The sequence below is a fragment of the Ambystoma mexicanum genome, chromosome 11 (genome assembly GCF_040938575.1).
Source record: "Ambystoma mexicanum isolate Mex_15411 chromosome 11, UKY_AmexF1_1, whole genome shotgun sequence".
NCBI lineage: Eukaryota > Metazoa > Chordata > Amphibia > Caudata > Ambystomatidae > Ambystoma > Ambystoma mexicanum.
Genome location: NC_090934.1, coordinates 97,661,557 through 98,238,272, shown reverse-complemented (window position 1 = coordinate 98,238,272; position 576,716 = coordinate 97,661,557). Strand labels below are relative to the sequence as shown.

At 47.9% G+C, this 576,716-nt stretch overlaps 1 protein-coding gene across 4 annotated transcripts; it reads right to left on the bottom strand.

The window, feature by feature from the left end:
* Positions 1-121,153: 121,153 nt before the first annotated feature.
* MAP7D1 (MAP7 domain containing 1) lies at positions 121,154-503,736 on the bottom strand. Of its 4 annotated transcripts, none has more exons than XM_069622618.1 (18): positions 503,334-503,548; positions 316,048-316,407; positions 275,260-275,328; positions 249,201-249,364; positions 238,181-238,295; positions 224,157-224,267; positions 192,204-192,353; positions 189,554-189,696; positions 187,137-187,270; positions 179,709-180,061; positions 176,974-177,202; positions 161,916-162,108; positions 160,959-161,063; positions 152,278-152,328; positions 151,821-151,866; positions 148,015-148,114; positions 123,377-123,636; positions 121,154-122,281 (listed from the first exon to the last, which is right to left on the bottom strand). In XM_069622618.1, the coding sequence occupies exons 1-18, from the start codon at positions 503,398-503,400 to the stop codon at positions 122,271-122,273; spliced, it is 2,661 nt and encodes an 886-aa protein (XP_069478719.1). In that variant the 5' UTR covers positions 503,401-503,548; the 3' UTR covers positions 121,154-122,270. The 4 variants fall into 4 exon arrangements, with proteins under 4 accessions (XP_069478719.1, XP_069478720.1, XP_069478721.1 ...); XM_069622619.1 differs by having other exon boundaries at positions 192,231-192,353; XM_069622620.1 differs by lacking the exon at positions 224,157-224,267 and having other exon boundaries at positions 503,334-503,736.
* Between the last annotated feature and the right edge of the window lie 72,980 nt (positions 503,737-576,716).

Sequence of the window (576,716 nt, the reverse complement as noted above, 5' to 3'; positions counted from 1 at the left end):
TTCCCTTTCCCTACGCTCCCATTCTTCACTGTTTCCATTACTGATTTCGTGCACCGAAATGGACTATACTTTTTGATTTAATCTTTTTTCTACAAGAAAAGCACTTTCCTGCACTCCTGTAAATCGCGGGGATAACCCCACAAGCATTGCCCAGGGGCTGCTTTGTGCGCTATACAAATGTAGAAAATGTTTAAAAATGTTTTAAAAAACATGTGTTTTCACCCAACCAAACCTCACACCTTTACCTACAAAAGCTAATACGATTTTCTCTGTTCTAGTTACTCCCTCACAATATTCCTGCATAACGTTCAAAAGGTATTATTGTATTTATTTTACTTCACACGAAGAAGAAATAATTTCAGAATTTCAGCGATTTTGTATAAATATTTTATCATGTTCGCAATTTCCGCGAAATGTATTTGTATGCTAAAATGATGCGAAGCACGAGCATACCTGCCTACATTTGAAAATCAAAATTCCTGAGATTTATGCCCCGCCCACAGCCACACAAGAATCCGCCCATTTTCACACGGCTCCGCCCACACGCCCCGCCCACCTGTCAAAAAGGTAAACTTGGTTGGTGTAGCATTCAGTTTGCTTACTACAGCATTGAAAATAATTAATTCAATGCTATAGTAAGCAAAATGAAGGCGGCGCCTCCACCGAAAAAATAGTGCTTTCAATCCATGTCATTGGATTGAAAGCACTATTATTGCTGCGGCGGTGCCCTCAGTGTGCTTACTATAGCATTGAATGAATGATTTTCAGTGCAATTTTAAACAAAATGAAGGCGGTGCTTTCAATCCACGTCATTGCATTGAAAGCAGCATATTTCGGCAGCGCCGCCGCCGCCTTCATTATGCTTAAAAAAGCACTGAAAATCATGCTTTCAGTGCTATAGTAAGCAAAATGAAGGCGGCGCCGCAGGAGAAATAATGTTGCTTTCCATCCAATGACATGGATTGAAAGCACCATTATTTCGGCAGCGCCGCAGCCTTCATTTTGCTTACTATAGCATTGAATTAATTATTTTCAGTGCTATGGTAAGCAAAATGAACGTGGTATCGCCGCCGTAAAAATAGTGTTTTCAATACAAATATATGGATTGAAAGCACTATTATTATAATGGTGCAGGCAGTGGGCACGAACATTTCGCGCCGTTTCCGGGTCGTCATATTCTACACCTGATTGGCTGCCGCCGGTAGCCAATCAGGTGGAGAATATGACGGGACCGGAAAGAATCTCAAAATTCCTGAGATTCAAGGAACTTTTCCAGAGACACGGAGAAATGCTTGAAATTCCGGAGACTCCGGAAAAATTCCAGAGGTTAGGCAGGTATTGTTGGGGGTCTCTGGGTGACCCCACGCGTGCCCGTGAGCCCCTCCACCCACAGACCTCAGTCAGGACACGTCTGTGTGTTTCGGGCTCCCCGGTCGCTCTGTCGCGGCCGGGAACGCCCCGTTTATTTAAGCCGCACGCGGCGACGTGCAACGTCACGCCGCCGCATGCGCGTCCCCCTCACGGGGCAACACCACACTCCTCCCTTTTCCGGGAGGAACAACAATAACACGCACGTCTACATATGGCACTGCACACAACTTAAACACAAAAACTTCAGAGCCCATGCCCGCTTTAATATCAGCTTCCCGGATCCCCTTACCCCGGAACACTTTCAATCGGCCCCACCACATAGTCTCCGAGGTAGGCAGGTCTCCCTCGCCCAGCCCTCTGGGGGTACCTCCTGCCTACCTCAGCCGCAGGACTCCCCACAGTTCCTGTGCCTCGATCCGGCGACCCCACGAGCTTCCCCCGGGGGGTATCTTCATCCGGGAGGTCCATCACATCCGGGTCCGGCGGGAGTTCGGCTCGAGAGTCCCCAAGCTTCTTGAAGAAGCTCACATTCCTAGTGACGGCCGACTTCCTGTCCGAGGCCGTCACCATCGACCCTTTCACTGCAACCACATCCAGAGGCTCCGGCTCATACGGGAGCGAGAGCTTCCCATGAGGGTGTCGATTCCTGATTAGCACTTCGTCGCCCGGCTCCAGCCGCTGCGGGCGGAGACCTCTCCGGACGTTCTCTTGTAGTGTCCTTGCCTGTCGTTCCGCTTCCACCCGTTGGTCGTCGATCACACCTGGCTCTTTTTCATTCACCTCAGGCAGGAGGCCTCGGGGGCACCTTCGGAACAACACTTCTGCCGGGGCAACCCCCGTCGAGGCGTGTGGGGTGGTGCGATACACCCTCAAGAACTGGTACAGAGCCCGCTGGAGCGGCTGGCACTGTCCCTGGGCTATTCGGAACGTCTTGTTCAGCGTCCTCATCAGCCGCTCCGCGTCCCCGTTCGCACGGGGCCACAGCGGGGACACCTTCCTGTGGGACACTCCGCAGCTCTCCAAGAACTCCGAGAACCGGGCGCTCTGGAACGGGGACCCATTGTCCGAGCATAATGTCACGGGAAACCCATGGGTGGCAAAGATCTTCTCCACCGCCCCCACCACGTGTTCAAAGGCCACCGACTCGACAAACTCCACCTCGGGGTATCGGGAGTATTCGTCCACGATGGCCAGGAAGTGAGTGCTCACGGCCGTGGACCCAAAGTCGGCATGTATGACCTCCCACGGCCGGGTGCCTCGTGGCATCACTTCAATTTCGGGCTCCCGCTGGACCGGAGAGGCAGCCTGGCACCACACACAGGCCGCCACGAAATCGTCCACTTTTCTTTCCAACTCCGGAAACCACACCTTCATCCTTAACCTCGCCTTTGTCTTAGCGGCCCCTTGGTGCCCCTGGTGCGCCAGCTTGATGACTTTGGTAACCTTGGAGCTGGGCACCACCAGGCGATCGCCCCGCAGCAGCAGGCCTGACTCCGTGAAGGACAACTCGTCCTTCACCTTCCAGAGCTGTTCGAGGGTCACTTTGGCCTCCTGAGTGCGCCCCGCCACCAACTCCAGCACGGATTTCCAGGACCCCGACCGCATCGAGGTCCGCAGGATTCTGAAGCACTCGTCATTGTCCGCAGCACTTTCCAGTTCCGGTAGTAGCATCGCGTTGGGGGTGGCACCCTCCACCACCATTCGGACGTGATCGTCGGCTTCCTCGGCACACAAGTCTTGCACTGGGCCTCCGCCGCCCGCCGGGTGTCTGGACAGATAGTTAGCCGCATTGTTGGCACCCGGCCTGTAGATCAGGGTGACCCCCATACTCCAAGAGGGCCAACAGCCACCTCTCGATTCGGGCGGGCGGCTTCGACGATGATCCGGCCATTATCGGAAGCAGTGGCTTGTGGTCCGTCACCACTGTCACCGGTCTCCCCAGCACATACAACCGAAAGTGCCGACAGCCCCATAGGACAGCCAAGGCCTCACGTTCTATTTGTGAATACCGCTGTTCGGTCTCGGAGAGGGCTTTGCTGGCGTATGCCACCGGTCTTATGCCCCCGTCACGGCCCACTTGCGTGAGCACTGCACCGAGGCCGAATGGGCTCGCGTCCACCACAATCTCCGACTCCAGGGCGGGGTCAAAGAAGACCACGGTGTCGTCGGCGGTCAGGGCGCCCTTGATGTCTTCAAACGCCGACTGTTCCAGCGGGCCCCACTGCCAGGTCGTATCCTTCTTTGTCAGGGCCCTGAGGGGCTCCGACCCGGAGGCCAGATTTCTGATGAAACGCCCTCAGTATGTTACCATCCCCAGGAAACTCTGCACATCCGATGCCGACTCAGGGGCCCGCGCCGTCTTGATATCCTGGATCTTCCTGGGGTCCGGCGACACACCTCCCTCCTTGAAGATGAAACCAAAGAATTCAATGGTCGGGCGGAGGAACTCACATTTGTCCTTGTGGAGAGTGAGCCCCAGCGACTGTAGCCTCTCAAGGGTCTTGGCAAGACGTTTCAGATGATCAAGCTCCGTCCTCGCAAAGACCAGAATGTCATCGCTGATGTTCAAGACGCCCTCCAGGTCTGCGAGGGCGCCCCGGATAATGTTCTGAAATACCTCAGCTGCCGACGACACCCCGAAGCTCAGCCGCTTGTACCGATAGAGGCCTCGGTGCGTAGTGAACGTCGTTATATATCGGGATTCAGGGTGGAGGACTACCTGATGGTATCCTGCTCGTAAGTCCAACTTGGAGAAGAAACGGGCCCCCTGCACTTTGGCGATGATGTCATCGATGGTCGGGGTCAAATGACGTTCCCTCCGGATGGCCTTGTTGGGTAGCCTCATGTCCACACAGATCCGGACAGAGTCCGGCTGTTTTGGTTTCCGCGCCACTACAATGGGGGACACCCATGGCGTAGGGCCCTCCACCTTTTCGATGATGTCCAGGTTCACTAGGTTGTCGAGTTCCCTGTCCACCTGTTCCCTTAGATGAAAAGGGATCCGCCTGTGCTTCAGGGCTACGGGCTGCACTGACTCATCGATGTGGAGCCTCACGGGGTCTCCACGCATTCTCCCAATCCCCTTGAAAATGGCGGCATACTTGTCCAGCAGATCGTGTATGTCCTCTAGGTAGACAGAGTATGCGAAGCTCACAATGCCCAGAGCCTCCGCTGCCGCACAGCTCAACACGGTATTGGTGCTAACAGGAGTCACGTAGAAGCGGGCCTTGATCTTGGACCCGTCATGCTCCACCTTAGCAACAAACGCCCCGTCCAGTGGCAGGGGCTCCCGTCCCCCAAATGCGAAAATGCGGGCTCTGGGCGTCGCCAGCCTCGGTGGTGGGCTGAGCGCGGCATAATGTCCTCTCGCCATCACGTTGACAGATGCACCCGTGTCGACCAACACCGGGACCGGCGAGCAGTTCACCTCCACGACACATCTTGGTTGTCTCCTGCTTCTCCCCTTAAGTACCTCTATGCTGGATACGAAGAAGATGTTTTCCTCATCCTCCTCCTCGACCTCTTCCGCCGGCGCCTCCTCTTCTGCCTGCTCCACCTGGGCTACATTGGGTGGGCGATTCTGGCGAGGTGCCCACGGTCGTGGCTGACCTCTCGGGATCAGCACAGGTAGGGTCGCCCTGCACACCCTCGAGAAGTGGTCGGGTCCCCCACAGCGTCCACAGATCTTTCCTATCGCCATGCACTCGGACGAGTGGGGAAGGTCGTAGCCGCACTTCTGGCACGACTCCACCGGTTTTCCTGCTCTGTCCCTGGGAGCCCCACCGGGCCGCCGCACCCCTCTGCCGCCTCACCAGACTGCGCACACCTCTTCCGGTCGCGCCGTACGGGATCCGGCCTCCATTTTGCTAGCACGGGCCTCGGCCACCTCATGACATCGCCCGAGCTCCAGGATCCGGGGCAGGGTGAGGCCGGGCTCCCGCAGGACCTGTCGTCTCAGTTTTCCTGAAGAGCACGCCTGGATCAGCATGGTCCTCATCATGTCTTCCGCATCCCCCCACGCACACCCCTGAGATAGTCGGCGCAGGCGACCGTAAAAAGTGTTGAGGGTCTCGTCGTCCTTTTGCCTGGCTGACAGCATGACAAACCTCTCATAGTCCACGTTGGCAAGGGGAATGAAATGTGCGAGGAGGACGGCCTTGGCTTGATCATAGGAGTTACCCGCTGGAGTAAGTGACTCGAAAATCTCCTGTACGGCGGCACCGGCCGAATACAGCATCGTGGCCACCATACTGTCATTGTCCGTCACTTGGGCCGCCCGGAAGTACATGTCAAGCCGGCCGATCCATCTTCTCCATCGGGGGCCTAGGCTGGATGGGGGGCCAGTCGTGTCAAACTCCGGGATTGGCTGTAGGGCCGCTTGCGCCCTGGCTTGGGCCATCGCCAGGGGTGGTGGTTGATTCGGGGGAACAGCGGCACCTCCCGCAGGTCTCGGAGTCTGTGGAGGATTCTGCCGAAACAAGTCTGCTAGGCCTTCGTCCTGCGAATCCTCCGAGGTCGTGGCAGCCGCACCCTCCAGGGCGCCGAAATCACTCATAGGCCCAGGCGCACAGGCACCCTCGTTCCAGTGCTGAGGGCCGCAACCTGGACCACACCCCGCACGGCCACCACCTTCGTGATTACGAAAGGTTGCACGAAGCCTCCTTGAGCCACGTGCTCAACAAATATAGAGCAGAACAATAGAGCGAGCTGAGAAGGCCCAGCCGCCTCAGTCCGTCTCCCAGCTGCCACACGACGTTACGACCCGACAAATTGGCCAAACGTCACAACCCAGGCATGGGCTTGCAGGTTGGGCAGACCGCCGTCAACCTACTCCAAAATTGAGGCTCGGATCACCTTCCAGCTCCTGACCGGAGCACCTGGAAGTTCCGCAGCCACGTGCGCAAAATGGCCGCCAGCCGCGTGTATGGTCCGCGGCCACGGCGTGAGACGGAACGTCCGCGGGTCTCCCACCGAATGAAAAGACCTTCCAGGACGGCACCCACCGCCGGGCCCGGGCATCCAAGACACTCGTCGCCACTGTTGGGGGTCTCTGGGTGACCCCACGCGTGCCCGTGAGCCCCTCCACCCACAGACCTCAGTCAGGACACGTCTGTGTGTTTCGGGCTCCCCGGTCGCTCTGTCGCGGCCGGGAACGCCCCGTTTATTTAAGCCGCACGCGGCGACGTGCAACGTCACGCCGCCGCATGCGCGTCCCCCTCACGGGGCAACACCACAGGTATGTGCACGAGGCCAGCGGCAGCTTTGTGCGCGGAAAAGCTGGAACTCGGCCTGGTCCTAAGCCCTCCATTTGAGCACTGAATCTGGCAGCGTTCACACTGGGCGTGCCTGGGGTAGGAAGCCTGCGAGAAATAGGGTACTACTGGCAATGGTGTAAGGCTGGGCAGAGACTTCATTTCCGGGGGTCTGCAACCTGCGGCTCTTCAGATATTTTCCACTGCAACTCCCACGATCCCTCACCCTTGACTGTGCTAGCTAGGGATGATGGGAGCTGTAGTCGAAAACACCTGGAAAGTCAAAGGTTGCAGCCACCTTCACTAGACGCTTGGCACCTTCCAACATGCCAGGGCTGTCCAACATGGGGGCACCACATCACATCAAGGCAGAAGCTGCGGCTTCAGTGGGACTTGCACTTTTTAACAAAAGTGATTCCAAGTCAAAGCTCAATAGACCTCATTGTTTAATGGCGGTTTTTTAAATTTTATTATTTAAAAAAAAGATTTCTGTCAAGGTAACCCGGTATACATCTAAGAGGGTGTTGGAGTCGGAAGCTTGCAGCGCGGGATGGGGTCAGGAGTATTGGTAGATTGGGAGGTTCCCAAAGAGTCCATGAGCCCCTAAGTACAGAAACACTACAAGAAGCTACCTCTGGCATCTGAAGACATCACTGGCCCTCATGCACAACATTCCACCTCGAAGACCTTGACAACCTCTGCATCAACCATCTGCCTACCATTCATTGGAACGCTCATCAAGAAGACTGTTACCATCCAACTGCACAAAAAGACCACCCAAAACAATCTCCTTCAACACTACCAGCATGTCTACCGATCTAGATGCAGCAGTGAGACGGCCACTAGCCGGGTCATCGACGACACACGCCTTATCATGGACAGAGGGCTCCTTTGCCTTCTGGTTCCACTTGTGATCTCATGGCCAGCTCTGACATGGTGAACCACAAAGCACTGCTCAACATCTTCTCCACCCTCATTTGGGTTGATGCCTCTGTCTTGCGCTGGTTTGACATCCATCTAATTAATTGACATCAGCTCATCAAGACAGGCTCCTGCACACCCAGAAGATGCTAGGTGACCTGCGGAGTGTCTCGAGCATCATCCAGCCCCTTGCCATCTTCAACCCCTAAATTGAGCTACAGGCCGCTCTCCTGGTGAACCATAACACTATTTGTATTTTGTATTTCATATAGCGCCTTTAACCAAAGTGCTGCGCATAGTTAAAACAGGGTACAGTACCAAAAAAAATGGATACCGAACATCATACATCAGTTCATCGATTCTTCAATTCTGGTAGCAAACAATCAGGGGCAATGACGGAGGTGAGCTTTCAAAGAGAGATGAAAGAGAGAAAAGACAGCGAAGGAACGGAGCGAGAGAGGGAGAGCGTTCCAGAGTAAGGGAGCAAGAAGCTGGAAAGATCGGAAAACGGGACTGAGCGCATGGACGACGGGGAACGTTCAGTTTAAAGAGACAAGAAGATCGGAGAGAACAGGAGGGAGTGTCAAAGGATAAGAGCGTAGAAAGATAATCTGGTGCGAGATTTAAAAACTAGACGAAGGAAATGAAATTTAAGTTGGGAATGAAAAGGTAGCCAGCCGAGGGAGGCAAGTGAATAGGAAATAGAGTCTCGATAGGAGAGAGAGCAAAGTAGACGAACAGAAGAGTTATAGATAGATTTTAGGAGAGCAAGGTGAGAGCTTGGAAGACCAAAAAGAGTGTTAGAGCAATAGAACAGTCGAGAGAAGATTAAGGAAGAAATAAGAAGCTTAGTAGCTTGGAAAGTAAGGCAAGTACAAACTTTTCGAATATTATAGAGATGAAAACGGCAGTAATGAGAAGTGAGAAATATGGTGAGAAAGGAGAGATTAGAATCAAACTAAAGACCAAGATTGCGCGCTGGTGGAGGAATAGAAAGGTTAGAGGGAGGAAAGGATATAAAAGGAGGTGTGGGAGCAAGAGTGTTAGCAGGGAAAAATAGAACCTCCGTTTTTCCCTGCATTTCGGGTGAGTAAGTGTGAGGCCATCCAGGATTTAATAGCAGAAAGACAGGCAGTAAGAGTGTGGTGCATTTCTGGAGTGAAAGATGAAAAAGATAGAAAGAGTTGTGTGTCATCTGCATAGAAGTGATGGGAAAGACCAAAAAAGGAGATAATGGCGGCAAGTTGAGCAGTGTACAGTGAAAAGAGAAAAGAACCCAGGACTGGTCCTTGGGGAACCCCATGCTCGAGGAGAAGAGGTAAGGAGGTCTTGCCAGCCCAAAAAACAGAGAAACTTATGTTAGACAGATAGGAGGAAAAACAGGAAAGAACCGAGTCCCTAAAACCAAAAGAGGAGAGAGATTTCAAAAGCAAAGAATGATCCACAGTGTCGAAAGCAGTAGATTGACCGATAAGAATAAGAAAAGAAGAGTGTTTGGAATAGCGAGCTGAAAGAAGAGAATTAAGGAAACTGATCAGAGTAGTCTCGGTCGAGTGAAGAGGACAAAGACCACACTGAAAGCAAGGAAAGAGAGATAGGTCAGTGACAAAGGATGCGATCTGGATATACACAAGATGCTCTAAAAGTTTAGAGAGATAGTGTAAAAGTGAGATGGGGCGGAGGTTGGAGACAATAAGAGGATTAGCTGCAGTTCTTTTTCAAGATAGGAATGATGGTTGCGTGTTTGAAGGCTGTAGGGAAGACAGAAGTGCAGAGACAAGTATTAAAGAAGGAGACAAGTCATTGTATAAGAAGAGGGTAAACCTTAGGAATAAAAGCTGTTGGAATTGGGTCAGTAGGAGTGGCTGTGGGGTGAGCTCTGGCTAACAAGAGTAGCACATCAGTATTAGAGACTGGAGCAAAACTAGAGATGAGGGCAGAAGGAGTAGGACTAGGAGGAGACAAAAGTTGGGTAGTTGGGGAGAGAGAGTTACCAATGCCCTGACGCATGGAGTGAACTTTAGAGGGAAAAAAGTGAGCAAAATCCAATGCAGACAGAGTAGAGTTAATAGAGTGGTCTGAAGAGGGGGAGGAAAGAAGCTGTGTTAAATTTTGAAAAAGACGCCTAGGGTGGGCAGAATGGGTGTGGAGAAGATCTGAGAAAAAGCACGTTTAGCAGAGATTAGACAGTTGTGGTAGAGGGTATGATATGAGAAGTAGGCAGAGTGTTTAGATGGGGATCTTGTCTTGAGCCAACGTCTTTCCAAGCGATGGAGAAGTCGTCACATAGCGCAGAGATGATAGGACAGCCAGAGTTGAGAGGGTTTACAAGTTGGTTGGAAAGCAGACACAGGATAGAGTTGGTCGAGGCCGAGAGAAAGGAATGATGTGAGAGCAATTGCTGCCTCATCAGCACTGAGAGAAGAAAAAGACGAAAGAGAAGGAAGAGTAGTAGTTCAAGTATCATGAAAGAGCGAAGAATTGAAATTTCACAGCTCACGCCGAAAACATTGTTTGGGTGAGGGGGAGGCAGGAGAGATCAGCGGATTAGAAGAGAGAAGAGATACAGAAAGTAAAGAGTGGTCAGATAAGTAGACAGGTAATGCTAGTACAGAGGAAGCAGTGATGGTAGAGAGAAAAATTAGGTCTACAGAAGAACCAGAAATGTGAGTAGGAGGAGTAGGAAGAGGTGAGAGCAGGTGGGAATCAAGAATAGAAAGAAAAGGAGAGGTTGAGTGTGCAGAGGAAAGATGAAGATTGAAATCTCCCAGTAATACTAGGGGGGCTGGGCTAGGAAGGATATAAGACAGTGGATGATCAATACCATCACAAAAGGAGCCAAGTGGGCCAGGGGGGGCGCTAGACAATGAGAAAGGAGATAGAATGAGGAGTAGTGAAGATCTTATAGATAAATTCAAAAGAGGAGTAGACAGGTATGGCGTCTGGCGCAAGAATAACATCCACACCCATGCAGATGAGACACATCGCTGCCCGAGAGTCAACCGCCTCAACCACATTCAGCAGCTGCAATGCTAGCTCTCCATCATTCAAGCGGGGCTGTCGAGTGCCCACTTCCAACTCAACCCACCCCAGCGTCAAATGAGTTGGAGGAGTCACCTAGCACACCTCGGTCCAGAACTGACTGACGGAGATAGAACTCAAGAGCCTATCCACACAACTCACCCTACTGAAAAGACTTGGCTCCTTGATCAATTGCGGCTTTTTCTTCAAAATGCATATCATGAAGAAACAAACAATCTGGATGAAGTTCTCTGCACAATCCAGCCCTATATTCCCCACCTTGGAAATGAGAACTGTAATCTAACCCCTGGAGCTCCCCAACCTGGATGGGGGGCAATAACTCCTTGCAGGTCTACCAGCCAATTCCCTGTCCCCACTGACAGCTATCCAGTACAGGACTGTTGGAGTCTGACCACATTACCTGCACACTGTAGGTATTTCACAAGCTGCCCGTACATGCACACATCCCCCCCAAGATGGCCTGCATCTGCTGCACAGTTTTATAACCAGGACTCCATCATAGCTACCTGAGAAGCACACTACCTCAGGAGACCAGCACAACACCAGGAGACCTCTCCGCACTGGAATCCAAGAAACGGGAGAAGATGAAAACAAACATTCTCTTATTTCCCACATTCTGGAACAACATTAGATTGGCCCCCTCCTGAACATCATGGAGGAACTGAAGGCCCTCCTTTTCCAGGGTCACTATATCCACCAAAGATGGCAGACCATGGGTGGATGGGTTAATGGGAACATTTGTGGACCTTACACAGTGAAACAAATAATTTTGTGGCGACGGTCATTAATGCAGTCAAGAGAGCCGTTCCTGAATCCTAATGCATGAACAGGTGGATATTAGGGGGTGTCCTAAACTGACAGCTCTAATGTAATGGCTGGAGGGGTAGAGTCTCGGGGTCCATTTGAAAAAAGGAGGATGTGCTTTTTTCATTTGTGCTTATTGCTGAAATGTAATGCAATTGTCATTTGTATATCCCCTTTCACCATTGATATGGACCCAACAGGCTATAGGTTGAACACCCTCGACGGACAGAGGTCCAGGTATGAGAACGTTGTTCGAGAGGTTTAGAATGCATGTGTGTATTTTAGCCAATACGAAGGTTGGTAGGGGTGGCCAGGCCGCGGCCAGCCACCCATGTCGAGTTGGGAAAGTGGGCGGGTGCTGAGAGGAAGTACGGGGAGCATGTGATGGCAGGGGAGGCATTATGTGTGCAGCTAAACCACATTTTTATCATGGGGGATAGAGGCATTCTTATGGCAGGTGTGTTGTGCAATGTGCTTTAGAGTAATGTGTGTAGCAGATGGGAGCGGTAGTCTGGAGAGTATGCAAGATCAGGAGAGTCATTATGTGCACAGCTAGAGTGAATTTATCGTGGCCGATAGCTGCATTCTTATGGCAGAGGCGTTGTGCGCTGTGTCTTAGAGTAATGTTTTATAGTAGATGCGTGCAGCCATGGATTTTGGTGTCCTGGCTGGGTTCTTGGTTGCATAGCTACTTCTGACTTTAGAAGGTGGTGAATTCAGGGTGCAGCTAAGTTCTACACATTTGTTATATAAACGCACCCAGTGTGATGTGGTGGCTGCAGTCTAAAATTCACCTATATTCGATACCTCAGCACCATGCACCTGGCCACCCTCTGTCCTCCGGGCCCAGGTACCTGCACCTCTTGCCACCCTCACGCACTGCCTACGGGTCACCACTTGCACTGGGTCTGTATCTGTACCCATACAGCACCCCCCTTTTTCTTCCTACACTTATCAGACCTACCGAGCCCACTGTCGTAAACCCAGCACTTGCCACTTGCTGGCTGCACTCCCATTGTTTGTTGCCTTTTATTTATTAATGTATTATTATTTATGTTTTTTCCTCCTCGCTCCGCAATCTCCTTTTGTTCCCCCTTCCACGCACTTCTCCCCCCCCCTCTCTACCGTGCCCTTGCGCTCCTCAATGTCACCGGGCCTAGTAAGATTGCTGTTTTTGTTGTCCCCTGTTGCACTTCCCTTGCCGCGCTCTGAAACACTTGTGTATGAGTGTGATAGAAATAAAATATCAATATCTTGGCTATACTCAAAATGTGCAGGTCACCTAGTTCTCAAAGGCTACCTGCACATTTCAGGAGAGGTTGGCAAGTGGCCCAAAGATGCGCTGTCCGGCCCCCTTTCGTATATTAAAGTCCAGAGCGCACTCCCGACATTGATAAACGACATGCTCCCAGCAACCACTTAGTTGCTGGGAACACATTTCACGGCGACTGGCCCTGTTTGGGGGATGTAAATACGAATGCGCAAACGGCGGCCGTCGTAATTCAAGAATTGATCATGACCGGATAAGAAATGGAAATGTCCCGGCGCTTCCCCCTGAATATGACCCTCATTTCAACGCATTAAAAATTGCATCCCATTTGTGAATTCCGGATGCACTTTTAAATGCGCACAAACACCCCCTTATTTGCACAAAAGGGGGAGAAGGGCATCGGAATGAGCGCATCAAAGATGCACTTTGTGCGCTCATTCAGATGCACTTTGTGAATTGGGCTGGTACATTTTTTGGCGCAAGTTAGGAGATTCAGCAGTGCACCCAGCCGTGCAGATAAGGGGTGTGTATCACCACTTTTACTTCCTAAAAATAGGCAAATACTCCCAACAAAAAAATAGGAATCAGACACGTTGAACCACGTGCCCCTACTTTCTCTCCCACACAGCTCCATGGATATGTTTGGACCCGCAGTGCACGTAGTACCACGGGAAGAAATTACTTTTATTACAGCCTGATCAGCAGAAGTAAACCTGTATCTTGTATTGTGCATGAAGAACTAGTTGAAAAGAAATAATTATTATAACATTTTCCAGTTAAAATATATTTTGACTTGCTAGTAAAATACTCCTATTGGGAATTGGACGTACATTTGTACTCTCTAAAACATCATTTTACTCCCAAATTTAAAAAAATATGGAGTCAAATACTCCCACTTCCAAATCTTATCTGGAGCACTCAACTGTTATCTTGTCATATCACTTGCATCAAAAAATGTTTTGAGCATCTGCCCCGCTGTGTTTAGCATGGAGGAGTGCATTCTGGGGAACAAAAACCTTGTGTTGCTGGATTGTAGAGAGGTGTTGGGAGAGTACCGGTGAATGTATCGCTATAGATATTCTGCGTGAGGCATTTAGTCATGAGATAGAGGGTTGGGAATAACCGGCCAAAGAAGTTCCCAGAAACTGTTGTAAATTCTATGTACACGTTTTTTCTATTGAAGTTTTCAGAATGACATGTAGTGTCTTCTATCTTTGGGATTATTTGGTAATGCAATGTCGTGCCTTTCTTTCGCTCTCGTTGTTATTCGGATGCTTTGAAACTTTCAGTGTTTCCCTGAATGCTGCATCTCTTTCTATCACAGTGTTAATGGGCAGTTCTTTATTTTAACTACATTTCCCAGAATGCACCATCAGGGCCAATTTCCTCACATAGTCTTTCTTGGTTCCTTTGGTAATTGACTACAATTCCTAGTACTCCGTCTGTAGGCTTTCCATTTCTCAACATGTTTTATAAACAATGTCGTACTTTGTCTACAATTCCCTGAATTCAGTGTCTGTGCTTTCTTTTTCAGAGTCTTTATAGGTCATTCTAGTACTTTGATAACCTTTCTGGCCTCTCCAGCTTTCCCACGACCTCATGGAGCAGTGGTGTCTTCTGCACCCCGTACTCTTCTGATGATGCAGGGTCTAAAATCCTCTGAGGACTTCTGCTGAGGCCTCGGGTCCTTAGAATAACTACAATAACTGGGGCTCCTTGGTCTAGTTTTTCACCTGGTCCATCCCCACCTAAGTCAGAACATCTCTTGCTGACAACACTCTCTGACCGTCTCTCCTCCAGGCTTCCAGGTCTTCAGGGCTTCACCCCCTCTGCTGTGTCACTTCCCTTGGAATAACTTCCACAGACCAATGAGGACCAGTTATAGCAACCCCGCCCGCCATGGTCTAGGGAGGGCAGGTTATAAAGACTCAGATCAGCTTCTTGGATTTCGCTGCCATTTCTCTCTGGAGTCCTTGTCAGTTTCAGGGAAGTGTTAGCCCTATACATTTGGGGTTTTATTACTAATGGATTGAGGATTGGTTGTGATTACAAGGCTCAGCGGAGGGAGTCATGGAGGAGGGATACTGGGTGATCCTAAACAACCTCCTCCCTCTCTGGCATACCCCGTGACCTTACCTAAAGATGGATGTGTAGCAATGTGCTAAAATGGTCATCCTCTTTTTTTAATCTTGCAAATGTTTGCAGGTGTTAGGAAAGATTTCTCTTTACTGCACCTTTCCTTCCATTTCTATGGACCCCCAAACATGTTGCCTTTATTTTTGTATCTGACTTGTTCTTTTTACAGTGCAGTGAAGCCTTCAGCTTCACTAAGCTGCACTAGCTTTTGCTCATTTGTCATGGGGAAACTGACATGCCCTTCAGGCTGTCAGTACTGGGAAACATGGTTTCCCTTAGTCTAGTTACTTTGTTATTACTTTTGGTACATTTTTACCACCTGTGGTCGTTTTTATCATTGTGCATCTTACAATACAGTACAATGGGGTGCACTTTTTGTTTTGCCCTAGGATAACACTTTTTTGGTTACTCTAGCTGTGCTAAATGGACAAGCTGGTGGCAGCAGTGACTTTTTACCATTTATTCGTGCATTTCGTTTTAGCCTCATCACGTTTAACGCATTTGGCGACTAACTGTGGCTTGTGTCCAAACATGGTCTTTTGCTTGTCCTTTGGCCATTTCATCTTTTAACCTCTTTCCTGGCCTGTAAGGCCAGGAAAGTCTTTATATGGACTTCCAGTGCCCGGGAAAGCAGAGACTGTTGGCGGGCTATGTGTGTTTGCTGCCAAGAAGTGGACTGGGTCTGTCTGGTCCCAATCCACAAACTGGTGCCAGTGTGTCTGAGTAGTATGAATGAGTTGTGCCACCAGTGGTCCTGATTGGACACTGCTGGGGTGTGTGTTGGGCAGATCTGTCATTGGCTAGTGGGAGCTGCTGCTCTTACCTGGCTTTTAGGATAGCTGCAAGACTCCTGAGGATACCATGGACCCATTGGAGGAATGGTTGGCGACCAACTTCTGCTGCCCGGGTAGAGTCCTGCCCTGTGGAAGATCTCCACCAGCCCCGCGAAGGATCTGCGACGTTGGAGTGGAAGGAACATACATTCGCGACGCCAGCTTGCAGTCGTACAAAGAAAAGCCTTCGGAAGTGCTTCAGGACCGCCCTGTTGCTGACCAGCTCTGAGTTTGGGCTACCATGCTCTAGACGTCGCCGTTCCATGTTGAGGCCTGGAACTGGGCAGATCTTCTGCTTTTGCAACAAGACTTACCTCTTTGTAATTTCGGGGTCCTTGCATTAAGGGGACCTGAGATAGGAGGGAAAGTCTGACTGCGGCAAGTGAATCTCTTTGCATCGGTGGACATCATCCAAAACTGCTTACCTGCATCCATTCCTCTCCTGAGAGGGGCCCTGCCTTGCATTTTGCTGCATTCTTCTACTGGGAGACCTTGCACCAGCCTTATACACCGACCCGAGAGCTGTTGGAACCTGCAACCCCTGGGAATCAAGGGCTGAGGCTGACAGCGGGAACAGTGTCCTTGGACCCTCCTCAACCGACCTGCCAAGTTCTGTGAAGAATCGGATTATTGGGGGCGAGTTGTAGCAATACTTACCTGAACCCCTTTACTCCCTTTAAAAAGTTTGGTAACTTTTAGAAACTTTCAGATGACTTTGGCTTTGCCACTGCTTGTTCACACAAGCACTCAGAAAGTTGGGAACACGTTTGTTAGCTAGTTTAATTCATCCCCTGACACTTGGAACTGTTCACTGGACCCCAGAAACCCTACTTTCATTTTTGTTTTCCAGCTTCACAAAAGTATATGAAACTTTGCTGAACTTTTGGGCACACGGCCCCATACATTTTAGGGTTGGACTTCTGAATTTAGGATTCTCTGTGGACTTGTAGTGTGAATACTAATATGTACCTTCCTTTTCAGGGGTTTGATATGCATTTTGCCCTACTACAGTAATTGTATATATTATCTAATTTTTAGTATGAGTGATAATATTACCTGTTAGTAGTCATTGTTCACTGTGTTTTTTGGCCATAAGAAGTATTTGTATACCAGTTTGTCTAAGTGTGTTCCTTGCCTATTTCACTGTGTGTGCTCATTGTGCACCCTCTTACAAGCTCACCACTTCTTGAGACTTAGCCTAGACCACTTGCCACTGGCAACAGCTCCCAATATTGCCCCCGTCACAATACTAGGCTGGCCTACTATGCATATGTCCACCAGGCCAGAATATAGAAAATCAGTCCTAACAGCAGGGACTTACTTGGTCCTGAAATGCATTTGGGACAATGGGGGCAAGCTCATCCTCACAGCAACATCATCCTAGAATAAGACCTTCCATACCCGCCTCACGCCACCCCCACCCCCCCCCCCCCATACAACCCTTGTACGTGTACCCTCCCTGCACAGCGCCTTGCTGCTTTCTAGGCAGATGTGCACTCAGTAAATCAGGTGTGTGTATACACTGGGCACAATCCAACATAACTCTCTCAACCAGGCCAACAGCGCTATGAAGACGCAGCAGTGGCAGGTGTGCGCTCTACCAATGCTAGGTAGCGTCACGCCCTTGGGGACAGCAGTAATGTAATTATTAAGCACGCACTCTTACACCGGAGTGTCCCCGGGGCTTGCGATTGACTTTAAGTGGCTGGGAGGTCTCAGAGGGGGGTGGCAGATCCTGAATAGAGAGCCGTGGCCTGGCCACGTGCAAGGTTCCAACGACGTCCAAGAACACTATGCATGCACACCTCTGCCTGTTCAACCGACCCGCAAAATCGACACAACTCCGCCACCCTCCAAACATGTCTGCCCGCGCCACTTTGCCACCCTGCACCTTTTCACTCCTGGCACCTCAATACTGGAACTCCCAAACCCGACAACAAACAGAAAAGAGTTCCCCAACATCGACCCCTACCAACGTACGTCAATAACAGAGAACTGCAAATATACTTTCTATTTTCACGTTTCTATGTGCCTGCCATGACGTTTAAAAAATGTTTTTCCCATAAACCCCTCGCTCCAGCTCGTGCCTCCTCACGCTGCCCAAGAAAGGGTTAATTTGGCCTCTGAGCGGCCTACGTCTTGCGTCTGTTATTTGAGCGAGGAACAAAAAAAAAACACCCAGCGAGTTATTTTTATAAGATAAGCTGCATGCTGGTCCCACAGTCAAAAGAGCAGGTGTAGGCAGCCTGTCCTCTGGGAGTGATGGCGCTGCCAGCCACGGAGGCACTGAACAACTTAATTACATTATGGGGGGCGGGGAGGCCTCAGAGGCAGAAACCTGCCCAGCGCAGCAGCTCTCACAACAATCACGCGATAGGGGACACAATGAAGTCACAGGAGACGAGGGGGGAGTGAGAGTTTAATCCCCCCCACCCCCCTTTCAAAATAACATCTATTTATTCGCCCTGGCATGAATGCCCCGCTGTTTATTTTGTCTGGTCCAGAAACTTCTAGCTAGGCTGTTAATGGTTCACTCCCGCATTTTTTTCAGGGTATTTTGGTTGCAGGACAGCAAGGGAGAGAAACTGGGGGCTGTTCCGGTGCAAGGGTCATAGCCGCGGACACACAGTCTGCAACGCAAGCAGCAAAGGCTTGTGGGATACCCGTCAAAGGAAATGAAAGTTCATTTTCCACAGAGTTAACCTTTACTGTGTTTTCTTGGTCAGTCTTATTAAGGGAATAAGAAAGCAGACAAGTAAGAGGCTAAACTTGATATCTTGGTGAAGTGACTGCCATCTGTTACCTGGGCAAGACGCCAATCGGTCGTCTTCGCTCCCAGTCACACAGGGCAAAGTAAAGCCTGACAAACACAGAGGCTCTCCCCAACCAAATATTCTGCCCCATCCAAAGGTTCATGGGCTCTCCCCATCCAAAGGTTCTCCCCATCCAAAGGCTCTCCCCAGGCAAAGGATCCGCCTACCGAAAGTCTCACTGGATCTCCCCAGCCAAAGGTTCTCCCCATCCAAAGGTTCTCCCCACCCAAAGACTCATGGGATCTCCACAACCACAGATTCAAGCATCGAAAGCACATAGGATCTCCCCATCCAAAGGCTCATGGGCCCGCTCCATCCAAAGGTTCTCCCCATCAAATGTCTCATGGTCTCTCCCCATCAAAAATCTCATGGGCTCTGTCCATCGAAAGGTTGTGCCCATCCAAAGGCGCCTGGACTCTGCCCATCCAAAGGCTCATGGGCTCGCCCATCCAAAGGTTCTCCCCATCAACATTCTCATGGGCTCTCCCCATCAAAAATCTCATGGGCTCTATCCATCAAAAGGTTGTGCCCATCCAAAGGCGCATGCGCTCCCCCCTACCCAAAGGCTCACTGGCTCTTCCCATATAGAGGTTGCCCACACCTAAGAGCTCATGGGATCCCACCAACCAAATGTTCTCCCCACCCAAAGGCTCATGGGATATCCCCATCCATAGGCTCTCCACACCCACAGGTTCACCGGCTTGCACCATCCAAAGGCTCTCCCCACCTAAAAGCTCAAGTCTCTCCCCAACCAAAGGTTCTCCCAATGCAAATTCTCATGGGCTTTTCCCATCCAAAAGCTCTCCCAACCCAAAGGCCGATGGGCTCTCCTCATCTAAAGGCTCTCCCTATCCAAAGGCTCATGCGCTCTCCCAACCCAAAGGCTCATGAGCTCTCCCCATCCAAAGGCTCTCCACATCCAAAGGCTCTCCCAGGCAAAGGCTCCCCCCTACCCAAAGTCTAACTGGCTCTCCCCAGCCAAAGGTTCTCCCCATCCAAAGGTTCTCCACACCCAAAGGCTCATGGGATCTCCACAGCCAAAGATTCAAGCATTGAAAGCCCATGGGATCTCCCCATCCGAAGGTTCTCCACATCCAAAGGCTCATGGGCTCCCTCGTCCAAAGGCTCATGGGCTCGCCCTATCCAAAGGTTCTCCCCCATCAAACGTCTCATGGGCTTTCCCCATCCAAAGGCTCATGGGCTCACCCAATCCAAAGGTTCTCCCCATCAAAAGTCTAATGGGCTTTTCCCATCCAAAGGCTCATGAGCTCACCCCATCCAAAGGTTTTCCCCATCAAATGTTTCCTGGGCTCTCCCCATCCAAAGGTTCTGCCCATACAAAGGCTCATGGGCACCCCCTGCCCAAAGGCCTACTGGGTCTTCCCCATCCAAAGGTTCTCCACAAGCAAAGGCTCAAGTCTCTCCCCAGTCAAAGATTCTTCCCATCGAAAGCACATAGGATCTCCCCATCCAAAGGCTCCCGGGATCTCCCCATCAAAAGCCTTTCCCCATCCAAAGGCTCATGGGCTCCCTCATCAAAAGGCTCATGGGCGTTCCCCATCGAAAGGTTCTCCCGACCAAAATATTCTCTCATACAAAGGGTCCTAGGTTCTGCCCAATCAAAGGTTCTCCACACCCAACGACTCAGGTGCACTCTCCTTCCAAACGTTCTCTCCACCAAAGGCTTCCCTATCCACAGTCTCATGGTCTCTCCCCACCCAAAGTTTCATCCCATCCTAAGGTTCACTCTATCCAATGGTTTGCCCCATCCGAAGCCACAAATACAAAGTTGTTTTCCAACCAAATGGTCTTCCCAAGGCTCTTCCCACCCACAGGTTCAAGCACCATCCAAATGTTCTTCACAGCCAGCAAACCTCCTGTGGCCTCTGCTTTCAAATCCTTACATACACAAAGTGGCCTGGTGGCACGCTGCATGCACCTTCTGACCTCATATATTGTTGGCTAGTGCTGGGGAACAGAATTTCACCCAGTGCTTGGCCACAACCACAGTGAGGTGAACTCTCTAGCCTTTTAAGTGATCCAGTGACTGCCCTAGTGCAAAAAAGTACTCTTTTGCCAACTTGTGTGCAACGTTGCGCGAAGAGTAAAGTCGTCTGGGAATTTCCCAGCTGTGATTGGATTTACTCGTGGACCAACAGAGAGCAGGTTTTTTTTTTTTGTTTAACCAGGGTTTCCATACACAGCATTAGCGCTAGGCTAACGTTCAGCGGCTGCACTCTAAGCAGGGCCAAACATATCAGAGACTGTATGACACTGTTGCTTCCTAGCCTGGCCCGCACTTTATAAATCACATACATGCATTCATACATATATAAAAGCCCAGCGTAGCCTGCATAAAGGCGATTGAAAGGTATTGGCTGAGATCAGGTGGAGCGTTGGGGGAACAAGGGGGCCAGGTGGAGGGCCCAGGAGACTGTGGCAGTGTTCTGAGAGAGTGCAGGCACAGTATTGTGTTTGGAGAGGGCGGTGTCAGTTGAGTGCAGTGTGGTGTGTGGGGGGGGGGGTGAAAGGCGCGAGAAAGAAATAGAGTGAGTCGGGTGGAGGGGAGTGGAGGGGATTTAGAGAGGGAATCAGAGTTGGTGGAAATGATAGAGTATATTGTTTCTTTAAAAAAATGTTTTATTGACTTCAAGAAAATAAAAAACCTATAGCATTATTACATACACATTAACAAAAACCAAATAAAAATAGGATATAGCCAATGAAAAAATTCTTTAGCATATGTTTTCACTTCAGACAAATAAAAAGAACAAAAGAGATACAACCAAATGATATAGCATCCATTATCCAGGAAACTATTTTCTCCAAAAACTCCAGACAGTCTGAGAGGTTATCCCCACTCTTCCCCATTTAGTTCCATCTTCATCTTTAACACTCTTAATACATTTCAAGACCGCGATTATTAAACCAGTCTTTTCTCCCATAATAACCCAAGTCCAGCACTCATTCAGGCTTAAAGTACTTTCACTCACAGTGTACTGTGCCGGGTAGAGTTGTCTCATATCTTTCAGTGCATCACAAACAGTTACCCAATGGCAAAGGGTTGATAGAGTACATGGAAGAGGGCACAGCGGTAGTGCCGAGGGCAGAGCAAAGCAGGATTACGGTATTGGATGACATAGGTGGCGAGGGTGCGATATGATCAGGACACAGAAGCGTAGGGAGAGGAGAGTGTAAAAAGTGAGAGGAGAAAAGATTGGGGAGAAGAGCAAAGGCAGGTAGAGGAGAGGGGAGGGGAGGAGTGTAGACAGAGACAAATGAGGTGGAAGAGTAGGAAGATACCGGAGAAAGGAGAGCAGAGATAGGAGCAGAGAGAGAAATAGAGGCGGGAAAGTGAGAGAGTAAGAGTATAAAGGGAACAGGCTGAAAGAGGAACCCTGGTGAAATCGGGCAGAATACACAGACCAGAAGAATCTATATAGACAATGCCATGGCCTTTAGTTTTCCCTCCCAGAACAGAGAAGACCTAGAAAGTATGGGTTACTTTGCGTTAGAATTAGTCAAGGACATTACAGTGATTACGAACATCTGGGCTCGGATCGAGGAGCCCAATGGGAGGGCGAGAGAGTCATACACTGTCCCAGCCTTCCCACACCACATTTATTTAGATTACTATAAAGCACTTGCCGGGATTCTCTCCTCCCTAGTACGGTTATCAACTTGGTGATGACTTTGTTACAACCCCTGAAAGTAATCTTCTGCCACCATACAATTCAAAGAATGTGTCTAAGAAACATTTTCTTTGTCCATCACAAATAGATGGCACACTCAATTGCAGTCTCCTGCATCCAACCAAATCTAAGAAATGTTACTAGTATTTTGGATCATGTTAAATATAAAATATTTCAACTGTTATTATCTCATCTGTCAAAAAAAGCCGACAGTCGGTAGAAGCACTTAATGTACGTCCCTCCCAGCAAACAATACTACTTTTTATGCTCATCGAGTATTTTGTCTTTTCCAAATCTTTGGGAGTAGCATTTTCTCTGGTCTTTCACAAAACGTTGGTACACACAGTACAACCATGGAAAGTAACCCTCTGCCTTCTAACAATTCTAAGATTTCTTTCTTCTTAACTTATACTTTGTCCCATCACAAAAAGATGGCACACTTGGTGGCAGCCAGCGAATGTACTCTCCTGTCTTCAAACTATTCTAAAACTTTCTTCTCAACTCAACTTGAAGGTTTCCTTACCTCACACAATGTGTTGGCAAGCCCATTAAAGCCAATGCAATCTCCTGCCCCAAACAATACAATCTCCTGCCCAAAACAATGCAATCTCCTGCACCAAACAATGCAATCTCCTGCACCAAACAATGTAATCTCCTGCCCCAAACAATGCAATATCCTGCACCAAACAATGTAATCTCCTGCCCCAAACAATGCAATCTCCTGCCCCAAACAATGTAATCTCCTGCCCCAAACAATTCTAAGCATTGTTCTTTGCAACTAGTATTATTTCCTGCCATAAGAACGTCACACTCAGTTACAGCCACTGAATGTAATCTCCTGCCCCAAACAATTCTAAGCATTGTTCTTTGCAACTAGTATTATTTCTCGTCATAAGAATGTCACACTCAGTTACAGTCACTGAATGTAATCTCCTGCCCCAAACAATTCTAAGCATTGTTCTTTGCAACTATTATTTCCCGCCATAAGAATGTCACACTCAGTTACAGCCACTGAATGTAATCTCCTGCCCCAAACAATTCTAAGCATTGTTCTTTGCAACTAGTATTATTTCCCGCCATAAGAATGTCACACTCAGTTACAGCCACTGAATGTAATCTCCTGCCCCAAACAATTCTAAGCATTGTTCTTTGCAACTATTATTTCCCGCCATAAGAATGTCACACTCAGTTACAGCCACTGAATGTAATCTCCTGCCCCAAACAATTCTAAGCATTGTTCTTTGCAACTATTATTTCCCGCCATAAGAATGTCACACTCAGTTACAGCCACTGAATGTAATCTCCTGCCCCAAACAATTCTAAGCATTGTTCTTTGCAACTAGTATTATTTCCCGCCATAAGAATGTCACACTCAGTTACAGCCACTGAATGTAATCTCCTGCCCCAAACAATTCTAAGCATTGTTCTTTGAAACTAGTATAATGTCTCCTCATAAAAATGTGACTCTCAGTTGCAGCCACTGAATGTAATCTCCTACCTGCTTCCAAACAATTCTGGGATTTCTTCCTCACTGCCTAGTGACTGTGTGTTTGTAACATGCAGTGCGGTCATTGGGATTCTCTACTCCCAGAGTCGTCAAAATAAGTACATTTTTGAAATGTTCTTCTGCTCCATCAAAGCCTATTCTAATGTTCTCGCTCGAATAAACACTATTTAAAGTTCTCCCTCTCCCTTAATTCGAGCATTTGTTTTAGCTGCCCTCCTCTTCATCAGCTGCTTTAGCCATCTCCTGCCTCAGTCTACAAGATTGATCATGAATTTGAACCGTGAATACCCTGGTTATACCATTGCAGCCTGAACTCACTCAAATCTCTTTGGGTAAATTGATTTACTGATTGGTCAAATATTCAGGTGGTTAAATTTTTGGCTTAATAAGTATCCTCCACCACCCCAGATTACTTCCTATCAAAAGGCGCTACCCATTGGAACAAGTGCACCTTTGGGTTGGGAGAACTTTCAAAGACTCTGTCCTAGCCAAAGGCTATTCACATCAAAGGCTCATGGGTTGGTTCTCCCCATCTGAAGTTGCTTCCCATCCAAAAGCTCTTCCTATATAAAGGCTAATGGGCTCTCCTCATCCAAAGGTTCTCCTCACCCAAAGGCTCTCCCTATTGAAAGGCTCGTGGGCTATGCACATTTAAAGTTCTCATGATACACAGGCTAATGAGCTCTCCTCATCCAAAGGTTCTCCTCACCCAAAGGCTCTCCCCATTCAAAGGCTCGTGGGCTATGCACATTTAAAGTTCTCATGATACACAGGGTAATGGACTCTCCTCATCCAAAGGTTCTCTTCACCCAAAGGCTCTCCCCATTCCAAGGCTCGTGGGCTATGCACATTTAAAGTTCTCATCATTCACAGGCTCATGGGCTCTCCCCGTTCAAAGGTTCTCCTTATTCAAAGTCTCATCGGCTCTGCCCATCCAAGGTTCTTCACACCCAAAGGCACTTGCTATCCAAAGTTCACGTGCTCTCCCAAATCCCAAGGCTCTTCTTATCCAAAACGCTTGTAGGCTCTCCCCATCTGAAGGTTCTCTCCACTCAGCTCCCACCACCCTATGACATGGGCTCCCCCATCCAAGGATTCACCCATTGGTGCCCTCCCATATCACATCACGCTCTGTTTGGTTGAACCATAGACATTCCCAAGAAGGGTGAGCTCCCAGTGGAAACTGTGCTTCTCCCCAACCCTTTGAGACGGCTGTATCACATTAACGAACAGGTATTTTAATTCATTTTACACCTGTAGAAGTCCTGCCTGCTGCACATGCACAACCCATCCTCCAAATAATCAAGAGGCTCAAACAGGGCTACTAATGTTGGTAAGAACATTTTTTTCACTTCAAAACATCTCAGAGGTCCACTGTTAGATGGACATTTTATATGTAACTCTTGGTGTGGCCCCCCAGTCAGGGGGATTAAAGAAAGGAACCTGGCGCATGAAGCCGCGCCAGGGGTACTAAATGAAAGAAATCGGTTCCCCAACGCGAACAGTGCCGGGGACCCGGAAGAAGGGAAACACAAGTTAGAGTAAGGGACACTTGCACACGAACACGCGAGGGTCCCATTACTCTAAAGAATAATAAACAGTAACTGGCGCGAGCAGAGCACCAGTGAAAGTGGGAGAAACCCTTGAACAGGGTGATAGGCACTCAGCTCAGCACCGTTGTGACTGCCGCAGCCCGGGCCTCTATGCTGGCATCCCCTTGAAAGAGGAGCGCTTTGAATATTTTGCTGCCCCTTGCTGCTGTTGCATTACTGAGGACCATAGATTGAATTACTGGCACTCTATAGTTTAGCTATAGTCTTAAATGTGTTTTAGTCCTCCTGGGTGCTTAATTTTAAAATAAGGGCCACCTCCCTTGCAGGGTGGCCCACCAGAACTCCTTGGGCCACACCTGGCGGACGCGGTCCAGGAGGAGTGTGTAGTGTGGGGCCCGCCACGTTCCCTCTGAGTGCTGGGCTGCATCTGACACACGCAGCCCAGCCCATATAAAGACTTTGGGGCTCCCACACACTGTTGCTGCTGCTGCTGCTGCCTGCCCACTGCCAGAAGAGCCAGCACCAAAGAGCGCAGGAAGAAAGAAGTACCTGAGAGAAGCAGCAAGGACCTTGAGACAACCCTGGCCAAGTTGTCTGCCAAGTAAGGTATTTTTAAATAGTTTTTCCAATCCAGTGCACTGTATAGACTTTGTATATTTTTTTAAGGACACTTTTATATTTCTAAAGGACTCTATATTTTTTCTTTTTATTCTTTAGTTACGCAGCTGCTAGGTTTAGTGTGATCTGTATATAGTGTGTTGTGCTCACCCCTTTTAATAAAGAAAATCACAAAACCCTGCTGGTGTACCGGAAAAGTATAGAAGTAAGCTTTTACCAACTAAAAAGAACCATACACCAGCAATCCTTTTGTCCGCCTCTCCTTTTGTGCTCCAGTTACTCTAACCTTGTGTTTTCTCCTTAGGGGTATTTGGGGAACCTGCCTGCCTGCCACAACCTCTTGATTTTCCCTAGCCTCTTCCTAGCGAGGTACACCAGTGTCCTCTTGCACCCAGGAGAGTGGAGTTTGGAGACAGGTCAAGTTAAGTGAAGGGTTAAGCTGAATATTGTGTACCCGTCTCCCTATAAGGTGCGTTGAAAGATCACCGCGCTACATATATCTTGGCCAGCGGTATCCATCGGGGGCCTGAGCAAAGGCAGGACAGGAAGGGGAACAACCGTTGTGTGTGGGAACCAAATGTTGAGTATTTATAAACAACACAAGGTTGGAATCTCTGAAGCTTAGGAGTGAGTCAATCCCAATTAGAACATTCCTATCCATAGCTTCTCTGCACAGCTTTTTGGGCAGCAAACCCTAATAAACAGTAGCATGAGGTCAGCATGGCATGCAGCATATGGTTGGAGGTTCATCTGTTCTGCTGCACATGGAAGATGCTTTTCTGCCCTATGCCTCAACACACCATTGAGGTTGTCCGAAGCCAATAAGAGAACACAAGTTGGACCATCGCCCACATTAGCTTGTTTGGCGATGGATAAGAATTCTTCCGGGAATGTTATGGAACATGCCAAATCAAGTGCTTCCTGCAGTAAACAGCGCAAGGCTTCTTTGCAGAGACGATGAAGTGCCCTGGGATTGGGGAGTGGTGTCTTGAGGTGATATGGTGGCTGCTCGGGCACTGCCTTGCAAGATCTCACAGACTTGCGGCAATGTCACCTAGTGGCTACTATGTCCGCTGTGAAATCTGGAGACCAGGGCCCTTATCCTGGACTCTCCACTTCATTGTATTGTGTAATTCTGGGATAATCAAAGTTTCAACTGCAATTAAAAAATGTGTTTATTACGGTAACCTATCCATCTCCTATTTGGCTTTTTTCCTGGCCACCATCTAGGAAGGCCCATACTTCCACCTTTGGAGGGTAACTTCTGATCCTACAAATGGACCATGGGCGTATCAACTGAAAAATAGCACAAGAGCAAACTCAGCAATATAGTGCAATTATGCATGTGCAAACTGCATTTGCATGTCCACACATTTTCAGTGCTCGGGCAGCAGAGGGCAAATAGTTTGATATGCCACACAAGGCCGTGCCGTATTCCTTTAAATGCAAAAAAGTAGGAGAATACGGATGTGTCAAAGTATTATATTTATGTCAAAAATGAAAATGCTAATTTGCACATTTCTTCGGGCTGTGTATTCCTTTGCAGGTCTTTACCAACCTGAAACCAGCAGATGAGAGTGAAAGATGCGAAGAGTGAAAGATGCGAACTGAATTTCCATCAACCGGGCATGCGGTAGACATTAGGTGAAAAAGAAGCGTGTGCTATAAACAAAACTGCTTGTGGGTACTAGAGAGGCTATCCAGGATTGGCCACTCTTCTCTGCCAAGGCTTGAGGGGAAAGATACACAATGTGTTGCCAGCAGAGGGGCTGAGAAACCACAGTGTGTACACTCTACAATGTTTGAATTACGTTCCATTAATGCCCTTGGAGTGACAAGTGAGAAGGCATCATGAAGCAAGACACAGACAACAGATTTAAATTCGTACTCAAAGCAAGTTTATTTAACATAGAGTGGAGTAAGGCCTAACTTGCCCTATCCTAAGGTGGGATTTCCCGACCTATAGAAAACTAAGGATAGTCTGCGTCAGGATGTCCAAATGGAGTATCTGTCTGTGTCCAAAACCGAAACTTGCCCTCACAACTAACTCTATACAATGTGTAGGGATGTCGGCTTCAAAAGAATAGTGTTCAACAAAACAGTTCAGAGCACCCTCCAGCTCTTGGCTTAGGATCAGCTTCCCCTTTCCCAAGTTCAAAATAGCTCTCAGAATGTTGGGGTTCCCTTCCCCAAGAGCTCAAACCTTCATGATTCCAAAAATAAAACAGTTCCTTGGGAAACTTCCCAAGTCGGGGTTCCCTTGCCCAAGATTCCAAATCTCTCCGCTTTTCAGAAATAACACAGTTCCTTGGGACCCTTCCCAAGTAGGGGTTTGCCTTCCCCAAGAGTTCAGAACTTGCAGCTTTCAAAATCAACACAGTTCTGTTTCTTAACTTCACTTTCTCATACAGGAATGTGGCAACACATAAACCTAGCTTTAGACCTACTTTCATTGGCTTCTTCCAAATAGGTTACCTGGTCTAGGCGCAGTTGTCGGACCACCGGTCCACCCATTTCGGGTCACGCAACTGATACCACTTCTTACTGCTTCCATCAATGCTTTATATTCATCAGGTGTGTTCAGTGGCCTCAGGTGTGGACCATTTACTTCTCTTGTCTGACTTTTGAGGACTCTGTAGAGGAGCAGCTGCACGCCTCTGCAGGAATCCCGCCACCCTACCGCCCATATGTTGGAGACCTGAGATTTGCCATGTTTGACACCAGCAGTTGTGCCAATACCGCAACGTGTGTTTGATAGAAGATACCCTTTGAGACAACCATACCGAATGTATCCCCAAAGTGATGACAACCTAAGGGAGGAACTCCCTGAAGGAATATAAAAAGGAGCAAAGGCAGAAGCTAGTGACGTCACAAGAGACATGTACGACGTCCCGAGATACTGGCTGGAGAAGATGAATGGATCCTACAGAAACTAATGACGAAGTAAAGAATCAAGAGAACCTTTAAATACAAAAAAGAAGATTATACAGGTAGTGTTATGCCCCATCTCCTTGCACCTGGGTCTGGGCATATGTGCTGCTAAGTGAACCAAATGTTTCCAGACATGGCACAAGCGTGCCAACCAATTGTAGTAGTCCACATAACGAAGGACATTATAGTTGGAAAACCAATGAGAAACCGTGCATCTAATGTTTCTGAAGATGACATGTTTTAGAGGTAGGCATATGTTGTCCACCTGACAGTGGGCAGCCAATTACAATCCTAGTTCCTATAGATAATATACTTAGATGTTCCCCTTAAGCCAATTCCGATCCCTAGTAGGTTTTTCATTATTTGCCACATAGTATGACATCACCTGTGACCTATTTTTGAAATATAGGGCTTCATTACCCGGTAGGCAGTGAGCCATGGTGCTATTAGCGCCATGGCTCATGCCGGTAAAATACCGGCACCGCCTTGGCGGAAAGGGGATTTACCGCCCCATTCCAAGGTTGGAGGGGCGGTAAACCCCCTTTACGCCATTGCCCTTCCCCATTCCCATTTCTGCCCCATAGGGCTCTATGGGAATGGGGAAGGCGCCAATTACGGCACCGCAATTTTGCGGTGCCGTAATTAGCTGCGAGGTCCCTTAGCGGGTTGGATTTTAACGCCTGCAAAAAGCAGGCGTTAAATCCCCCAACCCGCAAAGGGACCTCGTAGTAAGGCGGTAGGGATTTACGGGTACGGGTATTTTACCGGTACCGGTAAATCCCTACCGCCATCCGTGTAATGAGGCCCATAATCTTGATTTGTGAAAAGATCGCTGAGAGTATTCGAGCGTACGTCTGTTGATGTTTGTTGTAACTCCCAGTTTGAGATAATTGTTAATAAAACAGTACTTTTCCATCTTCCTGAGTTGGTTCGGTTATTTGGAGTTATTCTATTCCCAACCATTGCATGCACGGTCCTAAAGGGCCCTAAGCTCAACTCCATTAGGCAGGCATGCCTGGTTGTTCCTCTGGAATGCCCCCATAATCCCCTTCCGCATCCCAGCACCAGAGTGGTGGTTGGTATTGTCTGATTTAATAAAAGCAGCATTTACACCTCTGTTTGATATATGTGTGTGTTAGTGAAATGAGGAGGAGTCCTTCTAGTTGGTCTCTTCCTCATTCCAGTACTAAGGTGTTGTTTCTGGGGACCAGATTGGAAGGATGAGAAGGGAAAGGGTTGACAATATCCAACCAAGACTTTAGGGATAGAGGGCTCATTATGAAAGGGGAAAGGTATACCGTGTCTCATCCAAGGACATCACCTTCCCATTCCCAAAGTTCCCTCCACCGAGGTGATCCTCTATCACATATCCACCCCCATAGTTTGGATCCAAAAGCAATGGCCTTTCCCTGGTCACCAGAGAGGAGGTTTCCGGGGGGTCAAGGGGGTATGGGGAGTGTGGATGCCTTCAGGTACCTCATACAAGGTATCCCATAAAATGACCTCAGCTGCATGGACCTGCATTCACCACTGCACTTTGTCGAAATGTTAGGTAAGGAACTAGAGAACATTAAAAATACATACTTCTCTAGGGCATGATGGGTGCAAGGCAGCAGCTCATGACTGAAGAGTAAATGCAGTGGCAGGATCCTTTAGGGGCAAAACAGCCTTTGCACCCTTTAACACTTAAAATGTGAATGTATCCAAACGCTGGGGATGAAATTTAGGACTTTCAGTTGCGTAAAAACGTAGGGGGCATTTTTCCAAGCGACACGGATCAGTAAAAGGGGCAGTACACCTTATTCTAGAATTTGTTAGACAGAGTTTGGGAGCAGGTTGGATTCACAGATCATCGTTCGTTTCCACTGTGCCTGACGCTGCATTACCACGAGCATGTCATTTCATGCTGGCAGTAATGCATTGGAATCGGTCTGAATTTACCACCTGGTAAAAGCAAGCAGATTCCATAGGAATCCATTGTAAATGCAGATAACTAGCGTGAATTGTTAATTGATGCACAAGGCCATTACACTTTCACACAAACATATCGGAAAAGTGAAGAGTAAAGGCAATTGAACCTACATTTTACTCTTTACTTTTCCACTACGTGGTGGAAAAGTTAATAATTGCATGTGGGGGGTGCATTTTCCACACCCATGGAAGTGGCGCCATCCGTGCAGTCAGGATTAAAAATAAAAAGCCCCCCATAGATACTGAAAAAGTCCAATGTTGTAAAAATGCAGATGGTGAGTTCAAGAGGGCTGTCCTTAGCGCAGTGGTGCACTGACAAAAAGGGAATTGCAATAAGTCAAAAATATCCTATTGCCAAATGAAGTCAGACCCCGGCGCGGTTAGCTATTATTACATGGTGACATTACTTTGTTTTTAGTTCTTTTAAGTATGCTTATATTTATTTCCTTTTAGGTGTGGGCTCGTTCCACACCACGGCATGTGACTGAGCACCACTCTCCTTGCACACACAGAACTTCGTTCTGGTTATTATTTTAGTTATTGTTGTCTTACTTAGCTGATTTCCTTTTATCTAGCGGCACAATGCTATAGAGGGTGCCTGGCCTCTCAGGACTCCGAGGCTCGTACTCGTATTTTAGTGCTTTCTTATTTTCTACCATCCACGCATTGCCGGCAGGAAGTCCCTACCTCAGCTCCGGTGATTGCACTAGGGATTGGTCTGTGCAAAATCATGTGTTCATTTAAAGCACACTGGGAGCGTGCTCGCGTCGATGGAGGGGCATGTGGCATGCAGAATAGGGCTGAATGGAGACACACTTATGTGGACTGCAGGGGCGCGCCCTGCTTCATGGGATCCTGCCCGGAGACACTGGTTCTGGGGAGGCCATGTGTACAATGGCTCCTGTGCGGAAGATACCTTTGAAGTGTACATGGTGTTTGGCACCTTGGCCGTTCCCACCCTGCCAGGACAAGCGAGCGTGTCATTGATTCAATGAAAAAGTTAAACAACTATTCATAAAAGATGATATTTATTTTATTTTGTTGCTGATGTTGATGGCACAAATGTACTACACATTGTATACTTCGGGTTGCAGCACAATGTGGGAAAATCCCCTGTTCTATATTGAGGTAGATCGAGGATGGAGGGGCATGGGGCATGCAGAAAAGGGCCGGAACACTGCTGAAGGAAGACGCAGGGGCTCGGTCTGCTTGAGGGGAGCCTGGAGACACAGGGTCTGGGGAAGCCATGTGAACAATGGCCCCTCCACGGAAGATACCTTTGAAGTGTACATGGTGTTTGGCAGCTTGGCCGTTCCCACCCTGCCAGCCCTGCCAGAACAAGCGAGCGTATTCCTGCTTCACTCAAAAATTTAACCAAATATTCATAAAAGATGATTTGTATTTTATTTTGTTGCTGATGTTGATGGCACAAATGTACTACAAATTGCATACTTCGGGCTGCAGCACAGTGTGGGAAAATCCCCTGTACTGACAGCTGTCACTGGGGAATTTGGCTAGAATGACTCGAACGACACAGGCGGGTATTACTCGTCGAACGCAGTACCCAAGCCTCCCACGAAGCCACCATGTAAACGACCGATAGGCCACCAGCCTGTACCACCTATCGAAGAGAAACATACAAACTGTATTTAAATGAACCTGATAAGTGTACAAACCTTAGTTGAAAATGCAATCTTGTATCCAATGGCATAGTTGCTAGTACAAATGTGACTTCATGGATCAATCGACTTGGGCTTTGAAGTGTAGACACATTACAAAAGTGAACACCCATGCAATCCATAACGTTTGGGGGACAGAGAAATATTGTTTCATGGTTGTACGTGAAAGACACATAAAATGACCACTATGATTTCCCCAAATCACGAGCGATGTATTTAGTTGACAGACTACATTTATTTGGAAGTGATAGAGCAAAGTTACGATAATATAGGACACAAACCTAAAATGTTAGGTTTCCTAAGGTACATCAGATCTAGCGTACACTTACTCGTTACTTGGATTGCGAGGGCGAACTGTTGCGCGAAGTTCATGCATAAGCACCATCATAATCCTCAACACGGACCGTGTGAGGCAGGCTGCCCTGAAGTCATGCAGCTCGGTAACATGTCTCGTCTTCCAATATGTAGGCCCAGCATCCAGAGGTTTCTTGGCAGCAGCAGTTCTCCTCCTTGGTAGGCATGACCTTGCACCGATTGCAGGTACACCAGGTGGAGACATTGTCCATGCGACTAGGCTCTGGCTCATGATCCGGTGATTCGTCGTCCCAACTGTCGTCCGATGCCCCATTGTTTCCGCATCTTTCTCTTTCAACTAATTCCACCTCGGAATACTCAGGCTCGTACTGGAAGGGCTATATTGTTGCCATTATACGACAACATTTACATTGATAGCAATGCTAGTACTAGTATCGGTTTGTACAGGTTATGAGCAACAAAGATAGCTGAACAGAGCAGAAATTAGTCACAGGATATACAAAAAAATACAGTGAAACGATTGAAAAAGCAACTCTAATGTTGTTTGATGAGAAGAATTCTGTTTATACTTATTGAGGAAAGAGGCGTCCTACCATTTCCATGGAGACACATCATTAGCTGGCGCACAGAGAACATTGACACGAGACGTGCATTCGCGCTGTGAAATGGGCCGTACGCGTCTAGTGATGGCAGCTTCAGGGGCGGGGGATATGAATTAGTTTTGCGAGGGAAGTTCAACTTAGGGTGATGCCGCAATGGATAAGATTAGCACAAGATGTCCGCGCCCTACTGCCTGATTGTGCACGTATAAAAGTGCGGAAAACTATGGTAAGGTGCATAGGAAATGCTTTTACGATCGTTCACAGTTTGCTTAAAACCACATGCCCGAACGCTCAGGACAATAACATTTATTAGCGCACCATTTCCTTAATGGGTGAGGCAATACCTTCCTGGCTCTAGGAGAGCCCCTGTGGAGACACGTTACACCTTGTGCACAGGCTAATCCCCGACAGGCCCTTGATGTTCCTGAGAGGACAACCATCAAATTATATAAATACTGCATGCCGATTTCTATCCTGGTTCCATCATTTGACTATTGAACAAAGGTTTGCAAAGAACTCAGGCAGAGATCATTACCTACAAAAGGGTCAGAGATTGTTATTGCACTGGCCATCCTATCCCCTCACCCAAAAGCCTGGCCTTTCACTGTCAGCATGCTTTGCTTCACATTCCCGTGGCCACTGCTGCCCAGTTAGGTCAAGGGATGGTGCACCCAGCTTCGTAGGGCAGTTAGAGGAATCCACACTCAACCTTTCGTCTTTTCTGATCCTAATTTCATCATGAATCCTGTTCAGGGTTGCAGCATCACCCTGAAACTAAAGTTCTGGTACTGCCTCATCACCCAGTGGGTGGTGGCCTGTAGGGGCGAGGGGAATTTCTGTGGCTGTGTGCATTGTGTGAGATGAGTTTGAGGCTTGTGGGAGACAGCGGGGGAGAACTCTGGGAGAAATGAACAGGGATTCTGGCCACTGCCCTGATGGATGCCTTACAAATGCTGTGCCTGCCCCTGATGGCATGAGTCCCAGCAGGCCACTGAGCACAGCACCCAAGCATGTTAGAGTGAAGTTTGAAGCATATCTCGGCATTCCAGCCAGCATACCAAGGAAGGTCAAATGGGTGCCTGCAGTCCTCAAATTTCAGGCAGCACATTCTCTGAACCAAAGGTTCTGGCCCTCATAGCCCTTCTAGTTTATGGTAATGAGTTCACTTTCCAGACTGCCGCTTCCCTTATCTGCCAATAAGCAGCTCATTGCTTTCTTGCACAGGAGGTAAAACATATCTATTTGAGAGAGAGCGAGGACGAAATTGACAGTGGCAATGTGAGATAGTGAAATGGGACCTGTCTGCAAGAGGCCAGTGGTAGTAGAGCAGGGCTGCTCGCTATTTTGCCTTGTCAGGCCAACTTCCTTCTTCCCCGAACCACCTCCAAGATGGCCTCCCACCTTACAATACACATGCCCATCCCTCACAGGCCTAGCCATTGGCAAATGGACACTAATAGAGCCATGATTTAAGCTCTCCTCTTTTGCCCTATCAAACTCTCCCACATCTGCAGCCAGCCAGGCCGAAGCACTGTGTCTATCAGATCTTGGGCTCATACCTATGGGCAACATACTTCCAGGTGTCTCTGCCAAACCCATAGTAGGCAGATGGGCACACAGGAATTGGGTACGTATGACCTGCACCCATCAACACCACAGGTTTCAGTTTCACATCTGCCTCTCCCACAATTTCACTAATGAGCCCCTCCTTTTCTTATAGAGTCATGTGCAACGAAGCACCCAAAAATGGCAGAAGGGCGCTATACAAGACCGCTTACATCACATTACATAGAACGCAGGGTCCACGTCTGGATTACCTTTCATAATTAAGGCTGAGAGCCCAAGTCTTTCAAAATTAGCCTCACTTTCGGGAGCCCCTCTATTGTGGGCAAGGCACGGTCACAGAACCGGTGCTTACCCAAAGCGAGGCACAATCGACATCCAAGTGGCTACAGCGCTGCGGCAGTTCTCGTAACTTCCGGAAGTCATTGTTGGCTTGAGACGCGCGGCATGCCTTTCCGCGATTCCATGCATGTCGAACCTGCCCAGCTGCAGGTTTTACAGCAGGTGCTCGTCATACTTGGAATACAACCGCCTGCCACATTGGCAACATCATTCCGGCTTTGCAACAAAGGGTGAGGGCCAAGTGGGATGCACCTGCCTCAAATGCTGCCGCAATGTCAACAGGGGAAGAAGCCAAAGTGGCTGGATGTAAAGTGTCCTTGGACAAAATACCCCCGCCCCCTATCCCCCTGCTCCCCGAGAAAAGCATGATTGTAAGGATCCACAACATGTCAGAAGCCTTTGCCTGGGGGATAGCGTTTGCCCTTTCACAGACAGCCATGCCCAATTGTGGACTAGTGTTGTCACGCGCTTGCTTTGGGAGCAAGACGACATGGAGCAACACAGGTTCGATCCCCGGGTCCGCGCTTAAAAACCTCTGGGTATTAAGTGCGTTATAAATAACCAATTACAATTACCTTGCTGCATCCCCTGGCATAGAATAATGGTAAACCAAGTGTTGGTAACTGCACTTAGCATTGGCTTTGAGCTTATTTCAAACCCACGTGCTGTTTTTAAAAATAAGGGAACTGACGAAACACTGGGCTCTCGAGGGATTTGCTACATAGCCCTTACCAGACCACCCCATTCTCATGCAGACAAAAGCGAGCGCCCTACTTCAGTAACCATAACAACACATAATAAAAGAAGCAGATCCGTTCCACGTCTATTACCGGAAATTAATGACCTCCACGCACAACACAGCAAAGGCCGCTCTTTAACATACGAGTACACGGGTAAATACTACACGCTCCTGGGCATTGCTCAGCACAGCCCCTTGACTCCTGGCTAGGCGGTATTGAGTGAAAATGTCTTTTTTTGTTAAACGGAAAAGAAAAACCGATTTAGAAAGACTGCTCTGTGACCGCACGGATGCGTCTTTTTAAATACAACTGTCACGCCCTTGTAGCACAAGAGTGCACGGTGGGTCTGACGGGTGTGGCCCGGACGAGAGGGGAAGATGGAAGTGGGCTGTGAGGCAAGCAAGGGTGGACTAGCTTATAGGCAACTTTGGAGATTTCCCAGTAGGCCTCTGCACCCTGGGCCTCTTTTGTGTGGCAACTTGTTTCATTTCAAAATGTTCTCCTAGGAAAAGTGTTGGGCTTTCTGAAAATGTGTAATACAGGGCCACTCTGAAAATTATTTCCAGGGCCTCTTTTGGTTTGGTTTCCAGTCCACTCCTGGGGCAAGTGTGTGACTGTGTGTCTGTGTGAATGTAAGTGTGGGGAGGCTGGAGAGAAGGTGTATGTGTATTTGTTTGTGGGTATATTTATATGTGCGAGGGGTAGCATAGGGACGGAGATGGGTGCAGGAGTAATGGGGTAATCGGGGTGTAAAAAACCTATTTGAGAGGTGATGGGGACCAGAGAGGGGGGAGATCTGGCAATATTAAATGGTCGAAATAAATCCGCCTTTTTTGTGTGCAGACTTTTATATTCAACTATCACATAGAACCGTTAAACTGGCATGACTCTTATGAGAACTCAGGGAGTGGTCCCATGTGGCCATCTGCATGGACTAGCAACCGTCTAATGTGTACATGCTCTTAGTTTATGAAGATAGGGCCCAGAAGCATAACTTCCACCCGCATTCCCCCCACCCCATGCCAATAGCACCAGGACCACCCCATCCACGGCTGAGGGTTCTGGCTCCACCAGTCAGAGAACACTCAACTCTAGATGAGCAGACCAGAAGATTCTGGTGGCCAATCAACACAAGAGCAGGCTTCCACCATGACAGTGCAAAAGGCAATCACTTTAGTGTGGTACTAAACGTACCCTACCATAGGTCTCAGTAAACAGCACCGATTCAGATGTTCTGGCCTTTCAATCACATGTCGCTTCACCATTGATTATGCTGGATAGCGTGGATGGGGGATGAAGACTAAAACACCAGAGAGATGCAGGCTACAGACCCCTGCTTTACCATTTTCATAGGGAAGCCAACATCCAATTGACACAACTCGGATATCTGTTGGCCACTGCATGAATACAATCCCAGAACTCTTCGGAAACATTGCAGCAACCGGCCAACACGAATTCCAAAGATACCTACGGCAATTCCCATCTATGCCCCTCAGAGTGGCCTAGAATTTGAAAGTCAGAACTTTGGCCATTCTTTCTCCTGCCTTCCTACCTCGGCTGCATCAATGGAACAAGTCTCTTTTGGACCGGACAAGAGGAGGCCAGTGGGCCTCTACACCTTCATAATAAACACCCTAGGAACACCATCAGCATGTTGACTGAGGGCCACTAATAGCCATTAGCCGGATCCCACATCAGCACCGGTCTGCTTTTTGGGGATCACATGGGCCTGGATGGACCAAAGGATGGAATTCTCCAGCCCATGTGATAGATACAATCTCCTCTTTTGCCTACACGAGAGTCCCCTGAACTTTTTGCCGATTTTAACATTGCTTCTACTTCTCCATCCTGAGCCCAATACCAGATGCAATTCAATAGTGTTGCGCCCTTTGGGAGTCCCAAAGGCATGGCTAGTGCCATGGCATCCCCTAGTCTCACTGAGCATGCGATCTTCCCCAGATGGATTTTCTCATTCCGGTTGGTGGCAATGTACCCTAACATGGTGGCAACATAAGGTGTGGCAATAGTGTCCCACAGGAAGACTGTTTGCCCAGGGAAATAAGCGGACACTCCACACCTGTACCAGGTCAACTGCAGGGATTTAACGGGGGAGGGCGCTGGAAATCCTGACGGCAAGCCATTTCCTTCTCCTGTGCGGTGTAAAACCAAAAAAGTGATGGTTGGAAGATTTCGAATTAATCAGAATCACTGGCATTGCTCTGGGCAACCTTCCACATCACCGTTTCTTTTAGCCCATTGGCGCCTTTGCAAAATGGGTCCAGACACATGCAAATCAGTCAGGTGCTGCCACCAATGGGAGCAGCCGAGCCCGAACTGCTAGGCCAGGTTCCCCTCTGCACGGAAACACAAGCTGGGGATTCAGTGTCTCCCTTCCTCTTCCATTGGCTGCAGGGCTCCCCTGACACTGTGCACTAATCAGCGTCTTCCTTTTTCCCAGGACCCAGGTCAGAGGCTTTAAAAACCCCTTCAAGACTCTTCCCCCCTTTCCAGGACAGTTTTTGAAGCAGCCTCTTGTGTGGTAGAAGGCAGGGGCTCCGACTGCTTGTTCTTCTTGTGGTTTTCCTCCGCTGTTGGTGGGTTTTGATTGCAACTTAGTTATGGGAGGGTTTCAGTGCCCCTGCAGTCTCTCCTCCCTTCTAGTTCGGTTCCTGCAGTCTCTCCTCCCTTCTAGTTCGGTTCCTGCAGTCTCTCCTCCCTTCTAGTTCGGTTCCTGCTGTCTCCACATTCCCTTGGGGTCTGTCTGGGATTGTCAGGTCGAGTGTTGGATGTCTCATTTGAATGTGTTCTCTGGTAGTGCTGGATTATGTGTTCTCTGGTAGTGCTGGATTCCGCTCTCCTGTGGCCGGTGCAGGTTTTCTTAGTTGCTCGCGGTTCTATTGTGGAAGATGGAGGTGTGGGCAAAAAATGCACTAGCGGTTTAGGGGAGATAAGTGATACAACAGTGATGAAATGTGTGGCATAAGGGGAGAGCAGGGAGGGTTCAAGGACTGCCCCCACCTCCCGAATCCGAGATAGGGCTTGCTCAGGCTTTCGCTCTGCTGAGCTTCGTGCCCAAAAGATAGAAGGGTCCTTTCTCGCCCTGGCCCTAGTCAGGGGCATGACCCTGGCCCTGTTACAGGCGCTCCGTCTCCATGATCTAGCACTGGGATTTGTAACCTGTGCCTCTGCAGCTGTTTTGCACTACACCTCCCATGATCCTTCAACATTGCCAATGCAGGCAAGGGCTGATGGCAGATGTAGTCTAAAACGACTGGCGAGCTGAAGTTTGCAGACCTCTGCTCTACCAGGACCAGCTGGATCTGTTCATCGGCATGCATTTTGCGCTCTTCTTACTTTCGGTCTATGCTTCTTGACTCCATACCAGGAGCATTGCATCCTCCCAAGGGCCTGGCATGGTTGAGTCTTTTGCTGGGCCCTTCTCTCAGCACTTGGAGAATCACTGAACCGCCTGGCACCAATATCTCCTGGCATGGACACTGTCAGTGGCTTGTCCTGGGGCTCTTTGTGCAAATGTTGACTACTGATATTCTGAAGCGGCTGCGATGCCTGCACTTCATCCTGCCTGCATTGGCAAAGCCGCCAAATCCAGCTGGGGCGTTTGTCTGCTTCTTTGGAGGCTGGGGTCTTCGGCTCTAAAGGGCTTTTGCCTGCTTCTTTGGAGGCTAGGGTCTTCGGCTCTCAAGGGCGTTTGCCTGCTTCTTTGGAGTCTGGGGTCTTTGGCGCTCAAGGGCTTTTGCCTGCTTCCTTGGAGGCTGGGTTCTTTGGCGCTCAAGATCTTTTGCCTGCTTCTTTGGAGGCTGGGGTCTTCGGCTCTCAAGGGCGTTTGCCTGATTTCTTGGCCGCTGGGGTCTTCGGCGCTCAAGGGCTTTTGCCTGCTTCCTTGGAGGCTGGGGTCTTCGGCTCTCAAGGGCTTTTGCCTGCTTCCTTGGAGGCTGGGGTCTTCGGCTCTCAAGGGCGTTTGCCCGATTTCTTGGCCGCTGGGGTCTTCGGCGCTCAAGGGCTTTTGCCTGCTTCCTTGGAGGCTGGGGTCTTCGGCTCTCAAGGGCTTTTGCCTGCTTCCTTGGAGGCTGGGGTCTTCGGCACTCAAGGGCTTTTGCCTGCTTCTTTGGAGGCTGGGGTCTTCGGCTCTCAAGGGCGTTTACCTGCTTCGTTGGAGCCTGGGGTCTTCGGCTCTCAAGGGCTTTTGCCTGCGTCTTTGGAGGCTGGGGTCTTCGGCACTCAAGGGCTTTTGCCTGCTTCTTTGGAGGCTGGGGTCTTCGGCTCTCAAGGGCGTTTACCTGCTTCGTTGGAGCCTGGGGTCTTCGGCTCTCAAGGGCTTTTGCCTGCGTCTTTGGAGGCTGGGGTCTTCGGCTCTCAAGCACTTTTGCCTGCTTCTTTGGAGCCTGGGATCTTCTGCTCTCATCCTCACTCATCTTTGAGTTCTGCGACTCAGGAACAATTGCATTGATTGGATCTCGTCTTCATGGGCAGGCCTTCTACTTACCCCATTGACTTACATTGTGCCGTTGACTTCTTTTGGGCCATAGACTAACAATCCAGTTAGTGGTGTGAATAAAGCGGCTTCTTAAGGGTCTGGGGGTCACCTGTTTGTGGGTCATCTTTCTGCAGCGTTTCATTCCGCAGCTACCACTAACCTTTCCCCTTCCCCCAACTGACTTTGTGAGCCACTGGTTTCTCATTGCATAGGAGCGTCCCCTGTTTTTTTCCAAAGCCGGCCCGTCAAAACCCTGACCGCAGAAACATACCTGCGATAAAGTGACTGGGTGATCTGAAAGCCCAGTTGGACTTTGAGAATTTAGCTGAATATTTCCATGATCTCTGTGTGTGTAATCACATGTCTGCATCCCATGTAAGCAATGCCTGTAACATGAGGAAGCAACCAACGTAACCAACCTTCTTAAGCAAAAGCGCCTAGATGCCTCAGGGTTAGGTGCGCTATACACATGTCAAAATAAATAAATCACGTTTTCTGTCTTTTTTCCAAATTACAAAAAGTTACCTTAAACCTTTGTAGTTGCTACTTTACACACATTGATTGCGACACATATATTTTACAGATTTATTATGTGGACTTTCCCTAATTGTGTATTTTTCAAATGTGTTTGCTGTACCAGCTCTCTTCTGCCTTTCCTTGAAAGCTCAGCCGCGCTACCACTCGGAGAGCAAGGAAGGCTCAGAGGTCACACCCTGTAAACGAAGCAGGTTGATATATCTGGAGACGCAGAAATAAGTGCTAAGAAACATCTCCCTAAACTCATCACCTGGTCTGGGAGAGTGATAATGTGTATATGTCACTCATACTGGATTCCCCAATACTACTATCTCTCAGCTTTGTACATTAATCCACACAGTTCTATGTCATATTACCACATTTTAAGTCTGAACACAAAAAAGACAAGATTCTTTTTGGGCCGTTTTTGTGTTAGCTTTAAAATGCGGAAAGACACATTCTGCCCCCCTGCTTCCCCACATCCTCCCACTGAATCCCTCGATAATCAGGGGATTTGGGGTTCACATCCCATTTTCCCCACCCACCACTACCTTCCCACCTCAACCTACGCATACTCCCCACACATAGGCGCGCACACACACATACAGAGAAAAACTCACCTCTCACTCCCGCAATGACTCCGCCGGGGCTGACAGAGCCTGCCAGCCCCTGCGCGCATCTTGTGTGCGGCATGGGCGTGACAGATGGATTTTGAAAGGCCGCTCTGTGTGGTCACAGAGTGATCTTTCTAAATCAATCTTTTTTCCTATCGGAAAACAATATTTTTTTACCTAGAATGATCCACACCCTATGTAGAGGAGCAGCAGCATGCCACTGCAGGAAGTCCCGCCCCGTGCTACCTGTATGTTGGAAGTCTGAAGACGTGCCATGTTTTGACACCACCAGTTGTGACTATTCTGTGTCGAATCTTTGAGAAAAGATATCCACTACGAAAACCCTACTAAATGTATTCCTGAAGAGACAATCATTTAATGGAGGAGCACCCCGAAGGAATATGAAAATGAGAGGAGAGCTGGTGACGGCAAAAAAGAGGAGCGTGATACACTGAACGAGTGGCTGGCGAAGAGAATGCATAGACCTTATAGAAGCTGATGACGAAGTAAATAATCAAGTGCATTTTCATGTGCAGAGTGAAGATTGCACGTGTTTATAGCACTGCAGAAAATGCAAAACATTCAATAATTGTACAGATGCAGTAATGCAAGTAGACGAAGTGATCATATGAGCTGGCTATACGTAGTGAATAGGCTGCAGGTGAAGCCGCCGTTATATAGAAGCTGGATATGAATGTCACAAATTTAGTAAACTCAGACCCACGGAGAAAGAAGGATCAAGAGCTGTGTCGCAGCAAAGAATTAGCTGAGATTTCGGACTTGAATGGTGAAGCTGTCTGGCCTGGTATAAAAGTTGAAGCAAGCCCAAGGCCGGTTATCTATTCTTGAATAACAGTGAACGTGAGAGGCTGAATCATTCCTTGTTAAGGTGCAAAGAAAGAACACCATGAGTGTCAAGTTTATTAATTCAAGACAATTAAATGCTGGAAAATGGGTAGAATTGCCGTCTCCTGTCACGCGAGTCAAGGATGGGAATAGAGTTGGGCACGCAGTCCAGAACTTTTGATAAGCGTGTGCTCACACTCCCTTCTATTCCCAGAGACGAGCATACGTTGCAAGGCCAAGTTTAAAAACAGTCTGCATGGCAGAAGGCATGGATGATGAGATGTAGGGCCAATTGGGTGGGGAGCTAAAGCCATACCTGGGGTATGAGCTTACGTGCTGCTAGTGAATCAAAAGTTCCAGAAGGGCACAGGTGTGCCAGCCCATTGTAGAAGGCCATATAACTGAGGTCCTTATAGTTTGAAAGCCAATGAGGCACTGTGTACTTAAAAAGTGTTGAAGATGACTTGCACTAGGGGTGGGCATGAGTTGTCCACCTGACTATAGATGTCCTATCACAATCCCAGTCCCTATGGGAAGTATATTTAGATGTTCCACTTGAGCCAACCACAATCCTTCGCAGGTTTTTCTTATTTGCCAAATAGTATGATGTTACGTATGATGAATTTTTGTTATAAAAGTAATGTTTTTTATGAAATGCTTTGAGAGAACGCTGTGCGACGTCCATTGTAACTCCCTGTTTTAGATAATGGATAATAAAACAGTAAAAAGAATTTGCCTTTTTCCTGAGATGGTCTGATTATTGGTGTACAGAGTTATTCTGTTCCCATCCACCTGCATGACACGATACCTAAACAAGGGCCATAAGCTCACCTAGTTACTTCACATGAGCACCCTGCAAAGACCTTTGATCATTAGCACCCATCATCAGCCTCACAATACTCAATGTTATTATTCGCTTGAAGTAGTAGTACTGAAAGCATCCCCCCACACCAAACACCCTCACTTTGAACTTTACCGAACAGAATGATCATCTTGCCCAATACAAGACTCCCTCTTTATGAGCAAAGGACAACTTTCAGATAAAGTTTGTAAAGTCACAGTTCGCCACTCGCTGCATGCATTGTGAAGCCAAACGCACAACGTTCAGGAAACTCGCGGGACTCCGGGGCAGAAAGCTTCCTCACCTTGCAGGGGGATTTGGGCTTCGGATCCACATAGAACGGCGCTCCGGCAAGACCATTTTTGCAGGAGTGCAGCTCCATCATTTTCCAACACAGTTCCTTCCCAGGGTAGCACATAGTGGTAGTGTGGTGGCCTGACCCGCTCTTCTCCGGTGGATGAGGGGATTCTGCCATATTGATATTGATATTTTATTTCTATCGCGCTCATACACAAATGTTTCAGAGCGCGACCAGGCCAGGGAGGGGAACAGGGGAGAACAAAACAACGATCTTACAAGGCCCAGTGACATTGAGAACATGCAAGTGCATTCGATTAGGGACCCCTTCCCTAGGGACACACCCTTCCCCCTCTTCATCTGGGGGGTGATCTCTTGGGGCTTGTGCCTTTGGGGTGTCATCTTCGAATGACTGGCTGGACTAACACCGGTTTCATCAGTGTACAGGCAGGCGCTTGAGGGACAGAGGTGTGACCCCCAGCACATTCTCTCTCTCTCTCTCTCTCTCTCCTTCAGCTCTTGGGGGGGTTAGATATTGGCTCCTCCTGGTCTGATTTAACACCATTCCTATGGTTGGACTTGCCCTCTCCAGGGCCAGGTAATTTTATTTCTCTATCCTTTTCACCATAGGTGATGTTTTGGTTGTTGTTTCTGTTTTTGTTTGAGGGGGTAATGCTTCAATTGTACACTTTTTGCCTAACGTATTTCTATAACATTGACCTTACTATTGTGTGCATACTTTTCAAGTCATCTTTATAAAACTGAGTATTGTTGGAAGCCAACCATGGGGGTGAGTAGGGGAAATGAGAGGTCAATTGAGTCATGAATATTTACCCAGGATGAGTCCAGAGGTTGCAATCCTGGATACTGGAAATTATTTTCCCTTGTAGCCATGTGCTGCTTTTTAGGGCACACGCGGAGGAAACATGTGGGTGAACAGCATCTGCCCACTTTTTTCCGGGTGCAAACGTAACCTTCCCTTGGATGTTTTTGAGGCTGTCAAGCTTGCTCATGTGTTTGGCTACCAGGATTTCACCACAGGTTGCCATGTTCTGAGTGCAAACGCATACTCACAAAACAACATAAAAGTGTCGTCAAAGCACATTACATAGAGGGATTTTGTTTTCCAAGGAATATTTCACTATAGATTGTTGGGTTTAAAAGGGTGGCACCATTTATACTTGGTGTTCAATAATGGGTACTTCCCAAATTGTTAACAGGGGGAATGACTAGTTTGATGTCCCACACATTTACACAAGGCTGGATCAACTCAAATGAACAAACATTTTTAACTAAGTCCAATCCCATGATTCAAGCAATTTATCTACTGCCGAAGATACATAAAGATTGTATCAATCCACCAGGGAGACCAATTGTTTCTGCAATAGGGTCTATCCTAGAACCTCTCTCAATATATTCTGATTTCTTCTTGAGACCATTCATACAAGAGATGCACTCTTTTGTAGAAGATACCACAGCCATGATTCATATTCTATCAGAAATAAAAATTGGTCAATGCGACCTATTGATATCAATGGACGTTGATTCCTTATATACGAGCATAGCACAGAAAGAATGTTTAATGGTGTTGAAAGAATATCGAAATAAGCGGACAGATTGCTCGTCCTGACTGATTTTCTCTTAGAATGTATTAGAATTGCACTCACAGAGAACTATTTTCTCTATGAGGGAGAGTTCTATAACGAACGACATGGGACAAGTATGGGGGCAACTTTTGCCCCTGACATTGCGAACCTTTATATGGATCATCTGGAACAGAAGTGCATTTACAGTACACAAAATGCATTTAGAGACAGAATCAGTGAATGACAGCGCTACATTGACAATGTTTTCCTGGTCTGGAGAGGGACTAGCTCTCATCTGGAATGTTTTCTTACCTGGATTAAGGCACAAGATCCATTTATAAAGTTTACTATGAACTATAATGTTGACAACATGCCGTTTCTAGACGTACTAATTGAAAGATCAGAACAAGGTGCACTCACCACAACTTTGTTTAGAAAGCCAACAGACAAAAACAGCCTTTTTACAATATGACAGCTTTCATCCGATGAGTTTGAAAAACAACTTACTGATCGGTCCATTTTTAAGAGTGCGGAGGAACTGCACTCTTCCTGATGTATTTGAATTTGGCCAAGATTTGTCTAAATGTTTCATAGAGAGAGAGAGAGCTCAACAAACCCAACGTGCACAGAGCCGGACCACAAATATAAGAACGAAAGTAGATAAGATGACCTGTGTCACCTCATTTAGTCTGATAAACAATAACTTGAGAAGAGTAATCTTAAAAAACTGCCATTTTTGAAACACCCAGTTTTTCAACCAGCGAAACCGAGATTTGCTTTCAGAAGACAACACAATCTTAAAGATTCTCTAGTACATACATATGAGGAAAAAAAGAACACCAGCGAGGCAAACTACCTTGTGGGACCTCCCGCCTCTAATTGGACATTTGAAATGTAGCAGACGTTTGGTCTGTTCACTCACGAAGGATGGGAAAACTGTTGATTTGTACGGCCTAAAATGGCATTTAAAATCTTTCACTAATTGTATTTATAACATTAAATGCCCCTGTAATCTCATCTATGTGGGTGTAGACTAAATGCCAGATAAGGCAACGTATCTTTGAGCACCGGTCGTGTCTAAAAAATTAAGTTGAAGACAAACCTATGGTGTCACACTTTGAAAAATTAAAGCATAAACCCTCTTACCTCCAGTGGTTTGTTATCCAAACCATAGAAGCATCTATAAGAGGTGGAGACCGTGACCTTGCCTCAAGGAAAGTGGAAAAGAAATTGATTGTTAAACTTGATACGGTTAAAAAAGGCGTCAACAGTCATATTGAGTGGGGTTTGTTCATGCATCAGTAGTCTGGCAACGAGTAAACACCTGAATGGAACTTTGAAATACATAAACCTTATGTCCATTGGTGGCAATAATGTGCGATTTATTTAAATAACACCAGTGCGATACATGGTTTTGAATATTAGAGCACCGCAAGAGCAAAGATTACTATGATGAGACACATGGCTGACCTACATTACCTTTTTTGGCAGTAGTAAGATTAAGCTTAACCAACACAGTGGTTCAAAGTCCTGAGGGAAACCTACAAAATAGCACTCGTTTCGCCCGGGTGACTTCTGGGTTTAACTACTATTAATCATGCGGCTGTTGCCAATATCAGCAGATAATTCTCCACACATACCAATCACAAAAACAAGCCACCTCCGAAGTCAGGCATTATCCAAAATAAATACATTGATGAACATTGTCTGCTACGTGACTATGACTAACAGTCATCTTGAGTTCAACCAAAATGGTGGTTCAAAGAACCATTGCACCTTTTTCTAAAATGAGGTCTAGTTGTTATGCATATCAAACAAGCATTTTTAGTCCATTTCTGATTGCATTGAACATAGAGCAGGGAATGATGGCAGTGGTTCTACATTCGCTTCCCCTCCCGCTACAGGTATTTCAATTTGTAATATAATTTTTGAAAGGATTAAGCGTAATCGCAACAACTTCAGTCACGCATGGCTGTGTGGTCAGAAAGGACGGGAACGGGATTTAATGCATCCGATGTTATGTATTATACAACACAGAGTCGGTATGCACTACTACAGTTTAGACCATTTTAAATAGCGTAGTTGGTCATGGAAAATGAGGCTTTGCTGTGTTGGCAATTAATAGGATAGTCACTTCCACACGTCTTACTACACCATTACTGTATTGCTTCCTCTACTTACAAGTCAACTGAACGAACACTACAATTACCTTGCGGGGAATAGACGCAAGCATATCTTTATAAAAACGGACCACCCTGTTCCTATTGAGCTATCGGAGGTACGGCAGTAAACTTGCCTGTGTAACAGTGATAGGTTTTCTGCAATTAATAGTGTACCAAAGGACGATAACCGTAATCGACTAATTTTTCTCCACGGAATAGGTGCAGATGGAAGAATTGCAAAGAGAAATAATTTATCTATAATGCCCACATACATCTTTACTAGAATAAGGTTAATGAAGCACACGCCACAGAGTTATGAATATCTCTGGTATGACATCCGCCATTAAGACACCATTTTCGTGAGACATACTCCTTTATGTTGTGGAAAGTGTCGCTGTTGAAAAAGGGGCCAATCCGATGTTTTGTCACTAATGCAAGATATCCCGTACTGAAGAAGGCCTACTATTCGCTTGTCATTAACGTTGTGGATCAACGTATCTAGACAATAAAAAGGCTGAAACACGTATAGACAATATGAAGGATTAAGCAATGAGTCCTGTCTTTTGGTCTCATCCAGATGTCCGGTTTCTGTAGACATCTGTTTGTTTGTTTCCATTTGTGTCTGACTAGCCTCAGACTATAGCTTTAAATATATCGAACCACACTGATACTAACCCCTACACACAATAATTTGCTGGGATGAGTTTGCTGATGAAAGGTCAAATGTTAATATGTATGTCTATTGTTGTACAATTAAAAAAATGATATGAATCTTGAGAGTATGACGAATAAAGTTATATATATTGAATAATGTATTCTAAGATGGTTGGATTCTGACATGCTTGCAATATACCTAGCATGACAAACGAGTGTTCCTAACAGTAAGATGTAGAGTTAAGGGAAGGGTAATTAGTCGATAGTTATAACTATTTATACTTTGCCAGCATAGTTATTGGACAATCTCATCTCTCCGGTTTATTTTTTCTGTGTTCATTATTTTGAAAGGCCAAAGCACTTTTGTCTTGTGCACCTTTCTGCTAGGGGAAAGGCCATTTGAACTAAATTTGCATCTTTCACTTTAAGGTAGGCTCACTTACTGTGTATATGTTCATGTGTGCTAGCTTTTGTTTTTGGCTCTGGGGGCAGGGATTGCCACACCGAGTGGGATCCGTACTCATCTCCAGATCAAAACACCACTTTTACAGCACATTTCTCAGCAGGAATAGGAAAAACAAAAGCCATATGATTTACAAAAAGGTCTAAACATATAACATCTCAGCAACAGTCACTTACCCTTGTGAGCTGCCTTTGCGACATTCGGCTATAGGATCCCTTGCTTCCCCCTGCTTTTCTCACTCCCGCCAAACAGTGTTTGCTTGCTTGTCCCCTTCAATCAAGGCTCAGGGGGGGTTACATTGATGAGGCTCCCTTCTCATTTGGAAGTGAGCAGCACTTGATACTTTTGCAAGATGCATGCAAACACGTCACCCGGCCTGGACCCAGCCGGAGAGGAAAATGCGATTTACAAGCGCACGGCACTCAATCCAGATTTCTTATCCTGTTTTTGGTTGCCCAATGCAAAAACTTTGCAGAATCTCCACAGGGACAAAATTACACTCCTGCCCCCGTTGTTCTAGGATAATGGGTGCAATTGTGCCCTGTGCCACTATATACTCAGCTCCTATGTGCATATTAATGAGCCCCCCACGATTTCAAGACTTTAGCCTCGTTAATTTTAATGACTGAAAACCTGTGCAAAATCGCTTACTGCCTCAAGACCTCCCAGCTAAATATGCTCTATCGCGCTATAAGGCAATCCTGCAGTAGATGCAACCTGCACTATCTGACCCTGGGCCAACCCCTTCCTGGATGTATAAGCTCTATTGCACTATAAAGCAATCCTGCAGTAGATGCAACCTGCACTATATGACCCTGTGCCAACCCCTCCATGGACATATAAGCTCCATCGCGCTATAAGGCAATCCTGCAGTAGATGCAACCTGCACTATCTGCCCCTGCCCGGACAAATAAGCTCTATTGCACTATAAGGCAATCCTGCAGTAGATGCAACCTGCACTTTATGACCCTGTGCCAACCCCTCCATGGACATATAAGCTCTATCGCGCTATAAGGCAATCCTGCAGTAGATGCAACCTGCACTATATGAACCTGCGCCAACCCCTTCCTGGACATATAAGCTCTATTGCACTATAAGGCAATCCTGCAGCAGATGCAACCTGCACTATCTGTCCCTGCCCGGACAAATAAGCTCTATTGCACTATAAAGCAATCCTGCATAAGATGCAACCTGCACTATATGACCCTGTGCCAACCCCTCCATGGACATATAAGCTCTACCGCGCTATGAGGCAATCCTGCAGTAGATGCAACCTGCACTATCTGCCACTGTGCCAACCCCTGCCCTGACATATGTGAGGGGTCAAATGAGAGCCGGACACAAGGTTGTCATACTTTCAAACCAAGAAACTTTATTAAATAAAAAGGGGTTGAGAAAAGGCCTCTCTGACCCCATTTCTAAAGAGGAGTTTTCCCTACCTCAAACTTAAAACTAAGGATCTGTCTGTGTCAGGATGTCAGTAAATGAAAAGCAGTCTGTGTCCAAATGCCCTAGCCTGATCCTCACACATTAAACAAAACAGCAAAAGGTTTGCAGATTTCCTGGCATACTCCCCCTGACAGGAATCTCTGGTCAGTTTCAATGGCCTGGTGCACTCACCTGCTAGGAATTGCCTTTATGGTTTCTCAGACTACCTGGTGTACTCACCTGCCCGGAATCTCCCATACCAACTTCAAGTGCCTGGTATACTCGCCTGCCAGGACTTCTTATGTATTTTACTACCTAGGAGAAGGAGCAGAATGCCACAGAGACAGGAGGGACAGGACAGTGCTACCCTTCCACCTTTAGAAAGGGCATTTCAAACACGTCATGGAAGATCTGAAAGGAGAAAACTCTCACCAGTTGGCAATCGGCATACCACCCCTTCTAGCACAGTCACTTCAGAACACGTTGCTCCATTCGCCACATACTAGAATAGCATGAGATGGCTTTAGCTTTTCTGATATCACTGTCCTGTTCTCAAGTCCTGCGCCTGCCATTTACAAACAGTAATAGAGCAAGAGCCATTTTACAAGAACACAGTTTCCCTGTCAATTTCTTTGGGTCCTTTAGTTCTTGCTAAATGACAGCTGGACACTCCTCTGAGTTTGGCAAGCATTGAAGCATACATGAACTTTAGGTGAAGTGTCTTGCATATACATCATTAAAATCCTGTATGTTCCAACTGCAATAATGTGATGTGGTGCACATTTTATTTGTTTATTTGTAATGCGCCGAAAGCTCACAAGCATCAGGGCGCAATGTATCAACACTAAGAAAACAACCTGGACTCAAGACAAAGGCACAGGACACATAAGCACATTCTGGGCCAGGGTTCAGGACATCCCCGAACAGCCTTGTCACTCACTCTCCCAACCCATCCCTCACCTCCTTTCCTCCCTTGGCCACTCAGCCTCCTCCTCCTTCCTTCGCCCCTGTATCTGCGGAAGAAGTCAGACATGGTATGGTATTAACTGCTTTCTTGTACATTTTCAAAATGGCAGCTCTCTGGACACTTGCTTCAGAAAAACCACCATTAGTGTTAAGGTGGCTTACTTGCAGAATAAGTCGAACTAGGCAGTCTTAATCGACTTTCCGCCAATGTAACTATCACATCCGCTTGAAAGTGTTACATTTTGTGCTCCTTTATGCAGCTCCGTTGTGATCAATATTAGACTGCGCGGCTTGCAGCACTTTCCACAAGTCCCCACGGTTTCAGAAAGATCCTCTTCCCAATCCTCCATTGGCGACAGAACAGTAATCTGCCACCATATACTATCACAGGCCAACAAGGGAAGCCCCCCCCCCCCCCCGCCGCCACTAAACAGGCTGTGAAAGGGTCTTTTGCAACCAATTCAAATTGTAAACCTTTCGCACAAGTGTTGCGATTCTCCCACAGCAAATATTTGGGGACGACCCCTCAGAATCCGGTATTCTATTCTATAGAATTTTTATAAAGTGCCAACTCGCCCGCTGGCCTCAGAGCACTGAAGTCTTTTCTCCAGGCCGACCCATTTCCCACCCTCTTGCCCAGTCATCTCTAAGAGGGTAGGATGGCGATGGAGCACGCGCCTCTTTGTGGCATTCTCCGCTGACATTAGGGTCCCGTTCCCCTCAGCCAATGGTTTCCAGCAATGCAGACAGTATTAGTAGCTCCCTCCTTGACGGCCCAAAAAGCGCCACGCCAACAATGCTACCACCAGCACAATCTACTGGTGGATGGTGCCACTGGAGCAGTTTGCATAGAGGTCAGATGCGCTGGGGCAGGTTCAGAGGGTGGGGGGGAAAGGCTGCTTGCTCTGTAGTGATTGGAGACAAGCAGGGGTCGCCTTGTGAGATGAACCCGCCAACACTCCTTAATTACTGGCTCCACCACTAGAGGGTGCTATAGCAGGGGAGCAGTGGACAGGGATGTGTGTGCACTCGGACTTGGCAGATCATGCCACCATCGCCAGGTTTCTCAATGTGGGGCCCTTCTTCTGCATGACTAGCCACTTGCATACGTTGCATTTCACACTGCGTTCCTCCCGCTTGTCAGTCTTCTACTCTGACAAGTTAAGTACTCCCGATCCTTACTGAGGTGGCACGGTCATGTGGACGGTGCAGGGTCACATAGACCAACAATTGACACATTAAGACTAGTATATACTGTTTGTGTACTCGGCTTTGCCTGAGGAATTACTGCAAGTTCTCGAATCACAATGTAATCAAACCTGTTTCCTTTGTTTAGCAGTGATTTATTGACATTGGGTAGGAGTTGCTACAATAACCGTGGAGTTTGGCAATGGTGTGATTGCCGAGCACGCATTCTAGAGTTTCACCCTGGGCACCAAATGGACTAGAAACTGCCCTGTGCCCTGGACTAACTCCCCAGATGCCTTGCCGTCTCCATCCACCACTGGCAAAAGGACTCCTTCCTCATCATCGTCACAACCCTAGCCGATGGCCATGCCTCCGGCTCCACCTCTTCCTGCAGAAGTGGAAAACCTGGTTTATCAACCCTGCCTCCTCTTCTCTTACTGAAATGTTCACCTGTGACCCTTCCACTTCAAGCAACATGTATTGTGGCAGTGGGCAACCGACTGCACGACCCCCACCAAAGCATAAGACATGCAGCATTCTACTCCATGCCCTGGGAATTAACACTCTTGCCCCCCCCCTCCCCCCCTCGAAGGGAACCTACTCTTCTTTCCCAGCCTCCCTTTCTTCTTCTCCCTCCAAGGGCAATGCCTAGCCCTGCTTCCCAACTCTACTACCTTTTGAAGGACTCAAAACTAGACCAAAAACAAGAAACCAAGGGATTCACGCAAAACTCACAGACAATTGGACATTATTCTCATGCGACTGAAGCACAGGCGCTTCACACACACGTGGGAAGGGTGTTTAGGCTTCACACACCAGAGGAATACAAAAGTGGAGATGTTATTCATGTATTTGGGGTTAAAAGGCAATGCAAGGAGAGAAAATGTCAATCACACAAGTAAGACAAGCACACAAACAGCATTACGGATACAAAAGTGGAAGGGGAGTTTAATTTGCTTTATTTGAACAGGTTTGTGTACGGAGTTGGGGTTGGGAAACATTGTTATGCTTTTTAATAGTTTTTGGGGCGACTAGGGGAAAACCAATAGGTTAAACGAAAAACTGGTCTTTTTTAAAAAACTTTTTATGGGGCAAAGTAAGGATAAAAACAGAAAAGGAGGACAAAGTGGGGACTAAAAAACAAAAGAAAGCAACGAATGTTAAAAAAGCACTGAAAACTAATAGTCTTGCAAAAAAGACCACCAAAACATCTCTAAAATACAAGCTGGAGTCTGCCCTGTACACTATAAAGCCAACAAAACCAATTTAAGGTAAGTGAAAGTCAACCAGGCCCATTATGGGGCTACTGCACCTCCCCGGGGACTTCGGGATCTCGATCGGCCACAACAAATGGCCCCAAGACATTTGGCAGCTCTGGTTCGACTTCCAACGTCAAAGACTCCCCACTCTTGCGAGATCGGCCAGCCTTACAGTTTGGGGACTCGGATCCCTGTGTGAGAGATGGGCCTCAATTAAATGGCCCCCCAGCATTTCAGGTGTTTGTGGTGTCCTACCATTCCCACCACAAAAATGAACTAAGACTTGATATGATGAAAGCTTCCCTTCGGTTGACCCTGTAGCAGGAGATGTGAGCCCGCTGAGGATCCGGGACCCAAATGCAGGGGGGGGGGGGAGGTTACAAGACAGTATTAGCAGCTAATTTAACATTGCATATTAGGGTTCAGGGAGTGGTCATTATGAAATGTGAACCCTTCTTATAACCTTTTAGTTGATGGGAGGGCGACAGGTGGAATCGAGAGCTTTTTCCAAGGTCCTTGTGGAAGTTATATATCAAAAGAGGGGACGGTGGTTCCAGCAGTGGGGAAAAACCTTATTGCCTTCACGTGTGATTAGGGTGCTGTGTTTGTAATTGCATGGCGCTGTGGAGGGAGATACCAACGTAAGCTAGAGGGTCAAGGAGGCGTTGGAACACTGGGACATCCTGTAAAGACGGCAGCGGCAACTCCACCAGACATCGCAGCACTGCGTCCTAGCGCGTCGATGTCCCGGGGAAACTGCTCACCAGACGCCTTGGAGCTTCCATTCTCTAAACTCCTTGGATGGCTTCCAAGTGATGTCAAAAGTTCAGGACACAGTGCGCATGAGGGCTGTGGTGAGCTGTTAGCTAGCCTGCTTGATACCGGAAATGCAGGTGTCTTGGGGTGGGGGGCCCATACTTGGTCTACCTGCCAAGAACATGTTGCAATGCACAGCGTCGCACATGGCTGAGAGGTTGGGTAGAATGACGGTGGCGGAGACGCCATCCAATCCCCACCCCCTCCCCGCAGTTAGTAGGGTAGACGCTGAGGGGATCACCACAACACCAAGTGGGGCCAGTCAAGCAGAGCCAGCAGGTGGAAACATTGGGGACGTTCCTACTGGGTCTACCTGCCAAGAATATGTTGCGATGGACAGCGCCACACATGGCTGAGGGCTTGGGTAGGTTGAAGGCAGAGCAGAGCTGAAGTGGGCAGAGAGCAGCAAGCTTGAGACGTGGGCGCAGTTATCTTGCAGCACGCATTCTCGGGGCACCCAATTCACAAGCCATTTCCGTGGTTATTCGTTTTGCTGGTCAAAGTGATCCAGCAACACTTTTCTACTTGAAATAGTTGGAACGGAGAGGGGGGCAGGGGAGGCTGGGTGGCAGGCTATCTTTCACCGCAGTGCACTACTACAACATAAGGGGGGGGGCGGTTCCAGGTACACCGTTGCATCCTATGATTATTGCAGGTTCAGATGGGGCTCCGAGTACTACAGCAATTTTATCGTGGGATGTCCGCCCCATGTCCGCGAATATTCGCGGATCGCGTGCTGGTCTTGACCATTGTTCAGCCTCCTTAGGGCAACTGACCACACACAGATACACAAGGCAAAAAGCAGGTGGATCCAGCTTCCCAGTCATTGCGGCCAACTACTGGAATGCCATGCCTACGGAACTGAGGACTGACCCCTCTTTATGGTCCTTACGCAAAAAATGGAAAACGTGGTTTTTCAACGACGAATCGACCCGTCCCACGCTAAGGAATCTCAGTCCGCCCTCCGCACGGTAACTTACTACCATGCATCTACGCCACTAAATTCATACTACCGGACCCTTTCTGTATTATGATCATACTTCATTTGCAACTGGATCGCATAACTGTACTGTATAACTATGTAACTGTACGTCATGACTATGTAATGACCAACAACCAAGTACCTCGATAGCAACCATAGTCTTAAATTCAAGCGACCAGAGATGCCCGAGGGTTAGGCGCGCTATATAAATGTAATAAATAGTCAGCAGGGCACAGGCTGGGCCCGATGAAGGCATGCTTGCAAGGTATTTCTGGGCGCGTCTGTGGCAGGCGGGTCCTTTATAGAACAGGGCCACAAGGGCATAAAACAGAGAGCAAAGACCGGTCAAACAGCCTATATAAGTGTGGAAGAGTGAGCGTTGATTGGGCGGGGGGCTTCAATGATTGGCACGTCAAAGTAGTTAGGATAGATGAATTATAATTCCCACCAACTGTTCCGGAAATAAAACGGCCTTCTAAGAACAGGATTGCGCGTTGTTGCCCTTCCTGATGCCACAGAACACAGAAGGGCTGTGATGAATGGGAGAGTAGCCCCCTCTTTAAACCCCTCGCGGCTTAGCGAGCCCAGTTTATCTAGCTTGAAACAAATCGCCCTTAGCGCTATTTGCAGCGCTGGATTTTCCATACATCTGTGCAGATGCATATGTTGGGTTGTATTAGTAGCCTGACCTCATCAAGCCCCTATCTCAGTCCTCCAAACCCCCACCGGCATATTCTGCCAAACTTAAGCACCCCCCATCTTTTCAATAAATTCCTCCCCTACATGAAACAGGAGGTATTTTGTCTTCACACAAAGCAATTCTGATTTGTTCCTAGCTGAATGGCACATGAACCACACAGTAAGGCTGTGTAGTGAATCTCAAAAAATGGGCCTCCTCTTATAGATATATTTATAGTGGAAACTTGGCTTGGGAGCAACAGAGCGCTGTACAGGTCACCACATTGGCAGTGAGAATTGAACAAGTCATCAAGTAAACATTAGCAATAGTTATCACAGTGCAAGATACAGTTGGAGGGGTGCTCAAAGTGGCCCCAATTATCTTAGATGAACGGAGAAGGCACATAAGCGTCCAAACATGTCTGATGGTGCGTGATCCTGCTCCCAGATGGAAGGCCTCACATGCAGAGTCTTGGGGGCCGTCATGCAGCGAGAGTTCTCAGGAGGAACCGCTCTGTGGTGCTGCCCCTTTAAGGGCACATGCACACGGCGGAGTGAGTTGCACTCCGCCGTGTGCAGTATAAATAACGTGGGCATTCCCGGCTGAAAGCAGGGTGACCGGGGAGACCGAACCAGCAACAAGTGTGTGTGCGTGGCCTTTGTTGGCGGCCGGAGGGGCTCACAGGTACTCCAGTAACGGAGACACTTCACACGCTACCGATGACGGAGAAGGGTTCCGCAGGAATTCCTGTCATCGGTGCAGTTGGTGGGCCGCGACTGGAGGAATGGCACTTGCTATAAGAGGAAGGGGGTGCTTGGTAATCCGAGCATCCCCCAAACCCTTCACACTTTGGTGGCAAGGCTCTTGAACAAGATGTTAAGACAGGGAGTCTTGCAGAGGCGCCAGGGGGGGGGGGTGTATTCTGTAGTGGACCTCGTGAGCCAGGGGTAAGGAAAGGAATCCTCCAGGGAAGCTAGCATTAAGAAGGACCTCCTGCAGACTACAGGCGAGTAGATGCTGGCTATCAAACTAGCAAGCATTGCAAAAAACATAACATAGCCCAAGGTTACCCTGCCATGCCCTTAGCAGGAGGAAGACATGCCAGCTCAGGAGTAGAACTCCTAGCAGACCCCATTCCGTGCCTCGTGTCAGGAAGGACCTATCGCCCCACGCCAGAATAGCAATCTTCTCAGTGCCCCAACCAGGTGCTTTGAGACAGCACGTCCAGCACTTGCTCCCAGGAGCCAATGACCAAAGAACACTGTAATAACCCTTTCATTGATGGGACCTGCCTGCACGCAAGCGAGGCCCCACCCATACACAGACACTGCCATGCGCCACAGCTCATGTGCAAACCAGTACCAAAACGCTTGAAGACAACAGCACTAAGGAGCTCATTTTCTAGAGTGGAGTAACGTGAATGGAAGACTTAAAAGCCTCGAGTTAGCCTTTAATGCCTTTCATTCACACAACTCCACATATTCAATCATTTGTTTGGCGGAGAGGAGTAGTAGAACGCAATTTGCATTTACGCCACCTCCTTCCTCTCCTCCATATAAACGCTCAAGCATTTGCACAGGCATAGATTTTCATGCTAGTCCAAATGCTGCTGATACCTATGGGGTCCACGTGCTTTATGCAACAGCATAAAGCAGGCGAACCCCATAGGTATCCATTGTAAACGCTGCCTGTCATACTCGCTCGCTTGTCATGCAGCATCTACAATTAAACTGCCCAACATTTTCAGGCAGCGTTTAATTGTAATTGAAATGGTAATTGTGAGCCTGATGAGCATTTTTCTCAATTGAAATTAAACGCTGCCCGACATGCAAGCATGTCAGGCAGCGTAAGTTTAATTTTAAGTGCCACTTGCTGTGCGAGCATGGCAAGCAACGCTCACAATTAAAAGTAAATGCTGCAAGCATGCCAGGCAGCATTTACTCACTTTGCATGATCGAGTGCAAAAGGCAGCATACACATGTCTAGTATCAGGGAGCAGTTTATGTTGCAGTGCAAACGTATCAGCTCACTGATGCCAAACTACACTTAAGAGCAAAATGAGCTCCTTGGTGCGAGGACAATCAGCATGTGTCTGGCACAGAGCGACAGTGCTGTTTTTGTACATGAGACTCAAAGATACCCATTAGACCCTACCCTGGAGTGAGTCTATTTCCATGGAGTCAGAGATCACAGTATCAAAACTTCCATAAACACAGTAGCGACGAGCTGAAACCGCCACTCCCTTTCCGTCACTCCAAGACATGCTCAGGCATTTCCTCGTGAAATCCTGAACTGTTTTCCGTGAATGTGCGCCACTTTTGTTTTGCTGCCTCGGGCTATTTTTTGTCCCAGTCTTACCCTGCACTGTGGAGAAAGTTCAGGAGTCTTTTAGCAACCATCTGTAACAGAACTGTATGCAGCGGCTGTACACAGTAGAACTGGGATCACTAGCTTTATTTTGGACTTCGATTCCCATGACTGTGCTGTAGAGGGCACGTGGAAGCTCTAGTCCAAAACATCTGAAGAGCCAAAGGTAGGTACAGACCCTTAAGTTATAGGGTAGCGCAGACTTCACCTTCAGGCTCTCTCCCAGACACCAGCCAGTCTCTCTCCCCATGGCCATTTCCATTACATGCATAATTTTGGTCAGACTTCTTTTAGGAGATGCGTTTTTGGGATACACATAGCTCTGTAGGAATAATGGGAAGAAGCGCTGCAGGAAATGTCCATCTAAGTGGGAGATGAACCTGCAAGGCGCGAAGCGCAGCCATGTGCTGGACCTCGGGGAGGAATAGTAGGACTGTTCTGGGAAGTGCCAGGAGGGTTTATAAAGAGATCTCAGTGCAATATCGGGTTTAGCAGCTTCGGGATCATTTGGCAGCTGGAGTACCTCCAGAACATTGGCCTGCAATCTGTGGCACTCCAATTGTTTGTGACTACAACCCCCATGATCCACCATCAATGAATATGTTGGTTAGGGTTGATGGGAGTTGTAGTCAAAAACATCTTAAGAGCCTCTGCAGACTCCTTGCACAGACACCTTTGGGGCAACCCCCATCGAACCAAATGAGTTAAGGGATCCAGAATATCAGTCGCGCCCACTTGTCATGATCACAACCCATAGCATGATATGTTGCCTCGCAGTAGATAACATAAGCATGGCTACTCCCTTTCAGCCCCTTGCCCTCTTCATTCTTGCTGTAATCAGAATTATAATCAAAGCTCTGACACTGACCCACAAGTGCTTTCATCTCACTGCTCCTGATTACCTCTCACAAAGGACCCATCCTGTCTCCACTACAAGCCCAACCAGATCACCGTATACCAAAATGCTCTCTGTGCCATTAGTAAAAAGAGCCAGAGCGGGTGGATCCAGCATCCCTTATCTCGCCCCCACTCACTGGAATGCCCTACCTCCCATGATCCGAGGTGCGGCCTCCCTCACCACCTTCCGCAAAGCCTTGAAAACCATCCTCTTCACATTAGGCCCTACACATCAGCATGAATACTTATCATATGACCCGTTGCACAAGTTGTGATATAATGACTATGTGCAATATCTGTAACAGTATGATGTTTTGTAGTATTCACAATGTGTCAACAACCCCTACCATGCCTTTACCTGTGTAACTAAGTTCTTGCAAGTAACAGCGCCTCAATGCCCCTGGGCTGCTTGCGCGCTATATAAATATAAATAAATAAGAATTTCAAGGGCAAGATTAGCAGTCCACGACAAGGGCACTTGTGTTCTAGCAAGGGTACGGGACACAATAGCAGGCACCAAGGAGGAATGCCAGGAATAGTATCAATGCAGAACACAGATCGCATGAAAAGGGTGCACATAACCCAGAATAGACCGATATATGATAATTTATAATGTGCCTGTACACAAGTGTTTCTAGGCGCAACAAGATGAGGGGGGGGGAGGGGAAGAAGGAGAACAAAACAACCATCTTACTAGGCCTTGTGTCATTCAGATTCAGCAAGTGTGGGGAGGAGGGAGGGCAGAAGTGCCGAGGTGTGGGGAGCAGTAACTAGTGCTGCTGGAGGGTGGCTCACAAGTGCAGAGAGACAAAGGATTGTAGGCTTGCAGATTTCAGACCCTTAAGTGCTGGAGGAGCCCAGAGGCAGTGCACAGGCAAATGGATATGCAGGAGCCTGGGCACGAGCTACAGTGGGTGGCCAGGTGACCAGTGTGCAGAGCAGTCGGGGACATCAGCAAGGGAGAGGAAGAGAGAAAGCAGAAGCAAAAAGGAAGGTCTTGAGTTGCTTCTGGAACCGGAGATGGTTCTGCTCAAGTTTGAGAGAGGCAGGGAGGCTGTTCCAAAGGGAGGCCCCAGCCGAGGAAAGAGATCCACCCCCACTCTCTGCTTGGAGAAGCGTCTGACCCTCAGAGTTGGAGGTGGATGAGCAGAGGGCTCGAGAAGGACGATGTTTAGGAAGAAAAAGTTGAGGGTAGCGCGGTCCCAGGCCCCTGAAAGCCTTGTGGACAATGCAAAGGGTCTTGAACGTGATCCTTGCAGCCACAGGGAGCCATTGGAGAGATTTCTGAGCTGGAGAGATATGGTCCCTGGGCTTGAGGCCAAGGACAAGTCTCGCAGGCCTGTTCTGAATGAGTTGCAGAGGGCAGAGAGTAAAGGAAGGCAGATTTAGAAAGAGGCTGTTGCAATAGTCCAGCCTGGAGGGAACCAGAGCTCTGGAGACAGTGAGCTTCTGGGGAAAGTGAGAAAAGGGAGAATACCTCTGAGGAGGTGCAGCTGGTAGTGTGACTTCTTAGAAATATTGGAGATGTGAGGAGAGAAGGAGAGGGGGGAGTCGAAGATGACACCAAGATTCATAGCCTCACAGGAAGGAGCAGGAAGGGGGACCAGTGTAGGCGGCCAGAGAGAAAAAAGGAGGACACAGGCGTCCCGAAATGAGGAGGACCTCAGCCTTACTGGCATTAAAGCAGCGATCATTGGCGGCACACCATTCCTGAATTGCAGCCAGACAGTCTGGTATGAGAGCTGAAGGAGCAGAGGTGGCTGAGGGGAGCCTGAAGGGAAGCTGGGTGTTAGCTGCATAACACTGAAAGTTAGAGCTGAAGGTAGAGATGCGGTGGGCAAAGGAGGCAGGTGGTGGTTGAAAAGCCAGGGAGAAAGGTTATACCACAGGGGAACACCACAAGTAGAGAGAGAGACGAGAGGAAAGACTCAAGTTGGACCTGGGAGGGTCGGTCACTGATAACTAATTGGCCTTGAGCACACCTGTTTCAAGACAAGGTAGTCATTTGTGGAGTGCGGGGGAGAATACCACCCTTGACACTGGGTTGTATCAAACAATGTAAAAACAGCAGGTGTCCACAACTTTGTGGAACACCCCCGTCCACTGCACACCCTATTGTTGTAATGACAACCAAAACTCACGTATTTTTATACATTCAAAATGTAAATTTATGAAAAAATGAACTTTGCATCAAAAGTTGAAAAAGCTTTTCTGTGTATGAACAATAAAGGAAATTATGTATAGTTATATATTTTGAACAATAAATTCAAACTATTACCATCGCTTCATAGTCTGATTTTACAATTAGTGCTACAACATTTCATTTCATATCTCTCAGGTAAACATTTGCATAATGTAGATCCATATAGAAAATGTATCTGCTTATTATTTCTAATTATATATGATCAAGTTGTTCTTAAATGCAATACACTTGACGCGTTGTCGAGGAAAAAAAAAAACCTTCAGAAGATGTCTACCAGTGATTTCCTTTCACAGTGTATCTAAAGAATATGATAAACATTTTTAGTAATCTTCACATTGATTCATGTGTCCCTGTCATGTCTGAGTGACTTAAAACTTATAATCACCTGGATGTGCCATTCACTGATTATATCTTTTGGTTGTGATCATTCTTTATGTCATCAAAGTTTGTTTTATAAGGTCAATCCTAAAGAAAACAAGATACTGTAATGAGTCCCAAACAGTTGTGACTCGCCAATTAAGATATCTAATCTGCCTCTTAACATCTTTGATTAAAAAAAATAATAATAGTACCTATAATTACCTGCATTTCCAGACTAATGCACCCTTAATTCTGTGGTGTAGGGACTTGTGGAACCAATATGGTAGAGAGAGTACATAAGGTCTGTCATAATAAGGTGGTCACTCCGAATTGGATCTCCTGTAGATAGAAATAAGGTTCACTGTAGCTATTAAAACTCTAGTGCATCAATAAAGCCACTAGATCGAGTGATGGGATCTGCAAATAAGCATATTTCATAGAGCCAACAATTCTTACCATGCTGTCATGGTGATTCAGCGTATGTTGACAATATCTATTTTTCTGCATCCAGTCATTCATTAATAGGTTCCTCAATCAAACACCTGAAAATATTCAGATACATTTCAATAGTAATATCACCTAAGATGGTGTATAAGGTAGTCTTACTTATGGTTTGTATATTCTTTAAAGCTTCAGAAAGCTTTCCATTATTTGAATCAACCTGGTTTACCTGGGTGGGGACACTCTTGTATGGGCTCTGTGTTTAGAATGCCGCAAAACAGAGTTTTCAAAATGGCTGCTGTTATGATCGCGTGTCAAATAAATCCAATCATTAATGGATGAGGTCCTCAATCAACCACCTGAAAAATTATTCAGATAAATTGTAATATTACCTAAGATTCTATATGGAGATCTCCCTAGGATTTAAATGCTCTTTAGTGTAACAAGAGACTATCCAGTGTTTTAAATTACCATGGCTTACCTGAGTGGGGACACTCTTGCATGGGCTCTGTATTCCAAATGCCGAAAAATGAGCATTTTCAAAATGGCCGCTATTTTTATCTGCGTAACGTAGTGACGTCATCACGCGAATGCATGCCGACATCACGTTGTTTAGTTCACTGCAATTTGTTACAAGAAAAGTTCCAATCATAATGATGCGTTCTATTCTAAAGATATATCGTAAAATGGATGTTAAATTTGATCAAGGATCATAGTTCATCTTCAAATGCTGAGATGCTGTGAACAGAAGTATAGCCCATAATGTGTTTATTGGGCATGTAGCACTGTTTACATAAGATAACAATTGGGTCATAGAACATATCTGGATTAGCGGAATTAACTGCTGGAAAGGATCCTATCAAGCTGTGTGCATAATGTTGGCGGCCTGGATCAGGGTAAGGAAAACATTTTGTGTGTTTAGACCTAGGCTTCATCCAGTAATTGTAAGAGTCCACAGCATGCTCACAATCTAATTATTAGATATGACAGTATGGTATCACGTTAACACAGTACTTAATTTATAGTATGGATACTTCAATGTTGCTACTTATTGTCTTAATATAGCATCAGGTCCTATGGGCATGTAATGTAACTGCTGATCCCTCTAAAGGAAGGAGCTCAGGTTGTACTCCTCGTTCATTCCGTTAGGGGATAAGCTGTTCAATTTCTCAATCCAGTGGAGTTCCCTTTGACACATGTGCCTGGCCCGAGTCCCTACTCTCTGATTTTTTGACCACTTCTAAGATGAAGAGGGTCGCACAGTGAGAATGGAGGTCAACCAGGCCAGGGCCTGACCAGTGATACCCAGGTGGTTGCGGAGGCGATTGAGCAGGATGGCGTGGTTGACCGTGTCGAAAGCAGTGGATAGATCGAGGCGAATGAGGACAGAAGGATAGTTAGAGTCAGGATTAGAGAGCAAGTCTTCACAGGTGTCAGGAGAGCAGGTTCTGTGCTTCTGGCAGCTCTGAAGCCAGACTGGTGGTCGTGGAGACAACCAACAGAATCAGTGTGAAGATTAAGCTGGGAGATGGCCAGCTTTTCCAGGAGTATGCCCAGGAAAGGTGTGATGGAGATCGGGCGATAGTTAGCCAGTGAGGAAGGATCGGCAGAGGGATTCTTTAGAAGGGGGTGCACAAGGAAGTGCTTAAGGGGGGAGCGGAAGGTTCCAGTGGCAAAAGAGTGATTGCAGAAATCGGCCAAGGCTTTAAAAGGGGTGTCAATTATCCTTGATGGTTCTGGATGAGCAGGATAAGCAGCAGAGAACCGCTTTGACGAGATTTTCATAGAAACATCGTCCGGGGTGAACAGGAGAGAGGAGGTGGTAGAGGAAGAGAGAGTGGATAGGATGTCCTGAGTTTTAGTGGTGAAATGAAGAGCCTGGGCCGTGCAGAGGGCCTGGGAGGGAACAGGAGAGGTAGATGCTGCAGCAGGATTGGCCAGCTCCTTGCAGATTTTAAAGAGTTCAGACGAGTTGTTAGATGCCACAGAGATGCAGGCTTGGATGAGAGCACTCTTCTTAGGAAGGACAGAGAGTCTGTTCTGCCTTTGGAGCAGGTGGCAGGCCAGTTTGTCAAGGGGAGCGCCTGATGCCCTCCACTTCCTCTCAGCCAACCTACACTTGCGTTTAAGGGTGGCGAGGTTGGAACCATACCAAGAGTTGCACTTGGATGTGGGCTTCAAACGGATCATCATGACAGGGGCACAGACTTCAAGAGTGTGAGAGATAGAAAGATGAAGATTAGAGAGGGATGTGTCAGAGTGTGAGTCAGCCAAAGGTGTAGTAGGACGAGAGAAAGAAGCGGCGAAAGCCTCCACTGACATATGCTTCTTGGGCCGGATGACCGAGAAGGTGAGTGACAGTGCTGCCGTCAGCTTGACCTGAGGGTTAGAGAGGGTGAGCTGGGAGGAAAGAAGAAAATGGGCGCTCCAAGAGCAAGGCGTGGTGAGAGGGTTAGAGAGGGGGAGGTCTGAAGAGATCAGAACATCCAGAGTGTGCCCTGCAGGTGAGAGGGTGGGGTCTGAAGAGATCAGAACATTAGGGTGTCCCCTTCAGGTGAGAGGGTTAGAGAGAGCGAGGTCTGAAGAGATCAGAACATCCAGGGTGTGCCCTGCAGGTGAGAGGGCGGGGTCTGAAGAGATCAGAACATCCAGGGTGTGCCCTGCAGGTGAGAGGGTTAGAGAGCGAGGTCTGAAGAGATCAGAACATCCAGGGTGTGCCCTGCAGGTGAGAGGGTTAGAGAGAGCGAGGTCTGAAGAGATCAGAACATCCAGGGTGTGCCCTGCAGGTGAGAGGGCGGGGTCTGAAGAGATCAGAACATCCAGGGTGTCCCCTTCAGGTGAGAGGGTTAGAGAGAGCGAGGTCTGAAGAGATCAGAACATCCGTGGTGTGCCCTGCAGGTGAGAGGGCGGGGTCTGAAGAGATCAGAACATCCAGGGTGTGCCCTGCAGGTGAGGGGGTTAGAGAGAGCAAGGTCTGAAGAGATCAGAACATCCACGGTGTGCCCTGCAGGTGAGAGGGTTAGAGAGGGCAAGGTCTGAAGATGGCCCAGATTAGCAGCCTCACAGAATGCAAAGATGCTCAAGCATGGCTACTGCTGACCAATTGGATGCAAGTAGAAAGATGCACATACCATAGCATGCATAGTGGGTGTAGATTGGAAGCTACCAGAAAGATGACAGAGGTTAGAAGAGGGGCATGGTGTTCAAGTAGTTTTGCCATTAGAGAGCAAAGGAACAAGTTGCTGTGGTGCGCAATATCTCAATGGTCACTATTATTATAGAGGAAGTAAAACTATAGCCAGTGAAACCATGAGAGGGGCTTTAAGATCAGAACCTGAGAACAAAACCACTCTAAAGAGTGACCGTTTTGAAAGGCTTTGGGACTGACAATTTCAACAAGTTAGGCAATACGACATTAAATGAAATGCCTAGGATCTCACATTGGTTAAGAGGTGGACGCTGGGATGTGCACCCACTTTTCAATTTCTCTAATTTGCCACTTTCTTTTCCAGTTCTTACCATGAACTAAAATAATCCCATTTTATAGAACTGGCTTGGAATATACACAACACAACCCAACGTGGCAATTACTGAAAACAAAATGTCATAGAAGAGTATTAAGCAACATTGGAATGATTCGTGCTTCATTGTTTCCATCAAGGGAAATATATATAAGCAACAGCATACTAATCGATGCAATATTAAAATAGAATAGCTCAGTTGAATTTTTTGTATTTTAAGCTTTCAATATGCCCATAACCAAGGCTTGTGAAATTATTCATCAGAAACGTGCATAAACAAATCTGCATTTTACAAAAAAGCAATCTTTTTTGTGTCAAATGAGCAGAGCTTGAAATATGCTTAGCAGAGGCCTGAAATATCTGGTCTGCTTTCCTCTGTCTAGAACCCCTTCCTCTCAAATGACTGACATAAAAAGAAATATCAGGTAATGGACTCAAAGCCACCAGCCTTTCAGAAGGCAAACATTTTCACAGAAGACAGCACATAAATGCGGGCTAACACTTAATGCTCATCAGTGTATATGGCTGCCTAGGATTTACAACTCCCCACCTGAATCAACCAATCTGTAGACCTTCATCACACACAGACCAAGTTTTTATTTACAGCATCGGCTATTTGTGCAGGTGCATTGCTGATAATGGAGCATGATGGGCTACAAAACAGAGTACATGAGCATGCAGGTGCATCATCGTCAGACATAGGCATGGCTGAGGCGGCCATGCTGGATCTTGGCATTGCAATCTTGCACATGAACACAGATCCCTGCAACGAGCGCTTTGGTGAACAGTGGGAACTGGTGTAAACGCCCCCCCCCCCCGCCCTCCCCTCCAAGGTGGAGGCACAGGGCAAGTGCCACTTTTTCCCTCCCGTAAAAACGTCTCTGAACATCCCCGTAGGTGCAACCTACTCATCCTAGCAACCTTAATCTGCTCTTACCCATCGCCCTCCCATTTTACAAATCCCATGAACCTTGCATGCAACTTCAAGATTAGCAACAAACATACTGGCCACCAATATTGCCTTTTCTCTACTTTCATTAACTTTTTTTCCTTCTGGCTCCCAGTTAAAAGAATAGAGTCTCAAAGTGGCTCCAGGTCACTCGAACACTTCTTTTACAGTCATGGACTTCCATTTAAAAAAGCAATGCATTCTGGGAGTTTTAGTAGTTGTGGGGTTAAAGTGGACTAACATAAATAGTACATTTAAAATAAAAGTTTGCAGACGTGTCCTAAATACAGGGAATCCCACTTTCAATCACCCTAAAACAGCAATCAATAAAATGAGCCTGGTCCTCTGTTACAAGAACACAAGTAGTTTCCATCTTCCACCCCCATTCCCTATCCCCCTTCTGTTCACAGATACCAGCCCCTCTGTGTGAACCAGCAATAAATAACAAAAGCCAAAACACTTAGTTGCATATGTCCAGGATATCCCACTGCAACCCCCCCACTCCTCACTGTAAGGACTGGAGGGGGGCATCTGTACTTCTGCTTCCTATATGGTAGTGTAAAAGCACAGAACACCCAAGCAAGGCTCTCAATTTAACAGTGGACGAGCAGCCAGACTTGAGCTTTCTGGAGTAGGCTAGTTCTTAAGTTCAGTGAATCCCCAAAGCGCCACCGCAGGGGGCTAAATGATCCTGAAGCGGCTAAACCCGATATTGCACTTAGATCTCCTTATAACCCCTCCTGGAACTTCTCAGGATAGTCCTACTAGTTCTCCCAGCCCCCAGAGATTCCCACACATGGCTGTGCTTTCCCGCCTCACAGGTTTATCTCCCTCCTGGCACTTCCCAGGACAGTCCTACAGGGTCGGACTGGGACAAGAAACAGGCCCCGACACGCAAAATAAAGTGGCCCACCCCACGCCTCAAAAAAGTGTTGGACCCCTTGCCTCACGACCCTTGACCACGGATGACATCACCGGAACTGATGTCATTTGACCCCACCCCAAAGTGACATCCCAGGAAGCTATGAAACATGACCTTTCACCCTTTGACAAAACAAGTGGCATCAAATAGCATTGTGCCCAAGTACATTAAACTACTGTGAATACGAGCAGACGTCCAAGGCCAAATGATATGTTATTGTATAGCACTTCCGCTTAAGCTCTTTTTTATAGAACAAATATGCATACAATATCACCCAACCTGTGTTGGTACTCATTTATCAACCTCAGAAGGATGAAAGGCTTTTTGGAGAAAAAAAAGAAAGGTGAAAAAACCTTATTTTTTTCCAAACCGGCCCCCACTCTCCCAGGGACGATTTCGGCCCAGCCACGGGGCTAAAGGCCGAGGGGCCAATCCGACCCGGCAGTCCTACCAGTCCTCCCAGAGATTCCCACACATGGCTGCGCTTTCCCGCCACTAGTCCTCCCAGAGGTTCCCACGCATGGCTGTGCTTTTCCGCCTCGCCGGTTCATCTCCCCCTGGCACTTCCCAGGACAGTCCTACTAGTCCTCCCACAAATGGCTGTGCTTTCCCACCTTGCAGCTTCATCGTCCACATAGATGGACATTCCCTCCAACTCTTCTTTCCATTATTCCTACAGAGCTGTATGTATCCAAAAAATAGATATCCTAAAAGAGAATTGACCAAAATGATGAACGTAATGGAAATTGACCACGGGGAGAGAGACAGAGCATGTGGGTGCAGCCTGCCTTTGTACCTACCTTTGGCTCTTCATATGTTTTGGACTACAACTTCCATGAGCCCTATACAGCACGGTCAGTACTACAGGGACATGGGAATCGAAGTCACAAAATGTCCACACACTATGTTAGGTGAGAACACAGCTTCTTTGTGTAAAATAAGGGTTGCTACCATTACTATATATATATATATATATATATATATATATATATATATATACACACAAATAATAACACTTTGTACTTGGGATACTTATTCTAAGAATGGCAAATATATACACTATGTGGTACCACACAATACTTAAATTCAGTACGAAATGAACTGACTGCAGGCAGTTTTAAATAGGCATGTGAATTCTTAGGTGAGGTGTATCAGCATAGAATAGGGAAGAAAGGCAGGTTAGTTGTGAACAGTGGCAGAATGCTTTCTTTAGAATAGACAAGTAATTCTGAGTGAGGATTCCTCCCCCCCCCCCCCACCCCACCTGGGAAACCTGTAATGGAAAAGTTAGGGAGTAACTTATGTTGTCTTTTACAGCCCAATTCAATAACGTTGTGCTTTCTTTAAAAGGTTCTACCACCCCAATGTACCAGAGAGACCACAGGAGAACAGGATCCAAGAGGAATCTGGGACCCCGGACAACTTCTGAGGCTAGAAGATGCTCTTCCTCGTCACAGTAACTATGGTTTCACTCGACAATTCCCTCAGAGGATGTTCCCCCTTTGGAAGAAGGAGCCACTGGGATGCTGAGTTCAAGAAGAAAAATTGAACCAAAGTCTTTCTGAAGTTCAGCACTTGGTCTCTTCACAGTGCTCTCCTGGGCTGGAGGTAGTTTTTGTCCAGTCACTTGTCTTGTTTCTTTTCGAGCGCTTCAGAAGACTGATGAGACAATCCGTTTACAGCAATCTGTACAGCGCTGCCGCTGAATACATGCGCGGACGGTCGCATCAGGCTCCCGCCCGCTCAAAAAGAAACAAGACATACATTGAGAATACCAAGAACACGTGTTGTAATGTCTCCATCCGATCCTTAGACCTGCAAAAATGAAACACCAGTATTGTGGATAAATCAGTCGAGTGGTGATCGAAGTGTATGAAATAAAGTAGCCCCCACTTCCCACAAACCCCCACACACATGCGTCTGCTGCTTAAGGGGGCATTCAATGCAGTGCACTGAAAGTGCAAGGTTCAACTTCTTCCTACACTTATTTTAAAACTAACCCATTCTGGGATGATTAAAAAAAAAAAGTATGGGAACAGTAAAACTTAATTTAAAAAAAGTAGAAGAGCACCATCCCCAACCACTTCGACCACTGCAGTAGAGTTCCAGTACGTTGTCCTTTCCCGTGAATGCAATTGATTATGTTTAAAGTGCATGTATACATTGCGCAATTTACTACATGGGAAGCGGACCAAATAAGTTGAGATTTTCTCTCCTATGTGGGAATTTCGCACATTCTGAACACGTCAAATAAGTGTGCAGTGCTTCCAAAGTGATCATCCAATCATACATAAATAACTTCAGTTTTACCTTGCCCGCAGAGAAAATGAGATCCTCCTGCATCTTAAGTTGAAAACAAACTAGCTAAGATACAGATGAATCATTCAGTATTTGGTGAAGATCGATATGGGAGTTACATGTAAGAAACTACACCCGTCTGCAGCATTGTTTCTTTCATGGATTCACATGTTGTGAATAGACTACCTTACAGTAAGAAGACCTGGCCGTGCATAACAGGCAAACATGACTTACACGAGAGGCAATGTAAACATAACAACAGAAAGATAATACTTTGTTAACGGACAACAAACACATGAGTAAATTCAAACCCCGGAAGCTGCGGGGCTTACCTTACTGGAACAGGCATTGAAGCACTGCACACCCAACCTGCACATCCCCAGCATGTTTTTATGATTCAGGCATTGTCTGGCAAACGTGTGTGGTACTGCCCACGTCGCTGCCTGGCAAATGTCACCAAGCGGTATGCTTGCCCAAAGGGCCACCGACGACGCCGTGGATCTCGTAGAATGAGCCCTGGGAGTGATATTGTAGACAACACCCATCTTGAAATGCCTTGCTTCGAAATCGGATTCCCCTTGTTGGAGGAGTTGAAAGCCACAAAGAGTTCCTTAGATGCCCTGAACGACCTAGTCCGGACCAGCTAGCACTTCAAAGCCCTCTGGATATCCAAGGAATGCAACGCTTTCTCCGCTGGAGTGGAAGCTTTAGGAAAACACATTGGCAAAGCTAGCGTAGCATTCTAGTGAATGTAAGAGTGAATCTTAGGTACAAAATAGGGATTCGTAGAAAGGAGAACCTTGTTCTTCATTAAAACGCAGGTATGGAGGGTCAATGACCAGAGCCTGCAGTTCTGAAACCTGCCTGGAAGATGTAATAGCCACCAGAAAAACGACCTTCCAAGTGAAAAATGTGGGTCAAACAGTGGTTTCATGAGGGGCGCGATCACCAAGTTGAAACTCCAGACGGGAGAAAACTTCTTCGAGGGAAAAGTCCTCAAAAGGCCCTTGAGGAAATGTTTAATCAATCTGTCACTCAGAGGCAGAGAGTTGCGCTGTGGTGTGAACCTCAAATTGGCTGCCAAGTGGACCTTGATAGATGACAAAGCCAGATCCTCCTTAGCCAACATGAGAGGGAAGGAAGGAGTTGTGGAGGCGAAACACCAGGTAAGGAATCCATTCCACTTACGGACATAAGACGCATTGGTAGACGGCGCCCTTGCCGCAGCCAAGATGCGGCGACATTCCAGAGGAATCTTCAGACTTCCCAACTCGTAGTGGTCAGGGACCACGCTGCTGGGTGGAGTGAGCCTGGGTTGTGATGCCATACCAACCCTTGGTTCTGTGAAAGACGATCTGGCTCTGAACCCAGGTGAAGATGTCAAACCATATTCGCATAATACCGTCTGATAATGAATATTGGCCTAAACTGCTTCGCATTTGTACTGAAAACCGTGTTTAAACAGACCTGAATAGAGTTGACTTTGCCGCCATCTTAGAACCATCCGCCATTACGATTCCAACTCCTGCTTTCTATCCTGAAATGTTAAACTGTTTTTGGCTGCAGCAGAGCAAAGCGAACTTTGAACTATGTCAATATTGAGGCTGCTGAGAGCAGAATGTTTGTCCTGTGCTAAGAAACCTTGGAGCTAAAATGAACTGTAATTGAAGTGTGGTCTGCACCAATAGCTTCATCCTCATGCAAACAGTGAAACTGAATGCTGAACAACTAAAATGATGTGCCTTTGCAGACACCCATTGAATTTGTTTCTTGAAACTGGACTTACTTTAAGCTGGAGAACCAACATGACCAGACAGAACAAAGTTGTAACCATTGTATTTTATAAACTGAAAAACATTTGCAGTATTTAAAAGCCAATATTGTTGTATTTGTCATGTGAACTAGGCACGTACCCTTGTAAAATATTAACTTGGAGAAGGGCTGGATGATGTGGCCGTGAATGTGTATAAATAATGCATGCTTCATGATGTCCAGGACTCTCTTCCCTCATGGTGTCTGCTGGTACACACTGCGAGGCACTTGAGAGGCAGATAGCTATCTGTAGTTTGATTAAAAAGTATACTTGTAACTCTGAACTCGTTATTGGCGTATTTCATTTTAGTGGTACTAAGCCTCAATATTTCCTTTGGTCTTTCAGATGGCGACCGAATAGGGACCCTCAAGATTGAGGTCTCCTCGCTGAATAAGGAGACGCGGCTATCGGACCAGGATCAGAGAGTGAAGGAACCCCTTATATGAGACGCGACACCTCGACAGTACTGCATGATTCGATCCCTGGATGGTGAGCAAGTGGTTGGAGAGGACATCTTGATGAGGGTCACCATATCGAGGCGGGTATTTTTGCTGAAATCGCCAACCATGATGATCCTTTGTAATCCGATCGGACCTCCTTAGAATTTGAAATCAGGTGAGTCGTGCCCCAATTCCTAAGAATCCTGATGTTGATTGCAGATTTGCACTTGCAAGTACAAATGACGCCAGTTAACACCAGTAATCTCACATGCCTGGGAAATTGTCATCCTGTTTCAGGGTATTATTCCTCAGAGATAGACAATCTTTGGGACAAGGCCAACCGGTGTAACCCGTTGGGTCAGCGGCTTGTGTAATGTACTGTAAGTACGGCCTAAATAGTATCGTATTTAATGATATTTCGCACAGACAAACTAGACAGGTTTCTTTACTTCAGTGGCCAGTTCTTGGTAGTTTTGAAATTGCCCGCCCCGAGTACTTAGAATCTAAATTGTTGAAGAAAAAGGCTAGGCATGCACCATTTGATGCAATTAAAGATTCGAGAAAGGAAGCTATGAAGCAACTCAGAAGTAAAGAAAAGCATGCACGTAGGCACATGACTAATGCTGAAAAGGCACTATTGTATGAACAACAGAAACAGTCAGGATCTATTAGAAGTAGGGAAAGGGCTTTTTCACTTGATGTACAGAAGATATATCCATCTCAGGATTTTCATACATCAGATGAACTAATTAATAAACTGTTGAATGAACATAGAACTGTTGCAACTGCACCCCCTCCTTATGTGCCTCCTCCCACTGTTGCACCTCCTCCCGTTGTAGTTTCTGCTTCTCCTGCTGTTGTTCCTCTTCCTGTTACTTTTCCTCCTCCTGCACCTCCACCCTTACCGAAAGTTGCCGTTCCTTTAATTCCATCTCCACCGCCAGCAGTAGTGTCTCCGCTACCTATTTAACACTGACTGAACTTTCTTTTCCAAGTGGTTCTGCTCCACTTGTAGAGGTTGAAGGGGTGGGAGCTGATTCAAGAATAGTGACTCGTGGTACATTATCTAAATCTAGAAAAAGAGAATTGTATACATGGGCTAAAAAATATATAGAAGACGCTGTTTTAGTTGCGATTTCTGTCCAAGAAAGTATTCCCGAACAGACTATTTTGATAGAGGGGATGGGAACGTATTTGGCTGATATTTGGAGTGATTTGACTGACATGAATGTCCCACAAGGGTTGAAGGATTTGACTATCCTAGGCCGCTCAAGGGACACTGCAAAGAAAATACACAATCATGTTGAGAAGGTATTTGAGTTTAAGACGGAGCTAGATCGGTTACAGAATGATGAAATAGATCGTAATGGACGGGAAGCCTCATGTGCAGAAGCAATTTCTCCATTGAAACCAATGATTGAGGAAATGTGCATTTGCACAAGAGACGCTCTTAGATGGATTTTGGATGTTTCAATTTTTCCCATTGAAGTGCATGACACGTTTAGTCAGTATGCTCCGGCAATGCAAAGGAAAGTGTTACATGTGATGGTAGAGTATCTACAAGATGAGTTTATAAAGAGAAAATGTTGTTGTCCCACAGATTTGATGGTCATTTACAAGAGAGCATTTTCGCCCGATACTGCGTTAACTACTTTGTCACTTGATTTAGCCTTGTTGCTTAATAAACGTTCAGATTTGCCTACTTCACAATTGCCAATGAGGGAGGTTCCTCCGACATTTGTTCCAAAAGTAGAAATTCCAGCTAATGTCGCAGCAGCAACACCTGCTACTACTGTTAAAGCACATTATGTTCTCAGTTTGTTCATGTCTCATTTTCTAGGCAGGAAGTGAATACCATTAGACAAACAATTCCTGTATTATGAAAAATTGAACAGGATTTTATAAAGAAATTGAATCTGTCTTGCATTCATCAGTTTTTACGTTGGGTGATATAGATTTATTGTTTCCCGTGATCCTTCCTGCTGATTTATGGAAGCAGATTAGAACCGTAGACAATCAGGCAAGGATGGGTGATACATGGGCTAACTTGGTACGGATAGATGGAGAAAGGAAGGCTGGTGAGAAACCAAACTCTGCTTCCCGAGAAAAGAATCTTATGGGACTGTCATGATTCCTGCCCCTCATGTCCCCAGCCCTCCAAGATGTCAGGCTGGAGCCAGGCCACGATCGCCTACATGGCCCTCAAGGGCCTTTCCATCCCTCCAAAGACCCACTTGGAGTCAGACTTGGCGCTTGTGGCACCAGACTCACTCACTCCCATAGGATAACATTGGGGATTGGACTTTTAGTGCATTGATGGGGACAAGATGGATGCCCCCACATATTTCGGTTCCCAGAACTGCATGTGCAGTCTAGTCTTTTGGGTGTGGTTCAGCCGAGAGATACCTGGGATACCCAGAGACTATTTAAGCCACGCCCAGGCTGAGAAACATGCTTTGCGTTTTCTGCACCTGCAGCGTGACACTCACCGTGTTCGGATCGGTCTCCAGTAGGCCTGCATCTTTCTTCTGCGCTCAGCTCCTGCAAGAACAAGAACACCGTTAGAAACAGACTTACCTTGCGGCGCTTCTGCCCATCATTCATCGCTCCTTCTGTTCTGCGGGCATCTTCGGCTGTGTCATTCCCATCCCGGCACGCTGCTTCCTAAGGAAAAGGGAAAAGAACAGAAAAAAGGCATTAGTAAGCATTCAGCAAATATTTGCTTATTTTTAAAGACTGTACGAGCATCAAATGCTTACCTGAATCCCAGCTGCTCTGGGAGAACTCTGGCTCCGGAACTTCTCATCCATCTGCAAGAGGGAAAAGACACTCCAGGTTTGCGTGGAAACATCTAGAGGCGCCGAATACCGCACTTACTCACCGCATTTCTTCTTCATAACCAGTATCCACGCTGAAAACGTTGCGGCACCTAAAAGACACAGAAAAAGAACTCAGTTCAATACAAATACGAAAGGGGAGCATCGCCCTCTCACTCACCGTCAGCACTACTCATCTCAGCTGCAGGCCGCCATCCCCGGACGCCGGCCATCATATAAGGAAGGAAAGGAATAAAGTTAGAGAACTATTCAAAAGACTCATTAGTTACCTGTCGGACTCTTGCCAGTGAAGTAACTAGGCAGTAACAAGCCTGCATCAATCAACATGCCCCTGCACTGAAAGCAGGACAGAGAGCACACTTTCCAAAAAAACAAGGTGAGCTGTGGATCAAAGGGAAGGGTTGGACCCCGGGGAAGAAGGGGTTCAAGCACACAGAGACAATAGAGAGTTAAACTCTACCAATCCTGTGGTTCAGGCCAAGTCTCCAGTCGAGTAGACTCCAGGGAAGGGTTCGAGGTCGTAAGAGGTCAGAACAGGCTGAGTGACGTCCCTGTGGATACCAGTTGAGCATTACAGGGACAAGTTTACGGCTTGTGTACAATTGAAGTCAGAGGGTGCAACTAAGTATTTTAATAGATTTGAGCAAGTATTTTCAGACTTAAGTGGTCAAGACTTGAGTACAGAGTCAGGGAAAAGACTATTTGTAGACATGTTTGTACGCAGATTATTGCCTGAAATTCAATCACAGATAGTGACTTCTGAAAGTGCTTGGCAAGCAAAATCACAATCTGAAGCATTACATATGGCTCAATACTATGAAAATAGAGTTAATTCAGAGAAGGAAAGAGTGGAAAAGAAGAAGGGAGACTTGAAAACTAGAGTACTGTTGCAGCAGATCGCTAGAGGAGCCAGAGGTGAGATTACACAGTTTAGAGGCCAATTTACACCACAGAGTAATGCGCAACTGGGTCCTGTACCCATGAACCAATGTGCACATTGTAGACAGGAAGGTCATTGGAGAGCACAATGCCCGATCCTTCAGCAGAGATCGAATAACACATATGGTGTCATGGGTAGACTATCCAGAGGCCGTCCTGGGATAGGGGGTCCTGGTAGAAGTCAGTAGAATCAACAGTCATCTTCACAGGATAATCAGTAACAGTGTTAATAGTGGGAACATTTTCGATAATCCTTCAACTGTCTATTTTTCTGAGGATCTTGCATTTGATGATATACTGTTCTGCTACGACAGCCCGAAGCAGAGTCTGGAACCAGTGCCTATTCCCGATCAGAAAGGGCCCTATGTTGAAATGAAGGTGGGGAATGGGGAGCATCTATTTTTGATATATACAGGAGCACAGAAGTGTTCTATTGATCATTCACGGGTTCCAGATATTCCACTGTCAGGGCAGAATAACATTCCTGTAAGGTTCTCTGGTATGCCAGTGGTTAGTCCGGTCTCAGCCAGTACCGATTTCACTGGGGCCATTTCCGGATTCATGTCCATTTATTCTGATGACAAATTGTGGGATTGAATTTGTTGAAAGAATTGCATGCTGTAATTTACTGTTCTCCGGATGGAGTGCATTTAACGATTTTGCCTCAACAAACTTCTGTTCCACAATTCTTGTCTAGACCTTTACCACCTAAATTGAATAAGGTCCCGACATGTCTATGGGCAGTTAATGACAATGAGATTGGCATTTTACAAATCGAACCAGTTAAAATTGTATTGAAACTAGGTGTTAAATGACTACGTATTCCGCAATATAAGATTTCTGTTGAAGGTGAACAGGCTTTGAAAAGTATTATTTCTGATTTTGTACACATAGGTGTGATTGAGGATATTGCAGGGAGCGTGTGTAATAGTCCGATTCTACCTGTGTATAAGAAAGGGAATAATGTGGTTCCTTTTCACTTTTCTATTGACTTAGGCGCTATTAATAAGGTTGTTGCCCCACAGATTCCAATTGTACCTGATGTTACTACTGTATTGACTATGATTCCAGCCTCAGCTACTCATTTTAGTGTTGTGGATTTAAAGAATGCCTTTTTCAGTGTTCCTGTACATGAATACCTTCGATATTTGTTCGTGTTCACCCTAGGGGGACGCTAGTTTACATTTACTCATGTGCCACAAGGCTGCACTGAGAGTCCAAGCATTTATAGTAGAGCATTGAAAGAACAGCTTGATACACTATAGTTACCTTCTATTTGCACGTTGTTGCAGTATATAGACTAGCTGCAGATTCTGAAGTTGCTTGCAAGGAGGGCTCCGTGTTGCTGCTTATTCGTTTAGTAGAACATGGGCATAAGGCTTCATTAAAGTTTCAATATTGTCAACAGGAAGTCACCCATTTAGGCTACCTCCTGTTGAAGGAGGGAAGAAGACCGACACCTGAACGGATACAAAATATCTCCAGCATGCCTGTCCCAAATACACAGAAAGGTCCGAGCTTTAATAGGCATGGCTTCATACTGTAGACAGTGGATCCCTAATTTTTCATTAATGATAAAACCTATGTTGGCATTGACTAAGAAGGGCATTTCTGGGTTGTGTTCAGCACCAGTTTTGGGCACAACCAATTACGAAAAGGCCTTTGTGTTGTATGTGCATGAATGTGATGGATGCGCTTTGGTCGTTTTAACGCAGGAACATTGGGGTAAAAATCGACCATGTGGTTATTTTTCCTCCAAGTTAGACCCTGTTGCATGCACTTTACCAAGATGTTTGAGAGCTGTTGTTGCTGGCGCTGCATCTGGAAAACAAAGTGAGGGTATGGTTTTGGGTCACTCTTTAACAGTGATGGTACCTCACTCTGTAGACATTCTATTATAAAGGACGCATACGCAACATCTCACATCAGCACGACTAACAAGGTACAAGCTGATTCCATTTCTACTGCATATCCAAATTAAGAGATGTTACTCATTAAATGCGGCCGAACTATTGCCTCTTCCACAAGAAATTGATTGCAGTGACCAAATGTCACACGACTGCCTCTATACCACAGAACAAGAGATTAACAACAGAATTGACCCAAGCGATACACCTTTAAAGAATCAACAAGGGGAGCTGTTTTGCAATGGCTCCTGCTTCAAACATCCAGATGGTACATCCACTGCTGCTTACGCAATCACTACATTAAGTACTATAGTGGAGACCAAACGAATTCTGCATAATTCTGCGCAACCCGCAGAGATCATTGCTTTGATTAGAGCTTGTGAACTTTCTGAAGGGCTTAGTGTGAACATATACACGGACAGCCAGTATGCCTTTGGGGTGCTTCACACCTTTGGTAGTCTATGGGCCAAGAGAGTTTTTTTTTTTACCTCACATGAAACTAAGATACAGCATGGCATGCTGATAGTTCGGCTACTTTCAGCACTTGCGCTTCCTACACAGTTAGCAACAATAAAGTGCGCAGCACACCAGAAAGTAACGGACGATGTGGGAAAAGGAAACGCTTTTGCTGACAGAATAGCCAAACAGACTGCCACCGATTTGCATTCCAAAATGTGTGTGTTGGAATCAACAAAAGGGTTCACTTACACTTGTGCGATAGATGTAGGAATTGGTTGCATAAAAGAAATTCAGGCTGATGCCACACCAGATGAAATTAAACAGTGGGCTGAGGGCCCAGCAAGTTTAGATGAGGGTTGTTGGGTAGATAATGAAAAACAAAAATGGATGCTACCCAATGCCTATGTTACCGCTGTGGTGACAATGGATCATGCTCCAACACACATATGTACCAAAAAGATTTGCAAATTGTTAGATGCTGTGTGGTATAATACAAATATTCAAAATACTGCTGAGTGTCTTGTCCAAAGTTGCATGGTATGCTTACAGCATAATATTGGAAAAGGTACATCAACACCAAAGGGTAGTTTTGGTCCCCCCATGCCGTTTGAGGTCATACATTTTGATTTTATTGAAATGGAGCGTTGTCAAAATTATAAATCTGTTTTGGTAGTCATCTGCGCTTTTAGTAAAATGTGTTGAAGCTTTTCCTCTAAGAGATGCCACAGCAATGTCAACGGCGAAATGCATGCTTAAGCAATATTTTCCTAGGTTTGGCTTGCTGAGAGTAATATCTTCTGATACTGGTCCACATTTTATTGCTGCTGTCATCCTGCAAGTATGTGCGGGATTACAGATCAATAAACGATTCCATTTAGCCAGGCATGCTCAGAGTGCCGGACTTATAGAACACCATAACAGCATATTAAAGAATAGGATTGCAAAGGTTTGCGCTCAGTGCAACTTGAAATGGCCCGATGCCTTACCAATAGCCTTCTCAATGAGGACGACTGCACAATCAAAGACAGGGCTCTCTCCTTATGAAATTGTCATTGGGAGACCAGCCAACATATGGAAGATACCAAACCCCAAACTGCTAAAGAATGTTGAGCATTTGTTTCTTTCAGAATATTGTGAACAGTTAACTCACAACTTGTCTTTGATTCATCAACAGGTGCAAGAAGCTCTCCCAGTAAAATACAAGGGTGCAGGTCATCGACTTCGATTGGGCGACTGGGTGCTATTAAAAGCCTTTGAAAGAGCCTCCTGTCTTGCACCTCGCTGGAGAGGACCACATCAAGTACTTTTGGCCACACAGACTGCTGTCCAAGTCACCAACAAGAGGAACTGGATCCACGTGACGCACGTGAAGAGGATTCCTTTTCCTCTGGCCTACGACAAGAAGGGAATTGGTGATCTTGATGCTCACAACGAGACTGCTCCTTCCTGAGCCCGTGGGGCATGGGGAGACTGCTGCTTTGTCTATGGAAAACCTTCCTAAGCTCGTGGGGCCTGGGGAGATTGTTGCTTCTTCAAATTCTTTACCACCAAGAAATCTTGCTTCTCCTTCCTCATTGTCTTCATTGCCTTCAGGAAATGACGACACGCTGTTTGCAGATCACACCGTACCTGGAGTCTTAAGGTACAATCTGCGACCACAAAATCGAACTTACAGTACAACATAGGCTGTGCCTACAAGAGACCATCGTTGAGCCAGTCCCTCGTCACTCTTCTGATGAAAATAAATAAGAGGCGGGGACCGGAAAGGTTACCGTCACTCAAAGGCCACATGGCCAGGAGCCACCAACGGATGAACTAAAAAGCCTAACGGAGAGGCTTCTTAATGGACTCTGAGAAAAAATGCCCAATTTTAAAATCACTCGTGTGAAAATTAATGTTGGTCACTTCTCTGATGATGAATCTGACCATCAAGGGGTATGGTCCCCAAGGACTAAATGTCTACTGGTCACAATAGCAGTTTGTTTAGTCATCGTATTTTCATTTGGGTTTTGGTATCTAGAAGGTGTGCATCCGCTTGATAATGTATGTAGGGACTGCAAGTATCCCTACTGTGCCTTCGCCTTATGTGCATCTGCACACTCTTCCTCTGCGAGACCTCCAACACAGAGGAGGTTATCATAATAACACACTTTTAATGATAATGAACGCTACCCATGCGATTCTAAACAAAACTAATTGCTGGGTTGGTTGCATTTGCCACAACATGGGGAAAAGGGACTAGGATGGTATATTTATCCTCTCCCTTTAACTACTGCTTGCTATGCCTCGCCCAGGGCCCTATTCTTTGGCTGTTGGAATGATAGTATTTCTGAGAACTTTGATGGGACTAATCTAAATGAATTTGAGAAACAAGTTTTAACACCTTTAGGATGTTCCCTCTTTGCAAATAGGAGCAAACTGAATGTTGCTTCCATTAGGCCTTCTGACAGATTTTCTAGACCTTTTCAATCATTAATCACCTTCAAGATGTATCCCGTAGGTAATAGGGATGCCATGCCTCCTTCTTATACTATCAACCATAGTCCAGGAACTGTTTTATTCTGCATACAGAGAGAGGGTTCCCGACCAATGGGTACATTTGAGGGATGCATGAATATTGCAGTGTTAACTAGTGAGGATAGACCTCTGTATGTAGGAGATCCTGATTGTTTTGTTTGCGGCAACAAGGCCTATCCATGGTTGCCCAGAGATTGGCAGGGTACTTGTTACTTGGGGATATTGTTGCCAGGAGTATATATTGCCGCCACCTCCACCAAAGTCTCTATAGTTCGTCCAAGGCGGGATGAGAATGGTGATACTTCTTCACAAGTCTAGGGTGATGTTGCAAAATCCTTCATTGCATTCTGGGGACAGAATTAATTCCAAGGATATCAGAAGATTAGCAAGGGTATTAGAGAAAACCATCAATAGGACCACTGATATTTTGTACAACATGACGCTAGAGCAGAAGGCAATTAGATTAGTAGCCCTCCAAAATAGAATGGTGTTAGACATTATTTTAGCTGAGCGTGGTGGAGTATGCAAAATGGTGGGATCTGAATGTTGTGTTTTTGTTGCCGACTCCTCCCCCACCATATTTAAGGCCATTCAGAATTTACATACTCTAAGCACTGAACTACATGTCCCAGAGGGAAATTGGAATCTAATTACATGGTTCTGGGATTGGTTGCGATCTTGGTGTTGGAAAAATGTCACAGTCTTCATGAAGATCCTTGGTATTTCCCTGTTCTGCGGTTGTTGCATACAATGTCTACCTGTCATATGTTCCATGATAGGAGAATGTTGTGCACAAGTTATAGGTACACTAGGACCTGAGATACAAATGCCTGAAAAAGTGACCAATGCCTTAGTAATGCAAGAAATTGCTATCAAAGAGTTAATGGCGATTGATGTCTTAGAAACCAGCGACTCAGGGTGTTCTAATAGTGACACGTGGTCTTTGTACAGTCAAAATGATTGAGTAACGTTCTTGGCTTAGGCCAAAAGGAGGGTTTGTCAAACCATATTTGCATAATACCATCTGATAATGAATATTGGCCTAAACACCATCTCATTTGTATTGAAAGCCGCGTTTAAACAGACCTGAATAGAGTTGACTTCACCGCCATCTTAGAACCATCCACCATTTTGATTCCAACTCCTGCTTTCTGTCCTGAAATGTTAAACTGTGTTTTTGGCTGCTACAGAGCAAAGTGAACTTTGAACTATGTCAACATTGAGGCTGCTGAGAGTAGAATGTTTGTCCTGTGCTAATAAACCTTGGAGCTAAAATGAACTGCAATTCAAGTGTTGTCTGCACCAATACCTTCATCCTCATGCAAACAGTGGAACTGAATGCTGACAACTAAAACTATGTGCCTTTGCAGAAACCCATTGAATTTGTTTCTTGAAACTGGACTGATCTTAAACTGGAGAACCAACATGACCAGACAGAAGAAAGTTGTAACCATTGTATTTTATAAACTGGAAAACATTTGCAGTATTTAAAAGACAATATTGTTGTATTTGTCATGTGAACTGGACACAAACCCTTGTAAGATATTAACTTGGAGAAGGGCTGGAGGATGTTGCCGGGACAGTGTACAAATAATGCATGCTCATGATGTCCAGGACTCTCTTCTCTCACTGTCTGCTGGTACAAACTGCGAGGCGCTTGAGAGCCAGATAGCTATCTGTACTTTGATTAAAAAGTATACTTGTAACTTTGAACTCGTGATTGGCTTATTTCATTTTGGTGGTACTAAGCCTCGATATTTCATTTGGTTTTTCAAAGAGGGTCGTCCCTCGCTAGGTGAAGATCTGAAAACCAGGTCTGCCTGGGCCAGAACAGGGCTACCAGGATGATCCTGCATGCAACCATGCGAATCATCTGTGTCGTCCTCCTGATGAACGGAAACGGAGGGAAGGAGTAGATGAACAGGTCCGTCCATGAAAATGTGTTCCCCCTTGAGTCCAGATGAGACACTCTGCTGGCGAAGAGACAGCATTGCTTGTTCTCAGGGCTGGCAAACAAGTTCAGAGGAGGAGTCCCCGACTTTCCGAATATTCTCGCCACCTGGTCATCCTTCAGTCGCCATTCGTGCATCTGAGCAGACCCCCTGCTGAGAGCATCTTGTAGAGGAGGAGCCAACTACCCCCACCTCAATTGTTCCGCCCCTTTACCTACATGTTGGAAGCCAGAGTATGTGACATACACAGAGCAGTTGGAACGACAAAGGCCAAAGGGAACCATTGGGGCAAGATTCCCATTGTGGAAACCATATCTACATACAATGAGATATGAGGGTTGTTTAAATAAGATTCCTGAAGAAGCAGAGCAAATAAATGGCAAGGAAGAATGGTAACATCACCAACCATCGCCAGTATACATCACACAGAGCTGAGCTGACGTACATAGAAGTTATGCAGAGCTCAGAGAATGAAGATATTTTATAAGGCATCAAGAGAATACCAAGGATAAGTGTCATCTTGGGACCAAGGTGAAGAAAGGTATGCCACAGACACAGATGAAGCCATTAAGCCATTTTACACATGTACAGATGCAAAAGAAACAAGCTGACGAAGTAATCTTGAGGCTAGCTTTATGTGAATAGATTGTGGCAACCGCCAATATATACATATATACCTATGGACAAGTAAAGGATGGATATTTCCACTAACCATTATAGCAGTGCTGGACATTAGCAAAAAAGGCCTCATTTCTAGTGTGTCACAGTTAAAAAGACAATCGAATTACAAAGTGAATCTCAGCAGACAAGGGTGGATGAACCAAGAAGCCAAGGTCTTATAAAACTGGAGTAAACTGACATTGGATAAAAATTGCGTGAAAGAACAGAACTCCTGTTCAGAAGGCATGAACATAACAAGGAAGACTTCAGAGGACTATTAAAAATAGTATTAAATGCGCTAGAAGCTCGATTCCATGGTCTCTAGTCACATGGAAGGATGAAGTTGGATGAATAAGATGGTCACACCTACGCACGAGGGCAGAGAGTGCTTTCACTCCCTGAATTTCTCAGAGCTAAGAACACTCTCCAGGCTGAGCTTCAAAGCCTAATTGACAGTAGACCACTGAGGTGATGATGGATTGATATAATTGGTGGGAAGCAATGGTTAAGGTGAGCTCACCAGCACCTGGATGGCCAGCCTGCATGCTGCCAGATGTAGATGGAAAAGTACTGACAGAGGTTAGAGTGCCAACCGATTGTAGAGGACTGTGTATTTAGGGGTCCTATAGTTGTGTAAATCAATGGGACGTCATGTATTTAGTGACATTCATAGTGGTCATTTTTAGGGGAGGGCTTAGTTGCCCCTACCTGATGTTAAGTAACCAATCACTTTCACTTTTTTAGACTAGTTGGATTGTATACTTAGATGTTCACTCAGAGCCAATCACCCATACTTATAGGTTTTGTAGTTTTCCACATAGGATGACGTTTGTAAAACGTAGGTTAATGTCATTGATGACGAGTTTTTACTAAGAATGCTTGAGTAAGAAAATCAAGCAAGTTCGTTGATGTTCGTTATGCTCCCCGTTTTAGATAATTGATATTAAAACAGTCTTCCTTTTGCCAACTGCCTGAGTCGTTTTGTTTACTGATGTATGAATAAAAATCTACATCCCCATCCATCTCCAGGGTAATTGCTACTCATCTTAAAGGGTTGGGTTATGCAGTTCACTCTGCTTGAATGTTTGGAATCCCTGGTAGGTAGAAAGCAGGGAGCTCAACCCTGTGTGCCATGGCCCAGTGCCAGATGGCCTGAGCCTCCTGGGACAGGGGTCGTGAATGCATGCCCCCCCGTTTCAGTAGATGGAACATAGTTGTGGTGTTGTCGGTGAGAATCTGAACCACTGAATCCTGACTGAGGGGAAGAAATAATTTCAGTGCCCAGTAAACCACCCGCAATTCCAGAACGTTGATATGCAACAAGACCTCCTTGGGGGGACCACAGCCCTTTCACTTGGAACTGGTTCAGGTGAGTACACCAGCCGACCTGGGAGGTATCGGCCACAATCGTATACTGAAAATCTGGTTCCACCAGGGGCATGCCCTTTATGAGGTTCCCAGCGTGAGGCCACCACCGCAAGGCGTTTGCCAGAGACCGGGAGGGAGATGATCACCCTGTCGGACCAGGAGCCGTGGATCTGTGACGACTGTGAAGCGAGAAACTCCTGTACATGTCGCATGAAAAGATGACAATTCAGGTTGAGAGGGATGCAGGACGAGACATGTAAATATGGACCGTGACTGAACTTCCTGGTACAAACGAGCCCACTAGGGATAGCAGCTTCTCTATCCTTTCCTTGGCCGGCTTGACTTGATTCAGCGCCATTTGGAAAGGAGCTCCCAGAAAAACTAACTCGCTGGAGGGCATCAGACAGGATTTGTCAAATTCGACTGCAAAGCCCAGGTGCTATAAAAAGGAGCATAGCTGCGCAGAGTGATTCCGACGTCCTCTGACTAGTCGCACCCCTGACCAACCATTCATCCAGGTACGGATAAACATGGTGTCCTTGTCTGCGGAGGTAAGGCGCGGCCGGTGTCATGCACTTGGTGAAAGTTCTGGGAGCTGACTTCAGGCCAAAGGGAAGAACCCGGAACTGGTAATGTTTGTTGCCGACCATGAACCGTAGAAACTTGCGATCCTTAGGGTGAATGGGGATGCATAAATATGCATCTTATGCATCCTCGAGATCCAATGATTCCAGAAATTCTCCCAGCTGAAATGAGCGAATGAGGTCTTGTAACGTTAGCATCCTGAACCGTTGGCATTTTACATTTTTGTTGAGCGGCCAGAGGTCCAGAATAGGGCACCATTTTCCATTCAGCTTTTTGAGGACAAAGAACCGGGTGTATGTTCCTCTTCCTCTTTCCGATGCCGGGACCCTCTCGATAGCCCCCTTTTGCAGTATCAGATGCACTTCCTGATGCAAGACCTGCAGGTGTGGCTGAGCTCTTTTTAACAGTGGAAAAGGGAGTTGCGGATGCCTGAACTCTGAGTGGCTGTATTGGACTGCATCAAGCACCCATCTCTGTCTGTTGTGATCAAACGCCACTCATCGAGGTGGTTCGGCTTGCTCCCTCCTAGTCGACTGCCCTTGTGACAGTCAATGTTGAGCCTTGACTGACAGCTCTTTAAGTGGAGGAGGACCCCCTCTTTCACTGACCCCGGACCTCCTTGCTCCGCTTTGTGGACTGGAAGGACCATCGGAAGCCCTGGGTGAAATAGGTACATCTAACATACAGTTTATCGTGGGAGCCTGCAAACCTTGAGTTCCCCCGAGACCCCACAATAGGAGTGAAGTGGTGAAAAGACCATATGCCCTGCAGGGCAGTCAGGGACCTTGCAGTATCAGAGTCCTCCTTCATGTTCTTGAGCGCGCCTTCAATCTTCTCACCGAAAAGATGTTCACCTTCGCAAGGCAGGTCCACCACCATGTGCTGAACCTCTGACTGGAAATAGTACAACGCAGCCAGTCCGGCTGCCAGAGTACCATTCCAATCTGCTTAAACCCAGACTCCACCAGGTCTACTGCAATATTAATACTATGATTTGATGCTTCCTCCCCCTCACAAACCAAAAGCATTGCCTCCTTCTGCTGCTGCTCCGGCAGGTGGTCCAACAGAGGAGCCAACCTGTGCCACATCTTGCGGTCGTACCCCGCTATTATAGCCAAGGAGTTGACTGCCTTCACTGTAATAGCTCCCACCGTGAGGACCTTTATTCCAAAAGCATCCATCTTATGGCCTTTATTTTCGGGGCGAGTTACACACTTGTGCTGGCAACAAGCCTTCCTACATGCAGCAGCCGAAACAACCGACTCCGGAGTGGGCTGCAACATCAGGCGCTTTGGAGTGGACTCCAGTGCCTTGAACTTCTTCTCTAGGTGGCCCCTGACAGCAGGCTCCAAAAACGTTGAGCGCATTGTCCGAAGGCCCTCATGCCACACGTGGTCTAATATGGGGATCAAGAAGACTGCCTTTCGCCTCTTCCCAATATGGTCAAATAAAAAACTGTCTTTCCTCTCCTCCTCCGGGAGGAGGCCAAACTCGTTGCAGGCCTTTGCCATCATTGCAGGAAGACTCCAATATCATCCGGCGGAGATGGCTGGGCCAGGCTATTCGGAGCATCCAGATCTGTATCAGTGTCCCGGGCATCCACCCGTCAGGGTGACGACACCATCAAAAGAGTGTCCTGCAGAATGCTCTCCGCCTCAGATCCCACTAGTTCTCCTTCCTGATCCCTATGGGGCGGGCTGAATGCCTGGGAGACGCAGAGGAGGCCGGACTGGGGAAGACCCTCTGAGAGGATGTCCTCTACTGTGAGGGGCTGCCGATACATCCTTCTGACAAGGAATGTAGGTAAGTCCTCTACCCTTGGAACAGCCAGCAACTGAAACACAGAGCTGGGCATCCAACTGCTCAGAAGCAATTGCAATGTCATCAGTACCTGCATCGAGAGTACCGAGTGCGGCTTGACCAGCATATTGAGGCGGGACCTCCACCAGGCCCCCAGACGTGGACAGAAGAACAAGTTGCAGACCCAACACTGAATGGGTGCACTTCCCCCTCCTGGTCTGATTCAAACTCAAAGGTCAAGGGTGGCTCATGTTGGAGAACATCCAATCGGGAGAATGGATGTGAACGTTGCCCCAGACAGCCACGTCGTATCCCTAGAAGACGGCCGAGCCACGTCGACCACCAGCTTTGCCACAGACTTCTGTACTTCGACCGTTGCCGTAGTCATCAACGGGCCGGTTGTCGACAAAGCCATCAGCAAGGGCCTCGACTGGACCGTTACCAGCGGTGTCTTCCACGGGGCCATAGATGTTAACACCGTCAGCGATGGAGGTTCCTTCGTCGAAGATGATGTCTTCAGCAGAAAGGTTTATCCTGAACCTGCTGTTGCTGCGGTTGTAGGCACAGACCCTTCCTTAAACGGAGAAGAGGCCTGCTTGGACGAAGTCTTGGAACAGTGTTTGAGGACTCATGGCCCGAAGAAGGGCGACGCTGGTCAGAAGATGACTTCTTAGTTGACGAGGACGACGAATGAGACCTGGACTTCTCCTTGTCCGATGTTGAGGCCTTGTGAGTCAGTTCTGCCGGCTTCTCTGGGCGTGGACCCGAGGCCTTCTGCTCATCTGTCCATGATGCTGCACTACTCGGCACCTTGCTTGCGACTGAAGGTTCAGTGCCTTTACCCAAATCCGATGCTGGACTGGTCTCCGTGCGCGGCTTCTTAGGCGTAGGCTCTTATGACCACGCCCTCTGGTGCGATGGCGAGCTCTGGGCCGAAGGCGTAGAGGACCTGCCCCCGCGGGAAGAGCCCACCTCCTAAACAGGATATGTCCCCTCCTTCAGCCAGAAAATCAACCACCGATTACGGTCCCCGAGAGTCTTCTGGGATAACCTCTGACAGATGGTGCAGTTGTCGGTGGAGTGTTTGGGGTACAGGCAGTACAAGCAGCCCACATGGCCATCCCATTCATACACGTTTTTGAGGCCACATGTAGCATCCAGCTGAAACAATGACTTCTTCGGACCCACAGATGATATGACCGGGCTTAGAAGAACCACACTGGAAACAGCGAAGTCAGCGTACAAACAAGAACAAATTCTTTGGATAGAACACGAGGTGATCTCAACAGTTTGGAAAACGGTTGAAATCTGAAGGGAAGCTGCGGCGGGTGGGGCCATATATACTGGACGTCCAATTGACGATGCCTAAAGCACCCATAAAGAAGTCGATAGGACACTCAAGGTGTCAAAGTTGTTCCATAAGAAAACCGCTATATTAAAGATACTGGGATTTCCCAGCCTGACAACGGGAAATATTCACGGCATGTGAATCCATGAAAGATCCAATGCTGGAGAAATAAGGAATTAACAGGTGTCTGGAGCATTTAGGAATAATTAAGCAACTGTCTCCATAGATACCAACCCCAATTCGTGACGGATAATAGAATTGAGTAATGAAGTTGCCAAGCACCACAACTTTTTCCCACAAAATCCCTGTAGAACATTAAGGTGATCGCGTAAGTCCACCAGGGAAAGATCCAAACCATACAATAATGACAGATCCACCTTACCCAAATAGTATTGAATCACTGGCAGCATGGAAAATGTGCATATTTTGGACCCCATGGGTTTCAGCTGGGCAATATATGCTAGGAGCTTTTGTTTTAGGGAGGCCCTTCACATGGCCCCAGAGGTAGAATTTGTCAGATTGGAACTTAGATAATTTATAGCAGGTGCCCACTCTACTCTTTCCGCACCAATGGTCCACCACATAACATTTGGTATGGCAGAGTTAGCAAAGATGACCATCTTCGATTTAGACCAATCAGCGAGCAAATTACTGGCCACAGAATAGCGATAAAACAAATTCAGCTTGTGCTGTAGGCGCATGGGGATCCTATCAAATAGAATTAGGTAACCTGCAGATGTGAGCCATTGCACCTTCAAGGTGCCCAAACTAACATGGATCATGTTATTCGCCTTCCACAACTTCTCCATATCGCTCACGTAGATGTTGAAGAGTGTAGGCGCTAGGTTGCAACCTTGTCAAAGTACAAGTTGAGAAGGAACAGATCCAGTCATCGAACCTTCCCAAGCAACTCTGATCTTAAACGAGGATTTCGAATGAAGTAAAGCAATGAGAGCGACCAGTTCTCATTGAACATTGAAGGAAAGCATCTTAGACCATAGAATAGAGCGAAATGCTGAATCAAAAGGCACAAGACATGTCCAATGAGACCATATAAATGGGTGTTCCCCCTCCCCTCCTTCCACCTAGGGGTCTGAAGAAGGTGAGCAAAGATGGTAGCATTGGGAGGAGTCCCCATATTCTGTCGAAAACCGACCTGGAACTTAGACAAGATAGAATGTTGCCTCATTTTCTGATTAAGATCTTAGAATTAAGATTGCAAAAACCTTGCTGATGGCATCAATGAGAGCAATAGGTTGATTGATAGACGGGTTATCTTTGGACCCATATTTGTAGATATCGGGATCACAAGAGACTGAGACCAAAAGAGTGGAATCCTATGCGTTATGAACATGTGGTCAAAGCAAGTTTTTTTTTAGCTCAACCCAAAGCATAGGGGTGTGCTTCCGAATGAACAGTGGTAGGCTATCTGGGCGGGGGCCCTAGATGGTTTTAATTTACCAATAGCCCAAAAGAGGTCTTCTAGCCACGAGCATAAACCCGGCTCAATGGGCCCCTCAGTGGGGTCAACCAATTCACAGAACTCATTGGGTACATAACATTTTGCATTGATGAACTTCACCCCTTCTGGCTAAGAAATAGGACAGTCCATGTAAATTGGGGCCCCTACCCCGCCCCTTGATTAATGCATGCCCAAAAATGCCAAGAATTATGTTCCGAAAGAGATTTCAAGAAAGACTGGTTGTCTGTCATACTGCCCTCATATTTTGTTGCTTTTAGGAAGTTCTTGTGGCGTTGGCAAATCCTTTTTTTAGCATCACACACTCGTTGGATTTTAGTCCCTTCACGTTTGAAGTTCATTTACGTGAAATGAGGAAGTGATAGATTTAGGAGGATACCATTCCCCTGCTTCAGATCAATGGATGAGAAGCAACTGGTGATCCAACGTCAGCTTCGTTAAAATCCCAATTATCCATAAAAGAGTCCCAGGCAGCCGACCTAAAGGAACGAACCTTGGAAGCTTGAAGAATGACTCCCGCTAGATTCCATCTGCCCCCATCCACACAATTCGAATTAAAATCACCACCTACAATCATTGCATGTTCATGTCCCCTACTAACCAACAGTCAAAAATCTGAGACAAAACCTGTTGGAAATCCACTATATTCTGTCTTGCTGGGTTCCAATGCACATTCACCAATAGTAGCGGAGCCCTAGTGAAATTGTCAATAACAGATACTGCCACTGCCCCCTCAGAAGAGTGAAACGACTATGCTTGCAGGTTCAAAGTACTATCTATGGCAATAGCCAACCCATCACTCGGGCAATCTTTGTCAATACAGGTGGTTGGCAGAGTGAAGGTATTATAGCCTCAAAGATCAAAGTGTGAGGTTTTCATAGTTTCCTGCAAGAAGAGAAAGTTCACCCCGCTCAAGCAGTCCTTAGTATCAAGCGTCTTGAACTCTGCACCAAGCCCACCTGCTTTAGACTAACACCGACGCTATGCCACTCCACCTCAGAGTTTGGTTAGACTTCAGTGTACATCTCATCTGGTCCAGTGCAGGAAATAGGCCGGAACAAGACAGATAGGCACTCCAGGAAAACCTTGCGGAGTCCTGCTCTGTCCAGACACCCAGGGGGCTTGCCCAAGACACTCAAAGATCTGCCCTGAAGCTGCGTTACCGCGCAGCCATGTCCGGAACTCAGCAACCCAGTTTCAACAAGCAGGCACTTTCAGTAGACTCTACACTAGAAACTGAATACAGAAACAGCCAAAGCCTCACACACTTGTTGCAGCTGTGTAATGTGGTATGCATGTCCTGAAATGTACAGACATTTTTTTGGTACGCTGAGTAGTAGGACTACAGAGCTCAACTTCCATTATTCGCACAACAGGGTTTCATGCTGATTACTGTAAGACAGATTTCAAATTTAAAATGGCGGACATTATGTTCCCATAATGCTCTTTGCTTTTATGCAAATCACCAGGATTGGGTTCTATGAAGCGATACTGTATTGCATGACCTGGCCTAGGGCCACGCCCCTCAGCTGCTCCACCTCCTCCTCACCACAGCCCTGCCCCTCCAAGGATAGGGTTCCCCCAGTACATTTTTTTCCATTTCCAGCACCGGTCTGCTCCACTTATTTGGTTTCCCAGAACCCCTCACCAGAGCAGGTTCTGAAAAAGCAGGATGGGCTGAGAGCTGCAGACAAGGGCCTTGATCCCAGTTGGTGACTGTGGACCTGTCGACATGCTTTGACACGGCCTGTCATGAACATGGATTGCCTCGTCTCACTGCTGCGGCCGCCGCCATTTCATGACCGGCCCTGGCCCTGCTCTACATTAAGATTTATATTACTCTCCATCTAACCAATAAAAGGCTTAGATGTGTTTTTCACTCATTTTGATGACATGGATATTTATATGCCTGTCAGAAGTCTGGTGAAATCTCTGCTCACATCACGAATGGGTACAATCAGATCCTGGGTGGGTTTAAGCGGTGCATGTAAAACAGGGGGGATTGTTCTAGGTCCCAGAACTTACTTCTTGGACACACCACTACTCCGGTCCCACCTGGATTATTTGCCTGGATACTTCTTAAGCAATTGAGTCGGCTGGGAAGCCGACCTGGGACCGAAGGCACAGATTAATGCTGTGATGCAAAATGCGCATTACAGCAACTCTCCGGCCCCTTCCCCGTTCATACTTGAGGACGCCTCAAGAGGTTGTGGTCGAGGCATTGGTTACTTTCAAGTTGGATTACACCAATGCACTGAATGGGGGAATCCTGGCGTACTGGGTCAAAGAGCTGCTCAAAATGCAGCAGTTCAGTTGATGTTTGGTCGCACCGCAGGGAACATGCATCAGACGTAGGTTGCCCTTTGCATTGGCGTCCGCTGGAAAACCACATTTTTTTTTTAAGACTCAGTGACCGACCTTTATGTTCATGGGATGTCGCCAGGATGTGGGATAACCAGGATCATCCCTGAAGACCCTACCAGGACCCTCTGCTGAGCCCATTAGCCGCTGCTTGTTGAGCCCAAGTTTAGGGGTTCTTTTCCAGGAGGGGAGGGATTCTCTGTTCAAGCCCCACGCCTATGGAACATCGCACCATCTAACATAAGGGCAATGCCAAACCAGCAGAGGTTTCATAGGGCAACACGATTTCTGCTTTTCTGCTAATGAGGCACTATGTTTTGGGGGATTTCCCCACCTTGGATGATGTGTTTTTCAGGGCCATATGCGCCTAGAAGCACTTTAGCTTTTGGTGTGCGCCATAGAAACACTAATGCATCCTGTGCCAAACTCACCAGTATCATGAAGAACCTTTCACAGGGGCTCTTGTGCTGGCATCTCTGAAGCAAAGAGCAAAGGCTCACCAGCGTTTAATCCTAATGCCCCCAGATCTTTGGAACCCTCCATAATAGGGTGAGCGGGCGTCCAGATTTTGCTGGAACTGACCTGGATTTGCGCCCGGTGGCCCGGTTTCTCTCGTCCCCAGGAGGTTATCTAAAAATGTAATAACACTTGTCCTGGTTTTGTGGCAAGGGAAATGTGACAAGTTAATTTAACCAAAAACAATTATAAACTAAATAAGCATTATAATACTCTTACAATTTTGCCGCTTCAGGACAGGCTCGAACCCCCACCCTTTCAAGCATCAGGCACATGCATTCGCTGCTTGTGCCACAAAGACCAGCTGGTGAAATAAAAAACAGCAAGGCCTGTGATATCAAGCAGACCAAACTCTCCTTTCTTAGTAGTGAAGAGGGAAGGTCAGAATGCGCCTCCCGTCCCGAAAGACCCTCCAACCGGAAGAAGCACCAAAGACAATATGGCCGCTGATCGTACCAAGCTCACACCAATACCCACTGCTCCCCCAATGGACAACTACCACAAAAGATACCCTCTCATCAGACCCTACGACCCATGAGCAGTGCGAACAGTACCCAAAGTGGACGAAGACGCACAAGAGGGAGCTAGGAACAGCTAAATTGACAGAACTGACTAAGGCACCGAGAAGCCATGTCTCAAGTCCTCAGAGACATCACGACTCCATAGGTGTGTCAGACATGAAGCACACGCACACGTGCCATCCGCACATTCGGGACACTCACACACCCAACTACACGAAGAACACATGCGCACAGTTCCATGAGTTGGAGGACAGCGACATGTAGACACTATCTGCATGTTTATTATTTTTGCCATTAGCTTGCAGCAGCAATACAAGAAGCAAGAAGGGCACACGTAAATGCTTGCAGATGATTATATGCAAATAACCCTATGGAATGGCAGGAGTACTCGAGGGACCAGACAGCCATAATGCACTAACCTATGGACACTATGGAAGGCGTATACAGTAGAATCCAGACCATAAAGCCATGCAGAATTGCAAGCAGAACCACAGAGGTGGAAACTAAGCCACTGCCAAGGTTGCAACGTTGCAAGTGACATTCCTCACCCTGAACCAAAGTAACACCAACTGCAGAAGAGGCCCATTCCCTGCAAAATACAGAATAATTCAGAGCTCTGGGGCTCCCAAACACGGTCTCCAAGCATGCGATCCGGCCGAACAGACGAGGAGCCAAGATTTGGTGGCTGGGAAGAGCAAACTGTTGCACGGACCAGACAATGGTCACAACAAATGTGTTACACTCAAGCTACGTTCTGCGCTGGGAACAGAGTACGCTCACGGCAATGATGGTCCACACACGGTTATGACACTGACACATAGTTGCATGTCACGGACACAGTTGCACATGCACCATGAACAGGTGTCTTGCGGGCTGGGAACTGAGTTTGTCCCATGGTTGGGGGCCAGCGGTTCAACCAATCAAAATCCATGGCTCTAGAGGTGGGTTGCTGGGATCACAGACCAATCGTGGGGTCCGCACACTAACAATTAGTAAGTAGTCGTTTTCGGGGATGGTCCAAACTTGACACCTGATGTAGCCTGCTCCAAGAAACTAACCTCTATACGGGCACCTATAGGGGAAATATAACTCAGCAACCTATCCATAGTGGCGTTAGGTTTTTGGAGAAGGGCCTGGAATGTGAAGTAAGTTGCAACGCCATTCATTACCAAAACCAGACTGCGAACCAGACTTTGACAAGACATGCCTGGACTCGCCTCTGTGCATGTGATCCCTGCGGTTTGTTGTTCTACCATGCTACTTTTCTGGACCTTACATTCTTTTGGGCTGGGAAGAAGTTAGGCCTTCTAGGAGTTCTGCACCCGTGGACTCCAAGCAGAAGGCTCTGCCTGCCTGGGAGTTCATCCTAACAGTAGCATTCTCCACAGTCAGAACTGCACCAGTTCTATTCGGGAGCACAGCTGACAATACTGTTGGATTAGTTGGGGGATGGGGGGTGTTTAGGGAGGGGATTCTGGGAGAGGGGCGGTAGTCCTTTTACCATTCACAATGTCACATTTAGCTTGGAAAACAGTACGGATTTGTGATTTAGAGAACACCTTGGTTAGGCTCACTTGCCGTCTCCACAAGTGCCCGCCTGAGTGGCATATATCAAGTGTCAGGATCGGCCAGCACCGGGCAGGAACCCGCCTCTGAGCCACCATTGTGTACACTAGTGGACGTGGGATTGCATACTTCACAACTCACGTTTTTGGCGCGTGGCACCTGCCACTTAAGTAGCTCTCTCACCCGCCAAGCCACTTACACGGCCATACAAATTAATAGTCTTTCACCTTACAAATACGCATATATGCCTACCCTCACGATTTTTCTGTGAAAAATATTGCTATTTTTCACGTTCTCCCACCTAAAACAATTGCAGCCCCAATGCATTCCTATTGGAAAATGTATGTCTCCTGATTTCCCTGACGAAATCTCCCTCCCAGGTGTGTTGGAATGTTGGCATGTATGAATACGGGTGTTTTCACCTGCCCAGGGGCAACGAAAGGTTGAGAGCTATTAGATTGGCAGAGATCAGATAACATAATAGGTGTATTTGAAGAACGCACGTCCACCTCCAGTGGGCCATCTTGGCGCTATTGAAAGATAAGTTGTTTATTGTTACCCAACTTAACGGTGCTCATTTTATCGATGAAGGGCTGAATGAACCTGCCGGGACTCGAACCAGTGACCAGGAGGTCGAACACAGGGCCGTGTAGTGTATGCATTAGTCCACTGAGCCACAGACCCGGCTTTCATCACTCGACTGGGGTACAGGCAGCTGCAGAGTATGGTACGCTACTGATACAATCTTCTCTATGCAAAAGGAAACAGCCTTAAGTTCTGCCAACCAGGTAGTGATGCTGGTGTTGTGTGCCACTTGAGCAGGGTCTACAATTTTCTCTCCCGAACACCAATGCAACATATGGGATAAACATGCACCCGGCCACCCAACTTGGCCCCAGCGCACCAGATGGGCAACAAGCGAGAACATAAATGCAGGAGTGATTGTTGCCTAGCAATAACTAGGGCGACAAAGGGTAAATAGGTAAATAATGCATAGCCACCCCCACCAAGCACCATTGCCATAAATGCAGTCCCTGATGTGTTCACTCATTGCTAACAATAATGCCAGTCGCCAATATATTGAAAACCCTACAGGCCACTCACCAAGGTTATATTGGCCAAGCCAGTTTGGCCATGAAATCTGCTCTCAGCTGCTGCCAGGTGAGTGGTAGAAAGTGACGTGGTGAGCTATTTCCCAGTTCTTGAGTGACATCCAAGGCATCCAATTGAGGATAGAACCACAAAGTCGTGTTGGTGTTGACCAAATCACATCCTAGCCATACAAGTGCTTTTAGGGAACACAAGGATGGCCTTCAGCCCCAGCACTTTGATGTGGGCTAGCCAGCTCTCTTAGGACCACCGATTGTGAATGATGGCGGCTCAGGGTAGCCCCACAAGAGATCTCGGAGGAGTTTGCAGAGACCATAGTTTTAGCCTCAGGCAGGACAAAGGGAGCCTCAAATATGAGGCGCAACTCCAGAATCCATCACTGGACATCCCGCAGCACACCAACTTGGTGGTAGCAATCTGCTGCGATCCAGTGTGCGTGCAACCACCTAAATACAGGACAACATGCTCTCTGGAGTTGTGGTTGAATTTTCCTTCCCACGAAGTTGTCCAATGTCCACTGGAGTGTCCCAAGGAGCTCCCTCCTCTGCAAGGAAACTCTAATCCTGACCTTGCCTAGTGGAGGGAATATACTCTGAATATGGCGTGGGGAGCTCAGCATGGACTTCAATGAGTTCCACGCTGGCGGAGTCTGACGTCTGCTCCCTGGAGGAGGCTCGGCTCAACAAGACGTCAAGTTAGGAAGAATACGGATTGGCATCATCAAAGATGTCCTGCCACCAGCGACAAAGCATTGGTGAAGACCCAGCAGCTGTGCAGAACCCAAACAAAATCACATGCTGGAAAGGTTTCTCCCCAGTCTGGAAACACATGAAGGTTCAGTGGGAGAGGCAGGAGGGTATATTGCCAATGTATTGCAGCCCGTTGGCCTGCTGCATGTATGCAATAACCTGCTGCCTGGCCATCATGGTGCAGTACCCGCCTGGACTGCATTGGGTGAAGCGGAGGTTCTAACTCTCATGGCCGTTTCCACTGCAAGGTGGACGTGGAAGCCTTGGGCACCGTCCAAGGAGGGGAACTCGTCAATAGCATCCCAATCCAACAAGACCTGGATCTCCACATCCCCTGGTGAACGATGGGAAGAGTGGGTGCGGTGGACATGTAATGTAAAACGATTTGCTGAGCGCAAGAACCAAGGGAAAAAGGCATCTGGGGCGAACCAAGCAAAAAGGATCAGTCAGACCACACCTCTCTCAAAACAAAAAAAGTCTTAAGAGCCCTACGGAAGTGCAAATGATCCGACATCTCTGTCAGGGACACCAGGAGGGAGTTCCATAAGGTGGGAGCTAGCACAGAGAAGGAACGGCCTTCAGTTGAAGCAGACTGCAGCAAGCGTTCAGGGAACTAATGAGTCCGTTTAAATGGGAGAAAGGTTCCAGCTCATCTTGCTGCCACGAGCTCATGTACGGTGAAGTGGGAGAATGGAAGAAACGGCTCCCAACAATCATCTCCCACCCTTGGCCTAGAGGATCACGGCCCAGACACCCACCACGAGAGGAGTTTGCCCATATCCCAGATGACCAAGTGCCCTGGTACAAGAACATACGGATGTGCCCACCCGCGTGCCCGCCAGCCTGCCATACCCTTGCCGACGCCTGCGGCATGGAGGGACTCGACTGATCCATCCAGCACTACCTCAACACATCATTAGAGATGCCATGACGACTCAGCCAGCGGACAGAATACCTGTGCAACATACACACTGGACATTCCCACACCAATCCGCACGAAGAACATACTCAGTGCTATGACGTAGGTGACGGACACACCCACAGACGCGCATCTTTATTATTTTTCACTCAGGCTCCTCAAAATGCAGAAACGCAAGACGCACAATGAACTCATCTAAAAGCTTGCTTACGCTTCTCCTAAACCCATGCGCAACAACGAAAAGTCTAATGAAGGCACGACAATGGGGACAAAGCAATATGGCACCATAACCTAAAGCGCCCGTGCACCAAACGGCTCCACCTATACACCAGGCCCAAGTAGGCCTCAAGCAAGAGTTTCCATGAACATTGAGCAAGAGTACAGTTGCTGATCCCGCAGAATGAGCCTGGCTAAAGCAGACAGTCAAGGGCACGATGTTGCTAACTCGCATGCCACAAGTCGACACCAAGGTCGCCCCTGCAATTAAGCAAAGCGCACAATGGAAAATGCAATATTAATTGTGCAGAATTATGCCTCAAACACAGTCCCACCTCACGTGACCAAGCCGAACCTGACAGAGTGCCAGGTCCGGGAGGAGGGAGAGACGCCTGGATACCCCGCTTCAAAGGCCCAGGCAGATACAAGCGAGTGTCTCAAAGGACATCTGCAGTGGTGGGAGTGACCGGCCTTCCAGCATATGAATAAATCTTACATTGTCTACACATATCACTAGTGAAACATTGTTGCAATTGAAAGGTGCACCGCGAGCTGGGAACAGCGATGGTCCCAGACTGGGGGGCTCGTGTGTGGACCAATGAGAACATGGGGCTCTTATCACTGACGCCACTAACATTGACCAATCCTCAGGGGCCTCCATGTAACAATTTTCATGTATCAATTTGTAGGGACAACCCAAGTACACCACCTGACTAACCCTCAACCACTAACAAAGCTCTCTATACGTGTGCTATACTAACCCTACCACTCGAGGAGCCAATTCAGAGTGGCGATAGGTTTTTTGCTAACTTTCCCAGGAGACGCAAGTAGCGCGTCATACTAAGGTAAAAAGGGCCTGCGAGCCCATGGTGAAGTGAGTGTCAGGACGGACGCGTACGTTCCTTGACCCATTCCTGCCGTTTGTTCAATAAACAGCAGAACCACCTTGCTTCTTGTGTGTGCCTCATACTCATTTTTGGGATACACGGGAGGAGTTGGGGCCTCCCTGCCCGGAGGTCCGCGGACGGCTCTGCCGGCCCCGGGAGAATTTCCCCCCCGACAAGTTGGAGGCACTGCTGAGATCTGTTTGAGGTCTGCTTTTATTTTTTATTTTTCCGAGTGCCCCTGTTGCTGGGAGGCCCGACGGCGCGGCCCCCTCTGCCGCTGCCCCCTTTTGAGGACTACAGGACCATCGCGGAACTGCGAGAAGACCGGACAGCGCAATCCGGATATTGGCCTTCGGGAGCCGGTTGAGAAGTATCCCGCCCGCGGTTGGAGAGTGTCCAGACGTGGTCCAGACGAGGGGAGGTGGCGAGCCGCTTGGAGGGGTGCACGCGGTCGAGCGGCCCCGCATCAAGAGCACTTGGTGAGTATGCCACGCACAACAAACAATGTGAAAATGTGAGGGAGGGGGGAGTAACTGAATGAGGGAGGCGGGAGGTGTTACAAAGGTGCGCGACGAAGGTTTGACAAATTAGTGTTGGCAATGAATGAATGGTAGCTGGACAAGTGCAAGAGCAGTCGGCTACGTTACGGGAGAGAAGGGGGCGGAGCACAAAAACATCACGTGCGGCCGCTTGGAGACACTGATTGGCATAGGTCGCGACCACGTGTAAGGGTGTGTGTGCGTGGTTTCCTACGATTTGGTGATTATTGATCAATGAGTAGATGAGGATCCCTATTGATCGAGCAAGAAACTCGATAGGTAGATGATGTTTCCCTGTAGGCGGTAGCTAGCTGGTTGCCCAATACGGAAGATAATTGGCTGGTTAAGCCCTCCTGTCGAGGGGCGTATCACACGCCAGGCGACGCAGCGTGCGCAGTGCGATTATATTGTTGATTACCTTGTTCCAGGCGTGACATGAAGACAGCTGTGGGGCTAACGGGGGTGGATTGTAAATATATTTTGAACTTTGAAGAATTTGTCAGTAGTTTGAAAATATAGGTGACGTCACCAGTAGGGTTTTTCATAGGATATCTGAAACGAAGGTAAACAGTACTGAATTGGCCAGGGGAGAAGGCGGAAAAAGGGGGCGTGGCTGCGCACGGAGAACGCCGGCCACGGCGGATATAAAGGAGGGAGGAGGAGCAAGTGGGGCGGCGGTATAGGAACGTAATCAAGGGGCACGCAGCCGCAGGGGGCTACGTGCGCCTCGGCCGCAGGGGGCCGTAAAGGTGGAAAAGAGAGAAAAGAATATACAAATGTGAATGATATACATTATTGTTGGATTATCACAAGAGGCTATACATTATAAAGTGTAAGAAAGGTAACGACTATCAACTAGGAGAGGGACAACGAGTGTAGGAGCTACCATGTCATATGGGACAGGATCGGGAGGGTGGGGGAACACCCTCACTACCCCGCTACAACACATATGTAAAACATTATCGCCCCATAGAGAGAAACTTATCAAGTATAGCATTGAATGGACACAGGGGACGGACAACAAAATGACGACACCATGGCCACCTAATGGTAGTTTCGACCCGTATATCCAACATCGCAATTGACCCATCTGCATAACACATACAAGGAGAAGAAGTTGATAAACCATGTGGAGGTGTTTAACTTATGGAGAATGTTCCAAGGGTCCCGACCTGGACCAAACGGAATGTTTGTTATGGGTGGAACAATGGAGGAAGAGAAGATTAAGGAAGAAGGAGAGAATGGGGAAAAGGAGAGTGAAAGTACACAGAACACGGGGAATGGAGGAGAGGGAGGAGAGAAGAGTAGCAACGTAAGTGGAAAGGAAATAAAAAAGGAACAGACGGAAGATATACCAATAGCGAAGGTGGTGAAAACGGAGGGAGGAGGGTTATATCCTCTAACAGAACTACGAGAAATGGTTGAATTAAGGGCGGCTGAAGGGTACTCGAACCCGACATACAGCCCGCCACCGTATACGGCTACAGGTAACTACACAGGAAGGGGACAGAGTAGCACGACGGGATCAGCCTGCACGAAAAAACAGACAGGAGGAGGAGGGTCTGGCGCGGAACAGATACCTGGAATAGGGCAGGATGAGTGGGTAGCTGCGCAGGTATTATTAAAATTACGAGGCTCATTAACAGGAGAGGAGGAGGAGGTAGTGAGGAAAGTGGAGGAGGATGACACCAGAAGGAGCAACGGGACAGGGGTAGAGGGGAAAATAAAGGGGGAAGAGCTGTTAAGGCAGAAGGAAGAGGTGTTGGAAGAACGACTAGCAGAACTAAGAGATGAGCAGAATACACTGATCAAGCAGCTCGAAAGAGAGGAAAGAGAAAGAGCACGAAAAAGGAAAGAAAGCAAGGATGAGCTGAACAACATAAGGGAACGGAATGAGGAGAAAAGGAGAGAAGCAGAAAGGGCGAAGGCAGCAGCAGAAAGGGGGTCAAGAGCAGCACTGCGCGACAAAAAAAGGGAAGAAGAAGAGGAAGAAGAGAAATTGGAAATATGTAGAAGAAAATTACTATCAGAAATGACAAGGAAATACGAAGAACGAAGGATGATAGAGGGCATATTAGAGAAGGAAAGGGCGAGATGGGATAAACAGAAAGAGGAAGAAAGAATAATGGAAAAGATGGATATAAAATCGTTGGAGGAATATATAAAGTAAAGAGCAGAAATTGATAGAGGTATAGTTATAAGAAATGAAGGAGAGAGAGAAGAAAAGTGGGGGGAGGTGAATTAAGTAAGTACCTATACAGAGACACAGAAGTGGCAACGACATCACAACAAAGGGGAGCAGCTGGCAAAGTAAGAAATGATGAATTGGATCTAATTGACTTACAAACAGTAACAATAAAAGGGAAAAGGACGGAATGTGGGTCGCCATTAATGGAAGGATTTTGTAGTGAGGAAGAAGAAGGGGTTGAGAGGGAAGGGGGAGGTAGTGGAAGGGAGAGTCTAGATAAACTATACATCACTAGGACAAACAGAGAATCACCATGGATATGTAGGGGGAAGGAAGAGGAGGAGGGAAGTGAGGAGAATGAGCAAGGGTCCGTAGTTAAAGAGACACGTGCAGTTACACCGTCACCCTCCCGCCCAACATGCTCCACTACCCTGCGCTCATTACGTGCGACAACACGATCTAACTTCACGCCCTTCCCACGTGACCTGACCCCCTATGCAGGGAAACTTAGGGACCTCCCTGGACGTAGGCTGAGAGAACAACTACACACACCCATATTAGATAAAGGTAAAAATATAAGAAAAGGACGAGAGGGAGGTGAACAAGATATATGCGATATGGGGCAAATTGACGATGTAGAAGAGAGAGAAGAGGAGGAGGGGTGCACGGATGCGATTGTATGGGACCCCAAGGGCAAACAAGGACACAACTTGATGCCACTTCTGGAGAGGGGAGGGGTTAGACCACAATACGTCCCCTGGAAACATGCAGACAAGGAAAATATAAAGTGCAGACTCCCATCACTAAGTGGAGGTGCTGGTAAATGGATATATGAAATGGAAAAGCACACTGCAGGACAGAAGTTGGCAGTGGGGGATGTAAAGGGCCTTCTAATATCAATATTGGGGGATGCAGCGGATGATATCTGGAAGAGAGCGGGCTTCCCCGGGGTAACAATAACAAACACGTCACACGATGGGGCACCATTCTCAAACTGCAGACATGCATTATGGCAGGCACTAAGGGTACAGTACCCAGACACATCAGACATAGGGGCAATTACCTCGCGCAAGATGAGGGACAATGAAGATCCTGTTGATTATATCCAGGAAATTCAAGAGAAGTGGCGCATGGAAACTAGAGAGCCGTGGGACAAGACACCAGCAATATTTTACCACATACTAGTACAAGGGCTCCCAGACGCAGTACAGAAACAACTGAAGAAAGTAGTGGGGATGGAAGCAAAAGCATGGCCAGAAATACAACTGACGATAGTGCATCATTGTAGAACATGGCAAGAGAAGGTAAGACAAAAGGAAGAGGATAGAAAAGCAGAAGAGGCTAAACTAGTGCAGAAAAAACTGAATATACAATGGAAGGTGCATTAATAACCACACCCACAACAATGATTCAAAGCCCCACACAAGTAGTGGCTGCACAGGATCCCTCTCAAATTCAATCACCACATGCTGTAACAGAACACCAGCCACCACTCCCACCATACACAACAAACATGGGAGGGGGATACACAATACCAGGAGCTGGGTATTATAATTACAACAGGGGACGGGGAGGGATGATGAGAGGTAGAGGGTATGGATACAACACACAACAGCAGGTGGGAGGACTTAGAAACTACTACCCCACCGGTCAACCAGTATATCAGGACAACACAGGTAATTTTCCATGGCAGAGCAGGGAACCACCAGTATGCTGGATCTGTGGATTGGTGGGGCACATGTCACGCACATGTAGAGTAAGATCAGGCACACCATCCTGGAATGAACAGGGGCAACAAGGGCTCACACAGGAACAGCAGAGCATCCAACAGCAGCAGACACTGCAAATGGGAAACGGACAACAACAACCACAGTCACAGGCATATTCACAACCGCAACAGGTGGCGCTAACACAACAGCCCCAAACACAGCAAGTACAACAACCCGCACAATCCAAGATAACATCGTATCTTCTACCAACACACAGCTACAACAAACACAACTGGGTAGGGTGACGGTCTTGGGACACAACCCTTACACTGGAAGTGGAAGTGGTCAATCTTTATACCCCCAATAGGACAGCCCACAGACGGCCTTGGTGTGTCCCATCCTGTCAGTAACGCCTAATAGTGCGGAGGAACCACGCATAGAGGTGACGATAGGTGACAAAAAATTATCATTCCTTGTTGACACTGGGGCGACCCGGTCCTGCATAAGGGAAGGTAAGTTTAAGATGTCAGGTGAAACCATGAACACACAAGGATTCTCTGGGGCTAGGGGGTTGGTTCCTTTTACTGATAAGGGAATGTTATCTATAGGGGATTATGACATGTCAGTCCCACTATTGTACTCTAGGGCCTCACCAGTGAATATACTGGGAAGAGACATCATGAGCAGATTGAATATGACGATCTCCTTTACGGAGGACGGCATAATATGCTCCACCCCAGGAATTAACATGCTCACTGCACGACAAATCATGCAAGCATATTGCGGACAGACCGTGGTTAGGGCTGAGCCAGTGGATGGTGAACTGTTCCAGTACGGGACAGACATGGCATTTGCATGGATGCCAGGGATTGAAGGAAAAGTTTGGAGGAGACCAGCGGCCTACTTGTTTAGACCTGAAACACCAACAAATGAACAAGAAGGAAAAGTGATTTCGGTGAGCATAGAGAGCATACTGGCAACTGCTGATTACATAGCAGTACATGCACAGGACAGAGAAGGAAGAGCATGGAGGGCGGTGATAGCACTAGCGGAAGGATGTAGGCTCACCCAAGTGTCAGATGAGGAGCTCTTCTCAGAAGGAAAGGAAGAGGGTGAAATGGTGTTCATGATGAGTGTGGAAATTTGGCTAAGAGTAACTTACAAACAAGTGGCACTGAAAATGGCAATGGCACTTGAGGCACCAACGACCACCCCAGTTCCATTTTTTGAAGAGGATATGGCAAAGGTACCTACATCATTATGGACCACCAGTCCCTATGACGTGGGGTGCATAAAAAGCATTGGGGGAGTGAGGATAAAGTTGAAAAAGGGTGCAATTCTACCCAGAGTGAAACAATACCCACTATCAAAGGAGGCAGATGAGGGCATATATGAAACAATAACGGCCCTCATAAACAACGGCATATTGGTCCCATCAGAATCACCATGTGACACTGCTGTATACCCAGTGCGCAAGGCTAAAGGGGGGTCTTGGCGCTTCATACAGGACCTCAGGCCCTTGAACAACATAGTGGAGGCAGAATACCCAATAGCAGCAAACCCGGCCACAATCCTGTGCGGCATTCCAGCAGAAACATCACGATTTACAGTGATAGATCTCAAAAATGCATTTTTCTCAATACCCCTACACCCAGATTCACAAGACCTGACAAGCTTCACTTACAGAAACACAAAGTGGAAACACACCAGACTGCCACCAGGGTACTGCGAGTCACCCTCAATATTTAACAGAGTAATACAGATGGACTTGGGTAACATTGAAGTGGAAAGTACAGTGTTACAATATGTTGATGACATAATAATTTGCAGCACCAGTGAGAGAAGATGCAGAGAAGACTCAGTGAAAATGCTGACGATACTGGCAGAGAAAGGTTACAAGGTAGACAAGGAAAAATTACAGTACTGTCAAGAACAGGTACTTTATATTGGTCAGCTCATATCCCAACATGGAAGAAAGATTGCACCACAAAGGGCACAAGCCATTTCGAGAACACCCCTACCACAAACAGTAAGGGAACTACAACAGTTCCTGGGACTATGCAACTACTGTAGAGCATGGGTATTTGACTACAGCTCGTACATAGGGCCCCTACTTGAGGGATTAAAAGAAGCTAACAGAGGGGAAAAAAGGTTGGGGTGGACAATGGAAATGAGAGGCGCTTTTGATGAACTAAAGGATGCAATATCCACTGCCCCGGTACTAGCCACCCCAGATTATGAACGCCAATTCTTCATATTTTCACATTGCGACTCAGCCGTGATGAAAGCAGTGCTGGCACAAAAAAGAAGTATGGGCTACAAACCAATAGCATTCTACAGCGGCCACCTAGATCCTGTCATGTTAGGACATTTTCCCTGCGAACAAGGCCTCGCCGCAGCTGCTTTTGCGGTAGAAAAAGCATCAGCAATAACCATGGGGTGCCCAACCACACGGTTTGTGGAACATGCACTATTTGCAATACTGAACAAGCCTAAGTCTACTTTAACCACGCAGAGGGCGTCAGGATATGAGATCATCTTATCCAAACCAGAACTATCCATTGTCAGATGTAACACGGTTAACCCTGCAAGGTTCATAGCAGAAGAAATTGAGGAGGGTGACTATGTACACGACTGTACGCAGACTACTGAAATGTACTCATGTACTAGGAAAGTTGAAGAGAACGCACTAGAAGGGGGCGAGCTCTTGTTCATCGATGGGTCATCAACAATTGACCAAGGTGATGGGATGAGGAGGACGGGGGCAGCAGTGGTGAAAATGACGGAGGTACCTGTGTGTGTGGCGTTGAAATGTGTACAATTACCGCAACATTACTCTGCTCAAGCTGCCGAGTTGGTAGCACTGATCTTGGCGTTGAAGGAAAGCTTTAACAAACGAGTGACCATATATTCTGACAGCGCATATGTCACATCCACTGTCCACTCAGGGTTGTCCAAATGGAGAAGAGGGTTCAGGAGAGCTGACGGCACTCGGTACAACATGCTCTCTTGCTGCCTGAACTTATTGAAGCAATAAATGACCCCCAAGAGTTAGCTTTGGTGAAGTGCACCGCACATACTAATGGAGAAGATCATGTCTCAAAAGGAAACGAAGCAGCAGATGTGCATGCAAAATATGCTGCATATTTTGGTGAGATTTGGAACCCCCCAGAGTCAGAGAGAGGGAGAGGGAGGGGGATAGCTAAAGAGATGTTGGTAAGAGAAGGGTACACCCATCTCCCAGCCAGACAGATAATGGAACTGCAAGCAGCTGCACCAATGGCAGAAAAAGAAATATGGGTAAAAAGAGGATGTACAATGTCACCAACTGACGCCCTATGGTGACAGGGTAACACTGGGAAGATGGTAATGCCACTGGCTCTATTGAACACCGCCCTGAGCCAATTACACCATCCAGCTCACACAGGCAAGGAAGTAATTGCAGCACGAATTAGGGAAGACTGGTTCTGCCCAGAGTTAAACTCCCATGTGACAAACTACATCAGCAATTGTCTCACATGCCAACAGTTCACGGCTGGCCACACTCTGAAGGTAATAAAAGGTACTATACCCCGGCCAGAGGGACCCTTCCTACACATCCATATTGACTATGTTGATATGATCAACGTATGTCAAGGAAATAGGTATACGATTGTAGTAGTATGCCCATTCTCCAGGTGGATTGAAGCAGGACCCTGTTCACACCCAGATGCATTCAGAGCAGCTAAATTCCTAGTGAGGGAGGTTTTTCCCAGGTGGGGGGTGTGCGAGCTACTGCGGTCAGACAATGGCCCACACTTCGCCAACGAAATGTTCCAGCACATCACATCCCTCCTGAACATCAAGCATAAATTTGCATGCGCGTACCACCCACAATCCAATGGTAAATGCGAACGCCTGGATGGCCTACTAAAGGAGGCAATTGCAAAGATACAGCAAACCACAAAGAAGAGTTGCCTATATTGCCTTCCACTAGCCCTATTTGAGTTGAGGAATAGACCAGGCTCCGACCACCACCTCACCCCTCACGAGGTGGTAACTGGACGTCAAATGCGCCTTCCTCTGATGCCAACATCAAGAGCATTCACTGACCACGAAAGTACTGCGACGGTTCTTGGAGATGAAATGTACCAATATGTGTCTTCTTTGATTACTAGTGTTGTGTTTGTATCTCAACAGCTCGAGCGCACGCGGGGCGGGTCTAAGAGCGACCAACAAGAAGACGAGGACAAAGAACGAGAAACAGGAAAACTGTGCAAAATTGCTAAAGGTGACCACGTACTACTGCGCAACTTCAATAGAAAGTGGAACAGCCCACGTTTCACTGGCCCCCATCTGGTAGAGGAAGTATCAACAAGAGCAGTAAAGTTACAGGACAAACGCGCCTGGAATCATCTACACGACGTAAAGATCTGCAAACTCCAGACCTGCCCCAGCGCCACCGACAGGGCCGTTGGAAAAACAGCAACAGCGTCTCCCATAGAAGAAGTGACTTTTTCTACAGCTAACGACCCCCACAACCCCCCTGATTCCCCAGAGACAACTACCAACATAGAGAAGGACAATACCCACACAGCCCACCCCATGGTCACACGATCAAAGAGCAAAGTAACCCCCGCCAGTTGAGCCCTAAACCCCCTGCCTGTATAACACAACTGAAGGACATTTGAAGGACATTGTCTTGCACATATACACATGTAAACACTTGAATGCTCTCTTCTTTTTCTCTCGCACATGCAGGTATCGCGTATTATTGTACTGCCAAGAATATAAGTAACTAACAAAGCTCACTGCCCAGGAGTAGATGCTACCCTCAGACGATAACTACCCTGAAGAATTATCACACCAATTTGTCTATCACATAAAAAGGCCAAAGTACCTAAAAAGAAGGAGGGTACGTGTCTACTACACAGCATTTCTCCTGGCCATAGAACAATCAATGCCCCACCTCCACCCTTACTTGCCTGTCCTAAGAGATAGATCACTTAGATTGGCGTGGGAACAGCTCTTCGCCTGGGCATTGAACGACTATCTGATAGGGAGGGCTTGAAAACAACAACTAACACTAATAACAAGCATATTGAGAATTTTCAGGCGGGCAACTTTAACATCGCAAGAATTAGCTGCCGGACTGCAGCAAGGTAAGAGCAAAATGCCGGTGAGACTAGCATCTGTAATAAAAATGATAGGGATATTAATAATCACCGGGTTCTTGGCTGCCTCTGTATGGCAGAACAGCTGTGCTATCAATATTTTGGCTGTTCCCAAATCGAACATGCCCCCACCCCCGGCTGCAACAGGTGTTACGTCATGTGGTACCAGAAAAATAACACACAAAGGAGATAGAGTTAAACGCAGCACATACTCAGACCGTAAAGGTATTGACAACTACATACAAGATTCAGCACACATCTCGAACAACATGTGGTACCAGCACATGACTCAAATAGGTAAACAGACAACAGAAGACAGCTGCTACGTCTGCTCGTTGATCCCATACGCCATGAGCGCTTCCCGAACTTTCGTTGCCACATAAATTGATGAAAAAGTAACACGGTGTATAATATACATGGCACTGTTCCAAACGAAAGGGAGGTTCCAAGGGAACACGGTGCACCTGGTATGGAAAACACGAGACACATACCCGTACGAAAACAACTTCCTCAAGGTTTATTTGAGTTACCACAAGGCCAGCTTGTATACAAGCGTTCAGATATATAACCAGCGGCCCTGAAAAAGGGGAAACAAAGAAAGTAACACTGCAGTACCTGCAATGTGATTGGTATGCCACTGAAGTCCCTGGTAAACAAGGATGTTGGGAAAGGCCGCTGATAATAATAACAGGGAAGGTGTACCTGGGTGACAAATGGGATACAGGTGTGGCTGGCAGCAATATGATAACGAGAGAAGATACGAAGAGCATTGCTGAACACAACGAAAGATGTTGGATGACTTGGGTAAAATACGTACCCATGCTAACATGGTTAGAGGAGGATGAGGACCCAATAACAATACTGCCACTGACTGCGCCTAAGGTATGCTACAAGCATAAAGGAGAAGTGGATGTGGGATACAACACCAACTGTGCAAGTGTGACGGAGTTACCTGAGGGGGGAGCAGGAACAGCAGTGATAATGGACCATTACTGGGCCTGCGGAGACAAGGCATACCACACACTGCCCCCTCTGTGGAATGGTATATGCTCAATGGTACACGTCAATGTACCATCACTAGTGGTGCCCCAAAAACATGTGAATGTGGCAAGCTTTCCCAAGATGGATGAAGGAAACAAGAGGAAGAAAAGATCTGCACACACTCAAAAGGAGCAGCAACAACACTGTCCTGAACAGGAAAAAGAGACAAGGAGAACCCCTGACAGGAAATTATCTATGGGGACGATCGGAAACAGCACTCTCTTCAATCCCTCCAGAACACAGACTATTCAGCAGAGCAGCAATGTTCTTCTCCTCAATCATACATCCGGGACTACAGGCTTACGCAAATGCAAAATGGCTCCAGATAACCAGGTGGGAACTAATGATGACAATTAATTCTACAGTAAATGGATTCAACGCAATAAAGGAAGAACTGCGAGCAGTAAGGATGGTAGCACTACAGAATAGATATGTACTGGACCTCCTCACAGCAATGGAAGGAGGAGTTTGCGCAAAAATAGGACAATCATGCTGCACATTCATTCCTGCTAACGACGCTGACAATGGCACACTGACAGAAGCAGTATCACAACTGGCCCAGATGCATTCCAAGATGATGGATGAAAGTAAAGGTGTAAATAAGGATGAGAGCTGGTTTTCAATATTATGGTCGTGGATGCCATCCTGGCTGTCAGACGGACTGAAGATTATAGTTGGGTGCATTATCCTGGCTGGAGCTGCACTGATCTTGACAAGATTTTGGAAGGCCCGAAAAGCACGGACCACTGACGAAATGATCGAAATGGTTGGTATGCACCCCTTGATGCCAGCAGATGACGGCCCTCACACAGGCATAATAATAAAGGAAAGAGAGAAGTTGCACAACCAGATCGCCAACCATCTAGACCCACCGTCTGTGAAGCTCGAAAACCCAAGAAACCCAAGAAGCTACGTAGGGAAGTGGGTATACTGCACACCTGGAGGAGCTTGCCTATATATGTATTGGTCATTTGAAGATCATGTTAACCACTATGGACATTTGGGAGGAATAACCAAAACATGGAGAGTAAGAGGAGATAAGGAAAAGGATATGTTTGTGGTCGACAAGTCGACCAGAGGGGGGACTGAAGTGGGAGAATGGAAGAAACGGCTCCCAACAATCATCTCCCACCCTTGGCCTAGAGCATCACGGCCCAGACACCCACCACGAGAGGAGTTTGCCCATATCCCAGATGACCAAGTGCCCTGGTACAAGAACATACGGATGTGCCCACCCGCGTGCCCGCCAGCCTGCCATACCCTTGCCGACGCCTGCGGCATGGAGGGACTCGACTGATCCATCCAGCACTACCTCAACACATCGTTAGAGATGCCATGACGACTCAGCCAGCGGACAGAATACCTGTGCAACATACACACTGGACATTCCCACACCAATCCGCACGAAGAACATACTCCGTGCTATGACGTAGGTGACGGACACACCCACAGACGCGCATCTTTATTATTTTTCACTCAGGCTCCTCAAAATGCAGAAATGCAAGACGCACAATGAACTCATCTAAAAGCTTGCTTACGCTTCTCCTAAACCCATGCGCAACAACGAAAAGTCTAATGAAGGCACGACAATGGGGACAAAGCAATATGGCACCATAACCTAAAGCGTCCGTGCACCAAACGGCTCCACCTATACACCAGGCCCAAGTAGGCCTCAAGCAAGAGTTTCCATGAACATTGAATGAGCAAGAGTACAGTTGCTGATCCCGCAGAATGAGCCCGGCTAAAGCAGACAGTCAAGGGCACGATGTTGCTAACTCGCATGCCACAAGTCGACACCAAGGTCGCCCCTGCAATTAAGCGAAGCGCACAATGGAAAATGCAATATTAATTGTGCAGAATTATGCCTCAAACACGGTCCCACCTCACGTGACCAAGCCGAACCTGACAGAGTGCCAGGTCCGGGAGGAGGGAGAGACGCCTGGATACCCCGCTTCAAAGGCCCAGGTAGATACAAGCGAGCGTCTCAAAGGACATCTGCAGCGGTGGGAGTGACTGGCCTTCCAGCATATGAATAAATCTTACATTGTCTACACATATCACTAGTGAAACATTGTTGCAATTGACAGGTGCACCGCGAGCTGGGAACAGCGATGGTCCCAGACTGGGGGGCTCGTGTGTGGACCAATGAGAACATGGGGCTCTTATCACTGACGCCACTAACATTCACCAATCCTCAGGGGCCTCCATGTAACAATTTTCATGTATCAATTTGTAGGGACAACCCAAGTACACCACCTGACTAACCCTCAACCACTAACAAAGCTCTCTATACGTGTGCTATACTAACCCTACCACTCGAGGAGCCAATCCAGAGTGGCGATAGGTTTTTTGCTAACTTTCCCAGGTGACGCAAGTAGCGCGTCATACTAAGGTAAAAAGGGCCTGCGAGCCCATGGTGAAGTGAGAGTGTCAGGACGGACGCGTACGTTCCTTGACCCATCCCTGCCGTTTGTTCAATAAACAGCAGAACCACCTTGCTTCTTGTGTGTGCCTCATACTCATTTTTGGGATACACAGGAGGAGTTGGGGCCTCCCTGCCCGGCGGTCAGCGGACGGCTCTGCCGGCCCCGGGAGAATTTCCCCCCGACAACGGGTCCACCCTCCCTCCTTCTGGGAGATGTGTTTCTGGGGCACTCAAAGGTTGTCATTTCACCTTTTATTGGAGTCTGCTGGCCCCAGGACAGCTAGAGGCTGGCAACCGGCCTTGAAGGCCTCAAAAACCACTGTCTGCCCAAACTTGTCCTGGGAATGAGGCAGGGCAGCCAGAGAACGCCTTGCTTGTGTGTTTGGATTGCACGCCAATCGACATGGCGGCGGCTGTGATGCCCGTTTTTACACTTTTGGAACGGTTTGTCCCCTTCCCCCATCCATCCTGAAAAGCTACTTTCCTTCCATAGGGGAAGTCATCCAAGATGTTGGTCAGTCTCCTGGAGGTTACAGGAAGTCTTAGGGTGTGCCCATCTCTCTGGAGGTTAAACATGGTTGTGGGCATCCATCCAAAATGTTTGGGAATGCTAATTTCCATTATTGATGGCTGCCACAAATCCTTCACAGGCAGGATGGCATTCGGAGGGAGGAGTTATTGTATTTATGTAGACCAATATTGTCCATCTGCATTATAGCCTGTAGTTGGGACAGCAGCGCCTTCCGAGCGGTTCCACCACAGGGTCTCATCTGGCATTGCCTTATACTAGATTTAGAGTTTCTGGATTATGGAAAGAGATCAGGGGGCACAACTCTCGGTTAATTCCTGTCAATAGTTGCACTCTCACCTCCGAGACCAAGGCCCCTTAGTTGTTCAGCAGTCAGGAGTCACAGCAGCTGCTGCAGTTGGGCACCCCGCATGAGGGAACAGAGCACACACAGTGGAGGTGCCCGTGTCTGGTCACCGGCAAGGGTGGCAGAAGAGGCTCCTGGGATCACCGCAGGGGTGACCAAAACCATTGGCACTGGAGAACTCCGTACTACAGCTCAGATCAGAATCCGGAAGAGGCCCTTCCACTTTCCGGAGGGAATGAATCTGCCAAGGTCCCTTCCCAGTGTGACCTCGAGAGAGAAATGCTTAATGCTCCAGCACTCACCTCGCCATCTGGACTGGGTTTCCAAAAAACATGGGCATTAGAGGCCTCATAGGAGCAGCCACTGAGTACATTGCTGTTGCCAACATGGGGGTGGGCGGGCAAACAGCCTCTCGACACCCTTAATGGTTGCCCCAACATCAGGGGAAGACGTGTATTTGGTATGGAGGTAAGAGTGGTCCCCCGGATTATAGGTCTCGGAAATGGCAGTTTCAGAGAGAGTGCATGCTTCTATGAGAGCGTGTGCGTGTGTGAGTAAGTGTGCGCTTGTGCAGCCCCGTTTCTTGGCCCGGGCCGAGCGGGCGACAGCCCGGGGAGCAGAGCTAAACAACTCAGGAGGGGGGGAGCAGTAAGGGGCCCACTCAGAGAGCGGACCCTGATCTGGCCGCACAGAAGATTGAGCAGCCTGCTGTGCCGGCGGCGAGTGCACCTCTGGGATGAGCAGCTGGCTGCTCTCTGCCGACTTTTAGATGTCTGGGGTGTGTTGGAATGTGCATACAAAGTAATGCATATTCCAAGCAGCCTGCGAGATGCTCTGAAGGCTCATTTAACAAACCATTGTTATTACATAGTATGTGCTTACATTTCAGTGTAACGAACTGAACATGGGGCATTCACCAGGCCAGCACAAGTATCAGGTAGCTGACCAAACCCATGCATTCTTCAAAGAGAATTAAAATGCCACACAGGAAAAGTTTTAAACTATTGTCTTTATCTTCATGTCTCTATTTAAAACACCAACCTTTTTTTATATTAATTTTTAGTTGAATATGGCGCATCCCTGGGAAGGTTAACTGTCATTTTCTTACTCAAGTATTCTAGTGGCTGCTTTGGGACATGGACTAAATGTATGCACTCAGCATCAAAGGTCTTTTAATTTTCTAAACAAGCCAGCCACTGCCTTGCGCACATCAGATGGCAACTCAATGTCACTTGGCACATTGATTAGGAAAGTATAGTTCATTGTGTGTCACCATGTAGACACGAGTCCATGGAAAATCAATGCAGTGATGTGTGCAGCAATGCTTTGTGCGCTGCACTTGCCACCACCCTGTTGGTAAATGGCGTCTATATGGTGCTCCCGTATGTAACGGCACATATGCCGGTTTCTGTCTGAGGTGTCCAAGGTCCATACAATAGCACACTGGAACGTTTTGTGTATGTGGCTCTGACGAGCCTGCCATACTGTGCCTACAAACGCATAAAGCAATCAAAGAAGTTGCCTCAAATTGTACATCCACTAGGCCAACTGCCCTTTCTCACTGCCACACCATGATTTTCACTAGCTGCAGGCTGGCACTAATAAAATATGCTAATGCCAGCTTTGTTCGATAAAGCATGGGCCTGCTCGTTTTTGCAAAAAGAACTCCCACTCCCCACCCGAGGCCTGCATAATAGTGAGAGGGTAGTGGCTGGGGAACTGTGGACCCCATTACCATGCATTAGAAGCCAGTTTTGATTAAAACGCTTCATCAGCTTATTACTGGTCAGGCTAACGTTTGTAAGATGTACAAGCCTTTCCATGTAGCCTTTCTGTGCATTGTTTATTGGGCCTCCCTTCTGCGGTATCCTGTCCTGTCTATAGATACAATTCCCAAAACATGTTTCTGTATTGGGGGTTGGGCATGCTCACACTAAGACCCAGCACTTCCTCATCTAAAATTCTCCAGAAACCAGAAGCAAAAGAGCCCATGTACCACATTTGAGTGTCTGGTGTTGTAGCCATTTTATACTCGCATCCAAATAATTAAGCTGTCCAAATGAGTATGTATGGGTTATGGTTACAAACATTTTAATGTGGGGTGAGTGTTGTGAACAGTGATGTGATCACCAAGCCATGCATCGGTTAGGAATTTACACATACAATCCTTTTATAACAGGCTTGTTGATCTAATATAGAGATCTCTGATCACAGTTATAGTCCTGAAAGGTGCTGTGATTTAATGTAAAGCATACAGGAATCCTCGTTTGTGCCATTTCTCCCCTTTCCCACTCTCGTAGAGGTATATAAGAGTGTACCAGCTGGTCCATCTTGGAATGATAACCTTTTTTATCAGAAAATAATTTCTCCTTGAGAAATGCAAGTGAGGCGGTACGAATAGAACACCTGCAACACAGTAGGTCAGTGGGCCCCCAGACCCCAGCAGGCTGGTCACACCGCAGAGTGCCACCACGGACAGTTTGAAACTAAATTCAGGCAAGGCCTTCCCGAAGCGTAGGTGACGGAAATAACATTTACTTGGACCGCAACAGATGTGTTTTCACATTCAAATTCTTCTGTAAAGTGCTTGCATTACAATGTAACGAAACGAGCTTCATTTATTTAGTAATTATTCATTCATATTGAGAAGGGGTTTTGTCGCACGACACATTGGTGTAGTTTGGAAGTGACGTGAGCCAGTCGTGGGGAGGGGGGGCACATTTTGGTGTTTCGCCCTGGTCACCAAGTTGGCTAGAAACTGCCTGCGTATATGAGAGCACACATGTGCGAGAGAGTGCGCATGTGTTCGAGAGCGTGAGTGAAAGTGCGCATGTGTGAGAGTGCATGTGCAAGAGAGAATGAGAGTCCATTCCACCGAGACATGCAAGCAGTCCAGGATTCTATTTCAGCCTTAGCCCCAGTACCCAGCTCTGGTGGGGGTGCAGAGGGCGGGAGGGAGGAGGATAGGGGGTTACACCACAGAGTGTCAGGGACAATCCTGAGTCAGAGCACTAGGATTTTATACATGTACTAGAACGTGTGTCCAAGGTCGGACAGGGCCGTGACACTGTTTGAATAGTAACCAAGGGGGAGTTTTTTTGATAAAGTGTGATGCAAATTGTTCATTTTAAATAATATTTATTCAGCAACACTGGTCAAAACTATTCACCTCAGGGTGAATTAACTCCTCAAACTGACCCACAAAGTGGCCTACACCAGCATTTTGAGTTTTTGGTTCGTCCATGGGTCTATTGCCCTATAGGCCAATCCGAGCTTGCGTGTGCCACATGTGTGGTTCCCCAGAAATCACTGAACCAATTCTGGGGGATAGCCCCTTTCTGGCCGCAGAGAAAAGACCCGGTACAACCACATGGGATGTGTGGGGAGGAACTGAATGCAGAGCCAGACATCCCCACAGTGACCGCATTACCTCTACAATAACACCTGGTTGGCCATTCAGTATAACTGGAGGAAACAGTGGTCCATAAGAAAAAAACAAAGCACTCTCAGTGGGTTTGAAAAGGAAGCTCCCCCCCCCCACTCCAGGCTTCTAAAAGGCCAGAGGGGCTGTGGTTTTGCAGACCATCACGTAACTGAGCCTGTTCTTGAGGGCCAGAACCAATAAGGAGCTACAAAAGGCCTAGTCAGGCCATATATGCTGCGGACCAAGGCAATATATTTATTTATTTTAACTTTTATACTGGGCTGGCCCTATCCAGAGGGTCTTGGACCACATTACAAAGTTCAAATGGAGGAGGTGAAAACAGTTCCCATTTTCCAGGACTGGATAGGAAGGTCAGGATGAAGGATAGCAAGGAAGGAGGACTCGCTGGATTAGGTGGGTGAGGGGAAAGAGGTACGGTTCGGGGATTTTGCAGGCAGTAATAGAAGGTGTGGCACGGATGTGGAGCAGGAGATCATTTCAGACCCTGGGTGCACATTGGGGGAACGCTTGTTTTTGAGCGCAGGTTGGAGTGCGATGTGGCATGCTCAGGATATTTTGGTTGGCTTGTCTGCATTAGTTTGTGGTTAAGGTAGGATGGGGTTTTGAGGCGGACGGCCTTCCAGACGATGCAGTCTCCTTTGAGAGCAATTCCCTGGGACATGGGGAGTGAGTGGTGCTGGGAGACTGTTGCGATGATGCGCGAGTGAGTAGGTGTGGTCTGTCTTGCAGGGGGAGGAGTGTGTTGCTGAGGAATCACGTTCTTGTTGTGCAGCTTCACGGGGGCTAACGTTTGGACCGTGGTACGGAAGCCATCGATGGGAAGGATGCGTCATACCTTGCAGAGGAGGTACAGTTGAAGGTTGCATGCTCGATGACAAGGCGGGGTTGATGGTGAACCCTAGGGACATTTCTGGTGTGGAGCGGTAGATGTGTGGGTTGTCTGTGGTGCGTTCATTGATCCGGAGGGTGAGGTTGGGCTTATGCCAGGGGGAGGGGCAGATGAGAATGCATTTATTTGGATGGGTTCAGTTATAGTAAGTGGGTGTCCATTCAGGTGGTGATGTGGAGTGACGTTTTTGAGGGTGCCGAGCTGGATGGGTGGGGGGTTGTTCTTGAAATCTATTGGTGTCATTTGCCTATTGATGAAAGCGGTTGTGGCGGTGATGAGTTTGTCCGAGGAATTCAACATATAGATTGATCAGGATGGGGGTTGGGAGGATCCTTGCAGAACTCTGAATCTAACTAGGGTGCGATTTGATTGGGGGCGGAAGGGGCACAAAGGCAAGGAGTGTCCTGTCAACGAAAAAGGAGGTAAATCAGTTGAGACCAGTGAAAGCTTCATCCTGCAAGACACAATGTTTCAGGAATGTATTTATTTATGTCCTTTGTACAGCACCTTTCACCATAATTATGGTCCCAAAGTGCAGGTGGTTGAAAGCCCTCGGAAGTACCACAGTCCAAACATGCGAGAAATGGGAGGTGCCATTATGCGTGTGTGCATTACAGTTATGTGAGGGTGGCCAAGACCATGCTAGTCACCCATGTCTGAATGGCGTGAGGGTGGGCACAGCAGAGGTTTACCATCAACTAAACAGGGGTGGATTGTGTTTAAGGAGATGTTTACCATTATGGTAGACATGTTGTGCAACAGTGTTTGTGTTATATGTGAGTGCAGGGTGTGTGGATTGGTCCAGTGCCTTCTGCTGAGTTACAAAGGTGAGAAAATGGGTTAGCTGTACAAACAACAATGTTCACATTCTGGGTTCCAGCGCTACATTTCACAGGTGATCCAAGTGCTAGATGAATGTGTAATACTCATCCTCGGAGAGGATGTTATAGTGAGAATTGCCACAGCATGCTATGGTAAAGGCTGTCCAAAGCCGTGGGAAGATCGCGGACTAGAAAAACTGTTTGGTTTGTGATGTTGTGGCAGTCGTCCAGGAAGTGAAGAGTTGCAGTCTCAGTGCTTGGCTGAGGAGTAAACCTGATTGCAATGCATTATGCAGGTTGTGTGTTGTGATGTGGTGTTGCAATTGGCTTGTAGCAAAGTGTTTTCATTATTTTGATGCTGTGGCAGGATTGTGACGGGACAGTAGTGTTTGTGGGAGTGGGAGTTGAGGGATGGTTTCTGTATTAGAGCGGCAGTAAGTCCGGTTTTGAGTCAGAGGAGGGTCTGTGTGAAAGACGATCATCGCATTCAGTGTGGGGAACGCGGTGGTGCAGTTTGATGAGGCCGGAGCTGGGCTTCCAGCATCCGGGAAGCAGGCAGGTTTAGCTTATGCAGAGAGTTAGTGACGAGTGGGCCTTCGACAATGCGTTGGATTCCATTTTTGAGAGTTTTAGAGTGGGGGGGATGGGAGTGGCACTGTGGAAGTGGAGGCGTGTCCGATATCCTGTATTATCGAGTTGAGGTAGGGCAGTGAGGGAGTTGCATATTGAGGTGGATGGTGGTTTATAGAAGGAATTGATGCTGAAATGTAGTGTGTGCAGTTGGAGGTGGATTGTAGCTCGGCGATAGCGGCCAGCTTTAGCGTTGCGTATGGCCGTCCAGGATCGTCAGTCTTTGAGGGGTTTCCCGGTGGAGGTGCATGGGTTCGTTTGCCAGGCTTCTGCCTTCCTCGGATGCGGTGGAGGGAGTCGTTCCACTATGGCTTGCAGTTGCGTTGATCGGGTTTCTGTTTTGTTGTTTGGGTTTTAACTTTTTTGTTTGGAAATATTTAGTGGCGCGCTTGCATGACAGTGCAATTGTGGAGGAATGGGGGGCGGGGGTGCAGATTAGGAGGATGTGTCGGAAGATGTTCCACTGTTGCATAAATATCTATAAACTGGAAGCTGGAAGTTCCCCCGACGAAGGACCCAAGTGGTTTTAGAAATAACGCCATTTGACAAGACCTCTGCTCAGCAAGCCTCACTTGACTTAATCCAGTGGTAAGGAAGCCGGAGTGGGGTTTGAAGTCTGCATGCGGCGACAGCCCCTACTGGGAACAAGTTTCCATTGCTTTTTCTGTGCTTTGCAAGAACCTTCCAGTCTCGTTGCCAAGGGTACGGCGATCCCATTCATATGGATGTAAGGGCACAGACACAAATGTTCCTATTCACACACCGTCCTGGCACCAGGGTCAAGCCCCTGTAATCAAGAAAGATGGTGGGCTCCTCTTTACTGGCTCCTTGATCGGGCGAGGCATGAGGGAAACTTTCTTGCGTCTCCCAAGTCGGAAGGCTTTTTGAGCTGGCTGGGTGCACCATTCCTGAGGGGGATAAAAATAGAGGCAGGATTTAAATTGTGAGAGCAGCCGAGAGGCTCATCTCTTGAAGGGATTAGGATCAGATAACAGTTATATAAATGATACACATACACGGGGACCACAAACACGATGGTTGCCTTCACAGCTCTGTCCGGAACTGTGAACCAGATTGTAGGGATTTAGGTGGGGGTAAGGCGAGCAGGCACGAAGTAAGACTGAAGGCTCCCTGTAGGGAACAACTGCTTCAGATGGCCCAGTCCTCCTTGAACACAAGGCTGGCCAGCTGATCCAAATAGGACAGTAGCCCTAATAATACCCACATTCTCCACAAGATGGACAATATCTTACATCAGCAATGGCCACAAATGTAGCTACCCCGCAGCCCCTCAAATCCCCAAGCTTCTACTTACCCAATCTGAGCCAAGCTCGATGGTGCAGCCTTTGCAGTACATCTCAAAGCAAAGACAGAACACCACACAAGGAAACTCAGAAGCACAGCACACAAACACAGATCGGGAAGGACAACTACAAAAGTGCACACACCAAAGACCCATGAACCAAGTTCTTGGAAGACTTATGTATACAGATTGCGATTGCTTTTGTAGCAAAGATTATACACTTTTTTTGTACAATTTTGCGCATTTGCACATTCCATGTTTGTTATTTGCACAATATTTGATTTATGCATCTTTGCACAATTTTCAATGAAATGTTTTCCTGAATTTATTAACTATTTTGTCTGTGTTGCTTCTTTGAGAAATTGTTTTTGTAATTTTTATAATGCTCTTTTTCTAACATGTCAATACATTATTAAGATTTATACATCTACCTGTACAGAGCCATGATTATTTCTACAGCCCCAATGAGAATGTAATGAAATAATCTATTTTTCACCAATGATAGGATTTAGTGGGGGAAGGGAATCACCCAGCGGGAATGACCAGGTAGCGGTATCCTGAAATATCATTCGGAAACGGTTATATAGTAGTTCTGTGACTAGGTAGAGGATTAGAATGCTGTGGTGATGTAGGTCAGAATCCAAATGGAGTGTTTAGTTTTGAACCGATGCCACTGGAGAGTCGTTGTTTGCTTTGGAGAGTGGAAGTGCTGGGGGTCTGTTCAGTGTGAACTTAAATACACATACCAAGAAATGTATTCCGGCGTGGAGTTCCGTTCTTACAGAAACAGATCATATGCAAACCATCTCTTACTTACAAATCAAAATCAAACATATACATGAGGATATACGAGTGAAGGGCTCATCCGTGCAATACACGGCATATCAGTTCTTGTTGTATAGGACCTATCGGAGGTTTTGTGCATGTAAATGAGTTCCTGTTAAATTAAGACAGTTATGTGCCCTTGCATCTGTTCCTTGCACTTATGCCCAATAAAACACAAGAATTTACAAAGTTTATACGTATAGGTAATAGATGGCAGTGCTTGGGAAAGGTCTATTTCTTGATTTTTAGTTACTGCCATCATGTAGTAACATGACCGTTTGCTTTGTAAAGGGCTGGTCAGTGCTATTTTTAAGCAGCCTTCTGAGATGTAATGCCTTAATTGTGCATGCAACGAAGTTCCTGTTGTAATTATAGTAAGACCGCGGTGCGCTGTTGCGTCTGCTCCTTGCACCTATGCCCAGTTAAAAACAAAAATAAAAAGGCTATCATTAGGCTTTTGTGGAGGCAATATATAGAAATTTTGTATATAGACATGTGACGTACTAGGAAATAATGAGTGCATACACAAATGTATCTTCAATGCTTTGGCCATTAAAACAGGAGGACACAGACACAAAAATAAGGGCAGACTAAAACAGCGTACACACGCGCACACAATTCTACACCCTTAATGAAACGTTAGCGTATTCCTAAAAAGTGTTTTATTCTTTTTATTATGAGACTGTGCATTGTGTCACAACTGAGTTGGGAAATGGAAAAGCCACAATGAGATGGCGGAGCAGTTATGTTAGCCTAGTGATCTGGTATTACGTCACACCACCACATCATAGGCACGGAGACTGGGGCAGTGGCCTGAGCGCACACCGGCTGCACCAGCAGACAACACTGAAGTGTAGCGCAGCCACCTGGAAACGCCGGAGCGCAAAGTAAGCGCCCGAAAGGCAGCAGGATAAATGGATTATATATTGGTTGCTCAGTCGCACGTGACATAGGAGCAGCCGTCTCAAGTGCAGACAATTGCCCTGCCAGCACGACTGACCAATGTACTGCAAAACTGTTCGTCAAACGTCTGCAAGGCCGCCGCCACCACCACCACCCCCCCTCTCTGAGCGCATCTGCCATTGCCCTCATCCGCACCTCCGTTAAGCGTCCCAAAGCGCAACGATCTCGCCACCTGCAAGAGCACAGGGCAAATTGTTGGGGCCATCCACGTTCAAGGGCTATGTCCCGCTGCTTCGAGGGATAGGGCCTTGTCGAGAGCAGCGCCCACTGCTCGCCCCGATATAACACTGTGAGGTTCTATTTACATTATTCACATACAGTCTTTGTACCCAGCGGCCGCTTCAAGTTAAATAGCTACATTATTACAACACCGCACTTCAGTGGAAGGCCCGACGGCCACGCCGTCGAGAGCCTCCGCGTTATCGCTACAGTGAATGAAACAGTCAGTCTCGTAAGGTGCAAGGTTAAAATAAAAAACAAAAACAAAGATCGTTCCATAGGAGGGGAGAGGTCCCAGCCGCGGTGACCCCCGAAGGGGCTTCTTCAAGTGTCTCTCCCACTACTCCTTTCACGGCCTGCATTATCGCTTAAGATTCCAGGGTTTTGAGTTCCCAAACGCCCTCCCCTCCTCACTGGAGTGTTTATTCCCTGACAACTACCATTATTTAAAAAAATTAACCAAAAAAAAAAACTATATTAAGAACAGGTCTGGAATTGGCACTTGTGTAATGTCCATCATGCTTTGGGGTGTCCGCAGTCCACATCAGGAGGGAGGCGGAGATTTGTCCATGTCGGGAAGGTTGGTGCTCCTAGAGGACTTCTAGGGGAAGAGGAGAAGAGGAGTTAGGAAGGTGCACACAAGCCGAAGATGTAGTCATTGATTTTGCATTGTTTAAGAGACATATTGAGGAACCCACACTTCCATTCATCATCACAGCCCCCACCGCTAGGATGAATGGCAAGCTGCCCCCACTGCTGAAAACCTCTTCCCTGTAGGAATGTTGAAGCTCAGGGGCAACGCACTCATCTTGGAAGCAAGACGACGCGGAGCAACACAGGTTCCATCCACAGGTCAGTGCTTAGACACCTCTGGATATTAAGCGCGTTATAAATAACCACTTACAATGACCACTAGGCAGCCATGCAGACTGGAGTGCTCCCAAACGAGTTACCATTGCACACTAGAGTGGGGCAGGAGGGAGTTACGCATCACTGCACACTTTCCAGAGCTCCTATCAACACACCTCAGAGAAGCTGCTGTGCAGCACCATATGAAGGGTGCGCACCAAATCCAGTGTAAGGCAAAATGAGAAGACAGCACAGTGGACTGGCCTACCACCACCCCTGCAAGGAGAAGTCTCCTTCTTAGCGGTTTATGGTCATTGCATTGAATTCCTTGCATCGACATGCATTTGATTGGAATTTTTCAATCTAAAAAATTTCCATCAAATGCATTTTTTGTTCTCCTTTCTTTTTTTTGTGGGCCCCCCTCCCAAACCCTCATTTTTTACCCTTTAAAATGCACCTAAACAATAATTAATCCTTTACCCCCCAAAAATATACATTCGATGTAAATTCTTTAGATGGAAACATTTCGATGGAATGGCATTAGATGCAATGGCCAGATACCCTCTTCGCATTGTGCAAAACCGTGAAAACACTGCTCTTTACATAAAGCTCGGACCAATACTGACCAATAGCAATCAATGGGTGATCCATCACCACATGTTCAGAAATGTCAATGTATGTATTTTATGATTGTACTCATCTGTTCTGACATGTATATATGACTCGCATGCATACGTTTCTTCTGTAACTAAGCCTGCCACAAATAACAGCGCCACGATGCCCTTGAGCTGTATGTGCGCTATACAAATGTATAAATAAATAAATATAGTGTTGGGGGCAATATTACCTGTGATTTGATGTGGCTGTACGACAGGCTTTTTCATGAAAGGTTCATCCGTGAATGCGATGATGGGGTCCCCAGGGAGACCGAGGTCCCTCTCCCCGTGACTGTTAGTGCCGTCTCGCGCAGAGCCAATATGGTTGGGCAGCTGGATGACCTCCTCGAAGTCCTGCTGAGAATCCTTGTGGGAGAGACCATTTTTGTGCTTCTCGGATTGAAGACCATTCACCAAGGGTACGTGCTGGGTCACTTCCTTTGCTGGGCGGCTACAGAAAAAGAGCCAACAAAAGAAAGACTGCTCACAGAGCGAAAACAACAACCAAAAAGACTCAATCCATGAAGTGGGAACAGGAGAAGTACCACAAGGTGGAACAATGATAAGTCAATTGCCAGTGGCAGGGTACAACGTGGAATGAGAATAGGAAACTATCGGTGGCAGGGCATAAGGTGGGATAAGACTAAGAAAAGCACCAGTGTCGGGGCAAACAGTGGGATAAGACTAGGAGAGGGGCCAGTGGCAGGGCACATGGTGGGATACAACTAGGTAAAGCATCAGTGGCAGGGCACATGGTGGGTTAAGACTAGGAAAGGCACCGGTGGCAGGGCACATGGTGGGATAAAACTAGGTAAAGCATCAGTGGCAGGGCATAAGACCAGTAAATAATCCATGGCAGGGCATAAGGTGGGATAAGACTAGGAAAGGGGGCAGTGGCAGGGCACAAGGTGGGATAAGACTAGGAAAAGGACCGGTGGCAAGGTACAAGGTGGGAAAAGACTAGGAAAAGGACCAGTGGCAGGACACAAGGTGGGATAGGACTTGGAAAAGCATCAATGGCAGGGCATAAGGTGGGATGACACTAGGAAAAGCCTCCGTGGCAGGACACAAAGGTGGGAAAAGACTAGGAAAAGCATCATTGGCAAAGCACAAGGTGGGAAAAGACTCGGAAAAGAACTGGTGGCAGGGCACAAGGTGGGATAAAACTAGGTAAAGCATCAGTGGCAGGACACATGGTGGGATAAGACTAGAAAAGGACCGGTGGCAGGGCACAAGGTGGGAAGCAGTTCTACCAGTTGCTCAGCTGCAGCCTGGAAACCTTTCAACTCTTCCTCCCACTTGCCCCGCCCTATAATTTCAATCTCCCCTTTGTCCTGCATGAATCCTCTGAGCCCTGCAAAACCAGTTCCACTTTCTGTGTCCATCATGGGTGGGTGGCTCTGGAAAGCCACTTGTACCTATAATTTCAACTCCCCTGACCTGAGAATGACACAGAATACCTGAGAACGTGTGTCCAGCCCCGCATCCCATCTCCCCTAGAAACCAAACACAACTTGTCCTGGCAACAACCAAACAAACACTTGCCTCCTGGGTGGAATAACAGCCTTAGATAAGCCTGTGGAGAAAGGACTGGGCACTCACCCTGCCCCTTCTTTGGTTGCTGCCCGTGGTGTGCTGATGGGGGGGACAGCCAAGCCAAGGAGGCCCCTTCCACAGGTATCCTCGTCTTCCCTCTGCATCCTTCCCCTCCCTTCCTCATCAACCTGCTCTCTATTTCCACCGGTAAGGCTCCTGGCCTTTCTGCCGGCCTGCCTCTGCATGCGCGTGTGTCCCACGGTATGCGTCTCTCTATGTGAGTCTCTCTTCCTGTTTTTCTCCTTCTGTGTCCCTCGTGGGACCCTGTGGGCGCTCTCACTGGGTGCCACCTCTCTCACTGGGCGACACCTTTCTCACTGGGCATCCCCTCTCTCTCGCTTCCTTCTCTTTTGGTCCTCCCCCTCCCAGTCCTCCGTCTCTACCAACCGCCTTCTCCCACTTCCTCTCCAACCCTTCCCTGCAGGGCCCTGCTCCCCCATGCATCCAAGGTTACTTCCCGGGCCCACAGGTCCCAGGCAGTGGGTGTGCCTAGCTAGTGTGTCTGCCATCAATGCCCCAGTCCAGTGCAGGCAATCACCCGAGTCCAGTGTGTTTAATTTATCCTGCTGGCAATGAGTTTACTTCTCTTCCTGTAATACATCTGATCCTGGTTTCTACAAAGACTTTGGTGCCTACATTATGCTCCCACTTTTCAGTGCAGCCTTCCTGTTATTGCCCGAGGGGGGGGATACACTGTCTGTGCACACAATGCACCCCCCCCCCCCCAACCCCCAGGTCTGTTGACTTCCAAGCCCAACACTGTGGCCCTGCCTGGGGTCTCTCTCATGGCAGTTAGGGAGAATTCTCATTTCTGTGCCAATTCCTTTCAACCTTAGAACCCCGGTCCCCCCCACCCCCCCACCCCCAGCTCTTTTGCTGGACTTTTGGACTTTTTAATTTGTACCCTGGAGTGAGCCAGCCATTTTTCTCACTCCCTCATGATCCCATTTTGATCCGATTCGGATGATCTGTTTCCTTTGTTTTTGGAGTCTGTCAAACTCCATAGGCATCTACTTTTTGTATGGTGAGACACAGCACCATCAGTGCAGTGTCAAAAATAAATCCTTTAGATTTCTCTCTCCAGGTTTAAATACCTTTTATTGGGTATACTTCTGTTCCCAAGAATAGTAAAGTGAAATTGATTTTACTTACCTTGTCTCTTCGAGGGTCCAGCACACCCCATTTTATGTGGAGTGCAAGGGGGGTGGGGGGGGGGTTTACTTACTAGTCCCTTTTCCTACCTACTCATGTAACTTTTTTTATGCTATCCTCACTACTTTAAACAGCTGGTGGCAGTGGTTTAATTTTCTTACCATTGTACTTTTCAGCCACAGGCTGAACCCTCAGCTGCATTATAGCACCAATGCGTGACCATTTTGTCAAAATGGCCCCGGTCTTCCTTTTTCACTATTTTCTGTTTATGAAGTCTTTCTTGGGTTTTACTCTGCAGGCCAAACCAGGTTTGAGCCCTTTGTTCATCTTGCCTTTGGCAGGCTTCAGTACTGAAACCCGCCTCTGGCTTAGTGTGTCTGGAAAGGCAGGAAGTGAGGGAGGTACCTCAAACTCCCCTGTCCTTCGTCTCTAGGGAAACCTGACTGCACCCATTCCTGATTGGCTGGCTGTCCTTGCAGGACAGCCCCCTGCTGTGCGAGTGAAAGCTATGCAGTGCATGCATGGCAGAAACCTGCTTAAAAGGCAAGGGTTTTGTGACTAGAGGCAGAGTCGACCACTGGGACGAAGCCTACTGCATCCTCCTGGACCGTTGAACTGCCCGGTGAAGCTCTGCCACTGTGCTGAAACTCCCTTTTCTGATCGACAAGAGAAGCTCCGAAAGGATGACTCCTTGGGTTAGTGGGACCAACTAACCAAGATACGAACTCCACAGGAAGACCTTCCCCGACAGGCTGTACTTCTTTGCTGCTACAGGAAGAGAGTGGCAGGGGTTAAGATATCCGTAGTCGAGTGCAACATCTGTAAACTGGCTAAAAGCTCCAGGAGTCTCCTCCGGACCCCCCAGAAGCCAGACGATCAGAGCTCGCATCACCTCACCAGAGTGCAGGACTCAAGGAGTTAAGGAAGCTCAACCGGTGTCCAAGATCCACGGTGGTGGTTTACCGAGCGCTGAAACCGCAAAGAGCCGCTGATCTGAAAAGAGCACGCAGCTGCCACCAACCATTGAATTGCTGCCACAGGAGTCCCCAGACATCTTCCCTCTTGTCCCAACGACTGAGGCCCAGGAACACAGGATCTGCATCGCTCCAAGCAGACAGAAGCCAGATGGACCCCATTCTTCTAACCAAAGGTACTGTTCTCACTTTGCTGTAGCTTTGCTCTTCTCAGTTGAGACTTGCAGTAGCTGCTTTTCTAGAGTTGATCTCAGCTATAACTTTCACAAGTGGAACCGCTTGTGGCACTACAGTGATTTTTCTTCAACAAACTAACTTTGTGCAAGACCTTTACTATCTAAGAAGTGCTCCAGCTTTATAGATTTTGCTCCAATTGACTTGGGCTGTCCTGGCTCCCAGCCGACTCTTCGATTCCATTTGACTTCGATTCTTATTGACCCTCATTGGTGATACATTGGTTTTAAACTAATATTGCTGGGAAAGGTTTTTATCTAGACTTCATTGGGGGATTTAAAGTGCACACATGCTCCGAGAACCTTTTTCCTTCCTTGAACCTTTCCTTTCTACCAACCTCAGAATTTACAAAGTGTACTAGTGATATATAAATGCAATTACTGTCCTACTTAGTGAAGTCACCTCAGGATGCAGGAAGTGTGTAAGAAGCATCTCTAAAGAGTATCAATTAAATTTGTGTGAATTCTGAGCAAGTATTTTGGAGTGCATTTGATTGCTACATATATTGTTCTCTTTAAAGAATGCTTATTTAAAAACTATTGTTAAATACATAATTATTTTAACTACAAACCTTGAATGTTACTTGGCTACTTGTATTGGTGGATTTCATTGCTAGAGGTCTACAGCTCACATTGACCCCTCTTGAGGTAGGCCTGGCTGCTCAGTCACTCTACTAACTTGTGTAGAACAGCCCTGTACCAATAGGTGAGTTACCTAATACCAAGAGGACAAGGGTTGTGTAGTCTCCCCACTGGGTTACTACATCAATTCTTGCCTAACAGCGGCCTCCTCCATTTTGGCCTGCCTCCCACTTCCACACATGTTTAACATTTAAAATTGTGGTCATTAAGATGTCCCCCATAATGCTCTTTGCTTTTATGCAAATCGCCAGGACTGGGTTCTATGAAGAGATACTGTGTTGCACAACCTGGCAGAGGGACACGCCCCTTAGTCCCACCCCCTCATTCCCACAGCCCCGCCCCTCCAAAGAGTCAACAGTTTCCCCCAGTACATTTCTTTTCGCTTCCAGCACTGGCTCCATGCAGCTATAGGTTGCTGTGTCCTGCAAACAATAACATGCGGGACTAAGCAACCCATTTCAGCATGGAGTGTGCATTCACAGTATGGCTGCGAGTACTAATTGCTTACATATACTGTGTATGAAAACACTGCATTGGCCTGGGCTTTGATTGACATATTTAAGTAAACCCTAAATATCTCGTCGAGCAGTTCCCTGCACCAATGGATCTGCGCCAAAACAGCCGGCGCCCAAAGCGCTGCGCCGGAACGTCACAGACTGGGCTGAGAAGTACATCGCGGTTGAACACTGCCCTCTTGTGGCCATTAGGCAGAGTAGTGCTTCAGGTTAAGAAGCTGTTCTGTGCCTAGAGCCCACGGCACAGGGAACATCTGTCCTAATGCGGGGACTAACCGGACATCGTGCTTTTCTGAGTGCCCAACAAATTGCTATGGAAGTACAACATTATTACTCACCTAAGATGCCTCTAATTAGTTTTATGTTCCCTAAGGTGAGCGGATATGCAAAATGTGAGCGCTGAAGTCACATTTCAATCGTCTGCCCATCTAGCCTTCGATTGTTCAGGCCCGCTGGCCACACTGGGTCACTTACTGAGGCGCATTGAAGGACTCCACTTATGTATAAGCGCTGTATAAACAATTACAATTGTTACTTAATGGCAGTGCTTTAAGTGGGACAGGGCCAGCCCCGACAGTCTCCAAAAGTGCAGCTGTGCAGGGGCCCCCCCTGGTACCACCACACTACAGTGGGACACATTTTTCCCATCACGGCGGCAGACGCGACAAGAGGTGCACCTGCCATTTTCAAGTCAGGCAAGCTGACACAAGTGCCAGCCACAACGTCACTCAAACTGGAAGTTAAAGTTTGACGCTGTGCCTGGCTGCCACTTCTGTCAATTAATGTGACTTCCTCTTGTGACCGCCCCTTCCCCTCACGTGAGAGGTTAAAAGAGAAAGTTAATGTCCTTTTGTTTTCCCGGGCCCCCTCCCCAGGTCACCAAGGCATCTTTGACCCTCGGAACACCTAGGCACTCTGACATATCTAGGTTTGAAAAGTACACAATTCAAGCAATTTTTTATAAAGCTTTGCCGACTGACAAAGCAGCCTCGGGCGTATTCGTTGTCAAACCTTTATAAAAGATGGATTGAATTGTGTACTTTTCAAGCCATCCTTTATAAACATAGAAATGTGTTACATATTTCGATGTTTAAAAAAGATTTCTTGAAAAGTATACAAAGCATAGTTAGGTACAGGGACGTCATTTCACCAAAATGCCAGGGGTAGCGGAAGTGACATCACATGACCCTTGACCCCTGGTGACATCACAGGAAGTGATGTCATTTGACCCCACCCCAAAGTGATATCGCGGGATGCGATGGAACGCGACCTTTCACCCGTTGACAAAACAGGAAGTGCTATCACATAGCATTGTATACTACAAAAAATATGGTTACAATATCGCTATAATGTGATGTACATTTCATACAAGAATGGATCGCCATATGTATCATTAAGATCAGTGTATATAGGCCCATATTACCAAATTACTGTAAGTGCAAGCAGACGTCCATGACCAAATGATAATGATGTGTTATTATATAGCACTTACGCCTAAGTGCTTTATATAGAAAGAAAATACACCCAATATCACCCAACCTGTGTTGGTACTCATTTATCGACCTCAGAAGGATGAAAGGCTGAGTTGAGGCGTTTAAGAACAGACTTATTCAGTGACTCACCCCCTGAAGTGTGCCTGAAATAAACCTTTAATGAGTCTAGCAATTAGTATAGAATTCCAGAAAGACACATTTGGTATTCCTAATCTTTCTTATTTAGGGTCAGTGCTGAAAGTGTTAGACTTGTGCCACACCTTTACTTCTTTTTCTTCTTTTTTTTAAGGGGCTTTATCAAGAAAGCCAGCCACTCCAGAACTAAAGAGCCACATGTTGCTGGCCACAGCCCATGAGCTTACAATACCAAAAAAAAACCAAAAAAACCCATTTTTTTTTCTCTTTTTTTTTCTAGAGGTCGCAAGGGTGACCACAGAGGTCGCAAGGGAGACCTCAGAGGTCGCAGTTGCGACCTCTGGCGACCCCCAAATGACGTCCCTGGTTAGGTACACACACAAATATATAAATGTTCTACATTTCTGTGTGTACCTTACTATGGTTTGTGTATTTTTCAAGCCACTCCCCCAAATGAGACCCCCCCCCGCCCCACAGCAATTTTTTACCCCACTTAAAGCAATGCTTAATGGTCAATATAAAACGTTGCTACATGTGCCTTTAAAAATGCCCAAGTGAGTTTGAAAGATACTTGCCCTTTGTAGGGCGGTAAGCTTGAGGAGAGCTTTTGTGCAAACTAGCGCATTAAGCTCAGTGGCAAAGTCTTTCAGGCACGTGTTTTGAGACCAACGTTTCGGATCTAGTGTTAGCTATTTTGTCGTCACGAGATGCTCAAGCCACAGTGCTGCCGGCGTTATCAGTTTTGCAATATTGTTTTTATGTTTCGCGTGCACAGAGGTGGATGGGCACCTGGGGCCAGTAGGTGGCAGAGCCCCTGCATACCCAGCGCCCCCGTCTGCAAGGATAGCTCCCTCTCGGTTACCTGAAACTTCTGAATATGGCAAACAGGACCTTTGAATGGGCAAACATTACACCCGATTCATGTTAGCAAGGCTCAGCGGAACCGCTCTCTCTACGGGTTCAAGGGTATGGGCGCTGGCATGCCTCTACAAAGGGTTTAGCACTTCACAAATAAAACTATAGCTCACGCAGGAACACAAAGGCACACAACTCTCATCACAGTTCTCATACTTTTACTGTATTTGTTGGTAGCGCCCAGACCCGGAGGTATGACGGCGCTAAAGGTACATAGTTAGGACTCGATGGAAAACAGTATGGTAATTACAGTACATGCAACTGGGCCACTCTCACTGATCTCGGTCCTTGGCCCAGCCACTCTCCCCTTGCACTGCAGGACTGTCTCTGCATCCCTACAGCCCCCTTCCCAGCACTTGTCTGCACTTACCTCGCACTTGCCACCAACTGGCCCTTATTTATCTTATTATTCTTCTAACCCTGTACTGCACTTTTCCCTTCCCCCCTACCCTTGCACTTGCGCGATCTGAATGACACCTGGCCTAGCAGGATCGTGGTCTGTCTTCCCTTTGTTTCCCCCCTCCCTGCCTCGTCGCGCCTTGTAATACTTGTGTATAGGCGCGTTACAAATGCCATATCATAGAACTGGAGTCATACAGAATAATGTGGTTGCATTACATCTTAGGGTGTGGACCATACAGAATAAGGAACTAACTTTCAAGTTTTTCTAGGCGTTACAGGAGTTTTCTTATATGTGCAGGTGGCATATCTTCGCCCCGCTTTAGGTGGATGGCCACAGCTGCATTATGCCCACCTTGGCGTCAGTAAACACTCGACTGTAACCCTGCTTCGCTGTTGCTTGCCAGTCGCGTTCTTTGATTTTACAAACAATCACTTGACTTCAGGGATCGGAGACCTTTGACTCTCCAGATATTTAGGACTACAGCCCCCATGAACCACAGCTAGCAAAGTAATGGTGAGATACTACCAGGACCCCCTTCCTCCCCCCTCGTTCGAGGGGTCAGTCTAAAACACCTTCCTTCTTATCTAGACCGGCTTGCTTCCTGGGGTTCAAATCTGCAAGAAACGGGGAAACTGCGATGTGCGCATGCTCAGTGGCAATGGAACGCGTTTTTCCATCTTTGAAACACCGACATTAAAAACGCAGTGGAACAGGTAGGATTGAAATTGACCTCTGCTGCCGCCGATACTGAAAACTGACACTGAAAACTGACACGGCAGTGCCATCCAGTGGTCAGGATGAGTATAGCACTGATCGCACTACAGTTCGTTTTCGTTCTTGTACTAGGAGAACAGACAGGTAATCTGGCTGCAGATGGGGGAGATTAGGTGGCAAGAAGTAATGTGAGATATAGTCACAGAATACCTCCAAAGGGAGGGTTTATGTGGTCTAACCTTGATTTTTCGGTGGTAACATGGGCGGTGGGAGACTTACTGTGTGATGATGGCAGAAACATTACAATAAAAACAAAACCGCAAAGCAAGGAAAGAAGGTAGACCGAAAGGAGGGCTAGTAATTAGTGTCACTGATGCATATTAATTGAGTCAAGTCAGCGTAGATCAATTAGTGGGACTTCGTTCTGGAAATTGGGTAGGAACTCACATTACCATATACGATCCACCAGGGCTGGACCATACCGAGGACATTATGAAAAACTTAGAATACTTGTTTGAGCCATACAAGCATGCCAGTGGATTCCACGACAACATGTCCTCCCAAAAACTGCTCATGTAACAAACTCATTGGCACGGAGTATCCCCCTCAGCTCATCTTAACGAGACAACTTGTAAACAGACCGGGAATAATTGACTTAATTTCCTCAGTGGTTATAAACATAACGGGTGTATGTGTAGTGCACACATACGCCCCCAGAGGGACATCTTGGCGCTATTGACCGATAACCGATATGACAATGCATTACTTACCGTAAACGCATTTCTGATGGTTGTATCTGCTTAGATTCACATGCTGTGCATAGGTCCGACATCCAGTGGTCACTGCGGAGTATTGCATTTTGTTTTTCGTAGTCGAAAAGGGGACGTCGACAAGGCGTGTCTGTAACACTATCCCTATAGTGACGTGCGTTGTACCCACAATCCCTCACGCGTCGAGGTCCCTCTGTTTGTATTTTTCTGCCCTGAGGGAGCCTTCTAGCCGTGAGTGAGTACAGAAAAGAGAGAAATATAGAAAAAGGATGTCTATGTGCCTTCCATCCGAGCGGGAAGGAAGGGTGGGCGCATGTGAATCTAAGCAGATACAACCATCAGAAATGCTTTTACGGTAAGTAATGCATTGTCTTCTGATGTTTGTTAATCTGCATAGAATCACATGCTGTGCATAGACTAGCGAGCAGTACCCGGAGTTGGCGGTGGGTTATGAGAAGGAACAGTAGAGAAAAGATGTCTTAATACTGCCTGCCCCACCTGTGAGTCAGATCTAGAGTGTGCATCTAGACAGTAGTGTTTTGTAAAGGTGTGCACAGAACTCCAGGTAGCCGCTTTGCAGATGGACTCAAGGGGAACATTTGCAATGAACGCTATGGAAGCCCCAGTGCCTCGAGTGGAATGTGCTCTTGGCTTGAAGGGTAGTTCTCTCTTAGCAAGAGTGTAACAGAGAGTGATGCATTGAACAATCTATCTAGATATAGTGGACTTTGAGACCGCATCTCCTTCTCTTCCTGCTGCCACGGAGACAAAGAACTGATTAGTCTTTCTCAGTGGTCTGGTTCTTTCCATGTAGAACATGACAGCTCTACATACATCTAGTGTATGCAGAGTTTTTTCTCCCAAGCTGGAAGGGTTTTGAAAGAACGTTGGTAGTTCTATTGACTGGTTTACATGAAATTTTGAGATGAATTTTGGTGCAAACCTTGGGTGTGTGCGTAGAACCACCTTATCCTTGTGAACTGTTACGAAGGGGTCTAGTACAGAAAGAGCCTGTAGTTCACTTACTCTCCTAATGGAGGTGATAGCTATTAGGAAAGCAGTCTTAAGAGTGAGGTCCTTAAGAGTTGCCTTGTGCATGGGTTCGAAAGGAGCGCCCATGAGTCTAGAAAGTACCACATTTAAGTCCCATCCGGGAGCTGGGTTAGCTATCGGAGGGTGTATTCTCTTTACCCCCTCCATGAAGGCCTTGATAACTGGTATCTTCCACCACGACACCTTAAGTTGGGAAGTGGTGTATGCAGAAAGTGCCGCTAGGTGGACTTTAATGGAATTGAACACTAGACCTGAATCCAGTAAATGGGTCAAGTATAGAATAATATTAGTAGGAGAGCAGTCAACCGGGTTGATGCTCTTACCTCTACACCAGATGACAAATCTTTTCCACTTGCTAGAATAGCAGTGGCGAGTATTAGGTTTTCTGGCTTCCCTGAGGATGTCCATACATCTCTGCGGGAGTTCTAAATGTCCAAATTCTATGATCTCAGGAGCCAGGCTGCTAAGTTCATGGTCTGAGGGCATGGATGCAGTGTCCTACCCTTGTCCTGTGACAGCATGTTGTACAGGCAGGGAAGTTTCACTGGGGGAGATAGGGACATCTCCATCAAGTGGGCGAACCATGGCTGCCGGGCCCACATTGGGGCCACTAGTATCATGGTAACCTGCTCCTGGTGCATCTTGTGCACCACTTTGTTGAGAAGGGGAGTCGGGGGAAAGGCGTAAACAAATTTCCCTGACCATTGAATCGACAGACCGTTCCCCTTGGACTGGTTCTGGGGGTACCTGGAGGCGTAACTTTGGCATTGTGAGTTCTCCAGAGTTGCGAACAGGTCTATTTCCGGGAATCCCCATTGCGTGAAGACGTCTAATACGATGTCTTCGTGCAATTGCCATTCGTACTCTTCGGGCAGGGGGGAAGTCTCTGCTGAGTTTGTCTGCTAGCAGATTGAGTTCCCCTGGTACATGTGATAGTAGGAACATGTGTTTGAGAGCCCACTTCCATATATTCTGGGACAGCTTGGACAGTCCTGGAGAGCGAGTGCCCCCTTGCTTGTTGAGGTAGTACATGGCTGTGGTGCTGTCTGTGAGGACCATCACTGTCTTTCCTTGTAGGTGTTCCTGAAAGGCTTTTAGTGCTTTGAACACCGCTAGTAGTTCCAGCAGGTTTATATGCTTGGATGCCAAGCTCGGAGTCCACGCTCCGTGAGCAGTCTGATGGGATAGGTGAGCCCCCCATCCTGTGAGGGATGAGTCTGTGGTTAGAGTGGCTTCCACTGCGGGTGTGGCAAAAGTTTTCCCTAATAACAGGTTTTCTTTAGTCCACCACCGTAGCGAGAGAACCAAGGCCTGCGAGACCACCACTAGATCGTCCCATTGTCCGCTGGCCTGACACCACTGGCTGTAGAGCCACTCTTGCATTGGGCGCATGCGCAGGCGCGCGTGAGGTACCAAATAAATACATGACGCCATCATCCCTAGCAAGCGCATTGCTTTGCGTACCGTCACCTCTCGACCTGCCACATAATGGGGAATCTGAAACAGCATGTTTTGGACCCTCTCGTTGGAGGGGAAAACGAGGCCGTCCTTTGTTCGAATTAGAGCCCCTAGGAATTGTTTGATTTGGCTGGGGTCTAAGCTGGACTTCTTTTCGTTGATGGAGAAGCCCAGTTGGGACAAAAGGTCTACGGTCTTTTGGGTATTGGAGAAGCATGTTTCGAAAGAATCCCCTGTTATGAGCCAGTCGTCGAGGTAAGGGTATACCGGGATGGATAACCTGCGCAGGTGGGCCGCTGCCACTGCCAGTACCTTTGTGAATACCCTTGGTGCAGATGCTATTCCGAAGGGTAGTACTCTGAACTGGTAGTGTTTGTTCTCTATCTTGAACCTGAGGTATTTTCTGTGCGCTGGCAACATTAAAATATGAAAGTATGCATCTTTCATGTCTAGTGTTGTCATGTAATCCCCTTGTGATAACAGTGGGATTACTTCCTGCAATGTCACCATACGAAACTTTTGGGGTTTGACAAACTTGTTCGCTTGGCGCAGATCTAATACAGGGCGCATGGTTAAGTCCTTTTTGGGTACAAGGAAGTACACTGAATAAATACCTTCTGTTACCTGAGATAGGGGGACAGGCTTTATAGCTTCTTTCTTCAGTAGCTCTTCTACTTCTTGAAGAAGAATGGTGAGGTGTTCCGGTGTCATGCGTCGGTTCCGCGGGGGTCTGTACTTGGGGGAACCGTTGAACTCGATGCAGTATCCGTGGGCTATGGTGGATAATACCCAATGGTCTGACGTTATTCCCTCCCATGCAGATAGGAACGATGTTAGCCGGCCCCCGACCGGTGATGCATGGGAGGGGACCCGAATCCTTGGGTCATTTGCTAGTGTTGGGCGTGGAACCTCTGGGGCTGGAGCCGCGACCTCTTCCCTTGCCACGGCGTTGGCCTCTTTGACTGAACTGGGTGTTGCTACCCTGGTTAGAGGGCCAGTTGTTAGCAGAGTAAAATTGCTGTTGGTTTTGCTGCTGGCGTTGGCCACGAAAGGAGCGTTTATTGCCATAGCCGCGTCTGTTAGGGGGCCTTGAAATTTGGTCAAGAGTCTTGATGGTATCAAACTCCTTCTTCGCGTGTTCCACGGCCTCATCAACTGCTTTCCCAAACAGATGTGTTTGTTCTATGGGCTTATTTATGAGGGAAGCCTGGGTTTCCGGCTTAAACCCCGAATTGCGCAGCCAGACGTGGCGTTTAAGAAGTATTCCCTGAACCAGGGAACGGCCAGCCATTTCAGCGGCATCTAAGGAGTTCTTTACGATGCCCTGGTTTACCAGAGTTCCCTCTGAGATAGTCGCTAACAGGCGTGAGCGCAGGGGTTCTGGTGCATCCTCTGCTTCGCTGCGCAGCTTGTTCCACTGTGCATCTGCGTAGCTAGCCAGTAGTGAATTATTATTTTCAATTCTAGTAGAGAAGGCGGCGGAGGTCGTGATTCTCTTCCCAAGAGCATATAGCTTCTTGCCCTCTTTGTCAGGTGGTGCCTCACTAGTGGATAGTGGTACCCCCGCTCTTTTTCTTGTATTAGTGACAACGAGGGAGTCAGGAATAGAATGTCCTCTGATGTACAAAGGGTCAGAGGATGACGGGCTGAAGAGCTTTTCTATCCGGGGGTTGACCCCTCTGACTAAGGCAGGATTAGAAAGGGAAGGAGTAATTCTCCTCTTTATAGAAGCCAGGAGCGGAATAGACTGACTAACAGGGGCTTTTTCTTTAATAACTCTTTCTACAAAGTCTATGTCCGGAAGAGTTTCCCCTGTGTCTATTTCAAAATGCGCTGCTGCCTTGCGCAACAGTGCATTAAGTGAAGGCTGATCATCTATGGGAGAAGTGTTTCCAATAGGTGAATCTTTGGGAGGAGAAGGGTGAAAAACATCAGGGTCTGAGTGTACTGATGGAGATTGCCAAGGCTGCACTGATGGGGATTGCCAGGGCTGTGAGGTAGCTGTATCTTCTTCAAAAGCTCCTGCACTAGTGTAAGGATCTTCTTCAAACCCCTCTTCCTCATGTTCTTCTTCTCCACCCAAACCCTCCTCATCTTCCTGGAGGTATTGCTCCTCCTCAGTGAGGTCAAAAATGTCTGTAGAAGGGGGAAAAAGCCTAGGAATTTTTACCCTAGGGTCATCCTGGGGCCATTCCCTTGTTCTTTTGGGTGGGGGTGGGTTTTGGTTTCCTAAAAACCTTTCCATCTTTTCCATACAAGAATGGAGTCTTTCAAGGGTCTCATGGGGGACCCCTGAATAGTCTAGCGGGGGAAAGTTAGTGTTTTCACCTTCCAAACGGTTCGAACGCTCCCACAGCGTCGAAGAAAGGTCTCCGTCGCCTTCAGAAAAGCCTTCCGGTAGTTCATAAGTGCCCTTAGATGAAGGGGGCAGTTCCTAACTACTTTTGTGCTTTTTCGGCGTCTCTATAGTTGTTTGTGCGGTATTCGACGTTTGTTTCGTCGTCCGCTTACGTTGGTCTTCGGAGACGATTCTTGCCAGGCTCTCGACAACAAGTTTGTCAGTAGAGGACTCTGGTGTCGACGTCGTCTGCGTTACTCGTTCTTCGACGCTCGCTCTACGGAGCGTTACGTTGGATGTTTTTGGGGTAGCGCCCTTGTTTGAAGAAAGCCAAATCGCTGGTCGCGGCTGTGTTTGCGGGTGGGGCTTGAGACCCTTATGGTCTGAGGTAGACGCCGGAGTGCCCTGCGTCCCCTTAGGCGCCGATGGATCCTTCGTCTTTGACGAAGAAGAGCCGTGGGTTGTGTGCTTAGGCCTATGGGTTTTGTGTGCGTCCTTGTCGCCGGGATGTTCATCCCCATGAGCAGGGCGTGAGCCGAGCCCGTCGGGGCCGGGGACGGACGTCGAGGAGCGCGAGCGCTCCTTCTGGGGGTTAATGACTTCCGTAACGGACGTCGAGTTATCACCCTCCTCGTCACTTTCTGTAACAGCGGCGGCGGGTGAGGAAACTGACTTCGCCATAGCGTAGTCTGCCCACCTCTTAACCTTGCGTTCTTTAAGAGTTCTAGGTTTTAAGAGTTTACAGGCCGCGCAGCCGTCCTCCTTATGATCGAGGGGCAAGCAACGATTACAGAGCTTGTGTTTGTCCTTCCAAGTGTATTTGCCCCTACAGCGTGGGCAAAACTTAAAAGGTGTCCTCTCCATAGCTGAGGCAATAATAGCTGGTGATAACAACCCCAAGGGAAAGATAGGGGAGAAAGAAAGACATTCTCAAAGAGAAGATAAAAAGTTCGAAACCCCCACTCTCCCTACTGTATGTAGGCCGGCGAGGCCAGGCCACGTGTTCGGCAGCGCCGAAGGATCCCTTCCGTCTCTTCCCCTCCGTCGAAAACTTGCTCGGCGGAGGATCAGCTTCGCAGCAAACGTCGAGGGGAGGGATCTTCAATAATATAATAAGTAAAATTAAGGACCGCGGTCCGTATTAAGTGTAAGCAATGTCTCTCTAGGAGCTCCGCGTAAGGCGACCAGAAGCTGGGCGGAAAAAAACAATCTGAGGGACCTCGACGCGTGAGGGATTGTGGGTACAACGCACGTCACTATAGGGATAGTGTTATAGACACGCCTTGTCGACGTCCCCTTTTCGACTACGAAAAACAAAATGCAATACTCCGCAGTGACCACTGGATGTCGGACCTATGCACAGCATGTGATTCTAAGCAGATTAACAAACATCAGAAAGATTGTTACCAAACTAATTGTACTTGAGGCGTTTTTACTAATCTGCAAAAGCAGCTTTTCTTTGACCATACCGAACATTTTGAAGTGACCATTGGACCACAGCACTGCGAGTCAGCACAGACTCTTGCTGTGTGATTTTCGTTCCCTGGAGGGGCCGGAGCCAACTGGTGGACACGTGACCCATCACCTGACCAGAAGTTCTTTTAAAACACGCCCATATTCACCCTTGCGGCGTTAAGCCCGGCAGTGACAAGGCCGCTAGCTGTACTGTTGTGCGGCTGTTTGGCGGCGCCATAAACTGGTTGGGAGACTGTGGAGGTTTAATCTCTTTGATCCCTTCCGGAAACCAACATTCTACGTGTGGCATGGTGTAAAGGTGAACGTTCATTACATTGCAAGTAACCAAGTTACGTGCCATTTTAACTTGGGAAAATCAAGACTCTTTTACATTCTTTGCTCAAGTCTGATTTTGACTACGAGGGTCTGAATCTATGTATAATTTAACAGCAGGAATGCCATTTGTGGCGGACAAAGTTATGTTTGACAATAATTCCTGCACAACTCCAACTGGTGCTCTTGTAAAACATTCTTTGAATACTCAGATTAATCATCTGGTACATAAATCTTGTGACAAATCCAAAAGCCTTACACGAACCTCAAAAAAACTATCATTCTGACGCTGATCAAAAAAACGCCCGTCTTTAATCGTGACATTCGTAATTTTTATGATAAGATCACGAATGTCTCTAACCAAAGTGATAATTCAACTTCAATATCGAGGGCTAATGAACCCATTAATTCTCAAATACCTATTGTTGTATCACAGGAAGTAGCAGTGCCATCTAGTGTTTCTAATGTCTCAAATCTAGGTATTACCATCTCTGATTCTACTATACTTGCTATAGCACAGTCCCCTCAAAAAATTAAAAAATGGCCACAACCTATCTCAGTGGTAATAGAAGCATCCTTGAACGAAGATGCAACATCTAGTCATGAGGAGTGCCCTGTATCTTGTAATGAAACACCTTTGAATGATTCGGTAATGGGTAGAGAGAATGTTGAAATAATAGAAGTGATCCCTGAGGAGGTCCCGTTACTAGATACATCAGTCCATGTAGATGGCCGAGAATTAGAAAGCTTGAGAGCGTCAGTCCTGACAGATTATAATCTACCTGGTTCCATGGACTCAACAAGACATGGTGAGGACATATCCTTTTTACAGCCAACGCCGCGCCGGTGTCAATCTACGAGGAAACCTCGTGATCATTCGGCCAATCCTGCTCTTATGGATATTTCCCTTGGAGCCATAAACACTACTATATCTAGTCTGTTTAAACTGTATGAGTCCCTGGATTATAAAATCACTAGTCTTGCTTCCAAGCTAGATCTAATTGGAAATGACCCGAAAGTTGGCTCTCACCTCGTTTCTAATACATCAAAAATAGAAAATATCATGCAAAGATAAGTTAGAGACTCATTGCTTGTCTAATCAAACTAGTCAAACTCATGACGGCTCAAGTATTGCGCAGAGACTCGTAGCATTAGAGTCTCTTCGTAACCTACCTATCATGACAGACTCAGTTTTGCCTTCATTTGCCAATATTATCCGTCCTGTAGAAGGTATAGCGGTTGCAGCAGAAAGAAAAAATGACTCTTGGATAAGTTTCGACTCTCCTGAGAGAATTACTACCCAAGATCAGTCTGGTGCTAAAATCGCCAATAGAGCTACACAAAAAAAACCCTCACCAACTGATAAGCAAAAAAAAAAAAAGAACAGTACAAAATAAAGTTCCTTTAAGAAATATGAATGTTATATCTAAGCCTAACTTACAGCAAGAAAATATCACTGTAGTGAATCAGACAAATTCTGATTGCTCTATACCAGTTTCAATAGAGAATTTGAGAATCCTTAACTAATAACGTGACTCCACATGTGGGTGTACATGTACCATTGAGATCTGTCTCCACTTCAGCTAATCACTCAGTGACTCAGGACTTGACTTTGGGTCATGCGCCACTGGATGACCTACTTGAATTATTATCTTACAGTTCAAATATAAATACACCAGGTCAGCCCCAAAAGCCCGCAGAATCCTTGACACGCACACATTCAAGAGTGATGGTAGGTGGTGTTGAGAAACCTTCCACTTTAACTGCCATTCCACAACAACGACCTGACAATCGGCTGAGCACTCTTAAAGCTGCAGTTGATTCCTATCTTTCAAAAAGATTGTCGGAGGTGTTGCCAGATTCATCTCTCGTCAATCTACAGTCCCTACGACCCAAAACAGTACATTTTAGCAATGAACAGATTAATACCCCATTTAAAGATGTAAAAACGCCAAACCCCAAGTCCTTTACAGCCTTTACATCTGGTGGCGGCTCTGGGCATAAGGTCTTTCAAAATTCAAGGAATATTGACACTCAGAAAACAGTGTCAAAAGTTCATGTAAGTGACAAAAAAGACTCTAATGCTCTGAGATTTAAAGTTTTTCACACCTTGATTTTGAAATGCCGTGATGGTGATTTTCTTAAATATGATCTATGTCGTGCTAGTGTGCTAAATATTTTTGGTGATGTCGAGGGTCTGGAAGCAATTGCTTCCAGTGATATAGATCAAATTGAATTTCTTTGCGATAAGATTCTGTTGTTCGTTTATGGGTCAAATCAGGGGTAGTGCGTAATTCATTATGGAATGCATGAATGGAACGGTTTAATATGGGTTTTTTATTGGCCCAGGATCCAGCCTGAAAGAACCTTCAAGAGCCTGATAATATAGAGGCACTCACAACTCCTGCAGTAGAACCAGTGTGTGTATGTCATTTCTGTGTCAATGATAACAGCCACAATTTAATACCATCATCAATGTCTAACACTCACTCATAACCACGAACGGGAGTCATAAGTATAGAAATTTCACTTGCTAGTTGGAACACGCGGGGCTCCTCACACCTTCAATGGACTGTCAATGATCATTTGAATAACTATGATATCGTAGTCTTGCAGGAAACATGGATGTTACACGCTCCTATATGGGACGACCATGATCTTGTTTTATTACCAGCTGAATCTTCTGGTAAAGGAAGGCCTACTTCTGGTCTGCTGGTGGCAGTGAAATCCAGTAGAGGACTTGAAATCTCTGCATGGAAATCTCCCAATAAATTCATTCAGCTGGTCAGAATCACCATTGGCCTAGAAACATACGCCCTAATTAATCTTTATCGAAATCCAGTGGGCATTCTTGAAGAAATATTCTACAGTACTCTTGTCGAATCTTTTTGAAATTATTGCTACAGATAAAGATATCTCTGGCATCTTGGTAATGGGCGATTTGAACCGCTCATGCCTTGAAATTAACAAAAAGGGCATGAATTCTGATAGTCAGAGATGGTCGCTATTTATGAATGACCTTAATTTAAGGATGGCGAATGGTGCTATTATTGGCAATATTCCTTCGATGAACACTTGGGAGAGAGGAAATTCCAAGTCCACTATTGATTATATTTTTATGAGCAATAATATTTTTATGAATGCCACTAAATTTGCTGTTAAGCAGGTACAAAGTGACCACCATTTATTATCTCTCTTTTGGTCCATTAAAAACCAAATTGTGCTGGTTACTAAGCAATGTTATAGACAACCTCTTATGGTTAATAAGGGTAGGAACCGTTTTCAGCCCTAAACACTGCTATCTTGAATAGTCATGGAACGAGCAGTGTTGAATCATATGTTGATGTCTTAAATACTTTTAAGAATATTCAGTTAGTGAAACATAAGACCTCCATGATTCACACCCATGGATTTGACATAGCACTTCATGACCGTAAAAAGGCATATAGGAAAGAGATTAGAAGCCTCTGTAAATTACCCATGGCTGATCAACCAAAAGCTATTAAATCAGCCAATTGGCATTATCGTAATTGGGTTCGATCAATGAAGGCTGCGCTTTTTCAAAATGATGGTGAACATTTTTTAACAGCTTGTTACAAGAAGAATTCTGCACAGGTATGGGAATTATTAAATAATTGTAAGGCTGGCTCTCAAGTAAACCCTCAAATTAATGCAGTAACAGAAGTGCAATGGATTAACCATTTCACCAAACTATATGCTGACAGCAAAATGTGCAACTACACTCACAATACGAGTATGGTTGGAAGTTGGCGTTTGAAGTGCTCCGTAGCGATAGTTGAGGATTTCATTAAAAGATCCTCCTCCTCAAGGCCAGCAGGCCCTGATGGCCTCTCGAATTACATGTTTAAACAAAATGTAAATGAGTGGGCAAATATTTTAAATAATACCTTTCAACACATTATACAAATTATGACCATTCCTAATTCGTGGCGATCATCTATAATTGTACCAATATATAAAAAGGGTGACCGTAAGGACCCCAAAAGCTATCGGCCGATAGCATTGTTAGATGCGCCGGGGAAAATCTTTTCTAGGATGGTGCTAAGGGAATTTAATGAATGGACAGTCAAAGCTGGCCTCCGCGATCCTGCCCAAACCGGGTTTGTCGCGGGTTTGGGAACTGCGGTAAACTTGATCACTCTAAATGCAATCAGACATCAAGCTCAAACCAAGAGATGTCCACTTTATTTTGCATTTGTGGACTTACACTCCGCATTTGATTCTGTTTCCAGACCAAAACTTATGGCCAAACTAATTCATGCTGACTGTCCTCCAACCTTGATTGATATTTTTTTGCTTCACTCCCAGACAAAGGTATTCATAAGATTAAATATGGAAGGGCTACTTTCCAGAGCTGTTACAAATAGAGGCTTAAAACAAGGATGCATTTTGGCATCGGCATTGTTTAACTTCTTCATTAATGATGTGCAATGGATTTTCCCCAAGCTCGTAGCTGATGCCCCAAAATTAAATGGTGTAAAGATTAATGCTTTATGGTACGCAGACGATCTTGTTTTGGTATCAAAGACCCCAAGCGGTTTGAATAACTTGTTGAATTCACTTTGTCTATATTTTCGAGACAATGAACTAGTTGTTAATAGTACCAAGACCCAAATTGTTACATATGTCCCAAAGGGTATGCGAAGAAAGAATGGTGTGGCAAATAGAAAATACTGTTTTGCAGATAGTTCCAAATTACATTTATCTAGGCCTCATTTTTGATGGCCGGCCCTCTGACCATTCGCAACTACATAAAATAGAACAAAAGCTATCCACTGCTATTTACCAAACAAGAATAGTTCTCTCCAAGTATGGCAAATTTTCAATAAAGCCTGCCATTATTTACTGGAGTCAGAACGTAGTTGCTACATTATTATATGGTCTTGAGACATATTGTACCATTTCAATGACTTTTTTGAATTCATTAGAAACTAAATTTTGGCGTCCTATTTTGCACTTACTGCAATGTACCCCAGGAGTGTTTATTCGCTATGAACTTGGGTTAATCTCATTAACTGCAATATATAACTGGCGTTTATGTGCATTGTTACGGAAATGTTTGCTGTCTTCAAGTAATAATACCACACTAGCTACAGTTGCCAGCTATCTACTTAAAACCTCTGAAGGCTTTCCGAAACAATGGTTAAATAACATCTTTGCTGTTATGCTGCACGCCGATATCACTATTGAGACCCTGTTATTCAATCCAGACCGGGCTAAAAAAAATAAAAATGTATCTGACGGATTGGATTGATACAAGGGACAAATGTCTGCAATACAAGGATTTTGATGCCTCAGTATTAAGTCCTAAACGCTATAGAGAAATGGCTTCATATTTAAATCTAGCTCCATCAGCAGCCTCAAGATATGCCATATTGCGCTTCCGATTTAATATCTGGCCTACCCGTGAAATTAAAGCCAGAAGGAATCTGATACCTTTTGATGATAGATGGTGTCATTTTTGTAAAGATAACAGTGTTGTCGAGACACTACAACAATTATTGATTGTCCAGCACTCACAAATTTACGGAGGACTTATTTTGCAAAACAGCTTGCGTACTTTGCACAGATGAACCCAGAACATCGATGGATAGCATTAGCTGCTACCAAATCTATGAGTATTAGTTTAGCCACCATCAATTTCTTGGCAGCCTTGAAAATGGAATGAATAGGAATTTATCTATCTGCACAGATGCACTTTAAATCAATTTTGGAAATGTTATCTAAATGGTTGTAGATTATATTCTTGTATTCTCTGATTTTTTTGTGAGGAGTTTTTATGGTGAATTGTTGGAAATTGTAAACTGAAAATTGTAGTTGTATATGTGAAAATTGTCTTTTTAGTCATTGGTATTAATTGATTGATAAAATTGTAATGATTGAAAAAAAGTTGATTAAATTCAACTATATTCAATAAATAAAAAAAATAAAAAAATGTTTTAAAAAAAATTGTACTTGAGGAAGGGCTGAGGGGACCGGCCAGGATTCAAACCTCTACACCCTGCAGTGGTTGCATTAACCCACTGAGCCACATACCCAGCTTCACCATGCTAAAAGGCAGGTGCAGCCGATGCGCCAGAGGGTTAAACCAGTGGTTCTGACTTGAGGGCCTCTACATCATTGCACTACTGCTGTATACAGGCTTGTTTTCTCTCCCTCATCTGGGGCTCAAGAATAGAGCGTAGGGAGGAGCGCGCCCACTGCCCACTGATTATGACACATGGCTCGAGTTCTCGGAGACCAGAACTAGACCCCATTATCAATCTTGACATAAATGCGAGAGCCAATCCCTCATCCCCCCCCCCGCCCCCCCCCGAGGAAGCCCAGTAATCTGGACAGTGGGTCGAGCTCTCAAAGAAAGGGCGCATTGTCTCCAGCTTAGTCATGTAAACAGCACCTTTCAAAGAACCACAGCATGATTCTTTAATAGGCGCTATTTAAATGGCACTGAGCTGGAGGCAAGGCACCCTTAAACACACTTTACAAGAACAGCAGGGGGCTCAGTTCTGTTATTCAGCTGATACCGATTTGCCGAAAAACAGAGCCCACGGAGGTTCTGCACTTGTGGGGAGTGGGGACGGGCACAATCTCGTACAGGGCACTGCCTAATAGGCATATGCAAGGGCAATGACGCACATATGTTTTGGAAGTTGGTACACCATCGTCATAAGAAGAAAGCCCTGGCAGAAGAGTAACCAAGGGGAATTAAAGTTATAAGAGAAAGGCCCCGGCAGGAGTATACCAAGCAGATTCAAGTCACAAGAACATATATATGAGAAAAGCCCTGGCAGGAGAGTCTACCGTGCCGAAGCAAATTGCAAGTGTGTTCATAGAAAGTAAAGCCCTGACAGGAAAGTTTACCAGGCGGATGCAAGCTGCTAAAGTATTCAAATAAGAAAGTCCTGGTAAGGGAGCATACCAGGCAAAGTAAAGTTGAACAGTGTGTAAAATACACCAGCTAAGGAAGTGCGGATAAGATTACAGCATGATTGGCAAAAGGCGGATTAAAAATATACCCTAGTCGAGAGAAAACCTGTCAGGAGAGTGCACCAGGTATTCTACAAAGATACACACTAACAGCCAAGTTGCTTTATACACCAATTGTGTTATTGATCAAAAGAAAACTAAGGAACTAATTCTTGAAAGTATAAAACGGAGTGAAGAGAAATCCAGGGGCAGGAACCATCCCCTGGAACTAAGCACTCTGTCATTCAGGAACATTTTGTGTTGGAGTTACGCATTTACTTTTCTTTGAACATTTGTACACTACTCTGGGCCAAAGACATTACCCTTTTCACCGTACAATTAATTTGGTTAAAACGTGAGAGCCAGAACAGTACTTTGGCAACAGGACAGTTTACGTTGGACTACTTACATTAGACAGAACCTTTGTTTATTTTAGGTAGGGAAATACCACTTAGAGTATGGACAGAGTCATTTTCCAACCCCCTTTCCATTTGTAATCAATGTTTTTGCGAAAACCATAAGGGCATTGTTTTAATTGGTGCAATTTTGATATTGTAATTTGTATTTTATTTATATAGCGCTTTCGCCAAATAACTTAATTTTGATATGCATTGTACAAAAAGCCAATGGTTTGTAAAAATAAAAATGTGTGTTCATAATTTTCTTCCCAAAATGCTCGTTGATTTTATGCAAAGCGGCAAGTAGTTCACATTGGTGCCATTTGTTCTCCGTTTCCTTTCTCATGGGTGCACTACCAGGTTTATTTCAGGGCCGACTGAAGATTTTTGGGATGCGTTAACACTTTGAGGTCTTTCTTTGGGAAGCAAAATTACTTTTAAAGTGACAAAGCCTTTTGTTTGAGAAGACTGTTGCATCCCTAGGGAATACGGGATTACTATTAGCCCTTTGTTGCAGGGGGTCCATAGCTACGGATTATCACAGGACAAGGAGACAGCAGGGGAGCTGAAACCCTACATTACTATTTAAGAAGAGCTATTAAGCACGCCGAGCCAGGGTAATGTATTCACACAATGAAGGGATTTGCAGGCTGATTATCCCCAAGTCAGAAAGGGGTTCATTTACAGACAGGAGTTTATTTGAAAACTGAACCAGAGAGAGTTGTATTCACGGTATGCAGACTGGGCCACGAGCGTTGTCTCCAGTGGTCGTGTTTGCATTCAAAGTACATGTTTGCATGGCCTCATGAAGTATTCTTTGTTTGGGGCAGGTTGCCCTTGTCCAAGTCACTGGCCCAGCACAATTTGGCCATGTCCCCTTCTCCGGAGAACCCCCTCGATGTTGTATCCCTCTAAAAGCACTGCTGCTTGTAGGTGGGGCCAGCGAGTGCCCCCACCCCTGGAGAGCAGGCACCCTCACAGGGGCTCTTCCCCACGGGGAGGGTGGTTACCTACTGTTGGGGGTTGGAGGAAGAAGTGAGTTGTCTGTTCTATTTTTGTTTTGGGTATGTCTGCCACAAGGCGAGTGGGAGTAGTAGAAAGAGGGGTGGGAGGGTTCTATATCAGACTAGGAGTATCCACTTTTCCTACCATAGGAGGTCAGTTCTAGAAGTGACAGGGCGTGGGGGGGGGGGCAGATCTCTACCCATCTGTATGTTGGTGCTATGCCCTTCTGGGGGATAGTTCTAATCTAAAGAGTTTCGTACCTCTGGGGCGTTTCAGACTCCTTTTCGCTCTCTTGAGAGTCCGGCGTACGGGCCTCCTTCTCTCCAGCGTTCGCCGGCGCTTCAGAAGGCTTTGCAGAATCTAAGAAGTAGAATTAAAAAGAATTAAATAGCTTATCGTCGATTGTCCAGGCCATATTCTGGCAAACCGATCCCCCCTGAGGGAGCAATGCCGAGGGGCTGCTGTCGCCCGACCACTCAAAGCTCAGGACTCCCATCTTACCATAAGAAGGCCATTGCTTGAAACGAACACACACAGCCTGCACGTTCTGGTTTGATTGAACCCATTGCAAGCTACAGCTTCTCCTGCACACCCACTTGACCCCAAGCCTTCTGTGCGGTTAGATTTCTATAAAACACACACACTCGAAATTGTTAAAGTACTGCAAATTTAAACATGCTTATGTGAAATGTCTACTCTGTTCAAATATCAAGCTAAATGGATGACAACCCATTTTCTAAACGTTATTTATATGGGGAAGTAGACAACAGTCTCCTAAACCCACACCTAAAATCCCCATCACAAATACTCAAACCCTTAACATCCATTTGATCTATCGCCCCCCAGGCCCTCTAGGCACCTTCGACGAGGATCTTAACACTATCCTATCCACCAACTTAAAAAACGCCACACAGATGCTCACCCTCGGAGACTTCAATATGGGCTTTAATGACCCTGAAGACCAAGCCGCCATCACCACGTTGAACACCCTCAGCGAATTAGGATTTACTCAAAGAAGCCTAAAACCAACCCATGACAAGGGCAGAATACTAGACTGGATAGCCGACTACAACTGCCTAGCCAAGGTTACTGACATCTCACCCCTAGCCTGGACGGACCACCACCTGGTATCATTTGTATTGTCCACTACTAGACCTCCACCCATATTACCGTGCAGGGCACCCCCTACTCTTACCAGAAACAAAAAGTATCACAGTGGAGAGACTTATCCCCAACCTACTCCCCACACTGAACTCACTCCATGACAACTTGGACCCTGAAACCTTAGTTGAGGAATATAATAAAATCATGTCTTCCTCCCTGGACTCAATTGCCCCTCTCAAACTCAGGCCAAGCAAGTCCAAAACCCACCTTAACAACTGGTACACACCTCTCCTTAAAAACTTAAGACAACAAAAAAGACACTGCGAATCTATCTGGAAAAAAGACCCATCAGCAGCCAACAAACTCAAATTCACCAAACTAGCGGCCCTGTACAAAAAAGAAATCTTCCTTGCTAAACGTACCTCCTTTGACCCCCGCATCTCCCAAGCCAGTTCAAACACAAAAGAACTATTCTCGATTCTAAAAGAAGTAGAAACCCCCATAGCACCTATAGACACCTGTATAAAAGACAAGAACTGGTGTACCGACATCCAACATGCCCTAGCTAACAAAATCGCCACGCTACAAAATAAAATATCCTATAAAAAAGCCTCCTTGAACAATCCTGCCCTGCCTAAGCCACCTGAGAAGCGGCCCACAAGTGAACATTCACGATTTAACTTTACTAAAGTGACCACATTCGAAGTGGAAAAAATCATCCTGTCATTAAAGCCTTCTAACTGCCAGGGAGACTTATGCCCAGCACAGCTCATAAAAGATGCTGCCCGTGACCTTTCCCCATTCATCACTAAACTAATCAATGCCTCCTTCTCCACCGGCTCCATCCCAACTAAATTTAAAACATTCCTGGGTACTACCCCTACTAAAAAAAAAAAACTCTTGACCCAGCAATACCGACTAACTATAGGCCTATAACAACGGTACCATTCCTTCTGAAAATTCTGGATAAGGTTGCCTATGTACAAATACAGAAGCACCTGGAAGATCACCATTTGCTAGGAGCCAGACAATCAGGCTTCCGACCCCAACATGGGACCGAGACAGCTCTCATCGACCTTAAAACACAGATTGATCTGCTCAAAGACAATGGTCAAGCAGCTTTACTCCTCCTCCTTGACCTATCCGCAGCATTCAACTTGGTTGATCACGCCGTCCTCTGCACCCACCTCCACACAGCTGCCCACTTCTCCCCCGAGGCTATGACTTGGATCAGATCCTTCCTTGATGGCAGAACCATGAGAGTCTTTTCGCCGACAGACGCGGCAGACCCCATACCCATCACCTGCGGTGTGCCTCAGGGTTCCTGTGTCTCCCCTACACTGTACAACGTATTTACCAAGCCCCTTTTCGATGATCTGGATCATCTCGGTATCACCTACACTAATTATGCAGATGATACCCAGATCCTCCTTCCGCTTTCTGGAGATTATGCAAAGGATTTGGCCTTGGTGAATAGGGTTTACATCATCATCCAGGCATGGATGGCCACCCACGGTCTATGCCTGAATGATGATAAAACGGAACTCATCACACTGGGCACCAAAGCTAGCCTAAAGAAACTGAGCCCGGCATACTCATCATTTATAATTGATGGTAATACCATCAGGGTTGGACACGAAGTCAAAACACTGGGCTTTTACTTGGACTCGAATTTCAATTTTAGCAGACAAGTGAACTCATTAGCCTCCTCCACGTCCTATACTTTTTTATCCGAGACTAGTTGTCCGACCCTGGCCAGAGCCCTTATACTCTCCCGCTTGGACTACTGTAACGCCCTCTATCTTGGGTCCTCCAAGGCCGTCACTGGCAAGTTACAAACTATCCAGAACAGCGCACTTAGAGCGGCCCTGGGCATCTCAAGAAGAGACCACATTACAATACATAGCAAGCAACAAAATTGGATTCCCATCATAGACTAAATTTCCTTAAAAACTGCCTCACTAACCCATAAGTCCCTTAACAATGCAGCCCCTACCTATCTGATCAACAGATTTCATAGACTAACATCCATGAGACCGTCGAGGATAGCATACAGAGACTGCCTCTCCGTCCCTTCTTACAAACGATCAACTATAGGTGGCAATAGCTTCCCGGTGAAAGCGGCCAAGCTATGGAACTCCCTACCACCCACTCTTAGAATGGACCTACCCTACCAAAACTTCCGCTCTAAGCTGAAGTCTTGGCTGAAGACAGCCATCATCTAGGACCTCTTGTCTCCCACCCTCACTCGGTCACTCTGGATACACAACTGTTAATTGTACATATGTTTATATTTACCGTTTATTGCTATTATTACTGTGCTCATACTTGTATATATGTCATTGTCTGTAACTAAGTCTTGCAAATTCTTGTATCTGCTGCGCCTTGTTACCTTTGGGCTTTTCGGCGCATTATAAATAATAAACAAACAAACATCAGCTTCTGCCGCTACATAAATTAAGCAACAGTAGTAATGAGGGGTGAGGTGTGGGTGGCAGGTGGGTGTGGGGTCAACAGTGCATGAGGAGCTCTTTGAAGAGGAGGGTTTTGAGGCCCTGCTTGGCTGGCTTCTCTCCCACCACATCTGCAAAGCACCTCAACTAAGTGACATAAAGGAAAGACTCAGCCAGGCCGGGCAGGACCAGAGCCAGGAATCGTGGCAAAGTATCGAGGCTCTGCGGATTTCAGTTGAAAAAAAGTTTTACAAACCCAAATATTTGAGTACAAACCTTTATAAACAACCAATTGCAAAATATTCATTTATTCTTAACATTTGGTTGCAAAAAATCAAACTGCACTAACATCCTCCCTGGTTGATTTCCACACATGTGATACTCGGTTTGGAAGTTGGCCACCACTTCTCTGCCACACAGTTGATGCTGAATGTGCCTTCATGAAGACATGTACATAGAGCAGTAGTTGCTCCGCCCCTTTGCTGTTCCCTTCCCAGGCGTGTGCGTACCTGTGATCACAGTGTCGGGTCGCTCGTCCTGTCCGTTCACCTTCTTCTGTAAGAGCACAAAAACATTTAGGTCACTATATTTGTGCAACATCAACACGCATTTGGGTGAGGTTTAGGGACATTTGGAGAATACTAGAAAAGCCAGCGTCTAAGAACAGCTGCTAGGACTGGACAGTAGGACCCAAGATGGCCGCCTTACTACTGAACCGCCTGGCAGACACCATCTTGATTTTGCCAGTTCTCAGCCCAACTTGGAAGGCTTTGAAAGTACCCAACTGCACAGTCTGGTAGCCCCCGCCCCCTTGCTCAAGAAAACTGTAAGCCATAAATATGTACAATCATTTAGGATACCAAAAGCAATCTCTCTCTCCCCTCCTTGTCTTGCCCCCCAAAAGAATTTAGTGCAGGAGGTAAACCATTAACCTACCAAAAATGTTAATTTGCACAGGAGACTTACTTTGTCCACAGCGTCCGATTTCCTTGTCCGTTTCATGATCTCTTCCAAGCGCTGAAGGAAAAAATACAAAAAAAGAAAGTCATCAACCTAGGAGACAATCCCAGAGGTGGCAAATTACAGCAAGTTCGTAACGAGCGAGTGTGTGGCAAAGATTTAGAAAACCAAGCTGCCTACTTCAGGTTCAAAATGTTTTGAAAGCAAGTCAAGGGGACTCTTGAAATATAATGAGCACATGGTAGATTTGTAGACTCCTCCTCAGGGTGCTTGGATCATGACTAAATGGCGGGCAGACGCAGAACCCGTGCAAGGATTTAAGCCGCCCCAGGCGAAGTGTCATTTCACAACCCTTCTCCAATTTAGTGGAGTTGGGTTGTATGCTTTTAGGTTAGGTTACGCGATGGCGCAATGTCATTGGAACACCATGCCCCAGAACTGGGCTTTCATTTCTCCATCAAGTGTTTTATTCTGGGAGTTGTAGTCTTATCCGTTGAATAAAACGGACTAGATTAAAGCTCAGGACTGAGTAGGGAGTGTCTGATGGCATGGAGTCGCCAGCTACCCTTATTCTAGGGCCAAGATAGCAGCCTCTGGGGCCCTCCAACTGAGTCAATGGGCAGCTGTCTAGAATGGTCTTCTAGCAGGCTGGCAGGCGTCTATTGTGATGGGTATGTGGACAACGCACCCAGATTTCATGGTGGTGCGGCCTCCAATGCCGTCTATTTTGCACAATATAAGCTCCCAAAATACCCCAGAGTATGGGACAACCTGCAAAGTGCTAAATCCAGTCAGTCCTACAAAGAAATAAAAAAAAAAAATCTATAGGTTAATGTGAGAAACAAAAACCCCCCAAAAAAATCTAACCGGGACATATCCTTTGATGTAATGCGCAAAGCAAGAATTGACCACAGAAAGCGTTCTGTTCCTTCTTTCAGTGTTACCTTAACTTGTATGAATGAGGTGGGAGAAACAGACCAGCCGCTAAGCTGAGAGCGAGGTTAGGGTAGTTTTTCCTTCAGATTTACCAAAATGGGTGATGTTGGTAGTGAAAAGGAGCATATAAGCAAAGGATAGCCTTATTTGGCAGGGTGATATGATATGATAGGTTATTTATAACTCGCTTAAAACCCAGGTTTCTAAGCGCGGATCGAACCTGTGTTGCTACGTGTCGTCTTGCTTCCAAGGCGAGCATGTTGCTCCTGACCCATCCTTCCAAGATATAGGGGACAAGGGAACCAAAAAGGCTCACTAGAAACCAAATTAAGCGCTGTCCGGCCGTGCTTCTTAACCCAGTGGTTACCAGATTTACACCCCGGTTGGTAAGGCCGGTTCTCCCTCTTCAACTTTGCTTTTCCTGGTAAGGCTCTTGCCACTGCTATGACACCAACATGCTGTCAAGCCCTTTCTCTCCTTTTCATAGATCTGCTTGGGCACCAATTGCACTGATGCATGATTGGGGTGTGCTAATTGGATCCATTGTATGTGCACCCCTCATCCATTTTGAGGAATTGTTCACCTGTTAATAAACCAAAACAGAGCGGGGTCTGGAAGTCTCTCTACCAGCACAAACACAGCCCATTGACCTGTTCTTGGGTGGATGGCCCCTGGGAGAGTCTCAACCAAGTCTTTAGCTCACTGTCCGTTTCACATATGAGGTTAAAGCTGCAACTCCCACTGGCTTTGTGGTTGACGGATGTACTCGGTCACGACGGCAGGTGTGTGATTTACAAATACCAATCAACATACACCTAAAATAACATACTTGTGTCCTGCTGTTTAAGTGCGTCTTTAACCAATATCATTTACATTTTGCTCCGATCCTTTAGGTGTTTATATTGTGACTTGCAGTGAAAATATTAAAGTTGCCAAAACACCACATCATAATCAAAGTGAGTGACACAATACGTGCCGGGGCTCAGAAATAAGTGCCTGGGCTGATCCGTGGCAAACACCCCCCCAAAATTAAGCATCCGGGGCAACATACTTTCAGATTTCTCAACAACTTGATGGTACTCTCAGGATCCTTCAGGCTTCTCAAAGCCACTGGGGCGCTATACATTTCTAAAAACTTCCAACGCCATTTCCGGTTCCAGGGGTCTTACAGGGGTTTGAAGGGCAATTTCCAATGTTGGACTCGGTATATGCCAGCCAGGCACTGGAAATCAGAGGTCTACTTCAAAGAGGCTTGATGGTTCCTCCGCTAGCTCCAGACGATGACCCTGATTGCCTTCAGCCAATCTACTACTCGTACACCCCTTCCCTGGAGTCATGACTGAATGAAAAATGGGAAGGTGAAACTTCCTGCAAAATTCCTTTAGCTCAGGGCATTTTAGCTCAGTCACCTTTCCTGCCACGTGACTGAAGAAGGTCAGATGATACACAGCCAGTCGGCCATCTTGGATTTTGTCAGTACTTTGGGGCATTTCATGGAGCCGCCACGTGGACCTGAGACTGTGGGGTGAAAAGGATGCTGAAAGAGGCTTCTTTACGTTACTCACCATTTGCTTATTTGGGGGTTATGGGTACTTTTCCACACAGCTTTTGATGACGAGAATTCAGAGCCCTTTGCACGTTCGTCTTGGGCGATGCAACTTTCCATACCCACCCTCTTCTGCCGGTGCCCAGATTCTAGGGGGAAGCCAACCTGACAAAGGGCTGGAAAATCGTAATCGCAGCAGAGGGGTGGCAAGGAAGCCTGTCGTAGTGTTTTGTGGGACAGCGGTCAAGACATTTGGTGGCGTTCAGTCCCCATCGCATTGGTCAATCTCCCACCACTAGATAGTTATTGCCATCTGACCCTCTCCTGTTTCTCCTAGTCCTTCTGCTAAAGAACTAGCTTAGGAGTTCTGCTCACTCTGCCAGCCTTATAAACAGATGTTACAGTTAACCAACTCAGTAATTCTTATGCACAGAAAACCACGGCAATTATACCCAACTCAACTGTACTGGTCAATGAAAAGTACAGCTGGGTTGGGTATAATTGTAGATGTTATCAGTGCCTAGTAATGACAAATTATCTGTGCTTTTAAAGAGCTTACGTGAACTACTAAATGATCCGATATACATATTTACATCATGATTTTACTTAACAGGTGTCACTGTTGCTGAAAATGAATTCAGTGGATCAATTTCTCTCAAAACCATTTTTCAAACTCGCTAAACTGGAGGTGAATCGGCTAGGGCTAGATCGGGCAGATTTAAAAATTGACCAGTCCGCAAAAGATAGGGGACAGGCCTACATACACATTTTCCATGGTTTGGTATGAAAAGAAGACATGGCTCCCTGGTAGCATTGCTAAGCGGTCTTTCTTCTGCTTCCCCTGCCTGCTGTTTGGAGGTGAAATGGCCTGGACGAAAACAGGAATCATGGACTTAAAACATTTGTCAGAAAAAGCAAGAGACATGAATCGTGCAAATCTCATGTTGAGAATATATCACAGCTGCGCATACTGGGAAGTGTAAACATTGCAACACAGTTGACTATGCCCATCGCTGGAGCGTGCTGAAGCATAATGAGGATGTGGATATAAACCAATACATCTTGACAAAGTTAATCGACTGTGTGTGTGTTTGCGGTGCATTTGAATTGGCTTTACGTGGCCATGATGAAACTGAAGATTCTTTGAATCCTGGTGGATTTAGAGACCTGTTGGATTTTGTATTCAGCATAGACAGTGCAATGGAGCTGCATTTACAGAATGCAACAGTATTTAAGGGCAGTTCAAAAAAATTCAGCTGCTGGACTGCATGCTCACGGTCACCAGAGAGATCCGTGAAGAGCAGTTAAAACACACATGTGGCTATTCAGGCAGATGATCCAACCGATGTTTCCACCAAGACTCAGTCTCTGCTAGTCTATTGATACATTGATGAACAATTCAGCATTGTTGAAAGGTTTTATGGCTTTACGCATCTGAAAGACTCTAGTGTGCAAACCACTGCTACTCCAATAATGGATAAAATTAGACAAATTATTCCCTGAAGATTGCCACAAAAAAAGTAATTGCACAAACATATGATGGTGCTAGTGTAATGAGGGGTGTGTCTGGTGGAGTAAAAAAGAAAATAGCTGAAGTGTATCCAACTGCCCATTATGTACTTTGCTATGCACATCAGCTTAACCTCATCATGGAACAGACCGTTTCCAAAATATCAGAAGCTCGAATTTTCTTTACTGACATCTCTGGCTTCTGTAAAGAAAATGTATCATTCTCCAAAAAGAACTGAATTTCTAGAAGAGGTATCTGATAAAAGACTTGCAAGACCACCGCGCACTCGCTGGAGCTACCAAATTTGGATAGTAGATGCCATATATATCAGCATTCGGATGCAGTCGATCGATGCTTTGAGATCGTTGAAAAACAGGATGTTTTTGAGGGCGTTACTGTGCATGAGGCCCAGGGTTTCATTAGAACTCTGAAAGAGAGGGAGTTCCTTTTCTTCCTTGCTTTGTTCAATGGTATAATGCCCCAGGTTGACATTCTATATAACCAGATTCAGAAGTGAGATATTGATTCTGTGTATGTGCAGAAAGCTACTGCAACTTTTATCAAGTGCATTGGCAGAGCACGTGAAAGCACAGACAAAATGGAAGCTAAGCCTCCACCAGAGGCAACTTTAGCAAGTCACAATATAAATTCATACTACTTTTGCCAAACTGATGATGCACTGACTGCAACTGACTAACCATACCCCATGTTAAACAGGGAAAGACGGAGCACTTAGCTTTCAATTGTTTAGAGAACGGAGTTGTGTAGTGCAAGTGGGGCAATTTATTTATTAAAATTGTTAATTGAAAACAATCGCGAAGAAGCATTTTGAGAGCATGCATTTATTTAAAATTCTGATTACTACACCCATGACAACAGCTGAGTCTGAACGATGTTTCTCCACCCCGACGCAAGTTCAAACATTCTTGAGAAACACAATGACTGAGTATCGTCTGAATGCTTTGGCCAGGCTGTCCATGGAAAAAAAACAAATTCAAGAGATCCCTGACTTCAATACAAGGAGTATTGATACATGTGCCTCTCTGAAAAATAGACGTGCACAATTTGTGTACAAACTTTCAAAATGATCGACAGGTGAATGTTGTTCTGTTACAAGCTATTTTCAGTTATTCTGTGGGTTACACCTTCATTGAATTATTTAATTGTTTTAATGTCCCTACATGTTAGGATTTTGTGTAAGGTTGTAGTGATCTATTTGACAGAACAGTGAGAAATGTGAAGTTTAATTGTTGATCAGATTATGATGTTATGGTTGGTTGTGATAATAATACACTGAAAATAAACTTAGTTTTTGCATTTTTCTCCATGCACCATGTATGTGCTATTTCTGTGACCTGTGCATTCCACATGTTTCACCTTGGAGCAATTGAAGAAATGGAGACTCGGCGAGGCAGACCGCCATTACAGGAAGGACAAATGTTGCATTAACTAAGTGGTTAAAAAGTAATATTTTAGCTTAGCTTCTCCCCTTTCAGAAAATGCCTTAAATCCCACCTTATTAAGAGGATGAATGCATATGAATGCCAGTAATAGCATGACAAAATGATATTTTTCCATCATTACTGGCTGTATTATTAATTTCTTTATGCACACACCATAGTACCAGCTATTTTCAATACAAGCTGCTGTAAAATACACCATAACACGTAAGAATAATGTACCACCATTAGAATGTAAAACCTAATGCTTTTTTTAATGTTCTATTTTGGGGGGTTTGGACAGTAAATTGCACAGTTTGGAATCCATTTTTCAAAAATATTTGCAGGGGGGCAATCCACCTTGCTCCCCCCCCCCCCCGCACACTGGTGTGGGCTCCCTCGCTCCCCAATTCACCCCGGGAAAAGTACACTCCACCAGCTTTCAAACTCACCAGCCGTCACTGCTCTTGCCAATGCTTGTTCTCAAGCTGCAGTTTCATATTGTGCGATTCCACAAAACTACTTCCATTCATAACTGTATTCAACTGTAGTTTCTTTGATTCAGTTAGGTATTCAAATTGCTTGCTTTAATTTAAATTGATATTCAAAATGCTAGCTTTCAAGTCTTAAATACCCACCTGCCGTCCCATTGTCACCCTAGGCCGCTAGGCCGACTCCTCGGTTAGCAAGTGTGCTACGGGTTAAGGGTGGGATCAGCAACCACATCTGGTTGGGGGATTTATGTCAGCTGCTTGGTTTCGATAGGCCGTAGACTCCGAAAAGCCTGTTGGCCTTGCGTAGAGGGTCAGATATCTGGCTAGTGCTTACTGAGGGGATATGCCATGAGACGGCAGGTCGACCCCGTCAGGACGGCCCTACACCCAACTTAAGGGCCCGAGCAAAGCGAGGGTTCCTTATCGCGGGCAGTGGTGCAGTTACAGATAGGGTCGGCCCACCACCTGGAGGCATATTACCTTTAGGTAGGATATGATATGGCATTTATAACGCACCTAAAGTGTTTCAAGGCACAAAGAGGCAAGGGAGGGGGAACAGAGGGAAGACAGAAATAATGATCTTACTAGGCCAGGTGACATTGAGATCGCGCAAGTGCAGGGGAGGGTGGGGGGGAAAAGTGAGGGGAGAAAGAGGGAGGGGGCAGTGCAGTACATAGGATAAACAGTAAAATAAATAAAACAATAAATAAAGTCAATAAATAAAAGGAGCGGCCACTGGTGGCAAGTACAAGGGTAAGTGCAGACATCAGGTGTCAAGTGCTGGTCGGGGGCTGTAGGGATACAGAAAACAGTCCCACAGTGCAAGGGCTGCCAGGGGGGGGGGGGGGGCAATGCAGGTGTGCAACTGGCAGGGAGAGGACCTGGGCCCGAGATCAGAGGGTAGCCAGGTAACCAGTGCAGTTTCAATCAGGAGATCAGCAGGGGAGAGGAGGAGCGAAAGCAGAAGCAAAGAGGAAGGTCTTGAGGTGCTTCCGCAACTGGAGATAGTTCTCCTCAAGTTTCAGCGAGGCAGGGAGGCTGTTTCAGAGGGAGGCCCCAACAGAAGAAAGATCTACCACCAACTCATTGCTTGGAGAAGCGACTGACCCTGAGGGAGTTGGAGGCGGATGAGCGAAGAGCTCGAGAAGGAACATATTTAGGAAGAGAGAGCTGAAGGTATTGAGGCCCCAGGCCCCAGAAGGCCTTGTGGACAATGCAGAGTGTTTTTGACTTAATCCTCGCCGCCACTGGGAGCCGGTGCAGAGATTTCTGCCCTGGAGAGATACGATCCCTGGACTTGAGGCCAAGGACCAGTCTTGCAGTCCTGTTCTGGAATAGTTGCAGAGGGCGGAGAGTAGAGGCAGGCAGATTTAGAAAGAGGCTGTTGCAGTAATCCAGCCTAGAGAGAACCAGAGCTCTAGAGACAGTGAGCTTCTGGGGGAAGGAGAGGAAAGGAAGAATACCTCTGAGGAGGTACAGATGGTAGTGTGACTTCGGGATGTGAGGAGAGCGAGTGTGGAGTCGAAGATGACCCGAGGTTTTTCGCCTCACAGGTGGGAGCAGGAAGAGTGCCAATAGGCCAGCCAGAGAGTGACAGGAAAGGAGGGAGCAGGTGTGCTGATGAGGAGAATCTCAGTCTTACTGGCATTAAGGCAGATATCATTGGCAGTACAGCACTCCTGGAAAGCAGACAGTCAGAGATGAGAGAAGGAGAAGAGGTGGCAGAAGGGAGCCTGAAAATGAGTCGATCTTCATCCGCATAGAACTGAAAGTTGGGGCAGAGAGCGACAATGCGATGGGCAAGAAGTGAGAGGTTAGACCCCTGGTGAACACCACAGGTAAAGATAGAGGAGAGGAAGGACCCAAGTTGGACCTGGGAGGGTTGATCGCAGAGCCAGGGCCCGAACGGTCATGCCCAGGTTGTCACAGACGGTTGAGCAGGATGGCATGGTTGACTGTGTCAAAGGCAGAAGAGAGATGAAGTAGGATGAGGACACAGGGGTGTTGGAATCAAAGTTGGAGAGCAGGTCTTCACAGATGTTCAGGAAAGCAGTTTCTGTGCTTCTGGCAGCTCTTTAGCCAGACTGATGGTCATGGAGAAAACCAGCAGATTGCACCAGTGTAGTTTTCTATGCAGATTCTAATGGTTTTTTAAAGAAAATACAATAACACAAATCAAAAGAAACTTACCTGGCTGCTCTAGCCGTTGCCACGCCATTGGTGGCCCCAAGTCCGTTTTCTGCATCGATGACCGTGATATCATCAACAATAAGACTGACTTGGGAAAGCATGATGTGGAGCCAAATTGCGCACGGAGGCAAGTCTTATTTCAAAATGATACTTTTTGCACCTGCGCAGGTAACTACGTGGGTGTTAAGAGGGCGGAAGGTGGAAGGAGTATCGGGGAAGGGAAGATAAGCTGGCTAGCAGCACCCAGGCTGATCAGAAGGCTTGTACCATGCAATACACCTCGCGTTCCGAACAGCCTGATTGGCCAGCACCTCCTTTCAGGGTGCTAATGGATAGGATACTTACTTTACACAAGCACAGCACGGTCTTTGCTCTCATGGCAGAGGCCCCGGCCAGAGTGTCCCATGTGTGGGGCTAGCATAACATGTGGCAGGCTTTTCCCCAGGGCTACTGGCCCTTCAGGGAGCCTAAAAGTCACTTGAGGTCCACTGTGCATGCTTTGCCTTCCTTGGATGAAAGTACTCCCTCAGCAGCCCCTTCCCACTCTGCTACCCCAGATGTTGCGACATTACCTTCTTCCTCTCCGAGCGCTCCTGCTCCTCCCTCTGGAAGTGCTTCTCCCGCTCCTGCCGCTGTTTCTCCGCCTCTTCTTTTGCTCGGGCCTCCGCCTCATCCCTCTGAAAAGGAAGAGAGCCCACAGGCGATCAACTTATTTTGTCGATTTCCCCAGACATAGCAAGACTTTCTTCACATGCGCGCATGGAGGGAAATTACAGGATTGAACTTGGCGCACCCTTAGAACCCACAAAGTGATGCCGCTGACCTCCCATTACTAGACTATGCCAACACGCTCACCAATCCTGCACTGGATGTCAGTAGCGGAGGCACATTTTGGTGCCAGAGGGCGGATAATGGGGCACCAGCGGGAGGCTGGTCATTGCACTAGGCACCAGGGGGAAAATAAGGGTGAGCGCCCTCTTGCCCATCCCTCCACCCCCTCCCAGCTCCGTCATTTCTGGATGCGCTCTACAGCAAAAACTAGTACAAGGGGCGGAATCAGATTTATTACCTACAAAGCGATAACTGCATGAGAGAAGGGTTACAAAAGATGCAAGACCAGAGATACAAGTGTGTATCAGACATAGGTCCAGAGGCATTGCACACTCTTGCCACTCGATGGCAGAAGCATTTGTAATCTATTAGTAGCCAAGTAACCAATGCTAAGGTTCTCACTACTCGCCAAGGGTGACAACATTTCAACACTGGGCGGCGCCGAAGAACTTTGGCCCATGTGTGGGACCTGCATTGGTCACTGCTGAACACTGGGACTACACACATTTCTGCGCTCAGAGTTTGACTTCACAAACCCAACGAAGTGTGAGGCTTTTCCTTCAGCGCCTCGACACAGTAAACTAGTGAAATTCAGATTCTGCAAAGCTTCTAGAAGCCTGCGCTGCTGTTTCTAAGCAGTCATAACCCCTATGGCCTTACTCCTCGCTGAGCCCATGCAATCTTCTACCCAGGCCCACCTGCTTCTGTAGGCGCTCCACTTCCTCCTGCTCCGCTCGCAGTTTCTCCTCCGCTTCCTTCTTGAGTTGGGCCTCTTCCTGCAGGCGCTGCTCCTCCTGCTGCTGCTTCCGCTCCTCCTGCAGCCTGCGGGCTTCCGCTTCCCGATGGACCTTCTCCTCAGCATCACGGCGAGCCTTCTCCTCCTTGAGCACCCTGTGAAAAAATGAAAGGTCAATCTTTGCAGAGTGTGAGAGAAAGTGAGTGCGGGTGCACCTAAGCATGTGTGTGTAAGCAGGGGCTATGGCAACCACCAGGCTTGCCACCATCCAATAGCATGAAGACATGCCCAAACCTATAGAGAGTCAGGCCATCGGCCTATGGTAAGTAGGATTCACCTCAAGAGCCAGAAGCAAATACCCCCCACCCGATAGTAAAGGTTGCCCAACAGCTTTGGGGTATTCCTGGATTGACCCTCAAAGGCTCACACATGGTGGAGTGAATGTCGGGGTTAGAAGCAATTAGCAATCTGTTGTCAGACACACACAGAGGTTTTCCTGCCAGTCACAGTGTATAGACTGAGCTTGGAAGACTAAGGCATAAAAGGCAGGAATAGCGGGGAGATGGGGCCGCAGAACAGACAGTGATGTGTGCCGGACATTGGGGGTACGGACCCCCAGAAGGGACTGGGAGAGGGCCGAACTTGCGGATGCATCCTTCTCTATCTGGAATCTACATGGATCCACTGCTTCCTGCGGACAGCTCTGCGCTCCTCTTGCACACTCCTAAGCCACATTCAATGATGAACCTGCAATACCGTTATGATAGGTTTTTTAGAACACTCTTAACACCCAGAGGTTTCTATGCGCAGACCCGGGGATCAAACCTGTGCTGCTCTGCGTCGTCTTGCTTCCAAGGTGAGCATGTTGCCACTGAGCTATCCTCCTAAGAGGTGCACTTCCCACGCTTCCACCTATGCACCATGACCTCTCTCCGCTGCTCTCACTGACCCTCTGTCCTCTATTGACTGGGCAATTGGCAGCATCCTCTTTTCATCCATCTGTGTCCTCCCCTTTCGACCCACAGGCCAGATCCAATTATGAACCAACTTTTCTCCCTCTCTCCCCTATGATTAGATCAAGGATTTTCTGTTCTCTTATCTCATACCTGCAACTAATTCACCAGCCTATGCCTGGACAACGAAAGAGCAACTTATGCCTGGGTCATTGGACCAACATTCTGCCTCTCGCGATCCTCCCATTGCTCCCAACCTCATCCACCCCTAATCAGCCAACCCCTTTGATTGGATAAATATCATTTATGCCTCTGGTCTCCTGCCTCCACCAGGCCACATTTGTCCTTTTCCAAGTGCTTTAAGTGGAATGAGAATTCGAGATGGGCTCCAAAGAGGGGTGTGGCCTAACAGGGAAAGGCAACTTAGGGAAAGGGGTCTTGACCCAAACAATACACAACCTTTCAGGGGGTGGGGGGGAAGTAGGTTGCTTATTGTGCGACACTCTGCATGGATGCTAGTGGGGAAGTTTTGTGTGCCACCTTGCATGCACCCAGGAGGTCTTGTGTGCCTAGAGTCGGATGGAAGCCTAAAAGCCAAGACTCGCTGAGAATCTCAGACCAATTGGAGGGTCTTAAAAAAGCTTTGCATTTTATTGTCTTGCATGATGTGAAGTGAAACACAATTTCTTGATGTATAAGCGCCTTACAAATGCACAATAAAATAAATGTGCCTTCCCACAAAATCGAAAATACAGCATTACAGAAGTCAACTTTGTTTGTAAAAAGATGGTTTTACTTTGTAACATACTCTTAGACACGTTTGACACCATGTGATCAAGACTAACTGCATACATTTTCAAAGCAAAAAGCAAAGTGTTTTTGCTAAAAATAAATAAATTGCACTGCTGGTCTTAACAACCCAATATTCCAACTTCTCTAAGAAAAATAAAGTTCAAAGAAACTTCATTAGTCACTAGTTTCTAAATCTTAAAGCTATAGTAATTGCAGCCTGTAGCAGACAAAGAGGGGTATTCATGGAGGTGATTTTTGGGCGTGGTGGCATCTTTAATAGGTCAGGGTGACATTTTCCCCAGCTTCGAAGTGCATATGCAGTCCCCATCAGTCAACAGTGACCAAGTCGGGATTTGACTTGTGATAATGGACCCGATTACCCCAATTTGCCTGCTAAAAACTAGTGGTCAACCAAATTGGAGAGTTAAGTATTCGGCTGAATATCTGATAATTGGACAAGTATTCGGCCGGAGCCGAATACTGAGCCGAATAGGTGCCATTTTAATAAATAGTTACGTAGACGAGAAACATGTTGTAAATTAAAAACAGACTTGAAACTATGTATATCCATTCTTTATTTCATTTCTTTGTTGTCTAGGGATGTTTGTATAAACCCTGAAAGGAATACACTATCAGCAAATAAACTATTAAATAACAGCACAATTTGTATTTTTGTGCAATCATAGGTGTTTGGTGGGCAAAGCCCAGGTAACTAAGACTACTTCAAAAAGTATATTATGCATGCAATCACTGAGGGGAGACTGGGATGGGTCTACTTGTACTTTCAAATAGTCCTTTTGGGCCTTCCCCTTCCTTGCACTGAAACACAAACGGAGGGGCTACATCAATTAGCACCCGGCTGACTGCTGAAGTGCTGCAGAATACAAACCTTTGGAATGCTAAAGCCATGCTTTTCATCTGTGGGACTGAGTGGGTGAGGCCTGTGAAAAATGTCTTTATTAATAGATAGTATTTTATTTCAGGTGGGGTATGTTTGTAGTGTTTTGGGGCTTGATAAAAGACAGACAAAAATATCTAGGTAATGCTGAGTCCATGGTTCTTGGCCGACCCTTCGATGAAGGGTAGTGCTGATTTTCTGATCTTTAATTGGCATGTGCATGTTTATTTTACTTGTTTCACTTGTACCTCCATTTGGTCCAACGCTTCTAAATTATAAATGCACATCTCCTCATTTATTGATTTATTTTTACATTTGTGACATCGCCCAGACCCGAGGGTATCAGAGCGTTAAATACATAGATAAGCACAGCGTTAATATAGATAGCGGATGGTGGTATCAGTAGCCAGGCAAAGTGTTTCTCAAATTTGTCAAACAACCAGGCTTTTAGTCGTTTAACGTAATGTAGGATTGGTCATTCCTAAGGCGTGCAGGTAAGGAGTTGCAAAGACAGAGCCAGGACATCAAAACTGGCCCCACCTTATCTTTTCCTCTTGAAACGAGGGGTGACCAGCAACAAGCTGATGCTACATCTTAGGTCTTGAGGGGGGCAGTTCTTAAGATAGCGGGGTGCAACCTTGTAGAGACATCGGTGAGCAATAGTCTGTTTTAAAGAGGAGTCGTGCTTTGATGAGAAGCCAATGAGACAAGTGTCTAGATTCTGTGAGGTAATCTGAACGTTTTAAACCCTGGGCTGCTTGAAGTGCTTTGTTCTGTAGTAGTTGAAAATGCCCATGAGTAAGAGGTTACAATAATCCAGTTTTGATAGCATAAGAGCTTGGGCGAGTTTTTGGCAGTTGTCAGGTGAGAGGAATTGCCTACTCAGCGAGATGAGCCTTGCAGTATAATGCAGTGGAGGAGGCAAGTGAGCTGATGTGCCTAGTCATGGAGGGGTCAGCTTCAAGGTGGAATCCCAAGGATTTGATAGGTTCAGGACAGGGGTGGTGGTGTCGTCAATGCAGAAAGAAGAAAATGGGGTGCTAAGGTGTTTGAGATGGTGCGAAGAACCCACAATGAGGCGCTCTAGTTTTCTCATCATTCAGGCATAGGTTGCGAGTAGACAATTTTGGATTGTACTATATACGGAGTTGATGGTGATAGAGTCATGGATGGGAGCGATTGCCTGAGATGGGGATGACCATGTGCGCATCATCCGCAAAGTTAGTATAGATGATTTTTCTAGAATCAAGGAGATCAAAAAGAGGTTTTGTGTAAGTGTTCTATAGTGTGGGCGAGAGACAAGATCCGTGCGGGACCCCTAGAGGGGCTGGAATGGGCTCAGCAGCCGAGTCCCCAATGAATACTCGGGTAGTGCGCTCATTGAGAAGAGTGTTTATCCAGGCAGTGGCTTCAGGAGAGAAATGGAAATGTTCTACGAGCTGCTGGTAGAGAATGTTCTCAACAAGATCAAAACGCAGCCAAGAGATCTAGTAAGAGGAGGATGGCAAGGTTGCACGAGTCACAGTCCTTGGATTTTTAAATCCAACAGGGCAGGTACGGGGCTGGGTTTAGGAGGAAACTGGATTGTCTGATGCCGAGAAGTGGTGTTGCTCCTGAAATTGTTGCACTTGGATATAGGTGAGACGATCCAGAAAGTAAAGTAGGAATGGGACGATGGTGATGGGCCGGTAGTTGGTGGGGATGGATGGTTTCTTAAGGAGTGCTAAAATCCAGGCAGCTTGCATACTGGCAGGTACTGTGCTAGTAGAGAAGGAAGCATAGTCCAATTCAGTGAGGATTGGTGCGAACGTGGGAGTGCAAAGCTTACCTAAGTAGGCAGGGCAGTGGTCACCTTTACAATTAGCAGGTTCGAGTGACTGGATAGTGGTGGTCACATGCTCTAACGTGACTTGGTAGAAAGAGAACGGGGAGGTGGTAAGGAGCAAGTCCCTGTGGGTTGGTCTGGAGTGTTGGGCGAAGGCGCTTTGGTTGCAAGTAGGGATTTTTTAGCATTGATTTAAGTCAGAAGTGGGTCTATTTTAAGAGAGAGGGCATCTTGAATCTTTGTATACCAGGCTATGTCCGCTTGGGAGCCAACAATGGGCGTTACCAGCTCCAGGGATGGAAAACAATGGTCTTGTATTGGAACTGGCATTAGCAATTCTAACAGTGTAGGAGTTTGCATTGAAAGCTAGTCATAAAATGCAGTTGTGAATGTAGCGAGGTTGCTAGTGAGGGGTGCCTTTTAGTAAGATGTTCTAGGGATCTCGTGGTCCTGCCGAGGGTCACTATTTCGTCCGTAAACCAAGTATTGTGTGGTTTGGGAATTTTGCTTTTAATAGGCGCATGGAGGTAGAGGGTCGGATGCAGCCAGGCATGGCATTGGCCAGCCAAGTCAAGAGGAGTGGGGTTGGGGGTCAGAGTACAGAAACTGAGAAGCTGAAAGAGAAGGCTTTAGGATCCTGGTGCGTAAGATTGCGGGTATCGCAAACTAGTATTGGATTCGGTTTAGTGGCTGGAAGTTTGTGGGGCTTGGACAGGAGAGCTGAAACTGGATGAGGAGGTGGTCCGACCAAAGGACTGGGTCAACAACTGAGATGTTGATGGTCACGTTGGCTGTTAGAATCCAGTCCAGGGTGCGCCCTCTAGAGTGTGTGGGTACGTCAATGAATTGGTTGAAGTTCATATCGCTAAGAGCTGATGTGAACAGCAAAGCTTTATGATCTTGGGCGTCTTTGTAGCCTAGGTTGAGGTCTTCCATGAGGATACGTTTAGTCAAGGGTTTCATGAAAGGGGTGGGGAGAAGTAAGAAGTCAATGTCGGGTGGCTAGAAGCTGGCTACCTGTAGGCAAAAATCAGGTTAATTGTGGTTTGAGGGTGAGAGATTGGCAAGCAGCATCTTGTAACCTGGGGTGGTGGGTAGGATGCACGGCCTGATCTGCAGACAGGATTTGGAAATGATGGCTACGCCACCTCCAACGGCATTAAGTTGGTCTGTCCTATGAATGGTGTAGTTAGGAGGTAGAGCCAGGGAGCCAGAGGGTTTGTGGAGCCAGGATTCAGTGATGGCAAATATGTTTAAATCGTGCTTAAGGATGCGATTGTGGATGTTTATGAGCACCCAAGGATCTAACATTAATTAGGGCCACTTTATGTCCTGTGAATATTTAGAGGGGGGGGTGAGATAGGCATCACATGGGAGTTGCTGAGGTTTGTGAGCAGGATGTGGAGACGGGGAGAAGAGGAGGGTGGCTAGAGTAGACTGTCAGGTGGGGGAGTGGGTGTAGTGGTGAGGTGGTAGCTTCTGGCGGGGAGTCTGTGTAGGCGGCAAGGTCCCAGATGGGGGCGAGTGGCACCAGGTTGCGCAATGTGCAGGTTGCAGGCATACACATAAGGTAGTTTGTGTATGCTTGAGTGCATAGGAGACTGTGTGGTGGTGGTAAGGGAGTGACATAGCCGAGTAGCGTGATAAAGATGGCTGGAGACCAATGCGTGCACGCTTGGTAACATCAAATGCAGATGGAGGACTTGTGGCAGTTCAGTGGTGGTAGAAGGATGAGAACAGGAATCACGAGATGGGCTAGGTGAGCAGGGCTGACGTCTTGGCACAAGGTTGGGGAAGCCGAGTAAATGCGGGAGAAATGTAGTGGGAGTGGAGACTGTGGTAAACGATTTGTTGGCTGCAGGAGGCAGAAGGCTAGAGGCTGACACACTATGCATGTGAAGCATCTTGCTAACGGGTGATTGAAAGCATGGTGGTTTGTTCGAGTGTGCTTAGGTGAGTAAGGCATCCCCAGATCAGAGGGGCCCTGGATCAGCATGGAAGGGCGATGATGGGGTAAAAGAGGGTGACGAAGAGGGGGGGGGGAGGTAGTGTGGCAGAGAGCAGGACAGGGAACTGGGCCATTGGTGACTAGGATATGGACCAATAGAGTGGAGATGACAGGAATACAATTACATTTTCCAAGATATTAGCAAAATAATATGTATTTTACATATAAGCAATGAATACTTCACATAACATAAGCAATGAATACTTGCTGATGATTCTAATATGTATTTGCAAAGGCTCATCCTATAAACACCTTTTCCCCCCATCATACATCATTCATACCCAACTCATGCCTACCATCTTAATTATCACCTATTTTGAAAAAAAGGGGGGGGTAGTGGTTATCCCCAAATGTCCCCAATTTTTGAAAAATAAAGTCCAGCACTCATGTTTTTTTAAGCTGTGGTCCTCTGTGTTATTACAGGGGGTTGCTTGTCTACACGTGTTTCGGTTGTAGTTCATAGGCGGTAATTGTCTCGCCTCGATATTCTTAGCCAACCTTCATCAGGATGAAAAAAAAACAACTGTCCACTGTGAGTTGTCTCTTGATAGGATGGGTGAGCCTTTCAACCTCTCCACTTCAAGTGAGCGGACCGTGACTTGATAGAAGGGGAAGGCATCCCAGTATTAGGTAGGTCTGTGCGGTAATATATCTGATGATTGTTTGTATATACCTATCTTGTATATCTCCTCTTTAGGTCAGGCTGCCTTGATGCAAACACTGAGGTAGGACATACGGTAGTAGACTGGTACAGAATGGGTGGTTAGTGGTCCCTCTCCCATCGTGAAAAGCAGTACTGTATGGCCACATGGGTAACTTACACACAGGCAACAGATGAAGGCAGCTGTCAGTCTGGCATTCAATATTTGCAGCATTGACCTGTGCTCAATCAAATAGCGACTTTCTTGCTCTTCTGTATTCAATAAATGTAGTGTTTACTTGAATTCGAGGACCATTACTTATTGAGATTGAGAGGCTCACCCATCCTATCAAGAGACACCTCACAGTGGACAGTTGTTTTTTTTCCTCCCGATAAATGCAAGCAACACCCTGAAATAACACAGAGGGCCACATCTTAAAAAATAAACACAAGAGTGCTGGACTTTATTTTTCAAAAATTGGTGTTGACATTTGGGGATAACCACTACTCCCCTCCCCCCTTTTTTCAAAATAGGTGATAATTAAGATGGTATGCATTATGTATGATGGAAAAAGTTGTTTATAGGATGAGCCTTTGTAAATGCATATGAAAATCATCAGAAAGTATTCATTTCATATGTTATGAGAAGTATTCATTGCTTATGTGTGTAATAAATATTATATTTTGCTAATACCTTGGAAAATTGAATTATATTCCTGTCATTCCCCCTCTATTGGTGAATAGAGTACCTTTTTGTATGTATACTTACCTGGAGGATCATAGATAATATCCAGGCACCCTTATTTTTTATCAGACCATTGGGGACTAGTGCATGGAGGTAACCCTGGTACAGAGGGGTGACCGGTTACTCTGCCTGGGGAGTTACATGTCTCTGTGGCGTTAAACACGGATTCCATCAAATGCTGCAATGTAGTAGGGATGCTGGTGAGATGGCCATGGGGAGTGGAGAAAGAAGGGCACGGAGCAAGGTATCTGGGTGTGCCACATAGGTAGGAGAACACGCTGGGAGTCACAGAGTGATCCAGACAAGCAAAAAGCTGCCCCCCTCCTCCTCTCCACACATGTGTTTGTGTTTGGTGTAAGCAAGGGGTGGCATTTCAGTGGAAAGTATGTTGAAAAGCCCAATTCTGGCCCTGGATGCCTGGTTTTGTTGGTGATGATAAATCTGACAATTTATGACCTTTTAGAAAATATTTGTTAAGATTAGTTAACTCTACCTACTATACCGCGATAACCATGATATACCGTCATTTGGCAAGAAGGTTATTGTACCGTCGTAAAACTAATACCGTGACACCCCTAGTCTGGACAGGGGCGGGGAGCCGATACGGAAGGTACCGGAGATTCCTTGTCTTTATTACACAGATATCCCTCTTTTTTTACTTTCTAATGTTGGGAGGAATATTTCTGCTGCCACAGACTAGGGCATTTTTGAAGAAAAAAAACAAAAAAGATAGCCAAGTTCTTTAGCAGCATATATCAGATTTCCTCTATTTAAAGGGGCTCATTTTGGGAACATGAGAAAGATGGTGGGCAGGAATTGTGACCTATGTTTTGTTATTATAAGCACATCTCTGCCGCAGTCACACTTCCCACTGAGCTGTCCTACTTGCTTCATAACTTTAGCCTGCAGGGCTATTTTACTCAGAGTCTGGAACTTACTGGTATCCCTGCAACAGCTATATTAATCCACTTAATTATATCATTTGGATTGGGAATTGGTGGGATTGGAACCCATAACTTTCAGATTTCTCACACAGGTCATCAGCAAACCAATAAGCACCTAAAGAAAATACAATTTCCAATCGCGACTTCATGAACTACTGTTTCTTTTTCTCTTCCGGAAGGCAGGCAGCAGAAGCAGCAGCATAATCCTGTAGCTCCTGGCCCTCTCCAGCTATTGATTATATTAGATTATGAATTCAAAGAAAAAGACTGATTAAGCTGAAACCCCGATCCCCAAGAAGTCCAAGCCAGCTTCAGAGATGGGTGAAGTTCCTAGCACTCAGGATATCTATTCATTGCTTCTGAAAATGGCTCAAGATTTGGGAAAAGTGGCTCAAGATGTGGGAGATGTTAAATCTTCCATGGATGACCTCTCCCTGAAGGTCTCCCAATTGGACACCCGGGTTTCTGTCTTAGAAAGCGCCTCTACCTCTGTCTACAGAAATTGCAGGAGGTTTTAGGGCAAACAGCCTGAAAGATGAAGTACAGAAGGGAAGAGAGAAGAGCTTGGAACTGGACTTAAAAATTAGAAGCAGAAACCGGAGAATGGTCGGGCTTCAGGAAAATGCCAATGAAGACTTGTGACACCTGGTGATGGAAATACTGAAGTCCTGCTATTGGCCCAAATGATATATATAGATAATGTGGCCAGAGTGGGCAGGAGCTCTGGCCCAAAGGCTAGACAGATTTTGATTTCACTTGTGAATACTAGGATAAAAAGAAGACATCCTGAGAGCTGCAAGAAACAAAGGGAGTGCCCGCTTCAAAAGGTAACCAGATTTTTGTATATTCGGATTATACTAAAGAGACTATTGATCAGGACGTCTTTTAAAGAAGCCAATGATCTATCAGAGTGGTGGGTGTAAAGGCATTTTTAAACAGAGCCAATCTGCTAACTCTAGCTCTTCCAGGTGGTAATACGAGTACATCTGATCCTAAAGGAGCTATGAGCTGGCTGGAGCCTTTGAAAGATAAAAGGTCTGAGATCCATTAATGTTGTTTAACTTTGTCCCCACAAGCTATGTACTATAGTCCTGATTTTTTACTTCCTTCAATGTTATATGTATTTTCTTTTTTGATGGAAATGGTGCCGACACATGAATTCAGTTAAACGAATTAACATTTTAAAAATGGCTTACTGGGTCCGTGAATCGCTCTACGAATGCTTCTCGAAGGGAGTTTAAAGTAAAGTGAAGAACCCTCCGGCGTGCCCTGTACGTGCATGAGCTGACTTCGTGTAGAAACATAATGCGGGTGTGTTTCTGGAATCGGGGGCTCGGAGAATCTCCTTCCGCATCGGGGAGCTGTTGAATAAACCATCGCTGTCCCGGGGATGTTTCCCGACAGCAGTGATCGGAATTACAGCAGAACAGAGCACCTAATCTGGCGGAACTATGCATGGGACCTGGCTATTTTCAACACACTCCGCTTAATTGGCGGCGAGCAGCTGAACATACACTATGCGGGGTTCCTTGGACTGCACTGCGACCTGATGTGCCTGGCTCCCCGCGACATGTGCTTGATCCGTTTCTGATATGGCTCTTGTTCTCAACCTTGCGAAGCACGATGCTTTATTGCAAAGCTACCAGAAGAAAGCGACCCTTTTTCACTGAACATGGCTGCTGCTCGGATCCATGTTAGTATCATTCCCGACAGGGGGGTCGCATGTGCGACTTGCCTTTTGCAGCTAATCGGTTCATTCATTTTAATCCATGACTTGCTGGACCTCGTCTATGTTCTTGAGAGACCGGTCATGTGAGGGTTCTAGGCTATTAGAGAGTTTTAACATCTCCTATGCCACTCATAGTTTGGTGATTGTGTTTGTTGCGCCATGCGGTACATTGGTTATTGAAGGAGAGGGTCTGATGTTTCGGACGAACCAATGTCTGATCGAGGCTGTGAAGAGCACACAGGGCTTTGCTTCCCTGGTAAGGCAAAGTGCTCCCCGGAAACCTGCAAGGGGTATAAGCGCCGCCATGATGTTGCGCTGTTCCACACAGCGTTAGTGTAATATTAATATATGTATGGATCGCAAGGTGTTTCGTATTGGTTTATGTGACATTTTGCTTATTCCTTTGAAGTCTTATTTTGGCAGGCGATATAATTCATGGAATTTTATGCCTGTAACACGTATTTTATCGATTACAACCAGATATAAATAATCGTTCTCAAATGTCCCAATTAGGTCCCAGCTTTGAGATGCCTAAGGATTTAGTATATTACCCAAACTGGTTTTTATTTCTTTTTTTATTTTATTCAGAATAAGTCCAAAACCTTTGCGGGGTAAGCAGCATGAAGGTCATGTCACAGCCCATTAGTCCTTTTGAAACAAACCGCGTATAATTCTACTTGAGGTACAGAGTGGATGAAATTACAGGCTCTGCTTCGAGTGTAGCTAGAGGTGTAAAGATGGGTATATATCGCCACCTAGAGGTCATTTACTTGCAACCGCCGTCTTCTGTATTTACTATGCTGTTTTGAAATCCAAACCGAATTACATTCTTAAAATGCATTCAGAAATATTACACCACAATTAGCGGGTGGTTGCAAACGACAAAGAAAATGTGTGATATATTTGTTTTTGGTTGTGGCATAACTCCGTATGATCAACACTTTCTCGCACTAGTTTCTAATGTTATGCTTGAGCCAATTAACAGGCATAATCTTCAACTCTATGTAGGATCAAAATTTGAGAAACAGCACAGGACTAATAGTTCAAAATATGAACACACTGACCTTAGTCTTCCCATATATATTTTTTTATTACGGTTACTTCTGGCAGTTATTGTTTTGACATCTGATATTATATATCCTTATTTATATGGATAATGGGGTACGATTTATTATTGGGTTAATGTGGGGGGACATTGCAGAAATCTGGGGCTATTGTGTTTGAGTTTACATGCTGCAGCAAAGAGAGAGGTGCTATATCATGAAATGCATTAATACAATGAGAATGCGATGTGAATAATATGTTGATGTGAAGATTTTGATGTTCTCAGAATTCCCACACAGACCAGCCTAAGAAGTTTAAAATGTTCAGTATTGTCAATTGGATGAATATTAATAAACGTCTGCAAAACTTTGGGGTTCTGTGATGGATGCAATAACTGGGGACAAAGTTCGAATGAGAGATTTCATAGTATTTACATAAAATATAAATTGAGTTCTATTTTATTTAGGAGAGGTGTCCAGGACACTGGACTGTTAGAATGTTTTATTCAGTTTGCTACGTTAGGCTGTGGTTTGAGTCTTGCTTCTGTTTCAGAGGGGGTGGGGTTCACTTTTATTAGTTTATTATTGAGTTTGATTGAGGTGGGTGTCAATGTACAGTTGTGCTTGAGGATGGATGGTGACTTTACACGCAGCTAACAGCAGATGTGAACACTAATGGTGTACGTTCTGAATGCTTTGTTTTGAGGAGAGGAACAAGACAGGAATGCCCCCTTTCACCCTTCTTGTTCGTTATTGCGATAGAGCCGCTGGCTGTAGCACTTGGACAAGATCCAAGGGTGCTTGGATTGTCGTGCTGGGGACAACAAAAGTTATGGTTGTTTGCTGACGACTTGCTTTTGGTTCCAAGGGACCTACAACGGTCTTTACCGGCGCTTACGGACATTGTATCAACGTTTCATTTATCCTCGGGCTACAAAATTAATTGGACTAAATCAGAAGTTTTGCCCCGGGTGCTTAGTTGTGATAAAACGTTTGTTACTGACTTAGGGTTCAGGTGGTGTTCAAACTGTTTGAGGTATTTGGGGATCTGGATTACACCCAAGATCGCAGATTTGGTTCACTCAAACCTGAAGGTGGTTTGTTCTGACTTTGGAGCCGATTTGGAAGGATGGGGTTTGTTACATCTATCGCTATGGGGTAAGGTGAACGCTTTGAAGATGGTCTCGGCCCCGAAGATTAATTAGGTCTTCTGCATGATCCCCATGACCATAAATGCTACAAACTGGACTGAATTGGATAGATTGCTTTAGGCATTCCTTTGGGACAAAAAACAAAAAAATTCCCAGGCTAAAGTTGTGGAAGTTGCGAGTACCTTTGGCGAAGGGTGGGCTGGGAATACCTAATTTTAGAGCCTACCACCGAGCATTCATGTACAACTTTATAGTCCCTTTCCTTAGTGCTACTCCTGATGAAGGGGTGCCGGCAGAAACTAGCTATAGTGGGCCACTGATGCCGAGAGCGATTTTGACCTCGGTTTCTAGAAAAGGCTGCGTGAAAGACCCTTTGATTGCATGTTTGAGAAATTTGTGGAGAAAGCTGAATGCATTTTTGGGGAAAGATGCATATACAGATTCTGGTGCTTCAGTACGGATGAATCCTTCTATTACGATTGAGGGTAAGGAGGTCTTCTGGCCTGGATGGTTTCTAGGTGGTGTTCGATGGATTTCTGATCTTTTTATGGACGGGAGGTGAATGATAGGTAGAGAAGTACAGATGGGGTTTGCTATTCAGAATTTGAAGGCGTCTGACTACAGAAAACGTAAGAGTGCTATCGGAGAGATTGATCTTGTAGCAAGGCTACATCTAGACTTCTTTACGAGGAAGGGGTTGGCGGGGGGGAGGGAGTTTGGCTAGTCGAGCTTACAATATTAGGGAGGAATGGGGTAGAAGACTTTGTTCTGAAATCACAGTGGATCTGTGGACGCGTATGTGTGAAAATGTCCGGATGTGCTCTCTGGGATTTACAGAGAGATCACGATAGATTAACATTTTGAATAGGGTCTTTGGACCCCTGAAAGATTGTGGAAGAGGGGTCTACGAGAAAATTGATTGTTGGACATGTGGCCATGAAAAAGGTACCTTTGAGCACATGATGTGGGAATGTAGGAAGGTGAGAGTCTTATGGAGGGAAATGGGTACAATTTGTGAAAAGGTGCTTGCAAAGAAGATATTTGACTTCAAAACATTGGTTTTAGGAAGCGATGAAATCTTAGAGGACCTTACTCAATGTCAGAAAAAATGGCTATTTAGAGGGGCTATGATAGGGAAGAAAATCATCTCGAGTAATTGGAAGTCTGATACCATCTTGGAGATGGGGGTGTGGATCTCAGATATGCATGTCCTAGCTGATATGGAACAAGTACTGTACAGAAAATAGGGGAAGCATGCGTTATTTGAAAAGATCTGGGGAAAGTTCATCTCTATGTACTAACATATTATATGTGAACGTGAACATTGGGGATTGGGGATTTGGGGGAGGGTGAGATGGGAGAGGAAATTAATTTTAGACAGGGGTATATCATTAATTATATATAGTTGTACTGTTTATTTGGTTTGCTTGATATGGTCCCAAGATTGATTCATTCTATATAGTTCTGTATTGGTAAATGTAAATAAAGAGTAAAAAAAAAAAAAAAAGGAAAAAAAAAGAAAACTTATAATACTGTTCCAGCTCAACAGCTTTCAACTGGGAAGACCAGTGATGCATTACAAATATTGAGTTTCTCTTCAGCTCCACCCTCCTCAGTAAACCACCAGATGAAAGTCCGTCTGACCAGCACATGAAGGGCAGGGAGTTGGTTTGCACTTTGACACCTCTGCACTCAATCAAAAAAGTGACAGCAGCATTTGTTTAATGATCCTTTTAAAAGATAAACATGACATGCCTGAATGATTCCATGCATGCAGTAAAAGCAGCACTTAATGTATTTTGGAGAGGAAACTATTCAGCTTCGAGTGATAATTAAGTATTTGGACAAAGCCGAATATCACATTTTAATTTGGAATTCAGCCGAATACGTACTAAGCTGAATTTGGGTACACCCCTACTAAAAGATGCTATCAATCACTGGAGACAGGGCAGAGTCTAGAAAGGCAGATTGATGACCTGCATACGACTTTACCCAATGTCGGAAGGATGAGAAATCCTCCCACGCCCGACTGATGCTTGCTACGTGCCAACAACTATGTTCTTCCAAACAGATTGTTTAAATGCGCTGGGACAAACGAACTGGAACAAAGTGCGATTCCCATTTCAGCCACATGATGGTGGCAAAAGACTGCAAACAAAATGATTCTCAACAATCAGTAATAAGGGGTGGCTCAAACTGCCAGGATTCTGCCACAGCTAGCTCCCACTCACTTAAAGTGCTGCATTCTCACTCAAAGCACCCACACTCCATGCACAGGTCACGGACACCTACCTGTCCCGTTGCTCCTGTTCTCGTCTCTCTTCCTCCTCCCGCTCACGCTGTTCGCGGGCTTGACGCCGTTTCTCTGCCAGGAGCCTAGCTGCCTCTTCCCGGTCTGTAGTGCCCGCCATAGGCTTGCTGGGAGATGGGGCAACCGAGGTAGTGGGAGCCAGGGTAGGCGTTGAGGCAGGGGCCGGTGGAGGAACAGGGGCCGGAGAAGCAGCTCGGATCGAAGTGGTCTCTGCGCCACAGGGAGATAATGAAGCAAGTTTGAGACAGTGCACTCATTGCCCACAAATGACCACTCCCTCCTAAAAGTACAAGTCGTGCTTTAAGACTTTAATAATGTGAACTTCTGCATTCTAAGGACAAAACCATGGCACACAGACCATGTCCACATGAACTTAAAACCGCTACAGAAAGTTATCTGGAGTGAGACTCCACATATAGAAAATATTCTCATAAACTGCAAAATAAAAACAGACATTTGAACAGGTCCAGATGTGCTATTTAAACAGGCATTCCAACGATGAGGATAGGATATAAAAAATAAACTTCTGTGGTCCCACAGCAAGTGGCAGTAGAGGCTTTCACAGGATGGTGTTGAAGATGTCAGTCCCCAGGCTTGAGCGTGCCATATAAACACAACTAAAGAGAACCAAGCTCATTGGGCGGTTAGCAAAGGTGCACCAGCTTATAAGTATTTTATATTTATTTACAGATTAGAAAGGAAGGAATTGGGCAGGAACAGGACGGAGCTGCGCCACGGCAAGAATTGTCTTGCCGGAGCGCTGTTCCATGGAGACACGAGGCCCAAACACCCAAGTTGAGGACACTCTCAGCCCCAGTCTCCTGAACGCGGTGCTTTGGAAATCGAGGCATGCGCCAATAGGCAACTGATTTACAAGCTGCACCTGACTTTCGTCCTTTGCTCACCCGTACCGCTGAATCCCGGATAGTAAAACTGTCCAAAGCTGTACATATGTATTGTACTTTGCACCCACTTCATGGTTATGGTCGGAATGGGTGCAGGAAATGTGCAGAATTGCATTGTTGGAGAGGGTCTTGTGGAAGAGGAAAACGTTTAATCTCTTTGAAGAGATCTGGTCCTATTTTATAGATTATTTATTATTTTTAATTTTGCAATGCACATATACACATTTTATGAGGCGCAACAAGACAAGGGGGGGGGGGGGGACAGGGAGGGCAAAAGGGTCCTACTAGACCTTGTGACATTTGGATCGTGCAAGTGCATGGGGGGGCATGGTAGGGTGAGTGCCGGTCGGGGCGGAAGGGCCCGTGAGAAAAGTGAGTGGCAGAGAAGGTCATGTGGACAGAGCCAGCAGAAAGCAGAGTGCAGGGGGAGGAAGGCTCACAAGCTAAGTGCGAGGTAAGGGCTCAAATGTGTAGGCCACACCAGGCTAGTGCGGGGTTCAAGGGGAGACCAAGTGCAGGGGAAGATTGGATGAAGGGGGGCCTGGCACCCTGCAAGAAACTGAAGGAACCAGGCAGCCAGTCAAGAGTCAGATGGGGACATTAGCAGGGGAGGGCGAGAGGAATCTTGAGAAGCTTCCGGAACTTTAGGTGGTCCAGCTCAAGTCTGAGAGGCCATTCCAGAGGGAGGCGCCTGCGGAGGAGAGAGATCTAACCCCACACTCTCTGCTCGGAGAAGCGTCAAATCTGCAGAGAGTTGAAACTAGAAGACCAAAGGGAACTAGCAGGGAGGTATTGAGAGAGAGAGTTGAATGTAGCAGTGTCCCAGGCCCAAGAAGGCCTTGTGGGTGATGCAGAGGGTCTTGAACTTGATCCACGCAGCAACCCGGAGCCAGTGGAAAGATTTTAGGGCTGGAGCGATGCGGTCCCTGGGCTAGAGGCCTAGGATACGTCGTACAGTCTTGTTCTGGATTAGTTGAAGGAGGCGAAGGGAGGATAATGGAAGATTGAGGTAGAGGCTGTTGCAGTTGTCCAGCCTGGAAAGGACCAGACATCTGAAAACAACTTTGGAACAGGTAACCGGGACATGCACGGGCCAATCGTAACAGCGCCAAATCCGCTCAGTTTACAGGCGGGTGATCTGAGACATGGGTGAGCAACGTAGGTTACGAGCAACATCAGGGAGTGCGGGTGAGTGATCTCGAGCGATACGGGCACACAACATAGGGTATGAGTCCGATCAGGGTGAGTGATCATAAGAGATACATGGGCGGGCAACGTAGGTTACAAGGTCCGTCAGGGTGGGGGGTGATTTTGAGCGACATGGGCAGGCAACGCAGGTTAGGGGTTACACCAGGGTGTGTAGTAGGGGCCACCTCTAACACTAGTAGGTGGAGATAGAGTCTAGTTTAAGGAGTTCAAGAGGTCCAGTTCAACACTCCAAACAGTCCTTGGGGTCGCGATGTGGCTCCTTCGACCAAGTCGCATTTCATGGCATTTGCCAAACCAGGTATACGAGTTTCTGGAAAGACTGTTTGAGCACTGCCAGAATCTAGCCAAACAATAGTTTCCTTTGTGTCTTCACAAACATGCTTTTGACCAAGAGGGTGCATATTATGGGTACATTGGTGGGGGTGGGGGGTAATGGATTTCGTTGCAAATCGGACACACCCTGGAGGTCGATGTAAGATTATATGCAGGGGGGTGCTCGGTCTTTGCCCAGGCGTGGCAACAAGACATGGTTTTTTTGTAGTCTAGTGAGCCATAGGAATCCAAGCGCCAGGGGATAGTAAAAAGGTGCCACCTGCTCTCACCTGAGGGTTTTTCCTTGACACGAGGGGCTCCTTCGCTCGTGCCTGGGACCTTGCCCGCCTCTGGCAGAGACGGCGAGGAGGCTCGCCCCTCCTTCTCGTCCACCTTCACCTCCTCTTTCCGCTCCTTCTCCTTGGCTTTGACTGGGGTGGCCTCAGTCCTTGCCTTCATCGGGCTGTCCTTCTCCCGCCGCTCATCCTTGGTCTTGTCGATTTTGGGTCGTGCCCTGGGGGACGGCTGAACATTTCTGGGCGATGGGGGCTTGTGTGACACAGCGGGTGAGGGGACTGAACCTGGGGAGGCCTGCCTCGGTTTTGGGGAGGATGGTGAAGATGGCCGATTTTTGACTCTTGCGCTGTTGGAAAAAATACACAAGTTAATTTCTAACGAACTTCTGCCAATACATTTTTCTCACACTAAATTAAAAAGACTTCAAAAGTCTTAAATGCAAAGAAAGCATCTGCAGTTAAGGTTTACCATTTTACTAACAATATTAATCTCCTGATGCCAAATAACATTGCACGCGTTCCCGGAATCCAAAATCCTGTCCTGGAATATTTTGGGAAAGTGCTGGGTGGTGGAGGTAAGCGACCAATGAGGGCTTCATCTAGTTTCAAAAACATTTATTCCACTGCTCTGACAGGATACCCCAAAAAGTTAACCTTTTAAACTTCTCAACGTCACTGGCAGGAGCCCCCATAAAAATGAAGCCTTAGAAGGGCACCCACAAGCACAGGGGCTCCATTTAAACAATATTTTCACACTGCTGAGACCCACCCACTTATCCCCAGGACGGACACTGCATGGACAGTGCCCTTCCGGACAAAATACCGCAGTGCTTACAATCCAAACACGCTTAGAAAGCAGATTCGCACAGATGACAGTTCCTCCTGGTTCTACAAGCACCAACAGAAGAGCACAACCTATATCTGGTGTCCAACCCAGGTAGGGAGTGCAGACTGCACCTTTCTCAGGTAAGGATGATTTTCTTAGGACAGCCGATGAAGGCCCCTCTCTCCAATCTCATCATATCCGAGTCATCACTCGCCGTGGACACCTTGCTTCACCCACTCCTCTTGGGATCGCCATGAGAAGTCGCTTATGTAATGGCAACTGCTTTGAATTGGTTAGGTTCTCTGCGGTAGCGAATACAGCGAGGGCCTTCTCGTTCACTAGTAGTCAAAGCGCACTGTGGCAGGTCTCGAGGCTCTCCCAGCTCCCCCATTGCCACTCCTTTAATGCCCATCAGGGGCCAGATTACAGAAACCTTGCACCGGTGCTAGTGCATAGCTGCATGGTATTAGCACTACAGCATATGGACGTTGCCCTTTCCAATGCAATAATCCCAGTGCGCACATTGCAAACACGCTTAGAAAGCGGACGCGCACAGATGCCAGTTCCTCCTGGTTCTACAAACACCAACAGAAGAGCACAACCTCCATCTGGTCTAAACTACGCAGCCCACTTTCTTACAGAGCCACGTCAGCACCTGGAGACCATGCAAATGGCAGCGGTGTGCGGTACAAGTCAACATAACAAGTAGGGGGATTACAGGCCCCAGTTCTGCAGGGAACATCCCGGAACTGGGCTCTCTGTCTGAAGGCCAGTGAGTTTTCTTCATTTAAAAGCCAGTCCTGGTTTTGGGAGAGGGTCGGATGGTCGCGTGGAGATTGCCAGCTGCGACTCAATGGAGGGCATAGATTCAGGCCAGTGGCTGTGCGGTCGGCAGGAATGAGTACGGTCTCGGATTGCAGGTGAAGCAACGAGACCGACGGCAATCGTTTCTTAGAAAGCGACTAAATGTCACAGTTCTACGATTGCAGAGTAGGCCTTAAAGCCAGACATCCGCCACCTGTAGATGGGCTCCAACAGGCGGGCAACAGCCACATGCATTAACAGAGTGCGCCACGGAGACGGCTTGAGGAATGGTTTCATACCCAGGCCTGGCATAGCAATCAGAGCTCATGGTCCTGCTCTTTGGAGTTCAGAGTCATAGATAAATCTGCACAGCTTACATGCAGGGAAGTTCAGTTCTGGCAGCCACTGACACACTGTAGTCCTACTTTTATGTTGATGGCATGTGGCACTCAACATCGGCTGTCCCCCCCCCCCCCCCCCCCCCCCGCAATAATGTGGAGAGGCTTTAAAAGGGCATGACATTTCATCCCAAGAACATGTGCAAGAGATGCGCAGGGATGTGAATGTTGGAAAAAAACAAAGCTCACGCTGACCAGTCCTTGCTTAAACTCATTGAATTGTATTTTGGATCCAACAGTACTTGCACAGACGTATTCGCCACCTCGGTCGGGCGACCGCTTGAGCGCATTTCCTGCCCCTACCCTCGTCCTGATAGCACTGTCCGCAAAAGGCCTAAACCCATTAGGGCCCGAGTGGGCCAGTGGAACTGCAGGCACCACGACGCCCCCAGACATTTCTGGAGGAGCTAGATTGGATCCTACAAAGGAAACCCTAAAATACTCATAAGAGCCATTTTTAGAGCAAGATAATCTTGGTGGAGCTAAACCGGACGACCATAAACAAAACAGTTTTCATATAACCAAAAAAAAAGTGTTAATTCCTGTATTAATAGCATGACTTTAGCTTCTCAAAAAAGGATGATTTGAACTACCCTTTTCCTTCATAAAGTTACAAGTATTTAATCTGGGTATGATCGAACTGTACAGCCCAGTTCCCAATGGTGCCAGGTGGTCGTGGCCCATTTCTCTTCACTCACGCAGACTCCAAGCGGTCCGCCTTTACTTTGCTCCATCCAACCAACTTCTACCTTAGCCACATCCGTTCCTAAATCAATGAACCGACCTTTAGCCACAGGGTAGGGCCGATCGCCCTCCAGCCTCGAAACTGGGCATAGCGATGCCTCTTCTGAAACTACCTCCCTGGATCCAACCAACGACCCATCGCTGGGCTTCCTTGGACCTCCACCATTTAGGGAAAAGATAGTCACAAGTTGGCTGCAGGCTTTGCTTTACCCTAGGGGGTCCCTGGATTTCGAATAATCTGGTTTCCAGCCCAAGTAGGGAGTTCAGAGGATGATATTCCTAGGACAGCCGATGAACGCCCCTCTCTCCCCCATCTCGTATCCGAGTCATCACTCGCCATGGACACCCTGCTCCACCCACTCCTCTTGGGTTGGCCATGAGAAGTCGCTTATGCAAGTCGCTTATGTAATGGCAACTGCTTTGGATTGGTTAGGTTCTCTGGGGAAGCGAGTACAGCTAGAGCCTTCTAATAATAATAATTAATAATAATAATAATAATAATAATAATTTCACTAGTAGTCAAACTGCACTCTGGGATGTCTCGAGGCTCTCCCAGCTCAACCATTGCCACTCCTTTAATGCCCATCAGGGGCTAGATTACAGAAACCTTGCACCGGTACAAGTGCAAAGCTGCACGGTATTAGCACTAGAGCAAAGTTTGCCACATTTTAAAAAACACTGCAACGGTTTAGAAATCATTGCACCATGACAAGTTCAGTTTGGCGTGTTACAAGCACTAGGGCAAACTTTGCCATAGTGCAAAATTAAGATCTTTTCACTGTATTTTTGCACAAGGGCAAACATGCTTATACAGTGTGGTATTACAACTAGGGCAAACTTTGCCCATCTGAAATAATGCATCACAAAAAGGTTTCACTAGGGCAACATTTTGCCCTTGTGGTTATGCCATGCCAAACTGCACTTATGATGCAATGTTTTTTTAAAAACAGGGCAAACTATTTGCCCAGTGCGAATAGCGTGCAACTTTGCACTTGCACAGTGCAAAGTTTCTGTAATCTGGCCCCTGGTTCCTTTACAGACATGTCTTAACGGCCTAGCTCTTTAGTACCATTGCTATGCAGAAGACACACACCATGATTGCAATGTCAAGGCTTCCCAGGCACCATAGGGAGTGGAGGAGAACGAGACGTCAACCTCAGACCTGCTAGACTGAGGCGGTGCTGCTGGGCCAGGCCTGCCTCAAGGACCGAGGCGGTCCTGCTGGGCCCAGGTCTTATCCCGTGTAACCCGGCCTGCCTCAGGGACCGAGGCGGTCCTGCTGGGCCCATGTCATATCCCGTGGAACCCGGCCTGCCTCAGGGACAGAGGCGGTCCTGCTGGGCCCATGTCTTATCCTGTGTAACTGAGAGGCGGTCCTGCTGGGCCCATGTCATATCCTGTGTAACTGAGGCGGTCCTGCTGGGCCCATGTCTTATCCTGTGTAACTGAGGCGGTCCTGCTGGGCCCATGTCATATCCTGTGTAACTGAGGCGGTCCTGCTGGGCCCATGTCATATCCTGTGTAACTGAGGCGGTCCTGCTGGGCCCATGTCATATCCTGTGTAACTGAGGCGGTCCTGCTGGGCCCATGTCATATCCTGTGTAACCCGGCCTGCCTCAGGGACCGAGGAGGTCCTGCTGGGCCCATGTCATATCCTGTGTAACTCGGCTTGCCTCGGGGACCAAGGCGGACTGAGGCGGTCCTGCTGGGCCCATGTCATATCCTGTGTAACTGAGGCGGTCCTGCTGGGCCCATGTCTTATCCTGTGTAACTGAGGCGGTCCTGCTGGGCCCATGTCATATCCTGTGTAACTGAGGCGGTCCTGCTGGGCCCATGTCATATCCTGTGTAACTGAGGCGGTCCTGCTGGGCCCATGTCATATCCTGTGTAACTGAGGCGGTCCTGCTGGGCCCATGTCATATCCTGTGTAACCCGGCCTGCCTCAGGGACCGAGGAGGTCCTGCTGGGCCCATGTCATATCCTGTGTAACTCGGCTTGCCTCGGGGACCAAGGCGGACTGAGGCGGTCCTGCTGGGCCCATGTCTTATCCTATGTAACCCGGCCTGCCTCAGGGACCGAGGAGGTCCTGCTGGGCCCATGTCTTATCCTATGTAACCCGGCTAGCCTCAGGGACCGAGGCGGTCCTGCTGGGCCCATGTCATATCCTGTGTAACCCGGCCTGCCTCAGGGACCGAGGCGGTCCTGCTGGGTCCATGTCATATCCTGTGTAACCCGGCCTGCCTCAGCGACCGAGGAGGTCCTGCTGGGCCCATGTCATATCCTGTGTAACTCGGCTTGCCTCGGGGACCAAGGCGGACTGAGGCGGTCCTGCTGGGCCCATGTCTTATCCTATGTAACCCGGCCTGCCTCAGGGACCGAGGAGGTCCTGCTGGGCCCATGTCTTATCCTATGTAACCCGGCTAGCCTCAGGGACCGAGGCGGTCCTGCTGGGCCCATGTCATATCCTGTGTAACCCGGCCTGCCACAGGGACAGAGGCGGTCCTGCTGGGCCCATGTCTTATCCTGTGTAACTGAGGCGGTCCTGCTGGGCCCATGTCATATCCTGTGTAACTGAGGCGGTCCTGCTGGGCCCATATCATATCCTGTGTAACTGAGGCGGTCCTGCTGGGCCCATGTCTTATCCTGTGTAACTGAGGCAGTCCTGCTGGGCCCATGTCATATCCTGTGTAACTGAGGCGGTCCTGCTGGGCCCATGTCATATCCTGTGTAACTGAGGCGGTCCTGCTGGGCCCATGTCATATCCTGTGTAACCCGGCTTGCCTCAGGGACCGAGGCGGTCCTGCTGGGCCCAGGTCATATCCTGTGTAACTCGGCTTGCCTCAGGGACCGAGGCGGTCCTGCTGGGCCCATGTCTTATCCTGTGTAACTGAGGCGGTCCTGCTGGGCCCATGTCATATCCTGTGTAACTGAGGCGGTCCTGCTGGGCCCATGTCATATCCTGTGTAACCTGGCCGGCCTCAGGGACCGAGGAGGTCCTGCTGGGCCCAGGTCATATCCTGTGTAACCCGGCCTGCCTCAGGGACCAAGGCGGTCCTGCTAGGCCCATGTCTTATCCTGTGTAACCCGGCTTGCCTCAGGGACAGAGGCGGTCCTGCTGGGCCCATGTCTTATCCTATGTAACCTGGCCTGCCTCAAGCCCGCCTGCTCTTCTGGATCATCTGTCCAGGCTTGCAGGAGTAAGCGGAGCTGCAGAGCTTAGCCTGAGATCACAGATCAATGCAGCTGTGAAAGTGGCCTTCTTCAGGACTCGCCATTTAAAAGACACTTCCATGCATCCTCAGCAACCTTCATCAGGTGGAGGTGGGCTGATTATGCAACATACGTCTTGGCTGGGATTCCCAGCTTCAGCTCGTCCAATCAGTCCCAGGTGCCATGGTGCGATCCTAAGTGTGACTCCGCCACCCTACTGTGCTGGCAGGTGCCCTAGCTGCCTGTACAGAGAGCAGTCCACCTTAAAAGAAGTCGCCTAGTGTGAAAACTGTGCGCATGGTGTGGCTGCCAGTAGGCCTCCCTGCCCTCCACGGACACCTGTGCGCTCCTGGGGTTTACTGGCGGGCGAGAGGCGAGCAAAGCTTCTCAGTTCAAGCCCCTGAGATTATGCAGGCATTTCCACAAGACGCGCCTCCTTTCCAACAGCAGTTCTGTTAGTAAGGAAAACAGTCCTCTCTGGAGATCTCCCTGCCCACCCCCACAAATGTCCTTGCTGGTCCAGAGGTTCGTTTGGCTGCTCTGTGCCTAGAGCGCAGGGAACTAAGTTTTCTCTGCAAGCCCTTCTGGGCAGTCTAGAAAGCACTAATCCAACTGATTGGGCAGGACTACGGGCACGACCACCACCGGGGGCAGGACTATGGGCACAGCAACCAATGGGGGCAGGACTACCTAAGGACAAGGGCACTAATCAAGGGGGCAACTGGTACAGCAACCAATAACAATAATTTGCATTTATATAGCGCTACGAACCCTCAGGCCTCTGAGCGCTGCTTATAATTACCCACGGCGTGTGGTGCGCGTTTATCAACCTCAAAAGGATGGGTTTGGCCCTGCCAGGATTGCTCTGCACGGATGTCAAAGCGAGCGCTCTACTCGCTGTGCTATCTGACTGGCAATGGGGCTGAAGTAGGATTACTGGCACAATAAACTCATTGGGTTAGGATTGCAATGGGGCTGAAGTAGGATTGTTGGCACAATAACTCGTGCTGTGAGCCTTACTAGCACAGTAACCTGATGAAATGGTTTAGCGTTGGCCGATTCCAGATGAGTTGTTCCAATCCCATATTCCTGTCCACACCCCCACCAATGTCGTTCGCAGGACTTGATGGCATCAAATGACAGCAACACATCCGGACCAACCATGCACAAGTATACACTTTCATATCAAGAACCACAAACAAACACCCCATCTTTCTGGAAACCCTGTGCTTCCATGTTCAGGCATTCCTCAAACATCCACACCTTAAGTCAACTCCTCTATGGCGCTGCCACGCATATTTGGGAGTCGGTCGTGCCACATCTTCCAGTTTTGCCACAAGGGAAAACCAGTGGCTGCTCATTTTTTCTGTACTCAAGCACGGAGAACGCCTCCAAACTAGGAGACGGCGTAACCGCACAAAGGCCCACCATCCCACTAACCTGATTTCCAGCGCAGCGGAGAGGCGGCTCTTGCTCCCCGGAGCAGACTGGCGCCGTTTCAGGATCTTCTCTTTGGCCAGAGCGTTCTTCTCTTTCTCGTTCTCTCGCTCCTTGTCCTTCTTCTCTTTCTTTTTCTTTAACAGGTGGAAGTGGGTGGGTGCAGAAGAGAGAGGAATAGGGTAGGGGGTCCCGGGTGAGACAGAAAATCATCAGTGACTAGGGCAAGCTAAAATGCGCCTACATTTCTTCTGCTGTGGCTGTATGACCTCCCCCCTTCTCCCACCCCCCCGCACCCCCACCCTCTCCCCAGCCCTCCTAAATCATTATCTCTGGATGCAGTGTGCAGAGACAAGGTACTGCAACCTGTGACCCCCGATGGTTCAGTCTGCCATGATCCCTCCTCATTGACTAAACTGGCTAGGGCTGGTGGGAGTTGTAGTCCCAAATATCAGGAGGGCCAATGGTTGCAGACTCCTAAATTTAGGAACAAGCAACACTAAGAAGGAGGCTCTTAAATCTGCCTGAAACATGCACATGTACTTTAAGTTACAGGTCGCTGGTTCCAATCATGCTAGAAGTGACCCAGCATCGCATCCTCTCGAGGGGGAGAATTAAGAATCCCAGATTCCCGTCACTGTGCCAAGAGGCTATTCAGTGTGTGGTAAGCACTAGATAACCAGACAATATTACTTGTACACCTGATCTCTTTCCGCTCATTTTGGGTCTGCTCTTTTGCCTTATAATGAGATTGCATTTAATTCTTGATGGTATAACTTCTTAGAACAAGAACAGATAAATGACAAAAAAAGGCAGCTAGACAGACGGTCACTTCCTGACCCAGCAAGAGCCTTCTCATCCATGCATGATCAGTTCGCCTTTAAAATGAGCTTAAATCGATGCGTTATTGTGAGTTATACTGCACTCCGCTGCCATTGTCATGGCCTCCAGGCGCTGGGATAGAGAGGGAAAGCGCTAGAGAGCTGTGATGTGCTGCGTGTGGCTTCAGTGGCTAAACTCAAAGTGTAGCTAAATGACTTAATAGTGAAGCGTTCTGGGGTACGGCAGGTGCCAGGGACAAAACACATGGAAGAGGAAAAAAAGCAAATCTACAAAACCTGAAGGCGTGATCTCACGGACTCCAATCGGTGTGTGTTCCTGAAGGCGTGAGCAAACAACCTTTAAGCTTTGTGTGTTCTTGAAGGCGTGATATCACAACCTTCAAGCAGTGTGTGTTCCTGAAGCTGTGATCTCACGGACTCCAAGCGGTGTGTTCTTGAAGGCGTGATCTCTCAACCTTCAAGCGGTGTGTGTTCCTGAAGGCGTGATCTCACAGTGTGTATTCCTGAAGGCGTGATCTCACGCACTTCAAGCGGTGCATGCTCATGAAGGCGTGATCTCACGCACTCCAAGCGGTGCATGCTCATGAAGGCGTGATCTCACGCACTTCAAGCGGTGCATTCTCATGAAGGCGTGATCTCACGCACTCCAAGCAGTGCATGCTCATGAAGGCGTGATCTCACGCACTCCAAGCAGTGCATGCTCATGAAGGCGTGATCTCACGGACTCCAAGCAGTGCGTGCTCATGCTTTACCGGCTGGGGACCTGACCGAGGCTGGTCTGAATTGTCGCTTTCCCTTCCCACATTCAACATTGTTCTACTCGGTCGCCTCTTGATTCTATCCTCGCCGTCAGGCGAGGGCTCGGCAGTCCCAGCATTGACCTACGAGGGTTGCATGTGGGCACATCTCGAGCCCATCGCATAGACACCTACCAACGGAACTTTCTATTGGCATCAATATTCTGTCACCCACCTATACCCGCCTCTCGTATTAGGCTGTAGGTACTGGATTACTGTTGTACCCACTCAGCTAGAGCCACTAAATTTGAATCTACATGCCTTTGAGCATGAACAAGCACTGGCAATCATTGCATAGCAGAAACATGTCACTATGACCTTTCAGTTCTCTGCCCAAGTTGGACATTTTGATTTGTGTACTGGCCAATCCATCACAACCTTTTTAGAATTGGCATTTTTTCTCATTCTGGGTTGTTTTGTTCACCAAATTATAGCACCAGGATACCCTTGTGTGGTAGTTGCGCCTTACAAGTACCCCGTAACAAACATTCATGTTCAGTTTGTATGTAGCTGCTCCCCTTCGCTCTTCTTTTCTTCAGGTGCCAGTTAGCTTCACCAGGCTGAAGCACAATTCGCCAACCTATGGACAAGCCTCAGCGCTGGGAGATCACTATGGGTGTGACGGGCACAAAATAAAAGCCTACTTACTAGAAAATCAGACACCAGACAAACATTTGGAATTCCAGACTCAATTTTAAGGAGGAGAATCCAAGATCATTTCTGAATTGCGCTCCCCTCATCACCACCCGTTTGCTCCCCGGCCCTTGATTATGTAACTCACAGGCGAGGAGTCCAGTCTTTTCCGTGGTGTCGTGCTGGGGGTACTGAGGGTCTTCCGTCGGTCGGCGCAGGGGTGGTGAGGTCGGTGGTTGGCACAAGGTGTCAGGGGGCTGGCAGAAGCAGAGCGCGGGCACACTGGGATCGCTGGGATAGAAAGAACAGTCAGCACGGATAGCGAGCGGGTCAACTATCACCCCTAACTAACAGCTGCCAATACCCGCCAGAGGTCGCAGATTCTTCCCGCAACCCTGCCTCCCTCCGCAGAAGGCAGTGTCCTGCTGTAGGAAATACCAGGCAGAACAGAAAAGGTGGCCCTTTCCAATGAGGGGCCCTAGCCCTCAACCTCACCCCGCACCCTCATAGCCGCAGGAGCTTTGTGGTAAAGAGGCACCCCACATTATGCTAGCTTGACTTCTAGGCAGGTTTAACTTCCTTAAACCGGCGTCACAGTTGGCAGGATGTTGATAAACCTCCCCTCCCCCCATGGCAACGTAAAAGTAAATAAAGTATCCGGAAATGCTGAAACAAGGTAACAAAACTCCTGCGAACATTCTTTCTGAAAAGGTCATTTTTGCTGAATTGTGTCTGGCCAATGACAAGCAAAGGCTTCCATGCTGCAGCCGATTTAAGTAGCAATTACAGAGGAGAAAGATGGCGTGATGTTAATTTGCAACAATGGTAAGCTGCCAGAAAAAAAAGCATGCAATCACTGCCACACACCCATCCGGGGCACCCTGCCTCCACACCACACAATCCATAGTCTTTCACTCCCCCTCGCCGACATACGTGCACTCTAGGGCCCTCACACACATGGAGGCATACGGCCACCACTCCACACCGCCAGGCACACTGCCAACGACCACAATCATAGCTCACATTAACACAGGCTATCCCCATTGCACCGCACACCTGGACCGCTGTCCCCAGACGGACTCCGCCAACACCCACACATGTTCTAACACTGCCACCACTCCCAAAGAATGTCAGCCACATGGCTACCACTCCCTGATGGAGGACTGCCTCCCGCCCAGCTTTGCCTTCCTATGGTAAAAGTCTCAGCCACAGCTGGTTATAGTTTATTCAAAGGCAACAGCAACTGGACCGCACCGCGCCACATTGCAGATGCATCACGTCACAGGTAAATTCAAGAGTGACTTTCACGCAGATGTGCTTAATAATATCTACACCCTTTGGAGTTCAGTGCGGTTGGCTGGTCCTGCCGGCACCTTCTGCACACCACGCGGTTTGAAGTCTGGTACATCAGGTACTGTGGTAGTCATTTACATGCGTGAAGTCCTGCGGCATTACCAAAGAATGGAGCGGAGCTAGGTTCATAAAGCAGGCCCACCACTTTACCTCCACTTTGACCATGTATGGATTGCAACCCTCAGAGCCCCTCTGCATTGAGTGGAGAGGGTCCTCCATGCTGCTCTGGTGACCAACACCATGCCCATGGCATGCGGGTTCCCCGGCATAAAAACAGCCACGAGTCAGTCCTACATGGACTTTGAGGAACCTCTACTGCACCCCCGAGGCCATCGGATGCCCAGGAAGAGGACCCCCAAGGTGGCTTCTCCAAGGACAAATGACAACCAACCAGAATGGTCTCTCAACACATTCCGTAGCCCAAACTGGAGACTCTAGAAAGAGCACCTTCCAGACGAGCAGGCGCCTTCCAACAGCTCGACCAACCAGTGATGCAGACAGCAGGCGTGAACGAGGAACAAGTTAAGGCACACAATGCTTGCGTACCCCCACTTTCTGCAGCATCAAATGGTAACCAAGGCAACAACTTAGAAAGAAAACAAATGAAAGGAGAAGGGGCTTGGTGTTTGCCCCCGGCGGCTTAGGCAGAAGCAAGAGGTGGAATCCGGGGGCATAGACATGGCAGTGCCCACCGATCCGCACCCCCCCCCCCCTCCTTTTTATATTAAGTCAGGGCTCTCCAGGCAAATGTATCAATTTGGCAGAGGGACAAGGATTTCTGCAGCTGTGGAGAACTTGTCCTGGTACCACTCTTTTTCAAGGTCAACCAATTTCTCAAATCTCGCCCGGTCTCCTTATGCCTGTTCCCGATTTCTCAGCCACCTCCCATAGCACCTTGCAATGGCCGCCAGCATTAAGCACCACCCAAAACAAAATGATATATATAAGTGCTGTGGAGCACACCTAGGGTGATTCAGGCATTCTAGCCACATTGAAGACAGTTGCCAACACGTAAAAACACACCTCTTACCACCATGTGCACACAACACCCCAATTGCCACATACACCACGTTCAGCCACACAGACAAGAACTGAACAAAACTATCCACCAGCCACATTGATCAGCGAAAGAGCCATGTCTGGGCACACACTGCAGTAACAGGCACATTGCCATGCACCTGCAAGTCTGTGCCAAACCCTACCGTACACAGAGGCCTTGTTCGATGTGCAGCTGCACATGCACAATCACACACACACACATATATAATGGGTAAGATGCCATGCACACAAAGTTAACAAGATGCACTATTCTGCACATACAGGTTTGTAGTAACACTACTATTCACGCGCAGGTGCACAGGTCCAGGCTCATGCATCAGGCGTGCATGCACTCGATGCGGGTTGGTAGCCATATTGGATAGGTTACATAAGTAACAGAGTCTGACCTGGGCTTCTGGCAGGATGCCTCTTACCCAGATCCTTGCCGCTGCCCATCAGAGTGGCGGTACTCCTGCTCCTCGCCAGGAAGGACAGGGTGGGCGTCATGAGCCGGTCCACGATGCTACTCTCCCAGGCGCTCAGCGGGGTGCTCCGGTCTGCCAAAGAGAAGAAGGGGTTCAGAATTATCAGCATGTCAGAGGATTTCTACGGACCCCGAGTGGAGGCTCCCTCGAACACGAGCCCAAGGTTTCTAGAAGCGGATATTGTGGGCCAGTCACGAATAGGCAAGGGCGATGCACAGCTGCACACCACCCTCCTGCCAAGACGTGCAGCACCAGCCTACACAGAAATAATGGAGACTTCACAGGGTTCCAAAAGATACAGTAGTACTATGCATTTATTAATTGTTATATTCTAATATAGCATTATAGATCGTGGGAGGGGAGGTCATTATCGTGGTATAATGACCCACCACAAGGTTATGGACCGAGGCGAAGAAGAGGACCATAAGTGGAAGAAAGATCATTAACCCAAGCGATAATGACCCCTCCTGATGCCAATATTAATTTGGTCTATAATAATTTGATGTGTATAAAGTGCTTTGATCCATAGCGCTTTACATACATTATTATCATCACTTCATCGGCCTCGGAAGGATGGAAGGCTGAGTCAACCTGCCCCTGCGACCTGAAGATCAAACACAGCAACAGCGCTTAACCCGCTGAGCCATCTTACCTGCTATTAGCACATGGAGGTAAATGCAACAAAGGTTTTAAAATGTTATGGTGTAGTATAGAGTATAGAGAATAAAGTAAATAGGCAAACGGAGTTGCTACATTAAATGTGATATTGTCTTCATAAATTAAGCATTTAAATTGCCCACTTGGTTATACTGGAGCGGGTTTAACACGTGAGCGCCTGGAGACTGCCCTCGGGTGTTAGCGGTGCACGGTATAACTCAACATAACAAGAGGCTGCGTTAGGCGTCATGTAAAATGAAAAGATTTCTCTAACAAAATCGAAAGCATTTTCCCCGGGTTCGTTTTCTCTTTATTGTGTTAAATAGGGCGCTGGAACAACAACAACAAAAGCACACACCAGAGAGGAAGTGTTGTGATGAAAAAAAAGAATTCTTTGCTGGAAATTCCATCGTGGTTTCTCAGTTTGCTTTTGAAGACAGAATGCTGAGAATGGAGTCAATACCAGTAGTTATAGACTGCTCTCTTGACATTCTGATTGGCTTAGAGGAGGTCAATAATGATCTACATGTGCTAATAACAAACAGAGTACGATTGCCCGGCATTCCTGAAAAGAGCAATGTAAACAGCTATTTTACTTTGGCTGAACAGGAGGAGTGCTCAGAGACTGGGTTACAGAGCAGTCTTTCTTAAACCACCACTAGTGCTGCCCTAAAAAACAAAATAACCTAATCATTCAATAGCACCCCTCCCCCACACCCCCCATTCTCTTGTGTCACTTGCACCAACCTCTTAATTTGCACTCTCAGAACACTGGTTTCTATTCATTTAATTATGACCATTTAAAGCACCCAGGTCAGGCTCTCTTCCTCCCGGCGCCCTCCCCAAAGCAGTTGGAATGCTGGACCATTTGAGGTCCAAATTCATGCAAATCATTTGTTTGGGCAGCAGCCATCGCGAATCTGACGTAATGCATGCATCGCTCCTCTGGGCCGCTGCTGTGACGTCAGTGCATGTGCGACTTCGGAGCGGTTCTTGGATCGTTGATGCCAGAAGGCATGACTTTGCTAGCCTGTCATGCATAGCTGTGCAACCTTACCTCGGGTCCTCCTTCTGAGAAACAGTATATACGTTGCCTAATTTGTGGTGGTGTTTGCCGGGGCTCAGCCCTGGCACTTATATCTGAGCCCCGGCACTTATTGTCTCAGACTCAGATTGATTATGAAGTGATGATAGCCAGAGCATCCATCAACCCCAATGACCAGGCGCGAGCAGCAGGGTAACCCGAAATGTGTCGACACTGTGGGGAGCAGGTGTGAGTGGCAGCAGAAATGGTGGGGAGGAACTGCCTGCCCGCCGTGTCATAAGCGTGCTTACAAATATTTGGGCCCTGGTACTTATTTTCTTAAAATATAAGCACTGACACCCAGTCCTCCAGATGAGATTTGGAAGTGGGAGTATTTTACGACTTGTGGGAGTAAAAGGATTTTTTTTTAGGGAGTAAGAATGCAAGTCCAATTCCCAATAGGAGTATTTTATAAGCGGGGAAAAATGTGTTTCAACTGAATGTTTTTGTAATATTTATATCTTTGCACCTAGTTATTCATGCATATTAAAGAAATACATGTTTATTTCTTACAATTAGGCAGTTCAAATAGTTCTTGCTGTGGTACTACGTGTACTACTGGTCCAAACGTATCCATGGAGCTGTGAGGGTTAAAGCAGGTGTGCAAGATTCTACAGGTCTTTTTCTTATTTGTTGGAATTATTTTTACTCCCCATTTTAATTTTTTGGGGTATTTGCCAATTTTCGGGGAGTAAAAGTGGCCGGTACACCCGTTATCTGCAGGTATGCCTCTCTGGGCGACAGCCTACACTCCCTAAGCCTTGACCCTTTCTGTGCCAACTGCATTCCACTCCGGGCTCTGCCACAGCTGGCTGGGAAATCCCAGCATTCTCCCCTGGAATCTGGCAGGTTACGGTACCACCCAATACACAACCCAGCACCTGTACTGCCAGGGGGCCTAACTGAAGCTCACCATACGACTGCTTGCAGACTCATTTGAGCAATGCTTGAAAGAACTAGAAACTGCCCTCATAGGTATACCCTCACTCTAAGGTGCATTTTGAGGGAACCCGTTCCCCAACAAGCAGCATGCCCCGATTCTTGTGCACGGAGGCCACACACATTCCAGCCATCAAAAACACTACACCTTCTTATATGCCCTCTATGGACATTGCAAATCTCAGGTTTCTCAGGAAATCTGCCCCCATGTCACCCCCCCACCATTCCCTTTTCCACTCCTCTGCAGACTAATCTCTGGAGACCTCGTTGTGGGGGGTGGTGGGCACAATACACTACACCCAGAGCTGTACAAAGGCCGAGAAACATGCAACTCCTCTCGGCTGCCCGAATGTCATGGCAAATCTGTTACTCCTACGAACAATCCTTGTGCGGTCACAAGGCATGTGTGACTAAAAGGGGCTGTCCTTTATGCCTAATGCATATGTACCTCCTCTCTGGTGACTGATTGGCTGGCCATACTAGGATGAGCACCAATGAGAGGATTACGTAGGGTGTAACCATATATGCAATTGTAGAGGGGCAACTACAAATAAGGGGGATATAAGCCCCCCAATAGGTTCCGAGTGACGTCTGATAATTTGGGACAAACCAGAGGGCGTCTCACCAGCTAGTTTGCGGGGATCTCTCTCTCGGATGCTCAGGGCACGGCCATCACCTTTGGATCCAGACCCTGGGGGTGGACCAGTGCAGGAGGATCACCTGGGTGAGGTGTCTTCAGGGAGTGGTAGTGAGGTAGCCGATGGTGATACGCAGCACTTTTTTGTTAATCTAACCCATCCTATTTTTAGGATTATCCGAGGTCCCAACTCCCCCTGCCCTTTTTACACAAACACTGGGCCGAGGAAGAGGGTGACTGACAGTAACAATAGTATCTCTCATACATTGTACCGGACATGTCCCACTAATCGTATCAGGCAAAGTCAGGCACTTACGTGCATACACCTGATACCACCTGATACCAATTAGCTCTCCGTCCTCACACGACTTTAAAGGCAGAACCCAAAGAGATACTCTGAGCAAGGCGGAACACGAGTACGAGCAGCACTTCTGGGACCAAGGCAGCCTACTGGAGCAGAGCGACGGACCAAAGGGCGAGAGCAGTGGGTAGAAAACCCTAAGAGTTCCCTACTGGAGGTCGTTGCCTCTGACAGGCCCCGAAAGGCACATGAAGGCGGCCAGATCCCACATCAGAAGGCTGCATTGTGTTTCAAGGACGCCAGAGACCCTCCCGGGTGAATGGCAGAGTTGGTGGATGCGAAGCCAAGCCTGTGGTACTAACCTTGACTCATGAATGGGAAATCGTAAAACCAAGAAAGAAACGCACACAGCTGGTGAGTTGGCAAGCGACCTGAGAGACCGGCGTGTGTTGAAGAAAGTTTGAAGTGGCAACATCATATCGCAAGTGAAAGCTGCACGTGCGTGGATGAGACGCGAAGAAAGGCAGACCTGTGATTGAACTTTGAAGAAAGGACGGCTGTGAAATCAGCAATACTAAGTAATGGAGTGGTCCGGCGAAGGAAGTAGCCCACTCGAAAGTCTCTGTGAAAGGTGCATTGTTTGTAACGATAAAGCGCATGAACTAAAAAAGCGAAGTAAGCAAAATTAACTCCGAGAAGTGGAGAGTGAAAGTTGCACCTTGACCTTTTAGTCGAAGTGGACCTGCGGAGGTCTGTAAAGATTCAGCCACATTTATTATTTTGAACACCGATTGTTCCTTTGCATACATTTCTCCTTTATACACTTTTTGTACAAGAGACAGGGCAGGCATTAGGTTGTGTTAGCATAGGCCATTTTAATTTGACGGACTCCACTAGGACTGTTTTGTTTATCGTTTGATGGTTGAGACTACGCCCATCTTAGTTATAGGGCAGAGTAGGAGATTTTCCAACCTCAGAAACTTCAATAAAGGTTTACAAATTGTACCCATTGTGCCAGTGTCATACTTGTGATACTATTCCTCAAGTACATAGTCAATGGGAGTAATATGCCACTGGCCTGTCACTCTGGGCCTCTAATTTTAAAAGAGCGCCATTGTTGATAAGTGCCCATGTACATTGCTGGAAATGGGAAAAATGTAATGGGGTACCCTCTCATTCTTCGAAGATTGTGATCTCAGGGCAGGTCACGCAATACAGTATCACTTCATGGAATCCATTCCTGGCAATTTGCATGAAAGAAAAGAGCATTATGGGAACATAAGTATGTCCAGAACTCTCATTTGAAACATGTCTTACTGCAGTAAGAAACGCTTTTGAGTGAATAATGGAAGTTGGGCTCTGCAGTTTTAATTGGTCACCCTACTTACCACGAGAAACAAATGTTTCTACATTGCAGGACATATAAAGCAGTCTGGACAGCTATAACACGTATGTGAAGCTTTGGCTGTTTCTGCATTCAGTTGCCCATGCAACGTGGGTTGCTTGTGCATGCGATCAGCACTGGCGATTGGGCCGGCTCTCACCAGATCTGAGATCCAGCAACAGATGTGTAGCCAGACCTCGGGATCCGGCCAGAGGCACGCTGGGGAAAAAAATAAATAAAAAAATAAATAAAAGCGGCCCGCGAGCACACTCATTTTCTCTGTTGATCCCGTGCAAGGGGTCACATGAGGAAGTTAAAAGTCCTCAGGCACGTCCCGGTTTATTTACTTATGCAATGTTTGTCAGATACCTGTATCCGACAAACATTGCATGAATAAATAAAAACCCCACCCAACTGCTTTCAGAGGGGAGCTGCAGGAGCTGTGTCGGCTGTGGTTCAAGTAAAAGAAAACGTTGCTTATGGCGAGCAGAAACCACCCTGTTTGAATAGTAGCCAGGGGATTTTTTTTTCCTTCAATAAAATGTGATGCAAATTGTGTATTTTAATGAATATTTACTCAGCAACACTGGTCAAAACTATTAGTGAAGTAACTCATCACCAGTGCCATGGAAGTGGTTTAAAGTGGAATTGATATATAGTCTGGAAAAGAAGCAGCATGAAAGAAATAGCGCTGTTTTAAACTATTATTTTGGACATTTCCTTTGATCGTAGGTCAACTGCCAGCTCCACCCCCACTAAACCCTGCCTCCTCGGGCAGCACCCCCTCAAACTCGGTCCCCACAACAGGCCCTTGTGAGATCCACCACCTAATATTTTCGGTTCCATGTAATAATGTCGCCACAAAAATCTCGCCATGCAAAAATCTCGCCGAAAAATGACAGTTTTTGTGGTGAGAGTATTGCATGGAACATGCGGGGGACACCCCCGCAACCCCCAAACTTTTTTTTTTTGCCCCCGTCCCCATATATATGGTGACCCATACAATATCGCTGCAACCTTTTCCCGGCGATATTATTTACGGCGACCATATATATATGGGGATAATATTACCTGATATCATATTTTCCATTTCCCCACCTCATGTGATAACTCTGATTCAGGACACATCTTGCTGGGAGCATCCTGTTCTGAAGCCGTGTTGTCGTCACACCACAAGCAACCGGAGCTCCATCCAGCAGGCGGCTTTCAGAAGACTCGTCAGTGCTTCATGGTCTTCTCAAAGCCGCCTGCTTGAAGCGCGGGTGTTGGGGCAAGCCCCTGGGTCTGGGAACAGGGCGGCAAGACGTGTCTTCCCGGAGCCCGGCTCCGGTGCGCTCCGGCCCATTTCCTGCACTGCCCATGTAGTGTATCCAGCCCCCTCCCCATTCCCCGGAATATTTTGCGATTTACATTCACAACAAAGACAATAGGTTTGCCATTTCTTCTGCATGTGTTAATGTAGTCCCAGTTATGATCACAGAATCAAAAAGGTTTCCATCTGCTTATTTGAAAAAGTAAAGGCGCCACAGCCGGCGCATTAGCCACGTTGACTACAATACCATAATGTGTGTTCATGGTGCACGCAACTGCTCGCGAGCTGTGCGTCAAGCCTGGGGGAGCACCAAAAACAATGTCCAGGGGCAGCACCTATTTTCAGTTTAGGTTTTTGTTCTAAACCTGAAATACAACAAAATGGGACTAAAGCCGAGAAACAACAATATAAGAGTTTTAAAATGGAGACTCGACGTGTCAGACACGAAGCAAACCCAGACTGCCGCCTTTTTAGTTTTGACCACTAGGTGGCACTAAGCGCGGCCTTTAAGCGAAACTATAGTCATGGGAAACTAAGATAGGAGAGGTACAGGATGCAGCGAGGGCTCGGCCTTTGGTGTTTTTACTGATCCACTGGCCACCCATGGCCATGCTAGACTCTATGGCCATTCCCACCCCCTAGCTGCCTCCCCCCACTCAATTCACACTCTCAGGGGATCTGAGAGGCTAGTCATGTGCTAACAGGGCAGCCTTCTGAAAGGTAATTGGAGCTATAAAACAGCTCCTGCTGTAATCAAAATGGCCTCATCCCAGTGTCTTCAGGCACTTTATTTATACGCAGTGTGCACAGTCCTTGCACTGGATGTGTTAAAACGAGCATTGGCATAGCCAAGCGTTCCGGTTCACGTGCAGGCATCGGCAGTGCCATAAGCCCCGGTACTAGCTCCATTTGTCAACTTTTGACATCTTATAGCCAGGTAATATTGCAGTGCCAGGAAAATGCCCATCACATGCCGACACAAAAACAAAACTCTTGGCTTTGCCAATGGTAGCTTGATTTTACTATTGGGGATTTAAAGGTGTGAACTAAATTCGAGGCAGCTTTCCCCTCCATGGCCACTAGGTGGCGCCCCACACCATCGTTTCCTGCTCCATCATTTCCCATCTGTGTCCTTTTCTCGTGACCTCTATTTCGGGAGCCCCGCCTCATTTTTAATGTATTGTATAGTGCTGGGTTTTTATCGTCGGCCCTGGTAAGAGCTGTCCCCCCCCCCCCGCCCCCCTCTCCCCACTTCCTTCTCCTTTAAGTGGTTTTCGGTTTCTATTTATGAGCGCGCTTCCCACTTCGCGAATCCCAAGGGAGGCGGCGGCGCTTTGCTTCCAATAACTATCCGGGCAGAGCCCCAGAAAACGCTCCCAGCGGATTGGCAGCACGGGGCTTGCAGCGGAGAAGGCAGGTAGCGTCACAGGAGCCCAGTGCCTCGAGGGGCTTGCAGGCAGCTACAGCACTACTGCAAACAGCGCACCGCCCATTACTTCCCCAGAGAAAGCCCACGCAAATGACGTATGCGACTGCAGATCTGGGCAGTGATGGGCAACCCGTCTATTAAACAGCACTGCAGAAGGCGCCATCCTGCCCACGTCATCAGGCCCTGGCAGAGCCGTGCACGCTGGGAAGGGCCGCGTGCCAAGAGCATGCCCGACGGACCCAAATACGGCAGGGAATTGACAGACCGTGCCCGTCCGGCTGGACAGCTGGAGCAGCCCAGAAAGTCAAGTGCACGCACGTTCAGCCAAGTGTGTGGCTGGAAAACAGGCACCCCAGCAGAATGCAAGCAACCCCTTAAACCTCCACGCCAGAAGGCAACCCCCCCCCCGAACCTGCCCCGTCTGAAGGCAGCCCCAAACCCCTGCAGCAGACAACCATCCATGTCAGAAGGCAACCTCCCACGTCAAAAGGCAACCTCCCAAACCACCTCCCACGTCAAAAGGCAACCTCCCAAACCACCTCCCACGTCAAAAGGCAACCTCCCAAACCACCTCCCACGTCAAAAGGCACCCTCCCAAACCACCTCCCACGTCAAAAGGCACCCTCCCAGACCTCCCACGTCAAAAGGCAACCTCCCAAACCACCTCCCACGTCAAAAGGCAACCTCCCAAACCACCTCCCACGTCAAAAGGCAACCTCCCAAACCACCTCCCACGTCAAAAGGCAACCTCCTAAACCACCTCCCACGTCAAAAGGCAACCTCCCAAACCACCTCCCACGTCAAAAGGCAACCTCCCAAACCACCTCCCACGTCAAAAGGCAACCTCCCACGTCAAAAGGCACCCTCCCAAACCTCCCACGTCAAAAGGCACCCTCCCAAACCTCCCACGTCAAAAGGCACCCTCCCAAACCACCCACCGTTAGAAGGCAGCCCCCAACCCCTGCAGAAGGCAACCTCACAAACCTCACCCCATCGAAGACAACTTCACAAACCTCACCCCATCCGAAGGCAACCACCAATCCCTGCAGAAGGCAACCACCAATCTCTCCCCACCCTCATTAGGCAACCCCTGCAGAAGGGATCTCCCAACTCTTCCCTGCAGAAGGCAACCTCCAATCCCACACAGAAGGCAACCTCCAATCCCCCGCAGGAGGCAACCTCCAATCCCCCGCAGGAGGCAACCTCCAATCCCCCGCAGGAGGCAACCTCCATCACCCTCCCTCCAAAAAGCAGGAACCCCTCTTGCCCCCTGTCAGCAGGTAATTCTAACCTCCAGAGAAGACCCCACTCAGACGGCCACGCCCACAGCTGCGTTTGTTGCCAGAATGTGGTATATAGAAGCTGCACATTGCAGATCTTAACTACAAGAGGGTCAAAACTGCACAATGTGTGGGAGGTGTTTGGTCAGGAATGGAGTTCTGAAGCGATGCAGGTGGCGGTGGTGGAGAGGGTTTGGACGAGGCAGCGGTGGAGGGCAGGTTTCCAGAGGTTATGGCTCTTGTGGGCAAGAAAAAAAGGCATTCCACTACATCAGTTCCAGGATCACATATGGTCAAACCCTACATGGAACCTGGGTTTGGGGGTGCACAGGCACTGTGGGAGTGGCAGTTGAATAGACTACGCTGATAAGTTTGAGGAGGTGTTGAAGTTTCCTGCCACTAGAGCGTTCACTCCGGAGGCCCCTGCAGTTAGCTCACAACTGAACCTTTTCAAGGCACTGCTGAGCAAGATCCCTTGGGTGGGTGGGGGGGGGGGGGGGGGAGGGGCGGGTCGCCTGTGCCATCAAAAAAGGGGACCAACCAAGTGAGCAGCTTGAACCCCACGCCACAGCTAGGCCGTCATCCTAGTCAGTAATCCAAGTCGGAGCAGGTCAGGTCTATTGCTTGCATCCTCCTAGTGCCTTCAGACCACCGGCTGACACGATGGCTCACAAATGCAGGCAACCATGGCCCGCTCTCACCACCGATGGCTGCCATCTGCAAAGCCGGGCAACCCTCATGTGAGCACAGGCTGCGCCAACACAGGCACAGCCTTTAATGACTGGAAAATCACCATGTTCTAGGAGTAGTTACTACAGCAAGCGCTACTGAGCTGCATCAAAGCCGGTACACTGCCATTATTATGATGGTATTGATTCAGCACGGACCAAGCTTCCGGAAGCAACTCAGCCCTTTACAATCATAGGGGGAAGAACACAGTGAGAGAAGCAGAGAAGAAAAAAAACGGGGCAGGGGCTAACAGGAGAGGGTGGTAAATTGGCAGCAAGGGATCTACAAAACAGGGGGGGGCAGTAGGGAGCACATCATCGAGTCTCAGCTAGGGTGGGCAGAGCAGGGTGTGTGGCCCCAGGTGTTAGGTCACAGGTTGTGGTGGGACTGGACACAGTGTATTGCTGAAACAGGGAGGGTGTTGGGTGGGTGGGTTTGGACTACCTCGACTGCGCACCTGGACATTAAAGTCCAAATATGAATAGACTGCCAGAACCACTGTTCAGAGCCACCACCGTCCATCTGATATCTAGTAAGATCGCTCAGTGGGTTGCTGCATCTGCTGCAGATTCAAAACTGCCTCTAGGACATAGAGTTCGGTAACATGGACATCTGCCATTTACAGTGCTGTGAAGTTGCCAAAACCATTCAAACCACTAGAAGTATCAAAGCAACTAGAAGTAACTGCCGGGCTCTTAGGCTTTGCTTGCAGCTACTCCTGATGCGTAAGCAAAGAATGATGCGAAGAGGACAGCGGTTGGATCAGGAAGGAGTGTCAAAAAGAGTGCATCTGTTCTGAACCTGTATGCAAGCCCTGGTGCCAATAGAGACTCACATGGCTGCCCTATAGTGCCCAGACATATAGATAGATCAGGACGCCCCTCTTCTATGGGCGTCGCTTCATCCGGGGATTGTGGACACAGCTATGGAAGATGCAAAACGCAATACTCTAGGAAGTGGCAGCTAATCACTGCAAATGTTTTAGTTTTGTCCATTAGGTGGTGCTAAAGCTTAGCAAGCCCCGCCCACCTGGTGCCTTCCTGCTCTTTTTCACCACTTAGCAAGCCCCGCCCACCTGGTGCCTTCCTGCTTGCCGCTATGTTTCCCTACTTAAGGAGCCCTCCAGCCTCTTTTCCTTTGCAGATGGGGAGCAGGTGCAAGTGGATCTAGGTCACCTGGTCTAAGCACCACCCACCTTCTTAGCCCTGCTTCTTCCTTCCTGCTCTTACTTATTAGATCAAGGGCGTCTCTTGCCCGGGTGTCTGCAGTGAAGGGCAGACGAAGAAAATGGCAATTCCTGTTCGGACCAGGAAGACTCAGGGCCCGACCCCCTGCTCAGACAGCAGGTAAGCATGCACCAACATGTGTTACCCCCTCTGTCCCCACAGGCCATCCCCACCCCCGCTGGTCCACCTGTGATGTTCACTTGTGCCCCCCCACCTTCTTGCACACAGGTGTTGCCTGTTTTGCTTGATTCTTCTACCCTGCTCCCCCTCAACCTCCTCCAGCCTACTTCTGCAGGAGTCTGTCCTGATACGTTCTGGTTTCACCATCACTGTCTTGTGGCCAATGCTGGATTTGACTTTTATGGACTTTATTCATTCACGGTGTGTCACCCTTTCTCAACTCTCATGCTGGACTTCCTTTGCATCTTGTACTCACGGTGGCCCTGATTCATGCTGTTCCCATCATCTTGCTTGTTTGTTTATTTATTTACAATGCGCTCCAGACCTAGAGGTTACCGGGCGCAGCAGACAGTATATGCGAGGCTTACATGTTACATGAATAAGAAATTTACAATATTACATGAATGTACAGTTGCATACTTACAATATACATAGAATGGTTACCAGGCAAAATTAAGTAGTGTGCAAGAGTTTACATACAATATTAACAGTTATAAACAGTGATGGGTAGCTAAAATACCCATGTACAATTGAGTTGGGCTGAACGTGCAGTGGAGTCAGTTACAGGTGTCTAGGCATTGTTAGCATTAATGTGTTTGATGAAGTTCCTTCTGAAGTGTGAGAAAGGTTGGTCTACTCTTAGGTTGGGTGGCAAAGCGTTCCACAAGTTGGCAGCTCTCACAGGGAAACTAGGCCACCAATTTTTTTAAGTCTAAATCTAGTTACTACCAGGCAGTTGGAGTTGGCAATTCTCATAGGTCTGTTGGAAATGTTTCTTTTTATTTTATCCGTCAGGTAACTAGAAGCAGCATTATTAAAAGCCTTATGGGTCAGGGAGATCATTTTTAGATGGATTTTGTTATCAGTAGAAAGCCATTTTTGTTGCCGCCTAATAGAGGAAATGTGCTCCCTTTTCTTTATGCCAAGTGCTGCTCTAAGAGCATTATTTTGTAAAATTTGGAGTCTTTGGGTGATGGCTTTATTGGCACCACTGTAGAGGGCATTGCAATAGTCGAGTCGGGAAAGTATTAAGACTCTCGCCAGGATCAGACAACTATTATTAGATAAGAAGGGCTTGCCTGCTCTTCTCAGTTTACAGGTGTAGGCTGTTGTAGAAGCTAGGGCGTTGACCTGTTTGGTAAATGACATGGTAGAGTCAAGGTAAAAGCCAAGTGTTTTTACTTCTCTCGAGACTTTGATAACATTTCCATCTATGCTGAATGCAGAGTAGTCAGGGCCCAATTTGTTGATGTTGGCTTGTGTGCCCAGAATGATCAGCTCTGTCTTTTATCATTCAGGCAGAGACCATGGGTTGCCATCCATGAAGATACACTGCTCACCAACTCCCTGTCCTTGCTATAATCCCCAGAAAGCGGGAGGAGAATCTGTGTATCATCTGCATAGTTAGTGTATGTGATACCTAGATTATCCAGATCATCGAACAAAGGTTCGGTGAAGATGTTGTATAATGTAGGGAGATGCATGATCCCTGAGGGACTCCGCATGTGATCGGTGTAGGGTCCGCTGCTGCCGATGGGGGAAAAAACTCTTAGTTCTCTCACTCAGAACGGATTCCATCCATCTGATGGCTTGGGTGGAGAAGTGAGCAGCAGAGTCCAAATGTCTGCAGAGGACCTTGTGGTCCACAAGATCGAAGGCAGCTGAGAGATCAAGTAAGAGGAGGAGAGCTGTCTTACCTTGATCTCTCAGTTCGTCTATTTGGGTCTTTAAATCGATAAGGGCTGTTTCTGTTCCGTGTAGTAGGCGGAAGCCGGATTGTCTAGCTCCTAGTAGCTTATGCAATTCAAGGTGTTTTTGAATCTGTGTATAGGCCACTTTGTCCAAGATCTTCAGAAGAAATGGAACTGTGGTAATTGGACGGTAATTAGTTGGGATGAGAGTGTCTAGTGTCTGCTTTTTGAGCAGCGGGAGCAACTAAGATTGTTTTAGGTTAGCAGGGACGATGCCTGTGGAGAAGGACGCATTGCCAAGTATGGAGATAAAAGGTGATAAATCTCTGGCAGCGTCTTTTATTAACTGTGCAGGGCAGATGTCACCTTTACAGTTAGATGGTTTGAGGGAGAGGATCATTTTCTTTACCTCTAGTGTAGTGGTTTTGGTGAAGGATAATTTACTGGTCTGGGGATTGTGGGTGGCATTAGGTGGTGGCTTAGGCAGATTAGAGAGGTTAAGCGAGGCTTTTTTTAGTTGAATTTTATTTTGGAGGGCGTTTATTTTGTTAGCTAGTGCGTGTTGGATATCTGTGCACCAGATCTGGTCCTTTGTGCAGGTGTCTGGTATGGCAATGGGTGATTCAAGCACCTTCAGTATGGAGAAGAGTTCCTTCATGCTTGAATTAGAATTGGCAATACGGTCATTATACGAGTTCCTCTTTGCCAGGCAAACTTTATTTTTGTAGTGGCGAGAGATAGATATTAGGTTGGCCTTATTCTCAACAGTTGGGCATAATTTCCAATTAGATTCACTGTTTCTCTTAGTGAGGCGTACAGCCTTAAGTTCAGGTGTAAACCATTTATTTAAGTGGGCTTTAGGTTTACTTGTATGCATTTTGAGTGGGGCAATTTTGTCCATACTATCAATCATGATTTTATTATACTCATGAACTAGTATGCTAGGGTCTAAGTTGTCAGGCATTGCGTTTAATGTAGGGAGGATGGCAGGTATGACATGGTCTATTGTCATGTTCTTCTTATTTCTAGTCAGGCATAATGGTACCGTGGGTGCAACTGTAGTGGATGGTTAGGAGGTTAAAGGAAACTAATCAGTGGTCAGTCCAGGGTTATGGCGAGATGGAAGAGATGGCCGCTGTACAGTTAGAGTCAGCGACCCAATCTAATATTCTACCCTTCGTGTGGGTGGGATTGTTAACTTTTTGGGAAAATCCTAGGGAGTTAATAGTGTTGGAAATGGTCAAGGCGTGCACGTCCGCTTGGTCATTAAATCCTAGGTTAAAGTCCCCTAGTACCAGCATCTTGTATCCTGGCTTGCAACATTATGTGTTACTACTGACTTCTGCAATTGTATTCGCTTTCCACTCTTGTTTCTCTACTCTTTTTTGACTGCTTACTCTCTGTTCTCTCCTCCTTTCCTTTCTCCCTTTTCCCCCCCATCTCCTCCCCTTACTTTCTTCTATGCACTTACTCTATCAGAATTGTCCCTGGACCCAATATGATAGCAACCTCGTCTGTGTCCTCCACCCTCCCATTACTGTTTTTTTCCTCCCCACCATCCCTCCAGCACCATCTGAAATGTCGTCAGGCCTAGCATGATGGTCGCTTGTTTTGTTCCTCCCCTCCCTTTCTGCACCCCTCTCCCTCACCTTTTGTTTTTCTCCGTCTCTACCAGAAATGTTGTCAGGCCTAGTACGGTAGTCGCCTGTCTGTTTCCGTTTCCATTTCCTCCCCACTCTCCCCTCCCCCCTTCCTTATCTATGTCTTAGCTCTTGCACTATCTGAAATGTCGTCAGGCCGAGTACGATAGTTAATTTCACATCCTTACTGTTCATGGCCTGTAAGAAAGTCATTGTATTTTCCATTGTTCCCTCCCTTGCCTTGAAGCGCTTTGAAACACATTGTGTATAGGCGCTATATAAATAATCGATCATATCGTATCATATTACCTGAAAACTGAAACTGTTTTATTATTTATAAGGCGCACCAGACCCGAGGGCATTAGGGCGCAACAATTACAAGAATTTGCGAAGCTTATTTACATACAGACAGAGCGAAGTACAATAATTACAGTGGTGCACAGATATATACAGTCCAAAATGTACAACTTTGCAGATTTTATTGGCAGTGTATAGGGACGTGAGATGTCACTGATGTGGTCAGTAAGTGTTCTTACTAGGTTTGAGAGTGCATGCAGGCATCCTGCCAAGTGCAAGTTAGTGGTCCGTAGATTTTAACCAGAGGATGGGGTTAGATCTGAAGTTCTGAAACGACTGGTCAACTCTCAATGAGGGGGGTAGGGAGTTCCAGAGTTTGGCCGCTTTGACAGGGAAACTGTTGCCTCCGACCGTAGATGAATCTGGGGATGGACAAGCAGTCTCGGTTTGCTGTTCTGGTTGGTTTTAAGAAAGATCTTTTATCAAATCTCTCCGAAAGGTATAGCGGTGCGGCATTATTGAGGGATTTGTGGTTGAGTGAGGCAGTTTTGAGAAGGATTTTGTCGTTTGTCCGGAGCCAATTGTTCAATCGTCTACTCTCAGCAATGTGCTCTCTTCTAGAGATACCTGGGGCCGCTCTAAGGGCTTTTGTAGGGTTTGTATTCTAGTAATGATGGATATTGGCTCCTATGTATAAGGCATTGCAATAGTCCAGCCGTGACAGGATGAGGGCTCTGGCCAGAATAATACAGCTACTGTTTGAGTGAAATGGTCTACCTGTTCTGATAAGTTTGCACGTGTACGCCATGGAAGACGCAACCATGTTAACTTGTTTGGAGAAGGATAGGGTAGAGTCGAGGTAGAAGCCTTGTGTTTTTACCTCTTGGTCCACCTTTATGAGGTTACCATCAATTATGAAGGAGTAGTAACTGGATCCTAGTTTTTAAGTTAGTTGAGGTACCCAAGATGAGGAGTTCGGTTTTGGCATCATTCAGGCATAGACCATGCATAGCCATCCATGCCTGGATGATGATGTACACTCTGTTCATACAGGCCAAATCATTGTCATAATCCCCTGAAAGTGGGAGGAGGATCTGAGCATCGTCTGCATAGTTAGTGCAGGTGATAACAAGATGATCCAGATCATCGAAAAGGGGCTTAGTGAATAGGTTATACAAGGTGGGCGAGACGCAGGACCCTCGTGGCACACCACAGTTGATGGGTATGGGGTCGGCCGCAGCTGAGGGCGAGAAGACCCTCATTGTTCTTTCACTTAGGAAAGATCTAATCCAGTTTATAGCCTCTGTAGAGAAATGTGCTGCTGCTTTGCTGCATTGCTTTGAAGTACAGCTAGAAGGGAGATGGGATACGAGGAGGGATACAGCGCTTGTATGTGTTTGGTTATTTACCCATCAATGGGCGGCCCATGGCGTGCTACTTCCTATGGTTATGTCCAGCCACGTTCTGACCCTACGCACCCAAACCACATCCTTCTGGCATCTCCGAGATAGCTTTTACAAGCAGTAATATCAAACCTTGTGCTCCAAGTGCTTGCCAGTGTTATTTCAAATCAGTCATATGCAAATAAATGGCTTCACCGTAGCTATAAACAAGCTACTGGTGTAAAATAAAACAGGTCTGCCTTCAGCCACGTGATTTATAGGTACTACGCATGTCCTTCACTGGAATCCTGTTAAAAACGAGCATAAGCAAAGCCAACAGTTTTGGCTTGCACCATTACACAAGTGCTGCCATTAATCGCCAGTCAGTACCATAATGCCAGTGCCTGGCAAATGCCTATCCCATGCCTACCAAAAAGCCAAAACTGTTGGCATTGCCAATGCTTGTTTCCAGATGCACCCCCTGCCTCCCCAAGAACAAAGTTTAGGAGATTGACATGGTGAACGCTGGTGGGGCAGGGTCAGATTCGTAAGCAAGGCCCACCTTAAGACCAGGTAACCTTTCTGGGGTACCGGAGAATGGCATTTACATGGGATTTAAGCAAGACGACTGGGAGAGCAAGCTCCTGGCTCATGAAGACATCTGAGAAAAGCCTCAAGAACACAGAATGGGTCTGAGCGTAGGGCCCTCTGGGTAGCACACATGCAATGGATGGGATGCAGAATAACTCGGACATCAAATAATCGAACCAACTCAGGAAGATGGCAAAGTTTATCGCTTTATTAACAATGATCTAAAACAGGGAGTTACAACGGACATTCGCTCGAGCCTCTCCAACGTACACAGCTCAACTCAATGCATTTCATAAAAAAACAGACTTTATACTAAAAATTCATCATAGGTGAAGTCATACTACGTAGCAAATAAGAAAAAACTACGAGGGGTTGTGATAGGTTCAAGGGGAACATAAGTATACTTTCCATAAGGGGCTAGGTTGTGATTGGATATCTACTATCAGGTGGACACTTATGCCCACCTCTAAAGCAAGTCATCTTCGAAACTATTAAGTACAGTGTCTCATTGGCTCTCAAACTAGAAGGCCCTTCATTATATGGCCCTCTACAATTGGTTGGCATGCTTGTGCCATGTCTGGAACATTCGGTTCACTTAACAGCATGTGAGCTCAGACCCAGGTGCTAGGAGATGGACTTGACTGTACCTCCGCACTCAATGAGCCCATCATCTCTCATCACCCATGCCTTCTGCCATACAGATTGTCTTTGAACTTGACCTTGCAGAGCATTTATGTCTCTGGGAATATAAGAATGCGAGCATGCACTATGGTCGTTCTAGAACTAAATGCTCAACTATATTTCCATCCTTGGCTCACGTGACAGGAGACCACGATTTGGACCCTTTTGCAGCATTTAAATGTCTTAAATGAATAGAACTTGACATGCATGGTGTTGTTGCTCTGCACCTTAACAAGGGATGATTCAGCATCTCACAATTACCATCTTCCATAGTAGATAACCAGTCTTGGCTGCTTCAGCTTGGACACCAGGCCAGACAGCCTTTCCAGACTCTTCCACAATCTCAGCTAATTCATGCTGCGACACAGCTTTCAGCTTTTCTCTCCATGGGTCCAAGCTTACTAAATTTGTGACACCGATGTCCAGCTTCTACAGTCTGTTCACTACTTCTAGCCAGCTCCTAAGATTACTCAATCTACTTGCGTTACGGCATCTGTACAGTTACTGAACGGCTTGCATTCTTTGCATCGCTTCTCACACGTGCAATCTTCTTTTTGCACATAAAAGTTTACTCGATTCTTAACTTTGTCATCAGCATCTATAGGGTCCGTACATTCTCTTCTTCAGCCAATATTCTCAGGGCGTCACGTTTGTGGTTCGTTATGCCACCAGCTCCTCATTCTCGCTTTTCATATTCATTCCGGGAGTACCTCCCTCAGATTATCATCTCCTCGGGAACATATTTGATAAGGTTTTCCCAGTGGATACCTTCTTTTGAATTGACGCTGCGGAATTGGCAAAACTGGGTTTTAAGCATGACACAATCTTAGGATTGCAACATATAGCCGGTAGCGGAATTTCCTGCAGAGGCATAGAACTGCTCCTCTACAGATTGATTGAGAATTTTCTGGCTAAAAATGCAGCAGGCTCTCAAGCAGGCATAAGCCAGCGATCACAGGTTCAGCAGAAGTGTTTACCCTGAGCAAGACCTTACACCAGAGGTCAAACATCTATGAATCACCAGATGTTTTGAATTACAACTCCCATGACCCTTCACCGTCGACTTTGCTGGCTAGGTCTGTTGAGTGAGCCAAAGGTTGCAGAATCCTAATTCAAAGACTTGTGCCAGGACGGAATGGACGACCCAACAATGATGAGGTTCTGCCACTGGGGGAAAAAACTGACTCAGAAAGGTCTCTGGACAATAGAAATGACATGCCTGAGAGAGATGGTCCAACGATCATGATACCCATTACAGTAGCAGCTCGTTGCAATTAACCTCCTACAAGATATTTCATGGTGTGTAAGTTTGCTTCATATAGTCTTCGTAAAAGTTCTGAAAACCTGACTGGCTATTCCTATTAAGAGCGTTGGCGAGGGTAGGGGCGCGAATAATTGCAAACATTCATGTGCACCCCGCCCCCAATGGTTGCAAAATAGCTCCTACACTTGTTTGCGTGGAAAGCACATGCAAGTCTGGTTAAGAATGAATGAAATAACCACATCCACAGGGCGATGGGGGGAGAGGATTCGCCATTGCAAGGGCCCAGACTTCCCTTTCTGGATGGAAAGTAGTCCTTCCTTGCTGTGTTCGGCATGTCCATGCCTGGAGAGGGTCTGCTCTGTGGATGGAAGACACCAAGCCTTCGAGAGGGGAGGGAGGCCGCAGAATTCACCCTCGAGTACAGTAGCCCTTCCTCGCTGTCTTCCGCATGTCCATGCCTGGAGGTCTGCTCTGTGGATGGAAGACACCAAGCCTTCAAGAGATGGGAGGGAGGCTGCAGAATTCACCCTCGAGTCCAGTAGCCCTTCCTCGCCGTCTTCCGCATGTCCATGCCTGGAGAAGGTCTGCTCTGTGGATGGAAGACACCAAGCCTTCAAGAGAGGGGAGGCTGCAGAATTCACCCTGGAGTCCAAACCAAGAGGTCAGGCTCTTCTGGAAGATGAGCAGTTCTCAAGCAAACGAGCTACCTGGGTTGTTGACCCAGTGTGTCCAGAGAGAAGCCCTTCTAATATTAAGAGGGCATGCAGCAAAAAGCTATACTGGATGGTGTGCGTGGGGTCGTGGGGTGGGGTATTCGGAAGAATAACAGCCCCAATTCCGAAACACCTCACTTCCTGTGAAAAGCGAAAAAGGTGAACAAGTGAAAATATTCACGAGAGGAAATAAAGACTGTACTCGTACAAGGACTCGCCCAGTGTAAGACCGCTTCTGCAAACCCGGGCACTGCCCTGCTGGTGAACTCCACAATTACTGAGAGCAGACTGCTACACAATTGACTAACCCCGACTTCTAGATCCCCGCCACACCACACCCCTTACTGTTTCCAGATTCATCACCAATGTAAAACTTTTCTCTAAAATAAAATGTACGATTTGTATCTTAATATTTGCAGCAGCGCACTGAGGGCGCCAGGTTTAGGATGGCTCTGGGTGACCCTTTTCCCTATGTGTGGAAATTAATTTTACAAATTCAATATCTGGCGTGCATTTCCAACTTGTTCAAACGCTGTTATTTACTTGTAAAGCGCATCATGGGGGCTTCATGGCTCTACCTGGAGAGAGCAGAAGCAGCAAAGAGAAAAAGAAATAGAACCGCTAGAATAGAGTCTTCAAAGAACAGCGTAACGGAAAATGACCCGGGTGAAGAAGAGCAGACCAACCGGAAGTGTAACACATTTAAAAAAAATAACGGACACAGGACTGGAAATCATGGGCCCCCTGGTCACATGGATTGATCTCATCTCCCAAGCCTGCCCCCTCCTCTGAGAAGTTGGCATTGAAATGCGAGGTGGCGGGTGGGCAGTAATTTCTGCACCTCAGAGTAGCCCCATGCCACATGGACCGGAAGCAGCGGTGATTAAATGGCGCAGAAGTCGGCATCTTGCTTCCTGTTATGCCCAAGTGGGCCCGATTGGGGCCGCTCAGCTGATCGTCCCCAGGCATGCCTTCTCGGAGGCTGTGGCATGGAAACTCTCGGGCAGAGAGCACTGGTTGCCAGGGAGCTGCACAACAAATAGCAGAACCCTCCCGGCAACACCGCCCCCTCCACGAAGCAATGCAACCCAAGACAGGGCGCAAGAGGCGATTCATGGCCAGCGTGAGAACGCGAGGCGGGCGGGCGGGCACACGAAGCCCAGACAGCACAGACTTCCAAGAACCAAGACTTGCAGCAAAGGAATCCAACCACGAGAACAGGAAAAGAAGGCAGCAGTGTTAAACAAAGGACACAGGGAGCGACATACCCCGAAACTGTGCCCAGGGCATGGCTTTCTGAAATTAAATCTCCCAGGCCTCAAAATACCACGTGGGTTTCTCCAGCACGTACTATCCAAAGACACTATACCCACTGGCCTCAATCTCCGAAAAAAGAAACTCAACAACGAGGTCTGTACCGTCCGATATAGTGTCAGCCACCTGGACTGCACCGGGCAGTGTCAACTTAGCCAATAGGCCTGTACCCGACTGGTAACGGCTTAGCCAAAAGGCCTAGAGTCCTCCAACGTCTTCCGCCAGCGTCCTGTTCAGACTGGTTTGGTTTTAGCCAAACTGGCTAGACAGACCAGATTGCCAAAAGGCAGTGTTGCGTTACCACGTGACTGCGCAAGTGATTTGCGCGGTTCTGGAGTAACATGACGTATGGTGATCTATCTGCAAAGGTTTCCACGAAGGAAGGAAAAAGTGCGCTCTTGTGAAAGATCGGAGCTATCCAAAGATGCAATAATGATTCACTTTCCTGCATCCGTCACAAATTAGTGATTCACTAGAAAAAGTGAAGCTTGCACGGAATGAATGGGCATTCAATCTGGAATCGATAGCAAAGCTGGCGGCACAGAGTGCTCGCACCACTAATTTGGAGTCTCCCAAGGTGGGGTCCAAGTGGATGGTGTTGGCACACTAATAAAGGGCTAGAATGGAACAGAAGACGTGCTCTACAGATAACTAGCACCCCAAACCTGAAGAGCAGCCTATCAGGACGAGGGTTGCTGAGAAGTGCTGCATCTACTGGCCAATCAGTGGAGACCAACAGGACTTATTATTTTTTTAACACCAGTTTTGCACAGGTCCACATCTCCCGAGAGGCACTTCTAAAAGCATTAAAAAAATCAGACCCTCTTCAGCCCCCCATTGCCAGACAGCTTATGTCCTGGGCGAAAAGCGGTAACATTGGTTAAAGTCTGCTTCCAACGAAGGCCTCCACAGTCCATTACCGCATACTGAGCACTCAAGTCCATATTCTACACCAGGCATTCTATAGCCTTATAAGGGAGAATACAGTCACCTCAGAGTCCTAGTCAGCAACACTCTTGAACCTACTTGGGTCCAAAGGAGACATCAAGGCTCAGCGTTTGCTCTTCTGCATCTTCCTCCTCTGGGAAACTAAGCAGACAAAACAAAGGTCATTACATTTAAACGCCACCAAAACACACTAGCAACTATCCCTCGTGTGGACTATCAAGTCCTTCCTAGCAGATGCCAGCTTCGGAACCACTGTACGGGCCAACTATCCCTTGTGTGGACAATCAAGTCCTTCCTAGCAGATGGCAGCTTCGGAACCAAAATATCCCTCGTGTGGAAAATCAAGTCCTTCCTAGCAGATGCCAGCTTCGGATCCACTGTACGGACCAACTATCCCTCGTGTGGAAAATCAAGTCCTTCCTAGCAGATGCCAGCTTCGGAACCACTGTACGGGCCAACTATCCCTCGTGTGGACTATCAAGTCCTTCCTAGCAGATGCCAGCTTCGGATCCACTGTACAGGCCAACTATCCCTCGTGTGGACAATCAAGTCCTTCCTAGCAGATGCCAGCTACAGAACCACTGTACGGACCAACTATCCCTCGTGTGGACTATCAAGTCCTTCCTAGCAGATGCCAGCTTCGGATCCACTGTACGGACCAACTATCCCTCGTGTGGACTATCAAGTCCTTCCTAGCAGATGCCAGCTTCGGAACCACTGTACGGACCAACTATCCCTCGTGTGGAAAATCAAGTCCTTCCTAGCAGATGCCAGCTTCGGATCCACTGTACGGACCAACTATCCCTCGTGTGGAAAATCAAGTCCTTCCTAGCAGATGCCAGCTTCGGAACCACTGTACGGGCCAACTATCCCTCGTGTGGACTATCAAGTCCTTCCTAGCAGATGCCAGCTTCGGATCCACTGTACGGACCAACTATCCCTCGTGTGGAAAATCAAGTCCTTCCTAGCAGATGGCAGCTTCGGAACCAAAATATCCCTCATGTGGACAATCAAGTCCTTCCTAGCAGATGTCCGCTTCGGATCCACTGTACGGGCCAACTATCCCTCGTGTGGAAAATCAAGTCCTTCCTAGCAGATGCCAGCTTCGGATCCACTGTATGGACCAACTATCCCTCGTGTGGACTATCAAGTCCTTCCTAGCAGATGCCAGCTTCGGAACCACTGTACGGACAAACTATCCCTTGTGTGGACAATCAAGTCCTTCCTAGCAGATGCCAGCTTCGGAACCAAAATATCCCTCATGTGGACAATCAAGTCCTTCTCAGCAGATGCCAGCTTCGGAACCACTGTACGGGCCAACTATCCCTCATGTGGACAATCAAGTCCTTCCTAGCAGATGCCAGCTACGGAACCACTGTACGGGCCAACTATCCCTCGTGTGGACAATCAAGTCCTTCCTAGCAGATGCCAGCTTCGGATCCACTGTACGGGCCAACTATCTCTCGTGTGGAAAATCAAGTCCTTCCTAGAAGATGCCAGCTTCGGATCCACTATACGGGCCAACTATCCCTCGTGTGGACAATCAAGTCCTTCCTAGCAGATGCCAGCTTCGGATCCACTGTACGGGCCCTGGTCCCATCTTACCTGAATGCAGAAACTGACCTGCCTAGAAGAATCCTCCATGGCAGTGGCAAAATGTCTCCACACCGGGCCCTATAAAGCCCACACACAAACTTCACTGCTACCTCGCACCAGCACGCATCACGTACAAAGCCAGAAGTATCATACAAAGCTGCCACAGAGCTACAATCCCTGGTCAACGCAGTACCAGAGGTCAGGACCTGGATGCAAGGATGAACCAGGAAACACGCATTCTCAGTCTGCGCCCCCCAAACTCTGGAACTTGATAGCCACCTTAAGGTTTGCTCCCGCCCTCAGGCAACCCAGAAAATAAATGGGAGATCGTCCTCTGCAAGGGCACCTACTTCACACACTGTTCGAAACACCCCACCCCAAACCTACCCAGCTTAGTATGCCTCCCGACTGCCATCTTCTACAGCCCACACTGGTTCCATCCAAACATCCCCCTTTCAGCACTTTGCTGGTTTCCCCACTAACTGTACTCATAATAAAGGGTGCATTTTAAGGACTAGAATTATTATGGTACATAGAGTGCTGACCTAGCTTCGAGAAGAAACTGAGCACTTTACAGAGGTAAACAACAATACAGATGCATAACGGAGCACTTTGCAGAGGTATACAACAGTACAGATACATAACAGAGCACTTTACAGAGGTAAACCGTATAGATGCATAACTGAGCGCTGTTCAGAGGTAACAGAACAGATATGCAGGAGGGCGTAGGGTAATGAGGGGCACAGAAGAGGGGTACAGCTGTACCAGGTAGCAGGAAGGAGGGGCGTCTAGCGTGTCAAGTGGCGCGAAGGGCAACACGATGGGAGAGACTCCTTGAAGAGGTGGGTCTCCAGTTCTTTTGTGAATTGTAGGAGTGATGGGGTGAGTCTGATGCGGACGGGGAGAATAGACTAATATAAGGCCAAGTCTCCTTCACCAGGATTCAAAACCATGATCTCTGCAGCTGGGGCATAATCCAGCCATCAGCCACTAAAGATGACAATTAAACGAGCATACACAAAACAACATTGCATTTTAGAGAATGACCGGCCGCACAAGGGTTAAATCCTGCAGACCGCTGTACTACACAAAATGCTTGAAGGCACATTAACCAGACATATAGCAAATTTCATAAAATAGCAAAATTACAACTAAGCCCAATAGGCACGACCCAGGAAAAAGTAGACAGATTTTCAAGGGTTAATATTTGATATTCTGAAATCAACTGCTTGGTAAAAGAAGACAGCAAACATCACATGGCTGGCATCAACCTGCGTGAGCGGCAGCTTAAAGGTTGTGGGTTTCCATACGTGAATTGCAGTTTGAATATTCAAGACCTGCTTCCATACGCCCTCCCCAGCCTCTTGCTTCCTCCCCAGATGTTAGACACATGAGATTGGAGTGCGGTTCTCGGATATTGAGAGCGTCTGTTACCCACATGGACCAATAACAAGCAGACTGTCTTTCTTGCTGCCTTAACCACCATTGCCCCCCCCCCCCCACCCCTCTTCTTACACAGTCCTGGAAATTATGCTTTGGCAGGAGGAGTAACTCAACCTCCTCCCCCCAACCCCCATTTGCCATCCATCCATCCATTTTTTTCCCCATGTGTGCCTCTTACAACCATGGCATGCTGGGGCTGGTCGGAAGTCGATCCTCGCGAAACATGATCACCCACAGGCTGCCTGGAAGACACAGCTCAATACTGTTTGTTATTTTCCAACTTTGTTTTCATTGCTTCAAAGCTACCTGAGAAGGCCGGCGACTGTTGTAACCAGATACTTCAAAATACTTGCTCTACCGTGGAAACAAAACGTAATTCGCTCAGGCAGTTAACTTGGGCTACCGGGCCGTAACCCCCGTCCCAGGCCTTGGAATGGGGTGTTAACGCCACTTTCTCAGACCACAGGGCTGCGCCGAGAAAGAACAGACATCAGTGGGCACTTACATTTTCTACTTGGCAACCAAATGATCCATTACTTGGGTCCGAACATCCAATTCGGGCACCTCATGCCAACGGTAACCCCATCAGGTATGTTACAGATGAGCCACAGCAGGTCCCCCAGATTTCTGTCGAAAGACGGCCCACTGCAACCCCAAAATAAGCTCACGTTAAACTCTAAGCATTTCTTTCTACAAGTCCTTGCCATCAGACAAAGACGCGCTCAACGATAGTCAAGACGACATCTGCTGTACTTCTCGTTCGCCTGTTAGACGGTCATCAAGTGATGTGGCGTCAATGCCCAAGCAGGCCCACCTTTAGAAGATTCCAACACCCAGATGACATGCGGTCGCCTTACCCACTGCAGCATGCCCTCATGGCGTTAATACTAAACAGTTTAGGGATCTACAGCATTTGTACACAGATGAAATACAGTCTACATATTTGAGGTGAAGACATTCACGTTTTGGGGACACCAGAAAGATTAACAGCCAAGAGAACGGTTAGATTCAGACAACAGCTGGATCTTATCGAAGACCAATTGTATTGGTACAATACTCTAGAACAGCTGCCCCACCAAATGTTGTAAGAACTTGTGAGTTACAAGTAGGTATTTGCAGGAGGACGCATGTTCGCGAGAATGAAGGACTTTTTACAGCAGAGATGTGAGGTCCTTCTCTTGTCGCACGCCCACCCTCTGGAACTCTATCCCGGTATGGACCACCACTGCCCCCACAATTCTCCAATTTCCTAAATCTCTCCAAAACATTGCTTTTTCTACAACATCTGATGAAGGGCTACTCCCCAATGGACACCGAGACTGCACACCAAGGGAAGCGCTCTGCTGCTCTCCAGCTCGGTCCGTGCTTTAAAACACTTAAATAAATAAAATAAACTGCTCTTCACATAGGAGCAAGGATTTCGGCCAACACTTCCCGGAACAAGGCGAACCAATCTAGTAATGCACAATGAAAAAGCCAAGGCCCGTTAATGGCGGGGCATGCTCCACCCATAGTCGCCAGTTCGAAGGCTGCACTCGACGATCTAAATTGTGTAATTGACAAACCGGGATAGATCCACCTTTTACTACAGATCATATGCAAGCTGGGTAACTCCTTAAGGCTCCGTTATTTGAGAAATGGGGCAAAATATCTTTTTTTTAAAACAATATTATATTTCAACCAACAAAACAATACAGACCAAATATACAGTGCAAGATTCAATAGTACAATTTCACTTTTGTTCATTATACAATTTGATCTCCATTCCCCAAATCCCACCCCCCTTACGAGCCCATAGAAGTCTATTCACTCTGTATTCGCACCGCGTGGTGGGGTCTGTTTTCCATTGGAATCCGCCAAATCTGACATCGTTCCAAACAGTTCCGCTATCAGTGATTTCCAAGCCAATAGGGTTCCCACCTCTTCTCCTCCTACATTACTTGACTCCTGCCATACCATGGTCTCTGCCTCCGCCCACCTTTGCAACTCCTTCCACCATATCTCCACCCGTGGTTTACGACAAGCCTTCCACCCCATGGCGATCCTCCTCTTGGTCAGCACATATGCTAAATCCTTCAATTTGTTACCATGCTTTAGTTTCTGCGATCTAGGGAACCCCCCCAGTAGGTAGGCCCAGGCTGACTCTACAACCAAAGTGACTCCTTTATCCGCAAGTTTCGCCGCTATCTCGCTCCAGAAGCGCTCAATCACAGGGCAGGACCAAAACATGTGTACCATGTCGGCCTGTTCTTCATCGCATTTGGGACATGCTTGTCTACCTGCATTTTTAAACCTTGATATCTTCAGGGGTGTCATGTACGCCCTGTGCATAATATATAATTGTATTTGTTTCACCCTGGCGTTTCTCGACACCTTGTGAGACCACAAAGCATGCTCCCACATCCCATCCTCCATCGGGACTCCCACCTCAGTTTCCCAGTCTAATCTTAGTTGCGTTGGTTCTCTACCAACCTTAAGCATCAACATGTCATACAATCTCGAAATTTCGTGCCCTCCCTCTGTTATATCATATATCATGTCCACCGTACCATCTGGTTCTTCTTCAAGAACCGTTTCGGGCCAAGTTTTCTTAATTTCTCGTATCAGTCTATGATACGTAATATATTGACCCACGTGTAGACCTGTTTCCTCACCCAGCTCTTCAAAATTTATGATGACTCCCTCCCGCCAGACATCTCCCACTGTTGCCAACCCCACCGATTCCCAGTGGTTTCTAATCATCACCCGTAGCTGCACATCACCTCTGGCCAGTGCAACCAGCGGCATCTGCGGGGAGCACGGAGCCGGGATTTCCATCATCCGGCACGCTCAACGCCAAATCCTCCACCCAAGCATCAACATCCTAGGGCGCACCTGCAGTTCCATTTCGGACAACCAGATCACTTCTTTTAAATAAAATGGGGCACAGTCCGCACTGAACAATCTGGATTTGTGAGTTCCCTCATCCGAGAGCCATTTAGCAACGTACTGCAATTGGCTCGCTACATAGTAGGCCTCATGGTTGGGGAGCTGTAACCCCCCTTTTTCGTAAAAATTCTGCAACTTCCACAGTGCCACCCTGCACCTAGTGCCCTGCCACAAAAGGTCCCTGCATATACTGTTGAGCCTGGTAAAAAACTTCCCAGGTATGAGGTGTGGGATGTTTCCAAAATAATGCAGAAGTCTGGGCAGGACCACCATCTTAAGCATTGCACTACGCCCCATCATCGCTAGCGGCAGCTTCCCCCAAAATTGCATACTTATCTCAATTTTTGCTGCGGCTACCTCAGTGTTAGGTTTATGTTCTTGTTCAACCGTATGATACACATCTATCCCAAGGTACCGAAAGGTATTAGCGGCCCAAGGGGCTTGCAGCACCGGCAGCTGCTCTACAGGGAGTCCCTTGTAGCTACCTAACGGGAACAGTACAGACTTCTGAGGATTCACAGCCATTCCAGACAGCCCCGCGTACCGATCCATAGCCTCCAAGATGTACTGGAGGTTCTCCTCCGGGTGCCTCAGATACAATAGCAGATCATCTGCATACAAGGAGATCAAGTGTCGCTCCCTCCCCCCCACCTCGATGCCTATAGTGTCATACTGTTGTCCGAGATATATGGCCAAAGGCTCCAACGCCAATATGTATAACATAGGGGACCATGGGCACCCTTGTCTAGTACCTCTGCTTAGCCGCCATCTCTCTGAAATAACAGCTCCTGTCTTAACTCTGGCCAACGGCTCACTGTATATTTGCCCATCTTATGTATCCGGGCCCCATCCCATATTCCGCCAGTAGCCATGGCCACATGACAGAGTCAAAAGCATTTACCGCGTCCAAGGACACTACCGCCATGTCACCCTCGTTCTCACCCGCCTATTCGATGACTCGGTGGAGTCGCCTGTGATTATGAGTTATGTTCCTATTTGGAACATAACCCGTCTGATCTGGGTGTATGAGTTGGTCTATGACTCTTCGCAGTCTGCTTGCCAAGACAGCTGTTAGTATCTTGCTGTATTGGTTCAGCATTGATAGTGGTCTGTAGGAGCCACAACTGTGTCCAGGCTTATTGGGTTTAGGAAGCGGAATTATAACTGCTTCCCTGAGCGACTCTGGCATTCTTCAAAATATCCTTTGATGACTTTCTTCAAACAGCACAAAAATAAATCAGCAGGCATGCCTTTTGGCCAGTGGTAACCCTTTCCCTCAACTAAATGTTACGTGCGACCACAGTTCAGAAAATGGCGGTCTTATTGAAGGGGCTATACAGAAAAACCCCACGAAAACAGGTGTTACGTTTTTTCCATCTCCATTGCCAAAAGGCAAGAATGCCGTAGAGTGAGCAGCATACGAAGCGACACTACTATTGTAAAACTGTACTCTACGTATAACGTGGGCCAGGTTAAATCTACCTGGTCAATAATCTTTCTTATTGAACACATTAGATTTTCCTGCCAATGTTGTCAGTTCTTCTGTTGGTACATTACCACGACTGGACAATGACATAAAAAAAGTTTGCCAGTGGTCTGCAAAGATCAGCGTTAAGAGCCTACTGCCCGCCAGTGCCAGCCCAACCCGTCTGATCCTCTCCACACACAGTTTGCAACAGTCCCTTAACTCTTGTGTCCCAGAAGGGTGTCTTGTGGAGGGATGGTGAAATCCTCAACCTGTTGCTTGCTCCTGGGCATCGTAGTGTGACTTGCAAGACACCAAGACCTGAAGAATTCTTCCATAATGGACTCTGCCACCCACAAGAACGTTAGTGAGGGGGGGCTGGGATGGGGGGGAAAAAAAAGCGTCCCTTGAGTACCAGAAAGTGACGGCCAAGCAAAGAGACTATCCCATGGTCTGGTCTCGGACGATTGTTGTTGAGGTTGACCCTCAAGGCAACTAGACCTGATGCGTGTAGAGCCGATGACCTTTTCCAATCAGATTGCTATGGCCATTACACGCATCCACACCGATGAGGACCACACGCGCCAACATGATGCTGCTGCTTTCCTTGTAGCATCGACCTACTGGGCGCCCCTTCCTCCTGCACAGATTTCAATGCGTTTGGAAAGAAGCTGCAGGACAACCCTGCCACTCTTACAACAGTCCGCATGCCCTCCTGAGACCCAGATGCCTTGGCCAGCAAGAAATATCCACACTTTTCCTTTCGACCCGGGTCAATCTAAGATGAACAGGCAGACTAGTGAATCTTGCTGGGTCCCAGAAAAACTAAAGCTCGAACATAGAAAAGAGGATTGGCTAAGCAGAACATCTGATATATATATACACACATATATATATATATATATCAATTATATATTGCACTTCATATTGAAGATATGAGAAGATGCAATATGGAGCTAAGCACTTTATACCAAGAATAAGCACATAAGTGCCAGGCAAGCACTATGTACCTTATAGTGGACATAAAGCCTTCTGAGAAAGATATAAGGGAATTAGAGTGCATCAGAAATAGAATAGAATGCACTAGTGCAATGTGGCACACTGCTGGCTGGAGAATAGACGGCCCGGGTACTTTTTATTTTGGACACACAGCCAACATGATGCTTTTAATATTGGTAATGGGCATTTCAGGGCTGCGCTGGGTACAACACATTGTGCACCCCACAGGGAGGATATAAACGGCTTATAACATATAGCTTTCTTAATATTTGCAAAATTGTTATTTTATTATTATGTACTACATTTAAAACAAAGAGGTAGGATTGGAAATGATGGTAAGTCAGATTGGGCATGTGTTTGATTCTAAAATATGTAACACAGATAGTAAAATGTATGTGTATATAAAACTGTCCATTCCAAGATGGCAGCCAAGTTTCAACATCAGGTAGCACAAGGAGTTTCTGAGAATGAATATGGAAGATGGACTTAATAATCACATTGTTGTAATTATTGTGGTTGTGCACAAGGCTCCAGCAATTATGAGGAAGCCTGTAGGGGTAAAACGCATCAGTTCAGTCTGTCAGAGTCCATTTAATTATGTGATAAAGGAAAATTGAAACGGCGAAACAGAGCAATGGTAGAATGATTTTTGGAAGTACGATTGCAGTGCCAGTAGGAGTCTCCCTACTGAGGAAATAAATAAAAAAATATATACATATAAAAAAGGGGGGTGGTTGGTTCTATCGCCCCCCCCCATGAAACCTATATCAAAATATGCTTCATTTGTTTAACAGTGTCCCTCGTTCTTGCCATTAGACTGCATCACCACCATTGTATTCATTTCTACACCTCTGAATAGATCATCCAAGTCCATTAAGCCAGGTTATCAATACTGAAGATTGCATTCCATGCACCATCTTCAGAACACAATGTTGGACTGATTATACAAAAACATTTCAGAAACGTCTGTTTTCATCCAAAACAAGGACAACAAACTGGGTGAGAGGGCAAGAGAAAAATCAGAGACAGCAGAGTAAAGGGTAAATAATACCATCAAACATCTCATCCCCAAGATAGCTAAGCTTCAAAGACACCTTGACATTCTTTGAAGAAAGGATCAGATACTTTGATAGGTAGAGAAAACAAGTCACCCGGGTAGGTTGCGATCCGATCACCAACTTCCGCTCCCGTAAGGGCCCTTGGGCAAGCCCTGGAAAGGGAACTTGCTGACCGACCAAACAGGGAACAAGAGTACAGGGGACGAAAGTTTCATGCAGAGAAAGAGTTCACAAAAGGGAAAAGTGCGGCACGACCATGCAGGATTCTGGAGGGGACTGCAGGTACTCGCCATGAAAACCAATCACCAGAAATAAAAAAAGGATCACAGAAAACGCCCAAAGAGAACTTAAGAATATGAAGATGCAAGAAGATGGTCGATTCGCGGGAAGGGGTACAGCTAGGACAGGCGAATGGAGGGAGAAGGGGGAACTGGGTGATGAGGAACACTGGTACTCACTTAAGCACGTTCTTGCTGATGGAACGCTGCATCCCATCAAGGACGCTGGGCAGACATTCAAGATGGACAGCCATGCAGACATCGAGCAGGACTCGAAAGGAGGGGTGTATAGCTCGGGAGTGCCCAATCTGCATGGCTCCATTCCCCACGTATCATGCTCTAGAACAAGGACTATGCCCTGCCCTCCCCCATGCCCATCAACGTCGTTACCGTACCCCTGGAGACCTATGGGTAATAAGCACTTCTTACTTCTACTGGGCGAGTTCCAGAGGGTGGCAGAAGATTTGGAGAGCCTTTTGTTGATTATAGAATCCACATGTCTAGGGAGGTTTACGGCGGATATCGAGCACCTGTTTGTACCTAAAAGGGGAAAAAATATACTTTGTTAGGCAGACGATTGAGGTCTTGAAATCTTCTCTTGACCTCTAAGCTCTGCTTTGCCCCCTACTCCCAGTTCACTATTTCTGACCCATCACTATTACAGCTACTCAGACCAACATCTGGTTTAGGACCATCTGAGGTGGAGGGGTGCCCCGATGGTCCTAAACCAGCACTCTTCTCTGCATTTAAGTCAGGATTGAAGGACTAAAGCTATGCAAGAATTTTCTGGACTCTATACAAAACATTCAAACCTAAGACAAAAAATGCAGGCACCTTCCGGAAACATTTGGTCCCCGCACGCAGAATGCACCCACCTTCTCGCCAGTCATCCCAAAACGCAAACGGTTTTGGGAGAACCCTTCCTTGGTATGGCCCATGCTTAGGATGGCCACCTCATCCTCCCAAAACCCAAACAATCCCACAAAGACACGAAACTCACAAAATCTCAAAACAATAAATGCTAAGAGGCTGGTCAACCAGAGATTTAACAACAATTACACAAAAAAATAAAAATTAAACACACATGCAACTTGCCCTTTAGCCAAGAGATGGCTTTTAACTTGCAAGTTAAACAAGACGCTAGACAACATTGCTGAAATAGGCACCCTATTCCTGGACTGGCACAAGATGCAGACATCCTGGCTTCCCAGGTGGACCAGGAATGCTTTTGGCTGCTACATAGAACATGCATTGGTCCGTACTACTTACTGGGTCTTAACACTCGGATCGCCTCTTCCAGGTAGGCCGCTAACTACAGTGTAACTTTAGTGGCTTACAGTGTTAACATTCTTGTGTCAACTTGAATATTTTAACAGCCAATCAAAATTGTGGGGAAAACGTGCTCTAAAAAGAAGAGAAACATTTTACCCAGGGGTAGTGAGGTTGGCAGGTAGTGTGCTACAAATGAAAACAAAACGTTAAAAAAATAAAAAAAAAATAAATATGATATATATATATTATATCTGGGTATATTTACATTCAAAATCGATGTTCAAGTGGCCGACACGCGAGTCACTACGGCGGCAACTAAGAAAGTAGAAACAGACCCGGGCACTCGTAGGGTATTATTAAAAAGTGCAGCAAAATGCTGTATTTATTTCAAGAAAAAAAATCTTACAATCAAGATAAAATATCCATCTTTTCTCAGTGAGAGTAATGGCGGATGACCATCAAACCCGCATGGTTGAATCGCTATGCGTTCCCTCGGTTACTAGGATCAATAGAACATGATCTGCTACACTAAATGTTTTGAATCAAGTTACTTCCTGTTCACAGTCTAGTCATGTGACAATCTTTGTTACATGGCCTCGGTCTGTAGTTGAGCAACGCCATCTTGGACCAGTGTCCACATATACAATAGTAGATACATTTTCATGGCGCAATAACTATCAGATCAGTACATTGACACATCATAACACCAAAAGACTATAATGAATTAGGTAATGATTCAAAATAAAGTAATTCAAAATTGGAAGCTAAAGTGCAAGTACTGATCAAATTCAAGCTGGATTTACAAGTCAAAATATATAATGATACAAATCACAGCTCATTATTACAAAACATGCAGGTGAACACAGAGGTAATTATGCAAAGCACCTGCAAGAGGATCCAACAGATCACCACTCGTGTTATTCATCATCTTATTGGCAAGTGCAGCTTCTATTTCAAACACGATTAATCAAGTGAAAATACTTACCAAAGCCAGCTCAACACACATTCTAACACTAACACCACACTAATGTCAGTGCAATATTTTATTCTGATAAATCTGCTCACAGGTACACATACCCATGTGCTTTTTGCTCAGGATGCATAGAACATTATAAGAAGACGCAGCCATATTCAGCAGGTATGCCCTGTAGGGCAGGGGGCAGCAATAACTAGGAAAGCCACAATCAGGCGACAGGAGGCACTGGCCCAAAGAACAGACGCCAGATAGACCATTACGCCTTCACCCAGAGTCTAGGCAGCCAGGAGCAAACAGGCATATGGATGTGCTTTATTGCAATACCTGCATGAAGACCGCATGAGACATGCAAGCTTGTGCCCACACCAGTGATCTACTTCCATTCAAGGAAAGATGCTTCCTCCCACAATTAGTAATTAAGCAATAATCACCCATTCCACTGGCTGGAACGAGTGATTGCTATTAGTACACCAGGTTGCCAATCCAGTAACCCGGGGTGCTAGGACCAATGTATTTTCTTTAAGTTAATGGGTCACCTTGCGGCATCCCGCTCTTTGAAAGAAAATACTTGCACAACATGGCCGCCGTTATGTTGATGTCACCACGCTTACGTGCCGATGTGGAATAAACACTGCGGCATCCTCCGAGAAGGATGGGCAGTCGCAGGCAAAGTTATGATCGAGTGAGACAGGTCCTTGATCGCGCTGCGATTAGTGTGTGCCGCGGCCAGGCCCGACTCCCGAGTCCTCTGTGAATGGGAGCACCGGCACTGTTGTAACAGCCGCCACAGAGATGGAAGATTGGGCTCCAAGCGGAGCTCCTCTTCAATTTCCATGGTGACCCTGCAGGAGACTGAGCGAGCAAGGGTGGCGGATGCCGCCGCAAGCAGGTAAGTGGGCCAGGGACGTCAGTTGAGGACAGAAAAATGGATGGTAAAAGAGCATTGGGGGGGGGAGGGGGGAGAAGAGATGGCGATGTAGGGCTGGGGCAGTAGCCATCAGGTTGCTTGGAACGTGGTATTCAGCCCGCGATTCAAGCAACCCGATTGGTTGCCACCCCCTGGCCTGGGTGCCAATTTCTATTGGCTGATAAAAGTATCGGCATTCATGCCTGCAGAATTGCAAGGACAGCACATCACTTCATTAAAGGCAGCGAGCGTGCTCGCTAGATTAAAAAAAATAAAACCATCTTTGTTTGGATCATTTCCATCTTAAGAGCGACACACTTCTCGTCTTTACATCAAACTAAAAAGATGCAAAGTCACCTTTGAAGCACAGATTCAGTTACCGGAAGTTCTGACAATACTAGCTCCGGCGAGAGGCCAGTAATGGCTACTTCTTTTCTGTGCACTGCCCCTCAAAAAGGTGGAAGTGGAGTCCCCATAAAAAAAAAAAGAAAAAAATTGATGGGACCGTCACCAAAGGGACTTTTGGGAAACCGCATTTACCAGGACATCACTTCAATACGGAGGTGGCAGCGGAACAAAGGTTAGCTCAACGGACCCGGGAAATACTCTGGACAACAGCAGCCATTGGCCGTCGGGAAGGGGTGGAACTCTTACTCCCTCCTCCCAAAAGTGTCTATAACTCAGAAAGGCAGACAAAGCACCAGCTACTCGTAGGACGACTAAGCACGCAACTACCCCAATTCCCTACAGACTAGTCCTCTGCTCAGAAGACACTCCGCAAAATGGACGTTTTTCCAAAAACCAGTCCGTTCTGTAAGGCACAGGGGCAAGCAAACTCGTGCAAATGTGCAATATTAAGCAGGCCCGTGGATGCATGTGGAGATTTGGATATGCACTGGGGGGGGGGGGGGGGGGGGCATTTGTTACTGTCCCCTCGAGTGGGGCAGGTATGCCCACATGTTGGACCAAAGCCTGCTGGGCCTAGAGACCAAGGCTACACCTCACAGATGACGCCCTATGAGGCCTACAGATCTGGGGATGCGGGTTGTCTCGTGCAGAAGGGATGTGACCTAGCAGCTCGGGCTCGACTGCGCCTGTTGGGGTGGGACCAAGCCTGATTTGCATTTGGTCTTTCCCCTTCTCTAATGGCTTGGCAGGTGAAGAACGATGGTCTGGAGGGTTTCTTAGAGTTAGATCAGTTCTAAACCTTGCAGCCCCCACTCTTGTTTTGATAGGGGCTAAGAGGTCCAACACTACCCTCTAGCTCATAGATGGGAACAGGGAAAATGGAGAGAAGGGCTGAACCCAAGGAACAGTGGCGACCCCATAGAAGGTTTTGGTATCAGATGGGGGGGGGGGGAATTGAGCCCTAGGGCAACTAATACCATTCCCCTACTTGCAGATAAGGGGTAATGGGAATTGGGGCCTGGAGTGGGGGCGAGTGTACCCAATCACAGCCTGTTCCCTACCAGTCACTGCCCAGGAACATGCAGCCCGAGTGCTACGCTAAGGGCGAGAATTTTCGTCCTGAATTCCCAGAAGGAATCGTTGCAGGCTCCATCCACTTCCGCAGTTAAGTAATCCTACAAAACGATTGGGTGGTTCTAAGAAATCAGCAAAGAGCAGCAGGTTTAGTAAAGCTCTGGCTGGCAGGCAGTCCTGGCTTGCAGCCAGCGAGGCCATCATTTCCTGGGGCAGGACACGAGGCAGAAGGAAGACGCCGGCTGCTGCTCCGCGTGCAGGATTCTGCCCTAGCAGGCGCCCCGCTGGGGATTACAGCACCTTCGCGTGCAATCGTGTTAATCCCAGCCATGATGGGCTATCCGCGTAGGGGCAGGGAGGTGGGAAGTAGGGGGGATTTTAGGGATATCAGACAGTGGGAATACAAGGCAGTAAAGATGAATTAATCTGATTCCTGCCATGCTTAAAGCGATCAACCGTCCTTGCTGTGCCTTCAGAAAGAATTTAAGACCTTTCTCCCCGACCCCCCCACAATAAAATTCAAATCCGTCTAGTTTCTAACTGGATTTAAAGGGTATGCATCGGGGCAGAAATCCGATTAAAAAAAAAAAATCATTTACATTTTATTAAAGCTCAAAACAGATGATACCACAGTCCTCACTGCCGCATAAAACTGCTGCAGACAGGAGTGCATGGCAATATCTTTCACATGAAAATGTCACATATCGAAATGAATACGTAAATCTGGACACTTCATAAAAATAATAAAATAAGAAAAGTTGAAACAAAATCGAAAATAATCACAAAATACAGTGTGGAGGTGGTTGGAGCACAAAGCATAAGGTATGGATGTTCTAGCAGCGAGAAGGAGGCCATCTCATGAGGTTCATTGTGTATTCCAGGGTTATCGTGCCGACTCACAAAGGGTTCCCCATTCGACGATGTATTCCGTCATCTCCCCTTGAAGCAATGCATCTATTTTACACATTGCGGCCACAAACCATACCGTTGCCCGCCACTCCATCTCTGACACAGTCGAAGACTTCAAATTTTCTACTGCAACCAGCCTTGCCACTACTAAAAAGTGTTTTATTAGAGGTTTTAGCCCCAAATTTGGGGCAACACCTCCTTCCAAAACACTGGGATGGTTGGACATGCCCACCACACGTGGAAAAAGGGACGCAGGGTGCCGTAGCATCTCCCGCATGTGGGTTGGGTTCATCTTATTCCAACGTTCTGGGGTAAAGGGCCATCTAAGCATCAGTTTGAAACTGTTCCCCTTGAGCTGAAACGACTTATTTTTGGACGCGGGCAGGGACATATTCTGAGTTGGGTATAACCATACTTCTTTTTTATTTTATTTTTTTTTAATTTTATTTGCATTTGTTAAGCGCACTTGCAGCCCATGAGGCATCGAGGCGCTGTTACAGAGGATACACAGATTTAAGATTACATTTGGGTGCAGGAGGCTCTTGGTTACAGGTTAGCAGGCATATAGACAGGTTAAAGTCATACAAAGAGTCTGGTTTTGATAGCCTTGCGAAAGGCTAGGTGTGACTCGATGAGTCTGAGGTGAGGTGGCAGGGCGTTCCAGTGCGTGGCTGCTTGGGTGGGGAAACTGGAGCCACCAGCACGCACTTTCCACGAGGTAGGCCTGACAATGGTGTTGGCGTAGAAAGATCTAAGCGGTCTTGTGGCGGAGTGCTCTACTTCAACCACCATGAAGGCGTGCTTGCACTGCTCAAAAGAACAGGGGTTGTTAGTTTTCAAACAGCTGACCCAGTCGCGACAGCCCACCCCCAATCCAACGAGTACATCCCCGTGTCCCGCCCTGGTGGGCGTGCCCAACGGTTCCATATACCTGTTAGAGGGGAGGGGAAGGTAGTTGTTGCATATCTACGGCCGGCCTTATCCCAATAGTCAATACTCTAGCCTGTGAGAACCCACACCGTCGCGCTTCCTCGTCATAGGGGAGCTCCAACACCAGTCATGCACCCCCCAAAACCCCAAGTCTATCTTGTTCAATGTTGACCCAGTGTTTAGGGTTTTGTAGAGCTGCGCGGAATTCTAACACCGGGGTGAGTTGGGCAGAATATAGATTATTTTAGATATCAGGTACTGCCAGACCTCCCTTGTCATCAGCCCAGTCACCCTGGGGAACTTTCTTGCCCAAATAAACCTACAATTGGGGGATTGAAGAGATTCAAGCACTGCCCTCGGATTGCAAATCGGCAACTCCTTAAACATACATGACAGCCGTGTTAGCAGGGTCATTTTAATCGCCACCGTTCCTCCGAACCAGATGATTGAGCAGAAACACAATTTGTTGCAGTGATGCTTTTTTCCCCTTATTCTGCTCTCTGGCCATGTTCGAGCCCTAAAGTTTATGAAATCCAAATAATGCCCTTTCGGGAAGACAGCTGGAGCCCTTAATGGGACGTGCATGGTGAGCGCATGCCCAGACTACCACCACGGCTGATCACACCACTGCTAGGCCTTTGCCCTGGGGACACTCCCAACCATGCTACAGCAGCATTTCTTTTCTGCTAGGGGGAGGGGGGGGGGTCGGCAGGGGGCACTCACCACTGAGCCCCTGCACCCCTTTCCCTTTGTTCTATTTACTTTCCTTGCGCCTATGCCTTCACCGCAATGCCTTGGCATTAGTGTAAAGGCAGGTGATGACGTATCTACAGGGTGCCCTGCATGGCAAGGGTGGGCGCGATGACCCTGTATCGGGACCTGCAACCATGTCTGCACCCACTGCGACCAGGCAGGCAAACACCAGGACAAGACGGACATGTGCTGAGCAATCCTCTACATGGGGATTAGGATATAGGTCTGGTAAATAAAATGGGGACCAACAGTACAGCCTGGGGTCTAGCAGTTACCCCACAGGTGGGCACGCGCTCAGCCTTAAAGGGCTTCCTGCAGCCTTCTTCTACTGTCTTCTCAGAGGCTCTTTCCTTTCTACACAGTTCTCAGGTCCAGGTTTAAAGGGGTCCTGCATAGCTCTTCGGGGGTCCTCTCTGGGTCACCACAGCTTCACCATGGAGACCATAGGAGTTGCCTCCCTAGGTTTCCACAGAGGCAAGTGCAAATATTTGCCAGATGACACCAATCCCTCAGTAATTCTCTTCAAATAACCACAACCCCCACCACTGACCCCACCTCTTCCTCTCTTCTTCTCTCAAACACCCCCACCACCTCCTCTCAACCCTCCAACCCCCTCGCCTCTCGGATGACACCAACTCCCACCTGCTCCTCCACTTCTCAAGCCCCACTATCTCCTACTTTCTCCTCTCAAACCCCACCAACCAGCCCATCCCATCACCCCACCACCTCTTCCTCCCAACCCCTACATCCACGTCAACCTCCTCCCTGCAATCCCCACAACCACCCCTTCTCCTAAATCCCCACCTCCTCTCGACCCCTTCCTTTTCCCCCTGCTCCACCTCACCTTCTCTCAACCCTCAAAACTTCCTCCCCCTCCTCACAGCCCTAGTGGTCATAGTGAGTGGGAACGGTCGGGAGCAGCGTTCCACTACCTTTATGTTTTACTGTTAACAGTTGCAGTACTTTTTGCAAGCATTTCCTCCATTCCAGAACTGTTCTTTGTGAAGTTAAATCACACTGCTCTACTTTACCATCAACTAAACTGAAAACTGTTTCACGCTAATTGGCTGTCAACCAGCAGGACTTCAAACCTTGAAACATGTTTTACGCATTGCTCCCTTGCTGCCTACTCTGGCCCACGCCGGTTGCACTACTTTTTTGGTACACTTTACACCGCACAGCACCCCATTACCGCCGCCTCATCTCCACCTTTTCCTCCTCCTCCTCCATCTCTACCCCCACACTCCTCCTCCATCTCTACCCCCACACCTCCTCCACCATCTCAACCCACACCTTTACCTCCTCAGCCTCCTCCTCCTCCTCCATCTCAACCCCCCACCATCTCAACCCACCCTCTTCCTCCTCCATCTCAACCTCCATGCCACCTCCCCCATCTCAACCCCCACACCTCCGCCTCCATCCCAACCCCCACACCTCCGCCTCCATCCCAACCCCCACACCTCCGCCTCCATCCCAACCCCCACACCTCCGCCTCCATCCCAACCCCCACACCTCCGCCTCCATCTCAGCCCCAACCCCCACCTCCGCCTCCGCCTGATGGCTCCTCTTCCTTAGTCATCGGCTACCTCCAACCCCTCTTACCGAAGCCCTTCCGCCGGCTCTTGCTCCAAGCATCCACACTACCCGACTGACTCAGTCTATACAGCCCTGTGAGCCACCCCACAAGCTTGGGTTTCCTGTCTGCACGAGAGGATGTAAATGATTGCAGGGCTCTGATTGGCTGGAATTAACCGATTCACCTGTGTGCACTTTGTGACCCTGGGCCTGGAACAAGCCTTCAAGAGGGCAAGCCACCATCGTAAATGGTACAGTCCGTGCTTGGGCAGGGCTGGTCTCAGGCTACCAGAGCAGGTCCCGTTTGCCAGCCACACAGCCTGTGCTCATGCTCTGTAGGAATGCAGAGTAAAGGCATTTCCTGGGCTGGCGATGCAGTGACACGCATGCAGTGTGTGTGTCTGCAGTAGAAACACTGTGCAAGTATCACAGGAAAACGGGGTGTGCGACATAGAAGCAGACACTGCGAGGTCCATGAGAACATCTGATGGGCCCCCGTTGTTGGAGCGGACTGGCAGTGCGAGCACCTGAGAAACACAATGGGCCCCCCAGGTCCAAGAGAGTGCTCGCGACCCACGACGGGATTTACTCCACAATTTCGCTCGCGTGCAGTGTTCAGCCGTCTTAAAGGGCCAGTGTTCATATCCTGCCTCGATTCACAAAGTGCTCCAGCTTGGGAATGGCAAGAGACCAGTACTACACGTTGCATAAGGCCTCAGAGCCCCAGAGTTGGGGCAGGTCACACCCATGGCGCTAGCATCCTTGACAGGCCTCATGCAACAGCCCTTGGTCTTGGGGCAGGAATTAAATGTGGGTGACCAGGGGGTCCTTCCCACCCATTACTCTTTAGCTCCGGGGGTGGCACCTGGCAAGGTTTCTTACTTACACAAGGTTCTCAAATTAATTAGATGTAACACCCCCGCACCCCTCTTACCCCACACACATGCATGGTCAGGTGGGAAGAGGACGCTGGAAAGCCCATAGACTACCTAGCCTGGTATGCTATTTGAACAAGGGCATGGAAATATTCCAAGTTCACCCCACTGGATAGCCCCAATGTTATGCACGATGCGTCATCACAAGTCCAACTCTTGCCCCATGCCCATGAAGCCTCCTTATGCTCTATTCCAGCCTCCTGCCACTCAAATCTCCCTTCTCGCGCTCTGAAACACTTGTGTAGGAGCGCGATAGAAATACAATATCAATCAATCAATCTACCCGCCCCTCTCCCTAAAGCAATTCCTATTGGGTGCTCAAGAAATCCGTTTAACAAATCTAAGTCATTGAAAGGCAGCCATACACTTACCACTTCTCAAGCCATCAGTAGTGGGGAGAGGTGCAGACCAGTAGGAGTATCCCCTCCCCCAACTTAGGCTATTCCTTGGCGGTTCAAACGTCGCCGCTTCACGAGACACCTGCATACTCGCCTTTAAGTCTACGTAGTTTGGATGTTTTACCAACGTGACTGGCGTGCCCTTGCAGGTCAAAGACCTGGGCAAGTTTATCACACAAGGGTTTTCGACATGGTTCGAGAACCCCAATGGGTAGCTCCCCATATTTCAGTCTATTACCAAGGTAGCTTGAGTAGTCTCTCCCACAAATAATCCTCAAACCCAGCCAGTGTGTGACCAAACCGAAACACTACCCTGAATCGACATCCGTCATACATTGGCACTCCGCATCCCTCTAGCTAGGAATTAAGATCAGCCATTACTGGGCATCCCACTACCCTCGTCTCATTGATCGCAAAGCCTGGATACTAAAGGCTTCAAGGCACTAATGGAACAAAAACTGCTCAGCCATAGTCTCTGCCTCGCCCAACAGGTCGAGTCTTCCTGCATCATCTTGAGGACCACGGGTAACCTGGTCACCCTGCAGCTTCCCGACCTAGTAGCACATTAGATTTCTTTTCTGGCAAACACTTATTCTGAACAGTACATATACAACATTTCACAGTGCACACACATCTCCGCTTGGAATCAGAAAAGCCCTGCGCAAAATTTAAATTAAAAAAATAAACTTTGCACTAAATGAAGTGCGAAACACTATTAAAAATGCATTCCTACCCAATGCTGGCACAACCACTGGTGGACAATCTTCCAAGTGCGAGGTCCGGTTTAAAACACTTCGATTCACAGCGGACACCCAGAGGGTACATTCTCAATGCTGCGAGACTCCCACTTGAAAGATCAGGCCATCCACCTATAGGCCATGGCAGACATGCTAGAGGTTTTCGCTGTGTGAAGCCTGAGGAAGTAGGTATAACGAAATGTCGCTTCTGTTCATCGGCCATCTCTTGACCGAACCATGGGGTCATATCCTCACCCCAACCCATCACTAGGATACCGTAAGCAGCCACTTCCAAATCTGAGCCACTTCCAAATCTGTCTCGTTCCATTTTAAAACTAGCCTCCCCACCACCTACGATATGTCAAACTACCAACGTGGCCCCCCACTTGCCCTGTAATTGTCTTTCTGTGGCTTGTATCTGCTTAGAGGTATATGATTAAATGGGTTGCCATTACATCTCGTTTTTCAAAATCAAAACCAGGATATCAACAGGCGTGTTCCGTCACACTATCCCTATTCTACGTGTACAAACACACGCATTAACACAAACAATTGCAGACCAAGTATCCCCTTGTTGGTGGACAGATGCCAATGGTGCATGGTCTCTTATGGAAACTGGGGCACAGTCCAACAAATAAATCACTTTGTAACACTGGCAGGGCCGGGTCAGAACCGGTCACATGTCACAAGCCTGACATGCCTGCTGGCAAATGCTCCGCCCACTGTTAGTCATTTCAACTTAAGCAAGTGCCGGGTCAAGAAAAAGTTGATGTGGGCGACAAAGTAACTGGTGGACTAGTTTCTACACAATTTATGAAGGACACCACCTTGCATGTCCTGGCCAGTGGCTTATCCACAGACAATCTACCACCTGTTGGGAACCTCTTTAAGAAAAGGGCCCCATGTCTTCATTCTATTCAGTGACCATACACGCAGCCCAAACAAACCAAAACCACTAGTGGGCACATTTTAGTTGAGCCCGGGAGGGAAGATTCCCAAACTCATGCTAAAATGTAATGGAGAAGACAGTTGGCAACCTTGACCTAGGGGCGGGGGTGCCTAACGAGAAGAGATTCATCAGTGAGCAGGATGGGGAGAGCAGGAGGGAGAAAACATTTAGCCAACAAACACCCAAGATCCCACGATGCAGAACTCCACTCATGCAGGTATTCCGCCACATGCTCTGTGCAAACTCCAAATGCGCAGTCCCCCCCAAATGCAAAAGGGTGTCCCAATACCCGACCCACCTTGGATCTCTCTCAGATCGGGAAATCACTCCCTGCACTCTCCCACCCTGATCCCCATACACCAATGCAGTCTACCCACCCTGAACATTACACAGAAGAACGAACAACAATTGGCAACTTCATGCCAGCCACCAGGATCCCTGCTCCCACCTGTAATCCCCCCACCTTAGCCACCAGGTCTTCTACCGGCCTTCTACCCACACTGTGCTGAAAGGCTTGTAAAGACCTTTAAGCCCCACACTGATCAACGAATGCACATTCATTTCACAAGGCACCACACAAAACCCATCGTGGTCATGCCAAGTCGAGAACTATTCAGGCACTCAAGTGCTGCATGCTTTGAGTGCAACGGAAGTGGCAGGGCCTTCCTTTCCAGAAACACAACAATCTTCCAAAGACAGTGCCCTTGTGGCCCTCATGGACGAGCAGCGGCTAGAGGACCCTTATTCGGCACCACACCTCCAGGTCCCCATTCGTGCGCACAACACTGCACCAGGACGGCATGCTGCATGCGCCACACGCTTGCGCCACCTGATCCAAGCTGAGAACAATCTCCCTTCTCGAACAGAGCCTCCTGGGGGGCCTCCAACACATCTTGGTCTTCTGCTGTGCAAGTTTAAACACTGGGTCAGTATTAGGTACTTCTTATGCGGCACAGACCAAGCGGCTGATCCCACAGGACCATACAGAGCACTTGTGCCCCTCAATTATAACCTGCCCCCCACCAAAAAAAAAAAAAACAAAAAAAAAAAAAAATAAAAAATAAAAAAAACGAAAAACGAAACAGAACATAATCTAGATCTTTGAAAAAGGTAGACATGGCCTTCTTTCGAGGCTTCACTGCCCTGGTTTCTGCCCAGTTAGGATGGGCCGGGGATGAGATCATCCTAGACTCCTGTGCAGCTTGGGTGCCCTTTGCTTTGGTCTTAGGTCTGCATGCATGCTTGGCCCGGCTCCTTTGTGCAACATCCTTACACTTCCGATATAGTTTTAGGGGATATTTACTTGGTTATGCATTTGCTCCAGTGTGGGGGGAGACCCAGTGAGTGACCACACACGTGTGCATGTGTGGAGAGAGTGATTGGAGGAGTGTGTGTGACCTTGTAGCACCTACCTTTTGGCAAGTTAAAGCAGTATTGCTCTAAATGCTAAATACACCCACTGCAGCTCCTGGAGTTGCATGCAAGTATGCTGTGCCACTAGAGATGTTTGGTGGGGTTCTCTGATCAATCCTTTGAACTGGGACACTAGTTTTTTTTTATTTATGTTTGATGCCGTTTGCAGGTCTCCCCCATCCGAGTGTTCAACATGTTGCCCTTCAATGAGTTCTTGAAAGGAGGACCATCGCTGTGCCCACACAATGCACCTCTGTACACTGCCCGTGCAATTTCAGGTGGTTGTGTGCAGCGCCAAGGATGTTTACAGACCAGTTCAAGGCTACCACTAACATGAACAGTACCTTGGCGAATAACAGTTACTGACGTGTGCATTTAAACTCCATGCTACAAGCCCTAACAATTGCAATTTCCACAGCAGGAGGAAAGGTGACTTGTACACTCATCAATTCCTGCTCAAGATTTGCTTGGTTTGCAACTATCAGTGCCCTCTACTGGCACAGCAACGCCTGCATCCTCACGACCCTGAAAGGTAAGGAAAAGCAACGCCCGACTCCGCTTCATGCCCTCGCTCGTTGACCCCCCTCCCGCCCCCCCAGTGTGGCACTGAATGTAATTTGCATTAGATTGGGATAAACTTTACAGGATCTGACCTAGGAATGGGAGTCAAAAACGACTCCCTGATTGACCAATGTGCACATCCCAGAAGCCCTGACATCGATTGCTTCTTGGGGAGCAGCGATACCTTTGGAGCCAGGTCTTTCAGGTGGAGCCAAGAGTCTTCTTATGAAACCCTTGTATACCCGTTGGGTTCAGATACTGAATGTAAAGGTGTGAAGAACAGTAAAGGCAATAAAGGGATGATTAGTCTTAGTAATAAAGTAAGGAGCACCAACTGGACAGGTCAGCGCTTGAGCGTCTTGCTTTATAGAGGAGGCGTAAGCAGCATAAGAGCCTACTTTCTGTAAAGAGTGAGCCAATCCATGCCCCTGGAGGCAGAGGCGGAAGCTGGCGTTGCCGCTTCTTCCCTAATCATGATTTCTCAATTGAATATCAGAGACTGGCTCAGACTTCACGATGGAACACTGCAAAGGGCACCACACTGGCTCACTTGCCTGAAAACCTGGGGCTTATAGAACTGGTTGCATTTGCTACTTATGAAATGTGGAGGGGAGCAGAGGATTTTGGCACGCAGCCGGGCGAAGAGGAATACTCACTGTCTTTGGATCCCGGGGAGTTCTGGTGCAATGCTCCGGCCCAGGACCATCGCTGCTGGCGGATCTCGGCCCAGGTTTTTTTGGCTGACCTCTGGATGACCGCTTCATAGCGCTCCTGCCCGCAGGAAGGAAAGGAGAGCAATTTAATGGGCTGGCCACAGTTCCCCACTCTACATCACGCCCAATACCAAACACTAGGGCTGGGCAATGCATAGAGTTTGAGATATATTTTCAGAATGGATATAGGACAAGACAATATCGTTGACATCGAGATATATACATTACATATACTACCAATTTTATTTACATTTTGATATTTATACAGCTGTTTGAATTCTCAAATAAGAGGAACCCTGTATTTGCACTTTATTTTGATCAATGTCTTATAAATAAAAGGTGTTTGTGACACCTCACATGTAGTTGGTGGCTTACAATTGAGCATTAACTTACAAACAATATCGAGATATATATTGCATATCGCCATTCAGCCCAAAAATATGAGATCGGACTTTTGGTCCATATCACCAAGCCTTACTAAACACTATATGACAGAAACCCCCCCTAACCCCTGCCCCCATGAGCTGCCATTGAACAAGGAGGGGTGGGGGGCCTTCAAAAGAGAAATTGGATCTTTCATATAACAGCCACTGTAGTGGCTGTGTAGATGTGGTTAAGTTGCTAATCCCATAGGAAGAGCACTTTTGGGCGGCTTATAACTTTGTTCCCCCTGGACGAATCCTCAGCAAATGTTGCAAACAAAGTATATGGCCCACTCAGACGTTTTCTGCACATTTTTGTGAGGTTTAGTCCGGGGGGGAGGAACTATAGGGGCGGGTCCCAAAATGTATTTTATTCCCATAGACATAATAGGAAAAAACTTTGCACACGCCTACATCTCAAACCGCTGGATGGATTCCCACCAAAATTGTGGGAGGAGTGGCGGCTTAGCCCCGAAAGCGTGCTTTTATTAATTTGGTGTAAATCCATCCAGTCGTTTTTTTATAAACAGGCAAAACGCAAGTCCAAAAATAGTGATATCCATGTCCGCTCCGCGGACACACTTCTCTGTTCGCTCTGCGGACAGGACACCGATAGGCTAATCGGCTTACGTCATGTCCGCGGACACGCAACGTGTTCTCTAATTGGCTGGGATGAACCGTGAGGTGCGTCACATTGTTTGGATGCGCCTGCCATCTTGCATCCGCCGACAGCATGGCGGCGAACAGAGGCAAAATGCAATTTTGGGGAGTGTGTTGGTGTGCAGAAGTGCTTGGGGAGGGTTGGGGAGTAAGAGATGGGTGAAATACTGCATTTATTTAGGTGGCAGGTGCCCCTGATGTGTTCGCCATGTCAGTGGTCAATATCCCCTATAAGCAGCCCACATAACACAGTCAAAATGTTTGGTATTATAGGTGTGTTATGCTGCGATGGTTGTGGTCTTGGGTGCGTGGCCGTACACATCCATAGAATCAAACACCCATCAAATATCCAGAACGCAAAAGTTTGTGTACTGTTGCATTAGTAGAGTTTGTATGTCACGTTTTGGGTAGGCTATGCAGTTAAGATTGTACAGTTTGTAATAGGACTGGAGCGATGTAAGACTTTCAAATATGATAATGTTCACTATTCAAAAATTGGAGAAAGGAACATTTAATTTCATTTAATGAAAATTCGTTGAAGTGGACAGAGTGGTTGTTTTACACCGATACAATGGAAATGCCGAATATTATGTAAGTTTTACTTTGGACGATTTTGTACACGAACTAGTCAAATTATACTTTGATGAAAATATTTGTGGGGTAAATTGTATTTTGTCGTGGAGATATGGTCAGTGCAGCATCGAGAAGGGTTCAGTGCAGTTGTGGGTTCCCCCAGGTTCACAAACGCATAATTGAACACTAATATTTAATTAAAATTCTATGCAACTCTTCATTTTGCTTTTATTTAGCTCTCTGATTGCAGCGTCAGTGTTAGCATCCCATTTCAAGCTCACCATATTCTGTAGCATTGACGTGTACAGCAAACTGAAGAGTAATTTGCACATTCTTTTGTTTGAGTTATTGTTTGACGTACGTGTTTATCAATAGTTGTAACAGGGGCCCAAATTGATGGTTAAAATGATAAACTGTAATAAGATTGGTGGACATTTTTGTTATTTTTTTTTTTTTTTTAAACAGCTACATCTTGAGTTTCTGCGATTGTCATGGATTCCAGATACCAACTGATGGTTTTTTTAACCGTCAGCTACAGATATACGTCAGTGGTTGGATGCCAGTGACACTTTTTTGGGATGATCGGCACAGGCCCATATGCCATACCTGCGATACAGAGTAACATCATATGTTTTGTGGTGGCCTAGCGGAAGTTCATGCAAAGTCTTCTCAGGAATATTGCGTGACTCACGATAAACATGTGTAGATCGAGAACGAAGAAAACAATTACCTATTTGCTTGCATATGTAAGTCTCCGGATGTTCTCCGAGCGTTTATTGTGAAATAAAAGTACTTTGCAAATTGTACAATTTGGTATTTCCTTTGAAAGTATGGTTTCATATTCAAAATTGGGACACACTGTGTTGTGATATGATGTGTGTGGATATTCCGGGTTCTGCGTCAAGCCACGTTATCACGTAGGTGAGGATTCGGTGCATTTTACTATGCTGTATAGTAATGTTCTGGAGATAGGTGGAGCATATCACTAGGTTTGGTGATGTTAGACTCAGGGGCGGGGAATATGCATTGGTGCCGCCAGGGGTAAAAGCACGGTAAGGTGCATAGGAAATGTTTGTACAATCGATCAATCTATGCTTAGAAGTACATGCCCGAACACTTGGGAAAATAATATTTCTGAGTGCACTATTATTTTAATAGTTCAATATATTGCTGCATTCAGTGCAGATGATTTTCTAAGGTCTGTTTCTGTATTATATTTAATGTCTGTATGGTGTGTTTAAAAAAATGTTTTGTTGCAAAGTACACAAAGTAATAGGCACTAATTTGTTTATATAGGGAAGTGTGGTGTTTTCCATTAGGTGGGCCGGTCTTAAAATGCGTAGGCATTAACAAAAGGAATGCCACTGAATGGTCGGTTGAGGGGGTGCACACTGTGAGCCTACTTGGACTTCTGGTAAGAGGTTGTATACAACTGATTATGCTGGCATTTTCAACCACGACGAAGGAGGATTTCTGTGTCTTTTCAATGCAGAACTACACACATGCTTCCAATCACACTATCAGTAACTAGTCTGCCAAACATTGGTTTCAGTCCGATATGCTTCATGCTACATTTAATGGTCGTCTTCCTATCATGCTGTCCAGTCAGTGCACTTTTGAGCCTTGCTTGCATTGCCAAACTCCCTGCCACTACTTGATGTCCAAGTGCATTGCTGCCACGTGAGCCACTAAGAGCCATTGCTGGCTTTTCTCGTTGCACGATTGGATTTGTAGTTTCATGTTTCTTGTGCTAAGTATGGGCCCACAAATTCCAGCATGTAAAGTCAAAAGCGAGAACAGGCTCCGGTTATCAGGCATTATATGGGAGCACTTGACAGCTATGCAAGTGTTCATCAAAAACTCATGCTCCCAGCAGGTTTTGCTCTTCACACTCTGCTATGCCCACTAGTGTGCTTTTAAATGCTCCTGTAGCAGAGGTGTTACCACGTGTGGGTTTTTAGGTAAACTAAAGCATATGCGCTTCCTATATTTTTAAGAAGACTGTCCCTTATTTCTGAGAACACCTCATGGTGGGCACAGTAGTGAGACGTTCAGCAAATGGTTATTTTCAGTGATGTCAATGATATTTGTGATGTCATCTTTGATGTCCTGAGTGATAGTCTTAGCAGTGCACGGTGGCACGAGTTATGGTTGCTTAGCTTACCACAACTTGCACATTTCTGGGCTTTTTCGGTTTTACTTCGAACCATAACATCCCTTTAACAACGTTTTTTTTCACTGAATTTCATAGGTTTTTAGTAGCGCAACTTAACCAGAACGTCCCTTCAACCAAGTTTTACAGTGATTGGGTGTGCTAGTGCATGGCATAGTTGAGCTTAAAACAAATGGTCTATAGAGCTTCGGAAAATAACTTTTATAAATAACTCTAGAACCCTTCAATGGAAAAATGGCCCAGTAACATTTCGAGGTAGCGGCCCCTGAATGGACAGTTTTGCTCATCAAATAGGCTACTTGGATTTTCGATTTTCAAGATGTCTGGCCTGCCCCTAGATGTTCTGAATTAGTGCACTGGAAACATTTTTTTGAAAATCAAATGGGACAATTTCCAGATTAACATTTTAGGATTTATCTATATACGACGCATTTTCAGAAGGAATACGCTTCTTTCAAACCAACTGCACACGTAAGGGATCAAGAGTAAGACTCGGACACAGTGGGAGGTTAGATGCCTGCTATAGAGTATCAAAACAGTAAGAGTGTTGTGGGAAGTCCTATCTATCCCTGATCCTAAGAGGGATTTCTCTGCCTCAACAAAACCAAGGATCGTCTCTCAGGATGCTAAACAAAAGAGTGTCATGTGTCCAAAAACTCGGAACTGACCCTTACACACTAAACCTCAATATAACATAAGGGAATTTTTTTAAGCTATGCGTTTTAGTTAATAAAGTTCAACCAGGAAAGGGTTCTCCCTTCCCCTAAATGTCTTCTGGTGTTTTAAAAGCCACCATCACAGTTCAATTTTGGGTAAGGGGGATCTGAGTCGTCCCCTGTGCATCCTTTAAATACACAATTCTCGCAAATGTTCAGATTATCACACTTTGTACTTCCATTAGTCTCTTTATCCCCCTGGTATACTCTCCTGCCAGGGCAATTGTGACTTTCTCACTGATGCTTAAAAGGGGATGGAGGATGATTATTCTCTTCTATATCAGTTTGTCACTGTTTCACAATTTCAGGTTTATCTCTATGCTCACTCCTGGTTTACTCTCATTCCAGGAGGACACACTACTTTTTCACTTTATCTTCCCGAATGTGTGCGAGTTACAGACTCACTGTTTGTCTGGTTCACTAGCCTGCCAGGGCTTTTCCATTCTCCAATCACGCTCTCCTTCATCCACGTCATAATGCTTTTCAAATATTGGGTCCCGACCCTCTCAGCAAAGGTCACATTTACAATAATTGCTTTTCAATATTGGGTTGCTGATCCAGTCTTAATATTGCCTGCATCCATATCAGTTCCTTTAATAGTATCACTTTGACTTCCCTTGTGCTGTTCGTGTGACACGGCATTCACCTTCAGGCACTCCGGTAACCCATTTGCTTTTCCTGTGCTTACTGGATGGCTTTGGTCTTCCTCACGTCTTTTCTTCTCCTTTCTTTTCGGTCTGCTGATTGTGTGCGTCCCATTAGCTGGTTGTCTCTCTCTTTGCCTTCTTCTGATCTGTGCGGCTTCAGCTGCTTAAGGCCATCAAGCAGTGAGCTTCCTTCGGTTTGGCCACCTTGCACGCCATTCATGTCAGCCTCCGTACTGCTCTTTACAGTCTGTTCGATGAAATGTTCCGGCTGGCCTCAGAACAAGTTACTAACAGTTTCAGTCTTTGCCTCTCGCTCGCCTTCTGGTCAGCTGTATCAGCTTTAAAACTTCCTGGCATTGATTAACAATTTCCCAAGACTAGAACACAGTATTGGCTTCCCGCTTCTGGTAATCTTTATTGCTCCATCCCTCTTTCTCGTCTCAGTACTAAAAGGAGGGGGGAGTAAATAAGGTGCTTGGTTGAGAAAACATGGGCATTCTTTAACTACATCCAATAAGCTATGTGGGTATGTTGAAGGGGAACATGCGTGTCAGTAGGAATTGTAACTCCAAGAGTATTTTGATCCAATGGTGGTCTGCTTCGCTGGGGATTTTGTCATGCCCTCCACGTGGTCCTCCTGCATGTAACCACCCCCAGGTTCAAAGTCAGGTAGCTTCAGCCTTTCCCTGGCCACATGAGGAGGGACTTCGTCTGCGAAAGTAGTAACATCGCTAGATAATCGTCACAACGTACATCTAGAAGATGTACATATGGTAATGTAGACTATCATACATTATGAAACGTCAGAGTTAGGACTCACTTAGATTTCAGTTTGCTCAGAACAAATGCACAGCCTCTATACAAAATATACACGTACATGTAATGTATGCACATTATGCATGCTCAGAATTAATGGAGAGCTTTTATACAAAATGTACACATGCAAGTAGACTACGTACATTACACACGCTAAAAACGAATGTGCTGCTTCTAGACTAAAACGTACACTTACATTACACATGCTAAAAATGAATGTACAGCTTATAAAGAAAATTTAAATGGACAGGTAGAGTATGTACCTTACACAGCTCCTATACAAAATATGTATATGTAGAATGTGATGTACATGTGGACATTGCACACACAAATACAAGGCAGGTTACATGGAATCCCTCCTTGAAGTTAGTTTTAAGGTTCTATTCTTAGTGGTGTGAAGTGAGTCTTTATTCTGGAGTTTCATGGTTGAATTTGTAGTGGTGTACAGAGTGTGTACCTTAACGTGGTTATTCCCGCTTTTTGTTAGATTAATCCTAAATGTAGATACAAAAATAAAAATATACACAAACACATGCACCCCTCCATTAGTAAAATAAGTACATTTGTAAACAAAATGACAGGTAAAAAAAATACTGTTTTATAAAAACAGTAAATTGCCAAAACACACTCCTACACGGTATTGCAGGTCCAATATGTGTTGATGGGCACAACGGCGAGGAGAAGATAACTAGACATTAAAACACACCGTTCGAATAGTCAAAAGAGGATCCCAATGCCAACACTAACTAAGACTGTATTCCTACATCTCTTGGGACATAGTATTTGGACCATACAAATGTGCACCTCGCAGTCCATGCATGAGGTCAGGTGTCGTTACTAAAGCACAGCAAGAGACCAGAGACCACCACTAGACAGATCCATTTCAGCCAAGACAACCAAAACGTTGCCCTTCAGGGAAAAATAGATACATAGTCAACATCAATAGTTACACTTCAACCAAAGCATTCACATCTGCAAAAGTGAAAGAAATAATACATTTAAAAAATTATAAGAAAATCAGTTGAGAGCTACAATTCTAGTCTTTGGCCCATCACTCAATTGGCCAAACTAGATGCAGGAAAAGCACCCATTAGGCAGGTAAGTTCACCCAAATCCACTTTACAAGAGTGTCAGGTGAGTACAATGTTCCTCACAGAAGCCAACAAGACAAAGTCAATAGTTCAATCTGAATTTATTTATAAAAGGAGGCATGGCACAGTTTTAACCCCATGGGGGTGGCTCTGGCAGCCAACAAACCCAGGGAGGACCAGAGGAGACCCCAACGTAGAGTTACCAAGGCAGGTTTGAGAACCAGCATCCCAAGGACAAGCGGCAGCACAGCAGGACGTGCCTCAATGGAAACCAAAGGAGAAAAGTGGCTGAGACTGGAATGTGAAAAGGCGTGACTATTTGTACCCCACGGGTTGATTATTGTGGATAACCCATCATCCCCAGCAGCAAGTACTATAGAGTTTGTTCCTCGAAGACTGCTTCCGGAAGGGGAAACAGACTGGTCAGTACAAAGCTTTGCTAGTTGAGGTTTACAGGATGCAAGTTCCTATGGACTTGAACACCTGTGGCTAACGACAACCCAAATGATTGAAAAGAAGATCAATTACCCTTCCTAGGTGTGACATCAAATCAGAAGCAAAAGCGACAACGAGGAAAACCCCAGGATGACCGGTCAATCAGGCAAAGCAGCGTCCAGTGGCTTGAGGGTGCCCAGCCAAAGAAAACAGTCCCACGATGAAGACTATGATGGGGCATCCCAGGACGGTCCTGCAGAGCAGTTGTGTTATGGGGTCTCAACATCCTTCCAGGTAATGGCAACAACTTTAACCAAGGGGGGGGGGGGGGGGGGGACAACGATGGCGGTAAAGTGGGAAGCCAGTGGTAAAAGAGCCCAGAGAAGATTGCAGTGCAGAATGCCTGGCCCAGCAGACTACTCGAGCCAGCAGGGAGACAGCGGTGGCCCAAGAATGGAGCCAGCAGGAGGACCACGGCCCAAGAAGCATGTTTTACAGCCCAGAACCCCAACGGCAGATCAGCACAGCATACAGAGGCCAGCCAGTATGGCCAGATTTGGTCCTTAAAAGAAAATGCACCAATGTTGGGAAAACGGCAGGAATCCACCTGCCTGCCGATAAAAATCCTGCAGAACTGAGTGTAAGCACATGTTTTACCAAAAAGCCGCCAGTTATAATGGTTTGGTCCTAAATATGCCCTCTCACTCCTCCCCGCCCAACCAACTTTAGGATTTGAAACTGCCCACCAGGCTCAGGAACTGGTCTACAACAGTAGAATCCACCTCAGAAAGTGCACAAGGCCAGGCTCAGAAATTCACAAGTGTTAATGTTAAAGGATAATTGTACCGCGCACCATCACCACCGGAGTGGTCCCCTGGCGGACCCGAAAATCAAAGGGGCGGGGTGAGTTAGTGGGAATGAGCAGGATAAGTGCAAGAGAGCAGTGATATGCTGTTGGCAGCTTCAGTTCGATTAACACTGTTTGCTGAGCTTGGGGGTGCTTTCCGGTCGGTAGCCGTCGTGTGCGCTTGTGCAAAGCTATGTGTGGTTTGTTTTGTTGTTGCAGTGAAGTTTGTGTGGTTTGTTGTGCTTTAGGGTTGCGTTTGGTTAGAGTTTGAGAGGTGTATGCAGAGTGGTGAAATTGTTAGTGGGTTGGTTATTGGCCTTGCTATCTAGAAGTGATATGTGCTAAACGTCCACGTTATTTCTAGATGTGGCACGTGAATACCTCTGCACTTCTATCTCGAACCGGCACTAGCTAATATTCACAATCCTGTCTATATATGACGCACGTCAATATTCACAATTATATCCAAATGTGGCACTGACCCACCTTCAAAATCATGTCTAGATGCAAAGCAAGCTAGCATTCACAATTCTATCTAAATGTGGCATTGGTAATATTCTCAATGCAGTCTAGATGTGGCAAGAGCTAATATTTGCTATTCTATCTAGATGTGGCAATGGCCGCCATACACAATCCGTCTAGATGCGACGCAGGCTAATGTTCACAATTCTATATAAGTGTGCCACTTGCTAACCTTCACCATCCTATCTAGATGCCATGCAGGCCAATGTTCACAATGGCCATACTTGGGCTGCCCCTATTGCCCCACCACAACCCATGAACAAAGGCAACCTTTTAAATAAAATGGCGGAGGGCAGGATTAAAAAATAATACATTTGTAACCCAACGGCTACCAAAAAGGTACATTGGGCTACCAATGTGGTAAAGTCGTCTTGCACCCCTGGTTGAACCAAAAACTAAATTAAAGCTGCTGCCAGCTTACTTCCTTAGAATCAATGCAGGGTTGTGTAATCACCCTAGGGCCAAAATAAAAGCACTCTTGTCTCAGGACCCTTATTGGCAACCATGGGACAGTACAATCTTAATGGAGTCGGAAAGGGCCTCAATGGTGGGGAGTCCCTCTGGCCACCAAGATTAGGTTGCCGATCCTAAAAAGAAAAAACAAAAAGTTAAGGGGTCCCTAAACAGGAACCACAGAATACCCCAAAATAAAATTGTCTCAAAAACTACAAACCAAAATTAAGAAATTTGAGAAAATGGCTGTATGGGTAACTTTTCTGTCCCCAAATGTATGCGTTATTCAGAGATACAATGCTTCAGACCGACTAAAGAGTAGATCCTAATTTGGCCAGATCAAAATTCTACCGTGGTGTGCTTCTCCATCACACAAAGCACTCACGCATGAGAGCAAAATGGAGCAAACAGTACATGCCTCAATTTACAGAAGTAAGTTCATTGCACGGCCACATTAAAGGAGGTGCCTCAAGATGAGAGCGCGCACATCTCTGCGCTGCACTCAGGGATTATAAAGACACCACTCCACAGGCAGGTCCCAGTGGTGGGCTGGCCTATAGGGAACTCTGGAGATTTCCTGGTGGGCCTCTGCACCCTGGGCCTCTTGTGTGGCATTTCCAAATATTCTCATAAGAAAAGCATTGGGCTCGCTGAATATGTGTCATACTTTGGACATTATTTCCAGGGCCTCTTTTAGTTCCTAGTCCACCCCTGGCAGGTCCCGTTCCTTTACTTCACAGCTGGTGGCACAGTGGCCTCGCGCCACACCTCTGCAGTCTATACCAATCTGTGGTCTCATTCATACAAGAGCCTACTAAGTGCCATCCAGCCAGACAGGCGCAAACCTCACACATACACCCCCCACCCTCCATGTAGTGCAAGCATTTCTTGTTCCATGGAAGAGGAGGTATATCACGTGTCCCCATGGCCAGTCCGACTGCGCCGCGCTAGGTTTCCTGCGGTTGGAAGCTCTGGTCTGTATATGGCAATATCCATTACCGCCCACCGCTGATGTTCCTGCACACAGGATCCACCCTTCACCAGACTATGAACTGGACACCCTGCTTGAGGTAAGGCCGAACAAAAAACAAAAAAAAAACACCCACAAAAAACACGCCAAACAAAAAAAAACACTGTAACACATAATCGCCTCACCAACCACACACGTGGACTCCACACAAGCTGCCGTGCCTGCCCCACTGCAACCCGTTCCTGCGCAAAACTTCAAATAAGGCAGTACATCCAAACTCCAGGAAAATGGGTCAGAGTAGCCCCATTCGATATTCCAAATATGTAGGAAAGCTCTTCAGTGGGGCAGAAAAGGCTCAGAGGAAAATTCCTAGCTACTGCCCACAACAAAGCTGGTCGACTATCACTTTAATTTAAATATTGATTATCACCTGGGACCATAACCAACGAAAAAACCTATAACATTGAAGTAATTTAACGGATTTAAACACAAAAAAAGATGATTGGATGGAGACCCAATGACCTCCCAGGCCACAGAGGTCACCAGCCTGGATTGGAGACCTTCCCCTACATGCTTCCTCAGCACAATGAGCTTCAGGGTGAGGTTGCGCCAAGACCCAACCAAAAGGAGGCAGAGACCTTGTTTTTCTCGTATTTGATCCGCTGTCGCTCCTCGAGAGCCGCCCGCCGCTTATCCGCCTTCAGCCGCTGCTCCTCCAACCTCCGCCGCCGGTCCTGCAGCTGCTGCTCCCGGAGCTGCTTGGCCTTTTCCTCCTTCTCCAGCCAAACGGACTTCTTGGCAGCTGAGGAAGAGAAACAAGGAGAATGAAAAAGGGTGTAAGGGTTGCACCACGCTACAGAGGACTACTTCACAATATTGGCAGGATAATGAGCCCTTAAAAACACCTGTCAACTAATTTCCCGCCCTAACCTGTATCCTCTGCCTGTGAAGCCCCCTTTCAAGAGTATCCTTAATCACAAGTGCATCGTATAACTGTACCCCCCCCCGCCCAAACTGTATCACTGCTTGTACAGCACCCTGTTGCTTCAGAGCAAGGTTTGCGTGATATAAAAATGAGCATACCCCAAAAACGGAACTGCTGTACGCTTCTAAAGCACCATAAAGGCAGTAGAAAGTACCATGGCAACTCAACAGTGCTCATGGATTCAAACATATGGGTGGCTCTCCTCTAGTGATCGACTAATTCTTGGATGTCGTCCCCTCTTCCATGGGGCAGGGCCCTTCTCCTGTAGCCAGGGCGGTGTGGCCACAGTGCAATAATCCCCTGGGGGTCGTGCACCATATGAGGATCATGGGGGGGGGGGGGAAACCCTCATGGGATGAGGGATGACACCCTAGGAGAGACAGTACATTTCTACCCCTGCCCCAGCCCCAGCCCTCTCACCCTCTCCAGAGTCCTGGAATCACCCATACTTCTATGTATGCAAGCAAAGGAGCGGTTTGTTGTCCCCTACAATGTACAGAGGCAAAGAAGATGCGGAGTGCAGAAGAGCACCCCGTGAAACCACAGTGAACAGACCAGCCTATTCAAACTAGCCAACCCTGGCTATTGAATAAAAATGAAAGAAGAACTTCCGACAAGGGGCAGTCGTCCTTGAAGGTGGCACAAGGACGGTCTGCCATGCACGGGGACAAAGCCGGGACATTCAAAAAGAAGCAGAGAGCTTCCGAGCCGGTCCCGAGATGCAGGAAGGGATGGGAGGCTAATGGACGCAGGCGGTCAAGAGCCTTTGGAAGCATAACTGCTTCCCAAATGACGGTTCGTGCAGCAGAGACGCCGCAGACCAAACAGACTTCTCAAGCACTGCTAGTCCCGCGGCTGACAGAGTAAGCTGGGAGAAGACGGACGTCCGCGTAAACCGAGAAACCAGGTACAAGAAGGGGCAGGGAGACATTGGGAACCTGAGAAAGTGGTGGCGAGTTGAAAGGGGGAAGAAATACCCTGAACCTATGGTCTGGGACTCGGATAAGCTGAAAAAGTCTTGGCAAGTAGAAACGGGGGAGAAATAACGTAAACCTAGGGTCTAGGATCCTGTGAGTAAGAAGAGTTTGTGGCAAGGGATCTACGTGATTTTACTGAACCGAAAGGTTCAACTCCCAAAAGTCCATTCTTTTATTTTTCTTTCAATTTTCCACAAATATATATATGGGGGGGGGGGAATAGGAGACACCCCCCCCCCCCAGTCTCCCCACCTTACACCTATATATTAAATTGGGGGTCTGACTTTTGGGCGTCAAACTTTTAGGAGTAGGTTATTTTGTACAATACTGGTGGCAAGCAGAGAAGGGGGATAAATAACTAGAGCCGATGATCTGGGACCCTGAAATTAACATTGTAGGAACCTTTACATCTATGGTCATATATGCTAGTGCTTGGCAGGAGAGTAAAACAAGCCTACCAAGAACCAGAAGTGCCGAAGACAGGCAAGTCTGGGACTCGCACCCATAAGAGAAATACATCAGTTGCTCATCTTCATAGTCACAGTACCTGGGAGAAAAGTGAACCAGGTTGTCTGTGCAAAGGGTAGTACTTGGCAGATACCAAGTCTACCTAGAAGGTGAACTGTTGAAGCCAAGTGAGTCTGGGACTCGCTCCCACACAATGACGGGTTGATACCCCTCTTAGTCACAGTACTGGCGAGAAGAGTGAACTTGGTTGGCTGTGCAAAGGAAGAGAAACTTGAGAAAGGGAGTCAGCCCCAGCTGTTGTGAACATTGTGGCAAAGCTGAGAGGAGGGGACACATTCTCTTAGCTCTTAAAGGAAGTGGAAAGGGAACCAAGAGAAAGAAGCAATTCCCCCTGGAACTGGCAAACACTAAGATGTCAAGAGAAGGGAGAGATTATTATTATTATTATTATTATTCTCTTGACCCCTGTGGAACTGGACCCTTTGGAACTTTGCATCTGGAACTTTGAAAAGAACTATTAAGAAGTGGCTGAGAAGACAATCCCTTTGCATTTTATATTGGGTTGTTAGTGCGAGGGCTAGAGTTAGGGTTTTGACACGACTGTGGCCTTATCTTGATGTTGACATCCTGACGGGCCCATTTGAGATTTAGGTTGAGGCAGGAAATCCCCTCCTAGTGTTAGGGCTGGTGAGGCCTTTCCCACAACCCCACTTTTCATTTGAATAAAAGTCTTCAGCAACAGAAATGCCACTTGTGTGTCGATCTCTCACTACTGCACCCTCACATGTCCCAGATGTTCAGTAGATCTGGGTGCAGGTGGAAGGGCCACACCCACAAAAACATACTAACACATTAAAGGTTTATCTATGTTCTAGTGCAGCACACTCCTTGAAACAGGATGTGCCTCGATTAAACCCTTCGCAGGGAACCAGCATTTGGTGTCCTCCGTTTCTCACTCACGGTAGAGAGAACATGGCCCTCCAAGACAAGTGTACCACTGATAAGTGGGAATAAGGAAGCGGATGTGGGATAGGAAGCATGGGTGGGGGCAGGGACTGCAAGGGCGAGGAATCTTCCCTGAAGAAGAAACCACACTCACAGCACGTTCTACAGGCTAGTGTGCCGTGTCCATACACGCACCCATAGGACATCCACGGAATAGGTTGGTCTCAACGCAAGAAACGGGTCAATGTCAGATGAGCACAGACGAAACATTTCCTTAAAAACAATGACATAGTGCCTTGACGGCTGTGGGGGACACCTAGAGTATCATTTTGGTGCCCCTCATTTAAGGAAAATTCAAAAGACCAGATTCCATTGCACATTGACTCACAGGAGGTTTTTGATAAGTGCCCACGGTTCCCCAGCCATAACAAAACACCCACAAATTGAGACTTTTTCAGAAGGGGATGGGGTGCCTTATGCAGACAGTAGATGTATTTGCGGTGGGAGTGGTGTGGATAGGGATGGCGAGCTGGCAAGCAGACCAGCGTCTGCTGGAACCTAGGTCTTCCCTGGAGGAGAAGCGATCATGGCTTCTCCACACAGACTGAGGGAGCGGATGGGGAGGTACACAGCAAACCCCTCAAGACACCGTACCATTCAGTTATCAATGTGAGGGTCCAGTACCAACCCAATATTAAAACTGCCACTGAGCACATCAATGAATGTGAAGGCCTGTTCGATAAGTGCAGGCCCAGAATTCATTGCTGCCAAAACGTGCAACTCACTTTATGGAGAGACTAGCAGAAATTAATTTACAAACCTGTGGTGCAAAGCCCACTTCCAAACCCATTAACACAATGTTAATGTTAAAGGATATTTGTACCGCGCACTATCACCACCGGAGTAGTTCCCTGGCACTCTGGTGGGTCTGAAAAAAGGAAAGGGGGTGGGGGTGAGATTAGTGGGACCGAGTGGGAAAAGTGCAAAAGAGCAGTGATGTGTTGTTGGCAGCTTCAGTTCACTTGTACCGTTCGCTGAGCTTCACGCCCTCGGGTTCATGGACGCGCTATACAAATGTATTAAAGTAAAGTGTGCTTTTCGGTTGGTAGCAGTCGTGTTCTGTTGTGCGAAGTTGTGCGATTTGTTTTGTTGTTGTGGTGTAATGAAGTTTGTGCAGTTTGCTGTGCTTTAGGGTTGTGTTTAGTTAGAGTTTGAGATGAGTATGCAGAAGGGTGAGAATGTTAGTGGGTTGGTTATTGGCCTCGCTATCTAGATGTGATACGTGCTAATTTCCAAGTTCTTTCTAGAAGTGGTGCGTGAATATCTCCACATTTCCATCTAGATGCGGCACTGGCTAATATTCACAATACTGTTTAGGAGTGACGCAGGCTAATATTCGTGATTATATCTAAATGGGGCAATGGCAATACTCACAATCCAGTCTAGATGTGACAAACCAAAAGAGACTTCTCTCCTTTGGTGTAAACATTCACAGCCACCCACCCTGCGTAAATTCAGAAAACAGGGAGCATTGACCTCCGACCAGACTGCTCCAGAGAAAACCAAGATGGCCCCATGAGCGATCTCCCCTCTGAGACCATGTGACTAGATGTCTACAGAGAATGCTGGAAAGGGAGGAGCTAAATACCTGCAGACCAATAAAATCTGCTAGTCAAGGACTGCCCACCAACGGGGTGAAAGACTCAGGAGTAGAACAAAGAAAAGAGACAGACGAAAAGCGTTCGAGTCAGAGGCCGAGAAGCAGCAGCAGCAGCAGCAGCAGCAGCAGCAGCAACAATGTGGAGGTTTAGTTGTGAGCAGGAGGCACTTGGGAGAGTTAGACCGAGGCAGGGGCGCCGAGTATGCGGGTGCTCCGGGGACCTGGCACCTGCCGGCAGAATAAAGTCGGGGCCGAGGCCCCCCCCCCACCCCCACGGGCCGGAGAGAAGAGACAGTTTGGATGGCCCTTTGTTCCATCCATACTGTGTCTTGCTCTGGTGGCCCGGCTAAAAGCCGGGTAAAAAACGAGGTTTAAAAATTGAAGGACGGATGCAAACCGAGAGGCTCTTGCTTTGCATCGGTCCCTCAATTTCAAAAAATCGTTTTGGGTTGGATGTATTTGTACATCTGTGCACCCCTCTTGCATTGCATCTGCGGAGGGAGGGGGCAGGGAGAGGACAAATGAGACTGTTTGCATGTCTGAGTGTGTACGTGGTGGGGGTGAATTCTATGCTATGCTATGGGCGGGGAACGGAGGCGTTTGAGAGAGGTAACTCCCCTGAATTCTAAGGATGATAACAGCATGGGAGAGGGTGGGAGTGTGGGGTGAGGTGGGATCACCTTCTTGGGGGTGTGGGGTTAGCGGGGTGGGGAGGCAGTAGAATGTGATAATTCGCCCTTTTGAAGACCACACAAATCGGCCAAAATAAACCAGTCGTTTTTGTTCTTCAAAATGCAGAATTATCATGGATCCCGGTATGGACCTTGCGAAACCGTTGACCTTGTTCAGTGTAAAAACATTCAATGGGACAGTACTTGCAGAGCCTAATTACAATGAATGAATATGGTATAGATCGAGAAAACTGGAGTGAGAATTCAGAGTGTTTCAACAGAAATATAATTGCCTTCCCAGATGGGAGACGGACGCCATTAATAAACATGGGGTCACTGAGATGACCAAGAGTGAAACTGTACGTTCAGTTGTGAGATTACCAGCAAAGGGTGATACTATGCTCCAAGGAGTGAGGTGCCCACTCAATATATCACACTGTTTATAGGTGTGAGACCCATCCTGAAAGCTTGCCTAAAGAGCCTTGGCCAGAATTTCACACTGAAGTGAGCATGTGATCCGGAGTCTGCAGCCCACACACACGCATGAGATTCCCATGCACCCACTTGCGAGATTTGCACCAAATTACTTGAGCTTGTGCTCCAAGGTAGGAGGCACACGCACAGTCTTTGCTCTGAGGTTTGACACACTCACAGGATGGGACGGCATTTCGTTCTCCCATCCTAGTTGTGTTGCTCTGCCTTTTGAGGGCTACTACAACATGGATGATTATAGAGGGGTGGAGTAGGGGCAGTGATGGAACACTGGAATGCAACGCGAAGGCTTAAACCTCCTTCTTACTTGACTTTAGTATATGCAGTACATGCTAGCCAATGTTTCCACTGTTCGGCGCCCCCCCGATCCCCTCGTACCAAGTTGGCGACTACGTGCAAATGCAGTCATAACTGCTGGTGATGTCACGTCCTATATTTGGGCCCTCCCCGCCCCCCCCCGGGAAATTCATAAATCGGCTCCCCTAGACCGAGGTGGCATGCTGCATCCAAGAAACCGAGTAGAACGAGAGAAAGAGGAGCGGCGGCCTGGAGGCAGGAGACTGCATCAGCCCAGGAGTGAGGGATGCTGGAGACACCGCCACAAGATGGGTGTGGTCCTGTGAGAGCTGGAAAGCAAACATGCAGAGTGGAGAACTGTGTACTGTGATAAGCCAGCAATCCTGTGAGTCTGAACACACCCAAGTACAAGGACACGAGTAAGAGAAACCCTGGAGGTGCAAGCGCAGGAGCAGGGTCAGACGTGCTGCATGCTGGGAAATGTAGTAAAAGTGTAAGGTGTCCCATAAAGACCGATGGAGAGCTCAGACACAGAAATCTGGGAATTTGACTCAAAGGGCCAGAGACGGAAGGAAAACTGAGGACAGCTGTAAATGAGCATTGAAAGCATGGACGTAGGACATTTGGGGGGTGAAGGGGACAAATCCCCCCCCCTCCCACAATTTAAGTAGGGGGATATAATGGCTTCTATCCACCCTAGATTATTTGTGTATCTGCTGTAAAATACGACTGCAGGGACTCTGTGCTCGTGTGTGTTATCGACTGAGAACAGGCTGAGCAGGCAGCAGCTACCGTAAGGTAAGTCAGTCAAGTGTCACCCCCCCTCCTCTCCAAGGTGCATGGCAGCATGGGGAGGATATGTGCCAATGTCAGATCATAGTTTCTAAACATGTGCGCCACATTGCAAAACTGATCAGGGAATCCTGGCCTCTTAATTAAACATTAATAGGCCAGGATTCCCTGATCAGTTTGCAACGTGCCACGCTTGTTTTTATAAACTGTATATGAGACATTGGCTGTGGCACACTTTCATGAAATGAAAAGCCTGAGGCCCTGCCAGTGGTGCCCTCATGTTTTTCAATTCATGAAAGTGTGCCCCAGCCCCTGCCAAAGAGGTACATCACATTTGGGAACAGCCGTTTGTTGGTTCCTTACTGAGGGAAAGCCAGGGCTCACATTTAAGCTCTAAGCATAGGCCAACATGGGCTTGCAAGGCCGCACAAAAACATATGGAGGCCATTCACCTATACAGGAGAGGATCAAGGGTGCACAATGGGAGCCGGTATATATTGACATGTACATGCAGTTTCTATACAAATGCCACAACACCGTTTAATATATTATGTATTTTCTTTTTTTTAAGGAGAAGGGCGTGATGATTATTTTTGCTGCTTACACTATACTAATGCCCCTAAACTGTCAGGTTACTTTGAGATTGTTTCTAGTTTATTTCCTTAGAGTTGGATCACGCTGACTGCACCTGATATGTTTCTCTGCAAAAAAAAACATTACAAATTCTATGCATTTATAAATGCTTCCCAAAATTAAACCCGGTACCCAGCTGGAGGTGACATCTATTGCTGTGACACTTTGTCCCTCTTCGCACTCACTCAGCATGCTTAGCATACATGGAGCAACAAGAAACTCTTAAAACATTTACAATTGAGGCATTTCATCAGAGGCGTTGCTAGGGGGTGGCTAAGGGGGCTAGAGCCCCAGATCTTTCGTTTGTAGCCCTGGATAGAAGCTCAGGGGCTACAACCAAAAGGCTAGCCAGCCACGAGTCCCGACAGTTCCGGCATTAGCGGAGCCCCGGACCTTTTCCAGATCTAGCAACACCCCTGCATTTCATTATAGTGTACCCTGCCAACTGAATCACTTCTAGGTGATCCCAAGTAAACATATATAGAAAATAATGCACAGTGGGGGGAGGGGTCACACGATTCCCCCAGGATCACACAATCTGTCAAAGACTGGATTTTCTCCAAGATGTCCCTGTACCTCAGGCATGGCTTGCAAAGTGCAGACACTGCTTGAGATAGCCTGACATTGTATACGAAATCCTCATGAAACCATATAAAGTAAAATGAGGATGAGCCAATCTCGAGAAGGGCTGCTACATGGGATGTGTGCTTTTTTCCAATAGTAATTTCTAAGGTAGGCAAGGGAAAACACTTGATGGATACTCTAATATCAGTAGGCCTGCCTTAAGGCACACCCCTCCACCTCTTGCCATCAACTCACACCTGCTTGAAGTTTGGATGGCACCACACCTAAAGCTTGGTCTCTGACATGAAGGCTACCTGCATTTTGCTGGTTCAAACCCAGCAGCAGGGTCCACTTAACCTTTCATAAATTCAGTGCTGTTCAAATGAGGGTAATAATACCTTTTATTACATTGCCTAGAAGCTGAAAGCATCTAGCATGAAGTGCTATGACCAAAGTGTTATTATATTCCATAAAACAAACTATTACCAGCACAGACCTGAACTCTGTCCCTGCCCAAAATAAAACCATTTATTGGTGCCTATCCTGCGCATCTCTTAAAAGAAATCAAGCGGTCATTTTCTGTCGGTCTTGGCTAAGCTTCACCCTGTTTTATTCAGCCTGGCTGCTTCTGTCAGCGTACTTGAGTGGGCGCTGTGCGATCAGATCTTGGGGGTAGAGCCTCAACAGTACGTCGATTTAGTGACTTCTGTGTCCCTCCCCCCTTCCAAATATCCATGCTCCTGACTATTTCTTAAGAGTTAATGCTTTCAGGTATCAATGAGCCCTTTTAAGGGTATCAGGTAATATTATCCCCATATATATGGTCGCCGTAAATAATATCGCCGGGAAAAGGTTGTGGCGATATTATATGGGTGACCATATATATGGGGACAGGAGCAAAAAAAAAATAAAGAAAATTAAAAAAAAAAAAAAAAATTTGGGGGTTGCGTGGGTGTCCCCCGCATGTTCCATGCAATAATGTCGCCACAAAACACGGCCATTTTTCGGCAATATTTTTGCATGGCGAGAATTTTGTGGCGACATTATTACATGGAACCCTTTTAAGGTCATGGATCTGGCATGCCTGTTCCAGCTTATTCTGAGAAGCTATATGGAGTGGTTGGGTCATGCAAGGCATGCAAGAGAAAACCTGTGAAATGTAAGCCAGGATATCGAAGGTGCTCTGAAGACTGAGGAGAAATTGCTGAGTGGGTGTAGATGAGAGTTGTGGGGTGCTGGCCAAGGGGGAATGGAAATCGAGGGTCTGGGGTGCAGTAGACTGTGGGACTGCAAAGTGAAAAGGGGTAGAAAGGGTGCAGAGGACAGAAAAAGAGGAGCAAGGGAGGGGAGAGATGGGAACAAGAACGGAGTGCAGATGAAAGATGGGGATGGTTTGCAGCACAGGGTGACCAGTGCGTGCAGGGGAGAGAGGGGTGCAGGAAAGACCAGAACACAGGGAGAGTAGTGGGGCTGAAATGGCAAAGGAGGTGCTTTCGGGTTTTGCAAATGATTGAGAAGTACAGACAAGTGAGAAAGTGCAGAGTGCAGTGTGTCAGATGAGGAACTTGGTGTGGGGTGCAGGGAAGAGACTTGGGAGAAAAGGGTTTACAGTACATGAGAATGTGGAGTAGAGAAGGGTACAGAGGGGAGATTTGTACAAGGGAGAATGGTGCCTCGCCTCATGTTCCCAGGTAAAGGGTGGAGTCACGAATGCGTCTTCTTCTAATGCTTGATCCATACTCACGAGGCCTGCACGAGGACGATTTGAAGTAGTTTGTTGAAATAATTGCAGATATATACACTACACCATATCTGTCTGCGCATTGAAGTGGCCCCCCCCTCTCCCAGGTGCAGGCTGGCATGAGGAGGATTTATTAGAGGGAACGTGGGAGCTTGAGCTTGGCGTTCTCCCACTGCCCCAGTGTCATCTGCGGCCCTGTCTGGTTCCTCTCCAGGAAGAGACAGTCACAGGAGGCTGTTCCTGCATCAACTCCCTTTTCACTCTCTCCTACCTGTAGCCTAGGTCTGAAGTCAGGACTAACCTTAAATGAGATGTATTCACCTCTGAACCGTCCTGTAGTGGGAGCTGGTGCCAGGGTGCGTGGCATCTTGCCTTGCGGCACAGTTTCACATTATTTGGGCTATTTTAGCAACTTTTGTGGGTTTTTGGTGGATGGATGGCACGCGGGTCGCAGACTAATTTTACACCATAACCTATTCCTTTAAAATACACTAGAATGATCTATAAAGGGTACGTAAAATGCCAGTTCTGGTTTAGATAAAGCCATTGACTTAGGGATGTTTACTACAAAGCCCTGGGTAGTTAATAACTTAATTGGAGCTGGGAACATACTACTGGTGTAATACAAATGTCTTATCCAGAGATGCCTTAATCCACTCCTTTTCTCCTTAATTGTTCATTGCTCTGAAATGTCGTCAGGCTGATTATGATAGTTATTCTTCACATGCTTAATTGTTTCAAGGACCTGTAAGAATGTAACTTTATTTCTGCAATGCTCCCTCCCCCCTTGAAGTGAAACACAGTGTATAGGCACTATACAAATAAACAATCAATCAAAAATCAATCACTCACTCTTTTAGCACTATGCATTTGCTTCACTGAAGTCCTGCTAAAAACCAGCAATGGCAAGTGTTTGCTTGTCTATACGTATTGGGCATTTGCCAGGTACATGCAGCATTTTGCAGCTGCTACCATCAGTGGGTACCTAATACCACTATGGCGGTGCTTGGCAAGGACCTTTTACATTAAAGCCCAAACGGTTGCCGTTGCCAACGCTTGTTTTAAAATAGGGATGCAATTGCATTTTTGGTACCCACCACCAACGGAATAATGAGTTGTAGACAAGTTTTAATAGAGGCCACCATAAGCTATCTGGGAGACCGAGAAAAAAATAAAGCAGAGCCTTGAGATTCAAAACAGCACTTGTTCCGCTATCCATGTAAATCCAGTGAATACCCTGGTGCCGAGGTACGATTGCAGCCCATAAACTGCTGTAAAGAGTTCCATCATTGAGGGATCAAGTGGAATAGGATAGGAAGGGTTGGCGAAACTCCATAAAGCATCTACACTTAAAGCGCAGGTGAGAGTTTTATAAAAGATCTCTGTAAAAGGTCCATCGCTGGGAGGATTTTATACTCTGAACGGCGTTTCTTTTTCTTAGGTTTTCTTTTCTCTTGTTTTATACAGTGATGATATATGTATTTTAATACGTACTGCTATTTTAATTTTGTGAAAAGTCGAGTTCTTTGACTAAAATACAACAAATAATAAAAAAACAAAGTCCCCCAGATGTTCCCCTGTCCCCCCCCAAGATTTTAAGGGCCTCCTACGCCCCTGATTGAAGGCAATAAAAGGGAAAGTACAAAAGCGTCTGAAAGACACTGGGAGAATGGCCGGATCCCGCGCCCTGAAATCGAATGCATGTCCCAACAAACCACTTTATGACCAGAAACGCTATTCTGACCTTATTAAAACCTTCGAGTCTGCACCCCCCTCCAAGCCCCCCCTCTTCCTGCCCCTACATCTGCACAGTGGCTTAAGAGTCACCCTGCCCGCAAACTCTCACTCACGACAGAGGTTACTGTAGAGAGTTTTACGATTCTGGGGTTAACCCCCACCTAATTTATTTAAAATGTTTAAAGCACTCACACAGCCCGCTGGCATAGAGGCACTCTTACCGGAATGGTTATGTTTTTTTGCTGCATAATTTTTATTTGTTTGTCTTAGTTGCGTATTTATAACCCGGAGGTTTCCAAGCGCGGAGCGGGGATCGAACCTGTGTTGCTTCATGTTGTCTTGCTTCCAAGGCGCGCGTGTTGCCGCTGAGCTATCCTCCTGGGAGCTTCAGAAATTGTTGGGCAGTTCTAAGTTTGCATGAACTGTTTCTGGAATCTGTGCGATTGCATTTGGGAGTATTATATGCAGCGCTTTAAGTGGGGCGAGAAATCAAGGGGGGGTGGGTTGCAACAAAAGGGTGGGGCTTACATTATGGGCGTAGCCTAAAGTGTCCCCAGCACAGGACAATAAAAAAGAAAAGCGGTCAGGTTTTGTTTTTATTTTATTGTCCTGTGCTGGGAACTCCATCTCGAGCCCTGCGCCATTTCATAATTGCATCATTTATTTTGTCTTCTACAGTAGAGTGCTTGACATGAAACCCCTTACAGGCTTTGTGTGGCAAACGGTCCATTGAATTAAACAAAAGAAATCCAGCTCCTACGGAATAGCACTGTGCTATTTAGTAGGTGCTCGATTTCTTTTGTTTCATTCAATAGAATGTGACAGTCTATTGATAGAAACAAATGAAATCCTCCACCTATGGAATAGCACAGTGCAACATGACAGTGGATAGTCACCTGCAGTGCACAGGTTTCAAATACCGGCAGGGAAAGAATAAAACACATTTTTTTTCTTTTTTTAATAGAAAAGTGGTTGTCGGGGGTAGTGTGAGCCCCAACTCAATTGAGGTTTTGGGATGCCTCCCGGGCTCAGCCCCAGCCCACTTAAAGCCCAGACTATATAGAGGAGAGGTGCCACCTTCGAGTCTATGGAGAAGGTGGCGCGAGACCAAAATAGTGTACTGACAAATTGGAGGACAGAGCCAAGCTGAAAGAACTGGAAGCAGGACGAGAGAGCACAGACTGCTGGATGCTAAACAGAGTAGTATTGAGCTTCCAGGTGGTTATTCCAGAAGGAACCCAAAACATGCCCGATATATGGTTGCTTGTCTCGGAGTTGCCTCAACTTCGTCTTTATCCTTCACTTGTCGACTGCCAGACGAGACCTGGGTAGTTGGTAACTTCAGAACTGGACGATACTTTGGTTGGGGTCTTGAGAATGGACCACAACATTCTAGATGAGGCTTCCAGAAGAGAAGGCCGGCAACCGGATGTGTAATCCGGAAGTGGACAACATTCCAGATGGGGAATACTACTCAACAGATCCTGATCGACCACTATCAAATATTTGACCTACTTCGCCACTCGACATGGAGTAAGTGATACCCTAGAAATTTGCCAGAAAGGAATTTTGCAATGGGGTCATTCGGAGCCACCATACCTCACGCAGTTCCAATATCTCTCACACGTCCATTCGCAAGATGGCAAGTTGCCAAAACCTCCTCCTATGAGGGCATCAGTCTTCCAGGCGCCACATTCATAAACCAGCACCACCTCCTCTGGGGCAGAAGTGGCTCTAAGCTTTCAATGTGGTCTGATCCTCCGCACTCCAGTCCTTTGTACTCAAGAAGAAGCAGTTTTCAAGTTTTCCTTCCGTTCGCCTGCGGCCTGCTTGGAATCCCGTCAGGGTGGGTTTCCTGCCAGAACAGCAGAGCTCCTTGAAATATTAATGAAGCGCCTCGCAGACACCATGAAATATTCACAGGCAGGGTCTGCGAACGGAGGAAGGCACCGGGTAGAGAGACTCTTCCAGCCTTTACTGGTAAAGAAATCAATGCATGTCTGAGATGGACAGGAATGTCACGATTACCCCGATCCCAGGCAGACATAACCAAATTTATATCGGCGACGGACCGTCCTATACCATCCTACCTCTCTGGGCTTCTTTTCAGGTGGTCATTGCAGTGCACGATTTTGGAACCGATCCTTTTACATGAATTGTGAAGCTTACACAAATTCTGTTCTGCTCATCAAGCGCGCATTTATTCCCTGGCCATCCACACACGTCCGCTATCAGGGAGTGGGGCAGCAGTGACTCATACATGGGCCGATACAAATCAAAATAACAAAAATGAACTCTTTTTATTCAACTGTACACAATTTAATTGAGGCTGCAGCCCGCAGCTCCCCAGATGTATTGTATATTAACTGAAAAAAAACATTCAAGTGCAGTTAAGTTGACCAGATTTAACTCAACAAACCCCTTGAAATTCAGTGGATGTGAAAAGTCATGACCAGCTTAACTCAGCGCGTTCCCGTTGATGTCCCCCATCATGCTATTTTGTGTGCCATTGCTCTTATGTGCATGTGCTCATGGGCTTTACAACAGGAACGCGTGAGCTAAGCTGGTCAGAACTTCTTAAATCCGCTGAAGTTCAAGGGTTTTGGTGCGTTAAATCTTGTCACTTTAAACGTTTTTCATTGAATTTCAAGGGTTTTGTTCGCCATTAATTTTTTTACAGGCCACGAGCCATGGCCTTTGACTGTGTCCACTATCTATGTTCCCCCAAATATGTTTCTTTTGGACCCGCTGCCACAGCACTAGACATGCTCGGTTTAGAAAGTTTCATCCAAATCCGTCCAGCTACTTAAAAGCCATTAGCCTCTCTCACCCTCTCTGCTGCAAAGCACCAATACGGATAACAAGGTTTTAAGGTGCAGGGGGTACCCCGTTCCCTTTTTAATATTTTAAAAAACTACTGAATAAACTAACTCAAACCAGCCTAGAACTGCAGGTCAACACTTCCTGCCCAAGCTGTTTCATACTTGGTCCAATTCTGTCCAGTGGCGTTTGCTGTGCGCTTCCGCTAAAATGTGACTTTCTCTACGGGCAAATGAACGAGGGCTAGGTCGAAACAGCATTTTTTACTTGGATCTTTCCCCAACATTTCCAGTCGGGGTCGGGAGGACAATTTTGTTAGCAACATTTCTGCCAAATCCGTAATACGAGCCAAATGTTAATAGCAATTCATTTTTCGAGGTTCCTATGGATCTCTCCTTAACTATAGTGCGGCACCTGCTGCACTATAAGGTTTGTGGTGCAGAACACGCCAGATAAATGAAATGTTTTATACTAGGATCCCCATCCTCCGCACCCCCCCCCCCCTTCTGCTGGCTAGGGCTGGTGGTAGTTGCAGTTGAACATGTGGCGAGCCAGAGGTTGCAGACCTTGGACTAGGCCGATAGAGAACCTAGTAGAGTGATAGAGTACGTACTGGTAGAAAAAGAACTGTACGGGGCAACACAAGGAATTGTGACTGTATGATCAAGGCTGTGTCCAGTCTTTGGAAATAACGCGGCCAGAAAAGGTAGCTAGACGGGGCAAAATAAAATTGAAATGACCTGGTTCTGGCAAAATAGGGGACCAATGTAAACACATTGGCTAATTGTGTAAACGACTATTCTGGTAGAAAGCGAAGGTAATAAATTAACATGACCCCCTGTACAGGGCAGGGGAACATGGAGGGGAGGATTAACTCTTAATGTAAGAAGGTAGGTAATAAACCGGCTTAGATACATACAGAAAGCCCTTTATAAGGAGAATCTACATTTCCAAATCTGCCAAAAAGTCTAGGATTGCAGCAAGTTCTGCTAGCCAATGGTAATGCCCTTGAGGGGGGTCTAGAACCCAGTCACAGTTTTGGGTTCCATGGTCCCCACACACTGGCAAAGTCCTGCCAGACCGAACTGGAATTAGGTGAAAGGCCACTAATGGGTGAAAACAACTGTCCTTCTGGTACAAAATGCACCTCTGTCTTTGAAGCCACTAGTGCACGGCATTCTGGGATACGTCAGAACGCCAATTCCCCTCCTCCTAGGTCAAGAGGAATCTGGAACATGGCCAATCCCAACAGGTGTACAGCTAGGCAGCGCCCCCTGGGGCAGGTCCTTGCACTGCACCTCCACACCGACGCTCTGTGCCCACATTATACAACCACAACCCGGACAACCAGCACTCCCACTGCACCAAAAAAGCACACAAGGAACAAGTTACTTACCTGTAACTGTTGTTCTCCAGCATGGGGTCTGGCATGGATTCACATGCTCATGAATATTCCCCGTCGTCAGGCCGGGAATCCTTGGTATAGAAAAAAATCAGTATCAGTTTCGTTTCTGATCTGTCTTTCTTAGTAGTAACCAATCACTGGTCTCTGGGTCATACTGCCCCAGCCAATGACTGCCCTCTCCCTAAGCCCCGCCTCTGGCAGCCATCCTCAGATTTGGTAGCACGTAAAGTGGCAGTATGACCAAGTGAAGAGCCGCAGAGGGGTAGGCGGGAGGGTTCGCATGTGAATCCATGCCAGACCCATGCTGGAGAACAACAGTTACAGGTAAGTAACTTGTTCCTTCTCCAGCATGGGGTCTGGCATGGATTCACATGCTCATGAATAAGAGAATACATAGCAGTACACACATGCACAACCACGGGAGGTGGCAACAGTCTCAACATTAAGCAATACAACAACTCAACATTAAGCATTGCTTACCTCCTCACCAGGCTCACCTTAAGCGAACAGGTTGTGCAGCACTGCTTGGCTGACCCTGGAGTCCCGATCGACGCAGTAGAATCTTGTGAAGGTGTGCGTCGACCTCCACATCGCAGCCCTGCAGATGTCCAGCAGGGTCACACCAGACAGGAATGCCATGGTAGCAGCGATCGCTCTGGTCGAATGGGCTCTCGGACGGCCGGGCAGCGGTCGGTTTGCCAACCGGTGACAGTGCATGATGCAGCCGGAGAGCCATCTGGAAATGGAAGTCTTCGAGAGAGCCTTCCCTTGATTCACAGTCCCAAAGTTCACAAACAGCTGTGATGTCTTCCGGAAACCCTTTGTGCGGTCCACGTAGAACTTCAGCGCTCTAGCTACGTCCAGCGAGTGCAGAGTCCTTTCAGCCGGCGACGAAGGAGACGGGAAGAAAACTGGCAACGCCAATGGTTCGTTGAGGTGGAAGTCCGACGGCACCTTGGGCATGAAGGAGGGGTGCGTCCTGAGCATCGCCCTCGTGTCGTGAAACGTCAAGTATGGCGGCTTGCAAGATAGGGCCTGGATCTCTCCCACTTGTCGTGCGGAGGCGATGGCCACGAGAAACGCTGTCTTCCACGACAGAAATTTCAACGATGCCGAATGCATAGGCTCAAATGGGGAACCCATGAGCCTGGTCAGCACTACGTTGAGCTCCCACGCCGGGGCAGGGGCCTTCACCGTCGGGAATGATCAGAACAATCCTTTCATAAATTCCTTCACCAGTCAATGAGACCACAAGGACGCCCGTCCCGTAGTTCTGGTGTATCGTGAGATGGCGGCCAGATGTATCTTGATGGAAGCGTGAGCTAGTCCAGCCTTGGCCAATGACAGTAGGTACAGCAACACTTGAGGGGCCGTAATTCGCAGAGGGTTAATCTTCTGTGCACGGCACCAGACAGCGAACCTCTTCCATTTATGTCCGTAGCACTTGAGAGTTGAGGACGGCCTGGCCTTTGCAAGAACCTCTCTGCAGTCGGCCGGGATGTCGTACCCTCCAAACTCTAGTGCTGCAGGAGCCAGGCCTGCAAGTTCAGCGACTCTGGGTTGTGGTGAAGAATGCGCCTCCTTCTCTGGAGATAAGATCTGCGTCCGTCGGCAGCTTGACTGGTGTGGACGTTGACAAGTCCAGAAGGTCCGGGAACCAGATCTGTCTCGGCCACGCCAGTGCGACGAGGATCATCCTGCACCGGGACCTCTTGAGCTGGTTGATGAGCCGGAGCAGCAACGGCAGCGGAGGGAACGCATAAAGAAATAGGCCGTCCCAGGGGAACGAGAAAGCATTGCCCATGCTCTGTCGGCTGGGGGAACCTGCTGGCGAACCTCCGGCACTTGGAATTCGTCGCCGTTGTGAAGAGATCGATTTGGGGTTCGCCCCATCGTCGGAAGAGTCGATCCACTTGATCCTGGCGTAGTTCCCACTCGTGGCACGAGCGCAGCTCTCCGCTGACTGAGTTGGCGATCGTGTTTTTTATTCCTGCCAGATAAGGCACCAGAAAGATCCCTTGGGCGACGGCCCAATGCCACAGATCCTGGGCTTCCTTGGCTAGGGCAGGAGATGTGGTTCCGCCCTGCTTCCGGATGTAGAACATCATGGTGGTGTGGTCGGTGAAGATCCTCGCCACCTTGCCCTTGAGGGACGGAAGAAAAGACCCGAGGACCCAGAACACTGCGCGGAGCTCCAAGATGTTGATGTGGAGTGACTTCTCCTCCAGGAGCCAAAGGCCTCTCGCGTGAAGATCTCCGGAGTGCGCTCCCCAACCTTCCAGGGAGGCATCCGTCGTCACCGTCACCTGGTGAGCTGGGGTCTGAAAGTCCGTGCCCGCCGACAGATGAGAGCGGGTACCCCACCACCAGATTGCCTGACGGAACGTCTCGTTGAGAGTGATCCTGTCCTCGAAGCTGCCAGTCGACTGGATCCAGCGGGCGTCGAGGAACTCTTGTAAGGGGTGCATCCGAAGCCTGCAAAGGCGCACCAGATAAATGCAGGAGGACATCATCCTGACGAGGGACTTGATAGATCTTACCCTGGCCATGTCCATGGCCAGCAGACGCTGCACCTTGCCCATAATGGTCCTGGTCCTTTCCTCCGACGGTGAGGCCAGCCGCGCCACTGTGTCGAGCTTGGCTCCCAGAAACAGGGCGACTTGCGACAGAACCAGGTGGGATTTTGGAAAGTTGATGGAGAATCCCAGGTCCGTGAGCAGCTGGACGGTCTTCGCAGTGTGCTCCATGGTGAGCTCCCTTGTCCTTGCCCGGATGAGCCAGTCGTCCAGGTAGGGGTAGACGTGGATCCCCTGTAGGCGCAGCCGCGCCGCCACCATTGCAAGGCACTTGGCGAACACCCTGGGTGCCGACTTCAATCTGAACGGGAGGGCCTTGAACTGGTAGTGCCGCCCTTGGACCACGAACCTGAGGAACTTTTAGAATGGGGATGTGGAAGTACGCAAGTCCAACGACGACAAAAAAAAATAATAATAAATAAATAAATAAAAATCGCCCTCCTCCAGCTGTCCCAGCACATGTTGGAGGGTGACCATCCGGAACTTCTGTGCCTTGATGTACTTGTTCAGTCGTCGCAGGTCCAGGATGGGGCGCCATCCTCCTGTCTTCTTTTTTTACGAGGAAGTACCTTGAGTAAACTCAAGAGCCCCGAAGCCTCTTTGGGACGAGCTCGATGGTACCCTTCTTGAGCATCGCCCTTACTTCCAACAGTAGTTGAGGGACGTGATTTTCCTTCCTGGCCACGGGTGGAATGCGAGGGCACTTCTTCTGAAACTCGAGGGCGTGCCCTTGGGCCAGGGCGTCCAGCACCCAACGGTCGGTGGAGATGGACTCACACACGCTGACGAACCTCGCCAGCCGGCCTCCCACCGGGGTGCTTCGGCGGGGGCCCCGACACCACGGTTGGTTCAATCTTGTTTGGAGGCCACCTTGCCTCCTTAACCTCCCTGTCGACGACGACGGGCACCACCTGACTAGCCGCGTCACCTGTAGGCTTCCTGGGACGAAGATCTTGCCGCTTGGCGGTACATGGAGGAGCCACTGCCGGATCCCTTGGAGGCACCTTGTCTGCCTCCGGAGCGCCGAAAGGATGGCCGTCGTCGTTGGAGCACTCCCAGTGCCCGGGCAGTCTCTGTGTCTGTCTTGATGGCCTGAAGGGACTCATCAACCGCCTTCCCAAACAGGTTGTTCCCATCGAAGGGCATGTCCAAAACCTTGGTTTGTACATCCTGGCAGAAATCTGTCGCCTTGAGCCATCCTCATCGTCTCAGGCAAACGCTGTTGCCCAACTGACGGAAACCGCTGTCGGCGATGTCCGTTGCCACCGTCATGGCGTGGTCCGAAGCAATCTCACCTTCCTGTAGGATTTCAAGGGCCTCAGCCCTTTTGGCGTCCGGAAGGAAGTCCAACAGAGTGGCGATTTTGAACCACAACTCCCTGTCGTAGCGGGCTTCGATAGCCAGGGCGTTGGCCGCCTTGATGGTCGTCGCTGCGGATGAGATGACCCGTCGTCCCATCGTGTCCAGCTTCCTGCCCTCGCCGTCCGGCGGGGAAGTTGATGTCGAGGCCGATGCCCCCCAGCTTTCTTCTTTGCCGCCGCCGAGACGACGGAATCCGGGGTAGGTTGCGCCCGAAGGCACAAGGTGGCAGCGTCAGGGACCCGGTACTTCTTCTCGTATCGGTCCTTCTTTGCCGGCGCCGTGGCAGGGTTCTTGAGGAGGGCGAGCCCCTCATCCCAGATGTCATCAGGAAGTGGTACGGCGAGGACCGTCTTCCTTTTAGCCTTGCGCAGTTGGTAAAGGAACCTTTCCTTCTCTTCTGGGCAGAGCTGGAAGAGCTCGGATGCCCTGGAAATCATGGCATGAAAGGATCCAATCTCGTTGGGCGGGGAAGCCCGAGCAGGGGGTGACGGGGAACACATCCCGTCGTCGCCTCCGTCGTCATCTGTACCTGTAGTAGCCGTGTCCGTGCCTGTATCATCCCCATGGGTAGTAGACCGGGGGAAGGCAGAGCAGGCCGCAGAGGTGGGAGAGGTGGCGTAGGATGCTTCCTCCTCCTCTTATGCAGTGGACTTTCCGAAGGTCCCAGCTCTGGTTCCCCTGTCGGGTCTGGCTCAGGTACGTCCGTCAGGGGGAGGGGCAACCTTGTCCTTATCTCCGAGCATAAGGACTGAATCGCTGACAAAATGGCCGCCGACGTGTCCTGCGGCGCCGGAAACGATGGGCGCGAGCGCTCTTGAGGAACCTCGTCGGCAACACCGTCGCTCTCGTCGTCCCCCTCGTCGGGATCTCTCCCGATGGGCTGGGCCTCTTCCACGACTTCGATGAGCTCTTCTTCAGAGGTCGTGTCCGTATCCACGATGGCCACCTGCCCCTCCTCCACCTTTTCCAATGAGTACTTCGTGGGGGTCTTCTCAATGGGCCTGAAAGACGACTCCCTCCGCGGTGGCAGGGAGCCTCTGGGTCCTGAGGTCGCCTCCACTGGCGTAGCCTCCACAGGCTGAGCCAGGGCTGCCGCGACATCCTCAATCGAGGTCTTAGCAGGGTGAATTAAGGCCATCGTCACCTTCTGTACGCCTGGGGCCTTCACCTTGGGGGGAGGGTCTGGGCCTCAGTCCCCCTCTGCCTGGAGTCTTCGTGATCGACCGGGGCCTCTCCAGAAGCTTCGCCGGGTTCTCGGGCTTCCTCTTACCCGAGCCAGAGCGTTGGCTCGTGGTTGATGGCGCCGGGGAGGATGCGCCCTGACTGGCAGCCAAGGAGCCCGACCGTTCGGTGCTCCCGGTGCTTGGCCTTTTGTTGGGCCCCCATCGCCGGGGCGCCCTCACAGGACTTAGAAGACCGCTCTGACTTCTTTTTCTTCTTCTCGCCCGACAGGCTCTTCCCTTCCAGCCAGTTGGCGAGACGGAGGTGGCGATCCTTCATGGTCCGCTCTGACATGTTCCCACAAAACGCACAGTCCTTCTCCGTGTGCGTCTTGTCCTCATGGAGACAGTAGAGGCATAACGAATGCTCGTCCTTGAAAACATTCTGAAGCTGGCATCCATGACAGGTCCTGAACAGCTTCCCGGGCGTCGAGCTTCCTTTCTCCTGGGCCATGTCCGGGGTAGGCCTCGGAACTTCTGGAATCCTCCAAAAGTGTAACTCGACGAAATCTTCACCCTTGAGGGGCGTAGAAAACTCCGAAACGGATCCCCGTTGATCGGATGTAGAAACGGTGGAGCTTGAGGCTCTATTTAACCGAAAAATGAGAAAAATCTCCTGAAAGTGTGAAAACGCAGCAAAAGCTCGAGAGCTACAGCACGAGGACTCCCAACACTTGAACGTGCGGTAAAAATCTGAGGATGGCTGCCAGAGGCGGGGCTTAGGGAGAGGGCAGTCATTGGCTGGGGGCAGTATGACCCAGAGACCAGTGATTGGCTACTACTAAGAAAGACAGATCAGAAACGAAACTGATACTGATTTTTTTCTATACCGAGGATTCCCGGCCTGACGACGGGGAATATTCATGAGCATGTGAATCCATGCCAGACCCCATGCTGGAGAAAGAAATACACACAGACTACAAAGCCAGGCAACAACGACGGTGGGTGAGAAATAAAGGGGTCTTGTGCAGCTCATGAAACTTGGACACACAGCGCAACCCTGATGAAGGGAAACGAATAGCGCCAGATACACATATTGTACGGTCACTCCGCGGTGGCGACACTATAAAAGCTTTATACCCGTATGTGGTGCAGTTCTCCAGAAAGGCTGGCCTCCCATAGCAGGGTGGGCACCCACAGGCTGGGAGGGATCTACGTGATTTTTCCGTCGCAGAGAAGTTCACGACAGAAATGTTTGCATGGGAAATTAACGCACTACAAATGTTCGGACATTTCCCATGCGAACATCCTACAGAAAACCATACATACACCCACAAAACACCCCCACCCACACCCCCAACATACGCCCACCACCCTACATAACTTTCCTTCATTCATGCTGTGTCCCTGCAGCACTGGTTCCCGTGCACTTCCGTGATTGGAAACCGGCACGCAGGGTCTTTTTTTTTGGCAGCTGCAAGAGTGACCCCCCGCTCAATATACTGTATAGTATAGTGAGAGGGGTTTTGCAGGGGACATCCCCGCAACCCCTGGCTTTTTTTTTTTCCCCACTCTTTTGGCGGGGGGCTGGAGCGGCGTTCCCCCGCACTGTAGTGACATCCCCCCATACCCATACCAACCCCACCGAAACACCTAAACACATACCACGAAAAGTTCGAACTTTTGGTAGTTAGAACTTTTCGTGGTGTGCGTTTTAGGTCTTTTGGTGGGTTCAGTAATTTTAATTTTGACATTTCATCCGAAACCGTCTGGGAAGGTCTGATCGCCACGAGCAGAACTTTGCAGAATTATGGAGACCTGCAAGGGCCTGGACCCACTAAACAAACCACTTGCTGGAAAGCAGCCTACCTGGAGGGTTGCCTAAGGTGCTTATACAGATGCATTGTGGACGACGGGTTTTACTTTAGGCCAGGGGGGGGGGGGGGGTTACTAGATCTGGGACTATTGTGACTGGGGACTAGCAAGCCTTTTTGGCTGTAACCCATGAGCTTCTATCCGGGGCTACAACCAAAAGACCCAGGGCTATAGCCCCCTCAGACCTCCCCCCCACCCCCCAGCAACGCCTGCGCTTTAGGACTCTTAATGCACACTCATAAGAAAGTCAACGCACAGGCGTTCTCATAGTACAACTGTCGCCTAAGATACAGGAATGGACCTCTGGTTTCAGATCCAGAACGGAGCCCAGATGAAAAACCTAGATACCAGGAAATGGCCTCATATGGGGTAAAAACCACGGTTACTCCTTTTATGGTCATCCATTTGTTTTGGAATACAACTCCCATGATCCTTCACCAAGGACTATGCCGGCTAGAGGTGACGGGAGTTGAAGTCCTCAAAACAAGTAGTAGTAGCACAATGAGCTAGCAACCAATGAAAACAAACACCAAGACTGTGCACTTCCAGTCCCAATTGATAAGAAGCTCAGGGTAACCAGGCACCAACCCTTCCTTCCACCCATGCTCACCAAGCTTACACTCACGGAAGCACCGTCAATTCCCAACCAACAAAGAGACCGTGGATCCACGAGGGGGAAATCCTGAGCCGGGGCTTTCAACCTGGTGGACCTGGATTTACTTGAGATCAGACAGTGCGTGACACAGGCACACCACACACACTACAAAAGGTGTGTACCAACACCAGTGCACCAGGGGTTAGGCAATCGTGGCATGCGCTGTGGTGTCGGCCACCTTAGACCCTGGTGATGGTGGTGGCACAGGGCCAGCCACAAAAGAAAAGTCCATGGTCACCATAGCTCACAATTGTTCCCTGGACACACGAACATTAAAAATGGCAGTCTGTGTAGCGCGGCGCGAGGAATCTCACCTTAGGGGGATCCACGTCTCTCTCACTCGAAACTGAAGAATATCCCACCTTGCACCCCCAAACCCCAATTGACCTTAATTTCGGTGCCCTGACTCGGCAGGGGGAAGACTCCCCCCTAAACCATTAGATTGGTAAAATAACATGAAATAGCACAAAACTAGTGTATTAAGATGTACTCCAGATAGAACCCAACGTCCTGATAAAATGAGGAGCAGAGCTGATGAAATGAGGAGCAGAGCCGACAGTTGAAACTGCAGAGGCATTCTGCAAAAGGCGTGCCTGGCGAGGGCTAGTGGGGCTACAGTGCCTTCCAGGAGTTGATCAAGAGGGGGTGGTAAAGGGACATAGGAAATATTTGTCCCCATCCGTAGGCATCCCTGGTGCCCCTAAAGCCCCCAGGGCAGCAGCACAGAGGGGCAGCAACACGTCTACCAAGGTATACACCGCAAGCCTAAAACTGCCATAAATCAGGACTGCAACATTCGGCGCGCCAGATGTTTTGGACTAGGACTCCCGTGATTCCGCACAATGCCTATGCTGGGAGTTGTAGTCCAAAACATCTGGAGAGCCAAAGGGGCCAGGGCTGGACCCCAGAGAAGCACACCTGGAACACTTCATGGGGTGTGCCAGACAAGTACCAAAAACTAATGAGGGCGTCAGCCACACGAGGACACCAGCAACACACAGCAGGGCTTTCCATGCCCAGCCAGAGTGCCAGACTGAGCAATTGAAAGAAAAATTGCAGTCTCCCATGAAACAACCACCTTCTCCAAGATGATGTGCAAAAAAGAACATTCGCAGATGGTGGATGGAGGCCAATAAGGGCGAGGGCAGAGAAGGGGATCGGCCCAAGTATTACCCTCCCACCCCCTAAACCCCCCTCCCCCACACTCAGCAGGGCCTCCTTACCTTTAATATGGATTCTAAAATGTTCAGAATAAACTAATGCCATTTGAGTTACCCTCCACCGATGACATTTTTTTTACAGTAGCACAGTACCAAACCCTGTGCTGCTCCCTCCCACAGTAAAGCGTTCTGCTTCCCTCGAGCTAGGTCGCACTATAAGCAATACAATAAGAGAAAGTATCCAACAATTCTACACAAAATAAATAACTCAGCAGAGTTCTGCAAGAAATTCCCATCAAACTGCCCTGCCCAGAAATGTCTCGTCTCGGTGCCCTGGTGTGTAGGCATCCCATGAAGGCCAGGCAAGGTATCTAACTGGTAACCTGGCAGAATGGGCGGAACGCCCCCCCCCCCCAACCAAACCCCCCTCTCCCCCGAGCAGCTGCCCGGGCACCCAGCTTTAAACCCAGACCCCCTGATCTTTCATCCTCTGACTTCCACGAACAGGTCCATTGCATAATAGTTGCACACATTCGCTTTATGCTATAAACCCTCATGACTAAGGCGGTAAAGGTGTTCTGAACAAAAAAAGCAGGGTACTAGGAATAACATGGCATTTTTCTCCTTTAATAGATTGAAAAATGCTTTGCACCGTGTTGGTACAGTTTTAAAATTGCACAGAAAAAAGGAAGGTTTGCTGCCTTTAATTGGACTAACTGGAAATCTTATGCAGAGCTGAACAGTGCATTTGCTTCCGAAGTCTGGTAGACGTCATCAGGTGTTGCTGAACGCTCCACCCTGCATCACCAGGTGTTGCTGAACGCTCCACCCTGCATCATCAGGTCTTGCTGAACGCTCCACCCTGCATCATCAGGTCTTGCTGAACGCTCCACCCTGCATCATCAGGTCTTGCTGAACGCTCCACCCTGCATCACCAGGTGTTGCTGAACGCTCCACCCTGCATCATCTGATGACGTTGTCTGAGAATTCGAAAGTGAATGCATTGTTCAATCTCTGCATAAGATTTCTAGTTAGTCCAATTAAAGGCATGAAAGCCTGCATTGTTTTTCTTTTTACCCAATACGTTCGTATTTGTATTTATTTGGTTTATATAGCGCTTTACGCCAAAGCGCTTCACATTATAACAGGGAACATTTAACGATAAATTAATAACAGTAGAAGCAAACAACAATTTTGAAATTTTTTAATCAGACCAACAAAACAGTATTTAGAGCAAAAGAGAGGGTGAGGGGAGAGTAGTGGAGTTGTTCTGGAAGGAAGAGGGAGGGAGGGATGGGAAGGAGGAGGAGAAGGGGAACGGGAGGAGTGAAGGGGGGAGTGGAAGGAGTGGGGGTGTGGAGGGAGGTGATTAAGGGGAAGAGGGAGAGGATGGGAGGGGGTGATAAGGGGAGGGGAATCATGGCGGAGAGTGGAGAAGGAGAGATTTGAGGGAGGTGCGGAATGAGGAAAAGGTAGGACTAGAGCGGATTGAGAGGTAAGGAGTTCCAGCGGAGGGGGGCCAGGAGTTGGAAAGAGCGGAAACGAGAGGAAGCACAAGGGGAAGGAGGAACAGTGAGACATGGACATTCCCGAATCAGCATCTTAGCACATTTCTCAACCTGTCCCATCTCCAAGCTCTGTGGGGCTCTATGCTTCACTGGATTTAAGGGAGAGGTTTCCACCACCCCAACAGCCACCCTGGCAGAACTCTTTGGTACTTACCCAGGTATTTCGCCCGCTCTTCCCTTCGTTCCTTTGCCAGCTTTTGTCGTTCTTCAGCTTTTTGGGCATCTGGCGGAAATGGAAAAAGAAAGAAACATTAGTCAGGGTTCATTTTATCTATTCCTGCCTGAGGCTGGTGTGACTCGAGTGCCCAGCCTTGGAGCAGCGCCCAGACACACACTTATCCCAGTGACTGCTGCTCGAGGTGGAGGAACTGGGCATGAGGCGCTAGGTAAGACCTGGAAGAGGTGCCACCTGGGCATCCGTACCATCACTGTATGGATGCAGACTAGACCATACGGAAAAGGAGGACCGACAGGACTTTAAAAGGCGGTGGCAGAAACAGCCATGCATGAATACCTGTAAGCTTGAGCAGGGGGCAACCTCCCTCATACCCCATGTGACAGTGCCCCCATCCTAGAACTACTGAAGCTGAACTCTTACATGCATCCAACATGTGTTAGCCAGGTCTGGGGGTTCCATCGCAGAGCCCCTGGGACATAGCGCCTAGCTTGCCACTTGGCACCTCTGGCCCAGGTCTAGCACCCCTTGCTTGTTTTCTGCTTGCAAGTGGATGTGACCAGGTCCCATGTCTGAGACAGAGTGAGGGGGATGGGGCAAACCTAGGGGGCAGGGCGAGGTCCGCCACGCGCTTCGTGATGTTTCTCCTCCGGAGCCCTACACCAAGCATTCACTGTTACCACCCCTGGCCCCCAGGCTCCAAAGTCCATCACCAGCCTTAAAAAAACCCTACCCCATGCCTAGACCCAGACAACACCTGTGGGGCCCAGATCGGTACAGCTGGCAAGAAGCAAGGAGGTGTTCCCCAAAAGGACTCCTGTAAAGAGATCACGAAGGAAACTATGAGGGGTAAAAGGAACACCCATGTGCAGTTACAGGGCATCTGCCAGGCCAAGCCTTTCACAGAGATGACCTTGGGTGAGGCCAGTAGTATGAGTGCATCTAGGCTGTATTGCCTTGGGTAGCTGCATTCCAACGCCAGGAGTACTGTGAAGGGTGGGTGAGGCCAGTAGTATGTGCGCAGCTAGGCTGTATTGCCTTGGGTAGCTGCATTCCAACGCCAGGAGTAGTGTGAAGGGTGGGTGAGGCCAGTAGTATGTGTGCAGCTAGGTTGTATTGCCTTGGGTAGCTGCATTCCAACGCCATGAGTAGTGTGAAGGGTGGGTGAGGCCAGTAGTATGTGTGCATCTAGGCTGTATTGCCTTGGGTAGCTGCATTCCAACGCCAGGAGTAGTGTGAAGGGTGGGTGAGGCCAGTAGTATGTGTGCAGCTAGGCTGTATTGCCTTGGGTAGCTGCATTCCAACGCCAGGAGTACTGTGAAGGGTGGGTGAGGCCAGTAGTATGTGCGCAGCTAGGCTGTATTGCCTTGGGTAGCTGCAGTCCAACCTAGGAGTAGTGTGAAGGGTGTGTGAGGCTAGTAGTATGTGTGCAGCTAGGCATGTATTGCCTTGGGTAGCTGCATTCCAACGCCAGGAGTAGTGTGAAGGGTGTGTGAGGCCAGTAGTATGTGTGCAGCTAGGCTGTATTGCCTTGGGTAGCTGCATTCCCACGCCAGGAGTAGTGTGAAGGGTGGGTGAGGCCAGTAGTATGTGTGCAGCTAGGCTGTATTGCCTTGGGTAGCTGCAGTCCAACGCTAGGAGTAGTGTGAAGGGTGTGTGAGGCCAGTAGTATGTGTGCAGCTATGCATGTATTGCCTTGGGTAGCTGCATTCCAACGCCAGGAGTAGTGTGAAGGGTGGGTGAGGCCAGTAGTATGTGTGCAGCTAGGCATGTATTGCCTTGGGTAGCTGCATTCCAACGCTAGGAGTAGTGTGAAGGGTGTGTGAGGCCAGTAGTATGTGTGCAGCTAGGCATGTATTGCCTTGGGTAGCTGCATTCCAACGCCAGGAGTAGTGTGAAGGGTGGGTGAGGCCAGTAGTATGTGTGCAGCTAGGCATGTATTGCCTTGGGTAGCTGCAGTCCAACGCTAGTAGTGTGAAGGGTGGGTGAGGCCAGTAGTATGTGTGCATCTAGGCTGTATTGCCTTGGGTAGCTGCATTCCAACGCCAGGAGTAGTGTGAAGGGTGGGTGAGGCCAGTAGTATGTGTGCATCTAGGCTGTATTGCCTTGGGTAGCTGCATTCCAACGCCAGGAGTAGTGTGAAGGGTGGGTGAGGCCAGTAGTATGTGTGCAGCTAGGCATGTATTGCCTTGGGTAGCTGCAGTCCAACGCTAGGAGTAGTGTGAAGGGTGGGTGAGGCCAGTAGTATGTGTGCATCTAGGCTGTATTGCCTTGGGTAGCTGCATTCCAACGCCAGGAGTAGTGTGAAGGGTGGGTGAGGCCAGTAGTATGTGTGCAGCTAGGTTGTATTGCCTTGGGTAGCTGCATTCCAACGCCAGGAGTAGTGTGAAGGGTGGGTGAGGCCAGTAGTATGTGTGCATCTAGGCTGTATTGCCTTGGGTAGCTGCATTCCAACGGCAGGAGTAGTGTGAAGGGTGGGTGAGGCCAGTAGTATGTGTGCAGCTAGGTTGTATTGCCTTGGGTAGCTGCATTCCAACGCCAGGAGTAGTGTGAAGGGTGGGTGAGGCCAGTAGTATGTGTGCAGCTAGGCATGTATTGCCTTGGGTAGCTGCATTCCAACGCCAGGAGTAGTGTGAAGGGTGGGTGAGGCCAGTAGTATGTGTGCAGCTAGGTTGTATTGCCTTGGGTAGCTGCATTCCAACGCCAGGAGTAGTGTGAAGGGTGGGTGAGGCCAGTAGTATGTGTGCAGCTAGGTTGTATTGCCTTGGGTAGCTGCATTCTGGCAGAGGTGGTGCTTGTATATGAGATGTGTGCAGCTAGGCCGATTTTCTCGTGGGGGACAGCTGCGTTCTAAAGATAGTTGAGGTGTGCATGGTGTACAATTATGTGTGCAGTTAGGCCGAATTAATCATGGGAGATCGCCGCATTCAATTGTTTTTGGGTGCAGAGGAGAGAGTCGGGATATTGGTAGGTATGTGCGCGCATCCGTGCAGTTGGTAGAGGGCCCCTGTCCCCGATTACCTTCCTGTGCCTGCCGAGTTATCTGTCCCTATTGTACAGGTTTGGTGCTTCGTTTCTCCAGGTAACTCTTGGTCTACCGTGGACTCTGTTCTGTTTCGCCAACCAGGGTACCAAGTTCGGCTCTGTCAAGGAAATAACCTCCGTGTATTACCCCCATTGCTTCAAGCCGGATAAGAAATCCAGGTGGGGGCTGTAACAAGAGTGTGTGGCCCACGTGATGGGCATGGTTTGAGACATGCAGGGCGTGGCCTAAGGGGGGGGGGGGAGGTGGCGGCTTAGGCAAGGGGTGCCTTCCCAAGACAAATATCTTAAGACCCTGCAAAGTTTTTTTGGGGTCACTCAGTGTGGCCTCATTTGCATCCTTTCAGCTGATTATAAACGCATCTCTCTTAGGTCTGTAAACAAATCGCTGTCTGTAAATCACACACTAAATACACAAACCATTAATTCAGTGAGTAAATCACCCCAATTCTGTAAATGAAGTGGAGGGGGAGCACTCCCGAACATGGGCTACTCGACCCTTTGCATAAAAAAGCAGATTCTTCGAACTAAGCATGCACACATTAAATTTGACATGTGTTCGACAGCCGGGGATTCAAGCATGTAGACCTTTGTGCTCATGGATTTCATTGGTGACAATGCTCACCCCGACTGTGAAACGTTTGCAACCCATGAGGCATATACGCACATTTGTTCAGCTACAGCGTGCGTCTGCAAGGCCTGGGCGGCCCTGCGTAAGCAGAGGGCTACCTCCAATTTCCGCAAGGTGGTACGTTCCTTTCATCGCTTGACAATAGTTCTGGTGTGGCCCTCGCACTCATGTGTTGCTTTCAATGTATTTGGGAGCTGTTAGGAGTGTGAAAGCCGAAAGAGAACCATTTACTCTGGTGGACATGGGTGAATTTCCTTGAGATGGTTATCGGTGGTGGGAGTCCCGGCCCAATTAAAGCCCTGTATGACCCCCCCAATTTGGAATTCAAAGAATCCGCTAATACCCTTAATACCCCCTTGATACCAGACCCTGAAGGCAAACCCTGAGGTGACTCATTGACAGTGAGAACAAAATGAAGGTGCTGGGAGGCACTAACAAGTTAAAGAATTGCCTAAACAGTAATTTAGAAGTGACTTCAGGTGCAAATGGGCAAATGCCACGAGGCCACTCGGGGCAGTTTAGCAAACTGATGAACGAAACCGTGCGTTGCCACACGGTAGCCCCATATGCACTCCTATGTATCTACCAACGTAACTGTACAAGTTTTTTTTTTAAAAATTCTAAATGTTAGTGTTCAGGTAAAATAAAGGAATCTTTAATGTGAAGGGAAAACACGTAAACCAACTTTTTGAACAAATTGCACTGAATTCTGACATACACAACATTTGTCAGTTGCATGTCAGGCAGAAGAGATAGAATTAGTTTAACATCATTTTCAAAATTAATTTATTGGAACACCATCCAATATACAATCCAATATCCAATATCCAATATCCAATATACAATACCAAGACTTAAACAGACAGGATGACTAGTGCTTACAACATTCACACTGACTCATATGAGGAAAACCTTATTAGTGCTATTTAAATGATCCCAAATCGCATCATAAGGTGTATTTATTTATTTATTTTGCATTTGTAGAGCGCGCTACAGCCCACGGGTATAGAGGCACGCTGTCAAGGATACTTAAGCAGGCTTGCTTGAGGGTTACAATAAGCGGCCCAAGAAGTATATAACGTTGGCTTTGGTTGGTACAGTTACATAACAGTATTATACAGTGAGCATATGACAGGGATCATACAAAGGGAAGCCCTCTAGACAAAAAGCCTAGTTTTTAGTATTCTGTTGCCAACGCGTTTCGGATTTACGAAAAAATCCATCCTCAGGGCTAAGATTGCTATTGGTTCCAAACAAACAAAGACCTTTCTGCAGAGTGTGGGTACCTGAAGAATTAACAAGAAAGTGATTACTAAGGGCTCAGAGTAAAATCTCAACTAAATATCTTGAAGAATAGAATAACACCACCAACCTTACATTCCACATAGATACATTATCGGGAGTCCAACCATGCTGAAGTACAGTCACACAATAGCAGGGAGTAGATATAAGTCAGATAATAGAATGCCGAAGTCCCTACGAGGGAATCGAATGTTCAATGTTAACCATCGATGGGTGACAATCCAATTGACAGATTGCACATAACGTGTGCGATTCCTAGCTAATACGCGTGGGAACAAGAATGATAGAAATCCGTAGCTACTAGCTATATAGAACCATAATTGATAAGAATTGGGACCGTGACTGGCGTGGTCCGCGATATACTCTTAACCTGGCAACCAAATGTGTGGTCAGCGAGAACACATCACATCAAGTGACTCATGGACAGCCCATGCTGCCTGCATATCTTATGCAGAAAAAGAATGCTGGCGACATCTCGGAGGATAGCTCAGGGGCAAGCAAGACGAGGTGCAGCAACACAGGTTCCATTCTCAGGTCTGCGCTTAGAAACCTCTGGGTGTTAAGCGTGTTATGAATAACCCATTACAATTACTTCACAGTTCTTAATTGGGACAGAGTGAAAATGCTCTTCGAAACGGAGGGACTGCAGCGTCTGCACCGGGCCGAGGACGTTTGCTCGACACTTGCAGGCCTCGGTAGGCAGGGATAGAGAGTTCACGAAAGACTAAGAATCCAGCTGGCGCTTACGTACGTGTATTAGCCATTCAGAGCACAGAGCTTCCTTCGCATACCCAGCTTTGCACGACAGAGCATTTGCATTTCATGGCACCCCAAGCACAATCCCAGACCATCCAATCCTAAAACGCTGGGGTGGATAACGTTTTGGTGAGCGCACATGGCAAAGGCGGATTCGGGTGCTGGGGAGCCAGCAGCTCTGGAGTTGGTACTAGCATTGGAAACTATTAAAGGTAAGCAGCGGGTAAGGAACAAGTTACTTACCTGTAACTGTTGTTCTCCAGCATGGGTCTGGCATGGATTCACATGCTCATGAATATTCCCCGTCGTCAGGCTGGGAATCCTCGGTAAAGAAAAAACCAGTATCAGTTTCGTTTCTGATCTGTCTTTCGTAGCAATAACCAATCACTGGTCTCTGCGTCATACTGACCACAGCCAATGACTGCCCTCTACCTAAGCCCCGCCTCTGGCAGCCATCTTCAGATTTGGAAGCACGTGAAGTGGCAGTATGACCAAGTGAAGAGCCGCAGAGGGGTAGGCGGGAGGGTTCGCATGTGAATCCATGCCAGACCCATGCTGGAGAACAACAGTTACAGGTAAGTAACTTGTTCCTTCTCCAGCATGGGGTCTGGCATGGATTCACATGCTCATGAATAAAGAATACATAGCAGTACCCACATGCACAACCACGGGAGGTGGCAAAGGCTCAACATTAAGCATTACATCAAACTCAACATTAAGCATCTTACCTCCTCACCAGGCTCACCTCAGGCGAACAGGTTGCGCAGCACTGCTTGGCCGACCCTGGACTCCTCCCTGGAATCCCGATCGACGCAGTAAAATTTCGTGAAGGTGTGCGTCGACCTCCACGTAGCAGCCCTGCATATGTCCAGCAGGGGCACACCAGATAGGAACGCCGTGGTAGCTGCGATCGCTCTGGTGGAATGGGCTCTCGGACGGCCAGGCAGCGGTCGGTTAGCCAACCGGTGACAGTACGTGATACAGCCGGAGAGCCATCTGGAAATGGAAGCCTTCGAGAGAGCCTTCCCTTGATTAACAGGTCCAAAGTTTACAAAAAGTTGTGACGTCTTCCGAAAGCACCTCGTGCGGTCCACGTAGAACTTCAGCGCTCTAGCCACATCCAGCGAGTGCAAAGTCCTCTCAGCCGGCGACGAAGGCGACGGGAAGAACACAGGTAACACCAAGGGTTCGTTGAGATGGAAGTCCGACGGTACCTTGGGCATGAAGGAGGGGTGCGTCCTGAGCACTACCCTCGTGGCGTGGAAAGTCAAATACGGAGCTTTGCAGGAAAGGGCCTGGATCTCTCCCACCCGTCGTGCGGAGGTGATGGCCACGAGAAAAGCTGTTTTCCACGACAGAAACTTCAACGGGGCCGAGTGTAGAGGCTCGAATGGAGGTCCCATGAGCTTGGTCAGCACCACGTTGAGCTCCCACGCCGGGGCCGGAGCCTTCACCGGCGGGAACGATCTGAATAGTCCCTTCATGAACTCCTTCACCAGACGATGAGACCACAAGGACGTCCGCCCCGTGGTTCTGGTGTATCGGGAGATCGCAGCAAGATGAATCTTGATGGACGCGTGTGCCAGTCCATCCTTGGCCAGCGTCAGCAGGTACGGCAGTACTTGGGGAGCCGTAATCCGTAGAGGGTTGATCTTCTGTGCGCGGCACCAGACAGAGAACCTCTTCCACTTGTGTCCGTAGCACTTCAGAGTCGAGGACGCCCTGGCCTTTGCAAGAACCTCTCTGCAGTCGGCCGGTATGTCGTATCCTCCGAACTCTAGCGCTGCAGGAGCCAGGCCTGCAAGTTCAGCGACTTGGGGTCGTGGTGGAGGATGGCGCCTCCTTCCCTGGAGAGTAGATCCGCGTCCGCCGGCAGCTTGATTGGCGGGGACGCTGACAAGTCCAGAAGGTCCGGGAACCAAATCTGCCTCGGCCACGCAGGTGCGACGAGGATCATCCTGCACCGTGACCTCTTGAGCTGATTGATGAGCCGGATTAGCAGGGGCAGGGGAGGGAACGCGTAGAGGAACAGGCCCTCCCAGGGGAAGGAGAAAGCATCGCCCATGCTCCTCGCCTGGGGAAACCTGCTGGCGAACCTCCGGCACTTGGTGTTCGTCGCCGTCGCGAACAGGTCGATCTGGGGTGCGCCCCACCGTCGGAAGAGGCGATCCACTAGATCCTGCCGTAGTTCCCACTCGTGGCACGAGCGCAGCTCCCTGCTGAGTGAGTCGGCGATGGTGTTTTTTATCCCTGCCAGATGAAACGGCACCAGAAATATCCTTTGGGCGATGGCCCAATGCCACAGGTCTTGCGCCTCCTTGGACAGCGCTGGGGACCTGGTTCCGCCCTGTTTCCTGATGTAGAACATGGTGGTGGTGTTGTCCGTGAAGATCCTCACCACCTTGCCCTTGAGGGACGGAAGGAAGGACCTGAGGGCCCAAAACACTGCACGGAGCTCCAGGACGTTGATGTGCAGGGACTTCTCCGTCGGGAGCCAAAGTCCTCTTGCGTGCAGATTTGCGGTATGCGCTCCCCACCCTTCCAGGGAGGCATCCGTGGTCACTGTCTCCTGGTGGGCTGGGGTCTGGAAGTCCATGCCCGCCGTCAGATGCGCGCGGGTGCCCCACCACCGTATCGCTCGTCGGAAGCTCTCGTCGAGCTTGATCCTCTCCTCGAAGCTGCCCGTCGTCTGGATCCAGCGCGCGTCCAGGAATTCCTGCAACGGGCGCATCCGGAGCCTGCACATGGGCACTAGGTAGATGCAGGAAGACATCATTCCGAGGAGGGACTTGACGGACCTCACTTTGGCCGCGTCGGCCACCAACATCCGTTGCACCTTGCCCAAGATGGTCCTGGTCCTCTCCTCCGACGGGGAGGCCAGAAGGGACACTGTGTTGAGCCTTGCCCCCAAAAACAGTGCGTCTTGAGCCGGTACCAGGTGGGATTTGGCGTAGTTCACGGCGAATCCCAGGTCCGTGAGAAGTTGGACGGTCCTTGCCGTGTGGGCCACGGCGAGCTCCCTCGTCTTGGCGCGGAAGAGCCAGTCGTCCAGGTAGGGGTAGACGTGTATCCCTTCGCGGCGCAGCTGCGCCGCCACCGGTGCGAGGCACTTGGTGAATACCCTGGGTGCCGACCGGAGTCCAAAGGGGAGGGCTTTGAACTGGTAGTGGCGCCCTTGGACCACGAACCTGAGGAATTTCCGGTGCCCCTTCAGGATGGGGATGTGGAAGTAGGCATCCTCCAAGTCCAACGACGATAGGAAGTCTCCTTCCTCCAGCTGGCCTAGGACGTGCTGGAGGGTGACCATCCGGAACTTCTGCGCCTTGATGAACTTGTTCAGGCGTCGCAGGTCCAGGATGGGGCGCCATCCCCCTGTCTTCTTCTTCACGAGGAAGTATCTTGAGTAGACTCCGGAGCCCCGGAGCCTCTTTGGGACGAGTTCGATGGCGCCCTTTCTGAGCATCGCCCTTACCTCCAGAAGGAGTTGAGGAACGTGCAGTTCTTTTCTGGTCACGGGGGGGATACGCGGGCATTTCTTCTGAAACTCGAGTGCGTGTCCCCGGGCCAGAGCGTCCAGCACCCAACGGTCGGTGGAGATGGACTCCCACGCGCCGACGAAGTTCGCCAGCCGGCCTCCCACTGGGGTGCTTCGGTGGGGGCCCGACTCCGCGGCCGGTTCAATCCTGCTTGGACGCGGCCTTTCCGCCCTGGCCTCCTTGGCGACGACGGCGGGGTCCACCGGACTTGCCTCGTCCTCTGTAGGCCTCTTGCGACGACGAGCGGGCCGCTTGGCGGTAGGAAGTGAAACCGCCACTGGAACCTTTGGAGGCGCCCTTGCCTCCGCCGCTCCGAAAGGGCGTCCGTCGTTGTTGCAGGGTGCCGAGGGCCCGGGCCGTCTCGGTGTCTGCCTTAATGGCCTGAAGGGAGTCGTCCACAGCCTTCCCAAACAGGTTGTTCCCGTCGAAGGGCATGTCCAGGACTCTGGTCTGGACGTCTTGGCGGAAATCCGTCGCCTTGAGCCATCCGCGACGCCGAAGGCAAACACCGTTGCCCAACTGGCGGAACCCAGTGTCGGCGATGTCCGTCGCCACGGTGATGGCGTGGTCGGAGGCCACCTCACCTTCCTGCAGGATGTCCAGGGCCTCCGCCCTCTTGTCATCCGGCAGAAAATCCAGCAGGGGAGCCATCTTGAACCAGAGCTCCCTGTCGTAGCGAGCCACGATCGCCAGGGCGTTGGCCGCTTTAATCGTCGTCGCTGCCGACGAGATGACTCTGCGTCCCATCGCATCCAACTTCTTTCCTTCGCCGTCCGGCGGGGAAGTCGATGTGGAGGCCGCACCCCCCCCCGCTTTCTTCCTGGCCGCCGCGGAGACGACGGAATCCGGGGTAGGCTGTGCCCGGAGGCACAGGGGGGCCGTGTCCGGGACCCGGTACTTTTTCTCGTACCGGTCTCTTCTAGCTGGCGTCGTGGACGGGTTCTTGAGGAGCGTAAGGCCCTCATCCCAGATGTCGTCCAACGGAGGCACAGAGAGGACCGTCTTCCTCTTGGCCTCGCGCCGCTGATACAGGAAGCCTTCCTTCCTCTTTTCTTCAGGGCAGAGCTGGAAAATCTCGGACGCCCTGGAGATCATGGCATGGAACGATCCGATCTCGTCGGGCGGGGAGGCCCTGGTGGGAGGCGACGACGGAATATCCTCGTCGTATGCCTCGTCGTCCGTACCCGTCGTTGCCGTGTCCGTCCCCGTATCACCCCCTCGGGTTGACGGGGAGGAGGGCTGGACGGGGTGCGACGGCTGAAAGGGAGGAGGAGGATGGATCCTTCTTTTCTTGATAGGGGGAACACCAGAAGGTCCCGGTTCTGGATCCCCCGACGGTAGAGGTTCCTCCGTGGGCAATGGAAGCCTCGTCCTTATCTCGGAGCATAAGGACTGTATGGCCAACAAAATGGCCGCCGAGTTGTCTTGCGGCGCTGGCAGAGGAGAATCCGACGGGCGAGCAGGGGCCCCGTCGGTATCCTCGACGATGTCGTCGTCGTCACTTGCGTCGGGGCCCACTCCGACGGGCTGGTCTTCTACCACGCCTAGGCCGTGGCTTAAGACTTCGATCAGTTCCTCCTCTGAGGCTGAGGTCGAATCTACGACGACGCCCTGCCCCCCCTTCTTCTTCCCCACGGGGAGTTTCACGGGGGTTCTGTCGATGGGCACAAAAGAAGACTCCCTCCGAGGAGGCAGGGAGGTTCTGAGCCCCGAGGTCGCCACCACTGGTGTAGCCTCCACAGGCTGAGCCAGGGCCGCCGCGACTTTCTCGATAGAGGGCTTGGCCGGATGGATCAAGGCCTTCACCACCTTAGGTGCGCTCACCGCCTTATCCTTGAGGGAGGGGGCACTGCCACGCTCCTCCTCTGCCTTAGAGCTCGACCGGGGCCTCTCCAGGAGCTTCGCCGGGTGCTCGGCCTTCCTCTTACCCGACCCAGAGCGTTGGCTCGTGGTTGATGGTGCCGGGGAGGGTGCGCCCTGCCTGACGCCCGAAGAGCCCGACCGTTCGGCGCTCCCGGTGCCAGTGGACTCGCGGATCTTAGCCTTATGTTGGGCCCCCGTCGCCGGGGCGCCCTCAAAGGTCTTAGAAGACCGCTCCGATTTCTTCTTTTTCTCGCCGGACGGGCTCTTACCCTGCAGCCAGTTGGCGAGACGTTGATGGCGGTCCTTCATGGTTCGTTCCGACATGTTGCCGCAAAACGCACAGTCCTTTTCCACGTGCGTCTTGTCCTCATGAAGGCAGTAAAGGCAGAAAGAATGTTCGTCTTCCTTAAAGATGTTCTGCAGCTGGCATCCAGGGCAGACCCTGAACAGCTTTCCGGGCGTCGAGCTTCCCTTCTCCTGGGCCATCTCCGAGACCGGGCCTGAGAAGCTTCTGGAGTCCTCCGAAGCGTAGCTCGACGAAATCTTCACCCTTGAGGGGCGTAGAAGAATCCGACACGGGTCCCCGTTAATCGGATGTAGGAACGGTGGAGCTTGAGGCTCTTTTGACCGAAAAAGTTGAAGTTTTTGAGAAAAAAGCGCGAAAATAAGCACTAACGCTCGAGAGCAATAGCACGAGGATCCCAACACATGAACGTGCGGTAAAAATCTGAAGATGGCTGCCAGAGGCGGGGCTTAGGTAGAGGGCAGTCATTGGCTGTGGTCAGTATGACGCAGAGACCAGTGATTGGTTATTGCTACGAAAGACAGATCAGAAACGAAACTGATACTGGTTTTTTCTTTACCGAGGATTCCCAGCCTGACGACGGGGAATATTCATGAGCATGTGAATCCATGCCAGACCCCATGCTGGAGAAGGAGGGGGCTGCGGGGGGGGAGTGGGGAGTGTACTCCCGCAAGAATATTTTTAAAATGTGCTCAAATACATTTGATAAACATGCCAGATACATTTGCAATTTGATCTGGTATCACAAGTATGACACTGTGGATACACTTTGTAAAATCTTTATTGAAAGATTAGGGGTTGGAGACATTTCTATATTGCCCTATAATTAAGATGGGAGTAGTCTCGACCATACAAACGATAAACAAAACAGTCCTAGTGGAGTCCTTCAAATCAAAATGGCCCATGCTAACGAAACCTAATGCCTGCCCTATCTCTTGTACAAAAGGTGTATAAAGGAGCAATGTATGCAAAGGGAAAAATCAGTGCTCAAAATAATAAATGGGCTTAATCAGCTCTCCTCCCCACGTTAGACCACACACAGTAAGGCTGTCCTCGTAGGCAGAATGACACACCCTGGCTTGTTTCCAACACTCTAAGCACTTCCAAACCGTGGATTGAGGCCCGCCTGGCCTTCCACAATAAAGTCTCTTTCTTGACTTTCAAATAATGTTTTCCAACGTAAAGTTCACAAAAGTCCCCCCTCTGCCGTGCTTAGACCTTACAGTTCACATAGGTGCCCCCTCTGTCGTGCTCAGATCTTACCGCACACAGTTCACATACGTGCCCCTCTGCCATGCTCAGACCTCTCAAGTCACAGTTCAAACACAAACTTGCCAGGGGCTCCCTTATCCAAGCTTTCTGTACTTCGGGTCTCCCTCGATCGGGCTCGGACCCCTTTTGGATATCAAAGACTTTCGATTGTGCGTGGCTCTCTTTACAGACCACCACAGGGCCACTTCAACTCAAAGTTTACTTTTACTCTCACATAATTCACTTTTGCCATCTGCTCGATTTATAGCTTCAAACAATGTACCTTTCACGTAGTCTTTCGAATGGGCTACTTCCTTTTGCCGGACCACTGTGTTACTTCGCATCACTGATCTCACAGCTGCCTTTTACTTCAAGGTTCATTCACAGGTCTGCCTTTCTTTGAGTCTCATCCACATGTGTGCAACCTTCACTTGTGATAAACTGTTGCTACTTCATTCGCTTTAACACACACTGGTCTCTTAGGTCGCTTGCCAACTCACCGGCTGTGGGTGCTGCTTTCTTGCTTTGCTATTTTGTTTAAGAGTCAATGCTAGCACCAGAGGCTTGACCTCGCCTCCCCAACTCTGCTGTTCACCCGGGAGGGTTACTGGCGTTCTTGAAACAATGCAGTCTACACTTGTGGGCTTTGGCCTTCTCCACGCGTCTTTCGCGGTCTGTAGGAGGAAACATCCACCAGTAGGGAACCCTTGAGGTTTTCAGCCGCTGCTCTCGTCCCTTGGTCCATTGGTCTGCTCCAGTAGGTGTGCCTTAGTCCCGGAAGTTCTGCTCGTACTCGTGTTCCGCCTTGCTCTGAGTGTGTCATTAGGTGTTGCCTTTTATTCAGGTGAGGAGAGCTAACTGGTATCAGGTGCATGCACTTAGTACCAGACTTTGCCTGACCTGATTAACGGAAAATGTCCAGTACGATGCAAGAGATTTAGTCTGGTTACTCTCAGTCACCCTCTTCCTCGGGCCAGTGTTTGTGTAAAAATTGGGAGGTGGGGTAAGTTGGGACTTTTGGAAAATCATACAAAAAAGGATGCGATAGATGAGAGAAAAAAAAAATAAAAATAAAAAAAAAGGATGTGGGGGGGGGGGGGGGGGGACTACCACATCTCACCATCGGCTGTCTCAACTCCAGTCCCCAAAGACCCTGCATACAGGTGATCCTCCCGCACTGGTCCACCCTCAAGAAGGATCCAAAAGTGATGGCCGTGTCCTGGCCTCCTGGATGACAAGACCCCAAGGACTAGCGGGTGAGACACCCTCTGCTTTCTCACAGATATCACATGAAAAAACATCTACACAGCTGCATCAGAGGTCCCGCCAGTGTATCTACTACTGATCCTCTCATTGTGATTTGACATGCGTTCTGGATATCAATTTCTTTTGGGTAATAATCTCTCTCACAGGTGTACATTTGTCATACATTGCTCACCGTAATCGTATTTCTGATGCGTGTACCTGCTTAGATTAAAAAGCTATGCATAGGCCGACATCTAGTGGAAGTCGCAGAATATAACATTTGTTTTTTTGAAACTCGAAAAAGGACGCTGACTGGGCACGTTAGTAATACTATCCCTAGTGTGACGTCTACTGTACCCATGATCCTTCATGCATTGAGGCCCCTCAGATTGTTTTGTTTCTCACATGAGGCTGCATGAAGTACAGCTCGAGTACAGAGATAAAGCAGAAAAGAAGATGAAGCAAAAACATCCATGCACCTTCAACTCCAGGAGGCAAGGAAGGGTGGGCTCATGTGAATCTAAGCAAATACAAGCATCAGAAATACGATTATGGGGAGTAATATATGCCTTCTGAGGCTTATGGCTCTGCTTAGATCACATGCTATGCATAGATTAGCGAGTAGTACCTGGAGGAGGTGGTGGGTTGTGAGAAGTTCCAGGATTAAATAGATGTTTTTGCACCGCTTGTCCCATCTCAGAGTCCGTTTTAGAGTGTGTCGATGCGGTAATGCTGAGTAAATGTATGTTTGGAGCTCCAAATAGCTGCTTTGCAAAATGCATCTAAGGGGACATTTGTAATAAATGCTAAAGTAGCTCCTGTACCTCTGGTAGAGTGTGCTCTCTGTGTAAAAGGTAGAGTTTTTTTTATAGCGAGTAGCAAAGCTGTATGCACGTGACTATCCATCTGCAGATAGTGTTTTTTTAAATGTGATCTCCTTCCCCACCAGGTGCTTTGGAAACAAAGTTGGTTGGTATTCCTTAGTGGTTTTGTTTTGTTTTTGTAGTACAAGACAGCTCTCCTAACATATAAAGAATGGATGCTTCTCTCAGCAGAGTTTGATGGCGTCTGGAAAAAGGTCAGTACTTCAATGGACTGGCTAACATGGAACTTCGATAGGAATTTAGGTGAGAACGTAGGGTGTGTTCTAAGAACCACCTTGTCTTTGTGGAGAACAATGAAAGGGTCTTGTACCGATTGAGCCTGTAGCTCACTGACTCGTATTATCAAGGTGATCGCTACTAGAAAGGCAGTATTAAATTCAGTGTTTCCGGCTGGCCTTGTGCATTGGCTCAAAAGGCAGACCCATTAGCTTTGCGAGTAGAAGGTTAAGGTCCCAACCTGGTGGAGGGTTAGAAATGGGAGGGTATAGTCCATTTACTCCTTCCATGAATGCCTTGATAACCTGTACCCTCAACCAGGACACCTTGTTTTGAGAAGTGTAAACTGTGAGAAACCGGAGGGTATTCTCACTTCTACTACCTTTGGATCCTCTACGCAGGTGACCAGGGAAAGGTCTCTTTTAGATCCTGATCATGGGGGTGGACAAGCGAGGGAGGATCATCTGGGTGGAGGGTCCTTTGGGATCAAGAGCGGGGTGCCTTTAGGCAAGACATGGAATACACCTTATCCTAATGACAACCAACCTAAACCTCCCCCAACCATTATAGGTTATTGTAGGGAAGCTCCCCTTCTTTCCTCTCTTGGGCCACCTGACAGTACTGAGACGAGGACGAGAGCTGAGAGTAATGAACATCACACACTCTTACCACTTAGGTACTGGGACGAAGAAGATGTCTTCAAGGTATGAAGGTCAGGCATGTCCTCTTAATCAGAGTCAGGCAGAATTGAATAATGCAATACACCTACAGCCTATTGAAGGACCACATGTGTATAAATGGAGAAGCCGTGAAGTGGAAAGAGACCTGGGAAACTTGGGCAGAAATCAGCAGGAAACCCAGGGAGTTTGGAGGCAGTTGTGGTGGGACCGGAGGCAGAGACAGAACTGACCGGCAAACCCCATGTCGAGGGAAGCCTCCCGTTTGAGGTGGGAGAAAAAGGAGCTGCAGCAAGGAAAGCCCAAAGAGGACGCTGTGTCCGGCCTCGCAGAGGTATTATAGCTGCCTGTGCCAGCCAAGTTCCCATCAACCTGCGAGTGGGACTTGCGGAACTCGAAGCAGCAGCCAGAGCAGAGTAGAAAAACAGCGGGAACTGCCGGAAGACGACCATGAACGGGGTGCTACGGACGGGCTGCCAACGTAGTAAACAGCACCAAGGGAATTAATGCTTCAGTTGCAGATGGAGCGGTGTATTTATATGTATGAAAGAAAGGCAGTGGCGCGAGGCATAAAATCTGCTAATATTGAATAACGAACTGAACAAAAGCAGCAAACCTGCCAATACTGAATCACATACTGAAAGCAAATAGTAAACCAAATCGAATTAAGGACTAACTGCAGAGCTGAAGTCAAGTCTGAGAAACTGTTTTTGAAGCTACATTTGAGAAACCATTTTTTTGTTGAATATCAAACTGATTACAAGAGAACTAAATGCTCCTGGTTGCGTGACCTGTAATGGGTGGAGCGTGTAGTCTGACAATTGAGCCAAGACCAGAGAACCCCTACATGTTGACAAGGAAACCTACTATTGCATCCAAAATGAAAACGACTTTTGGTGCATTGAAAGCTTGCGAAAGGAAATCCTGAGCTGTGAAGAAGTGTTGGAACTTATCTTAAAGACAAAGCCTCAAGATACTTCCTTTTGTGATGACAGTATTGAAGTGAAGGGAACCCTGAGACTTGCTGCAAAGAAACTGTATTGAACTTGGGGATTGGAATCCTGACATTTAAAAAGATGTGGAATTGTAGGACCTTAAATCCAAGAGAATGTAATGAACACTGGTGAACTTGTTGACATTTGGGGAGAAGGAGCTGAAGAATAAGCCAGAGCTCGAAATAGCTCAGGACTTTACTTTTGGAACACCGTTTAGTTTATGGTTAAAATCCCTACTCATGGTTTTGTTTTAGTTGCGGGGGCAAGCATAGGTTTTGGACACAGACAGACTTAAGTTGAATTTATTGCCAAGGACAATCCTTCGTTTAGGTAGGGAACCCCCACCTTAGCATAGGGCAGGTTAGGTCTTACACCATCCAAACGTCATTTAAGTTAATAAAGGGATTTGTTACATTGAATATGTGGTCTGTGTCTCCTTCCATGATGCCAACCTCACAAAGCAGACATAGCCGCTAGGTGTACCTTGATGGAATAAAATACTAAACCAGAGTTTAGTAACTAAAGCATATAGTGGAGAATGTTACATGGTGAACATTCAATTGGATGTAAGGTTTGTGATCTGCACTACAGGACAGACCTTTTCCACTTGTAAAAGTAACGGTGTCTGGTGTAGGGTTTCCATGCCTCCTTTAGGCTATTCATACACCTTTGAGGGGGTTTTAAGTGCCCAAACTCTCCGGCTTCAGGAGTCAAGCTGCCAAGTTCATAGACTGAGGGTGTGTCTGGAGTATTGTCCCCTTTTGCTGAGACAGCATGTGGACGGGGCACAGAAGTTTGATTGGTTGGCACATTGCTAGTTTGAGTAGGTGTGGAAAGCATGGTTGTCGTGCCCACATTGGAGCGATTAGGATCAGAGTGACTTGTTCCTGGTGCATCTTGTGCAATATTCTGCTCTTGAGTGGTGTTGGTGGAAAGCATAAGCAAATTTCCCCGACCAGCTCATCCATAGGGCGTTCCCCTTGGATCCTGGTTGGCGAACCCTGGATGCGAAGCCTGAGCATTGTGCGTTTAGGTTTGTTGCAAACAGATCTATGGACGGATGGCCCCCCCACAGGGAGATGATTTTGTTTACAATGTCTTTGTGGATTTGCCACTCTGTTCCTCAGATAGATAACATCTGCTCAGAGCGTCTGCTAGAGCATGGAGTTCCCCTGGAACACGTTGAAAGGCTGGGAACATGTCCACTTCCACATCTTTTTGGGATAGCCTGGACAGACTTGGAGAGTGTGTCCCTCCCTGCTTGTTTAGGTAAAACATGGCACTGATGCCGTCTGTGAGGACTTGCACTGTCTGACCTACCAGATTCTGTTGAAAAGCTTGCAATGCGAGTTCTAGAAGGTTTATGTGGTTTTGGGCTGTAGTCCGTGTGCACACGCCATGCGCTGTGTGATTAAGGTAATGGGCTCCCCAACTTGAAAGTGAGGCGCCTGTTAGTATTGCTTGAACTGCTGGATTGCAATGGGGTTTTCCTTTTTAGCAAGTTGTCTTTGGACCACCAGCGAATAGGTTGTACTAGGGTTAGCGAAACAACCACTAGATTGTCCCACTGACCGCTTGCCTGAGACCATTGTTTTGCTAACCAATCCTGCATCAGGCGCAGTCGCGTGTGTGGAACTAGGTAGATGCATGCAATTTGATATTTTCTCGTTGATAGGGAATCCCAGTTGGAACAGCAGATTGTTCTTTCAGTGTTGCATTTGCATATTTGACGAGTTAATCCTGTCATTAGCCAGTCGTCTATATAAGGGTACACTGGGATTGACTCTCTGCATAGGTGCGCTGCTACCACTGGTAGTACCTGTGTGAACACTCTTGGAGCCGAGGCTATACCGAAGGGGAGTACGTTGAATTAGTAGGGTTATACCTCCATCTGGAGGAACAGATATTTACTGTGCACTGGGAACATTGAAATATGAAAGCATGCATCTTTTATGTCCAAAGTTTTCATGAAATGCCCCTGCTTTAAGAGAGGAATTATCTCTTGAGTGTTACCATGCAAAACATTTGTGGCTTGACATTTGTGTTTGCTGGGCGCAGGTCTAGTACAGGTTGCATTGTTAAGTCTTTCTTTGGCACAAGGATGTTTTCCTGGTCCGCTGGGACAATTTCTATGGCATCCTTTTCCAGCAGGGTCTTTACTTCCTCCACTAGTGTGTCATTTTGTCTGTCGCTAGGCGGATGTTTGAATGGTCTCTGCAGAAGTTCTAAGCAGTACCCTCCTGCCACGATGGATAACACCCACTTGTCTGAAGTGATTCCCTCCCATGTGTGGGTAAATTTAGAGATGCAACCTCCTACTGGAGTATCATGGGAGGGGACCTGAAGCGGGTGTCATTGTTTGGAGGTACCAGAGCCTCTGGTGGAGTAGGCCCTTCTACTCCTGGGTCTAGTGTTTAATGTTCCTCTTTGGACAAGAGGTTTCTCAGACAGTTGTCCTAATGAGTTTAAGGTGGCATTCGGCTTGATGGGCACATTAAGTAATGAGGCCTGCGTTTCCAGCTTCAAACCTGACTGCCTTAACCTGGAATGGCATTTAATTAAAGTGCCCTTGGCTACGATGCGTCCCGCATTGTCAGCGGCATCTCAATTATGTTTTAGAAAGCAATTGGTCACGTGCTTGCCCTCTGAAATTGATTTTGCAAGCTGAGATACGAGTGGCTCTGACTCTGGTGTTCTAACGAGTCCCACATATGGCAACCATAACTAGCCAGAAAAGTGGCATTATTGGCGATTCTGGTGCGATAGGCAGCTGAAGATGCTACTTTTCTGCCAAAGGTATACATATTTTTACTTTCTCTCAGGTGGTGCCTCAGTGGAAGCCAGGGGTGTGCCGGCTCTCTTCCTGGTTGTTGTGAGGACTAGGGAGTCAGATTTCAATTGATCTCTGATGTACAGTGGGTGGGTAGGGACTGGCCTGAAAACCTTTTCAATGCAGTGGTTGACCGCTCTTGTGAGGTTTGGTGTTAGAAGGGAAGGCTGAATACGCCTTTGCGCCGACTGAAGGAGGGGAATGAATTGTGTTGCAGACTTTGTTTCGCCCAGAACATAATCATTGTACTGTTGGGCCTCCCGAGTATCTATTTTGAAGTGTTGGGCGCCTTCAGGAGCAGTTTGCTATACTGGAGCCGATTATCTGTAGGTGAGTCAGCCACCGGCTGAGCCGGATTATCTGGGGATTGGATGACGTAGGTATCAGGACCGTCGTAGTATTGGTCCTAATCCAGACTATACTGCTCGCCCTGGTAACCTGGATCTTTAGAATCTGAGGGGTCCACAATATATAGATCCTGTGAGGGATCTTGGAACTGCCAGGTAACATGAGCTTGGGTGAAGGTTTCTGGACTGGGAAGTGTCCATTTGTGCCACTTTAGAACGTGGTTCACCCCTGGCTACCATTTCTCCTGTGCAGAGTCCTGAGGGTTTCAAGGTGGTGGTCCATAAAGTCCATGAAACAGGATATCACCCTGTGAAAGCATTCCATTGTCCACTCAGTGGATCTAGGAAAGACAGGCGAGGCAGGAGGGTCTTGAAGCGATGTATGTTTTTTGTGACTAAGGGCCAATGATGGGGTGTCCTTAGGAGTATAGCCACTATCCTGAGTGGCTGATATGATATTTATAACACGCTAAATTCCCAGAGGTTTCTAAGAGCAGATCTGTGGATCGAACCTGCATTGCTCCGTGTTGTCTTGCTTCCAAGGTGAGCACGTTGCCCCTGAGCTATCCTCTGAAACGGGCCAAGTCGGCGCTTGTTTCAGAGACTTGTCATACGGTGAACACAATGGCCCAGAGGACAGAGGATTTGGAAGACTTCTCCTTAGACACAGCGTGGCCATGAACGGTCGATGACGTGGTCAGCGTTCAGCCATGGGGTGTGTCTTTAGTGCACCGTGGTGTGTGTGCTATGTACGCTGTGCGTTTACTCCCTAACAGGACCGCTGGCCTGTTCAATGGAGTCGGGGGCTCGCACATGAGATTCTCCTGAACCCTGATCTTCCTCTGCGTCACTTAGGACGTAGGCATCGCCGGATTAACCTGCCACGTCTATGGAGACCTCCGCCTGCATGGAGCGGGCGGGCCAGTACTTGGAGGGTCCTTTAAAGTCTTTGGATGAAGGTTTGCAGTATTTGCAATTCTTTTGGGTGATCCCTTGGAAGACAGTGGTTGCACAACAGGGCTCAAGTCGAGGGAACACACGGGGGGACGGAGTCCCCCCACTTTATTCAGAGGGTGGACTCGGTCCCCCCAGCTAAAATGAGAAACTTTGAATGTGCTCTTTGAATTTAAGCCACACTTGTGGATCAAACCGCATTAATCTGGTTTGTAGGCTGTACACTTAACCATTGCACTATGTAACCTGATGAAGAATAACAAACAACTAAAGGTGAAATGTCTCATTTCGGTACTGCAAGTCCCATGGAAAACATTTGTATTGGTTTTTGGAGTTTAAAACATGCACACCGTTTAACGTTTTCAAAAACACTATTAGAAGAAAATATTCTCTTGGTTTTTTGTGTGTGTTGATTTTATGAAAGGCAAATGCCATTCCTCCTGTGCAATTTGGATGGTTATGCAAAACCAATTTAATCAAATGTGCATATTTTAAATTGATATGATAATTTCTGGCTATGTCACATCCCATTCGTTTATTGATAAGTACCCCCACTTTAATTTTTAGGACTTCACCCACCATGTGTGTTTGTTTCCAGGGATTCTTCAGATTACAAGATGGAGAGAATTTAAAGGGCGTGTTTTGCATAGTTAGTAGGTAAGGCAGCACAGCGATGAACATGAATAGAAGGGGTCAGAAAAGGCATCCTCTAAAGATAAAGACGTGTATGACCTCCCTCTACTCTCCCTACTGTAATGGGCAGAGACCCGGCGAGGCCGTGTAGGCCGCAGTCACCGTCCATCGAGACGGTTAGTCATCACGTTGTCGACGATGGCTCAGTCTGTCTAGATCCGCCAAAGATATTCTTGGTACGGTGTGCAATGAGCAGTTGCAGCAAAAGAATAGGTCAGAAGTCCAAGATTAAACTTTAGAATATTGAAACGTTAGCCAGAAGAACTCTGCAAACTAGCGACCGCCTACGATGGCATAAAAATTTTTTAAAAAATCTGAGGGACCTCGGCGCTTGTAGGACCCTGGGTATAGTAGACGTCACACTAGGGATAGCATTACTAACACAACCAGTCGACGTCCCTTTTCGAGTTTCAAAAACAAATCATGTAACACTGCGACTACCACTAGATGTTGGTCTAACATGTGATCTAAGCAGATCCACAAGCCCCAGATTATATAGAAGTAAAGCAGAAAATGGGTTAATGTGTTGCTTATACAATTCCACACTCTTCCCACCAATCTGCACTAAATGTTGCCTAGTTACCTGTTAGGGCCCTCTGGACATTACTGACTACATGACATTTGGACACCCAACCCTTTGCCTGGATTTCAGCCCCTTCACATATGAGACGGTTTCCTGAAATCGGCAAAATATAAATGTGGTCATAGAAGAAGCGACACAGCTCATTTAAGTGCCTCGCCCGGAGGATCAAAACTGCAAGGTCCCCCTCGACAACCACATTTCAAGGCCTCACAGTACTCTGCTACTGGTAAGATGCCAGCCCAAATGCCGGCTACCCACACTGTACAGTGCTCTGCTGCTTTCGAGCTAGATCTGCACTTTAAACAAAATAAATAAAAGAAAGGCCATAGAATGCACAGTTTCCCCAAGATATCTGCACCTCAATGCACCACAATACACTGCGCCGCGCCAGCGTGAGTCGAAAGGTGGGGAAGAGCACACATAAGGTCCCAGTATGCTACAGCACACCAACTCAACTCCCCTCCCCTCCATGTCTGCTCCGGGGTATGTCAGCCAGCCACATGCACCCATTCTCAGTGCAGTTCACGTCAGAGTACAAAGCACATCAAGTTATAAGCGACTTGGAACATCGACCTACAGGATCATTGATTTTCAACAATTGATGAATGGGTTATGTCTGTCTACAGAACCATGCGCAGAGTACAGGTACTTTTTGCAGGTCGTATATAAAAATGTTAGCAGTAAAGTGCAATAAAAGTACAATATGAATAACAGATTATTAGGAGGATGGCTCACAAAACTGATATCATCGAATTGCATGTTAATATTTTTTAGGGTTGCAGAGTCAGGAGACACTGTGTGCAAAACAAAGAGGAGTCTATGTTGGCTTGGGATCAAGGATGCTATTTTTAAGGAATAGCTGCAAAGCACAAAGGGAGGCAGACGGATAAACCATGGACGAGACATACTTCACTTAGATTAAAGAAGGAAACATCTGCAAGAGCCAAGTATTGGACAATTAAAAGTGTATAACATCTATACAAGATAGAGTGAGCAAGTTTCTAGAGGCCAAGAAGAGCAATGACATCCAGTATAATTAAATCAAATAAGGTTGAAATGGACAAATTTGTGGTCTGAAGTCGAAAACGACTATTCATTAAGCCTCGGATGACGATAGTGATGTGCTTACACTCCCTCCAGTGTCCCAGAACAGAGTGCAGGCTAAAGGGCAACTACAGAAGGGAATCTTTGGCTCATGGCCGACTGATGAGATGGACTAATTGGGAAAGTGGGGAGTAATCCGACGCGATTCAAGCACCTGGGTTTCGTTTACGTGCTCCTACCCGAACCAAAAGTACACAGTTGGGAGAGCATGACAACCAATCAGTGGGTCAATGGGACAACCGGCTATACAATGTTGCAGAGAAATCCGCTGCCATTTTGTTCACTACAATCAGTATTATATGTATTTAGAGGTATTTTGAGGCGTGCCTCACAGATAAGAGACATTCAATGAAGTACTAACCCCGAAGTATTCTATATGTAGACATGTTCCCCGAACCAAATCCTCCAGATAAGTTGTATAGTTTGCTACGTTGAATGTCAGAGGACAAATATTGGGGTATAAGAACTCTGTGCAATCAAGTCTGTGTGTGAGAGTGCAATGTGCAAGCATCAGTCTGATGTCTGCCAGTTGACCCTGCTTTATTAAATTGAGAATAAAGCAGTACTTTGCCATATTTCTTAGTCTGTCCGGTTATTTGGTCTGAGATCTTTATTGGCAATTCCATCTAGCACAAGAGACGCTTCAAGGTGCTACAGCACATCTGCATCTCATTCCATAATGCAGTGTCACATTGGCTTAGAAGTGTGGTGGTATTTGCTATTCAGAGGTTTTAAGCTGCAGTGGAGAAGATCTTGCCCATGGCACAAATTATCTTGCTCACGTTCTGTAGGGGACTCTGCTTTGGTGTTCCCTCGACCCAATTAGCCCAGGTTGTCTGCCTTTGGTTGAGAAATAATGTACAGTGGGTCACAAGGGGATGGCTTATACTTATTTTGTTAGATTACATAAAGAAAAGAGTTAAGATAGTAGGAGTGATCCCTAGACAAGTATGACAATTCACGATCAAAATATGTTATTAGACAAAGTCAAATAAAATCACAAAACAAGAATAACAATAATGTACAGACCATTAGGAAAAAGGTGAATACAGGTCCAAGAAAATGAACACCTATACATGTGTACTTGGGAACATAAGTTCAAATAAATGAATCATTGATGTTTATGTAGCAAATATAGCATATGTATTCCAATGGGCTATGTAGTACACAAAAAACAACCCTACATGTTTCTGTCCATCAAACAATGACTGAAGGATATTCTTCAGGGGTAAACAAAATGTGCTGCCAATACAGTCTTCAATTGTCCTGTGTAACAGAAACCTTCAATTCATGACAGCAAAACATCTCATGATATATCCACCTTCAGTTAAAGATGCGAGAATCTACGAAAGCGAATAAAACCTTGAATCAGGCAACACTCCGAAACTCGTACAACTAATTTGAAATCGGGAACCAATTCCCACATCTCCACCAAAATACCCCAATACCTCTAGACAATGAATGCTAGCCATGAAGAAGAGCTAAAGCCTGAAACATGTATCGGCTCAAAGTGAATAAATAGAACTGCATATCACACTTTGAGTCTGCAATTGATTTAGAATCATTAGATTAGATTTATGCTTTGAATGGAGTAGAGCGTTGCCAGGAACCTAATCATACCTTTTTCAGTGTCTTGATGCAGCGGGTTATGTTCTCCCAATGTTTTCTCAACTCCTTTTCATCTTCCCAGTTCCCTTGTGTATGGATATTACACTGTGCAGCAGGTCGCTCAAGGATCGCTATACACTTGCACGGATATTCAGTAGCAGAGTTTGATGATGATCTATCCTCCGGTAAAGACATAGATCCTCTTCCAAATGTTTCTTCCCCTTCAGTGACGGGGTCTTCCATTAGACATCGTCTAGGTTTACATATATGGTGCGAGCTATTACGGTAGTTCCCGACCCTGCCTGTGGGTCTTCCTGGAACGTACCTCCCCACCCCTTAGTGCCCACTTACCTGTAGGAATAAAAAGACATCCTTCTGGGCTGCTTTGGTGAAGCATACTTAAAAATCATCACCTTTCTATGTGCCATGTTCTGTGTTTGCATCTGGCACTTTCAGACATGGTAGATAAGCACTTTAAGTGTCCAGTGCTTTAGTTAATCCTTCTGAATATTTGTGAGGGTAAGGAGCCATGTGCACAGACTCCTTATTCTTACGTTTTCACACTTTGGGCACCAACAAATTCAGGTTCTGATCTTTGGGCACCTGTTTCTTTGGGGACATGCCTCGTGATGCCAGGTTTCTCAGTCTGGTTTGTGGGGGCTGGGCTATTTACTACTGCACTTTGAGAAACAGTTTCATCAATGACAGTCTTTTTAAAATTATTATTATTTAATTCTTATTACGCGCCAACATGCCCATAGTCCTCAGGGCGCACACAGAACCACCAAGGACACAACAAGCAACCGGTTTTACAGAGATAAATGAGGGATAGGGACATCAGCTCCACTCCACCTGGCATCAGGTTAAACAGGGGTGTCCTTCGAGTACAGAAGTATTTGTGCCGGTTATGCGGAGGGCTGGAGCCTGGCCCATTTCAGACATTTTGGTGCCTGTGCTGGGGTGACGACAAATGTCTTTTGCATGGCATGTGCTTTCTGTGGCGGGCCACCTTAGTGTGGGTTCCTGCATAGGGCCAGCATGTTTCGCCATTTGTATAGCATGTAGGCCCGCCCCTAATTTCAGAATCCCTTTAGATGTATTCACATCACTCTTTCTCCAGGTGGCGGGACCCCTTCCGTTTCCAGATCACACTAATCTTGCACGCCAGTGCCACCCTACGTTGCATGTCATACGCTAGTGTCTGGAGGGATTTGCCACCAAGGTTTTGGACTCTTACTTCTGTATCGGGAGGATAGCTCCGAGGTAACACGCTCGCCTTGGAAGCCAGACGACTTGGAGCAACACAGGTTCGGTCCGCGCTTAGAAACCTTTGGGTATTAAGCGTGTTATTAATGACCAAATACAAAATAACAATTACAACATTTGAAAGTGTGTTCCAAAAGGAGAACAGGGATGGCACTTCATGTTCCATGAGAGGGACCTGGTACTCATAAAAGGCTGAGGTTTCAATTATACCCGAAAAACAATGAACCCACAGTGAGTGTGTGCGGCTAGGTCTTCTCTGTTGGACATGTATCATACTGCTTCATGGACTTCCACCTACACGGTTGCCCGACGGGTACCCGCATTTGAGGAAAAGCGAACACTACACAATACAGCAAATCTCTCTCAAGAGGCCTACATTCAACTGAAAGAACCTTCTCCCAGGTCCCTACCTGTAAACCTACTGGGTGTATAAGCTGGAGCTGTTCAGTATGCAGGATACATGTAGGAGAGCTACCACACCTCAACTGCACACACACAGAGGTCTCCCCTCATGGGGAAGGTTGGACTTCAGCCCATACCCATCAACAGTGACCCTAAAAGAATTAAGCGATTTAACGGTAAGCTCCTGAAGAGGGTTCAGACATTACAGGACTGAAACATGTAGGGAGGGTTCAGCACACCCATTACTGTAATGGAACAGAGGAGAGCGATTGCTTGGATGAGGTGGAGATTGTGTGATTGTATATTACGATTTACTTGCGTTTCTAATCCTATACATGTTCTTTCTTTTTGTAATACGTTATGTTCATGCAGTTTGTCATTTATATGTAAACTACGTGTAAAAGAAGGCTACTTTGTTGTTTAGGGTCCGAAGACAGGAAGAGGTACTACAATTAAATCATGTTCTCACAATTAAGTCGTAATGTTATGATGCAATGTAATCAAGGGAACCACACACACTGACTAGGGTTTGTTGTTTTTATAAATCGGTGACTGTACATCTTATAAGTGTCCTCCCAGCAGAACTTGGTGTTGCACGTGGAGTATTATCCATGAGTGCAGATGGCACCAGTGCACCCCGAGGTAGAGAATCCTACAATATGCGAGAGGCCATTCTCACCCGTCCCTAATGCTGGTGTTGAGACCGCCAAAGTCATTTGTGCCCATTGTTATAACTGGTTATTTATAACGCGCTTAATACCCAGAGGGTTCTATGCGCGGACCTGGGGATCGAACCTGTGTTGCTCCCCATCGTCTTGCTTCCAAGGCGAGCGCGTTGCCCCCGAGCTATCCTCTGAGTAATCGTTCGCGTCTTCGCTCCAAGACTCAGCCAATGGTGGGGAAAACACAATTTGAGGGGCAGCTACAGGACAGACATTGTGGATACCTGAAAACATAGGGCAAGTGATCGTGTTTACAGGAATGCACCAATCCCCCACCCCCTCCCCCATCGATGCCAATCTTTATACTTAAAAAAATGTTTAATACTCCACTGGATCGCCCATTGGATAGTAGACTATGCACAACACTGAACATGAATATACAACCGACTCACAAACCTCAGAAATCTATGCACAATTTGAGGCACAGGGAAATTAGTGATTTGCTCAGAATCGCACCTGTTCTAAACATGCGGAAGCCGGGAATAAAACGACGTGGAAAGATTGGCAAGGTAGCCACTAAATCGATCCTACAAAAAAAAAAAAACATTGGGGAGTGAGGGGGGAACTGGGGCTTTAGTGCTCTGGGAATGTACCAATGACCCGTTTTAGGGGGAACTGGGGCTTTAGTGCTCTGGGAATGTACCAATGACCCGTTTTAGGCGAACATTCCTTGGGGGCGGCCCCAAATTGCAACGGTTTCATAAAATGTACCCAAATGAGTCAACTTAATGAGCCCAATGAGTTTTCTTTCTGCCAGCTTCATGTTCCGCTAATATAGATCATATATTGATAGTCTCCATGTTGGGGAGGAAGGAAAACTCCGGGGCAAGGCGTTTGTATGCAAGCAAGACAACACAGGGCAACCCAGGTTCGAATCCCAATGCATTATAAAAGAACAATCCTAATGATATAATAAAAGCAACAGGGTCTACTGTGACATACTGGCCTGACCCATGCAACAAGCACAGCAAAGATGCATTAAAAACAGAGTGAAAGATTTCACAACAGTGTTCCATGCTTGGAAAGCACAGTGTGTGCCTCCACAGTAGCACAGAGCCGGGATCGGTCACAGAGAAACCGTATCGCTGCCCTGGGCCTTCCCCAATGGGGAACAAAGAGGCTCTTTGACGCTTTACACAAGACTAGCCGAAGTTTTGGCTGCGGTGCTCCGGCTGTCATAGAATCGCCATTGAGCCGGACTTCCCAATGCGATTAACGAAGCAGGGAAGGAAGGGCGACGAATGACAGTCGGGAACAGCCAGATAAGTGACAGCAGACAATGAGGCCAATGTGGCCCGAGAGGAGGCAGTGTGTTCTGGGGACCTATACATCCCCCCGAGCGTTTGCCTTCCAAGGAACACACAATATCCGGGGGAATTAAACTCTCCCGCTGTCTCTCCAGACATCGCCCAATTGTCCATGGTCAACTTGGCCAGTCTTGTGCGTGGGGAAAGTTTCAAAAAGGGAGAAAGGATGAAAACTCCCTCACTTAAGTGAAAACGCAACCTTACGTCTACCACTGTTAGATGTTAACACCATCTACTTCCCGGACTTTTAGCGAGATGTAAAAGGAACAGGCTGGGGCTGGGATTCCGGTGGAGTTTACAAATCATCTGTACGGAAAACTTTATTTTAAACATTTTTTTGGGAAAGTAATAAAAAATGTTTTGCAAAAATAAGTGTTCAACTACAAAAAGTTGTCAGAATTGAACTCTAAGCGGTCATGAGAAATCTCCACCTAGTTAAAGAAAATACAGATACATTAACCCTCTCGCCTCAACCTCCTCAGTGATCGTGGAAACCGCCCGACACCTAATTAAAGCACAGACCAATATAGACTTAGCTTGAAAACAGGAATTTGAGACAAATTATTTTCCGCTATACACAAACCGCCCCCGCGTTTCCCCACATTATTTCATTGGTTTCTGTAAAACAAAATCAACCTTTTCAAATCATGGAAAAACACTTTTTAGCCACCAAATGCTATGACTGGGAGGGTCCAGCCTCCTCAGAACGGGGTCTGGGGCTAGTTTGCCAGCCATGAGCAGCGGGCTAGCGGCCCGTCTGTTCTCAGTGTTGGTGATCTGCCTGGTGAACTAGGAGACCCAACAAGACTACTGAAAGAGAGGCCGGGATGTCTACACCAACAGCTTCCCTGATCACCCGCGCGCGGTACCTGGGAGGCGTCATCTGAGGCGATCTGTTGCGCTTAACAAGAGATCTACCTACATGCTGCAGGAACAGTCCGAACAGTGCCATTACAGAGTTCTTAGTCACCCTGCCGGGCTACAATGTTTCCAATAGTTCCTAGAGGAAGTAGGTCTACCCTCTTTAGGTGCGTGTAATTGGTTATTTATAACATGCTTAATACCCAGAGGTTTCTAAGCGAGAACTCAGGGATCAAACCTGTGTGGCTCCACGTCTCTTGCTTCCAAGTCAAGCGCGTACCCCCCCCACCCCCCCGAGGTATCCTCCCGCGTATAGGTGGCCAGTGCTACCTGTACAGAATTCTATATCCCAGTTCTTTCATCTGAACACTTGCTGCAGGGCGCCATGACAGCCCAGATCAACTCCCAATCACCAAATCCAAGTTTTCCCCCGCTTGAGCCTCCTCCCAACCCCCACACAGGACCATCTCGTTCAATGCTAAGCTGGGGAATCAAGAAGTTGGATCCTCTATAGGCGAGTCAAACTTAATGGTTACATGCGATTATAACTAATGAAATAAAAACAAATGAAATAATAACGAACGAAAAAAACAATCGCATTTGTTTTTTAAATTGGGGTAGCGGGCCCAACCCACCGCTTCCCAAAGCTAACCCCACCCCAAACCACTCCCCACAGGTTTTAACCACTTACCTCCCTATATTTATTCTTCGTTCTTTTTTTCGTTAACATTTAATTTGTTTTTTCTCTTGAAATCACTGCATACCAAACCTAATATCTCCTGTAAGGACCCAGGCAAGTACTTTCTAAGCTGCAGAGAGAAGTTCAGAAAGAGATGGGTTCCTTCTATTCAAGGCCTTCTCCAGGGGCAGGCGAAATGGGAAGCAGCCTGGGACAAAGATGGGTAAGGGGCGAGAGACAGCCTGTTAAATCTCTCACATGGGAGAAAAGAGCATACCTTGCATTTTGAGAGTGATTCAAAGGAGCACCACAGGGACAGAGAGCGGGGATGGAACCCTGTCTGCACCCTTCCACCCACCGCCCCAGCATGTTGCAGCCAAAAGAATAACTGGTTACTTGAAAGTCAGGACTGGAAAACACAGGCCCTGCGACATCAATTGCCCTGGTCACACTATGTGTACTAGGCAGTCCGTCTGATTGATAGCAAAACAAAAAAAAGAAAATACTAAATTTCATTTTTGAACGTGGCCATCTTTTGGAAATGCTGCTAAAATGTTGCAAAATGTAGGATTTGAGCATTCTGCACTTTTAGGAATATGTCAAATTCGAATATGCAGCATCAACACCACTAGTGGCCCAAAGTTTCACACATTCGATAATTGGTTATTTATAACACGCGCAATGGTGAAGAGGTTTCCAAGCGCAGACCTGTAATATTAAAGAGGTTTCCAAGCCCAGACCTGTAATATTGAAGAGGTTTCCAAGCCCAGACCTGTAATATTAAAGCGGTTTCCAAGCCCGGACCCGTAGTACCGAAGAGATTTCCAAGCCCGGACCCGTAGTACCGAAGAGGTTTCCAAGCCCGGACCCGTAGTACCAAGAGGTCTCCAAGCGCAGACCCGTACTACCAAGAGGTCTCCAAGCGCAGACCCGTAGTACCAAGAGGTCTCCAAGCGCAGACCCGTAGTACCAAGAGGTCTCCAAGCGCAGACCCGTAGTACCAAGAGGTCTCCAAGCGCAGACCCGTAGTACAAAAGAGGTCTCCAAGCGCAGACCCGTAGTACAAAAGAGGTCTCCAAGCGCAGACCCGTAGTACAAAAGAGGTCTCCAAGCGCAGACCCATACCGAAGAGGTCTCCAAGCGCGGACCCGTAGTACCAAGAGGTCTCCAAGCGCAGACCCGTAGTACCAAGAGGTCTCCAAGCGCAGACCCGTAGTACCAAGAGGTCTCCAAGCGCAGACCCGTAGTACAAAAGAGGTCTCCAAGCGCAGACCCGTAGTACAAAAGAGGTCTCCAAGCGCAGACCCGTAGTACAAAAGAGGTCTCCAAGCGCAGACCCGTAGTACAAAAGAGGTCTCCAAGCGCAGACCCGTAGTACAAAAGAGGTCTCCAAGCGCAGACCCGTAGTACAAAAGAGGTCTCCAAGCGCAGACCCATACCGAAGAGGTCTCCAAGCGCGGACCCGGGATTCGATCCTATGTTCTGCATCCTCTTGCTTCCAAGACAAGCAAGTTGCCTCTGAGCTATACTACCAGTAAATCCCTTTCAGGGATATTGTTTTCATGGTTTCATCGGGAGGCACAAATGCATTAGAAATGGAATTATGTAAGGTAGAAGCTGCCGATATCGAAGCATAAATGCTGCTAAATTTAGATATCTGTGCAGTAAGATTTCCTTTTTCTGTCACAGTGTGGTGTTTTACTGTGAACGAACATGTGCGCAAACACAGCAAAGCATTAACAAATCCACAGTCTTTGCTGTGTGTAGTGAAACTTTTTTGTTGTTGCTACCGAGATCACGCGCCCACGTGCCCTCCCAATTGGCCCAGTGTATTAGATCGCAGGTGCAAATTACCATCATTGTTGCCAGGACAGGTTCACATGCTCCAATCATAATACAGGTTTGGCCAGAGAAAAAAAAAAGGCACCCACATCCATGCCAGGCAGTCCTGCAGAATGCCACATTTTACCAACAGGCAACAGCGACTTGCAGTTCATTAGGCAATTGTGGTGGTCGATCTATTGAGGCGAAGCTTATGGCCCATCAAGTCTCAATCGTGCCGGGCATAATGTATGCGCTTGAAGTGTTCCCTGCCAGGGCTACTACATGGTTACCAAGCGTTGAGGCAAAACTTGTACGCCTCCGGGATCTGTCCCGGTTGAGGCCATCAGATTAGAGCTTGGCCTGCAATTCTATATGACCGCGCCCTGTACGTTCTGGGCCAACCTCAAGTATGGGGGGAGTAAGCATGACTCCATCCTGTACTACACAGTGAGCCACGCCAGTTATGGATTTATAAAAGAAACATATGGTCAGTTAAGTTTCACCCAAGTAACTTTAAGAGAATAAGATCAGGCTTCAAAGGAAGTCAATTAAACTGCACAACCAAACCCTGTCATGTGTAATGTTCGGTAATCAAGAAGCATACCCCACCGCCTGGCCCAAATCAGCACATTACCGAATACAACTCGAAAAAGAATATTATTAATAGCACACAGAAATGAATGCACTAGCCACGGGGCAAACATTAAAAGGTGCAAGCTACCAGCCAGTCATAAAAAGTCACTTGCCGCCTCAATTTGACACATCGCACACCAGTTTTTACTCGCCAAGAGCCAAAAATAGCCAATACCTAGTGGCGAGTACACATTTTGCACCTTGGCCTTACCTATCCATCCCCTCTTACCCCAATTCCCATAGCCCAGGTTACAGGTCACATGCTAATGCATCATACAATGCCACAAACTAGTGCCACATTTTACAATCATGATCGCACCGATCGATGATTCCATCAACAAGCAAAGCCAGGATTCTGGATCCACTGCTTGGTGGCCGATCGATGATTCCATCAACAAGCAAAGCCAGGATTCTGGATCCACTGCTTGGTGGCCGATCGATGATTCCATCAACAAGCAAAGCCGGGATTCTGGATCCACTGCTTGGTGGCCGATCGATGATTCCATCAACAAGCAAAGCCAGGATTCTCAGTGTCACTGCCCCCAAACGCATCACACAATGGATGGCATAAGACTTCAGTTTTCCTTTTGCGTGCTCGGTAGGCAATACAGATTTTAAGCTCAAGGGAAAGAACAGGGCGGTCAGATTGCCAGGCTTTTGCAGGGATAACCCTGCTTCACAGTTGCGGCCACTACATTGTTTTCCCATCAACAGAGATGCTTTTGTTGAGTCCTAGTTGCATCTTGACAAATAAAAAGGGCCTATACTAAAAAAAACTATTGCCAATCCTTACAACCAAGTTACAAATAGTGTGGGACAAGGTTTAAAAAAATAAATTAAAAAAAAGAAAAAGTGTTCATGAAATAAGTCAGGATGGTATGACTGGGTCTCCCTTCCACACCTTTTTAGCACAAGACAAGGCAGGACCTTTGAGCACAGCTCACTCCTTGGCCTTGCCAGCAAGAGGTTACAGTTCCTTTCAACGATGCCAGGACCTTCTGGGGCAAAGTCTCTTTTCTGCAAAGTCTCTTGCATTAAGCCTGCTGGACCATAAACAGTAAACATAGAAAAGTTCCTTCAGTAATCTTTCATGTGGGGGTGATGGCTCTTCGACCCCTTGCATCCCCCTCAGCAGGGCTTTGATCCTTCTTGCCTCCCTCATCGGGTTCACTACAGCCTTTCACTCAAAATGTACCATCCAAAAGTTTCTATGTCTTTTTAAACAACTATTCATTGTGGACATCCCTCAGCCGGGTTCACACTTGTTGCCACAATGTTCACGGGTATATCACAATTTAGCCTCAATTCGCAGGCATCCCTCCATCGGATTCATATTTGTCACTTTTACAGTTCACTCACACGTACAAAAGACTATCAAGCGTACAAGGGTTTTTGCTAGACCCTCGTATGACCACTTGACACTTCACATCGGCCTCTCGATAGTCATTTTAATAAAAAAACCACACAAATTAACTCAAAAAGGATCCAGTCAAAGTCCTTCGAATGAGCGCCCCGCTCTGCCGTACCACTCTGCTTCTGGGCCTTTCCTAGGGTTTCTTTAAAGTTCGAACATACAAGTTCTTTGTTTAACAATGTTGCCACATGCAACCTTGGGCCCAACTCAGTTCGGTTCACTATCAGTCTTCTCCGACTCACCGGCTGTGCTGAACTGTTGGGAGTTTCTTGTCTCGGCAGTCAAGGACAGCACCACGGCGGAAAGCGCTTCTCTCCACTTTGGCTATCAGCGAGGGAGGGCCCTGTGTGCCGTTAACACCCATCACGGACATCCCAGTCTTCGGATTTCCCTCTTGGAGGCTTTGCAGGTCTGAGTTGAAAAGGGTAAAGGCAACTCCCTCTTCTTTGTCCATCCAGGTCTCGCCGTCTTTCTCCTCCATTTAAACTGCCGGTCTGGAATGGCTGCTTTCTCATGCGCTCGAGCCTTGCTCAATGTGTGCTCTCGTGCTCCACCTTTTATCCCTGTGGGGAAGATAAAGGGCCGTCAGGTGTTCGTAGTTATTGTCAATTGCCTCACTCTGCCTGACCCTTGCGTTGGGACATGTCAGGTAAACGGCTCTGGTGCAAGTCCGTTGTCTATCATGGTATAGGAAAGTGTGTGTTGAAAAAGGGTGAGGTAGAGCTTTTGAATATCCTATGGGGTAGGATGGGGAAAAGGTGTTATAGGGGAGGCGGTACCACGTCTCACCCGTCCGTGTACCACTTCCACACCCGAGGACTCCCCACGAACCCCATCCAGGTGATCCTCCCGCACTGGTCCACCCCCGGGAACTGGATCCAATAGCGATGGGTGGGTCTTGGCCACCTGGATGACAGATCCCCGGGGACTAGCGGGTTAGACAACTTCAGGTTTCTCACAATAACCATTGATATGAAAATCTCTACAAGTTCTCTGACTGAAGCAAATGCCAGACTTGGAGGAGTTGAATATTATTCAAGAAAGGATGGAGTGCCTCTCTAAGGTACCCACTGGCATTGCATTAGTCCTTGTAGTCATTGGTGACCAAGAAGTACCTAATGTCAATTGGCAGCGAGTCCTTTAACTCATTATCCAGCAATACGAAGCGATCGCTGCGCCAGGCCTCCCTGGAATGGTTAGTAAAGTCTAAGCTGTAGATAATGTCGACTAGGTCATGACCAGATGTAGTGCAGCTATCAATTATGACCATCAGCACTGCTGCCAGCTGCTTGTCATGCGTAGCTGAAGTCCATAAAAAAACAGGTCTTATGCACCAGCGATGTGTAGGAGTAATCGCATGCAGCTGGATGCATGAGCTTGCAAACATCTCAAAGGACCCTTTCCAATCCGATTAGGCCCTCGATGGCTCAGGGTTTGCGTCCGCTTTGATATGGCTACGCGTCCAGACAGGATTAGTCCTCCTGGCCTGCATTTCCGTCTACTTGTTAAAGATCTTAAATTGGGGTCGTTGATCTTACCATGAGCAAGCTTGGTGGTTTACTCTCCACCGGGGCCAGAGAAGAGGCTTCAGCAGCGTTGCTTGACTCGGTCCCTTCCAAAGCTCTGGGCTTGCTCTCAAGTGAGTCTCTGAGGGTCTGAGCCATATGCTCAGCAAGCCCCTTCCTTCCGGCTCATTTAATCCTCTGTCCGGTATCCCGGTCTGCACCCCATCCAGAATTCTAAGTAACAAGTCAAATACGTTGCTCTCAAATTTCCACATATGCGTAAGATTCCCCTTTTCAATTTGCGCCAGACCTTGTTTTTAATGCTTCATTTACAGTTTGAGACGGTGCCCAATTGTTTCCTCCCTGTTGGCAAGGGTTGCTAAACGCGGGCTGCACATTGTTGGCCAAACACACAAAAGGCATGTCCATCCTTTTGCAGGCACGCTGAAGCTGGCTCCTCCTCAAAAGCTCCATTGGGCTGGCACTGGTCTCCGGGGGGAGGGGGGGGGGTTGGGTGCTCCAGCAGTTCAGTCTTCCAGGTGAGCGTAGACCTGCCTTAATGACCCCTCTCTAGTCTTTATTGGAACATGCAAGGCTCTTGTTCGTGTGGCATTTGGCCGGAGCGTTTTCTCTTCTCTGCCCAGTAGGAGGTTGCAGAGCTGGAAACTAACGTCTGAGTTGCAGATGATTTGGAACATTTTCTAGTACATACCCATATGTGATACCCAGGCATGCATATTCTGGGCATTGTGTGACACAAGGGTCCATGACATTCATCATCTCCTCTTCTTCTGCGACGCGTATGTGTTGACTGGCCAACTAGCGTATTAGGGTAAACATGGCGCCATGCTCCCAGTCTACTTTCGTCAATGCCACACAGGAGGGATGGGAGGACGAGAGGGGTGTTGAGCAATCCTTCAACACCCCCAGGTGGACCTCCTCAGACCCAAAAGCCCATGTTAGCCTCCACAATGGGATCTCTAAAGTGAATTCTTCACAGGCAGCATAGGAGCATCGTGCCGATCAGACAGCATATACGACTCTTTTCTGAGACGTTAACCGCAATGTTCCTGGAAGGTGCATGTTGCTTAACTACACCCAGCAGAACAAACATACTAGTGTGCAACTACCATTCAGGGTCCGAAATTAAGATTCAATGAGCAGGAGCTAAAACCAGCTCCGGAGTGTCTAGCATCACCCAGTAGGCAACGCTGGGGAACCAAGAGCGAGTATCCAGAGCACTGCAATTGAACTTATTTATAAGGGACGAAAGGTTAGTGTGCCCCTGTAAGTGCATCCACTTACAGGGGCACATTAAATTATCAGCATTAAATGTGAAGTAGATCATACCTAATTCTGCTTCGTTAAAATTCTCAAAATACACATTTCATATTACAAATGGAGGCATTTAAGGCACCAGTTTGCCTGCGAGGTCAAGAGTAGACCCTGGTAGCTGTTGGTTTCAAGATAACCAGGCTCTCCTAGGTTACAAGCAGGAGCTAAATAGCTCCCAGCAATTTTGAGCCCTGCAGTATTTGCAGATCAGCATCGTTCATATAAGGGTGACCAACAAATATTTGCTGGTCACTTCCGGCTCCGAGATCCCACCACCATCAACAGGATTAGCACGGGTTGGGTGGCAAAGTTCCCAAAAATAAGTTGAGACTGCCCTCTCCACAGAAGACGCGCCAGCAAGACCTCGCATAATAAAGTTGTGGGTTGGGGGATGGAGAGAAGAGTAGAGGTCCACCCTACATGCCTCGATAAAAATGGAGTTAACTTTTTAAAAATTATTTAGGGTGTTGGAGGGAACAGGAAACAGGGTGGCTATTGTTTGCTTGAGCTCAGATGCACTTTACCTGCAGTTTCTGCATCACATGCAAATCAGTGCACAAGATGACAGGTGGCATTAAACCCGCAAGAGAATGGTTCTGCTACCATTGCAAGGCATATTCAACTTTATAGTACTTGGTGAACTGCGTGGCAGTACGAGCGGCTTCGGATGTACAAGAGCAACAGGGTTCGGGGTGGAAGCCCCACTGAGACAGCTATACTTCACACTTCCCAGGTCAATGATCCTGAAGCCAGCCGTCGCCCTCTCCGAGCAGAAAGGGCGACAGGTGGCCTGACGTAGTGCTGGCTGATAGAAGTGTAGCTGCACACATCAAGATGTGGGATGTTGGGTACAAACTGAGGTGCAGAGTGCTTTGCTGGGTGGTGCCCATCCATTGTCGAGGGTTCTAGCACCATTTTGGGTCTGCTGTGGCAGAAGCTGCTCAGGAGGGTGGGTAACTGTGACCCTCGGGGGCCGGGAGGTGGGGGGACGTGAGGTGCACAGGCCACGAATGATATCTATGGTTTAGAGGCAGGCTAATTTCCATTAAAGTGGAGTTGTCAGGAGGTGAGAGACAGATTTGAACGTCTGTGTGCTATTCTGGGTGTGCTATAGGTTCACTTCCCACGGGTCATCAGCACCTCTGACCACAAGATCCATACTGCTCCATCTCCTTTTATACTCCATTGGTAAAAGACTTATGGGCCATCTAAATAGCCCGCGGTTGAACTCTAAATAGCAGGGTTGCCCGGGGCGCCATTAGTCCCCCACCACTTCAGCTTGGGGGAGTCTTTCAATGTCTCTCCCGAGCTGGTGTGGTGGGAGAAGAAACAGCAGGAGCTTTATTAAAAGGACATGCACCCTACATTTAATAGCAATAGGGCACTGGAAGCATCTGCACGAATTGAATAATTTGCTCACCCCACAATAACAAGAGGCATGCAGGGAGAAGAGGGCATCGCCACATTTCTGTTTGCCGCTGGGGCCCTGCCACTGCTAAGGCGGTCCTGTTTACTAACAGGATCCGGGAACAAACCTTGGGCAGTGTACTGTAGGAAGTTAGGCTCTGCATTTCATCATTAGGCTCCCCATTTCATCATTCACATTTTAGCAAAGGTTTGAATGTTAACTAGGGCCAAGGGTTTGCGACTCATAGATGGAATCAGAGTATGAGATTCAAGCTCAATCTAAACAGGTACCAGTGCACAGAACACTTGCTAGAAAATGATCACTTTGTTCCATGAGGCCATTTTAATGGGCTGAATTGCACTAAAAATACTAACCTGAAACTAATATACTAACTTACCCCTGCCCCTTTAACATACAATTCCCATAATAACATGTAGTGCAAATCAATCCATTATATGAACTGGATGCAGATTGACATAATGCACGGTGGTCTGGAAAGCAAAATAAACTTTAAACATGCATGCCGAAACTGCGCTGTGTAAGATGAGGTATGTGAAGATCCGTTCATATGAAGACATCACATGGCCCCGGAGCAGGAAGCGAAGGAAGGGGAGATGTATCATTTTCTCTTCAGCAACGCGGTTTGCACAATGAGAAAAGCACAGAGGAAATCACATGCTATTTTAGTGGGATGATCTGGTCAACGGGAGGTGCTTTTGAATGCTAGGGGGCTTTGTGAAAAAGGTTTGAAGAGAGGGCTGGGCATCCATACCTCCACTCACTGACTAAGGAGGCAGTGCCGCTTCCTGGAAGGACGGAGTCTCCAGTGCTTGCGAATTGACCGATGGGCAGGTGGGCAGGGGTGTGGCGGTCTCTCCTGGGTTGGCAATCCTTAGAAAAGCTGCAGTCTCGAGCAACCTTATCTGTGGTCACTGCCAAGCCGAGTCGGGAATATCGTCAGCTTAACCTAGGTAAATATGCGGTTAAGTGAGGGGCATGTAATGTGCATGTTGATACTATGTAGCATAGATTAAATAATTCAGTTCATTTTTAGGCGCTGCATTAGCAATAAGAAGTTAAACGTGCATGTAAAACTGTATTTATCTACGTTTTTCTGCAAGTTAAAGAGTATTTATCATGCCAGCTTTTGTTGTGAAGTAAAGGCTGATAACAGGCACATCTTGGCACATTATCGCAGATAGAGCGCTGAAACCCATTTCAGGAAAAACCTTGCTTATGTTGGGAATTACAACGTGTCGCTCTGTGTAACTTGCATATTTTTAGTCTAAGATTTCTGCATTCAGTCTCATTGGCTTGGTGCATACAGAGACAGAACATGTGGTAAGAAATCTCAAAGGATAGTCACAGTAAAGTGGAGAGGCTGAATCAATGTTTTGTATTTCATTTGAATGCTTTATACACATATATTTCAAAACACAACCAAAAGGGCATAAGAGTGATGTTGTAGATAAAACTTCACAGGAGATCATGAGCCATTTATTCAGAGTGTACTAAGTTCAGCATTTGTTTATCGTTTTGAAATGAGTCTCACACTATACAATACCACCACAGAACAATACCACGAAATACTAGATATAACCCCCAAATAAATCCATCACAGTACCCCAGAGGTTTTTATCGCCAGCGCCCCATATCAAAATAATTTTAGTGAGACTCGAGGGAGTTCATACAGAACTCATTTTAGGGAATTACTCTTTAGCACAATTATATTCATTTTTTGAGATTTGGTGATTTTATGCAAGCTGGCGACAAAGGAGGGCTACCTATATATTGATTGGTTTTCAAGCGTCTTTAGTCATTGGTATTTAGCAGTTTAACGGATTTTAATAATGCGGTTGATGGAATGTACCTTACTTCCGGTAATGTTAATTGCTGTGATGCTTCTTGCTATGGTGGGATGAGAGGGGATTAACTTAAGGTCACTTGATGTACTGCCTTTGAGGGTACTGAACTTACCACCGGAGAATGCCGAAAACACACGATCTCCATTTGTTACTACTGGAGGATGGAGTTGCCTGCTGACACTAATCCTCTACCTGTTCCGGTTTCTCATTAAGAGCACCCGGGAGAGATGTGCCAGCCAATCAGACAGTTTTGAACGCAGGCGTGCATTCATAATGTTGACCGCATCCCACAATGGCCAATCAGCTCTTCTGCCCTGTCGCCATCCTTTTCTCTTCACTCACCACCACACCCACCCACTTACCCGACATCAGACGTCTCCCTCTCAAGCTCTCCATCCCAGCCACGCCCTGCCCCTTTTTGGTTTTGGACAAGTGTAGTTTTCTTTTAATAATTATTTTTTTTAAAAGGCAAATCTAAACACGCACAACGGACCTCAACTCTTCTCCATTTAAAAAAGAAAAGGAGGCCCAAAAATCAAATCTATCTGTAGTAAGGGCCCAGTGCGCTCCCACAAACACCATCACAAACTAGGTGGTATGCAAGGACTAGCTACGATGAGAAGTTGCTGTTCAGTGATGGCCTCTGTTCCCCGTAAAGCAAGCATCTGAAATACCGCAAGAGGTGCATCTACTTAAGAGGTCCTGCATGGGAAGAAAAGACCCACCTTGTTTCGGTCGAGGGCTGGCAGAAGCTGGAGAAGGGGCAGGCGAGGCTCCGGGAACTGGGGACGCTTGACCACTCCTTGGAACTGGGGTATGGGGACTAGGCAATTCTTTTAGGGGGCTCTCCGTCGTTACGTTGGCCAAGGGGCTGGCCGTTGCATCACTTGTAGGATCTTTTGGGTGGGTTTCAAGATCCTTTGTGGGGGTTACAGTTCCATCTGAAGGTCCATTTGAGGACCTTGGGGTCTCCTTGGGGGATTCCGTATCCACAGCTTGCTGGTTCGTCTCCTCCACTTGTGGTTCCGCCGCTGCAGTCCCATTTCCACAGGTCACCTGGTCATCTTTAAGAAGCACCTCAGCAGCTGGAAGACAAAAACACACATCTGGTCAGCAACCCCTTACACTATAATCGTTTAAAGACACAAACCAGGCCATTTATTTTAACTCGGTTAGATTTTTAACATTTCTTACACTTTAGAAACTCTTTCATAAATCTTTCAACACTGCATTCTAAAACTATCCCCTCTCAGAACGGGGGCATCTTCAATATGTTTAGCAGAGCACGAGATGAAATGGGGCGATACGTGGAACCCTGGGTGTGGAGCAAGGGATGGACTGGGAGCCTAAAGGCAGCCCTGGAAAGGTTTTTCATAGCGCACCACATTACATAGACCGTGCAAGCAATCATTATCCTGCTAAGCAGAGTTTGGGGCGTTCTCCCTCAGGGAAACCTAGAACAAATTGCTCCAAATACTGATTTTTACAGCACTTTGTCCAGATATGGTATCAAAAAAGCAGTCACACAACAAAATACTGACCTATTACATATATTAAGAGAGGAATAAGATTCTGGAAGTTTTACAACAAAAATCTTTATGTGGTATGTGGGATGAGGGATGAGGTGCGATCAGCCCCATCGATAAGCCACTTTGACTCCCTAAAAACAGGCACACTCCCAAAAATGAAAAAGAGGGAGTAAAAATACTCCCAACAAGAAAATAGGAAACGGACACATAAGATGCCCAATCCCTCTTTTCACCCACACAGCTGTATGGATATGTGTGAAACAGTAGTACAGGCAGTGCCACAGGAGGAAACCTCCATTATCACTGCCTGATGTGAAGAGGTCAAATGTATTTTACTAGGTGCAAAGAAATAATTACGAAAACACTCCTGTTTTAAAGTAAAAACATTTTTACTCGCCTTCAAAATGCTCCCATTAGCAATGGAATTTTTGCCCCCTAAAAAAAAATTTTGCTCCCATTTTTGAAAAAAAAAATAGAGTAAAAAACTCCCACCTCAAAGTCCCATCTGGAGCACTGGCTGTGATGGGGGAAAAAAAAAAGGAGTTTGTGCACCGGAGAGAGGGTAAAAGGAGGGGGTAGAAACATAGGGTACCCCCTACAAAAGAGGCCCAGAGTGCAGAGGCCCACTGGGAAATCTCCCGAGTTCCCTGTAGACCAGTAGACCCCTGCCTGGAGCTGGGCGATTGCTCCATGAGGGCTAGTTCGACTTGCGTGAGATTGTGGACTTATGGCGGGTGCACGCTATAACTCACAACCTACTTAACACGCAGCACCCAATGGCCCGATTGGGAAGAAAGAGGAATCTGCTCGTTGTCATACCCAAGCCCCATCTGCCTGCACGGGTGCATCTTTCATTTCTAAAATAATCTACAGCTTCTCCATCTTACCCGGCCATTAAAACCGCTTATACCCTACCACAAGATGGAAAATGTCAAGCTGCAATCTACTAGCCAGCAATAAAAAGTCACTAGCCACCTCAGTTCTACACAGAGCACACCATTTCTTATTCACCAATGGCTAATGTTAATTTTCCACCCTGCCCTACCAGGTGCCAAACCACCCATATTAAGAGGAAACCTCTCCCCTGCTCCATCATAATTATTATAATCATTAGAATTGGTATTATGCTTACGCACGTTATAAAAAAAAAAACAAAGAGGTTTCTAAGCGCAGATCCGGGATTCGAGTCTTAGTTGCTCTGCGTCCACACCCAGGATTTGAACCTGTGTTGCTCAGTCTTTCTTCCAAGTCGAGCGCGTTGCCACTGAGCCGTACTACCCATGTCCCCCATCGTGAATTTTCAGTACCAGAAAAACAATGTATAAGTCTCTGGGCGCTATATATTCAGTGAAGAAACTTTCATTGAAAGTGACATTACAGTAAAAGACCGTGGAACACATTAAAACAGAGGAATCCGCCAGGTATGGTACCCATGGCAACCATAACTCAAGTCACTGCCATGCACCACTCACGACTTCACACATTGAGACAATTTTAATGGAAAATAACCTCTGGACAATAACCTGTAGTAGCCATTTGGGATTTGATTATTGTGAGCGCTCCAATCAAATGTAACACTTAAAGCAGTTTGCAGTATTGCTGTTTCTTAGCAACAGTTTTTGGTCCTCGTGCCTTGCAAGGATACGCAGGGCATGAGCAGCAAATCAAAAATATGAAAATTCGCTACTCAGCTAATATTTTAATTTTTTAATGCCTCGTACAAATGGTCCCCGATATGTTTCCTAAAGTTTCAATCTTAGGGGTTAATAGAACATACATATTTCATCCATAAAGCATTTAAGCGCGATTGGTGATATGTAAAGCATATATCCTAGGCTCTTAGTGCGAGGAGGCAAATGGTTCGAGTATCACGTGCCATCATTTGTTTCAGCTTGCGGGAAGTGGGCGAGTTCGGCCATTTCCTTCATGAGGTGGTAAAACTTTAATTTGCTCACACCCTCTGTCTGCCACGTCTTCTTCAGGGCTGGTTAGATACCATTCCAACCAAACTCTGGTCTCCCCAGTAACATGGGTATTCTCCCTTGAAGGGATTGCCAAAATGTCTCATCTCTCCATATTCAATGTAAAGGCCCCGTTCTCTCCCCCCACCCCCTGCGCCCGCATACCCTAAAGAGGGAATTAGTACCCCAAAAAGGGAGGAATGCCTCCATTAGAACTCTGGCCCTTTGGTTCCTCAACACTTCTCATGCCATTTCCCTTTGATGGCTTAGAAGCACGATTCTCTGCCGGTACGTTGCGCCTGCTTGCTACACTTTAAAATTCGGTGGCACCAATGGTGACGAGCAGATTATGGTTGGCTTTAAGAACCAGAATTAAAACACTGTAGGTTAAATCATAACTTTGAATTAAGTAAGTGTCTTTTTGGTGTGAAACTGTATCCGGGGTGAGACAGAATAGGATGACCCTGCGTCTCCAGTTGTAGTATTATAAATAATAACTAAAAAAAAAACTAAAAAACGAACACTGAAAAAAACGTTATGGACATACATTAAAAAACTCTCCATGCCCACTCAATGTACCCAGTTCATGATCCTCTGCCATGCCCAGTCTACAGCTGTCAACGGCCTGATCACTGGGTTTCTGCTTACCGGAACGCTGGTTGGAGGATCGAGAGGACTTGACCGTCTTCTTGGAGGCCCCGGTTTGTGGGACGTCCTGGATGCGGTGGTCACTGGAGGCACTAGACTCCGTCTCCTTCCCTCTGAGGCGGTAGTAACCCCAGATAGGGTTGGGGACCGGTTCCCCAGCACCACAGGCTCACCTCCCTGGATTTACAGTGTCTGAAGGAAGTGGAAACACCAAACCGGGAGGTGATGGATCTTAAAAAGGTAGTACCCACAGGGAGCCAACCCTGAAAGATGGAGGGCAGTCGAGGCAGGAAGGAGCAGGGTACGGCAGAGGATAACAGAGAAGGAACATAGCTGGACAAAGGAAGGGGGGGGGACCCCCGCTATAGGCAGAGCAGGACAGGAACAAGGATCAGAGCAAAATAGAACGCAGTACATAACAGGAGCGTTCGGATGCACTGTTCCTCGCGTCACTGAGGCCACGCACACAATTAAAACTGGACCTCAGCTATGTCCTAGCACGCAATGTGCTTGAATGTGCCCACTAAGTGCCAGTAAGGAGTCCTCCTGTAATGGCCACCGTGGCATCCATGTTTCAGGCGCTCTGCCTGCAGAACTTCTTGCCAAATTCATCATTTGTCTTGAAAAAGACACAGATTATTCCCCTCCAAATGTCCTCTGCTAAGGGTTGGGTCATTTCCCACAAGACTAATATGCCCCATTTCGATTCTTTATTTCCCAGCAGGTAATTCACAGACAAAGTCCGGTCTAAGATGGCGGCCGCACCAAAAACGTTAGCCCACCGCGATCCCAATCAGAATGCCTCCCCTAATGGACCACATTGCTTTACTCAAAACCAGGATGTGCCAGCCCAGGCCAGCCAAAATAACCAGCCGGGTACTGCAACAACAGCAGCAGCATGGAGCTCCACGGACCAGCCCGCGAGGTCCCAATGACCAAGTGGATTGGGGTCATTTGTGGCCACTTTTCCAGGAACTGCTGTGCCGATTTTTACAAGACCAAGTGAAAATCAAGCACATTAGCCAGCGTCTCCTGCAAGCTTAGCACACATCCTTACTGCCGTTTTTGCTGTAGGCACAGTTATAATTTTAAAAAAAACTTTGAGATCCCACCTATAATTTCCCCAACCACCATGTATGGAACCAGGCGTGCTAGAGGGTTGTTTGGGGGGGGGGGGGGCTATAGCACTGGGTCTTTTGGTTGTAGCCCCATATAGAAGCTCAGGGGATAAAACCAAAAGGCTAGCTAGCCCAGAGTCCCGACTTTAGCGTAGCCCCATATCTTTCCCAGACCTAGCAACACCCCCGATGGAACAGTACGAAGGCTGGAATGCAGGCTACTGGCTATTGGAGGCTATATTCCAAGCTCGGTCTAAAGAGAAGTAAACATCCTCCAATGAAGTGTTAGTACTTGCACCAGAGGGTTCGATTATGTAGGATGTGACCACAGCAAAGGTTCAAGGTCCGAAGGCAAAGGTGACGAACGAGCACTAAAGTCACCCAGCACATAATAGGACGCGGCAGGAAGGGCTCCGCTAGAACAAGTGGTCTTCTCTTAAGAGATTTGAGAATTTGCTATTAAGAGTTAGTGGTGGGGGAGCGGCAGCCTCACCCGGGGCTTCCTATGGCAGCGTGTCCAAGTTTCCTTGCCCGGTACCCACTGTCCATATCAAAGTGAAGCTGCTACTGCGCTGTTCACTGGGGGCAAAGCTTCATTCTAACCTTACGGATTGGCTGGAGAGCTGGAAACGGCGAGAACAAAAGAATGATAAAAGTTAGGCTTCTTTTGATGGTTAGAGTCTGCTTTCAACACCGATTGGCGAGAGAAAAGAAAGCAAGCTCCATTTTAAAATGATCCCAAGATGAAAAATAATCTCGGAATTCAGACTCCCGCGAGGCTAGGAAATTTTGGAGTTTGGTTAGCTATGCCAGTCCAAGAGGCAGGCTTCCCTGCTGTGTGTGATGCTTGCTTGCTGAGCTGCCTGGTGCATGTATGTGTGTAACGGGATTTATAAAGCGCAACAAAGACCTAGAGGCATCAAGGCTCTATAGGGAGAGCGAAGTCACCAAAGAGGAGAGGACCACACGTTAAAACAGGAACGTTTTTAACTACTTGCGAAAGATGGATAGAACGCGATTACTCCCGAGATGAAGAGGGAGTGTTCCACAAAGACGGGGCCAGTACAGAAAAATATCTGCCTTACGCACGAGCATGTCGAAAACGGGGGACAGTCAGCAGAAACTGGTTGGACGAGGGAAGGAGTCTCTTAGGCTGATAGAAAGAGGTTCCTCTTCGCTGGTGAAGGGCAGCCATTGAGCTACGGTCACCAAGTCACCGCTTCCATCCATGTTATCCAGTCGCGTCATTGTGAAACATTCCTCCCGCTCTCCCATTGGCCATCGGAGATCTGAGCGTGTGCAAGGGATCATCAACCAGACCAGCCCAGCTGGTTCCTGATGCCACCGTCTGCATCAGGTCACTCCCTACGACGCTCCTAAAGTGCTAAACAGATCGCTTGCTCATTGCAAAGAGGATGCCAGCACCTAGCACTGCCCATCTTCTGACCCGCTTACCGTTTAAGTGAGAGGAGTTTCCTTTTGCAATGGATTTAAAAAAAAATAAAAAAAAAAATAAAAGAGGCCGGAGTCGAGGCTTAATTGCACAGAGGAATTTAAAAGCAGAATACGTTTGGTAAATTAGCCCTTATCCATGGGATTTAAACTCTGGCTACATCAGAATATCGTGGGACTGCCCAAGAGGTGGGGCACATGCCGCGTTTTCAGCCAGGAAGTAAGAGAGGAAAATTAACATGACAAAGTTAGTATAGGGATTTTTATTTTGTTTTTTTTAAACCTGAAGGTATTTGCAGAAAACAACAACTATAACCAAGTGTGCATGGCCTTATGTGGGCATGAAAGGGAAAAGGTTTGTCAGTGCTTCACGAGAACTACAGAGTGCAAGTCGCCTTTAAGTGCAAATCCACTTTGTGAAAGATCTAACAGTGGGGCATTTTTTAAAAATATAAAATACTATAAAAAGGGAACACTGCAAAAAAAGAAGAAACTAAAAAAAGCTAAGGATACCCCACTTTCCAGCAAGGACCATATTGAAGTTTGACAAAGGTTTTTGGAGGGGAAAACTCCTCTTTGAGGATTCAGTAAAGACAGCTGTTGCAGGAGAGATTGGCGAGAAAGGGGGTACGGGCAACTTCATAAAGATCCCAAAGTTAGCGCAACATGGCAAAGACTAATTCAATTTTTTACTGCATGCCGGCAGATATGGGTTTATTCACAATTGTATTGATTCATTTTTCAAGGCAACGTGTCATTTATGCAACCATTAAAAGACATTTGCCTCAATCATGCTAAGGGGGCTTGCTAGGGAAGCATGGTGGCTCAGTAGAGTTCAGGGGGTTTCACGTTTCCCTGCAGGCCGGTTTGATCAAATCTTGGTTCACAGAGTCCGATCGCAGCACTGCAGAGTAACATTTCCCATTGCATGCCCCCTCTCCACTATTCTCCTATGGGGGGTAGACCCCCCACAATCTGCCACACTGTCCTCCCTCCACTACTTACCCTGTGTTCGGCGGGGAACACCCCCTCCGGCCCACTCTCCGTCATGTTCCATCACCCTGTGAGACACACACAGAGTTTTTGATCGACGGTGAGTTTGCAGCAAACAAATCGGCTGGAACGGTTCGAGGACACAGGACCTGGTGGCTCAGCTATAAACTGCAGAAGAAAGATGCCCAAATTCTGCCAACAGCTTCCCCATTTTATCTCATTGCGTGATTGTCGGCAAATCATCAGCACTGTGGTCCTAGTTCCCGGCTTCACCAAATCTAGACCACTGGAGGTTTACGCAGAACGATGTGAAAGGTGCTTCTGTTACAGACCAAACTTACCTGTGCATTCAGAGCTGTCAATTTCCCTCCTGCCACACATGTGACAATCATCCAGGCGCGTTTTATGATGGAATTACATTTTAGGTTTGTCTTACCCACGTTTAAAAGTAGCACTACAACTCGCAGAGATCCAAGAAAAACCAGGAAAGGGATACTTACTCACACGACAGGTGGAAAATCTGGCCACTCTGGGTAACAACTATTTTAAAGTAGGTTTGTCAAAAGGGAATACCCTAAATACTTGTTGTGGGGGCGCATTTCCCGCCACTGATCCCGTAAAAGCCACACCTGCTTCATTAAAACAAAACAATTGGATACAAAACTTCTGAGGATTCCGGCAGAAGAAGTAGGACAAGCAGGGGGCTCAAAAGTAACAAGCTACAGTGAAAAAGGAACTTCATGGTGAACAGTCCTTGGGCAGAAAGTTATGTCAAGAGCCAGATGAATACGTCATTCATGGCATCGGTCCCTCCCCCGCCTCTATACAGTAAGAACGAGAAGAGTACGTCATTCTCGTCGCCTGCTCTCCTCCGCCTCTATACCGCAAATAGATGCTATTAACTAAGACACCCCTAACTACCTTATCCTGGAGCAATAAAAGAAGAAATAAACCAGCAAACTCAAGAAGAAATGAACATGCTGTACGAGAAGATGACGAGAGCGAGTGAACTCATTGACGATAGGACGCACGTAGATACAATAGCCACGAAGCAGACATGCACTCACCATGAAGAAACATGGACACTAGGTCAAACGTGCATTTAGACATGAAGAATATTACCTGCATCATACACACATGAAGAACATACATTAATCGATGTATACGCACAGATGCAACACAAATGATATACGAGTATAGCTTGCTAAATGCAGAAATGAAAGCGAGTGGCCATCAGGAATAAAAAGGACAGCAAAGTCATGCTAGGGTGATGGCAATCCTCGAAGCTGCAGGAAAATTCGACTTAATGAATTAGCTGAAATGCAGACCCGTGCAGGCCAGATAGTGGATGCACAGCCCCTTGCAAAGTTACTATAGAAAAGGGAGGTCTGCATGGCTACGAAGAGATAATTCCCAAGCGCAAGTCATATTTCTCTTAGATTAGAAAACAAACAGCCTTTGAAAGCCAGGTGCTGAATAATTAAAAGCTTAATACTGTAGGAGGTATAGCTCGACCAAGTCTCCATTGGCCAGAGAGATTAATAACACCTGAATTAATAGGAGCTAAAATCCCAGTAAAAGCCAGTAGAATAATTCAAAAGGTGGTCTCCTCACACGTGACCTAACTGGAAGACAGTGTCTATTCATTAACTCCTGACAGATGGGCATCTGCCTTGGCTCCCCACAAATTCTCAAAGCACATGATGCAAGACAAGGCCATGTTCAAAGCGAGGTGCCCTGGCCTGTGGCCTAGGAAATAAGGGATGGTGTTTTGTTTAATTGGAAGAAGCGTCTCTTTGTCGTCGCTCCCCTACCACTACTTTTTGGTCATGTGCTGATGATCTGTCAAGTGTTCAAGGTTGCTAAGACTGCTGCCAACCAATCCCAATTCTCAAAATGATTCCGCCCTGTGTTGCATTAGCCAATTACCTGTTGCTGTAATTTCATCTCTTACCTTTATCAATTTTTGGGATGGCCCATATACAAAAGTATATGTAGACAATTCTCCAAACCAATCCCTTGACCCTGTAGGTTTTTGCAACTAAGATTGTGATGTGGCGTCAAGGGAGGAGGGCTTTGGTCTGGTCAGTAGCTGATTAGACTCGAGCAGAGTCGTAGGCTGTATTAGTGAGGAAAGTCCGTCTCTTGTAAACAGAAGGCCTATATCAGGATCAAAAGATCAGAGGTACAACCTCTGCCATCTTAGCTCAACTACATAGCCTTTCCTGTATGTGACCAGATGTGTCTAGGATCAAACTTCCTCAAAGAAGGCTACACAATTGTATCCAACTCTACAGGTCTGCTCATAATCTCTGCTCTCGTATCCTCAAATACCCTTGTGGCTCCTCGCCCTCCCTGTGCTCCCTCTTGCTTCCGCTCTTTTTGCTCCACGTGCATGAAATTCTCTTTCCCCGGACATCCAAGAAACAGTCCACATGGATTTTGTTCAAACCCAAACTAAATAACTACGTCCTCGCCTCCGAGTTACCCTCTTAAGCTACCTTTCATCTGCCTGCTAGTTAATGTTTTTCCCCTCGCCTCCATCCTGCCTCTGCCTGCTCTCTAGCACTTCACCCATCATGGTCACATCCCGAGCACAGCTGGCCGTACCATCTACCTACACTTAAATGTCTAATGTTGGTTGTCCTTAATCTATGTATGTCCACTTATGTATTTTTCCTGGCGACTGTTCCATTTACTCCCCTCCATGACCTGGTCAGAATGACCCGCAAACTCTCCCCATTGTAAGAAGATCACTGCTTCCTTATCTATTGTACGTTCTTTTGTGATCAAAAGAGCATTGTTATTCCTGTATGTAAACACATTGGCCATATTGTGGATGCGATTTTCTGCAGCAACCCTTATACCTTGGAGTAACCTCACTTGAGGTTTGATCCAGTGTTCCATTTGTTCACTTACAGTCGTAACCACTGAAATTGCACTGGGCGGCTTCCATTGCATCACTTCTAGCTCATCTGTAACTTTACAGAAGGGGAGGGTCCATATGCAAATCAGTATTGTCCCTAACCCCAAAAGAAGAAGTCCAAAGGGCAGGACCAGATCACGACTGCATGTGAACGCAAGCAACCTTGGGTTGTGGCCGAATGGGCAAGGGAACCCCGACAAATTTCTGCAGAGGTAGATCCATGTGTTCGCCTCTCGCATGCCGTGCCCACAGAATCAAGCTGCAACCCATTAGCTGCCAACACATGGCTAGCAATACCGCGCCTGTTCAACGCCACCACACAGCTGGCAATACAAAGGCCTACAGAGAAAGGTACTTTTGCCGGAAACTTCAGAAGTGGGCAAAAATTTCTGGATCTTGTTGGATAGGAGCAAACTTGAAACCACATATATATGTAGTTGTTAGAAAGTGCTTCATCCAACCACATAGGACCCTCGCCATCATAGCCCGATTTCTTTCAATAAAACTGGGCTGTCGGACTCGACACTACAATCCATTAGAACAAATCCCCAATGACGGATACTCCAACGCAGCAGGAAGGAACACATCACACAGGCTCTCGGGTCCTACCACTAACCATCAGTCAAGGGCATAGCACACCACATCACATCACCACAGGCTCTTCAGTGATGTGAAGCCAAAGCTTCCAAGAAACCGCTCAAACCAACACCCATCCAGCAAAAACACTCTTAAAAAATCCTGGGATACGTAGAGACAGCGGGTCAGGCCTACTACAACATCATGGTCAAATGCCCGCCCGAAACAAACATCACCCACCTTGCGCTCCGGATAAACCTAAAGACACAGCCTTTTCAAAAAACCTTACCCATCAAGGCCCACTGTCGAGTTCCATCTTCACACTATGCAGGCCACACCAAACCGAAGCCCAAGCCGGGATGACCCCATGGGGGTTACTAGCAACTTGCTTCTGTGATGGAATGGGAGTTCGCCAATGGAACCATTTTTCCTCATAATTCACTCAGTACCCACGACTCTTCGTGGAATATGCCTTTCCATCTTGCACAAACTTATACCTGCTTATATCAGGGCTCCTCAGGATATCATCTTCTGCCAATTACCTTAAACAAAGGCATCCAGAATGATAAGTCATTTATAAAGCGCTTTCATCAAAGCCTCTACATAGATCATATTTCCATGCAATTATCACACAACCAAAGTTGGTACTCATTTATCGAGTGCGTAAGGATAAAAGGCCGACTTGGCCAATGCCAGGATTCGAACCAGAGCCGTGCAGCTCGCAGCAGGCAGTGCTCAAAGCACTGAGCTAACATCCCTACAGGGATGTCGCTCTGGCCACAGTGAATGGATGAGTGGCCAATTGGGAGGTCTACTACCATTCCCCCACATTCACACTCAACTGTAAAGTTGATAGATAACCTAGGCACACACAGACTGAACAATGCAACATTTACAAGCTTTCAACATATGCAAATCATGAGACATGCACCCCAACACCACAGTCACCCAAAGACTCTCCCGTGGGCACAATTAGGCTTCTAAATGCAAAACAAAACACCCGAAACGGGCCGCACGTTCACTCTAGGTCTAGGGACTCAATACAACCCATCAAGGGAGAACACAACCTTTCAGGACCCCGACCGCCCCATCCACCCCCTCCCAACTGTCCTCTCAAGGACACCAATGCCCTGAACCCAAACTCTCCCCCCTCCTCAACACTCCAACACACCATCTCCATTCACCCCCCACATTGGATTCCGTGCTCTTAGCTGGACAGAGGCAACAAACACTCTACAGGAATATAGTGTGTTTCTTATTCCCTTGAAATGTCCGCAGGCGCACTGAAGTCATGCAGCGCTTTTATATGCATTTTTTTTATAGCTCAGCTGAAGACACAGTTCATTTTAGTGGGTTATTTATGGAACGCAATCAATATTTCATGCAACTTGCATAAGTTTACATTCCCGCGCCAGAGAAATGCTACAAACATTCAGCATAGAGCGGGTGCCCAGAATCGCAACAGGCTCTGCCAAGGCATCAGCGGATAGTAGTCAGTAACGAGCACTTCAAAAAGACATGGATTGGCCAGGTTCCTGTTTGGGTGCTTCTAGGAGGAGGCTTAACCCACAAGACTGCCTGATGCCAGGCGTGGAGAATGGTCCTAAACGTAAAAGTGCTCCGTCACAGCAGGAAGTATTGAAAACGACCAAACATAACGGAGGTCGGTTGAGTTTCCGTGCAGTGAGGGGATGTGGTTTAGCGACCAGGCTGCACTGCTCTCCCATTGGTGGCCGTATCAGACTGATTTGCATATGGCCCGTTGCGTTTTATAGTGGCGCAGACAGGCTAAAAACTGGTGGTGCGGAAGGCTACACAAAGCACTGCCAGTGGTTACAATTAATTCAAAACCTTCCAGCCATCACCGTCTGTTATGCTAAACCAAATAACTGCACTACCGCAGTTTTTCCACTTTGTGGGTTCCAGACTACATTAAGCACAGGATACAAACCGTGTAAGGATCACACCCAGGAATGTTTCGCGCCTTGAAACACTTGTGTATAGGCGCGTTATAAATGCCATATCATACGTCCAGGTACGCCAAGTACTTTTCCGAAATAGCACAGTATATCCAGCAGATCTGCACGTCTACGTACAGGAAGTAAATCAGTGCAGGATTGATGGCCGGTCTATCTCAATAAAAGACAAAAGATACTACACATTTCTCAACTTCTAAAATATGGAGAGTGCCGAGTGACCAGGTAAGTGGTCGGCATGACGGGGGCGATGGAACTAGAGACGTGAACAGTGGCATTACTCAGGGTGGCATTCTGCCGGTCGATCTCTGCTGTGAGCGTTGCGCGGCTGAGAGTAGTTTAAGATGGTAGACCAAAGTCAGTCTGAAATCTTTGGATGGCTAAATGTTTTGGACTACAACTCCCATCAGCACTAACCAGTAAAGTCAATGGTAAGGAATCATGGAAGATGTTCTTTTTGCTGCTTTCCTCCCATAGACTTCCATGGGACAGCCTTCAGTGTTGCTTTGTTTGGACTCCTGGCCCGAGTTGCTGGAGGGAAGTAAAGTCCTCAGCTTTAAATCTCGTCTTTTTGCCAATTCTTACAGGGAACTGATCAGTCCGCAAGATGATCAGCACGGGAAGGCGCTTTCCTTTAGTCAACGTCTTGTATTTTTAAAGCTGTACACATCACCTGAAGTGCGGTTCAGATCATTTGCATCCTTCTAAAACCTTTCCCGTTGTAACTTTGTGGTTACAATTACAATGTCCAGGATGGGCTGGCGGCAGAACGTTCTTCTGTTTTTTTTTACTTTACTTGGGCACTTTTGCATTTTACAGCAGAATGCCATTAAGAGTACGATATACTCCAACGGGACTGTGCCACGAGATTTCCACCTGTCCTTTGCCCATTTTGTACTTTGGCCTCTTGGTGACGACTGTTACATCAGCTGACCAGCATAGATTACAGGCCAGTAGCAGTGAAGCTCTGCTCCTCTGAACTGATCAAGAAGGCCCTAGTCGGCGCTTCGATCCCTGGACCTCTGCGAACAACCAGTGCCAACCGCTGCTTGAGGATCTGGGCCGACCGGCTCTCCCTGGGCTATCTCCCTGCTGCCATTCCGAGAGCAACCTTGGAACTTTGAGGATGTACGTGTGCTGCAAGTCGACTGCTCCTGCATTTGCAGCTTTCTTGTCCCAACAGAAGCCGTGCAGGGCCTGCTCCTTGGCCTGCAAACCGAAGATGGCCCGTCACACCCTAAATGTGGTGGGAGATGCCGAATCCCACTATCTTTGTGTCCTGGAGGTCTTCTAAGGAGATCGCCTGCCCAAGGTGAATCTGTATCTTTTTATGCCACAGTGTTTGTTTATTTATTTATTAGGTAATGCGCACCGATCCCTTAGGTAGCTGGGTGCAAACAGGACAAGTATACTTAAAGCTTAGTTACAGCAAAAAAAAACAAAATAACAATGGCTACAGGCATACAGAGATAACTTGCTACCACTTGCTGGTTAGAATGAGAGGGCGTGGTGCAGTAGGTCACATATACACAATGCAGTCAAGCAGTACCGTAGCTAACAGGTACAGTGTGGTAAATAGCAGTGGAATAGAGATAGGTGGCCGGTATCTAGAGCAGTACTAGTACAGTGGGAGTGTTAGCAGTCGTTTGTACGTTACCAGTTCAACATGTTTCGTCTGAATTTAGGGTAGGGTTGTTCAGTGCTCAGGTCTAGGGGGGAGTGCATTCCAGGATAGTGCTGCATTGATCGGGAAGCTAGAGCCACCAGCTGTGGCTCGTTTGAATTTAAGAATCTCTAGGAGGTGGGCATTGGTGGATCTAGTTTGTGTTGAGATTCTCCCGATTATTCTTTCTGAACGATATGGTGGTGCTATACTGTTCAGGCACTTGGATGTAAGTGAAGCTGTTTTGAGAAGGATCCTATCCTTTATGTTTAACCAGCGGACATTTCTTCTGAATTTGGTAATGTGCCCTCTATTGGGGATATTTAGGACAGCTCTTGGGGCATGGTTTTGCAACGTTTGGAATTTGTCAGCGATGTATTTGCTAGCGCCTGTGTATAAAGCGTTACAATAATCCAGTCTGGATATTATGAGTGCATTCGCCAAGGTGATGCAACTGGTTTTAGAGAGAAAGGGTCTGCAGGCCCGGATGAGCTTGCATGTGTAAGCAGTTGAGAAGGCTAGTGAGTTAACTTGTTTAAGGTTTAATGTGGAGTCAAGGTAGAAGCCTGACGTTTTAACTACGGGCATCACCTTGATAGCGTTGCAGTCAATATTGGAGGCGTAACTAGGGGGTAGCTTTTTTAGGTTGCTCTCTGAACCTAGGATCAGTATCTCAGTTTTCTCGTCATTCAGGCAGAGGCCATGGGATGTCATCCATGTCTGAATGAGGAGGTATATCTCGTTTACCAAGGATGTGTCCTCGAGGAAGTTGCCCGAAAGGAGAATGAGGATCTAGGGGTCATCTGCATAATTTGTGTAGGTGACACCTAGTTTGTCAAACTTGTCGAATAGTGTCCAGCTGTCCAGTCTTCAGAACCGCATTACCAGTGTCTGAACAGCAGACTAGCCAGTCCAACTTTCAGAGCCAAAAATCCCCTCTGCACCTGTGACTGCTGAACCTCCCTCAGCTGCACATATGGCAGATTTAAGTGGGTACAGCAGATCTAGGAACCCCCAAAGTGGTCCCTGGAAGAATAAGAGTAAGGGGGGGTGGGGAAGTTGTACCATCTATTCCTGCCCCCTCTCCACAGGGTTACATGGGCATAAAGCACTGGCCCTAGCTCTTCCTTCCCCAAGATTGGTGGTGATCTGGTGAAGGATACCCCTCGAACCACCCCTTCCCCACCAGGCCTTCTCTAGTGTTGTGGGATTGGGAGAAAACGACTTTTCCCGATTTCTGGAACAGTTAACAGCAACCAGTGGCATTGCACAAGCGAACAGTGAACCTACCTGAACAGTAGAATTTGTGGAACTGGTGACTCCTGGGCAACTAGAATTATTGGGGTGCTCTGTGTTTCTCCAATTGTAGCCCTATACCACTCTTCCACACCAGAGTCCAATCCTATCGGCCCTGCTACATACCCTGAATGGGTAGGACTAGACTTCAGTGTCTTTCCTGTTCACCATAATAGGCTGTCTACCAAAATCCACTCCCCAGGGTTGAATCCGAAAATCCATCTTAATTGGAGTTATAGTCAAAAATAGCTGGGGAAATGAAGGTTTCAGACCCCTGTTGTCGAAGAAGGATACGTGAGAATGTCAGTAGGGGTGGAAGGTAATTGGGTTAGACATGACACTGGTCCAATGAGATTCAAGGCTGGAATGAACCTTTTAGTTTGTATGTTCAACTAGATGGGTCCTGCTTTGGAGCCATTACCCAACAGGGTGAAGAGTACTTGCTGGCCAAGCTCTGTTTCATGGGGCACAGGTAGACATACCCAAATGAGCGGGATCTTATTTCCTACGGGAGGTGTTGTGGGCAGACGTGTGACATGTTGATGAGCGTACAGTCCGATTTTTACTGGTTTGTAATTTTGTATTACTGGTCCTTCTTTGGTTCCTTGTATGTGGGGATTATTGGTGATGTAAGAAAAGGTCAGAGTCATATGGTCCTTGCAGTGGTCGGTCTCTGTGGCTCACTGTCCATAGCTGGTCGAAGTCTCAGATATTGGATATGTATTGGTTCGAGGATGATCAGGGCTCTTTAGGTTTGGTCTGGTTTTAAGGGTACCAGCTTTGTATCATTTGATTAGCCAGGCTTATATGGATATTCTGAAGGCAGGGTAGTTTTACTCAGTTAACTGATGGTTGGAGATAAAGATGTTTGTCCTCCTCTCCTCTCTAAACTCTGGCTCTCTGTCATTTCATCTTGAAACGTGGTACCGTTAGCAAGACTTTGTTGCAGGATTAGGACGCTCTGGTTGGCTTGCGCTGGATTGGGGCTCCTGCCGTGGACAGCACGGGGGCCATCTGTAGGTTTTTTTGTGTGTCCTGCATTGGACCAGGAGCCAGTAGCGTTTTGGGGGGGCTGAAGTGATGAATATGTATCTTTTGAGTCTCAGAAGAAGTTTGGCAGTGGTGCTCGAATCTGTTTAGTAAGTAAATCTATCCCCAAGTCCCCCCGGTAGAGGTTGTTGGCATAGTCTAGAGCTCAGAGTCCAAATGCAAAAACTGCCATGGTCTTGAGCAGTGGGGGGCAGAGGGGTCCAGAAAAGCATTAGGCTCCGGAGTGCTTAAAGTTGGAAGAAGCAGCTTCTTACAGTGGCTTGACTCTGGGATTCCAGTGTGAAGACGCTGTCCATCAGGCATTTTCCCTGATGCTTTCAACAGAGCAGCTTCTCATTACCTCAGGTCAAATGATTGGTGTGGGGCTCTGGACATTGACATTTTGAATTTTAGTTGGGTTACGTTTCAGTCCGTTCGCCATCATGCACGAGTCAACCTGAAGGAGGCATGTGCCAAGGTACAGTTCATTTGGTGGAGAGATCCTTCAAGGTTTGTAGATCACTGGGGCATTGTCTGTGTATTTGAAACATACAGCCTCATAGTCTGTGTATTTGAAACATACAGCCTCATAATGCATGCATAAGTTATATGAAGATTACTTGTTGAATATGTATCATTTGTTGCTAATTATCCGTTTTTTGTGTGCAAAATAACGCATGAGACCCGACTTCTTGAGTACCAAGAGGCTTGTAAGATACTTGAGCTGGATCGTTTTGGAAACTCTGCAGGCGAGTATACAGGGAAGGGAGCTGAAAGGGCCCAACGAGGAAGGGAGTGGATTCAACATAAATCGCACTATTTGGCCCAATGTTCTTGGATCTTTTTAGCAGAACTTCATGGCTGGTAGTGTTAAATGCAGCGTAGTGTTCCAGCAGGAGTGCACTTGGCAGGTTGATGTCGCATGGTTTGGTTGGTGGGTCCCAGAGAGTAGTGTAGATTTCGTTCGCGTCATCGTTCCGATCCAGTGTTGGGACTCGTGAAGGAGGTGTCTTTCAGGAGTTAAAAGTTTATGGTAGCTAAACTTTAGGGTTTCTTTGCGGTGAAGGGTGTGCTGTAGATTGGTAGGCAGCTGGCCAGGTCCTTGGGGGTCAGCTGTGGACTTTGAGAAGTAGTTGAGGAAAGCCATTTTGAAAGCACATAGGAGGAAGCTTGTTTTTATAGATTAGCCGACGGGGCTTCGCATAAAGGGGTGTTGGGAGGCAGATGAATACGTCATCCATAGCGTCTTCCCCTCCCTGCATCAATACCGCAAAAGTGAGAGACGTTACGCCCTGAGACAGCCATTCCGCCCCTATTCCCCACTGATACAGCAGCGGTTCGGGACAATGTGAGCTGAAGATGACAAAAGCATTCAAACTAACGTAACAGTAAAAGAGCATGCATTAGACAATTTAGACAAGAGTCAAACATGCACTCTACATGAAGAACACTTCCAATAGGCACAATCTGCATGTAGACATGAAACAAATTAAACATCCACTGACATGACCAACGTATAAGGTAACTGCAACATGAAAGACACGCAAATATAGCTAGCTAACATAGAAACAAGAGTGTCGTTATGCAGCCATCTTCTTAAAGATAGATGCCACAGAACGTCTCAGAAATAGCAACGGCATCAATGCTTCATCGAAAAGCTCAAAAGGCTGAATTCACAAAAACACATATCCACACAGAGCTCAAACAGTGGCTGACAACTAGAGCCAAGTTTGGAATGAAATAAGGGAGGAATGGTATGGCTGGACGAAGGCACAAGATAGCAAGTCACAAGATGCAAGCAGTATACTCCAAGATTAAGTTTTTATAAGAGCACCACCAGTCTTTGTTAGCCAGGTGCAGTAAACCAGTAAGCCAAAAAACTCCATGAAGAATACCACACGTTAATAGAAGCAGAAATCTTAATAAATAGAACATAATTCAATTTCATACACGGTCCCTTAGCATGTGACCCATACACAGAGAACACTGGCCATTCATTAGAAGCCAACAAAGATAGGACACCTGCGGTACAGCCTGAGTGCACACAGACACAAGGCGCTACACTTGGCTAAGTACAAAAGGATTGCCCAGGCTCAAGGCCTGAGAAGGAAAGATGGTAACTTAAATGGCAGTAGAGCCCACTGGCCTCTCTCCCCCTACTTGGTCTGGCTCATATCTTGACAACCTAGCAAATGTCCAAGGTTGGTTAGGGAAGAGCCAACCTATCAAAATCCACACTGTTGCGCCACCCATGAAGTAGTACGCCGACCAACCATTTGCCGTATAGATGATGTATTTTAACCTTTATTAAAATAGGGGTGGTTAAACCATCAGATACTCGTAACCCAATTAAATGTTTAACCCCTATGGAATCTATATGTGGCCAACCCCACTAAACAATCCTCATACGTTTTGTGAACCGATATCATGCTGTGGCGTCATCAATGACGTGTTTTTAATAGCAATTGTTTTTGATTAACATGTTGAGAGCAGTGAGATTTGAATACTTGTAGGCCGTCCTGGCTTTATCTTGGTGTGAATAAAGCTGGGTATTGCCGTGCACTTTTTCTATTCAGTCATTGAGTCTTGTTTGGACTGAGTTCGATACCTCTGGGCCTATCTGGGGTTTTGGGGCCTAGTTACCAGTGGCAAAAACGAAGGGCTACTACATTGGTCGGTTCACATGGGTCTCCCAGAAAACCCCGAGTGGCTGCTTTTCACTGCAGTTAAGAAGTCATGTATTGAGAGTGGGTGCAAAGCTGTGCACCGGTGTACTGGAATGGGCGTCCTTGGTACTAAAGGCTAAATGGGGTTTGAACAGTTCTCCCTCAGTGTGCTGTGCCAGCTCTGCGTTTTGTTTAGTGAGCTTTTTTGTGCTTTTAATCATTTCTGCTCTATAGGCCTGGAGCGGTCAGTAAAAGCACACTTTAGCAGATGGTATGCCAATGTCTCTGGACTCGTTTTTTTTCCTCGTTTTTTTTCCTTAGACAGTAGAGTTTGGCGGGGGTGAGGGGGTTCCTTTTGCTTCTATTGAGAGCATAGAGTACTTTTTGGGGGACAGTCTAGAGTTTCATATCTGTGTGTAGGTCGTCAAGTTGTTCATCTGGGGTTCCAGTTTTGCTACAAAAAAAAAAAAAAAAAAAAAAAAAAAGCCGGTGCTTGGTGGTTACGTTTCACGAGAAGCTTTAACTTAATTGCCCATCAGGGTGCGGAGATGAGAGGAGGTGGGTGATCTTTTCCCTAGAGAAGACTCCATCCAAAGCGTGCCCTGCGGTTCGAGTCGGCGTTGGTTGAGGCACAGGACACCAATGTATGCCCAGCGATTGTATAGCCATGCTGCCCTTTTCCAGCCAAAGATTGATGTTACTCAGTATGGAAAGGTGATGGTGGCCTACCAAGTTATTGGCAACTGCGCCTGCCTGGTTATCTGTGAAGGGGGGGGGGGAGGTGTAGGAGAGTGGACTGTAGATCAGACAACAGCACAGTGTGAAAGTGTAGGAGGGGGAACAGAGCAGGAAGAGGGATTTGCAGTCCAGAATGTTGTGCAAGTGTCACATTTTAATGCCAATGGTCTGTGTACAAATGTGGCTGCTATGCCTCCCTCAGCATTTCTGTTGGAGGTTTATTTTCAAGTCTGGGGGCACTGCAGAGTAACCCCCCCCCCCCCCCTCCCGCCATGGCTAGTACTCCGATTAGTAGCAAGTCAGCTTTAGTCCGCGCTGAGGCAGTGAAGATACCTGAAACATTTTGCTATGGATCGGGTATTGGCCAGAGGTCATCTCACCTGGTTCCAAGGTTTTCTGCATAAGTCAAATGTCAGCTGGTTTACGTGGGATGTGCTTTCCTTGGGAACATGAGAGTCGGAATTCAAGTCAGTTGCATCAGTCTTTCAAGTGCAGGCTCTTCTTGCAGTTGGGGTTGTCCTCTTCAGGGTAGTGAAGGTTGGTGGTAGTCCATAGCTTGGTAATGAAAGTTGGGATCTGTGCCTATTCCAGGAGTGAAACTTTCCTGGGCATTTGTCTGCTAGCTTGGGTGCAGATAGGACCGGTGGCGTAGTCGTAGAGAAGCATCGTTGAGCGGCTACTCTTTGTGCAGTTTTTGGTGTTGCTTGCTTCGCTTGCAGGGGCAGGACTCCTGTTCCCAGGGGAGAGTGTGGGTCAGAGGTTAACACCTGGAGTCGAAATAGCGTGTGGGAGTGATGGCGATGAGGGTCACCTGGGTGCAGGATGCAGTGAGAAAACAGCCAAGAAAAAAACCACTGCAGTAGGGTCAGAAGGAAAAAATCAGGGAGACGCCCTTTATCTGGAGAACAGTCTGTGCCCGGGGTTAAAAATGCCAACAGGCCTTGCCCTTTGTTGGATGAAGAGAGAGGCCTACAACAGTATATTTCCAATTGAAGAGCGAGGCTAGGGCGACGCGAGCACCTTTGCAGGACGCAGGAGGCGCCAAAAGTTTGGAGGCAAGACAATATTAGGGAAACAAGGCTTAGGGCGCCCCCCAATTTGTAATAACAGTTGTTGATCTAGGTCGTCGGGAACACAGCATGAAGCTCACATGCGAATTCCCAAACCAAGTTCTTCTGTGACATTTCTGCAGCTGGCCCCTCAGCACTGTGCCTCATTCCGGAAAAAAGCACGTCCAAATCCCAAAAGGGGTCCCATTTTGCCTAACCACATTTTGGCCCCGAAATGTTCCAAGCTATTCATTCCCCCACAGGACCTTCAGGGCTGGCATGACTCGGGCATGTATTCTTTTGCCACGCAACTCATTCAAACACATTCAAACAGCCAGAGTGGTGCCAGGCTGCTGAGCTGTTCCATGCCGTAGAAGGTGAACTCTGACCCTTCAGACAGCGGCGAGACCTAGATAAAGAAATGGTCCGGTGCGCGCGCATGTGGAGAATTAAGCAGCCGTGCGTCCGAATGCCTGGCGAGTAACTTGCAAATGTATTTACCCCTGCTCATCACACAGAAATGAAAGCCATCCTTTTACTGCAAACATGTTCTTAAAACGCTGCTAAAAAAAAAAGGAAGCAACACGAAAAAACAAACGGATGCTATATTAAAGCCTTTTCCCCATTGGGCAGCCTGCACAACGGATTGAAAGAACTGACCAATGAAAACGATGGATACTGGACCAGCGCGCCGGCCACCCTGCGGTGCAGAGCAACATGACGGCGCGTGACCCAGAGTCAGCAAACACGTGGTTTCAATCTACACATCACGGCGAGGACACCAGCAGTGCCAAGTTTCCCTGCTCTTTGCAACGCTTCATTTCAATTTTGCTAAATTTACTTTTTTGTGGCTGAATTTGGTTTTCGGACCCAACATTTGGAAATCAGCACCACCCCATCCTGTATCTCTATTGAGGGTGGGGTTTGGGGCGGTGAGCAAGGCTAAACGATTCCGGAAAGTCTTATTAAAAGAAATATGTACATTTTCAAAGGATTTAAGCCAGTGGTCGAAGTGTACAAAAAGAAGTAGTGGAACTATGTTCCCTGCTGGCCTGCACCCACTCCCCACAAACCCTATCACCATGCCCCCTCCCAAACACAATGCAAACCCCCAAACACACGCACCTGCTGCTTAAGGAAACGTTCAGTGCGTTGCAGTGAAAGGACAAGTTTCAACTTCTTCCTATACTTTTATTTTAAAACGAAACCATTCCGAAACGGTTTTTTTTTTTTAAATAAAAAGTATAGGAACAGTAAAACTGGATTTAAAAAAGTAGAGGAGCACTGCTCCCAACCGCTCCGGCTCCCGTCACTTCAACCACTGATTTAAGCTGATTTTTCGCATAAGGCCAGCTACAAGGCCCTCTGGTTAGATGAGAGCGGATGTGCACGATCACGCGGTGGGCCAATAAGCAAAGTAGCCACTTGAGCTGCGAGACCACACCTTTGTGTGCATTGTGACGAATCGAGGGATTCAGTCGTTTCTGCCCAATGGGGAGCCGTTCCTTGCGAGGCAAGGGAGACGAGCCTGCAAGGGGCAACGGTAAGTGGGATTCACAGGGTGAGACTCCCCCCCGCCCCCCCCCCCCTCCTTATTGGGTCACAGACTCCAGTTCCGATGACGAACTCCCTTTCCATCCCACTCAGAAATCCACTCAAACCAGGGCGGTTGACAAAACTAGAAGAATTCTCCTACATCTGCTACTGCGATATTTTGGCAGAAGAGAAGTACCTGCCTGGTACTGAGAAAGAATAAGTACATATTAGATACTGCGGTGAAGAAACCTCAGAGTCATGAGTATGACTCAAACACAAAGAAAAGACTGCCACGCGAAACCGGGGAAGGCCCAGACCAGCATCAAAAGTGTGAGGAGCAAGAGAATAAGATTGAGACCCAGGAGTTTTGACCAGCTCCAGGAGGGAGGTTGTGAACCGGAGAGAACGCGAACACCCATTGAGGGAAGAAGCAGGTACCAAAAAGCACCCATCCAAAGACAGCCCAACAAGAGGCTGAGAACCAGACAGCCGTGCCAGGAGGGACTATGCAGTGAGGAGTGGTGGCCGAGAGGAAACCCTCTGTGTGCCGATACCACTTATGAGGAAATGCCCCAAGGGGTACCCGAGACAGCAGAGGAGCCGAGGGCAAGAGTTGTCCCGACAGGTGGTGACCAAGAAAGGGGGAGAGAGAGTGAGCACTATGTGCCGATATCACCGCACAGGAAGTACGCCAAAGTGCATCTGGAGAAATAACGAAACCAAGCATGAGAGCTGTCCGGACAAGAGAAAGAAGCGCAGAGGAAGAACGCCAAACTAGTAACGCGGCCCCTCGACAAGGAAGGTAACTGGGAGAGTGGGAGACCTGGGGAGAAAGGTGGCAAGAATGATTGCCACAATCTTCGTTGGCATGGTCCCAAAACCAAATATAATGATTGGGATAATCATAAATGCTCCAGTCTTACAGAGAACAAGTAGGGGAGACTACATTCTGGGTTCAGTGTGCTCGTCCCATTCATATGGAGAGTGACCAGCAGAGCGAGAATAACTACTGGGCTCTTCATATTCATATAGTAATAAGAAGAGAATAAATACTAGGTTCAGCATCCTCGTCCCAGTATAATACAGAGTTCTGAAGAGTGTGAAAATCTTTAGGGGGTCCAGCCAACTCGTCCCAGTGAGAGGACCAATATTCAAGATCATCAGAAACATCCTTGGGTTCATCATACTCGTCCTAGTGAGAAGGGTAATACCCAGAAGAATGACAAAAAAATTGCATCTTTTTTTATTTGCTTAAAATAGTTTAATACAAAAACATTTAGCAAAAGAGACAGAAATCCATCCTACCGAACGTTCACCTTGTTAAGATAACAGTCATCATCTAATTCCTGTGGACTGAGGCTACTACATTAGTCCTAGATCCCAAACATGTTTCCAAGAAATGTACTACCGCAATAGTCAGCACAGTTTTTTCCCCTCTCACCAGTATTACCCACCAGTCTTCTGCCGAGAGAAAAGGTGCGTTTTCCACAATTTTTGCTAAGTGGTATGTTCTTGGTTCAGTTAATGCTGGGCATCGAGTGCCAAAGGTGGAAAAGATTTTCCAGAAAAACAAGAAAGTGAGAACCCATACTGGGCTTACCACGGTTACATTAATGGGACAGTGTGTGAACGAAAGAGTGAGAGTCAACCAGCAAAAGAGAGACTTCTCCACATATAGGAAAGACCAAGAGAATCAAAGACCGAGCTGAGGAACTTTGACCAACGGGATCTTTCAATACCTGGGGAAAGGGAAGCCGGGAGAATCCCCTCCATGAATGTAGTGAAAGATAGCAATGAACTCTCTCAGAATAATATTCTAAAAGAAGAATGGAGCTGATAAAGCCTCTCCAGGAGAAGGGAGTAATTCTCCTGGTCTTTAGTTGTTTTTGTCTTAGTGGTAGGGTCAGCATGTCGGCCTGAGGACAGTGTACTTTTAGACTTCACTGACTGACAAGCACCCTACTTAGTTTGGTTAGGTAGGGAAACCCATAGCATAGAGAGGTCTTGGTTTTATTATAGGGCAACTACTAGTCTGTCTTCTCCTTCTAAGCCACAGTAGCATAGAATATTAGCAATCAGTCGCATGGGAGGTCGGTTACTTCACTCAGAATACAACAGCACCTACGCTTGCCACTGGAGGCTCTAGGCTTAATTTCGCTTCAACGATCCCAGGCACTGAGATTTTTTCCCCCAGGAATTTCATTGGCAGAAAAGCTTCTTGCGCCAGGGACACGCCCTACACAACTAAAGCACACCAGCCTTGGAAAACCTAAAAAGACGATCTGTACACTATGGCCCTCGTGCCCAAACTTGTAAGACTACTGAACAGGTGCCTCCCATGGCGCTCGTTAACAGTCTATTTCACAATGGTAAAAACTTTGCTTGGTTCGGCGTCGACAGTAGAGGAACTAGCCAAATCCAGTCTTCCTTTGGGGGCCCAAAAGCAATCTGGAGACATCACCTTCAATACCAAAACCCAAATTCCCCCCCATTCTTTCAACTTTTGTGGTATCCCGTTTCTATGCGATATTCAATGTATTCAAAAGATAATCCTGCAGAGATTAAAAACCTGGCAAGAGATTTTAATTTCAGGCGGACTCTGGCAGAGATCTTCATTTAAAATTGAAGATCAAATTGCAGATCAATCACTTTTTTTTTTCTTTTTTCAAAAAGTGCCTACCCTTCTTAAGGAAGTGCAACAAAAAGTACCTACCCTTCTTGAGGAAGTGCAACAAAAAGTACCTACCCTTCTTGAGGAAGGCCAACAAAAAGTACCTACCCTTCTTAAGGAAGCGCAACAATTTTGAGCATTGAAATAGGTCTACCCTTCAAAGAAAAATGCACATTCTGGGAATGTCCGAAATTTCCCACTAAACCTCTGGCCTTGAGAAAAGTTCCAAACTGAGAAAAGAGCCAACTCAGCTCACAAAATGGTCTCTCTTTTGGAAGCTAAACCGAGAGGAGGAGACCCCGGCGTGACCAAGTGTGGCGGCATGCAGGGGAAGGGTGGTCCACGTCAAGGGGCCAACAGGCGGATCTTGTACTCCTCGCACTTGAAATTCAAAGCACGAGAAGAAGGTATTACTTGTAAACAGCAAGTCCTCTGTACCATCCGGACAAAGCGCCTCACTCGGTACACTAAAAACGATTGGAATTCACCTTGTGTTTATGAAAACATATTGTGTTAATCCTTTTAAAAGCCTGCATGCCGATTTGGTCGCTTCGGATTGCATAGGCAGCGTGTGGCATGAGGTGCAGTGGGAGGATTCAATGCCCAGCAAGCTGCAGGACCACAAACCTAAACTCCATTCAGTTATTAGATCACGCTTCCAACCCTCCTGCAGCCCTGGAATGCTCCCTTTGCAGCCTCTCCGCAGTACTGGCGCCAGCACAGGAGGGCCATTACACAGAAATTGCTTCTTCTGTAAAAATGGCCTAAACAATACCAGCTGGACCCCTGCTGTGGCCTTGCAGAGTCTGTGCCAATTGATCGCTGAAGCAACGTCGGTATTCAGCGTCATTGTGCCACCAGAAGTATGCAGATTTAACATACCACCCATCACAGTCAACCCCAGGATCGAGCCAAAGGACCCTTCATCCACAAACAGGACCAGGTTTCAAAGCCACTTGGCGATTGCCAGTGGAGTGTCTACTGCACAAAAGCCTCAAAATAGCAAGAACACAAAAAAACCCAAGTAAAGTCAACTCCGGATCTTGAGGGCCGGAATCCGGAACGGGTTTTCAGGATATCCCTCAATTATCATAAGGAAAAATGTGCATACATTTAGAATCATTGTATGCAAATGTATCTCATGACTATGGAGGGCTATCCTGAAAACCTGGCATGGATATGGCCCTCGAGGCCTGGAGTTGGACAACCCTCAATATCAAGCAACAGAGGTGAATTCCACTGAAACAAGGAGTCCGACCGACCACAGAGTGGACACGCACGCCCTTGGAGAAATTCTGTTAGGCTACAGACATTGAGAGTCAAAAAGTCCTCCGATTATGCCCACATTGACTTGCTACACAATAATACACTTTGGGAAACCCAGAAGTTGCCTTAATACCAAACTTAGGTGTACAGTAGATTCTTTAAAACCAGAAATATGCCAGTTATTGAGCCCCCAGCCTCAATATCATTTTAAAATCAAACGTCCTTCAATTGAAATAACCAACAAACCTTCTGAACAGCAGATTCAATTCTTCATCACAGAACACAGCCTCAAAGTGCAAGGTACCAAAAATTTCAATTTTATGGACCAGCAAAAGATTTGGCGACTATTCCCGCTACTTCAAAAGTAGACAGACTGTGGCCCAGACAAAGAAATTCGGGGTTCCCTTGAAGCAAAGTGCATTGCAGCCACTCATATTTTGGAGAGAAAGGGGGAAGACATCAAAAACTCCACACATGGAACTTTTTTAAATGTAGATTACATTTTACAGCTTTGCTCACCACCTACATCTAGAACCATGCTTTGTCGGTTCTAGATCTAGCAATCACAATACATTTCTGCTCTAAACAGAGCTGTGCTCCCCCGAGCCCCACACTCCTGCTTACCAATAACTTCAACATGTGAGTAGCCTGCACCCACAACCACGTTCCGCCAACGTATACCAATTGTTTATCCTTTTTCATTTTGGTCATTCTATTGTCTATGATACGATAGGTTATTTATAATGCGCTTAATACCCAGAGGTTTCTAAGCGTGGACCCGGTGAACGAACCTGTGGTGCTCTGTGTCGTCTTGCTTCCAAAGCGAGCACGTTGCCCCCGAACTATCCTCCGGAGTCTAGTTTCTCTTTCTAATCCCCTCCTTCCACAAACCTCCCCTTCCTTTCCACAGACTAAGGTCTGGCGACAGCCTGGCAGGGTCCCAATATGCCACCTTTCGGACAAGGCCAGGCGTCGCAAGATCACTGTGGTGGTGATGGGTGCAGTATATTATAAGTATAAGTATATATATAAGTATATAAGTATATATTATTAGTATACTGGATATTATAATAGGTTGGGTCATATTTTATTGATAAGTTGCAACACAGCAAATGTACAAGAAAAATTGACTCTAGGGCACAATGCCACGGACCTTTGTGATGACCTCCCTAATCGTCCAAAAATAAAAGTGAAGGGACAGATGTATGTAATTTGCAAAGGCACTGCGATGCAGCCTCATTGGTACAGACGCATTCACACGCAGGATAAATGTTACATACACACTGCAATGAAAGTAATTGTGAAACAATACAACAAAATGAAAGACCAAAACAAATAAATACATACATACACAGGAGCACCACAATCCAAGTTTAAAAAAAAAAAAAACTAAAAAAAAAGCTAATAGAGCATTCTCCTTAACAAGCTCACTGCGGGAGCAATTGGGGTCCCAGCTGGCTGAGGTTTGAACCTGGCAGCAAACCAGGACTTGGTTATGTCTATTTCACTAAATCGATTTGAAATAAAGAATTTCAACTGTACCCCTTTAAAAAAAAATTAAAAAAAAAAAAAAAAAGCTAGGGTAATAGGAAAGGTACTTTAAGAACTTTCTAAAGTTTTTAAATTCAAAAAAAGGGAGACTTCAAATTAACAGCAATAAATTGGGAGGGTGGCAAGTTAGCGCCACAGAGACACTTTCAGGAAGTAGGTCAACATGAGCATTTCATATGAAAGCAACAGGGCTCGAGTCGGTCATGTTCTTCACTAGGACCTGCTAATTGAGGGACCAAGTCGTTGACCAGCGCAATGACATCACAGCCCGACAGATGTGGGCCGCCAAGAGTATGTCCTGGTCACACAGGATGGTTGGCCCACAAGCAGGTGACATGCCTGTAGCAGCTATGGGCGAGGCAGGAGGCAGAAACATTTTTGGTTTTCTCCTCCCAAGACGATGGGAACTGGAAGGAAAGATCTCTGCAGAGAACACAGGGGTAGGGACTGGCTTTCTCAAATGTTTGTGGCAATTCCCTTCATCCTTTTTTTGGGATTTAAAACCTATGCAATCATCGGTGGATAGAGCATTCACATTTTTCATTCCCTCCTAAAACTATTATTCAGATCCTTCACACTCAGGAAAGCTACAAAGCAACCGGGTTCTTGAAATTGTGGTATGTAGTACTTAAACGTGCATGCAAACTAAGTCACTCTCGCACAGCGATTGAATAACCCTTCCAATAGACGAACAGAATAGTTCACGTCTACAATCAACCTACTTCTCACAGTTCCGGCCAATGCAACCCTTACTGCGGTCTTGGAAGGACCCTCCCCTCAGTGGACACAATGCCGCTATGCTCTAGACATAGGACACCTAGAAACAGGCCTGCAGGCAGCGTTCAGAGTACTTCCGGTCTGCGTGCATCAACATAACAGCAAAGCTAGCTAGCATGTTCACCCTCCCCCCCCCCCATTCCCCGCAACCCTATCCCATGCCCTCAGTTTCAGACCCGCCAGTGCACCCGCAAGCATGTTGTGACAATTGAGCATGAAAATGATCTCTCAAGGTCACATTGTGCAGCAAAAGTCCTGCTGGGGACCATTTCACAGCATTAACTAAGAGTCTCAACTAGTGCAAAACTGCAAGAGTCCTTAATAAACTGGCATGACCCATCCATAGGTTTAACAGCCAAACCTTTAGGTAAAGAAGATCTATGGGTGTTGGGCACAGCCAACGGGCACCACCCTAGTTAACATGCTTCAATGCAAAGCAGAAAATCGTATACTTTAACTACTGCAAGTAAACACGCGAGTGGGTAAGATCCATCGATGATATTTTTAGATTAAGGCACTCCGGGTATAAAGCAAATGGCAAATTTTCACTTTGCTCAATTTCACAACATCAGTAAACTGAGCAGCATAGCTTCAGATGCCATTCTGTTCTAAGAAACGATGGGCCTCAGCCTCACATCGTGATCTTGAAAGATTGCACAGATCATTCAGAATGCTGGGTTTCCAATTGTAGATCAGTTTGTACCAATTCAAGATATTTGCGTCCAAGTGGAACGACAGTAGAAAGCTAACCGGGTCTTCAAGCCGATCAATTTAGAAATCACTTCCGTTAAACACACCTTGTACTTGCCATGATATGATTGGTTATTTAGAACGTGCTTAATACCCAGAGGTTTCTAAGCGCAGACCCGAGGTGCTCCATGTCGTCTTGCTTTCAAGGCGAGCACGTTGCCCCCGAGCTATCCTCCCGAGACATTGCAGAAAGGTTGTAAATGGGTCTTTCAGAGCTTCACTTTCTGCAAAATGTGATTAGCAGAGTTGAACCAAATGGCACGCCAAAAAAATAATAAAAACAAAAAAATATAAAAAAAGAGAGATATATATATATATATACATACATATATACACACACACACACACACACACACCCCACCCCCCCCCCCCCCACCCCCCCCCTCATCAGCAGCGGCCACCGATGCAGAGAAGAAACTACACACAAAACAGTTTCCCACCAGAAACCAGTTGCTTAACTTACTAGTTTGAGTCAATGCCACTGGTGCAGAGGACAATATGTGGGCAGAAAATTAACAGACCTTTGCACAGGCTTCAAAAACCACAAATCAGCCATAAAAACACCACAGACAAGTCAGCAGCAGGTCCTCAAGGCTGACCATTCACCTATTGAACCAAGATCTCATGCGAAGGAATTGGACAATTGGACGCAAGAGAAATACTCTGGATATTGGGTCCAAGAAGGATCTCGCTCTGGGTCTGCAACCTTTGGTTCTCCAGATGTTTTGCGCTAAAACTCCAATCAGCCTTTTCCGGCAAAGCCAATGGTGAGGGCTGATGGGAGATGTAGTCTAAAACATCTGTGAGGGCCGCAGGCTGCAGACTCCTGCTCTAGACCAACCCAACCTGGATCCTAAAGACACCTACCCATAACACCAGAACTTAAGCCTGCAGGGATTGAATACCCTGCGAGAACTCTATGGAAAACAATGCCATTTTTCTTTCAAATCCATTTCCCTAAAAAGGGGATAAAAGAGTTGCCAGCTGCAAAAACACGGAAACTAACCAAACCACATGAGGCCCTCAAAATATTGTAGATTAAATGCATACAATTCTAGAATAGAGTATTGCGCAAGAGGTAAAATATGATTTTTTTTTTTAATTTAAACAATAAAAAAAAACCAAAAAAAAAAAACCACAAACACTTACTCCAACTCAATAAAATGACAAGGTCAAATGACTACATTAATAGAATGCATCATTTTGATAGACTTGCACGTCATTAGATGGCACGTGTGACAGAGGACACGAGGCCACAGATAAGTTGCTAAAGTTCATGCTATCCCTCGGAAATTGGAAAGCAACGCTTACATTCACCAAGCTCGAGATCTGTGGCCCGCCAGCTGCTGCTGGCACCCACCTGTTGTGCGAGAGTGCATATGTGGGTGGGGTGGGTGATGGGATCCGATCGCATACACGACACCCGATCAGTGTCCAGGAAAGACTCATCCCCGGACCCTCTTGACCAAGTGCTCAAGCACCCCGGAAGAGACGGTCACCGGCTCGGCGAGCCTACAGAGCGGGCCAGCGCGACAGGTGCCGCATGGTTAATGACAACCGCACTAGACAGCTGTGGTGAAGGTCACAAGAAGAATGCAAAACCAATGCAGGCCGCCAGAGCGGCTGTCGCCCAAGTAAGAGGGATAAGGGCAAACGAGTCCAAATGGCAGACGAGCCTCAGCAACTGGGCCGGAAAACAGACGGCACGACGCTGCGCGGGCGTCCAATTATTTGAGAATGAGATTCCAAAAAGAAAGCCAGGCTATTTACACCATTAGCAACTTGGCTATTTACAGACATTCTCTCCGCCAACAAGTGTTTTATTTGCAGGCGCCCTTTCTTTCCTCACCCAGCTGCCCCGTTATCCTGATGAAGGCCTACTAGGGCCGAAACCACATCACTTTTGATTGGTCTTTGTTCTCTGAGAGATTTTATTGAACAAGGAGATTCTTCTCGGAAATAATGCTTAACTGAGCAGATTCAATGTTTGACTGTGCAAAGATGGTCCTTGCGCAGGAAACTCCCATGGATTATGCAATGTCGTAATGACCACAGAAATGGCAGTGTAGTATAAAGGTCAAGCTCCATTGTGTGGTAAGAGACTGCCACCCAAGTTAGTGGTCTCAAAGGACCCGGCCTCCAACAAGTGCAAAGATCAATTGGCACACCAATTGCGGAGGAAGGATAGCACAGGGGCAACGAGTTTGTCTTGGAAGCAAGACAACATGGCGCAACACCGGTCCGAATCCCGATCCCACACTTAGAAACCACTCGCTGGTATTAAGCGCCTTTTAAAAAGGTACAATGAAATAGTGTAAAAAAATTAAGTGCATGGTAAATGCTCTGTTATTAGAGTTTGTGGGAGGCAGAAGGTTGGCCGTCGCCTTGCCCAGTGTCCACACAACACAAAAGGTAAGCTTTGAATGTTGCCTTTACCGGCAGTTACAGCCTCGGTTCTAAGCTTGCCGATTGGCTCGAGAGCTGGAAACAGTGTGGAGAACAAAGGAGAAGCATAGCCTACGGGCTACTACTGGTGGTTGGAGCCCAGAATTCACACTTCGATGACCCAGCGACAAAAAAAATGCACTACAGCACACAAGGCCACTCTGAACTGTAAAAAAATCGAAAGCCAGTGTACTTTATATTTCTTGCCTACTGGACACAGCGTTATTGCTGCGTTTAAGACACATCCAGCAGAACCAGATCGCATGCACTATTAGCCGTCCAGCCCCAACGTATTTTTTTACCATTCCAGTTTAAAGAAATTGCTATTTTAACAGCCCTTTCTGTTGATTTCAATAAAACAAAAAATAATTTAAAAAAATTAAAAAAAGTCCCCGACGTAAAACGTCCTGCTAATTAAAAAGAAAGCAAAGCCAGGGGCTAATCGGTGCAGCCCCTGCCTCCCTCCCCAGCCGAGCAGCGCCAGCAAATCCGCCAGTGCTGGGCATTCATTAATTCACTGATCCGTTCTTTTAAAATAAAAGTTGCTGCTTTAAAAGGAAACACCACGATCTTGCCGCCAAAAGGGAGATTACGTGGCACGCGACGGACGAGTGGCCGGGCACGCGTGCCAGCCATTCACCTGCAGCGGCTGGCAGAGAGGGGCAAGAGGCGGCCAAGGGCAGACGCTCGGTGCAGCCGAATGCCAGGCTTGGAGAGGTTGGCACGGAATACCCCGATGCCAGGGCAGGTTTGAAAAACACAGGTCAGGACTGCAGTGAGGCAGCACATCTCAGACCAGTCACGCGGGAGAGTGATTCAGCAGTGACATAACCAGTGGGTGTAGGCGTGGGCCCACAGGCCAGAAGACTTGCTAGGCCTAGCGGGTAGGCAAGGGGGCAGCAGAGGAGAGTTGCGGATAATGCGTCGGGTGAAATCTCAAGTGTTGACCCACCTTCCCAGAGATGCAAGTAGAATTGCCACCAAGGAGATGTACTCTGGGGTAATAGGGCTGGCAGCTTTGCACAGAAAATGCGCGGCAAAGGCGAGCGAGCAGAGTCCATCTTCGAGATCTACTCAGCACAGAGGAGAAAACTGGGGATACTAACTAGGAGGCCTGATATGCACAGCAAGAGCGTGGCAACTGGGGCCAACAACTCGGAGACCCAAAACGCACAGCAAGAGTGCAGCAACTGGGGCCAACAACTCGGAGACCCAAAACGCACAGCAAGATTGCAGCAACTGGGGCCAACAACTCGGAGACCCAATATGCACAGCAAGAGCACAACTGGGCCCGACAACTCGGAGACCCAAATATGCACAGCAAGAGGGCAGCAACCGGGTTGGTTATCTAGGACACAGGACATGCACAGCAGGAGTGCAGCAATTGGGCCCGCCATCTAGGACACATGACATACACAGCAAGAGTGCAGCAACTGGGCCTACGATCTAGGAGACACGATGTGCACAGCAAGAGTGCAGCAACTGGGCCTGCCATCTAGGACACAGGATGTGTACAGCAAGAGCGCAGCAACTGGGCCTGCCATCTAGGACACATGAAGTGCACAGCAAGAGCGCAGCAACTGGGCCTGCCATCTAGGACACAGGAAGTGCACAGCAAGAGCACAGCAACTGGGCCGGCCATCTAGGACACAGGATGTGTACAGCAAGAGCGCAGCAACTGGGCCTGCCATCTAGGACACATGAAGTGCACAGCAAGAGCGTGGCAACTGGCCCTACCATCTAGGAGACATGCCGTGCACAGCAAGGGCGTGGCAACTGGGCCTACCATCTAGAGGACATGTTGTGCACAGCAAGAGCGCAGCAACTGGGCCTGCTATCTAGGGAACATGATATGCAAAGCGAGGGCGTGGCAACTGGGCCTGCTATCTAGGGAACATGATATGCACAGCGAGGGCGTGGCAACTGGGCCTGTTATTTAGCAGACATGCCGTGCACAGCAAGGGCGTGGCAACTGGGCCTGCCATCTAGGACACATGTGCATAGCAAGAGTGCGGCAACAGGGCCTACCATCTAGAGGACATGATATGCACAGCAAGGGCGTGGCAACTGGGCCTGTTATTTAGCAGACATGCCGTGCACAGCAAGGGCGTGGCAACTGGGCCTGCTAACCAAGAGACCTGACGTGCAGCAATCGAGCCTTCCAGATCATGCGTCTGGAACAATTTTGCTAGAAAATAGGTTTCTCCTTCAAAATCACCCCTCTTCAGAGAATGTTTCAAATGGAAATCTAGGAACGCAGGAACCCGCCAGTCCAGAGTTCTGGTTACTGCCGAAGGGTCTGTACTCTGCATTTGCCCATGCAAGACACTGCTCTTCACTGAATCAAAAAGGTTTCTGGGGTTCTCTGGAGGACAGGAAATAACGGTAACATACTGACCCCAAAATGATAAACTCACCCCCCAAAAAAACAAAACTACATTGGAACGAAAAAGGCCCGAGATCAAAAATGAAAGCCAAAAAAGTGTTTGTGTTTATATTTTAAAAAAATGATTCATAACAAGCAACAAAGACATTGATAAGTAACAATTCGGAGCTTATTTCCCTTTTAAACATTTCCCTAAACACTTTGGTCCTCTGCCTTTAGTTCCACTAGACCGCACTAAAAAAATACTTGACCACATCATCTCACCTCCCACTGATGCGAATTTGTGGCTGTAGCGCTTTAGACAACTTGAAATCGAACACAAACCGACAAGACAAATCTATAGAACTGGAGAGAGGGGCGCACTCTCGTTCCCTGCACAGTTCACCTACTCTGCCACTGATGTTCTCCTTCTGGCTTCTGTGCTCTTCACATCGTCAGGGAGGCAGTACTAGCTTGCAGCTCAAAGCAAGTGCAGGTGTTCACAATCAATGATGATTCTGCTGCAAGGACTTCTGGTATCTGTAGTAATCAGGTTGGCAAAGGAACAAGCTCACACCCAGACCCACAGTGGGGAAAGAGGGGTCGGGAAGGAGGAAGAGTAGCCCACAGTGTGGCACTCCAAAGACTGCACAGAAACCGGTAGGAGGAAAACTGCATTGCCAGAATAGGTTAACTGTGCAGAGAACTAGAGTGAGCCCCTCTCTCCCGATCTAGAAGTCAAAAGTTGTGTGTGGGTTTATGGCACGAAACGTTGTTCCTTATACAAATTCCACACTGTTTCACCCATCTGCACCACATTTGCCTAGTTACCCGTTAGGAGCCGTTACTCGCTACATGACATTTGGACACCCGACCACGGTCCCCGGATTTCAACAAACATTAAAATGTGTTTGTGGCCCGCCGACAAAGCCTGCAAACCATGTTCACCGGGAAGGGAAACAAAAATAAATGTTTCCCAAACGGTCCGAGATATTTGCACCACAATGAACTGCTCCATGCAAGGGTAAGGCGGAATAGCGACCTACAGGATAATTCATTTTCAACAATTAATGAGAGTGTTATGTCTGTCTACAGAACCTGTCGAGAGAACAGATACTTTTGCGGATACTTTTGCTAAAAAAAAAAAATAAAAAAAAAAATACATTATTGTAGGTTTTCTACCCACCACCGAATGTAAAACTAATATGTGCGCACTAAATGTAACTGTAGTGTCAAGAAAGGGCACACATCAAGAAAAGAGTGTCAATGCCACCTGTTGGTTACAGTTTGGCAGGCGTGCATCTCATTATGCACAATGTGAAGAAAATGAAAAGTTGTAAGATTACAAGAGCGTCTAACCGCAAGCAACACTAGTGACCCTGAACATGAAAGGTCACACCGGCGCAAATTCTGCATTAAAACAAAAGAGAAGGTTTTAAGAGACAGAGGGGGGTGGGGGAGCTCGGAGGAGAAGCCGAGGAGACCAGCGGAACATCAAGTGGTGTCTCAATTCATGTAAAGATAGGTCATTATAGGTGAAGAGACATGTAGTGGAAAGAAAAGCAAACTGCGAAAGAGTCAAGTGCCGATGCCTGCGCGTTAAAGGCTGCAGCGCCAAAGTAATGCCAGCAGTGACACTCTGGCCTCAGTTACACCCATCGCTCCTGGGAGGGGGAAGAGTGTGATGGGGGTGGACTGAGAACCAAAAGAGGCCCTGGAAATCATTTTCAAAGTGGCCCCATATTACCCATTTTTAGCAAGCCCAACACTATTCCTATGAGAAAACATGGAAATAGGTTATGGGAGACGGAGACAGCCATGGTGTCGAGAAATGACACAAACGTAACAGTTTCAAAAACCGTATCAGGATGGATATAATGCCTAACTTGCCCTATAACTATGCTGGGGATTGCCTTGCCTAAAGAAACTAGGGAACATCAGTGTCTTAAAGTCCAAAAAAACAAAAGTCTGCCTGCCTTCACATTCAACACCTTAATTTAGTGTAGGGATATTCCAACTCAAAAGTCCTGCGCAATCTCTAGTTCCCTTTCCCAAGTTCAGGATACAGTTCAAAGGGACAATGTTCTCAAGGGACTTGAAATCCCCCTTCCCCAAGCTTCCAGTTCTGAGGCACAAAAAACAAAGTTCCAAGGGAGCTCAGGGCTCTTCCACAAGCTAGATGCACAATGAACACAGTTCCAAGGGAGCTCAGGGCTCTTCCACAAGCTAGAGGCACAATGAACACAATTCCGAGGGAGCTCAGGGCTCTTCCACAAGCTAGAGGCACAATGAACACAGTTCCGAGGGAGCTCAAGGCTCTTCCACAAGCTAGAGGCACAATGAACAAAGTTCCAAGGGAGCTCTGAGCTCTTCCCCAAGCTAGATACACAATGAACAAAGTTCCAAGGACGCTCAGGGCTCTTCCCTAAGATTCCTGCTTGGTTCATAACAGAAATGTCAAAAGGATCAGGGATTCTTTTCCCAAAGCTTTGGCCTCCTTCTGGAAGGGGTGCGACCACCCGAGTCTAGGCCAGGTTATGAGCCACACGGCCCACCCATTACAGGTCACGCAACCAGCAGTCCTTGCCCCATTTTTCTGCCACCTTGGCAATTCTTTCAAGCTCAAAAGTTCACAATAACTTGCAATACAGAAGTCTCTGTTGCTTTAATGTTGGGTTGCTAGTTTAACAAATCTGCTCATTCAGTATTTTGCTCCCACTTCGCTGGCTCCCCTCTCCGGCGCCTTCACGCTGCCAACCTCTTAATTTCGGCAACTTGATTTTCCTTGCTTTCTAACTACAAGGCTTTTACTCCATTTCACTTTGAGGCCTTAGGAGATGTGCCGGCTGCGCACAAACACTCCTCTTCGCTTTGCTTGCGCGCACTGGATTTCAGCACAACTTACTGAAATGCACCAGCTGCCGTGTTCTTGTTCTGTTGAGTTCTTTTCTTTAGTTTCTCCGTCAACTACTTTGTAGAACTGGAGGCCAGGGTCTTACCGCCTGGCCCTCAAACACCCATGGAGGACTCCTCCGTTCAGATGAACAAGCACTTTTCGGCTGTGCCGGAGGACCGTTAAGCTCCACGGCTCCCTTCTCTGTTGTTCTCTGGCTTCTTGAAGACACGGCTCCCTCGCCACACAGTGACACTTTACCATACAGTGTACTCCTCCAGTGTCTTGGTGTCCCGTTCACCTCCGGTCTTAAACAAGCTGTTTTGGCCATCCTGCTACTGCACTCACACCAGCTTCATCTCTCCTTCAAACTTGGGCCTCCCTATTATACACAATTATCTGTTTGCCTGACCACAATCAGGCCAATTATTGGGATGTGCCTGACCTTCAAATCTATAACCCTCAGGCTCCCTCTTCTTCCTCCCAGTACCATAAAGGCACTGTTCATATGTAACCGGCATTACTCTTGGTATGATCTTCTCAGTACTGCCCTTCACTTTAGGAGGAGAAGTTGGATAAGAAAGACAATATCCTACAAAAACTGAGTGAGGGTAAAGTAGGTCACCTTCGGAAGGGGGGTGGGGGGGGAAATACAGTGTCTTGCCCTCTGGCACTCTCCACAAACCCCAAGGACCCTCCGCCTAGGTGATCCTCACTCGCTAGTCCACCCCCAGGGTTGGGATCCAAAAGCAATGGCCCTTTTCTGGCCACCTGAACAGAAGATCGCCGGGGAGTAGATGGGAGAGTACCTTCTGGTTTCTCAAAAATTACCACACAAAAGAGGTCCAGGGTGCAGGGACCTTCCAGGAAACCTCCAGCATTCCCTGAAGGCCAGTACAACCCTGGTGGTGGTGGAGGAAGAGGTATCCAAATGGGGGGGTGGGGGTAGAGGGGCAAACATCTCCCTGAACACGCCACTGGGTTCACCAAGTCAATCAGAGCAACAGCTGCCTTTGCATGAACATGCATACATCCCGAATCAAAACCACACGTTTTATTATCAGGATCAGGTTGTGAGTGTGTAGTCCTGCATTTAGGTTGTTGACGGTCCTTGTTTTTCTTCTTGAAAATCAGGTCACCCCATGTATGTGCAGGTGCCAGCCTTGAGTTAGGGAGTGTAGGCAAGCACATAGAGTTGGCTGTGTGTGCAGTGCTGGCCAATGGGCCCGTTCTTGCCGGGTCAGAGATCCAGCATCAGACATTTGGCTGGATCTCAGGCCACTGCATGCCTCAGCCCGGGCCAAGTGCATGCAGACAAGATTACATTACTTTGCCGAGGGAACACGCGTGAAGCTGGGGGCTCAGTGAAATATGCCAGCAAGGACGCTGGTATTTGTAGTATCTGTGTCAAGATGGTGAGAATGGCACAATTGTACACGTTTTACCTACCATATTTCTCCTTAGGTTTATAAAAGATGCCTTGAAAAGTACACAAACCAAGGTCAGGTACGCACACAAATATATAACTCCTTAAATATATTTGTGGGTGTACCTTACAATGGTGTGTACTTTTCAGGACATCTCTTGCAAAGCAGAGCATTGTTAAAAGTTGAAAACCAAACAGGAGGGGAGATGAGAGTGTAAGTGAGTCTTGAATATTTCCCCAGGATGCTATGTGGCAAGAGAGTTTACAATCGCTGAGACTGGAGCAGTTATGTTCCTTGATTGTGGCCCAGTGCTGCTTTTCAGGGCACAAGGAAAGTATACATGTGGGAGGACACGGACTCTTTTTCAAGGAGGGCAGACACAGCACCCCTTGGGTGTTTTTGAGGCCAGCGATCTTGCTCAAGTGTTTGGCTACCAGATGTCATCCATGTTGCACGTCCCCAGTGTTGACATTTACCAACAACACCACACAAAATGGTCATCAAAGAACATGTCACATATTTGGATATTTTTATTTTCCTGCGACTATTGCACTATAGATTGCTGGGTTTAAAAGCTTTCACCAGACACTCTTTTGCTCTGGGTTTCATATAACGATGTGGTGTGCATTGGGTCTCTGAGGATCGCCATTTACCTTAAAGGTACCTTCATCCAAGAAACACATCGGCAAGGACTCAGTGGTGCCCACCCTACCCACCAGTTTGCCTACATAGTTTTTGCAAAGAAGCAGCACGAAAGAAATTGCACTATTTTTAAAGATTTCCTTTGAGCGGAGTTCAACTTCCAGCTCCGCCCCTGTGAGAAATTAGACCATAGACACGGTGGGTGTGCGCTCGCCTGGGTATTTGTTCTCACATCATTCAATTTATTTTCAACCCCTGGAAAATGTGTGCGGCTAATCTGCACACTTTTCCTATGCTCTCTGCACGGCCTACACAGACCTGTGTACCTTGGGTGGCACAGCCTACAGGCGCAGTCCCCCCAGTCATATTTATTTGGGATCTGACTGTTGGAGTGCACAATGCATCTCAGAAGGGGGAGGGCAAAACCTTCCTCCTGCCATGGCCAGCCTGATTAAATGACCAAGGATCCATGGATCTGCATTGTCCTTTTTGGCCCTACTGGTGGCAGCAATATACTAATATAGAGTATACTTCAAACAGGCCCACATGGGGCATAGTTGCAGTGGTGAACAAAAGACAGGAAAATCCTGATAACCTTTGTTATGCATCTGTGTCACCCTGAAGCCAGCTCCTGCCTCTTAATATCAAGGGCAGTGAAATGTCAAGTCTGGGACAGCTGTTTACAGTAGGCAACCCTCGCAGGAGGGGGGGGGGAACCCATTCAGAGGGTGGGAGTACGCAATGTGATGGAGACAGTCTGGTCTCACCACAGCTTCAAGGAAAACCTGCAGCTTAATCAGGAACCGAGCTTAATTAACCAGAGAGACCCTTTGATCCACAACAGACCAGACGATGGGTGGGAGTGTTATATGTTTCCACCCCTTTACCTTTCCTGTTGCAAAGCACTCTGGTCATGACCTCCGGCCTACAGGAGATTGTTGGTGGGGACACACAAAGGGTTCATTATCGTAGGCTTAGCCTTCGATCACTGGCACCCATTTGTATTTATAAGAGGGCTTAGCCCCTCTCTTAGCAGATCTGAAGACTTTTCAAGGAGTAACAAGAAAAACTCATGTGGACAGTCTGCCTTACAGCTTTCGCCAGTGCAGGAAGGCCAGGAAATTCAAGAGGGAAGCAAGATCCCTCCAATAAACATCTCCCTGGGAACATGGGGGAGATACTGAATCCAGCAGACCCCCCAGCAGCTCCAGAACCAGCACCCAGCCAGCACACAATGTGCCCTGCTAGGTTCTGCAAGCAAACTTCCTAGGTGGGAAGTCAGAGTCTCTGAACCAAACTGAGGACCAGGCAGTTTCCTGCAACACTCCTCAGCTTTGGCCCACCAGCCTTAAAGAGGACACGAGTCCAGTGAGGAAGCTAGGAGGACTGCATCTACAAGCATCAATCAGCGTCCGCCTTAAAGGACATTTGAGAGACAGTCATGGCCCTGGAGCTGCAACTAACAGCACTGCTGACTGTTGTCACGCTGCAGTCGCTAAAGCCTTCGAGGAGTAGACTCCTCGACCAGTGCTTCAGAACTGCCGACCAGCACAGACTATTCCTGACCCCGAGCCGCCGTGTAGGCCGAACTGCCTGCCACCCGATACCTGCAGCCACCTCCAGTCTTTAACTCTGTTGCAGAAGCTGCAAAGCACCCCGAAACGGACTCACACTGTCGAGCACAAAGAACTTCTACAAGCACAGGGTTCATTTCGGTTCCGTCTCCCTGGACCTTCTCTGAAGGCCCCTAGTGACATTTTACAACCCATTGCTCCCTTTGTGCTGAAACCAAATATACTTAAAATATTTTACTTTACCGACTATCCGAGTCAGTATCCAGAATGTATCCCTTTTCCTTATTGAAACTGTCTGTCCTCTGCATTCCTTTACAGGGCGAGTTGTAATTTGTAGTGTGCTAGAACTGTCTGTTGTGATCATAATAAAAGTAGATATTTTCATACAACCTTGACAGAACAGTCCCTTTTATCATTAGGTAATAATTGTATTTTTGCTGTGTTGCAACTAGCCAACGAACCACGAACTTTCGGAGGTAGGCCTGCCGTTTCGTCCACGTTACCAACAATTACAAAGGAGGTTTATGACGTGCGTGCGTTTCCAATCTGTTCGGATTCCTTCTGGTTTACCAGAGGTGTGGGGCTGATTCATGGTTTGAAAAACCGATAATTTTCCCTGGACCACTGGTATCCCGGAAAAAAGAGAAAGAGAAAAAGACTTCATGTCGGCCTAATTATGCGACTCAGAAAGAATGGCGACGTGCGGGCCTCCGAGTTCATGAGAAGAGTTAGTGACTTCAGAAGGCGCTTTCAGACACGCAGCTCATCCCTGGCACTCAGGAATAGTGCTCAGGCAGTCGCCTCCCCCGTCTCTGGAAGCTCAGGCCAGGCCTCGCCCTGAAGACGGCCGCACAGCTGTGAAGGAAGGCAGCACTGAGCTCACGCGGCTGGAATCCACCCGGCACGAAACATTCTTCAAAGAACACGAAAACAATCCTGCGCCTCCCCAGCCGCCCATCCTTCGCCTGGAAGCAGGGCTAAAACGACAGGAAACGAGGGGACCGCCCGAGGGAGCGGATGGGAACCGAGGAAGGTGCCAGCCGAGGGGGCCCCAACCCATCCGCATTTACGTCTGCAGTCCTCGGATGGGGCGGGATGCAATGCGACGAATTAACTCCCAGAAAATTAACGACGATCGATGGGCGCAAATCAATCCCAGAGTAGGGACGCAAGACCCAGAAGAGGGGCGAGGGGCTAGGGACAAGGCAAAGCACGGGGACAAGGGGCGAGGGACAATGCCCAGAACGGGGGCGAGGGACGCAAGGCCCAGAACAGGGACGAGGTGTGAGGGACGCAAGGCCCAGAATGGGGATGAAGGACGAGGGGCGAGGGACAAGGCCCAGAACGGGGACAAGGGGCGAGGGACGCAAGGCCCCAGAACAGGGACAAGGGGCGAGGGACGCAAGGCCCCAGAACAGGGACAAGGGGCGAGGGACGCAAGGCCCCAGAACAGGGACAAGGGGCGAGGGACGCAAGGCCCCAGAACAGGGACAAGGGGCGAGGGACGCAAGGCCCCAGAACAGGGACAAGGGGCGAGGGACGCAAGGCCCCAGAACAGGGACGAGGTGTGAGGGACGCAAGGCCCAGAAGAGGGACGAGGTGTGAGGGACGCAAGGCCCAGAAGAGGGACGAGGTGTGAGGGACGCAAGGCCCAGAAGAGGGACGAGGTGTGAGGGACGCAAGACCCAGAATAGGGACAGGGTTATTGTCCATTTTGCATCCTACCTTAGTCTGTATTCAAGGTGCTCCGCCACAGGCACACACCACGCAACTGCGATGAATGATTAATCGGATGAGGCACCGGGCATGGACAGCAAACACATGCTAGAAAAGGGTGCCATACTGTGGAAACATAAAAATTAACGTGAGGCCAGGAAGCCCAGATGGAAAACACACCAACACAGGTTGCAAAGGATCATATAAAACGTTTTATTTCAAAGTTCAAAGTTTATCAAAGTATCAAAGTCAATCGACATGCGAATAGCTATTCGGCTCTCTGACTCACATACGAACCTTCAACGATAAGGTTCGTACCGCAAGTGGGAGAGACCGAATATCTGGATGCTCTGTCTTTTATACGTTTCGTACTGCATTGGCCAGCCCTCTTGTAGATTAATCATTCCTGGAACTGTGGCTAGGGTTCGTAGCCAGGTCAAACATACGTTTTAGATCAGTTCCGCTGATACAGTTACAGATTTACAAGAGGTTGAACAGGGGACAGGGTCTTAGTTCATGACCCTAATAAATAGCTTGCGGACATATTGTTTATACATGTGTGCGGAGGTCACCATGGCCGAAGTCTTTACTCGCAATGTCATTCGGCCTCCATTTTGTGGTTCGGAGTGACTTCCACACTGCAAGAATACCTAAAATGGCGGCTAAATCCAAGATGGCGGCTTACACAATACATTGAGGTCAAGACCTTGCCGCGGAACCTATGTTCACAGTGTACGTTTTAGACAGCTTGGCGTAGGCCAACATACATTTAAACAATGCGATTGGGGTCACAATATTATACCGATTTCCACAGACCCTCCTTTTGGCCTATGCCAAGTGCTAAACATAATTTCTCTAATACTTTTGAAAATACTTAAAGGCATTATCATTTATAGGTTCCGCATCATTGTCCGAAACATCAATAGCCATAAGGTCGTTCACAAGAACTTCCTGCAACATGAACTCTTTAGATGCTGTCTTCGGGGTGTATATTTTTCGCCCTATTGCACTCATTGCCTGAGCACAACATCCTCCCATCATTCCGCATATACTTGGGAGGCACTGAAAACAACAACAAAGGAATAACAGAGTCCCTAAAATACCTAAAATAACGGAAAGCACCTTCCACCCCCAAGATCGCAGAGAATCCCAGAACCAAGTACTGAGGCTCCAGTCTCCTACAGGGATATGGACTTCAGAACTGAGAGTGTGTAAATTCTGAATTGCTTTGAATATAGTTGGTGAAGAATCTGGTACGAAAACACAGCAAGCGGACCCCACTAATTTGCATACTCCACCCCGTTCAGCTAAAATGACATCTAATGCCATTCGATTTTGTAACGCTACCAATCTTATCGCCTTTTGCTCTAAGGTCATATTGTAAAGTATGTCTGTGGTCCGGTTGATCGTTTTCTCCAATACCCTCGCTAATCCCCTAATGTTTTCCGAATTTGCTATTTGTCCCCAGAAAGGGACTACTGATTTAGCTATATCCCCGAACACTTGTCCGGGGGTATCTCCATCGCTATCTCGCCGCGGGCGAGCCTTAGATACCTCTGAGGTACTAGCTATAAACACACCTGGTAATAATATCCCTAAGTAACAAGTTCCCTGCCAATCTTTAGGCAACCAGGGAAAAGCTAAACTACCACAAACAAAATAAACGGGTCCCCCTACATACAAAGGCCTATTTTCCCCAGTCAAGTTTACAATATTTACACAAAGCTCAAAATCTCCCATTGGCCTAGTGCCATTTCGCTGTACACAGAAAGGGACAGAATCAGGATTGTGATTTATAGAATAAGAAGGAGGCATGGCATCCTTATTGCCTATCGGAGCCATCTTGAAAGATATTAGATTTTGAAAAGGAGAAGAAAGTTTATCAGACGGCCTAATAGAAGCGATGTTAGGTCTACTCCTATTTGCGAAAAGCGAGCATCCCAGGGGAGTCAATTCACGTCTCTCAAATTCGTTCAAATTAGTGCCATCGAAGTTCCCTGAGATGCTATCATTCCATCGGCCAAAGAAAAGTGCTCTAAGAGAAGCATAGCAGGAGGTTGTCAGAGGTAAGGGATGTATATACCATCCCAGTCCCTTGTTCCCATGTTGTGGCAAGTGCGTGCAAACCCAACAATTGCTCTTATTAAATATTGCATGCGTAGCATTCATCACTATCATCAAAGTGTTATTATGATATTTCTGTCTATGCCGAGAGTCCCTGGGGGACAGAGTATGAAGGTGTACAGAGGGAGTCAAAACAGTTGGTACAATTTCGGTCGGTAACAAAGGCTTCAAAGGATAAATGTCTTCAAAGTACCATAGTCCCACGGCAGCAGTTGCAAAACTAACAATTATAAAAACAAAGACACAACAGTACGTTTTCAGGGCCCAGGAGCATTGTCCATTGTTCGAATTGGTCACCTCTTTGTTAGAAAGTTCGATATGAGGAGCAGTGGCGAAAGCGGCAGGCATCGTGCTTGTCCTGATTGTCGGCCCCAAATGTTCGTTTGCTGGCGGCACTTCGGCCGAGCGACTTCTTAGTCCTTCCCAACCCTAGCCAACAGAACCCTCCTTTTCTCCTTTGTTCGCAAAAGAAAAAGATATCAGTATTTCAATCACTTCTTCCCTTCCGATGCACGACGGTCGTGCAACAACTTTTCCCGTGATCGGAGATTGTACCTGATGGTACCCAAGTTTGCTGAATCCAAAAGCAGAGTATCGTCGCTCCCTGAGGGGAGCGTCGCGTCAGTGGCGACGGAAGTCGCAGAACTCAGAACAGGATTTCCCGGAAGTGATTGATCAAAAGAGTGTGGAGACAAGATGGACGATTCCCCGAGCTCCTCGGGCTCAGAGGACTTCTCCGATGCACTCACAGCGCTGATTGCTACTCCGAGATCAGAGATCGTAGCATCAGCGAGGGGTTCTGTTTCTTCTGTAGCGTGTGGCGTCGGGTGAGGAATCTTCTTCAGATGCGTTGCATGTATCCAATGTTTCTTGCCCGCCACTCGGACTGCCGTTCGGGTGACCAATAGGACCTGGTAGGGTCCACGCCAGCGAGGCGCGAGACAGGAAGACCTTTCGTAGGCCTTGACCAAGACCCAGCTGCCCGGCAATATATCGTGTCCTGGGCCCGTAAACCGTACAGGTAAGGCAGCATTCACCTGGTGGTAAATGAAATACAGATTTTTAGTCAATTGGTTACAGTAGTCTACGAATAATACATTTTCCACATCCCTCAAGGCTTTAGGTTTAGGGAGACCCCAAATATTGGCGGGTCTTCCCATCACTATTTCAAATGGAGAGAGCCCAGTTCTAGTCTGGGGTGTGGTGCGCATTGCTAACAAAACAATAGGTAAGGCATCTGGCCATTTCAATTTAGTATCAGCACATGTTTTTGCAAGCTTGTTCTTTAGAATACCATTGTGTCTTTCTACCAACCCCGCACTTTGAGGGTGCCTAGCTGAATGAAAACGTTTCTCTATTCCCAAGGCAACACATATTTGCAACATTACGGCTGCGATGAAGTGGGGCCCATTGTCCGACCAGATTATCCTCGGGAGCCCAAAACGAGGAAAATATTCTTTGACCAAGATCTTTGCGGTCGTCATGGCGGTGGCATCTTTGACGGGGAAAGCCTCGACCCATTTGCTAAAAGCACAAATAATAATGAGAACATATTTCAAGTTGTTACAACGCTCCATTTCAATAAAATCAAGGTGAATGGTTTCGAAGGGAACAGAGGGAGGTCCGAAACTTCCCCTTGGAGCCACTGTCCCTTTACCCACATTATGCTGCAAGCAGATTATACAATTCTGGACATATCTTTTTGCTATTTCCAAAATCTTATCATTCACCCAAACCTGCTGCAGTATTTTCACAATCTGTTGAGCACACACGTGTGTTGGGCCGTGTGCCATCGTAACCATTGCAATCACATAAGAATCTGGAAGCAACCATTTCCCGTTAGATGCGTCCACCCAACACCCTTCGTCATCCAATTTCCCCATGCCTTCAGCCCACTTCCTAGATTCATCAACAGTGGCATCAGTCTGAATATCCCGTACAGACCCAATACCTTCATCTATTACACAACCATCTCTCACTTCCCTCGTGATATACATGTCTGTGCTAAGGTCTGTGGCTGTTTGTCTAGCTATTGAATCTGCAAAAGCATTTCCTTTGCCCACATCGTCTATGACCTTTCGATGAGCTGCACATTTCATAATCGCTAGCTGTTTGGGGAGTGAGAGTGCCGAGAGTAACTGTACTATTAGGGGACCATGCTGAATCTTGGTCCCATGTGAAGTCAGGAACCCTCTTTCCGACCACAATTTTCCGAAGTTGTGAGCCACCCCAAAGGCGTACTGACTATCCGTATAAATATTAACTCTAAGCCCTTGGGAGAGTTCACAAGCACGGGTCAATGCTATAATCTCTGCGGCCTGCGCAGAGTTATGCGGAATCCTTTTAGTCTCTATGACCTTATTCAAGGTCGTAACCGCATAGGCAGCTGTGGATGTGCCGTTCGGAAGTTTAAAGCAGGAGCCATCACAAAACAGCTCCCCTTCCGCATTTTCCAAAGAAATATCTGAGAGATCTATTCTGCCCTTCGTTTCTTGTTCGGTGGCATATAGGCAGTCATGTGATCCATCATCACCGCAAGCAATAGTTTGCGGGAGAGGCAAAAGTTCAGCCGGATTAAGAACACAACACCTTTTAATTTGGATATGAGGAGCAAATAGAACTAATTCATACCTGGTCAACCGGGCAGAAGTAAGGTGTTGCGTTTGAGTTTTGTTCAGTAGAATATCAACAGAGTGAGGTACCATCAAAATCAAATCGTGGCCTAGAACCATCCCCTCACTCTGTTTAACAGACGCAGCAGCAGCAGCAACAGCGCGCAGACATCGCGGCAAAGCGCATGCAACAGGATCGAGGGCGGAGGAATAATAGCCGCACGGCCTATTCTTCCCTCCATGTTCCTGTGTTAACACAGACAAAGCACATCCATTACACTCATGCACAAACAAAACAAAGGCCTTATCGTAATTTGGTGTACCCAGAACCGGTGCTGAACACAGCGCGGCTTTGAGAAGCTCAAATGATCGTTGTTGTTCCGATTCCCATGGCAGTGGCAGAGAAATGCCCTTCTTCGTCAAAGCCAACATCGGTTTTACCACTAGGGCAAAGTTAGGGATCCACATTCTACAGTAGGACGCCATCCCTATCAGGGCTCTGACTTCCTTCTGCGTTTTTGGGACAGACATGCCAGAAATGTGTTTGATTCGTTCAGGTGTCAATCTTCTCCCCTCCTTTGACAGGAGGTAGCCTAAATAGGCAACCTCCTGGCAACAATATTGAAATTTTTTAAGAGAAGCTTTGTGACCGTTTTCAGCTAAATGAACAAGCAACAATATAGTGCCTTCTTTACAAGCTTCCTCAGAGTCTGCGGCCAGGAGCAAATCATCTACATATTGAAGCAGCGTACAAGTAGGTGGCAATTCAAGGGTGTCGAGCTGCTCTTTTAAAGCCCTACTATAGATACTAGGACTTTCAGTATACCCTTGAGGCGCCCTTGTGAATGTAAACGAGCGTCCCCCCAAGGTGAACGCGAACAAATACCTGCTCTCTTCATGTATCGGGATACTAAAGAAGGCGTTTTTCAAATCTACGACACTAAAGTGCGTAGCCGTAGCAGGGATCATTGTTAAAATCGTCGTTACATCAGGCACAATTGGAAATTGTGGGGCCACTACCCGGTTAATAGCACGAAGATCTATTATAAACCGGTAAGGAATTGCATTGTCGCCTTTCTTATATACCGGTAAGATCGGGCTGTTACATAAACTACCTGTAATCTCTTCGATCACTCCACGATGCACAAAATCGGAGACAATGCATTTCAAAGCGCGCTCGCCTTCGATCGAAATTTTATATTGCGGAATGCGCGGTAGCTTGACCCCATGCTTTAATACTATTCTTACAGGGTCAATGTGTAAAATCCCGACATCATTGTCGTCTATTGCCCACAAACATTCTGGGACAATGTAAAATTCAGAAGGTAGAGGTCGGGTCAAATATTGGGAGTTAAAGGGTTGCTGAGGTGAAACTGTCAATCTTATTCCATCAGGGGAACAATAAATCACTGCATTCAGTTTCTTCAACAAATTCAACCCCAGCAAATTTTCTCCACAGTTTGAAGTAAGAAGAAAAGGGCACTGGTCAGTAAAAGGACCCAAAGAGACAGACACCGGCACAGAGACCGGACAAACAGTTGGTATGCCAGAAAACCCTATAGAAACATTTGATTGCCCTGACAGGGGAATGTTTGGAACCCGAGAATGGTCAATGGAGCACTTCTGTGCTCCAGTGTCGATCAAGAATTGGTGTTTCCTATTCCCTACCAACAGTTCAACATAGGGGCCCTTCTGAATAACAGGAATAGGTCGTGGTTCCAAACGCTGCTTCGGGCAATCCTAGTAAGGCAGAACTTCGTCAAAGGGAAGTTCCTCAGAAAGATAGACGGCAGAAGGGTGATCAAATATATTTCTTGAGTCCATACTCGGAGTCTGATTTTCCTGTGAGAAAGGTTGCTGGGGATTTCGTAGAAGCTGACCCCTATCAGGGCCCCCTGCTCCAGGGCGGCCCCGTGGTCGCCTACCCATACCTCCAAATGTGCCTCCTGACCTCTGACTGAGGGCAGGGCATTGTGCTCGCCAGTGACCTTCCTGGCGGCAATAAGCACACTGATTAAAGTTTGGAGGAGTATTTCCTCTTGGAATGTACTGACCTCTAGTTTGCGTCGTACCTCCTCTGGGGTTTCTAACTATTTGTTGCAATAATACCTTAGTTTTCAGGTCACCCCTTCTTTTTTCGATTTTCTCTTTTTCGTTATTAACCCGATTCTCATAATACTGAGCCATGTGCAGAACCTCTGACTGAGATTTTGCCTGCCAAGCGCTCTCCGAGGACATAATCTGTGACTGGATGTCAGGCAACAATCCACGCACGAATTTGTCCACAAACAACCTCTTCCCCGACTCGGTACCCAAATCCTGTCCACTAAAGTCGGAGAATACTTGTTCAAACCTATTAAAGAACTCGGTGGTACCTTCGGTTTTCCCTTGGACACAGGCAGTAAGCTTGTCCCAAATAATCCTTTTTTCTGGAATTATAGTTTTTAATTTGGCAACTATTCTATCGGGTAAAGTAAGTATTACCTGGGGTGGTTTCTCACCAGCTGGTCGTTCCCCATCTAGTCTGGTTAGATTTACCCATGTATCCCCTAATCCCGGCACATCATCTACTGTCCGTATCTGTTTCCATACATCGACAGGCAAAAGTACTGGAAACAATAAATCCATGTCACTTAAGGTGAACACAGAAGACTGCAAAACGGATTCGATTTCCTTATAAAACCCTGTCGGGTTCTTCCTAATATCTGGTACCGATTGTCTGATCGTGTTCACTTCCTGTCGAGAGAACGGGACGTGAACAAACTGTGATACATAGTGTGCTGGGATATCCACCGCGGGAGTACCAGCCGCCGCGTTGGCGGGGATTTCTACTTTCGGGACAAAGGTCGGAGGGACCTCTCTCATAGGCAACTGAGATACCGGAACCTCCGACCGCTTACTGAGTAATAAGGCCAAATCGAGCGCTAAGGCAGCTGTAGAGGTATCGGGCGAAAAAGCTCTTTTACAAATACCAATTAATTCTATGGGGCAACCAACCTTCTTTCTTATACATTCTTCCTGCAAGTGCTGTACCATCACTTGAATTACTTTCCTTTGCATTTCTACCGTATATTGACTGTAGGTATCATATACCTCATCTGGCGGTATCGATGAATCCGAGATCCATCTGACCGCATCTCTAGTGCAAATTCGTACTTCCTCGGGTGCTGATCTTCGGCACGAAAGGAACCGTTTCTGCATATATATTCTATCGTCTTCATCATCCTCATTTCGCAATCTTTCAAAATCCTGTCTAAATTCGAATAGTCTATCGACATGCCCATGTACCTTCTGTTCGGTATCCCTCGAGAGTGCTAGATCGTTCAGATCTCTCACTCCTTGTGGGAGATCCGAAGTCTGCAATCTACCCCACATTACACCTAAGTGAATCCCCAGCCCTTCAATAAAAACGTTTTTCTCAGGAAAATCGTGCAAATTAGACAATGTTAAAAATGCATCGTTTTGATCACCCTTTTCCATGCAATGTTTAGCCCAAGCAAATAGTTCCTGTTTCCTGCCCGCAGGAACAGTACTACGAGTCACAATTTTCGACCTTGCACCAAGGTCTAATTCAGTAGATACGGGACTCCCCGAAATCGGAAGGATAGGGGGGCCTAACTGAGGTACAGAGGAAAGAGGTAGTGTAGCAGACGGAATAGACAAAGAAACGACGGCCAAAGAACTGGGAACAGCAGGCTGCACAGGAGGAGGCTGCGCAGGAGGAGTGAGAGTAGCAACGGGGACAACAACAGGAACGGGCAAAGCGCCCGCACCAGGAGCATATGGAGGTGGCGCTGAAGAGTCAGGCCTCCGTTCATTTAATATCTTTTCAATAAACTCCTCAGAAACATGAAAATCTTTAGAAGGATAAATTTTCTGGACTCCGAGCGAGAAAGCTCTATCCATTCTCTGGGTTTCATCTAATCGTTTTTCTTTGTCATATAACAATGCTTTTTCGGCATTCGTTTTATGACGTCGTGCATGCTTATCCCTACTCTTAAGCTGCTGTAATGCTTCCTTTTTCCAATTTTGTAACACATCGAAGGCCGCTGGCCTAGCCTTCTTTTTTAAGCAGAATCGACTCTAAGTATTCAATACAGGGGATCTCAAAACTACCATTGATTGGCCACTGAAATTCGGAGGCATTTCTGGTCTGTCTGTGCCAAATATCATTAAATACAATACTTCCAATGCCATACTTACAGTACATAGTACACGCCGGCGACCCCTCCTGTGGTGCCGGACGGCTAAATTCAAAGGATTGTCGATCGCTGCGGAATAAAGCCCTAAAGCAGCTAGACAATTTCCCAGGCATTTCTCAAAGACTTGGTGTTACCTGGTTCAATAATTGTGTCTGCAGATACAATACTTCAAATTCAAATGTCAGGGTTAAATTAAGAGCCGGGTCACGACTACACCTGACCAAATTCAAATGTCAGGGTTAAATTAAGAGCCTTACGACTGCACCTGACCAAACCTAAGGAGGACCGTACGGTTTTCAAAGGACTTCAAAGGACTTCAAAGGACTTCAACTAACGAAGTTTACCTGCGTTTGGTGGTTTTCGGCAAATCTGCCCACCTCGAATTTGGACCCTCGTCAAGATGCCGTGTCAGACCGCACGACTATCGCCCAAGGATCGGATCGTGCAGCGCTGCCGAGGTATCGCGTCTCGATCGGTCGGGCCCGCAGAATCACACCGTCCGATCCCGATTCGATAGTCTGCGTCAACCTTCAATGATCCGGCATCAATCTTGAGGGTCCCTATTCGGGCGCCAACTGTGGAAACATAAAAATTAACGTGAGGCCAGGAAGCCCAGATGGAAAACACACCAACACAGGTTGCAAAGGATCATATAAAACGTTTTATTTCAAAGTTCAAAGTTTATCAAAGTATCAAAGTCAATCGACATGCGAATAGCTATTCGGCTCTCTGACTCACATACGAACCTTCAACGATAAGGTTCGTACCGCAAGTGGGAGAGACCGAATATCTGGATGCTCTGTCTTTTATACGTTTCGTACTGCATTGGCCAGCCCTCTTGTAGATTAATCATTCCTGGAACTGTGGCTAGGGTTCGTAGCCAGGTCGAACATACGTTTTAGATCAGTTCCGCTGATACAGTTACAGATTTACAAGAGGTTGAACAGGGGACAGGGTCTTAGTTCATGACCCTAATAAATAGCTTGCGGACATATTGTTTATACATGTGTGCGGAGGTCACCATGGCCGAAGTCTTTACTCGCAATGTCATTCGGCCTCCATTTTGTGGTTCGGAGTGACTTCCACACTGCAAGAATACCTAAAATGGCGGCTAAATCCAAGATGGCGGCTTACACAATACATTGAGGTCAAGACCTTGCCGCGGAACCTATGTTCACAGTGTACGTTTTAGACAGCTTGGCGTAGGCCAACATACATTTAAACAATGCGATTGGGGTCACAATATTATACCGATTTCCACAATTGATGTAGGTATTTCAGTCTTCATTTGAGTAGAAAGAGGGCAATCTCATACGAACCTGTAGAAGGCCCCTCCCAGGAGGTCAAGGACAAGATACTCCTGTGCACATACACCACAGACTATGGGATGCCGTCTGCACCCCTCATCTGTGCATGGGTCAGCACCAGACACTCCAATGTGGATGCCGACGGGGTGCAGTCATCGCTACCTTCTTTGCACCACCCCCTAACTCACCCTGACCCAGCTCTGGGCACGACACCGGGATGAGTCACGGGTTGGCTGCGTGACGTCAGGGCCCAGTCACCCCCTCACACATACCAGGTCCCGCTGGAACTCGCAGTGCATTCCTCGGTGTGAGCTGGAGACCATGAAAGTATCCCAAGCCAATAGCAGTGGCACACATTACAGCGCCTGGCACATTCTGGCGTGGCTGGCTGCATGCATGCATGCCACAGTCACCCACACGTGGCAGCACCCAGGGACATTACTTTGAGCAATATGTGGTACGTGCAGACGGGTGCCGCAATCAAGCTGGGGCCTCCCTTTGGAACAGCCTCCCTGCCACCCTGAAACTTGAGGAGAACCATCTCCAGTTCCGGAAGCACCTCAAGACCTTCCTCTTCGCTCCTGCCTTTGCTCCTCTTCTCCCCTGCTGATCCGTTTTTCTCTTTCGGCCTCGTGCACCTGGCCACCCTCTGTCCTTTCGGGCCCAGGTACCTGCTCACCCTGCCTCCCTCCTGCACTGTCCCCAAGATTCCCCTTGCACTTGGCATCTGTATCTGGGCCCATACAGTTCCCCTTTTTTTCTCTTCACTTCACTGTGTCTTTCCCCTGTGATTTGTAAATCACTCCCTTGCTTCTCGAAGCTAGAGCTCCCTGCACTAAGCTCCTCGCTCCCTTGCATCTCTGCTTCCTTCCCCTGTGATTTGTAAAGCACGCCCTTGCTTCTCGAAGCTAGAGCTCCCCCGCATCTCTGCTTCCTTCACTGTGTCCTTCCCCTGTGATTTGTAAATCACTCCCTTGCTTCTCGAAGCTGGAGCTCCTCCGCACGAAGCTCCTCGTTCCCTTGCATCTCTGCTTCCTTCACTGTGTCCTTCCCCTGTGATTTGTAAATCACTCCCTTGCTTCTCGAAGCTGGAGCTCCTCCGCACTAAGCTCCTCGCTCCCTTGCATCTCTGCTTCCTTCACTGTGTCCTTCCCCTGTGATTTGTAAAGCACGCCCTTGCTTTTCGAAGCTACAGCTCCCCCGCTGTAGGCTCCTCGCTCCCTTGCATCTCCGCTTCCTTCACTGTGTCCTTCCCCTGTGATTTGTAAAGCACGCCCTTGCTTCTCGAAGCTAGAGCTCCCCCGCATCTCTGCTTCCTTCACTGTGTCCTTCCCATATGATTTGTAAAGCACGCCCTTCCTTCTCGAAGCTAGAGCTCCCCCGCTGTAGGCTCCTCGCTCCCTTGTATCTCCACTTCCTTCACTGTGTCCTTCCCCTGTGATTTGTAAAGCACGCCCTTGCTTCTCGAAGCTAGAGCTCCCCCGCATCTCTGCTTCCTTCACTGTGTCCTTCCCATATGATTTGTAAAGCACGCCCTTCCTTCTCGAAGCTACAGCTCCCCCGCATCTCTGCTTCCTTCACTGTGTCCTTCCCATATGATTTGTAAAGCACTCCCTTCCTTCTCGAAGCTAGAGCTCCCCAGCTGTAAGCTCCTCGTTCCCTTGCATCTCTGCTTCCTTCACCGTGTCCTTCCCATATGATTTGTAAAGCACGCCCTTCCTTCTCGAAGCTAGAGCTCCCCAGCTGTAAGCTCCTCGTTCCCTTGCATTTCTGCTTCGTTCACCGTGTCCTTCCCATATGATTTGTAAAGCGTACCCTTGCTTCTCGAAGCTGGAGCTCCCCCGCTCCAAGCTCCCTTGCATCTGCGCTTCCTTCCCCAATGATTTGGAAAGCATTCCCTTGCTTCTCGAAGCTGGAGCTCCTCCGCACTAAGCTCCTCGCTCCCTTGCATCTCTGCTTCCTTCACCGTGTCCTTCCCCTGTGATTTGTAAAGCACGCCCTTGCTTTTCGAAGCTACAGCTCCCCCGCTGTAGGCTCCTCGCTCCCTTGCATCTCCGCTTCCTTCACTGTGTCCTTCCCCTGTGATTTGTAAAGCACGCCCTTGCTTCTCGAAGCTAGAGCTCCCCCGCATCTCTGCTTCCTTCACTGTGTCCTTCCCATATGATTTGTAAAGCACGCCCTTCCTTCTCGAAGCTACAGCTTCCCCGCATCTCTGCTTCCTTCACTGTGTCCTTCCCCTGTGATTTGTAAAGCACTCCCTTGCTTCTCGAAGCTAGAGCTCCCCCGCATCTCTGCTTCCTTCACTGTGTCCTTCCCATATGATTTGTAAAGCACTCCCTTCCTTCTCGAAGCTAGAGCTCCCCAGCTGTAAGCTCCTCGTTCCCTTGCATCTCTGCTTCCTTCACCGTGTCCTTCCCATATGATTTGTAAAGCACGCCCTTCCTTCTCGAAGCTAGAGCTCCCCAGCTGTAAGCTCCTCGTTCCCTTGCATTTCTGCTTCGTTCACCGTGTCCTTCCCATATGATTTGTAAAGCGTACCCTTGCTTCTCGAAGCTGGAGCTCCCCCGCTCCAAGCTCCCTTGCATCTGCGCTTCCTTCCCCAATGATTTGGAAAGCATTCCCTTGCTTCTCGAAGCTGGAGCTCCCCCGCACTAAGCTCCTTGCTCCCTTGCATCTCTGCTTCCTTCACTGTGTCCTTCCCCTATGATTTGTAGCGTACCCTTGCTTCTCGAAGCAAGAGCTCCCCCGCATCTCCGTTTCCTTCACCGTGTCCTTCCCCCCTGTGATCTGTAAAGCACGCCATTGCTTCTTGAAGCTAGATCGGCGCTCAATAAACACTGGCATAACAATAGGATGGCCCCATGGCATAGCACAGCAGCCCCATGGCATGTTTCTTTCAGGAGTACTTGGCCATTCAGTAGTGCCAGGTCCATTCAGCGGATGTAGGATGGTTTCCAGATTTTCCGTTTTTGGCGAATGCACCTTTGCAGAATTTGGTTTTCGATTTTGCTACTCTCTGCCTCAAAAAAATAGGGGGCGTCTTCCTCGCTCCCTCTTACACTCCCATCTGTATACCATACCTATACCTACCACCTATAGTTTTGAGGTTAAACAAAACAAACCAGTAATATACAAAATTAAAAAGGCCAAAAAAATGAATATTGGCAACCCGGCAAAGTTGCATTCGGCTAAAGTGTGGCACCCAACCAGCGACGCTTGCCACATTCCCATTAACAGATGGGCGTGCATTTGAACACGCATACAGGGCTTTGCAGGTTGCACGTGGCCATTCATTATATCACACTAATGAGTAGAAACAGTGACAAATCAACTTCCGGGACACCAGTGGGTCCAAGAAATGAATATCTGTTTATAAACCATCAATCAGCCCTGCACGTCTAGTACACCAGAAGGGATCCAAACAGATTGGAAACAAGCAAATAATAAACCTCCTTGTCCAATTTTGGTAACATGGACGGAACGGCAGGCTGATCTCTGAAAGGCTGTGATCAATGGTTAGTTGAAACACAGTGAAAATACAATTACTACCCAATGTTAAAAGGGACTGGCCAGTCATGGTTGTATAAAAAAAATACCAACTTTATTATGATCACAACAGACTTCTAACATTACAAAATACAACCCAACCTATAAGGTAATGCAGAGGACAGACCGTTTCAAAGAAGGAAAAGCGATGCACTCTGCATACTGGAAGGAGGGTAGTCTGTAAAGTAATCGCAATAATTCAAGGATACTTCTTTTCAACACAAGGGGAGCAATGGATCGTAAAAGGTCACTAGGTGCCTTCAGAGAAGGACCAGGAGGACAGAACTACAATGTACCTTGCGCTTGTAGAAGTTCTTGGTGCCCGACAGGGTTGAGTCCGTTTCAGGGCGCTTTGCAGCTTCTGCAAGAGTTAAAGATGGGAGACAACTGGGGTATGAAGCGGCAGGCAGTTTGGCAAGCAAGGTTGGACGGACGGCTGCAGGCGGGCCAACACGGCGGCTCAGGGTCAAGAATGGTCTCTGTGCTGGCGGCGGGTCTGAAGCACTTGTCGAGGCATCTGACTGCGATAGCGACTGCAGCGTAACAGTCAGCTGGGCAGTCAGTTGCAGCTCAAGGGGCTCAACTAGCTCAAATATGTCCTTTAAAGGCAGACGTTGGTAGATGCGTGTTGATGCACTCCTAGCTTCTTCATTGACTTGTGGCCCAAAGCTGAGGAGAGTGTTGCAGGTAGCTCTCTGGTCCTTGGTTTGGTTCAGAGACTCTCTGGCACTTCCCATCTAGGAAGCTTGCTGCAGAGCCTAGCGGAGCACACTGTGTGCTGGCTGGGTACCAGTTCTGGAGCTGCTGGAGGGTCCTTGGATTCAGCATCTTCCTCTGTTCCCTGCAAGATGTTTAGGGGAGGGATCGTGCGTCCCACTGGGATATCCCGGTTTTCCTTCACTGGCGGAAGCTGTAAAGCAGACTACCTTCAGCCAGGGTCCAAATTAATTCTTCTTGTTACGCCTTGCAAAGTCTTCAGATGATCTGCCCAAAAGAAAAGGGGGGGGGGGGGGAGGACAGCCCTCTTTTAAAGCCAAATGGGCCACAATGATTGGTGTAGGCTAAGCCGACCTTAATAAACCAATCCTGCCACCAACATCTCCTGTATGCACGAGGTCATAACCAGAGTGCTTTGCAACAGAAAAGGTAAAATGTTGAAAACATGTAATATTAAGTCCCACCCATCTTCCGGTCTGTTGTGGATCGAAGGGTCTCTTTAGTTAACCTTGCTCTCTGCGGTTGCTGATTAAAGCGACAGGTCTCCCTTGAAGCTGCGCCGAGACAAGACCTTCGGTTGCCACCAACCCACATGCTGGTACCTTCTGAATCGGTCCCCCTGCGGGGAGGACTACTGTAAATAGCTGTCCTAGACATAACAGTTCACTGTCCTTGATACTGAGAGACGGGAGCTGGTTTCAAGTTGACATGCATATCAAAAGGTTGTTGGGTTTTCCGGTCTTTTTTGTTAGACCTACAACCAGGCCCCCTCCGCCTATGTGGGCCTGTTTGAATAAACTCTGATAGTATCGAGGAGAGTACCACATAGGGGCGTCATTCAGACAGCACCACAAGCCGAGATGTTTAGGGGAGGAAATGGCTTTCAACAGGGCAGAGGAAAAGCTGTCGTGCCGGCTCCGCAGAGGCTGAAATTTACGAGGCTAGCTCGCCCAGCAGTTTCTCAGAAATGCTATCGAGCTGGCAGGTACTCCCTATGTCACGGATTAGTAGCACTTCAGGAGACTTGCTTAAGCGAGGCTGGGCGATTATTACGGAATCCCTGACACGGAACAGCCCAAGCCTCACCTCATTGACAGGCTGCCCAAATGACTACATAGGTCTTGCGATTTAGACTGGTTTCTGCTATGGCGAGTATTGTGACAAATTAGGAGAGCGCCTAGATTGCATTCCTTTTTAGAATAGTTTCATGGTCAATCTCGTGCACCTAAAATGCGCTTTGTTTTTATGCAAATGGCCAGGATTGGGTTCCATGAGGATATAGGGTGCTGCCCGACCTACTCTACCGCACCCACATCATTCCACCCAATGGCCTCACCCCTGCCATTTCCAGCACAGGAGGAGAGGATGTTGCTAAAATGCAGCATCAAAGTTACTTGGAGCTCCTGAAGGGGGTAAACACTGGATTTCTGGATGATTATATCCGAGGCTCCCGGTTTTATGGTATTTATTTTTGCACCATTTCCATCTGTATTTATCCATATTTATGTTCTGGTAATTTTGTCCTCAAGCATTCGTGCTCTTTTTTGCTCCGTAGAAAAATACGCAGTGGCTGGTATTTTTCAACAGGTATTCACATGGGGGGGGGGGGGGGAACATTAACACTTGGTTGGCCATAATGGGAAAATCAGAGCGGCTTTCTTATAAGTAAAGGCCTGCATATCCGCAGCCGCTCAAACAACTTCCCTCTGAGCCTGGCTGTCTTGTGGTTTAGACCAATTCCTGCTAGGGCGAGAATTGCAACCACGCAGAAGAGGCTGTTCGGATACTTTGCACAGCCATGGGCTTATGGTGGACAACTACACCCAAGCAAGAGACTTGCATTTCTGCTTTTTCCTCTCCATTATAAATAAATTATAAAACAGTGATTTATATGTAAGAATGGAAAACAAGGAGCCTGGATTATATCATCCACAAATGCAAGGAAGGCCAAAGTACCTGGCTTAAGTTGTATCAAATGTAAAGTACTGTGCATCAGATGAGATTCTAAATTATACTTTAGCCCCAGCTGCTTAGCCTCTGGCCGCTGTGAAATAGGGTCCCATGGTCTTTGAAGCTGCAGATGTTAAAAGTTGGCTCTCGATATTAGAAGCACCTGGTCTGGGGGTGAATGCCCGGTTACAGAAAGTACAGTCACTGGAGTGCAGTGGTGAATGCCTGGTTACAGAAAGTACAGTCACTGGAGTGCAGTGCTCCTGTCAACCAGGGCTCTGTGCGCAATCTACGCCTGCCGTACAGCAGAGCAGCATGCTCTTTGCTACCAGTACCACGTCCACAGCACGTGACCTCCAGGTGATGTCCCCTTCTGTCTAAAAAGAGCAGCTTTCCTACTTACCAGGGAACTTCAGGTACAACGCAACACTTGGTTTCCAGCGGAGTAAAGCGGACTAAAGCTAGGGCTTTAAGTGGGCTGGGGCTAGCTGGTGTGCAAACCTGGCAGTCTCCAAGGAGAGCTCCTGAACAGAGGCTCTGCTGGTCTCTCACCCTAGTAGCCTTAGACATGCCAACACCCTCAGGTAGCCCTTTCACTCTGCAGAGCCGCATGGTTAAAAGGGCTGCTTGAATGGCGGGGGGTTTGGTGCTTCTGATGAGAGAAAGGACAGGAGCACACATCGGAGGTGCCAACCCTAGAAATCCCTTTAAGCACACCTCTACGTGGAGTTGAAGGACTGCATGAGGGGGTTGGCACCTCTCCTAAAGAAACACACGGAGTTTCTTAATCACAGGCTTAATCATGATCTTGACTGGGGCGGCCCAAGTGTGGCACTGAATTATACAGGGGTGGCATGAAGTACGAGCGCACACACACATAATGATCATAGTTTAGGATAATGGGGTGGCACCCGAGGTGGCCAATCAGATTCCAGGTGTAGCATGTGCCACACAGCACACGCCACGGTCACTCGAATTACACAGGAGGAGTATATTAGTTCCATCATTTCCAGACAAGCCGTAGACCCCCAGTAACTGATGGGCTTGTGCCATCACCGATACGTCAGAATGACGACCAGATCGGCAACAAACTTTCAGATCGGCCAGCTGCCTATAATCCGGATAAGGGCCTCAGGTGGGAAAATACCCAGATAAGTGTGGCACGCTCCCCATTCCTCTTCGGGGCCCTATGCAGCAACTCCACCCCACGAGAGGGACTTGTAGCATTCCCAGTGCTCTCTACGGAGGAGGAACGCTTACTCCTCCAAAAGCCTAGATCTGTACTTGTAGTCAAACACTAACCATTTGATGATCAAGGCCTCTCCCGCTGACCCGACCATACAAATCCAGCCCAGGCCTTGCAGAGGGTGTCTGGACTCATCGCTCCTTAGTGTGCCAGAATCACTGGGACAGTGCTGGCAACACATAAGACATGACCACTGCCAAATCATTAAGACAACCTTGTAATGTACAACAAACCATGTTCTACTATGCCACCTATTAAGGCAGCAAAACCAAATGTTGATGGCTGGAAGGGTTTGAATAAATCATAACCAAGGGCACAGCTCTGGGCAACTATCGTTCTTTGCCTGCCAAGCCATTACAGAAAGGGGAACTCAGGCTTGGTCGCACCCCAGAAGGGGCAGTCCAGACTATAGTGCTTCGTCACAGCCCTTCTGCACGTGACCATAAGCATCCCCAAACACGTTTCAGCCTTCCTTCAGCAAACAAAATAATAGTAACATATACAACAAAAGTAACAACAAAAAAAAAAGAATGACACCAGGTTCCGTTAGGATGCAATCGTTTACATGTTTCAACTAATGGAGGCTTTCCAGATGGCGTGGACTACAGCCACCATAAGGGTAGACTGCAGCCAGGGGACAAGCATCAAGGGAGTGTGAAGATATCAGGCTGCAGACGTTTTGCCCTAACACAAACGTCCTTTATTCAGGATATGAAAATGCTTCTTTAAGAGCTTAAAGTAAGTCGAAGAAAAGATGACCACGAGGTTCGGGTGTATGGATACTGTCCGTTTCTCCTTCGACACGGCACCTTAATATGTCCAGTGGAATCCCCCCCTCAGTCCTCTCGCCAGCCGCTGGCGTGCCCCTCTGTGTATCGCAGAGAAAGAAGAACACAAAAACCGTTAGCGCTTCCGTATTAAGCTGGGCTCCTTCTGACCTGTGTCCAATCAGCGGGCTCCCTAGTTGCCGCGCTGTGAATGGTGCTCCAGCCATCTCGTTCCCTCCCCAATGGGCGGTACCACGCATCTGGACTGCTGCAAACCTTTGCTGTTCTAATAAGGATTGCTCGTAATTGAAAACCATACACCACCATACCGCGCAGTATTGGGAAGCCCTACAATCATGGTGGTGCACAGTGCTGTGTCTGAATCTTTGAAAGTTTAAAATGAAGCCTGGGACGGTAGCAATGGAAATATAAATTAAGCCAAGATAAACTTGAGAATGGGGTGCTCTGGGAGTAAAAAAAAAAAAAAAAACACAAACAGTATTTATTGAGCACAGACTTCGCTACAGGAAGAAATAGAATGCTTTATAAGTAAGGCTTCCAGTTTTCCTTTAATACTGATTTTTACACAAATACAGATGGAAATCAATCTGCTTTTGTGCTCTGTATTTATTTATGAAAATGGAGGGGGATAAAAACGGAAAAACAAGTCTGTCTGTTCTCTAGGATGTCACTCATACATCACCCGGCCAATAACATTGCAGACTGGCAGAATGGAGAGTGTAAAAGTTGTATACAAACTAGCATTAATTGCCGGCAGCCTATATCTTAAGGCAGCAGCAGTCACAGGAGCAACTGTTTGTTCTTATGGAGCTAGCATTTCTTTCCTATATGGCTGCTTGTGTGCTTTAATAAATGCATTTTTTTTAGAATAAATGCAGACAAATACTGGTTGCAAATTATCTTTTACGTGACAAAAAAATAAATGTGGATAAATACAGAAAAAAGGTCAACAAATAAATATGGGTAAATAAAGATGGAAATGGCAGAAAATAAATACCATAAAACCGGAAGCCTTATTTATAAGTCATAAGGGAAAACATACGAGGGAAGCAGAGCACAAGGGAGCAGGGAGCGGACAGGGGTCGGGGGTGACATTTGGCAGCAAAGGTTCTTAAGTGACCAGAGGAGGAAAACCAGGGACAGCTGATCACCCAGTCTCAGGTAGGATGGAGAGTAGGGTGGGTGGACCTTCGCGTTAGGGAGGATCCACTCTTTGAAGAAGGGGGTCTCAAGCTCCTGCCTGAAATGTAGAAAAGATGGGGCAAGGCTGGCATTGACGGGAGGAGGTTCTAGAGTCTGGGGGGGGGGGGAGGCGGCACAGAAGGAGAAGGACCATCTTCTGTTTATTTCCCTCCTGCATAAGTCAGCACATGTTGTCCTTATGCGGGTGGATCGCAGGCCTCGGAGATGCAGCGTTTCTCCATGAGGTAACTTGGGGTCTTCAGGGCGACAGTTTTGCAGATGATGCAGCAGGATGTGAAGGTGATACAGGCTTGCAGTCGGAGTCAGTGCAATTCCAGGTTGGGGTTGGGGTGATGTGGTTGAATTTGCAGAGTCCTTTGGTGAGTTGTGCTGCCGCAAGTACCAGTCAAGGCATGGTGCAGTCAGAAGGCTCCCTGCATGAACCCATCAAGTTAATGTGCCTCCCAGTAGACTCTCTGCATGAACTAGTCAAGGCATTGTGCCATCAGTATATTCCCTGTATGAACCCATCAAGACATGGGCCATCGGTAGTCTCCCTGCATGATCCCATCAAGACATGGTGCCATCAGTAGACTCCCTGCATGATCCCATCAAGACACGGTGCCATCAGTAGACTCCCTGCATGAACCCATCAAGACACGATGCCATCAGTAGACTCCCTGCATGATCCCATCAAGACATGGTGCCATCAGTAGACTCCCCGCATGAACCCATCAAGACACAGTGCCATCAGTAGACTCCCCGCATGATCCCATCAAGACACGGTGCCATCAGTGGACTCCCTGCATGATCCCATCAAGGCATGGTGCCATCAGTAGACTCCCTGCATGATCCCATCAAGACATGGTGCCATCAGACACCCTGCATGATCCCATCAAGACACGGTGCCATCAGTAGACTCCCTGCATGATCCCATCAAGGCATGGTGCCATCAGTCTCCCCGCATGAACCCATCAAGTTAATATGCCTCCCAGTTATCCTCTGCTCCAAGAGTGTAGGAATTGCATATACGGGCATGTTGCCATTGTGCCATCAGCGTATCCTCACCCTAATGTACACAACCCTCCAGTAGCTAGGACGCCCACTGCTTTTGCTGGGGTGCAAAGGTTTCCATGTCATAGATCGATGGCCTGCAGAGCATTCTCCTTGCCACTAGTAGGTCAGCGGCATCGCCAATGTGTTCCCGGCTTAATAAATAATAAAATAATAATAATAATAATAAATTTAGGACCTCTGTGTACCCGCAACAGCTACTGCTGGATTCATTTCATTGTACTTTTCCAGGGTGTCCTGTGCTTTTATTTTGCTGAGCTGCGAAAGCACTCTCCCCTTTTATACTTTGCCCTTTGGTTTCATATGGTCGAAGGGCTAGAATTATCCACTGCACACAGATTTGGCAGCAAAGTTTAGCAGCAGGGATTCTGCTCGCTTTTGATTGGGTCTCACGTTTCCCATTGCTCTGAGGGAAGGCGAAGCTCTCAGGAGGTAAAGATCTCAAGTTGCAAGCTTCTAGCCAGGCAGGTCACTCGCCCCCAGCCCACCAGTTCTCATTTGCCAAGGGACAACGATCCCTCGCCAATGGCTAGTGCATATTTTGAGGCCGGCTGTAGACCAACTTCCTTTTAAAACGTAACCCTACTAAAAACAAAACTGAGGCGCTGGAATGCAGCCCTCTCCAACACTACTTCCATCCCCTGTCCCCCTATCCCTCACAGTGAAGGATTTGGGAGCCACAACGGACCTCACCCTCACACTTGAACGTCAAGTGGGAACTATTGGGCGAAATGGGGGTTTATGCTTCTCGCTCCACAGCTAATCTATCGCTTACCCAGAGGACCACAGCTATATCGGTTGACACTAATCTGCAATCCCTCCCACTCAAAGGACCACACCCTCACCTTCTCCGCCCCCCCACCCCCCAGCCTTAACATTAGACACTATGAACCAGACCCATCAAAATCTTACTTTAGGGACATGTGCAAGAACCGACAAACAGAATTCAGAATAAGATTTTAGTCAATACTCCTGCTACCTACCAGTGACACTCCCCTGTCCTACGAGACTCGAAACCCAACCGCAAGCTTTGGCAACAATGAATAACCCAATCACCTCCTACCTCACTTATCCACTTCTACCCCCCCTCCAACTCTGCACTCGCACACCATATTAATACCCCATGCAAGACCAGCCAGGTGTAGCCTGCCCCCCCTCTCCACTTTTAACACTCCCCTCTCTGCCCCGTCTCCCGCCCCAGGGATAGCCCTCTCCAGCAAATCACCTGCATTCCAAGACTCCACACTGACACTGACACTGACACTGACACTGACACACACACACACAGAGAGAGAGAGAACGGGTGCTTCCGACCGGCACTTAAACACTACAACTTTCTTCAACCGCCTTTCCCGCTATCCCACCAGCACCCCATTTGCAGAACCGCACCCAGCAAAGCCAACAGGTTTGGCAGATCGGCACTATTTGAGACCCCATGCCCTCATTGTATTGATCTTCCCAGCGCTCAGTCGTTTTCTGCTTTTGTGTTCCGCTCACCGAGTTCTGTGAAGAAGTGGGCCGGACACAAGATCCCCAAGAATCGTGAAGTAGTGGCCGGACACTAGATCCCAGAGAATCGCGAAGAAGTAGGCTGGACACTATATTCCTGAGAATCGTAAAGAAGTGGGCCCGACGTTATATCCCAGAGAATCGCGAAGAAGTGGGCCGGACACTATATCCCTGAGAATCGCAAAGAAGTAGGCCAGACATATATCCCTGAGAATCGTGAAGAAGTGGGCCGGACACTATAGCTGAGAATCGCGAAGAAGTGGGCCAGACACTATCTCTGTGAATCGCGAAGAAGTGGCCCAGACACTATCCCTGAGAATCGCAAAGAAGTGGGCCGGACACTATATCCCAGAGGATCACGAAGAAGTGGGCCGGACACTATATCCCTGAGAATCGTGAAGAAGTGGGGCGGACACTATCCCTGAGAATCGCAAAGAAGTGGGCCAGACACTATAATCGCAAAGAAGTGGGCCAGACACTATAATCGCAAAGAAGTGGGCCGGACATTATATCCCAGAGAATCACGAAGACGTGGGCCGGACACTATCCCTGAGAATTGCGAAGAAGTGGGCTGGACACTATATCCCTGAGACTTGTTAAATGCACCCGACGCTAGAACCTGGAGATGGAAAAGTTGCTCTATGCACGATTCCAGGCCCTAGTCGTTTCCGGTTCTATGTGATTTCCTCGAAAACAATTGGTTGATGGAGATTTTGCTGATTTTTTTTGTTTTTTTGTTTGGGGAACATTTCAATGCAAATGTAAACCGGGGGGCACAACCCCACTTCTTCACCAACACTTTTATTACCAAAACCCATCCCCCACATACATTTGTGTTGAAATTAGTCCAAAAATATTCGACAAACGTTGCTGCGGCAACACCTCCCTATCCAGTAGAAGGAACATTAATCCCTGGCCAGAAGGATAATCCCCCCCAGGCGCCCCTGTAAATTCCATATAGTGGTATTATAACAGACAAGGGACGTATAGACACTGCAAGTTCCCGTAAAGAATGTATAGCAATACATCATGACCATGGTCAAGTTAAAAACATCCACTTTAGTAGTCCTGTGTGTTTACATGCCCCGAATTCAAAGCGGAAAGGCGACCAGGTTGGCAAAAAAATAAAAGTACAGATTCTTTGAGCAAAAAGGACCTTCAGGCAAAGAAACCCTAAAAAGTCCCAAAATTGCAAGGTATGGAAATAAAATCAAACCACCACTGAGTACTTTACACATTATAGACGACAAAGTCCTCAGCGATGACTGCACAAACAAGATGACCTCCGACAGTGACGGGTGTAGTGTCCAGGGCCTTTCCCTCTACACAGGTCAGATCTAGCAAGCACAAGCCGCAGGCTTTGGCTTGGGTCCATGTTTCGTAACTTTGCATGGTCCACACAGTGCATGACCGGGGGGCGTGCATGTTGAGCACACAGAGCAGGAAATCATTCTGGTTGCTGCCTCAGAAGACCCTGCTAGTTAGCATATTAGCTGGCACCATTGTTCACTTGAGGTCATGTGATGAGGTCTTGAGCAGAACATTTGGGATGAGTTACATCATTGCTACCACTGGCCTTCACAGAGAGTCCAACCGATAGCACAGGCTCCAGGTCACCAAAACACCACTTTTCAATCCCTGCGAAAGATCATTTTTATAACACGCCAAGTGCGGGACCGGGATTCAAACCTGTGTTGCTCTACAATGAGCTATCCCTTCAGCCCAATTGGCATCACGTGTGGTCAAATTTGTTTAACTGAAGCGAACAAAGTATGCTCTAGCACTTTGAAGCGTCCTCTATGCGCTTGATGGAATTACCAGTAAATATATCTTATACCAAATAACCGGACAGACCCAAGGAAGATGTTAAAAATACTGCTTTAATCTCAATGAAAGAAAGCAGAAAGAAGTAACTGCTATCAAATAGAAGCATGCGTATTTCACACCTTATTTTGTGTGTAAAGCGTTGATATACTTTTTCTTAAGCCATTTATGAGGTCCTCCTGCGTGGCTGTTTGCAAAACCCATTAACGTGAGGGACTGGATTAGGGGAACAGATCTACTTATAGAATCATATAAGTGTTAATATCTCATTGGCTGCCCGTTTTCTGTAGGACACGCCTTGAGCTATTTCTACATATGTAGTATATGGTTACAACCGAGAACATGGCAGCGGGTTGGTTACTGCAACATTGTATAAAAAAAAATAATAAAAAAAAAAGTGTTGCAGGCGGTTGGCAACCGTATCCGACCTTGGACTTTTTCGGCTTGTTTAGCAGCACGCGAGTGAAATGAAAGCTAGCTGCTTGAGATGCACCAATTCATTCCTTGTTCTCCCCGTTAGTCCATCATATGTCATCAGCCTGATCCTTAGCTGGGGCCAGAAGTTTGTAGTTCACCTCGTACTCTACTTGCTGTCCTGGAACATTCAAGGTAGTTCGAGTACACCACCATCTCCATATGGGCTTTCAATGAATAGCCCTTGTTACGTGTTTGGAGGCCATGATTTTGTCCATTTCAGCCTCTCGTTTACTGATATTTGATTTTACTAAACAGGGTGCCATTACCCTTCCTGACCTTTAGAGACTTGCTCACTCCACCTCACATATACTTTTCCCCTAGTGGTTGTTCAACACTTGGCACTTGCAGCTGTCCTCGTCTCTCCTAACCTCAGTAGAAATTGGTCTCATGCGCATGGTCTGTTCATTCGACTCCCTTTGTGCCTTGCCCCCATCTCTTGAAAATAGCCTCCTTGATTCCAGGCCACGGTACTCCCTTATTCTGCAGACGAAAATAGCTTCTTCATCAGTTCTGCCAAGGATTGTATTTTTGAGGTCAGCGGGTTGATTCTTTAACATGGGCCGTCATCCTTTTTCTTCCAATGGCCGTCCTAAACATTGTATATATACACACACACACCTCTTTTTAGCACGTTTCAATGTCACTTTCCACCTTGCATTACATCGTATTTACAGTTATTGTTCAGCGCGTTAGTTCTTCTTGTATTCACGATTACTTCGTCTTTAGGTACATGTTCTTCTTAGTGTTTCAGTTACATGGTCAGTTTTAAGTATTTGTACATCGTTTCGGCATAAGTTCAGACATCTTCATAGGACATAATTCGGTCATCATCAGACTTTATTTAGAGTTCATCCACATTACTCATAGCCGCATCCCGGCTGAATGGCTGCCCGAGTGCACATCGTCTTTCATACACTCAACGTGGCACAGGAATGTTGCGTGGATTCGTGCATGGGTTCCCAACTATAGCGCTCTGTCTGATACTCCAATAGGACGGCAGTGAGGGTCCGGGACCAGGTCCCCTGGCGCTCTGAAAGGGGGAGAGGAGAGGGGTGAGTTAGTGGGAATAAGCTGGAAAAGTGCAAGAGAGCAGTGATGTGCTGTTGGCAGCTTGGAGTGTTTTAGTCGTCGTGTGCTGTTGTGCAAGTCTATGTGCGGGTTGTTTTGTTGTTGCAGTATAGTGAAGTTTGTGCGGATTGCTGAGTTTTAGGCTTGTGGTTGTGTTTGGTTAGAGTTTGAGAGGTGTATGCAGAGGGATGAAATGGTTGCTGGATTGGTTAGTTGGCATTTCTGCCCTTGCAACTAGGTGTGATGCTTGCTATCATTCACTGTTCCTTCTGTGTGCGGTGCTTTCCAATTTCAATACTCCGTCTAGATGTGAGCAAGGCTAGTGATCATGATTCCATTCAGGTGTAGTCATTCAGACTACAAATACCAGAATGCAAAGCTTTGATAATTGAAAGCCCATGACTCAACTGGTGGCTCCTTCACAGTATGGTGCCAGGGGCCATAGACTAGCCCCACGGCCACCTTACTTGGCTTTACAGCTCACCGAGATTAGATACATAGTTTCTCAACTCCAAAAACCTTCATCTGCGTGTTCAACTCCAGTCTTCTGTGGCCCTGGTGCGATGGTGCCCTCGCGGACTAAGTGCGGCACCTCCGTTATACAACCATGTTTGGGTGCCAGGTTGCAAGCTTGTGCTCGTGGGACCAAACTGGGGCTCTCTCGGGCTGTTACCCGAGGGACCTCCATGGACTTGGACTTCATGGTGTAAGCCTTCTGGGAAGACCGCCGTGGTTCCTTGCACCTGTGTGGCAATAAAGGAAGCCAGAAGTCTGTACAGAAGGCCCAACAGGAACCGCGTGGCGTCCACTGCACCAACTACGTAGGAAGCCACCTGGACTCGCGCATGCACCAGATCACACCAGGCGACGGCGTTCGCTTTACCTACAGGGACTACAAGGCATGAATTGGTGAGGAGCAAACAAAAGAAAAACGCACAGTAGTGCCTCAAGATCTAGAAGAACCCAAGGGATGGCAAAGGTGGTGATGGGTGGGGAGAATACATTTCTGTCCATTGAAAACAAAAACTTCAAATAAAAAATACAAAAAACGCAGCTCAGACATTTCATAAGCCTATTTTTAGTTTTGGCTCATGTGTGGTACTTTAGTGCCAGCTGGTGAAGCAAAAAAATTAATACATTTTTAAAAATAAACTGGTATGGACCGCGTTTAGAGAGGACTGGTCCGTAACAGGTAGAAAACACGATCCGATGTGCTGCGGCCACTGGGTACTGGCTCACAGGGGACGAGTTGACGGCTTAATTTTCGGCCTATTGGCGGTGCTTTAGTACCAGAATCAGTGTGGCCTCTAGGTGGCGCAATTAGGCGGTGCTCCTGTGTGGTGCTGCACGCGTGCAATTAGTTTGATTTCTCCTAAAGTGCCACCTAGTAAGGGCACAGGTGGGATCCAACAGGCGGCTTTCCGGTTGGGAGAGTGACCGTGCCCCTCACTTCCTGGTCTTAAAGCAGTGGACGCCGCTGTTCCTGCGCTCCTTGCCCACGGGAACTCCACCAGCACACATCGTGCGGGGGTTCCTGCGGCGGGGAGCCTTGACCTGTGGCGGGAAGGAAAGCTGTCCCCCCGCTCCCCATTCAGTTGATCTTCGTTGTGCCTTTCCCTGGACACCGGTCCTGCGCAGCAGCTAAAGGATTTCACTGCATCAAAGCCAAAACGGCTGGCTTTGCCAAAGCTTGTTCGCTTGGTCCGTTCAAAACGTGTTACTGGGTTACACAGCCTTCCACCCTCCGAAGAGTCGCCGCGCCGGGAGATCGAGTCTTAGGACAACTTGAATCAGTCGCCGCCATTTAGTTTAATTTTATGGTCTCAACGTTTTAGGGGGGTAAATTAACCCCTCTAAACGGGGGACGCTTCTGCTGCGCAGTTACTGGAGTCTCGCTGGTGGTGGGGGAGGGGCAGAGGCGGGGGCCCCTTTGGGTGAGCGCGCTCGTTGCTATTCTGGTCAGGGGCGCCTAGACTGAAAAGAGAAAGCACACAAACAGATTCCTACGGTGATGGGGGTGGGGACCTCTCTCTCCCCCCCCGCCCCCCCCACCCCCAGCGGACAGGATGCTGGGTCCAGTTTCCATGGCAGGCCCAGACAAAATGCGGCTGACCTCATCCTTCTCTTGTGGGTGGGTGGTGGCGGCGGTGGGCGAGTGAGGGTATGGAAGGTTGGGGGGCGCATTAGCTCCCAAGCAAACCCAAATAGCCCACAGATATAGGACCAATAACCCAGGTCCCCCGCGCTAACGTTTAACCCCGTATTGCAGTGGCAGTGCAACGTAGCGGGTTAATGCACCTGCTGCACGTAACAGATTGTCACATCCACATTTCCCGTGTTAGAATCATGGGCAATCGGTGTCAGCTTTTGCAAGAAGAATAATATTCCCGTTCGAAGAGCAACTTTCATTTACAGCGCCATGAATGCAAGCGCTAGATATGAAAATGAACGATAACACCATTTACTGTAGATCAGAGAGCCTTCGAACTGCAAGAGTCGTAAGCGATTTCAGGTTTTTGAGGAAACATTTACATTAAAAAATAAAAAATAAAAGACTTACGGTGTGAAAGACTACAAACTCAAAAAGGGGCCTTCGAAACTGGTCAAGACCAAAAGTGCAGCCTGAGGTGGGAGACACGCACCAGGTCAGGGAGCCTGGAGGGATGTTTAGATTTTTTTTGAGGAGGGAGGTGTGCAGGGGTACTCTTCTGAGAGGAACCCCTGCTTTAATAGCCTGTTTCGGTCAATGTGTACCCTCCAGGAGGATAATCATTTGCATATCAGCCGGGTACCACCCACATTTTGTGCAACTTCTGAATGCCTGGCGTTTCCCCCCAGACGTGGACCCCCCTCGCTCTCAGTGCCCGGGGAGACGCAGCTCCATCTCACCAATGGCACGCGCTATCTGGGGTCGCAGAGCACTGCCTGAAACTCTCAGGCTGAGGGGCTTTCAGAAAAGACACATGGGCTGGGACACTCGCGTGGGGAGGCGCCGGTGAAGAGGATGGAGGGCAGAAATGCAGCACAGAAGGCAAAGCGCTGCGAGCCTGCCACCAGGCGCTTGAGGGGAGGAGCGGTTAAGCACATCTTCAGCAGAGGCGCTGACCCCCGACGAGGGGCCTTCAGGCCACACAAACCCTAGTGTGTCTGAAGAGAAAGGTTCTGGAAGTGAGGGGCTGCACCCGATGTAGCGTTGTGGTGAATAGCGCTTTGAAGACCCAGCTTGCAAGTTTCAATCTGAAACCTTGAAAAAAAGGGAAGCGGAACTGATGGAACAGGACGTTTGATATGATCTTTGGAGACCAGATGTTGGGAACCAAGTAAATACTTCAAGCCCAGTATTAGAAAGGAATGGCAAATGGAAGGAACAAGAGGCCTAGTCGTGGCAATCGTGGATTAAGCAGACAATGAAGACATTTCTTAAATAGAGGAAATCAGAAGGAAACCCACAAAGTGTATGAAACAATTGAACAAGAGACCCAATATACATTTTTTTTTAAAAGGAGATTGAGGGGGACCCACGACTGTCCAGAGGAGACACCAAAAGACGTTTGAGACGGAACCTGGGATAGAGGGCTCCAAAATATGACGCCCAAACCAAGAAGACATCCCTTCCTGGCGCAGGTGGCTTTTTTTGTTTATTTATTTATTTTTTAAATATAAAGTCCTCTTATATACATACACTTTAAGCTGAGGTTTCGTTTATCGAGTTCTTTTGTATTTTAGTAACCCCTGCACCGGCCTTATCGGGGTGACAGTCTACAGAATGCCAGAGTTTGCAGAAACGACTTCCTGGTTCTCGGGGCGCTTTTTCGCCACTCAGTCCAGGAAGTATAAAACATGTGCTTACCCACGAAAACTCACTTCCGGCAGAGGGACAAAAGGCATTGGACTCGAGGAAGCGGCACAGCCCCCTCCCCCACCCCTTACCAGACCATTCTGAGTCTTCCCCCCCTGCCCCCCCCCCAGCACACTGCCAAACGTGTAAAGGGGGGCCAGGGAGTGCGTCAGAGCAACAGTGCTTGAGCTTTCCCCTGAAGGTGTCCTGAAGGGGTCTGCACCGTGCTGGTTTCTGGCGTTGCAACGCCCTGCAGCGCTTGGAAGCTGCGCAAAGCGGCATGTTCGCGCTATTTTTTTTTTTGTAATTTGCAGTTTTTTTTTACAAACTTTTATTACAAAATCCTCAAAAAATCACATCTCCTTGTTAAGTTCATCCTTATCAGTAGTCCAACAACATCAAAAGGAGATAACAAAGGAGTTTTACATGATTAAGCAAACAAGAAGTTCAAAAGAAGCATAACCGAGCAGCCTCCATTCTATTCACTAATCGGCTTCTCTGATGTGGATAGAACACTGTCCAACATATTTATAGCTGCACAAGTTAGATGGACTGAGTTCCCACTTAGGATTCGCATCCATAAGTCTTCTGGGTTTCCAGTTGAAGGGGCAAACTGGCCCATAAGTAGGGATCTAATTTCCTTTAGTGATTGACATTCCGTTAATAAGTGCTTTACTGTTTCAGTATCAAGTCCACAGAGCCTACATGAGTCGTCTGTGATATTTTCCATATGTCTCACAAGCAGCATGTTCCGTGACTTGTAGATATTCGTTTGTAGGCGGAAAAAACGGTCTCTATGGAATCGAGATGGAAATTGACAGATATTTTGGTGGATTGTCTAATTTGTTAGTTGTCGGCCCCAAATCCATTGCAGTTGCCAGCTCGTAGTATTTATCTAAATTTTGTATCCATAGCCACTGTCTCAGTTTTTTCCTTGCAATTTGTGGCCACTTCAATAGCGTCTCCATTGTAATGTTTGCAGACTGCATATAGATTTGTATTCTTTGAGACCATTCTTTCAATAAGTTTACTTGATTTGTTTCCCCATGCGGAGCAAAGATTTTATATGCAGGTTCCACGTTGTCAAGTTCCATCTTTCTTAGCAACGCCATGGATTTCCAAATAACTATGCCGTACAGAGGCTCCACTGCAAGTTCATGCCGAATTATTGTCATTGATAGGTATTTTGGTAGTTGTAACACACGTCGCCAAAAAATACCTTCAAATTTTGTCCAGATTTTTAGGTCAATGTTCCTGCCTGCCTCTGCGCCAAATATGTTCGCGCTATGCATGACAATGGCAAAGCAACCGTTTTGTGCTTTGTTAAAAAGGGAACTTATTGGACTGCAGGCAGGTTTCAGAAGGAGAACCGTGTGCCCGAAAGCAGCACTGGCCCGGGAGAAGAGTACAGCACCCTCTGTGAGCCAAACCTAGCTAGTCCAATCAGAACTGTGGACCTTCTCCTGCAATCACAACTGCACCACATTCTATGCACTTTACACAACAACATTGCCGCCTTGCTAAGCGGCACTAGAGCTGCAGCCGAAACTAAAACGTGGAACCAGAGCACTTCTCAGCAAAGACGACCGTAAAAGGAACAAGGAAGGGTGCTGACCTCAAAGAGTGGAAGCACAGAGACCGATTCAGCGATGGAGGAATTCACACCGGCCTATGCTATCGTAAAGCCGGCCAGGCTGGGGCAGAGTCAGTCCTAGCGACAGCAGACTCTACCGCAATCAAACCAGTGAATCTGCCAACTTAGCTTTTGAAACCCGTTTGTGCTGTTGACAAATCCAGGGAATTCGTCCCCTCTACCCAAGGGGGGAGTGTCACCCTTTGGGAACAAGGTGGTGCGCCCACTAAAATTAACACCCTCTAGAGGACAGGGCAAGCGGGATCCAACTGGGGGTGAACCCTGCTTAGAGGACAGAAAATCCGTAAAACAGGGATTTGCACTGCCCTCTGTCTCATAAAGCGAATATCTTGGTTGCGTAGATGGGGATTGCACAAGAAAACTGAATATCCCCAGAGAAAAGGGGTGGTTTGGTTTCTGACCCTTTACTGTTGCCATCCTTGAATGAAGCGCAAGCACACTGGATTGCCCCATCTTGTTGCAGGGCAGGGACGTCATGGGGGGGGTGCTCTGCGACCCCCGAGGTCTCCTTTGCTACCACAAAAAAAGAAACCCCTTTAAAATAAATAAATACATTTTAAAAAAAGGAGTTACCTCCTGGGCTGTGGCCAGTGCCATGTGGCTCTTTGCTTCTGGAGTGGCTGGCTTTCTTGTTCAGGCCTCGTATAAAAAAATACATTAAAAAAAAAGGGAAGTTTCACAAGTCTAACTTTCAGCAGTGACCCTAAATAAGGTTTATTTCAGGCACACTTCAGGGGGCGAGTCACTGATTCTAGTCGGTTCTTAAACACCTCAACTCAGCCTTTCATCCTTCTGAGGTCGATAAATGAGTACCAGCACAGGTTGGGTGATATTGTATGTATATTTGTTCTATATAAAGTGCTTAAGAGTAAGTGGTAAACAATAGCACATCATTATCCTTTGGCCATGGATGTCTGCTTGCATTCACAGCAATTTGGTAATATGGGCATATCCACACTGATCTTAACGATACCTATGGCGATCCATTCTTACCACATTATGGCGATATCGTAACCATATTTTTCTTAGTGTACTGAGGAACAATGCTATGGGATGCCACTTCCTGTTTTGTCAAGGGGTGAAAGGCTGTGTTCCATCGTTTCCTGTGATGTCCCTTCGGGTGGGGTCAAATGACATGAGAGGTTAAGGGTAGTGTGATGTCACTTTTGGTGAAATGACATCCCTGTTGCAGGGAGTAACATCAAGGTCCCCGACAGAGTTGCAAGCCTGCGGAGTAACGAGTGGAGAGCTGAGGTGCGAGAAAGGCAGTGGAGTGCGGCTGCCCTCGACAAGGCCAGGGGTCGGAAAAGATTGGGCCCACAGAATGAAGAAGAGATGCGACCACCCAGGAAGCAGTCGACCTGCGCCTGCTGGAACCAATGCTGAAGTCACCTTGAACCTCGATGGGAAGAACAGACACAAGCAAACCGACTTAGGAGACCGGAAATCAGAGTTACGGTTCCGAAGCGGCCGAGCCTCCCTACAGGAACGCTAGGGCAGCGAGCAAAGTACACGGTACATCCGGCGAATTGGGAGGAGGCCGGAGAGGCCCAGCTTTAGCCCAAGACGGGGCGAGAAACCAGATAGCCCAAGACGGGGTGTTAGATAGGAGACCACACGGTGAGATGGGAGAACCCAAGACTGAGTGAAAGGCAAGACAGCCCAAGGTGGGCCGAGAGATGGGAGATCCCGAGACGGGGTGAGAGAAGCCGAACACCAAAGTGGGGGGTTCGAGAAGCAGCATCCTAATGCAAGGTGTAAGATACAAACATGTGGGGAGCAAGAATCTATACCCAAAGCCTGGCTGAGGGCCACTCTATTTCAGGACTGAGACAGACTGCTACCAAAGAAGGAGAGGAAGAATAGAGAGACATTTGGCAAACCTGAACTTTGGTTTCTCTCAGGCCTCTTGTCCAGTGAGATGGTTCAGATACACATTCGGGGTAGGGGGGGTGGGGGCAGGAGCTAGCCACCGCTTCCTACGTTCAGCAGAACGGCCCCACCAGACCTGGCTTGGCTGAGCTTGCCTTTCTTTTCGTAGCTGTAACTTTGTGTTGACCAGACATCCCGACGAGCACCATTTATAATTTTTTTCATTTAGCGAGTAGGGTAGACACCTCCTTGGAGGCAGAGCTAGAATAGGCCTCGTGTTCTCCATTAATAAACGTTGAGGTGTGAAATGGCCTCTGGTCCGCCTCTTGAGTCCAACTCACCAGGTCCTCAAGCCCTCATCGCTACCTGGCATAGTTGCCACCCGTGCCAGGATCATCCTAAACTGCTCGAGGGACAGGATTGGACTGGCCTAGAACACCATTTTCCCGTCCAGGGTCCTCGACTCCTCATCACTGCCTGGCATTCTTGCCACCCTTGCCAGGGCCATCCTAAACTGCTTGGGGGGGCAGGCCTATAAAACCATGCCTGCGGGTCCTGCCAGACAAGGGCATGTGCATTAGTTTGGGAACCCAGTGCAGTGTGTAGGTAGAGCCACATTAGGCCAGTAATGTGGCTTAAAAATGCACTAGTACCCCCAAATTGCACCCACGTGTATGGCACTAACCGTTCTGAATGTCAGTGTGCAACGGAGGATTGGACCCGATTGGAGAATTGTCATGAGGCCTGGTTTATTTTATTGGTCATTCGTATGGCGCTAATGCCAGATTCCTCTAGCTTCTAAGCACTGGATCGGGGGATCAGTCCCATTTGGAAGGCAATGTCCATTTATTTTTGCATTTTTAAAGGGCTCACACAGTCCACGGGCATCGAGGCGCTGTTACAGGAATTGTTTGATTTTTAGTTACGTTATTTTTTTAGTTGCGTATTCATAACGCACTTAAATACACAGAAGTTTCTAAGCGCGGACCAGGGGATCGGACCCGTGTTGCTTCGTGTGGTCTTGCTTCCAGGGCGAGCACGTTGCCGCTGAGCTATCCTCCCGGGTCTAGTCCCGGAGGTGAGTGCACTGCCACAGAGTTATCCTCCCGGCACCCCGAGACTCACTGCCCAGGTGAGAGGATTATTCCTGGGTGTGGCTGGAGGTGTTGCGCCTCGAAGCACACCATCACACCTGCTCGCCGCTTTGCACATGCGCGTCTATGATTCTAATCGTACGTTAGGGCTGGAAAGGTGCCTCGGCGTTCTCTGATCTTCAAAGGGGCGCTTACCGCGGCGCTACCGTAAACATTGCCTGGGTAATTAAAACGAAAGGCAATTACAGATAATGCCAGTCTCCCCTTTCGCCCCCCAGGTAAGGAGCCGGGCAAGGTTGCGACTTGCTCATAGTTTCGTGTTGGCACTCGCTGTTGGCGCTGTACAGGTGTGGTGCATGCCGAGGGAGACGAGAACCCCCACACGCCCTGGGTACCCGAAAAACTGATGCGATCGACGAGCAAGTCAACATTCAAAACATACATCTTATTTATGGTTGTGTTTATTGATGTGTTGTACCATTATATGCTGTGTTGAAAATAAAAAGTGTTAAGACTCAAACCTCACACCTTTCTTACCGGCATCCAGATGTCGGGATGGGTTAAGTGACAGGCGGCGAGTGCTAAACAAATAACGGCAAATAACGTTCTTTTGTGATCCTAAACTAGTTCTTTACCACGTGTCCATTTCAACTCTGCAACCAAACCAAGATCCCGTGGAGTCCCACAAGGGTCTACACCCTTGCCTTGGCTAGTCACCCATTTACAAAGTGCAAAGTAATGGGATTGCAATCTGCCCTAGAAAGGTAGAAAGTAACGTAGAAAAGAGGCGTAGCTAGGGGGACACTTGGAGTGAGGGCGGGGGGGGGGTGAAGCTATAGCCCCAGGTCTTTTGGTTGTAATTTGTAACCCCAGATCGAAGCTCAGGGGCTACAACCGAAAGGCTAGCTAGCCCGGAGTCCTGACATTACCATAGCCTGGGATAGAAGCTCAGGGGCTACAACCAAAAGGCTAGCTAGCCCGGAGTCCCGACAGTCCTGACATTACCATAGCCTGGGATAGAAGCTCAGGGGCTACAACCAAAAGGCTAGCTAGCCCGGAGTCCCGACAGTCCTGACATTACCATAGCCTGGGATAGAAGCTCAGGGGCTACAACCAAAGGGCTAGCTAGCCCGGAGTCCTGACATTACCATAGCCTGGGATAGAAGCTCAGGGGCCACAACCAAAAGGCTAGCTAGCCCGGAGTCCCGACAGTCCTGACATTACCATAGCCTGGGATAGAAGCTCAGGGGCTACAACCAAAGGGCTAGCTAGCCCGGAGTCCCGATAGTCCTGACATTAGCGTAGCCCCGGATAGAAGCTCGGGGGCTACAACCGAAAGGCTGTCTATGCCCGAGCCCCAAGATTAGCGTAGCCCAGATCTTTTCCAGACCTAGCAACACCCCTGGCACAAAGCGAAGAAGTTGTGTATCCTTGCCCCAACTTTCTTGGTCAACAGAACCGCCTCAACACAATCCTGACCGGGCCGCTGGCCAGAGCAGGGTGCTCGCTCCCTTAGACACTCCTCTGATCTCACTTCATGTACCTACTCGTACGCTTCCTTCATCTTCCTCCTTCTTAGTTGCAGTTCTTTTCTCTCCTGCCGAATCCAATTATGCATTCGATCCCCACCCTCGATTTTTTATTCCACTTAAAGCAATGTCTGAACCGGTCGCTCCCCCACCCCAAACACCCATACCCAGGTGAGATGCGGGGCAAGGGAGGCCGAAGCACAGCTGGAAGCCACCACTGTTGGCGGGACTACCCCAGTGGTCAAGCACACCACGGACAGCCCGTTAAGTCCAGTGCCATGCAAAAGATGCAATGGGTTCTACCCCAGGCTTTAATCGAGGGTGGGATGACTGGGGCGGGGGCGTGGCCTAAAGCAGGAGCCAGTGGCAGCAGGTCAACCTGACCAAGGCCCTGCAAACATGGACTTCTGGCCACCCAGTTATTTATTTATTGGACATTTGTTAAGCGCACATAACCCAGAGGCATCTAGGCGCTAGTTACATAGGAGTGGCGGATTACATTCGGTTACAGTTGTCGCAAGTTGCGTTGCGTTACATCCTATGACAGCAGTTGTGTAGTAAATTGAATGAGCGTGTCGCAGGTGGTCTTGTTTGCATCCAGGCTGTGTACTTGAAATCTGCTCTCCACTGGTTCAGTTTCCATGTGTGATGCAGCGAGAATGCTGCAAGCAAAAAAGCCTTTTGCTGGCATTGTATGACGTAGAGCGGTCCATCATTAATGTTGGAATTTTCAAAAGCAGTGTTGTTAGTGTATTGTCAGCTTGTTTGAAGCCATAATGGTTTATTGGACTAAAAGCCATCCTTGACCCGGGGAGCTGCCAGGGTTCCTCCAGTCCCAGTAGCACCCGGCGTGATTTTAGTTGGGAGTGCAGGGAAGCCGGCTTCCCTACCACTCGCAGGCTATGAATTAAATGAAGCCCTAGGCTACGGGCAATGAGAGGGCTCTGGCAGCACCCCGGGTGTATGTTTAAGGAGACTCCCGGGGCTCAGTCCTGCCTAGCCGCTGCCCACTTAAAGCCCTGGTTCCATCTATTGCCTTAGGTTGCTTCAAAGGGCTAAAGCTAGGCCAGCAGAAGAGGGAAGCCAAGAGCTCACTGCGCTATCTGAAAGTCAGCCTTTAACCCCTTCTTCGAAGCCTGTGGCTTGTGCATTTATTGTTCACTTTTTGGGGGAAGTCCAAAGTCATGGTCCCAAGGTGGAGACTGTTCGGTCCCCAGAGAACAGATCCCTGACGAGGAGGGCAACCCTATTAACATACTTTCCCACCCATAGCTCTGCAGCCATTGCATAAAGCGCTAGTTTAACCTGCACAGCATGGACCCCGCTTTGCACTTTGTGTCAAATGCATCCTTACTGCGGAATGTGTTGGTCCTCTGCAGGGATTGGGTGGCTGCACGTAGGATGGTTGTCCTGAGAGCAGTTCACCTCGTCACAGTTCGAGCTTCCCGGAAAAGCGGGCACTGGCATTTGAGAGGGCTCAGAAGGCCTAAAGCAAGGTTTCAGCGAGGGTGCCCGCTCAGAAACGCCTGCAAGCCCATGGTTTGGGCAAAAGAGAAAAAAGAATGGCACATCTGAAGATTTAATGGACAACCAGGGCAAAGCTGGAGACTAAGGAGGCACTGCACATGCTACAAAAAGCAGGGATCGAAGAAGAACGGACAGGCAGCTTTCAACAAAGAGGTGATGGCTGGAAGGTTTAGAATTATCATTAAACCTCTGGCATTGGTCTGGGCAACCCTCCAGATCATCGTTCTTCGCCTGCCAGGCCATTACAGAAAAGGGAAAGACCAGATGCAAATCAGGCTTGGCCCCACCCCCAAAGCTTGGTCACATCCCTCTGCACGAGACCCAAGCTCATGGGCAACAGGCATGTTTCGGCCTCATTGGCGACTCTGGACCAGGGCGGCCCAAGTGGGGCACCGACTTGTGCAGGGGTGGCATGAAGTACGAGGTCATACACAAGGATCATAGTTTAGGATTATGGGGTGGCTAAATATATTCCAGGGGTGGCACGTGCCATCCCAGGCCACTCCACAGTCAGTGGGGAGTAGCTTTGGTCTCTAGGCCCAGCAGGCACGGGATCCATGCCTGGGCATACCCGTGCCACTTAGGGTGACAAAGAAAAAAAAACAACAATAATCTGGATGGTTGCCCAGAGCAATGCCAGGGGTTAAGACTGATGGCGAGCAGGGCTGGGGTCAGGACTGCGAGTCAGCCGAGCTTGATAGTTTTGCACTAAAAAGCTGGGGTAAACAGCGATTAGGACATGGCCGCACGCCATTAAAAGACACCAGGCATGAAGCATAAACACATTGAGATCTTTTTATGGGAACAAGGCAATGAGCATCCGTTTGCATTCCGATAGAACCAAGTGGCCTGGATGTTGTGTAGACGATGAAGAGCCTTTGGGAGTATTCAAGTAGATGGCAAGGTGTATATGCTGAAGCCTCTATAAATGAGCGGCCGAACAATGAAATAAGAAAGTTGGCCGAGTCACACGGCCCGCAATGCTAAGTTGTTATTCAATATTGATTTGGCAAGTTTTGAGTGGCGGGCTTAGAATGTGAACCCCCCTCAATGGTGCAGTGGTGATTATTACCCATTAGGAGGGTTATTAGCTTGCAACACTATTGAGAGTGCAGTTTAGCACATTGCTGTAAAGGGAGTGTCTAGAGGCTATAGCTATTGGACAACTAGTACGCACTAGGGCATTCTCCGAATGTACCAGCTATATGGCTACAGCCCCTGAAGAAGTTCTGAGATTTGATCGAAGGAAAAGGAACGAAACATGTTGGGCATCTTGCGTACGGAAGATTATCTGCACTGAATTAGTCGCTGGGTGTGAAATAAGTCATCATTAGTGGATTAGAAGTTAGATGTGTTCAGTAGCGTATGAGCACGGAAACACTTTTGACCGATTGCACTTTGCACCTTGCACTTTGTAACCCGGTACTGTAATAGTGTTTTACATTGAATGTATGTAGGATGAAGGTTGCATGTCTGATGTAAGAATGATTTTAGATTTATTTGTACATCCACATTTCTGGGGACTTGTCCTGGTGAAAGAAGTGGTTCTATTAAGTTGTTAAATATAAAATGAACGGTGCATTCAGCATCTATGAATTTCTGTGGCAGAATCTGATATTATACCAGGCACTGGCAGAAAAGGGGTTTCCATTGTATTTGTATGCCAATGTACCAGAGACAACCTACTTGGGTCTCTGAGATTGTTCAGTAAGATGAATTCTAATCCCCCCAGCCATCACCTCTTGTGTTTTGCCATGGGCATCTTTTCATCTAGGAGATCTGGATCCCAGAGGCATGGCACCGTGCCCTCAGACACCCCCCGACAGAGGTCGTGGTGTGCCTTCACTGCGCCCGCCTACTCTGCAGTACAAAAGCAGACATTGGATCTACCCGGCAGATGCCAGCTTGGCAGAGTGAAAATATCCCGCTTCCTTCCTCGTCAGCAGTTCCTTTAAACACTCAAAACGTAGGTCAAACGTAGGTCAGGTCAGAGGGAAGCATCCACTCTCCAATGCCTTCAATATGTGCTGGTAAAACACAGTGGGTTAATGCACCTACTGCAGAAACCAAGACTACATCCAGTAGGTCATATTCAGAACCCAGTGTGAGGCCTTCCATTCTACCACGAGACCTTTCAGATGGCAAAGAGGGAACCAGCGCGAGGGGTTGCCCTGTGCCTTCCTGAGACCATATACTACCGCTTCTTACCCCATCCGGTCTTGCATCCAAACCTGAATGTCTTGTCCATCAGCTGAATCCGATCGAGGGGCAATCTAGGAAGCAAGTTCAACTATCAGATTAGGAAGGACATTTTTCGTTTTGAATGTTAGCGGCGCTGTAAGCACCGACTATATGCCAAAACTATTAGCATGGAAAGTGAAGATCGAAGAAGATGGGTTGTGAGGGGGGGGGGGGGGGTGGAGGTGGCCTATATGCAGGGTTTCTTGGTACCCCACCCATGGCCACACTAGTCCCTATGGCTGTTCCCACCCCCATACCAGCCCTCTAACCCCGCCAACCACACTGCCTGGGTACTCAATATTTTGCCGCAATAAACCTGCTCCTGGAGTAATACAAATGTCTTCACGATGTGTGCCATCAACCACTTTATATGTAATATTTGTATCCTTGTATCTATTCCTTGCACATAATTCCTGATAAAAAAAAAATAAACAAGCAGTCGCAAAGACAACCATTTTGACCCTTATCGACATTAAGCAGGCATTTGCAGGAATGGTCTTCATGTGCCCAGTTACTAATACCAATTGGCAGCTCTTGCCATTTTATGGCCAGGTGGTAGCTTTATGGCAATCCAGAGCCTACACAAGCCAGAACTATGGACCATGTCAATTCGGGTTGTTAATTCATTGAACCCACATCTTGCAGGCAAAGGGCTTCTTTTTGGGGGGACATTGAGGCAAGTTTCTAAAACTGAACTTAATGGCAGGCCTCACCTAAAGGGCAATGCACAGCAGCCTGAGTAAGGAATCCATTTTTTCAAAAAGGTAGCAGGTGCCCCTCTCCAGAAAGAACATGGCATGATAACCTGTTCTGCGGTTTTTTTTCCCCACTGAGTTCACAGCCATCTGCTTTTTGCTCACTGTACCTTTCACAGATGGGAAATATCCATTTGCATATCAATCTTTGTCCCGCCCACATGGGCAGTCCAGCACCGAAATACTATGGCAATTCCTCTCTGAACAAGAGTACCAACAGCAACCCCATACACGTGTTTCAGCCTTGTTGGGCATCATCAGTGAGGTGGAGCTGTGCCCCTCTGAGCACAGTGAGCAGGGAGTCCATGTCTGGGTAACCCCAGGAACCTAGTTAAATCCCGGCAGGGCACAGCAGCCTGGGTAAGGTATCTAGTTCAATCCCTGGGTACGGTATGTAGTTCAATCAGGGCACAACACCCTGGGTATGGGATCTAGGATTAGAGCAGGCTGGAGCAGCCTGGGTTATGATCTATATCATGCAGGCAGTGCACAACAGCCTTGATTAGGGACCTAGTTCAATCAGGGCAGGTTGCAGCAGCCTGGGTCAGGGCGCCCTGCCGGGTCAGGGATCTAGTTTGATCAGGGCAGGGTACACCAGCCGGGTGAGGCATCTAGTTTGGGCATGGCGCAGGAGCCTGGTCAGGGACCTAATTCGATCAGGGCAGGGTGCAGCAGCCTGGGTCAGGGCGCCCTGCCGGGTCAGGGATCTAGTTTGATCAGGGCAGGGTGCAGCAGCCTGGGTCAGGGATCTAGTTTGATCAGGGCAGGGCGCAGCAGCCTGGGTCAGGGATCTAGTTTGGGCAGGGTGCAGCAGCCTGGGTCAGGGATCTAGTTTGATCAGGGCAGGGCGCAGCAGCCTGGGTCAGGGATCTAGTTTGATCAGGGCAGGGCGCAGCAGCCTGGGTCAGGGATCTAGTTCAGTCAGGGCAGGGTGCAGCAGCCTGGGTCAGGGATCTAGTTTGGGAAGAGCAGGGTGCAGCAGCCTGGGTCAGGGATCTAGTTTGATCAGGGCAGGGCGCAGCAGCCTGGGTCAGGGATCTAGTTTGATCAGGGCAGGGCGCAGCAGCCTGGGTCAGGGATCTAGTTCAGTCAGGGCAGGGTGCAGCAGCCTGGGTCAGGGATCTAGTTTGGGAAGTGCAGGGCGCAGCAGCCTGGGTCAGGGATCTAGTTTGATCAGGGCAGGGCGCAGCAGCCTGGGTCAGGGATCTAGTTTGATCAGGGCAGGGCGCAGCAGCCTGGGTCAGGGCACCCTGCCGGGTCAGGGATCTAGTTTGATCAGGGCGCAGCAGCCTGGTTCAGGGATCTAGTTCAATCGGCGGCTTCGGGCCATGCAACAGCTCGTCTACCAACAGGAGTCTATGGAGAGATGGGATGGTGCGACACATGCCACCATTTGGGTTGCATTGGGGCCATGTAATAAATGTAAATAAAAATGGTAAGCGCTGCATGGAAGGTGGGCACCTAGAACACAATAAGGGGCTCTAGAGTGCCGAAGAAGGCATCCGGAGAAGGTTCCAAGAGTCCACACAATTGAGGGTCCAAGGTTTGGGATTTTATTCTTCAATGAGCTGATGTAGAGGGACCAGGGATACCATCCGTTCATTGGACCTTTAACTCTCCACTGTCCATCCTCTCTTCATCCTGTTAGTATCCGGTACAACTTGCAATAAGAGGTTTCCCATAGAAACAGTTCTACTTCATGCATCTCTTTAGTGGGGAAAATCTCAGAGAACCTGGATTTCCCCCTTATTTATTTTTTTAGGAATTACCCTGGTTGGAACCCACTGAAGTACCCATGAGAATTAGATGGCCTTAAACCTTAGTTTGGTCGTTTCTTTGGACACAAAGACGTGAAAGGAACAGTTCTAAAGGGAACGAGTCTTCCTCTGAACGAAATTGCACCAGAATCTGCTCAACCTCATCCCCCAAAAGCATTAGATGTGGTGTCCCCCAGGGGTCTGCATTGCCACTGGGGCATGCTAACATTTGCATGAGACCTCGGACACCTTCCCCCTTCCCATTTGCAGATTCAAGGGTACGCTGACGACATGCAGATTCCGCGCCCCCCCACCCCCCCTCCAGTTGGAAAAGGATGGTCGGCATAAGGAGTTCGGAAAGCCTCACCTTTTAGCGACTGGAGTGGAGCAGCGGGTGTTTCAATTACTCAAGAACAGTCCACCTGCCCACAACTACACGCCTTTCCCTGGACCCCCAGAACATAGAAGCCCAGCACAGCTGCCTCCGAAGACAACATGCAAGAGGGTGGACGTTCACTGCGATGGGGACCTCGCCCCCCCCCCCCCCCTCTTCAGGTAGCAGCTGCCAGTTTTTCCCAAAGCACGAGTGCAGATGAAACCGCGAAGGATCCTTTTGTACACATGTTATATGTTCAAGTAGAGGACATTCTCGAACGCCGAGATGACCATAGCGTGGTCTAATTTGGAGCACCAAAAAAAATGGAAATCCATAAACTGCAGATGACCGACACGCTTCTAGACTCTGCCACCACTTAAGGCAACTTGACCACAGGAGAAAGGCCATTAACTGGCCTCTGTCCCAGTGGAGCCACGGATTACACTTCAAACCCAGGGAACTATGTTCAAGGCCTTTGACCGAAGGGGCCGAATATCTCCAAGCTTTACCTCGACAATATATTCCAAAGAGATCCCGGGAGGTCATCAAACCGGCTACCTTCAGGAGCAAACAGACTGCGGTAACAATTAAAGTTCACGGTGCCCAAGAGCCACAGAGTCCCCCCCCCCCCCTTCCCCCCACCCCCTCATCTCCGCTTTCGAAAGTGCTCTTAAAAGTGAACTTTCAGGCGTACTGGATTACACGCCTACAGGCCCCATGACGACATTGGAGCTGCACGCCACCCCCAGCGCGGTGATGCCACTTTGACGAGATTGTGTCTTTTCACGCCCATCTGCGCCACTTATGACAAGCTGGCACTTCTTCTGAAAGGTTGCCTCGCTGGTCTCACACACGTATGCCCAGTTTCTAGTGTGTGTAGCAGCCCAGAGGCATTCACAGGAGAAATAACGTAACATGCACAGGGAGAGATGGGGAGTGGCAGAGCGCCCACAGAAAGAGGCGGGCCCGTGCGAATCAGCCCAGCGGCCGGCGGCACATGTCCCTCCGGGCAGGAGCGTGTTTAGAAGGGGATTTGTGGGACAGAGGATAGCCCTGAGCCTCCGCTAATCCCAGCCGGGCCTGTCTCGACGGGTGTTATTTTAGACTCATGGAACCAGAGGTTGCCCAGCTCCCCCTTGTCGGGTCCATGAGAGCAACTGCAGTGACCCCCACTGGCGGGCCAGGAATGGGCCGGTGGCCTCGAGTTCCAGCCGGTGGGGCCAGGACCAGGGGCTGGCTGGAACGCATGAGTGGACCGACTGGCTTTCAGAGAACTCTGGAGATTTCCTTGAAGGCCTCGATTTCCCATGAGGCCTCTGCACCCCCGGGTAGCACTGGACTGGCCTATAGGGAACGCTGGTGGAGATTTCCTATGAGGCCTCTGCACCCCCCCGGGTAGCACTGGATTGGCCTATAGGGAACGCTGGTGGAGATTTCCCATGAGGCCTTTGCGCCCCCGGGTAGCACTGGACTGGCCTATAGGGAACGCTGGTGGAGATTTCCCATGAGGCCTTTGCGCCCCCGGGTAGCACTGGACTGGCCTATAGGGAACGCTGGTGGAGATTTCCCATGAGGCCTCTGCGCCCCCGGGGTAGCACTGGACTGGCCTATAGGGAACGCTGGTGGAGATTTCCCATGAGGCCTCTGCGCCACCGGGGTAGCAGTGGACTGGCCTATAGGGAACGCAGGTGGAGATTTCCCATGAAGCCTCTGTGCCCCCGGGTAGCAGTGGTCTGGCCTATAGGGAATGCTGGTGGAGATTTCCCATGAGGCCTGCACCCCCGGGTAGCACTGGTCTGGCCTATAGGGAATGCTGGTGGAGATTTCCCATGAGGCCTGCACCCCCGGGTAGCACTGGTCTGGCCTATAGGGAACGCTGGTGGAGATTTCCCGGTAGGCCTCTGCTGACCATGTGTTATATGGGGCCACTTTGAAATGGATTTTCAGGGCCTCTTTTGGTTCCCAGTCCACCCCTGCGAAGCAATAACTGTACGCAAGGGTTTCACAGAGTTCCTCCTGCCCTGGCAGACTAGATGCACCCAGGGCTCAAGCTGAGGGTACATGCGGGGGAAGGGAGTCCCCCCCACTTTATTCAGAGGGTGGACTCAGTGCCCCCTAGCTAAAAGAGAAACATTGGATGTCCTCTTTGAATTTATGAATTAGAGCCGACCTCAGGGATCAAACCGCAGTGATCAGGTTTGCAGGCCAGACACTTCACCATTGCACTATATAACTTGATGAAAAAAAAACAACTAAAGGTGAAATATCGCCTTTCGGTACTGGAAGTACCGGGGAGAACATTAGTATTGGTTCTTGGAGTTTAAAACATTCATACCTTTTAACGTTTTCAAAAACACTATTAGAAGAAAATATCCTCTCTTGGTTTTTTGTGTGTGTTGATTTTATGAAAGGCAAATGCCATTCCTCCTGTGCAATTTGGGTGGTTATGCAAAGCCAATTTGATGAAATGTGCATATTTCACCTTGATATGCTAATTGCTGGCGACGTCACATCCAATGGAGTTTGTTGATGAGACCCCCACTTTAATTTTTTAGGACTTGACCCCTGGATTTACCCCAAGAGTTACACGTGGTCGGATCGATCACCAAATCGATCCAAAAATACATTAATAAAAAGCAAAGGAGAACCTATTAACAATTATGATCCTAAAAGTAAAAAAAAAAAAAAAAAAAAAACAATTTACAATTCCATTAGCACATTCAATGCGCAGCAAGTACTTTTGACAAGTGTTACTGAGCACATTTTTTACAATAGCAAAATGCAACACGCTTTACCCCAAAACTTCCCCTTCGATATGAGGCTGCCACAAAAGTAGCAAACCGGTCTCCAGGTATTTGGGACTGCAACTCCAATTAGCCCTAGTCAAGGGTGAGGGATTATGGGCGATCATCCTCAACATGTGAAATCCCCAGGTCCACCCCCCTCTCCTATTGTCCCCAGGGTGTTGACAGAGGAGCAGCCAGGTCGCAGCTTCAGGGCCAGTCCAAAATGGCCCCCGCCGGGCTTTCTTGCTCCATTAGTGGAACTTAAAGTCGAGCTGCCCATGGAATGGTCTGCAGTGGGTGCTTTAGTACCCTCGGAGCAGGGACAGCACGCCCCTAGTTTGAATAGCGTGCGCTTTGAAGCCTAGGGTTCAGTAGCGCCATATAATAACTATAAATAAAAAAAATAATAATACACTCTGAAAGCTCTTGCGCTCCCCGAGCAGGTTCTCAAAAACGTGCAGGCGCTGACTCTTAAGAGTTAGGACGTCCTGAACTGTTTGGAGGTGCAGCGGCTGCCCTGTAGGCGGGCGGGGAGATTTCACCCACAGCCCAGACGCCGCTGAAGAGACGGTGGGGCTGGGGTGGAGTCACTGGCAGATCAGATCCGGATTCCCCAGCAGGGCACTGCAATTGAAACATAATAACCCAGTGATGCCCAGAGGGGATGGCCATGTGGCACAGTGACAGCGGGCGCCGCCTGGAACAGGGTTTCGACATGCCAAGCCAGCGTGGGTGCATTTGGGGTGTGGTGGCATTCAGAGACCTAAGCATTTTGCTTCCCTGGCACCAAATGTGTTGAGATGGCCACTGGCGCGCCACTTGAACCTCGCCAGCACCAGTCAAAATCTACAGACTTGGGAAGCGTTTGGTCTCCAGTACCAACCATTGGTTGGCAAGGTGCCCTCGACATGCACCCCTTTAGAGGGATGTGGCTAGGGCGCCATTCGGATTCCGATCATAGTTCAACGTGAAGGGAGATGCTGTGTGGTTGGGGGGGGGGGGGTCTTTGCCCCCCGTGCCCTCCCCCCTTCCCTCCAGACCGACTTAAGACTCCTAGAACTCGCCCCGGGAGAGAAGGGAGTATGTTATTGGAAACCACGGCCTGGCTCACCTTTGCACCCGGTGCTGGGGACCGGGAGCCCAAGCAGGCCCACAGAGCTGCCAACATTTACCTGGAGGGCCCGAGCGCAAGCTTCACAGGCTGTCAAAGGCGTCAGCCCGCTCAGAAGAGACGCAAGGCCGCTTAGGCCCTACTCACGTGCACGCTCACATGACTAGTACAGGAGATTTGGTCTCTGTGCACGACCTCTGGTCCAAACACGGAGGCCCTCCACTTTGGCGGGCCTCACGTTGCACTAAGGGGGGCAGAAAGGTGGGTCTCCGTCCCGGGACTGGTCAAAGGCTGGCAGACCTTCTGGACTGTAGAGTCTGGCGTGGATAGTCCAGAGTCAAAGATCAGCAAACCCTCATCTCCATGAACGCATACCACCTGCCGAGGGGGGGGGGGGCACCAAACCATAGCACGGTTTCAAGGTTGTGTGGGGCCGGTGGGGAGAAGGCTGGGCAACGCGGCCCACTCCGAGAAAGTCAGGGGCGTGTGGCTCTCCAAGTATCAGAAAGCAGGGAATCGCACCGGAAGACATACTAAGCCCAGGTAGCCACAAGCAGGTTACAGAGCGAAAGGGGAACATGGAAACTTATAATGCAATGTATGTATTTTTAAGTGCAACATGTAAACTTGCGCCCAGATACCTTTGGGTTGGGAGCGCTATATAAATAAACCAAACAAACTGTACCAAGGTCTGGGGGGGGGCAACTTTCAGACTGGGCCGATATCGCGACAAAGCGGATGCAGAAAAGAAAGCGGCCATCATGAAGCGGTCTCGAGTATCCTGTTTTGGCCATGTCCACCGTGCGAGTCGTGTACCACCACAAGCTGCACAATGACATCATAAACCGAGCGGCACGGGAGCGGGGGGGACGGCACCAGTGAGTGTTTACTGCTGTGGCGTCCAAGACCCGCATTCCATCCCAGTAAGCAGGTCGAGCTCAGGCCGTCTCCTGCGAGGTCTGGTCTCCAGTTTGGAGGGCCCTCCTCCCGAGTTACTGTCCCCAGTCCCGGAGTGGCCCCTCCTCCCAAGGTTCTGAAGGACGCCTCCCGAGGTACTCTACTCAGTTCTGAAGGTTCTCCTCATGTGGTACTGTCCCCGCAGTTCTAAATGCCTTCCTCATGTGGTATTGTCCTCCAGTTCTGAAAGCCCTCCCCGAGAGGCAGCGTCCCCAGTTCTGAAGGCCCTCCTCTCGAGGCAGCGACCCCAGTTCTGAAGGCCCTCCTCTCGAGGCAGCGACCCCAGTTCTGAAGGCCCTCCTCTCGAGGCAGCGACCCCAGTTCTGAAGGCCCTCCTCCCGAGGCAGCGACCCCATTTCTGAAGGCCCTCCTCCCGAGAGCCAGCAACCCCAGTTCTGAAGGCCCTGGCCCTCCTCCCGAGGCAGCGACCCCAGTTCTGAAGGCCCTCCTCCCGAGGCAGCGACCCCAGTTCTGAAGGCCCCCCCCCCCCCCCCGAGGCAGCGACCCCAGTTCTGAAGGCCCTCCTCCTGAGGCAGCGACCCCAGTTCTGAAGGCCCTCCCCCCGAGAGGCAGCGTCTCCAGTTCTGAAGGCCCTCCTCCCGAGAGGCAGCGACCCCAGTTCTGAAGGCCCTCCTCCCGAGAGGCAGCGACCCCAGTTCTGAAGGCCCTCCTCCCGAGAGACAGCGACCCCAGTTCTGAAGGCCCTCCTCCCGAGGCAGCGACCCCAGTTCTGAAGCCCCCCCCCCCCCCCCCGAGAGGCAGCGACCCCAGTTCTGAAGGCCCTCCTCCCGAGGCAGCGACCCCAGTTCTGAAGCCCCCCCCCCCCCCGAGAGGCAGCGACCCCAGTTCTGAAGGCCCTCCTCCCGAGGCAGCGACCCCAGTTCTGAAGGCCCTCTCTCTCCCCCCCCCCCCCCCCCCCCCCCCCCCCCGAGAGGCAGCGACCCCAGTTCTGAAGGCCCTCCCCCCCGAGAGGCAGCGTCCCCAGTTCTGAAGGCCCTCCTCCCGAGGCAGCGACCCCAGTTCTGAAGGCCCCCCCCCCCCCCCCGAGAGGCAGCTTCCCCAGTTCTGAAGGCCCTCCTCCCGAGGCAGCGACCCCAGTTCCGAAGGCCATCCTCCCAAACCGGTGTCAATGAGCAGAAAAACGGTTGCTCAACCATTGCTGCACCAACATGGCCCCCATGAGATCTCAGGCCCTCTGTCTCCATTTCCTCATCACAAACACCCTAGAACCCAACACTTCCAGTAAAATCGGCTCTCAACTTGTAATGGTCTTGCGATCTGTAGATGTGCCAGATCGATGGAGATTCCTACTGTGCCAAGCGGCCACCGTAGCGGTTTCAGAGTACCTAGGCTTTGCAGAGGAGCAGTGCACTGCCCCCCTGCTAGGGGGCCCAGCCCTTAATCTGCATGCGGAAAACGGAGCAGGGGCTAGATCGGAGGAATAGGAACCATAGAAGGCGAGGCGAGAGGGGCACAGTAGTCAAAAGCCTTCATTATGCTATGCTACAGCATGCCCCTTCATTGCGCTATGCTACAGCACGCCCCTTCATTGCGCTATGCTACAGCACGCCCCTTCATTGCGCTATGCTACAGCACGCCCCTTCATTGCGCTATGCTACAGCACGCCCCTTCATTGCGCTATGCTACAGCACGCCCCTTCATTGCGCTATGCTACAGCACGCCCCTTCCCAGTCCCACTGCTTCTGCCGGAACCCCTTCATTTTCGGCCCAAATCCCACCTTGGGATGCGGGAAGGAGGTTATGTGGTTGGTGTGGAAGGAATTGTGGGTAATGCTTCATGCACACGTGCTCAATTCGAGGCCTCGGGTTATTCATTTATTTAAATCGTGTTTTCCCAAAAACTGAACCATTTTATAGGTGTGGATACATTTCTACCTGGCATAAAGTACAAAAACCCTCAAGAAAGGCGGCTGTGCCAAGAACTCATTGTGCCAATTCAGCGAATTGCCGAACTCGCCCTCTGTGGCACCGCCGCTCAGTGGGCGCCACATGCACCAACTTGAATCCGTTCATCACTAAACAATGTTTTTCTTTTTCATAAAAGGGATTGTGGTGGCCTTGAAGGACAACAGGATGCCTGGAGAGGTTCGAACTGTATTTATTGAAGGAATACAAAAAGGTGGATATTTGTTGTCCATGTATAGGGCAGGAGCAGTGCTCACAGTTGCAGTCAGGGGCCTCCCAGTTACTTCACTGGAGGCAGGTTGTGCACATGGATGGCACGCTGTAGGCTTTCAGGGCACCCATGAGGCCTCCTATGGCATTGGACTTGCACTCCTGGAAGCCAGGCTCCATAGCCTTTGTGATCTGTTATTTAGAAATCTCATCAGGACCGCTTCCCTGGCGCTCCGCCAATGTTCTACACGGAGCGCGGGGCCTCGCAAATCTCATTGGCCCCGAGATCTCACGAGATCGCGCTCCCGAGATCTTGCGATGGGTCCACAGGGATCTCTTCCCAAAGAGACTGCTCATCACATCTCGGCAGGATTGGGGGCAATTTACCATGCAGGCAGGCTGCAGAGGGCCAGCAGCTCTGGAGAACGAGGACGGTGGTGGGAAGGGGGGGGGGGCAGGAAACAGGGCCTGGCTCCTAGAGCAGCTGGGGGACGGGAGGAGACCCCTCACGAGTGTAAGGGGAATGGTGATCATACCAGCTCGATGGAACATTTAGCAATGGCAGAAGATCAGAAGCGGGACACACAAGGCTCCAGGGAGGGAAATAAAGATGTGATGAGCAGGAGATGAAAAGCAGCCACTCTGAGGAGGCCATCACCCAGCAAAGCAGGAGCCAATTCTGGGAGGCGAGGAGTTGGCCCACAGCGAGCTGCAAAGGCAACTTCCACTTGAGAAGACAACTATCGGGTGTGTCCATTATATGTCACGCATAAGGCGTTAAATGTCAACTAGATGTGTCCGAATGCTCATTTATAGACCTAGCACTTCCCTCTGTGGAACTCCTAGCACTTACCCCTCCCTCGTCCCTTCTCTCTCTGCACTTGCACATTCTGAATGCTCACAAGGCCTAGTAGGTCCGCCTCTCTTCATCGTTATAATATTTGCCTTTCAATCCCATGTTTCTCCCCATTGCCCTATGGGGGCTTTGAAACACAATTTACTTGATGTATAAGTGCCTTACAAATGCACAATAAAAATTTAAAAAATGAATTACCAAACACCGGATTACGGTCACATGAGTATTTTTGCATCGCACCAAGGAGTCAACATTTGCTCATTAGACTCTTTTTGGTTAAAAACTAGGGGCAGCAGAAATGCTGAGCACAAATGAACCCTGCGGCTTAGACTGAAAGTTAAGCCGAGCTGTGCCTTACTGGAAAACAAGTGGACGAACGACATGGGAGGAGGCAAAGCAGATCCCCAAAACCCAGGTCTACACCCCCTTCACGACTAGGTGACCTGCTTTCCAGTTTCCTCCCCTGGATGCTTGTAGATCCCTTGCTGCCAAAATGCCCACCACACCCCGTCCCAGGCGTTACCCCCCACCCTCCCATGTATCTGCTTCCCACACCAAGCACTTCCTCCTAGGACTTGTAAAGCGCTCCATTGCACACCGAAGCTAGGCCCACACTCAATAAATACCCCAATAACTACAATACTAAGAGAAGGTAGACCATTGCCCAAAACATGACAGCACCCACAGCTTTACTCGAAAGGTGGGCCAATGTCTAAACTAAAAAGCAGGCAGGGGTACCAATGCTCATAATAGGAGACAACAAACTAGGACAGAATGCTGGGAGTCTGTACTAGAGACTGAAGATGGTAACGCGGCTGGTGCTTAAGCGGAGTAAGAGACCGGCACGCCAAGGCTGGATTGCAGCTCATTGCCGTCGAGATGGAGTCCCCAAACTGGGCGAGTGGATGGGGGGGGAGGAATGAAGCAATGATTTCTGGGAGGGCACCAATAGTGAGCGAGTTAACGGGGTCTCCATGCCAACCACACCCAAGATGCCCATTTTGGCAGATTCCATTAGGACCTTTATAAAAGACGACGGAAGAAACACATTTGAAGAATGGTCACTAGTTCTTGCAAAGAGAGGAGAGAACCCTGAACCCAACTTTCTTAGGTGAAGAGCTCGAGTGCAATCCTCATGTTCGGTCAACTAAAGTTCGACGTTGGGCTCACTGTCAAGTGGGACAAGGGCTTCAACGACATTGCGGCTGATGAGCAGCTGTCCAAGAATGAAGGTTTAAGATGTTAGTAATTGTGATTTCTACCGCACAACCCCTTTCCTTTTCAGATCCGCTTGGGCGCCTAGAGACAATGAAAATGGCGGTTGTATACGAATTGTTCGAACTACAATTGTTTGAATTACAATCGACTTTGCACAATTGACCGAATTTTGAAGGTCAATTGTTACATATATGTGGGGGTAAACCACCCCCCGCAACCCTCCAAACCATACATACATACATACATACATACATACATACATATATATATGGGTAATCTGTAACAATTGACCTTCAAAATTCGGTCAATTGCGCAAAGGTCAATTGTAATTTGAACAATTGTAGTCCGAACAATTCGTATACAACTGCCATTTTCATGGCCTCCAGGTGCCCAAGCGGATCTGAAAAAGAAAGGGGTTGGCATGGGTTAGTTAGTGGGATTGAGAGGCAAATACGCAAGTGAGCTTTGATGCGCCGTTAGTAGCTTTAGTTCGGAAAACCGGTCACTGTGTGCTGGTTTGTTTTCAGTTGATTGACGTGTGGCGTTTGGAGAGGGGTTGTGTATGGGTGGTTTATGTGCATCTAGGCTGTTGTGTAGAGTCAGTAGACTGCATGTAGTTTGCTGTGTTTTTGTTGGCTAAACTACAGGCTTGTACTCGAGGTCCTTTACTGGAAAGGATGAAGCATGAAACCTGCGATGAGAAGGTCAGCAGGACGTCTGATCCGATTCACCAGAAATTATAGATCTATGTTGAAAGAGATTTGGAAATTGGATTTCATCCTGAAAATCCTATATCAGAGAAGACCCCAACATAACTATTGCCAAGACCGATGGGTGATGGTTGGCAGGCTTAGAATTAATCAAACGCTAGGATTCGGATGGTTGCCCTGGGCAACCAGCCGAACAATCGTTTTTCAGCCTGCAATACCATTACAGAAGGGGAAAAACCATATGAAAATCGGGTTTCATCCCACTCGGATAAGGGCAATCCAGTCCGAACTCCTAGATCACATCCCTTCTGCACAAGAGCGTCCAACTTTTGCTTATTCTTGAGGAAGCAGCGAAAAAGCTCAGGTGTCCATGTCGGCCCAGTCTGCGCTTTGGAAAACCTTTAACCAAACCAACCATAAAGAAGGCGTCCAAGTGAAAACTGTGTAGTTGATCACACAATTTTAACAAGAATTCACAAATGTCAACAGTTTTGGCTTAGTGTAGTCATGGGAAAGGCACTGCCATAGTGTTATTAACTGCCCATCGTTGGTAGCAGCTGCACAATGGTGCAAATACATGGACATATAATAGCAGTACTTGGCAATTGCCTAATCTTTATACACAAGCTGTTGGAACTGAAAAGATATTATGCCTCCTATCGCAGTATTTGAATGTGTGTTGGCCTATGCCAAGTTGTCTAAAATATCATGTAAAAAGACTCCGTGGCAAGGTCTTGACCTGAACGAAAAATTGTGTAAGTCGCCATATTGGATTTAGCCGCCATTTTAGGTTCTCTTACAATGTGGAAGTCACCCTGAACATCAAAATGGAAGCCGAATGACATTCTGAGTGAGATTCTGGCCGTTGTGACCTCCGCACACATGAATAAGTAATATGCCTGCAGGCCACTTGTCGGGGTCGCGAACCGAGATCTTGTCCTATCCCTGACCTATGTGTAAATGTACAACTATATCAGCGAAACTGATCAAAATGCATAAATTATAGGATTGACCTGGCAAGGAACCCTAGGCCTGGTCCCAAGAATGGTTAACCCGTGAGGGGGTTGGCCAGGGCTGGATAAAGAGTATAAAAACCCCAAGTATTCCAATGTACGGTCTCTCTACTAATGCATCGAACCTTCGTTGAAGTTAGTTACGTTACTCTGAGAGCCGAATAGCTATCCGTTTGTCAATTGACTTTTTGGTAACTGTTGTAGCTTTTAAATAAAGCACTTTGTATGTCCTTTGTAACCTGTGTTGGTGTGTTTCCTTTGGGCCGGATATCAATTTCTTTGTTTTCACAGTTGGCGCCCGAATAGGGACCCTCAAGATTGATGCCGGATCATTGAAGGTTGACGCAGACTATCGAACCAGGATCGGACGGTGTGATTCTGCGGGCCCGACCGAACGAGACGCGATACCTCGGCAGCGCTGCACGATCCGATCCTTGGATGATAGTCGTGTGGTCTGACAGCATCTTGACGAGGGTCCATTTTTGAGGCGGGCAGATTTGTCGAAACCACCAAACAAGGTAAAATTCGTTAGGTAAGTTCTTTGATAAACCGTACGGTCCTCCTTAGGTTTGGTCAGGTGCAGTCGTGACCCGGCTCTTAATTTAACCCTGACAATTTGAATTTGGCGTATTGTATCTGCAGACACAATTATTGACCAGGTAACACCAATTTTTTGTGAAATGCCTGGGAAATTGTCTAGCTGCTTTAGGGCTCTGTTCCACAGCGATCGACAATCTTTGGAATTTAGCCGCCCGGCACCACAGGAGGGGTCGCCAGCATGTACTATGTACTGTAAGTATGGCATTGGTAGTATAGTATTTAATGATATTTGGCACAGACAGACCAGACATGCCTCTGAATTTCAGTGGCCAATCAACGGTAGTTTTGAGATCCCCCATATTGAATACCTAGAATCAATCTTGCTAAAAAAGAAGGCTAGACCTGCAGCCTTTGATGTTTTACAGAATTGGAAAAAAGAAGCGTTACAGCAGCTTAAAAGTAGGGACAAACATGCACGCCGTCATAAAACAAACGCCGAAAAAGCGTTGTTATATGATAAAGAAAAACATTCAGAATCAGTTAAAAATATGGCTAGGGCTTTTTCACTTGGAATCGTAGGGTTTTCTGGTATACCAATTGTCTGTCCAGTTTCTGCACCGGTGTCTGTTTCTTTGGGTCCCTTTACGGACCATTGCCCTTTTCTTCTCACTTCAAACTGTGGAGAGAATTTGCTGGGGTTGAATTTGTTAAAGCAATTGAATGCAGTAATTCATTGTTCTTCTGATGGAGTACGGCTGACGGTTTCACCACAGCAACTTCCTAATTCTCAGTTCCTGATTCGACCTTTACCTCCTGAGTTTAGCATTGTCCTGGAATGTTTATGGGCAGTAGACGACAATGTCGGGGTATTACAGATCGAGCCCGTTAAAATAGTTTTGAAACATGGAGTGAAACTACCACGCATTCCGCAGTATAAAATATCAGTTGAGGGCGAGCGTGCTTTGAAATGCATTGTCTCCGATTTTGTGCATCGTGGGGTGATCGAGGAGATTACAGGTAGTTTGTGTAACAGTCCGATCTTGCCTGTATATAAGAAAGGCGACAATGCAATTCCATACCGGTTCATAATTGATCTTCGTGCTATTAACAGAGTCGTCGCCCCACAATTTCCAATTGTGCCTGATGTGACTACGATATTGACAATGATCCCTGCTACGGCTACGCACTTCAGCGTTGTGGATTTAAAAAACGCTTTGAGCATTCCTATACATAAGGAAAGTAGAAATGTTTGCGTTCACCTTGGGGGGGACGCTCATTTACATTTACCAGGGCACCTCAAGGGTATACTGAAAGTCCTTGCATTTATAGAGTTTTGAAAGCAGCTCGACACCCTTGAATTGCCACCTACTTGTACGCTGCTTCAATATGTTGATGATTTGCTTTTGGCTGCAGACTCTGAGAGTGCTTGTAAGGAAGGCACTGTATTGTTGCTTGTTCATTTAGCTTCTCAAAAACGCGTTATGCTCTGCACCGGTTCTGGGTACTCCAAATTATGACAAGGCCTTTGTGTTGTTTGTGCATGAATGCAATGGATGTGCTTTGGCTGTGTTAACACAGGAACACGGAGGGAAGAATAGGCTGTGTGGCTACTACTCCTCCGCCCTTGATCCTGTCGCATGCGCTTTCCCAAGATGTTTGCGAGCTGTCGCTGCTGCTGCCGCGTCTGTAACACAGAGTGAGGGAATGGTCCTAGGCCATGATTTGATTTTGATGGTACCTCACTCTGGGTTTTATTCAATAGGATATTTACAAACGCAACACCTTACCTCTGCGCGGTTAACAAGGTATGAATTCATTCTGTTTGCCCCTCACATCCAAATTAAGAGGTGTTGTGTTCTTAATCCGGCTGAACCCTTACCTTTGCCGCAAATCACTGTTTGCAGTGACGAAGAATTACATGACTGCCTGTATACCACTGAACAAGAAACGAAGGGCAGGATAGATCTCATAGATACTCCTTTGGATAATGCAGAAGGGGAGCCGTTTTGTGATGGCTCCTGCTTCAAACTTTCAGATGGTACATCTACAGCTGCTTATGCAGTTACTACATTGAGTAAAGTTGTTGAAACTAAGAATTTCGCATAACTCCGCGCAGGCCGCAGAGATTATAGCGTTGACCCGAGCTTGTGAACTCTCCCAAGGGCGTATAGTAAATATATATACTGATAGCCAGTACGCATTTGGGGTGGCTCACAACTTTGGAAGGCTCTGGTCGGAAAGAGGGTTCCTGACCTCACATGGGACCAAGATCCAGCATGGCCCCTTGATAGTGCAATTACTCTCTGCACTCTCACTCCCTAAACAGTTAGCGATCATGAAATGTGCAGCACATCGTAAGGTCATAGATGATGTAGGCAAAGGGAACGCTTTTGCGGACCTGGTAGCCAGACAAACGGCCACAGACCTTAGCACGGACATGTATGCCTTGAGGGAAACAAGAGATGCTTATATAATGGATGAAGGTATTGGGTCTGTGCGAGATATTCAAACTGATGCCACAGTAGAAGAATCTAAAAGGTGGGCTGAAGGAATGGGGAAACTGGATGATGAAGGGTGTTGGGTGGATACATCCGAAGGAAAATGGTTGCTCCCTGATTCATATGTATTGGCAATGGTTACGATGGCACACGGTCCTACACATGTGTGTGCCCAGCAGATCACGAAAATGTTAGAACAAGTTTGGGTGAATAATAAAATTCTGGAGACTGCGAAGAGGCATGTCCGAAACTGTATGATCTGCTTACAGCACAATGTGGGTAAGGGGACAGTAACTCCAAGGGGAAGCTTTGGGCCCCCTTCTGTTCCCTTCAAGGTCATTCACTTTGATTTTATTGAGATGGAACGATGCAACAACCTGAAATATGTTCTTGTAATTATTTGTTCCTTCAGTAAATGGGTCGAGGCTTTCCCCGTTAAAGATGCTACCGCCATGACCACTGCAAAGATTATGGTAAAATAATGATTTCCTCGATTTGGGCTCCCGAGGGTAATCTGGTCGGATAATGGTCCTCATTTCGTTGCAGCAGTAATTTTGCAGATATGCACAGCCTTACGTATTGAGAAACAATTTCACTCAGCTAGACATCCTCAAAGTGCTGGGTTGGTGGAAAGACACAATGGTATCTTAAAGAATAAGCTTGCGAAAACATGTGCCGATACCAAGCTGAAATGGCCAGAAGCCTTACCTATTGTATTATTAGCCATGCGTACTACACCTCAAACTAAGACTGGGCTCTCTCCATTTGAGGTAGTGATGGGGAGACCTGCTAACATTTGGGGTCTCCCAAAACCTAAAGCCCAGAGAGAGGTGGAAAATGTATTGTTTGTAGACTACTGTAACCAGTTAACTAAAAACCTGTCTTTCATTTATCACCAGGTGCACTCAGCTTTACCTGTACGGTTCACAGGCCCAGGACACGATATACAGCCTGGAAGTTGGGTCCTAGTGAAGGCCTACGAGAGGTCTTCCTGTCTTGCGCCTCGCTGGCGGGGACCCTACCAGGTGTTGCTGGTCACCAGGACAGCAGTGCGGGTGGCTGGAAAGAAGCACTGGATCCACGCGACGCATGTCAAGAAACTTCCTTACCCGATGCCACACGTTACAGAAGAAGCAGAACCCCCTCGCTGATGCTACAGTCTCTGATCTTGGAGTAGCAAACAGCGCTGCGAGTGCGTCAGAGAATTTCTCTGAGCCCGAGGAGCTTGGGGAACAGTCCATTTCGTCTCCGCACTCTTGAAAAATCACTTCAGGAAAATACTGTTTCAAGCTCCGCGACTTCCGTCGCCTCCGATATGTCGCTTCCCTCAGGAAGTGACGACACCTTATTTCCGGATCAGACAATCTTGGGTACCACCAGGTACAACCTTCGACGAAGGAAATAGAACTACGGCACAGGTTTTTCCGTGCATCTGGAAAAAGGAAGTGATGGACGTTTTTTTGTATAAGAAAGTTCTGTTGAACAAAAGGGATTCTGCTGGCTAAGGTTGGGAAGGACTAAGAAATCGCGCGCCCGTAGCATCGCCAGCAACGAACATTGGGGTCGTCGATTGAGGAACTACGATGCCTGCCACCTCCACTGCTGCTCCCCGCACTGGACTTGTGAATAAGGGGGTGACCAACTTGGACAATGAACAATGTGCCTGGGCCCCGAAAACGTACTGCTGTGTTTTGATAATGATAATTGTTATTTTTGCAACTACTGCTGTAGGACTTCGGTATTTTGAAGAAATCTATCCTCTGAAACCTTTACTACCGACCGAGATTGTACAACTGCTTTGACTCCCTCTGTACACCTTCACACTCTGTCCCCTAGAGACTCCCAACATAGACAAAAGTATCATAATAACACTCTAATGATAGTAATGAATGCAACTCATGCCATTTTTAATAAGAGTAATTGTTGGATTTGTACTCATTTACCGCAACATGGCAACAAGGGGCTGGGATGGTATATTCATCCTTTACCTTTAACGACTGCTTGCTATGCCTCTCTTAGAGTACTATTCTTTGGCCGATGGAATGATAGCATCTCAGGGAACTTTGATGGAACTAATCTGAATGATTTTGAGAAACGTGAATTAACTCCGCTGGGATGCTCACTTTTTGCAAATAGAAGTAAACCTAATGTTGCTTCTATTAGGCCGTCTGATAAACTGTCTCTTCCTTTTCAAACTTTAATTTCCTTTAAAATGGCTCTGATGGGCAATAAGGACGCCGTGCCTCCTTCTTACTCTATAAATCATAGCCCTAACTAGGTCCCCTTTTGTGTACAAAGAAATGGCACTCGGCCAATGGGAGATTTTGAAGGTTGTAAGAACATTGTAAATTTGACTGGAGAAAACAGGCCTCTGTATGTAGGGGGGCCTGTTTATTTTGTTTGTGGTAGTTTAGCATTTCCCTGGTTGCCCAAGGATTGGCAGGGAACCTGTTATTTAGGAATATTGTTACCCGGGGTATTTGTAGCTAGTACATTGGAGGTTATTAAAGGCTCGCCCGCGGCGGGACAAGAATGGAGATACCCCTGAGCAAGTATTGGGAGATATAGCGAAATCAGTTGTGCCCTTTTGGGGACCAATAACAAACTCTGAGAACATTAGGGGATTAGCAAGGGTACTGGAGAGAACGATCAACCGGACCACGGACATACTCTACAATATGACCTTAGAGCAAAAAGCAATAATATTGGTAGCACTCCAAAATCGGATGGCATTAGATGTCATTTTGGCAGAACGAGGTGGAGTATGCAAATTAGTGGGGTCCGCTTGCTGTGTTTTCGTACCAGATTCCTCGCCGACAATCTTTAAAAGCAATACAGAACTTGCATACTCTTAGTTCTGAAGTACATATCCCTGTATGAGATTGGAACCTTTGCACCTGGTTCTGAGATTCTTTACGATCTTGGGGTTGGAAGGTGCTTTCTGTTATTCTGGGGATCCTGCTATTCCTTTGTTGCTGTTTTCAATGTCTTCCAAGTATATGTGGAATGCTAGGGGGATGTTGTGCCCAAGCAGTGAGCACAATAGGGCATAAAATATATGCCCCAGATACAGCATCTAAAGAATTCATGTTACAAGAGGTTCTGATGAACGACCTAATGGCTATAGATATTACAGACAATGATTCGGGATGTATGGATGACAACACATGGGGTTATTTGCAAAAGTATTAGAAATGATGTTAGCACTTGGCATAGGCCAAAAGGCGGGTCTGTTGGAATTGAAAAGATATTATGCCTCCTATCGCAGTATTTGAATGTGTGTTGGCCTATGCCAAGTTGTCTAAAATATCATGTAAAAAGACTCTGCGTCAAGGTCTTGACCTTAACGAAAAATTGTGTAAGTCGCCATCTTGGATTTAGCCGCCATTTTAGGTTCTCTTATAATGTGGAAGTCACCCTGAACATCAAAATGGAGGCCGAATGACATTCTGAGTGAGATTCTGGCCGTTGTGACCTCCGCACACATGAATAAGTAATATGCCTGCAGGCCACTTGTTGGGGTCGCGAACTGAGACCTTGTCCTATCCCTGACCTATGTGTAAATGTACAACTATATCAGCGAAACTGATCAAAATGCATAAATTATAGGATTGACCTGGCAAGGAACCCTAGGCCTGGTCCCAAGAATGGTTAACCCGTGAGGGGGTTGGCCAGGGCTGGATAAAGAGTATAAAAAGCCAGAGTATTACAATGTACGGTCTCTCTACTAATGCATCGAACCTTCGTTGAAGTTCGTTACGTTACTCTGAGAGCCGAATAGCTATCCGTTTGTCAATTGACTTTTTGGTAACTGTTGTAGCTTTTAAATAAAGCACTTTGTATGTTCTTTGTTACCTGTGTTGGTGTGTTTCCTTTGGGCTTCCCAGCCTCATATCAATTTCTTTGTTTTCACAAAGCCAAAACTACTGGCTTTGCCAATGCTCATTTGACAGTACTTCAGACACACAAAGTATTTATAAAACCAATTCAGTAAACATAGACCTGGTTACGAAATTTTTATTACATCAGTAGCGCGTTTATAGCTCCAATTAAGTCATTAACTCTCAGAAGACCACTTTGGAAAAACACTGGATGGCACTTCAAGCCCAACGTTTGATGGTAAAGCCTGATGAAGTTCCCTCAAAGAGATCCCAGGAGGATGTGTTTTGGGCAGGAAGTGAGTAGGAACGGCCATAGGGATTAGCATGGCCAGTCAATGGGTGGGCAAAGAACCAAACACCCACATGCTGTGTGTCCCCCCTCATATGCCACTTCGCCCTGAATGCCATAATTTTGTCTTATAGGTGGTGCAGAGCGCCATCTAATAGCCAAAACTAAAAAGAGCACACCACCAAAAGTCACCTTGCTGAAACTTAATGGGAATATACTTTGAGAGTTGCCTTAAACTCAGTTTGAAATGGACTAAACACTGATTTTGGGGATGTTCAACCGGATAATCCCTTCTACATTAAAAGCTCAACCATAACCATGGCAATTAGTGACAACCATTACCCCCTCCCCCCCCCACTCCCTCTCAATGATGCGACTGGTAAAAGAACCACTTGCTGCCACATGTAAAAGTAACAGGCTATAGCAGGAGCTGACATTTTTCAAGCGCTACATAAAAATCACATGCTCGTAAAACATTAACCTCACTAAACGTCCCCACCTTTTAAAAACATGCCACAAAAATATGCAGACCAGGCCCAATGAGGTGCCTGCTTAATTTCAAGAGGGAGGAGCGCAGCTGTGCCCCAGGGCTGACCTCCATTTAGACTGCGTTTTCTAGCAAAAAGGTTGTCGTTGATAAAACTACTAGGAAACATTGAATTTAATTTATTTTTGTAATGGTAGGCACAATAATTTAGAAAGGCCTGCCCCTCTTCTATCGTAAACAGGGTGGCCAATTATTCCGTATAATTCGCCTTCAAAGTCACCCCATTTGTTCTGCAATACAGGTTGAAACCTTGCCGTGGTGCTGCAGAATATGGCTCCCAAGTCTGCGTCAATTCAACATTTATAATGCCTGGTCTAATGCCCGGCAAACGCATCACATCTTTTGATGTAATCTAGTAGGTGAAAATGGATTCTGCCTCCCAGGTGCCTGGAATTCCCTAAACGCAGGCCAAGGGCCACGATCTGTCGCTGCTCTCGGAATGGCAACTTTTAGATTGAAATCCCGCACTCTGTACATCCGGCGGCCATTTTAAAAGTCTACATCTCGAATGCGTTATTGTTGGGGGGGTTTAACATGCAGACGGTACTACATGGAGTGCAGTTTCTGTGAATGTAATCCTCATGTTGTGTCCCCCCTCTGCACTCCCCCCCCCACCCCCGGAACTTTTCAAAGAAGCATTCCATTACTTAGGAGTTAAATCCCTCCTCCGCTGACCCCTGTTCGGCTATCTAGCAATTGAGAAAGGGATGGTCAGTGCATTAAAAAGTCCAGCCTGTTTTATTGCATATACAAACTAAACTAAACTTTTCAATATACTGCATAATGTCCCATCATTCCCCCCCCCCCCCATATTTTTTGCAATACCGTTTGGAGCTTTGGTGTGGCTGTGCAGAAGAATCAAAGCTGTGCACATTTCAAGTTTACAGTAATAAGGTAGAAAGAAAAAACCACAACCAGCCATTAAAAAAAAAAAAAAAAAAAAAAAAAGTCACTTGCCACCTCAATTCCACACAGCACACCATTTCTTACTCGCCCAGAGTCAATCACTAGCCGGTGGCTGGCACACAATGCACCCGAATATAGAATTTAGAAACCAGAGGACAAGGTTATCAAAAAGGAGTCTGTCAAAAACATCACCCCAGGCCCACACACGTATTGGGTCGTGTTTCAATTCTTGTTACTGTGAAACTAATACATTTCTTAAAAAGAACACCACATTTAAATTAAAAAAAAAAAATTAAAAAAATTAAAAAAAAGACTAAAAATAAGTCAAGGATAGCTAAGTAGGCGTTCAGAGCGGTGCCGCTACTCGAAACCACTCGTCAGACTCCAGGTAAATGTCCCACAAAACACAGTCCATCGCTCAGCCCTGAAACACTGCCTGACACTTTAGCGAGTAGCAGTGACGTCATTTCACCAAAATGCCAGGTGAAGCTGACTGCCATCATACGACCCTTAACCTCTGATGACATCACAGGAAGTGATGTAATTTGACCCCGCACCCAAGTGACATCACATGAAGTGATGGCACATGACTTCACCCCTTGACAAAACAGGAAGTGGCATTACATAGCACTGTTCCTCACTAAGACGAATATGGTTACGATATCACTAATATGATGAACAAGAATGGACCACCATATGTATCGTTCATATCAGTGTGTATAAGCCAATCTGCCTACATTACTGTAAATGTAAGCAGACATCCAACACAACCACCTAGACTATTGTACATCACTCGGGCTAAACTGTAAACGTACAGGGCATCTAAAAGAGGCCTAAACCCCAAAGCGCAGACATCCAGTGCCTGCCAAGTGGCAAAGCAACTGACCAACACAAGTCCAAACAGAAGACCAGACAATCAGAGGCTGTACCACTTCATGCTTTACACTTTGACAATACGCGCAGGGATTTGCTCGTCAATAGTGCACTTCGAACCATTGCACAGCAACCCACTCTCACCAGTAACCCAGTGCCCGAATATGCCCCAACCATTTCCACCACGGTCACACCACCAGCCACTGAGTCGCTAAGGGCCCTCCGTCAACATCTTTAAATGTCTGGCACCCACTCCCACCCTCAACACCTTACACCTTCAATGCCCTGCTCCAACACCTTAATGTTTACACAGTGCCACCCTGCAGCAACGCAAGTGTCTAGTTTGCTTGAGGTTGATGGTGTTGGAGAATGCCGGAGACCAGTACCCTCCTTCAACACCCCAAAAGTGTGAGTCTCAATTACCCTCCTCAAACATCTTATATCTGCATTCAATGCATTTCAAATCTCTTACAACACATTATGTCTCAAACACTCGCCCTCTCAACATCTCCAAGTCACTAGTACAATATCTTAATTCTCCAGTACTAGCCCCCATAACATGGAACCTCAAGCACACCTCAAACCCAGTGCTGTGCCAGCGGTTATGAATGATTTGAAACCCTTCTGTTTCGCTCATTTTGCAAGCAGGCCACAGTTCTTTTGTAAGATAGGAGCTAGAGGGGAAGGATGTGTTGTATGTCCCAGTAATTGCATGGATTGTTAATTTTAAAATGTAAACAGCAGCTGCTCCAGGACATCACCCCTAGAAAAGGCCCATTTTATTATTTTCCTTGGTCCTTCATACGTTGCTTAATGCCAGCCTCCTCCGGCTTCTAAGCACTGGAACAGGAACTGAACCCATGTATCTCGTTTCTAAAGCCAAGTGTGTTGCCCTTCAGCTATCCTTCCAAATATATATTTTATTTGCTTGAGGAAGCAACAGATGGTTTAAAGACAGAGGGCAACTTCATGTAAATTAATTATCTCACACTGCGTCTATCTTCAGTGTGCCTGTGATGCAGGTCTGGCAGATCTGGGTCAGGTCACACAGTGCCCAGGCAGGATTAGTGGCAGAAGGGGCACACCCTGCTCATCACAGGCCCAGTGGCTCACTGGATGTGCAAAGCAGACAACGAGAAACACTGATGAGATTTGCATTCATGCTGTGCTGTCACCGAGTACTGCAGGCTGCTCTTACCCATTCCCAGCTCGCTAGACCTAGCCCCCATGCCCTTCCTGTACTGGGTATGAGCTGCTCAGACAGCCCCGCCTCTGAACTCAACCGTTCAGACATTCGTCACTAATGGACTGCCAACCTGTTAGAGATGGCGGCTTCATGGTTTTTCCTGCATCCCTGTTATTTCTTCAGCTAACGAGATCTAGATTCCAGGAGAAAAAAGTGGTGGCAGGTGTAGCTGCATTTACAACCGCCTTTTTCCAGGTGCAACACAGACATCTGCTCTTGGCACTGCCTCTTTATCCAGTGACCCCGGGGTAGCAAGGACAGGTCTAGGGGTTGAAGATTGGGAGCAAAGGTAGCAGCTGCTACCCCTGGCAACCCCCAAATGATGTCCCTGGCGAGAAGCAGACAGTTTGTCAGCTCAGGTTGATGGATATTTGAAATATGAAGCAGCAAGGGTTGTTTATGGCCAAAACGGCCAACTCACCATGTGGACGCCTGGGCGTCCATTCCACACAGTGTTAGACTGAAACAATGAGGAGATGTAGAATACCCGGGCACTGGGCACTTCCACCACTGCCCAGGTCTGAAGCAGAGTCTCACGCTGGATAGGGTCCCCTTAGGAAGACCCCCTTACAATACTGAGGCCTACTCAACCACTTGCATCTAAAAAAAAAAAAAGCAAGCCATGCTCAACCACCCAGTCACTACACCCTTCACCAAACACTCCACGCGGGGATCCGCCCCTACACCGAGAACAGACTCCACAAAGTACTCCCCCCCCCCCCCTGACCCTCCTTCCCTCCCGCCAGTTCTCCTCAAACATCATCCAATCTAGGTGCAGCAACCCTGCTCACCAAGCACTCTGTGCCTCTGGGTTTTTCCAAGCGCTAGAAATAAAGAGAACCACGCCCACAGTCCATCCGCCACACCCAGTGTACTCGTTACAGTAGCTATTGGACAGGGTCCAGACCCAAGACGAAGTTATGGCGGCACCCAAAGTACTCAGAGTGCCACAGGACTGCATTCTCAGTCCCTTACTCAGCCATTTTGAGGGGTTACAGGCATTGGCGTAATTTTAGGGAGGGATAGGGGTGTTTGTCTCCCCCCCCCCCAAATTTCATGGCACACCATGTTGTCCCCCTTCAATTGGCTGTGGCACCTTTTCTTCGGATGTCATGTTCCTCCCCCCCTACATTTTCAGAAGTTACTCCACTGCTTACAAGGCATGTATGGCGCCTCCATGCGGCTGAAGTCTACCCCTCCCCCTCAATGCAGGGCACGAGGAAGGCCACTGCTCAGCGTGGAGCAGCAGCCAGTGCTTTGACCATTGAACGGCCCCTGTACCAGTCTTCATTCCGAGTTTCACTGGTCTAGGCTGCTTACTGCTTCGATGCCTTTTGGGGAGTTGGGTAGTGCTTTACAAATCTTACTTCGATCACCCCCATCAATGGTAAGGAGGTTGGCGGGTTGCTGCAACAGTTCACATTTTGGTTTTAGTTCACATGTACAACTACCTGTAAAGACTGGTAGGGGGTGTCTGTACTTCTGCTCCCTATATCGTGGAAGAGAGGCACAGAAGACCCCAGCCAAGATTCTCTAATACGGTAGCAATGGACGAGCAATCAAGGCCTAGCTTCTCAGGAGGTGATGCAGGCTGGTTCTTAAGTACAGTGTAGTCCCCAAGCCCCCACAAAGGAATGTCCACACACTGTATTGGTTAGAACACAGTCTTTATATAATTAATATTCAAGGTTATGTACACTTATCATAATAACTCACTTTGTACTTAGGAAAATCAACAATGGCAAATATATACAGTTCTAAAGTGGTACCACCCTTTGTATTAGATCTCATGAAAAGTGCATCAATACTGTAATCATGTCACACAGATCAATAGAGTGAAACCAGCAATAGAGAGAGGAGAGAAAATAAGATGGCTGAGCAATAGGCAGAATACCGGCCCTTAACACTAGACACAGTACTGTGTGGAGATCCCCCCCCCCACCTGGGCAACCTGTAAAATAAAGATATAGCACAAGCCCAGTCCATATATTGTTCTGCAAGTCTTATTCCCTCCTATAATGTTTTTACCCCCCTAATGTACCTGGTGGAGTCGAGTTCTTCGAAGAGGCGTCGACAGATCCTTCTGGAGCGATCCCCTTTCAAGCGGGAGTCACGGATCGTCGAGAGGCGTCGAGAAGCGTCGAGGAACTCGGCGTTCGGCGTCGGGGAATCGCCGGCCCTTCTTGAATGCCTTCCCTTTCAAGCGGGAGACACGGGGCGTCGAACGTCCGACAACAAACAGGGTAGAACGGCGTCGATGAGGCGGCAGCTTCGATCCAAGCGGTGCTCGTCGACGACGGAGCGTTGGCGTCCTGCAAGGCGGAGGCGTGCGGGGCACCTCGATGACAATTGTTCTGGACCGCAAAGATTGTGGAGACGGAGACCCAGCAAGGGCGTCGAGTCGTTCGAGTCTTTGTGGTCTTCGGGTGGCGGGAAACCCACCGGCAGGTTTCTCCTCGGCGCGTTGGTCGTCCTCGACTTTCTCCGGCAGGATAGAGCGGTCGACGATGCGGACGAGGGAGTCCTTCGATTCAAATGTTCTTAGGCAAGGAGCGGACGGCTCCGGTCGTCGGCGGCACGGCGTCAAGTGGTTCACACGGCTGGGCAACACAACTTCGACGGGCCTCCAGCGGTTATACAGACCTGCGAACCCTGGTCGACGGCAATGGACTTCGACGGCGGCGATGTCCGGGTGCTACACTTCGATCTCCTCGGCGGTCCCGTCTCGGGTCGGCAACCTTTCGAGGGTCTGACTTCCAGGGCGCTTCGGCGAAGATGTAGCGGTGCTCGATGATCCCTCGGAGCACGGGAAGAGGGCGCCTTACCAGGTCCTCTCTCGGGTCAGTCTTTGACGAATTCGGCAACCTTCAGATCTGTCGAAGCAAATGCAACAGCAAGTCTTCTTCCAGCTGGACGTCGAGGATCAGCAATTCCAGTTACTCTTGAGTGGAGACTCAGCTTCTGAACGCTTCTGAACAATTTCCAGTAGTGAGAGGTCCCCAGATATACTATTCTGTCTCTCATCCACACTGCTGGCACACACACAGCAGCCAATCACACAGAAGGGCATTCATGCAGTCAGTCAGCCAATCAGGCACACAGTGCATTCAGGCCACACTCCTCCCTTTCAGACACTCACAACAAGGAATGTGGATTGGGACAAGTACCCAGCCATTCAACACTACACACTGCATTCAGGCCAGTTTCGGGCAGGGCTGTCTCAGTCTTTGTCTCACATGCCAGAAACCAGACAACCACAACAAGGAGTGTATATTGGTCACACACTCCATTCACCCAGGTCCCACCCACAGGAGGTACCTACAACATACAGTCACTGGGAAGGCTCCAGTCAGTCTAGCTGGGCCTTCACAACAACACCATATATGGAACTTCCACCCAACAGCCAGTCAGGGGGAAGGGACAGAGTCAGGGCTTCCCAGGACTTTGGGAAAACAAGGTAATAGGCAATAGAAAGCAAGAGGCCACAGGGGCCATCTTGTTTCCTATCAGGAATCAACTGATCCCAATGGCAGGGCCTGGGTATCCCAAAATGGAGGACACCCAGAGCACCTGTCAAATTCAGCATGGAGCTGCCACCAGCCCATACCCTGCTCTGTGGGCCACCCACAGGTGCCCAAAAACATACACTAGGGGCACAGGGTTGTACCCCTACCCATGGGTGCCATAAGGGTATCCCATGGGTCTGTTCACCAAACCAAAAGAGAGAGCTGCACTGCCAGGAGTCCCACATGGACTCCTGGGCAGAAAACACGACAGAACACACAATAAAAAACAGTAAAGGACAAGGATTCAGAGGCCCTGTCCCTCTGATGCATTTCCAGCATCACACTAGCCACTTCCAAGGCACAACTATTTGCATGGGCGTGCAAGGAGGAAGAGAGGGACCTAGCATGAGGATTTGAGCATAGACACCCACACCAACTGAAATGGCTTGATAAGCACCCACCCCGGCCAAAACCATGCCCATTAGAGCCCCTTCCCCCCCCCCCCCAGTGTAAAGCATTTGTGCGAGGCAAAGATCACCGACATCAAGAGAAACCAGCATTGCCAAAGCAGATGGTTTTTGATCTAAGAAGCAGGGTGGGGCCCAAGATTCATTTCACTGTCCCAGACTACCAGGCTGACCTAAACGACTGCTCTGACAACTGGTGACCAGCATGGTCATCTCTCGCTTTTGCCGCTCTACCCTCACCCACCAGTCTGAAGCCTCAGTTCCCCCAAGGGCTGAATTTGATGGCCATGGGCAACCACCTGCCATTGGGGCTTCATGGGGAGACTGCCTAGCAATGCATTTCAAGAGAATGGCGACAGACGACTGAGCACAGCAAATCGCCTCTGCTCTTCGAAGCTGGGGAGGGTCTACATTGAATCAAGATGCAGCAGGGACCCTCCCACTGTTTCTACTGGGTTAGGGAGATTTTCCAGTTTCCGCAGGCAGGACAGGTGTGCACCGAGTCAGCGGCCACCTATCCCCGGCTGCCTAGGGAACTTGCTGTGCAAGTGCTCACTTGATGAAACTGACGAGGTCCGCGTCTAGCCTACCCAAGGCTCCTACTCGGTTAAGCTAAGGAAGCAGGTCCCGAGTAAGCCAACTGGAGCCAAGAAAAGCTCACAACTTGGTGGAAATTTGTGCAGAAAGAAATGTGGTCTTTCTAAACCAGACCTCCTGCAATCTTCTTGCAAAATTCCACGCGGACACTCCCGGTGAACAAGGCAGTGCAACCAAGACCCATCGATGCTGTGGCAAGATGCTCTCACATCAACATCAGTCCCCTGCAAACGAAAAGGAGGAATCAAAAAACGGGAGGCAGAATCACTGTGGGTATATGCCAGCCTCAAACCTGCGGCCCTACCCAGTGCACCAAGAAAACTTGTCAAGGTTTTAGCGCCGATCCTCTTCAGATTCTGAAGGTGTTCTACATCTCACCACCACCCCAGACTCAAGGTCGCCATCCACATGGTTGCTGGGGCACCAGTCAATGTGACGAGTGTTGAGCAATTCCATCATTTCCAAAATGGCTCAGTCCTTAAATACACAAGGATGAAATAATAGGCCTATGGCAGAACAACCCGCCTACATCTGAAGGCAACGTCACTAAGGTGGTGATTGGCAGAGTATAAAAGCTTATTGACACTTCACTTCGTGCCATAGTTACAAGACTGAGCCAGTATTGTTCATGCCTTGAACTGGCACAGCTTCACTGTGGTTCTGGCTTTGGGGGGAGGGGTAGGGGCACCGAGTTGGCTTATGGAGGGGAAAAGCGTTTGGGCTACACATTGAGAAGACAACAGACTGATTGCTTTGCACCTCCGTTCTAAGGGTGAGGTAGAACTAAACAAAATCTAGAGACCACCGAAAGGGTAGAGGACCCTGCCACTCTGGGTTTCTCCGATCGTGGTGGCCTTACAAATGTATTATCCTAGTTCCGAATACGTATGGATATGCACCTGCCTAACAGCGGCATTTAGAAGGACCATCATCCTGCTTCCACGATTGAGGACAATGGCCAACCAGGAAGAAGAAAGCCTTTACCAAGCCAGGATTTAAAATTGATGGGAGCTATTAAGCTCCTGCTTGTAGCCTAGAAGAGCTTGCTTAGCTGGACACCAAAAGCTACTTCGCCTCCACAGGCCAACTGGTGCTATACAAACAGGCTTGTGCGGTGTGACTAACTGAATGTGAATAAAAAGGAACATTGGCTTTTGTAACATAATGGATCATATGTAAAGAAGAAAAACACAACTGGCAAAAGTTAAGTTATGTATTATGCAGATGTTAGATTTGCAGAACATCATGTACTAGACGGTTGTGCCCCAGAGGGAACTCTTGCTTACTGGGCGATGCCAGATACCCAGGAGCAGCTTGGAGATCCTGCTCAGCAATTCTTTATTTTGCCCCCTAAAACGCTGTCTATACAGCTCCGGTTTCATTGAGAATCTCGATAAATGCTTTGGCGTCTTCTCCAGTGTGGTTAGAGCCCTCAATGTCAGTGAAGACATTCCGACAAGGCAGAACACCAATCCCCAACTCAGGAAAACATTAATAGAAGCCAAGAATTAGACAATGAAAGATGCGAAAATGCCAATGCAAGGTGGAGTGAGCAAGGTGGAGTGGGCGTCATTACTCCTCAGTGGCCAAGAGGAGTAATGACACCCAGCACAATTGCGGTAAATAGAATGTCGAAATGGACAAATTCATGGTCTCCTCACACGTGATTCAGAAGTCAAAAACAAGGGCTCTTCATCAAGTTCCAAGCGAAGATAATGGTGTGCCTACACTCCCTTAAAAGTCCCAGAATCAAGAACTGGCTGCGAGGTCAACTACAAAGGAGACGCCTTGGCATGGGGCCGGACCGATGAGATGGACTAATTTGGAAAGTAGGGAGTAGTGACTCCGTAGCGTTGCTCTCGGCACCTGGGGTCCATTTTGCTTACGTGCTGCTAATGAGCCGAAAGTCCAAGGTTCGGAAAGCATTCCAACCAATCAGAGGGCCTATGTAGCAACATGCACCTGCCAACATTACTCTGCTATAATCAGTATTATACGTATTTAGAGGGGGTTCAAGGCCTGCCTAACAGATCAGGGCCAGCCAATGATGTTACTAACACTTACACATAGTATAAGTGCATATGTTCCCTGAACCAATCCCTCCCTTCAAATAGGTTTTACAGTTTGCCACATAGGATGAGGTCATAGATGACGCGTATGGAGGCAAACAACCTTTGTATAATCAAATGTGGGTGCGAGTGTGTGAACTACAGCTTGCCGTTCACTAGATTGCCCTACTTTATTTTATGCGGATATTGCCATATTCTTTGAGTCTGTCCAGTTATTTGGGTCCAAGATCGTTATTGGTAATTCCATTTAGCACGAGATGCTTCAAGGTGCAAAAGCCTGTCTCTATTCCAATCAAATGAAAGTTCTTGTTGAAAAAAGCCCCCTTGTGACACTACTCACAGCCGAGCCGTCATTTGGTCTTCCTGCTTTCACAAGATGCGCATGGCATTTAATGTCTGTAGCTCTCGCAATCCCCCTCCTCTGGTTCCTCTCAAGCAGGTTGTAGGATACCACAATGCTTCCACGATGTTCTTTGGCCTTGCCCCACATCGCCATAGTCTTAGCTCTGGTACTTCTGAAAGGGTACTTCCTCCCCCAGCACCCGAATCCGGATTGTCGCCAGACTATATGGTTACCTTCCTGCCATGAGTCCGTGAGTCCGCTTCCTCTCACCTTAGAGTTGCTGCTGGAAAGTCCCAGACTCTTGACAGTTCCCCAGGGTTTTTCCCAGCACTCGGGAATTATGTTGGCTTACCTTTGCGAGGGCCTCTAGCCAAGTGCTTTGGCTGGACCAGAGAGACTGTAGAGAACCACTGCCAGGAAGGAGGCAGGGCCGGAGAAGCAGGTGCAGAAAGCAGCCTCCTGGAGGAAGGCACATGGCTTTTGAAAGCTAGCTTTGGCTGGAAGCCCTGGCCAAGAAGGATTTCTCAGTGTAGACTTAATGGTCTGCATTAGGTTACTCTTAGTCGAGTTCAGAATTGGCATATGGAATAAAGTTATTAGATTGAATTAGGAACCATGGTGTTAGTGCAGACTTGGAAATCCTTTTAGTTATTTACAGGAGGAACAATTCTCTTGATCAAGAAAGAACCTACAACTGATAATAACTCAGATTTGAGGGGCAGAAGTGAGCTTCTTATAATGGGCCGAGTTTGAGGGACATTCTGACCAGGTTGTGGAGGGAGGTAAATGGAACAGTCACTGGAGACAATACATGGGTGGGCATGCATGGATTAAGGACAACCAACATTAAGACATTTTTAAGTGCGGGTAGGCGGTACGACCAGCTGTGCATGGGATGTGGTGCTAGAGCGGAGGCAGGGGAAGTGAGGGACAGAGGCATCTTACAGGCGAGGGGGAAAATGTAAGCTAGCAGGCAGCTCAGAGGTAGGCTAAGATGGTAACTCGGATGTGAAGAGGTTTTGAACAAATCCATGTGGACAGTTTCTCAGATGTCCAGGGGGAAGGGAATTCCATGCAAGAGGCAAGAAGTGTGAGGTGTAAGGGGGGGGGGGGCACGGTGGCATTCCACAGTTTCCTTCACCTACTGTGGCATCAGTGGTGGTGGAAGTGCGGGGTGGCATTCCACAGTTTCCTTCACCTACTGTGGCATCAGTGGAGGTGCGGATCCGTCAGCTCAGCATTTTAACAGCGGCCTTTCTTTACAGGGGTACGTCAGTCCAAACAAGTTCAGAAATCCCACCAGCAACCCTCAGCGGGTTCTCATTTGCTCCATGCTACGGGACGGTTTCGATGGTGTATTCACTGTAGTGAAATGGCACTAGTGAAACCGTGCAGCCACGTTGCTGCAGGTCTGTGGGTGCAGGGAGATGAAAGGATCCCCCAACCTCACTCTGGGGATAAAAAGGGAGGGGGGGGGGTGACATTGGGTAACAGTCCCCGGTGGCTCGCTTTTCACAACGCTGAAGGTGGTAAGTTCCATGGACTCACAGTTTACATTCAGTTTCACTCATTTCTGTATATTCGACTACGTTTCTTTCTCAGGTCCAGGTCAGTTTCTGGGACTGAACTCTGGCCCATCATGTCTCCCTTTAATAGGGCTGTTTAACAGTGTACTTTTACTTCTCCCGATGATGCTTTTGGGATTAGAATCATACACGGCCTGGACGGTCCCTTTGTTTTTTGTACCAGAATGTTTCACTCCACGAGAACACAGTGGTACCATGGTCATTGGCTTGTAGCCTTAAGACTGGGATTTGCCAGTTTCCTGCAGCAAAGATCCACAGACCCACTTTGTTTAGTTCTTGCTTTCCAAGTTCACCGGAGATTTACCCTACGGGTCTCTTGTCGCTATTGCAGAGTCCATTGCAGGACCTCGCCCAGCTGCACGCAAGGAGCTCTGCATCTCGCCCAGCGCACTGCTGCACGCAACGAGCTCTGCATCTCGCCCAGCGCACTGCTGCACGCAACGAGCTCTGCATCTCGCCCAGCGCACTGCTGCACGCAACGAGCTCTGCATCTCGCACGCAACGAGCTCTGCATCTCGCCCAGCGCACTGCTGCACGCAAGGAGCTCTGCATCTCGCCCAGCGCACTGCTGCACGCAACAAGCTCTGCATCTCGCCCAGAGCTGCACGCAACGAGCTCCGCATCTCGCCCAGAGCTGCACGCAACGAGCTCCGCATCTCGCCCAGCCCAGAGCTGCACGCAACGAGCTCCGCATCTCGCCCAGCCCACTGCTGCGCGCAAGGAGCTCTGCATCTCGCCAAGCCCACTGCTGCGCGCAAGGAGCTCTGCATCTCGCCAAGCCCACTGCTACATGCAAAAATCTCTGCATCACACCTGGCGCACTGCTGCATGCAAGGAGCTCTGCATCTCGCAGCGCACTGCTACATGCAACGAGCTGTGTATCTCGCCCAGCCCACTGCTGCACACAAGGAGCTATGCATCTCGCCCAGCCCACTGCTGCACACAAGGAGCTATGCATCTCGCCCAGCCCACTGCTGCACACAAGGAGCTATGCATCTCGCCCAGCCCACTGCTGCACACAAGGAGCTATGCATCTCGCCCAGCGCACTGCTGCACACAAGGAGCTATGCATCTCGCCCAGCTGCACACAAGGAGCTATGCATCTCGCCCAGCGCCCTGCTGCACACAAGGAGCTATGCATCTCGCCCAGCGCCCTGCTGCACACAAGGAGCTCTGCTTCTTGCCTGGCCCACTGCTGCACGCAAGGAGCTCTGCATCTCGCCCAGCACAATGCTACAGGCAAGGAGCCATGCATCTCACCCAGCGCACTGCTGCACGCAAAGAGCCACGCATCTCGCCAACCCACTGCTGCACGCAAGGAGCTATGCAGCTCACCCAGCCCCCCCCCCCTCCCCTCCGCCCCAAACCTTTTTCCCTGCATTCACTTTAGAGGTCACTGATCTGGTCCAGTTGATGCTGCGCCGAGTGACTTTTCGGCCCCCACACCCCATCGAACGCTGCAATGAGACCTCCGCAATTCCTGCCATGGTTTTTGCTGCAGTAAATGGTAACATGCAGCCTCCTGCTGCAGAGAATGACCTCATCCCCACACAGCCACGCCGTGCAGTGGGCCCCCGCGCTAGAACGCAGAGGCCACCTGGTTCCAGAAGGGGTAAATGGGTCTGCGCGTGCCCGGCTCGCTTCCGGTGCAGCCTAGATTTTCCTCAGGTCTGGTTCTGGCCACGCACTCGCCCGCCGCCGTGCACATAACACCCGGTTGCTGGCTCCCAGACCTCGTGGCGGGCAATCTTCAGCACCCCCTGCTACCCGCCCCCACATGGAAATCTGCTGGGTCAGTCTGTCACCGCACCATGTGGTGGGCACACGGTCAGGGAGGCAAGGGCGCGGAATGGTACGCAGTCACGGCCTGGCATGTCCTGCATGCAGAAGGCGCAGCAGCTGTGTGAGCAAGTGGCCCTTGCGGGTGAGGGCGGGGGAGGGAGGGCGACAGGCGGCCAGCCATTGGAACGGGCCACGCCTCGTGGCCGCGTGGTCTGTGAGCAGAACGGAGGTTGCTTCGAACAGGGGATGGGTTTTCAGATGGCAGAGCCATAACCCCCTACTAGCCTGCATTGGCAGACGATCGCCCCACCTTGGACAGAAGTCACGAGCTCAATAAAGGATAGCTCAGGGGCAACGCGTTTGTCTTGGAAGCAAGACAATGCAGCACAAAACAGGTTCGAATCCAGACCCTGACTTAGAAAACAATCTCTGGTATTAAGCGCGTTATAAAACAATTACAACGGTCTTCCATGAACTTAAATGGGCTCGCCCACTTGGAAATCCTTCAACATTCAAAAAACACATTCGTTCCCATTGACTTCAATGTGGTCACCTGCCTTGGAGAGTCCATGGGTTGAGCTTATGCAAGGCATGCAATGGGTACGAACGGAGAGTGCACCAGGTGGTGGCGCTGTAGCATAACGAGGCAGACTGGGGGCCAACGGGCACAGACAAGGAATGGGATGTACTAAGGGGCCCAGTGCCACAAATAACTTATTTACACCACAAGTGACCTCCTTGGCAAAGGGGGTTGAGTTTGGGAGGTAGCGAGGAGGGGGCGTAGGCGGCACCGCTTCACCAGCCAGCAAGTGGTGTTGCACTTGCGTGTTGAGCCATCCCACCCATGGCATTGCTTTGATGCGGGTGGGGGAGGGAAGCAGTCCAGTGAAGGTGGTAGGAGGCACAAACAAAGGGGGGGGGGGGGGGGGAAGAGGACGAAGAGCGGGACAGAAATGCTGTGGGGAGAAAAGGGGTATCACAGGGGTCAAATCGAGGAGGGTAAAGAGATAGTCAGCAATGCATTGGGGCAAGACCCAGACACGCTTGAAAGATGGGATATATAGAGTAGGAACATTAAAGTAGAGATTTTTTGCAGGGAACTCATCTAGTGTGGTGGCGATGCGTACAGATGCAGGAAAATCTTGGTAGGTGGCGATGCGTACAGATGCAGGAGAATCTTGGTAGGTGGCGATGCGTACAGATGCAGGAGAATCTTGGTAGGTGGCGATGCGTACAGATGCAGGAGGATCTTGGTAGGTGGCGATGTGTACAGATGCAGGAGAATCTTGGTAGGTGGCGATGCGTACAGATGCAGGAGGATCTTGGTAGGTGGCGATGCGTACAGATGCAGGAGAATCTTGGGAGGTGGCGATGCGTACAGATGCAGGAGGATCTTGGCAGGTGGCGATGCGTACAGATGCAGGAGGATCTTGGCAGGTGGCGATGCGTACAGATGCAGGAGGATCTTGGCAGGTGGCAATGCGTACAGATGCGTGAGGATCTTGGTCGGTTGAAGCGCATGGGTGGCGACCTGGAGAGGGGCTACATCGCTTTGGGTCCGATTAGCCGCTGATGTGGGAGAGGGCTACGCGGCTTGGTTTAGTGTTGATCTGTCAAAGGCTAGGCCTGTGGTGGCCTTCTCTAGTGGATGACTATGCATAGAGCAAGGCAGCAAATCTTTCAGGGGAGCCCATTAGTCAAGGGAAGAGGGGACTCAACCTGCAACAGTGCACTCTTACCACTGGCTTCATACAGACAGGTCCTATTTTAACTTCTCATAGTCGCTCTGGCAAGTCCTCGCTTACTATCTCGCACTCCCTTCAGGGATAGGCGAGGTCTTCTTTGCTCAGAAGGCTGGACGGGATGGCCGAGGCCTTCATTGCAGCAGAATGCTGGACGGGATAGGCAAGGCCTTCATTGCAGCAGAAGGCTGGACGGGATAGGCCGAGGCCTTCATTGCAGCAGAAGGCTGGAGGGGATGGCCGAGGCCTTCATTGCAGCAGAAGGCTGGACGGGATGGCCGAGGCCTTCATTGCAGCAGAAGGCTGGACGGGATAGGCAAGGCCTTCATTGCAGCAGAAGGCTGGACGGGATAGGCAAGGCCTTCATTGCAGCAGAAGGCTGGACGGGATAGGCAAGGCCTTCATTGCAGCAGAAGGCTGGACGGGATAGGCAAGGCCTTCATTGCAGCAGAAGGCTGGACGGGATAGGCAAGGCCTTCATTGCAGCAGAAGGCTGGACGGGATAGGCAAGGCCTTCATTGCAGCAGAAGGCTGGACGGGATGGGCAAGGCCTTCATTGCAGCAGAAGGCTGGACGGGATGGGCAAGGCCTTCATTGCAGCAGAAGGCTGGGCGGGATGGGCAAGGCCTTCATTGCAGCAGAAGGCTGGGCGGGATGGGCAAGGCCTTCATTGCAGCAGAAGGCTGGACGGGATGGGCAAGGCCTTCATTACAGCAGAAGGCTGGACGGGATGGGCAAGGCCTTCATTACAGCAGAAGGCTGGACGGGATGGGCAAGGCCTTCATTGCAGTAGAAGGCTGGTTGGGATGGGATGGGCGAGGCCTTCATTGCAGTAGAAGGCTGGGCGGGATGGGATGGGATGGGCAAAGCCTTCACTGCAGCAGAAGGCTGGATGGGATGGCCGAGGCCTTCATTGCAGCAGAAGGCTGGACGGGATAGGCAAGGCCTTCATTGCAGCAGAAGGCTGGACGGGATAGGCAAGGCCTTCATTGCAGCAGAAGGCTGGACGGGATAGGCAAGGCCTTCATTGCAGCAGAAGGCTGGACGGGATAGGCAAGGCCTTCATTACAGCAGAAGGCTGGACGGGATGGGCAAGGCCTTCATTACAGCAGAAGGCTGGACGGGATGGGCAAGGCCTTCATTGCAGTAGAAGGCTGGTTGGGATGGGATGGGCGAGGCCTTCATTGCAGTAGAAGGCTGGTTGGGATGGGATGGGATGGGCAAAGCCTTCACTGCAGCAGAAGGCTGGGCGGGATGGGATGGGCAAAGCCTTCACTGCAGCAGAAGGCTGGGCGGGATGGGATGGGATGGGCAAAGCCTTCACTGCAGCAGAAGGCTGGATGGGATGGGCGAGGCCTTCATTGCAGCAGAAGGCTGGGCGGGATGGGCGAGGCCTTCATTGCAGTAGAAGGCTGGTTGGGATGGGATGGGCAAAGCCTTCACTGCAGCAGAAGGCTGGGCGGGATGGGATGGGCAAAGCCTTCATTGCAGCAGAAGGCTGGGCGAGGCCTTCATTGCAGCAGAAGCGGTCAGGACAGGCAATTCTTTCATTACAGCAGTAAATAGTCCACTCATTGCAGGAGTAGTAAAGCAGTTTTTTTTCATGCAGCAGCAAGCTATGTGCTTCACTAACGCTGCTGGTGATTTGCAATGGATATTACCGTCCAGGAACCGGTCTCCAGATGACAGTAACTCCATGAAGGCGGTCTGGCTGCAGGGTGTTTGCAGCCAAAATACTGCAACTACCTTAATTGTCCTCCTAGTGGACTACATGGAAATACAGACTGCATGGCACCGCACGGGACATGAGATGCACACTCGAAGCCCTCCGTGCTGTGGCCCTTTAGGGCCACCATCCCGTCATCATGTAGTCCAATTTGCTCAAAGTCTGCCCCAGAGCCAGCCCCTGCCCCCTGGCGTTTGCAGGACCCGCTTAATATGGCAAGCGCACGTGCACGCCTTGGCAGGATGAGGTCGGGCTGTCACATTCAGCCCATTTGCAAGACGGACGCACAAAGAATGTTAGTATTTCCCGACCAAAGTGGTCCCTTTAACAGGACAGAGCCCACCATGAGATCAAGAGGCTTGAAGTGGCCATGCCTACAAGCATGGTGTCGCCAGGGAACTTGTGTGGCAGGGCAAGGACTGAAGGGGGACCAAACACCAGCCACTTGGACAAAAAAAGGAACTGTGCATTAAGCCCCCAGTGTAGAGATCTGTGGGCAAACTGTTGGCCACAGACACATATAACCTCCTTAACACACCCCTAAACATGCGTAGTGGCCCAAGCCTCCAGCCAAGCCGCTGGGGATACTCCACGCCGGCCACAAACACATATCACCTCCTTAACGCACCCCTACTGCACGATAATCTTCCCATTAAGATCCACCAGTATGCGCAGCTTTACTGAAACAGTGAATTCCCCTCTCGGTTCCATGCAGCACCCACCACATACTGCACCCAACAAAGACAGAAATCATTTGCGCTACTGGGCACCCTTAAATCTAGGCACGGCTGTTGGGCATGAAGCTTGATCGGGCATCTGCTCAGCTCACATCCAGTGCCCAGTCCCTTTGCATGCCCTCAGCTCGCATCCAGTGCCCAGTCCCTTGGCATGCCCTCAGCTCGCATCCAGTGCCCAGTCCCTTGGCATGCCCTCAGCTCGCATCCAGTGCCCAGTCCCTTGGCATGCCCTCAGCTCGCATCCAGTGCCCAGTCCCTTGGCTCACATCCAGTGCCCAGTCGCTTGGCATGCCCTCAGCCCGCATCCAGTGCCCAGTCCCTTGGCATGCTCTCAGCTCGCATCCAGTGCCCAGTCCCTTGGCATGCTCGTCAACCCTTCCTCCAAGGTCCACATTACAAAGAAAGGCCAGTCTTTCAGGAGATTGATCTCCTCTGCAAAAATAAATAAATAAATAAATAAATAAATAAATAAATAACAGCTCGGAAATTGGCTGAGCCCGGCCTCTTTTCCCACCTGGAGGAGGTGGTGCTCCAAAAATGTTCAATCATCCGCTTGGCCCCAATACAAACGAACCCGGAACCAGCACGTCGCGGTCCGGCCCGGCCCATCCCATCCCATCCCAGGACTAAAAAGCACTGGTTGATTATTATATATAAAGGGGAGACGACAGCGTGGAAGTCTCCCTGAAAAAGCAACACGCATTGGCAAAGCCAAAAGGCCTGACTTTGTAAATGTAAAAAGGTATGAATACTTGGTTTACTAGCCCTGCTCACGCCACCAATGTGTATTCTATATACTTGCAAAGCCAGATCGTTTGGCTTTGCCAATACCGGTTTTTAAACTTGCCCCTTTGTTTTCTAGCTACATCCGAGATTAATAATATATATATATATATATATATATATATATATAAAAGTGCATCGATTGCTCCACTATAGTTAAGGTGAGAATCAAGTGCCATAGGAAAACTCAAAAAAGAATTCCTAATAACATTTGACTGGTATGACGGATTTGGCTGAAATGTTACAAACATGTGTACTTACTGCCCCCCCCACCCCCAGACTGGAAATTCTGGAAAATATCCATCAACAAAAAAAAAAAAAAAAAAAAAAAAGGATGTTAAGAAAAAAAGTCAAAAAACAATAACTTTCAAAACTAAAAGTTTGGCAAATTCCCCCCCCCCCCCCCAACTTAACTACATTTTGCTAACAATCCATTATAAAATGAAAAAGCTGTTAAGAAAACAAAACAGAACTGTGAAACTGTTAAGTCTATTAATTTCCCAGGGAGAAAACAGCCGTAAATGAGGAACAATTTGGGCATAAAGCGTAGACAATTTCCTTGACTGTTGGGGGGTAAAACCTGCCAGTAGCTTTTAATTGCGACAGAGTGAGGTGCCCCCTCTGCTCCTTAAAATCGGCCATGGTGCTTTTTACAGAGGCTGAGCGATGCTAATAACTGACTTGCTGGATGGTTTGGATGACATTTTCTAAAGCAAGGTATGTCTAGGACCCTGCGCCCCCCACCCCCACAAAACTGGTAATTTTGGGAACAATTTGTTACCAAATGATAAGGTTATTAACCATGGTTTGTATAGTGACCACAGCACGTATGGGGGTCCCAAATGAAACATTGGGGGAACATATACAGTGGACACAGCTAAAGGCCGTGGCCACGGCTATTGACCCGCAGCAACAAAAAACAAAACCCTTCAAATACACTGAAACTACTTTTGTTAAAGTTCAGTTACGTTGACCAGATTTAATCCAACAAAACCCTTGAAGTTCAGGGGGATGTGTGAAGTCATGACCAGCTTAACTTGGCGCGTTCCTGTTGCAAAGTCCATGAGCACAAGCATATTATAAGAGAAGGGATTCCCAATGACATACACAATGACATTAGGGGGACATAACTGGGGGACATCCACGGGAGTGCGCCGAGTTAGGCTGGTCATGACTTCCCATTTCAGCTGAATTTCAACGGTTTTGTTGCATTATATCGGGTCAACTTAACTGCACTTTAACTAAAGTTTTTTCAGTGAATGGGTCTATATGTATGCTATACACACAGGTTTGAGACGCAGATGAGCAAAGGCAGTCCTTCATCCTTCAAATGTCGATCAATTGGAATTATATAAAAACGGCACCCAATCTTAAAGTGCCAAGAAATTATTCAATTTCTAAAAGCGCTATATGCATGGTCATAAACACTACACCTTCAAAACAAGACTACTGTTGAGGTCAGGCGAGATTCTAGGGCCCCAAATTTGCCATATCGCCCGAGAGCCTCTTGTGGACCAACGCCACCACCTACTCCTCATTCACCTGTGTATCCCGCCCCTTCTTGCACTGGGAGTGACCCAATCTGCTCTCCAAGCAGCCAAGGGCAGATTTATTTTACCCAAACTTGGGCACTGGATGGGATCTACTGGTCCACACTCCGGCAAAAAAGCACATAGGTGTATCGTTCAGTGCGACTGGCTCATCCCCAACTCGACTAGTTTTCCAAAAGACAAGCTGGCGCGGTCCAGTCTGCCTCTTGCACCATCTAATGGACACGGAACTTGGCTACAACTCAAGACTAAAGCGGACTGCATCTTCTGGCCAGCCCTAGAGGCACTCCGAGGTGAAGGTCACCTTACGTATCCTTTTGCCCAACCTTCTCAGCATTCAAGGACCACGCGGCCGCCCGACGGCTGGCGGAAAGGCCGCTATACCCCCCCCCACAGAGTTCATGCGCATTACTGTGTTACAAGTCCAGGTTCTCACTATAAAGGCAGACAAAGAGAACCAGGTTTCCCAGAGCATGCACCTTCCCGTCCATCCATTTAACCCGTGTTATGTTTTGTTCCAATCCACAGAGTAGCCCCATCTGCCTTTTCACAGGATGGGAACTTTTAGAGCCCTGCAGTTTGAGCGGCAAGCGTAGCCATCAGCGAGGTCCTGCATTCAGGATGCCGAGCCGCCAGAGGCCCTCAACAAGGTGCCTGGACCTCCACCACACAGTGCCAGGGTTCTTAGTAAATGGGACGGTATTACCCAAATTGATATTTTACAATTGACCTTTTGTCCTAATTGACCCAATTATAGTGGTTCTAATTGACCTTCAGCACAATTGACTTATACTATTTTATATATTTATGTGGTTGGTTTTGGATTATAAATGATATAAGGGGAATGGGGGGGGGGGTTTGGATTGGGTCGGGCGGGTTCGCCCACATATATTTATTTGAATGTTTATAGCGCACATCAGCCCGGGGGCATCGCAGCGCTGTTACAGTATGCTCACTTGGTACAGGAATTCATTACAGCAGGTAGGTATGTTCATAGCGTTACATACAGACAGTAAGTGTAAGGTGAGGAGGTGGGTTAGTTGAACAGGTTGGTTTTCAGCTGTTTGCGGAATGCGGTTTAGGATTTGTCATTTCTTACTGCAGTGGGTAGTGCATGCCAACTTTTTGGTGCTAGGTGTTGAAAGATGGACCCACCGGCTTGGCTTCTTTTGAAGGTGGCTGCATAGATCTGGTTGGTTAAATGAGATCTGGTGGGTCGGGAGGACGAATTGAGGGTGATCCTTTCGGATAGGTATTGAGGGGCGTCAGCGGAGAGGAATCTATGTGCGATGGCCATAGTTTTGAAAATATGCCCTAATTGACCTTTTAAATTAGGTCAATTCTCCCGAGGTCAAATGTGAAAAGGTCAATTAGTATACATCCAATGGGCCTAATGGACTCAACAAGCAGGCCTAGTACTTTGAAGACATGCCTTCACCACTTTTGGGCAAATTGTTCCAGAAGAGCGGTCCTACTTCCCAGACAGCCCAGCCCGTCTCTCCCAAGCCTTGGATTCCAGTGCGAGGAAATAGTCCGTGGGATCAGAGATGAAGCACGGATCCCGTTCCACAATCCGGTTGCCAAGGCAGTTGAGAGCCGCCTGTATCGAGCAGAGCGTTGTGGATGGGCAGCTGGTGAGCTATGGGGCAACCGGTTTGGTTCACAGTCTGCTGTAAGAAGGGGCTTTGTAGTCTGGCCAGGAGTGCAACCGACTGCACCAAGATCAGGGAGCAGACCATGGGTGGGCATTTTGTTCAGTAACTGCCCAATAAACAGACTGCTGGCACACCCGCTCATCCCATTTTTTTTTTTAAGTAGGGTCTTCCGCCATGACCTGGGTCAGCGCTACAAAGCAACCAATCACATTCTCTTTCTGCGCAATGAGGAAGCCACGGGCCTGGAGGGTAAAGTTTCCACTAAATGTGCTCATTGACGACATCTAGTGAGGTTAAAGGTTACAGATTCTCCATCGGACCATATCCATCGCCCTTCAACGGGATCATTCTCTGCCATCACGACACGAGTCTGATCCGGGCACATCACGTCCTTTGCTCATTCTGAGCAGGGAGCTCTCTGCAATGTATATCTGTATTTTTGCATTTATTTACAGCACACATAACCCAGAGGTATCTAGGCGCTAGTTTCATTGTGGAAGTACAGGTTATTTACAATGCGCTCTTATTTATTTATTTTTTGAGCACGTGTTTAAGGTTCGAACCGGTGTTTGCTCAGCCTGGTCTTGCTTGCAAGACCCGCGCGTTGCTACAGAGCTATCCTCCCGTGATGTCTTATGGGCCTCAGTAGCTACAAACGCACCATTCTGGGCAGAGAATAATCTTCCATTAAAAAAAATAGATAATGCATACTCTTTTGTAAGAGCACTACATATTTTTATAATCTGGTCCATTTTATACATTTGCCCTCAAATAGTAGCATTATTAATAAGACAGACGCAAGTCCAGGTATGTGCAATTCGTCGGAGGAGTTTAGAATGCGTGTCTGCATTTTAGTCCATCTGAAGGTGGGTAGGGATGGCCTTGCCAGTTAGCCACCAAGCTGGCATGTGGATGGGAGCTCAGAGGTGGTCTCAGGGTTGGATTGGCCCCTCGGCCTTTCGACCTGTGGCTGGGCCGAAATCGTCCCTGGGGAGTGGGGGCCGGTTTCTGGCCATGCTTTGGCCGGTTTGGAAGAAAAAAAAAAAAAAAAAAAAAAAAAAAAAAAAAGACAAAAATAAATAAAAGTGTAAATAAAAATTCTCCACATTTATTTTTCTTCCAAAAAGCCTTTCCTCCTCCTTAGGTCGATAAATGAGTACCAACACAGGTTGGGCGATATTGTATGCATATTTGTTCTATAAAAAAAAGAACTTAAGCGTAAGTGCTATACAATAACACAATAATTTGGCCTTGGACGTCTGCTTGCATTCACAGTAATGTAGTGTACTTAGGAACAATGCTATTTGATGCCGCTTCCCGTTTTGTCAAGGGGTGAAAGATTGTGTTTCATCACTGCCTGGGATGTCACTTTGGGGTGGGGACAAATGACATCACTTGCAGTGATGTCAGAGGTCAAGGGCCGTGAGGCGAGGGGTGGGCCACTTTTTTTTGGGTGACCGGACCCATTTCTTGTCCCAGTCCGACCCTGGGTGGTCTGGAGAGTCGGCGCATGCAGGAGACTCGTGTGCTGCTAGACACGAGACCAAGGATAAATGAATGACGCAATTTATAACGACTGGAAAAATAGATGCAAATCATTTACCCTTTACCCTAAATTTATTTTAAAGAATGTATTTATGCATTAGCAGTATAACGTTTGGAGAATGCTGGAGAGAATACTTTTTAAATGCACTTTCTGAAAATCAAAATGAATGCATTCATTGAATTATGAATGGTGCACAATTCCATCCCAAAATGCAGCCTGGCCTGGCATGCTCCAGTAATGCACCAGACACCGCAGCCTGTAATTACACAAGGCCAGCAGCACTTGGCTTGGGTCTCCGTACCGCTGCTCAGTACAGTCCCCGTACATCCTTCAAACACTGGCCAACGGTGGCGCCATCAAGGCAGACTGAAACCCCGTTTCTCACCAGCCAATCAGCGGCCACTTGAAAAGACGATCATGGAGGCAAGCAGCCACTAGGAGCGCGCGATTCCAATCCGCGCGGTTGCATTGGGCGCCTCGTGTAGCCACTTCCTTTCCTGCGCAGAGGCAGAGTTGGACGAGGCGCCTGCGTGCGGGGCGTCGAGGTGGCGCCTGTGGCGCCGCCCGATGACAGGCGCGCACGCGGCGGCGTGACGTTGCATGCCGTCACGTGCAGTACAAATAAACGGGGCGTTTCCCGGCCGCGTTAGAGCGACCGGGAAGCCCGAACCAAGACGGACGTGTGGGTCTCAGTCCTTGGTGCCGGGGCTTGCGGCGATGCGCGCGGGGGGTGCCAGTCACCCTCAACAGTGGCGATGAGTGGGGGAACGATGCCCGGGCCCGGCGGTGATCATCGGAATAATTTTTCACCGAAACGAGGTCGGAAGACAGACTTCGTTTCATGCCGCGGGTAGTGCGTTGCCCACGCGGCTGGCAGCCATTTTGTGCAACGGGCTGTGGGATTTCAAGGAGCTCCGGTTTGGGCCCTGAAACGACCCCAGGCCTAATTTTTGGACATTCCAGTAGCTGGCAGCTACATCTACACAGAGTTAGGCCCAATTAGTGCATCGACTCAATTTTGGGTTTCCTACGTCGAGTGGAAGCTAGGAGAAGGCCTATCTTGGCTGGGCCTGCTGAATCCAGTCATTAGTTTGGCTACCAATTTTTGGAACAACCAAAGGCATACTGCTTCTTTCATCCCCTTCATCATCATCCTGATGACTCCACCTATCTTCATCCTCTTCATCATCACAGAGGTGGCAGGAGTCACTGCATCCAGAAGTGGTCCATGCTGAGGATCACTTTGGGCTGAATGTTTGAGTTGCGGCCCCGATCAGCATTATGGGGGTGCATGTGCGCTCAAACTCATGAGTGACACCGAGGATCAGGACGGAGCACACGGTGTGGCGGCGCAGTTTCATCCTCGTGCACCAGTGGCCCTGCAGGGTCTACTACCTCCAATGCAGCAACCGGCAGCTCCAGCAGATGGTCAGGCAGCGGTTCCCGCCCTCCAACCCCCAGTTCAACCTGCTGCTGCTCCTGGTGTTCAGCAGGCGGCGCCTGCCATGGCACAGGTACGTGCGCATGCTGCCCTGCAGCCCATTCCCGAATTCGATGCGTCGGGCCCGCCATCCAGCTTGGGGCCCAGATGAAGGTGGGTGGACCGCCTGGACATGTATTTCAGGGCTGCGCAAGTGGTCGATGATGACACCAGGCTGGCCACGATGTTGTACTCGGCAGGGCCCTCTGTCCAGGAGACTTTTGAATCTTTGCCACAAGGGAATGGAACCTACGATCAGGCAAAGGCCGCCCCTCCAGGCATATTTTCTGCCCCTAGCCAACGCGGACTATGAGCGATTCGTGATGCTCTCTGCCAAACAAAAAGATGACGAGACCTTGGACACGTTCTATGGGCGCCTAAGGCGTCTGCCGCTCGCCTGCGCCTGGGGCGATGCAGAGGACATGATCAGGCCCATGCTTATCCAGGCGTGCTCCTCAGGCAAGCTCAGGCGCCAAGTGCTGAGGGAGCCTGGGATAACGCTCCAGCGCATCCTTGAGCTAGGAAGGTGCCACGAGGTGTCAGAGGCGAGAGCTGCAAGAATGGAGGCCGGGTCGCGCCCTATCAAAACTGAAGAGATCTGCGCGATGTGGCGAGGGGGGAGAGGTGCTAGGAGATATGGCGGCGGCACACGGGACAGAGCTGGGAGGGCAGGCGAGATTTGCCAAAAATGCGAATACGACCTGCCCCACCCCGCGGAGTGCCCTGCAGCTGGAAAGACCTGTGGACGGTGCAGGTTGCCAGACCACTTCTCCAGGGTGTGTAGGGCGGCTTTGCCCATACTGGTGCCAAGGGGCCATGGCCGAGCTGTCTCCACCCGCCAAGGTCGGCCGTCCAATGTCGCTCAGGTGGACCAGGGCGAGGAGGAGGCTCAGGTGGAAGAAGCAGAAGAAGACGAAGAGAACATATTCTTTGTCTCAAGTGTGGAGCTTCTAAGAGGCAAGAACCGACGACAACCAAGGTGCGTGGTCGAAGTGAACCAGTCTCCAGTCCCTGTACTCGTGGACACAGGTGCATCGGTGAACGTCATGGCCCGAGAACATTACATTACAACGCCAGGGATCAGCCGACCAGGCTGGTCACGCCAAAGGCCCGCATCTTCGCATTCGGTGGTGTGGAGCCCATCCCTCTGGACGGGGCCTTTATAGCAAAAGTGGAACACGATGGCTCCCACATCACAGCCCGCTTCTACGTGACCCCAGTGAGTAAGAACACTTTGTTGAGTTGTGCAGCAGCGGAGGCTCTCGGCATCGACAGCTTTGCGTACTCCGTCTACCTGGAGGACATCAATGACTTGCTGGAGAAGCATCATGCCCTATTCAAGGGGATTGGGCAGATGGCCGGGGAGCCGGTGCAGCTGCACATTGATGATTCGGTACAGCCGGTGGCCCTCAAACATCGGAGGGTACCTTTCCACCTCCGTGAGCAGGTAGACAAAGAACTGGACAGCCTCGTCGATCTAGACATTATCGAGAAGGTGGAGGGACCGATTCCTTGGGTGTCCCCCATAGTGGTGGCAAGGAAACTCAAACAACCGGGCGCAGTCAGGATCTGCGTAGACATGAGGATCCCCAACAAAGCAATCAAGAGGGAGAGGCACCTCACACCGACGCTGGATGACATTGCGGAGGTGCAGGGCGCTCGCTTCTTCTCGAAGCTCGACCTCAGGGCCGGCTATCATCAGGTCGTCCTCCACCCCGATTCAAGGTACATTACCACTTTCACCACACACCGGGGGCTATATCGCTACAAGAGGTTGAGTTTTGGGGTGTCCTCGGCCGCGGAAGTATTCCAGCACATCATCCGGGGTGCCCTGGCCGACCTCGAGGGCGTCTTAAACGTAAGCGACGACATTCTGGTTTTCGCAAGAACGGAGGTGGACCACCTGAGGCGTCTGGTGAAAACATTCGAGAGGCTGCATTCGTTGGGACTCACACTACATAAGGAGAAGTGCGAATTTCTGCGCCCCTCCCTGGAGTTCTTCGGGTTCAACGAGGGGGGGGTGTCTCCTGACCCAAAAAAGGTACTGGACATACAGAAGGCCCAACCACCGGAATCTGTGTCCGAGGTGCGAAGCTTTTTGGGCATGGTCACGTACTGTGGCCGGTTCATCAAGAATCTGGCATCCAGGTCTGAGCCCCTCCGGGCCCTGACAACAAAGAACACCATCTGGGGTCCGCTGGAACAGGCGGCTTTTGATGACATTAGGGGTGCCCTCACGGCCGAGGACACAATGTCGTTCTTTGATCCTGCCCTACCATTGGAGATCATCGTTGACGCCAACCCATTTGGCCTGGGTGCGGTGTTGACACAGGTTGACCGTGATGGCGGCGTCCGGCCAGTCGCATATGCCAGCAAAGCACTGTCAGACGCCGAACAACGCTACTCGAGATTGAGCGCAAGGCACTTCCGGCTCTATGTACTCGGACGCCCGGTGACGGTGGTTACTGACCATAAACCACTGCTGCCCATCCTAGCAGGGTCGTCATCCAAACCGCCGGCACGCATTGAGAGGTGGATGCTGGCTCTTTTGGAGTATGGGGTGACCCTGGTTTACCGGCCAGGGGTAAACAACGCAGCTGACTACCTATCCAGACACCCCGGAGCGCCTGGAGAAGGAGACCGTGACATCTGTTAGCAAGAAGCTGAGGAGCATGTCCAAGTCGTGGTAGAAGCAGCCACGCCGAATGCCATGCCTCTCCAGGAGCTGGAGGCTGCGGCGGCACAGGATAAGTGCTTCAAAGTGTTGAGGCAGTCCATGCAGCAAGGCTCCTGGAAGTCAGCGCTCGAGGCCCTGGCGGGACGCACTCAGGAGGCCCGGACTGGGTTAGAACAACTATGGAAGGTTCGTGAGGAACTGTCTTTCTCTGCGTCGGGTCTGCTACTTCGGGGTGACCCGATTGTAGTCCCCCAGTCAAAGGTGGGTGAAGTGATTGCACTGGCACACCGGGGCCACCAAGGGGCCGCCAAGACCAAGGCCCACCTCCGGATGAAGGTGTGGTTCCCCGAGCTGGAACGCAAGGTGGACAAATTTGTGGCGGCTTGTGTCTGGTGTCAGGCAGCCTCGCCCTTACAGCGGGAGCCGGTCATCGAGGCGATGCCGAGGGGGACCCATCCATGGGAGGTGGTTCATGCCGATTTTGGGTCCACCACCATGGGCACCCACTTCCTGGTCCTGGTGGACGAGTACTCCTGGTACCCCGAGGTGGAGTTTGTGGAATCCGTGGCGTTTGAGCACGTGGTGGTGGCGGTGGAAAAGTTGTTCGCGGCTCACGGTTTCCCACACACGCTGTGCTCGGACAATGGTGCGCCATTTCAGGGTGAACGTTTTGCTGAACTGATGGTGAGCTGCGGGGTGGTGCACCGGAAGATCATGCCTCTGTGGCCTCGAGCGAATGGGGAGGCGGAACGCCTGATGAGGACCCTCAATAAGACATTTTGAATTGCCCAAGGACAGGGGCAGTCCCTACAGAGAGCCCTGTACCAATTCTTGAGGGTGTACCGCACCACGCCACATGCGTCCACGGGGGTGGGCCTGGCGGAGGCAATGTTCAGAAGGTGTCCGCGAGGACTTTTGCCAGAGGTCGGAGAGCGAGAACCTGCGGTGATTGACGACCAACGAGTCGAAATGGACAGGCAAGCGAGAATTGAACAAGAGAACGTGCGGAGGGGGCTTCGCCCACAACAGCTGGAGCCGGGCGATGAGGTTCTCATTCGCAATCGACACCCGCATGGAAAACTCTTTGCCGTATGAGCCTGAACCACTGATGTCGTGGCAGTCCGGGGCTCCATGGTGACTGCGTCGGATGGACGGTCGGAAGTGACTCGCAACGCGAGTTTCTTCAAAAAGATCAGTGACCCTAGAACTGACCCAACTCCTTATCCGGTCCTGGAGAACGAGGGAGACCCACCCTGCATGCCGGAGTCCCCAGGTCGGGGGCCGTCGGCGGACAGATCACCCGGGCCGGAGGCGAGCCGGAGGTACCCCCAGAGGGCTGGGCGAGGGAAACCAGCTCGCCTCACCGATTACGTGCTGGGACAATTGGCTGAGGATCCGGAGGGTGAGAAAGGCTAGCTAAGGGGACCCGGGTGGATGCCAATAAAGGGGTGTTCACGGAACAGGGGTGTTGTGATTTGTTTTCGTTGCCCCATTGTTTTCATGACTTGTTTCAATTGCAGTGTTGTATAGTTTGCAGTGAATAGTTCAATGATTATTGTTGGTTCTCCCCGAAAAAGGAGGAGTGTGGCGCCGCCCGATGACGGGCGCGCACGCGGCAGCGTGACGTTGCACGCCTTCGCGTGCAGTACAAATAAACGGGGCGTTTCCCAGCCGTGTTAGAGCGACCGGGAAGCCCGAACCAAGACGGACGTGTGGGTCTCAGTCCTTGGCGCCGGGGCTTGTGGCGATGCGCGCGGGGGGGGGGCGCCAGTCACCCTCAACAGCACCTGCGTGCGGGGGCGGAGCGTCGAGGTGGCGCCTGCGTGCGGGGGCGGAGCGTGGGCCACTTCACTGCAGCATGGCATGGAGTTAGGGGATGGGTGAAAGGGGCGCGGCAACACCAAACACCAAAGGGATGGGCAGAAATTGTGTTGCCCACCGCCGAGTGATGTCTAGTGTGGTTTGAAGCCACAATGTGCTTTTCCAGAAAGCGGGTGTGGATTAACGGGTATTGGCCAGGAAGAGATCCCACGCTGTATAGGGCGTCACTAAAATGGCCCAATGAAAATTCTTCATCTCACATTGGCAAGAATTCGTAGAGGTGCATAGGCTTTTGGCGATTGTCAGTCTGGCTTTTGGTCACATTGGAGTACTGAGAGTGCCTTGCTTGATGTGAGGTCAGGAATTAGCCAGCTCTGTAATATAGAGACCCTGTGGCAAAGCGACCATTCTGGCGTTGCCGCACCGACCTGGGTATGGTATCCCCAAGGGCTCAACAGCTGCCTCAAGTAAAAGCATATGCCCAGTCATAGAGCACGCCTTTGGAATCAACAAACAAGAAAAAAACGAGAGGCCCCATAACCTCCCCACCGCCCCCATTAACAAACCCCAAAACCTGGAATGGATACAGGGAGTGGAATTCTGGACCAGGGAGGGGACCATACAAAAACAATCGGGACACCTATGCCAGGAATAAGGATGGAAAATATCCCTGGGAGAGATGGCCCAAACAAGAAAGGGACTACATCTCCCATAATCCTTTGTTCCCAACGGAAGAAAAACTTGGACCAAACAAAATAAAAAGACGTTCTTACAAATATAGAATCGGGTAGATAATTGGGGAAGACTATGGTAACCCACTAGAATGCTTTATATCCCCTTAAGTGGGAGAGGAACACACATTCTGCACCGATTTGATATTCAGAGTGGCAGTGCGAAGGCCAAACCTCACCCATACAGTTAATGGACCCCACTTCCTTCCCACACCATCAGGAACACAGGGGGTGGAGAGAACTCATCCCTCACAACAGCCAGCACAAGGGAGACCGGACAGGTTGCAGTAGAGGGGTCACAGAGGATATCCAGAGTACATATTCTCCCCCCACACCCCCCCCCCCCATGCCCTTCTGCCACGATCCCCGGAATTACAACTTTGTGGAGCAAGCGAAGGGGAACCCCACCCATATCCCCCATGACACTGCTGGATCCAGATTACACAAGAAACCTTCTGGCGCACACACGTCACACGTAATTAGCCTGTCCGGGGATATCAACATGCAAGTACCCTCCCCACCCCTTTCCGCGTGTCCCCAGGTTACAGAATCCCCAGAGTTATGTAGTTATGCTTAGGAGGCTGAGGGTGGGAGGAGCCACACCATGGTGTTCTACAGGGCAGTGCTAGTGGGGTAACTTTGCTGAAACTATTGGGGGTGGGGGAGACATGACATCTAAAGGAAAGTGACCCCTGCCAAATGAGGGGGGACAGAATGTTTTGCCATGAAAACAGGAGTGGGGAGACTGGGACAAACTCCCTGGTCTCCCCGCTCCCCCATAAAATTACACCCACGAGTCCTTCACAGTTTACTTAGAGAAACCACCTACACACAGTGTCTAAAATGTGGCACCATCCAGTTGTCCTCAGGATGGGGGGGGGGATTTTCCCCCCCCACCCCAATTGTGTCCTAGTGGAGACTAGTCTACACATCTAGAATGCAAACTCTAATGAACGTGAGGGTGGGCTATGCAGGCATAAGATAACATGAGAGGGGGCTTTGCACTAAAGGAACTAGGGATGGAAATTGATCACTTCAGAGGGTGAGTATTATGTATTCATCGAGCAGTTCAATTGCCTGTGAAATGTGGCACTGCTCCTTGTACATGGATGGAGCCCAGGATGCAGACACCGTTTGTACAGATATCCCATGGTCTTCCCCTCGCGCACCGCACCTTCGTAACTTAGCGGAAGCCACAGGCTCATTCCACACATCCTGCACTCGCATAACATAAAACACTACTGCACAACACCTCTGCCTTAAGAATGAAGCTACCTTTAATGACAACAATCCGAACTGTAGCTTCTCGCATAATCCTCGAGCTCCTTAAACACATTCCACCCGCGTTTAGTTCATGGTCTACCTCCGCTGCGCCCTGCCACTCGCCATTCAGACATGGGTGACTTGCAGGGTCTTGTCCACCCTCACATAACTATAATGGCTGAAATTCACACAGGCATACTAGCAGCTCCCAATACTCCTAACCCTGGACTTCGGTCCCTCTGAAGGCGTTCAACCAACAGCGCACTGGGACCGTAATTGTGAAAGGTGGTATACAAATGACAAAATGAATGAAGGACGAACAGTTGCCCTGGCATAGAGAACACCATTTCTATAATGGAACATCTGCTCGGCTAGACCTAGCGAGGGCGGAAGTTGCCAAAGTAGCTACAACTTAGTCCAACACTTGGATCTGGTCCAGCACTAGAAACACACTTTAGCAGAAAGGGGAACTGAGGCGCAGTGGTTAGCACCGATTGGACAATGGAGAAGCGGAGATTCGAACTCGGGTCCTCAGTGGGCAATACCACTTCTCTTGGCAGAGGGGGGGGGGCGATGGGTGGGAACGATCGTGGACAGAGTGCCTCACATGACACGACCATCCCATCCCAACCTTGTGCAGTGCCCAAGCCAGAGGAAAATCCAGGCCCTCAGGTTTCTGCGGGCCCGGCTTCTGTGTGCCTGAAAGGCGGACCAGTGCTGGAACTGACCGATGCCAGCTCAGATGGGCAGCAGCTGGCACGATGGCACCAGACTGCGGCTCTCCAGCCAAATTCACAGCACGTTCCACAAGTAGGTTTGCAGGCTTGGACCTGGGCCAGAAGGGTCTTAGGACAAGCAGAGATTGGCACTGCCAGGAAGAAGATGGCATCTTCAGCCCTCGGTATTAGCAGGCCAGGGCAACACTGCAGCTCTTGCTCCCCGGGACCCCCACACCCGCTGCTCACACGGTGGCTACTTGGGAGGCGAGGGGCTCAATACACAGTACAAGTTAGGCTGGGCTTCTGGCATAGTGCACACGGTATCAACGTGTCCCATTCTCAGCCGTGGTGGTCATTTTGGTTTTCACCTTTTTTCTGAATGTCCACAATGCTGTCACTTAGTCTTCGCTGGTCGCTTAGTCATATTCCGCTGCTCTCTGAAAATTCTGGTCGTTGTCCGAGGATGAAGCAGAGCTGTTTTTAGGACAGACCGGATTTCCATGGCCCCCACGACCAGGATGCCCATTTCCTGTCTTTTGCATGCTGCGCCCCTATGCAGTCGTGCACGTTGTATTCCGCAATACAGATTGTATTTTACGCTCTACCCGGCATTGCCTTAGCAGCACCCTGCACGGAAGAGCCCCCCACACCTCCCTTCGCCAAGGAAATCACCATATGGGGTTGTTGGCAATGTCTGGCCAGACTCTGCCAGCTTACATGAGGTGGCATGGGGCCCAGGTGGTCCAGCCCCTCGCTGGTTTATGGAGCGGTATGACCATGACGATCAATTGTATGCCCAACGCTCATGAACTGGCTTGCATCCAATTCAAAACATTATTTTATTGGATATTTGTAAGATGTTTATACAACAAATGGCTCATCAAGGCGCCACAAGGCAAAAAGGTTGGGGGGCAGGTGGGACAAGGGTTTGAGGCCTAAACTGCTGGTGTGCTGCAGGGGTAAGATGCCAGTGCTCCTGCCAAACACGCACACTATAGTGGTAAAAAGCTAGACCAAGTGGTGTGCTAGCTAGAAGTCTTTATGGTACCACCTCACAAGAACTTCCTGGTTCCTCGCAAAGAGTTGCAGGCAGATGTGACAGCACCAGAACTGGACTTCAGAATCTGCACTGGTTAAGGTCCAGGCCAGATTCCAAGTGAAAGGAGTATTGCATAAGCCAACAATGTTGGGGGTTTGGAAAGCCAGCTCCTTGGCAGCGGGCCTAGGAAGGCCGCCAGGAGGGTCCCACAGGAAGGGTGGACAATTTTTGAATAGATTGCCCTCAAAGGCTCGGGACATGCCTCTGTTGCGTCCAGGGTAAGGAGATCTTGTTCACGCCACCACACCAGCTTCCAAAATGGCAGCCTTATCCAGGAACTTCTGCCGCAGCCAATAATTTCCAGAAGATTCCTGCAAACTTGTGCTAATGCCATCACATACCCAGAGGTTGGCCCCTATTGCCCAGGAACCAACCCTCCCTCCCTTCCTCCTCACTGCCACATCATAATCTCTTAAAGGGCAATGTGGAAAGAAGAGAATGGCTACAGTCCACTCAATGCAATGGAACACTAACGCCGATGAGCAGTCTAGTGTTCCTGCAGCCGACTCCGAGCCATATGGACGCGGCACACCGCAGACGGGGCGCACTGACCAAATAGCAATACGTGCTCTTCTCAGTGCAGGCAACAACACCATTTTTTTTTTTTATTTTAAGAACTTTCATGCATTGTGTAGATCAACTAGAATATCCAGTGTCAAACACACACGTTTATAAGGCAAAGGGAAGCTACCAAAAAAAAAAAAATCCTAAATCTGTAGAAAATACACAGAATTCCCATAATTACAGGTTGGAAGAAGCCGACTGACGAAGCCATGTGTGGATAATTACAAGTCTGGGATACACTACGTAAGCAATACAGGAAATCAGACCATACATCCTGTGGGTGGCGACTGCCCGGGTTCCTTCACAGATGTGACTTTACACGAACTCTTTAAACCAGTAAGTGTAGCAGCCCATCTAGGCCAATGTGGTTTAAACCTTCAGATTAGAAAACCCGCTAGCCGGCCAGCCAATGGGGACTGGGAGTCCTAAGCAGCGCAACCAAGGCACGAGCCGCACATCCGTTTCCACCATCCGAAACCGAGTCCCTTCCGCGCACGGCACTAACCGGGTGGCATGCACTAACATGCACTGTGTGCCACGTGGGAGAGCGACATTACCACCAAGCACTTCTTCTAGTCTTGGCAAACATGTGGGCTCCACATTTAGGAAAGACAGAGGTCTAGAATTTTGCAAAGCTTGTGCAATCCACATCAGATTTTGGGATGAACACGATGAATGCGGATTGAGTAGTTTCAGGGGTCGGTCTTTGCTTTTTAAAAATGTATTACATACGTGGAGAAAGACTGGTGATCAAATATCAGGGATGCTTTGATAATACTCGAATAAAACAGATCTTTGAGAGGATGGGGGGGCGGACTCCTGGTTAAGTAGCAGCCCTGAAGACGCTTTAGATTTCATCTCCGACTCGCTCGGGCTAGTCTCAGGTGGGTCTAGGTAAGGTAGATTTAACCCATAGAAAACACCAAGCCGGGAAATTCTTGGCAGCCGCATAAAGCCTGCCGAGTAGGATTTACATGTCTTTATGTCAAAGTAATATATAACGAAAGCCCATATATCGAATTTCTTATCTTGAAAACTTTCATAGTCAATGCATTTTGGGGGGGGGGTACCCCCCCAAACCCCAGTCTCCCACCCCCCAGAACCCATCCTGACCATTTCCCCAAAAAATGTAACCCTTCACTCCATCTTAAATAGATCACTATAAAGTTTTTCAAGATAAAATATTCGATATAAACACTGTATACCCCAAGGAATAGGCATTATGGAACAAAGTCTCGATTAATATACTTCACTATTTAGTAGCAGCAAAAAACACCATCTGCAGATTTATGGCCAAGGGTCCCAGGGCGTTCAAGACTTTTGAGCCCACTTCCCTATATCCTTCCATTATTCCCCCCTTGCTCCCAGAACACCTGCCTGGGGCATAGCAATACTTCTCTACCTGCATATTCAAGCAAGACCTTATGCCCCGATACAACTTTAATCTCAGCCTTTATACTGCAGGCGAGTACAGCCCTTTCAAGGCCAAAAACTACCAACACTCGCCACACAAACACAATCCCACACCAAGAGCTCCAGGTGCCGCAGAAGGTCCTCAAGCTGGACCACCTGGAGCCAAGGGGGCCCGTGCTGCACCCACTCCATGGTGCCCAGCAGGGGCTATTCCCTGAGGGTAAGTCACTCTGCCCCAACACCGAGACACTGGTCACCAAGAGCTCGTGCAAAGGCCCCAAGATGGCATAAGTGCACGGATCACGCAAAGGCAAAGGGCAACTAATGACATTACCTTTGGAAATGGAGCGCAATGAGCCGCAGAAAACAGCTGCAATAAAAGTTCTCTACGGTCTGCCAATCCGCCCACCACCAGATTAGGGTACTTAAGAGGGTCCTCCCTATGATCCCAGAGGCTATGCGCCCTCCTGTGGTAGCTGCATTAGTCCTCTCACGGTTGGACTATTGCAACTCCCTATACCTCGCTCAGCCGACGGGCCTTCTCCAACGTCTCCAACGTATGCAGAACCTGGCAGCTAGACTGGCCACAGGCTCCCCCTATGGAGCTCATATCTCGCCAGTGCTTCGCCAACTCCACTGGCTCCCAGTGGCCCAGCGAGTTAAGTTCAAGTCACTGTATTGTCCACCGAGCAGTCCAGGGCCTAGGTGCTGAGTTTCTTCAAACCAAATTTGTCCGTTATATCCCGGAACGCAATCTTCGTTCCCTGAACACCAATCTCTTGGTGGTTCCTAGGTATAACCGGGAAAGACTCGGTGGCAGAGCCTTTTCCATTGCTGCGGCAAGGCTGTGGAACACCCTCCCACTATCACTCAAGTCTACCTCCAACCATTTGGCTTTCAGGAAAGCCCTGAAAACTACTTTATTTTAGCTCTTTGACTATTACTGCTCTTCCTGTTTGATAGCTTCCTCACCAGCGCCATGATGCCCTTGGGCGACCGTGCGCTGTACAAGTTCAGGTAACATAACATAACATAACTTTGCAGTTCAGTGTATGGGGAAGGGGGGGTGGAGAGAAATATTGCTGGATTCTGTGGTTGCACTCAGGAGCTGGGGGGTACACAAGTGCAATAGGTTGATGGGTGACAGGTTAGTAAGACGGAGGTTCTAGGCCATCGTAGGGCTCAATGCACTAAATGTGAAAATAAATAAATATTTCAAGGGTACCTCCAGAACCAGTCCTACCAACTTCGACTCCCCCATTCCCAATCAAGTCAGCGCCCCTTTCCCAAAGCAGTAGTCTTCTGGAAGGTGGCCTGTTGCGTACCCAACTTGCCTCCCATCACCTCCACTATACAAACCAACACACCATGCCTGGTCATTTGGTACCAGCAACCGTCTGGTTTTGCCCTTTTAACGCTTATAAAAAAGGCACTGTGGCTGACTAGGTGACGCGGGAGAATTGTGATTTTATTGGACAGCCCGCCTGGAATGCGGTAGCGGACGCTCCACCAAAGCGGACACTTTGCGTGCAGATGCGTGTGTAAGAGAGAGAGAGATCCAGTTGCTAGGCAACAAAGGAGTGATGAACAGAGCGAATGATGTCCGTGCTCGCCAATACCGGCAGAACTGGGTAACGGTGGGAGAGGAGGGCCGGGGATTAAAGGGAGCAGATTTGTTTCTGGAAAGGAGACTTCCACAAGTATGGAAGGAGCCCCTCTGCCCCCGCCCACCCCCTCAAATATACAATGAAAGAGTATTCCGAATCAGGGCACAGCCAGCCTTCTGGATAAACACACACACACACACACACACACACACACACACACACACACACCTGCTACCCTTCAGAAGCCACAAGTGCACCACATGTTCCTCAGACGCTCATTGGGTATCACTCTTATAGCACTCACGTAGCGCCCGATTTAATAAATTAATTGTAGTCGTGCCTACCACTGCTCCACACATGGTAACGGCCAATGGGCAGGCTCTGAGTGCAGAAAGTCTGTAGAGATGTACTTTAAATTAAATTCAAATCCTTGCACAAACCTTCTCGGGGCAACAGGCCGGGTAGTGGGTACCGCGAGTGACCCCCCAACTAAACGATGGCCCGCATTCATTCATGGACACCATCCTACATAGTGTCAAGGGTAAATAAAATATTTAAAATAACGATAACCCGATAAATAACACATTACTGGCCAGTGCAGGGGTGCGGATGCCGGGAACAGCACTGCGCACTGCGACAGGAAATGGCGGTCGCAGGATCCGGATGGGAGAGCTGCGGGACGCATACACAATGTGCACACTATTCCAGACTTTAGACCCCATAGATGGTCCAATGAAAGCGCTTGCATATGATCCCAGGGTTACCAATGATTTTTATAAAATGTCCAAGTTTGTGAGCGGACTTGAATGACATTGGGCGACAACTGAAATGGCCCCCAGTGTTGGGTGCTCCTACCACAGCCAACACTTGTTCATCTAAATCTGACACCATGTTCTACAATAATCTTTAATATGACAGCATCATCTTGTCCAAAGTTCATTAGGCAGACTGGGCAGCCCAATGCATGTCGGACCATTCAATGTCCTTCAGCAGGGCAACATTGGATTGACAGATATGCTAAAATAATCAAATAATCCATGAGTAATCAAAATAAAATTATTCTAAAATCCTTACCAGTGCCAAGGCTAGAGGGTCGATTGGTCGTAGATTATTGGCTTATTTCGGCCCTTCTTCAAGATAGATTTTGCACTGATGAAGGATCTTTGAACGTCTGAAACGCGTTGGCAACCCAGTCTGCGTTATGAACTTGGGAGAAGATGGGGCGGTCACATTAAAGCTGGTGGGACGGGGAGAGCCAAATACTGTGAATTGATAGTGAATGCTATGTAGCGGTTACTTCCGAGGAGCACCCTAGCCTGACGGACGAGTCATCAGTTGTTCGTTGGTTCACATCCACACGGTTCTCTGCTGTGCGCCAAATTATGGTTTTATAAAAAAGGATTATGAATCGCTACATTTAGGGTGGGGGCCCATTCCAGTTTCCTTCCACCCTGACAATGAATGGAATCCCCATTTCTGGGTTTAATGTGTAATCCCCCCCATCTTAGGTCAGAGGCAACACCAATTACTTTCAGGCGAGAGGGTCCTCAGGTGTGGGAAGACCATCAGTGCTACGTGTCCTATGTTGTGCCAAAAGGGGGGCGGGGTGGTTAATGGCGTGCCATTATTTTTGGGGGAAATCTGCCATTGTCCCCTTACGTTTGGTCACCGAGCATGGCTCCTGTATGGCAGAGGAGTCAGGGGCATGTGTACACCAACTCGTATTCTTCCCACCCTTTGTGGTCACAAATCAGCACTATGGCATACTACGCACCATGTTCTCTTCAGCCATGCACACTGTGCATTGTAGCCCTTCTGCACACCATCTTCTGTTCAGCTATGCACACTGCACTGTAGCCCTTGTGCACACCATCTTCTGTTCAGCAATGCACACTGTGTAGCCCTTCCGCACACCATCTTCTGGTCAGCCATGCGCACTGTGCACTGTAGCCCTTCTGCACACCATCTTCTGGTCAGCCATGCGCACTGTGCAATGCAGCCCTTCTGCACACCATCTTCTGTTCAGCTATGCACACTGCACTGTAGCCCTTGTGCACACCATCTTCTGTTCAGCCATGCACACTGTGTAGCTCTTCTGCACACCATCTTCTGATGTGCACTGTAGCCCTTGTGCACACCATCTTCTGTTCAGCTATGCACACTGTGCACTGTAGCCCTTCTGCACACCATCTTCTGATGTGCACTGTGGCTCTTCCGCACACCATCTTCTGATCAGCTATGCACACTGTACACTGTGGCCCTTCTGCACACCATCTTCTGGTCAGCCATGCGCACTGTGCACTGCAGCCCTTCTGCACACCATCTTCTGGTCAGCCATGCGCACTGTGCACTGCAGCCCTTCTGCACACCATCTTCTGGTCAGCCATGCGCACTGTGCACTGCAGCCCTTCTGCACACCATCTTCTGATGTGCACTGTAGCCCTCGTGCACACCATCTTCTGTTCAGCTATGCACACTGTGCACTGTAGCCCTTGTGCACACCATCTTCTGGTCAGCCATGCACACTGTGTAGCCCTTCTGCACACCATCTTCTGATGTGCACTGTAGCCCTTGTGCATACCATCTTCTGTTCAGCTATGCACGGTAGCCCTTCTGCACACCATCTTCTGTTCAGCTATGCACACTGTGCACTGTAGCCCTTCTGCACACCATCTTCTGGTCAGCCATGCACACTGTGTAGCCCTTCTGCACACCTTCTTCTGATGTGCACTGTAGCCCTTCTGCACACCATCTTCTGTTCAGCTATGCACACTGTGCACTGTAGCCCTTCTGCACACCATCTTCTGGTCAGCCATGCACACTGTGTAGCCCTTCTGCACACCTTCTTCTGATGTGCACTGTAGCCCTTCTGCACACCATCTTCTGGTCAGCCATGCGCACTGTGCAATGCAGCCCTTCTGCACACCATCTTCTGTTCAGCTATGCACACTGCACTGTAGCCCTTGTGCACACCATCTTCTGTTCAGCCATGCACACTGTGTAGCTCTTCTGCACACCATCTTCTGATGTGCACTGTAGCCCTTGTGCACACCATCTTCTGTTCAGCTATGCACACTGTGCACTGTAGCCCTTCTGCACACCATCTTCTGATGTGCACTGTGGCTCTTCCGCACACCATCTTCTGATCAGCTATGCACACTGTACACTGTGGCCCTTCTGCACACCATCTTCTGGTCAGCCATGCGCACTGTGCACTGCAGCCCTTCTGCACACCATCTTCTGGTCAGCCATGCGCACTGTGCACTGCAGCCCTTCTGCACACCATCTTCTGATGTGCACTGTAGCCCTCGTGCACACCATCTTCTGTTCAGCTATGCACACTGTGCACTGTAGCCCTTGTGCACACCATCTTCTGGTCAGCCATGCACACTGTGTAGCCCTTCTGCACACCATCTTCTGATGTGCACTGTAGCCCTTGTGCATACCATCTTCTGTTCAGCTATGCACGGTAGCCCTTCTGCACACCATCTTCTGTTCAGCTATGCACACTGTGCACTGTAGCCCTTCTGCACACCATCTTCTGGTCAGCCATGCACACTGTGTAGCCCTTCTGCACACCTTCTTCTGATGTGCACTGTAGCCCTTCTGCACACCATCTTCTGTTCAGCTATGCACACTGTGCACTGTAGCCCTTCTGCACACCATCTTCTGGTCAGCCATGCACACTGTGTAGCCCTTCTGCACACCTTCTTCTGATGTGCACTGTAGCCCTTGTGCATACCATCTTCTGTTCAGCTATGCACACTGTGCACGGTAGCCCTTCTGCACACCATCTTCTGTTCAGCTATGCACACTGTAGCCCTTCTACACACCATCTTCTAATGTGCACGGTAGCCCTTCTGCACACCATCTTCTGTTCAGCTATGCGCACTGTGCACTGCAGCCCTTCTGCACACCATCTTCTGGTCAGCCATGCGCACGGTAGCCCTTCTACACACCATCTTCTGATGTGCACGGTAGCCCTTCTGCACACCATCTTCTGATGTGCACGGTAGCCCTTCTGCACACCATCTTCTGATGTGCACGGTAGCCCTTCTGCACACCCTCTTCTGTTCGTTTAGCAAGGAGGTGAATAGAGTCACGTTGCGAAGCACTGCTGTAGACACTCCTGCTTTTAATTGCTGTGTCCGTTTGTACTGCACACATTTTATTATGCAGCAGCCCTCGAGACGTGTTGCAGTCTTGTTTGCACTTTAAAGGCCAAACGAGGTAGCGTGGCAGGTGAACGCGCAGTGCCAATGTTTTGCATAGTAGTGGTGTAGTCCTCGTAACAATAAAAGGGTGAATCAGCACTGCTAAGGGTTCAAGCCTGGGGCTACACATGGCAAGCTGATCTCAGCAGCAGATGCATGAACCTACTAAGCTATTTTTCCCTAGCTACCTAATGAACAACAGACCTGGAAAGGACGTGCGAGCAAAAGGAAATGACTCATCAGATGAAGAGGAAAAGCTTTAAGATGATCTCAGTGCAAGACAAGCGCTGACCGTGCCACGTGGCACCCACTCCACCACGCACCAGCGTGCACGAGGAAGGCGGCGTGCGAGCTCACCGAGCACACACAAGCGACCGCTCCCCCCCCCCCCCAACCTCACTGCCATCATAGACAGTCCTGTCATTCACAGGAACGACAAAAGCGTGATGACAGATAAAGCCACACATTTGCGATTAAATCAAAATTGGGCACGGATTAAAGCCGCGTTATCAGGGACGTATTCCACCAAAGGCCAGGGGTAGCGGAAGTGACACACGATCCTTGATGACATCCCAGGAAGTGGTGTCATTTTACCCCACCGTGAAAGCGATGGAACACGACCTTTCACCTGTTGACAAAACAGGGAGTGGCATCACATAGCATAGTACACTACGAGAAATATGGTTACGGATCACAATATGTATGGTTAAGATAAGTTTGTATAGGCCCATATTACCAAATTACTGTGAATGCAAGCAGACGTCCATGGCCAAAATGATGATGTGTCATTATATAGCACTTACGCTTAAGCGCTTTATATAGAAAAAATATACACCCAATCTGTGTTGGTACCCATTTATCGACCTAAGAAGGATGAAAGGCTGAGTTGAGGGGTTTAAGAACAGACTAAATCAGTGACTCGCCCCCTGAAGTGTGCCTGAAATAAACCTTTAATGAGTCTAGCAATTATTGTATAGAATTCCAGAAAGACACATTATTTGGTATTCCTATTCTTTCTTATTTAGGGTCACTGCTGAAAGTGTTGTGGCACCCATTTTTTTTTTTTTTTTTTTTTTTTAAAGGGGCTTGAACAAGAAAGCCAGCCCCTCCAGAAGTAATGAGCCACGTGGTGCTGGCCACAACCCAGGAGCTTGCATTACAAAAAAAGAAATGAAAAACGTTTTTTTCCCCCCAAAACATTGTTTTTTTTTTATGAGGTTGAAAGGGAGACCCCTAAATTACGTCCCTGCACGTAATAAACACCTTATTTCCTCTGCAATTCGTAATGGGCGTTGGTAATGGCCAACTCATAAGGAAGGTCATGTGTCACCACAGAAGAATTAAGTGACGTCACTCGTATTGGGATCCGAACTGTAACCTCCAGCTTTCACACACATGCATGAGGACCCAGTGATCTATCCTACTGCTGCCGGAACCAGCTTTGCCTTCAAGGGCAAGATGTTCGCTGTGGGAGACACTGGTGCCAAGGAGAAAAAAAAAAAAAAAAAAAAAAAAAAAAAAAAAATCACTATTCCGTTGGAAAGGCATTCAGTTAGGGTGACCAGACTTAAAAAAACCCCGGGACAGGCCATGGAAATAGAAGTAGGACTAAATTAAATACACATACAACTTTAGTCCGACTTCTATGTCGTGGTCTGTTGTGGGGAGGGGGTGTGCCAACAGGCACAATCCTCTCATTAGAGGAGAGTGCCAGGGAGGAAATGGGGCGGTGGAAAGCATTTCACGCCCCCATTCGCAGAGGAAAAGTTGCGCTGGGACCCGATTCGGGATTTAGAAACAGTCCAGGCAAAAAAAATACTAAAAGTACTGTAGGCGAAACCTCAGATAGGGTTTATAAAATAAAAACTCCCGGGACATCTGCTCAACCTACATTCAGTGCATTTCGTTTTACAATATCTAAAAATAAATGACATAATAGAACAATGATGGGTGAGCAATATATTGCATTTGGATGGATTTGGGGGTGGGCAATGTATGGCACTAGAATCGAGTGGGCAGGGCAGTTTCTAGTCCATTTGGTGCCCAGGGCGAAGCACTAAATTGCGCCCCCTCCGGCACACGTGCATCTCCCAAACTACACCCTGCGGTTACCCAAGCATTGTGTTTTTGCATTATGAATGTGCTGCACACTGCATTGCCCAATGTGGGCCAGCTTGAGTTACTTCACTATGCAAGTCTGTAGCCCACGATGTTTGATTTCGACATTGGGGCGCCGATATGTTTCAACAGGCGCAGGACACAAAGAGGGTAGATGCACAGCACTACACGTTATCAGCAGGGGCCTGTGATATCAAGGACGAGTACAGCCTTTTGGCTCTAATGAGGTTGACAATCTGCTTCCTAGATTTCAATTTCTATATATTTTCGGTTGAGCGTTTATTTTGCATGAGAAAGAACCATTACAGCCGTATAAGAAAAGATTTGTGAAAGTGCAAATGCTGTTTGCACATGCAGAAATAGGTGTACATATACATGTTCAAATACACAAACAGCGTTTTCTAATGATCACAACATATACTAACATTGCCTGGAAGGTGACATGTCATCAATATGGAGGACCACAAATGCTCAGTACACAGGATCTGGGGCGTTGCTAGGGGGGGGGGGCAAAGGGGGCTATAGCCCCTGATCTTTTGGTTATCGCCCCGGATAGAATTTCAGGAGCCACAGCCAAAAGACTAGCTAGCCCCCAGTCCCAACAGTTCCGACATCAGCTTAGCCCCGGGTCTTTTCCAGACCTAGCAACTCCCCTGCACAGGATGACCAGCAGCACGTGTACACGGGAGAAAACCGTACCAGGCATCTGTGCACATAAACTAGCAACAGCAATGTTAGTCTGCACTGCAATCTGCGCTCATGCAGAGGAGGACTGTGCAAGAATCATTAAGAAGAGCAATAACTCGAGCTAATGATGAAAGAACAGGTCTGTGGGGAAATCCTGGTTTAAACCGAGGGATTTTCCTGCAACCTCATTCTTAAAACGTGCTGATTTTGTTTGCTATAAGCAATGTTTTCTTTTGCTTAAAGAACAGCCGGCACAGCTCCTGCAGCTCCCCTCTGAAAGTAGTTGGGTGCTACATCGTGCTGGATAGTTTGAATGTTAATAGGGGTACTTATCATTCATGCAATGTTTGTTGGATACCTGTATATTTATTTATGCAATGTTTGTTGGATACAGGTATCCGACAAACATTGCATAAATAAATAATCCGGATCCCTGTATCCAATAAACATTGCAGGAATAAAACCGGTCGTGGCAGAGGCCTGTAACTTCCTCTGGTGACCCCTTGCACGGGGTCACCAGAGGAAGTTAGTTTGCATTTCTGCAGAAGTGCCAGCCACAGCATTGTGCTGCTCTGGCCCATCTTCATTATGGTGGCGGGCAAATGTCCTGTCGAGGTTGCGGCCATGGTCGTGGAACCCGGCTGAGCTCCACTTTTTGGAGACAGGCCAACTTCAAGCACTGCCCCCAACTATGAGACTGCTGCTGCCGTGCACAAGGACCCATCTTGCGGCCTTTCCCAGGACTCTTCCATTATTCCTACAATCCTCGGACACACGCACACTTCCAAAGAGGCAAAGCTGCCTACAACGCACGGCCACTACCCACACCCCAGCGCGCCTCCCCACCGATCCGAATGCAGGCACGAAAGCATTGAAGTGACTAACAGCACTGTCTGCTCCATTCTGATGGAGGGGCTGGTCTTCGCTGCAGGTGCAACTGAACTGTTTTTATTGTTGTGCTTACGAAGAAACAAGCGCAACAATAAGCGGCCAATTAACATTATGAACAAAACCCACGACAAGAGACCAGAAAAAGAAAGTAAAAAAAAAAAAAAAAAAGGACGCTTCTTATAAGCGACATGGCAACACTGCCGCTGCCATCCCTAGGCCGCCATGAACACCAGGCACCCTTCTAGGCACCCAAGCAGTGGTGAGAAAGCTGCGAGTATGTTGACCCGGGGCACGCACGTAACATGAGCACATCAGAGGCGGCGCCAGCACCTGTTGCCTCTACTCTGCTCGAGCAGTCGCGCGCAGCCCAAGGCAATGGGGCCCGCCCCAAGGTAAATGTGCCCCCAGGGCAATTTGAGCCATCACCAGGGTGGGCAATTGCACCCCTGGGGCAATGTCGCCCACTTCGCCCAGGCCAAGAAACGGGCCTGCGAGTGTGGCAGGTTGGAGGAGTGTGGGAGGTTGGCAATGCATCGTATGGGAGATATTTGTGAGATTGGCCTACGTGTTGATTAGAAAGGTGGTCATTAAATGTTCAAGGTGTTGCTCTTTGAATATCCATTCATTATGCTTCGAAGTGCTGCACTTTGAATAATTCAGGAGGGCGACCTGGGTGTTGCTCTCAGAGGCGATTTTGAGGATAGCCGTTGTATTGCACCAATTGTGTGTAGCCTTTGCACCAGAAGATCTCTTCTAATAACCTTTGTATAGCACTTGGAAAGGTTGGGCAGCCGGGCTGGGCAGCCAACCAGGGGGGCTGCACCTAGTCCATGAGGGCCACCATGCTATGGTTACATGGAATGCAGGTGTTGGCCAAATGCTGCCTTTACTGGTCAAGTGGGGTCTTGAATGTTGCCACTTAATGACAGCTGGATGCATGCAGAATATATCCACCATAATGCATCAACCCAGATGTTTTAGATGTTGCCGTATGTACCAATTCCAGGCTTTCATTGCATTATAACCAATGCATTTTTTCCCTCTTGCTAGGCATGATTTTGGAATCCAAAGGCGTGGCCACGCTCCCGCACATAATTGCTCACAAGAATGTAGATACCTTTCACAACAAAAATTAAAACTGTAGCTACACACATAACTGACTGTCCGCTTACACCCGCCCCTCCAGCTCATTTCATTAGTGTACATTTCTCCACCCAACCACATGCTAATTAGACACCTGTGGCAGCAGGGACTCGGCCAAGCCCTCATAACCTTCAATATCCAGAATGCACACACGCATACTAGCACCTCCTAACTTACCATACTGCCAGCTAAAGGAGTTATACAAATGATGAAATTATGGTAAGAGAAAATAAGGTTGAATACGCTGGACAATTGTTCTTGTTTATGGTCTATTAGATTTTCAGAAAATCATTTCTTCACATAGATTCAATAAAATATTACACTAAACATTCAATATCCAAAATTCTTGAACATCTCTCATTGTATAGATCATTAAAATAACCACCCTATGTGAAATATAAAATAGTAAAACATTGCCAAAGGTACTCACTAACACACACACAACATCACAAAAGACAACATGAACTGTTAAGAGGAAGGAAAAAATAAATACAAAATTTTTTTTTTAAAAAAGGGAGGGGGAGTAAACTTATGTTCTCTCATACCCCACCTTACCCGCCTCTCCTGGTCTCTCTATATATCAATCATAAAGGGCATCAAACAATCCCCATACCTTCAAGTAATCTTCGTTCCCTTTATTCTTCAATGAGAACTTATCGTACTTTGATAGAACTTGTAATTCCACCAACCAATCTTCAATATTAGGTTTCTTCCTCATCTCCCAAATCCTAAGGTGCAGCTTAATCGCTACCATCACAGCCCTGTCGATCCAGAAATGTGGTCTCCTAGTGCTCGCACACCTTTGCTTATGTAAAAGCAAGATTATATTTGCCACAAACCTTTGCATGCCTATTAAAAAAATTAAATCAATTCCATCAACTACATCCTTCCAAAAAACCTGCACTCGTGGGCAATCCAAAAGTAGATGAAAAAGAGTACCTCTCAGACCCACAATTCCAGCACAGCTCATCCGATCTCAACTTCAATTTGAACATCCTAACTGCTGTTTCGTATTCTGTCTAATTAGACGCACATTCATGTCTTTCCCCAAATTCATGCTCACCCTTAGTACATCTCTCCAATCGTTTTTGGAAATGACCATATTGACATCATTAGGCCAGGCCTCCTTTAACTCATTCCAAGCTATAAAATGTCCTACTTTCAGGGGCATGAAACGCAGACAAGTCCGTACACTGTATTCTTGACCAACCAATAGTTTACTAATCTCTGGTTTCACGCCAAGTGAGCCACCTGCCATTCCTTTCCTTTGATTAATTAGGGAAACCAAATCCAAATATTTATCCATCTCTCTTTTGTCCCAAACCAGATTTATTTTGCAACTCCTCAAAGCGTAGCAACCTGCTTCCATCCAGCATATCACTTATCTTCAGAATTACAATTTCAATGCAGCTCTTCCAGCTCAGACATCTATTGTTAAGTTGTAAAGTCTCATTATGCCAAATAGATGCATCTGGGCTGAAACCATAACTCATTTCCCCTAAACCATGACCCCAAGGCCTGTCTGGTTGCCACAATTGTTTCTAACTTTAGCCTTTTATTGGACAGCTTTCCTATACTGTAAAGTTTTCTAGATGATACGGTGCACAACTCTCTTTCCATATGTAGCCAGATCAGCTCATTGCTGCCTTCTTCCTTAAAATAATACAAACTCCTCTTAAGCAAAAAGGTTTTGTGATATCTCACTAGATCCAGATACCCAATTCCACCCTCTTCAATTTTTTGCATCAATATACATTTTGGAACACAAGGTTTTTTGCCAATTCACCACAAAAAGGTTTGAAAAAGCTCATCAATCTTCAGCAATTGCTTTTTATAAATCAGTAGTGGGCCTGATTGAACATCATACAACAACTAGGCAACAGAACCATTTTTATTGTGTTAATTTGTGCCCATAGATACCGATTCAATCTTTCCCACCTTTTAATTATCAAATGATATTTTGGCTGATTTTTTAAAAAATGTCCAATAATATGTATCCCCAAATATGTAACACCCCTGGGCGACCATCTACAATTCCAAGATTACAAAATTCTATTATCAGACCCTGGAAAAATCTCAGTTTTGTCCCAATTTACTTTGTGTCCCGATAGTTTGCCCACTTCCTCAAATAGTTTTTAATTTAGGTCCACATACTTCCGGGTTTGACAGTAAAAGCAGCACATCATCCGCATAAAACAACATTTTGACCTCAGTATTCCAAACACCAATTCCTTTAATCACTTTCCATTGCCGGATGTACGCAGCCAACGGCTCCAGTGCCAAATTGAACAAAAACGGTGACAATGGGCATTCTTGTCGTGTACCTTTAGATAAAGGAAATTACTTTTGAGGTCAACCCATTAACCAATACCTGAGCCCTAACATGATGAATATACTCAACCATCGCCATAAACACTGGTCAAAAACCCATTTTCAACAATGTATATTCCATACATTTCCAATTAACCCTATCAAAGGCTTTTTCCGCGTTGAAAAAACCTATAATTCCATTTGATTCCTTTCCATAATGTACCCCAATTACATCCAACACAGTTCCAATATTGTCATACACAAAACTTCCCGAGTGAAACCCATCTGAGACTCATCAATCAATTCTCCCATTCATGACATTAATCTATTAGCCCATATTTTAGTGAACATTTGTAGATCTACATTGAACAACACAATCGGCCTGTAATTCCCACATTCTTTCATGATGCTTATCAGGTTTCGGAATTACAATGATCAAAGCACCCTTCATCGAGTCACACATTACCCCCGATGCTATAAATAAATTATAGACCTCATATAAAATTGGTGCCAGTTGAGTAGCAAATCTCTTATAGAACTCTGAAACTACACCATCTGGCCCTGGTGACTTTCCTTCTTTCATCCGTTTGATGGCATTACACACTTCAGTAACAGATTAAAGTATTCTCTTAAACGGAGGCATAAAAAGGACAGAGGCACAAGGCACCCCTCTACACCCAGGGATCCGTACCGGGGGGAAATAAGATGCCCCCGCCATAATGAACAGACAGGCACCTCCAGACCAGTTGCCCCAGGACCTACTGGATGAGCACCAACCAGTGAGCACCCCCCATGGCAACTTCAATGGTCTGGGCCAATGCTCGACCTATGACTGGGAGCAAAAGATCTTTTTGCCAATGTCCCTAATTTTCTGAGCCCAGTATATAATGCATTACAATTTGCTTAATGCCTTCTGGTTAGGGGTGTCCCCCCTCCCCACCCGACTGCCATTGTGCGTCCCAACTCTGGAACATTTATTCTGGCAAAATATAATTTCATGGAGAGGTCCATTGTGCAGGGTGACAAGTCCCGGATTCTTTTCCAGAATTAGGCCACGGTTGTCCCGAAACACCCACCTTCCGTCGAGCGAGTTTAAAAAAAAAAATGTTGAGTCAAAGACCCATGATATGAATGCCTCGGCATGGCAAATACGAACAGTGCATTTCCAAAGCGCAACATCTGCCAGGTACAGGGTTCTAGGATTCAAAAGTTGGCAGCATAGCATATAGGGGGTGTCGACATGGACCACCCTTTGCTGACACTACCAGTAGTATGGCTCCACATGCGCTAGGACAGACCTCGACTGCGATGAGGGTGCCTCACCTTGGGCAGCTTGCAGTACTCACCTTTGAGAGTCACCACATCACCAGTGGGAGACAAGCATATAGGTGTAAACCTGCAAGGTGGTGGGCCAACCCGGCCGGTAACTGCCCGCCGCCCAATTTAAGGGCCCAAGTAAACAGAGGGCCCCTTAACGAGGGCGGCGGTGCCATGGCCGACAGGGACGGCCCGCAGCCGAAGGGCATATCGACCTTAGCATCCATGTAGTGGTCTACTGCTCAAAAAGAAACATCCGTTTGGAGCGCAGCCCGGTGCCACACAACGCTGTTGCCCAGGGTGTCAGTTTTCAGTGTCCTCATCAACAATGAAAACAGACTTCCATGACGACAACACTGCATCGCCAGGCCATGCCACGCAGCAAAAAGGTATGTTTCTTTAAAAAAAAATTTAAAAAAATAATAATCCAACCCCCCCCCAAAAAAAAAAAAACTGCAAAAACTAAAATTACACACTTAGCACCCGTGTAGCAAACTACACGGGTGCTAAGGGGCGAGTGGTGGGGAGGGCACGGAAGGGGGCACTGGCTACCCAGGCTGCTCGGAACGTAGGCTTGTACCATACAATACAGCCCACGTTCCAAGCATCCCGATTGGCTAGCGCCCTCTCCACCAATATGCCAAATACCAATTCCTCCACCGAAACACGCCTTGCCAATTGTCATGCCAACCACATACCTTGCTTCCCATGCCACTTTGCTCGTTACTGTTATCACCAGTATTGCACGGCCTCCGTGTATTATAGAGCACTGAAACAGTTTGAAGCTGGATGGTAAACATTGGAGAGCAATATTGCGCTCTCTCAACACTCCACATAGTGGAGAAAGAAAAAAAAAAAAATGTATAAGGGACTTTACCCTCATACCACACATGGGACCCCCTGCGGCCCGCGTCAACAAATGAACCCCCATCTCCAGCTCGCAGGGAGGGAGAAACCCATAACAAGTATACAGACCAGGAGCAAGCACCAGTATTCATCACTGAGCAATGAAAAAGCCAAAGACTTTCTAGAGATTAGTACTCGGCAAGGGGGGGGGAATGAGGGGGGCAGCCTCCAAGCCAATGAAGAGGCTCAAGACCGGATCTTGACAACACGGTAAAGACCCCGTTCCGAGCCTTCTCAAAGCCGGAGGCCGCCATCTTCCCCCACTGAGAAGGAGGCTACCATCTTCCCACTCTGAGAAACAGGTAAAAGTGCTCCCCTGCTTACCCACCCTCCCTTTTCCACTAATTCAATCCTCCCCCACTTACCTTGTGTGCTGCCTTGTCCCTCGCAGGGCGGGAAACGCTAGTGGTCCCAACATGTCCCTGTCGCATCAATGGCCACCATGGAAAGGAAGGAGGACTAAATGTAGTTCCATTCTCTCTGATCCATGGTGGCCATTTTGATTATCGTTTCTCAGCTCGAGATAAATACACTGTTAATACCCCGGTATAATGTGCCGGTGTACTAATAGCAATATAACCCTTTCAGGGTGGTCATTATCGGTCAGGTAATGCCCCAGGGCTAATGTTAAAGCCACTGCTTCGCTCGGGCGTGTAATTTATCTGAGTATATCGCTTAATCATGGTTAGGACTTAAGTGGACCGGGGCGGAAATCCTGCTGTCTCCAAACACTGACCTTGAGCCAGCGTGCTGCCGGGTCTCCCTCAGTCCCCAGAGTAGCACCCGGCATGATTGAGCAGGACAGCCAGCACCTGAGTCCCAAAGCAGAACTCTCCAAATGTGTATGTATGACCACGGTTTTCCGTCACTTTACTATTAGAGAGATAAAAAAAAAAAATGGTAGACAGGCCAGTGTGCATTATGGGAACAGAAGGTTTGAACCAGTGTCACGGATAGGTCCGTGTGCTCGTTTTTAAGTTCACAAAATGCTCTTGGATTTTATGCAAAGCATCTTGTAGCTTACATTGGTGCCATTTGTCTTTCTCTTTCTTGCAGGTGCACTCCTGGTTGATTTCAAGAGCAACTGAAGACCTGGAGGTCCGTCTTTGGTCAGCAAAAGCCAATTTAAACTGACACAGCCTTTAGTGTGAGAAGACTGAAAATGGGTTTACTATATGCACTTCCTTGGAAGGGGTTAATAGGCTACAGATTATGCGGGGGAGCTGAAACCTTAAATGAGCACTGGTAAGCAGACTGGGCCGGGGTCATTTATTTGTTGAATGAAGGCGATTTGCTCGCCAATTGAATTTTTACAGACAGAAGTTTAGTTAGAAACGGAACCAGGGGGCGCTGTATTTACAATGTACAGACTGGACGCAAACACGACCACCGGGGACCATGCTTGGTGGCCCAAAGCATGCGTTTGCAGGGCCTCATGATGTTTGGGGCATACTGCTCTTGCTTAAGAGACCTGCCACACCTTTAGGCCACGCCCACATTCCAGAGCTCCACCCCCCCTTCCTCTGGTGTCACACTGCCTCGTTGATGAACTTTAGGTATGAGAGAGAACCAACGCCTTTGCCTGAGTTTGTCCAGGCAATACTTGGAGGGAGCAGGACCCTAGAGGAAACCTTTCCAGGTATCTTATGAGGCGAGCAGAAGCACCCTTCCCTCCCCCACTGAAGGGTAAGGCATCAAGGCTAGGCCACGATTGGAAAGGTCTACAGTGCATATGGTATAAAGAAAGCGCCTTGAAGGCCTGGGCCAGACACAGCAGGCCACAATAATCCCATTGACAGGGAGAGGAGCTAGGCTGGTCCCGGCATTAGTCCGTCATGAGCATTTGGAAAAGAAACCTAGGGCTCATTCACTCCCAAAACCTCCCTGCTCCCCCTCCCACAGAAGCAGAGTCAGGGGATTCACCAGGTTTTAAAGGATTTCTTGAGGAAGGAGGGTTTGAGGTTGCAGACCAGTGGTCGTTTTGATAGACTGCATAGCACCCACAGTCATGACTTGTAGAGGAGGTCCCAAATAAAACCTGCAAACCAGTTGCCCATTTTGAAGTACCAGAAACGTTCACCCCAAAATATGTGCCGTATGACGAGCAAATAAACCAGCAGAGAGCCGCAGTAGGGCTCGTCCCAGTGCCTACCAGAAGAGCAGCACCTATTGAAGTACCAATACCAAGAAAACCATGGACAGTAAGGTATCCATTAAGAAAACCCTACCAACAAATGAAACAAAATGAAGATTGCCCGAGTACAGTCCTGCCAGAGTACAGTCCTGAAAGAAACCAAAAAGGTCTTGATGGAAGATGAATGGTGACGTCACGAGGACTCGGACAGATTCACAGATGGAAGAAATGACGACCCGAGGAATGACACACAGAGATGAAACTACATGAGAAAAGAGATTGTGAACTTAAAGTGAAAGAATGAAATGAAAAAGTACGAGAATTAAGCTGTAAGCAAAATGAAGATAGTCGACCAGTTTACACCTGTAAATATGCCTGGAACCGCAAGAAAGTAAAAAAAAAAAAAAAAAAAACAGTGCGGCTTGCTCTGCTTAATAGAAGAATAGTGCGGCAAGCGCCATTATACATAATCTACCTCAAAACGAAGCACAAGCATCCATATTGGTGTGGGGCATGGGGGGGGGGGGAGAACAAGCTCGTTAATGAGAATATAAGAAGTGGTTCTGGCCAGGGGCAGACAGCAGTGCTGACCCTGTGAAACCAACTATTGTGGCACGATAAGCAAACTAAACCGCGACTACACATTCAACTGGAGAAATGGGAGCGTGAGGCTCAGCCTCTGTATCCAAAAATACCAGATTAAAACAGTCAGTAATATAACGAAAGGGACAGAGGTTGGATCAGTGCTCGATTTGGACCAAGAAGTTGGGCTACTAAAGTTTTCGAGGCTTTACTGAAAGTAAGGTAGCCATCGCGTTTGCATATTTGGATGGATTGTGAGCACCAGAGTGAAGAAGTTTGGGCTAAAAAAAAGAAACACCAACCAAGCCAATCTTTAGATGGTGGTGTAAATAGACGGTGGTAAATGGGGATATGAAAAGTTTTTAAAAAATTAAAACAATTCAATGCTCAGGCATATCAAGTCCACAAATGGCACCTCCTCCGCAATGTGCCAAGACACCCGACTGACATTGATCCAGTTTAAGGGACCACATCAGTCACACCTCCAGATCTCGTCCGTCTAGATTGAAAGGACGCATTCAAAAACCAGTAACTTCGCCCCGCCACCCCACCATATTTTATAGCATGATCTAGAATCCGGCATGCATCGGAACACATTGCACGGATCGGAAAGATTAAAAGGAAACCTCTGCTAAGAGCACCCGCAAACAATCCATTTCTGGTCACGCACCCACCCTCTGGAACTCGATCCCGGTGTCAGCTCAGAATGCCCCACAATTCACCAATTTCGCAAAAAAACATTGATTTTTCAACACCTGACCCAGGACTAATGGACGCACATGTCGATGCAAAGACCTCACAGCACTGCGTTAATGTTAAAAGATGCCAGTCCAAATGCCGGCTACCCACACTCTGTACAGCGCTCTGCTGCTCTCGAGCGAGGTCCGCACTTTAAACAATAAAATACCATTTTTAAAAAACAGTTAAAAGTAACAGGAGCTTGCACGGGAGGGAATAAGAGCTTGCACGGGAGGGAATAGGAGCTTGCACGGGAGGGAATAGGAGCTTGCACGGGAGGGAATAGGAGCTTGCACGGGAGGGAATAGGAGCTTGCACGGGAGGGAATAGGAGCTTGCACAGGGTAGCTCTCTCTGCTAGAGTTTTGATTTGAAAAGGCCTACTTTTGCACTTTTTTCTTGAAAGGGTGTATGGTGGCCTTTCTTCTCCAGAGAAAAGAAAGCCTGCGATTGGAGCGGCCGGTTCAGTCTGTGGCCCTGCCCATATGGCCTCAAACCTCCTCCAGACATTTTAAACTCCAACTACCATGATGCCTCACCAATTAGTATGCCAGCTGGAGTTGATTGAACTAGTGGTGAAAAACATTGGTAGAGCCAAAGGTTTGGTCATCTTGGCAATGGAAAATCCAACAAGACTCCCTACTCTCACCCCTGCCCCCGGACAAGGTTCTTGGTCTACAGGGAAAGGTAGGTTGGCGATTGCTTTCCACAGCTGTTTGCATCGGGCAGTTCCGGGCAGCTGGTGGGTGAGCCTCCTTCTGCAGGTCAGAGTGCCACACGCCCATCCTGGCCACCCGAATGTAGGCTAGACAGCCAATGGGGTGACTAGGGAGTGCAGCCCTCCATCACCCCAACCCAATGGCAGCCACCCCTACAAAGGCGGCTTAAAGGTGAGCAGGGGTCCATTTCAGTAATGTCGGTGGGGGGGGGGGCTTGACTTCATCTGGGAAACCTCACATGTCAGCTAGTAGTTGAATGTTTTCGAAAGTGAAAGGGCAGTGGGGAAAAAAGGTAGGTGCGTTTCTGGGACCCAAGTGGGGCAATATTCTACCCGTGGTGCACTTGTCGGATTACACCGTCAATATACAATAAAGGATGGCACGAATTCTCGGAAAATTGTAAGTTTCGAAGAAAAGCCCGGAGCATTGTCAAGAATCAGTAGCCCTCCTCCAAGGTGTCCACCCCCCCTTGACCTCCCACCCCCACCCCTTCCTGTGCTACAGTTCCACTTCTGCTAAAAGATGGCACCCATTGCACAAAGCGAGTTACACCAGAGCGATGGGAACCCGAGCGCCTCTGGAGGCAAAGTCCCAGCACTCGGGTGGGGGAGGGGCAGACTCCTGCACCTCCCTCGGGACGCTCACCTGGGCTGACGAACGTCGAGCAACAGTCACCCGTCCGCAGGGCGAGTCACCCGACACCGCCAGGGTGTGCACCACACCACGGTCAGACACACGCGTGGTGTCATCCGTCTGTCACCATGGAAACGAACCTGCCAGCAAAATACGGCTCCGTCTGAACAGGTCCCGGTCCCACGGCCAGCGTGAGGCATAGGAGACCGAGCGGGGCTCTGCCCCAGCCCTACCGGCCTCCCAGAGGAACAGGCCTTCCATGCGACAGGTCAAGCGCCCACCTTTCCCTAAAATGAGCAGATCAATACCGTGGATCTGGGGAACGACGACATCTCTTTAGTGCTACAAGGCACTAAAGAACGAAGGCATCAAGTCTCACCTCGGACCTGGAGCCAGAACTCCCTTCAGTTCGAATCCGGCGGCAGGACCGACTCGGCCCTCAACGCTTCCGGAGTTGTTAAACTAAGCATCATTTAACTGCGTACAAACACACGGAGTGAACGTGGACCTGACCATGAAATGATGGATGAAAGGCAGAGTTTGTATCTCATGTTAAAGTTGGATCCAAGGCACGTCGTTACGCAGCGGTGGTCCCTGGGCCTGGTTTTTTGCGCTTTATAAATAAAATAAAAACCAAATCAAAAGGGTCCATTTTGAGCTCCCGCTCATCATCCCATCATTGTTTCAATCCTTGTAATAAACATGGATCATTGCAGTGCTTAGAAGCAGCTGTTATTTGGCATGAAGTGCTAGAGAAAATCATTACGCAGGCACACTGTTGTGAGTGACCCACCTGGCAGGATGTGTGTGTGTGAGTGAGAGAGAGATGTGGTGTGAGGCCTGGAACCTAGGGATCATGGGAGCTCCATGGGATGACAGGGGGAGAGAGCCAGAGGAACTATATGCTTGTTACCTGCTCTCCTTACTTACCTTCCTACCACTGTAGGAATAAAGCAACTTACCTTTTGATACATACCTGGCTCTGGAGTGGTCCCTGTGTCCCGCCTGAAGTTCATGCCACTCTAAGATACTACACGCACCAATCAGTGCCCTGATGTGCTGGAAGGTTCCAGAACATTCTATCTCAATAGGTCATAAATCAGATCGGATTGATCTCCAAAGTGGATATTGCCCTTATGCATGGAAGAAGAGATGGATTTATTACAACGGTGAAGGGCAAGTACGCTTAGTATAGGGTACTTGTATAGTTTCTTAATATTATCAAAGAGGGTGGTAAAACATCACGTAATGTAGAAATTATTTGAAGTATAAAGATTTTAAGTGCGAGAAGTGTAACTGAAACTGCAAATGAGGAGTTTTCTATTTTGAATGTATAATATATATGTGCATTTTATGAAGCGTTGCAAAATTCATTTTGCATTCAAACTGATTTGTTGTCAAAGTTTGTTAAGCCAACAAATAATAATAAAAAAAATCCGTCCCGATTTCATGCGGGAGGCAGGGAGTGCAAACACCTACCATAGCACAGTTGGTGACATTTAAGACCAAATAGCTCCCCATTTTGGCTGCTAGTTCAGGCACGTCCTGTGACGGAATCCCAGGGTCTAGAGAAAAGAAAAGGCTCTCAAACACAGAATACTAGCCCTAGGCAGCACATATATGGAGGCTTCTTCTATAAGGAGAGTGGGGGGCGGCATATTGAGAGTTTCGTTTCCAGTTCTTGAGGCGCCATCCAGAGTAACGCGCTACGTTCTGGAGAGCACATTGCATATAGGGTGGCCAGTTCTGAAGACCCACCCCCCCCCCCCTCCAGATGGAAAAAGCCAGACTCGATACACAGTAGAGAAGACATCCCAAGATGGTACCAGTAAGCAGGGTAAAGCTGGAGACCATGTAGAGTTCTGCATCAAGTGTTAAGTGAGAAGTTTCCGGAGTGGAGGGCCTGGTGGAATGCATCCCTGTTCACGTTCATGGTCCCACTCAAAACACGGAGGATTACAATAAACCGCTTGTTTCATCCTAATGGGCTGGCTGGGCATCGCTGGGCATGGTTAGTTTGCAGGTCGCGTTTCGTGACGTCATTATAAGTAGCTTGAAGTGAGAAGAGCCGCAGCAGAAGCAGCCAGATTCTGAAAGGCTTGAGTAGCAGCAGAGCACTGGAATGTTGGCAGTTCCATTGCAGACAGACACTACAGCAGCAGAGGGCAGTAATTAGCCAATCACCCCGAGAAGTGGGGAGGGGCCATTCCCACCTGGTAACAGCCCGGGCCCAAGCCATAGACCAAGGGAAGAGAGGGCCTTATAACACGGTTCCTAGCAGTTTTACTAGGAAGCGAACTCCCCACCCAGAATTAGCCAACTGGCCAGCTCTCCAGGGTGTCAGTAACTTTTATTTTCCTGGTGGCTACTGACTGTTACAAGTTCTCTCCCAACATTGCAATGTTTCTCCTTTGTAGGTGGAAAATTGGAACAGCCCTTATTCCAAGCATGTATATAAAAGAACGAGTCAGATGATTTTTCTGCACAATCAGCTCATCACCAAGAACCAGTGGTACGCTGATTATCCGGCACACAAAGTCCTGAAAAAAATGGACTGTATGCAAATATTTAAAGAAAAATCTTTATCAAATATATTTATTCAAAACAAACCAATTCAAATCTCTAAAACATAAAAAGGGAGTACAGGTGCAAGTGGACCCGATATATTACAGAACCCGAGTAGAGGGAGAGGAAGAGGCCAGAGAGGGGCCAATAGACAAAGGCAAAGGATGCCTGTTTTAGGACAGGTTCCGAATCGAGGGGACTGGGACAACCAGATCAGGACAAGAAGTCGATCGAGGAATCAGTGGTAAACAATCTCTCCCACCATACCTTAAGCCATGAAGAGGAAACTGCTCTCAATAAACGGCTTAATTTTGTCATTACCAAATCACATGATCCTTTGGAGTTCAGAACTGAATTCTATGCGCTCATGCGCAAAGTCCATCTCAATGAGTATTTTAGCGAGAATGAGGAATACAACAACAACAACAACAACAACAACAACTGCAGTGGCCTTCGCAATTGTTCCACTCTGTGCTCCCTCCCATTCTTACACCCCTGAATCTGTGGTTTTTGAAAGACAAGTGTTAGCGGAAGTAAAAACTAAATACAGTCTCTAGATAGATCTCTCAATTCTAACTTCAGCAGTGCCCAAAAAGCACGGACCATGAAGCTTGCTAAGGATAAGACTCTTATCAGACAAGTTGATAAAGGTGGTGCTATAGGTCATGAATCGGTATGATTATGCGAGTGAATGCGAGAGGTTGTTATCAGACGAGACCAGCTATTTTAGATTGACCAGTGATCCGACTGTTCAGCTCATGAAGGCCATCAAAGAAAAAGTCTCCAGGGCGTTCGAATCAGAAATTATCAGTAAACAAGAACATGAGTAACTTAAGGGAACAGGGTAGGGTTTCGGTATTTTACATTTTACCTAAGATACACAAGAGCCTGATTAACCCTCCCGGGCGCCCCTTGGTGTCCAGTGTGAATTCCATTTTGGAACCCCGGTCGAAATCTGTAACAGAAATTATTTCCTTTATGAAGGCAGAGTAACTACAAAAAGAAACTAGTCCGAGGGCATCTGCCCACCCCATGACTTGAAATTAACCAGGCTGGAGGCCTCCAAGTCATGGACTTCAAATATAAATTGTTTATTTTTGAAGTCACTCTGCCTTCATAAAGAAATTCCATTATGGTTTGGTCCTTAACAGAAATCATTTCTTTATGAAGTCAGAGTGACTTTAAAAAGAAGCAACTTCTTGAAGTTTAGTTTAGTTTGTTTATTTATAAAGCGCGTCCGAACCCTCAGGTAGCTGGGCGCATAATCATGTGCACAGCAGAGTTACACATCGTTACACGAACATCATAATACAACAGTGAAAGGGCTCCCGTGAACCCCATGATGTGTGCGTGAGTGTATTTTGAAAGGGTGTAAACAAATGTGTAGGTGGCTGCCTGTGTGAGTGTATGGTGAAAAGGTGCACACAAATGTATGGGTGGCTGGGTATGCGTATGGTGAAAGGGTGCACACTTAAATGTATGGGTGGCTGCCTGGGTGTGCCTATATGGTGAATGAGTGCACTCTTAAATTAATGGATGGCTGGGGGGGGGGGGAGGGTGTGTGTGTGTGTGTGTGTGTGTGTGTGTGTGTGTTCGTTTTCAGGGGTGCAACAACACCTACATTTTGGGGGGGTTAATCCTTCAAATGTCGGCGGAGGCGCTAACTTCACAGGCGGTGGGGGAGGGGCACACATTTGTGTGGGGGCATCTAACTTCTTTACACATTTTAATGAGACTATTCTAGTGTAGCTTCAATGATACAAGCAGGTAACTCTCCTTTAATGTTGAAAGCACCCACTTATGGACTGCTGTGAGAATGAGCTGTCTCCACTTCCCTCTCTACCCTTCCAATCACTCCCCTGGCATGCAAGTACTAAACATACATCACAATTTAAATTTCCTAAAAAAGGCGCTGTTTTGGAGGATGGGGTAAGGGGGCCGGGGGGGTGGAGTGACAGGATTGTGCGATAAATCATAATGGTTGTCCATGTCCAGGCTAAGCAGGCATGACATGTAGTATTAGTGGCTAGAGAGGCATTTTGGTGCAGCCAGTCCAGTCATTCCTCAGTTTGGTCATTTATAACACGCTTGTACACAGGTGTTTCTAGGCGTGACAAGACAAGGGAGGAAAGATAGAGGGAGGATAAGACAAATGATCTTACTGGGCCTTGTGTCATTCAGATTGTGCAAGTGAGAGAACGAGAGGTGCAAGGGGAAATGGAGGGAGGGGGAGGGGGGAAATAGGGCAGTAATGTTCTGAGTAAGTGCAGCCAGGACAGCGCGGCTCTGGGTAGTGCAAGGAGAACAAGGGACTGTAGAGTTACAGCCCCTAAGTGCATGGTAGGCCCGGAGGCCGTGCAGGGAGACTGATCAAGAAAGTCTGGACTCAGTGAGACTCTGAGGGTAGCCAAGCAACCAGTCAGTACAGCATACCGGCCATTCCAGAGGGAGGCACCTGCAGAGGAGAGAGATCCACCCCCCACTCTATGCTTGGGGAAGCATCTAACCCTTAAGAGTGTTGGAGGTAGCCGGGGGAAGGGCACGAGAAGGAAGGTATTTTGGTAGAGCGTTGGATGTAGTGTGGGCCCCGACCGCAGAAAGCCTTGTGGACAATGCAACGGGTCTTGAACTTAATCCTTGCAGCCACCAGGTGCCAGTGGAGAGATTTCAGGGCTGGAGAGATACAATCCCTGGGCTTGAGGCCAAGGATACATCTTGCAGTCCTGTTCTGGATTAGCGGCAGAGGGCGGAGAGTAGAGGAAAGCAGCTTGAGAAATAGATTTTGAGAAACAAGGCTCCGGAGACCGTGAGATTTTGGGGGAAAGTGAGAAAGGGAAGAGTCTTATTGAGTAGGAGTAGCTGGTAATGGGACATCTTGGCGACGTCCGAGATGCGAGGAGAGAAAGAGAGTGGAGTCGAAGATGACACCAAGGTTTTTTGCCTCTCAGGAAGGCAAAGAAAGAGGTCTTAAAGTGGACGGCCAGAGTGAGAGAGGGAAAGCAGGGACAAGGGTCCCAATGAGAAGGATCTCCATTTTACTGGAATTAAGGCAGAGATCATTGGCGGCGCACCAATCCTGAATCGCGGATAGACAGTCAGGAATTGGCGAGAGAGGAGAAGAGCCTGAAGGAAAGCGGAGTGTCATCCGTAGAACACTGAAAGTTAGAGGAGAAGGTAGAGATCAGGTGGGCCAAAGGAGCCAATTAGAGGTTGAAAAACCAGGGTGAGAGGATAGAGTCCTGGGAATGCCACAGGCAGAGAAAGAGGAGGCAGAGAGAAAGGGACTAAGTTGGACCTGGCAGGGGCAGTCCAAGAGGAAGCAGATCCGCCACTCCAGGGTCTGATCTATGATGCCCAGATTCTCACATAGTCGATTGATCAGGATGTCGTGGTTGACCATGTCGAAAGCAGAGGAAAGATCAAGGAGGATTAGGACAGAAGGAATGCTGGAATCGAGGTTGGAGAGCAGATCTTCACAGGTGTTCAGGAAGCAGTTTGCGTGCCTCTGGCTGCTCTGAAGCTAGACTGGTGGGCATGGAGACAGCCAATCAGTGTGAAGAGTAAGCTGGGAGATGGCCAGCTTTTCCAAGAGTTTGCCCAGGAAAGGGATGATGGAGCTTTGGCGATAGTTTGCCAGGCAGGTAGGATCGGCAGACGGCTTGAGGAGTGGGCGCACACAGGAGTACTTAAGGGGGGGGTGGGATGTTCCAGTGGCGAAAGAGTGATTACAGAAATCGGCCAAGGCTGGAGCGAGGGTGTCAATATGGTCCTTAATAGTTCTGGAGGAGCAGGGAAAGCACCAGTTTGGGTGACACTGTCATAGATCGGACTTGTCTAGTAACCTTGTCAAGTGTTGTCAGAGTGAAAGAGGAGAAAGGAGGAGGAGAGGGAGGGATGGCCAAAGGGGAGCAGAGAGAGGAAGAGGAGATGGAGGACAGGATGCCCTGAGTTTTAGCACATAAGTGAGAGGCCAGAGTCATACAGAGGGCATGGGAGGGAACAGGAGAGATAGAGACAGCAATAGGATGACCAGTTCCTTGCCGATTTTAAAGAGTTAGACCATGTTGTTAGAGGCCGCAGAGACCCGGGCTTGAATGTGTGCTCTTGTTGACGAGTGTTATTGCTTCGACTGGCATGTTGGTGCAACCAGCCTAGGTATGTCTAAATGTGGCCTGGCATGCTTTACTGTAACGTTTTTATGTGTCTACACTGGTCTACATTGTGCAGCCAGTGGGACATGTTTTCAATGTGGCATGGCATTTTTAATAGCAAAGCATTAATGTCCCTGTGCTCTGTTGGTGACTTGCATGTATTGGATTGGTGTTACCCTACAAAACAAATTGCAAACACTTGGCTTTTTAGACAAATTGTTCTCAGAAAGTGCACTGTATATTACTGCATTAGAACACATTTAGATCTTTCTCCTAGAGTACAGTGTGTGGCATACTCCTTCAGCAGCACGTTTGTGCGTATTGTGCAAGCGTGATAATCTAGGCCGGCCCAGAGTGTGGCACGACCCGTGATTTGTTGCAAAGATGGGGTGGGGGCCCTCAGCATGGGTCACAGGGGGGCCACTACATTTTGTGTTACGCCACTGGTTCCCACCGTCCTTGAGCGCTTTGAAAACACTTGCCTGTGTATAGGCGCTATATAAATAAACAATACTATCGAAAATTAAGATTTGATAAGCAGGTGCCAAAAGCAGCTCCTGGGTATTCAGCATTAAAAAGCGAGCAGAAGCTACCACTGGGGAATGAGGAGCTAGTACCATAGACTTCTGCAAATCTAACTTCCACATAAGATGCAACCAGCACATGACACCAACAGCAGATATTGTTCGGCCCTTTAAGAGGAGCCAATGGAGGCGAACTTTGTTCTGTTTAATCAGGCTCATTTCCTGGCGAGCTTCAGTTTAATTGCCTTTTTTTTTTATTTTTAGTTGTCATGTTTGCACCAGAACTCCTGCTCTTCCAAAGGCTTCTGTAAGTACAAAGATCACACCATTGGCTAGGAGATAGAGCGCGCTCCGAGAACACTAGAAACATCATTAGCAACACCTATGGGTGCAGTGGGAGAAGGAAAAGGGGGAAAAAGGAATTCTGGGGCCCAAGAGGCCATCTCTGTGGAACACCTTGGGCCAGGGCATTGCATTAAAGCCAATGGCCTAGCATTAAAAAAAGCTGGTGATGAAAATGCCAGGACAGGTTGAGTAACACAGAGGACATGGGGCCAGTTGACCAGGCATAGTTTACGAGTGCTATACAAGCAGAGGGTAGCCGAGAACATACATATCTTATGTTAAAGGTTCTTATACCGCACACCACCTGCCTGGTCTCTCGGCTCTCTGGCAGATCTGTAAAGCAAGGGGGGGAGGGAGGGGGTATTTTAGTAGGACTGAGCGGGAAAAGGAGCAAGAGAGCTGTGATGTGCTGTTGGCAGCCTCAGTTCAGATACACCGGTCACTGAGCGCAAGCGTGTTTTTCAGTTGGTGGCCGCCATGTGGAGTTGGGCGAGATTATGTGTGGTTTGTTTCGTTGTTGTGGTGTATATATTGTGCCATGGTGGAAAAACAAGGGAACATCGCACATCACAATTATTAAGAGAGGAACGTTCTGAACAATATGCATCGCACCACATTATGGCATAATTATTAAACCATTTATTTTTTTAAAGCAATATCAAATGTGTTATGTTTTACAATACAAAAAGAGAATCATTTGAACTCTTTCCACACAGAATGCATCAACTGCACATGTAAACCAGCATTAGCAATGCCAACAGTTTCGGCTTTTGTGTTGGCATGGGGAAAGAACGCGCGAGGCACAGCCACAATGGTATTAACTGGCCACCAATGGTAGCAGCTGCAAAATAACGCAAGTACCTGGCATATAAAAGTAATGCCTGGCAAATACATATACACAAGCCAAAATGGTTGGCTTTGCCAATGCAGGTTTTTAACAGGACTTCAGTGAAGGACACACGCATTGTGCTTATAAAATTGAGTGGCTGAAGGCAGACCTGGTCAAGACTTTTATCATTACTCGAGCAGCACATTAACATCTCCAAAATAAGCCGTGAACTCTCGGAAGACTGTTGAAAAAACACTGACAGGCACTTCGGGTGCAAAGTTTGATGGTAAGGCTTGCTAAGTTGGCTCAAAAAAGGTTCTAGGAGGAGGTGCTTTCGGCGGGGAGGCATGGGAAGTGGGTGGGCATGGCCATAGAGATTAGCATGGCCACAGGCAGTAAGTAACCAAACACGCCTACAAGGTGTGTGACCCTCCTCATATGTCATTTCTCCCTAGCCGTACTCCAATGCAATAGTTTGCTTTTAGCGCCACCTAATAGCCAAAACTAAAAAGGGGTTGGGAAGGGGTGAAGACCCTTTGCATGTAGTACACAACTCCCCCATCCGCAAAAAAATAAAAATATAAAAATAAACCACACATAATGCAAGAATACTAAAATACTAAAAGGGCCAAAAACTACTGAGGAGAATTACCTGGTTAAAAAAGGAAAGCAAATTAAATTATATTTTTTTAAAACCAATAGTAAAAGAAAATTGGCCAGCAGCAGTATGGTTTAGGACAGGCGAGTGCTTGGGGGCTGCCCCGTTTTAAAGGTCCACCTTGCCAGATGGGAAGGGGACATTTCCAAGGAAGAAGCTCCGTTAAGCTGGGGCGTACCAGGGTCGACATTAAGATTTCATGAGCAGGACCTACAACTAGCCCTTTGGCATCGGCCATCACCTACTAGGGAGGGTAGAAGCTACCCCAGAGAACTAGGAGCTAGTACATAGTGTGATGCAAATCTAACTTTTGCGAGAGATGCAAACTTGAACGTTTTGTCCATTATATACACACAATTCATTATGCTTTAAATGTCTTCTAAATGGCTCTCAGCTCCCAGAAATGTCAAAGCCTGGCATACAAGAACAGCGCTGCCAAATTAACCAATCTAAATTTAAAAAAAATATATATCTCCTACCGCGTCCATGTAGTTATGGTTAAGTGTTTCTATAGGAAGAGCATTTTTTGGGTGGCTTATAACTTCGCTCCCTCTGGACGAATCCTCTCCAAACTTTGCAAAGAAATTCTGAGTGAGCCATATACTTTTTTTGCAAAGTTTGGTGAGGATTCGTCCAGAGGGAGCGAAGTTATAAGCCAGCCAAAAAATGCTCTTCCTATGGAAACACCAACTTAACCATAACTACATGGACGCTACTGAGTCCATGAGATAGAATATATATATTTTTTTAATTTAGATTGGTTAATTTGGCAGCGCTGTTCTTTTGTGATGTCATCTTCGATGTCCTGGGTGTTAGTGTTAACAGTGCACGGTGGCGCGAGTTATGGTTGCTTATATTACCATAACTGCCGAATTTCAGGGGGTTTTCGGTTTTACTTTGAGCCATAACGTCCCTTTAACAAAGTTTTTTTTACTGAAAATATATATGACAACTATAAATGGGTTTAGATTTATTCTTATAAACCCCCCCCCCCCCAAAGCAAATAAAACAAAACTGAAATCAAAAAGAAGAAATTGCAGAAATTGTGTTAGGATGGAAAGGGGAATTCCATTTTTTTTCCTTCAACTGAGCTTTTCACTATTAAACCGGCTCAAGTCTACCTCCAGGGATCCTGGAGAATCAAACCATCGAGACCAACGATAGTAGGCACATGCCGCCGCACGATCACTTTGCGGCATACCCTTCTGTTCACAGTGGGGGCAGAGGATATGGGGGCGGGGGAGGGGCAGTGAGAGTCACTAACCTAGTAGTCATCTTCACTCTTCCAGGAAGCCTACTGTAGACTTCAATAGAAAAGCCATCACCAAAACAAATTGTTCAACACCATTAACTTCAATGGGATCGCCCCAAAAACCTCTTTTCACTGTCAAAGAATCAGGTTCAGATGCATGCCCAGGAGTACCAAAGCCTGCAGGGAGAAGCCCGTGGCACAGAATCAAGCCGTGCCCGCTCCCTGTCCTTCTGAATGACTGGGGGGGGGAGGGGGTACTACTTTGCGGTCCCTGGAGAACTGAGCTTTTTTGAGATGGTTCCATTGAACATTGTTCAGAAGCGCCATAAAATGCTGTGCTTCCCATATTGAAAAAAGGAAGTGAAGTACACACTCCGTGTGTCATTGTACTAAGCTTTGCACCAACGCGGAACATAAGACAAGGATTATGCATTAGATTTCTGAAAAAGGAAACATTACCGTGTGCGGCAAACCTTCTCCACACAAACGAGAAGACTTTTGGGTCTTGCCAAAATCCAGCCACCATTCACTCATCCACCCTCCCAGACTCAAATTTTGGAGGACAATATGCACTACCCCAACAAATTAGGACCGAGCCGGAGAGAACGCTGCCAATGAAACATCACACATCTCCTTAAAAAAGGTCCAGATCCCACTAGCCGGAGAACTAAATTACGCACAGGTGGATCAAAAGAAAGACTAGAGAATCTGGGGCTGGTGGATCTCCTGCCAGGAGAGGAAGAAGGACACTGGAACCTAAAGAATGGAGCTTGGAGACGGGGTCGATCTTGGGTGATCGGGTCATCTCGGTGGATCAAAAGAAAGACTAGAGAATCTGGGGCTGGTGGATCTCCCACCAACAGAGGAAGAAGCACATTAAACCTAAAGCATTGACACGAGCTTGAAGACAGGATCGATCCCGAGTGATCTCGCCTGGGCCTATTGTATCATGACATCCCAGGGTTTAACAGTTAAGGCCAACCACCAATAAGCAAAGCAGGGAGGGGGTGTAGAGATCCAGGAGATCTTAAGAAAAAGCACAGAGGATCAAGAGAACCCATCGTCGAAGATTTCAACCCAATATCATAACGTAGCGCACCTACAACCCCAGAAGAAACTCTGGGGAAAAGTCCTAGACACGTGCTGCAAAAGGAGGGACATTCCAAGCCAAGCAGGTTGTGTCTCGGGAGCAAGGCTGGCCTCCGTTGGACCTGGCTCCGGCGCTTTCCCGGGAACAATCTCTCAGCCCAGATGTCGGTCAAGTCTCCAAACGAAACATTATTGAATTTCATTTCCGCCCTGGGGTGCCCTTTGCATGTATATATTCAAGTTTTGCCCAGGCTGCAGCCACTCGCTCCTCCGGAAGTACTCATGTGTAGGCCAAGAAGGTCTTGCTCTCCCACCCCAGACTGCTTGCACTCTATCTTTTAAAGCAGTACTCACCGGCAGGTCCTGAAGGCCTTGCTTCTTTCAGCTCACTAACACACACACACACACACACACACACACACACGGTGGTACTCGCGGACAGGTCCGGAATGCCTTGCTTCTTCCCACTCCCTCCCCCCACCCTCCCTCTTATGGTAGTACTCACGGGCAGGCCAGGAACGCCTTGCATTCTATCGCGTTACTCACTACTATGGTAGTACTCAGACAGGTCAGTAACGGCATGCTTCTCCCACCTCACTCACTACTATGGTAATCCTCACGGACAGTCCAGGAAGGCCTTGCATATTACCACCTTACCCTACGCCTATGGTGGTACTCGTGGAGAGGTCAGGAACGGCATGTTTCTCCCACCTTACTCACTCTCATGGTAGTACACAGACAGGCCAGGAAGGCCTTGCATTCTACCACCTTACCCTAGGCCTATGGTGGTACTCACGGACTGGTCAGTAACGGCATGCTTCTCCCACCTTACTCACTCTCATGGTAGTACTCACGGACAGGCCAGGAGGGCCTTGCATTCTCCCACCTTACCCTACGCCGATGGTGGTACTCATGAGGAGGTCAGGAACAGGGAAGCGGACTTGTTTTTCCCAGGGTGTGCGGGTGGACAGATTTTCATCAAGTCCCAATTAAAGTATAGGGATTTTTAGTACAGATGGCTTTTCCCAGGGGGTGCCAGGGCCCCAGAGCCCCTGTGCACTTCGCATCCCTTGCTTCTCCCACTCGCCCTTATAGCAGCACCCCCTCCCCAGCTTTCATGGCTGCAGAGACTCACACCAAAAGCAGTGCTCATCCAAAGACTCGCTCGGAGCTCACGTCTCCCACCCCAGGCTGCGTGCCCTCACATGTATGCAAGGACTGCCTTGAAGGCGGGTCTATAACTTCTTCAGCCAATCACTGCCATGGCAGTGCTCAAGGTCAGGCCGGATGTGCACCGATTCTGCCCCCACATCAGGCAGATAACCCTTCCCTTCTCTCCTAAGGGGAGGCAAACGTTTCCTGCCACCACCAGAGCCCCTTGGGAATTCAAGTCAGAAAAAACAGCAGACACACCATTTTCCTTCTCCGTTTATCACTAGCTTCGGGTGCATCGGTCCTTTTGAAGATTGGCGCCTCTACGTCACGTCCGGCCCTGAAACGTCGAACCCCATTACATTACTGGTGCTAAGGGTCACCATAGCAAGTGACTACCACCTGCTGCATGTACCCAGCAGCCCAGGGCGCTAAACTGTTGCAAGGGAAGGGGACCCGTCCACAAAAAGAGCAGCCGCCATTATGCTTCAAATATAAAATGCCAGGCCAGGCTACAAAACGGACAACCTCGCAGTCGCGCCGAATGCCTTGGCGGATAAATTAGGGTGAAGATTAAAGACACCCTTACTTTTATTTTTTTGTTGCCGACTGACTTGCCAGCACACCATTCATGTGCACAGCCAATCCCTCTTATCGTGTTAATCGGAACTAGCTCCTGGTGTCCAGTTCACGAAAGAAGAGCACACACACAAGGTCAAACCATCCCTTGTATGTATTAGACGAACTGACTGCAGTGGCTATGCAATGTTTACTTACCTCGCCCCCTACGACCCCCTCCCCCCGGAGGTCAGCGAGGATAAGCCCCGTGACCTGAGGTTAATTAGTTATTAAACTCAAGAGCACAGAGCCACGGTTGGCCTCCGGGATCCACTTTAAGCGGCACATTTGATAACACGTCTGTCACCCTGGCACTCTACAGCGCGTGAAGAGGTGAGAGTGACGTCTGTGCTTTGAAACACTTGGGTAACAGCCAACACACCGTCCTTCACTATTGTGGGCGGGCAGGTGTGTACTCTTGCGGGATTCCCTTTGTAGCACAGGCCTGTGTTTGTAGGTCCCTGGGGAGGTCCATATCACCTGCGTCTTCAGAGCTTGGAACAATGGAGACATTAGTCAGCAGGAAGTGACGTCAAGCTGCACGCCACACGTCCTACTAGACCGAGGAGAGCCACTGGGTCAAACGTTCTTTGGGAAAAAAAGGATCTCTGCCACTCCCCAAGACAGAGTTCATGCCCCAGAAGCTGTGTCAATAGCTCAGTTAGTAAAGGCGCACGTGTTTATGGGGGGTGCAGGGGGAGCATTGTGTGTGTGCCCCCCCTCCCAATCTATCCACTGGCTGCCAGAATTGTGTCGTGAGGGGATGCAGCACAGAAATGGCAACCATACAGGTGGTCGCCGACGGTCACCCGTGCCTCCCAATTCTACTCGCCACTTGCGACATTGTAGACCAACAGGATCTCACGGACACTATATCAGCGCATGGGGATCAGTGACCTTGTCCTATTCTGGTTCAAGTCCTACCTCACCAGGCTCCAGCAGTTTGTTCAGATGGACTCCTCTAGATTGCCAGTCAATGCCACCCATCACCTGTGGAGTCCTGCAGGGTTCCATCCTCTGCCCAATGATCTTCAATCTATTCATGCCGCCGCTGGGAGCACCTCTAGCCACACACAACATCCACCAATACGCCAACGACACACAGCTATACCTCAAGATCTACTCCATCACGGACATCTATCGGCTCAAAACCTGCCTCTCACTGATCCAGTCTTGGATGTCCAGTGCATACTTGAAGCTCAAGGCCAAGTTGCTACTCCTCAACAACAGCACTGAACACCCAGACATACAGACCTGGCCATCAACCATGAACCCTGAGGGCTTCACACCAGAGCTCACCTCCTGCCGAAAGTCAAGCCCTTCCTCCCTTCAGACAGACCACCGCTCAAGCACTGGTTCTTCCCCACCTGGATGGAGCAATGTCCTCTTTGAAGGCCTCCCATCGTCGGGCCCCTGTGAAGTGTCCTACACGTGACCGCATTGGTCACCTCGCTCCCGACTTCCTCCCTTTGTACTCTTTGCCCCCAGCCTAACCCAGAGCTCAACAGCGCGCACACAAAGTAGCGCTTACCCACTCAATATAATAGCCAGGTGCGAGTGTGCATACAGCGCTAGAAAGAGACGGGCGGTGATTTCCAAGATTCCTTTTCAAGAAGGTGAATTGAGCGCAATCAATATAAAATGTACATTTTAATACCCAAGTGTTGGCACAAGATAGATCAGGCCTGTTTTGTAACCCATTTCTGCCCGTTTGGGAGACGTAATGCAACGTGGACCTGTTTTTTTTTTTTTTTTTTTTTTTTAAATCAATGTTACTGGTCCCATCCTCTCCCAAACTGCTTTAAAATACACCAATTACTTTAATTGTTTCCCAGAACCTGCCACCAGGTACCATTCCATCAAGGAAAGAAAAGCATTGCATTTAGCAAGTGTGTGCCACTTTGTTTGGTGCCTGGGCTTATTTTTTCAAGTTAGACACTGGGAATGGTTAGGTTTTATTTTCCAGGTTTCTGTAGTATTCCAGCAGCCTCATGATCTGCACAGGCAGACCTGGGAGAGCAAAGGAATTCATTGCTAGGGCAAAGCCTGTGGGGGGTCAGTCCTGGCTCTAGGAGCCTGCAACGGGGAGAGCCATTAGCCTGGCCATGGAGGGAGGCAAACTCACTTGGGTGGGGCATCCAACTTCTTTACGTATTCTACGGAGACTATTCTGGTACAACTTCAATGTTAGAAGCAGTTAACTCTCTCCTTCAAGTCTGAACCACACACTTACGGACTGCTGTAAGAATGAGATGCCTCCTGACCCACACCCCCTACCCTTCCAATCACCCACCCTGACATGCAAGTACCACCCCACATCACGATTGCAATTGCCTAAAACATGTATGCAGGTACCAACAATGACATGCTTTACGTTAGTAATTGCAGGGCCTTTGCTCACAGCAAAGTCCAGGCACGGTTTAACGTCTGTGTCCTGTTCTGTCCGGACTGGCCACAGCTCTGTAGATCAGCCAGGTCGAGTAAACATAGCTCAACATTTAGGGGGCGCTAGAGCGATCCATCTGCTCAATGGTGTTGCGCCACTGACAGTAGGAACATGGGCCGCCACAATTGCATGGCGGCATGGGATTGGTGGCGGCCCATGGGAGCGGTGCTGGCATAAAGTAAATAAATGCAGCCCCGGTAGGGTGACCAGGAGTCTCAGTTTTGCCGGAACTGTCCCAGGTTTTTGGCGCTCTGTCCCCACCCTTTCTTAAGATGAGGTTTCCATTGGAAACTGCAGAGGTTCCGGTTTTTTGTAGTAGGTCTATTCTGCTGGCAGGCTGCATTTCACGACTTAAATGAACAGTAACACTTAAACGCCCTCCTCCAACCTTTACTTAAGTGTAGTACCTCGACGGCCACTTTCAAGAGTTAGTCCTACCTTTATGTCCGTCAACCTCAACCGGTGTTTTTACATCTGGTCACCCTAAGCCCCAGGTTGCCTCCTGGAACATGGGCCCCCATTTATTTTATTTGCTTTTTATGCATGGATTTCAATGTTTCCCACACCTCTGCAGTCCCCTCTCCTCAGACTGCAGCGTGAGCAAAATGAAAACGCACCATCAGGAAATAAAATGGGGGCCCAGGAGCTGGGGCAGGAAGTGAGAAAGGCATGGGAGGACGGGACAGGAAATGTGTGGTTGGGCTCGGCCCGCAGCATAGGCTGCATTTTCTTTTCTTTAGCTATTGCACTTCCGTTCTCTTCCGGTTAGGTGGGCAGCCACGGTGGGGCACCTACTGGACCCATGGTGTCGGGGGGGTAGCAGCCCTAAAGAGTCATCACGCAGCATGAAAGCCCATTAACCGCGTGGTTAACGGGCTTTCAAGCTGCAGGATTCCCCTTTACTCAGAAACAATAGGAGAACCGGGCCCTCCAGTCCTCCTCCTGTTTGAGTATAGTTATCACGCAGCAGGCAGCCCTTTCACTGAAGGAGCCCATGGTTTTTAACCACGTATTTCCTAAAATTAAATGGTGCCTGCCAGGGGAGTTGCTAGGTCTGGAAAAGACCCGGGGCTAAGCTGATGTCAGAACTGTTGGGACTGGGGGCTAGCTAGTCTTTTGGCTGTAGCTCCTGAGATTCTATCCGGGGCTACAACCAAAACATCAGGGGCTATAGCCCCCTTAGCAACGGTTTGAGAACTGGAGCGCACCCGTGTCACACCTTTGGTGCCCCCAGCAACTCCTTTTGTGGGTTGAGGGCACCAAAGGTAAAAATGCCAGTGTGCCCCAGATCCCCTGCTTACACCAGCCCCCCCGGGCCTTAGGCGAGTGGCTTTCGCTAGGGGCATTATCCGAGTACACATACTTAGATTGCTTTGTGCCCAGTCGACAATAGTCCAGTGCCACGTCACTCTTGAGCGCCAATGTTCACAGTGGTCGTTATGGATTGTAAATAGAAGCAGGCTTTCTGAAATTGCCATGGCTCCACTGTACAAGAAACAGTGGGATTCCAGCACACACCGAAACACCGAATGCACCTCCCTGGTTAAAAAGGCTTTGTTACTCAAACAGTTTGGGCTGTAGCATAGGCATGGGAAAGGCACTTACTGAATACTTCACACACAAGCCAAAACCGTTGGCGTCACCAATGCAGGTTTTTAACAGGACTTCAGTAAAGGGCATGCATAGTGCTTATATCGAGTGGCTGAAGGCAGACCTGGTTAAGACACTTTTATTACACAAGTAGCGTGTTCACAGATCCATTTAAGTCATTAACTCTCAGAAGACCGCTTTGAAAAAACACTGGCAGGCACTCCGAGATCCCATGAGGATGATTTTTTGGGGTGGGGAAGGGTAGGAATGGCCACGAGAATTAGCGTGGCCATAGCAGGGGGGCAAATAACCAAACCCCTTCAAGCTTTATGTCCCTTCTCATGTGCCATTTCACCCCATCTGTACTCTAATGCAATTGTTTCAGCGTGTTGGTGGGATAAAAGCAAAATAAAATATTTAAAAAAAAAAAAAAAAAAAAAAAAATGTAACATGAGCAAACTGACGCAGACCTTTATTCTCCTCCACCAAGAACAACCCAACTCGTAAAACGCAAGAGAACTTCATTGGGCAAGAAAACTAAGCAGAGTCAGCAACAAGAGCCATGTGACCGGCTAAAAGCGGTTCTATTGACTTTACTGCAGAGGGTGGAGTTGCCCAGCATTTCCAAAAAGTCTCCGATGGCTATGGCCGAGCGTCCTGCAAGAGTCCACATGTGGCGGCAGTGCAAGCTGGGAGGCCGGCCAGCCATGCTTACCCACAGCGCCCCTGTAATTTCTCACCACAAGCCTGGCTCCTAGGATAGGGTGAACAGATTTTCAAAACGAAAAACTGGGACGATCAACATAGAAGAGAGACTACTCCATTGCAGCCCACCAATTACCACCCATCCCCCCCAACACGCCCCCACAACCACCACCTAATCATATTTCCAGCACTTTTCCTTTCTATAAAGTGTATATTATCTCATTTGTGCAGTTTTGTCTGTGAATCGTGGCATGTTCATTCAAAACAAGAGTATGCTCTCATTGATATTACATGGCTTGCTGTACAACTATTTCCAAGCCAGTCTCTGTGGCACAGACAGTAAGTGTTGTGACTTGTACCTGAAAGGTTGGAGTTCTATCCAATCCTCAAGGTTGGGGTTCTTTCCAATCCTCCAACTTCAAAATTCAGAATTACCGTAGCCACCCAACCATGCAAACGGAAGTCTGGTCACCCTATCCTAGGACCCTACAGAGTACATGGCGCAGTTATTTTTACGCCAAAACTTGTGTGCTTTGTCCTATGGTTTAGACTACATGGTGCCAGCTTTTGTTACACTTTTCCTTCATAAAATAAGAATATTGACAATATCAAGCGTCTGCAACCTGCAGCACTCCAGATGTTTTGGACTACAACTCCCATGATACTACACCATGGACTATGAAGGCTAGGGCTGATAAGATATGGCATTTGTAACGTGCCTGTACACAAGTGTTTCTAGGCGCGACATGACGCGTTGAAAGCTATGCTAAAAACATCTGGAGAGCCAAATTTTGAAAACCCCAGAATTATACAAATGAAGGAGAAGTGTCAGGTGTGCGTGTGTGGCCCTCACCAAATTGTCCCTTTGCACCACTGTCTGTTTTCCACGACATTTGACCAACCAGCACACGGAGGAAGAGACCTTGAAAACGAACCCGCTAGTCTGGAACAGGTAGGTGTGTGGGGTTTCCCCAGGAATGCCCAATGCCTAAGGTAAAAAGGGGGCAACTGACCTTATTGTTTAGCATCAACGGGGTCAGGAATATCATTTTGCCCGTGTAAAAATCCTGAAAGTTTGGATGAAGAAATCCACACAAGCTCCATAGTTGACCTTTTTGGAGCCTTGCGTAAGAGTTTTGTTCCAAGCTGCTGTTTCTACGAAAAGCCATCAGGATGGCACTGCAAGAGTTAGAAAGCGCCCCAGCGGCTCTTGCAGGGGGGGCTCGCAGCTGCCAAATCCTTTATTTATATAGCACTTGTGCACAGGTGAAGTGCTTCAAAGCGGGAAGTTTACTGTATCATTCTTAGGCCTTGAAGATTCCGAACGATCGAAACATAAAAACCAGCATACTAGGCACAAAGTCATTTCTCTCAGTGCAAGGCCATGAAGTAGTAGAGTTGAGACCAAGCTTGGAAGTGAAGGGTGCGAAAAACTGGCGTGGGGGCAGGGGACAGGCTAGACGAACTAACTGGTCCTAGTACATTTAGGTCATGCATATGTACAGGCAGAGGTGCAGAGAAAAAGGGGGAGGCAGACAAAGTCACGTCATGCAGGGCCCTAGGTTAAGTGCAGAGAGGATGCCCGCTCAAGGAGCGCAAGCTGAAAGTGCAGTAATGTTGAGCATAGTGCAGCGGCCCGGAGACAAGTGCAAAAGATTATTCACACTGTCCGTTTCCAGGAAAGTACCTCAATGAGCAGCTGGTGTGGCTGCAGAAGAGACTGAACAGCAGCTCTCGAGTGTTAATGTTAATCGTTTGATGGGAAAATGTTGTACATGCCTCTGTCAAACCTGGAAAGCCATAGGACATTTTATGGAGAGCTCAAGTTCTCCACTTTAAGTGTGAAATAATCAACTATACCTAACCTTTAGGTTCTTCTGGTCCATTGTGTAACTCCATCAGGTACCTATGCGTACAGGAACACTGAAAAGGTCAGGATTTACAGAAAATGGCTTTTAGAGCTATTTTTCTTGGGGCGCAGCTCCTAACGCTCAACGGGACGCCGATCGCCCCCCACCTTATGACAGAGCCAAGCCAGTCCAATGAAAACACTGAGCACTTCCTCAGCTGCTGCCGACACTCGGCAGCCGACTCCAACTGCACCTCACATTGGCATTCAATACAGAACCCCAGCCAGGCATGATCAATGGGCGATGCAAGGCATGGGGAATGTTGCTTCCGCAAGGCACATTAGTGATGCATGCTGGGGAATGTGCATGAGTGGCTCCCTCGTGCATGCCAGGAACTAGAAAGCCTGGAGGGCCATCATGGCGGCATCTTGGGTCCCGGGCTGCAGGTAAGGAAGAAGAAAGTTCTGTATGCAAGGGTTTAGGCCTGCATGAGTGCATGTGTGAAAGATTCCACAGTCAGTGGTGTGTGTATTTTGGAGTTTATGTGCAAGTATGTTTGGGTGCAGATGTGAATGAGAGGGCATGTATGGTGCATGATGTTTGTGTGTGCCTGCCCGGCTGGGCAGCAGGACCCTGTTTGGGGGAAGGGTGGGGGGCGAGGGGGAAATGGTCCAGTGGAAGCCAGCATGGACACGTTTTCTTCCATGGTTTGCTTTGAGCTCCCTCACTATGCCCAGTCACTCCAACATATTAGGGTGACCAGACGTCCCGGTTTTGCTGAGACTGTCCCAGAATTGGGTACTCCGTCCTGCTCTCTGAAGATTCTGTTTTCATTGGAAAAATGCAGTAGTCCCGGTTTTTGGTAGTAAGTCTTCATAGCTGGCAGCCAGAAGGCACAATCTCGTACCGAAGAAATGCTGCGTTTTACGAATTGAGATAGTGGTAGTTTGTGATAAATCAATTATAATGTGTTTATTCCAACAGTAACACTTCAACCTCCTCCAACCGCTACTGAAGTGTAGTGCCTTGACAGCCACAATCAAGAGTTAGTCCTACTTTTATTTTAGTTGCCCTGTCCAGGTTTTTTTACTTTTTAAATCTGGTCACTCTGCCACATATTATTAAGGGGCAAGGATTATGTCCCTCCAATTAAAACATGCATTTTCCCGCATATCGAGAGCGTTACAGAAGCAGTGATTTTAGGTGAGAAATTCGGGCCGTGGTTTGCCCGCATTATTAGTCGTTAGTATTCCGATATTGATCCGATGCTTGCCATGTCGATTACTGTTGTGTGGCTGAAGCAAAACATGTACCTCTCCTAACCAGGCGGCTTCATCCCATGGCGTCCGGTACACACCTGGGGATATCCAGAGACCCTGTGCACCACGCAGGTATATCTTAGAATACTGGTAGGACCGCCACTGCGCTTTCGCGATATTAACTACTAAGCTACAACAAAAAATATATATATATGCCCGAGGGCTCCTTTAGACCCAGTTAAAGAATCACAGGCATTATCCAACTGCTTCATTTATTTGTGCATTTGTAAAGCACCCTAAGCCCCGAGGCGTCAAGGTGCCGATACAGGTCAGGTTGCAAAAGACAGTGCAGGCATAGAATGCTTACCACAGCGTGGCAAATACAGACGGTGGTTACAGTTAAGAGAAAAGCAGTATTTTAGCACTTTCCAGAAGGTCTGCTAGGATTGTTCAGACCTCAGTGAGTTTTGGAGAAGGTTCCAATGTTTGGCTGCCATGGCAGGGAAAGCGGATCCACGAGTTCTAGTCCATTTGAGGGCTGGGTGATGCGGTGAGCATACGCTGCCCTAGTGGGTCTGGTCGACAACAATTTGGTGAATTTTGTAGATAGGTAGGGCGGGCAGTGCATGATTGTACAGGCATTTGTGCATGATGGACAGTGTCTTGAAGAAACTTCGTTCGTTCATGGATTGGGAGCCAGCGGGCAGCTTTTCTTGCTGCAGAGAGGTGTTCATTTTAGGGATAATCAGTGCGGCTCCTGTAGCTTTGTTTTGGATAACAAGCATTTTTCGAATGTTCTGCTCAGATGTGCCAACAAAAAGGGCGTTGCAATAGTCAAGCTTTGAACCTACAGTAGCTCGGGCTACGGTGAGACAGCTGTCGGGGGAGAGGAAAGGTCAGGAGGAGTCGATTAATTTGGTGGAATAGGCTGCGGACGAGGCAACGCCACCTTGTCGTGTGAGAGATCATGTGGGCAGGTATACTCCCAGTGTTTTCACATAGGGTGAGACAGGGATTTGGAAGCCATCGATGGAAGAGGAGTTATAGGGGGGGGGTCAAGTTTTTTGATCACAGATGGGGGACCAACCAGAAGTAGCTCTGTTTTGTCGTTGGTGTGGCCATCAAGATTGGATGGTCAGGTATACATAGTTTAGAGTGGTGGACTCGTCAAGGTAGTCGCCAGCGAGGTGGGGTGGAGCGCTGGAAGAGTAAGATTTGTGTTTCATCCCCATAGTTTGGATATGTAGCAGCACCGCCCACTTTCCTGCCAGCATGTACTCCAGTATCTTTTCTGACACATGCGCTTCGTGCTGTGCCGCTATGCTAAATACAATTGTTATGCTATGCCATGTTTGAATGCGTGGCTTTCGTCGCTACACAAGGCCTTGTTTTAAGGATCTGGCATGTTATGCCAGCTCTCCTTATTCTAGGTTATCTTGTTAGACTAGGTGGTCACATCAGGTCATGCCGCTAGGTCTAAACCCCTTCTGGCAAGGGAATCAATGCTTAGTGATCATTGGTGGCACAAAGCAAACCACAAAACAGCCAAACAATAAAATGGCATGAGCATCCAAGAGCAGCCATAGTGATACTGACTCAACGTGCTCCTTACTAGTATTTATCTGGGCATGAGCGCTTGCTCTATCCTCCACCTGCCGGCCCAGCCCCACCAACACCTGCAGAACCACTTTATAGAGCCCCATAATTTCCAGACGGGGAGTATGAACCATTTCTAATTATCGTCCAGGTGCCTGCCCTGTACCACCAGAGGTGGTTCCTCTCCTTCCAAGACTCACTACCCCCGCCGCCTTGTGGCTTTACCTCCTCTGCAGGTCCTGGCAGAGGACAGTGCGCATGCCACGCGGATGACTAGATTGACACACACTCAGATCTCCTAGGATGATCACACGCCAGATCATTGAGACTTGCCCGATGATCATGCCTTTCGTTTCAGCAACGCCATACCATGTTGCAAGCCACCGGGCACACCCAAAAGTAATTTTCCCCTCCCCTCAGTTTCCCACATGCACAGCGCACTTTTCTTACTTGCCAAGAGTCATTTATCACTTGACATTGGATAGTGACGAGTGTAAAATGTAAGGCCTGCAGCAAGGATTTATTAATCAGCATCACCCAAAAGGCACACCAGTCTGTCTCAAAAGCGTTGAGAGACAGGTATCATCCATAGCCTCAGCCCCTCCCCGAGGTCAATACTGCACAGGTGAGAAACGTTACTCACCAAGATAACCGGACCGCCCTTATCCCAGGCAGCTACAGCAGATGGACACGATCCAAGCTGAAGAGGCACGAGTAAAACCAAGCTAACGTTATGCCAATACATGTGCATGCATTAGACACATAGCAAATGTGCCCTCAACATGAAGAACGTGAACACTAAGTAAATGCATTTATACATAAAAATTAATATAGCATCCACAAGACATGAAGAATATTAGCATTAGCAATATATTAGCTGAATGCAACATGAACGCCACGCGAATATAGCTCACTAACATAGAAACGCAACTGTAACAGGCAGCCATCCTGTCCAAAATGGAAGCCACAACATGCTTCTAAGTAACCGAAAGGCCTCAAGGCTTCATGAGAACTCAAAATGCTGACATAACAAAATAAATAAAGATCCGTACAGCACCAAAACAGTAGCTAGCAAACCAAGCCAAGGTTACCATGAATAAGGTGGGGGATAGGAACGGCAGAGAGAAAACACAATATAACGATTCCCAAGACGGAAGCCATATATTCTTAGATAAAGAATACAGCCAGCCATTGTAAGTCAGTGCAGGACAATTAGAAGCCCACAGTCTTCCTGAAGAATAGCTCAAGAGTGTCCCCAGTGGTAAGAAAAACCACAGCACTTGCGGCAATATTACCTAAAATATTAATAAATGCATGGTGAAAGTCATTTCTCACATGTGACCAATAATTGAAAAACACTGTATTCATTAGCCAGGAACGCAGATAAACACCTGCCTTACTCCCCACACATATCCCCAGACACGAGATGCAACACAGGCTAAATATAAACAGACCACCCTGGCTCATAGCCTGGGAATGAGGGATGGGATCTTCTTTAACTGAAAGGAAAGCAGTCTGTGGACCTCTCTCTCCCCCAGCTCCCGTTAGGTTCTTGCCTTGACCACTTAGGTGGCCAAGGTTGAACCATAACAGGCCAACCAATCAGAATCCTTAATGTTAGTCCACCCATTACGTATTATGTTAACAATATTTGTACCGCGCACCGTCACTACTGAAGTGGTTGCCGGGCGCTCACAAATAGTTAATTGTTGAGATGTCGTCTTTTTACGGTTATCAATTCAGAGGTGGTCTCAGGAGGAGCCATCAGACAAGCATTATCCAATCAGAACTTTAAACCCTATAGAATGCATATGCTGTCACCACTATTAACCAAACCCTGCACGGCATAGGTTCTGGTAACTAGTAGGACATCCATTATGATGAATAGTGAATATATCTCTAGTTTATAATGAGCATATCGAAACTGCAGTGGTTCTGGTTTTTTGTAGTAGGTCTATTCTGCTGGCAGGCTGCATTTCACGACTTAATGTGATAAAATAAACACATATTGTAATTAATTTAATAGTAACACTTAAACGCCCTCCTCCAACCTTTACTGAAGTGTAGCTCCATGATTTTGTTATGCTTATATGATGTCCCTGCTTTCTTTGGGAACATAAAGCTGGGTTTTGCCTCGCACTTTGTCTATTTCCGTTAAAGAGCTCGGTTTGATCTGGCTCCAGATCCTCTGTGTAATTGGGGACTTCCCGGGCAGTCTTAACACCAGTTTCCCCTTAGGCCCAACTATTGGATTCAAACAAGCAGTCTATAAAAATGCTTTACCTCTCCAAGTGTAATAATGTTACCCCTTTATTGGTTACCTGAAAGCAACACAAGTGTCTCCTGAAAAAGACCACCCTTCCCCTGTAGAATGCTATTCCTTTAATCCTGCTGAACCGGTCCACAAATATGGAAATCGTCCCCGGTATTCCCCACAAATTAAATTGAAAAAAAAGAAAAAAGAAAAAAAATCAAACACAAAAACGTAGTATATAAGTGGCCCTGCATCCTTAGCATTATGAGAACACAATATTATTCATGAATTTGTAACAGTGCTAATTTGTTATCGACGCATGTTTCACTTTCAAGCAATCTGCAGAGGATTCTGGCTGTGTTGGGCACAATTTAAACAAATTGGAGTAATGATCACCACACTGTGATGAATGGTGACCAGCTTAGCCCCCTCGCCCCCCATTCCAACCCCACCCCCGTTGTCACGCGAGGGCAGTCATTTTAGAAAGGATCGCGGCCATCTGCAGCAACTGTTAAAAAGTTGCAAGAATAGATTGTTGGTAGAAGGCCGCCATTGTTCTGCTGATACCACATCCGGTTTGAACGTCAACACAGACGCACACACATTGTATCACTGTAGAAAGCAAAGTGAAATTACGAGGGAGTGCGACAGAAGAGGAACACAGGGAGAATGGAAAAAAAAAGGACAGAGCCAAAGTTGGCATGGGGCGGGGCTTAAAATGTTGCTACTGTACTTGGTGGCCCACAGGGAGGGGGCCTTTTCAAATAACTTCAGTTTCTGGTCTTTGGGCCAGGCTTTGGTCTGCGCTGGGTTCCAACGATGCAGTGCTCTTCAGCAGTGGCCCAGCTTGGGGGACCCCAAGACACGGTGGATGACAGGCCATATTGGGTCGACGGTTCAGTATGACTCAGGGGACAGACTGACCTTTGGCTTCGAGCAGGCTTGGTTGGCTCAACATGGTACTGCAGTGGTCTGTAGCTCGAAGAAGCCAGTAACCAGACACGAGGGGTCGAATTGGGGACCCTACGAGACTTGGCAGGTCACAGATATGGAGACAATGAAACTTGGGCATGGAGTTGCAGCTTGGACAGCAGCAAAAGGTGCCGCAACTGACATTGAGGCGGTTTGGAGATGGAGGGAGCACCAGGAGTTTCTGGAAGATCCAGTCCAGGATCTCACGGGCAAGGCGAGTCCTTGCGTATGCCCTTCCAAACAAGAAAGAGCACTTGATATGATAGGTAATTTATAACGTGCTTCATACCTAGCGCGGACCTGGGGATTGGAACCTGTGGTGCTCCATGTCTTCTTGCTTCCAAGGCGAGCACGTTGCCCCTGAGCTAACCTCCTGAGACACTCGATAGGTTCTATTGCCTCCAGTGAGCAGGGTCCTGGGTACCAGTGGCTCAGTTGCAGTAGGCCTTGTCCAGGCAGCCATCACAATACCCCCATGGGATGATTAGGGAGAAGAGATTTCCTCTTCCTATGCAGTTTGGAATAGGATGCATCCCCAACAGAGTTCCAGCCGCATCCTCTTGAAGCCGAAAAAATTAATCCCCACTCCCCCTCCACCCCCCCGTTTATATAGGCAAAAGTCTCGGGAGGATAGCTCAGTGGATACATGCTCACCTTGGAAGCAAGACAACATGGAGCAACACAGGTTCATTCCCTGGGTCCGCGCTTTGAAATCTCTGGGTATTATGCGCGTTATAAATAACCTATCGTATCAAAAGGGTACACCGGATTGGTACAGAGCAAGCCTGTTGTCAAGGGCCCAATCCAGGCTGCTGTAACAAGTGTCATTTTGCATGCTGATGTGGTACCCAGACTGCCTTGTCTGCAGGAAGCAGGGGGAAGAGGAGAAGCGGAAATGTTGGGAAACCCTAATACAAGCAGCGGAGACCAGTCTGTGGTCTGGCCCTCTCCTCGGGTTGCTCTAACCCAGTGCCCTTTCCTTTATCTGCCTACTTTAAATTGGACCTCAGTCATCAGCACCCTACTGTGATATGTACGGGCTATCTTTGAAGCACCCGTTTAAAGGGTGACGTCCCAGGGTGATTCCTGATCCCTGGAGGAATGTAACCGGGTGGGAATCAAACTAAGCTCGGCGCCACATGTTTGTTGTGGGGACAAGCAGGCCAGACAGCTAATAGACACCTTGTCATTAATGAGTCACTGCTCACCAAGAGCACAATAATATGAAATCCAAATGCTTGTGGCTGTACAACTAATCTCAAAAGCCACCATGTCACAACCAGACGTGCCTTACATCTGGATAGTAACTGCCACCAGGCAGTTTGGGTTACACAACTAATATTCTGAACCAGAAGTGCAGGTTAAAGAAGTCACTTCTGCCTGTGTGAAGCAAGTGTTCCAGTAGTTCTGTACGGGGATGCACATGTGACCTTTGAACCCGCTCTGCTGTCATTACAGGGGATGCCAGGAGACAGTCCCAGTAAGGTACATGTGCATTTATGAACGTGGGATCTGATTAGCAGACCTCACCCTCACAAACAGAATTCCTGCATAATTTTATTACCAAAAAAATAAATGCCCTGCTGTCCCACCCGCATTAGATGGCATTCTTTCACAGTCAGGCTTTCTCCAATTTCTTGTTGGCCGCCACCTCCAACAGCGTGGAGGAGCGGGCCGCCACCTCCTCCAACAGCATGGGAGTGTGGAGGAGCGGGCCGCCACCTCCTCCAACAGCATGGAAGTGTGGAGGAGCGGGCCGCCACCTCCTCCAACATCGTGTACTTATAAGTAAGTGGGGGAGAGAAGACAGCCACCCCCACACCCTCCAACAGCAAAAGCAGTTGGGTGTAGGGGAGAGAGAGAGAGAGACCTCAGTCCGCCAACAGCAGGCGTAGGGGCAGTACTCTTCCCAGCAGCAAGGGGCGGGGAGTAGGGCTCCTCTCACAGCACACTGCTGTTTGGGGTGCAAGGCTCCACCAGACAAAGCCAGGGAGGAGAGGGCAAGGATCCTCCAGACAACAAAGTGGTGGTGTGGGGGTGGTAAGGCTACCACAGAAAAGAACAAAGTGGTGGGGTGTGGCAAAACTATTCCAGAAAACAATAAAGGGGGGGGGGGGTAAGACTCCAGACGGGGAGGAGTGGGGGTTGCTCCTCCAAACAACAACTAAGTGGACGAAGTGGGGTGGCACGGCTCATCGGTGGCATGGGATGAGCAAGGCCCCACCCAGAGAGCATAGTGTCCTGTTGGGGGTGGCGGGTTCTTCTCGGTAGCAGAGTGGGAGGTAATGACCTCATTCCCAGCGAGGGGCTCCGGGGGCCTCTCGTGTCGTCGAGACCTCCTGAGGCAGCGGGTAGTTGAGGCTTCTCCTGCAATGCAAAGGGGGGGTGGCGGGGAGGCACGTTCTCTGACCAGCTTCAGGCACGCAGGAATGCAGCGGCTCCCGCCAGCTGCATGGGGGATATTTCGGGTGAGGGTGTGCGGAGGTTGGGGGTCAGGCAAGAGACCGAGGTATGTTGCGATGGGAAGGGGAGACAGCGTCGACTTGAGGGCTCGATCGATTTTAGAGAAAGTAACTGGTCCGTGTAAGGGGGGGGGGGCGCGAGTGGTGGATAGTCACCTTGATAACGGGGTTTCAGGGGTCAAGGCCTACAAAAAAAAAAAAAAAGTGGGGGGACTCCGTCCACTCGCGTGTACCCTCGACTTGAGCCGGGGTGATCGGAAGATAAAGAACACAGCAACTTTTCTCCAAGCCGGCCAAATACCGCACACACAGTGGCGGCAGGCGTTCTCCCTTTCCAGCTTCCAAGCCTGGACGTCGTCCTATGCCCCCGCCCACCCCCAATCCGCCAAGGAGGTCACGGAAGGGGCACCCACCGGCCCTTTAACGCCGAGAAGACACGGCTACATAGCAAGGGGCGCAACATCAGCAAAGCAACGCACCGACTGACATGTTACACATGGCTCAACCATATACCACCCACACAGCACCACAAAAGCCCTCACCCCACTCAATAACCCATCCAGTGAAACACTTGCTATCTGGTGGAGAGGAGGGGGGGGGGGGGCTGGGGTTACTAGGGTGTGAACGCGGGTCTCACCCCCTCTAAGCAACAAAGGCTTCCTGTCTGCAATGCAACAGCCTGCACTGCAAAATGCCCAGCCGCACCCCCCATACCAGTCGCCACACAAGCAAAGTGCACTACCCCCCGCCCCCCAGGATAACCCCGCTTACCTCCTGCCACCTGCTGGAGCCCCTCGTCTCCTTGCTGTCCCGTTGACCCTCCATGCAGGCCCTCCATGCTTCCTGGGACCCCACAGCACTGCAGGGGGGCGGGGGGTGCCTCTTCCGTTCTCAGTCTGCCCACTTGGGTAGAAACCGCATCCCTCCCCTCCCCAAAAAAAAAAGAAGAGAGAAAAAAACGAGAACAGGAGTTTAAGGCTCAGGCGGATCCGGGAGCCCCCATCGCCCCGAAAAGAAATCCAGGAGTCCACCCCCAAAATAGGGCTACAAATCCAGTGTAATGGTGTAGAAGGTGAGGGGTTTAAAGGGGCGTCTTGGTTCCTGGGGCCCACGAATCTCCCCCTGTATTCGGTATTCTTTTCTCCCCTGGTCCCCAGCTCCAGGGAGGGTCTGTGTCAGCACCGATTGAGAATCACAGAGAGGCAGTTAAAAAAAAAAAAAAAACCTCTTTCACATCAGCAGCTGATGAGCTGCTATTGTAACGCACTGGCCCGGCCTCTAGAGCTGGGAGATACCATTGCTACTGGGAGGGGTGCTAGGGATTCACGGCAGCCCAGAATGCTAGCCTGGCGCTAGGGACCCTCCCGAGAACGCGTGGGAGGCGGGTGAGAGGGAGCGGTAGCTTCGGGGAGGAGGAGGGCTGGGGTTTAGAGCCTGGGCGGTGTGGGTAAACGGAGGCTCGGCTCTTCTCCCCCCCCCCTGTTCTGCAACCACTTGGCATCTCCCTTGAGCAAGTTGAGACTATCTAGGGAAACTCGGATTCCTCTGGCTGGGAACACAGGTGGTGAGTCACTCAGGCTCAGAGCAGGCAGCCCTGTCCGAAGATACAGCCCTCACAGTGGGAGGGAGAAGGGGGCAGGGTCACTGAGGATGCAGGCCTCGTGTCAGAAGCCAGGGCTTGTCATTCAGGGAGCAGGCATGCTAACACAGGCTAGGATGGCCCCTGGATATGAAGGCCTCATAGCAAGGGCCAGGGGTGGCCCATGAGGGTATAGAAGTAATAACATGGGTCGTGAGTGAGGATACAAACATCGTCCGGTAGAAGTGATGCCTGAAGGTTGAACTAAGTGCTGACTGTGGGTGCAGATAAAACGGGAGTGGCCATTGAGGAGGCAGAGTTGTTAATGTTAAAGGACATTTGGACCGCACACTATCACCACCGGAGTGGTCCCCTGGCATGAGTAAATAGACTCAGTGGCAGGCTAAATGTGTGGTCACTGAGAATGCAAGCATCATGGCAGGGGGGGGGGTGCCCGAGTATGTGGGGTCCGTAGCAAGACACATGGGGGGGGGGGCCCTGATGACATGGGCACATTTTCAAGAGACAGGGTGTTCACTGAGGGTATGGGCACCTTGGCAAGAGCCGGGGGTGGCCACTGAAGGCACATGCCTCGTACTAAGACACAGGGCTGGTCACTCAGGGTGAAGGCCTCATAGCAGCGGAGAGGGTAGTTGCTGTGGATGCAGGACTCCTAGCCAGAGCCAGAGGTGATGAAGGAGAATGCAAAGGTCATGACATGGGTCAGGTGTGGTCTCTGAGGATGCAGGAACCATAATAGGAGTGGTCTCTGAGGATGCAGGAACCATAAGAGGAGTGGTCTCTGAGGATGCAGGAACCATAAGAGGAGTGGTCTCTGAGGATGCAGGAACCATAACAGGGGTGGTCTCTAAGGCTGCAGGAACCATAACAGGAGTGGGTGGTCACTGGGGAGGCAGAGAACATAGCAGGTGTGGTCCCCGAGGATGCAGGAACCATATCAAGAGTGGTCACTGAGGATGCAGAGAACATAGCAGGGATGGTCTCTGAGGATGCATATATCCCAGCAGGAGAAAGGGGTGGTCACTAAAGATGCAGATATAGCAGGATACAGTGTTGATCACAGAGGATTCAGGCATCACAGCAGGGTGGTCACTGGGTATGCAGTTATCATAGCCTGAGACAGAGGTGGTCACTGAGGATGCAGGGAACATAGCAGGGGTGGTCTATGAGGATGCATATATCCTAGTTTTTACGGCGCTTATACTTCAAGTCAATTGTTTTTCAAAGCACCCACAGGGCAACAGGGAGGGAACCTGGGAACGAAAAGCAAATATAACAATGAAATATAGAGGCGGACCTACTAGGCCTTGTGAGCATTCAGAACGTGCAAGTGGAGAGAGAGATGAGGAGGCGGGGGTGAAGTGCTAGAGAGTGAGCAGCTGTTACGTGACTAGGCGAGAGTGGTCAGCAGCCAATAGATAAGTGCTGGCCTGTGGTGGCATAGGCCAGTGCCAAGGCAAGTGCTGGGAGCGGGCGGAGGCTGACAGCGTTGGGTGTGGGAGGCCAAGACCCAGGAGGACACATAAGAGCCCTGATCACCAATCTCAGCAACTGGGGTTTAGCAAGGGAGGGAGGAAGGTGAGGAGGAGGTGAAAAGGTAGGTCTTAAGGAGCTTCTGGAATTTGAGGAGATCTGGCTCAAGACGAAGAGGGAGGCTGTTCCATAGGTGGGAGCCTGCGGAGGAAAGATCAGCCACCAGCTCGCTGTTTCGGGAAGCGCTTGACACACAGAGAGTTGGTGCCGGAGGAACCTTAAGATCTGGAGGGAGAGTATTTAGTGTGAGCCAGTTGTAGATAGCGTGGTTCCCGGCCCCCGATGCCTTATGGATGATGCAGAGGGATTTGAATTTGATCCTTGTAGCAACCGGGAGCCAATGGAGAGATACTAGGGATGGAGAGATGCGGTCCCTGGGCTTGAGACCAAGGATAAGTCTTGCAGCCCTATTCTCGATTAGCTGGAGGGATTGTGGAGAAGAAGAGCGTAGATTAAGGAAGAGCCTATTGCAGTAATCAAGCCTAGAGAGAACCAGAACTCTAGGGACATTGATCTTCTGGGGGAAAGGGAGGAAAGGAAGAAAGGGTTTGTCACTAAAGATACAGATATAGCAGGATACAGGGGTGGTCACAAAAGTTGCAGGCATCGCAGCAGGGTGGTCCCTGGGTATGCAGATATTTCCTGAGACCTGGCTGGTCACAGAGGATGCAGGCATTACAGCAAGGTGGGCACTGGGTATGCAGATATCATAGCCTGAGACTGGGGTGGTCACTGGGTATGCAGATATCATAGCCTGAGACTGGGGTGGTCACTGGGGGTGCAGGCATCACAGCAGAGTGGTCACTCAGTATTCAGATATCATAGCCTGAGACAGGGGTGGTCGCAGAGGATGCTGGCATCACTGTAGGGTGGTCGCTGCGTATGCAGATATCATAGCCTGAAACAGGGGTGGTCAGAGAGGAGGCAGGCATCACAGCAGGGTGGTCACTCTCAGGGTGGTCACAGAGGATGCAGACATCACAGCTGGGTGGTCACTCGGTATGCAGATATCATAGCCTGAGACAGGGTTGGTCATAGAGGATGCTAGCATCACATGAGGGTGGTCACAAGGTATGCAGATATAGCCTGAAACAGGGGTGACCACAGAGGATGCAGGCATCACAGCAGGGTGGTCACTGTGTAGGCAGATGTCATAACAGGATATATGGGTCACTGATGAAAAAGATATCATAACTGGAGACCGGGGTGGTCACTGAGGATGCACATATAATAGCAGAATACATGGGTGGTCACTGCGGATGTAGATATCATAGCAGAATACATGGGTGGTCACTGCGGATGTAGATATCATAGCAGGGGTGGTCTCGGAGGGAGCAAATATCCTAGCAGGAGAAAGGGGTGGTCTCCCAAGGTGCAGATATCCTGGCTGTAGACAGAGGTGGTCACTAGTGATGCAGATATAGCAGGATACAGGAGTGGTCACAGAGGATGCAGACATCACAGTAGGGGTGATCTCCTAGGGTGCATGTATCCTGGCTGGAAAGAGCAGTGGTCACTGGGGCTGAGGATATCTTAGCTGGTGACAGGGGTAGTCTCTGATGATGGTTATATCATAGCAGAATACATGGGTGGTCACTGCGGATGCAGCCATAGCAGGAAACAGCAGTGGTCACTGGGGATGCAGATATATCAGGATAAAGGGGTGGTTGCTGAGGATGCAGATATAGCAGGATACTGGGTGGTCACTGGGGATGCAGATATAGTAGGATACAGGGGTGGTCACTGAGGATATATATATATAGAAGGATACAGGCGTGGTCACTCTGGAGGGAAATATAGCCTCTGAAGGCCAGAAATAAAGAGACCAGAATCACTTGTGAAAGCCCACAGAAGCATAAGGCCAGCACAGAAATGATGTCGGGCATGAGGTCTATGGAATCAAAAACAGGCCTAAAATCTAAGGAAAGAAAGTGGGCCTAACTCTAAAAAGTGCAAAGATGTGAGCAATGCCTTTCGGGCAGTGGTCGAAGTGAGCGGGAGCGGTGCTCATGCACTTTTATAAATTACCTTTTACAGCTCCTATACTTTTATTTTAATAAGAAACCGCTCCGGAATGGTTTCGTTTTAAAATAAAAGTGTAGGAAGAAGTTGAAACTTGCACTTTCAGTGCACTGCACTGAACGTTCCCTTAAACAGTAGGTGCAAGTGTTTGGGGGTGTGTATTGTTTGTGGGAGGGAGCGTGGTGATGGGGTTTGTGGGGAGTGGGTGCAGGCCAGCAGGGAACATAGCTCCACTACTTCTTTTCGTACACTTTGACCAATGCTTTCGGGAAGGAAAAGAAAGACACGGGCCAATGATGTTTGATTCAATCCATGGAGAGCTGCACTTACACATCCAGAAATCGCAGTGCACTGTATCTTCAATGGGATACCAGAATTGTGCCAAAAGCAGCTGAAGTGAAATGGAGCATGCATGTAAATTAAATAAAAGAATCTAATTTTCGTTTTTTCCCTTTAAAGTGACAGTATATTAAGCGAAATTCCCACTAGACTTTCAAGCTTGGGCATGGTGTTCTCATAACACATAAGGACCATTTCGGAGTAATACGCTTGTATTTTTGAAACTGTGTGCCTTATAAGATGTTCTTTAAAATGCATTTATGTACAAGTTTACCTGCTGTTTGCTGCAGGGCACATGGACAGGCATTTCTACAAACGTGAAACTAACCACCAGGACCTCCCTCTGTTGCCCTGGAGATTCAGGCCTGGTTGTTTTCTTCCATCATTGCCCCTCCTTAAAAATACAAGAAGGAATACTTTTTAGATCAGAAATGTGGTGGAGACCAGATAAAGTCAAGTCTGTTCTGCAGCACACAAGTCCCATGAAAAAAACATTTGTGGCTCCTGGGCTTTGAAGGGGGAGGTGGACCTAAACACAGGCCCGGCTCTGCTGGTCACATGGCTACTAAGAGAAATAAAACTTTAAAAAAGGTGGGGGCGGGAGTGAAAGAGACTTGTGAAAGTGCAGCTTTAAAATGGGAGAAATACACTTTATTGCATAACATGAGCAGCGTACGTGCCACAACGTTCATTCCAAACTTTTATCAAAGGTGACGACAAGCCCTTCTAACCATGCTAAAAGGATTTTGGTGGGATAAACACAACTAAAGTTATTAATGAAAATGTGATGTGTGCCTTCCCTTGATTCCAAGAGATTCGAAAAGTTGGTAAAAGCATGCCGGTAATAATTAATATGACGACTTTAAAATGGCATATCTTTTACTGATATGCTTCCTGAGTAAATGAAGAAAAACTGTATCGCTGCACAGGAGGGATGTGCAGACTCCAGACTAGTCCCACCTGATTCGCTTTAAAATGTAGTTCTTGTACATATATTCATACATGTAAAGGTTTGAAAATTCAGGGTACTTGCCATGTTGAGATATTTTGAGGTAAAAAATATGACCAAGCCCATCTGTCATAGTGGGATGATGAAGCTTTCTCCTCCCATAGCTGTTTGAAATCACTCCCCCATCCCTATTAGCACACAGGTGGGAGGTGGGTAGTGAACATTAACCAGTCCCTGTCGTGAGAATCATGACAAGGTACTGTTTTCATTTGCCCTGTAAATAAGCCTGTTTGCATCAGAGCTGGACTTCCAATAATTTCGAGATGGGACCTGCTGTTGAAACCTGATGAATAACAGCATTGTTTTAGTTATTTCCCCAGTGAAAATATCCTGTTTGTTTGTGTAGATCCCTAGCATATTCGTCTAAGTAAATCAATTAATTCCCCTATTGAATTCACAGGATCTGTATTGCTGCCATTCAAAACCAACAATTTTTTGCCAGTGTGTTGTGAACTGTTATAGGCCTACAGACTTGTCAAAAGAATTAATCCCAAAGCCCTATTTCCACGTGAGTGTGCAGGGTGCAAAACGAAAGTCCCTATTGATCCACTTCATTTTAAATCAGTAGGGGAAGCGTGGCAGTGCCTTTGCATATGCCAGGCGCAAAGCAAAATTGCCCCTTTGTATCCATTGTGCTCTGACCAAAATCCCATAAACTCCACCTGTTCTTTGTAGGTGTGGCAAAACAAATGTTTGCATTTGCATTTCTTTCTTACATTGCAGCTGTGCTAAATATCCCAAAATCGTTTTTCCCATTGTGTTCTGATAAGAACTCCAAAGCCCTGTGTGTTATTGTTAGAAGTGGCGAAACAAATTGTTCCCATTCCTTTTCTGTCCCCCATATTGGTTATGTGATCAAATAACCCAAAAAACGATTTTCCCTATTTGTGCTGACTAAAACCCCAAAGCCCTATCTGTTCTTGCTAGGGGTAGCAAAATTAATGTTCCCCATTACGTTTCTGTCTCCCATATTGTTTCTGTGATTAATAATCAAAATCCGATTTTCCTATTGTGTTCCCACTCCCTGCCACAGCCTTCCATTCAAAAGGAGTCCAGCCTAATTGATGTTTGGAGGGTGAGGCTTGCTGGGAGGAAAGGTATCATAACATTGTGTCTTCAGTCTGCACTCAGCGTGTGTCTTGAATTGGTATTTTCTGGATTGGTGGGTGATGTAAAAGGAAACCATTGTAACTGCATATTTTAGTGTCATCTCTGTGTTGGTACTTTACGTAAGTTATTTTGTTTTTGTGTTGCCCCGGCTTTGGTGGCTGATGTAATCTGTTTGTCAAATTTGATTTAAATAAATAAATGAATAAATATATTCTTAATACACCCCGGCCTGGTTCCTAGTCCATTGTGGCACCGAGTATTTGTTGGGGTTGTTTGTGAGACTGGTTGGAGGACTTACCAAAAAGAGCCTGAAATAAATAATTGTGATTTGTTGTGCGCCACATTCATTGGGGGAAAGTCACTGCCTGCGTTGAGTGTGACCGCGTAATAAACTGCGACATCACTGGGGATGCAGATATCTTAGCTCGTGAGAGGGGTGGGTTCTGAGGATGGATATATCATAGCAGAATACATGGGTGGTCAGTGCAGATGCAAAAATAGCAGAATACATGGGTGATCACTGTGGATTCAGATATAGCAGTATACAGGGGTGGTCGCGGAGGGTGCTGATACATTAGCTGGTGACAGGGGTGGTCTCCGAGGATGGATATATAGCAGAATACATGGATGCTCGCTGAGGATGGAGACATCACAGCAGGGGGTGGTCTCTGAGGATAAGGATATCCTATCCGGAGACAGATGTGGTCGCTGAGGATGCAGATATTATTAGCTGGTGGCAGGGGTGGTCTCAGAGGATGGGTGGTCGCTGAGGATGCAGACATCACAGCAGGGGGTGGTTTCTGAGGGTGTGGATAACCTAGCTGGGGATAGGGGTGGTCACTGGGAATGCAGATATAGCAGGATACAGGGGTGGTGGCTGAAGATGCAGATATCTTAGCTGGCGGCAGGGGTGGTCTCCGAGGATGGATATATAATAGCACAATGCATGGGTGGTCAGTGCAGATGCAAATATAGCAGAATACATGGGTGGTCACTGGGAATGCAGATATAACAGGATACAAGGGTGGTCGCTGAGGGTGCAGATATATTAGCTGGTGACAGGGGTGGTCTCCGAGGATGGATATATAGCAGAATACATGGATGCTCGCTGAGGATGGAGACATCACGGCAGGGGGTGGTCTCTGAGGGTAAGGATATCCTAGCTGGAGACAGGTGTGGTCGCTGAGGATGCAGATATTATTAGCTAGTGGCAGGGGTGGTCTCAGAAGATGGGTGGTCACTGAGGATGGAGACATCACAGCAGGGGGTGGTCTCTGAGGGTGCGGATATCCTAGCTGGAAACAGGGGTGGTCACTGGGGATGCTGATGTAGCAGGATACAGGGTTGGTTGCTGAGGATGCAGATATCTTAGCTGGTGACAGGGGTGGTCACTGGGGATGCAGATACAGCAGGATACAGGGGCGGTTGCTGAGGATGCAGATATCTTAGCCGGTGACAGGGGTGGTCACTGGGAATGCAGATATAGCAGGATACAGGGTTGGTTGCTGAGGATGCAGATATCTTAGCCGGTGACAGGGGTGGTCACTGGGGATGCAGGTATAGCAGGATACAGGGTTGGTTGCTGAGGATGCAGATATCTTAGCCGGTGACAGGGGTGGTCACTGGGGATGCAGATACAGCAGGATACAGGGGCGGTTGCTGAGGATGCAGATATCTTAGCCGGTGACAGGGGTGGTCACTGGGGATGCAGGTATAGCAGGATACAGGGTTGGTTGCTGAGGATGCAGATATCTTAGCCGGTGACAGGGGTGGTCACTGGGGATGCAGATACAGCAGGATACAGGGGCGGTTGCTGAGGATGCAGATATCTTAGCCGGTGAGAGGGGTGGTCACTGGGGATGCAGGTATAGCAGGATACAGGGTTGGTTGCTGAGGATGCAGATATCTTAGCCGGTGACAGGGGTGGTCACTGGGGATGCAGATATAGCAGGATACAGGGGTGGTTGCTGAGGATGTAGATATCTTAGCCGGTGACAGGGGTGGTCACTGGGGATGCAGATATAGCAGGATACAGGGGTGGTTGCTGAGGATGCAGATATCTTAGCCGGTGACAGGGGTGGTCACTGGGGATGCAGATATAGCAGGATACAGGGGCGGTTGCTGAGGATGCAGATATCTTAGCCGGTGACAGGGGTGGTCTACGAGCATCGGTGGTCACTGAGGATGCAGACATCACAGCAGGGGGTGGTTGCTGAGGATGCAGATATCTTAGCCGGTGACAGGGGTGGTCACTGGGAATGCAGATATAGCAGGATACAGGGGTGGTGGCTGAAGATGCAGATATCTTAGCTGGCGGCAGGGGTGGTCTCCGAGGCTGGATATATAATAGCACAATGCATGGGTGGTCAGTGCAGATGCAAATATAGCAGAATACAAGGGTGATCACTGTGGATGCAGATATATTAGCTGGTGACAGGGGTTGTCTCCGAGGATGGATATATAGCAGAATACATGGATGCTCGCTGAGGATGGAGACATCACGGCAGGGGGTGGTCTCTGAGGGTAAGGATATCCTAGCTGGAGGATGCAGATATTATTAGCTGGTGGCAGGGGTGGTCTCAGAAGATGGGTGGTCGCGGAGGATGCTGACATCACAGCAGGGGGTGGTTTCTGAGGGTGTGGATATCCTAGCTGGAGACAGGGGTGGTCACTGGGGATGCTGATATAGCAGGATACAGGTGTGGTCGCTGAGGATGCAGATATCTTAGCTGGTGGCAGGGGTGGTCTCCGAGGATGGATATATAATAGCACAATGCATGGGTGGTCACTGAGGATGGAGACATCACAGCAGGGGGTGGTCTCTGAGGGTGCGGATATCCTAGCTGGAAACAGGGGTGGTCACTGGGGATGCTGATGTAGCAGGATACAGGGTTGGTTGCTGAGGATGCAGATATCTTAGCCGGTGACAGGGGTGGTCACTGGGGATGCTGATGTAGCAGGATACAGGGTTGGTTGCTGAGGATGCAGATATCTTAGCCGGTGACAGGGGTGGTCACTGGGGATGCAGATATAGCAGAATACAGGGTTGGTTGCTGAGGATGCAGATATCTTAGCCGGTGACAGGGGTGGTCACTGGGGATGCAGGTATAGCAGGATACAGGGTTGGTTGCTGAGGATGCAGATATCTTAGCCAGTTACAGGGGTGGTCACTGGGGATGCAGATACAGCAGGATACAGGGTTGGTTGCTGAGGATGCAGATATCTTAGCCGGTGACAGGGGTGGTCACTGGGGATGCAGGTATAGCAGGATACAGGGTTGGTTGCTGAGGATGCAGATATCTTAGCCGGTGACAGGGGTGGTCACTGGGGATGCAGATACAGCAGGATACAGGGGCAGTTGCTGAGAATGCAGATATCTTAGCCGGTGACAGGGGTGGTCACTGGGGATGCAGGTATAGCAGGATACAGGGTTGGTTGCTGAGGATGCAGATATCTTAGCCGGTGACAGGGGTGGTCACTGGGGATGCAGATACAGCAGGATACAGGGGCGGTTGCTGAGGATGCAGATATCTTAGCCGGTGAGAGGGGTGGTCACTGGGGATGCAGATATAGCAGGATACAGGGGTGGTTGCTGAGGATGCAGATATCTTAGCCGGTGACAGGGGTGGTCACTGGGGATGCAGATATAGCAGGATACAGGGGCGGTTGCTGAGGATGCAGATATCTTAGCCGGTGACAGGGGTGGTCTACGAGCATCGGTGGTCACTGAGGATGCAGACATCACAGCAGGGGGTGGTTGCTGAGGATGCAGATATCTTAGCCGGTGACAGGGGTGGTCACTGGGGATGCAGATATAGCAGGATACAGGTGTGGTCGCTGAGGATGCAGATATCTTAGCCGGTGACAGGGGTGGTCACTGGGGATGCAGGTATAGCAGGATACAGGGTTGGTTGCTGAGGATGCAGATATCTTAGCCGGTGACAGGGGTGGTCACTGGGGATGCAGATACACCAGGATACAGGGGCAGTTGCTGAGGATGCAGATATCTTAGCCGGTGAGAGGGGTGGTCACTGGGGATGCAGGTATAGCAGGGTTGGTTGCTGAGGATGCAGATATCTTAGCCGGTGACAGGGGTGGTCACTGGGGATGCAGATATAGCAGGATACAGGGGCGGTTGCTGAGGATGCAGATATCTTAGCCGGTGACAGGGGTGGTCACTGGGGATGCAGATATAGCAGGATACAGGGGTGGTTGCTGAGGATGCAGATATCTTAGCCGGTGACAGGGGTGGTCACTGGGGATGCAGATATAGCAGGATACAGGGGCGGTTGCTGAGGATGCAGATATCTTATCCGGTGACAGGGGTGGTCTACGAGCATCGGTGGTCACTGAGGATGCAGACATCACAGCAGGGGGTGGTTGCTGAGGATGCAGATATCTTAGCCGGTGACAGGGGTGGTCACTGGGGATGCAGATATAGCAGGATACAGGGTTGGTTGCTGAGGATGCAGATATCTTAGCCGGTGACAGGGGTGGTCACTGGGGATGCAGATACAGCAGGATACAGGGGCGGTTGCTGAGGATGCAGATATCTTAGCCGGTGAGAGGGGTGGTCACTGGGGATGCAGGTATAGCAGGGTTGGTTGCTGAGGATGCAGATATCTTAGCCGGTGACAGGGGTGGTCACTGGGGATGCAGATATAGCAGGATACAGGGGTGGTTGCTGAGGATGCAGATATCTTAGCCGGTGACAGGGGTGGTCACTGGGGATGCAGATATAGCAGGATACAGGGGCGGTTGCTGAGGATGCAGATATCTTAGCCGGTGAGAGGGGTGGTCACTGGGGATGCAGGTATAGCAGGGTTGGTTGCTGAGGATGCAGATATCTTAGCCGGTGACAGGGGTGGTCTACGAGCATCGGTGGTCACTGAGGATGCAGACATCACAGCAGGGGGTGGTTGCTGAGGATGCAGATATCTTAGCCGGTGACAGGGGTGGTCACTGGGGATGCAGATATAGCAGGATACAGGTTTGGTTGCTGAGGATGCAGATATCTTAGCCGGTGACAGGGGTGGTCACTGGGGATGCAGATACAGCAGGATACAGGGGCGGTTGCTGAGGATGCAGATATCTTAGCCGGTGAGAGGGGTGGTCACTGGGGATGCAGGTATAGCAGGGTTGGTTGCTGAGGATGCAGATATCTTAGCCGGTGACAGGGGTGGTCACTGGGGATGCAGATATAGCAGGATACAGGGGCGGTTGCTGAGGATGCAGATATCTTAGCCGGTGACAGGGGTGGTCTACGAGCATCGGTGGTCACTGAGGATGCAGACATCACAGCAGGGGGTGGTTGCTGAGGATGCAGATATCTTAGCCGGTGACAGGGCTGGTCACTGGGGATGCAGATACAGCAGGATACAGGAGTGGTTGCTGAGGATGCAGATATCACAGCAGGGGGTGGCCTAGCTGGATACCGGGGTGGTCTCAGAGGATGCACACATCATAGCAGAATACATGGGTGGTCACTGAGGGTAACGTAACAACAGGAGCGGAGAGGTGGGGGGCATTCTGGTGAGTTGGGGATGCGGGACCCATACCAATGACACATAAGGCGCTATACAAATGCAACATAACATAACATAACATAACTCATGGAAGAGTGAGCCCAGAGTGCAGGGGATAAGGCGGTGCATTTATGATACAGACATGGGGGGTGTTGGTCTCTGTAGATACAACCCTCAAATCAGGACACTGGGTGGGGGCGTAATCAGCAAGAATGCGTGTATCGCAGAGGGCGAGCCTGTGCCTCGCGACGTGGCCCTCATAGCGGGGTGGGATGCAGGCCCCCCCATTACAGGGGACTGGCTGGGGGGGGCAGCTTTACACAGAAGGGGTGCTGAGGATCCAGCTGTCATAACGGGAGGGAGCGTCTTTGAGGAATTCTGACGCATTACATCCGAGAGGGTCATGGGACGGCGAGCGGGGAGGGGCCGTGATCCCATAGAACGGGGGTGGAAGAGCCCGGTCAGGCATCCGCGCAGGGGCGAGGGTCTCTGGAGCTGAAGCATTGCAGCATTGTGTGGGCGTCTACCGCCCGCTGACTCGGATATCTTCCTCGCCTCGGCCGATAACGCCACGCCGCGTCACTGGGAATGCATGCGACATATCGCCCACTCGCGCATATCCGACTTTAGAGGCGCTGTCTTGATAATGACGTTAGTGCACTTCCCCCCAAAGTCCAAGACCCTCTGAGCCGTGCACTCGACGTGAGAGCGCCATTCTAGCCTGCCACCCCCTCCCTATCACCCGCAACTCGCCCCGCCCCCGTGGCAATGATTGTGATATACCAGTGCACACTAGTGAGTGCGTGTTTTCCTCCACGTTCACAGGCCGGCGCATGACCAGTTCCAGCGGTCCGGCCCCCTCATTGTGAATGCCCGTTGTAGTAGTTCACTAGTGTCTTCGGGGGGGGGGCGATTCTCCGTCTTTGCGGATGTTTTCGTGAAAACGCCCTGTCTCGTGATTTTTTGGGGGTAGTCAATTCGCCGTTCCCGACGTGTGCCTTCCAGTGACACTGCACCCCCACCTGGTGGTAGTGTGCAGCACAGGACCCCCCCAGCCTGGATAGCACCACATGACCTTCTCGTTTCATATTTTGAAAGCCACAAGCCAGCCTCACAACGTAGACATTAGAATTCTGAAGTTTCCCGAGGCCAAACACAAGGAGGACCCCAGTTTTAGTTTTGCTTGGAATTCTGGGACTTGTAGTTTTCCCCATTTCAAAGGGAAAATAAAAAAAATACTAAAATTTCCAGAATCCAAGTGGGACACGCAGCAGGACGGGATGGCCTTCTCATGCCACGGTCAACATGAGAGCGCCGGAGCCCACATCTTAGCATGGATATCCTTAGTCGCCTTGATTTGAATGGCGTGGACTAAATTGCACTCACACAATGAAATAAAATGACGTTGGTTGAGTGAATTTTGCCCCCGTTACCGTACAGAGGGGCAGCATTGTTCTCACAGCCTGGCTTCATGGCCCCCCCGGGAGTTTCCTGGCATTGAAATATCGCTTTGAGATTAATACCGATTTTTCCTGTATTTTCGGAGTGTGCGTGTTTGCTTTTAAAGCTCGTTGCTAGTGGGAGAGGCACCTTGTGGTTTTCTAAATCGGCGTGTCCCCTACCCCCAACCTTTCCCAGTCCGCTGGGGGCCCTGGATCTTAAGCCACACGAGTCTATTGACTATGTCACTGGGGTGGCGCTGTGCGCCACGGGACCCCCCGGGTCACTGGCCCCTGGTCATTGTCCAGCCCCACGCCTGACGTCCCCTTTGGAACAGCTGCTCACCACAGCACTTTTGTTCACGGATTAACAGACTCTCCACCCTCTGCCTGGCAGGCTGGGGGGCAAAGGGACCCCTTTATATAAGAGCGGGTCAGGTCCTGCCTTTGTCTCTTCTGCAGACGCAAGACATTTTAGGACAGAGTGGGACTGGCCAATGGGGAGATGCGAAGAGTTCCGGCCCGTCCCGCGACATACCCGTGCCTCGGACAGGGCATTAGGACTTCTATTTGTTTTTATTATTTATTTGTTAAGCACTTACGGTTGAGAAGTCAGTCACATATTAATTAGGCTGGCGCCTCTGAAAGGCCGGTTGGGCTGGATCAGAGACAGGCGTTTGTTGGGTCATGTTTGGTGTTTATCAATGTGCGAAAAAAATGTACTTGCCTGAAGTGATCGTTCTAGAACTTAATTCAGTACCGGGCGCACCAGACCGCCAATTTAAGGCAATCCCTGCCAGGGGTGGACTGGGAACTAAAAGAGGCCCTGGAAATAATTACTGGGGACCAAAAGAGGCCCTGGAAATAATGTTCAAAGTGGCCCCAAATGACACATTTTCAGCAAGCCCAATGCTTTTCCTATGAGAACATTTGGAAATACCACACAAAAGAGGTCCAGGGTGTAGAGGCCCACTGGGAAATCGCCAGAGTTCCCTATAGGCCAGTCCACCCCTGATCCCTACCCTGTTAACCTCAATTTGGTAAGTTCCTCGAACCAAAGTACGTCTTTGCCCTCCTAAAGAAACCTTTTAAATCCAAAATTAAGTGCATCATTAAAAAAAACATTACAAACACATTGACATATTCAGTGGAACCTTGGACAATAGCATTTCTCTAAACTGCAATTAGCTCCCAAAGTGAGCCCTGAAATTGACCACTGAGAGCAGCCATTTTAGAATGAGTCTTTGCCACACTGTGGCAACTGTTTCACAGTAACGCGGATGCTTGCCTTACTCGCTGCAAGCCTTACAGGCCTGGCTGTTCACCTAACCACCTGTCAGTCACAGCTTTCTTCCAATGTTCTCACCTGCACCTTCTATGCAACCTATGAAGGGTAACTGTCATGGTGTTACTTGCCTGCTTAAACATGTATCTCTGCCAAAAGATTGATGAAATTGCTGGCCCACGGGCTCCGTGTAACTGGTTTCAAGCGCCCTGATGACCGAGGGGTTGTGTGCGCTATATAATGTTAAAGAATAAAGAATAAAGAATAGATGGATGACTAAGCCGTACATAGTTCAAAGTTTGTCACCTTCTGTCTGAAAGTAAACACGCAGCGACATTGTATCACTGCGCTATACAGTAGACCATACACCTGAACAGGTAACATGTGTTTGTTTCTCGCACTCTTTCTGGGGTGGGGTGATCTGGCACAGATGTGTGTGGGCATACACACACATCGGCACATGGGCACAAAGGTGCATGGCCATATATGCCTTAATGACATGTCCCTGCTCACATGTGCAAGAAGCACAGTTTATTGTGTAATGTGGATTGCCGCACTCGCGTGTGTGTGTAAAGTGGGAGTGGGTAGGCATGCCAACCTGTGTGCTTGCATGGTGCCTGGGCCCATAAAAGTGCAAGGGTCTGTCTGCTCTTGTGATACATTAAATATAATGTGTGGTTATTTGAACAGTAACACTTAAACCCCCTTCTCCTCCAACCGCTGCTGAAGTGTAGTCCTTGACATCCACTTTCAAGAGTTAGTCCTACTTTTATGTTAATTGCCCTGTCCGGAATTTTTACTTTTTAAACCTGGTCACCCTAATGTGTGGCATTTGGTATCAAATGTGGGCAAGGTACATTGGCCTGTGCCCTCAAGTGGCATGGGCCTGTACACCCAAGACGATGGGCATACACACATTTTTTTTTCTAGATTGTCAAGATAGCACCAACTGTGGGTAGTATGCCTTTGTACTTACTTGCCAACAGGATGTGGTCGCAGCTAAACAATGTCCAGCTTCAAGTCATACATACATCTACTCTTGTTGCCCTGTAACCTTTGCTGCAGAGTAGCAATGATTAAGTAAAAAGAGATTTCCACAGGAGTCAATTTGTGTTTGTTTTCAGGGCTTATTTGTGAATTTCCATAGAGCCTGTTGCTGTTCTCCGAGGTGCTGCCAGGTGATTACTTCCGCAGCTTATTCGTCAGCTACCACAGCTACAAAGACCCTCTATCTAACTAAGAAAACTGAGCCCTCCTTATGCCAACCAAAAGCTCTTTTCTCAGCAGTAAAATCTCTCTTTTCATCAGCCAAACTGGTTCCCAACTTCGCGTCCACCCAGGAATTGTGCGACGTATTGTCACCATTTTTTATTCCAAAAATTGAGACTATTCGTGGGAACATCTCAGCGGAGGCGAATATTCCTACCAGGGACAATAATCTGCTTGAACCGATGGGTTCGGCCAGATTAAGGGGCTGGTCGTCCTTTCCTAGGTTCTCGGGCGAGATGGTACTTGCGGACATTCATAAGAACAAGTTGTGTGCCCCTTCTGACGCAGTCCCTTTGGTTGTTATGAAGAAGATCTCCCCTGACCTCCTGACAGAGATCAAAATGTCAATTAACGACTTGTGCCAGAAAGGGCTGGTCCCGCCAGAGCTTAAAACTGCTACGGTTATTCCTCTTTTGAAGGAACCGTCACTGGACCCATCTATTCTTTTTAATTTCTGTCCCATCTCTCTTCTACCTTTCCTCCACAAAGCTTTTGGAGTCTCTGGTGACACCTTTACTTGCTTCATTCCTTGAATCTTCCAACCTCCTAGATCCCGCTCAGTCTGGTTTTAGGCCAGGCAGGGGCACAGAGAGTGTCCTGGTGTCTGCCTAGGACGACCTGGCCAGGCTGGTGGACGCAGGAGGGGTGGGCGCCCTGATTCTGGTAGATCTTTTAACAGCATTTAACACTGTCATCCACTCCACCCTGCTGTCCCGCCTTGCCCTGATGGGCAGAATCTGGGCAAGTGCTGGCCTGGTTCTCCTTGTTCCTGGCTGATCGTACCCAGAATCTCTCTATGCCCCCTTTTCGATCTGGCCCATGCCATCTTAGTTGTGGGGTGCGGCAGGGCTTTCTCTGTCTCCTGTTCTCTTTATTTTCTACATCTGGGCACTTGTGGGCCTCATCCGCTCCTTCGGCATCAGGTGCTTTTCTTATGCTGTCGACACCCAGATCTGGATCCGTTTAGATCTTGATCAGGCTGTGGTGTCCTCGGCCCTTCAGAGGTGCCTGGCATCCGTGGGGGACTGGATGAACCACAATTGGCTTAAATGGAATGGACTGAGGTTCTGGTGGTGGGTTCTCCCCCCGATCCGTCACTCTGGGTACCTTCTTTCTGGCCAGCTCCTCTTGGCCCCCTTCCAGTTCCTGTGGTAAAGGTGAAACATCTGGGCGTGGTTGCGTCAGCGTCAGTGTCGGTTCATAGACATAATTTCGAATACAAAATATTCGAAAGTCAAAAAGTCGGAAAAAAAACGTCGAAAAAAAAATGTCGAATTTTTTTTTAATGACAGTTTTTTTTCGAAATGGGGGGGTTCCCCCCCTAACCCCCCCTTTTTTATTTTTACCTATTTTTTTCACTGAAACTAGAGCCAAAAAAATAATATTAAAAAAAAAAACAATTCGACATTTTTTTTTTCGACATTTTTGATTCGACTTTTTTGACTTTCGAAATTATGTTTTCGAAATTATGACTGGACACCGTCAGTGTCAGTGTCACTGGATGCCCAAGTGGCGACACTCTGACAAGCTGGCCATTTTCAGCTTAAAATAATGAAAAAAGTACTTCCTATGATACCGCCCCTCCTTCACCCACCGGTGGTTGCAGGTTCGGTGTTAAGTCGTTTAGACTATTGTACCTCCCTCTATCTGGCGCAGCTGAAGGATTTGGTCCTGCGACTGCAACGTTTGCAAAACTTTGCAGCCCGCATTGCCACAGAAAAGCCCTACGGGACCCATATCTCATCGGTTCTGCGGGCCCTTCACTGGCTTCTAGCAGCTCAGCGCATCAGGTTTAAGGCACCATGCATAGTCCACCAGGCGCTGCATGATCAGGGAGCGGAATATCTTCGCACAAAGTTTACCCAGCATTTGCGTAGGCGCTGTTTGCGATCCGTCTCGGCTGATCTACTCTGTGCCTCCCTTCCGCTGTGTGCAGATGGGGGTTCGAGTATTCTCCATAGCGGCGGCTCAGCTATGGAATGAGCTCCTGCCTGCTATAAAAAAAATGACCCAACCATTTGTCCTTCAGAAAGGCTGTTAAAACATACCTGTTTTAGGTGACGGGTTGTATTGGCTGTGGCTACGTACCTTTTCATCTCCAGTGCCAAGATACCTTCAGGTCCCAGTGCGCTTTAGAAATTCCCTTAACATAACATAATGTACTTCAGTGTTTATACCGATCCCACTCCTTACAGTCACCCCATGTGTGAGTCCATAGACTTTGTGCGCAGATGGGCCCACAGTCCTTGACAACAGAAGTAGGCCCACGTAGCGTGCCTATATGCACAGGCCACACACCTAGCGCACATGCAGCCACAACCTTCCATGCACCTACACAACAATGTGTGCATCTGGACTGCTGGTGCATACATTTTGTTAGTCAACTCACCGTGTGGGCGGGCCCGCACACCTTGTGTGGTCCTATGTACCGTGTACAGTGTGGGGATTGACAAAGCACGTGACACAAGAATGTACGGTTCAGAAATAATGTATTCATAAGTAGGATTAACACTTATAGGGACTAGAGGGCAATAAACACGGAAACTTCAATCTGGCAATGACCTAAGCTAGCAGCACCAGAAAGGGGCAAATAATACAATGTCAGGGCTTTCTCTCACATGGGCATAGAGGTCTCCCCCAGGCCCTCTCACATGGGCATAAAAGTCTCCCCCCAGGCCCTCTCACATGGGCATACATGTCTCCCCCAGGCCCTCTCACATGGGAATACAAGTCTCCCCCAGGCCCTCTAATATGGGAATACAAGTCTCCACCAGGCCCTCTCACATGGGCATAGAGGTCTCCCCCAGGCCCTCTCACATGGGAATACAAATCTCCCCCAGGCCCTCTCGCATGGGCATAGAGGTCTCTCCCAGGCCCTCTCACATGGGCATAGAGGTCTCCCCCAGGCCCTCTCACATGGGCATACAAGTCTCCCCTAGGCCCTCTCACATGGGCAACAGGTCTCCCCCAGGCCCTCTCACATGGGCATAGATGTCTCCCCCAGGCCCTCTCACATGGGCATGCAAGTCTCCCCCAGGCCCTCTCACATGGTCATACAGGCCTCCCCCAGGCCCTCTCACATGGGCATACAAGTCTCCCCCAGGCCCTCTCACATGGGCATACAGGCCTCCCCAGGCCCTCTCACATGGGCATACAAGTCTCCCCCAGGCCCTCTCACATGGGCATACACGCCTTCCCCAGGCCCTCTCACATGGGCATACAAGTCTCCCCCAGGCCCTCTCACATGGGCTTCCAGGCCTCCCCAGGCCCTCTCACATGGGAATACAAGTCTCCCCCAGGCCCTCTCACATGGGCATACAGGCCTCCCCCAGGCCCTCTCACATGGGCATACAGGTCTCCCCAGGCCCTCTCACATGGGCATACAGGCCTCCCCCAGGCCCTCTCACATGGGCATACATGTCTCCCCCTGGCCCTCTCACATGGGCATAGAGGTCTCCCCCTGGCCCTCTCACATGGGCACAGAGGTCTCCCCCACGCCCTCTCACATGAACACATGCTTAGTGACAGTGCTATCTGCTTCTTCTGTCACAGAGATGTAGCGCTCAGCCGCTTCTTTGCCTCACGTACTCTTCACAAGGATATAGCGCCTCGCTCGCTATTTGAAAGTCACACAGGAAGGTGGCACATTGTCCCTTTCTTCCTGATCTTTGGGTGCAGGTGCAGTGCCCCAGTGCAATGATGAGGGATATGGACCATTCGCACCGGCAATCCAGTCTAGTCTTTTCAGGTTGCTAAGAGTGTCCACCTCTTGGGACCTTCTCAGCCACAGACATTGGGTCTCTCTGACCACTTGTCTCTGGCTCGCCAAGAACTTTCTTTCACTGAGTCTCACGACTTCTCTCGGGCCCCTGGGGGCTGGTTTTCCTTCTTCATGCATTTGGCTCCTGAAGGACGCTTGCGTCTCTTGCTCCTGCTTAATCCAGTTCTACTGTTCTAATTCTTTCTCCTGCTGTGCCTGGCATTTCATAGGCCCTGCCTTCTTGCTCCCTTTCTTTCCTCAATCCGGATTGGTATGAGTCTTAACCAATCTGTATGGGGCCTCTTTATTGGTTGGCTTGCTTAATTATTCTCTTTGCCCTCTGGCTGTGGTTCCTCCTTGAGTGCAAGAACACTCCAGCAGCCATCTTGAAATCAGGCAGAAGTCCCTTTTCTGTTTTGGCTCTGCATTCCTCCACTTCAGTTTTCTGCCTGGGCTCCCCTTGCCCTGCCTCCTTTCACGTTTCCCTCTTCCTCCACGGTGGTAATCCCCCAAACTCCAGACTTCTGGTTTAAATTTGGCAAGTGCTCGCGGGTATCCCGGCTTGCGAGCGGGACTCCAGGACAGCATGCAAAACCTCTTATCTTCTTGCTCTTAGTTTGTTGCCTCGACTTCTTGTTTCCTATTTTGTCGTCCCATGGATCCCCTTTTGCATACCGGCTCCCACGTGATTTTTTCTTAGAACATGTTACTTTCCTTAACGGGTGGCTTTAGTCAAATTTGGCAAACCTGTAGTTCGTTTTCCTAGGATTATAGGATTAACCGCTGGGTGAACTCCGGGTTCTCCTGTGAAAGCAGTCCATAGTTTTACTACAGAGGACGCTGCTCCAGTTGCGTAAGAGCTAGGGGCAGAATGCTGACCATACATGTAGGATACAGCTTGGTGTTCCAAGTCTCCTATTTCGGAGGCCACATCCCTTGGATCAGGACATGAGTTTGAGAGGGCGATGGGTAGGCCCGGAATGCCCCCACAATTCTCCAATTTCGCAAATCTCTCAAAACATGCCCATTTCAAAAACAGCTGACCAAGGACTCATTCGAATGGACGCACATACTGACACACAGACCTCGCAGTACTGCGCTACTGTTAAAAGATGCTAGCCCAAATACTGGCTACCCACACTCTGTACAGCGCTCCGCAGATCTCGAGCTAGGTCTCTGCTTTAAACAATACAAATAAAATAAAAAAACGAGGCGCTATTTCGATCCCTTCCTGTATCTCCGCACTGTAGTGATATTGCCCTGGAATGCGGAGACCCCTCCGGGCTTTGAGATGGAGTCAGGGATCTGACTTTGTCACAGTGGACGCATTGCACGCATGACCCCATGTGCCATGCTTGCGTGTTGGGCCGGGCCCACATCATTCATGCAGCAGGGCCGACCTACCAGGCCTACATGTGAGCTTGGGTCCTCTTACATTGTACATGCGACCGGGCACACTCCTCTTGACAATATGTTGACACACTTCTCCTCAGACTCTCGCCGCTCCAGAGAGAGAGACCCAGTTCAATATTTAATTTTCTATTATATTGTCTATTGTGTGGTCCAGCGATGCAATGTGGCCCTGTGTTAAGACAGGATGTGGTCTCAGCTGAACAATAGCTGGTTTCCAGTGAAGAATCTATTCTTGTTACTTTGTAAGAATGGCAGCATAGAGGTGACGGTTTATTCTAAAATAGCTGCACACGAGAAGAGTTAATTAGAGTGCTCTATCTGGGGCTTATTTTGCATCTTTACATATACCACATTGCAATTCTCCAAGGTGCCACTGGTGATTATTTAAAATTTATGAAAATATTGATGAATGATACCTAGGGGTGAAGTCCCCCGATAATGGGCAATGTTACATTTCATTGTATCGCTGAGTAGGACACCACAGCGGCTGTCACCTGACTTATAAGGCCTTTTAAGCCCCGCCCCACCCCCACTTTGAGGATTGTGACTGCTGCGCCAGCAGGGTGTCCTTCTGTCGCCAGAGGCTTTTACAATGCATTCACTCCTCAGACCCACCTTTGCATATGCACAGCTTTGGATCTGCCTTTCAAGGTTCAGGGCCAAAAAGAAACCTTTTCCCCTCACACCAATGAATGAGCAAGTAACTTAACCCTTTCACTGCCAGTCAAGACGATTAGAGGGCCAGGATGCGGAGGAGCACATGGCTTGTGAAAGAAAATGGCTAGGTTGTGAACAGGGGCTGTGCAATTGTGCTCTAGCACCTTGAAGCGTCTCTTGTGCTAGATGGGATTACCAACAAAGTTTTCTGACCAAATAACTGGACAGACTCAAAGAATATGGCAAAGTAGTACTTTATTCTTTGTTTAATGCAGGAGGGCAAACTGGCAGACATCGGGTTGATGCTTAGACACTCATACACACACATTATACTATACAGAGGTTTTATACCCCAATATGCATCATTTATGACATCATTCTACGTGGCAAATTATAAATCATATTGAGGGAAGGGATTGGTTAGGGGAACATATGTACCTATAGTATACGTAAGGGTTAGTACATCATTGACTGCCTCTTAGCTGTAAGGCACACCTTCAACTTCCTCTAAATACGTATAATACTGATTATAGCAGAGAAAATGGCAGCAGATTGGTCTATGCAACATTGAATATCAAGCAGATGAACCCATAGACCCTCTGACTGGTTGGCATTCTCACCCAACCTTGGACTTTTCGGCTCATTAGCAGCATGTAAGAGAAACTAAACACAGGTGCTTGAGTCACGTCAGATTACTCCCTGCTTTCCCAATGAATCCATCGTCTCTCATCAGTCTGGAACATTTAAGGGAGTGTAAGCTCATCACTATCTTCATCCGAAGCTTAATGAATAGCCCTTGTTTTTGTCTTTTAAATCACACGTGAAGTGACCAAAAAATGTGTCAATTTCAACCTTCCATTTACTGCCATTTGATTTAATTATACTGGGTGTTCTTGCTCCTCTTGGCCTCTAGAGATTTGCTCACTCCATCTTGTATAGACTTTATACACTTTTAATTGTCCAATACATGGCTCTTGCAGATGTTTTCTTCTTTAATCTAAGAGAAATATGTCTCCCGTTCATAGCTTATCCACCACCTCCCCTTATGCCTTTCAATTATTCCTCAAAATAGCTGCATTGATTGCAGGCCAACATAGACTCCTCTTCGTTTCACCCACAAAGCTTTTCTCCAGCATTTCCTGATTCTACGGCCTTGGTCTGTCTCTGAGGTAGCTGGGCTGAAGTTTCCTTTCGTGGCCATCCTTGCCACTCTATATTTTACTCTATTGCAAGCTTCTATATGTCTCTTCTAACTTGCGTTACTGCATTTCCACATTTATTGGTCAGTAAGTCATTGTATCTTTGTATATACGATTACTTTATCCTTAAAACCATGTTTCTCTTGTTGCTTCGGTTACATCATCACTCTCAATTTTCATATCATTTCAGTATGTCTTCATATATCTTCTTTATGACATCACTCTGCCCTTTTCAGATTTCACTTCATAATGTCCAATGGTGCATGCTGACATCCATCTATAAAACATCCTTTCACTCTTTCTGTGCGAGAGTACATTCTGTATGGTTGTCTGAGTATATATCGTCTCTCGTTCACTCGTTGTGGTATATGGACAATGCATGGGTCCCATTTATAGCTCTTCTCCTGCTGTTCCAATATGGCATTATTGAGGGGCAGGAGTTAGGGACAACACGTCCATCTGCTTCTCTACACAATACTGTGCATCCAAAAGAGTTTCCTTGTAGTCTGTAGGAAGTTGGCTACTGTGTTTGTAGGCATAAGAGAACCCCCTGTCGAGTTGTCACAAGTTTCTCTTTTCCTCACCTGGTTCTCCTTGCTTGCGATCTTCTTGGAAGCGACTACTTTCCTTCTCACTGTCCGAGACTTGTATAGGCCGGGGTGTGGGTCTTCGGATTCCAGCGTGAGATAGCCGGCTCTCTTAGCCGGATAACCTTCAGTTTCCAGGAGCGTGAATCCAGGAAGGAGATAAGAGTTCCAGGCTCGGAGGTTGTCCAGAGTACCGTGGAACGAACTGCAGGCGAATCCAGGAGGAGGCACGGGTAAGAAGGTAATAGGGAAACGAATGGGGCTCCAGGAAACAAGAAAAGGGAAAGATAAGGGAACTGGGGTAAACGCAGAAGCGGACTCGAAAAGCACACCTCTAACAACTCCAAGCAGTTGTGTTGAGACACGCAGAGCCGCGGGGGGGTGTCCGTTTTCTAGGAAGTCGCGCCTTGCGCGCAGCGGCTAGAGCGCGGCGTTTCACGCCCGGTGGCCATGTTGGAAGGATCACTGAGTTCATGCCGCGATGCATCATGGACCATGAAGTCCAGAACGGACGAATTTGGCGGTTCATGACAGTATGCGTCCTCCTAAACCGAGCACACCCGGGTTTGCATGGGTGTACTCGATTAAATCTCTGTATTAGACGGGGGCCATTCATGTTTGAGACAGGTTCCCAGGTGCGCTCACTGGGAGGATATCCTTTCCATTCTAACAGATATTGGAGCTGGCCCCATCTGTATCTGGAATCACATATCCTGGAGAGGTCTAGGAATGTTTCTGGTAGATTGTGCCTTTGGTTTTAACAAGGAACTGTGAAAGACCGGTGAATCCTTTTCCAAGATTCTGGAAGCTGGAGCTGGAAGGCCACTGAATTAATGACTTCCTTTATGGGGAAGGGTCCATAATACTTGGGAGCCAGTTTATTTGGCCGCAGATGTCGAGGAAGAAGTTATGATGATAGCCAAACCTTATCCCTGACTGAATAGGAAGGGCTAGGTCTCTGCTTTGTATCTGCATATCGTTTGACTTTTATTCTGGCTTTTTCCAGGTGTTCTTTAGCATCTCTGTGTACGTTGACCAGTGTTTTAATCCAGGAATCAACTGCAGGAACTGAAGTAGGATGTGGTAGGACAGATGGTAGAACTGAGGGATGAAATCCTTGACTGCAAAAGAAGGGACTTGTCTTGATAGCTGAATGAGCAGAATTGTTATAAGCAAATTCAGCCACAGGAATCAGAAGTGACCAGTCATGCTGGACCTTCGTAGCAAAACCGCGGAGGTATTGTTCTAGGGTTTGGTTGACTCGCTCAGTAGCCCCATTGGTCTGTAGATGATATCCTGAAGACAGCGCACGCTGGATGCCCAATATATGGCATAGTTGTTTCCAGAACTGAGATATGTATTGGGGGTCCTCTGTCAGAGATGATCTTGGAAGGCAGTCCGTGAAGTCTAAATATGTGCTTTAGGAAAATTCCGTCCAATTCAGACGAGGATGGTAGTTTGAACAAGGGAGTGAAGTGAGCCATATGTGTAAACAAGTCGATGGTAACCATTATGGTTGTGTACCCTGAGGACGGGGGTGATTCCACGATGAAATCTGTAGCTATGATTTCCCAGGGTCGTGTTGGTAATGTGGGTTGATGAAGGAGGCCTGCAGGTTTTCTGTTATCATGTTTATTCTGGTTGCACACTGCACAGGATCGAATGTAGGTCCTTATGTCATCTATCATTTTTGGCCACCAGAACTGCCTCTGCACAAAACGAAGGGTGGTAGTGATGCCTCGATGTTCTGAATGAAAGGTATCGTGGCAAAGATTCAGAATTATGTGCCTCGCTTTTATGTTGGTATTGCCAGCCGAGTTTCCTTAAAGAGATATCCGTCTTTCGTTACTAGGTTCCATTGGTTGTTCTTTTTATATTCCTTCCAGAGATCGGAAGAAGGTGTTCTAGCACAAATGTCTTCCAGGAGAGAAATGGCTTGGGCCACAAACACAGTATCAGGAAACATTTTAGGAAAGGTTCATAATCAGGACGTCTAGATAAGGCGTCTGCGATAATGTTATTTGTTCTAGGAAAATGGTGAATCTGGAACTGGTATTGGGCAAAAAAGAGGGCCCAACGGGCTTGATGACTGTTTCTACATTCCAGGGATTGCAGAACTTGTAAATTACGATGGTCTGTTCGTACCTACACTGGATGTTTAGCACCCAGGAGTAGGTGACGCCAGTCGGTGAATGCTTGTCGGGTGGCTAGCAACTCTTTCTCCAGGACGAAATAATGGCTCTCACTGGGAGTCAAAGTGCAGGATAGGTAAGCAATAGGATGCTCCATCTTGTCCCCGAATTCTTGTTTTAAGACCGCACCAATGGCATAGTCTGATGCGTCTGTTTCCACCAAAAAAGGCTGGTCTATATCAGGTTGGGCTAGGATTGGAGCTTGAATACATTTTTGTTTCAGTTGTCGAAAGGCCATCTCCTGAGCATTAGACCATTCAAATGGAGTATCCTTCTTTAAGAGGGTCACTATGGGATGCACTCTGTCAGAAAACCCAGGAATGAATTTTCTGTAAAAAATGTGTAAGTCCCAGGAAGGATTGAATCTGCGTTACAGTGGTGGGTGCTGGCCAGGAAAGGATGGAGTCTACCTTGGAAGGATCCATTCCAATTCCTTTGGAGCTAAGCACAAATCCAAGATAATGGACGGTGGAGACATGAAAGAGGCATTTTTCTGGCTTGGCCAGGAGTTTGTGTTCTCGTAAACGTTGTAAGACTGCCTTTACATGTTCTTGATGGATCTGGGAGTCATTGGAATATATTAGTATATCATCCAGGTACACTATGACGAGAAGAAACAGCATATCTGAAAAAAACCCGATTCATAAAGCGTTGAAACACTGCGGGGTCGTTGGCGAGACCAAAGGGCATCACTAGATACTCAAAGTGGCCAAAGGGAGTTCAGAAGGCCGTCTTCCATTCATCGACTTCTCTTATTCAGATGAGATGGTAGGCGCCCCTGAGATTGAGTTTAGTGAAGATAACAGCACCTCGTACTGCCTTCAGGATGTCAGAAATAAGTGGTAGTGGATAGCGGTCTTTGAGGGTGCATTGGGTGAGACCACGGTAATCCAAACAAGGTCAGAGTTCTTTAGTGTCTTTCTTAGGAACGAAGAATAAGGAAGCACCGGCTGGGGATTTTGAAGACCGGATAGTACCATTTGTCAAATTGATATCCAAGTATTCTCGTAGAGCCTTCTTTTCGGGTTCAGATAAATTGAACATCCTTCCGAATGGAATTACCGCTGAAGCATCTGTGTCAATGGCACAATCCTCTATGAGGTGGAAGAGCTTGGACAATGGCTGTTTAAAACACATCCGAGTATGTTTGATAGATCTTGGGAACTTGGATAATATTGGATACACTTACTGATGATTGCTTGTGGTCCTGGGAGGTTACTGTAGGATCTTGCAGCATGTCTCGAGACAAACAATGGGACATACAAAATTCGGAACCAAGAAACAAGGGACCTGCAGCCCAGTTGATGTAAGGATTATGTTTCTGAAGCCAGGGCATGCCTAGGACCATGGGGTAATGAGCAGATTTTATGATGTCAAATTGAAGCATTTCCTGATGGTTGTTTATTGACATTAGTAATTCCCTGGTTTGGTGAGTAATGGGTCCTGAAGACAATGGTCTGCCGGCAATGCCTTCAACAGGTTGTATTATCTCTTTGGTTTCTGAGGAATGTGGTGGCTGACAGCCCAGTCGTGGTCTATGAAAATACCCATGGCACCGCAATCCACTAGAGCCAGAATGGGGTAGGGTTCCTTCTTGGTAGGTGACAGAAATGTATGTAGAATCACTAGAGTGCTCTGTCCTGGAGTGTTCAAGGAAGGAATGGATGCGGAGCAGGCATCTTTCTCCCGAAGCTGTGCTCCACTTACGATCGGGAGCTGGCGTTTCCCGAATGCCGGGGTGGCGCTATAGGACACTATCGTACAAGATGTTTATCAGAGGCACAATACATGCAAAGTCCAGTATTAATCCAACGGAACCTTTCTTGTGGAGAAATGGGTCAACGGAAGGTGCCTAATTGCATAGGTTCTGGATCTGGAACATGTGGAGCACTTGTTTCTTTTGAACAAGGGTAGCCTGTGGCTGCCTTTGGAGGTGTTGTCTTATTCTTCTTCTTCTCTGCCTTTCTCTCCTGGATCCGGAAATCAATCTGTAGGGAACGGTCCATGAGAGCCTGGAAGGAACTCGGATGAGCTACTCTGGCAGTTCTTCCTTTATCTCATCATTTAAACCTCATCGAAAGAGGGTGAAGCTGGCCTCTTGAGACCAATCAGCTTCTTTGATTTGCTGTTTGAAGCGAGTCATATAAGTCAGCATATCCCGGGTGCCTTGCTGGAATTCGAGAAGCCTTTCTTGTGCACTATAAACAAGTTCAGGCGATCAAACATGGCCTTAAGTGCCTCCACAAACCCATTGTAATCATCCAGAAGTGGGTCTCCCGAATTGTCTAAAGGAGTCGCCCAGGTTAAGGCATTGCCCGTGAGGTGAGATATCATGAATCTGAACTTTGCTCATGGGGTCGAAAAATAGTACGGTTTAAAAGTGAAATGTACTAGACAGAAATCAAGGAAGGGATTTGGAAGATCCATCATACTTGCCCACTACTCCCCCCAGCAGGGCGCTTTCTTTGACTGCGGAATCTCGGGACAAGACTAGCTGCTTAGATGCTGAATTCTCAGCCTTGAGGTTTTGAACCTCAGTGGTCAATTCTTGCATACCTCTCATGAGGTCTTGAACTGTGGCTTCCATGTCTTTTTCCGTATCAGGCTGGTGGCGTCTCAATCTGTCACAAGTTTCTCTTTTCCTCACCTGATTCTCCTTGCTTGCAACCTTCTTGGAAGCAACTACTTTCTTTCTCACTGTCCGAGACTTGTAAAGCCGGGGTGTGGGTCTTCGGATTCCAGCGTGAGATAGCCAGCTCTGTTAGCCGGATAACGTTCAGTTTCCAGGAGCGTGAATCCAGGAAGGAGATAAGAGTTCCAGGCTCGGAGGATGTCCGGAATACTGTTGAACGAAGTGCAGGCGAATCCAGGAGGAGACACGGGTAAGAAGGCAATAGGGAAACGAACGGGGCTCCAGGAAACAAGAAAAGGGAAAGATAAGGGAACTGGGATAAACGCAGAAGCGGACTCAAAAAGCACACGTCTAACAACTCGAAGCATTACTGGGTGCTGGGTTCCAAAACTCTGGGTGTCCTCCATGCCCAACAGCTTGAGCGACAATGCCACTTGACAGGGGGGTCTCTCATGCCTACAAATACAGTAGGCCACCCTCCTACAGACCACAAGGAAACTCTTTTGGATGCACAGTATTGTGTAGAGGAGCAGATGGACGTGTTGTCCAGTAACACCTGCCCCCTCACTGCCACCATATTGGAACAGCAGGAGAAGAGCTATAAATGGGACCCCATTATTATTTATTTATTTGTATATGGCTTTACAAAACCTTCACAAAATTGTAGAAAAAGGAAATAAACAATACAAAAATAAGATTCTACAACCTTATTACTTTTAAAATTCTATCTAGAATAAAATAAGTCATCATAAGAAAAAAGAAGTTAAAAAAAAGAATTATTCTAAGAATGTGCAGAATTTCAAGAGATTTCATATAAAGAAAAAGAAATTCCTATGACAACTCAAAGCATATTTACGTTAAATTTCATATAAAACAGGTATAGTGGTTTATCTAGAAGAAGAATGACAGTAAGCATTTCTCTTAACTAATTAAGGATGTATATAAAAACTAGACAAGATCACACTGCATCTTTAGAAATCTAACAACTGCTAATTGCAGAGACTTTTTTTGTCATATAACATGCGTTTCCATAAAAGATCAAGGTCCACATTGTTTGGATCCGGGACAAAACGGCTAAAATAGAGTGGTCTGGTTAAGGTTAAGGCTGGCAGTCAATCAACAGATGCCTCAATGTTTCTTTGACACCTGCCTCCTTACAATGTCTACATACAATTGTAAGAGCCAAGGATTTGGCTCGCACTGTGATAATGTCTGTTTAAAAACACATTAAATCGAAATTTCATAAATATGTTTCTCCAACATCTGTTTGGAAAACAGATTAGATATGGTTCCGGGGATCCCTTGCATTTGTAATAAGAAACCATATGACAGTATAGTCTATATTCAGTCACATTTTGAATTGTGTTGGCCCAGTCTCTATTCTGAAGCAATTGTTTTATTCTTTTTGGGTTGTTTAATAATATACACGCAGAAGCTCCTGCAATGCTCAGTAATTGCTTGCATATTTCCCTTAAGTTCATAAGGAAAGCAGATTTTGTGATATCTTGTTTCATATGGCAAGCCAAATCATTATACAAAGTATTTCCACTTTGTCTTATGAGATTTCGATATAATGAGAGACATTTCCACTTTATAATACTTTGTAATGATTGCAAACCGAATTCATATCGCAAAGCTACTAGAGGAATGCATTTTGGGAGGCAAAATGTCATTTCCCTTAGGATACTAGCTTCCAATTTATTCAAATCTGAATTACCTGTTATAAACGAAATTTCAAGGCCATACGTAATTTTTGGAATAGCTTTTTGTTTGTAGTATCTAAGAAAAGGTAGGCAGGAAAATGTGGTAAACTTACGATCCACTACTTGCATTTGGATAGCCCATGATTTAGCTTTCATGAGATAATGAGTCAGAATCTGGAAACTATTTGGGCTATCAATTACCAAAAACCAAGATATATCATAGAATGCTTAATTCCCAATTTAGTCTTAGCCAATAACCATTTTTCCTCTAGCTGCTTTTTCTTTCGGCTAAAGCGCAACACGTGGGATTTTTGCACATTTACAATCAAACCATTTATAGCCATATAGTCTGCAAAGGCTGTTAACAAACGCTGAAGCCCCAGTGGAGTCTTATCAAATAACAAAAAGTCATCCGCATAAGAACACAAACTCATTTTATTCCCTTCTAACATAGGTTGGATAAAGGAAGCATTCTGTAAGCCAGGGCCTATATCAGACGTGTACAGGTTATAAAGAGCGGGAGCAAAAATGCAGCCCTGTCTTAATCCGTTAAGATTGGAAAGGAGAGGAGCTCTTCATTATTTAGGCGGATTTGAATTTTGGAACCTTCATGAAGATGGATCAATATGGCCAGAATCTCTTGCGGAATGCTTAGTAGATCTAATTTCCTCCATAGTGTGGCTCGATCAACCAAATCGAACGCCAAGGATAAGGCCATACTCGCTAAGTAGATAGGTGTGGCCCCTCTTTTCCATCCCATTTCTTGGAGGAGAGAAATTAGAAGTCCCCACCACGTTCCTAAAGCCAAATTGTGCTGACAAAATTATCGCATTATCAGACGAAGAAGGCTGGCAAAGATTTTAGAGTCTGCATCTAATAATACCATTGTTCAGTAGTTTAATGGCGAGGATCTGTCACCCTTCTTATAAATTGGGATAATAAGGGACATATTCCACGAATGTGGAATGCTCTTGGTTTGACTTATGTCTGCAAAAAGGAGAAATAATGCCCTTGACCAGATATCTGGGTCGCCCTTCAGTACAGTGTTAGATAGTCCGTTAGGACCGGCAGCCCTAGAGGGACTGGCCAACAGAATCTTTTCCCGAATCTGGGCAAACGAGAAATTGCAGTTCCACTGAATGGTTGATAGAGCATTAGTGATTAGAAACGGGGGGGGGCTCTTATTGCATAGAGATCAGTAAAGTGCCCAGACCATACCTGTTCGGTAATTGGATTGAGGCCACAGTCTATGTTTGGAGAGGAACTCCTATTAATAAGGTGCCAGAATTGTCTCGCAGAATTATCTTTCAATGAGTGAAGCATTTCTTCATTGTCCGCTTGAAACATTGAACTTTTATGGTCTCTTGGCCAATTTTTGTAAAGTTGTTTCAAACATTTTGCCCCCTCTTTCTTAGATATTTCAGAAATTGTTAGTAGTCTAAGTTTCCTTCAAGAACGACACAGAAAGATTTTACTAGCCCGGACGATATTGTCATATTTATGAGCGTGAAATTTCTTTATCTGATTTTTACCTATTTGCTTTGGGGTCTTGACATAGGGAGTGAAATGGGCATGAGTAAATCTTGCTTGCTTTTCTTCATAAGTAGACATGCCGTGGTCATTCCGAAACAGGTCATTGCATGCCTGGACATTTCCAGGATGCCATATGATGTGATTATTGGCAGGATTCATGCCTAGTCCAGTGGACATAAAATTGGGCAAAGCAACGGCTCTTGGTATCAGCAAATACAGCTCGTGCATCTTATGATCACTCAACATCGTTGAATTTGTGGCAATTTCCACTAAATTAAGAATATAATCAGAAGCGAAAATGTAATCAATTGAGATGACTTGTTTCCCGATGACCAGGTTATATCATTCTCTTCCAGCCCCAAGATTGAATGCAGTGATCTCAAGCCCCAAGATTTAAATAGCATATTCCACAACATAGAGTCACATTTCCTATGTACATGCCCCAAACAATCTGAGTTGCTGTCCCCAGCAGGTTCCCCAATCACATTCATCGGTACAGCAGGGGCGACCTCTAAATGATCAGTCACAAGCTTCATATTGGTATTTAAATCGGCCATAAGGAGGATCTGAAGACCTATGCATTTGGAGAAGCAATTCTCCATGATTGTTTCCATTTTTGTAATTAGATCATAAAGTTTAGAGCCTGGAGACCAATAGACATTCAAGATCAAGAAATGAGAAACATGAGTATTACCATCCACCTTCATCAATACTCCCAAGACATGAGGTGGAACAGGAAAGATTTCAATAAGGTGTAGGCCCACGCCCAGTCTAATGGCGATGAGAAGGCCATCCGAGGGTCTACCTACGAGACCCTTGATGGCTAATAGGTGGCAGCATTCAAAGCCATCAAGCTGCGTGGGGCTCGTCATCCAAGTTTCCTGTATGCACAGTATGTTTTTGGCTCTCAACTTGTGACATAGTTCGGGAGAGGATGATAAGTAGGAGTTGTCGCGGTAGCTCCAACATAGTATGGATAATATTTTGTCTGGATTAAAGTTGTTGTTTTAGTGATTGGAGCTGCGATATAGAATCTCGTACGCTCAATGCCAACCACCTCCAACTCGTTTCCTGATCTGAGACACTCTCTGTTTCCTTTTTTTGATGCTGCACCCCAGGGTTTAGGGATTGTGAAAGTCTGTTTTGATTAATTCCATCTTGTCGTACCAATCCATCCCCAAAGATTAATATATCAAAACTGCTGCTGTTAAACTGGTCCAATTCGTCCAGCACTTTTTGGTAGACCAATTTGGAATGAAAAACTATCCTCACATGATCATAACACATTGGGTGGATAAAATCAATCCTCTTAATATCGGCCGAGGCCAGATTTGTCAAAGATGGGATATCATTAAGGAGTTGCAGGGATCTTTCCCTATTCATTTCTGGCTGCTTACCACAATCAAATAGGGCGTATAGTAAGATACGTGGAAGGTCAAGATGACATGGTTTTCTCCATAGAGTATGTCTTAATTCAGTCTCGAGGTACTTTTTTGGGAACTTCATAACTGCTTCCCCTAGTATTTCTCTAGGGCGTGGTAGCGTTGGATTTGGAGGTCTCAAAAAAGGAGGTGTTTGTGCTTTATCTGGTACTTTTGGAAAGTGAGGAGGACTAGGGTATGGTGGAATAATGTCCTCTGCTGTTCCAGTCAGTTCTATTTTTTTTTCTCTTCTAGAGGAGCCTCATTAATGGATGCACAGGGCATCTTAGCTTGATAAGCATCAATTTTAGCTGTATCCAGTGGTGCGCCCCTAGCCTTCAGCGCTTCCTGCACAGCTATGTGAATCAGCAATTCCAGATGTATGACGCTCATTACGCATTTGTCCAGGTCACCTTGTAATGGGTTTCCCAGAGGATCCTTTTCTGTGGTTAGATCAACTATCTTTGGGAGGCCATCAATTGGATTCGAAGGCTGATTCGAATTGAGGGACCCTGGTTCGGTAGTATGCAATTGAAGCAAAGTCACTTGAACGGAGGGAAAAGTAGTTCATTTTTCCTGATTTATCAGGTTGGACTTAGAAAAGAGACCATCAATTTCCCTCTGGCCCAATGATGGTGGCAAATTACCCTTAAGATCCGGGATCATCGCATGGGAGCTACCCGTAACTTGCTTTACTATTGGGCCTAAATGGTTTCTTTCATTGCTGATTTGTGGCTCATTTCATCTGAGAGAGTATTGGTGGGAATAATATAGGCTCCAAACAGAGAAGAGAGTGGGCACCACCATGTATTCAAAAATGTTCAGAATATTCAAGTAGTATAGGCTCCGACATTGGTGGTCAATTTCGCAGAGGGACTCTCAACCACTTCCGCGTCCGGGGTCAAATATTGCTCTTTTTACTCTCTAATGAAGTTTTGCCAGGTATGTTTGGGAAATGTATTCCTCCGATTATATATATAGAGGAATTCAGATTTTCTTATTTTTCTTATTTTTTGGGATTTTTTAGGTTTTTTTTGGGGGCTTTTCCCCAGATGGGAAAAATCCCCCATTTTTGTTTGTAGATGTGGCTCCAGGGATAGTGATCCCTGAGGAGAATTAGAGGGAGGTGCAGGTTGCATTGGTTTAGTATCTAATTTCTTATCTGTATTCATATCCAAACCAGTCAGCTGGGTAACCAACTGTGCTGGGAGCAATTCCAATATGTCCAGGCCTATTTTAGATTGCGCTATTAGGCGCTCCATAAGGATTCTCAGTTCCATAAAACAGGTAGAATGGGCTTTTAATTCCTGTAGGACCAACAATACGGTCCCTGCCATATCCGCATTCTGAGGTGAATGCTGAGGTTCTATGTAGCTGGAAGTCTCTTGGAGATGTTGAGACAATGCAAGTAGTGCTGGATCAGCTGTAAAAAAATCCAGAGGGGTATCTAGAAAGGATATTTCTGGCAAAATGCATTGTTTGTTTTCGGTTGAGTTGCGAAAAGACAAGAGTTTGAAGCTTCCTCCTGATGTGCTTGCACATGACCTCCAAGCGATAGCATCGAGGAGTGTGCCATTGCCTCGGAGTCCAGCAACAAGGAATCACTAGGTTCTGGGGGAGACGGTGGAAGAGGCATGCGCATCGTGTTTTTCATGGGAGTAAACACAAGGGGCGCGGACAGTATGTCGTCATACAGCCGCGCCCCCTGTATTTTTGAGCTCCTTGTTGCAGGTTCCATGGAGATAGGTCGAGTATAGACGTATTCGATGCTATTGCGTCTTCTCGACATGGCTTCACAAATACAGCCCACACAATGTGTTCTTTAAGAAATTGCTCTACATGTAGTAACTGTGGGCTGCGAACGAGCAGCAATGTATAGTGCAGATAAGACAGACAAGCACGCTGGGAAGATAAAACAGTAGAGCTGTGGGCTGAGAACGAGCAGCACTCCAGAGTGCAGATAAAACAGCCAAGCTCGCAGGGGAGATGAAACAGTAGAGCAGAAAAGAAAAGTACCTCGCTTGCCTTCTGGCCCTCTGCTTCGCCCACCAGAAGGCCGCCTCTGAGGGAGTGGGGGAAGCCCCTGGCCTCAGGTCTAACAGGCGTAACAGGCAGGCACTTCTGGCAGGCACCTCTGGCTCGGGTGTGCGCACAAGGGCATGTGTCCCGGATGTTTTAACGCTGGCTGGACGCGCACGGGGGCATGGTCCTAAGAAAGAAGAGAGAGAGGACCGTTGCAGGGCAAGATAGAGGACTGTTACCAGGTCAATGTGGGTGGCCAGTGCGAGCCCAATGATTTCCAACAATATTACACACCCAAATTGTCCAATGAGAAAAAGTTCACTAGGGCTCCAGCAATTAAGCAGAGATCCACAGGCGTAACAGGCATGCACTTCTGGCGGGCACGTCTGGCTCAAGACCCCATGCATTGTCCCTATACCACATCAAGTGTACATGTTTGGCTTTGGAGACCTCTAGTGGGGTGACCAAAGGGCTTGCAGATGATGGGCCTGGAAATGTTATGGGGAGGATCATCCGGAAACCCCCCACTTAGCCACAATCTTGTGGCAGGGTAAGGTCACATGAGGCTTACGCACCTTGTCCCTTTAAGGGGTTCATCTCTTACCCCCCTTGGGGAATGTAAAATTAAATGACAGCCGTGATAGAAGGTCATGCCTGTCGTTAATCAGGGGTCACTTTTACATTCAGGGTGCTGATACACTGGTTGACGATGCCCTTCTGAAAGAGCAAGTACCTACACCCCAAAAAAAAACATGTAGCATATGTCCCATGCATCTCCTGCAACGTTGCAGAGGCCACACTCAGGCATATGAAGAAGTTCCAGAATTGTCGCAATACTCACTGTGCAAGTGCATGCTGGCCTCAGTGACACTATGTATGTTCCTACATGGACCTCAATGGGAGCCCGTGCAGGCACTGAAACAAGGGTGTACTTCTCTGTAGAGGAGCAGGTGACATGTCATCCCTAGCTCCAGCCCCCTCACCTCCATAATATTGGCAGAGCAGGAGAAGTGACCTATGTGGAACACCAGGTATTGTCCCCATACCGCATTAAGTGTGTGAGAGACGATATGCACTCAGGCAACCATGCCGAATGTGCCCTCGCACTGAAAATGTGAAGGATATTGGCAATCACCATCGGATATCAAAGAGCTACAAGTGAAATCGGACGAGGGCAGAGTGACATCATGAAGGAAGCACACGAAGACACACTGGAACTATATGCAAATACTTAATGATGATGTAATTGGAGTAATAAGAGAAATAATTTATCGAAGATGAAGAAATCATATGCACCAAAGAAATAAGTGAAGAGAGATGAAGTGAATGAATATACACAGAAACGCAAGGTAGTTGAGACATATAGAAGCTTGCTGCAGAAGAAAACATAACGTGGCTAAGACGGCCATTAGAAAAAGATAGACATCAGACTTGTGTGGAAATCAATCAAGCTACCTCAGAGACAGACCAGGGCTGCAGAGTAAGAAGAATCTGGAAAAACAGTTTCATGTGAGGAACACAGAGGAGTCTATTGGCCTGGGATCACGGATGCCACATAAAGGAGGAATTGCAGGGTACAAAGGGAGTCAAGACGATAAACCATGTACGTAAGACATATTTCTCTTAGATTGAGCGAAGAAGAAAACATCTGCAAGCGTTGTAAATATATGTATATAAGTAACAGGATTTTTGGGAATTCGAAAGAAAAGAAATAGATACTTCGATTCCTGGTTCCAAGAGGGGCGGAAGGGTATGCGCTAAAACTCCAAATAGGGGTATTATTTAAGGATTCCTGAGGCAAGGGCAAAAAGAAGAGCGTATCAAACTCCAAAAGGGGGTAAAACGTGAGATGAGATACATTTACTAGAGAAAGTAAAGGAAGGCGTACACAAAAAATTAAAAGTGCACATGTGTATGGGGTTATAAATATGTCAGTGTAAATCTTTAATTGTGTCTAGATTAAGAGATATAAAACGATAGGATACAAATCAAAGGAGAATTATAAATAAATAAGAGATTCTTAAAGGGTCAATAATAAAACAATGAGACAGTCAGACTTTATAGAAATTGTAAGAAGGGATAAAAATGAAGGGATAAAAGAACACAATTGCACAGACTTTATAAATTGGGTCAACACTTGGTTTTCTGGTAATGGGCGGCAATAGATGGTGCCTGCTCAAATCAATCAGTGTGGTATATTTGATAGTAAAGTAAATAATCTAATAAAAGATCTGGTAAGTATTGGCAGTCGAAATCGACTTAGCAAAACAAAAGATGGGTAAACCTCTACTTCGCTGACAAAGAGGAAATAACAAATGTAGTGAACAAAGAGTGTGTCAGCGGAAACAAAATTCAAGTTAAAGTGGTGACCGGCAATGAGTTGGGGAGAGAGGGGGCCCCCGAAATTCGGAATCACAGATCAGGCCATATAAACCAAACAATAATTGAAAAACATGAATATTTTATTTAAATTTCATTTGTTTAAAACATACATATTAAATTTTAAATTTTGTTACGAGCTCATCTCTAAATAGCAGCATATTGTTGTAGAATAAAGTGCATAGTGAAACAAAATGCCAATATAAAACCAGACTGAAAATTCAGTCAGTATTAACTTCATGTTGCCAAGCTGTCTGAACCTCAAGTCGGCTGAAAAGGGTCACCCGGCTGGTGGTCAGAGGCTATGGCCACATTTAACAATGTAGAAAAAACCGCAAAAATATATGGACAAGGCAATAGTAGTTCCTAATTAGAAAAAGGGGTGCCATATGTCGACTACTGTACTGTCATGACCTACTATATACACTAGGTCTGACATATACACAGGAAGTAGTTTCGATGGTGCGGAGCATCTAAGCTGTTTCACGGTTGATGCCCATCTTCTTCAGGACGGCGCACTCCCGTTGGAATATTTGCCACTTGAAGGTTTTAATGTAGCAATAAGGCAATAATACATACAGGAATACAGAATTATGCAAACTGAATCCATAATTTTACCAATATCTCAACCTTGAAACTGGCCACTTGTTCCCGAATGTACATCCTGGGAAATGTGTATGGACCTGTAGGGCAAGTTCTCAGTCAAGTAGAACTAAATTGGGAACGGACCACAAGCATAGGAGTTCAATCGCACAATTGTGTCGCGGTCGACCAGTCAAAATAAGGCATCTGAAAAGATCTGTCCTACTGGAGTCTAGTGTTGTTCACCGCATTATGGTACGTGCCCAGATAGCGTCAGTCTGTGCGCGAACCATCCCGCCTTCGTTGAAACCTCAATAGCTCTCCCGAAATCGACTTGCCACCATGGGGGACACTCCTCTTTTACACCTATGCACGATACTGCCAAGATATACACCCAAGATAAGGCAGTATCATGTGGAGTGGGTGAAGGGCACGACTAATAAAACACTCATGCCGTGGCCACAAGAAGGTACGTTGTCAAACACAGTATTGCGACACATGACAACATATTTGCAAGCTACATATAAGGTGAAGAAGTTACAGAAAAGGTTGTCTGTTTTAGAGTTATGGAAGATGTGCCAGAGTGAGAAAGAAGATCCGCCGGAGAAGGAGTGGATGCTCAATCAGCATAAAGGGGAGGATGTAAAAGGGGAGGATGTAACGCCTTCGGCTTCTCTTTCCCCTACTAAAAACAAGAGCGCAGACACCGAGAAACAGGGGTTTTATCCTTTAAAGCAGCGGCGGGGTATGTTAATCCGACATACGAGCCCCCCGCTTATAACAGCACGGACAACATGGAACAGAGCAAAATTAGAGAACACAAATATATGTCAACACGCGATGAGAGAAAGGACAGACAGATGGAGATAGAGGAAGAAGGAAAGAGACAAGGAGAAGTGAAGGAAAAGGCTAAGAGGGTGACAATACTATAGAACAAATGGATGGGAGGACAGATATCATTAAACTAAATTATGGGGTTAGAGAAAGAGAAGAAAGAGAAGGGCCAGATAAGAAAGAAAGAGAACAAGAGAGAGCATACAAGTAAGAGAAGGAAAAAGAGAGGAAGCGAAAGGAAGAGCAAAGAAGGTACGAGACAAGGAAAAAAAGGAGAGACTAGAAGCGAAGAAACTAGAGGAGATATAAACAGAGAGATTGAAAGTACATAGGCTGCAAAGAAAGCAAGAGGAGGAAGAGATGAGAGAGATGAGGAAAAGGAAAAAGAGATGAACAGGAGTAGGGGACTAAAATAGATTATCTATTCAGTAAATGCATGGTGCTGATTGAAGCATGAGAACGATCGGAAGAAGAGAGAGGGTACAACAGCCGTACAGGGAGCTGCAAGGGATACCAAGAATACAAACATGGGCTGACGAGCATGAAGCAGAAAACATAGGGAAAATGATTGGGGATTTATATAGGCAAATAAGAGATACAGATGGGTATAAAACCAAAGAGAATGTCAAAGGATCTTTATCGAGGGAAACAGGAGGAAGGTCAGATGACGTAGTAACAGACGAACATAGAATGCTGTCTTTAAATAGACTAGATCTTGATGATGTGGAAAGGGACGAGAGTCATACAAACTGGTGTATAATGATGTCATATGATGAAAGGGAAGAAAATGAGAAAGCAGGAAGAGAGCGCACATGGGTTTTTTCAAATGACTCAACTGTAGAAAAAGGTGTAAAATGGTCAGACTTTGAGGACCCTAAAGAAAAAACACCAGAACCGACACCATATACTGAGCGACCACAAGCACGACCTTGCAGTACGGGGGGCATAGCCCTGCCTTATTTTTATTTATTTGTTTATATAGCACCAGTAGCTCGCAAGCATCAGGGCGCTGACATGAAGACGTAGGGACAAAAACATATAATCACAGGACAAGGCGCTCAGTAAATCATTGGGGGTATCAGTTTCCTAGGACCGGTTTGTCATTTGAACAAATGTGTCTTGAGTTTTCTCCGGAATCTTGTGTATTTCCGTCCTAGTCATAAAGAGAAGGGTAGGTTGTTCCACATCTTGGCTGCTTTAATATGGAAGGTTTTCCCGAGTACGTTAGCCTTTTTGAATCTGGCAATTTTGATTTGACCTTTTGAGTCCGATCTGAGTGCCCGTTTTGGAATGTTCGTGACCAGTTTGCTTTTCAGGTAGGACGGGGCTGTCCCGTGGATGCATCTGTGTGTCAGTTTCATAGCCTTAAAAGCAATTCTTTCCTCAACAGCTAACCAGTGTAGATTCCTTCTATCCTCGCTTATGTGTTCCTTTTGGACTTCTTTTTTAAAATCCTTACCGTATTATTTTGGATAGTTTGGCATTTGGTGATATGATCCTTATTTGCTCCCAGCATGAGGGCATTGCCGTAATCCAGCCTTGATAGGATGGTGGCTCTGGCTATTGTTGAACAATTGTCTTCACACAGGTAGGGACAGATTGACTTGAGGAGACGAAGGTGGTATGCACAGTTCTTATTTAGTTGGAGAACATGGGCTTCGGCACTCATGGATGAAGCCATGAGCATCCCTAATGTTTTTACTCTGTCTATCACCTTGATTTGGATGTTGTTTATGCAGAAGGATTGATATGAGCTGTTAAGTTTGGCTCTGGCATGACTTGGACCAAAGACCATTAGCTCCGTCTTATTTGCATTTAGACATAGCCAGTTGTTATTCATCCAGTTCTCAATGGATTTGTAGACTTCTTCCACCCTTGCGCTATCCTGTTCGTAGTCCCTGCTCAATTCCACCACCAGTTGAGTGTCGTTGGCGTAGTTGGTGAAAAAGGCACCCAATTTGTCATGGACCAGACATAAGAGTCTTATGTACAGATTAAAGAGTAGAGGTGACAGGCTGGCTCCTTGAGGCACGCCGCAGCCAATTGTCTCAGTGAATGAAAAGTTGTTACCCCAATGAACCCTGGATTTTCTGTCTGACAGGAAGGAGTCTAACCAGCTAATTGCTTTAGGAAAGCAATTAGGGACCTTCGCTAAAGTCGATTTGAGTTGACTATGATCTAAGAGATCGAAGGCTGCGCTAAGGGCTAGCAGTTTGAGGAGACCAGTGTTCCCCTTTTCCAGGATGCTTAGCATGTCTGACTGCAGGTCCAACATTGCGGTCTCAGTACTATGAGCTGTGTGAAATCCGGATTGTTGACCATGTAGTACACTATTGGATTCCACGTACGCGTGAAGTTGGACAGTTGCTATCTTGTCAAGTACTTTTAGCAAGAAATTGCATTTTGTTATCGGTCTCAGATTGAAAGGGTCTCTTTGATCTGAGTCCAGATTCTTTGCTAAAGGTGTGACAGTGACAGACTTAATGCTTTCTGGGATGTGTCCATCACGGAAGGATGCGGTCACCATTTTAGATAGGAATGGAGAGAAGATGTTGGCATTTTCCAAGATAGGTTTTGGGGGAATGGCATTATATGCACATGTGGTAGGTCTCATTGAATTTAGGGTTCTCAGTATTTCTTCTGTGGTGACATTTTTAAATTGGAAAGGGACCTGTTGGCATTTGATCGATGGTTCTACTGAGTGACCTATTTGATCTGATGGCTGTTTTTGTGCCTCCCGAAGCAGGGTCCTGGCTCTGTTGACTTTGGCAATGAAGGCTGATTGTACATTGTCACAGTCCACATTAGATGGAGTAAAGGGTGGAGCTAATGCCTTAGGTTATTCTATTGATTTTTGTATTTCGAAACAATTTGCTCATGGAGTTACCGCCTTTATTTATTTGCTCATTGTAGAAATTTCTTTAGTGTCACATATGCTTTTTTTGTATGTTTTTTCACTCTCTTTCCAACTGTCCTTGATTTCTTGGGAGGGATATTTCCTCCATCTGTCCTCTCTTCTCTTCTCTTCTCTGCTTTTTTTAAGGCAGTTAGGGTGTTATTAAACAATTTCTGGTGGATGCCATTAGGTCTAACTATTTTTGTTCTTAAAGGGGCTATTTGATCCACCATTAGGTTCGCGTGATGTGTAAAGTTTGGGATCAATTTGTCACAGGAATCCTCGTCATTAGAGTCTTTTAATGTATTGAGTATGCATTGTTCCAGATGTGCTGGCTTGATGTTTTTGTAATTCTGATTTTTCATTTTGATCGGTACATTCTCTTTTATTTCTTGTAGGTGTATTTTGTGTCAACGAGAGGAGGACGGTGGAGTGGTCTAACCGAATACATGTAAGCCTCTGTAAGCCTTATGTAAGCAGATTAAGGTCACTACCAGGATGGAGGCAAACGGCAAGACCAGCCCCACCCAAAAACAAGAAGTGTAGGTTGGTATGATTATGGACCAGGATTTTCACAATTTCCATTATTAGAAAAAGGGGGAGGGCGCCCACAGTATATACCGTGGCCACTAATGGATAAGGATAATTTGAAATGTAAATGTTTGACTTCAGGTGCAGGAAAATGGATTTATGAGTTAGAGAGAATGACATTAGCAATAGGTTACATAAAATGCGTGCTGGCAGCCATTTTAGGGGAGAGGCCTGACACCATTTGGAAATGAGGAAGGTATGTGGGTGTGACTGCACAAAACGTGACACACGATGGAGCGCTATTTAATAATTGCACAGCAGATGTATGGTGGGCGCTTAGAGTACAATATCTTGATACATCAGACATACGATTATGACTAGGAGAATGGGTAAGAATGAAGACCTTGCTGCCTTTATTCAAGATATTCAAGAGCGATGGCGTCTCGAGGTGAGAGAACCATGAAATAAAATGGTAGCATTATTTTACTACATTTTATGTCAGAGGCTGCCTGAGCCAGTGCAACGGCAGATGAAGAAACAGGTAGGGATGGAAGCAAAGCCCTGGTCAGAAATACATTGTCAATTGTTACAGGAGAAGAATAGGGAGAAAGCCGACAGTAGAAGGAAGAAGCGAAGTTAGTTCATAAAAAATTGTCAAAATTAGCCATAGAGGGAGCAGTATTGACGAGTGAATACACGAGAGATGCGACCAGTGCAGCAAAGTAATGTAGTGTACTGTATGGATCAGAATGGCTGCAATTATTGGCCAAGAGGGAGAGGGAATGGATCTAGGGGAGGACGAGGTGGATTTCAAAACCTTCGGGGAGTAGGAGGATTGAATGGCAGACAGCCGCAACAATGTTGTGAAGCAGAATTAAAAACCAGAGGTTGGCTCAAGAGAAATCCCCCATGCCCAAGAAACGGAGCAGTCCAGGAATGTGACAAATTACTGTTTTTATTAATACTTTGTTAAAACAGCGATAAGTACACAGATTTCTGTAGCTTCCAATGTACTCTTCACTCATTACAGGCTGGAAACAGGGTTCTATTTCATGATGACATCACAACCAAAAGTTACATTCCTGGACCTTGGATGGAATGGGATTGGGTCAACAGTATAGACACATTTATATCCTATAGGGGACAGATGATCTAATTGGCCTTGCCATATCGGATAGCTACACCTGGCACCATGCACAGGAGGCCAGTGTGAGCCTTCTCAGCTTGGGAAAATGATCAGCACGTGAGCACTATGGTGGCTGGAGAGAATGGCTTCAGAGTACTGCCTGTTTCCCACTTAAGTAAACACTTCTCTGACTTCTCTGGCCCTGAGCAAGGACATTCCCGCCTCCATCTTCATGCTGTGTTCCATTTTTGCATCTTCTGTCACCAGTTTGATGGGAACAACAGCTCCTGCCTCACTCGGATGAATGGGCTTTGCTCTGCAGGTTCAGATCACGTGTGTGGGGACCGACATTTTGAGTTTCTCTGCTTGCATTTATGAAGAGTTTTCAGCTCCCCGCCCAGGCAGGTGTTTTATCTTTTCTGTTGACTCAGAACACTTTCTCCCAGCGTCCTAGGCAAGGTTAGTCACAGCAACTGCACTGCCAGCTCTGGGTTGTGTTTATCAGGGATAATCAGTGTGTGAGGCCTCTCCCTGTGTTTAGTGCCTTTCCAATGTCTTCCATTTATTTCAATGCAGCTGTGGCTTCCATCTTTATTTTCATAGCTGTTGTGTAGGTTTCTGCAAGCAGTTCACGTGTGTTCTTTTGCACCTGGCTAATGCCTCTACATGTGTGTTTAGCCATGTCTCCTCTTCATGATTACTTTGTTGATTTCATCCAGTTATGGTCTGTGGGGCTGTTTTAGTGGATGGCATCTGTCATCTTGGAGGTATGCTGGGGGGCGTTGAGGCCCCCTCAACAGTTGGACTTGTGGAAGGATGGGACATTTAGTCAGAACAAGTACAAGTAGAAGGGGCATGCAGCAAAACTGGCAACCTCCAAGAGGGGGGATGGGCTATGTTCCACAGTATAATACAGAACCACAGGAGTATTATTGTTCTGTCTTGATGGTCGTGTAGATTATTACAACCTCCGTCCCCAAGTACCACAAGGGCAGGTAGTAAGACAACTGCTCGTGCAGTCTTTGAGGCCACAGGTGTTGAGTGCCGTCAGACTGGAACCAGGAACGCCGGAAGGACCCCTGACCACTACAAGGCAAGCAATGAGTACATATAAGACAATGGCAATGCAGTAAGTAATCAGAGCACTGGAGAGGAACCACAATAAGGCTTACCTAATGGAGTGGAAAGGATGGCTACCATACCCCAGGTGGAAAAAATGGGGGCAGGTGCTGCGGATAACTGGCGGCAGCAGAAGGCGGGTAAGTCTCAGTAGCACTCTGGATGGAGAATTAACACCTGAGCCGGCAGCGGGGACTAATGATCAGTGTGACAAGTGGGTAGATCCGTAAGCAGTCCTACAAACAATCCAAAGTCAGAAGCCAGCAGTTTGCGACAAGTCCAGGGAAATCCAGATCAAAACCAGGTAACGAAGCCAAGAGTCGGAAGTTCCAGGAAGGACAAACAGTATGACAGTTCGAGGGAGAAACAAAGGAATCCGTGAAGCTGTCCGTAGTCAAAGTAGCCGTAGGTATCAAAAGAATGAAGCGCCAAACAGTACTTGTAGGAAGCAGCTGTTACGCGTTGTTTGAGCGCTTACTTGGTCCTTTTATCTGCACTGATGATTCATGTGACCCGAGTCACATGACTCATGCTCCGTGTCACGTGTTCAATGTTGATATCAGGCACTCGCTTCGTCCTGATCACGTGACGCAGAGACCGACACGAAACCAGGTAGTGCCGATGTCCACGGCACAGCGTTGAATAACGCCATGGTATTTGCCAGTGGAGGTACGGTCACAAGGATCTCAGGTGACCGTTCAAGCCTCTCCTCTTCCGGGTGTGCCAGATCTGATCACCAAACTGCTGCCGTCGGGTATGTGGAGGTAAATGGGATATAGAGGGGGTTTGGGGTCTCGTGACAGGAGACGTGACAGAGCCCCCCCCAAAGGCCCACGACCCCATGGGCTGGACGGATGATCCCTATGGAAATGGGCAACCAACTGAGGGGCCTGTACATCCGAAGCAGGAACCCAAGAGCGGTCCTCGGGACCGTAACCTGACCAGTCCACAAGATACTGCAACCGCCCCCTAAAGAAACGTGAACCCAGGATGGCACTGATTTCAAACACATCAGGGGACGCTACAGAAACAGGGGACGGGGGAGAGACAATACGAGTAGGGTCAGGGCAGGGCTTGAGTAGAGAGGTATGAAATACCGAGTGAATGCACCAGTCAGAAGGGACCACAATGCGATAGGCAACTGGGTTCAGGACCTTGGATACCCGGTAAGGACCAACAAATCGGGGAAGAAGTTTACAGCACCCAGGAATGTGTAAGTGATGAGAGGATAACCAAACACGGTCACCTATGCGGTAGCTAGGAGCCTCCACCCGCTTCCTATCGGCAGCTCCCTTCATAGACAACTGGCCTGCCGTAGGTGGGTGAGTGTCTGGGCATGGACCGTGACAAGATCGCGGGCACAGGAAATTGCAGCAGGAGTACTGGACGTTGTGAAATCAGGGAACAGAAGGGTGCGAGGGTTTTGGCCATAAAGGGAGTAGAAAGGGGAAAACCCGGTGGAGGAGTGCAAGGTGTTGTTGTATGCGAACTCCAAAAGATGAAGCAGACTGAGCCAGGATTTCTGATACTGAAGGGACAGACAACGCAAGTACTGCTCCATAGCCTGATTCACCCTCTCCGTCTGCCCATCGGTCTCTGGGTGGTAAGCGGAGGAGAACCGTGCATCAATGGCAAGAAGTTTGGTAAGAGCCTGCCAAAAACGGGACGTGAACTGTGTTCCACGATCTGACACAAGAACCGTAGGTAGTCCCACCAGACAAAAGACTGACTTGACGAACATCCTGGCCAAGGTGGGGGCGGAAGGGATACCTGTACAAGGAATAAAGCGAGCCATCTTAGTATACGAATCCACCACCACCCAAATTGTGTCATAACCTTGAGTTCTAGGCAAGTCAGTAATCAGATACATCGTGACTGTATGCCAGGGTCTTGGGGGCACCGTAGTGGTTGGAGCAGTTCTAAAGAGTGACCCTTGAATTACACTGAGCGCACACCGAACAGGTGTTCACGTAGTTCTCTACATCGCGTCTCATCGCCAGCCACCAGCACCAACGTTTTAGCAGATCTAGGGTACGTTGTTGCCCTGGGTGTCCGTTGATGGCGGCGTCGTGAGACCATTCTAACGCCTGATTACGGGTGTCACCAGTGGGCAAGAAGAGTTTCCCATGTACAAAAGGCAGCCCGTCTTGGTAAACAGGATCCCACTCCTTTAGTGTGTGAGGGTGTTGCGAGACCCATTGACGCATAGTGGACACCATGGGTTGTGAGGGAGTACAGGCACAGACTACATGACCTTGCTCTAACATCGTATCTGGAAAAGATGGGATTGACACACCCCCTGGGGAACGGGATAACGCATCCGCCTTCCCGTGGACCACCCCCGGCCTATGTTTGATCAAGAAGTCATAGGCCGCAAAAAACAGATGCCAACGTACTTGCCGCCTGTTCACACATTTAAGGGAAGCGAGATCTTGTAGATTCCTGTGATCAGTGTACACGATTGTTTGGTGTTTAGCCCCCAGAAGGTGGTGTCTCCAGACTTGAAACGCATCCTTGATGGCAAGGAGCTCTTTCTCAGTGACCGTGTAGTGAGATTCTGTGGACGTGAATTTACGTGAATGGTATGCCACCGGGTGTAGGTGGCCAGTCGTCGGGCATGGTTGGGAAAGGACAGCCCCAACGCAAAGGACGATGTATTAGCCTCTACGACAAAAGGAAGTTCTGGATCTGGGTGTTGGAGGACTGGGGCTGTAATAAAGGATGTTATAAGAGACTCAAAGGCTGCCTGATGTACGGTAGACCAATGGAAAGGGACAAGAGGACTGGTAAAGGCTGTTAAAGGGGCAACAATGGAAGAAAAACTTGAAATAAAGCGCTGATAAAAATTAGCAAATCCTAGGAATGACTGTAGAGTCTTAAGATTCACTGGAACAGGCCAATCATGATTGTGCGGATCTTAGACTGATTCATAGTCAGTCCTCCTGGTGAAATATGGAACCCCAAGAACTCTACTTCTTTTGTATAAAATTGGCACTTTTCAGGTTTAGCAAACAGTGCGTTCTTGCTTAGTTGGGATAACACTTCTCTAACGTGGATGGTATGTTCCTCCAGGGAGGGGGAGAACACAAGAATATCATCTAGATAGATAACAACATATGTGTCTAAGATGTCGCTGAACACATCATTTATGAAACGTTGAAAAGTGGCTGGGGCATTACATAATCCGAAGGGCATCACTGTATACTCGAATAACCCGTGACGGGTGCAGAATGCCGTCTTCCACTCATCCCCTTTGCGTATACGGAGCAGATTATACGCCCCAAGGAGATCCAGTTTGGTGTAAATGGAGCCATGTGTTAGTCTGTCTAGGAGCGTGGAAATAAGAGGGATGGGGTAGCGGTTCTTGATCGTGATGGAGTTTAACCAACTGTAGTCCACACAAGGGCGTAAATCCCCCTCTTTTTTTGGGACAAAAAATATAGGGCTTGCTGTGGGTGAAGTTGAGGGTTGGATATTGCCCAGACGTAAGGCTTATTTTATGTATTCCTTTAGGGTCAGCTCTTCGGATGGTGACAGGGAATAAATCCGGCCTTTTGGTATTTAAGCACTGGGGACCAGGTCTATGGGGCAATCGTATGGCCTATGTGGCGGTAGGCCCTCTGCCGAGCCCTTGTCAAACACGGCTTGGAAGTCATGATATACTGTGGGTATACCAAATTGTTGGTATACCCACGCAATAAGCCAGCAAAGAAAACACAGTATTGCATACAATTAGGTTTGATGGTTGCAGACAAGAGGCTTCTGAACCCGTGGATGACTACGTCACAAAGCTACATGAGTTGGCGGCCCTGTGCAACTTTGGGAATAATGCAGAAAGCAAAAGGTACACACAAATAGCAGGAAGGCGCAGGACAAGTTCATCATGGAGAAAGAACTCCAGGTGGACAAAGCCGTTGAGATCGCGAGAGCCATCGCAGAAATGGCGGGCAGACCAAAGAGTTTGCTGGTAGCATGGGTATTGTTGAAGACCAGGCCCTAACATTTAGAGGGAAGAAAGAGAAACAACCAGTCGTACCCAGCGAAGGGAGGTGGGGAGGAAGGAACCCCTCAAATGCCATAGATGCACCAGCACAAAGCACCTGATAAATGACAGGGAATGTCCTGCGAGGAACTATGAATGCTCTGTTTGCAAAAGGACTGGATACTTTGAAATCGCATGCAAGTGGCGCAACAAAAAAGTGAAAATCGTACATGGGGAGCACGGTGAGGTAGAAGACACGTCGTCCAAAGAGGAAGGAAGACCCACCGTCATAATGGTGAACAGCTCGAGGGCAGAAGGTAAAATCTTCATTGCATCATCAAAGTGGACGGGATGGAAACGAAAGTGATTGCGACTCAGGCTCTGACTTAACAATACTGCCCATACACACATAAAAAGAGATGGTGGGAAGCAATAAAGTAGAAATACTGAGCACCAAACACAAGCCCAGAGTATTTGGAGGTGCCACAGTAGGTTTGTTGGGATATATCAACGGCCTTGTCAAGTTCGAAGGAACGGAAACCAGGACCAGAGTGCATTAGGCAAGGGAAGGTGGGACAATCAACCCAGACTAAAGATTAAGTTGGATCCCAGCACGGAGGATCAAGTATTAGCAGTCAACGCAGAAGTGCCGGTGTTGAAAGAAGACTTCCCCAAACTGTTTTCCAAAGGGCTGGGAAGAATCAAGAAGTATGTGCATAGAATAATGCTCAAAACCAATGCAGTCCCAGTGAAGCACAAAGTATGTCCCGTGCCAGCGACGGCTAGAAACTTGAAACTGGAATAAATGGTGAAAGAAGGCAGAAAAAAAACAGAACTCAGAGGACTTGAGAGTATACACAGACCACCACAGCTTAAACGTAGAGGTCATTACAGACAGCTATCCCCTCCCCAGTATAAATGAACTCGTACTAATGATAAAGGAGGCCAAGGTATTTTCCAAGCTGGGTATGAGGGATGCCTATCATCAGATACATTTACATAAGGAATCTAGGCCCCTAACCCCGTTCATCACCCCGTTCGGCACCTATCATTTCACCAGGATGTCATTTTGCCTATCATCGGTAGCCTGTGCCTTCAAGCGGTTGTTGGATTTGTTGCTGCGGGACGTGATTAGCGCCTCGTATTTTCAAGACAATATATTACTCTATGCAGAAGACAAGCACACACATGACAGAATACTAAGAGAAGCCCTCAATGAGCTACAAGCTGGTGTCAAGCTCAGGTACGACAAGTGTGTGCTGCGGGCCAAGGAAGTCGAATATCTAGGATACAAGATATTCAGTCAGGAGATCAGTGCCAAGCAAAACCTGGTGCAGGCTGTCATAAAAGCCATGTTAACCGCCAACAAGGATGAGTTGAGATCCTTTTTGTGTCTTGCGGAATACTACGCAAAGTTTATTCACAACTTCTTGGAGGTCATTGCACCATTAAGAGATCTGCTAAAAAAGGGAGCTGGGTTTACATGGTCCCAGGCGCAGAAGGAAGCGGTCGAAGCTATAAAGGAAAGGAATGTGATAGCCCTGTGCTTGCAGCCATTCAATCCCGAGTGGGACACAATCATCACCACCAACGCCAGTGTGTACGGTTTGGGAGCTGTGCTGACGCAGAACAGAGGAGATACAGAACACATAGTGGTGTATGCATCCAAGGCATTATCCAAAGCCGAAAGAAATTACTCGACAGTGGAAAAGGAGATGTTAGCCTGCGCGGTGGAGTACTTTCAGGACCTACATCTGGGGCACAAAATTCAAGCTAGTCACTGATCACAAACTCTTGATCCACATGTTAAGCCCCGCAGGGACAAAAAAAACGTCCACGCCGCAGCTAACGCGCTTTGCAGCAAAGCTCCAGCAGTACACCTTTGACATAGCGCACATAGCAGGGTGGAAGAACGACCAAGCGGACTGCCTGGCCAGGCTATCAGGAAACAGTGAGAAGGCAACCATGTTCTTAGAAGATGAATGTGTGGTATTATCCATTCAGGATCTGAGACGTGCAGAATTTCTGGAATTAAGCAAGGGCCATTGGAACGAGGAAGCCTGCAAAGACCTCACGATGGTGGGAATCAAGGAATGGGTCAGGAGAGGGTGGCCAGAGGAAAGAGCCTTATCAGAAGGCATGAGGTCTTTTTGGAAAGTAGTGGAGGAAATATTTGAAGCAGAAGGACTGATCATCAAGGGCGATCAGGTGAATCCACCAGTGTGGATGAGGAAAGTCATCCTGTGTAGGGCCCACTCCGGACATTTAGGAAACACCATGATGTGATGTCGAGTGAGAGAGGCCTACTGGTGGCCGGCCATGGATCAGGACATCCACATGGTGATTGACAAATGTCACGAGTGCTTGAACAGTGATAAGACATTAAAGACGAGACAGGCACCACTCATACCCATAGAAGTCCCAGAAGGAGTGTGGCAAAAGGCAGGACTAGACTTTATCAGTCCCCTGGAGGCGATGTCTGCCGAGCACTCTTATGTAGTCGTCATGGTCGACTATTTGTCAAAGTGGGTGTAAGCCAAATTTGTATCAAATATTACCACGTTAACCGTCATAGAAGTACTGACAAATGTGTTGAGGAGAGGGGGGCTACCCAAGGGCATCATCCTCGACAACGAAGTCCAATTAGTCTCACGGGAAATTGAGACTTTCTTGAAAAAGCACAACTTACCACAAATAATAGCAGCGCTGTACTACCCCCAGGCCAATGGACTGGTGAAAAGAGCAAATCGTGTCATCAAAGGAGTAGTACAGCTGGCCATGGCATCCAAAATGGATCCCCTGAAAACGGTCAAAGAAGCCGTAGCAGCCCACTGTCTGACACCCAACAGCGTCAACCAAGTGTCACCCTTCCGCATGCTGACGCGAAGGAGAGCAGAGTCCACGTTGGTACCCCCATGGTTGACTAGCGTGAGGGAAGACGAAGAAGTGAATGTGGAAGATGTGGTATAGAGGATAAAGAACAGCAAGGCCCAAATGAAGAAATTGAATGATCGGCGGAGAGCAGCCCAAAGTCGAGAAGTAAGAGAAGGGGACTGGATCAGAATTTGCCTACCACTCAAAGATCAAGTGACGGGATCCAAGTTCAGTCGGCCAATCAAGGTAGTACACAGAGGCATCAACCACCCAAGATGGCCACACGTGGAACATGGAATGTGTGGCATTGTTTGAGAGCATCAGCCAGTGGAGAGAGCAAGCGAAGCGTCAAGCAGTCGAGAGCACCAAGACCGCGAGACAGCAGGGGGGCCAGAGCTGGAGGCACAGAGGGCACCCCACAGAGAGAGTGAAACAGAGAATGAGCTGCCAGAGATGACCTACAAAGCAATCCACATGCCGGTCAGTGAGTGTGAGAAGTAGGACAAGACAAGGTGAGAGCTCAGAAGACCGGTGAAGTATAATGACTATATTATGAATTAAAACTTTCATTGTGTTATCAAAAGGAGGTATGTAGGACTACTCGCGAGACCTGCCAATCCCGAGATCTCACAAGATTTGATGCGGGAGGCGCAAAGGGCTGCTGGAAGCTGCATCCGCATTGGGGAAGGGTAGAGCGCCAAGGAGCAGCAGCTCCCAGTGCTCCTCCTGCATGAGGAGTCAGAGACTTGTCCTAGCCCTAAAGACTATAAGACAGCTCAGAGACTTGGATATTAAAATGCAGTGAAGCTAACTGTGTTTTGTAATTACCTTTATTTATGCTGCCACTTAGGCTTATCAATAAATCCAAGGTTACAACACTACCGAGGGTCTGATCATTAAACGAAAAAGAGTGATGCCAGTGGGGGAAGAGTGACAACAGTGAGGCGGAGACGACTGCGGGAAGAGCAACGATAGTGGGGAAGAGTGATGACAATTGGGTAAAAGCGACAGCAGTGGGGGAAGAGAGTCGACAGTGAGGGACGATTGATGACAGTAGGAGAAAAGTGATGACAACTGGGTAAGAGCGATGGCTGTGGGGGAAGGGCAATGACAGTGGGGAAGAGAGGCGACAAGAGGAGAAGAGTGATGACAGTGGGGGAAAAGAGAAGGCATGAGGGAAAAGTGAGGATAGTGGGGGAAGAGCGACAACAGTGGGGGAAGAGTGATGACAGTGGAAAAAGACCGATGACAATGGGGGAACAGCAACAACAGTGGGCGACGAGTGATGACAGTAGGAGAAAAGTGATGACAATTGGGTAAGAGCGACGGCTGTGGGGGAAGAGAGACAACAATAGGGTAAGAGCAATGGCAGTGGAGGAAAAGAGAAGACGGTGGGGGAAAAGTGAGGACAGTCGGGGAAGAGCGACGGCAGTGGGGGAAGAGTGATGACAGTGAGAGAAGAGCGACGACGGGGAAGAGCAACGACAGTGGGGGACTAGTGATGACAGTAGGAGAAAAGTGATGACAATTGGGTGCGACTGACGGCTGTGGGGTCAGAGTAATGACAGTGGGGGAAGAGAGACGACAATAGGGTAAGAGCGATGGTAGCGGGTGAAAAGAGAAGACAGTGTGGGAAAAGAGAAGACAGCGGGGGAAAAGTGAGGACAGTGGGGGAAGAGCAATGACAGTGGGGGAAGAGTGATGACAGCGGGTAAAAAAAGAAGACAGTGGGGGAAATGAGAAGACAGCGGGGGAAAAGTGAGAACAGTGGGGGAAGAGCGACGACAGTGGGGGAAGAGCGATGACGGGGGAAGAGCAATGATAGTGGGGACTAGTGATGACAGTAGGAGAAAAGTGATGACAATTTTATATGATATGATATGATATTTTGGGTAAGAGTGACAGCTGTGGGGTTAGAGTGATGACAGTGGAGGAAGAGAGACGACAATAGGGTAAGAGTGATGGATGACAGTGTGAAAAGAGCAATGACAGTGGGGGTAGAGAGATGATAGTGGGGAAACAGGGATGACTGGGGAAGAGTGATGACAGTGCAAGAAGAGCGACGATAGTGGGGGAAGAGTGATGATAATAGGAGGAGAGTGATGATAATTGGGTACGAGCAACGGCTGTGGAGGAACAGTGACGGCAGTGGGAGAAGAGCGATGACAGTGGGGGAAAAGTGATGACAATTGGGTAAGAGCGACAGCAGTGGGGTAAGAGAGACAATGGGTAGGATGACCAGACGTCCCGGTTTTGCCGGAACCGTCCCAGTATTTTACCCTTGGTGCCAGCGTCCCAATACTTTTTTAACTGTTAAAACCATTTCCCGGGATTTGAGGGATGGCAGGCTAATGACCCTGTTTTTGCTGGTAATCCTTGAATAAATACCACAATCGGGCTGGGCACGGCTCTTCATGATTACGGTTGATTGTTTTTCACACCCTCTCTCGTCCTCCATGGCTTCTCACCTCCAATGAGCTTGTAATAAGCATGTACTTTGTGTGGAAATGTCAGCTGACATAGACGTAGCACTACAGTTTCATTGGAGTCCAATGTGCATTTTATTACTTTTGTCTTTATGTCCGTGGAAACGGTAGTCCTACTTCTATATTGGTGGCCCGCCCCGTTCTTTATTTTTTATCTGGTCACTCTAACAATGGGGGAAGAGCAACGATAGTGGGGGAAGAGTAACAACAGTTGGTGAAGAGTGATGACAGCCAGGGAAGAGTGATGACAGTAGGGGAAGAGTGATGACAATTGGGTAAGAGTGACGGCATTGGGGAAAGAGAGATGACTGGGGGAAGAGCAACGATAGGGGGGGGAAGAGTGACAACAGTTGGCGATGACAGTGGGGGAAGAGTGACGACAGTGGGAAAAGACCAGCGACAATTGGTTAAGAGCGAAGACAGTGGGGAAAGAGAGATGACTGGGGGAAGAGCAACAATAGTGGGGGAAGAGTGACAACAGTTGGCGATGACAGTGGCCGAAGAGTGACGACAGTGGGAAAAGACCAACAACAATTGGGTAAGAGAGAAGACAGTGGGGAAAGAGAGATGACTGGGGGAAGAGCAACGATAGTGGGGGAAGAGTGACAACAGTTGGCGATGACAGTGGGCGAAGAGTGACGACAGTGGGAAAAGACCAACGACAATTAGGTAAGAGCAAAGACAGTGGGGGAAGAGCATTTATATTTGGGGAAGAGTGATGATAGCTGGGGAACAGCGACGACAAAGGGAAAGAGTGACGACAAAACGGGAAAATGACAGTTATTGAAAGATTTGCAATGATGAGAACGTGATGTCAAGGGGCAATGGCGCTTTAGGAGACAGGCAACGATTAGTAGAGAAAATCTATAAGGGACGAGAGGTGACAATGGAGAAAAATGCAATGATGACTGGAGTATTGACCATGTGGAATGTAGCGCGATAACGATGCAGGGAGAGACATGATAGTGGGGACATTTTAAAGATAATGGGGTGAAAGTGATTACAATACCAAGAGTAACCACGATGGAGAGAGACTGCTAACGATGGGGAACTAAGCACCGACCTCTTAGCACGTGACTGGCTATGATGAAGGGAGCAACATCAGTGATGGAGGAGAAGGACAGTGACTGTAGGAGAGAGTAGACTACACGCTGTTTGGGCCGGTGTGAGGGCTGCGGAGTCGGACATTTCTCAAGTGTCATTTCCTCTGATAGGTTTGGGTAAAGCCAATCGCATGGCAGAAACCAAGAGGTGGTGGGGGAGGGGTTGAGGGTGTCATGTGTATGGATTGAGTCTCAGCACAGCGGTGGGTTCTGCAGAGCAGCGAGTGCCTCAGATGGCCTGAGGGTGGGCTCTGCAATGGGTTCTTTGCCATAGTGGCCATGGCTTGAGACTGGGTCTTAGGGGTGTGGAGGGCCACAGCTGTGTGATGGTAGAGGGCAGCGTGAGGCGTGTTGCGGGGCTGTACTCGGGTTGAGGGTGGTGCCTTTGCAAGGTGAGTCAATAGCCCTCATGAGTTCGACACATCTTTGTAAAGATTGACCGACCATGTTGCAATTCTGCTTCATGAATGCAAGAAATATGCCAGGTTGACATTATAATGCGGAATTCCACAGACACTGCACATGGAATTATATACATATATATATATATATATATATATATATATATATATATATATTACACGGGCTGCGGTAGCGGCCGTGTAGTTATGGTTAAGTTGCTCAACTCATAGGAAGAAAGAAAAGCGTGCTTTTGACAATTTGGTGTAAATCCGTCCAGTAGTTTTTATTAAACTGACCAAAAAGTAGGTCCAAAAAAATGTGTGATATCGGTGCCGCTTCGCCGAACCATTTCCCTATTCGATCTGCGGACATCGGACGCGCCCTCTGATTGAATGGTGAAAAGCGTGAAGTGTATCAGATTTTTGGAAATGCCCATCATGTTGGATTTGCGGACATCCGCCGGTATCCACGAACATCGCGGTAGAAACATATAAAAAAAACTCAAAAAACACAACATTGCACTTGTCAGACTTATCAAACAATCTCTGGGGAGGTGAGGGCTGATGAGGATGGGATGGGATATGGCCGTAAGAAGCCAAAAAACAGGGTTTTTTTCATCTCCAAAGTCTGCAAACAGTTCTGATGTTCAGGGGCGGTCCTGTGATGTTCACAAACCTTTCAGATGTTCGGGGACATATATGCCTATTTCTGCAATACTGGGTTGGTGAAAAGCAGTTCTCGGATGGCTTATAACTTTGGCGCTACTCAAAGAAACTGCATGACATTTTGGAATTTTATTCTAGACTTGATTCTGAATGGGTTTGGAAAGTGTAGAGCTGTTTTGTTAAGAGGGAACAAATTTAGAGGGGGGGTGCCAAAATATTCTAAAGGCTTATAAATGTGGTGCCATTTGACAAATCTGCACAAACATTTGCAAAACAATTGTAAATCTAGATATAAATGTTTTTGTAAAGTTTGGTGGGATTTTTTCAAGTGGGGTTTAAATTAGAGGGGGTCTCAACATTTTTAGATGGCTTATAACTTTGTTGCCATTTGACGAATGTGGACAAAGGTTTTCAGAAAGATTATAGACCCAACCTTCAATGATTGTATAAAGACTGAATGGATTTTGTCAAGTGGGGGCTAAGTTATATGACTATTGTATATACATACATTTTGGAAAAAATGAAACATGGGCGGATTTCAAGCAAACTCGTTTAAGCAGCATTGGCAAGGACCTTAAAGCATGATTTTGCAAATGTGCCTGTGTTTTATTTTTTGCCATGTGTCATAATGTAGGTACATAAAATAGTGATATACCTTTGGTGACAGAGATATAGCCTGTGGCAATGGGCAGTGGCCAGAATGTCCGGGTCATGGTATAAGGTCATGACCCGGACAATCTGGCTACTGGCCATGAACGTGAGGGACGAAAAATGGTGTTAAAGTGGCCATGTCCATCTGGGACCGACTGTGTGGTAAAGCTATTCGAATGGTGGATAGGTTTGAAAGGGAAGAAAAAATGTGCTTGTGGTAATATGGTCATAGGGTTCTGACTTCGCCATCTGCAGGCTGCCATGGAAAGGGAAGAGGAGCTCTGTATAGAGCCACACCTTCTCTTTCCATGGTGGCCATCTTGGAAAAGGATTTTTCTTCCTACAGCGGTATGTCGCAGGCATCTCACTGTAGGAAGAAAAATCTAGTTCTTAGCACCCCAGCGTCCCGCTTTGGGAACCGGGAGTGCTAATGGACTTTATACCCCATTGCTGGGGCTGCAATGGAGGATAATGGTTTGGAGCCCTTGTTATTTATTTATTTATAACACACCGAAGCCCGCAGGCATCAGGGCGCACACAGACACACTTCGCTTGGACTGATAACTTGGGCTGCCGGGCCGTTATCCCCCGTTCCGGTCCCTGGAACGGGAGATGAACGTCACATTATTACATTAGCATAACACAAAATGCTAATGGAAATGTTGGAAAAACGTATTCACTCTATGTACTTTACTGAGAAATGTAAGATTTTATTTTTTGTTCTATTTTTTAACTGTGAAAGGTGGTTCCTAAAGGAACCTTTCTTTTGTTGTTTTTTTTACACCCTCATTTTGAGGCGGGAAATGGACTGGACACGGCATCAGTTCATGAATTGCTTGTGCATTAGATGGCAAAGGAGGTGAGTGAGCAGTTCAGGAAAAAGAGCCTGACGGCGAGCGTTGGAGTAAATGTAGGAAGTATGTGGGCGTATAATATGGTGGTTAAAACCCCACTCCTAAGGAACACTGCATGCGTTACTCCCACCACGTCGATAATCAGGAGAGCTGCCAAAATAGGCAGTATTTTAAAATATCACCTGTTTTTACGTGTACTGCCGTCCTTATAATAAGCGCCTCTACGGTGGCACACAGTGGCAGCATGGCCATAAGCATCTCTACGGTGGCGAGCGGTGGCAGCATGGCCATAAGCGCCTCTATGGTGGCGCTCAGTGGCAGCATGGCCATTGGGCAGATTGGGCTTTACACCCTCACCCCCCCCAAATTTTGGATTATATTGACTTGACCTGGCTGACCTACAGACAGGACAGGCCACAAACAATAAACGGTTAACAAAGGCGCAGCAAGTACTATCGTAGTGTCTCATTGCTGCCAACTGCATTCGTATGAATTCATTTTTAGGCAATTGAAATCGTGATGGGGCGAGTACTTTTATGTCAGGGGAATGATTGGAAGGGTAGGGGGGGCAAGAGGCAGCTCATTCTCACAGCAGTCCTTACGTGTGTGGTTTTAGACGTGAAGGATAGAGGTATCTGCTTGTAACATTTAAGCTGTACCATAATATTCGCATTAGAATGTGCAAATAAGTTAGATGACCCCAAGTCAGTTTTCCCCTCCCCACAGTCTCTGAAAGGTGACGCCTGTCCTAACATCGGAAGGGTTTGCCCCCTCTCAACATTTGAAGGGTAATCTCCTCCTTCAGCAGGGTCGACTGGCCCATAAAATTGTCTCGGCCACCAATGAAAAAGTGGCCCAGAGATGCAAATGGCTGTTCATTCTTTTTGTGACACTGTTTGAACAGTAACCAGGGGGAGTTTCTTTATAAAGAATATTTATTCAGCAGCACTGGTCAAAACTACTAGCCACAGAGTGAATTAACTCATCAAACTGGCCCAAATTGGCCAGAAAAAGTGGCCCACCTTGCCCCAAAAAACAGGCCCACACCAGCATGTTGGGCCTGATTCATGGAAGTGTTTTATAATGGTGCAATCCCATAGGAAAACGTTCTGTGAATCGGGCCCTTTTTTGTGTTTTTGTTTCGGCCATGGGCCTATTTCCCCATAGGCCAGTCCGAGCCTGTCCCCCTCCCCAGAAATGTTAGCCCAGTTGCCCCCCTGCTGGCGCGCTAGTCTGTTGCTGTTTCGGTGCCTGGTTGTGGGAGCGGGGTGGGCACACTTCAGACGGCATTCAGGATTGCTTGCAGAGCAGTGCACGAGGAGTCAGGCCTGCCAGCTTCTGCTGCACCGACCGAGAGATGTATTTATAGACCTCGTGACACACAGTCTATTTCCAAACAGGATCCAGGCGCAGCTAGTGCTGCGCCGAGCCCCTGCGCCCAGTGGGGGATTAAACCAGCGCCACATCACAGCTCTGCCCGCATGTCTCTCTCACACGCGATGGGCAGGTCATGGCGAGTCATGGCGAGGCCCTCGGCCAGTGCTCTTAGAGGGATAAGAAGCCGAGGGGCGGGGCTCTAACATAGCACAAAGCCTCATGTGTGGGCGGGCCTGGGACGTGTCTGGTGCAGTCTCACAATCCCCAGCAAAGGGAGCCTTAAAAGAGGTGTGGCCAAAGCAAAGAAGGGAGTGGCCTAACAGGGTCGAGGTTTCGTACCTCTTATTAAAGGGAGTAAAACTATTGTTAACGGCGTGTTAAGTACAATACATGTGCTGTACCATACCATTTAACTAAAATCAGAATAATTCCATCCCCTCAGTTCTTTGGAAGAAAATGCATGATTTAAAAGTGTTCCTTTCATTAAAGCATTCTAATGACAAAACTTTAATATGTTGCAAAAACCCAACAATGTATTCTGTACATCAGAAAAGAGCCAAACTCCAAATGTCTTTACCTGCTGAACTTATTCTAAGCATGGCCGACAGCGACATCTGCTGGACAAGAGCAATATTGCCACACATCATCTTTTCATTGACTTTACCCCGCCATGGATGTCATCAGTGAAGTCAGTTCAGGGAGCCCTGGCAGAGCCCTGGCTCACTCCCCCTGGCCCCCTCCAGCAAGCCCGGGCCCACTTAAAGCCCTATAGTGCATCTCAGAATGTTCACCTGTGCTGCACACCGGTCTATGAAACCAGAGATCAATCAATGGTGGCTCATTTGAACCATTTGTGTTGCCATTTCTTCTGCGATCCCAATAACAAGCCACTGGACCTCTGCCTCATTCCATGCTGGCCAAGGGAGCAGGTCCCAGCTGGCTTTGATTTCACTAATGAGGTAAGCTGTGGCTCTTTAAATCTGCGACTTCCTGTGCGGAGCTGAGCACCCATAGTCAATACCGTGGCCACCCGCTGTGCAAAACGTCACAGCTGCTTATTCCTTTACATCCCTCATTAATACATTCATTGCTTGGCCTTCCATACTCTTGCTTTTATTGCTACCATTGTGCTGAGTACTCATATTTTCTGACCTCCCCCAGGCCCTTATTCTGGGAATGAGGAGGAAGTTCCTCTCTCCGGCATCCATGCCAGGACTCCATTAAAGTAAAGACCTTCTATGAAACGATCCAAACCTGGATGACCTTGCACAGGGCCTCATCAGGGGTTGGGTGAAGCGTTAAAAATGCGGCGGTAATACTATTAGCACCACATTACTGCTCCGCCCAATCTCGAGTTTGGGCAGAAAGCTGGAGATTAAACCCCAGCTCTGAGCTGGTAAATCTCCAGCTTTCCGCCTGTTTTTGGCCCAATTATGGCCAGCGCTATTACCACCAGAGGTAATACCGCTGAAAATTCTCATAGAGTCCTATGGACTCTCAATAAAATGGGGAATTGCTGCATTACCACTGTTCAAGATCCAGCACTTATAGCGCTGGACTAAGTAGCGGTAGCACTAATTGCGTTGGCAGTATCCCGGCACAATTACCGCCAAAGCTATGATGAGGCCCACAGTCTTTGCTTGAATGCTATATGTACCCATCGAAGTGCTCACAACTGTAGCCAGCGCCTAGATGCGCCAAGGGCTTAGCACGCTTCTACAAATGTATAAATAAATAAATAAGTATGTGTGGAGTGTGCACTTTTCTGAGCATTTGTTTCCACGCAGCCTTCTCATTCGGCCTTGCGGTCCTGCATATGACCCTCCTGCTTGTGGTGGTCCCATGGTTTATCTGGAGGGAAAAGCCCAAGATTGATCACATGGTAATGCTGCAAGAGCGGGGTAACCGTTGGCTGGGGGATGGGTGATAGAGCTAAATGTGCAAGCCTTGGCGGGGCGCTAGCAAGTTAGGGGAGCACTGGTAGGGGCAAAGCTTCCATATACGAGGTGGTCTATGTATGCAGTGTAAGGTGGTGGGAGACTTAGAGCAGTGCCTGGGGGCTAGTTGGGGAGAAGAGGGGATTGGGCTTAAATGAGACTCCCGACGTGGAGTTTAGAACTAGACTGAGGCACTAAAGTTCCTATCTATTGTCAGTGCTTTAAATGGGCGGGTCCTAGCCGGCCCTCAGTACCTGCACTTCTTATTTTTGAGCTCTTGAGTTCCTGCACTTCTCAAGCCTGAAAGAGAGTACTGACCGGTACGCAACTAAATATGTAGGGAGGGAATGAAAATGAAAGCTTTTCATTTCACTTTATGGCAATGAAGGACTAGGCTCCTGCAGCCTTTGCTGGGAAAGCAGTCCCCACTCAGGCCTCCTGTTTCCACCACCCGCAATGCACGTAACGTCTCCTTCAGGGCTCACCCTGCAGAACAAAAGGAAAGACATACATGCAGCTCTCGAGCTCTTAGCCCACTAGGTGTGGAACATGGCTTTGCTATGTGAGCTTCACCTGTTAGCATGGGGTCCCTCCAGGGTTTTCATATGGAGCACGGATTGATTTGAAAAGCCTGGGCAATTAACCTTTTTATATGTTACTAGCAGTGCATTTTCTAATATGTAAATGCTTAAGTAGCTGGAGTTGTGATGGGCCTTTTTGGACTGAAATTTCTGCTCACAGCTCCAGTAACCTACCTAATAATGTATTATTAGACATGCACTCCCCTTTTAAAGCTAACTTTACAGCTATGATATCTTCTAGTGTTACACCTAAAAAAAGAAAGTCTAATTTATATGTATATTGACATTTTCTTAACACAATGCATAGCACCAAACTCGAAGGTTTGTGTCATAGAATCCCAAATGCACTGCTTAACCAAGAGGTGTGATCCTTGGCAAATAATGGAATCTCACTGTGCATTGCTTGCAAAAATTGAGAGGCCTGAAAGCCGGCTATATTTTATACATAACAGTACTGGTGTCGAAACAGGGCAAAATCAGCCTGTGATTGATGAACGCCTTTGAGAAATGGTTGCATTAGCCAGATAAAATCAAATTTAAAGGTAATGGGTCTAACAGTAAAACATTTATTTATTTATTTATCTATTCAAATAAATAAATAAATACAATTGCACTGATATTGTGGTTAGAAACACTGACATGTTTCAGCTGAGCATACTTCTAAGGATGGTCTCCACAAAGGGTTAATGAGGGCGTGACAACCTAAATGAAGTGGGAGTGTGGGGAGTGAGAACATATAGACACAAAGAGCGAGACACACATGGATAGGGAGACAAAGGGAGAACTAGGGAAATGGAGCGTGAGAAGGACACGCAGTGTGAGATTAATTGAAATGGGTCAATGAGCCTTGGTCGGTCTCCAGTATGAGAGCGATTTGAAGACCCTCCCAGGCTGAGCCCCAGCCCACTTAAAGTCTAGATTGGTGAGTACCTGCACTTCTTTTTTTCCCCATTTAAAGCACTCTCCTGTGGTGTTGGTCTCCATTGAATGCAGGTTTCTTACCACACTGCTTTCTGTTTTCGTAGGGTTATGACTCAACCATGTGTAATCACTCAAGGTTTTTGGTTGAGGTGTTTTACGTAGGTGTGTGTCATGTGTTGATGAGACTAATCCAAACGGGCCCACTCTCGGTTTCTGTCCTCATTTGGGAGACTCTCAGGTACAGGTCTGTGAGGCCTACGTATGCCGTAAAATGCCAGAAGTAGGTCGCCCCCGGGTTGAGTGTCCGTTCGACCGATTGTTTTCAATGGGAATTTGTGCCTGAGTCTGGGAGGCTATTGGTTGAAACTGATCTGGATTCACTCTGTTTGGCCCGTTCTTTAAGGGTTCCATTCTGGTACGTCAGTTGTTGTCTGGTGACTAGCCAGGTGTTGAGGGCTTTTTCTGAAGGCTAGGTGGTTGTCCTCTAAGCGCAGGCACCTCTTGATTGATTTCCAGCGCTTCATGGACAGGTATGAGAAGGGAAGTTGAGCGGTGACGTTCTGGGTGGAACCGAGCCTCTGCGTGTGAGGCTGTATTGATTAATCGTAGCATTCTGTCCGGCTTGTAGAGGATGGATTGCATCCTGGTGAATTCTGGTTTCCTCCTGGGGAAGGGACAGGGGGATACATAGGGTTTTGAAATGTGACCTACTTTTGACGGAGAGCCAGTGGAGTGTTTGGAGGACTGGGATGATGCCATCCACCATAGGCCTAGAGATTTGCACATCAACATTAACATTGTAAATACCAAATTCATGTAATTGTCATGTTTCTTTGCCTCAGCAAGACTTAAACCCATTTCCCATGTTATAGTATTATGTCCATGTTAAACCAACTGCTTTTGTGTCAACACGAGGCCCAGGGTTTTCGCCTGGAACAGATATTACTCACAGGCTTAGGAATGTCCCCTCTGTTCTCCGTTCCTGTAAAGGCTACATAAATAATGTCTGTTAAAACTCTTGCACTTCCCGTCCTGTCTAAAGCTGCCGTGCGAGTCAGCATGCATTCATTGACCCTGGGGTCTCCTCTATGAATGATGATTGCTAGCATCCGCACTCTTTCCCGAAACATAAGCATAAAGCGTATCTATATTCAGAGTTGTTATTCTCTGGGATATTTGGGAAGGGGAACTTGTGTCAGAGCTCGTGCGTCATTCTGTAAAAGATATGTCCTGCTATTGTCCAGCAGCCCATGAATGGATATTATTATCACTACCGCGGCAAGATATCTGTAGTTTGCAAATTCCCCACTGTGTCAAATATGATGAATTAGCTTGTTTTTACGATCACGCATGTTAAAGATTACACGTGCATCCTGAAGGATATATTGACTTGCTTAGATAAGCTATATGAGTAATGACCATTTGCAAATGTCCGGCCTTTGTAAATTGTCACCGCAAGGGCTGGAATAACAGCCAAAAGTGTTTTGGCATGAAACTGTATGTCAGGACGTGCCTGGGCTTCATGCCAGTCATAAGACTCAATGTAAATGTTTTCCTATAAAAAGCCTGCTCACTGTAATGTTAGTAGCTCACTCTAGATAGCATCCCTATGGTGTATCTTGCAGTCAGCCCTTCCGCGGAAGTTTTGCATTGCAATAAATGATTGTTAAACTCACTTACTAGTGTGTTTATTGATGGAGACCTCCGCCTGGTGAATTTTAGCATTGACTGATTGGCGTCCCTGGACTGGCGGACCTTGCAGATGCAGTCCATCGCTTTGATGCGTGCCTTCCATTGAGCTCCCGTCTCTGGTGGACGACTTAACTGGGCCCGAACACTATTGCACTTTTGAATGCAAACAGCGCGGTCCTCCCTTGAGACAGGAGATCAAGAAGAAGGAGAGAACGACTGCTCTGCCAAGGACCAGACGAACCAGACAGAGGGGAGGTCTCCTTGGTGTGGTGAGTGCATTTTTGTGTCTGCAGAAAGTTTTGGTGGATGGTAAGCCACATTGGTATCAGTTTTAGGGTACGTATTATTTTGATTGTAGTAAGGATATTGTAATTAATAATGGGGAATTTGTGCGATAGAAATAAGAATGAGGAACCTATGCATGCGCCTGCTGAAGGCACTCCATGTTACACTATGTTAACCAATTATGGGTTGGGGGCGGTACAATTTTGTAAAAACTGGGAGGAATACACAAAGAAGTCCATTCAATTTAAATGGTCCAAAGCAGGCACTTTTTGTATACCCATAATCGAAAATCTTGAATTAGTGTTACTAAAAAGAAGGGTTCACCCCGCCCAGCATGATGCTATTCGCCAGTGGCGAACAGAAGCGATAAAGCAGAAAATGTCCCAAGATAAAAAGGATATGAAAAAGCAAAAACGGACCTTACAGGAGAAGGCATGTGAATTAGATAACAAAGAGTTTGAACACCGGCTAGATATAGAGGATCGGGCTGCATTGATAAAATTCAGTAAAGGCATCCTCCCCAAGCCAGAGAAAGAGATAGTCAGCCTTGACAGCGAGGCTGATCAGGATACAATCAGATTGACAGAGAACCTTTTGCGATTAACAACACCTGTCAGACCCCAGCCTAACGGCACGCACTTGCCCCGACTGCACCCCCTCCCCCTGAACACCCACCCCCATATGCTACCCAGACTGGTACTATGGACCCAAATGGTGTCGAGGAGCAGGAAGTAGGGCGCTTATCTAGACAGGGGCCCTTCTTCCCCCCGGTTGAATATGCAAAGTTAGAGCGCATGGCACAACAAGTGTTTGATAACCCGACCTCAGGGATAAAACAAAGGTTATATACCTGCCAAAAGAAGGAATTTCGACAGGGAATGAAAATGCATTGTGACCTTCTTCATGCATGGCTGAGGAATGAGGCTAAACGCCAGTGGCCCGTGGGTTTGTTTGATATTTATAAGGCCACTGACACTGAGAAAGATCGGGCAACCCTGTGGCACCAGTATGACCAAATCATTGACGAGGTAACAAAAGTTATGAAAGATTATGATGATCAAGTTAAAAGAGGAAGAAGAGGAACGTTGTAGAAGAGAGCAGTCTTTGCATGATGCCAAACCGACGGGAAAGGCGTTGGTTAAAAGGATATATGATGAAAAGGAGCCTGGGAAGGTGGGATATTGGATGGATCTATTTACCACCCATAGCAAGGCAACCCGACTGGTATGCTTGCAAGAGCTTTTGAGCAAAATGGGATTAGAATGTGAAACAGGAGGGCGGGAGGATGTTTGCAAAAAGGTGAGAGAGTGCCAGGCTGAATTGAAAACGTATAAACCGAACTGGGAAGCGGAGGATCTTAGGACGGGTAGATTGTTCAAAGAATTATTGGAAGTGTTTCTCCCAGGGGCCCAGCTGGTCCAAGTAATGGCACCACTGATGGAATGTGCGCCCATTGTTACAGCAGCCCACGACCCAAGTGACAAGACCCTCACGGTAACCAAAACATATGTCTATGTACCCCTCACTAGAGCAGAACTGTTCAGTATAATAAAAAGCACCCCAGACCCTAGGACCAATGCCGCGGGATTCTACAAAGAGTTGAGAGCGCTTTTTAAAATGTGTACCCTGACTCTGCAGGACATTGATCATGTAATGTCCGCTGTGACCCCGGCTGATGCATGGGAACCTTTTAGATCTCGGGACCCCCCTGGGCATGCCATCAATTGGACAGAGTTAGAAAAACAGGATACAGACCGGAAACCAACTGACCCCATTCCAGAGGACCTAAAAACGCTAGGGATAAGAATATTAAGGGCACTGAGTAGCGTGTTGCCAGAGGTGGATGTGAATGTAGAAAAAATGGATGCAGTTATACAAGGCCCTGCAGAAACAGTTGGGGACTATTTTCTGAAATTTGAGAATGCATTTAAGGCACACAGTGGCCAGTCTGTTAGCAACCCCACGGGTCAGAGATATTTCGCCATGGGCTTTGTGAAGGGTTTACGAAAAGGAATTAAGAAACCACTTAAATTGGGCGAGAGTACTTGGCAGGCAAGCACCCCATCCCAGATCCTAGAGATGGCTAAATATTACGAGTGACAGGAAGAGGAAGAAATGGAAGGTAAGAAACAGGCAGATAGGAATCTAAAAAATAAGGTGCTAATGCAACAATTGGTGCAACCAGGTAAGAAACCTTACAGGTAACACTACGCAATGGACACCCCCGCGAATAGACCAATGCTCATTTTGCAAGCAGACGGGACATTGGAAAAATGAGTGTCCCATATTGATGGCGCGGAATGGTCAACCGGCGGGTGGGAGAGGAAGGGGCCGAGGTGGGCCCCCCGTGGGACCACCTCAAGGCCAGGGAAGGTTTGTAAACCCCCAAAATAATGTATTCTCAAACAGCGCAGCATAGCGACAAATGGTTAGAGTGGATGGCAATGAGTTTGTGGAGGATGAACTAAGTGGAATGATGTTCTTTGATAACACAGCAGCAATTAGTTGAAACGCCCCTAGTGAACCTGAGGAGATGGTGTCTGTTCCTATAGACCAGAAAGGACCGTATGTTAAATTGCAGATAGGACAGCACCCCACCGTTAGATGCTTGGTCGATACCGGAGCAGGTAACAGCTCTGTTGACGCCAAGGCCGTCCCCTCAGTTCCACTATCGGGTGAAAACAAAGTTTCCGTAGGGTTTGGTGGGGAACCCATATGTACTCCAGTGTCCCAGAGAGTTGAGACGTCTATATGTGGAGTGAAATTGACTAACAAATGGTTACTTACTAACAGGTGCCCCGAGAATCTCCTTGGGTTGGATCTTTTGAAAGCTTTAAATGTGACTATCTATTGTTCCCCAACAGGCGTTCGTATGACCATATGTAAATCCAAAATTGGTGGTTGTTATTTGGTTGAACCATTGCCACCAGAGTTACAGGAACTGCCCGCAGAGCTTTGGGCTGCTGGTAGTAATGATGTAGGTGTTTTGAACATTCCCCCTGTTGTGATCAAGGTAAAACATGGGGTCCCTCTACCCCGAACCCCGCAGTACAAAATATCTCCAGAAGGGGAAGCAGCATTGGTAAGGATTGTACAGGATCTAATGCGACTTGGGGTTGTTGAAGAGTGTGATGACAGCCCATGTAACTCCCCGATTCTCCCGGTTCATAAGAAAGGAGATGAAGTGACCCCGTATAGATTTGTCATTGATATTAGGAGAATTAATAAGGTTGTGGACCCCAGGTATCCAGTTGTCCCTAGTGTAACAAGTATTCTCACTATGGTCCCTCCCACGGCCACTCACTTTAGTGTCGTGGATTTAAAAAATGCCTTTTTCGCCATACCCATAGCTGAAGAATCTAGATACCTCTTCTCCTTTGTATTAGCACAGCGACAATACAGGATTTGTCGAGCACCCCAAGGTTACACAGAGAGCCCGGCTATTTTTAGCCAAGCACTAAAACAGCAGTTGGATGAAATTGTGTTACCCTCTGGTGTGATGCTCATACAATATGTGGATGATATTCTCATTTGTGGAGATACTGAATTAAGTTGTAAAGAAGGTACCCTGATTGTGTTACAGCATTTGGCATACCATGGCCACAAAGTGTCGCTTAAGAAAATGCAGTATGTACAGTCCAAGGTTGATTATTTGGGATATGTCCTCACTGCAGAGGGTCGATCACTGTCGCCTGAGAGGGTACGGTTAATACAGGAAATGGCCTATCCCTGTACCTTTAAAGAATTGAGACGACTGTTAGGTATTACCTCATATTGCAGTCATTGGGTCCCAGAGTTCTCCCTGATAGCTAAGCCCCTGTTACAATGTTTGAAAACAGAAAAGGATCAGACACCCTTCACTTGCACGCAAGAAATGAGAGAAGCCTGCGATGCTCTGAAAAGCGCATTGTGCAGTGCCCCAGGGCTCGGGACACCCAATTACGGCAAGTCTTTTACTCTTTTTGTACATGAACAGCAAGGTTGTGCCCTATCTGTATTGACACAGGAACAAAATGGAAGGCAAAGGCCATGTGCTTATTTTTCTGGCACCTTGGATAGCGTGGCTGCAGCGCTTCCACCATGTATGCGATCAGTTGCTGCAGCAGCGGTAGCTCTTAAGCAAAGCGCTGGTTTAGTGTTGGGAACTGCAGTCATTGTAAGAGTTCCCCATGCTGTGGATGTATTGCTCAATAGAACTCAGACTCAGCACCTCACAGCTGCCCGCTCAATGCAATATGAACTGACATTGTTTGCACCAAATGTAACTATCATGAGATGTAATACTTTGAACCCGGCTTCCCTTTTGCCCTTGCCGAGTGGTGAGGGAGATCAAGACATGCATGATTGCCTTATACGCACTGATGAACAGACCCGAGGTAGGGTCGATCTGAGTGACCTTCCCCTAGAGGGAGGTGAGGGGGTTCTATTTTGTGATGGCTCGTGTTACAAACTGGAAAGTGGGGAGACAGTGGCTGGGTACGCAATAACAACTGAAAGTGAAATTGTCCATATGGAACGCATACCCGAGTTATCAGCGCAAGCTGCAGAATTAAGGGCATTAACAAAGGCTCTGGAATTAAGTAAAGATTTAGCTGTGACCATCTATACGGATTCAGCTTATGCACATGGCGTGGCCTTTAATTTTGGTCTACTGTGGAAAGAGCGAGGGTTTCTTACCTTGCATGGAACAAAAATAAAACATGGCAATTTGATAAACAAACTATTAGCGGCATTGGCTGAACCCGCCCAGGTGGCTATAGTGAAATGCTCTGCCCATAAAAAGGTGGTAGATTTTGTGGGGCAGGGGAACTATTTAGCAGACCAGGTGGCTAAATATGCTGCAGAACACTGTAAATTGACCGTTCCAGAGTGTAACATGCTGCAAAGGAATGTGGAAGGGAAAGGGGATGAGGGCGGTTTGGAAAAGGGCCCCGAGGAGATAGTAAAGGACATTCAAAAGGAAGCGGCAGATTGCGAAATTAAAGTTTGGACTAAAGACAGTAACAATGGACAAACTCCTAAAGGGGTGTGGCTGGACAAAATCAAAATGAGGTGGTTGCTCCCTGACAGTTATTTACCCATGGTAGTCGATATGGCACATGGGAATGCCCATGTTAATGCAGGTGCAATGGAGGACATTCTGAGCAAAGTATGGAAAAACCGGAAAATTGGATCCTATTGCAGGAGATTGGCAGCACAGTGTGCTGTCTGCCTCCAGCATAATGTGGGGAAATCTGTGAAAGTACCAGCAGGTCATAGCAGACTTCCTACGCAGCCATTTGAGGTGGTGTATATGGACTTCATACAAATGGAACCGGTTGCTAAATTAAAATATTGTCTTGTTATGAGGTGTGGGTTCTCTGGTTGGACGGATGCTTACCCCCTAAGAGACAACACTGCTATTTCCACAGCTAAATGCATCCTGAAATACTGGGTGCCCCAGTACACAGTGCCCAGCTTTCTGTATTCCGACAACGGAGTACACTTTACAGGTCAAGTTGTGAAGTATGCATGTACTGCCTTGGGTATCGATCAGCGATTCCATTGCGTCTATCATCCCAAGAGTGCTGGGATTATTGAACGATCGAATGCCGTAGTGAAAAACAAACTGGCAAAAATATGTGCCTCTACAAACCTGAAGTGGCCAGATGCCCTTCCCTTGGCATTGTTGAGTATGCGGACCACTCCAAAGGGGACGCACAAATTGTCCCCTTTTGAAATTGTAATGGGCCGCCCTCCAAGTGCATGGTCCATCCCAAAGCCAAGAGTTATTGGTAATATTGAACAACCACTGTTGAGGGATTATTGTGCTGAGCTCATGCATAAACTGTCTATTATCCATCAACAGGTGAAAGACGCAGCCCCGTCAGCTTTGGAAGGAGAAGGCCACGCAATCAAACCAGGGCACTAGGTCCTCGTGAAGAGTTTTGATTGCACCAATTGCCTGCAGGCCCGCTGGAAGGGGCCATTTTTGGTCCTACTGGCGACGCAAACTGCTGTGAAGGTTGCTGGCCACAAAACATGGATCCATGCCAACCATCTTAAAAAGGCACCACCTCAGATAGTCCATCCCCCGACCAAGGACACAGACCACTTCGCAGCTGAACCTACGGAGGACACTCCCAGGTATCACCTACGCCCTAGGAAGCAACATTGATTGCCTATGTTTGAACTCTGACATCTGGCTGAGAAAGGACTTGGTAAAGGGTCGGAACAAACAAAGGACAACCGAGACACAGATGAAGAGGCCTCAGCAGCCCCTCCTGGGTATGAAGTAGCCCCACCGAGACACAGATGAAACGGCCTCAGCGTCCCCTCAAGGGTAGGAAGTAGCCTCAACGAGACGTGTCAAGGTAAGGTGCCAGAAGCGGTGACTGCAGGACAGGTTATACTGTGCAACCCTTGCGATTTAGCGCATAAACGGACGGCACCGTTAGGGTAATTGTTAGGGACTTTTTGAACATTTTTGTGTAAATATATAATATATATATAACGTGTGACATTTAACGGCCAAATTCTGGAACTCAGCCATTTGGGATTAGCCCTGTGCGAGGGAACAAAACAGGTTGTTACAATGAATGACGAGGACGCAGGGCAGAGGCGTCCACGAGTTGACAGATATGCATGCACCCCAAAGGAAAAGCTCTTCTTATCCCTTGTCTGTATTGTTATAACAGTAGGGTCCGCAATATTCCTCTGGTACCTTGAGCACCATGATATTTATGCTGCCCATAATTTGCTGCCTCCCACGCCTCAGCCTCCAACACCAGAACTAGTAACTATTCCCCATATAGATCAGGAGTATCGGAAAAAGCATCCTAGGAATAGCATCCTCACATGGATGAATGAAACAAACCAGATACTAAATAAAACCAACTGTTACATATGTACATATGTTCCCCATAGCCATGAAAGTGGACCCGAATGGTACGCGACTCCTGCTACAAGTGATACATGCGTGCCTTGGCGAGATTATCTTTTGCGTGCCTCCCGAAACTATACCGAAAATGTGACACTCACATTTGTGAATAGGAAAAATGAGACAAGCACTCAGACTAGAATACAGGGAGGAATTTATATTCCTCTAACACCCAATGTAACTAGATATCTTAATAGATCCATTTCCTGCCCATCTAAAGAAATAGAAATGATTCCTCTAACCGACTATATGAGAGACAACAAAGCAGTACTACCACACCCAATCCCTGTACAAAATATAGTTCGTAGGGCCCCCTTTTGCTACCAGCGAAATAAGACACATGCTCAGGCTGTTTTCATGGGTAGACACAACTGCCAGAATATAGTAGATTTGAATAGTATATCCGCACCCTTTAGTCCCCCTAAGGGGGCAATGTTTATTTGCGGGGAGGAAGCATACCTCTGGTTACCCCGCTATTGGAAAGGTAGATGTACCGTTGGATACGTAATGTTGGGTTTGAATTACAAATCTGTGGAGGAAGTGAACTTAAAACCCGAGGCAAAGAGAATAAAAATGGGTACACGGGATTACCAGCAAAGGGAAAGAGGTGTTATTACTAAAGAAGACACCACTTGGGATGAATTCTTTGATTTACTAAAGGGTATAGTGATGCCCATGGGAATAGTTATGAATTCCAGAAGCATTAGGCACTTGGCTAGATTAGTAGAAAAGGAACTAAATGTGACCAGTGACATACTGGCAAACCTCACTAAAGAAGTACAAGCAGTCCGGATGGTCGCATTACAAAACCGACTAGTATTAGATACAATGCTGGCAGAAGTAGGCGGGGCTTGTAAAATAATTGGCACTTCTTGCTGCACTTTTATACCTGATTATAGCACCGATATCTTTAACCCTTTAAATGCCAAGGGCGAGGTATCTCGTCCTTGACAGTGCACACGCAGTGCCAAGGACGAGATAGCTCGTCCTTTTTGGCATCTTGTTTTGAGCGATCCCTGCAAAGCAGGGATCGCTCAAAACTGTAATCCAACCCCCGGGCTATGTGAGGGGGAGGTCCCCCCTCACTGCCCGGGGGTTGGATTTCCTTCAGTTTCACGCCGACGTGCGTTACGCACGTCGGCGTGAAACTGAAAGTATTTCCAACGCAGCAGCCATTTTCGGCTGCTGCGTTGGAGAGAGAAGGTGAGTCCCCTTCTTCTTCCGCCTCGATCTCCGGCTGTATTTCAAGCTGGAGATCGAGGCGGGTACCGTTGGAAAGGGGAGATTCTCCCCTTTCCAACGGTACCCATTGTGTGGCTTTGCTGCCCGCGGATCGGGCGCAGGGCGCCTCGATCCGCGGGCAGCAACGTCACGGATCAAAGCAGATCCTTTTGTGACGCGTGGGGGAGGGGGGGCTGCTTACTAGGTAAGCGGCCCCCTTCCCCCGTGGCCCCAAAGCATGGGGCCACAGCGCCAGGGACCCCTGGGGGCAGATGATCACTGCCCCCAGGGGTGGGGAGGGGAAAAAAAAAAAAAAAAAAAAAAATCGAGGGAAGGAGGGAGGTGGGAGGGGGTTTTGGGCCCTGGGGCCCACTGGGCCACCAGGGATTGAGCTAAAAGTGGTGTCCCTGGAAAGGGGACTTTCTCCCCTTTCCAGGGACACCACTCATATGCCGCATTGCTGGTCACGGATCAGCGCAGAGCGCTG

What these genes read in the sequence shown, in the direction of transcription:
- MAP7D1 (XM_069622618.1), bottom strand. Translation starts at nt 503,400, where the DNA reads ATGGAGGGCCTGCATGGAGGGTCAACGGGACAGCAAGGAGACGAGGGG. An exon ending in CTCCCCGGGATCCAAAGACA is followed by an intron (nt 224,268 to 238,180) that starts GTGAGTATTCCT and finishes TTCCCCTTTTAG; the next exon opens with GTACAAACAGGTGCTCGATA. An exon ending in GAACAGGAGCAACGGGACAG is followed by an intron (nt 162,109 to 176,973) that starts GTAGGTGTCCGT and finishes ATTTTTTCACAG; the next exon opens with GGTGCTCAAGGAGGAGAAGG.